The following is a 576,716-nucleotide window of genomic DNA, read 5'->3' as shown; positions in this document are numbered from 1 at the left end:
CTGTTCCTACCACCTATTACAACTTCTTTAATTCAGCCATTAGATCAAGGCATTATATCTACCTTTAAAACTCATTACATCTGAAAATCGTTACAATGGATTCTGGAAAAAATTGATTCCGATTCTACTGAAGGGAGGGAGGCAGGGAAACATTTTTCAATTGTGGACTGTATCGGAATCATAGCTTTATCACTCAAAGAAGTAAAACCGTCGTCAACACGTGCGTGTTATGGCCAGAGTCAGTTCATTCAGGAAATATGGTCAAACCGGCAAAAAATATAATGGGTGCAATAATAGAACTTGCTAAATTGATAGGAGGAGAAGGTTTTGATGTTATAACTACTGAAGACATTCAAGAATTACTGGTAGAAAAAGAGGCTGACGAAGCGGATTTGGTGGAAATGGCATTGGAGGTAAACCAAATCAATTCAGAGGATGATAGTGTAGATGAAAATTCTGAATTTCCAAATTTTAAACTAAAAAGCATACAAGAAGGCATAAACTTAGCCAAGCAATTATAACCTTATTTTTTTAATGCAGATCCTTCGACTGAAAGGAGCACAAAGTTCAAGTGGGCTTTAAACATGCTTAGCTCCATATCATGAAATTTACAAAGATCTATCAAGCAAAAGCAAACAAAACCAGACTACTGATTTTTTAAAGAGAGCCGAAGATACAAGAAATCTAGATGCTGCAGAACAAAGCTCAGAAGATGAAGATATTCTGCAACAAAGAAAAATGTTCTCGTTTGATTGTTCTTAGCAGCAGATGAAGAGCAAGAAAATTAAATGAATGTACATTATCTAACATATATGTATCACAGTTTGTAAGCCATTTGTTCAGTTATTACTATTTTAAATAAAATTAAGTTTCCGATAGTTATAAAAAAATATTATATATTTTTGTTAGCTTTTGGAACGTAATCCTCCTTTTTGTAATACTGGTTCTCAGTCCTGTATAACAGTTTCACACTACACGAGATTTTATAAGAACCCAACTACTGTGTTATGAGGGTTACATATTCCTTTCATTTCTGCTTCTGTCTTCATTATTTGTTTCTTTACTCATTTTCCACTTTTTTTTTCCATATTGCTTCTATATATTATGCAACATGTTGGATATTGCTTATGCAGCCACTTATGTTTGCAGGCACCTTTTTTCTTTATTTATTTATTTTTACTATTAAACATATTATTTTTATAGTTATATAGCAAAGAATAGGACATATCTGAAAGAAATACAAAAGGTAAATCCATAGAGTACACACAAGTAAAATAATATTTAAAATTTACAAAATTATATACACTACCTATCACTGGGTAGTGTATATAATTTTGAATAAGAGAACATTATCTACAATCCAGATAATGTTTTCAAGGATCAACCACCTTTCAGGTGGTTGATCCTTGACTGAAAGGAAGAAACAATGATAATAGGTTTCTATGTTTCTGTGATAATCAATATGCAGTATGGATATATTAAGGAGAATTAATCTGGCCTAAACATTAAAGAATATGTAGAGAATTTTTTTATAAATTTTGTAATATTCTGAGAGAATCTATGTGCATATGAAGGATGGCTTAAAAGGTATGGTCTGCAAAATTTGACAACTAGACATCTAAGGGAGATTTGATTGAGGTATATAAAACATTCAGAGTTGAGAAAAATGAATGTGGAAGATACGTTCTCTCTGGCAAGTGAGGCAAGAAACAGGGGCACAAATATAAAATTACAGAGAATAAGAAAAGGCTATGGGCAGTGGGTTGGCAAACACTGGTAAAAGTTGTCTCCCAATGTGGCAGAGGTAACAAGTCTGGCTAAATTGAAAACAGAATTGCACGCTTATCTCCTAGGAATAGCATAAATATTCTGTTTTATGTTATTATATATATAAGCTAAATTAAAATAGGATATTGCCAGAAGCAGGGCAAACCAGAAGAGTGAAAATGAACTGAACCAAATAAAATAACAATAACAGAAAAATATAGGGGGGGTAAAGAAGAAAAGGGTAGTGTTGAAGCAACGTTCCTAAAATAATTTAGAAATTAAGCCAATTAAAAGAAATTTAGTGCCGCCCCTAGTAAGCACCTGTTTCCGAATTATGTGAAATCTCACTAAGGTGGAAACGTAAACTAATAACATAGAAAAATCATTTAATATGGAAATCTCATCTTCAAAGACAAAAGTGATGGCATTTAAAGGAAGAGACCCAATAAGAAGCAAGATCTGTATTGACAATAATATTATCAAACAAGTTAACACTTTCAAATACCTAGGATACCACCTGTCATACGAAAAAGAAAAAGATATTGAGAAAAAAATAATTACATAGGAATTACTAAAACTATAAACCATATTTTCAAATCCAATCTGGTGCATAAGAAAACAAGGACACAGATACATAGCACCCAAACCTATTCTAACCTATGCTGCTGAGGCATGGACAATGAGCAAAGGGGACAGGAGCAGGTTGACTGGTGAAGAAATGCATTTCATGCACAGAAACAGCAGACTATACCAGACTGACAGGAAAAGAAAACAAGACATGTCAGAACTGCAGACAACCTCAGTATTGAATTATATCGACTCATACAGAAACAGATGGATACAGCATGTAGAGAGAATGGATGTTATCTGAAAGGGATAACAAACTACAAACCCCAGGGAAGGAGAGACAGAGGCAGAACCCCTGCAAAGATGGAGAGAGATCATAACAGGCCACTAGGCCTAATATGGACAGGAATAAATAGAAAAAAAAGTGAGGCAGCTAGAGAGAGAGATAGAAGAGGGATAGAAAGTAACAAAAACAAAAAAATGTATGGAGAAAAAAAAATGGGGAAAATAAAAAATAAGATAATGAAAATAAGACAGATATCATAAAAAATGGATGAAGTAAAGCCTTTATAGAAACTAAGGATATGAAATACACTTAAAATGTTAACAGTGGGTAAAAGTTTTCTAGACTGTTTCACAAAGCAAGCATAGTGCAGGCTATATATAGTACATGCATAGTTTGAAGACTTGATCTGAATTTAATTCACCAGTTAAACTACACTTATGGGTCAAGTAGAAGTTTTCAAAATTAACCAGGTGCTGGTGGCCTGACAGGTACCCCTTGAAAATAACAATCCCACATTACTGTTAATCAATGGTTAAAGATCTTCCTGAATATAGTCAAACTTTAAGTACAATAGTTTCTGAAGTGAATTTTTAAAGTTTTCATACAGAAACTGAGAGCAAGAACTTGTCACAGGTGACCCTAATCATCTAAGGAGCTTGCAAGAGCCTATACCATTTTTATTTTAAGATAAGATGAATGTGTACTAATCCAATCCAATGAAGCGCTATGACTTCCAAGTATTTAATTTATTTCAAATAGAAGCAATATGTCTTTATTAATAAATTTCATTATTTAAGTTGTGGATTAAGTCTGGCAGTCAGCAGACTTTTATAATGAGTTTAGCATTAGCATTAGCAGAGGCATTTGATGCAAGAAAGTAAGCTTATGCAGCATCAGCCAAAAAAGTTCATAAGATTACAGCATTTACTTATAACAGTTAAGGTCTGCTAGCCACCAAACATGGACTGCATAGCAGAGAAGCAAGCTGCCAACTGAATTTTCAGAAACAAATTAAATATTATTCAACTTTAACTTAAATATATTTGTATTCAGAGAATGAATTTTTCATCCAATAATGACAGTTAGGGAACAACTGTTGCAAACTGAAATTGAAACAAAAAAAAATAAATAAATAGCATTAGCAAAGGCATATGATGCAAGAAAGCAAGCTTATGCAGCATCAGCCAAAAAAAAAAAAAACGTGCTCCCATTTCACCCCTTCAGCTCAACCTTAAATTTATTTAAACTATCAACTTCCACAACAAGAGATGGAAGTCTGTTCCACCAACCAACTACCCGCTGTCTATAGGCAAACTTCTGCACATCTCTCCTACAACTGTCTTTCCTCAATTTGAATTTATGCCCTCTCAGGTGATTATTCTGAACAAGAGGAAGAATCCCATCAGCACTGAGCATGCTCAAACCATTCAAGGCTTTATACACCTCAATCAGATCACCTCGCAGATGCCTAGTCTCCAGACACTGTAATTTGCAAAACTTAAGCCTTTCTTTGTAAGTGCAACCCTTCGTTCCATTCACTAATCTTGTTTCCCTTCTCTGTACTCGTTCCAACAGCTCTACATCCTTCTTAAAGTGAGGCCTCCAGACCTGTATACAGTACTCAAGGTGTGGCCTGACCATTGCCTTATACAAGGGGATAATCACCTCCTTATCCCTGCTAGAAAAATTCCTGTATATCATTGACAAGACACCATGGGCTACTCTTGCAGACCGTCTGCACTGCTCAGAAAACTTCATATCTGCCTGCACAATTACCCCCAGGTCCTTTTCACTCTCTATCACAGAGTTTACATAGATAAAGAAATCTTTGCTGTTTTTCTTTGCATCCTTTGCCAAAGATTTCTCATAATCTGCCTTTGCCTGCCTAATCTCCTCTGTGACTTGGTTACAGACTAGCTTATATCTATCATAGGCTTCCATGTCACCCATTAATTTATATATATCTCATGCATTTTTCTTCTCTGCCATATGTCTCATTAGTTCCTCTGACATCCATTTAGGCCTAAACCTTGAACAATATTTTCTTAGTTGGTATGAAAAGCCTAGTAGCTTCCAAGATAAATTTTTTGAATGCCTCCCATTTTGAATTTGCTGTTGGTAACATCAGTTGGTCCCACCGTATAGAATTTAAATACTGTCTCAGACCACCACAGTCACCTTTACGAAAGCAAAGACCCTTCCTTTTACTCCAGATGGTAGTTACCTCTCTGAGTAAATCCCACTTCAGCACACTGTGATCACTGCCACCTAGTGGTTCCTTTATCAGCAGATTCTTAATGCATGAAGAATCACTACTGATAATCAGATCAAGAGTATTACTCCCTCTAGTTGCCTCCCGAACATGCTGATGTAGAAAACAATCATCCAATAAATCCACAAAAGCCTTGCTAATGTGTGAGTGACCAACCCACAAATTCCAGTCAATATCTGGGAAATTAAAATCCCCCATTATAAGACTTTCTGATCTACTGGCCCACTCTATTTCCCTCTACAGTTTCTTATTATACTCAGAGTCATTACGCCTATAACACACTCCCACTCTCAATTTTTATCTCCCAATGCTTAAGTCACACCAAACTGACTCGACACTGCACTGTCCAGCAATGTCAACTGGCTACACTTCCTTGAATTTTATGTGTTTCTTAACTAATAGCATAACCCCTCCCGCTTCCTATCCTGTCTATCCTTCCTGTACACATTGTACTCCCCATATTCCAGTTCTGCATTCCTTATATCTGTGTGGCACCATGTCTCTAATATCTCAACAATATCTGCCTTTGATGTTTTGAGCAACACTTCAAATTCATTTCCCAAACTACTAGCGTTATTGTATACGCAAGTATACATGCACCTGTTCCTATTCTTAGCTACCCTAACACAACCCATGTGTTTACTTGTACCGCAACGACTCCCAGCAGTCTCTGAAATACCCTGCATCTTGCTTTCCAGTCTGTTGCTCATTCCAATAGAACCAATGCAAGAATCACTTTCATCTCTGCCAGTGGCTACTGTTAATCTATTAGTCATTGTATCCCCACAAGCTAGGGCGCAGTATAACCTTAGTTGTTTTTGCGCCAATAAACCCAAAATCAAATCAAATCAAATCCCCACAAGCTAGTAGTTTTCCGACCCACCTAACACTGCCTCGATAGCATCAGCAAATATTCTTGCAATAATAATAATACTAAATCAAACTTTAAAATTGTCTGGACATTGTGTCATTAGTCTTTATTAATTTAATCCTGTATATTTAAATGAAAGTTTCTAACTTTGACTGCTTTGAAGTTAATATTAAAAAACCAAGAAACAAAAATAATTCTTACCCTTTTTATGATATAAGAATATAGGAGGCTTTCTAACTGTAAACATGTCAGCATGCACAGGTGCCATAAAAAACCAAAGGAAATAAAAATAACACAAAATTCATGCATAATTTGATTGTTAAGTTGCAAAAATTAAAAAGTTAAAGCACATAAAATGCAGTGAGAGAACTAAAGTACCCTTTATTATAACCATTTCTTGCAATATAATTAAAATATAAAATGTTACTTACTTTTTTTTAAATTTGAGAAAATGTTATAACATTCTAACAGCATTAATTATACAGATATATATATAAAATGAATCTTTTACTCTCTATGTTAGGGACATTACTCAAAATACAATATACATTACCTCAGATTATTCAAATTCATCACTAGTAATGAAAACCTGTAATGAATAATTCAAATGAAGGATATTAACTTATTAACAATGAGTCCACAAAAATCTATTTTGTATAGAAGTGCTGTTATAGTGAAGCAAACTTCTGTAGGCCAAATATCAATTATTTTTTAACATGTATTCAGCATTTTTATTGGCACTCAAAACATTATTATATTTTGGTGAAGAGTTTATTTTTTCAGACAAGAAAATTAAGTTTTTTATGCTAATGGAATATAAAGTTAATATTAATTTATGCTATTCAATGTGCTAAAAGAACCAAATCACAAATCCTGAAGGTTTGTGTTTTGTCATCTTTATTTTAGAACCACTACATACACTGCCAACCCCTATCAATCAGATATAAGGCTCTAGTGAAGGTCAGAGACGACAAGTCAGGTTTCGTTTCTCATATCTCAATAACTGTAAATGGACTGACTGGCTCTTTCTCACTCTTAAAGGAAAGTAAACATAATTTTTGATCACGTAATGACTGTTAATTCATACAATGCCGACCTACTTATTGCTTTTAAACACAATTAATTAGGAGTGACAGAAAAGCAAAATCAATAAGGCGATTTTATTTATTATTTTAGAATAATTAAGTACAACAAAAACATTGCAAATTAACTATATTTTAAAAAAGTGACCTATAATTTATACAGCAAAATGTTCCTTATTATAAATATTAATAATTCAGGAATCATACAAAGCTTACCACATCTTCCATCAAAAAACTGCCTATACACTACAAAATTATTTGTTTGTGGAATTATATCTGAAAGGTCATAATGCTTCTTAAGAAATGCTAGAAACTTTGAAGAAGGTCGATCAATTGCTAAATGCCGAGGATGGGCATTTTCAGCCTACAAATAAAAAGAGACAATTAAAAATACAATTTAAATACTATAAAATTTGGCTTAATTAACATTTGAATTAAGATTTTACCAATATATAACCCATGATGCATCTACAAAGAAGTTTTTTAATCTTAATTTCTTATTATGATATGGAACATCCTACTGCTGTCACATTTCAGATGAAATGTATATGCTAAAAATGCTATTACTAACATAGTCAATGTCTACAATCTATTATTTTTAACTTGTTCTTCAGCTATAAATTTTTTTTAAGCACACCCATAAAAAATTAGCTCAACATTACATATATGTTTGTAGCAATTTACACAACAAAGAATCAAAAATTCCTGCCTAGGCTATTATTAATCTGGCAGTCTTGTGCCCCCAACTGTAACACAGTGACAAGTGCTCCACTTTCTATTTCATTTCTGAAAAACGTTTTTGGTGTTTCTGAATTCAGTTTGAAATATACCAATGTTCAGTTGTTTACTAATAGGGTGCAATACTCTTTTAATGTAAAATTTCAATATTTAAATTTTCAAATTTGAATTTAAATTTTGTCCAATACTTTCAAATAAAAAATAACTTTTAATTCTACTGAAAAACAAAACAAAGACACAATGAAATAAACAAACATGTAACTATTAGAATCTTCCATTCCCTAGTTTTTAAAATTGTTTAGCATGCAGACTTTTTTTTTTGCTGTGTGTGTGTGTGTGTACATATTAACTCATGTATACAAGGTAAATACCCCTATTATAGCACCTTTGAAGAGACTAGCCCCTTCAAAAAAAAAAAAAAAAAAAAAAAAAACTGAGCGGTAGTTTATATCTAAGTTCAAAACCTGCACATTTAAACTACTACACTCACTTTAATTGCCACCTTCAATCTTTTCATGTGCTGTTAAAAAGAATGAATTTCTTTTAAAAAATATTTCATTAAATTTAAACTAAAAATATCTTGAGTACTGTACAAATGTGATAAATGTAGTGTTAACATAATACTACTACCAATAATAATGATAATGCTGTCATTAATGACATTTATTATTGCTATGTTCAATATACACAAAAGATACTAATTACTGTATTAGCGAGGAAAGCAGATGAACAACACTGAATTATATATTTTTTAAAAAATATAAGGAGAGAATGCAAATGCACCAATAAATGGGAAGTTATAAATAGCAGCCTTTCTACCTTCAAAGCTTTGAATTGAATATGAAATACACAAACATCACCTGCCCTGGAAAAGATTTCTATGAAGTAAACAAATTGCACCATAAATGATTCCTACAATTTAGTCTCTTATCATCTTTCCCAAAACTAAAACTCAGAAGAAAGAGGGTTATATCGAGATAACCCTTTGAACAAATTACTGCCTCACATGATGAAATACTGAAAAGCGTACAGCTCATCCAGCTGAATAAACTGAGACTAGAAGAAGGGAGCAGAAATCAAGTAGAAACTCCTTCGTTAAGATCTCTTAAAGCAAAAGATCTCAAATCAATTTTCAAGAATTTCAAAGCAACAGAGAGATTATTGAAACAAATGATCCAGTTCATGAGCAAAGTAGTGAAGTGAGAAAAAAAAATGGAGAATTCAGTATGATACCTACTGAGAGCACTATGCTGAAAAAAAACAAAGGATTTTATTAAACTGCCATTGGACAAATTTTTCACTCCAATAAAAGATGTAACTTCACAGAACCTACCCCTTCCTCAACAAAAAAGAAGACAGAAAAATTCCACAAATGAGTGAGAAGGATGAACATATGAAGATCAGAGTTCACCTAAATAATTTTTAAAGCTTATTCACATAAGCAAAAACTTAAAGTGAAGACAAGCCTTATTATTTTAATTGTCTCATTAAGTATTTTTAATATTCTTCTGACAATCTTAATACTATATTTTAAGGGATTTGCAAAAGGTACAGGTTGCACTATATTTATAGTGCCAACAGTTGCTTAGAAAAGAAAAGCTTATATCAAAATATAGTCTGATTTTGGTTGTTAAGGAACAAATTATCTATTCATAGCATTGTGTTTATGGGAAAATAACCCTCACTATATGTCTCTGTTTTACTTCAACCTCCAATTTGGTTCCATTTACATCCTTAATTGGTTGCAATCACAAATGGAATTGATTAAGGATTTAAACAGATGGATGCCTATACAGGGTGTTTCAAAAATGAAAATCAATAATTTAAAGGTGAAAAGTACAAACTAAAATAAGCAAAAAAGTCCCAGTGAACATCGGGCCGCAAATGAACAGTTTGAGATAATGCACATTTTCTGTTAAGATCTGCCACTGACTATGGGGGCACTCTGGGAGGGTAGTCTGTATTGCTTGTACACGCTGGATACGGTAGGGGTATAGTAATTGGCGATGTAAAATTTGCTACACACTGCTATGACTCAGTACAAGCTCTTGCAGAGCAACCCTCCTTGTTGAAATTCCTGGATTTTGTTCTATTCTTTCTAACACCCTTTCCTCAACATCAGATGCTATGCTTCTGGGCCTATCTGCTTGTACTCTATGTGCGAAGCACCTATGTTCCTCTAAAGCACTGATGTACCCTGATGACTATGCACCTGTTGGGCTGCCTTCGGCAGGGAAATGCTTCTTGGTACAAACATGCAGCCTCGAGTGCACTGCCGTTGGCTTTACCATACATGAAGTGCACATCCGCATACTCTTCGTTGCTGTAACCTCTTTCCACGTTGACTATCCTTTGACAAATACTAGTATGCCTGCTGTCTCAGAGCACTGAGAAAGGGGAAAGGGAGAGAATGACCATAACCTAACCTAAACAAACAAGTCAGTGGTGGATCCCAACTAGAAATGTGCAATATCTCGAAATCGATTCACTTAAGGACCCGTGTTTACTAGGCTTTTTTTGCAGTTCACCTTTAAATTATTGACCATCACTTTTGAAACACCCTGTATATTCATATCATATATATAGGCATCCAATTATGATAAATTAAGTCTACAACTACCTCAGTTCAGCGAGTTGAAGTTAACTACTTTGGTTGCTTGCATTACTGGCAAAACACCTCATGCCATAGGGTTTCAGTTTACAATATCTGAAAATATGTGTTCTAAGGCTAATTTGTCTGTCTGCAGGGTAAGGGGAACAGGAAAAATTAAAAGAAAACTTGAATCTCTTCCTATTACTAATTAACTCAGTCTTACTTACAAAGGTCTCATTACGCTTTCTATACCATAAACAAGATTTAAACCCAATTATTAGCAGAAGGGTTACCTATATGAACCATTTATTACAGACAAGTCACATTAATACCAAGATTACCTGTAGCATGAATTCAAATAGGAGGTGTCCAAAGCCTTGCCGTTGTCGAGATTCATGAACATAAAAGTCCAAAATACACAGTGGGTCCATTTCGTTATGGGCTCCTCTTTCATCTAGCACAAAAAGCCTTTTAATACCAACTTTCAGCATGCCAATAACAGATCCAAGATCCCTACATAATAGCAGAAAATATTACTATATAAATGAACAATGTAAATGCAATAGGTTATGCTTTATAGCCACACATGCTTATCTTTATTTTTTATTTATTTGTTAATTCTTCAATATCCCTTCAATTAAATTTAATCTGATAAATAAATAAATATGTACATGTAAAATATGATCACTACTGATAAAGATTTTCAGATTTTTAAATCAGAACCATATTTAAAAATAAAGACTAAATTTGGAGTCCAAATAAAAATTTTAAAATAATATAGATAGCAGATCCCTTGGGATCCATTTCTGTAATGGCTACTTTGAATTTCACTTATTTTTTTAATTAAAGGAATAATGTTTGGTTAAAAATAATCGCAAAACTTCTTTAACTGGCAACATCTTTATTTCACATGACCATTAGAATATCCAGTTAAGAAACCCCCTGTACCCATGAAGCCAGCGACAATCAGTTTAATTAAGGTCAAATCATGCAATGCATTATGTATGCTACTGATATATATTCATAGCTATCTGATTACAAAATGTTGCATGTGAATGCAGAAAGAAAAATATGTGCATTAACTTAAACTTACATTGTTACACCTGCTACAAATTTTGGTAACCTCTAGCTGTGACTTCCACCACCATGGATCATCAGTTCACACCAGTTCAGTTTAGTCGTAGTTCATAGAGCATTAACATAATTACAAGGGAAGAAGTAGCAATTTTTAGCTACAGTAGTGTCAGTGAAATAATGTGCAGTAATAATAATATTAATTTGTTTTTTATTTATCATGGATCAGTGGCTAAAAAGAGGTAGTTTAAGTAAACAATCAAGTACTACTACAACAGTAAGCACAGGTGTAACTAATGTTGTAAGTGAATCTCAAATGTTTTACATCACCATCCAGTATCAGCAGTTCTAGAACTGCAGAAAGTAGTAAAAAAACAGAAGTATTATGATTCCTATTTATCTCTGGAATTTACGTATACAGCTATGTATACAAAACAACTTTCCCCTGATGCCATATGAGTCTTGTGCAGCAAAATGTTATCAAACAGTTCTATGTAACCTGCCAAACTTCGTAGACATTGCAATACTAATCACCCTGAATATGAGGAAAAAGATATTAGTTTTTTCAAGCATAAGATTGAGGCATTAACAAACTGTCAGAGCCTTATGGTGTAAAGTTCCAAAACTGATAATGAAAACACTACCGAGGCCTCCTACAGGATAAGTTAATGTATTGCACTTGCAGGAGAAGCCCATGCAATTGCAGATACCCTATTTAAGCCATGTGCGGTGGAAATGGCAACTTTTGTACTTGGTGAAGAGTCGAAAAAGAAACTTGAAACAATTCGGTTATCTAATAACACTGTTAAACGTCACATTCAAGATCTGTCAGCAGATATAGAAAAACAATTGGTGTAGTGACTTAAATCCAGATTTGTTTTTTCATTGCAACTTGACAAATCAACAGACATGTCAGGGCTAGCAGTATTACTTGTATTTGTACGTTACTTGTTCCAGAACAAAATCAAGGAAGATTTACTGCTCTGCAAATCTCTTGAAAGTCACATGACTGAAGAAGAAGAAATGTTTAACGTTATAGTTACATGATAGAACATGAAATTAATTGGGAAAATTGTGTTGATGTGTGCACTGATGGGGCCAGAGAAATGACAGGAAAAATGGCAGGGGCATTGACACATATCAAAAAGTTGCCATTATCTTGTTTGAGTAGTAGTTGTTTGCTCTGCTGACAAGTACTTATCACCAAAATGATGGAAAGAGACCTAAAAACAGTGTTGGATGATGCTGTAAAGATAGTGAACCATATTAAATCTAGGCCACTTAACAGCAGAGTGTTTAAGTTACTTTGCAAAGAAATGGGCAGTGAAGACAATATTGCTGCTTCATACAGAAATAAGGTGGCTTTCTAGGGGTAAAGTTCTTGTTAGAGGTCTTGAACTTTGCTTGGAAATTTATTTATTTTTTTTTATTGATCACCCATTTCATATTTCTCACTATTTGGTAAATACACCTTGGCTGCAGAAATTGGCATAATTAGCAGACATTTTTACAAGGATTAATGACTAAATCTCATGTTAAGGAAAGAGTAATATTCATAAGGGATAGAATTGCGCCTTTTCAATGTAAACTTGAATTGTGGAAGAGGTGTGTAGAAAAAAAGACAGTACGAATGCTTTTCAACTCTAAATGAGTTTTTGATAGAAACAGAATCTAGTCTGGAAGAAACTATTTATGGTAGCATCATCCAACATTTAGCTGGTTTGCAACAGGCATTTCAGAATCCCATCTTACTTCCCATCTTCTACTGATGATGCAACCTGGGTCCAAAATCCATTTTGTGTTTTGGAGAAACTAGATGGCATGTCTGTGCAAAATTACAGTGTTTGATATATATTACATCTGATAATATCTTGAAACAGAAATTCAGTGAGCCTCCTCTGGTTGAATTCCTGTGCAGTCTTCTTCAAGAATATCCATAAGTGTCTAAATATGCAGTGCTCAAACTTCTATTTCCCGCAACTTATGTGTGTGAAGATGGATTTTTCAGGTATGCAGCAACAAAATCAAAATATTGTTAGACAATGTCATACCTGACATGACAATTCCATTGTCTACAATCACTCCCAACTTTAAAGGACTTTGTGAGATGAAGAAATAACACCATTCTTCACACTAGTAGCCTATGCAGTATGACTGAATGCTTACTCAAATAGCGACAGTTCACTATTCAGTTATTGTTTGTGTCAGTCTGAAAAAGGTAGAAAAACATACAATAAATCAGTTCTGTGATATAAATTTTTAATTTTGGATTCCTATCATCCAGGCACCCTAAATTTATGTGAGCAAGGATGTGAGAATCTGTGGTTATTTTTCGATGCCAAAAGGGATCCATGAACAAAAAAGGTTTGAGAAACACTGATAAACTATACTTTCAAATTCATTTTGTAAAAATGGTGCCCAGCACATTTTTATTTATCTCACAAACAGAAGGCAACTGTTTGAAAGCATGAATAATTAATTGGGCTTGCTAAGGGCATTTGTAGAATCGTTTTGTATAAATGATAAAACAATCAACAATAAAAATTATAGTTATAAATAGATATGGCACTGCAATTAAGCAAAATTGTTATATAAGATACTTAACCATAGTTAATATGAACTTTTACATTTTATTTCTGTCAGTGTAAGCCTGTATAAATATGAAACACTTATACATCATTATTTAAATATAATTTTATTCACTTTTCTAACTCTGCTCTAGTAATGTTTTTCTTTTATAAGGGTCATTCAAAAGAAGCACAGACTTCTGGAATGAACAGTTTAGAGCCACACCCATGCCATTGAGACACTAGTCCTACCATGTCACCAGGCAGGACGTGCTCTTTATATAGAACTCCATTTTTTGCTGATGACACTGTGTGACGGTCTCCTTCACCTCATCCAAACAAAAGCTATAACTTTTGAACACTCTCTTTGGGGGAAGAGGGGAAAATGAAGATGTAGTAGTAGTTTTTAGGTAAAAGGTCAGGGCTACAGGGAGGATGGGTAACTAAGAGTAGAAACAGGTGTATGTATACTTGTGTGTACACTAATGCTAGGAGTATAGTTAATAAATTCGTTGAGCTTGAAGTGCTAGTCAAGACATCAAAAGCAGATATTGTTGGGATATCAGAGACGTGGTGTCACACAGACATAAGTAGTGCAGAATTGGAATTTGAGGAGTACAATGTGTACAGAAAGGATAGACAGGACAGGAAGGGAGGAGGGGTTATGCTGTTAGTTAACAAACACATAAAATCTAAGGAAGTGCATACAATTGATGTTGGGTGACAATACAATGTTGAGTTAGTTTGGTGTGACATAAGCACTAGGAAAAGAAAAACAAGAGTAGGTGTGTGTTATAGGCCTAATGAATCTGATGAGTATAATGAGCAATTGTGCAGAGAAATAGAGTGGGCCAGTAAATGAAGTGTCTTATAATGGGGGATTTTAATTTTCCAGAGATTGACTGGAATATGTGGGTTGGTCACTCACACACTAGCAAGGCTTTTGTGGATTTATTGGATAACTGCTTTCTACAGCAGCATGTTCGGGAGACAACTAGAGGGAGTAATACTCTTGATCTGATTATCAGTAGTGATTCTTCATGCATTAAGAATCTGCAGAAAAAGGAACCACTAGGTGATGATGATCACAGTGTGCTGAAGTGGGATTTACTCAAAGAGGTAACTACCATCAGGGGTAAAGGGAAGGGTTTTTGCTTTCGTAAAAGTGACTACGGTAGTCTGAGACAGTATTTAAATTCTATACAGTGGGACCAACAGCAAATTCAAAATGGGATGCATTCAAAGAAAGAATCTTGGAAGCTACTAGGCTTTTCATACAAACTAAGAAATATTGTTCAAGATTTAAGCATAAATGAAGGTCAGGTGAACTAATTAGACATGTGGCAGAGAAGAAAAATGCACGGGATACATATAAATTAAAAGGTGACAGAGAAGCCTATGATAGATATAAGCTGGTCTTGTAATCAAGTCACAATGGAGGTTAGGTGGACAAAGGCAAATTATGAGAAATCTCTGGCAAAGGATGCAAAGAAAAACAGCAAAGAGTTCTTTACTTATGTAAACTCTAGAAGGAAGGGGATAAATCAGATTGGTCCACTTGATATCGATGGTTCAACTGTTGATGATCCTGTTTAGGTAGCTAACAAACTAAATGAATATTTTGCATCTACATTCACACATGAGGAGTTATTTGGGGAGGGAAATGCCAGAGGTGCATTAAACTCTGGTAGTAAGCTAGATAATCTTGTAATAACTGAGAGTAAAATGGAGGAGAAATTGTTAAAGATAAACATAAGAAAGGCACCTGGGGTGGATGGAATCTATCCAGTTATATTAAAGGAGGCAGCAAAGGAAGTAAGCAAACTGTTAGCCATAATTATGACAGCTTCCTTGGACTCAGGGGAGGTACCCATGGTCTGGAAATGTGCAAATGTGACCCCATTCCACAAAGAAGGAGCAAAGGGGAAGACAGGTAATTACAGACCTGTTAGTTTATCTTCTGTTCCAGAGAAATTAATGGAAGCACTGGTTAAATAAGCATTGCGGGATCATCTAGACAAGACTTCAGTTATAGCCTGTTTGTTATTTGGTTTTTAGGAGCATTAGCAACTAAGGCCATATTGCTCTGAGGATATGTGGTGGTCATTCCCTGATCTTTCCGCATCCTCCGTATTTGGTGAGCATGGGCTAGAACCCTGGTCTAATCAAGAAGCATGTGCTATGCACTGCTGCTCCTGCCCACCTGGCTACAGAGGCGCCTTCAGTTAAAGCTCGGAGACAGCATGGGTTTATTAAGGGAAAGTCTTGTCTGACCAATTTGATTGGATACTATGATATAGTCAAAGGAACTGGATGCAAAGAATAATTTTGATACCATATATTTGGATCTTAGAAAGATTTTTGATACTGTGGTACATGGAAGACTGCTGCACAAATTGGAGCAGTGTGGCATTGGAGGCAAATTGCTGCTGGGGATAAAGGGATGGTTGATTGGGAGAAGATAGTGGTAATCAATGAACACTGCTCTTCGTGGACTAATATTATTAGTGGAGTCCCTCAAGGTTCAGTTGGGTCCACTGTTGTTTTCTGTATTCATTAATGATATTGATGATGGTATATCAGGCTTAATGTCCAAGTTTGCAGAAGATACAAAGGTGGGCAGGGTTGTTAATGACACTAATGACAGTACGCTGCTGCAACAGGATCTAGAAAAGTTGAGTAGATGGGTGGAAATTTAAGTTTAACATTGACAAATGTAAAGTACTGCATATGGGAAGCAGTAACCCCAGAGTAACGTATCAACTGTGTGGTAATACACTGACAGAGGTAGAGTGAAAAGGACCTGGGGGTAATTGTGCAGGCAGATATAAAGTTTTCTGAGCAGTGCAGATGGTCTGCAAGAGTAGCCCATGGTGTCTTGTCAATGATATACAGAAATTTTTCTAGCAGGGATAAGGAGGTGATTTTCCCCTTGTATAAGGCAATGATGTAGAGCTGTTGGAACGAGTGCAGAGAAGGGCAACAAGATTAGTGAATGGAACAAAAGGGTTGCTCTTACGAAGAAAGGCTTAAGTTTTGCAAATTACAGTGTCTGGAGACTAGGCACCTGCAAGGTGAGCTGACTGAGGTGTATAGAGCCTTGAATGGTTTGAGCATGCTCAATGCTGACAGGATTCTTTCTCTTGCTCAGGATAATCGCCTGAGAGGGCATAAATTAAAATTGAGGAAAGACAGTTGTAGGATAGATGTGCGGAAGTTTGCCTTTAGCCAATGGGTGGTTGATTGCTGGAACAAACTTCCATCTGTTGTTGTAAAAGTGAATAGCTTAAACAGATTCAAAGCAGAACTAAACGAACATTTGGAGCAAGTGGATGAATGAAATGAGAAGGGTGTGTGTGTGTGTGTGTGTGTTTTTTGGCTGATGCTATATAAGCTTGCTTTCTTGCATCATGTGCCCTTGGTAATGGTAAATTATGACAGCTTATTAGTTGATTTTATAATTACAGAAAATTCCAACCAACTAGGTAATCTTGATGTACTTTGATGACATTTCACATTCTTTTTGGAATCTGCTATTAAGTATGTAGCAAGTGTGCATCCAGAATATACTTCTTAAAGATGGAGACTAATCTCATCTGAGATTATAATCTCCATCTTTTCTACCATTATTAATTTTTTTTTTGTTCTCTATCTCTTAAAAGTTCTTCAGCACAGAATAAAACTCAGATGGAAAGCAAGATGAAACAGCTACTGTATTTTCATACTTAATATAGTTCTAAGTTAAAAATAAAGTGTGTACATAACACTATTTTGTGTATAAAAATTTTCTGTATTCTCATATTAATATATTCTATTTATTTTAGTTTTTATTTTCAAAAACAAACCCTTGGAAGCTCATTTCTGAAACAAGTTTTACAGTTTAATGGCATAAAGATATAAGGATAAATAATACCAATTTTACAGTTTGCTACATGTTAAAGAAAACCATTAGTCTACATGAAGTTGTCAATCCAAATCAATATTTTTCTTAAATTTTTCAATTCCTAGTAAGCTATCACAACATGATATTTAAAACTTACCCATTTGAATCTGGATCCTTAATAATATATAATCTATGATTGGAGTGTTGCAATTTGTATCCACTTGTTATAGGTTTCTGAAGATTCTGGGCCTTTGTGAATACAAAGAAATATACAAACAAATGTAATAATTATGAATTTGTAGTGAATCTTATAAACAGAAAGCTGCACATTCTCAGAGAGAGATTTAATATTACTGCATTAAAAAGTAATTAATTATGAACAATCTAAAAGATATTTCTTGGCTAAATGCTTAAGAGTATGAAGGAGTTTACTTGTGCATGGGTAGTGCACACACATCATTTCTACTACCAAGGTATAGTTTTAATGTATCGTTTTAATTATATCTCATATTGTGATACCTTCAGAACGAGTTGCCATGGTATTGCACTACCTCGAATAAGTAACGCTTCAGCCATGGAGAAGACTACTGTTACTTATTCTCGGAAGACATGATTCTGTTCTTCAGCACAGAATAAAACTCAGATGGAAAGCAAGATGAAACAGCTACTGTATTTTCATACTTAATATAGTTCTAAGTTAAAAATAAAGTGTGTACATAACACTATTTTGTGTATAAAAATTTACACAACCCAGATGGCACTGTTTCAAGGCTTTTTGGTGGGTGGATGGGTAGGTACCCTGTTGTTGCAATAGTGACAACCCAGTTATGAAATATACTCCACAATATGAGAGATGCCTGATGATGTGCATGGTTTAATCTAAAAGATATCTTTTGGCTAAATGCCATCTGGGTGGTGGCATCCACCGAGAATAAGTAACAGTAGTCTTCTCTATAGGTGAAGTGTTACTTATTTGAGGCAGTGCAATACCATGGCAACTCGTTGTGAAGGTATTCACAATGAGATATAATTAAAACAATGCATTAAAACTGCTACTACCAAAGTAGAAATGATGTGTGTGCATTACCCATGCATAAGTAATCTCCATAATCATGAACAAGTTAGTTAACATAAGCAGTGCATTATATTTTAGGCACATTTGATTTTTTTTTTTTTATATTAAATGAATTTTCCTTTAACTGTGATTAACAGAAGAAGTGAAAAGTAAATACAGTCAGTCCTCGTATAACACGTGTTTACACTACATGAATTCGATCATACACGATTTATAAATAGGGGAATGATGTTGTATATAACACGATTGAATTCGCTTATGCAATTTCTTGTAAACACAAAGTGTTTACAAGAAATTACAATCGAACTCAGGAATCACCTCAGTTGAACGCAACAATAGGAATGAAGAGAAGATGCTGAAAATTTATTTATGTTTTTTATATGAGTGAAGATTTCAGTGCAGAAGAAACACATAATTACTCATTTTTATTCCCTAAAAATGAATAAAATCTTGAAAAAGTGTGAAAAAGGGAAAAGGAGGTGATTGTCCCTCTATAAAAAAATGGGAAATTAAAATCTCCCATTGTAAATCAGAGAGTCTTATAATGGGAGATTTTAATTTCCCAGATATTGACTGGAATTTGGGGGCTGGTTACTCACACACTAGCAGGGCTTTTGTGGATTTATTGGATGATTGTTTTCTACATCAGCATGTTCGGGAGGCAACTAGAGGGAGTAATACTCTTGATTTGATTATCAGCAGTGATTCTTCATGCATTAAGAATCTGCAGATAAATGAACCACTAGGTGGCAGTGATCACAGTGTGCTGAAATGGGATTTAATCAAAGAGGTAACTACCATTAGGGGTAAAGGGAAGGGTTATTGCTTCCGTAAGGGCAACTACGATGGACTGAGACAGTATTTAAATTCTATACAGTGGGACCAACTGATGATGTTACCAACAGCAAATTCAAAATGGGAAGCATTCAAAGAACTTATCTTGGAAGCTACTAGGCTTTACATACCAACTAAGAAATATTGTTCAAGGTTTAGGCCAAAATGGATGTCAGATGAACTAATGAGGCATATGGCAGAGAAGAAAAATGCATGGGATACTTACAAATTAACACATGACACAGAAGCCTATGATAGATACAAGTTGATATGCAACCAAGTTACAAAGGAGGTTAGGCAGGCGAAGGCAGATTACGAGAAATCCTTGGCAAGGGAAGCAAAGAAAAACAGCAAAGAGTTCTTTACTTATGTAAACTCTAGAAGGAAGGGGATGAATCAGATTGGTCCACTTGATATTGATGGGTCAACTGTTGATGATCCTGCTCAGGTAGCTAACAAACTAAATGAATATTTTGCATCGACATTCGCACATGAGGAGTTATTCAGCAAGGGGAATGCCAGAGGTGTATTCAACTCTAGCAGTAAGCTAGAGAATCTTGAAATAACTGGGAGTAAAGTGGAGGAGAAACTGTTGAAGATAAACACAAGAAAGGCACCCGGGGTGGATGGGATCTATCCAGTTATATTAAAGGAGGCAGCAAAGGAAGTAAGCAAACCCTTAGCCATAATTATGAGAGCTTCCTTGGACTCAGGGGAGGTACCCATAGACTGGAAATGTGCAAATGTGACCCCAATTCACAAAGGAGGATCAAAGGTTGACACAAGTAATTATAGACCTGTGAGCTTAACTTCTGTTCCAGGAAAATTAATGGAGTCACTGGTTAAAGAAGCACTGCAGGATCATTTAGACAAGACTTCAGTTATAGCTCAGACACAGCATGGTTTTGTTAAGGGGAAGTCTTGCCTGACCAACTTGATTGGATATTATGATGCAGTCACAAAAGAACTGGATGCAGGGAATAACTTTGATATTATATACTTGGATCTTAGAAAGGCTTTTGATACTGTTGCACATGGAAGACTGCTACACAAATTGGAGCAGTGTGACATTGGAGGCAAATTGCTGCTATGGATAAAGGGGTGGTTGAGGGGGAGAAGACAGAGAGTGGTAATTAATGGACACTGCTCATCGTGGACTAATGTTATTAGTGGAGTCCCTCAGGGCTCAGTGTTGGGTCCATTATTGTTTTCTGTATTTATAAATGATATTGATGATGGTATATCAAGCTTAATGTCCAAGTTTGCAGATGATACAAAGGTTGGCAGGGTTGTCAAGGACACTACTGACACTGTGCTGCTGCAACAGGATCTGGAAAGGTTGAGCAGATGGGCTGAGAGGTGGCAAATGAAGTTTAACATTGACAAATGTAAAGTACTACACATGGGAAACAGCAACCCCAGAGCAACGTATCAACTCTGTGGTACTACACTGACAGTGGTAGAGAATGAAAGGGACTTGGGGGTGGTTGTGCAGGCAGATATGAAGTTCTCTGAGCAGTGCAGACGGGCTGCAAGAGTAGCTCATGTAGTATTGTCAATGATATACAGGAATTTTTCCAGCAGGGATAAGGAGGTGATTATTCCATTGTATAAGGCAATGGTCAGGCCACACCTAGAGTACTGTATACAGGTCTGGAGGCCTCATTTCAAGAAGGATGTAGAGCTGCTGGAACGAGTACAGAGAAGGGCAACAAGATTAGTGAATGGAACAAAGGAGTGCTCTTACGAAGAAAGGCTTAAGTTTTGCAAATTACAGTGTCTGGAGACTAGGCACCAGCGAGGTGATCTGATAGAGGTGTATAAAGCCTTGAATGGTTTAAGCATGCTCAATGCTGATGGGATTCTTCCTCTAGCTCAGAAAAATCACCTGAGAGGGCATAAATTCAAATTGAGGAAAGACAGATGTAGGATAGATGTGCGGAAATTTGCCTTTAGCCAGCGGGTGGTTGGTTGGTGGAACAGACTCCCATCCCTTGTGGTGGAGGTTGATAGCCTAAATAAGTTTAAGGCTCAGCTGGACAGGTATTTTGAACGAACAGAGGGGTGAAGTGGAAGTGGGTTTTTTTTTTTTTTTTTTTTTTTTGGCTGATGCTGCATAAGCTTGCTTTCTTGCATCAAATGCCTCTACTAATGCTAATGCTATATAAGGCAATGGTCAGGCCACGCCTTGAATACAGGTCTGGAGGCCTCATTTTAGGAAGGATGTCGATTTGCTTGAGCATGTACAGAGAAGGGCAACAAGATTGGTGAGGGGAATGAAGGGATCCTCTTACCAAGAGAGGCTTAAGTTCTGCAAATTGCAGTGGCTGGAGACTAGGCACCTGCACAGTGATCTGATTGAGTGTATAAGGCCTTGAATGGGTTCAGCACGCTGAATTCTGATGGGATCCTTCCACTTGTTCAGATTACAAACCTAAGGGGGCATAAATTCAAATTAAGAAAAAACAGGTGTAGAATATATGTGTGGAAATTTGCCTTTAGCCAGCGGGTGGTTAATTGCTGGAACAAACTTCCATCTGTCGTGGAAGTTGATAGGTTAAATAAATTTAAGGAGGAACTGAACAGGCATTTGGAGGGAATGATGCGATTTTTTTTTTTTTTTTTTGCTGATGCTGCATAAGCTCATACACTTGCTTTCTTGCATCACATGCCACTACTACTACTACATCTCCCCATAATAATGTAAAAATCCACAGAATTCCAGCTATCGATATTATTGCAAATGCAATTAGACCGCATTTACTACCTGTTTATAATAGGTTCCATAACAGGCAATCAGAAATGCCCAATAAACTGGAAAGTGCAAATTGTTTTATGGTAGTGACCTCCAAAAATGTGGTTTAGTAAAATGTGAGCTAGCATGAGGTGATAGTAGTGTCTCTGCCTTTACTGCATTATTTATTCAGTTGCTACATGCACGCTGCTTTGTTTATGTGTATCAAGCATACCTACTCATTTTTGTTCATTTTATCCTGTAATTGTGCTTTATTCCCTAAAAATGAGTAAAATCTTGAAAAAGTGTGAAAAGGAAATGTCCTGGTGAAAATATTACAGATTCAGAAAGAAAATGAAAGTCAATATCGATAGAGTAAAAATATGAAATTGCGAAATGCTTTGAAGCAAAATGAAAGAACATGTGATATTGTGTGTGCTATTGGCCTAAATGAGGCAACGCTGAGAACAATTAGAAAGAATGCAGAGAAAATATAAGCAACTTTCATAGCAGGAACAACTCAAAGTGTAACAACGTCCATTAGATCATGACACAAAGAATTGGAAGAGATGGAATGTCTTATCTGTTTGGATAGAAGCTCAAACAAAGAACAAGTTTGCTTACAAGAGAATCAAAAGCATTAGCAATATTTTGTTATATAATAATCGTAATAAAATACATAAATATTTTATTATGATTATTTATTGTGTTTGGTAATGTTTTGGTTACAAATGCGTGTTCGATCTTGGGCAATTGGCACCTAACTCTATTTTTCCCAAAAGGCCTGTTATTTATATTGCAAGATTTTGCATTACACAAGGGTTTCTAGGAACACAACTATTGTGTTATACAAGGACTGACTGTAGTTACCTCCAAATCAAATAATTACTAAGATTACAACTTTATAGAACACACTTAAAATAAAACTCTATAGTTCTGATGTTTTCTAAAGCTTAGCCATTTGGTTTAATTACAACTGTATAATATTTATTACTCTCTTCTGGTATACTCTTCTTTTTTTAAGTCTGTTTTCTGTCTATATATATGTATCCTTCACAAGTAATACCATGTTCACAGTCTTACACAACAATACATGAGAAGCATGCATGGACTGTCTAAATCTAACAATACCACATTATTATTATTATTTTTATTTTTTTTATTATCATTAGCCATATGGTGAAAGGAAGCCTGGGGCTTTTGCTGCACCAGCCAAAAAAAAAATAATTCTGAGTTATCCTGAGAGAGAGAGAGAGAGAGAGAGAGAGAGAGAGAGAGAGAGAGAGAGAGAGAGAGAGAGAGAGAGAGAGAACCACCAAGAAAAAGAAGAATGGTGATATCCAGCTCAGGATCCTGGGTGTGACAAACCCATACTCACCAGGTGTGAGCCCCTGGTACATTTAATCCTTGAATTTCTCTTTTCCATACAAATTGTATGGAAAAGAGACATAATAATTGGCAGATTTCTCTTTGCCCAATTTATATGAAATTTGGAATGGCTTGGCAAATATTTTTAAGATTCAAGTTAAAATTTTATGAAAATCTGTCCACTGGGAGTCCCTCTGTTAAATGTGGACAAAAGAATGGAGAGATAGCTAAGATAACAGGTGCATATATATGTGTGTGTGTGTGAAGACACCTAAAAAATTAAAAAATAGAATTATTAAATTACTTTTTAAATAGCAGCTAATTAACTGACTGAAAAATCAACTAACTACCAGTTCTAAGATTTCTAGCTTCAAACTGCAACATAAAAATGTAGGGTGTAGCCAAGCAGGGTGTGCCAGCAGTACACACATGACTGCTAAATACAGTGCAATGCTCTTGTGTTTTCTGTCTTGTGAACTCATCTGACTGTATTTGGACATCAGAGTACGAACAGAAAATTTATATTTTTAAAACTTAAACTTATCAGCATCGTGGGCTTCATTTCATATAATTCATTCTTCACTACTTTAATGATCATATAGTAATTATTTAAATGAGTAATTATATCTGCCTATAATTAGAAAAAAGAAAAGATATTCCAATCTAGCACCAGTTGCAAATTACAATGATAACAAAGTAAACCTTATCTGTACAGTACAAAATGTTTTAGACTGCACAGAATCTAATTTTACAACTTTAGTGAATTTCATTATTATGAGATGAGTTCTGCAGTCATCTTGAAAATATTAGTGCTTCTTTCCAAACTCTGAATTTGAACATAGATTACTTAGAGATGTGGATGCTCATAGGATAGAAACTTCCTTGCAGAACTACACCCTCCCCCAATCCCCATCAATAACTGACATTAAAATGCCACTTTCCTTTAAAAAATTATTAAAGAATTTTCTTAACACTGATTTAAACAGTCCAATTACTAATAAGAAAATCTTACTAAGATAATTTTTTTATAAAAAGGCATAAATAGCTGTCAAACTGACCAGCAAAACCTTTCCCCTCAATCTATACATATGATCATTTATGTTATTCATTCGTAGTTAACTTCAGTATACATAGAGTTGGCACTGCATTAAAGCTTGGCATGGAGTCCACAAGGTGTTGAAGAGTGTCCTATGGTAGTGCTACCCATTCATCGTACAATGTGTCCAGTAATGCCTGCACATTGTCAGGTGGAGGGTTGCAGCATCGAATGCCCCTTTCCAGTAGGTCCCAAACATGCTCAATTGGGTTGAGATTGGATGAGTTAGGCAGCCATGGGATGATGGAGAATCCGCTGTTATGTTCTTGAAACCAATTAGCAACCTTCTGGCATAGTGCATCGTCTTGTTAAGAGATGCTCAAGTTGTTTTGATACACTCTCATCACGAAGGGGGTGTACTTGGTCGGTGACAATAGAAAGATACATCTGAACACCATTAATCAATGAGCCATTGATTAACATTGTTCAGAAGACCTTGGGCATGCCATAAAAACAGTCCCCAACCCATAACACCACCTCCTCCAGCCTACTAAACACCAAAAGCACATCCAGATGCCACAGCCCCATGTTACTTTCTCTGAATGTGGATACACTCATCAGCCTGATAGTCAGAAACAGGATTCATCAGACCAGACAACAGATTTCCACATGTTGGAGGTCCAATGTTGGTGCTGATGTGCCCAAGTGCAGTTTCTTTGTCCTGTAGTGAGAACAGGTACCTGTGATGGCCATCAACTGCCACAGCCTATACAAGCTAATGTTTGGTCCATGTGGATATTGGTTTTACTATTCCTACATTGTACATTGACCACACATGGTTGTCTCATGCTGGCAACAGATACTGGCAACCTACGCAACTTGCCCCAACAGTCTGATCGCTACATGTGCGAACTAAAATCTTATATCAACTGTTTCCTTTATCAGCATCACATACCAGTCCATTCCTATACAGGGGGGGGGGGTTGCTAATGCAAAGTATGTGTACATATATATAATTGTTTAGTATAGTTTTAAATTCCTGATTTTACTAAGTACGTGAATCCAATTATTAGGCAGGCAAATTATTTTTTATAAGCTTGTATAATTTATAAATAAATTAAATTAAAACACTGATTATATGCATTGCAGTAAAAATAATAATTATTTATGCAGTAAATGGGATGTATGTATGCACTTAATCATCTATCACAATTTCCATGTGCATTATGTATAATCAGCATTTCTACAACTTGCACATCTGCGATTAGCAAATTAAGAGTGTTGTGGGGGGGAAAAAAAGGTTAGGTTTGACAAATGATCAACTTAACCTGCAACTCTGAGTTATATAAACCATATAACTATAATACGGGACTTTTCATAACATGTGGCATACTTGCAGAATGCAAAAACGATGAAAAAGTTCATATAAACATGTGCCTAATTCTGAGCGATTACATTTTGAGCAACGATAAAAAATAACAATAAAATAAATAAGACAAACAAAACTACCATCTCTGTCAATGTGGGGGCAGAGGAGAACAGCTAGTTTGAATTCATTACTGAACAGCATGGGAACCCCATTGTGAATTTCATGAGTGGAGGGGGTTAATAAATATAGCTACATTAATTTTGTAGCTATATTTTTAACTATAATAAATACAGCTGCAAAAGAAAAACTACTTGCTTAATTCCCTGTTAAACAAATGAAAACAATATTAATTTTAAAAAAGTTACCTTTGCTGAGGCTTTTCCCATTTCATCAATTACAGTGACCATTTCTTCTGGATAATCTCTGTTAAAAAAAGAAAGTTATAATTAAAAAAAAAAAAAAAAAAAGTACATACGTACATTTAATAAACTTATGTGATTTGCAACATTGTGTAAATGAAACAGTGTTCAGCTTGTGGAGAAATAACATTTTCTCACATCAGACTTGCATAATCTGATTCCTCAACCTCTAGTATCTCAATTACAAACATCAACATTATGCTGTAAATCTACTGGAATACCAACTAGAGGATAATATATTCAATTTTATGCCATTTAAAAAGTACACCCTCCAGTTGCTTTAATTTCAACAGTGGAATTCAAATCCACATAAAACATAATTGTCTCATATTCTCACTGTAGCCATAATGTGATAGCTATGGCTAGGGCTTACAATACCGGGATCCCAGTTATTTTTTTCCGGTATTGAAATACCAGTATTGATACAAAAAATACCGGTTTTTCGGTACTAATTTTTAAAAAAATTAGTTTATAATTTAATCACACAAAGGTTATAAAATCACCTTTATATGATAATGACGTTATCTCTACTAGCAAAGGTTCGATAAATCATCGATAGGACACCATGCAACGCTGCAACCTGTCCACAATTCTCGGACAACTTCATGCCTGACCGTATCATAACCCCCAAGTCCCGTTCCTCCACTACTGACTTTAGTTCAACTCCACCAAGTGTATAAGTTATTTTGGGGTTGCTGTTCCCCAGGTGTAAGACCTTGCATTTTTCTGAATTAAAGCATAGCTGCTACTTTTCTGACCATCCCGGAAGTCTATCTAGGTCACTCTGAAGAAACTCTACTTGGTGGCGATCATTAACTACTCTACTGATCTTTACATCATCTGCGAGTTTAGACCTGACGCCCTCCATTCCTTCATAGATGTCATTTAAGATAATCAAAAACAACACATGTCCACACAATCAAAAACAACAGTGGTCCCAATACTGATCCTTGGGAACCCCACTTTTTACATTAACCTGATCTGAGGAATAATCATTTATCACAACCCTCTGCCTGGTGCCCTCAAGCCATCGTGCTATCCATCTAAGGATTTTCCCTATGATTCCAGCCTGTTCCAACTTATAAAATAACCACTCATGTAGGACTGAGTCAAATGTTTTACTGAAATCCAAATAATGTCGAAATTATTCCCTAAATCCAGCTCACGAGTGACCTATCAAAATGGCTAACCATATTGGTTAAATAAACATTTTTCCTTTACAAAACCATGCTCTGTATCCTACAGAATTCCATTTCCATCTAAATGACCCTGAATTCCGCCCATGATCATTGCCTCCATGATTTTCCCTACTAATGAAGTTAAACTGCTGGTCGGTAATTTCCCGTTACACTTCTAGAACCGCCTTTATGTTCCAATTTACACCAATCCAACGGAATCTCTCCTCTCCAGTGATGCTCTCATAACTAGCCTTAATGGTTCCATGCACTCACTTGCCGCCTCCTTTCAGATTATAGGGTCATCATCATCAGCCATTTTCAACCCACTGGAGGATTAAGGCCTCTCCAGCAACTTTCCAGTTCCTTCTGTTTTGTGCAATAGCCATCCATTTACTAACCACAAACTCATGATGTTTGTTATTTGGTTTTTAAGAGCATTAGCAACTAAGGTCATATTGCTCCGGGAAATGCGGTGGTCATTCCCTGACCTTTCCACATCCTCAGTATTTGGTGGTGACAGGCTGGAACCCTGGTCTAATCAAGAAGCGTGTGCTATGCACTGCTGCTCCTTCCCACCTGGCTACAGAGGTGCCACACACACAAACTCATGAATTTCATCTGTCCATCTCCATTGTTGTCTTCCAGGTTTTCTTCTAGCTCCTCTGGGGTACCATTCTGTTATTTTCTTAGTCCATCTGTCATCATGTCTTCAAGCTATGTGTCCTGCCCAAGACCATTTTAGTTCTTTATAAGAATGTCATTTACTTGAGTTTTTGCTGCCTAATCCATGTGTTTCTCTTCTTATCTAACAGTCTGATTCCCAATTCGTTCCATTCTTCGCTGTGTCATTCTCAGCTTCTCTTCCATTCTTTTGGTGAGTGCCCAAGTTTCACTTCCATAAGTCATGGTGGGGAGTAAGTATACATTGGTTCATTACTTTACATTTCAGACAAATTGGGATATTGCTCTGCAGTATGCGACTATATTTCCTGAATGCTATTCATCCAAAATTTATTCTTCTCTTGACTTCTAGCCATTTATCATTATTACACCTAATGACTTGTCCCAGATAAGTATATGACTCCACCTTTTCAATTACTGCTCCTTCAATAATTATATCCCTTTCTGTGGCATACTTGTTCATCATTACTTGGTTTAGCCATATTCATCTTTAGTCCAAAATCCTTACTAACTGTGCATAACTGATTAAGCTTTTCCTCTTAATTCTTTGGGATTGTGGCTTATGACCACAATATCAGCTGCAAATTGTAAATGGTTTAGGTATTCTCCATTCACATTGATTCCTTTCTGCGACCAGTCTAATCTTCTGAAAGCTGTAAACAACTTTGGAGATATTGCGTCTCCTTGTTGAACTCCTTTCTATTTTAAATTTGCTACTGTCTTTGTCTAGTCTAATAAAGGAGGTAGCACTCTCATATATTTTCTTCAAAATCATAATATATGGTATATCTATGCCTTGTCTTTCCAGTGCCCAAAACATTGCCTTATGCTGTATGGAGTTAAATGTCTTTTCATAATCCACAAATGCCAGGCATAATTGTGTTTTATATTCATTTGCTTTTTCCATTAGCTGTGATATTACGTGAAGTTGATCCATAGTTGAGAATCCTGTCCTAAAGCCAGCTTGCTCTTTCGGTTGATTCTCATCAAGTATTCTTTCTAATCTGTTAGTAATGACCCTTGTGAACAACTTGTAGATGTGGGATAACAAGCTAATTGGTCTATAATTTCCAATTTCTGATTTATCTCCTTTCTTATGCAGCAAAACTATGATTGCACTATTCCACTGCTTAGGCGTCACACCTTTTCTAATGCATTTTGTGAAGAGCCTTGCCAGTTTTTGTGTTATGTCTCTTCCTCCCAATTTTAACAACTCTACAGTAACTTCATCTTCTCCCGGAGCTTTCTGATTCTTCATTTTCTTCAATGCATGTTCTCCCTCATCAGGAAGGATATCAGGTATGTCATATGTGTTACTAATTTGCAATCCATCTTCCCCACTGCTGGCATCAATCACTCGCTCCTTGAATAAATTGTCTATAGTAGTCTTCTGGTATTTGAATTATGCCTTCTCTGCTATTTATAAGTACACCATTGCTATTCTTCAGTTTCAGTATCATTTGTCTTTCTGTATTACTGCTCGTGGCTGCTGATTTAAATCCTTTGCATAACTCGGTATACTCAATTTTATTCTTGTCAGTGTTTACCTTGCTCTTCAATTGTCGTCTTTGGTTCATCATGACAAGTGTTTCTTGGCTAATTTTTTCTTCTTTGGATTTCTTTTTACCTATAGGTTTCTTGGGCTTTATCACTTTCAGAAAGTTGTAATATACCTCGTCGATATCTTGGTCCTCAACAGTCTGCAGAAGCTCAAACCTGTTCTTAAGTTCCGGTGCATACTGCCTTTTCCCTTCTGTTATCTCAAAGACCTTCGTATTATTTACTCGAGTCAGTTTTTTCCTTTCTTTTCTTACATCTATATCAAGTGTGCATCTTATCATTCTGTGATCACTTCCAACATTTACCTTGTTCAGGACAGTAACATCATTCATGATATATCTTCTGTTAGTGAGGATGAAGTCAATTTCATTAGCTGTTAATCCATTTGGGCTCTTCCATGTCCACTTTCTGTTCATCCTTTTCTTGAAAAAAAAAAAAAAAAGTGTTCGTTACTGACAATCCTCGAGATTCTGCAAATTCCACAAGTCTTTCACCTCTTTCATTTCTTTCACCAATTCCGAAATTTCCTATAGTTCCCCTTTCTGCACTGATTATAGGGTATATGCCATCAACCACAGGAGCCTTACTCGGTTGTAGGTGCGAAAGTTCTCATTAAATAATCATTTGAAATTTCAACATCATTAATTACATTTTTTCAACTTACTTCCATAATATCTCATTGACACAAAGGGTTTTTTTTTTATGTAAATATCAATGCAAACTAACTATTGAGTTCATCTGCAACTACAGCTATGTTATCTAATACTATCCCACGTCCGTTACATAAGGGTCCAATCTCATTTGTCCTTCTGTGCTTTGCATTTATATATGTGAAGAATTCCTTAACTGCACTCTTTGCTCTCTTCTTTCTTCTTCTTTGGTCCTTAGCTGGCAGCTGGGGGAGGCGGTTGGCCACGCAACCAGTATGCTGCTGTAGGTGCCGCAGGGTTTCGGACTTGCTCTGTGATGTTCTTCCATACCTTACGATCCATGGCTTCAGTCCTGGCCTGGTTAAGGTCGAGACGTTGGCTCTTCAAGTCATCTTCCACTTGCTTGGCCCACGTTTTCCTAGGCGCGGTCCGTTGGATGCTCCATTGGGTGGGTCGTTGTCTCCAAAGGAGTGTGGATGGTATTCTGTTCGTGCCCATTCTACATACGTGGCCAAACCATCTGAGCCTTCGCTTCTGGATTTGGTCGGCAATGGTTGGTTGCTGTTGGCATCTGGCGCGGATGGTATCATTAGTGATGCGGTCGCGAAGAGAGATGCCCAAGATCTGCCGCAGGCATCGCATTTGGAATACCTCAAGTTTGTTCAAATCTAACTTGAGACAAATCCATGTTTCCGATCCGTAAAGAAGAATGGGCAAGATCAAAGTCCGGATCAGAGTCGGATTTTAGTCTTTGTGGAAATGTTGGTCCTTTTCCACAGACACCATTTGAGCGAGGCGAACGCAGTGGCCGCCTGTCCAATTCTGCTGTGGATTTCCATGGTGGATGCAACTTTCTTCTCCTGGACCAGCGACCCAAGGTATTTAAAGTCCTGCACTTGCTCGATCTGGACGCCTTCGAGATAGATGGTGGCTTGCGACCCATCTGTTGTCAGGGCCTTTGTCTTACCAGCATTGATCTTCAAACCGTATGGCCGGGCAATGCGGGCAATGTCGTAGAGGATGTCCGTGGCTTCAGCGTCGTTATCGGCAAGGATAGCACTATCATCAGCAAACATCAGGTCAGTCACATAGCGATCCTTGTCATATTGTATGCCCTGTCTGTTTCTGAATGCTTGCCTCATAATGGCGTCGACCACGATGTTGAAAAGCAACGGGGAGGCTACATCCCCTTGGCGGACTCCAGTTTGGATGGTAAATTCCTCAGATAAATCGTTCTGGATGCGCACCTGGCTGGTTAAACCGTTGTATGCAGTTTGGAGGAGTGTGATGACTTTTCGAGGTACATGTTCAACCTCTAGTAGTTTCCATAAGGCAGGCCGGTGGACACAGTCGAAAGCAGACTTAAAGTCAATGAAAACAATGACGGTTCGCTGTCCACACCGGATCCTCTCCTCCATCAGCTGACGAATGGCAAAGATTTGATCACAGCATCCTCGCCCGGGTCTAAATCCTGCCTGTTCTTCTCGACTGGTTTGCTCGCGATGTTTTTGCAGTCTTGACTGGATGATCTTCATAAAGACCTTTCCGATGATGGAAAGGAGGCTGATGCCACGGTAGTTCTTGCAGTCCCGGTTATCACCTTTCTTGTGGATCGGTACGATAATGGCTTTCCTCCATGTTAACGGAATTTGTTCAGTGCACCAGATGGTTTTGAGGAGTGAGTGTAGTCGGCGAAGCAGTACATCTCCCCCGGCTTTGATCGCTTCTGTGGTGACTTGGTCCACTCCTGGTGCCCTGCCATTCTTCAGGGATTGTATGGCTGCTTTCACTTCTTCTACTGTAGGCTCAACATCGACCATGGAGACCTCAGGGGGGTCGATCGAGAGTGCTGTTGCTGGCGGTCCCTGAGGTGGGTCGTGATTATACAAAGCTTTGAAGAATTCACTCTTCAAAGCTTTGTATAAAAAGCTTTGAATAAAGAAGAGAGCTTCAAAGCTCTCTTCTTTATTCCTTATCCTCACTCTTTGCTCTCTCCCAGACTCAGTACAGATGTGGCATTGGAGGCAAATTGCTGCTATGGATAAAGGGGTGGTTGAGGGGGAGAAGACAGAGAGTGGTAATCAATGGACACTGCTCATCGTGGACTAATGTTATTAGAAGTATTGGGTCCATTATTGTTTTCTGTATTTATAAATGATATTGATGATGGTGTATCAAGCTTAATGTACAAGTTTGCAGACGATACGAAGGTTGGCAGGGTTGTCAAGGACACTACGCTACTGCAACAGGATCTGGAAAGGTTGAGCAGATGGGCTGAGAGGTGGCAAATGAAGTTTAACATTGACAAATGTAAAGTACTACATATGGGAAACAGCAACCCCAGAGCAGCGTACCAACTCTGTGGTACTACACTGACAGTGGTAGAGAATGAAAGGGACCTGGGGGTGGTTGTGCAGGCAGATATGAAGTTTTCTGAGCAGTGCAGATGGGCTGCAAGAGTAGCTCATGGTGTATTGTTGATGATATATAGAAATTTTTCTAGCAGGGATAAGGAGGTGATTATTCCCTTGTATAAGGCAATGGTAAGACCACACCTAGAGTACTGTATACAGGTCTGGAGGCCTCATTTCAAGAAGGATGTAGAGATGCTGGAACGAGTACAGAGAAGGGCAACAAGATTGGTGAATGGAACAAAGGGTTGCTCTTACGAAGAAAGGCTTAAGTTTTGCAAATTACAGTGTCTGGAGACTAGGCACCAGCGAGGTGATCTGATAGAGGTGTATAAAGCCTTGAATGGTTTAAGCATGCTCAATGCTGATGGGATTCTTCCTCAGAATAATCACCTGAGAGGGCATAAATTCAAATTGAGGAAAGGCAGATGTAGGATAGACGTGAGGAAATTTTCCTTTAGCCAGCGGGTGGTTTGGTTGGTGGAACAGACTTCCATCCCTTGTCGTGGAAGTTGATAGCCTAAATAAGTTTAAGGCTCAGCTGGACAGGTATTTCAAACGAACAGAGGGGTGAAGTAGAAGTGGTTATTTTTTATTTATTTTTTTTTTTTTTTTTTTGGCTGATGCTGCATAAGCTTGCTTTCTTGCATCAAATGCCTCTACTAATGCTAATGCTAAGATACTATAGTGAAAATTATACTTCGCTGAATAAAACGTCTTTCTCCTTCAGAAAATGATGAACATAATTCAATCATGGAAGACCAACGTGGAACAGAACATCAGTGTTCCACAAATTCTTTCCAAAATAAGAAATTGCTTGACTCCAATGAGATTTTAAAAGATGAACTTGAGTCGGAAATTAATGAAATGCTTTTAACTATTTTTGCTAAAAAAGTTAAAAGCCTAAAAAATATGGACTGAGATCATCTACGATTATCTTAATACAATAGTACCAGAATAGAATCCGAAAGGGCGTTTTCTGCCGCTAATCAAATACTGTATGTACCAAAATTAGATCCATTTTAAACAATCATGCTATTGATTGCTTATGTTTCTTAAGAGCTCACTTTATTCGAACAGGTAGTGTGGATGCTTAAACATAACTAAACTTTGCAGTAACAATATGTATTTTTTTGTTTTTAGAATAACTGTATTTTAATTATTTTTTTCAGAATATTTATTATTGCAATAAAAATTTATTTAAAACATGAATTCAAGTAATTACAGTACTTGTTTTTTCCTTACTTTATTGCATCTAATGTCATCAAAATTTATTGAGAAAAACATTTGTTTTTGGAATACTGGTATTAACACTGGTATCCCAGTTTCATAAATTAAAAATACCGAAATACCGGTATTAAGATTTTGACTGGTATTGTAAGCCCTAGCTATTGGCCAATAGAGATGAACCTACAATAATAATAATGATAGATTTATTGCCAGTAAACATCATCATCATGAACTTGGTCCGGCTTAGGTCTTTTAAGACTTGTTCCGTTGTAGCTCTTGGAGTTGGTCTTGATCTCGCAATCGTTGTCTTGGTCGGCCAACATTTCTCTTACCTGTAGGTTTGTAGTTAAAGGCTAATTTTGGGATCCGGTCTGGGTTCATTCTTTCTATGTGGCTGATCCATTTTTCCTGATACCGTTTTATGTCATTTACTATGTTATCTACTTTTAATTTCTCGTGGACTAAATTTCTTTGGTGGTCTAGTCTTGTAAAGCCTAATAATGGTCTTAAAAATCTCATTTGTGTTGCTTCTAGTTTGTGTGCATCTTTCTTATTTATGACCCAAGTCTCACAGCTGTAGAAGAGGGCTGGTTCTGAAGTGATGTTGTGCAGTCGTAATTTTGTTTCAGTTGTCATTTGTTTTCTGAAATGACTTTTAATTCGTTCCATTCATTTTATTATATTTTTGTAGTTTAGTGTGGATGCTTTCCCTTCATTTAATATTAATTCTCAAATAGGTGAAGTCAGATATTTGTTCTATTATTTTATCATCAATAACAATTTTGACTCTGTATGTTTTTTCCACATAATCCCATTGATTTTGTTTTTGAGGTGGAGATTTTCATCTTGTACTTTTTACCTATTTTATTAAGTTCATTTGCTGCTATCTGTAGTTTATCTTTGGATTTTGCCATTATAACTTGATCATCAGCATATAATATAGTTTGGATTTTATTCCTGTTGTTCAACTGTATTCCGTTGTTAATTGTTTGTTTACATTCTTTAAGAATTTTATTGATGCAGATATTGAATAAATTTGGTGATAGTCCACATCCTTGTTTGACTCCTTTATTGGTGTTAATTGGGTCTGATAGTTGGCCATTAGAACATTTTATACAGATTTTGAGTTTTTATATAGGCTTTGGATCTCTTTCTGGAGTTGGGTTGGGATATTTTCTTCATGCAAAATCTGCCAAAGTTTTTCCCGGTTTACATTGTCATATGCTTTTTCATAATCAATAAACAGCAGAAATGTTGGTAGATTGAATTCTCTTCTTTTCTCCAAAATTTTGTTGTAGTGAGAAAATAGCATCTATTGTGCTTCTCCCTTTTCTGAACCCACATTATTCTTCTTCTAAGAATTGTTCACTGTATTAAGTTTATTCTTTAGTATATTAGAGTATAGCTTTGCAGCAGTTGACAGCAGTGTTATCCTCTGTAGTTGTTAGGGTTATTTCTAGAGCCTTTTTTGTGTAAATTGATTACTATTCCTGTTTCCCAATCTTTGGGTATCTGTTGCTTATGCCATATGATGTTAAATAATGTTAGTAGTGCGTTTTTTAGTAAGGTGTCCTCATATTTAAATAGTTTTACATTCAAATTGTCTATGCCTAGGCTTTTTTGGTTTTTGTAATATTAACTCTAGTTCTTCCATTGTTATATTTTCTTCATCTTCGGTTACCACAGATTCATCTTCCAATTCCCTAGTGCCCGGGTTATACCATAGTTTGGAATAGTGTTGCTTCCATTCTGCTTGGGAGATGGAGTTGGTTTTTATTTGATCATTTGTGTCTAGTTGTAATTTCTTAAAAATTTTAAAACCTCTTCTCTGTGGGCCCATAATATCACATTCTAAAGATTTATCAAATTTATCCCAGTCATCTCGTCAGATTCTTCTGGTTAGTTTTCTGACTTCTGCTCTAAGCTTTTTATATTTTATGTATAGATATAGGTCTTTAGTTTGTAGGTCTTTTTTTTCTCATTGATTGATTGTTTCAATTCTTCATTCCAAGTTCTTAGCCAGTTTTTATTTTTTAAAGGTTTCTATCCAAGACTTTCTTCAGCAGCTCCCAGAATTGATTTTTTCATGTTTGACCAGATTTCTTCAACGTTATCACTTTCGTCTGATTTGAGTTTATCTTTCAATCGACTTTCATACAGGAATTTAGTGCTTTAATCTTCCAACAAATGTATTTTTAGTTTCTTAGTAGTTTTTGTTGGTATTTTCTTCTTTTTATTAAGATAATTTCTTTTTATTTTGAAAGTGCTTTCTACTAGGTAGTGATCACTGTCAATTCACTGCCTCTGTATACTCTGTCTCTAATTTTGTCATTTAAATTTTCATTAGTGATAATATAATCTATTATAGACTGTGTTTCTTGCTTCCCAAGTGAATTTATGGATATTCTTGTGCCAGTAAACATAAAAGATTAAATTATATTGCTAATTAGTGCAGATCAACATTAACCAACAAAACTGAGTGGTAATGTTCCTCAATAACCATATACCAGGAGAGCTTAATAAAAAAAAATAAATAAAATACTGCTTAAGAAAGCACACCTCCAAACAAAACTAAACCTAACTTACAAGGCGAAATACTTAAAAAAAAAAAAAAAAAAAAAGTAACTAATCCTAGAAATGGTTGTATGCCATACCATAAATACTACCACTCAACCAGAGTGGTATTTGCATTAAACTATAATCCTCCCTACTTTAAAGCATTACTTTATTGTATTTTGTTTGTTGCATTTTAAACATATACAGGGTGTCTCAAAAATACACGGCGTAACTTCAGGAATGAGTTTCTCATATGTAGACAATAAAAATATTTTATATCAACATAGTTCCAGAAATGATTGGTTTCCGAGTTTTGAAGGTCTGTCTATGACACTTAACTGTTCATTATAGTAATTGTTCGAAATATCCACCTTCTGCCTGAATACAGGCCTCACATCGACGTCTCATGGACTCATTAAAATGATACCAAATTCCTGGCATGTTTTGTATTGTCTCACAACCTGCCACAATTCGATTGTGAAGAGTTTCCACATCAGCTAGAGGAATCGAATACACCAATGACTTTAAATGGCCCCACAGGAAGAAATCCAGTGGGTTTAAATCAGGTGAGCATGGAGGCCAGGAAGTTGGTCCACCCCTCTACTTCAGGAGTCATAGATCTTGGTCATCCTTTGTCGGCAGCATGAGGTGTAAAGGTCCCATGTTCACAAAGGCGGCAATGGATACCTTCAAACGTTTTCCTGTCTGGACATCTTTGTTCTGGGAACCTTTCATGGTAAAAACAACGAGCCTCCAGAGCATTGCTGTCCGCCAAACCATACATAAAGTGCATATCCGTTTGCTCCTGATTTGGGTATATGGTCAGAATGGAAAACCACCAGATTCTGTCAGTACCCTGTGATGATGGAAATCACCTGTGGGAGATAAGACATTCCGGTTAATAACTCGGGAGCCAAGCATTTCCGGAACTAGGTTGATATAAAATATTTTTATTGTCTACATATGAGGACCTCATTCCTGAAGTTATGCCGTGTATTTTTGAGACACCCTGTATATCTATTGTACAAGAACTGCACTTTTGAATGTTGATGCTAATTTCTTTAATTAAGCTTTGTTAGTTTGCTGCATGAAATAAGATTCTAATTAGGTTTAGTAGTAACACTTTACCACATGAGGTATTCAGTTAGTTTACTGGAATGGGGGAAACAATTATTACATGACCCAAACAATCATAACTAAATAAATTGGCTACGTTTCAGATTTCTGTGTTTATATCTTCAAGTTTGTTTGTTTGTTTGTTACTGGATTTTTAGGAGCATTAACAACTAAGGCCATATTGCTCTGGGGATATGCGGTGGTCATTCCCTGACCTTTCTGCATCCTCCGTATTTGGTAGTCACAGGCTCGAACCCTGGTCTAATCAAGAAGCGTGTGACTACACATTGCTGCTCCTGCCCACCTGGCTACGGAGGCACCTATATATATCTTCAAGCCTGGATTTTTTGGTTTAGGATAAGTTTATAAATTGACCACGGAAGAACAAACTGTACTGCAGGAGATACCAAACTATGCTACAGTGGAACAATGAACGAATATCAAATTTTGCTTTCAGATCAGCAATAGAAACATATGAAGTGTTAAAAATGTTTCATATAAATATAAAAACATCTTGCTACTGTTTATGGTGATGAAATGATAAATAAAACCAGTGCGTTCAAATCGTATAAGCAGTTCAATGACATTGCAAATATCATCTATTAAGAGCACAAAAGGTGATACTGTTGTACATGTTGGCATTAATGGTATTAAGAGTAAGAGGTCTAAAGACTTACTCAACAGGTACAATGTTGAGAAAAAGTTGCAAGTTAGAATTGAATTTGAAAGTGTCTGCAATTCTGACCAGACATGATAGGAGGGAATAAGTGGTGAGAGCCTTAATCAATTTGGTCCTGGAGAGAATGTGTAAAGCTTGTGGGGGAGAGAATTTTTCTCAGTGTGGTCTATGCTCACTAATAGGAGAGACTGTTTTTATAGAGATAAGATGCACTTAAATAGAAGAGGTGCAAGAATTTTTGCTCATACTATCAAGGCAGTGATAGGTGGGTCAGAAAACTGCTAGCTTGGAGGGGAGAATACAGACTAATGAATTAACTAGAACTGCAGGCAAAATACACTAATGCTAGGAGCATCGTAAATAAATTTGAAGTACTGATTATGTCATCAAATGCAGACATTGTAGGGAAGCGGAGACGTGGTGTCATTCAGACATAAGTGATGCTAAATTTTAATATGGGAGTGGAATGTATACAGGAAGGATAGACAGGACAAGAGGAGTGGAGGGGTTATGCTCTTAGTTAAGAAACATTAAATCTAAGGCAGTGCATCCAGTTAACATAATTAACATGAATGACCAGTGCAAGTTGGTGTGATATAAGCAATGGGAAAACAAAATTGAAAGTAGGAGTGTTATAGGCCTAATTACTATGATGGGTACACCAAATAGCTATACAGAAAAATAGAGTGGGCCAGTAAATCTTAATGAGTTATAATGGGGAATTTTAACTTTCCAGATGTCAACTAAAATTTGTGGGTCACACACACACTAGCAAGACTTTTGTAGATTTTTTGGATGACTTTTTTTTACAGCAGAATGTTAGATAGGCAACAAGAGAAAATAAAACAATTCTTCTGGTTATCAGTAATGACTCAATGCATTAAAGACATAACTACTGTCAAGGGTAAAGGGAAAGGCTTTTGTTTTCATAAGGGTGACTGCAGGGGTCTCAGAGGGCTTTTAATTCTACGCAGTAGGACCAACCAGTGCAAATTCTAAATGGGAAGCAATCAGGGCAGTAATCATAGAAGCTACTAAGCTTTTCAGACCAATAAAGAAATACTGTTCAATACTTTGACTTAAATGGTTGTCAGATGAACTACTGAGACGTGACAGAGAATGGAAGAACAGCAGCAAAGACTTTATGCTTATATTAACAGCAGAAGGAAGCAGTTGAATCACATTGTACCACTTAATGTCAATGGGTTAACTGTTAATGACTTTGCCCAGGTTACTGACAAATTGAATAGGTATTTTGCATCAACAGTCACACTTGACGAATTCTTTAGGGGAGGGGATGCCAGAAGTTTATCAAACTCTAATGGACAGCTAAATGATTTTGTGATAACTGAAAGGACATGGAAGAGAAGTTGTTGAAGCTAAACATAAAAAAAGACATGGTGGCAAATCTATCCAATTACATTATGGGAAGAAGCAAAGGAGGTAAGCAAACAGTAATAATTATGAGAGCATCCTTGGATTCTGGGCAGTCGCTATGGCCTGGAGAAGTGCAAATTATCACAAAAGGCAGATTAAAAAGCGACAAGTAATTACAGACCTGTTAGCTTAATGTGTTTTCCGGGGAAAATAATGAAGTCACTCATTAAAGAAGTAATGCAAGACCATCTAGACAGGAATGCAATTATACTGCAGTCACAGGATGGATTTGTTAAGGAGCGGTCTTGTCTAACCAATCTGATTGGATATGCTGATACAGTGATCAAGGAACTGGATGCAAAAAATAATTTTTATACCATATACTTGAATTTCAGCAAAGCTTTTTGACACTGTTGCAAAGGCTGCTGTACAAACTGCAGCAATGTAGCATTAAAGGCTAGTTACTGCTATGGATAAAGGGAAGAAGCTGTAGTATGAAGTTCTCTGAGCAGTGCAGACAGGCTGCCAGGACAGCTTGTGGGGTTTTGTCAATGATATACAGGAATTTTTCTAGCAGGGATAAGGAGGTGATTATCCCTTTGTATGAGGCAATAGTCAAGCCACACCTTGAGTACTGCACACAGATCTAGAGGCCTCATTTTAGGAAGGATGTAGAGCTGCTGGAACGAGTGCAGAGAAGGGCAACAAGATTGGTGAGGGATACAAAGGGTTGCTCTTACCAAGAAAGGATTCAGTTCTACAAATTGCAACGTTTAGAGACTAGGCACCTGCGAGGTAAATCTGAATGGCTTTGAATGGTTTGAGCAAGCTCAATACTGATGGAATTCTTTCTCTTGCTCAGATTACTCACTCAAGGGGGAATAAATTCAAACTGAGGAAAGATGATTGCAGAATAGATATGTGGAATTTTCTTTTAGCCAACAAATGGTTGATTGCATCTGTTGTTGTGGAAGTTGACAGCTTAAATAAATTCAGGGAAGAACTAGACAAACTTTTGTAGGGAATGGATTGGTGAAATGGGAAGTTTTTTTTTTTTTTTTTTTTGTTGATGCCATATAAGCTTGCTTTCTTGCATCATATGTCACCACTAATGCTAAAAGACAACAAAATTTTTAATGAGATAATTGCATGAACCATCTAACTATAAACACAGCATAACCTCTTTACCTGTTAATCATGAAAAATGATATTCAAATTATATATATTCTTAAATATTTTATTTAAGAATATATTATTTATTTTCTGTTGATTAATAAACTAAACTATCTTCGCTACAATTTTGCTTCCCCCCTTCTCAATGAAATTCTGATCGACACAGCATAATACAATTATTCACTAAGAAAATCTGTTTTTCACCTGAGACAACAAGACAGGGAAAACGTAAACTTGCATATAATGTTAAGGCCAAATAAAACTCATACACTTTGCTGCATTCAGTGTTCAATCAAGGGAATCAATCTGGTCCTACTGAAGGACACGTACAACACTAACAGTTGAACTTATGCTCGACTTAGAGACAAAAATCATTATCCATCATTCTGCCTAAGTTGTTAACATCCTTTAAATTGTATTGCATCACCTGAACAGGTGAATCCACCATATATATATATATATATATATATATATATATATATATATATGTAAATATAAATAAAAGCTTGAGACTCTGCCAGAGCATTCTTTCAAAGCTCTCAGCTTTTTTATGAGTTTCTGCGTGGTTTCTATCAGCAAAAGCATGCCAAACAACAAATAATGTATTTCATCTAAGTGAACAGTCAAACGGTGTATGGAAACAAAACTTCCATTTAAAACACATAACAGCCATAATCCCTAGAACTGATATGTGTTTGTTCTACCCAGTACAATACCATAGGATCGCAAGAGGATATTTCAAAACAGCAGTAGTTGAAATTAAAATAAAATTTATATGCTTTACTGCATTTTTTTTTATTGTTAATTTTATTTGATTTCAACTACTATGTTGAAGATCATTCTCCAGAAAACCAAAAGTATTGTGTAGGAGAAACACAGCCCAGGGGTTTAAAAACACACAAAGTTCTTCTGTTATTATATGGAAGGTTTACTTCCGTACGCTACTTGACTGTTCACTTAGACAAACATTCACATTTCAGCATATGTTCACTGATAGAGACCACCAACCAGCTGATGTGCTGCCAGCAGCTTTGAAACAGCTGTCCTGGCAACAACCCAGATTTTTAAATGTATAGCAGATTCACCTGTTCAGGTGATGCTGTACAATTTTAAAAGATATTAGCAACTTGGGCAGAACCATGGTTAATGGTTCTTTAAGTTGAACATAAGCACAAGCCTTATCACTGAGTACTTGGCCTTGATCTTCGGTGGAAGCAGAATGATCCCATGATCAAAAAAAAAAAAAAATTGTACAATTTTATTTTATTTCAATCTGCATTGAAATATTCTTCAGCAATCCTAGTCTATAGTAAGACAGACTTCTTGAAATTAAGATAAGCAAACAGCACCGTTCAATACTGTACAAGTTATCCCCACAATTGCAAGAAAGCTCCACTTGTAACCAAGTTGCACAAACTTCTCACTGTCACAAAAAGAAGTTTAACTAGGAATTTTGACACCTGAGATGAAATATCAGAAATGCCTTTGTTTTTATAAGTTATATTAATTAATTTTTAATTATAATATTCAATAAATTATATAAATAATTACGTTAATTGTTATAAGTAATATAGTATTTTTTTATATAAAAGAGACAGGCTTTTATAAAAACTGATTTAGATAACAACTGTCACTTTTTTTTTTTTTTTTTTGATAAATTATAAATTCAGCTATTCTAAGTCTTAACTCTATTCGGCGCCTACAATGAATCAGTGCCTTTGGCCGGCGCCACATTCGCCATGCTATGGTTACGCCTCTGAACAAAAAATATTATGGCTAGTTCGGCATTTACTGGAGGAGTATTACAACCAACAGCAAAAATGAGGTCTGAATTATTGAAATTGTGAAAGAAAATACACAAATCAACATTTCTATAACAGCACTAGTGCTGACAAGTGTTTTCTTAGATGTTTACTACTTAAATCTGTTAAACTGATTAATTGCATTTTTGTTTGTTATCATTGCAAGGAATTCGACTGCTTATGTAGATTTAAGAAGGGGGTTACATATGTACTTAGGAAAAAATTAAAATTTGAACTAGGGAGGATTTCTCCCATTTCCCCTTATGGGTTGCTACCGTGAAAGCATTGCTTCCTTGCACCATTCTGCCACTTTAATTTAATTCTAATACTTCAACGAAAAGTTACACCTAATCAATAAGATTTATTATAAATTAAATCATGACTTCACAAAGTGACTTCAAGTGTTTTTCACACTAATTGTATCAGGGATATTATTATTTCAAGGAAACTTACCTTAACCGTTTAGACACTCTGTAATGAGAATTTCTACTTTCTGGGGTTTTCACGCCATTCAGATCAGTTTTCGTTTCAGTACATACATCATATGGATGAAGACTATTATCTACAACCGATATCACAGAATTAAAGAGGTTATTAATACTGAATGGAAACTCCATAGCGATATTACATAACTTATGATATAATTTACGTTTCCTAAGGATGTTCTGCCAATTAAGGCAGAGTGATGATGTCAATCACATTTCTATTAAACGCAAAATCTCAATTACTATTTTATGAAGTTTACTCCAAAGGAAAAGTCATCCTTTCCTTTTTTGTTGTTGTTGATATTTTTAACTTATTTTGATTACATTATGTAAATCACTACTTTGACATCTTTCATAATACTTTTACGTTATCACGCACGAAGTTGGGCTGACTTATCTGACTCTCTTTTGGCAGTGAACCAGACATACTCCGGGCTTCAACCAAAAAAAAAAAAAAAAAAAAATTATCTGCATAAGAAACTTTAATTTCTAAGAATAATTAATTTAAATTAACAATATTTCTTACAAATATATTAATTAAAATTTATCATCATACAGTGGCATTTTTGTAGACATGACATTTTTCCTCCATCCAGCCAATGAGGAAACACTATGTGATTTTTGCGGGATAAGAAGTTTAAACTACGATTTTACCTTTTTGTAAAGTAGGTTAAATTTTGTTTCAGGTGAATGGTTTTTTTTTTTTTTTTAGGGTAACTGTAGGTGAATCATATACCAGCATGCCATTAAATTTATAATTTGGTGGTGGGATAATTCAGGAAAACATCGTTATCCCTATTCAATGTTCTTTTAATGCTTGTACAAAAAAATTAAAAAATAAACCAGCTATTTTAAGAAATGACCGAGGAAAAATTGTGTTTTCGCTCAAACTGAATACCTATTTTGCCATAGCACTTTCTTTCTTTTTTTGTAACAGATATTTAATATAAAAAAAATAACTTTAGTTATCATGAGTTGTGTAATTTTCTTCACCGAGGAATACTGTTATAGTGTCATCATGTATTCATTACTGTAGTAAACAAAATATTCTTACAAAATCATTAGAGAAGTGTTTTATATATATATTGCGGTTTGGTTTAGCTGTGTATTGGAAGACTATTTTAGGAACATGGAAGTGTATTTGAATCAAAAATAGCCACAGGTCATACTCAGAAATATTGATTAATGATAACATTGCACATAGTTGGATAGCACTAGACAAACTGCGAAGTTAGAAATTCGTATATCGGCACTCGGAATGGGTGGAGATACAGGGGTAGTTAGCTAGAGCTTCTCATTTTATAGTGCCCCGCATATTACAGCTGGTATAAATCCATAAAATTGTTTATTTAAAAATTCAGTATGCAGATTTAAGGAATAGAAAGCACTAATTTAAAAAAATATGTTATTTATTGTTCAGGTTATGTGTAATTGCCAAGATAAATGTTGGTGACAAACATGAGGTATATCAGGTGTGTTTGAGTGCCTCATGGTAAATCTTTTGAAACAAGGCTTTAATCAGTTTGTTAAAAATGATCACAAAGCAAAATAATTCCTTCTGTCAGTTGTGCCAGTTGTTTATGTGTAACATCAAAGTGCAGGCAGCTCAAAGTTTCAGCATCCCATTTCAAGTTAACATTGGCATTAAATTCTTTAAAATCTAACAGCAAAATACCAGCGTTCCAAGAAATTGGTTATCATAACTTTTCTTGCAGAAATTTGGAATCGGCATTTAAAATTTATGGAGATGAGTTGCTTCTACCATGTATGGAAAGTTTGGACCCCAGTTCAGAATGGATTATTGCACACTGATCTGGTTGGAACTTACTCTTTATTTGAAATGTTATACAAAAAAATTACAGCACACACAATCGTAATGAGGGTGTAAATGAAACCAATGCAGGTCTTGTTATTAACTAGCATGTCGGTGCATTGGTTTAAAGCTTGAAGGCAAGGGCAGCTCGAGGGGTCTTGTCATTGATATACGGGAATTTTGCTAGTAGGGAGAAGGAGGTGATTATCCTCTTGTATAAGGCAATGTTCAGGCCACACTTTGAGTACTGCATACAGGTCTGGATGCCTCATTTTAGGAAGGATGTAGAGCTGCTGGAACGAGTACAGAGATGGGCAATGAGATTTGTGAGGGGAACAATGGGGTGCTCTTACCAAGAAAGGCTTAAGTTTTGTAAATTGCAGCACCTGTGAGATGATTTAATTGAGGTGTATAAGGCTTTTAATTGTTTGAGCAAGCTTGATGCTGATGGGATTCAACCTCTTGCTCATATTATGCACTTGAGGGGGCATAAATTTAAATCGAGGAAAGATAGTTGCAGAATAAAAGTGTGGAAATTTGCTTTATCCAGCCAGTGGTTGATTTCTGGAACAAACTTCCATCTGTTGTTGGGGAAATTCATAGCTTAAATAAATTCAAAGAAGAACTGAACAAACTTTTGGAGCAAGTTTTTTTTTTTTTTGGCTGATGCTGTATAAGCTTGCTTTCTTGAATCATATATCACTATTAATTATAAAGCATATGCCCATCTGCACTCTGTCTGCTGAGAACTCTCATGTGTCAAACGTGCTTGAATTAAACAATCCTTATATTTTTATTCAACATACAGATTATATTTTTGGACATCATCAGAAAAATTGATATCTGTAAATAAACTGCTGAATGGGAGATTTTAAAAATCTGCCTCTTTATTATCAGTAATTATCAGTAAATCCAGTATTAGAAACTGGGAACGCATAATAAAACAGCATGAAAACTGTACGTTTTCAAATAGACATAGAAAATGAGACTTTAAAAAAAGTTTTGAATATCAAATTTTGAAGATACGAGTATTATATATATGACTGTAGTAAGAAAACTGTTACAGGCATCTTGCATAGGCAGCCCAACAATTAAATCAGTGCTGATCCAAAAGAATTATTTAAAATTGATTCTTTTTTTAAAAAATTATTGGTTATACTCTTATGTCACTAAAAACTATTTCAGTTATACAAAAAGATGTTGATATTTCTAGACTTTATACAACATTGTTTCATAAGATTTCCATCATTGATATTTGAAAAATATCAATGATGGAAGATGAAGATGTTAACATAATCAGTTGTAACGAAATGGAGGACATGTATTCAAATCTGGATATCATATTAAGAATAAATTTAGCTGAGCGAAACTTTCTCAAATTTAAAACAGACTAAAATTAATATTATGTTAAAGTATAATGCAGATTAAAATTTATAATATTGATTGTAATTGTTTAGAAACATCTTCAGTATTGATTAATATTGATTGTTTAAGATTCAGTGTTTACCAGTCATTCTTTTATATATGTGTGCATACACACCTCAGGCTACATAAAGCAGGTAGTTACAAACCAGAGAATAGTGTAGATGTGCAATTCAGTGAAAGACTGGACAAGCAGCACAACTTAAGCTTTTTTGAGAGCAGTGTGATAGCCAGCACCAGATGTGCCAGTGCAGGTTTTATGCATGTGTGCCTAGGGCCCATGCTTTGAGCAGGCCCATAAATGGCAATGGACACAGCCGTTGTTATGCTACTGGATATCGGCGATATCCAGTAGTATAACAACGAGCATGAGTGCTTGTGTTCCTTATAAAATTTACAAATAAAATATACTTTCAAACTGTAATGTAGCTTGTAGTCAAAATGTGCATGGCACTGATATGGTCATATTTTTATATATTTCCTTAGAAATATATGCAGCTTTATTTGCTTTACATTTTTATATTTATTGTGTAATCCTAAATTTCCAAGGGCCCCTATGCCCTAATTTTTTACTATTAAAGTAGGGCATTGGATTCCCGGAAAATATTTTGCCTAGGGACCAAATACTCTGAAAATAGCTCCTGTTCATAATAAACATTTTTACAGGGGCCCCAAAAATACTTTTTGAGGGTCCATATATCCTCAAGTTAGGCCCTGGTTTTTTGAACATTATCACCCTATTGTCACTCTACACTGTTCACGCAGAACAGTGTAGAGTGTATGAAGAGTGGCCCAGCAACCATCTTGCCAGTGGCACCATGGCCAGAAATAGGATATCATAGATAGGTGTAAAGCAACAGACAACCACTGGATTCTGTTCCTTCTCATTTAAAACAAGCAGCTGTAGGCGGACTGGGCACAGGAACACTGTTACTTTTATACATTGGAGGAGTGGAAAAAAGGTTGCCTTGTCTTATGAATCTGAATTCTGTTTGTTGCACGCTGATGGCAGGACCAGCATATGGCAACAAGCATAAATCAGGTTGACTTGGCGCATTATGGCCTTATCTGCCAATGCACCATTAAAGACTAAATCAATCAAAACATAAATCAGTAGACCATCATGTCAGACATCAACTCTGCTTGCCAATGGTTGGTGTGGGAAGTGTTTTAATGGCACATGTTAGGTCTCCTGATACTGATGGATCATCATCTAAATGCCACAGACTACTTTTTTGCTGACTAAGTGCATCCCTTTATGCTTAGTCTGTACATCTAACAATTACTTATAACGGGGTAATGTGCCAGTCATAAGGTATGGGGAATAGTTCTAGAAGTATGAGGGTGACTTTACTAAACTTCATTGGCCTACTCAGTCACCAAGTCTTACTCGATTTAGCATCTATGGTGTAAGGTGAAAGGAGCTGTTCACAGGGGATCTGCCATTCAGGAATCTAAAACTGTGGGATGCAATCAAGTCTGCATGGACTAGCATCCCCATGGAACACTTTTGAGTACTTTATGGAGTTCATGCTCCATCAATATCATGTTGTTTTGAGGACTAAAAGTATTGCCACCTGCTATTAGTTGGTGTACCTAACAAACTGGCTACTCAGTATAGTAAGGAAAACACGAAGTCCATGTGCACGTTTTTTGAAATTTTGTTTGTTTCAGGACTAATCTAGTAACATAGTCGAGCATGTGCCACACTAAATTTGATTTAGGGTATGTTTCTGGATTCCTGCTGAATCCAATATTCAGGTCAATATTGGGGCTGTAGAACACTAACACTTAACTGTACAAGAGGCACATAGAATTAATCAACATCTCCTGGTGTAAGTGACCTGCAGGTCACTTACACCAATATTGGTGCAATACTGAAAATTTTAAATAAAATTTTCACAAAAGTTTACATAATGTTTTTTCAACATAAAATATGAGATGATAATTGTTATTTCTATGTGGTTATCGTGGATTTCTTGTACATAAGAAGGGTTATTATTCATAATTTATTCAGTTTAAAATACAGCAATTAGAATTGGAAGACTGAAAGATGCTTGAAAGGTTGATAGACTATGCTTTCACTGTTTTTTTGGAGGATCTTGGCATAAATTAATTTTTCAGGGCTGTATTTTATTTCAGGCATTGGAAGAACCAAAACACACACAAGATAGAAATTAAATGCAGAATTTTAATGCCTGCATTTGAACAGAACCATGCACCTTTAGTACTTTGCTGTGTAGGAAAATCTCAGTTCAGTTTAGCTGCTACTTAGACTTGATACATTATTCACAGGTTGGCATAAGTTTGCTAATATCAACCAGTAAGTCTCGAAACAGCTGCTATGGCAGTACTCTGATTTTTAGACAAATAGTAGATTCATCTTTTTGGTGATGCTGTTTGTATAAAACTATATTAGTAATATAGGTTGACTTGTGGATGGCATTTCTCCTAAGTGGGTTGTAAATCCCCTTCCCCATTGGGGGAGGGAAATCTACAAATTAGGATACTTGTGCCATATAAATTGATTTAGGGTATGTTTCTGGATTCCTGCTGAATCCAATATTCAGGTCAATATTGGGACTGTAGAACACTAACACTTAACAGTACAAGAGTTATTAGTTGCCAGGTGAGGAAGTAACAGAACAGCGTGCCAAAAAATTAACTCCTGGAACAGCCATTACACAGAAAAATGCTTCTTGTGTCATGTGATGAGGTGAAAATACTCCTGTTTACTTTCCTTGTTAGTATTAAATTCCTATAATTCTAACTTCCAAATCAGTATCAATCAAACTGACCCCATAATATTCCCCCAGGGGCTCACATCTGGTGAGTATGGGCTTGGCACACCCAGGGTCCTGAGCTGGATATCATCATTCTTCTCTTTCTTGGTGATTCCTTTTGTCTTCTCTCTCTCTCTCTCTCAGGAATTTTTTTTTGGCTGGTGCAGCATAAGCCTCAGGCTTCCTTGCACCATATGGCTAATAATAATAATAATATTGGATGGTCCACTGAAAGTTAACATCTTTTAAGTTAAAAAATATAAAAGCTAATTTAAATTATTAAATGTATGTTAAATTAATTACAAATGATAAATTAATTATTACCAGCTTATTAAAACAACACAAATTGAAAATCCACAAGAGATGATAAGTTGCCAGATCACTCCTGAGTTATGAATGCCCATCTTACAGCCATCATGCTTGCAAACAAATATGTTTCCATAAATAAATAGTATAATGTTTTCACGAATGAAGTCATTGAATATTCACTTCTTTTTCCCCTGATTAAATACAAATGGATAAATGCTGTCAAGAATTTAGCATTAATACTAAGAGTTCATTTTACTATACCTTTCTCAAAAGTTATGCCAGTCCTTGTCAAAATATGGAACGCAGCGATTATAAAACAAAGAAATCACCTCATAGCTGCTAGATTGACTTGTAAAATAATAGTTGCTAGTGCTGAACGGTCAACTGGATTTGTCAAGAACTGGTCATGCCTTTACAGCCAAAAATTGTCTTCTGTAACTGGAAGAACTAAAGTGACTCCAAGAGACAAAAATTTAACACAGAATTGCATACAGTATTTAAACTGAATTTTAATTTCATATTAATAAGAATCTCCTGGCTCTTTCACACAATGAGGTTTTTACAAGGGATAAATAATTATTCTAATAACCTAACAAACTATTAGGCAATGCAAGTTTTTCATAAGAATCTCCAAAGAATAGTCCAAGTGCAGGGCTCTTAATTTTTGAGGAAACCACCAATCACATCAAAGACACAATCAGATTAAATACGTGCATTATCCATCTAGAACTTAACAGATTTACCCAAAATATTTCCTATATACATTTTATTTTAAGATATATGTCATGTATTTGGCAATTTATAAGCTGTAAAAATTCTTAAAAATAAATTATTTTTTAATAGAGCCAAAATGCCTTTTGGTAGAAGGAAAGTTCCGTTTAGTTCAAAGCAGAAAAAAATTCAGCTTCAGCAGAAAAAAGAAAAAAAGAGAGCAGAGCTAGAATCCAATAAAGCAGAAGGTGAATTTAAAAAACACTTTTTATTTCTTTAGAAAGATCAGTAAAATAAGTTTAAAAAATTAATGTTGAAATTAAGTCAAATTCCTTCAGATTTATTTTGTTTGTAAACAGTGGTGGCTCATGACTCTGACGTCTGGGGGTGTTGCATCTTAAAGTTACATTAAATTGCCCTGGTTATAAGACATGTAGTTATAGATGATAATAATAATAATCAAGTTAAAAATACTACAAAACATTAACTGGGCACTTACCATTAACAGACTTGGGTAATCTCGAAATTTTATTTAAAAATAAAATCCATTCTTCGGTTTTTATTTGTTGAAAGTAGATTAATAACTTTTTCATTCGAGTTTGGTGCACTGTTCAAATCGGCACCGCTTGCTCTGCAGTTCCTTTGACTCATTTTATCACTGCTAAAAAATGCGTATTGGCAACCTGCCAACTAGGCATTAACTCAACCACTGGGGCCAAAATGTGGAACTGTGTAGCTCACAGTTCCACACTTCAGTGTTGAAAGCGATTTTGTGTTTTTATTCGATTATTATTGAAATGATTATTGGAAATAGAGGATGAGTATACTATATGCGGAACTTGTTAATAAAAATATTCATTCCATTGCACTGTTCTTCACAAAATTTCATATAACACCATTGACTGTATATTTATTTGATATATAATTAAAAAGCTGGTAGTGCTGCAGTTCCGCAATGCCTATCAAGGAGCCACCCTGATTGTAAATTGGTCACAGAAAAAAATATTAGTGAGCTGGTTGTTTAAAGATTAACAATCAAAAAATTCTGAATTCTGCTTAATTCTAATGGTTGCTGATATGTTATTTTTCTCCAGATCACAGAGTACCCCATTAATTTTTATAAATACAGTTATCTCTTAGTTAATGAAAAGGATATGTTTCCAAAAAGTCTTTCACTAAGAAACCTATTTTTACAAATGACTTGCACTACAGATTATCTTTGAGATTATCCTACCACAAAAAATTTCATCTTTCAAGATGTTATAAAATAATAAAAGGAGAATCAAATGTTATTAAACTTATATTTACCCTTTTGGCTGGTGTAGCAAATTCAAATCCATCAGCAAGCATTGTTAAATTTTATACAATAATTGGTTCTTTGGGGTCAAAAGGCAAGAAATACTTTAAAATGGAAAACTAAAATTTTATTCTTAATTCAGACAGTATTCCTACCAGAATACCAGACAATCCTTGTTAATCAAGTATTATAAAAATTTATTTATTAAATATTGTGTGTGGACATTATGACAATGAAACTGTTAGCATTCTTGTTATATAATGGCTGTCCTAGAGTATACATTTAATTCAAAATAAGTTTTGAAACAAAGATTAAAAACCACAAATAATTAAATCAAAAATTGAAATGAAAAAAATAGAAGGGAAAATATGTTAATCTGTGCTTTTCACTAAAATATGGATTACCATACTTCCAGTTAACAATAACACTAAAAATTGTCTTATATTTTGGCTCAGAGAGAGAGATGTGCCAAAATATATATTTTTTAGTGTTACTGTTCTTCCTTTCCTTCAGTCTCCTCAATCTTGAGGACTCGTAACCTTATCCACAATTTTATGCTATTCTAATCTATTTTCAGCCCTTCTGGAGGCTTCTTCTTCTAGGATAACTCCAGTTATTCTAGTGACCTGACCAGTCCATTTTGTAGAGGGTGTCCCTCTTCTTTTTTCTTGTTACTCTACAGAACAAAATAGTGTTCTCTAGATTATCCTCTGGTCTTCTAGATATGCGTCCAAAATACTGCAGAATTCTTTATCTGTTATTCCAGCCGCCCTGCTCTTAATTTTGAGTTGGTGCATTATATTCTGATTTGTTCTCCTCTCCATCCAAGATGCTCTTAGCATCCTTCTCCAACACCACATCTCAAGACTGTTTACTTTAATTCTGTCAGTGAGGTTCTTAGCCCATGTTTTGCTCCCTAGAATGCAATTGAGAATACTAAGGTTATTTACCAGTTTAGTCTTGGTGTTTCTATCTTTCCATATTTTTTGTAGGTCATTAGCATTAGTAAAGGCACATGACGCAAGAAAGCAAGCTTATATAGCATCAGCAAAAAAAAAAAACCTTTTCATTTTACCCATCCACTTGCTCTAAACGTTTGTCTAGTTCTACCTTGAATCTATTCAAGCTATCAACCTCTACAACAATAGATGGAAGTTAGTTCCAGCACTCAACCACCTGCTGGCTAAAGGCAAACTTTCACGCATCTATTCTTCAACTTTCTTTTCTCAATTTGAATTTATGCGCTCTTAGGCGATTATTCTGAGCAAGAGGAAGAATACCATCAGCATTCAGCATGCTCAAACCAATCAAGGCTTTATACACCACAATCAGATCACCTCGCAGGTGCCTAGTCTCCAGACACTGTAATTTGCAAAACTTAAGCCTTTCTTTGTAACAGCAACTACTTGTTCCATTCACTAACCTTGTTGTCCTTCTCTGTACCCCTTCCAGCAGCTCTACATTAGCATTAGCATTATTTAGTAGAGGCATTTGATGCAAGAAAGCAAGCTTATGCAGCATCAGCCAAAAAAAAAAAATAAATAAATAAATAAAAAATAACCACTTCCACTTCACCCCTCTGTTTGTTCGAAATACCTGTCCAGCTGAGCCTTAAACTTATTTAGGCTATCAACTTCCACGACAAGGGATGGAAGTCTGTTCCACCCGCTGGCTAAAGGCAAATTTCTGCACGTCTATCCTACATCTGTCTTTCCTCAATTTGAATTTATGCCCTCTCAGGAGATTATTCTGAGCAAGAGGAAGAATCCCATCAGCATTGAGCATGCTCAAACCATTCAAGGCTTTATCTATCAGATCACCTCGCTGGTGCCTAGTCTCCAGACACTGTAATTTGCAAAACTTAAGCCTTTCTTCGTAAGAGCACCCCTTTGTTCCATTCACTAATCTTGTTGCCCTTCTCTGTACTCATTCCAGCAGCTCTACATCCTTCTTGAAATGAGGCCTCCAGGCCTGTATACAGTACTCTAGGTGTGGCCTGACCATTGCTTTATACAAGGGAATAATCACCTCCTTATCCCTGCTAGAAAAATTCCTATATATCATTGACAATACACCATGAGCTACTCTTGCAGCCCGTCTGCACTGCTTAGAGAACTTCATATCTGCCTGCACAACCACCCCCAGGTCCCTTTCATTCTCTACCACTGTCAGTGTAGTACCACAGAGTTGATACATTGCTCTGGGGTTGCTGTTTCCCATATGTAGTACTTTACATTTGTCAATGTTAAACTTCATTTGCCACCTCTCAGCCCATCTGCTCAACCTTTCCAGATCCTGTTGCAGCAGCATAGTGGCAGTAGTGTCCTTGACAACCCTGCCAACCTTTGTATCATCTGCAAACTTGAACATTAAGCTTGATATACCATCATCAATATCATTTATAAATACAGAAAACAATAATGGACCCAATACTGAACCTTGAGGGACTCCACTAATAACATTAGTCCACGATGAGCAGTGTCCATTGATTACCACTCTCTGTCTTCTCCCCCTCAACCACCCCTTTATCCATAGCAGCAGTTTGCCTCCAATGCCACACTGCTCCAATTTGTGCAGCAGTCTTCCATGTGCAACAGTATCAAAAGCCTTTCTAAGATCCAAGTATATAATATCAAAGTTATTCCCTGCATCCAGTTCTTTTGTGACTGCATCATAGTATCCAATCAAATTGGTCAGGCAAGACTTCCCCTTAACAAAACCATGCTGTATCTGAGCTATAACTGAAGTCTTGTCTAGATGATCCTGCAGTGCTTCTTTAACCAGTGCCTCCATTAATTTTCCGGGAACAGAAGTTAAACTCACAGGTCTATAATTACTTGTGTGAGCCTTTGATCCTCCTTTGTGAATTGGGGTCACATTTGCACATCTCCAGTCCATGGGTACCTCCCCTGAGTCCAAGGAAGCTCTCATAATTATGGCTAAGGGTTTGCTTACTTCCTTTGCTGCCACCTTTAATATAACTGGATAGATCCCATCCACCCCAGGTGCCTTTCTTGTGTTTATCTTCAACAATTTCTCCTCCACTTTACTCTCAGTTATTACAAGATTCTCTAGCTTACTGCCAGAGTTGGATACACCTCTGGCATTCCCCTCGCTGAATAACTCCTCATGTGTGAACGTTGATGCAAAATATTCATTTAGTTTGTTAGCTACCTGAGCAGGATCATCAACAGTTGACCCATCGATATCAAGAGGACCAATCTGATTCATCCCCTTCCTTCTAGAGTTTACATAAGTAAAGAACTCTTTGCTGTTTTTCTTTGCATCCCTTGCCAGAGATTTCTCGTAATCTGCCTTCGCCTGCCTAACCTCCTTTGTAACTTGGTTACAGATCAACTTGTATCTAGCCGACCGGGCTAGCCGGGTTGGTAAAGTGCCTGCCTGGCAACCCTAAGGTCGCGGGTTCGATTCCCGCCTCGGGCTTGGATCAAAGTACTGCAAAAACCTTGGGAGGTGCATTATGGCCACAGAAGCCTATGCGCCAACAACTACCAAAAAAAAAAAAAAAAAACTTGTATTTACGGAGCAATATGGCCTTAGTTGCTAATGCTCCTAAAAATTAAATAACAAACAAACAAACAACTTGTATCTATCATAGGCTTCTGTGTCACGTGTTAATTTGTATGTATCCCATGCATTTTTCTTCTCTGCCATATGTCTCATTAGTTCATCTGACATCCATTTAGGCCTAAACCTTGAACAATATTTCTTAGTTGGTATGTAAAGCCTAGTAGCTTCCAAGATAAGTTCTTTGAATGCGTCCCATTTTGAATTTGCTGTTGGTAACATCATCAGTCGGTCCCACTGTATAGAATTTAAATACTGTCTCAGTCCATCGTAGTCGCCTTTACAAAAGCAATAACCCTTCCCTTTACCCCTAATGGTAGTTACCTCTTTGAGTAAATCCCACTTCAGCACACTGTGATCACTGCCACCTAGTGGTTCGTTTATCTGCAGATTCTTAATGCATGAAGAATCACTACTGATAATCAAATCAAGAGTATTACTCCCTCTAGTTGCCTCCCGAACATGCTGATGTAGAAAACAATCATCCAATAAATCTACAAAAGCCTTGCTAGTGTGTGAGTGACCAGCCCCCAAATTCCAGTCAATATCTGGGAAATTAAAATCCCCCATTATAAGACTCTCTGATTTACTGGCCCACTCTATTTCCCTGTACAGTTTCTTATTATACTCATCAGAGTCATTAGGCCTATAGCCCACTCCTACTCTCAATTTTGATCTCTCAATGCTTATGTCACACCAAACTGACTCGACACTGCACTGTCCAGCGATGTCGGCTGGCTTCACTTCCTTGGATTTTATGTATTTCTTAACTAATAGCATAACCCCTCCTCCCTTCCTATCCTGTCTATAGACATTGTACTCCCCAAATTCCAGTTCTGCATTCCTTATATCTGTGTGAGACCACGTCTCTGAAATCCCAACAATATCTGCCTTTGATGTTTTGAGCAATACCTCAAATTCATCAAATTTATTTACTAAACTCCTAGCATTGGTGTACACGCAAGTATACATACACCTGTTCTTTTTCTTAGCTACCCTAACACAACCCATGTGTTTACTTGTACCCCAATGATTCCCAGCAGTCTCTGAAATATCCTGCATCTTATTTTCCAGGCTGCTGCTCATTCCCATAGAAGCAGTGCAAGAATCACTTTCACCTCTGCCAGTGTCTACTGTTAATCTATTAGTCCTTGTATCCCCCCAATCTAGCAGTTTTCCGACCCACCTAACACTGCCTCGATAGCATCAGCAAACATTCTTGCACCCTTTCTATTTAAGTGTATCCCATCCCTGTAGAAGCAGTCTCTCCTGTTAACAAGTACAGACCAGGCTGAAAAAAATTCTACCCCTTGAGCCTTGCACAATCTTTCCAGGGCTGAATTGATCGACAGGGCTCTCATCATATACTTCCTCCTATCGTGTCTGGGCAGAATTGCAGATACTTTCAAATTCAACCCTAATTCACGGCTTTTTTTTAACAGTGACCTGTACTTGTTAAGTAATTCCGCCGGTCTCCTACTCTTAATATCATTAGTGCCAACGTGTACAACTATATCACCTTTTGTGCCCTTAAAAGATGGTATCCGCTCTACAACGTCATCAACCTTTGCCCCTGGCAGACATACCCTGGTCCTGTTCCACCTATCCTTTTTACAAAGCATGTTTCCCGTTTCTCTGACAATAGAGTCACCAACAACTACAACATTGAGCATTCTCAAACCAATCAAGGCTTTATACACCACAATCAGATCACCTCGCAGGTGCCTAGTCTCCAGACACTGTAATTTGCAAAACTTAAGCCTTTCTTTGTAACAGCAACCCCTTGTTCCATTCACTAACCTTGTTGCCCTTCTCTGTACCCCTTTCAGCAGCTCTACATCCTTCTTAAAATGAGGCCTCGAGACCTGTATACAGTACTCAAGGTATGGCCTGACCATTTCCTTATACAAAGGGATAATCACCTCCTTATCCCTGCTAGAAAAATTCCTGTATATCATTGACAAGACACCATGAGCTACTCTTGCAGACCATGTGCACTGCTCAGAAAACTTCATATCTGCCTGCACAATTACCCCCAGGTCCTTTTCATTCTCTACCACTGTTAGTGTAGTACCACACAGTTCATATGTTACTCTGGGGTTACTTTGCTCCCCATATGCAGTACTTTACATTTGTCAATGTTAAACTTCAGTTGCCACCTCTCAGCCCATCTGCTCACCTTTTCTAGATCTTGTTCCTCAGGATCTAGAAAAGGTGAGCCTTAACAAATCCATGCTGTGTTCAAACTATAACTGAAGTCTTGTCTAGATGATCCTGCAGTGCCTCCATTAATTTTCCTTGAACAGAAGTTAAAGTAATAGATCTGTAGTTACTTGTATCTCCCTTTGATCCTCCTTTGTGAATTGGTGTCACTTTTGTTATTGTTATTTATTTTTTTTTTTAGGAGCATTAGCAACTAAGGCCATATTGCTCCGGGCATATGCGGTGGTCATTCCCTGACCTTTCCGCATTCTCCGTATTTGGTGGGCACGGGCTCGAATCCGGTCTAATCAAGAAGCGTGTGCTATGCACTGTTCCTCCTCCCCACCTGGCTACGGAGGCGCCATTGGGGTCACATTTGCACATCTCCAGTTCATGGGTACTTCCTTTAATATAACTGCATAGATCCCATTCACCCCAGGTGCCTTTCTTATGTTTATCTTCAACGATTTCTCCTCCACTTTGCTCTCAGTTATTACAAAATCATAGAGCTCACTGCCAGAGTTTGTCTCCCCATGGCTAATCTTCATGACTTCTTGGCATCCTCTTTTTCTGTCAATCGTTGCTCTTGATATATAAAATGATTCACATCCATTATGTCAATGCTAGTGGGGAATCTGATCTGCAATTAATTCTCATGCATCTCGTCTGATTTCTGTTAATGCTGTGGCCATGAGTAACTCTTTCCTGTTCTACCCTGTCAAGTAAAGACTTCAGATCTTGGTCACTAGAAAGTGTTATTGTTAATTCTTTGCAAAATTTATTTCATAATTGAACAGTCTCTTAATGCCTATTACTTTTCTTGTTGGAAAAGTAAAATATTTTAATTAAATGAAGAAAAATATTCTTTCAAAATAATATAATGTTAATTTAATAAAAACTAGAATTAACACACATTGATTGAATGCCAGATACAATGCTCTGTATCATATAAAATTTCACTGTGACAGACATTCTAAGTAATCATTACTTTCCATAATTAAAAAATTTATGGACAACCACATTTTTTATTTTGTTTACCCTTGTATGTGATATGAATCTCTAGAATTTAGATTTTCTCTACTTCCCCCCCAGCATCTCATTCAGAAATTGTGAGCAGTTTACATGATGACATAGAAATAGCGACTAAACTAGATGTTCAAGGTCAATATAAGGAACGGAACAGGTAAAAAAGATTTAATATTTTAACCCTTCATGCTAATGTACAGTGTTTTTTATTGTTTATAAACAGATCCTTGCAAAAGGAAGGTGCAGGAATGCAACAAACTCAAGACATGACAAAAGGGGGGAGGAAGTGACCAAAAATGTTTCTTTAATCCTGAGCTGGTCATGCAGGATCAATGAGACCCTAAACAATATTTTTATTATTGTTTAGGGTTATTATTATCAGCTGAAACACCTAATAGCTGTTTTTGAAAATGTTTTATTTGATTTCTATATTGAAATTTCCAGAAATCTCTGTTAATTATTGCACAATTAAGAACAATTCAGGAATTAAGTCAAACCTATTTATATGCACATTTTTGAGCAGTGTGCTGTCAATAATAATACACGACTTTCTGTTGTGTATAATTATTGATTATTGATTACACACAACAGTTACAGAACTGTTGTGTATAATTATTGATTATTGATTACACACAACAGTTACAGAACTGTTGTGTATAATTATTGATAGTAAGCTAGCTTTACTGATGTGCTCTCTCTTTTTCCTCCAATTGGTAATGCTCTCTGTTTTCGTGATATTAAAGTGTTGTCTGAATCAAGCTGTTATTCCGTGAACTTCACGTTTCATGCAGTAGGCACCCCTGTTATTGATAAGCTGCATCCACTTATACACATTCATTGAAATGTGTAGGTTTTTCAGTTTGCATTTCACTCGCTGATAAATATAAAGGGAGTTTTAATTTCAAAAATTAATTAGAAATATGTTTTTAATATTAAAAATTAATTTTTCATAGTTCAGAAAAGATGCCATCAAAAAAGTGAACAATTTTGAATTATTTCTTGCGGATATTTCAAATACATGCATAAGGGGTCAAAATGACCCTGGATGCTTGGAGGAAGAGCAATCTTTTTCAATTGCTGATAGGTTAAATGATAATAACATACTCATAACAAAATAAATGTATCCCCCAAAACCAATCTCACACCAAGGCTGTCAGGTATCACGTGGTCCTTATATATATATATATATATATATCATTATCATTCTTCAGATAATTTTTGGTTTCCTATTTTATTTCACCTGCTTAATTAATGGTCAATCAGTTATAACACATGGAGGTCATACTGCTATGCCACGAATCAAAACCAGAAATTGATAGATAGTGTTACATTAGTAGCTAATATTCTTATCAAGATTCAAAATTCTCATAACAACAGTCAATAACAGTCAATAAAAACACACAATGTGCTAGTATCTCAAAAATTTCATACATTCAAAGTTCATATCTTAGGCATAAGCTTCAAAGTGTAAGACTTTGAAGATTATCCTGTCTATCCTTTCTGTACAATGTGTACAGAAAGGATAGACAGGATAGGAAGGGAGGAGGTGTTATGCTGTTAATTAAGAAAAACATAAAATCAAAAGAAGTGCATCCAGTTGATATAGATGAATAGTGCACTGTTGAGTCAGTTTGGTGTTACATAAGCATTGCGAAAGCAAAAATAAGAGTAGGAGTGTGTTATAGGCCTAATGACTCGAATGAGTACAATGAACAATTGTACAGAGAAATAGAGTGGGCTAGTAAATCAGAATGTCTTATAATGGGGGATTTTAACTTCCCAGATATTGACTGGAACTTGTGGGTTGGTCACTCACACGCTAGTAAGACTTTTGTGGATTTATTGGATGATTGTTTTCTGCAGCAGCATGTTCGAGAGGCAACCAGAGAGGGTAATATTCTTGATCTGGTTATCAGCAGTGATCATTCGTGTATTAAGAATTTGCAGATAAAGGAACTAGGTGGCAGTGATCACAGTGTACTGATGTGGGATTTACTTAAAGATATAATTACCATCAGGGGTAAAGGAAAGGGTTTTTGCTTCCATAAAGGTGAGTACAGTGGTCTCAGACAGTTTTTAAATTCTGTACAGTGAGATCAACTGACGATGTTAGCAACAGTAAATTCTAAGTGGGAAGCATTCAAGGAATTAATCGTGGATGCTACTAAAAGTTTCATACCTATTAAGAAATATTGTTCAAGGTTTAGGCCTAAATGGTTATCAAATGAACTAATGAGACCCGTGACAGAGAAGAAAAATGCATGGGATGCATATAAATTATCAAGTGACTCAGAAGCCTATGGCAGATATAAGCTAGTCTGTAATCAGGTCACAAAGGAGGTTAGGCAGGCGAAGGCAGATTACGAGAAATTTTTGGCAAAAGATGCTAAGAAAAACAGCAAGGATTTCTTTACTTATATAAACTCTAAAAGGAAGGGGATGAATATGATTGGTCCACTTGATATTGATGGTTCGACTGTTGATGATCCTGCTCAGATAGCAAACAAACTGAATGAGTATTTTGCATCTACATTCACACATGAGGAGTTATTAAAGTTTGAAAATGGCAGAAGGTTATCAAATTGTAGCAGGGTGCTTAATGATTTTGTAATAACTGAGAGCAAAGTGGAGGAGAAATTGTTGAAGTTAAACATAAGAAAGGCACCTGGGGTGGGTGGGATCTATCCAGTTATATTAAAGGAGGCGGCAAAGCAACTAAGCAAACCCTTAGCCATAATTATGAGAGCATCCTTGGACTCAGGGGAGGTCCCCACGGACTGGAGATATGCAAATGTATCCCCAATTCACAAAGGGGGATCGAAGGGTGACACGAGTAATTACAGACCAGTTAGTTTAACTTCTGTTCCGGGGAAAATAATGGAGTCACTGGTTAAAGATGCATTGCAGGATCATCTAGACAAGACTGCAGCAATAATTCAGACACAGCATGGGTTTGTTTAGGGAAAGTCTTGTCTGACAAATTTGATAGGATATTGTGACGTGGTTACAAAGGAAGTGGATGCAAAAAATAATTTTGATATCATATATTTGGATTTCGGGAAAGCTTTTGAAACTGTTGCGCATAGAAGACTATTGTACAAATTGGAGCAGAATGGTATTAAGGGTAAGTTGCTACAATGGATAAAAGGATGGTTGAATGGGATTAGACAGAGGGTGGTAATTAATGGGTGCTGCTCTTCGTGGACTAATGTTATTAGTGGAGTCCCACAGGGTTTGGCGTTGGGTCCTCTGTTGTTTTGTATATTTATCAATGATATTGATGAAGGTATATCAGGCTTAGTGTCGAAGTTTGCAGATGATACAGAGGTTGGCAGGGTTGTTAGTGACAGCAATGGCAGTGTGCTACTGCAACAGGATCTAGATAATTTGGGCAGATGGGCTAAGAAGTGGCAACTGAAGTTTAACCTTGACAAATGCAAAGTACTGCATATGGGTAGATGTAACCCCAGAGAAACGTACCAACTGTGTGGTACTACACTTAAGGTGGTAGAAAATGAAAAAGACCTGGGAGTAATTGTGCAGTCAGATATGAAGTTTTCTGAGCAATGCAGACAGGCTGCCAGGGCAGGTCATGGGGTTTTGTCAATGATATATAGGAATTTTGCTAGCAGGAAAAAGGAGGTGATTGTCCCTCTGTATAAGGCAATGGTCAGGCCGCGCCTTGAGTACTGTGTACAGGTCTGGAGGCCTCATTTTAGGAAGGATGTCGATTTGCTTGAGCGTGTACAGAGAAGAGCAACAAGATTGGTGAGGGGAATGAAGGGATCCTCTTACCAAGAGAGGCTTGAGTTCTGCAAATTGCAGTGGCTGGAGACTAGGCACCTGCACGGTGATCTGATTGAGGTGTATAAGGCCTTGAATGGGTTGAGCACACTGAATTCTGATGGGATCCTTGCACTTGTTCAGATTACAAACCTAAGGGGGCATAAATTCAAATTAAGAAAAGACAGATGTAGAATAGATGTGCGGAAATTTGCCTTTAGCCAGCTGGTGGTTAATTGCTGGAACAAACTTCCATCTGTCATTGTGGACGTTGATAGGTTAAATAAATTTAAGGAGTTACTGGACAGGCATTTAGAGGGAATGGTGTGATTTTTTTTTTTTTTTTTATAGCTGATGCTGCATAAGCTCATACACTTGCTTTCTTGCATCACATGCCACTACTACTACTACTTCTTTCAATGTATGAAATTTTAGAGATACTAGCATACCACAAATGTTTTAGTAATAGTTGTTAAGCTCAATGAATTTTATCAGGAATATTAATCACTAATATAGCACTCTATCTATCAATTAATTTATGGTTTCAATTATTTAATTTGTGTATTAACTTTTTTTTAATTTACAATTTTTAAATTTTTTTATTTTATTTATTAAAGAATATGTTAATTAGTAAACTTTAAATTTAGTAGTTTGTTTCTCCAAAGGCTCGCAATAGCAGGGGAGTGTAATCCCACAGTGCCTGATTAATGCACTTTTATTTGTCTTTCCTTTTAACTTTCTTATTATTGTTATTCCACTTCTCACATATTAGAAAACAATGGCTGAGAAGTAATTTGATTCTAATTTTCTTACATTTTAGATTCATTTTTATATGAATTTAAGTTAGATTTAATTGCCTCCCCACCCACTCTGTGTATTTTCAGTGGAGGTACACAGAGAAGTCTCTAGATTGACCTTGAAATTTCAGCTTCCCACTGATGTGCTGTCTTAAAAATTTCAAAGCATCAAAATGCCCTTCCGGGAAGTGGCAAAAAATTTTTCATAGATTGGGCAATAGTTATTGTTTAATAACCCAGTTAATTTTTAATGTTCTTATATTATTAGCAGCAGGCATTGCACTGTGATGCTTGGGCCTGAAATATGAACTTTGAATATGTGAATTTTTTTAAACACTAGCATATCATGCATTTCTTATTAGCAGCCATTAATAATTAGCTTATTTAATCTAGATTAATGTCATAAATCCTATTCCTGGTGATAAGTTTTCTAAGTAGTGAATTTATAGAGACTGTAAAAGAAAAATATATTGAAGAGACCTTTATATTAATATTGACTTCAGTTACTAAGAGAAACCAAGCCCAGACTTCTCCAAATGAGTGGCACATGATGATGATGTATCATGCCAACTAAGCAGAAATGGAGTGCTCTTACTCCATATGGGCAGATTATTATCTGTCAGTAGTATTAGCATTAGTTTTAGATAAATGGTACAAGAAATCTCTAGATTTTTGCTGCATTGGCCAAAAATAAATAAAATAAAATAAACAATCTCTGTGTTTCCCTCTCTTGTAGGTATTGATCCAGCTGGTATTTGAATTTCCCAAACCATCAGCCCCAACTACCTGTGGAGGTAACATATTCCAAAAAGGTTACCTCCATAGGTAGTAAGATCTATGAGTAAGAGCCTAAAGGCAAGTAAGGCTCCTGGAGTTGATGGCATATACCCAGTAATTTTGAGGGAGATGGTCAGAGAGTGCAATGAACCATTGAGGTTAATTATGGAGCATCATTAGACTCAGAAGAGACTCCTTTGGATTGGAGACATTGCCAGTGTATCACCAGTACATAAAGGCATACGATGAGAGAAGTAGTCTGACTTCAGTGGTAGGGAAAATCTTGGAGGCAATGGTTAAGAGCAATGGTGAAGTCCAGGGATATTTAGATAGGAATGGCATTCTGAAGGACACACAACATGGTTTTTCTAAGGGAAAATCATGTTTAACTAACCTGGTAAACTCTTTTGACACAGTTACTTATTAGCTGGATGTAGAGAACAATTTCAACATAGTTTATTTGGATTTTAGTAGGCATTTGACTTAGTCCCTCGTGAGAGGTTATTGTATAAGCTGGAGCATGTTGGGATTACTAGAATGATTCTAAAATGGATCATAGGGTGGGCTGGAGGACAGAAGGCAGAGTGTTGTGATTAATCAATATTCTTCAGATTGGTGTAATGCCAGTAGTGGGGTTCCCCAGGAATTGGTTCTTGGATCACTGTTGTTTCTGATTTTCATAAATGACATTGACCAAGGGATAGAGGGCATGATGTTAAAATATTCAGACAATTTAAAAATTGGGAGAGTCATTAATAATTAGTGGTAATCAGCAATCCTTCAAAATGACTTGAATAGGCTTCAAGTATGATTAGAAAAATGGCACCTATGTTTTAGTGCAGCAAAATGCAGGGTCTTACACATGGGGAACAGCAACCCCAAAATAACTTGTACATTTGGTGTGGTTGAATTAAAAACAGTAGAGGAAGAAAGGTATCAGGCAGATGTTAAGTCTCTGAGCAGTATAAAGAGGTAAAAAGTAAAACCCAGTGTCCATTCAGTGATTAAAGATCAATATTTTATACAGATAGGGTAGTCATAATCACACTGTATAAGACAATTGTGAAATGGCACTTGGAATACTGTGTCCAAAGATGGGCAGCTTCCATAGTGATATCAACAAAAGGGCAACTGTATTAGGAAAGGCTTCAAAGATAAGAAAAATGTATGGGATGCATATAAATTATCAGGTGACACAGAAGCCTATGGCAAATATAAGCTTGTCTGTAATCATTTCACAAAGGAGGTTAGGCAGGCTAAAGCAGATTATGAGAAATCTTTGGCAAAAGGATGAAAAGAAAAACAGCAAAGGGTTCTTTACTTATGTAAACTCTAGAAGGAAAGGGATGAATCAGATTGGACCACTTAACATAGATGGGTTGACTATTTATGAACATGCTCAGGTAGCTAATAAACTGAATGAGTATTTTGCATCTACATTCACACATGAGGAGTTATTCAATGAGGGGAATGCCAGAAGTTTATCACACTCAAACTTAGCACAGGGAGCTAAGTGATTTTGTAATAACTGAGATCAAAGTGGAGGAGAAATTGTTGAAGTTAAACATAAGGAAGGCACCTGGGGTGGATGGTCTATCCAGTTATATTAAAGGAGGCAGCAAAGGAAGTAAGCAAACCCTTAGCCATAATTATGAGAGCGTCCTTGGACTCAGGGGAGGTCCCCATGCACTGGAGGAGTGCAAATATATCACCAATTCACAAAGAGGGTTCAAAAGGTGACACAAGTAACTATAGACCTGTTGGTTTAACTTGTGTTTCAGGGAAAATAATGGAGTCACTGGTTAAAGAAGCATTGCAGGATCATCTATACACGACCGCAGTAATAGTTAAGAGACAGTATGGGTTTGTTAAAGGGAGGTCTTGTCTGACCAATTTAATTGGATACTCTGATGTTGCCATAAAGGAACTGAATGTCAAAAATAGTTTTGATATTATTTATTATTATTATTATTACTAGCCATATAGTGCAAGGAAGCCTGAGGCTTATGCTGCACCAGCTAAGAAAAAAATTTCCAAGTTACCCAGAGAGAGAGAGAGAGAGAGAGAGAGAGAGAGAGAGAGAGAGAGAGAGAGAAAGTAGAAGGGAATCACCAAAAAGAGAAGAATGATGGTATCCAGCTCAGGACCCTGGGTGTGCCAAGCCCATGCTCACCAGATGTGAGACCCTGGGGTTAATTACCCCCAGGTCATTTTCGTTCTCTACCACTGTCAGTGTAGTACCACAGAGTTGATACGTCACTCTGGGGTTGCTGCTTCCCATATGTAGTACTTTACATTTGTCAATGTTAAACTTCATTTGCCACCTCTCAGCCCATCTGCTCAACTTTGCTAGATCCTGTTGCAGCAGCATACTGTCATTAGTGTCCTTGAGTACTGCCTATAATTAGGATTAGTATTAAAGATTGAAAAAAGAAAGAAGAGAGAGAGGGCAATATGTGTGAATTGTAAAAGAAGGGAAAAGATTCTGACCATTCAATAAAAAGTAGAATGCATAGAATATAACAGATATTACGATATGTATAAATCTAAAATATATAGCAGAACAGTGAAAATATTCAAACTGAAATGGGTTTGAAAATAGTGCAAGTTTATGGCCAGAAATCTAATCGGGATTCAATTCAGCAGGAGCCATATGTTTTTAAGAATGAGGTAAAAGCTTTTCCTTAGTAGACAGGACTGTTCAAAATTGTCAGGAAGCTGTTGTAATTCAAAATAGAGAAAGTGTGGCAACTCAAATTCATGAGTTTTTTTTCACACAGATTGTGTGGAAATGATTGGTGAAATCGGTAATATTTACTTGGTGAGTTACTTACTGTCAGTTCCATGATGAAATGCAGCCTTACTTGGATTGCACTGATGGAGCCTGCTCTATTTTAGAAGGAAAGGAAAGCAAATAATAATTAGAATAAATTTAAATTACATTCATTAACATGGGGGGGGGTTGTGATATTTCTAACACTTGGCGAATTAGTAGAAGAAAATCTTGTTTATAATAGCTTACAGGTTGTGAACGAGGTGGAACAGCTGTGGACTTATTCACTGACTTTAGGTGTGTTGAATATTGATATAATAGTATGCACACAGACTGTATTGAGAAAGATTAAAAAATTGATTAATGGAATGTGATTAATGGAAAGATTAATGGAATGTGAGAGATAGGTGAACCACAAGCAACTCTTTAAATAGAGTCAGCAACAGTCCAAAGAGATGTTCAGTTTGCTTTTTACATTTTTTATGTCCTCAAAATTCTGAAATCTCTTTGAAGGCAGTTTCCACCTTGGGAAAGAAGTCCACTTGTGCTAGACTGGGAGAGCAGGGCAGATGGTTGATGTGTACAATTCCAATGCTTTGTCAGAAATGTCTTCGCAACAAGTGTGAAATGGGTGGGAGCATTGTCGTGCAACAAGAACCACTGCCTTTCTCTTGTTATTGTGGTTTCACTCAGGAAATGCACTTCAGTAGTCTTTAAAGCATCTGTATAGACTGCAGCATTGATTCTCTCCAACTACAAATTCCTTGCGAATCACACCCACTTTGAATTGCACCCTGTTTGTCGAAAAACATGGCAGCAGTTGTCTTGTTTACAGAAGTCCAGTTTACAGGACTCCGGTGAAAACACAGTGAAGGAAATTAGGATTGTCTTAATGGAGTCTGGACGAAGCCAGATTTTGCATAGGCCTTCCTTTTCCCTAAATCTTCATGCAGAATCTGACGAATCATCTCCTTTTTGTATCCAACTCATCGGCCATCATTCCGAGAGACAATGATGACCTCTTTGCCACAATTTCCTGAACCTTTTCAACTCTGTCTCATTTCAAGAGGCTGCAGGATGCCCACTTCTTGAGTCATCAAGAACATCCTCATGTTCATCTTTGAACTGTTTATACCATTCAAATTAAAGTATGACAATGTTTCATCACCATAAACAGTTTCTAAAATTTCATTTAGAAATGTTAGAAACTGTTTATGGTGATGAAATTTGTTTCTGTTGTAGATCTTCCCAACATCAGAACTGCTTATGGTGATGATTTGTTTCTTTTCAGATCTTCTAACTTTAAAGCAAAATTTGATATTCATTTGTTGCTCCATTGCAAAATCAACACAGAATGTTAAAATTACTAATGAAACTGGTTGTTATTAAGCAAAATAGTTAGATAGTTATTAAGCAAGGCAAATTTTAAATATTTGACTCTGCACTTCTTACATAAACTACAACTTGTCTGTAATGTGGGGAATGTGAAAAAACAATTTTTAATTCAAACACCAGTAAAGTTGACAAAGGAGATATCATGGCACTTGGTGACTCACTCCACCTGATGAATCATTACTAAGCAATCCACCAGTGCATGGCCCTAGTGTGAATGTTTTAACTACTGAGGTATTACTCATATTCTGTTAATATACTTTTAATCATTATAAACATTTAATCAATTTTAGCACTGAAGTCTGTTTCACATTTCCTTACTGTATGAATATTTATTAGGTTAAAGTTATATGTATAAGAGTTATCATTAATTTCAGTTATATCACATAAAATAATATGTGACAATAATATTAAATATAAAATAATATCACAGAATACATGACAAACTTTCCACCTAGTATTATAATAAGTTCAGAACTGGAATAGTTAAATTTACTGAAGCAACATTTGAAGCTTCTAGAGAAGAAATGCACATTATCTTCCATTCCATTTTTGAATTCTGAAGTTTCTAGAGAAAAATGCATATTATCTTTCATTCCATTTTTTGATTCTGTCCAGAAACATGCCTAGTTTTAGGAACTTTATTTTCTAATGTAAGGGCATTTGAAAGGGCATATTGAATATAAAAATAAGACTACAAATAATGGCACTTCTGTGTCAAACGGGAGTTCAAATTTTTCAGAAAATTACAACAGCAAGCATTAACATTAAAAGACAGTGGCCTGCTACATGCTTGCTATTAAAAAAAGTGAACAAATGTTTAAAAAATGAAAGGTGGAACTCTTCTGAGTGCACTACCATTTGGGAGTTCCTGACACTCCCAATCTCTCCTCCTAATCAGCAGTTTGACACAGAGGTTGCCCCCTTCCAGATGTCTGTCAACAGGTATTCAAGGGATTCCTCCAGAATCAAACACACAGTTCTCACTTGACATCACCAGACAATTTAGCCAACCCACAACCACTATCCTACCAACCAATTTATAAGTGGCCAACATGGAGTAGAAAATATACCCAAATGATGAAAGGATTCAGCACTGTATCACCACCAGATGTTCTTATCACCAATTTCAATTCAGGAGGCCCAGAGTTCCAAGCGATTTCTAGTGAGCCCCCCCTATAGAATAGTATTCTGTACTGTTATAGAACAAATTTTAAAGACATCTCTTCTAATAGTCTAAAGAAAAAGTAATCAAAGGCTTAGAAGGAAAACAGCCTTTGCTTCTTCATTTAACAAAATTAACCATGAACACACTAACTTCCAGCTGCTTTGTCACCAGATGGCACTGTTGCTGCTCCTTGCAAGGTTGGAAACCTGGGTGGTAAAGCCAATTCCCCCAGAGTTAAAGGGGGCAATGGTGGATTTAAACACATTTATATTATTAGAGCCATCAAGCCGACTGCCCCCCCCACCCTTCCCAAAGGACTAAAATTGTGTGAAAGCAAATGAACCACCCTTATTTCTTCAACAAAAGCAATTATCTCTATGGTATGCTTTTAAACTGAAATTCTTGCCAGACCACCCAATGCAGACTTCCATTTTTGAGGTTGGTTGGTTTGGTTTTAATGGGGGCTTTTTGGCACAAGGGCAACTAAAGCCAAATTTTATCAGTCACACTAATTCTGCAAAAGAGATAATTTTTTCCTTCTGAGTCATGTGTTAGATGAGTTTGTATAAACGAATCTGCTTTAGAAAATTAAATAGGTCAGACAGATCTGTATCATCATATATTTGGATTTCAGGAAAGCTTTTGATACTGTTGCACATGGAAGACTGTTGTACAAATTGGAGAGGTATGGCATTGAGGGTAAGTTGCTACAATGGATAAAGGGATGGTTGAGTGGGAGACGACAGAGAGTGGTAATCAATGGACACTGCTCTTCGTGGACAAATGTTATTAGGGGAGTTCCCCAAGGTTTGATGCTGGGCCCATTTTTGTTTTGTGTATTCATCAATGATATTGATGAAGGTATATCAGGATTGTCTAAGTTTGCGGATGATACGAAGGTTGGCAAGATTGTTAACGACAGTAAAGACTGTATGCTACTCCAACTGGATCTAGACAAGTTGGACAAATGGGCTGAGAAGTGGCAGCTGAAGTTTAACATTGAGAAATGCAAAGTACTGCATATGGGTAGCAATAACCCAAGAGAAATGTACCAACTCTGTGGTACTACAGTCAGGGAAGTGGAAAGTGAAAAAGACCTAGGGGTAATTGTACAGTCAAATTTGAAGTTTGCTGAGCAGTGCAGATGGGCTGCCAGGGCAGGTCATGGAGTCTTGTCAATGATATATAGGAATTTTGCTAGCAGGGACAGGGAGGTGATTATCCCATTGTACAAGGCAATGGTCAGACCCCACACCTTGAGTACTGTGTACAGGTCTGAAGGCCTCATTTTAGGAAGGATGTAGAGTTGCTAGAACGAGTACAAAGAAGAGCAACAAGATTGGTGAGGGGAACAAAGACTTGCTCTTATCAAGAAAGACTTAAGTTCTGCAAATTGCAGCGCCTGGAGAGTAGGCACATGCGAGGTGGTCTGATTGAGGTGTATAAGGCCTTGAATGGGTTGAGCAAGCTGAGTGTTGATGGGATTTTCCTCTTGCTCAGATTAAGAACCTGAGGGGGCATAGATTTAAATTGAAGAAAGACAGTTGTAGAATGGATGTGTGAAAATTTGCCTTGAGCTATCGGGTAGTTGATTGGTGGAACAGACTTCCATCTTTTGTTGTGGGAGTTGATAGCCTAAATAAATTTAAGGCTGAGCTGGACAGGGATTTGGAACAAATGGAGGGGTAAAATGGGAGGTTTTTTTTTTTTTTTTTTTTTCTCACGATGCTGCATACGCTTTTTTCTTGCATTATATGCCTCTACTAAAGCAAAATTATGGGGATTACTGCACTTGGCAACACCTTTGAAGGGACCTGATTGAGGTTTATAAGGCTCTGAGTGGGGTTAGTAAAATGAATAAAGACAGAAATTTCACTGTGATAAATAATTCCAGAACTAGGGGCAATAATTAAAATCACAGGGAAGAGGGTTACACTAGATTGTAAGAAGTTTTCTTTTAGCCAGTGAGTTGTTGATTATATACTGGAACTTTTGAAGAATTTGAAAGGTTAACTGGATAGTTACCTATGTGAAGAGAGAAGCACATAATTTGTATTTTTTATCTACTTTTTTTTTTTGCCTAGTGCAGCAGACGTCTGTGGCTTCCTTGCACTTATATGGCTACTTACTAATAAAAGTAAAGTGCAGCCATTATCAACCCACTGCAGGATGGAAGCCTCCTCAACAATTCATGCTGAGGGAAATGGACCATAATCTGCCACACTGGTCTAGTGCGGGTTGGCAGATCGACCTTATTCAGCAGTCAGGGGCTTGAACCCCGTTCTACTCAAAGAGCGTGTGCTACTGCACTCCCGCTCCTGACCACTCGGCTACGGAGGCCGATTACTAATACTAATAATTAACAACTCACCGGCTAAAAGGAAACTTTATACAATCCAGCATAAACCTCTTTCCCCATAATTTGAATTTGTCTTCTAGTTCTAGTATCATTTAAAACCATGAGCAAATCACTTTCATTCATTTTACTGTCCTCTATCAGGTCCTTATGGATCTCATTCAGGTACTCTCTAAGGTGCCTAGTTACCAACTCTGTAGCCCACATTTCAGATTCTTTCTTCATTTGAGTGCCTTTTGTCAGTCTCAAAGACCAGAGTCAGATTTAAACTTTTTGTGACCCTAAGCTATAACATGTATGAGGCCCTTCATCGGCTCACTGTCACAATATTAAAAAAGAATTTTTAAGGTGGAGCGAGGCCCTAGAGTTGTAGCTTGTTTAGCTTATGTGTAAATCCGGCCCTGTCAAAGGCATTCTCCAAAGTTTCTAGGAGGGCCCTTTTGAGAAGCTCAGTGTCTTCTTTTTTAAATTTAGTTGCCCATTTGAATACAGTATTTAAATGCAGTTCCTATATACACTGTGCTGCCACTTTATTAGGTACACCCCTGCTGTGTACACAAATGGTTTGTCCCACAACATTGCAAGTCACGTGACCACAGTTGTGGATATAAATGCAGCAGAACAACCTTTCTAGTATCAGTTAAGCTTACAAACCGTAGCAAGAATGGGGAAAAGGAGTGATCTAACAGACTTCAAATGTGGCATGGTAGTCGGTGCAAGACGTGCTGGACAAAGCATCTCTGAAATGGCAGTTGTCCTGAACTTTTCACGCCACAGTTTTAAGGGTGTGTCGAGAATGGTGCAACGAACAGAAAACATCCTCTCAATGGCACTCCTGTAGAAGAAAATTGCTTGTTGGTGAGAGAGATCAGAGGAGGATGGCTAGAATTGTGCAAGCAAACAGCCGGGCCACAATGTCGCACATCACGTCAGAATACAACCTTGGTGCGCAGAACAAAATATCGCAACGGACCACTAGTTGCACTTTGTTGTGAATGGGCTACAACAGCCGACGACCACATCGCGTACCTTTGTTATCAATGAAGAACAAGAGAGCACGCTTCCTGTGGGCACAGCAACACCAGCACTGGACTATCGAGGATTGGAAAACAGTTGCTTGATCTGACGAGACAAAGTTCCTGATGCATCATGTTGATGGAAAGCTCAGAATTTGGCGAAAACAACATGAATCCCTGGACCCGTCATGGCTGACGACTACTGTGCAAGGTGGTGGGGGCAGTATTATGGCGTGGGGAATGTTTTTTTGGCACATGTTGTGTCCATTGATACCCATAGTATTGGCTGAATGCCACATCGTACCTAAACATCGTTGCTGACCAAGTGCATCCGTTCGTGTTGACAGTTTATCCTCATTGAGATGGTTACTTCCAGCAGGATAATGTGCCCGTGCACAAAGCCCGAATCACTATGGAATGGTTCCAGGAACATGACAATGACTTTTCTTTGCTGCAGTGGCCCAATCAATCCACGGATCTCAATCCTATTGAATATCTTTGGGATGAGCTGGAATGGGCTGTTCGCTGCAGGCCTACAACTTCGTAGAATCTCAAGACTCTGCATGACACACTCATGTCTGCATGGTACTCCATTCCTGCACAACCTTTCAGCATCTTGTTTAATCCATGCCTAGACGAATTCAGGCAGTTTTGAAGGCTAAAGGAGGCTCAACACCGTACTAGGTCGGTGTACCTAATAAAGTGGCAGCACAGTGTATATGGTAATTGTAAAACATAGTTTTACAACTGCTTTATATATATAGATTATGTCTTCCTTATCTCTATGAGCAAGTGTGTCCAATAAATCATCAGTAGCAGTCATGGACCCTCCTTGCTGCCTGTCTCTACTATGATATACTGCTTATATTTTATAGTATAGTGTTTATTATGCTGTTATATTGTTTTTGTTTTAATTTATTATTGTAACCTTTAAGATTTCATTTGTATCTGATCTCAAATACAAAATGCATTTTCTTTAGCATTTGCTAATGAAAATGCCATTTTTTTTAGCATTTGCTAATGAAAATGCCATTTTCTAAACTTTAAATATGCCTTTATTCATTTAGCTTTTGCACTGTAGTGTATGTATATTGATAGCTCATTTAAAGTTATTTTTAATAACTTTAAATACAGGCAACTCTCGGTTTACGAACATTCACTATAACAAACGTCACAATTCATTCAAAATTTCTTAAAGTCGCCAATAGATAGAGTTCCTTATGAAACGAAATGCCAAACGTATAGTGAACATAATTGTAATATTTAAATAAATAAACTTTTAAGAAATGTATTTATTACAATAATTATCAGAAAATTATTATATGATAATTATACTGAACTGTTCTTGGTTAATAAAACTAACATGCAACATTTATAATGCATTGAAAACATTGCTGGTGCCTGTGAGGGAAACAAACTTAAGTGGTGTGTGGAAAAACTTGTGTCCACAGTTTGTGAGTAATTTAAGTTATTTTGAATGAATTGTGACGTAGAACCAGTATGCCAGTAGAACCCGTGACTGAAGAAATTGTTGAACTGGCAATTAAAATGGACCTCGACCTTTATGTGACTGATGTGAGAGAGCTTTTGGACTCGCATTTTGTGGAATTAACAACCGATGAAATAATTGAAATAGAGACATCTAAATTTTGAAGTAACAGAAGAACCTGATATTCCACAGCCTCCCAGAACATATACAAGGCAGAAAATGGCTGCAGCTTTTAAATTAATTTCTGAAGGGTTGGCAATCTTTGAAGAAGAAGACGCAAATATGGAAAGAATTGCAAAAGTAAAAAGAGGCGTTTATGACCGTCTAACATGCTATAATGAGATTTTTGAAGAAAAAAAGAAACTAACTATGCAATATTCTATAAAAACATATTTTGAAAAAGTAGAAAACCCAACTGTTTCTTCATTATCAGATGCCCTCTCGTCTACCTCATCTGCACCTAGTATCACTTATGTGGAAAATATTGAACTCTGATGAAGATATTGACAAGTAAAAGTTGAATACGTACAGTACATATATTATGTTAGTACTCATTTTCTTTATTTCTGTTTTGTAACTCTTTGTTTTAAATTAAAATTAACAAGTACGATATCTTGTTTTTTTTATTCTTTTCTTATTTTATTTTACGTTATGTATCATATACGATAAACCATAATGCATACATACATTATCATGAAATGTATTTATAGACCATTCGATGTTTAGTACATGGTTTTAATGCTTTAAAATGGTTGCTAATGTATATGATATGTATCGTAAAAACTCAGGGATGCAAGATACACATAACGAATAAAACATATAATGAACAACGTCTTGGAACAGAACTCGTTTGTAAACGAAGAGTTGCCTGTATACAGTATACAGTTTCCATTTAATTTTGGTGTCAAGAGGTAAAAAATAGCTTTGGAATTTTCTTGTATGACTGCTATTCCTGGTTCAGGATGCACACAGTAAATAAAATAGAATTATAATCACACGGCTTTACATTTATCCTGAGAGTGTTATAGGAAGGAAAAAAATGCCATCTAGAAAAATGTAATATAAATATGTTATAAAAAACTTTTTCAGGGGTAAACTATTCTGACTATTCGTCTACATATTTATCAGCAAATATACATGCATTCTTTGATATATCTCTTCCTGTTTCCTATGCAGGTATCATTTACTGTTCAAAAAGGAATCAAATGAAGAGATTCAGCAAAATAAAGAAAATTCCAGAAAACCATTTGAACCACTGCCCAAGGTTTGTTAATTCTATAAGCTCATAATTTACTTACTGTAAAATTTTAAATAAAATCATGAATTTGCAATCTTAGAAAAACTTTGCTGTTACTGGAATTTATTAAATGAAATTACTTTTTAATCAGTTATGCAGATAACAACAATATCAAATGTTGAAGTGGAGAATAAAATACTATAAGAACATTAAATTATACATTTTATTCTCTACATAGTTCTTTTGGAAATCTGAAAAACACTTGAAAGTATCTTCTTCAGTTTATAGAAGGTTTTATATTATTTTATTATTTTATTTTTTATATTACCTTCAGGTGAATTTTGTTGCATGATGTAGATTAGTTCAGTGGTCTTCAAAGTGGGGTGTGCACATCCCTAGGGGTCTGCAAGATGATCCGTGGGGTGCACGAGATAATCCTTAATAAAATTATGAGGGCTGTTTTCCACAGTGATATATAATCTAGATATAATGCACACCATGTAAATTATTTATAAATAAAACAAATAATATTCCATTTCATTTACTACACTTGTTAAATTAATGATTTCTTATCATTTTTTACTTGAACTTCAATTTATTTATTATTTATTTTTTTATTTGTGATCTTTTAAAATTATATGTGATTTTAATGCCTTTCCATGTAAATGATTTATAAATAAAAAATATATATTAAACTTATATATTTAATATTTTTTTTCCCAGTTGCAAGCTTTTAAGTAAAATGAGGGTGCGTGACCAAAAAATATTTTGGAGAGCACTGGGTTAGTTAATGAATCAGAGCTGTAACTAGAACAGTTCAAGTGGGGATTCTTGCCTCAGGCACATCAAAACCAGGGCCCTAAAAATGCAACATTTAAATATAATATAATATATATTTATTTATTTATTGATACTCTTTTTAATTTTAAAATACTGAAAACTGAATAAGCATGCGACTCATTTTGCAGTCCCACAGCATCACACAGGAGGTCATTTTGTATTGGCTAGGGATGGGAGTGAATCTAGTAAAGATTTGATGTTATGGCTGCCTTGTTTTATCAGTTTCAATTCATAGTTTAAAATTCTTTCCAGATCTTATTATCAGTTAATGTGATAAACTAATCCATTTATTATTCATTTATTTCATATTTACAAAGGAAGCACTGGAAGTGGGATTTCAAGACATTTTCCTAGGATCAGAAATTGGCATCCCTAAACGTCCGTCATGGGATTATTCTCTTTCTAAGGAGCAACTTGAAGCAAGAGAGCAGAAATACTTTAGAGTTAGTTATGTACTACATTTTATTTGAAGTTTTTAATAGTATTAAAAAACTGCCATGATATAGCATTTTCTGATTATTCCACTTCAGTCCTTTTCAAGTTTCTAACTAACTACAATTTGGTTAGTACCTTATTTGCATATAAATATGTAATTTGTAAGTAAATATATAATAATCTCACTTATGCAGTGTTATGTGATTGTTTATTTCGTTTAATACAAATGCATTTTTACCAACTGCACATTTCTAATAAAGAGATAAAGCCTGAATTTAAAAATTACAGCTAGTCACACTTGGTGTGACCAGCTTTAATAACATTCCCACCCAACTGAAATGTTATTTCAGTTGGGTGGAATGTTATTCTGGGATTACTCAAGGTGATAGAGAACAAAAAAGACTTGGTGTAATTGTACAGTCTAATGTGAACATCTGAGCAGTGCAGACAGGCTGCTAGGACAGCTTATGTGGTTCTATCAATGACATACAGGAATTTTATCAGCAGGGACAAAGAGGTGCTTATCCTGTTGTACGAGGCAATGGTTAGCCCACATTTTGAGTAATTCATGCAGGTCTGCAGCCCTCATTTTAGGAAGGATACAGATCTATTGAAATGGGTGAAGAGAAGAGCAGTGAGATTAGTGTTTAACACAAAGGGATACTCTTATCAGAAAAGATTTGAGTTCTGTAAATTGCAACATCTGGAAACTAGGCATCTACAAGGAGACCTGATTGATATGTTTAAGGTTTGAAAGGGTTTGAATAAACTAAATGCCTACTGTTTCTCAGGCAAAGGAACTTAAATTCAAATCAGAAAATGATGGTTACATCATTTTCTGATTTGAATTGGGATTGGCAGAATTCCTGTAACATAAAACTTATTTGTGCAATATTTTTTGCAAAATAAACCACTTATTTCGTATGCCATGAAGTATTGTGTAAATTTAATCAGTACTGTATATTTAAAATGACGGAGTGAAAAAACATTTAAAGAAAAGATAAGATTATTTTAGACAGTAAATTTGTGTCTTGCTAATTATTACATATTAGAATTATTAATTTTCCTTATATATATAATAGTCTTTATTTTGATAATTTTACATTTGGTATCAAGAATAAATTAATGCATGTTGAAGTTAAGTTAAAATTTGGCACTTGAATGCCAATCTATAGATTCACATTCAGTTTCATTTGAAATGGTAAACAATACCAGTTTTAAAAATTTATATTAATTTCTTGTAATCATTCAAAAATAAATGTATTTATTTTAAATTATTATATCTGAAAAAATTCCCATATGAATAATCAGGTTTATAATTTGTGTAATCTGTTTATATTCTAGGAATATCTAGATAATCTGGAATGTCAGTTTGAAAAACAGAAGCCTGGTTATTTTGAAATGAACCTGGAAACCTGGCGTCAGTTATGGAGAGTTCTTGAGATGTCTGATGTAATCCTATTGATTGCTGACATCAGACATCCAGTAAGTTTCATGATTATTATGATAATAAAATAAAAGGTAATTAATGTATTTTGTAAGAGGGAAAAATGTTATTTTTTGTCTTTGTAAGACTTAATTATGTGTGAATAAGGAAACACTAATTTCTTATTTTACAAAAGAGATTTTCCATTATTTCAAAGCCAATAATTACTGGCTTGAAACAGTGCATAACTAATAATAAATAATTTACTATTATTTATGTATTTTTTCTTCAAGCTGAGGGATCCAGAGACCCCTCGGCTTGAAGAAAGTATTGATTGACATCTGCTTAGCATCTTGTTTCTTCATTTTATAGAGTTCCTTATAGCAACAAAGAGTCTTTAACTTTTTTGTTGTCAAGGCTACATTTCATATCAGAGTCATCTTCTTTGAAAATCTACTTCAAAAGGAGTGAAGAGGGTGATTGCAGGAGAGAAATTGGGCTTGAAACAAAAATTCTTCCTCATCAATATAAGAGCATTCTTCAACTTTCATTTGTCACCATCCACAGTGGCACTAATCTTATTAGAGTCTTTATCCTTTGATTTTCTGACAGACTATGACTTGCACAAGTATCCAGGGTATCAACTATAAGCAGGACTAGTAATATATACACTTTTTGGCCTATTTCCATTGTATTGAAAATTCCCTGCATATACTGAAAAATAGCGGTACTAATTTTTCAAATGTGTTAATGTGAAAATTCATTAAGTGAACATTTGTAAAGAGGATTTAGTGTGTTTGCTAATGAAATATTTCTTAACTTTTCTTTCCTCTGGTGTGCTTTGATCATTTTGTGAATTCATGAAAGTAGAAAGACTTTCTCACTACCCCTCTCCTGTTTTTGCACACAGCAGAACTTAAACTGACTGGTAAAAGCAGTGGTCTTACTATGCACAGAACAAACCTCAATTTTACTGTGAGTTGCGTATTACATTACTCTGATGAAATGTCATCACTAAAAGGTTAATCTGTCATTATGCAGTTTAATTCCTGCTGGCTACAAAACCACAATAGAGAATGATCAAATCCTACTTTTTATAAATTTTAACTTTAGCTACTGCATGGCAGCTGAAATTGAACAATGCAACTTCATTACCACTATTTCGTCAGAATTGTCATCATACTCTACCTACTATCTGTTGAGCAGTCAGTAAGACCTGAAACTTTTAATAGTATTTCATCCTTTAAATAAGTGGAAAATAAATAAAAATTTATTTGTTTTTAGTAAATTAATTAGCCTTTGCTAGTGCCATTTGTTTAAATATAGTGAAATACCAAGGCAAAATTAGTGCAGTACTCGTGAAAAAAGATAAGTTTGTTCTGCTGTGAGCATTAACACCATTACTTTTTTCAGGCAGTTTAAATCCTGCTGGCCACAAAAACACAAGAGTGAATGAGAATGTTCTATTTTTCATAATTTTTAAAAAGCTAAAATAGTATTAGCTATTTAAAATTTTAAAATTTGTGAATTTAATTTTTATTAATAAATAAGCTGAAAAATATTACTGTCAATTAGCCATTTTATTTTACTCAATTCTGTTTCAGCATGTTAGTCTTTATTTTTTTATGTTTTTTTTTTTTTTATTGATTCCACTTATGAAAACTGTTGGAACTGGTATATTATGTGCACTGAAGGTAAGACAGGAGACACTTGTTGATATTGGACTTGAATTTCTGTAGATTGTAATTTTTAGGGAATTACATATGAAAGATTGTTATTTAAAATAACAGAAGTCGAAGAGATAAATAAGGAAGAGGTTAGGTGGATGAATTTGGAGTTGAACTGTGAATGGTTGCTGACTAGTTGAGGAACATTTTTAGACTGCCCTGAAAAAAAAAAGGGTGGAACTATAGATACTAATATAAAAGAACAGCACCCATGGATATATCTATAAAAAATCCACAGAGTAGAAACTAAATTTCACCAGGCATTCATTTTCTGCCATGGAATGAGTTTGCAAGTGAGAACTTACTGAGGATAACTTAATGGGGTAAATTTGTAAGTGTAAATTCATTAATTAACCAGACTGCCTTTTTTTTCAATGCAGATCGGGAGTTTAAGAAACATTTTAGGGACTCCAACCCAGATGTGTATTCTATAGCAGGGCACTGACAATAGTTGAAAGATATTGAGTCTGCAATATGTCAAGAGCTACATACCAAAGTATTGGCACATTTTTAGGAAAATGCCAAATTATACCTTTTTAGAGTTCAATACAGAATACTTCAGATCAGTTGCATCCACATCAGTGTGGAGTGTGGGCAATTGCCACCCTAATCAGGCCTTATTATGAAGTGAAAGATCGAAAACCTCCACTACAACTCCAGCTTTATCATAAAACCAACAGTTGATAGCCCTATCCCTTGCATTAATGACAAACCATGAAACAGATCAATTGCCTGTCAACTATCAAAACCACTGCAATACATATTCAGCACTCTCTTGCACCAATAACTGCTAATCAACCTGATATTACACTTCATAACTTTGCCTCTTGATCTCTACCGATTCAGAGTATAATTTCTATCAGGCCAAAACTGCAATGCCCAAAATCAACAACAGGTAGATCAGCACTCAAAATTCCCTATCGCACCACCCTGAAAATTTTCTACCAAAATGTTCAGAGCCTCTGAAATAAACTTGAGGCCCTTGAACAACTCCTTTTTCCCCAACAATGCAGATGCAATTTGCCTATCTGAAACATGGCTCAAACCTAAACAAGAGTTAATAGCCTATACAACTACTGCTGGATATACTTTATTCTACACATCACAATCCCATTACAGAGATGGTTGAGTAGCCATTCTCATAAAAGATACCAAGCTTAAATTTGTTGACATCATGTCTAGTAGCTCCTTATTTTATGAATTAGTACTCGTGACTGCGAAACTCAATGGCAATATTTATAATATATTGTGATTGGCTATCTCACAGAATTGCTTTTAATGCTGAAAATTCAGTAATGCTGATTATGGTTTTCCAGATTGACAAAGAATTGTATTCAAGAATTCAAATGATTTGTTTATAAGCATAAAAAGCCCATTGCATTATGAAATCAGCTGAGATATAAGCCACTTGGTTAATATAGGATTGAAGTGAGAATAATTATCTTCCTAATGTTTTTATATTATATTTCTCTCTCCTTTATTAAGAATTGACTGTGAATTAACTTTTGCTTGTTAAGTATTTTGAGCCTGTATAACTAGACCTGTAATGTAATCAGAGTGAATGAAATATTTGCCTAAACGTAGTATCTAATATGAGGTGTTATTATGCATAAGTTGTTGAATGTTTCACTTCACAAAAAATGGGCATTTTAAAAAAAGACTAATGTCATTTTGAAATTTTATATTTTATCATATCATATTTTATATTGTCACTTTATCATATTTTACATTGTTTAAAATTTAAAAACTTAGAATTTAAGTGTAATTTTTTTATATTTATTTTAGACTTTTGACTTTTGTCCTGCTTTGTATGATCATGTTACCAATGATCTGAAGAAAGAAATAATCCTTGTTTTAAATAAAATAGACCTAGTACCTGCACCTGTAGTTGTTGCATGGCAGCACTATTTTAAACAACAGTGTCCTAAGCTCTATGTGTTGTGCTTTTCATCTTATGCTGGAATGAAAATGAGCAAAAGAGGTAAGTGTTTAGTAAAAAAAAATTGAACCTCAACAATTAGAGTTTCTGTCTATCTGTTTCAAATTTGTATTTGAAGGAAATTTAATTAATTTCTTTTTTCACACATGAAAACTTTCTGGAAAAAACGAAACTTTATTAAAATCAGCCAATGAAAAAACAGTCACTAATTCCTTCAGGTAGTATTTATTAATTTACCCATGTGTTCTTATACAGCATATTGCAGAACATAGTAATGAAATCCTATGAGAAATTTATATACTGAATATTACTGTATTAAAGAGCATTGATGTGACTTGGGATATTTTTCAATTTTAATGATAAATTACTGGAGACTTCATAAGGCAACTTTACCACACTATTGGAAAATAAATTTCATAAAAAAAATTTTTTTTCACTCCACCCTGATGGATAAATGTTAATGAGTGGTAGATGAGTGGGCCCTCAAACCTACTGACAATATCCATCTGTGTGGATCTCCCTTTTAACTGTTTTTTATAGAGAGGTTGCCAGGAACCATATCGATGTTTTCGCACATGTTAGTTTACCATTGTTGGTCTGTTGCACTTTGCATTCCAGATTAATGATTGGATGTCCCTGATATTGAGTGTCCATTGCCAACTGCTGTACATTTTGATGACGACATCCCCCTGCCCACTTCAAGACAGTTCTTTGTGGCATCTTAGTGAATTCTACCATTTGTTTAATATGCTCCTACCAATCAAGCTCCAATGATTACTCCCTGCTCAAAATAACTGAGATCTGCTTATGAAGCCATGCTCTTCTTAATACCAGACTTGTAATGCAGCCTCCATGGCTGGAGACTGTTGAAAAATAGTTTTTACATAGTACTAGTCAGCATATGTGTAGTGCCCACCTATTTTGCATACATGTCATAGGACCCTGGTACTTAAGTCCTTCCATTATTCTGCTTACCACCCGTATATAAATGGGGATATAGATAAGCAAGCAGTCAAATGTTCTACAGTATATTCATTTTCTGAAGGGACTTTTTAAAACTGGTTTCTCTTTATAGGTAAAAGAAAAGGAAAACTTCATATGGCAGCAGAAGGAGCTAAGAGGTTGCTTAATGTGTGTGAAGAAATTGTAAAAGGAAAGGGTAAGTTAAAAAACAATAATACAATATTTGTAGGCAAAGAGAAGCAAAAAGCCAGTATTGGCTTTTTGCTTGTTTTATAGAGACAGATTGCCCAGGAACCATAGGATATTTTTAAATTTCAGTGATATTTTAATGAAAAAAATTCAGTGAAGCTTAGATCAATAAACTCAAAATAATCAGATTAGTTTTAAGAATGTAGCAGTAATTAAGCCAATGACAGTACCTTAATATCAACCGTAATGTAAATGGAATGCTTTTCTGTTGCATGTTACTCAGCAGTAATCATAAATTCTTACTGGTGTTCACGTTCTGCGTACAGCTTGAAACATCAACACATTAACACAACACTTATCTATTTTGTGAAATGGAATGCACCTTCAGTAACGCCACCACATGCTTGGTACCATTTGATATAAAGCAGATGGCCAGATTATTATTATTGTTAGTAGTAGTATTAGTGGCATATGATGCAAAAAAAGCAAGTTTATAAAGCATCAGTCAAAAAAAAAAAAAAAAAAATACTTCCCATATCACCTGTTCATCCCCTCCAATAACTTATCTAGTTCTTCCTTGAATTTATTCAAACTACCCACTTCCACAGCAACAGATGGGAATTTTTGTTCCAACAATCAACCATCCACTGGCTGAAGTCAAGATGCGGCCTATTCCATTGCCTTGTACAGTGGCATAATCATATCCAGGGGAATTCCTAGGGAATGTGGTGCCTGGGTGCCAATCACAATTGGCACCCCAACTTTAACATTTTCTTTGTATGTGTATATAAATTTCAGGTTTTCAGGTGCTCCTTGAACATTGGCACTCAGGTGCAATGCTCTGGGGATGCAAGGGGATCCCGCCCCTGATCATATTCTTATCCCTGCTAGCAAAGTTCCTGTGTATCATTAACAAAACCCCATAAGCTGTCCCGGCAGCATATCTGCACTGCTCAGAGAATTTCATATCTGACTGCACAATTATCCTAAGTCTTTTTTCATTTTTCACTAGCCCAGTGTAGTACCACACAGTTGATAAGCTACTCTTGGATTACTACTACCCATATGCAGTGCCTTGCATTTGTCAATGTTAAACTTCAACTGCCATTTCTCAGCCCATCTGCCTAATTTTTTTAGATCTTGTTGCAGTAGTGTACTGTCATTAACCACCCTACCAACCTTTTTATCATCTGCAAATTTAGACATTAAGCACAATGTACCTTCATCAATATCATTAATAAATATAGAGAACTACAATTGGGCCCAGCACTGAACACTGAGGGGCTCCACTAATAACATTAGCCCGTGGAGCAGTGTCCATTAATAACCACTCTGTCTTCTCCCACTTAACCATCCCTTTATCCATAGCAATAATTTGCCCTTAATGCCAAACTTCACCAAGTTGTACAGCAGTCTTTTATGTGCAACAGTATCGTTTGTTTGTTGTTGTTTGTTATTTGGTTTTTAGGAGCATTAGCAACTAAGGCCATATTGCTCCGAGAATATGCGGTGGTCATTCCCTGACCTTTCCGCATCCTCTGTATTTGGTGGTGATGGGCTCAAACCCCGGTCTAATCAAGAAGCGTGTGTTATGCACTGCTGCTCCTTCCCACCTGGCTATGGAGGCGTCTGCAACAGTATCAAACACTTTCCTGAAATCCAAGTATATGATATCAGAATTATTTTTTGCATCCAGTTCCTTTGTCACTGCATTACAGTACCCAATCAGATTTATCAGACAAGACCTCCCCGAAACAAACCCATGCTGAGACTGAATACTACAATCCTGTCTAGTTTTATGTGCTTCTTAATTAAGAGAATACCCCTTCTGGCCTGCCTGTCCTTTCTGTATATATTGTACTCCCCATATTGAAAGTCTGCATCCTTTATATCTGAGTGACACCATGTTTCTGATATTCCCACAACGTCTGCATTTGATGACTTAACGAGCACTTCAAATTCATCAAATTTATCAGCCAGAGGCAACCAGACTAAAATGTTGCAAAATTTGATTAGCTTCACTTCACAGCAGGAAAGGCTAATGACAAAGGACTTCATGAGTGTTGTGAATAGTTTGGAATTTCACAAATAGTCATGAACCAGACTTCTCCGGTTAACATCTTATTTCTTGAAAAATTATTGCTTCATTCAGATGTGTTTTAAAGCTTTATTTATATCTATTCTCCTCTGTCGACTCAAAAGGATTTAGCAGTAATATAAGTGTGTAGAATGAAGGGGTTCCCATACATTAAGCAGTGACTGAGGAAATGAAGTTATCAGAAACAATATTGCCTCTTTTTTTTTACTTTTAAAAGAACATTGTAGTAAACCAGAATCAGAAACATTGAGAGTTAATAAATTTAAAACCTTTAAATATTTTAAGAATTTTAATGTAATAAATTTAAAATAAAACAAGGCCATAACTTTGAACTACTATGCCAGTAATTGATTTTCTGTTTTCTTTTTCCAGTGGATCTATCAAGTTGGCATAAAAAAATTAATGAAGAATTAGTGGAATTTCAAAATATTGAAGAGGACAGTGAAGAAAGCAGTGATGAAGAGGAGAAACAAAGACCTTTGGCATCTGCTCCTGTTCATATTGTAAAAAATGATACCAGTTATTATCAAGCTGGTCATTTTAAAGAGGGAATATTGACAATTGGCTGTGTCGGTAAGTATCTGAAATAGCTTAATAACTGAAGACTATACAGTTTTCATTTAAAAAAAAAAGTAATTATTAGTATATTGTGTAAAAGAAATTTTATTAGATCATTTATCAGCAGCAAAATGCAACTACAATAATAACAGAAAAAAAAACCTCTGGATTAAATGATTTACATGTAAATTTCATGGCAGAATTATAAATAAATATATTGCTATACAATAAGCATAATATATTAAAGTCTTTCTAGTGCAATATAATATTTCTTTTGGAGTGTAATTTTTTTATCTTTTTTTTTTGTGTGTGCAAAATGTTTGCATTTGCTTCCAGAATTGCTGGTAATAATTGCTAAATGGCAATTTCAAAAAGACAGTGATGGTACATTCCTTTAAAACAATGTTTTCTTCTAATTGTGTAACTGCACTAAAAGAAATAACATACAATTTATTTTTGAAACTATCAGACTACTACACAAAACTTTGTAAATTATGAATATTTTTAAATAATTCATCATCCAAAATGAAAATTACCCTGGTGCTTTCTGAGTATCCAGCTGCTGATTCATATGAAGCCCATTACTTGGGCTCTGGGGAGGATGATCACTCTCCCTACTAGATCTGCCACTGAAATGATGAGATTCAAAGCATCCGCCATCACTTAAGGCTCTGGCTAACAAAGTCTTTGAAATGGATCTTTTGATGGAGTATAATCCTGGCCATGCATGAGGAAGCCCACATCGATTTCCAACAGAATATATTTTTTTAATAAGAGCATTGTAACTGCAACTGCTTCCTCTGCAGACTCTTGTAAGTTTCCTACCCAGAAAAAAACTTCAGGAGGGATCCACATCTTGTTAGGATAATTAAGAGTAGAAACAGGTGCATGTATACTTGCATATACACCAATGCTAGGAGTATAGTTAATAAATCTGATGAGTTTGAACTGCTGGTCAAGACATCAAAGGCAGATATTGTTGGGATATCAGAGACATGGTGTCACACAGATATAAGCAGTGCAGAATTGGAATTTGGGGAGTACAACGTGTACAGAAAGGATAGACAGGACAGGAAGGGAGGAGGGGTTATGTTGTTAGTTAAGAAACACAAAATCTAAGTAAGTGCATCCAATTGAAGTTGGTGGACAATGCAATGTTGAGTTAGTTTTGTGTGACATAAGCACTGGGAAAGGAAAAATGAGAGTAGGTGTGTGTGTTACAGGCCTAATGAATCTGATAAATATAATGAGCAATTGTGCAGAGAAATAGAGTGGACCAGTAAATCAGAAAATCTTATAATGGGGATTTTAACTTTCCAGATATTGACTGGAACTTGTGGGTTGGTCACTTGCACACTAGCAAGACTTTTGTGGATTTATTGGATGACTATTCTACAGCACGATGTTCGAGAGGCAACCAGAGTGCATAACACTCTTGATCTGATAATCAGCAGTGATTATTCATACATTAAGAATTTGCAGATAAAGGAACCACTGGGTGACAGTGATCATAATGTACTGTGGGGTTTACTTAAAGATGTAACTACCATTAAGGGTAAAGGGAAGGGCTTTTGCTTCCGTAAAAGAGACTACAGAGGTCTCAGACAGTTTTTAAATTCTATACAGTGGGATTAACTGATGATGTTACCAATGTTGAATTCTAAATTGGGAAGCCTTCAGGTACTTAATCTTGGAGGCTACTAGGGTTTTCATTCAAACTAAGAAATACTATTCAAGGTTTAGGCCTAAATGGATGTCAGATGAATTAATGAGGCTCATGGCAGAGAAGAAAAATGTATGAGATGCATATAAATTATCAAGTGACACAGGAGCCTACTGCAGATATAAGCTAGTATGTAATCAAATCACAAAGGAGGTTAGGCAGGCGAAGGCAGATTACAAGAAATCTTTGGCAAAGGATGCAAAAAAAAAACAGCAAAGAGTTCTTTACTTATATTAACTCTAGAAGGAAAGGGATGAATCAGATTGGACCACTTAACATACATGGGTTGACTATTGATGATCATGCTCAGGTAGCTGATAAACTGAATGAGTATTTTGCATCTACATTCACACATGAGGAGTTACTCAAGGAGGGGAATACCAGAAGTTTATCAAACTCTAACAGGCAGCTAAGTGATTTTGTAATAACTGAGAGCAAGGAGGAGAAATTGCTGAAGTTAAACATAAAGAAGGCACCTGGGGTGGATGGAAGTAAGCAAACCCTTAGCCATAATTATGAGAACTTCCTTTGACTTGGGGGATGTCCACATGGACTGGAGGTGTGCAAATGTATCACCAATTCACAAAGAGGGTTCAAAAGGTGACACAAGTAACTATAGACCTCTAAGTTTAACTTGTGTTCTGGGAAAAATAATGGAGTCACTGGTTAAAGAAGCACTCCAGGATCATCTAGACAAGACTGCAGGAATAGTTAAGACACAGCATGGGTTTGTTAAAGGGACATCTTGTTTGACCAATTTGATTGGATACTATAATGTGGTCACAAAGGAACTGGAGCAAAAAATAATTTTGATATCATATACTTGGATTTCAGGAAAGCTTTTGATACTGTTACACATGGACGACTGCTATACAAATTGGAGTATGGCATTAAGGGTAAGTTGCTACAATGGATAAAGGGATGGTTCAGTGGGAGACGACAGAGAGTGGTAATCAATGGACACTGCTCTTTATGGATGAATGTTATTAGTGGGGTTTTTCAGGGTTCGATGTTGGGCCTATTGTTGTTTTGTGTATTCATCAATGATATTGATGAAGGTATATCAGGTTTAATGTACAAGTTTTCAGATGATACAAAGGTTGGCAGGGTTATTAACGAAAGTAAAGACAATATGCTACTCCAACTGGATCTAGGTAAGTTGTGCAAATGGACTGAGAAGTGGCAGCTGAAGTTTAACATTGACAAATGCAAAGTACTGCATATATGGGTTGCAATAACCCAAGAGAAACGTACCAACTGTGTGGTACTACACGCAGGGAAGTGGAAAGTGAAAAAGACCTGGGGGTAATTGTGCAGTCAGATATGAAGTTTGCTGAGCAGTGCAGATGGGCTGCCAGGGCAGGTCATGGAGTCTTGTCAGTGATATATAGAAATTTTTCTACCAGGGACATTTATCATGGGAGGTGATTATCCCATTGTACAAGGCAATGGTCAGGCCACACCTTGAGTACTGTGTACAGGTCTGGAGGCCTCATTTTTGGAAGGATGTAGAGTTGCTAGAATGATTACAAAGAAGGGCAACAAGATTGGTGAAGGGTACAAAGGGGTGCTCTTACCAAGAACGGCTTAAATTCTGCAAATTTCAGCACCTAGAGAGTAGGCACATGCAAGGTGATCTGATTGAGGTGTATAAGGCCTTGAATGGGTCGAGAAAGCTAAATGCTGATATGATTTTTACTCTTGCTTAGATTAAGAATCTGATGGGGTCATAGATTCAAATTGAGGAAAGACAGTTGTAGAATAGTTGTATGGAAATTTGCCTTTAGCCAGCAGGTAGTTAATTGGTGGAACAGACTTCCATCTTTTGTTGTGGGAGTTGATAGCCTAAAGAAATTTAAAGCTGAGCTGGACAGGCATTTTGGAACAGATGGAGGACTGAAATGGGAGGTGTTTTTTTTTTTTTTTTTTTTTTTGCCTGACGCTTCATAAGCTTACTTTCTTGCATCATATGCCTCTACTAATGCTAATCTCTCTAATCTGTCCACTTGTATTACCATCACCACCTTTTTATTTTCATGATTGTCGGTGGGCTAAACGTTTTTATCACAATTTATTTTTTATTTATTTTTACCCTCCTCCAGGATTACTAAGTAGAAGCAGAAGCCTTTATTAATTCCTCTATATTTGAATCTTTTCTCAATAGGTTCTTTTCCTTATCCATCATTCAGATTGATATTCAGCATCTCAATATAGATATATTCTTAGCCACAAGGAATTGTTGAGTCTATTCTATTTTACAACCTGTAGTGGTTTTTATTTTAATATATATATATATATGTCATTCTCCCCACAAATATCAAGGTGTTACTATAATATCAAGGTTACTATAACAATGGACATTTGGGCGACATAATAGCCCACGAAAAGTGCTACGTATTTATATATTAGCAATTTGACAGCCACCAGTTGGAATCATGTTTGCACTAGGGCAGTATAAATATTATTCCAATTAATAGCCATTTTATTATAGCATTCATGCAAATATAATATCAAAAATGGAACTTTTGCAAGCCAGAAATATGTCATAGTTTGGAGACCCCCTACTATAAGCGTTGGTTTTTTAGACAAAAATGTGATGTATCTATGCATATATAAGTATATATAACCTGTGGAGAAGAGAAAAGAATACTTAATATGTGGAGGGATGAATGACTCCTTTATTATAGCTGTTTTCTAGTTTTATGAGCAGTGCAGATCAAAAAAAAAAAAAAAAAATTGCAGTTTGGCTTGTAACTGTTCTAAAAAGTTAAGAGTGACTTAACTAGTTCATTTCATATATTTAGTAGATAAAATTATTTTTAAAGTTATTTTATGTTTTTTAAGTTAATTTATATGCTTCTTTAGGTCATCCAAATGTGGGAAAATCTTCTCTACTTAATGCTATAATGGGAAATAAAGTGAGTAACTTTCTGTAATTTGTGCATATCTATTTATAGCTTTATGAACAGTTGATCTTCAGCATCCCTCATTAAACTCTTTTCAATAATAAAAGTTACCTTAAAGTGTTCAGTGAAGAGTTTTAGTTAGTGAAAATTTCTTATCACTTGTGCATTTTTAAATGCACAAGTGATGAGATAAATAACACTAAGATTTATCTTGCATTCAAACATTTTTTATGAAATACAATGTTATAAAGATAATAGCAGTGGTCTTCTTTTAACACTGAATTAAATTATAATTACGATGTCATTAATTTTACATGTATAAACAAAAAATAATTATTGATACTTTTTATCTTTCATACAAAAAATATACACCTTGTTCTATACTGCATTATATATTGAACAGGGGATCAATCACATCAATTCGATGTATGTGACAGTTTGGTGAATTGAATTAGGACTGTACGACAGTTCAGTATTGATTGTGAAAATTTGATGTTTGATGGTATTAGACAAAAATACACAATGTTTATTATGTTGTAAAACAGTAAAGTTAGCAAACATAGTAATGCGATTCTTAATATATGTTGTCAGGCTGAATATCTTCATTTACTTTAATCATTCTAATTTTTCTTTTATGATAATACCCAAAAAAAAAGTACCGTATAGAAGGGTTTATGGTAGAAATGGGCATAATTGAGAGGTTATAATTGATTCATTCAATTATAGCAAATTATTTAATTATACTAATATTATTTGAATGATTAGTAGTCACTAACATTAATATCATTTGATTTATTCAGTTATGCTTATATGATTTCTTCTACTCATGTTATTCAAATGATGAAATTTTATATCTGAGCATTTTTATAAATATTTGTCAAGCCAGCCCAAATTTCATTAAAATTGGCCAAATTGAAATTTGTCATTTTTTTTTCTGTGAAATTTTGAGTTCTCCTATACATGAATGGAAATATGAGACATTTGACCATTACACCAAATTTTTGCTATCTGTTCTGTTAGCCCCTGGAAAGTTTTCGATCAGTTCAACAGATTGTTGGCTTTTCTGGCTACATATGAGATTTTATTTTTTTTATAAGAGTGTTGCAACTGCACCTTCCTCTGCAGAATTTTTTTAAGTCTCTTTCCCAGAAAGATCTTCAAGAGGGCTCCACATCTCAAAGAGGTTTCTTTAGCTGGGTACTTGAATTTATTTAAACTATCAACTTCCACAACGACAGATGGAAGTTTTTTCTAGCAATCAACTACCTGCTGCCTAAAAACAAATTTCTGCACATCTATTTAACAACTGTCTTTCCTCAATTTCAGTTTATGCCACCTCAGGTTTGTAATCTGAGCAAGAGGAAGAATCTCATCAGCATTGAGCCTGCTCAATCCACCTCAGTCAGATCACTTTGCAGGTGCCTAGTCTCCAGCACTGCAATTTCAGAACTTAAGCCTTTTTTTCTTAGGAGCACCTCCTTTGTTCCCCTCACCAGTCTTGTTGCCCTTCTCTGTACTCATTCTAGCAACTCTACATCCTTTCTAAAATGAGGCTTCCAGACTGTACACAGTATTTGAGGTGTGGCCTGACCATTGCCTTATACAAGGGAATAATCACCTCCTTATCCCTGCTAGCAAAATTTCTGTATATCATTGACAAGCCACCATGAGCTACTCTTGCAGCCTGTCTGCACTGCTCAGAAAACTTCATATCTGACAGCACAATTACCCCCAGGTCTCTTTCATTCTCCACTACTCTGAGTGTAACACCACACAGTTGGTATTATGAGTAAGTTGAAAAGGCATATGAAAAAATAACAAAAACTTATGCTTTGTATGGAAGGTGATTTATTTGTTAAAATGAGGATTAATTGATTAAATTTTCTTTTCTTATTAACAGGTTGTTAGTGTTTCAAGAACTCCGGGTCACACGAAGCACTTCCAGACCATATTTCTTACTTCAACAGTTAAACTGTGTGACTGCCCAGGACTTGTTTTTCCATCTTTTGTGCCTAAACCAATGCAGGTAATATATCTATTTTTATTTAATAGATATCCAGATTGTTTATATTAGGAAAATGTTCTAAAATACTTATAAATATTCTCTCTTTTTAACCACACCATAAAAGTATGTGTTTTATCGATAACAAAATATGTTATGTTATGATGTAATTTAAATCAAATTTTATTGTCTGGATATTGTTTTAACTAGAACATGTCACAGAATAGTATCCCTCTTGGGGGAAATTGGCATTATGGTTCACCTGTAAGTAGTAGTAGTAGTAGTAATGGCATGTGATGCAAGAAAGCAAGTGTATGAGCTTATGCAGAATCAGCCAAAAAAAAAAAAAAAAATCACACCATTGCCTCCAAATGCCTGTCCAGTTCCTCCTTAAATTTATTCAACCTATCAACTTCCACAACGACAGATGGAAGTTTGTTCCAGCAATTAACCACCCGCTGGCTAAAGGCAAATTTCCGCACATCTATTCTACATCTGTCTTTTCTTAATTTGAATTTATGCCCCCTTAGGTTCGTAATCTGAAAAGTGGAAAGATCCCATCAGAATTCAGCGTGCTCAACCCATTCAAGGCCTTATATACCTCAATCAGATCACCGCGCAGGTGCCTAGTCTCCAGCCACTGCAATTTGCAGAACTTAAGCCTCTCTTGGTAAGAGGATCCCTTCATTCCCCTCACCAATCTTGTTGCCCTTCTCTGTACACGCTCGAGTAAATCTACATCCTTCCTAAAATGAGGCCTCCAGACCTGTATGCAGTACTCAAGGCGTGGCCTGACCATTGCCTTATACAGAGGGATAATCACCTCCTTTTCCCTGCTAGCAAAATTCCTATATATCATTGACAAAACCCCATGACCTGCCCTGGCAGCCTGTCTGCATTGCTCAGAAAACTTCATATCTGACTGCACAATTACTCCCAGGTCTTTTTCATTTTCTACCACCTTAAGTGTAGTACCACACAGTTGGTACGTTTCTCTGGGGTTACTTCTACCCATATGCAGTACTTTGCATTTGTCAAGGTTAAACTTCAGTTGCCACTTCTTAGCCCATCTGCCCAAATTATCTAGATCCTGTTGCAGTAGCACACTGTCATTACTGTCATTAACAACCCTGCCAACCTTTGTATCATCTGAAAACTTCGACATTAAGCCTGATATACCTTCATCAATATCATTGATAAATATACAAAACAACAGTGGACCTAACACCGAACCCTGTGGGACTCCACTAATAACATTAGTCCATGAAGAGCAGCACCCATTGATTACCACCCTCTGTCTTCTCCCACTTAACCATCCTTTTATCCATTGTAGCAACTTACCCTTAATACCATTCTGCTCCAATTTGTACAATAGTCTTCCATGCGCAACAGTGTCAAAAGCTTTCCTGAAATCCAAATATATGATATCAAAATTATTTTTTGCATCCAGTTCCTTTGTAACCACATCATAATATCCTATCAAATTTGTCAGACAAGACTTTCCCTTAAAAACCCATGCTGTGTCTGAATTATTGCTGCAGTCTTGTCTAGATGATCCTGCAATGCATCTTTAACCAGTGACTCCATTATTTTACCCAGAACAGAAGTTAAACTAACTGGTCTGTAATTACTCATGTCACTCTTCGATCCCCCTTTGTGAATTGGGGATACATTTGCACATCTCCAGTCCGTGGGAACCTCCCCTGAGTCCAAGGACGCTCTCATAATTATGGCTAAGGGTTTGCTTAGTTGCTTTGCCGCCTCCTTTAATATAACTGGATAGATCCCATCCACCCCAGGTGCCTTTCTTATGTTTAACTTCAACAATTTCTCCTCCACTTTGCTTTCAGTTATTCCAAAATCATTAAGTATCCTGATACAATTTGATAACCTTCTGCCATTTTCAAACCTTAATAATTCCTCGTGTGTGAATGTAGATGCAAAATACTCATTCAGTTTGTTTGCTATCTGAGCAGGATCATCAACAGTCGAACCATCGATATCAAGTGGACCAATCAGATTCATCCCCTTCCTTTTAGAGTTTATATAAGTAAAGAAATCCTTGCTGTTTTTCTTAGCATCTTTTGCCATGGATTTCTCATAATCTGCCTTCGCCTGCCTAACCTCCTTTGTCACCTGATTACAGACTAGCTTATATCTGCCATAGGCTTCTGAGTCGCTTGATAATTTATATGCATCCCATGCATTTTTCTTCTCTATTACGAGTCTCATTAGTTCATTAGATAACCATTTAGGCCTAAACCTTGAACAATATTTCTTAATAGGTATGAAACTTTTAGTAGCTTCCACGATTAATTCCTTGAACGCTTCCCACTTAGAATTTACTGTTGGTAACATCGTCAGTTGATCCCACTGTACAGAATTTAAAAACTGTCGGAGAGCACTGTACTCACCTTTACGGAAGCAAAAACCCTTTCCTTTACCCCTGATGGTAATTAAATCTTTAAGTAAATCCCACATCAGTACACTGTGATCACTGCCACCTAGTGGTTCCTTTATCTGCAAATTCTTAATACACGAATGATCACTGCTGATAACCAGATCAAGAGTATTACTTTCTCTGGTTGCCTCTCGAACATGCTGCTGCAGAAAACAATGATCCAATAAATCCACAAAAGTCTGACTAGTGTGTGAGTGACCAACCCACAAGCTCCAGTCATTATCTGGGAAGTTAAAATCCCCCATTATAAGACATTCCGATTTACTAGCCCACTCTATTTCTCTGTACAATTGTTCATTGTACTCATTCGAGTCATTAGGCCTATAACACACTCCTACTCTTATTTTTGCTTTCGGAGTGCTTATGTCACACCAAACTGACTCAACAGTGCACTGTTCATTTATATCAACTGGATGCACTTCTTTTGATTTTATGTTTTTCTTAATTAACAGCATAAGTTACAGTCTATTTCCTTGCACAAACTGTTGCATGTATGCTGAATTGTGGCCACTTGACAGCAATACGTTTCTATGCTCAGGTTGTAGGAATGCAACAATCGTAAGTCAAAACTTAGCCTACTAATGGATGAGATTGAGTCTCTGAGACAATGAGTGCACTAGATTTGTTACTTTTCAGTGAAAAGTAACAAATGTAAAGACTGCAGTTATTCACATATCCAGTAATTAACCAAGGGACTCTCTTCTGAAGGATTAGGCATCAAGAATAGATCATCAAATAGAGAGTACTCTGGTTCCAAGTGAGGTAAGTGGGTGGTGATTCAATTGTTAGGGAAGAAACTGGAAAGAATGTATTCTGTAATCAAGACTGATGGAACAGCATCAGGGTATGTCGACCAGATGCTAAAATAAATGATATTCCTAACCACATGTCAATTCTGAGGAAACTAAAGGGCATGTGGTTATACATCTGGAAATAATGATTAAAAATAAAAATGAAATGACAGTTTAGTCAAGAAATATAAATCATGCTGAGATAATACTGTGAGATAGATCAAACTGCACTTGCAATTCTGTCTAGATACAAAAGGAGGGACTATGTGATGAAACACTCAAAGGACTCTGCAAGCTTATGGGGGAAACTTTTTTTGCAGCTTGGCCTGCTCTAGTTAAGTAGGAGGGAGGGATTTGTTTTGTAAGGATCAAATTCTCTTGAACAGGAGAGGTGAAAGGGTCTTTGCTGATACTGTACAGAAGGCTTTAAAAGTTAAGAGGCTGATATTTGAGGGGTGATGAGGAGGTCTCTGATAAGATTTAGAGTATCTACCAAGCCTAACTTTGGTTGATACTCTCATGCATTTGTGATATTTCATATCTATATACATATAAGCGATGCTGAGTTGGCTGTAAAATAAGTGACTAATGATATCTGAGAAATGCCTATCTGAAAGCCACTGTAAAATAAATGATGTAATGATTTCAGAGAAGTGCCTATCTGAAATGGTCTGACACTGAGAGAGGACAATGCCCCAGGGGTGGATAGTGTACATTCAGTTATATGGAAAATGGTGGCAGGCAAATGCATCCAACTATTAGTAATGTTAATGAGACTATTAGATTCAGACTCCTTGGACTGGAGAACTACCAATTTCTCCCCAGTCCATAGGAGAGGAGCCAAAGAAGTGATGCCCTATTATATATAAACCAGTGATTTTGACTTCTGTGGTTGATAAGGTTATGGAAAATGTGGTTAAATTTTATTATTGTTTTTCTTTTTTTGACCTGGTATATGGCAGATGCCTAGGGCTTCCTTGCCTTGTAGACTAATAATAATACTGACTTTAATTTAAAGGAAATTATAAGCACTGTTACACTACATGATAGAGTTTTAAATGTTTATTGAAGTGAATCACGTCAATTTACACTTAATACCTTGGAGACATTTCAAGGGTCAACTGAACCATCATCAGTCCTATGGGGGAAGTTAAAACATGAAAGAAATCAAATTAGCAATTGTAGAATTCAACAGATTGCATTATGAACTTATATTAATGAATTTTAATACAATATTAGCATTTAAGATAAATTACTTTTAAGATTCTTAGCAAAGCTTATCTTAGTACTCACCTCTATATCCATATTGGTTAGGGTTAAATTTACATAAAGGAAAGTAAAGAGAGTAAAAGTAAGTTTCCAATTATATTAATAGATTAATTAATTTAAAAACTTTATAAATTACTTTAAATTAAATTCTTTACAAAATTACAAAGAATATTTTACAAGAAATTTTCCACAAGGAATATTGAGAAGATTTGATTTTAAATTTGGAAAGCACAAAGACCACCTGGTGTTTTAGAAAGGAGGTGCACAAAAACATACAGAAAATTGTAGTAAATTAACTCGGAAGGGAGGGAGGGTATGGAATTAAAATCTAAAGGAGGATTATCAAATAAGTAAGATTGTGGAAAGGCACCTCTCATTGTTAGAGGCGCCTCCGTAGCCAGGTGGGAAGAAGCAGCAGTGCGTAGCACACGCTTCTTGATTAGACTGGGGTTCGAGCCCATCACCACCAAATACGGAGGATGCGGAAAGGTCAGGGAATGACCACCGCATATTCCCGGAGCAATATGGCCTTAGTTGCTAATGCTCCTAAAAACCAAATAACAAACAAACAGCTTGATGTAGACTGCTAGACGGGGATAATTGAACTGATGGGGCATGATTGTTTTATAGTAAAAGAGAGAGTGTGATCAATCAGAATTAAGAATTATGGACTACCCTCTAATTGGCTATAACCAAAGGGTAAAGGGATTTGCTAGATGAAAAGTGCTTCAGGCTAAGATGGACAGTACCCATTTGATAAGTAGCCTGGGAGTAAAAGAAAGTGTTTTGATGTCAAGATTTTGAGAAGGTGAAGCCCAATAATTAGGGTACAAACCAAATTCCATGAAAATGAGAAAATTGGAAATAAGGATGTATTTTTCTGGGTTACAGAGAAATATTTGAACTTAAACCAATTAAAAATTATCAAGTAATTAAGACAGATCAGAAAGGATTAGGCAAGTTATTAATCAGAAGACTGTAGCTGTAATTGTTTCTTCACCTTTTCCATTATTACTTCTTGAATTGTATTGTAGTACAATGGGTTGAAATAGGTTTCTTGTTATAGCTGACTTGAAAACACTGGATGAAGAAGGATTCTTTGAAGGTTCTTTTTGAGTATGACTTGTCTGTGGAAAGAATTAATGGGTTTCAGTACCCCCCCCCCACATGCCTTTACAAGAGAGAGAGAGCAAGCTCATGCTCTCTCTTATAAAGGGAAAATCGGAAATGCCAGCTCACGTGCTCTCTCTCTCTCTCTCTTGTAGAGGCATGTGGGAGTACCAAAATTCTTGGGATAACTTCAAAGAAGCCTTCTTTATCCAATAGTTTTGAGTGTTGGCTATTAACAAGAAACAAGAAGCTTATTTCAACTCAAATACCACAGCGTGAAGTTAAACAACTACGGTCCTGATAAATAACCTGCCTATTCCTTGCTGTGTGAAATTAATTTCTATGTAATAGGGTTTTCAGATTTACTAAAAGTAAGGAAATGTGGAAAAATGTTTTTTTTTTTGTTTTTATATATTTTATGTACATAAACATAAAATAGGATAATGGAAAACATATGAAAGCCAACTCTAACTCTAATAGCTGGAAATACTGCTAAAGTGCACAAAGTGAAGCAATTGAAATCTCTCTGTTGAAAGTAAAAAGTTAAGCATGCACTTTTTTTCTTAAATTTCTGTCCTTAACTACTACTCATATGCAGTAGTAGTTAAGTAATAGTGTTTTTACCTAGGTTTCTTTGATCAGATAATGCCTGATATCACTGCTTTATAGCTTTAATTTACCCCATTACCCCATTTACCCCATCAGCGCAATTATAGCTAATTTAGCTATGGAGGAGCTCGAGGCCAGAATATTTAATGCTAGTGTTCTCCCTATGCGCCCCTGGAAAAGGTATGTGGATGATACGTTTTCAATCATTCGGAAGGGGAGTGAGGATCAAGTGTTGAACAGCTTAAATGGCTTCTCCCCATTCATACAATTTACATCGGAGGTGGAAGAAGGAGGAGTTTTGCCGTTCCTAGATGTGTTGATCTGTAGAGAAGGTCGACAGCTGAGGACTAGGGTGTTTAGGAAGTCCATGTGTAAAGGGCAGTATGCGCATTACAGCTCAGCCCAAACCAACCATCATAGGAACAGTGTGGTAAGAGCTTTAGTTGAAAGAGCAAAATCACATTGCAGTGCCTCCGATGATAGAAAGTTAGAGTATGAACGGGTCGCGACGGATCTTGCAAAATGTGGTTACCCCCGGAGGATTATAGAGAAATATGTTAAAGGAAATCAGAGGAGAGGCGAGCCATTTACACCGATAGCCACTGCATACATTCCCTACTACCCGGGTTTGACTGATCATATAGCTAGAATACTAAGAAAGTACCAGACGCGTTGTGTGCAGCTTCCAGGACGGAGGCTGCGCACAATCGTGTCTCAGGTTAAAGACCCCATTAAAAAAGAGAACACTAGTGGGGTCGTATATAGCATTAGATGCCCGGATTGTGGGGAGTGTTATGTAGGGGAAACAAAACGCCGTCTTAAAGATCGTTTGGGGGAACACACTAAGGCAATAAGAAATGCGGAATATGGCAAGTCCGCCGTGGCCGAGCATTTTTGGGAGAAGCAACACCAGATCTCCCCGGACGATGCTATCATCACCGATCGGGCGCATAAGTTCTGGGACCGTAAGTGGCTCGAGAGTTTGCGGATTTGTTCTACCATTAACATAAATAGGGATAGAGGCACGCGGATTCATCCCATCTTTGAGACCACTATCCTCAAAAGGGATGAACGATTCCGTGTGGCTTCCACTCGAGCCACTTCCAGTTCCACAACGCGAGAGAACGAAGCACACGAGAATGGAAACACGTGAGGAGTACCGTTAGCCTGCTGATATTTAAAGTTGTACTGCATAGCAAGGTTTACCGCTGAAGAAGAAGGCTGAGCCTTTGAAAGCTACGGTTTTTATCGTTTTAATCAGTATATTTTATGCATTTTATTGATTGTAATGTAGCAGATTTTAATAATTTATATGTAGAGTTTTTATAAAGTTAAATTTGTTGTAGATGCGGGTATTTTGACTTATTATAAATCAGTTATCAAAAGTTTAGTTTCCCTGGTGTTTTAATTCTACGCAAGGTTGGTGAAAAAGACTCAAAAAAACAGTATGGATATACCCAACCGCAGAGGCCTGTTTGGAGAATTATTTCGATGTTATGGCCGTCCATTTGTGCAGTGCGTCAGAGAATTTCAGAGGCATAGTGTTAGGGAGGCGAAACATGAACAACATTTGAGGTTTGCCCATCGATGCAAGACGCATAATCTCATTCCACGAGGCTTTCAAACAAAGCTACCCTTTGAGGATGAACGAGTATTTAACATTACCAAGTGGTATCAAAGGAAGATCCTTAATATATGGATCGGAAAATTACATAATGATTTATACCACATTAGGAGAGGTAAAAGGCAGTGCTTGGATAAGTTAAGTGATAAGTTGTCTCCGATACACTTAGCAGGAGTGGTTAGTGTAGTAACAGCTAAAGCAAAACGAATTTCGGACAGTTATAGACGGAGACAAATGGGGAAGTTTGACAAGCTTAAAGAACGAACCAAGCCTAGGGGCAGTGGTGATAGCACCACCAAGAATTTTGTGGTGAATTTGAGCAATAAACAATTAACTAAGGAGCAATTGGAGGTTCTAAATTTAGGACCGGAATTTGCCATGGTGCCGCCCAGATTACCCGTTGCAGAAGTAGCTATGGGCGTGGAAAGGGCTATAAGCAAACTTCCCGAAGCTACAGCTAATGAAGTTCGAGTAAAAGTAGCAGCGATCCTGAGTCAAGCTAAGGATGCCCCCTCCAATCTTAATGTGAAGCAAAGAATTGCGCTAAGAAGCCTTAAACAGGATGATAGCATCGTAGTCCTACCCGCGGACAAGGGTAGAGCAACTGTGGTTCTTGATAAGGAAGCATATAGAAGTAAAGCGTTGTGTTTATTGGAAGATCAGATGACTTATAAAGTTATTCAGAAAAGTCCTCTTCTTAGTTTGGAACGCCAAGTGAACGGTATGGTACAGGGTTGGCTTAAGTCCAACAAAATTTCTAAGGAACAGTATTGGATGTTGCGCGCTACAGGTAGCCAAATGCCAAGATTTTATGGCTTGCCTAAAATTCACAAAGTGGATGTGCCACTTAGACCCATAGTCTCATTTATAGGCAGTCCAACCTATGCACTTTCTGGTTTCTTAGCCAAATTGTTATCCCCACTAGTGGGACTTTCAGAATACAGTATTAAAGATAGTAAAGACTTTGTGCAGTTTATTAGAAGCCAACCCATAGAAGAAAATGAGATCATGATTTCCTTCGACGTGAAATCGCTATTTACATGTATTCCGATTGATCATGGGGTGTGGTGTGCACGCTTGGCATTACAGAGGGACACCACCCTAAGTACTAGAACACAGCTAAAGCTAGAGGATATTGAGAAAGGAATAGAGTTATGCCTCTCAAGTACCACTATGGTATTTGATAATACTATGTATAAACAGGTTAATGGTGCAGCCATGGGCTCCCCCATCAGCGCAATTATAGCTAATTTAGCTATGGAGGAGCTCGAGGCCAGAATATTTAATGCTAGTGTTCTCCCTATGCGCCCCTGGAAAAGGTATGTGGATGATACGTTTTCAATCATTCGGAAGGGGAGTGAGGATCAAGTGTTGAACAGCTTAAATGGCTTCTCCCCATTCATACAATTTACATCGGAGGTGGAAGAAGGAGGAGTTTTGCCGTTCCTAGATGTGTTGGTCTGTAGAGAAGGTCGACAGCTGAGGACTAGGGTGTTTAGGAAGTCCATGTGTAAAGGGCAGTATGCGCATTACAGCTCAGCCCAAACCAACCATCATAGGAACAGTGTGGTAAGAGCTTTAGTTGAAAGAGCAAAATCACATTGCAGTGCCTCCGATGATAGAAAGTTAGAGTATGAACGGGTCGCGACGGATCTTGCAAAATGTGGTTACCCCCGGAGGATTATAGAGAAATATGTTAAAGGAAATCAGAGGAGAGGCGAGCCATTTACACCGATAGCCACTGCATACATTCCCTACTACCCGGGTTTGACTGATCATATAGCTAGAATACTAAGAAAGTACCAGACGCGTTGTGTGCAGCTTCCAGGACGGAGGCTGCGCACAATCGTGTCTCAGGTTAAAGACCCCATTAAAAAAGAGAACACTAGTGGGGTCGTATATAGCATTAGATGCCCGGATTGTGGGGAGTGTTATGTAGGGGAAACAAAACGCCGTCTTAAAGATCGTTTGGGGGAACACACTAAGGCAATAAGAAATGCGGAATATGGCAAGTCCGCCGTGGCCGAGCATTTTTGGGAGAAGCAACACCAGATCTCCCCGGACGATGCTATCATCACCGATCGGGCGCATAAGTTCTGGGACCGTAAGTGGCTCGAGAGTTTGCGGATTTGTTCTACCATTAACATAAATAGGGATAGAGGCACGCGGATTCATCCCATCTTTGAGACCACTATCCTCAAAAGGGATGAACGATTCCGTGTGGCTTCCACTCGAGCCACTTCCAGTTCCACAACGCGAGAGAACGAAGCACACGAGAATGGAAACACGTGAGGAGTACCGTTAGCCTGCTGATATTTAAAGTTGTACTGCATAGCAAGGTTTACCGCTGAAGAAGAAGGCTGAGCCTTTGAAAGCTACGGTTTTTATCGTTTTAATCAGTATATTTTATGCATTTTATTGATTGTAATGTAGCAGATTTTAATAATTTATATGTAGAGTTTTTATAAAGTTAAATTTGTTGTAGATGCGGGTATTTTGACTTATTATAAATCAGTTATCAAAAGTTTAGTTTCCCTGGTGTTTTAATTCTACGCAAGGTTGGTGAAAAAGACTCAAAAAAACAGTATGGATATACCCAACCGCAGAGGCCTGTTTGGAGAATTATTTCGATGTTATGGCCGTCCATTTGTGCAGTGCGTCAGAGAATTTCAGAGGCATAGTGTTAGGGAGGCGAAACATGAACAACATTTGAGGTTTGCCCATCGATGCAAGACGCATAATCTCATTCCACGAGGCTTTCAAACAAAGCTACCCTTTGAGGATGAACGAGTATTTAACATTACCAAGTGGTATCAAAGGAAGATCCTTAATATATGGATCGGAAAATTACATAATGATTTATACCACATTAGGAGAGGTAAAAGGCAGTGCTTGGATAAGTTAAGTGATAAGTTGTCTCCGATACACTTAGCAGGAGTGGTTAGTGTAGTAACAGCTAAAGCAAAACGAATTTCGGACAGTTATAGACGGAGACAAATGGGGAAGTTTGACAAGCTTAAAGAACGAACCAAGCCTAGGGGCAGTGGTGATAGCACCACCAAGAATTTTGTGGTGAATTTGAGCAATAAACAATTAACTAAGGAGCAATTGGAGGTTCTAAATTTAGGACCGGAATTTGCCATGGTGCCGCCCAGATTACCCGTTGCAGAAGTAGCTATGGGCGTGGAAAGGGCTATAAGCAAACTTCCCGAAGCTACAGCTAATGAAGTTCGAGTAAAAGTAGCAGCGATCCTGAGTCAAGCTAAGGATGCCCCCTCCAATCTTAATGTGAAGCAAAGAATTGCGCTAAGAAGCCTTAAACAGGATGATAGCATCGTAGTCCTACCCGCGGACAAGGGTAGAGCAACTGTGGTTCTTGATAAGGAAGCATATAGAAGTAAAGCGTTGTGTTTATTGGAAGATCAGATGACTTATAAAGTTATTCAGAAAAGTCCTCTTCTTAGTTTGGAACGCCAAGTGAACGGTATGGTACAGGGTTGGCTTAAGTCCAACAAAATTTCTAAGGAACAGTATTGGATGTTGCGCGCTACAGGTAGCCAAATGCCAAGATTTTATGGCTTGCCTAAAATTCACAAAGTGGATGTGCCACTTAGACCCATAGTCTCATTTATAGGCAGTCCAACCTATGCACTTTCTGGTTTCTTAGCCAAATTGTTATCCCCACTAGTGGGACTTTCAGAATACAGTATTAAAGATAGTAAAGACTTTGTGCAGTTTATTAGAAGCCAACCCATAGAAGAAAATGAGATCATGATTTCCTTCGACGTGAAATCGCTATTTACATGTATTCCGATTGATCATGGGGTGTGGTGTGCACGCTTGGCATTACAGAGGGACACCACCCTAAGTACTAGAACACAGCTAAAGCTAGAGGATATTGAGAAAGGAATAGAGTTATGCCTCTCAAGTACCACTATGGTATTTGATAATACTATGTATAAACAGGTTAATGGTGCAGCCATGGGCTCCCCCATCAGCGCAATTATAGCTAATTTAGCTATGGAGGAGCTCGAGGCCAGAATATTTAATGCTAGTGTTCTCCCTATGCGCCCCTGGAAAAGGTATGTGGATGATACGTTTTCAATCATTCGGAAGGGGAGTGAGGATCAAGTGTTGAACAGCTTAAATGGCTTCTCCCCATTCATACAATTTACATCGGAGGTGGAAGAAGGAGGAGTTTTGCCGTTCCTAGATGTGTTGGTCTGTAGAGAAGGTCGACAGCTGAGGACTAGGGTGTTTAGGAAGTCCATGTGTAAAGGGCAGTATGCGCATTACAGCTCAGCCCAAACCAACCATCATAGGAACAGTGTGGTAAGAGCTTTAGTTGAAAGAGCAAAATCACATTGCAGTGCCTCCGATGATAGAAAGTTAGAGTATGAACGGGTCGCGACGGATCTTGCAAAATGTGGTTACCCCCGGAGGATTATAGAGAAATATGTTAAAGGAAATCAGAGGAGAGGCGAGCCATTTACACCGATAGCCACTGCATACATTCCCTACTACCCGGGTTTGACTGATCATATAGCTAGAATACTAAGAAAGTACCAGACGCGTTGTGTGCAGCTTCCAGGACGGAGGCTGCGCACAATCGTGTCTCAGGTTAAAGACCCCATTAAAAAAGAGAACACTAGTGGGGTCGTATATAGCATTAGATGCCCGGATTGTGGGGAGTGTTATGTAGGGGAAACAAAACGCCGTCTTAAAGATCGTTTGGGGGAACACACTAAGGCAATAAGAAATGCGGAATATGGCAAGTCCGCCGTGGCCGAGCATTTTTGGGAGAAGCAACACCAGATCTCCCCGGACGATGCTATCATCACCGATCGGGCGCATAAGTTCTGGGACCGTAAGTGGCTCGAGAGTTTGCGGATTTGTTCTACCATTAACATAAATAGGGATAGAGGCACGCGGATTCATCCCATCTTTGAGACCACTATCCTCAAAAGGGATGAACGATTCCGTGTGGCTTCCACTCGAGCCACTTCCAGTTCCACAACGCGAGAGAACGAAGCACACGAGAATGGAAACACGTGAGGAGTACCGTTAGCCTGCTGATATTTAAAGTTGTACTGCATAGCAAGGTTTACCGCTGAAGAAGAAGGCTGAGCCTTTGAAAGCTACGGTTTTTATCGTTTTAATCAGTATATTTTATGCATTTTATTGATTGTAATGTAGCAGATTTTAATAATTTATATGTAGAGTTTTTATAAAGTTAAATTTGTTGTAGATGCGGGTATTTTGACTTATTATAAATCAGTTATCAAAAGTTTAGTTTCCCTGGTGTTTTAATTCTACGCAAGGTTGGTGAAAAAGACTCAAAAAAACAGTATAGCTTTAATTTATTTTATATATAAAAATATTGAATAATCAGAGTGCATTCCTCTTTTGCAGAACAGTATGAGATGAACTATTAGCCCATTCTGAAATACATTGTTCTATTCAGGTGCTCATGGGATGCTATCGAATTGCCCAGCTTCGAGAACCTTATTCTTCTATATCTTACTTAGCCCAGAGAATACCAATTCAACAAATACTGAAACTTCATCATCCTGAAAAAGAAGGAAATAAACCCAGTAAAGATCTAAAATGGTCTGCTTATGATATTTGTGAAGGTATAGTAAGTGATTAATTTCCAAATACAGTGGTTTCTTTCTAAAATAAAAATAAAAATAAAAAAAATAAAAATGTATTTTAAATTTAATATAAATTAAATTTAAAATACCTTGCTTAATGCTCAAAATTATTAAATTTAAGGTTTTTATATATATATATTTTTATTAGTTTTGTGGGAAAATGCTAATTATATTGCTTTGCACTGCTATGAAGATATGAAGGTTGGGTGATTAATGACAGTAATCAAGGTATACTACTGCAACAAAATCTCAAAAAATTAAGGCAGATTGTCTGAGAAATGGCAATTGAAGTTTAACATTGACAAATACAAGGTACTGCATATGAGTAGCAGTAATCCCAGATTAATGCACCACACTCAGGGTAGTAGAGAATGAAAAAGACCTGAGGGTAATTCTGCAGTCAGATATAAAGTTCTCTGAGCAGTGTAGACAAGTTGCTGAGACAGCTGATAAAGGCGCCTCCGTAGCCAGGTGGGAAGGAGCAGCAGTGCGTAGCACACGCTGCTCCTTCCCACCTGGTAAAAGTGGATAGTTTTAATAAATTTAAGAAAGAACTAGAGATACTTTTAGAGGGGATGGACTTTCACTTTCAGCGAAATTTTATCAAGTGATGATGGCAATATCGGGTGTCTTTTGTTACCTTCCAATACCAATGTCCTTATATACCTATGGGCAGGGAGGTGTATTCAACTGTAAATGTTTGCATCGAAGGAAGCAATTTTTTTTTTATTTTTTTTATTTTGATGATTCTAACAGTGAACAGGACATAAGGAGAAAAGACATTATAACATAAAAGTGCAATTTGTATCTCTATTGCAAGTTGGAATAAAGAAAAGCATATTAAACTAGTAAATACATGGTAAGAGCTATTTAATGATAATAATGTTCTTATTGAAGGAGAATCAAAGATGAAGTATGTCAAAATCTATTGCACAGCAGTGGTAATTGCTTCAAAACCCAAAGTTATGGAGCCTACAGTCCTCTGCAATTACTATTAATGACTGGAATCTCACTGCAGTCTAGCACTGGCAAAAAAAAAAAAACAGGATAGTAATGTGGGGTTATAATAATGTGGCTGAATAAATGTTGACAAGGAATAAGAAAAATATTTTTTCACCTTAAGAGAAATAATGTTATGAAATTACAACTCTATGAGACCCCCACCTTCCCTCTCCTGATTCATTCTCTCACTGTTTCAGAGGGCTTGTTCTGGGTGCTTTTCACCCAGACTGATTAGGGAGGAAATTATACTGCTGTGTTGCTTTCCAGTTGCCTTCTGCACCTGTGCCTATTTTATCTGTAGAAATGTGTGTTCACAGGCTGATTACATGTTGTGTAGGCTGAAAAAATCCCAGAATATATCACAGAGGAAAAACTCTAATCCCTCCACTTGAAATCGGTAAATCAACCCTGTTACAGAGACTTTTGGAAATTTCTCCATCCTTTTTGACAGGACTGAAACAGAGATCTTCCTAAATGAATGCTCAGAAGGAATTGTGCTGATGGATACAGTAAGAAGGCACTGTCTTTATATGTTTAAATTTGTAGTTATTAAAGTTACCATATTAGTTAAATTTATTGTTTGAAAAATCATATTATTTATGCCTATTTGATTTGAATTTTTTATATTCAACTTTGTTTTGCATATTAATTTTGCCTTATTATTTTTTTTTTAATACTTGAGCAGCCCCAAGTGTGTTTCCCCCTGTTCCCCTCTAAGCCCCACTTGGGGCTTAGAGGGGAACAGGTATCCTGTGTGTTATCAGACACTCAGTCTAAAACACTGATGGATCCAATATCTTTCTATTACAGAAGATTTAGGAGAAGTCCGGTTGGCCTGCCTCCCTAAAATCCACTCATGCACACCTTCTCGATGGTAAGCCCTGTTACGTCACTTAGGTGGCAACGAACGTGTAGAATGGTTCTCTTCAAGATGCCTGGTCAGTGTGAAGAGGAAAAGACCAAACCCTCCAGCATATGACAGCATGGCAAAATAACTGGCCCTCAGTCCCCAGCGGCTTTCACTCCCCCCTCTTACGGCACCGAGAGGATCAGAGTGGAAGCAGAGGGTGCTAAGAATCTCTGGGTATGACCAGGCTGCCATGCACAGAAACTGAACTTGGCCTGTTACAACGTAAGATCACTCATCGGTGAAGACAGGATATTAGAGCTGGAAAAGGAATTAGAAAATGTGAATTGGAATATCATCAGTTTGGCTGAAACAAGAAGAAGAAATGAATCACTTATAAGTTTATCAAGTGGAAATCTGCTTTACACCAATGGAAACAGTGAAAGGAGTGAAGGTGGAGCTGGGTTTCTGGTCCATAAAGATTTAAAAAACAACATTTTGGAATTCAAAAGTACATCACCAAGGGTGTCAAGACTAATACTCAAGATTTCTAAGAGATGCAATCTAAAGGTTATAATGATTTATGCACCAACATTGAGCCATGATGATGAAGAGGTTGAAGAAATGTACACCAAAATTGAGAGTCTTCTAGATGAGCAGAAAACACACTGCACTATTATTATGGGGGACTTCAATGCTAAGGTTGGAAAAAGACAAAACAGCGCAGAAAGGGGAACTATAGGAAATTTCGAAATTGGTGAAAGAAATGAAAGAGGCAAAAGACTTGTGGAATTTGCAGAATCTCAAGGATTGTCAGTAATGAACACTTTTTTCAAGAAAAGGGTGAACAGAAAGTGGACATGGAAGAGTCCAAATGGATTAACAACTAATGAAATCAACTTCGTCCTCACTAACAGAAGATATATTGCGAATGATGTTACCGTCCTGAATAAGGTAAATGTTGGAAGTGATCACAGAATGGTAAGATGTACACTTGATATAGATGTAGGAAAAGAAAGGAAAGGAAAAAAAACTGACTCGAGTAAATAATACAAAGGTCTTTGAGATAACAGAAGAGGAGAAAAAAGCAGTATGTACTGGAACTTAAGAACAAGTTTGAGCTTCTGCAGACTGCTCAGGACCAAGATATCGACGAGGAATATTACAACTTCCTGAAAGTTATAAAGCCTGAGAAACCTATAGGGAAAAAGAAATCCAAAGAAGAAAAAATTAGTCAAGAAACACTTGTTATGATGAACCAAAGGCGAAAAATGAAGAGCAAGATAAACACTGACAAGGAAAAAATTGAGTATACTGAGTTATGCAAAGCCATTAGAAAGAGACTCAGAGAGGACATAAGAAGATTTAACACAAGAAAAGTAGAACAAGCATTAAGGGAAACAAAGGATTTAAATCAGCAACCATGAACAGTAATACATGAGTAGTAAAGACAAATGATACTGAAACTGAAGAATAGCGATGGTGTACTTATAAACAGCAGAGAAGGCATAATTCAAATAGCAGAAGACTACTATAGAGAATTATACAAGGAGTGAGGGAATGATTCCAGCAGTGGGGAAGATAGATTGCAAATTAGCAACACATATGACATACCCAATATTCTTCCTGATGAGGTAGAACATGCATTGAAAAAAATGAAGCATCAGAAAGCCCCGGGAGAAGATGAAGTTACTGTAGAGTCATTAAAATTGGGAGGAAGAGACATAACACAAAAACTGGCAAGACTCTTCACAAAATGCATTAGAAAATGTGTGACGCCTGAGCAGTGGAATAGTGCAATCATAGTTTTGCTGCATAAGAAAGGAGATAAATCAGAAATTGGAAATTATAGACCAATTAGCTTGTTATCCCACATCTACAAGTTGATCACAAGGGTCATTACTAACAGATTAGAAAGAATACTTGATGAGAATCAACCGAAAGAGCAAGCTGGCTTTAGAACAGGATTCTCAACTATGGATCACCTTCACATAATATCACAGCTAATGGAGAAAGCAAATGAATATAAAACACCATTATGCCTGACTTTTGTGGATTATGAAAAGGCATTTGACTCCATACAGCATAAGGCAATGTTTCGGGCACTGGAAAGACAAGGCATAGATACCCCACATATTATGATTTTAAAGAAAATATATGAGAATGCTACCTCCTTTATTAGACTAGACAAAGACAATGGGAAATTTAAAATTGAGAAAGGAGTTCGACAAGGAGACACAATATCTCCGAAACTGTTTACTGCTGCCCTTGAGGAAGCTTTCAGAAGATTAGACTGGTTGCAGAAAGGAGTCAATGTGAACGGAGAGTACCTAAACCATTTACGATTTGCAGATGACATTGTGGTCATAAGCCGCGATCCCAAAGAATTAGAGAAAAATCTTAATCAGTTATGCACAGTTAGTAAGGATTTTGGACTAAACATGAATATGGCTAAAACAAGTAATGATGAACAAGTATGCCACAGAAAGGGATATAATTATTGAAAGAGCAGTAATTGAAAAGGTGGAGTCATATACTTATCTGGGACAAGTTATTAGCTGTAATAATGATAAATGGCTGGAAGTCAAGAGAAGAATAAATTTTGGATGGATAGCATTCAGGAAATATAGTCACATACTGAAGAACAATATCCCAGTTTGTCTGAAACATAAAATAATGAACCAATGTATACTCCCCACCATGACTTATGGAAGTGAAACTTGGGCACTCACCAAAAGAATCGAAGAGAAGCTGAGAACTAACCAGCAAAGAATGGAACGAATTATATTGGGAATCAGACTGTTAGATAAGAAGAGAAACACATGGATTAGGCAGCAAACTCAAGTAAAGGACATTCTTATCAAAACTAAAGAACTAAAATGGTTTTGGGCAGGACACTTAGCTCAAAGACATGATGACTGATGGACTAAGAAAATAACAGAATGGTACCCAAGAGGAGCTAGAAGAAAACCTGGAAGACAAAGGCAGAGATGGATAGATGAAATTCATGAGTTTGTGGGTAGTAAATGGATGGCCAACAGAAGGAACTGGAAAGTTGCTGGAGAGGCCTTCATCCTGCAGTGGATTGAAAATGGCTGATGATGATGATGAAGTGTGTTTCATTTGAATATGTTAAAGCTTCTTTTTTTATTATTATTATTAATTTATGTCCTAATGCATAATATCTAAATTAACATTAGTTGCTGAATTGGCAATAAATTTGCTTGTTTTTATGAACTATAACTTAAATTTATGTGTAATTATATTCTATAATTCAGACTACTCCTTCCCTCCTATTAATCCAAAATACTGAGATTTTACTAATATAAATTATGGTAATGTAATTTAGTAAATGCATTGTTATTATGGTTGTATTTAACTTTGTCACATTTTGACCTTTAAATCCACATATACAGGATATAAAATAAAGTTAACTGATTTTAATTTGACATTTTCATTTCAATTTTTTTTTTTTTTTACCATATTTTATATAAAATTATGAAAGTTATGTTGAAAATAATTAAAAACAACTGTAACAAAATTTTCTTTACATTTTTATTTACATGGGTTTGATGCTCTTCTTAGCTTGGGCAAAAAAGCGTGGATTTCTGACTGCAAAAGCTGCCAGGCTTGATGTTTATAGGGCAGCTAATAACCTTTTAAGAATGGCTCTTGATGGAAGAACACTGTGTCTGTATTTCTATCGTCCTAATTATGTGAAAGAAATAGGTTAGTAATTTTTAAGAACATTTCTTTCTCTCTTTCTTACATTTTTCTGGCTTAATTTTGATTTATTTTTATGCCTTGTTGAGATGTAACCTATTGGATTTCAAGAGAGTAAATGTAGGGAGCGTATATAAATTCGCTCTTTTTTTATTCAGTTATATTACTGCTTTGATTTAGTCATATTATTTTTATTGTATTGCTATTTTCTAACCCTAATAATTTGTCTGTAGGTGACTTTGCATGAACTTTTGCTTTTATACAGATTTATACACAAAGGATACAAAGAAAATGATGTGCTAGTAATATCAGTATTTACTCACTTCAGATTATGTTATCTCTAGGTTTTATTAAATACAGGTATCTCTCAAGTTATATGATAAAGGTGTTCCTGGAAATCATCTTTTAAGGTGAACACTCGTATCTCGGAAATAATTTTCCCATAGAAAATAATATAATCAGGCGGGTTGTGTTATGAATTATACTATCAGACTGTTTTTCACAAACATACTAATTTATTTTATAAGCATCTAATTAGAATATGATTACAGTTACATAATTACAATGACAGTATGTTATGTATATTCTATACATATTAAATACAGGTAGTTCTCGAATTTGCAAGTTAATTCATTCCTAGTGCACGCTCGTAAAGCAGGAATTTATTTCCCATAGATGCGTAATGTTAAAAACAGGAGTTACGTTATCAACGATGAAATTCAACCAAAGTAATATTAAATAAATTCAACAAAACAATAGTTTATGCTTAAACAATGATTTATTTATCCAAAGAAGTGAAAACATAGCCTTTAAAATCAAACTAATTATAATAATAAAGAAATTATTTATGTTATACAAACATTGAAGAATGTTTATTCTTCATCATCATCGACTGATGATGATGATGATGAAGAATAATAAGATGTGTTTGCTTATGATCTCATATTTTGTTTCCAGTGTTATTCCTCTTCTCTGTTTCTTTTTATTAACGTCACTTTCCGTAGTATTACCTCATTTTGGCATACTGTACAGTATTTATAAGCGGGATAAATTTGAAATAAGGCAAGACAGCGAAAATGAAGAGTAACACAACCACTCTTTGTAACCTCAGCGTGCTTTATGTTATGTCAGTCAGTGAGATGCTCTCATCTGCCTGAACAAAAAAATGAACACACAATAGGACGCATAACTATACAATACTATAGTAGTACTGTAGTATTGTATAGCTACGCACATGGCTTGAAATGCCATATTTACGAATGTTTAGCATTTATTTTATTGCAATTAATGAACATATTTTCGATTTTGTTGATACTTGAAAAAAAGAACTCATAAACCCAGGAACTCGTAAAGCCGGAACTGCCTGTGTAGTAATAGTTGAATTGTGCAAAAATAATTAATTAAATTAAGAATAAATTTTCATTTTATACTCTGGGATGGCCACATATGGTCTGAGGAATATAGAACTACTATCAACAAAAATAGAACACATGAAACTGGTTAAGTGCATACAAAGGACGTAAAAATTTTAAATTAATGAAAGGACAAAATTACAGTGTATGCGCACATGTACATTTGCACTCCACAATGTTGAAATTTAGTTGATGAGAAGATGTGGACAGATGCATGGCTGAGCATTGTAATAATCTTACATAAAATTATCTTGTGACAGGAAAGGATTTTTTAATGTGCATTTTTAGTTTTTTTTATATTTGAGAAGTTCTGAGTGTTTTTTATGAACATATGAGTTAAGTGTACCATTCAAAAAAATTCTTTAAAAAAGTCTTGTCTTGATTACAGATTTACATTAGCTCAAAATGTGTGGCATACTTTTGAAAAATGTTCCTAAAAATGCAGTTCACATATATAAAAATGCATATCAAAAACTCGTAACTTGAATGCTAACTGTGAATGCAGGTATCCTCCAATTTACAAGATCAGCGGATATCTGTGTCTTATAGGTATCCGTTAATTATGGATTGTTTGGTAATCCTTAATTAAGTCTCTACTTTCAGTATTTAAATACTCTCTCTCTGTTTTTATTAAAAAATATTGTTTTGTTTTCCTCCTTTTTTTTTCTTCTTTCTAGACTGCAGATTGTTCTATTATGGCTGAAAGATTAGTGTTGCTCAAAGAAAATTGTTGTAATTGCTGAATGTGTTGATCTAAACCACATACTATAGTTTGGCAGTCCATGATTGTAATTTAAGTTAGAAAAGAAATGGCTATTTGAAGATCTAGAAAATGTTAACCAAATATGAGGCATTGACTTCCGTGACTTCCACCAGTTCTCATTGCTACCTTTCATAAATCACTTCATATTTCTACAGTGGGTCCCGTTTTAAATTATAATAAAGGGTCCACATCCATCCAGTTATGGAGCCGTCAGTCTTGCAATGATTAGCAAAGGCATGTCCCTTCTTTCTTTGCTTCTTTCCTTCTTACCCTCCTGAATACTATTGCACCTAGTCATCCCTATCTTGTGACAGCCACATGTCATATGAACTTTCTGTTACTTAAGCTGTTGTACGCTCTTTGCCCTTCTAATTTAATAAAAGGGGCATTCTGTCTCAAAAGCTACTTGACATTTTATTTTTCATTTTAATGTTTTTATCTATCATTTTATAAGTTTTTACTTTCATTTTATTTATATTTTGTACTTTTATTCTACATTAGTGTTTTATTTATGCCTATATAATCATTTGTTATTTTGCCTTTGTAGATAGCACATTTAGTATAATCACTGTCCTTCCCACACTGGGTGGTAAAGACCTGAGTTTGAATCCCATCAGTGATGCAAGAAATTTTTATGGGCCTTTTTCACAATGTAGTTGAGTTAGTTGGTCTCAAATGAAGGTAGTATTGGTTTTTTTCTCTTGGAAATCCTGGCAAAGGCATGGGTTTTCGTCCAGCAAACAGCAAATTGACTACAGAATGCACAATTTACGGACATAATATATACAGCACAATGTGGTCTAATTTGCCGATATGCCTAAAATCTTACAAAAACTGTTATTTATTTTATTAAAGCTTTGGTTTTAATTCTCATGTTTGTCAGTTGTTGAAAGAAATGTTTTGTGTCATGTTTCTCAAAGCCCAAAGTCTTTTTCCTAAGTATGAAGTATGTTTGCAAGTAGCCCAAGATGTTAATCAGGTAGCAAAGGATTATGAAGTTCAGGCAACTTTGAAAAGAGAATTAAAAAGAGCATGTACACATCTTATATTTGAAATTTTTCCAGAAAATTTTTACAAGAAATAAAGTTTGGTGAACTTTATTTTATAGGATTGATAACTCCAGTTGAGTTATATATAAAAATTCACACAAGGGTTTCATATTGGAGAGAAAATGATGGAACAGACAAGGAAATGCTTCAAAACTTTATCCTTCCAAAAATTCAGCAGTAGTATGGAATTTTTGGATTTGGAGAACCATTTTCAAGTTATATGACTATCAACTTTTCTGTCTTAATTTTGTTGAGTCAAGACTTGCATTTAGTGTGCATTGCATATCTCATATTTGTATCCATGCCACAGACAGTGGGGCCTGCTTCACTCAGGAACTAGCAGACCTCCGAGGAGTTCCTAGGGAATATGGCATCCAGGTACAAATTGTAATTTGGTGCCCCTCTTTAAAATTTTCTTCATATGTTTTTATGTAAGTTTCAGGTTTTCAGGCACCCCTTGAACATTGGTGCCCAGGTGCAGTGTACCCCTGGTACCCTGGGGTGGCCTGCACTTGGGAGGCTTAGTAAGGTTTTGTTGGTGGATCCTGTAATAAAGCTGGGTTTTATTCTTATATTATTACCTGAATTTCCTCTTCAATGCACTACGGACTGACACATCTACTTTTACACAAATCAAGAGACATTTAACGTGCATAAGCTGAATTTTTGGTTAACAGAGATTGTAATACAATTTCAAGTGAAGTTCAGTGGTTACTGTTGTTGCTGTTGGGTTTTAGGTGCATTAGTGACTTAGACCTTATAGCCAGTGTGTATGATGTCTGTACAAGCATGTAGTCACAGGAAAATTTGCATATCATGCAGACTGAAAACATGGAATAATTCAAGGAGGGGAATAATTCATGGAATAATTCAATAATTCTCAGGCAGAGTAAGTGGGACCCTATTCCCCCTGCCTGAGATTAGCTAACTACAGCCTTGATTGAAGTGACCTTTACAAGTTCCTCATCATCGATGGAATGGAACCCAGATCGTTCCGAATGAGTGATAAGTGAAAAAACTACTGTACTATCACAGAGGACTAAGATCAGTGGTGGGCTAGTAAATTGCTTGACCAGACCATACAAGTAGTGTAAGCACAACTCTAATTAACGCCTTGAAAAGTATAATAGTTTGGCACTTTTCATCCATTCAGAGAGATCTAAGCTCTAATCTCATTAAAATACTGAAGGAATTTTAAAGGTCTGTTTGACTGGGGCTGACTTCAAGTGGAAGGAGTAAAGTTTCTCCTTACAAGCTATTTTGGATTTTTTCTGCACTCACAACCTGCAAATCAGCCAGCAAACACACACATGTACTGGCATAATATGCTAGTCAGAAAAAAACCCATAACTCTCGCCTCAGACCAACTAGCTCAGCCACATCATAATAAAAAGCCCATAAAAATTCCTTGCATCACAGATGGGATTCCAACTCAAGCTTTTTCAACCCGGTGTGGGTGGACTGCGACTATAACCACTTGTGCTACCCAGTGTAGTACCCAGGTTTTGCCTTGAGAGGGAGCAAAGGTGACAAAATAAGCACTTTTACTGTCTGTTTGTAATATGGTCTATTTCCCTGTCACAAAATTGTGTACCTTCCATGGGTACCATTTAAGGAAAATATGTTGCAGGGGGTGCATCTGCTCCCCCTGCACCCCCTAGGTAGGCTACTAGTGCTATCCACCAAAGTAACATGGTACTTGCATGTGTTTGTTTGTTGGGGATGGGATTAATAAAATATAATTTCAGTTATAACGTTCTGAATTTCCCCAGTTAATGGGCTTTGCTTCTAGTATAAAGAGACAAAAAAAGCATTAATGTTGCTGAAGATTTATTATCTAATTACCTTATGTAATGCATTTTTAATTTACTGTGTTTTGAAATAGCTTTAATATTTTATAGATGTTTGGACTCACCATTCCGACATATCAACAATTGAAGCAATTCAAGGACTAAGCAAACAAGATACAGAAGAGGCCTTAGTAGGTGAGGAATTATACGTATCAACAGAGAATGAAGAGATTGAAAGTGAAGGTGAACCTAGAAATAAGTTAAAAGAAGACAAAAGCGAAGAGGAAGAAGATACCATAGGAGCAGCATCATCAAATAAATTTGCCCTTTTACAAGATGTTGATTAATATTATATTGTTTGTACAGAGAATGTTTAAAATACTGTTAATAATAAAAATAGTTTTTCACAACTTTGGGTAAATGACCTGGATTTTAACACTCTCCCTATACCAGCTGACCGGGCTAGCCGGGTGGGTAAAGTACCTACCTAGCCAACCCAAAGGTCGAGGGTTCGAATCCCGCCTCGGGCTTTGATCAAAGTACTGCAAAAACCTTGGGAGGTGCATTATGGCCACAGAAGCCGATGCGCCAACAACTACTACCCCCCCCATACCATAATCTTTCATAGTATTACTTTTTTTTGTTCATAAAAAGCGAACTTTAAATTAGAGTAAGTATGGATAAATACTTCAAAATTAACTCACCTCTGTGCACGAGATTTATTTTTCTTTCTTCTGGCCAGTGAAGCAAACGTCTGTGGCTTCCTTGCACTATATGTTTATTACTATTAAATCCCAGTTGTGAGGAACTTGAAGCAGGCACAAAAAACCATGTTTTTACCACCACATGGTCAGAAATGGCCAAATGTAATGTCCTTAATCCAACTTATGGATCAATAGGTTCCAGAAAGAATGCCTTACAGAATCGTTAAGTCATCAACATCTAAGACATGTTTACAACTAAGCACTAGCTTATGGTGAATGTTGAACTTTTAAGTTCAACGTTCACCAACGGTTGGAGAAAACATCGGCTCAAGGTTGATAATGCTAATGAAAGTGCTGAACCACAATAAGACAATGAAGAACATAGTTTAAGTACAAGTTAGTGCAACTGCATCATATTAGTACACAGCCAATTCTAAATTAACAAATTATTTGCAAAAGCGGCATCATTTAAGTTATATCTCATATTGTGAATACCTTCATGCCGGGTTGCCATAACATTGCACTACTTCGAATAAGTAACATTTCACCCAAAGGTGGAGACTGTTGTTACTTATTTTCAAATTTTTACTTATTTGACTAATTTGATTGGATACTATGATGTATTCACAAAGGAACTGTATGCAAAGAATAACTTTGATATCATATATTTGGGAACAAGAGTAGCCTTGAGCAGGCGAAGTTTTTATTGCTCCAGGAAATAGAGACGTTTTTTCCGTTTTATTAGCTTAAATTGGCATATTAACTTATTTTCTAGAGTAGCTTTATATTCCAAGCTACGATACTTAGTTTAAAGTTTAACTTAGATAGAGATTTTGTAGGTTATTACTTAGTATCGGTAAGGGTATCCAATCCATGTGTTACAAGTTTTGCAACTCTGCTGAACGTGAAGTTTTTTAACCATATTTAGCTGCTTTATTGACCAATTGTTATATTAAATTATTTTCTATAAGTAGCTTATAGACCTAGTCAAGATCCTTGGTTTATTCTGAATTGAGACAGCGAGATTTTGGAAGATAATTAACATTTAAGTGTCCGTAGATTTACCATACATAACTTGCCATCATTGTTATATAATACAATGTTATATCCCGAACAAGATAGCATTAGCTTAGTATAGTATAGTATATTTTATAATATTGTCAATTAATCAGTAAAATCTATTAATCTTGTTAAACTTCATTGTAAATTAGCATTAGCATTAGTAGAGGCATTTGATGCAAGAAAGCAAGCTTATGCAGCATCAGCCAAAAAAAAAAAAGAAAAAAAAAAAAGAAAAAAAGTAACATAAATAAATAAAAATAACCACTTCCACTTCACCCCTCTGTTCATTCGAAATACCTGTCCAGCTGAGCCTTAAACTTATTTAGGCTATCAACTTCCACGACAAGGGATGGAAGTCTGTTCCACCCACCAACCACCCGCTGGCTAAAGGCAAATTTCCGCACATCTATCCTACATCTGTCTTTCCTCAATTTGAATTTATGCCCTCTCAGGTGATTTTTCTGAGCTAGAGGAAGAATCCCATCAGCATTGAGCATGCTCAAACCATTCAAGGCTTTGTACACCTCTATCAGATCACCCCGCTGGTGCCTAGTTTCCAGACACTGTAATTTGCAAAACTTAAGCCTTTCTTCGTAAGAGAACCCCTTTGTCCCATTCACCAATCTAGTTGCCCTTCTCTGTACTCGTTCCAGCAGCTCTACATCCTTCCTGAAATGAGGCCTCCAGGCCTGTACACAGTACTCTAGGTGTGGCCTGACCACTGCCTTATACAAGGGAATAATCACCTCCTTATCCCTGCTAGAAAAATTCCTATATATCATTGACAATACACCATGAGCCACTCTTGCAGCTCGTCTGCACTGCTCAGAGAACCTCATATCTGCCTGCACCACCACCCCCAGGTCCCTTTCATTCTCTACCACTGTCAGTGTAGTACCACAGAGTTGATACGTTGCTCTGGGGTTGCTGTTTCCCATATGTAGTACTTTACATTTGTCAATGTTAAACTTCATTTGCCACCTCGAAGCCCATCTGCTCAACCTTTCCAAATCCTGTTGCAGCAGCATAGTGTCAGTAGTGTCCTTGACAACCCTGCCAACCTTCGTATCGTCTGCAAACTTGGACATTAAGCCTGATATACCATCATCAATATCATTTATAAATACAAAAAACAATAAAGGCCCCAATACTGAACCCTGAGGGACTCCACTAATAACATTAGTCCACGATGAGCAGTGTCTATTGATTACCACTCTCTGTCTTCTCCCCCTCAACCACCCCTTTATCCATAGCAGCAACTTGCCTCCAATGCCACACTGCTCCAATTTGTGCAGCAGTCTTCCATGTGCAACAGTATCAAAAGCCTTTCTAAGATCCAAGTATATAATATCAAAGTTATTCCCTGCATCCAGTTCTTTTGTGACTGCATCATAGTATCCAATCAAATTGGTCAGGCAAGACTTCCCCTTAACAAAACCATGCTGTGTCCTAGCTATAACTGAAGTCTTGTCTAGATGATCCTGCAGTGCTTCTTTCACCAGTGCCTCCATTAATTTTCCGGGAACAGAAGTTAAACTCACAGGTCTATAATTACTTGTGTCAGCCTTTGATCCCCCTTTGTGAATTGGGGTCACATTTGCACATCTCCAGTCAATGGGTACCTCCCCTGAGTCCAAGGAAGCTCTCATAATTATGGCTAAGGGTTTGCTTACCTCCTTTGCTGCCTCCTTTAATATAACTGGATAGATCCCATCCACCCCAGGTGCCTTTCTTGTGTTTATCTTCAACAATTTCTCCTCCACTTTGCTCTCAGTTATTACAAGATTCTCTAGCTTACTGCTAGAGTTGAATACACCTCTGGCATTCCCCTCGCTGAATAACTCCTCATGTGTGAATGTCGATGCAAAATATTCATTTAGTTTGTTAGCTACCCGAGCAGGGTCATCAACAGTTGACCCATCGATCTCAAGTGGACCAATCTGATTCATCCCCTTCCTTCTAGAGTTTACATAAGTAAAGAACTCTTTGCTGTTTTTCTTCGCATCCCTTGCCAAGGATCTCTCGTAATCTGCCTTCGCCTGCCTAACCTCCTTTGTAACTTGGTTACAGATCAACTTGTATCTATCATAGGCGTCCGTGTCACGTGTTAATTTGTATGTATCCCATGCATTTTTCTTCTCTGCCATATGCCTCATTAGTTCATCTGACAACCATTTAGGCCTAAACCTTGAACAATAGCTGATTGCTAAGCCTTGTATGGAAGTGAGATTCAAAGGCCCTATGAATTGAAAATATAATTATATATTATAAGGTATTTATGAAAGCTCGATTAAATTATGGATTTGTAACATTTTCTACTATTTTCTGCGTTGAAAACTACCAATATTTTGGCAATACAACAAGTACTGAATGAATATACACTTAGCATTAGTTGAGGAATACGATGCAAGAAAGCAAGCTTATACAGCATCAGCCAAAAAAAAAAAAAAAAAAAAAACCATTTCACCCATCCGGTCACTCCAGATGTTTGTCTAGTTCAGCCTTAAATTTATTTAAACTATCAACTTCCACAACATCAGATGAAAGTCTGTCCCAGCAATCAACTACCCGCTGGCTAAAGGCAAACTTCTGCACATCTATTCTACAACTGTCTTTCCTCAATTTGAATCTATGCCCCCTCACGTTCTTAGTCTGAGCAAGAGGAAGTATCCCGTCAGCATTCACTGCTCAAACCATTCAAGCCCTTGTACACCTCAGTCAGATCACCTCACAGGTGCCTAGTCTCCAGATGCTGCAACTTGCAGACGTAAGCCTTTCTTCATAAGCACCCCTTCTTTCCTCTCACCAATCTTGTTGCACTTCTCTGTACTTGTTCTATCAACTTTACATCCTTCCTAAAATGAGGCCTTCAGACCTGTATACAGTACTTAAGGTGTGGCCTGACCATTGCCTTATACAAAATGATAATCACCTCCTTGTCTCTGCTAGCAAAATTCATATATATCATTGACAAAACTCCATGACCTGCTCTGGCAGCCCATCTGCACTGCTCAGAGAACTTCATATCTGACTGCACAATTACCACCATGTCTTTTTCATTCTCCACCTCCCTGAGTGTAGTACCACACAGTTGGTACATTTCTCTTGGATTACTTTGCATTTGTCAATGTAAAACCTCATTTTCCACTTCTCAGCCCATCTGCCTAACTTTTCTAAATCCTGTTGCAGTAACATACTGTCTTTAGTATCATTAACAACCCTGACAACCTTTGTATCATATGCAAACTTAGACATTAAGCCTGATATACCTTCATCGATATCATTGCTAAATACACAAAACAATGGGCCCAGGACCAAACCCTATTGGACTTCACTAATAACATTAGTCCATGTACAGCTGTGTCCATTTATTACCACTCTCTGCCATCTCCCACTCAACCATCCCTTTATCCATTGCAGTAACTTTCCCTTAATGCCATATCTCTCCAATTTGTAGAGCAGTCTTCCATGTGCAACAGTATCAAAAGCTTTCATGAAATCCAAGTATATGATATCAAAATTATTTTTAGCATCCAGTTCCTTTGTGACCACATCATAGTATCCAATTAAATTGGTCAGACAAGATTTCCCCTTAACATCCCCATGTTGCATCTGAACTATTGCTGCTGTCTTGTCTAGGTGATCCTGTATCACCTCTTTAACCAGTGACTCCATTATTTTCCCTGGAACAGAAGTGAAACTAACGGATCTATAAGGCACCTCCGTAGCCAGGTGGGAAGGAGCAGCAGCAGCAGTGGGTAGCACATGCTTCTTGATTAGACCGGGGTTCGAGCCCATCACCACCAAATACAGAGGATGCAGAAAGGTCAGGGAATGACCACCGAATATCCTGGAGCAACATGGCCTTCGTTGCTAATGCTTCTTAAAACCAAATAACAACAACAACAGATCTATAATTATTGGTGTCAGCCTTTGATCCCCCTTTGTGAATTGAGGATACATTTGAATATCTCCTGTCCATGGGGACCACCCCCGACTCTAAAGATGCTCTCATAATTATGGCTAAGGGTTTGCTTACTTCCTTTGCTGCCTCCTTCATTATAATTGGATAGATCCTCTCCACCCCAGGTGCCTTTTTTATGTTTAACTTCAACAATTTCTTCTCCACTTTGCTCTCAGTTATTACAAAATCACTTAGCTCCCTGTTAGCATTTGATAAACTTCTGGCATTCCCCTCCTTGAATAACTCCTCATGTGTAAATGTAGATGCAAAATACTCATTCAGTTTATCAGCTACTTGAGCAGGAACATCAATAGTGAAACCATCTATGTTAAGTGGACTAATCTGATTCATCCCCTTCCTTCTAGCGTTTACATAAGTAAAGAACTCTTTGCATCCTTTGCCAAAGATTTCTTGTAATCTGCCTTCGCCTGCCTAACCTCCTTCATGATTTTATTACAGACTAGCTTATATCTGTCGTAGGCTTCTGTGTCACCTGATAATTTATATGCATCCCATGCATATAAATTATCAGGCATATAAATTTTCTTCTCTGCCACGAGCCTCATTAATTCATCCAACATCCATTTAGGCCTGAACCTTGAACAGTATTTCTTAGTTGTTATGAAAAGGCTAGTAGCCTCCAAGATTAAGACCCTGAAGACTTCCTATTTATAATTCACCTTTGGTAACATCATCAGTTGATCCCACTCTACAGAATTTAAAAACTGTCTGAGACCTCTGTGGTCACCTTTAAGAAAACAAAAACCCTTCCCTTTACCCTTGATTGTAGTTACATCTTTTAGGCGCCTCTGTAGCCAAGTGGGCAGGAGCAGCAGTGCATAGCAAGCTTCTTGATTAGACCGGGGTTTCAGCCCGTGACTACCAAATACGGAGGATGCGGAAAGGTCAGAGAATGACCTCCGCATATCCCTGGAGCAATATGGCCTTAGTTGCTAATTCTCCTAAGAACCAAATAACAACAACAGTTACATCTCTAAGTAAATCCAACATCAGTACACTGTGATCACTGTCACTTTGTGGTTCCTTTATCTGCAAATTCCTAATGCATGCGTCATGACTCCTGATAATCAGATCAAGTGTATTACTCCCTCTCATTTGCCTTTCTGCGAAAGGCAAATGAGAGAGAAAGTGAAACTATGTTGTTTCTTTTTTTTCCAAAAAATACTTTGCGTGATTAAATTTTTTTGTCGGTCTGTTGATGCTGTGAAAATGAATACATTATATAAATAAATTTTTATGTTTTTCTCATATTTGTGAATTTGTTTAATTTTACAGATTATCTGGGATTTCAATTATCTGGAAAGATTTATTTCCCATCTACCCCGAATAATCAGGAGTCTGTTGTACTCATTATCAAATATCCTTCTATTGTGAATGGTGGAGAGGAGGGGGAATTTAGTGAGTTATGCAAGGGAGATGATTTGTTTATGCTCTACCCCAGTGGCAAGTACAATCAATCTGCCAACCCACACTGGACGAGTGTGGCAGATTATGGTCCATTTCCCTCAACATGAATGATTGTGGAGGCTTCCATCCTGCAGTGATTTGATAATTGCTGCAATTTACCTTTTTTTCTTTTCTTTTTTTTATCCCAATGGCTCCCAAACTTTTTGTCATCAATGTCACACTTGGAGTTAAATTTGTGGCACACCTAAAGAGTGATTTCGACAGCCAAGTGGCCATGCCATTTTTTTGGTCTACCAATTCTTTCTTTTCCCTTTATCTTATAATGTTTCATGAAACTTTGATAAGTCTATTATTTCATTTGTACGTTGAATCCACTTTTGTCTGTTTTACCAACCATCTTTAACCAAACTCAGTGGAGTTTTTCATAATCTCGTGGCTGATTTGAAGAGAGACATTACAGATGAGGGTGTGGAATGTAGTTTGGGAACCAAGGCTATCTCCTCTCTCAATAATGCACCCATCGGTAACAATAGTATTGTGCATGGACACGTCATGGCCTCTCAGTACATTTTTTGTTTTTGACTAATATTTATGTTTTCTGCAAGTGTATTTTGTATTTGTGATTGTATTGATTTGGAGAAAGGAGTAGAAAATAAAGGTGTGACCTAGGAGGATATTTTAGTGGCGTATTGTTCTAATCCCGTTTTCTCTGCAACCTTAGTCTTGCCAACTGCAGTTTGACAAATATATTACTTTTTAGTAATATATCCACCCCTTCCCAGTTGGCATTGGATTGCTTTGCTGTACCCCTTTCACCACTCTCTACCATGCACAGATCCTTCTGTCATTTTCCCCGAAACAGAACCTGGGGTCATCACTATGAACAGTTCATCATCATTCTTTATGCCATCTACACTTTGCCACTGAAGTTGCTGTGCACAATAATATGTCAGTGCAATCCAGGCTTTAAAATTTAACTGCTATTAATGCTACTTGATACTGGATGAAGTTTCACTTGGTGCATTATAGCCTTAGATGCTAATGTGCCACAAAATCCTAAAACAACAACTGGATGAAGTAGCATCTCTAATCCTCAGAGGCAAATCTATTACCCTGCCACAAAATTATCCTGTTTTCATACACTGATATGGGTTCTCCAGAACCTAGACAAGAGCTATGGATGTGTTTTGCTATTCACTTTTGACAATATCAATTGTTCCATGATCACATACAGCATAAAAGCAGCATGCCATCCAGCCTCTGTAGCCTCTCGTTCATGCTCTTCAACTGGGTATTATCTGCTCATACACACATGATGCAAACACCTCAAAAGCTTTCCCAACAAACTAATCCACCGATATTGTCTTTTTCTTCTGCAACTAATAATAGCATATCATTATCCTGTTGGAAGTAAACAATATCTGAGGGAATAACCAATCAGCATGATGGGGGCACATCTTGGTATATGTTCACAACTCCTTTGATTCTTAGATAACAAGAATAAACCCAGTGAATGCCCTGCAAAATATGTCCCAGGCTATCACACTTTCCTCACCAGCTTGTAGTGTTGTGTTCATGCACAATGGTGCCCACAGTATGGAGAAAGGCTCCTCCATAGCCAGGAGGACAGGAGCAGCAGTGTGTAGCACACGCTTCTTGATTAGACCGAGTTTCGAGCCCGTGACCACCAAATACGGAGGATGCGGGAAAGGTCAGGGATTGATCACTGCATATTCCCGGAGTAATATGGCCTTAATTGCTAATGCTCCTAAAAACTAAATAATAAACAACAGTATTGAGCAAGAGGACACTTGACTCCCCCTGAATTTTTGAATTTTAATATCATGTAATTTTTTTTTCTCACAAAAGGACTAGCAAATAAAAAAAAAACAAAAAAACCCTTTTTTTTTTTTGGTAAGTGATGTGCATCAGCACACCACTTATCAAACCATATCACTGGATGGAAGACAGCAATGTAAAATTCTTGATTTGCTTTCAAAAACTGAATGATTTCCATCCATACACCAGCAATTATCATCTTATTAACATTTCCTGCGATGACATGTACTGTTGAGAGATTGTTCAGTAGATTGCGCGGAGTTAAGATTAACTATGAAGGATGATAATTTATCCGAGTTGTGTATGTTGGGTGTGCAGAGAGAAAAATTTAACTTGAACAAAGCTGCTTTTATGGAAAAAGTCATAACCCAATTTGGCAATGCTCGCAGATGCCTTCAGTTTCTTTTTAAATAGTATTGCTTGTTTCTCTTATTATGTAATAAATTAAACCATTTTAAAAAATGGTTCATTTCTTTTACCTGACTAAATAAATTGCAATCAAATAAGTTTTTATTTCTTGTCATATACCATGACAATTTCTCTACACTCGTAGTTGATTTTTTGTCAAAAAAGTTTCTGGAATGAGGGGTTAGGGCGAGGTAGATTTTTTAAATAATCATGTCGAATGTGAAAATTTATGGCAATATTCATATTTCCAAATTATTGGTATTATTATGAATTGGATAATTTTATATTTTATTTATTATTTTTTTTAATAATATAAACCTTTATTTTTACAAGTTCACAATCTGCATTCTGACTGAAAAAATCCCTGCACTTAGCCATTTCTATATTTTTTAGTTTTTTTTTTTTTGGTGCCTGTATATATCCCCCACCTCCCCGGAAAATTTTCTGTGGGTGCCCATATTCATGCACAATGGATACACAGATCTACATTGTTGTGTGCATTAAATTTGGTTATTTGTTATTTTTTTATTTTTTTTTTTTTAGGAGCATTAGCAACTAAGGCCATAAGTGTGCATTAAATGCCAAAGCAACTAAGTTGTGTCATTGTATAATAAAATATACAGTGTCAAAATTTCATGTATTCTGTGCTCAATTTGCTGGATAAAAAACCAGAATTTCCAGTTAAAAATTCATGTACTCTTCTGAGACTAATTCAGCCACATTGTGAAAAAAGGCCATAAAAATTAGGTCGGGATATATCCAATGTCTAGCCTGCAAGAGCAAAAGGTCGACTTTTTAGATTAATAAAACCTCAAATCTGCCCACATATGAGAAGTCAAATAACTTCAAAATAGTTCCATCTGGGTACACAACTGAGAATAAATAACAGCAGACTTCATAAATGGTGGTTGTTGGGGTTTAGGAGTATCAGTGACTAAGGCTACATTGCTCTGTGTATATTGTCAGTAAATTGCGTGTATTCTGTGGTCGGTTTTCTGGAAGAAAAATCCGAGTTTCCGGGACAAAAAAACCATGCTACCCTCGCCTGAGACCGACTACTTCAGCCTCGTTGCGAAAAATGCCCATAAAAATTCCTCTCGTCATCGACGGGACTCGAACTCAGGTCTTTTCCACCCGGTATGAGGTGGAGAGAGATTCTACCAACTGTGCTACCCACGAGGGCTTCATAAATGGAACTAAGTTGCGTTACTTATTGGAAGTATAACAGAAAGGCGTTTTTACGATATGAGATGATATAATATTGATGCCCAATGAACGGAAAATGATGTCGGCAATAAACATTAATTAACACCTTCAAGTTTTTCTTTGCCTAGAAATGAAAGGCGTCCGGGTCTTTTCTCTCTTTTTCTTTTTCTTTTGTCAAAAACGCTACGTTATTCTCGAAAACTTGTTATTAATTGTGAAAATGCTGATCGATTTGATATTCGTAAAGAGGAATATTTTTCTCAAAATTCGGTTTCGACGTTTACGTACAATTTTGGACAAAAGTACTGTTCTTCTATAAATACGAATAAACCAGTATGGATGAGTTTCTATAATTGTAACTATTGTTCTGGACACAAAAACATAGTGTTGTCACCGATGTGGTTTTGCAAAAATTTCGTGCATTTAACAAACTAAGAGAAATCAGTTCCTTCATTTTGGCTTACCGTGTTTTGAATCATCTTGTGACATAGTATCTGCACATGGATAAAATCTTTCTCCTTCGCTGAGTCCTCGCGGTAGCACAGTGTATAAGTGCTTAAAATATCTAGAAGCTTCCCATCTGATCAACTATCACCGGTATGAATTCCCTCAGTATCAATACACTGGTGATACTCCGGCTTATGTTGACCATCTATGAACAAATTCGACGAAAAGTTTAGTGAAACTCAAGCAGTTCCTCTTGACCTTTCAAAGGCTTTTGATCATGTTTAGCATAAACCTCTTCTAAATTAGTTTCCATCTTATAGTTTGTCAACTGTACTTTGTAATTGGGCGTCCAGATTTCTGTCTGACGGCTCACTATGAGTGATCGTAGATGGCTCTCTGTCTTCTAACTTCTCCACTAATGAATGGTGTTTCCCAAGGTTCAGTTCTTTCTCCCACTCTTTTCCTCTTGTATATTAATGACCTTCCATTGACCAGAAACTATTCATAGTTTTGCTAATGATAACACATTGCATTCCATCTTCCAGATTGTGAAACCTTGCCCTGCATTAACAGCTTCAACTTCTCAAATATCCACTACCAGTTCCTTAAATGCTGATCTCCCTGAAATTATTCAGTGGCAAAGAGAATTTAGTTGATTTCAGTTCTTCTAAAACTCGATCCTGTCTTATATCTCGCAAAAAGGATTCTTCTGCTTATCTTCGATGGCACTCTGTTTTCTAGGCGAGATCACTTATCTTTTTGGAGATTACCCTGACTTCTAATCTCTCTTGGCATAAGCACATTACAAATATTGCTTCCTCTGCATCTAAAAAACTTTTCCTTTCGCTCTCGGCGTTACTTTTCTTCCAAACAGTTTTTCACTCTGTACAATTCACAAATCCGCCCTACCATGGAAACCATCCCAGATGCGCTCCCACATCGGGGGTGGATCCCCCAAAACGTCTCACAGGCTGCTCGATTCCATTCAACGAAGGACAGTTAGGTTAATTAATGACTCATCTCTAACAGACTCTCTCCACTCTCTGTCTCATAGACGTTCTGTTTGTGCTACATGCCTTTCTGCAGATACTTCCATGGGCACTGTTCTTCTGAATTGACTTCTATAATTTCTGCTCTGTCTTCCAAAACATTCCGAACAGGTGCGGCAACCAGTCAACATCCATTTACGGTCCAACTTCAAATTCACAGAACCGACTTTTCTTCTTCCTTATTTATTCATTCAACTTCTTTTTTTTTTTTTTTCGTACAACCTTTCTTCATACGTAATTCCTGAAAATTACAGTCTGCAGAAGATAAGTGTAATGTCAACAAGTAGTAAATTCTTTAACTTCCCAACCTTCAACCCATGTACAATACTAATTACTATAGATTCTAATACCTCTTGTGTTTGAGGTTTTCATTAAAAAAAAAAAAGAAAAGAAAAAATGTAAGTGGGAAAAGGTCCGGGTTCGAATCTAGCCAATGTCCGGAGGAACTTTTATTGGGTTTTATGACAATGTAGCTGAGTTAGTCTCAGCTACTCTCTGGAGAGGGTAGCATGGCTTTTTCTCTCAGACGCTTGGTTTTCCGTCCATCAAACAGGCAACTCAACCAAGACCACAGACATAATTACACACAATGGTCTAAGTTGCTGATGCGCCTAAACCGCATCACAATGACATCCTTCGCTGATTGGATGGATAGCATGCTTCGTGTCTGTTATATCCCATTTCAGTGAAAATCACAATAATTTATTAAGTACTAATACACAACACGCTGTCCTTCTAAGAACATTCTCGTCTTTCCTTAATATCTTTAGAGGTAATTTTTTTGTCCATTTTCAATGCATTTTAAATAAGCGTTTCCATCTGCTTCTGAATAAAAATTCATATTAGGAGTAAACTTTATTAGCCAGGCTAGATAAATCTCCCTGATGCTGGTATGTGGGTGGTTGTCTGTTTACTCTTCGACGCAAATTCTTCAGCTAAGAGCAATACCGAAAATGTGACCTTTGATATTACATAAATATCACGAAAGGTCTGTTGACGTACGCCTACAACGCGTTCCCTCCATCAAAATTGCATAAAAATTGTCACAGTTATAAAATATTCATGACAGTCAGTCTCCAGTAAATCCAATATAAGGTTCCTTCGAAAGATTAAAAATTTACCAGAAATGATACAATCGGGGACAAAAAGCATTTTCCTAACTTTGGCGTAGGAGTTAAGGAGAGGGAGATTTATTCCCAGCTACTCTACGTACGCCTATAGAAAAGACATTGCTGAAATAACGGATCTGTTTAAAAATAAAAATTGATAATTACTATCAGAAAACGATTGGAATATCTTTTAAAATATTCATCTGTGATGGAAATTAAAATTTAAATTGAGAAATTTTTTCAGACATCCGCTATACATCTTTGGTTAATGTTTACAAGTGGGTACACCTGGATTTTTCCGAAGGCGTAGCTTAATGCTGTCTAGACTGCGCCAGCCTAATTGCCAGTAGTGAATGCCGTTGTTGTTGTTGTTGTTGTTGTTGTTGTTGTGGGGTTTTAGGAACATCGGCGACTAGCAAAAGCCATATTGCTTCGTGTGTATATTGTCTGTAAATTGCTTTTGTTCTGAGGTCGATTGTTTGTTTACTGGATGAAAAACCCGAGTTCCCAGCACAAAAAACCATGCTATCTTCACATAAGACCGACTAACTCAGCGATATTGGGAGGAAAACATAAAAATTCCTCCTCTCATCGATGGGACTCGAACTCGGGTCTTTTCCACCCGACATGGGGAGGACGGCGATCCTAGCAACTGTGCTACCCACGAGGGGATTGAATACAGCCTTTCCACCGACTAAAGTCTGCAAGTTTGAATTAGAGTATACGGGAACATGGGGTACCCTTCTCTAAAGATTCTGAATATGTAGAGAATGCAGAGAGAGAGAAAGAATGCCGTCTTGGTGCTCGTTTAAAATCAGGAGACGAGTTCTCCCCCTCAGTGCTGGTTTAAACTCGGGAAACGAGTTTCTTCCCCACTCGGTGCTGCTTTTAAAAAATGAAACGAGCTCACCCTCTCCCTTGATGCTGGTTTGAAATCGTGAATATCCAAAGAAGGTGGTACCCGCTTGTAAACTTTTAACCAAAGATGAGTTCCTCCCTCCTCTGTGCTGGTTTTAAATCGGGAAAACAGTTCCCCCTGCTCGTTTTCCGATTTAAAAACAGCGCCAAGGTGGGGAAACTCGTTTTCTGAGTTTAAACCAGCACCGACGGGTGGAAACTCATTTCTCTATATAAAACAGCACACCGAGAAGGGGGACTCGTTTTCCGATTTAAAACCAGCACCGAGGGGAAACTCGTTTCAAGATTTAAAACCTGCACCAAGGGTTGTTGTTGTTGTTGTAGGGTTTTAGGACAATGACTAAGGCCATATTGTTCCGTGTACATTGTCTGCAAATTGCATGTGTTCTGAGGTCGATTTTCTGTTTGCTGGATAAAAAACCCATGTTTCGGGATAAAAAACTATGCTATCCTCACCTGAGCCCGAGTAACTTAACAACGTTGTGAAATAAACCCCATAAAAATTCATCACATTATCGCCGGGACTCGAACTCAGATTTTTTCCACCCGCTGTGGGGAGAACAGCGATTCTACCAACTGTGCTACTTACTTTAGAAAGGAGTACTCCGTGTTCCCATATACCCTCACCATCTAACACAAACTTGCAGGCTTTAGTTGGTAGAAGGACGGCATTCACTCTAACACAAACCACTGGTAATTAGGCAATGCGCAATCTAGACAATTTTCTTGGCAGGCACAAGTGTCACGTGATAAAGCATGGCATCTCGCCTTCGGAAAATCCAAGGCGAGCTACCCGCTTCTAAACATTAACCACGTCTCTGTCTGGAAGCAAGAAAGAAATTTTACAATTTTTAAAATTCTTTTTCTTCGATAAGAACCATTTTATGCATAATAAGACTCATGTGCCCTTCATCGGCAGCATAAATTCGATAATTGTTTTGCTTCTAATTTAAATAAGTACAGTAGACTGTTATTTTAATTTTTTTATTAAATATTAATAACTGTCTAAATTCAATTTATCATCTTTTTCACCCGGTGTGTGGAAGACGGCCATCCTACCAACTGTGCTACCCACATGAACAGTATAATGAAAAAAAATTGCTTAATAGACACTACCTGGCCACTTTATTAAGACCATGGAAATAACAGCATGTCGAACCGACGTGGGCATGAATCACTTCGGATACAAAGGGGCACGAGGTAAACAAGGTGTTCAAAAGTGACACGAGGAACGCTGCAACAAAAATGTCCTGGGGTAACATGGCCAGAAGATTCTGCTGACGAATAAGACTTTCCAGTTCAGATTCTTCATGGTGTTTCTAAGACCACTCTCACACATTTTGGAGAGATGGATGGTTGCGTTGTCATCTTGAAATTCCATCGGTGCTGCAAAGCGTAAATTGGGATTCATCATACCACATGACTTGCTTCCTGCGTCCATTCTACTTTCATAGCATCAGCCGTTTTTCCGACTGGAGTTTCAGTTCTCTAGCTTCCGTTAATGACTTCTTTTAGTGAATTCTGTGCAAGGTTCTCTTGGTGCAGGTAATGATGCCCTGTGATATATCCTTTAACCACTTGTTTTAATTTGGCTTACAAAATTACAAATGCGGCAGAAATAATTCGACACCAAGGACATCAAATTTGGAAATTACACAACGTTCCTGAGTCCTATTTGGCATTCCGTCATCAGACCAAGTCATAAAACAATAAAGAAATAAAAGGTCCCTTGTTTCATATATGCGATCTACAAGGAAGGTTCAAAAAAGAGTTGTATTCTCTCAGAAGTAGTTGTCATAGAAGGTTGAAACAAACGCCATTTATTATCTTTTTCGACATAGTCACCAGACAAAATGGCACATTCTTGCCACCTCTCAATACATTTCTGCAGGCCACTTTTGTAGAAGTCCTCTATCCTTCAAATCACCACTCATCAGCAGCAAAGTGTTTTCCGCGAAGAAAGGACTTCAGGGCAGGAAAGAGGAAGAAATCCGAGGGTTCCAGGTCCAAAGAATAAGTAGGATGCAGCAGTATTTCAAACCCACATTCGTGGGCACACACCTCACTGCAGCATGCGAGGAATGCGCAGGGGCATTATCGTGGAGTAGGCGTACTACATTTTCCATAATGAGAAAATTCCAAAGAGGGTTTAGAAGCATCTCCTGTAAATAAACCAATTATTTTAGCAAACTGAATGTACTATTGTTGGAATACACCTGTCTCATTTGCAATTTCAAATTGCTAATTGAAATCCTGACGTAAAAGTTATCAGCCAATAGAGCATCAGTTTCTTTACATCTGCCTATAAAAGATACACTTCATAGACAGGGAAATTGCACTCAATCACGAAAAGAAAGAGTACATACTTTCTTTCAACAAGGCCTCACAGAATATTGCTGTTTATTCTATGGCAACGAAACCGTCCTTCATCCTACAAGTTTCTTTTCCATCCTTAACTCCAGAATGATAATGATATTGTTATTGATATTATTCATTAACGAGTCTAAAAACGATCGATAATTAAGAGAATTTGCAGCCCTCATGGGTAGCACAGTTGGTAGATTCACCGAACTCCCCCACACTGGGTAGAAAGGACCTAAGGTCCAGTCCCGTCGATGACGCGAGGGATTTCTTTTGTGGGCTTTTCACAACGTGGCTAAGTTAGTTGGTCTCAGGAGAGGGTAGCATGGTTTGTTTTCCCTGGAAACTCGGGTTTTTCATCCAGCAAAACTGAAAATTGACCTTTATGTCCTTCGTGAATCAGAGATTTTCACTCTTCATCTGGAAAACTTCATTAAATTTATGAGTAATTTTGTTTCTTGTCCAGCCTGTATTAAAACGGTAGCAATCCCCCAAAGTTCCATTTCAGAATATCATTAAAAATTTATATATATATTTTTTAAATATCCTGACCAATATCCAAAGAAACTCAGTCTGATGACCTCTATATTTTTAATCAGCAATTTAGGCCATGTTGCGCCATATACGAGGGGGTATCTAAACGTTCGTACCCCGACCTTGATAAAACATCAGTAGGAAGATGCTGTTTTTAATATAAGTTGTCTACATATTCAATTACTTAAATGTGAAATTTCATTCCTGTAGATGACTGTACACCAGAGGTGGATCCCGGAATCTGAGAAAGGACGCTATGGTTGATAAAGTGGAGTATCGAGCAGTGATCAAGTTCCTGCATTTGCAAGGCAAGAAAGCTCAGGAAATTCACGAAGAAATTGGGAAGAATTGTCCATCCTATGACACTAAAAAAGTCGAAACAGGAGTTCCAGTGCAGTCGTACAAGTGTCTTGGACGAGCCAAGAGAAAGAAGGCAATCAACGTCCACAGACAGTGAGACAGTTGCAAAGGTTGAGCAGCTGGTGCTGAGTGACAGACGTGTGATAATTAATTTCATCGCAAATGCAGTGGTAACTAGTTATGAGTCTTCCCACAGCATTTTACATGACCAAAAAAAAAAAACTATTTTTAGGCCTTCCGAATAATTTAATTCATATTCAGTGCATTGTGTATAATGTCTGTAAATTGTGTGTATTCTATGGTCGATTTGCTTGCTGGACGAAAAACCTGAGTTGCCGGGAGAAAAACCTTGCTGTCTACGCCTGAGACCGACTAACTCAGCCGCCGAGTGAAAACAGCCCACTAAAGTTCCTCACGTCATCGACGGGATTCGAACCCGGGCCTTTTCCACCCGGTGTGGGGAGGACCGTGACGATACCATTGTGCCACCTCGTAGACATTTTACCTGACCATCTGCACATGTCTAAGGTCTCCGCACGCTGGGTTCCAAGATTACTGACGCCTTTGCAGAAGCAATGTTGAATGCAATGTTCTCGCCAATTGTTGGATTTCTGCTACTGCAGCACCCACCCTATTCCCCTGACCTAGCACCGTCAGACTTCTTTTTGTTTCCAGAAATGAAGAAACCATTTCGTGGACGCCGCTTTGATTTGTCTCAGGAAGTCATCAATGAAGTGGAATCGCGGTTTCAGGCAAAAAGTGCGGACTTCTATGATCAAGGCATTAAGCAACTGATCCATAGATGGCAGAAATGTGTTACTATACATGAAGAGTACACAGTAAAGGATTAAGGTTCCTGTCAAGTTTCACCTTTCTAGGGTTATTATTTCTAGGTAAGGATACGAACTTTTTGATACCCCCTCATATTATAAATTGCGTGTGTTCTATGGCCAATTTCCTGTTTTCCGGAAAAAACTGCCGGATAAAATACCACATAACCCTCCCCCCAGACCGATTAACTCAGCCACTTTGTGAAAAACACCTAAAAATATTCTTCAGTAGAAAAGACCTGAGTTCGGGATTCGAATTCAGGTCTTTTCCACCTGGTGTGGAGGAACTGACTATACCAACCCACGAGGGCCATGGGTAGCACAGTTTGTAGAATCGCTGTCCTTCCCACACCGGGTGGAAAAGATCTGGGTTCGAGTCCTGTTGAGTAAGGAAATTTTATGGGCTTTTTTTATAACGTCACTTAGTTAGTCGGTCTCAGGCGAGAGAAGAATGGTTTTTTCTCCCGCAACACAAAATCAATTACAGAACACACGCAATTTGCATACAGTATGTACAGAGCAATATGGCCTTTGTCTGGTGCTTCTAAAACTCAACAACAACAGCCTATGTAGGTGTAACTAATAAAGTGGCACCTGAGTGCATTTATTTCAAGCCAGAGTCTAAACCAAGTGACCAGGTATAGACATGTGTTGTGTCTTACATAAGCCGGTCCTTATGCGTTAGTTCAAACTAAGAAACGCTAGTTAAACCAAATGTGGGGGGAGGGGCGCAAATTCATTTCTCATTTTAGGGGATGTCGGCATCGCAAAGTTCGACAACCGCGGTATTAGAGACTTCTGATAAACACCCCGATGACGTGGATAGCTACACATCTGCTTTCAATTTATAAGTGATGTTTGGTTACTTGGATCCTCTCAGTGATAAAGATTTCTTCATTCTCGGGATTTCTGCTGGAGATCTTTCAGCGGCGAATATTCAGATGATAAACATACGACAGACGGAAATACTTTCGGAGAAAATGAGGCAATGCATAAAATTCTCCGATTTCATCGGAGCGGCAAAGTTAAAGGGATTCGGTTTATTCAAGCAGCCAGCAGAAAAAACGCAAAATGGGAATTACCTGTCTCATTCTGGTATGAGAGCTATAAGTTAGAGCTAACCGACGGTAGAAGTTGCAGTGCAAGGTCAGATGGCAGAAGATAAATCAACTTGATGATGACGTGTGGAGAGAGTTAGTGGATCATCTATCTCCGAGGGATGGATTGAATCTGTACAACCAGAAAGCAATCATTTGTTTCTGAGATACTCGAAATGTCTGGAGGTAGAAAAACAGAGATGAGTCTCTGTTTTATAAATTTCGAATGTACGTTTAATAAATTAATATGATCAGCAGCGACCTCTTAGAATAGCGTACATCGCACATGGATACTCTTTATTCAAATAAATCATCTTTAAAATTTTTTTTGTGTGGGAGGGGCGTATATGTTGTTCTTTTTTTATGGAAACACCAAATACAAAAGGTATTAGAACCTATGGTACTTAGTACCGTGCATGGTTTGAAGGTTGAGAAGATGAAGGAAGATGTTTGTTGACATTAGACTTGAATTTCTGTAGATTGTAATTTTCAGGAAATACGATAATAACACCCTTCAAAAAATAGAAAGATCAACTGAGATGCCCCAGGAAAACGTATAGTATTTAATCGATACCAAGGAACTTTTGGTCATTCCATTTGACAGATTGCATCTGCATACCGTACGTTTAATTATCTGTTGGCACCAATTGCAAAAAGGCTTTTCCTAATTTTTTGGCCGATGAGTGTAATATTAGCCTTGGTAATATTATGGTGTCGCAATAAATTGGTCCTTGAGGTTGTCACTGATATTCTCTCAGGTATGACAAGCTGGGCTTGCTACCTAGGAGTCTAAAACGCTGAATGGAACTGATATTCGGGTGACTCAGAAGTCAATTATACCTAATTTTGGAAAAGTCCGGTTGGACTATGACCAATTCCTCTGCTTGCACCTTCAAGATGGTGGAACTATTAGTAACCCTAGGTATAACCCCCATGTGCAAGTCCTGAAACACGGCACCTAGTATACCACCCAGGTGCGAATTAACGTAAGCAGATGTTGAGGTGCGGAGCCCACACACACACACCCAGAGCAATGCCTCTTCCTCTATGTTACCAGACAATATTAGGTGGTAGTGACTCTCATCAACCGGTGCAATACCACCACTTTGCTTATTGGAGGCTTGAAGTGGTGGAACCCATGTTTAGTCTCCAGAGCATCCATCATACATCTCTTCCATCATACAGTATGATTGAGGTCTTCTGAGGTTATGATGGACATGGTTCAGTTCTTTCTCTCCCAAAGGTTAAGTTCTCTTTCCCACTCTTTTCCTGTTGTATATTAATGACCTTCTTCCATTGACTGGAAATCCTCTCCATAGTTTTGCTGACGACAACACATTGTATTCCATCTTCCAGTTTATGAAACCTTGCCCTGCACAAACAGCTTCAACTTCTTGGATATCCATTAGCAATTCCTTAAATGCTATCTCCATGTAATTCTTCGGTGGGGTAAAGATAACTTAGTTGATTTCAATCCTTCTAAAACTCAGTCCTGTCTTATATCTCGCAAAAATAATTCTTCTGCTCCTATGCTTATCTTCGATGACACTCTGATTTCTAGTCTTTCTTGGCACAAGCACATTCCAAATATTGCTTCCTCTGCATCTAAAAAACTGGGTTTTCTCTTTCGCTATCGGCGCTGCTTTCTTCCAAACAGCTGTTTACTCTGTACAAAGCACAAAACCACCCTACCATGGAATATTGTTCCCACATTGGATGGGGGAGGTGCCCCCATGACCTCTCTCAGGCTTCTAGATTCCATTCCAAACAGGGCAATTGGGTTAATTAATGACTCATCTCTAACAGAGTCTCTCCACTCTCTGTCTCATAGATGTTCTGTTTCTGCTGCATGCCTTTTCTATAGCTACTTCCATTGGCACTGTTCTTCTGAAGCGGTTTCTATAATTCCCATTCTCTCTTCCAAACCAGTCCGAACCCGTGCTACAACAAGTCAACGTGATTTTACTGTCCAACTTCAAACTCACAGAACAAACTTTTCTTCTTTCCCATTTATTCATTCAACTTCCGTTTTGTGGAACAACCTTCCTTCATACGTATTTTCTGAAAATTACAATCTACAGAAGTTCAAGTCAACAAGTATCTTCTTTCATCTTCTCAACCTTCAACCCATACACTGATAACTCTCCTACTTGGGGTTCTCATAAAAATAATTTTAAATAAAGCCAGAGAGTAAAAATTACATTCCGGAACTGTACTGATTTTTCTTCTTGAACATACAGTACATTTAGCCCCAATATTTTCGTCTGCAGAATTCTTTTTGACTTGATTTTTCCTTGAAAATTCATACGGGAATTTTTATATTCATTTACAGGCCATATAGTTTGATTTTGTTGTTGTTGTAGGCGCATCAGCAACTGAAACATTATTGTGCTGTACATAATATATATTTGTAAATTGTGTGTGTGTTTTGTAGTTGATTTACTGTTTGCTGGACGAAAATCCAGATTTTCTGGGATAAAAGACCATGCTATCCTCCTCTGAGACCGATAAACTCAACGACATTGTGAAAAAGGCTTGGCTTCATTGACGGGATTCGAACTCGGTCTTTTCTACGCTGTGTTGGGAGGACGGTGATTATACCAACTGTTCTAACCACAAGGGCGTCATATAGTATTTATATTTCTATGCAAATTTTTGCAAAATATGTTTCATATCTTATTTACACTGTCTATTCTTCTAATGATTTAGCGGCTGATTGGTCATGACAATACTTTGGATTCAGAACTATTGTATTTGTCTATAGAGAAGTACTGCACACTTCTGGATGAAACTGGTCCAGAAAATTTATTTACAGTTTTAACTTATATATTTTATTTTAATTTTTATAATTTATTTATATGAATAACCACTTGCTTCAAAAGTTACAACTTCCACTTGAGCTATTATTGTTAGTATTAGGAATGGCAAATAATGTTGAGAAGTGAGTTTATACTGCATCAACGAACATAATCTACCCACTTCATTTGTCCATCTCCTGTAATAATTTGTCTAATCCTTCCTTAAATGTATTCAGTGTACTCACTACCATAACACCAGTTAATATAGATGAACCCAGTTAATATAGATGAACGGTGCTCTGTTGAGTCAGTTTGGTGTGAGATAAGCACTGCGAAAGGAAAAATAAGGGTAGGAGTGTGTTATAGGCCCAATGACTTGAATGAGTACAATGAACAATTGTACAGAGAAATAGAGTGGGCCAGTAAATCAGAATGTCTTATAATGGGGGATTTTAACTTCCCAGATATTGACTGGAACTTGTGGGTTGGTCACTCACACACTAGTCAGACTTTTGTGGATTTATTGGATGATTGTTTTCTGCAGCAGCATGTTCGAGAGGCAACCAGAGAAAGTAACACTCTTGATCTGGTTATCAGCAGTGATCATTCGTGTATTAAGAATTTGCAGATAAAGGAACCACTAGGTGGCAGTGATCACAGTGTGCTGAAGTGGGATTTACTCAAAGAGGTAACTACCGTCAGGGGTAAAGGAAAGGGTTTTTGCTTCCGTAAAGGGGAGTACAGTGGTCTCAGACAGTTTTTAAATTCTGTACAATGGGATCAACTGACGATGTTACAAACAGTAAATTCGAAGTGGGAAGCATTCAAAGAATTAATCGTGGAAGCTACTAGACTTTATATACCGATTAAGAAATATCGTTCAAGGTTTAGGGCTAAATGGTTATCAAATGAACTAATGAGACTCCTAACAGAGAAGAAAAATGCATGGGATGCATATAAATTATCAGGTGACGCAGAAGCCTGTGGCAGATATAAGCTAGTCTGTAATCAGGTCACAAAGGAGGTTCGGCAGGCGAAGTCGGATTACGAGAAATCTTTGGCAAAAGATGCTAAGAAAAACAGCAAGGATTTCTTTACTTATATAAACTCTAAAAGGAAGGGGATGAATATGATTGGTCCACTTGACATCGATGGTTCGACTGTTGATGATCCTGCTCAGATAGCAAACAAACTGAATGAGTATTTTGCATCTACATTCACACGTGAGGAATTATTACAGTTTGAAAATGGAAGAAGGTTATCAAATTGTAGCAGTGTGCTTAATGATTTTGTAATAACTGAGAGCAAAGTGGAGGAGAAATTGTTGAAGTTAAACATAAGAAAGGCACCTGGGGTGGATGGGATCTATCCAGTTATTTTAAAGGAGGCGGCAAAGCAACTAAGCAAACCCTTAGCAATAATTATGAGAGCATCCTTGGACTCAGGGGAGGTTCCCACGGACTGGAGATGTGCAAATGTGTCCCCAATTCACAAAGGTGGATCGAAGGGTGACACGAGTAATTACAGACCAGTTAGTTTAACTTCTGTTCCGGGTAAAATAATGGAGTCACTGGTTAAAGATGCATTGCAGGATCATCTAGACAAGACTGCAGCAATAATTCAAACACAGCATGGGTTTGTTAAGGGAAAGTCTTGTCTGACAAATTTGATTGGTTATTATGATGTGGTCACAAAGGAACTGGATGCAAAAAATAATTTTGATATCATATACTTGGATTTCAGGAAAGCTTTTGACACTGTTGCGCATGGAAGACTACTGTACAAATTGGAGCAGAATGGTATTAAGGGTAAGTTGCTACAATGGATAAAAGGATGGTTAAGTGGGAGAAGACAGAGGGTGGTAATCAATGGGTGCTGCTCTTCGTGGACTAATGTTATTAGTGGAGTCCCACAGGGTTCGGTGTTGGGTCCACTGTTGTTTTGTGTATTTATCAATGATATTGATGAAGGTATATCAGGCTTAATGTCGAAGTTTGCAGATGACACAAAGGTTGGCAGGGTTGTTAATGACAGTAATGGCAGTGTGCTACTGCAACAGGATCTAGATAATTTGGGCAGATGGGCTAAGAAGTGGCAACTGAAGTTCAACCTTGACAAATGCAAAGTACTGCATATGGGTAGAAGTAACCCCAGAGAAACGTACCAACTGTGTGGTACTACACTTAAGGTGGTAGAAAATGAAAAAGACCTGGGAGTAATTGTGCAGTCAGATATGAAGTTTTCTGAGCAATGCAGACAGGCTGCTAGGGCAGGTCATGGGGTTTTGTCAATGATATATAGGAATTTTGCTAGCAGGGAAAAGGAGGTGATTGTCCCTCTGTATAAGGCAATGGTCAGGCCACGCCTTGAGTACTGCGTACAGGTCTGGAGGCCTCATTTTAGGAAGGATGTAGATTTGCTTGAGCGTGTACAGAGAAGAGCAACACGATTGGTGAGGGGAATGAAGGGATTCTCTTACCAAGAGAGGCTTAAGTTCTGCAAATTGCAGTGGCTGGAGACTAGGCACCTGCGCGGTGATCTGATTGAGGTCTATAAGGCCTTGAATGGGTTGAGCACGCTGAATTCTGATGGGATCCTTCCACTTGTTCAGATTACGAACCTATGGGGACATAAATTCAAATTAAGAAAGGACAGATGTAGAATAGATGTGCGGAAATTTGCCTTTAGCCAGCGGGTGGTTAATTGCTGGAACAAACTTCCATCTGTCGTTGTGGAAGTTGATAGGTTAAATAAATTTAAGGAGGAACTGGACAGGCATTTGGAGGGAATGGTGTGATTTTTTTTTTTTTTTTTTTTTTTTGGCTGATGCTGCATAAGCTCATACACTTGCTTTCTTGCATCATGTGCCACTACTACTACTACTACTACTACCAGCTGGAAGTTTATTCCAATCATCAGTTATTCTCTAGCTATAAGCAGAATTTTGCACATCTATTCTGCAACCATCCAATTTCAGTTAAGTTTATGTTCCCTTACGCGTGTTACCTGAGAAAGGTTAAGAACGCCATCAACATTTAGTTTACTCAATCCATTTAAAGCACTTAAATACTTAAACACTTCAATCAGGTCTCCTCGCAGGTGCCTAGTTTCCAAGTGCTGCAATTTTCAGAACTGAAGTGTTTCTCAGTAAACTTGTTGTTCTTGTACCAACACATCTACATCCTTCTTAAAATGAGGCTTTCGGATATGCGGTACTGAAGTACCACATAGTTTAAACATGTGGTAAAGTTAAGTAAGGTCTTTATCAACCGATCCAATATGTAATTACCACTTAATAAGATGCATTTGTTCAATCAACTAGTTATATTCACACTTATGAATGTGTTAATTAACTGAAAGATAGGGTACAACCCCTAACGAAGTTATCGTAATTTCAAGTGACATCAGGCAACTGGGCAAAACTAAGCACAGAATGCTGAAAAGCCTAAATTGGGCAAAACTAAGCACAGAATGCCAACATGAAATTCTTCAGTTGGAATTAAGAGCTTTACAGAACTCTGCTTGCTTTAAATTGCAGAATAACTAATGAAAATTCTTTTTTAATAATTAAAACGTCAGTGAAATCTTTTAAATTCCAAAGGTGTGGAAATGTGGAATTGATAAATAATATATAACAATTTACTCAAATTCCTATTTATTTATTATTATTATGGAAAAGAGTATCTCATTCTTAAATTTGAACCCGGAAATTTCAAAAAAATTTAAGAAACACTTGATGTTCTTGCAATCATTACAAAGTATTAAAAATATATTCAACTACGACTTTTTAAGTCAACGAGGCTGAGTTTCCTTTATAAAAACTTCGAAATGTTTTCGAAAGTTACTGCGTTATATTTAAGAACAGTCCTCTCTGTGTTTTATTCTTATTGTGGATCGAAAATCTAAAAACAACACTATTCAGAAATGTTGTTTGCATTTCCCAAGGCTTTTCTCAACATGTCCTTATCGATACAGTTGCAGAATGAACCGCGACGGAAAGAGTGGCGATTGTGTCGTAGCGTATCTACAGCTTAGGAAGTCCATCAGCAATAAATGGACAACGAAAGAGACAGCGGAGAGTCTTCAGAAAACTCTCAGTCGCCAGAAACCACTCGAATCCAATCTCCCCTCCCACATTTCGCTTTCTCCTTTTCCTCTTCACCTTCCCTAAACATTGCCAATCGATTTCTTGATGAATGCGAGACTCTTCCTAGATTCCAAGAGAGAGAGAGAGAGAGAGAGAGAGAGAGAGAGAGCTCTGCTTTGAATATAGTATCGCCTGGCTTACTGACGCTCTTAACGTTCTTTCCAACGCTTCATATTCCTTAAGATTCTCTCGTGTCGCTGTTATGTACCCTCAACCTACTCTTGTGAAAGACGCTGTCACGTTGTTGGAAGTGGAGATTTGTAATTAAGGGAAAGAGAAGGAATATTGGAGTTTTGGAAGCGTTTCTGGTGATTATGAAACTTATTCAGCAAAAGATGTCTGATAAAGGCGCAAGCGAAATTTCTGGTGCCTTAACAGTTTATAGTTTGAATTTCTACTGTAACATTTAGCATTAAGCTAAATCTGGACAAGGCATAAATTAAATTGTCAATAATTGTGCATAATATACATATTTTTGTGTGGTATTATAACTTATATGATTTAATTTTAATTTTATTATTTTTTTTCCTTGATTTTGAAAATTTTGTTCGATAGTTCTTATAATACAACAGCGCCCTCTTTTAAATGAAATTTCTGGTATTATCAATTTATATTCTGTAAATTTACCGATCTGGACAAGGCATGAATTATATCGGGAATAACCGCATATATCTTTTTGAAATTATAACTTATGTGATTTAATTTTAATATTATTATTTTATTTTATAATTAACCTTTTATATAAAACCTTGATTTTGAATTTTTGTTTGATACTTCTTGTAATACAACAGCGCCCTCTTTTAAATTAAATTTCTCGTATTATAAATTGATATTCTGCAAATTTACCGATCTGGACAAGACATAAATTAAATTGTCAATAATTGTGCATAATATACATATATATGTTTTTGTTGAATTATAATTTACTGTATATGATTTAATTTTAATTTTATTATTTTACTTTTTATAGTTAAACTTTCATTTCCTTAATTTTGAAAATGTTCTGCGTTTATAGCACAACAGCGACCTCTTTAGAAATTTTAAGCGAATGTTAAAATTACAAATTTATGATTTCAGATATAGCTGCTTTTTAAAAAATAATTCTCAGCTTTATTTTATTTGATTTAGCGCCTGCGTAGTGGAGACCATCTACGTACAAAGTTCCTACTACGCAGGCGCTGTTGGTCCTGGTTTTATAATAATAAAAATAATTTTATTTTCGTTGTTTTTAAACCAAATAAAAGTATAAATAAATAGAGCCAAAAATATTTGAAATATGCTTAAATAAAATAAGCGTCTTAATTTAAAACTTAGTCAAAAATAACTTTAAAGGAATCCGAAAACATCACGAATATGAAAAAAAAAAAAAAAAAATCGTTCTGTTCTAAAAAAAAATTAGCATGCAATTATTTAAAAGCCAAAATAACAAGAGAGGCACTTTCCCCGGGCGCATCAGAACAAGGGAGCAAAGGAACATTAAATGTAATATAGCATATTTATTTATTCTTTTTATTTTATTTATTTATTTAACCTTATTGATTTAAATATCGAAAATTGATACCCATACTAATTTTTATATACATACTGAAAGCTCTACAATTTATATATTCAAATTTGGAAAATAACTATTATTATTATTAATAATTTATAAACAAATTTCACGGATTTTAAAACACAGGTATTTATGTCATTTGTAATTTCCAGCTGTAACAGTAGATGGCAGCAGGTGTCATCCTGCACTAAATCAAAAATAAGTACCGTAATTGGATTAGGTACAGTTTAAAATTTATTCCTTTTTAAACTAACTTTGAACTTTGAAAAACAAAATGATTTTCAAATATCAATAGAAATTGTTACTCCTTTCTTGGTTAAAATAACTTTAATAACAAATCTAATAGCAAAAAAAAAATAATTGTAGATTTATTCAGAAAGATGAGAAAAATACACATATTAAATACTTTAATAAATTATATTAATAATTAATTATTATTGAATTAACCTTTAACAACTAATTAAATTTACAATATAATTAATTTAAAAATTTATTAAATGAATAAACAATTATTTATTAATTATTAAATTATTGAATAATTTATTGATTTATTTATACATTTTATTTATTTATTTATTATATAAAAAATAAAAAGTATTTATTTATTTAATAAATAATTAAATATTTTTATAAATGCTCTTTACAAAACTCATTCATATTCTCTACTTTTGATGTATAGACCGTTCGTGGTAATTATTTTAGATTGAAATAACTGGATCCAGGCTTGTCTCTTCTTGTACTGTGATAGCATTATCAGAATATTGGTGGGTGGATGGTTCAAGCTGTCCATACCTGGGATTTCACCTATTGACACTTGGACAGGAGTCTGTGAAAATAAGGTTTCCAGACTTCGATCACATTAAGGTAGAATTGAAAAGTCTCAGAACTGTTGTAATTTCAGATAGAATTTTTTTTTATAATTTGTCTAAGCTCATTCTTGTATCCTGTTGAATATACTCCAGGCTTGTCTTTGGTGGGGACAGGGTGCAGCGGGTGCAAAAGGGGATCCCAAATCCCAATAGAGAAGGGGTCCTTTCCGTCCTTGTCTCCAGACATTAATTCTTGGATCAGGACCCCATGAACTGACCCTCTATAGATTGTAAACATTGCTAACAATTTTGCTCTAAACCTAATTGCAAGGTAGCGATAAAATATTATGGAACAGATGGGTTTAAAAGTGTTGGTGAGTTTTGCTAGTCGAAGCATTGTTTGCATAAGGTGATTATCCTATTTTTCGCTTATCTCCAAGTGATTGGCACAAAGTTCGTCAATTGTGAAAATATTTGATTAAATTTGAAAGAAAAAGATTGTTGCAGGTGCACAATCCTTCATTATAATTATATTTTCGAAAGACAATATAACTTGTTTGAGAGCGAGATCCGTATTTTTCCATGCCAGAATGCTCTATTTGTCTATTATTTGTTTATTTTAAGTATTTGTTTCCATTGCTTAGGTGACATAACAGTTGACATAGTAAATAAATTTCAAAGATTGGTTTAAAATTTCTCCAACCAGAGGGAAGCCAACAAAAGAACAACCAGAGACTTAGATCTTCAATACACACACAAAAAAAAGGAAAAATGGCATACCATCCGGTGATCACGAAACAGCTACAGTAATAACAGTTTATAACATGCGTATCAATGTTTTGGATATTAGCCATACAACATTGATCGTCAATGCGTGCGAGTTAAACCGTGAACCGTACAGTAATATGAAACATCGTTCGACCATTTCCAGTCATTTCAGTCATGCGCACAATCACCAGCCAATCTTACAACATTCAAAATACAGCCTTTTCGTACGCGAACGTGATTCTGATGTGAAACGCGATAAAAACACAACGCCCTCTCTTTTTCTATTACATCAAATTGCAATATTCCAACCCCCTCTCGGTTTATATCACGTGACCAGTTACACGATCAGCGTTTTCCACTGAAATAAACAATCGAAAATCTCACGCGCGCACAGCTTAGTAACAGCTTAACGCTGTTTAGTAAGTCTAGCGAGAAACGAATGCAGCGCCACCGCGTGAGTTGCTTTGCAGACCGTCGGCTCACACAGTTGACAGGTTGTGTTAGTGTTGAACGCGTGTGTTGATGATTAACCAGGATCCTTCAGACGACATGCTGGCGTAAAAAGACAAGCGCCCTTCTCTTTTGGATGGATTGTAGAGATGCACACAGCTCCCTTCTCTAGGATAGTAGTGGTTTCCTTTTCATGAGAACGACATGTCGAGGAGAGGAAGGGCTGATTTTCCTTGTCGTGTCGAAGGCTGGCTTAACGTGTGCGGTAAGTAGAGACGATTGTAGAGTGTGCTTCCTGTTTCGCGGCAATCGCCGGCTCAACCGCCAATGGATGAGGAATATTGGAAGCTACTTGCTCATTTAAGCGTTCATATTAAGCCTAAACCTGTCACCAGAACAGGACAATGCATTGTCCCCGCTTTGTTGGAGAGGGAACCCCCATTTTTAATGGATTTTGGTGTTGAATAGAGCATGAAAGATTGATTTGAGTATCCCAAATCGCTTGCCTGTGTATCTAGTTTAGATAATCGTCCGTTCGTTCCATTTAAGATCAGCTCTGCACAATTTCTAAGATAAAGTGACAGGAAGTAACAGTAAATCTTATAAAAGCCAAAGTAAATGTTTGTTTATAATCTTTTTCCACGTGAATGGAGAACTACAGGTTCTATGTGCTTCGTTTGTTCAGTATTGCCCTATTATCGCATTTTTGTATTATTTACTATAAAAACGTAGATGCAGTACCGGTTTGTAAATACATCTTGCAACATAACAGTCATTAATAACTTATAAAATGTATATAACAATTTAATACATAATTTAAAATGTTTTCTTAACAACTGGCTTTCCTCGTGAGAGAACGATGTATGCTATTTTTGTATTATTGTTTTCATTTAAAGAGGAGCTAGTTTATTTGTTTACTGATGATTGTACTAAGATAATTACTATTATATGAGTTATTTTAACGCGTATATAATTATCATTAAATTAAATTTATTTAATTATAATTTTAATCAGATATTTCCGTAATTGCAACTGTCGTTCTTCAAGCAAAAACTATTTTTATTTTATTATTTCCAGTTAAACTAGAGATGGTTGTTATTTGTTTCTTAATAATTATTCTGAGATAATTATTATTATATCAGTTATTTTAAAGCTTATGTAATAATTTTTTATTAAAATTAAATAATTCAAAATACGTATCTGTTCGAAATTTCATTCATTTTCGTAATTGAAACGCTGTTCGTGTGCCATCTAGTTACAAATCAGTGTTATTTTTAATTTATAATTCCCAGTTAAACTGTATATAGTGTTTATATTAGTTTATAAATACTTGTGCTAAGAAAACTGTTATTAATATATCAGTTATTAAAGTTTAAAATTAAATATTTTAATATACATAGCATTTTCGTATGTCTGTAACTCGCACGTCTGTCATCTCTGACCAATCAGCTTTATTTTTTTATTATTCGCAATTAAGCTGGATGTAGTATTTTTATTCATTTATTATTACTTGTAGTAAGGAAACTAGTATTAAAATGTCATTTATTAAAGTGCATGATTTATAATTAAATTAAATATTTTAATAAACACTACGTCATTTCAATCAAACATTTTGGTACTATGTCATATCATGTGACCAATCGACTTTATTTTTTTATTATTCGCAATTAAAGTGGGCGTAGTATTTTTATTTATTAATTAATAAATACTTGTAGTAAGAAAACTATTATTAATATATCAGTTATTAAAGTGTATAATTTATAAACAAATTAAATATTTTAATAAACTACGAAAATCAATCAAAAATTAGATTTCCTGCAGCTCCCTCTATTGAACTATGAACCAACCAAAGACGCTTGTAAGATACTTAAAGAACATTTTGTTTAATATTGTGTATTTATTGTGCGAATTTTATCTATTTATTTTTAAATGTTTATTTAAATAGAGTACTAAGTTAACCTACCCATTTTTAAAAATATATATATAGACAATGGTGCCAGAATATATTTGCGAATGTAAGTTTACAGTTTTATTTTCGTAATAATTTCATAATAATAGTATAATGGTATTTATATCAAATTAGCCATAAACAATAGTTAAATTCTCCTTTGTGGCTATTAATTATGGATTTCGATCTTCATGTTCTTATTATACTTTTCACTTTGTTTATTGATTTGTATTTCTATATTTATATTTCTGTATTTTAAGTGACAAATGCTACCGATTACTATTATTTTGCTTACTGCGCTTTGTGAGCGGTACAACAAATCGATATTAAAATAAAAAAAAAATAAATAATAAAGAGCTGTGTGACCTAAAAAATACTATTTTTGTTTCAAGGCTCAGTTAATTTTGGTAAATGTGTTTTTCGTAACTAGTAGACCTCTAGGGATATTAATATTTCAAACTACAACCCCATTTGCAGATATTAATGCAAGCACTTTACAAAGGTACTAATATTATTTCATATCAGTGTATTTATCTTATATTCGTGCAGCAAGCTCTTAAGGTAGCGATATGAGAAAGCAGTAGCCCTGGCCAACTCACTGTTTCACTCATTTTGGAATGAACGTTGATACCTCCCCCCCCCCACAACTGGCCCTGCTATTGATAGTAGGATATGAATAGAAAGTAGGTCAAAGGTTCGTTTTACCGCCGCAGGTACCGAAACTCCCTCTGTTCGTCTGCTACTTTTTTTTTTTGCGACGTACGCCTAATACAATATCGAAAATCGCAGGTGGATATAAAGGTTAGTGTCCTACACCCCCCTCTTTTGTCTAATGGACTTGCCCCTAGCAACAGTCACCAATGTTGGATATTTTATGTCCAAAGCGTGAATTTTTATACAGAAAGATGTCGGAGGTATTTGAGCTTACGAACGCAGATTAGGCATACAAAAGATTCACCATCTCGTAATCTTCAAGTACACCAACGGGGTTCGTGTAATCTTAAACGTTTACTACCCGGAAGGCACGCCAAGTCACCATCTTTAGCTAAAGATAGTATGACTGACAGCACGTCATCCCTCACTGGGTTTTTAGTTTAATTGGCTCGTGCACTTCCATTTGGAACACTTTTTTTATTTTATTTTATTTAAAGGAAGTTTTGAAAGCTAGCAGTAACTGTCTTAACTATTTAAGGTCAAGGAAACTCGTCCATCAACCGGATCTTCCTGCAAGTTATGTGTCCTATTTCGCCATACTGTGTTTCCCTTTCGAAAGCGTTCAAGATCTGTTGCCATCTTTGCCAAACATGCCCACTATCTAACTAAACTGCCATCTTTAAAGATTCCTGAAAATCTTTTAATTAAAAATAAATCGTTTAAGTATTCGTACGGTTTCCAGTCTTTTTAAGGCAAGGTGGCAAATGCTTAAAGCGACTATTGCTTTCATTGTCCGTCTGTCCGTCCGCGTGTAACAACTCGACTTCGAGTGGATGGATCTCGGTTAAATTTTGTACTTGTGTATTTTCCGAAGATTTGAGCTATTTCAAATTTCATTAAAATGTAGTAATAGAAATTCGCCTTTTTTTTTTTTTTTTTCCTTTCCATAACATTTTTGAGTTATCTCGAAATGGAAATATTTCGTCCCTAGAAAGATTTGTAGGATCAGTTCCGATTCGACAGCCTTATCGGTTCCTCCTTCCTTACAGAAACTACTGGCGTAGCCATGTATTCAAATGCGGTGGTACAGCAGTACACGCGTTTAAGTTGACCGTGGTTCAAGTCTACGTGACTGTTAAATAGGTGAAATCGATGTAAGTAAATATTAATGGAGTTTAGCTGTTCAGATTTAATCTGATTTCACACTTGGGCACTGTCAAACAGGCGAATACTTTTAACTAATTATTATTATTAGCATTAGTCATATGGTGCAAGAAAGCCTTAGGCTTATGCTAACCAGCCAAAAAAAAATTTCCGAGTTACCTTAAGAGAGAGAGAGAGAGAGGAATCACCAAGAAAGAGAAGAATAATGAGATTCAGCTCAGGACCCTGGATGTGCCAAGGCCATACTCACCAGATGTGAGCCCCTGGGGTTGTCCACCATTTTAATTAAGGAAACATTCCAATCACTTCACTCTGCCCGTCCGTCTGTCCGTCCGCGTGTAACAACTGTACTCCGAGTGGATGGATTTCGGTGAAATTTTATACTTGTGTCTTTTCGGAACATTTGTTGAGCTGTTCCAAATTTCATTAAAATCGGACTAATAGAAATTGGCCTTCCTTAATTTTTTTTAGTTATCTCTAAATGGAAGTGTTTCGTCCTAGAAATGTTTGTACGGTCACTTCCGATTCGACAGCCTTATCAGTTCCCTCCCTTCCATACAGAAACGGCTGGCGTAGCCTAGTGGCCAAATGCGATGGTACAGAAGTACACACGTTTAAGTTGACCGTGGTTCAAGCCTACGTGACTGTTAAATACGCGAAACTAATATAAGTAAATATTAGTGGTATTCAATTGTTCAGATTGTAGCCTTTACTCTGCCCGTCCGTCTGTCTGTCCGCGAGTAACAACTCTACTCCGAGTAAATGGATTTCACTGAAAGTTTATACTTTTGTCTTTTCAGAAGATTTGTTGAGCTATTCCAAATTTAATTAAAATTGGACTAATAGAAATTCGCCATTTTTTTTTTTTTTTACCTTGGTTAAGTTTTTAGTTATCTCAGAATGGAAGTGTGTTTAGTCCTCGAAAGATTTGTAGAGTCAGTTCTGATTCGACAGCCATATCAGTTCCCCTTCCTTAAGTTACAGAAACTGTTGGCGTAGCCAAGTGGTCAAATGCGGTGGTACAGCAGTACACGCGTTTCAGTCGACCGTGGTTCAAGCTCATGTGACTATTAAATACGTGAATTGTTGTTATTATTTTTTTTCACACGGCACTGTCAAACCAACCCATGATTTAAATAATACGCCATTTTTAAAGATTCCTTAAAATTCTAATTAAAAGTTCGTCATGATTCCTCAGCTCTGCTATGTTTCCAATCTCTCTAGGTACGTTCGCAAATTCGTAAAGTGGCTGTTGTCTTCACTCTTCCCAATGGAAAGTGTGTTTCGGCCCTGGAAAGGTTTTTAAAGTCAGTTCCGATTCGACAACTCCATCTTATAGAAACTCCTCCTCATCCTTACACAAACTGCTGCCATAGCTGAGTGGTCATAAGCCAGATTACAGCACTACACGCGTTTGAGTTGATCGTGGTTTAAGCTCACTCGACTGCCAAAGTGGGTGTTAACTGGCAACGGCATTTAAAACTTTTCTGTGGTGTAGCTATTAATTTTCATATGTAATGAGAAAGACATGGTATTATGTTTGATTGATAGCATGCTTAGCCAATGAACAATCGGCCTTTTCTTTCTTTCTTTTGTAAAAATAAGATTTAGTCCTATATACAATATTCATGATACTGTTCACAGGATTTAGCGTACACCAATTTTTCTTTCTTTCTCTTTCTGTATGTCCAAAGATGACGTGATCATTAAAGATGGGATCACGAGTTCCACCCTTCTCACGCGAATAATTCCCTCTTAAAGTGCACTATAAGTTACCCTCTTAAATACGTCATTCCTCTGGTGACGTCATGAGCAAAGTAAGAACGCTTTCAGTACATTTAAGTGGGTGATGTTAGCCTGGCCACTGTTGAGGCTCAGTTACGTAATTTATGTTGGGGATTTCTGGTTATTTCAGGTGTGATGCTCTCAGTTTTCTCAGTAATGAAACGCGAGTCTTACCCTTGACCCCCCCCCTTTTTTATTTATTATTATTTTTTTTTTTGCTCACTGTTTCCTGCTCTTGAGCTTGTGCTCAATGTTTAAACAACGTGGATGGCTTATTATTTCTCGTTGGCATAATGACAGCCTGTTTACTGCGTAAACTGTGTTGGACGTTCATCGGACAGGCGTGCGCTCATTCAATAGTGGTGATCTTATTCTTTGTTTTCCATTGTTTTGATGTTAACTTAGTGCTGTTGTTAACAGGTAACAGTGGTGAATGAGAACGATACCGCACTTTCTTTGATTGACAGCATGCTTAGCCAATGAACAATCGACTTTTTCTTTCTTTCTTTCTTTTCTGAGTGGCTGTTTTTTTTAAAATTTATTATAAATAGTCATGCCGGTTGAAATTGAAATTTATTTTATTATTTAAAAAATCGTAAATTTGGGGGGGGGGGAGAGTAAATAACTGAAACTGACAATTTATCCGAAGAATTTTATTCAATTAAACTTTGTATCCCGAGCAACAAATGAAGACTACATTGACCGTTTGAATAATGACCACATGCTTGGTCATTATTCAAGCATTATTTGACATGCCTGACCGATGAACGAACAGCTTTTCTTTGATTTTAAGGTACTACAGTGTTTTTTTTTTTTTTTTAATTTAATTTAAAATTAAGAAAAGATCGAAAACATTAATGAAAAGAAACTATATCTTATTGATAAAAAAAATAATTAATTAATCATAAAATTATTGTGCTATTCGTATTGATTTCATGGTTGGATTCCGTTAATTGACCTTGGCCTAGTGTTGGATGGGGAGGAACTGACCTGCCAGCTAATTTCAAACATAGCAGGACTAAGGCGTAGACACTTCTAAAAGCTTCTAGGAGTTTATGTGATGTCACAACTCAGTGCCATTTTCCGGTACACTCAGAGGGGTGTCGTATGCTCATTTCCCTTTATGCTTCAGCCATCTGATCCTCCGTCCCTGACATGTACTTCAGTACTGAACTCTGTCTTAAGATTGAATACTGCATTCATCGTTGGATGAATATGGTTGCTAGTGGGCCATTCTCTACTCAACCTCTCTAAGGATGCCAAAGAAACAGCAAATTGTTGCAACTCTCTTGATTATCACCTGTTTAATTGATAGCATGCCTGACCAATGAACGATCGACTTCATTTTTTTCATTAATTTCTGGAGCTGCTTTTTTTTTAACTGCTGAAAAAAACTAGCGTAACCCGTGGCGGTTGTAGAAGTTCAGTTATTTTTTTTTTTTTTATCTTTTTTTTTTTTTTTATCAGGGATGTATGCAACAACTTAGATCCAGAATCAAGATGAATTGCAAATTTTCAGTTCGGTAAAATTGCAGGGAAGGGACTTTGGGATTAACCCCTCAGGTCATGAGGCATTGGTGTTTGCTTTTGTAAATTGCGTGCTAACGTTAATTTGTATGCGAGATTAACGCCAGTATCTCCTGAGATACTGGCCGACCCCCACTTGAGAAAATTTCACTAAGTATCATCTTTCGTCGATTGGATTCGAAACGAGACCGAGTAGCATTCGTCATCGAAGCGCATACTATGAATAATTTCAATATTGATGGTGTACGCCATGCCCCGTGCCTTCACGGCTGGCACAGTGGCTACGCACGCTGCTCCTCTCAGCGCGGATTGTTTTGTGGACTTTTTTTTGCACAGTGGCCGACTTGGTCTGTTTAAACGCAATTTACGGACGCCTCACGGCCTTGGTTGCCTTGACGCTTATTCAAACCAACTGAACTTTGCAGCAATTTACGTTCAGGCATCTGTTTCCATATCCTAGTTTCAAAAAAAAAAAAAAAAAAAACAGATGTTTAATAACGGTGTTAATAGAGCTACCAGTTTACTTTTGACTGTTGTTTTGTAAAACGTTTACTGTTGCAGAAAAGCGCCCTGCTTCAAAAACACCTGTGGGTTTTGTAATGGGGTTTTGCCTGAAAGGAATTGAGAGGGGGAGGGGGGATCACCTATCTCAGCAGCTGCGTGTTTTCTCTCGTTCACTACTTGAATAATGAGACCTAGGGACGCTGCCCGGGTTCCTAGACGTCTGCCAGCTGCGTCAAAGCTACTGAAACTTACAAAATACCAAATATAGCGTACACAGAACAGAGAGAGAGAAAGAGAGAGAGAGATATCGAGACGGGGGGCAGACACGTGATTTTTTTTCCTTCTGTCTGCGAAATATTCCAAAATACCTGGCAGACTCCACCTAATCAATAGCACCAGTTCGTCATGGCGCATGTTTGTAGATTAATTAAAATTGGTTTTTCTCTCTCTCTCTAATAACGTGACTTTCCGTGCTCCCATGTGTAAACCCCCCGCCCCCTTAAACGACAGCTGGCGGTATCGTTCCTCAAATGAAAGGTCAAGAAGCGACGATAAACTCTGTCATTATCTTCGCCGATTTTTTCGACTTCACGCTTCTGGGTGCCAGGGGATGAACGCCCGTTGGATTTAGTGATGCGCATGCCATCTACAGAGGAAGCCAAATGCCTACCAAAGGTGTTAGCGCAGTCGAAAAAGATTAAATGAAATGTACATGTATCACGTGCGTAGGAGGTGGCGCGTTCGTTACACCTACTTGTTGTTCCGCGAGACCACGTGTTCTTAAAAAAAAAAAAAAACAACTACTTCCTGTTTATCCGTTCCGGATTTTCACCTTTCGCGTTACACAGCGTTCTAATGGATTTAGCCATAACTTTAATCGATAAATAATCTACTCTCCCTTCCCTATTGAACTCATCCCTTTTGCCCTACAATTAGCGACACCCCTGGATACTTTAATGATGCCTTTTTTTTTTTTAATTCAAAAATAATACTCAGCTAAGCCTAAACTTGCGCTTATCGACATGTGATCTGCTGATCTAGAGAGAAATGTACCTATCATACTAGGTACGCCCTCTAACGGAAATGTAGATTATTCTAAGTTTTAATATTCATTATTTTTTTTTACCACTGACATTTGTAATTTGTTTCGTTTGGAACTTGTGACGTCAGTACTATGGTGGTAGATTTTATAAAACTTACTAGATACTGGATTTTAAGTCCAAGGTAATTCTTCAGAAAACCAATGTGTAATGTTGAAAATATTTCCTGCTCCGTGACGCTGGTTACAGACATATTTTCTAGTATGACAGACAGCTGGAGCTTGCCATCTGCAAGTCTAAAAGCTGATGGAACTGATATTTTGGTTCCACTGATGAGGAAAGTAAATCTAATTTCGGCAAGGTCCAGTCTTGTAACAACCATATATTCTCTTCTCGCACTTTCACAATGATGGGACTGTTAGTAACCGTGAGCATATCTCCATGTGCAAGGTCTAAAACACTGAGCCTGGATACTGGAGGTGATCACCCAGCTGTGTACTATTTTAAGCAGAGGTTGAGGTGTAGTCAATATCGTACAGAGAAATGGCACGACTTTTTGTTACCAGGCAATCAATACTAGGTGGTACATTACTCATCATCTTGTGCAGCACCACCATTTTGCTAACTAGAGCTTGAGGTGAATCCCATGGTTAGTCTTCAGAAGACCCATCTCCATGGTGCATTATGGTTGATTCCTTTTGATGGTATGATGGGCATCATGGTGAGATCCACTATGGGGTATTGGATCTCACCATTTCGGGAGTATTGCACTAAAACTGTGTGTTTGCAAGTCCGCTGCTAGCTAGATAGTCTACCGGACCGAACCTATTGGTTCGGTCCGGTAGGCATCCGGATCAGCTAACGTAAATATTGCTGCCTCTACTCTGCCAGATAGTGACTATAAGGAGTCCGATGTGACCTTATGTATAGGAGCTGGGTGTATTCTTGACGTCTGTACGCCATATCCGAATACAAATATACATGGTCTTAGTTCTAATCTCAATGATTTCATTTCCACATACAATCTGCTAAGCCCCGCTTATTCTGACAGTGTCAGTTATCATTTGCTTCAACCACTGCTCATCTCAGTTGTCCTAATTATTTACTCATTGATGCCTTTCCTCCTTATCAGAGACTTCCTCATTTGGAATCTCCTCTGGCTCGAAGTGTCTTTATCCCATTCTGTCTAATTCATCTGTTCATGATATCGTTCTTCCAAGTCTATACCATACACAAGGAGATTTCCTACAGTCCAACTTTGTTAACAGTGAAGTAATTCTTGGGGGGTTTTATGTTCACAACTCCAGCTGGCTTCAGTTTACTAGATACGCGAACCCAGCTGGTCGAGATGCTGATGCTCTTTCCATTACTAATGGCAACAGCAACCCTTCAAAGTACAGTCAATGTTAGTGGTCCCCTAGATACCTGAGATCACAGTTTGGCGATGGTTTCTTTTCCGTTGGAGTCTCTCTCTCTCTCTCTTTCTCTTTCTCTCTCTCTCTCTCTCTCTCTCTCTCTCTCTCTCTCTCTCTCTCTCTCTCTCTCTCTCTCTCTCTCTCTCTCTCCAAAGAAATCATTCTTTATTTCACGTTCCATTTATAATCTTATTTTATATATATATTTAAATCTCTGTCTTCCAATAAACGTTCTATGGATTGAATCCAAATTTCCAGCTTTCATTTTTTTCCCGCACTAAAGCTTGCAACAATTTTAAAACAGTTATTAATCAATCCAAACTATATTTTGAATAGGCTAAGATCAGAAAACTTGCTTCTTGTCCAAATGTTAGTCGAGCATTCTGGTGTCTTGCCAAAGCCATTGGACCATTAACTTTTCTCCGTTTATATTCCCATCTTTGTTACAACCTGATGCGGCGCCTCTGTAGCCAGGTGGGCAGGAGCAGCAGCAGTGCGTAGCACACGCTTCTTGATTAGACTGGGGTTCGAGCCCGTGACCACCAAATACGGAGGATGTGGAAAGGTCAGGGAATGACCACCGCATATCCCCGGAGCAATATGGCCTTAGTTGCTAATGCTCCAAATAACAAACAACCTGATGCTTCTATTGCATCCTCAGCTAAAGAAAAAGTTGAGAATAAAGCCTACTTTTTTACTAATTCTTGCATCTCTTATTTTGCTAAACCACCTCCTATCAGTACCAAACAATTAGAGCAACATGTCTGATGACATTTCTCTACTCGTTTTCAAAACCTGTACCCAAGCTTTTCCCTTTTTATACTCCTATTCTACTGGTATTTCTCCATCTTCAGGGAAATTTGTTCATAATCAGCCAATTCTTAAAAAGGGCGACAAATCCATCATCTCCTTTTAGGTATCGCCCCACTGCACTAATCCTTTTTCCAAAGTAATGGAGAGACCCATCAACCCCCAACTACCTAGCTATCTCGAAACCTTCCATCTGAATACTGATCGCTAAGATGGATTCCATCAGTTTTGATCCATGGCGATATACTGGCTTATTTATTCATCTGTGGAAAAATTCAATGGAAAAGTTTGGTGAAACTCAAGCAGTTGCCCTTGACATTTTGAAGGCTTTTGATCGTGTTTGGCATAAAGGTCTTCTAAATAAGCTGCCATCTTTTGGTGTTTGCCAACTGTGTTTTTGTAATTGGGTATCCAGTTTTCTCTCTGACCACTTACCGCGGTTGATGGTAGACGGCTCTCTGTCTTCTAACTTCTCCACTAATGCTGGTGTGCCCGAGAGTCCATTTCTTTCTCCCACTCTTTTCCTCTTGTATATTTATGACTTTCTTCTCTTGATTGGAAATCCTATCCATAGTTTTGCTGATTATAGCATATTGCATTCCACCTTTCAGTATTGAAACCTTGCCCTGCACAAACAGCTTCAACGTATCGAATATCAACTGCCAATTCTTTAGATGCTGATTTCTAGGTAATTCTCCAGTTGGGCAAAGATGACTTAGCTGATTTCAATCCTTCTAAAACTCAGACCTGTCTTATGTCTCACAAAAAAAGGATTCTTCTGCTCCTATGCTGATCTTCGATGACACCCCGATTTCTAGGCAAAGTCATATATCTCTATTGGGGATTATTCTGACTTTTCTCTCTCTCTCTCCCTTGGCATAAGCACATCACAAATATTGCTTCCTCTGCATCAAAAAAATGGGCTTTCTTTTCGGTTCTCATCGTTACTTTTCTTCTAAACAGCTACTCACTCTGTAGAAATCTGAAAACCGCCTTACCATGGAATTGTTCCCACATCTGGGGCGGTATCCCCATGACCTCTCTCAGGCTTCTAGACTCCATTCAAAAGAGGGCAGGTTAAATAACGAACCATTTCTTACAGTCTCTCCACTCTCTGTCTCATAGACATTCTGTTTCTGTTGCATGTTTTTTTTTTTTTTTATAGATTCTTCCATGGGCACTCCTCAATTGGCTTCTATAATTCCCTCTCTCTTTTCCAAAGCAGGCCGAACACGTGCAGCTACCACTGAACATCCATTTACTGTCCAACCCCAGTGTCACAGAGCCAAAGTTTCCTCTGCCTCATTTTTCCTTCTACGTCTGTTTTCCGGAACAACCTTCCTTCGCAGGTACTTCGAGAAAATTTCATAAAATAAACTTTTTATAATGGGGGACAGTTATGGTATTTATAAGAAGCATACGATCTTGGAAACAGTTTTCTATTTGTGCATATTTGGGAAACTCTGAAGTGTCCAAGATCTCGTTTGCTTCCTGTTAATACCACATTCAAACGTTGAACTGGGGCTTAAGCCGTTACATGGTTTAGACCTGAATATGACATGAATATCAAGCAGAAAACTGTGACATACCTTCATCAGTCAACAGAATTTAGGTTGGCTAATTGAGTACACCAGCTAATGAGGTTAATAATCTTGTGAATTAGACAATAATCAGCTTTGTTGTAATCAGATTTGGGTATTAACCTTTCAGAGTGATTGCAAGACTTCCTCTTGTGTGGTTCTTTTAGAATTTTGAGGACCTAACAGGGAATGCCTTTTTTTGGGAACGGTTTATAATAAAAATTCGATTATGGTAATTATGCTTGATAAATCTTCAAACTGGTGCTTGCATTTGCACCTCCTCCAGCATAAAACATACCTGAAGTTTCGTAATAACTGAATTAATATTAAGGATGTTTTGTAACGAATATCTCAATGCTAAGGGCGCAAAAAATCCCTTCCCCCTCCTTTTTTTTTGGTAAATACAACAATGAAATGTAAAGCATAGGTTACTCTACATATTGACAGATCTATTTTCTTTAGATTTCTCTTTTCCAATTTTCAGATTTCGGTCAAATTTATAGATTTCTTTCCAGTTTATAGATTTATTTTCTTTCAAACTTTTTTTTTTTTTTGTCATTTTACTGTTTTCTTTCATATTTTCTTTTCCAATTTAGAAATTTCTTTTCGTTCCTATTTTTCTTTTGTTTTACAGATTTCTTTTCGTTTCAATTTTTATTTTGCATTTTGCAGATTTCGTTTTAATTTTTTTTTCTTTCCAGTTTTTATTTTCCAATTTAGAGATTTCTTTTCTTTGCAATTTTTTTTCTTTTCTTTCCAATTTTTTCGCTTTTTTTTCAATTGTTTTTTTTTCCCACTTTACGTTTCTTTTAATTTCATTCATCTTTTCTTTTCCATTTTACAGATTTCTTTTCGTTTCAATTTTTCTTTTCCACTATAAATTTCTTTCTTCTTCATTTATAGATTTCTTTTCTTTCCAATTTTTTCGCTTTTTTTTTCAATTGTTTTTTTTTTTTTTTCCATTTTACGTTTCTTTCAGATTTGTCTTTTCCAATTTACAGAGTCATATCTTTCTAGTTTACAGATTTCTTTTAGTTTCAACTTTTCTTTTCCATTTTACAGATTTCTTTTCGTTTCAATTTTTCTTTTTCACTGTATAAATTTCTTTCTTCTTCATTTATAGATTTCTTTTCTTTCCAATTTTTCATTTCCATATTACTGATTTTTTTTTGTTTCCAATTGTTTTTTATTTTTCTTTCAGATTTTTATTTTCCAATTTACAGATTTCTTTTAGTTTCAACTTTTCTCTTCCATTTTACAGATTTCTTGTCTTTCCAATTTATAAATTTCTTTTCTTTCCAATTTATAAATTTCGTTTCTTTTCAATTTATAAATTTCGTTTCTTTTCAATTTATAAATCAGCTCTCCACACAAGTCCAGAATAAGTCAAGGATGTGCAAAATATCAGAAACTAGTATTTTTCACCTCGTGGACAATTGATAATGTAAAATATCTCCCTAATGGGACGATCAATTCGGCGAGTAAATACAGTAACACGAATATTTGTAAAATAATAAGAGAAATTATAGTTAAGAGTGTAAAATAATAAGAGAAGGTAACACGAATAATACAGGTGGAATGCATTTTAAATTATACAAACATTATGACAGTGTTTTGCAACATTTTATTGAGGGGAAACCTTTGCACGACCTCTTTATTGGCCATAAAAATCATTAGTTCCTTCCTTTGTCTGTTGAAATTTTATGCTGCGTTACAACCCCCCCCTCCCCAGGATATCTTTTGGGTATTCCCACTCTACCCAACTGAGAATTATAACATTATTAGAAATATTATTACTTGTCAATTACATGAAATTTATTATTTCATGGAAGTCGTTTGGTGTTGATATTTCGTCTGCTATTTCAGGCAGTTTTGAAAATAAGTCGAACCTTCCAAAATGCCATTAATTAGAGGCTGTTTCATTTTTATTTTCATTTAATTCTTTTATTTGTATAGTTACTACTTTCTGGGAAAACAGAGAGGAGGGGCAAAGTTAGCAAATTTACAGGGGTATATTTTCTTGCTTGTTCCAGCAGACAATTAGCCCAAACAATAGAGTTCATTTCACTCTAATGATCCCATGATATAATCGTCTGTTACAAGTGTGGTAAGATGATTTATGCAACTTCCCGCGAAGATATTTTTCTAGTCGTCTGCCATAGTTTGGCAGTCGACACTTTTTTCTTTTTCTTTTTCTTTTTTTTTTTTTTTTTGTTTTCGGTTGTTTTCATTTTCATTGATGTAGTTGGGCCCTTTGTGTAGAGGGTCATAAATCAGCAAATACATTCACCAGTTCAAGAGCAGTCAGTGTTTTTTTGTCGTTTGAAAAATCCATAAAAGAAATTTAAGTTTTAGAAAACAAGTGTATACTTACAGGGGGGCGTAATTTATGAGGAAAATTGCGCAGGAAATGCAAATGGATGCACGTCCTGTTCTGCATTAATTAAGCGTTTCTTGGAGAGGGTAAGTGTCTTCTATTGATGTCCCGTGGTTTTATTGAAAATCCCAACATAACTGCCATTGTTCTATAGACCCGTTCTATTACCATGGAGGTGTAAACAATATAATTTGTTGATTGTGAGCCAATCAGACAATGGCACCTCCTAAAATAGATTCTAACTAACCAATAGAGTATTCATTAAATCCTTGACAGCTTTTGGGGACACTTTAAAGGTCAATGCGTTCAGACCGGCTTTGGTTTCTATATTAGCTATCAATCACGTGGTTCATATAAGTGCCTTAACTACCTTATTATCCATCTAGGCCTAATTAAAGAGTAGGTGAATTGAATGGTAGCAGAAGTTACCCTACTGGAAGCCAACAGGTTCATAATATTGCCACCACCGGGTATTCTACACGCACGTGACCTGCGTGCTGTGTGTGAAAGGTTGCTTTAATGCAGTGAAAGGACGCTGTTTTGTAGACTCTGGAAGGGGATTTATAAACAATAAACTTAAAATGTGCGTATTTACTGAATCAGGCAGTGGTGGTTCTTCCATTTGTAGCAAAAATGGTGGCGGAGCACCTGACAGGTGCCATTTTCTTTTAATTTTTGGAAAACGTTTTTTTTTTTTTTTTTTAATTCTGCTTGAACAATATCGGTGTTTCATCTTCGTCTCTTCCAAATTAAAAGACCATTGCCTATATAAATGATTAAAAATTTGAAAAGAACCATCTATTAGACAGCACTGGCGGTTCTTCAGTCCCATGCCATTCTGAATTAGAATTCAAATAGCTGCAAAAACGGTAGCGGGGCCCTTGACAGGTCCTTCCCCCTAATTTCTATATGAAAACTGTAAGAAAATCACTTCACAAACTATTGCAGTAAAAGTTTGACTAGGAATTTAACGCGAGAATGTTATTTTTGAAGAACACCTGTGAGGTTCCCCGCCATCACAGCCTGTTTAAGATTATTAGAATCTTATATAAATACACATAACTTTAACGCTTTTAAGTTTATCTTATGTTTCTTAGGTTATTTGTTTTTAAAAATTAATATTGCTCATTTTAGGAACAACAGACCATTATTTTACGCATCAGTGGATATCCGTATGAAAATCAGCTTGGAAGACCCCCTCAGGGGGTACGAATTTTTTGTTTCAAACTACAAATATATTCTTTCCCAAATTCAGTTCTGACTTCTCGCTCTGTTTCCTACGCTATTTCTTGTGAGGAGACCAACTTCACTTGACCAAATATATCATAACGGATGTTGCTCTTTGAAACAGGTACCGATGCTTGACAAACAGCGCATGCTTCTGTTTTTTTTCTCTTTTTTTTTTTCAATTTTTCCAGCTGTGGATAAAAAACAGAATTGTTAAATTTCCTGTTTGGTGCATAACCGCATTCTAGTATGCAAAGGTACCTGGCAAGTTCATTACATCATTGTAGAAAACTTCAAGGATAATCACTTGTTTCTTTAACAAGGCACGTAAGCAGTTATATGAACACAAGTCCAGTGGTTCTCAAACGGTGTGCCCCGGCGCACTGATGTGCCGCCAGATTAGGAATAACTCCATTGAGTTCAATGGCAATCACTAGGTGTGCGCCCTTTAACTTCGGGTGACTTAGTGACAAAAGATTGAGAACTACTGATTTAATCTATAGCTGAGTGTTTGGCTGGCTGGTAGAGAATTACTCATATCGCTTGTTCGAGTCTGAACGATGTCAATAAATACGCGTTCCATCAACAATAATGGATTCCTCACCTTTATGAAATTATTCAATGCAATGGGCCTTCAGTAAGTGTCGAATATTTATGGCAGGGCAGTGTATATTTTATCTCTCTCTCTCGTGTTATCTCAAGGATCATTGACACCATTGTTCGATGAACTTCCAGTATGCTCGATACTCAAATATCACCCTGCCCTTTACCTCGTGACTTATTGAAAAGAAACAAAATACTCAAGAGGGCGCTGTACTTCCAACCATTCTTTATCTTATCCGCAAAAGATAATTTGATTTCTCTGCAGGGTGTATGAGCCACACGCGAAGTTAACATTAGAAAAATTGGTTGGCTTAGAATCTTCTCTTTAATACTTAATGGTGGACATATAACAATAAGAATGGTGCATTGAATGAAATCAATAAGAGGATGTTGCCAAAAAAAAAAAAAAAAAAGATTCAGATAATGATGTCAGCATCCATGATTTCATGCTCTATATCGGCCAAAGCATTGTTCTGTAGATATTTATATATTGCATAAATTTGGGTGATGGTAATGGTTGTTGGATGTCTTGTATTGGAACGATGGATCTAAGTTTTCTCGTAAGATTGTGATCTTCATAAATACAATGCAACAGTTAGCTGGAAATTTTAATGTACACTGATGGGAAAATAAAAGTTATCATAACCAAAAAATTAAATAAGCCACCTGGTGATGGAATGGATTCTATTAAATCTATTAAATTCTATTAAATCGTTGGATTATGACTGAGTTGAATGCCATTAGTCTGACATCTGATAGCAAGGCACCGATGTTCACTTCTTTTGAACTGAAATGAATGTTGAAATGCCTATTGTGGACAACAGCCGCATTTCTGTGCATGATATCTCACAAGAAAGGAACGTCGGTGTTAATGTTGTAAAGAAGAGTACCTTCGCTTTTTGAAAAAAAGAAAACAACACTTGGTTAGGAATCCTGGATACCCACCCCCTTACAGTTCATATATGGCTCTTAAGAAGTTCGACAACAACGTAGCGGTGTAAGCATGTGTTCTTCAGTGCATGAAGTCTCACAAGAAGTGGACTGTGTCAGTGGTATAGAGGCGAGCACCTTCACGTTCGAAAAAGGAAACAACACTCTGGGTTAGGAATCTTGGATACCCACCCCCTTACAGTTCATATATGGCTCTTTCCCAGCTGAAGTTGGGGACGGGCTTTCCCGGTCCCCAACTTCAGCTATGATACGACCTCTGTAGATACTAACAGTATAACTTCGAAAAGACTTTCTAATATGAAAAAAAGGTGATTTATGAAATCAAATTTTGGGTTAGATCAATGTGTCATATCTAAACCTTGTTGGTTCTAAGGCTGGTTCGTGTTGGAGAGAATCGTACGCTTGTATGAGACCAGATAATTCAGCATTTCGATTTCTCCTCTTTATTATTTGGATGCGAACCCGAGACATTTCTAAACGAATGGCTTAAAAAAAAAATCAGGATTTGCTTCTAAAGAAGATTGGTTAAGGTATAAAATGTGGCATTCTTCACGCTTGTTCTGAAAAAGTTTAAAGTGTAGATCAATGTTGCGGACATAGAAAATGGGGAAAAAAATCATCTGAGGTGAAGATTTATTTTTCTCTCTCTTCTCCTCTTATTTATCGCATGCTTTCGTCGACAGCTTTCCTCTGTCACTGCTATTCCACTCTACACGCAGATGACAACGGACAACAACCTACTGACAACTTAAAAAGTGATTGTTTCCGCCAACATCGATCACTTTTATTGAACCCCGTGTTTTAGCTTACGCGAGATCAATAGAGAAATTGTATTTTTTTTCTTTTTATACGATACTCGCATTGGCTTCAAGAATTCTTTCTTCTTTGGTATCTTATACATGGCTGAGGTTATCAGGTAAAAGAAAGGCCCAACCGGTTTTCAATGGATCTCGAACAGGACTTAAACGACTCGTCATCACACTACTTATTTCTTGGTGCGTGTGTTCGGTTCAAGTTCACCTATGGAAACGGGTCTCTCGAAAACCCAGTGACCTCATTTGCATAAATGCACACCTCAAAAGGAAGAGAAAGTAGCCTTTGACCTAAATTGCTTTTATTTATCGTCTTATCTATAAAACGGGTAATTGACCTCACAGATAAACCCATTTGGAACAAAGCGATGATGTCATGCAACCATAATTAAAGATGACCATATGAGTTGGTGTTTTTTTTTGTTGCTTATTGCAGTATGGTGTCACAACTACACTGTGACGCTTTTATTTTGTCATCCCTACGACATGTCGACTTAAATAGAACATGCGGAAAGACTCCAATTAGATCCAGGAATTTCGACTGACTGGAAAGTTTCTAAATAAACACGGATAAACTGTTGGCTTTACCAAAAATAGGTCAGAAGAAAGAAACTCGAAATACAACAATTTTTTCATACCTAATCCATTATCCAGTTGCATCTACATCAAGACTAATTGCTGTATTCGTACAATGCTTCCTCCTTGGTGGTGAATGAAAAATAGATGTATATTTAGCCCTTTCTCCTTTTTTTTGCCCCTCTGGGAATGTAGCAGGTTGTTATTAGCTACCGATCCAGTGGAGCGAAAGTGAGGAAGTCCACCCTCTGGGAACTGTGGACATGTGGCGAATGATATAACGAATTCGGCGTTCTTAATGTTTCTCTTTGTGAGGTTCTCTTTGGGAAGCCTAATAAGGCTATTTCCGTATTCTGAAGTAACACTAGATGACCAACGAAATGAAGTCTGTGAATCGAAGCATTCTAAAAACGACTCCAGTTCCTCATTCCTTCACCGGATTTGCTTCGCTGATCCATGACAGTTAAATGTTAATTACGAAACGCTTCTTGGTCAGCGGCAATTATTTTTAGCTTAAGTGTTGTATGGAAGTCAAGACGTTCCCTGTTCTTGAGAATGTGACTGAAAATGGTAGCGATCCATAGACGTTTTTGCATAGCAGGTCTTAATGGTGACAGCTGGTTTAAAATCTTATTTGTAAACCGTGGTTGAGGTTTCTTTTAATGCACTGATACTTTTGCTAACGTAGTATATGGTATATTAAACATAGACCTTATGAGGAGTGGTCAGTAAAGTTCTGAGAATGGAATATGGAGTATAAAAGACATAAAATTCTGTTTTTATTTTTCAATATATTCAAACCAAAGTTGAATACGCTTCTTATGTTTCATCTAGAAAAGGTCCACAAAAAATATCTTCAGATTGGGTATCAAACCAGGCTTCCGTGCTTTCGTTGATCAACAGCTGCTTTTAGCTGTTGATCAACTTTAAAACGAAGAATATGAGGTTTCTGAACAAATAATAGTCACTTTGGGCCATATCCGAACTGTGCCGAGGATGGTTTAATTGTTCAAATTCACATTCATGAATTTTAGACTGTTCATTCCAATCTTTGTTTACTGGTGCATCGTCATGGAGAAGCAAAACCCGATTTTCCTCATCTCTTTTCCCAAATTGCAGCTTTGAACTTTGGAATAAAGTTAGCATAATCCCCCGTTATTGTGGTTTTAGGTGCAAGGTAGTCCAACAATCCTTTCTTGTCCAAAAAGCACTTTTCCGGCTGCTGTTTGGTTTCGAAACTTTTTGTGGGGTTGGAGATCCCTTATGCCTCCACCGCTTTCTCATTTGGATTCGGGATCTTAAAAATGTGGCCAAGTTTCATCACCAATCACCAAAAGGGATAAAAATCTGTCTGAATTAGTAAGAATTAATTTTAAATTTCCTTTTAATGACTTCACACTCTGTTTGTCATGAAAGGAAAAGTTTCTGGGAACCCATCTTGCACAAACTTTGGACATTCTTAAATGCTCATGTAGTTAAAATGCTTCCAAGGGAAATGCTAATCAAAATGTAAATTTTATTTTCCATCAGTGACGCTATCTTCCGGAAGTCAAACTTCCGTCTACAGCCAAGCCTTTGTCTTTGTTTGTATGCTTAAAAATTGATGATTATCTGAACGGTAGCTGCTTCCTTCCTTACCAACTCCATAAATTAAAAGTACAGGAGGTTGCAAAATATGGATAAACGTGGTGTGATCAGAAAAAAGTTCCGCCACTGAACTAATATTTGGGAAATGATGAAACTTCCCGACAATTTGGATGGATATACTTCAAAGTAGTCTCCTTGACCCTATATACACTAATTTCAATGCTCTGGAAGTATTCTTGATAGACTTCTTTTAGAATAGCTAATAGTTCCATTTTCTCCAAACCGAATTGCACAAGCCATAGAACTGTTTTGTACGAGGGTTGGTCAATAAAGAATGATCATAATAACGTGCCAGGAACGGCATGCTGCACTCAAATTTTGTTTCTGTCTCAAGAAAACATCAGCTGAAGCATATGACATGTTAAAAGAGGCTTATGGTGAATCTTCGCTTCCATAAATCAACTGAGCTAGCTCTCAGTTGGTTTAGAATTTTAAAGATGAACGTGATTCAATCACAAAAATCGGTGGTTCTGGAGCTCCAAACATTGCTGTCACCACATAAATCATAAAACACTGCTTCTATAATCATGAGAGAAGATCGTTGTATGACAGTAAGGCAACTGGCAGAGATGTTGAGAATATCAGTAGGAAGCACGCAAGGTATTCTCCATGACCACTTGAATATGGCATGTGTTTGTGCACTCTGAGTTCCAAGACTGCTCACACCTGAGCAACAGCAAGTTCGCATGGAGGTTTGTCAGGAGCTGCAATGGATGGTTACTGAAGATGGTGAGGTTATTTATTGAAGAGCCATCGTATTATTCGGGAGTCACTGTTTAACCATGCAGGACAAATTCATGATGAACAACACCTGTGAATTAAAAATATGATTAAGCATAATCTTCACATTGATCAAGATTGTCTTGGTTTTTTGGGCAAGACAGTCTTCCATTCGGTGGACTGAACCCTTTGTTTCTGGTTCATTGCCATACATCTACGACTTGTCACTAATAATGGAAGAAACAGTGTGGGTGAACAGCAGCACATTGATGGAGATCCTGATATGCAAGAACTGGCCGCTCTCTGCCATCATTAGTGAGAAGGAGAGACACAAATCTAGCGTTAAAATTGATTGCCGTGCCCCATAAGAAATACCAATTTCACTAATTTAAAAATAGCTTTCAGCATGTTCTGTCACATTGATTCAAACGCTTTAATTCAGACTGACTGCAGAAGAACGACTGATTCATGGGTTTCCATACCTGGATGAGTTGTTGGACACATGTCCAATCCAGTCGATCAATGGAAGAACTCTTTCTATGATTCTTCACTTAGAAAAAGGACTACAGAAGTTCCACTTTATCAGGATTGCAGAGGTTTCAGTTGTATGCAGCAATCTATGCACAAAATATGTAAATTTAAGAGAGCTTGTGGTCCTAATAACGTGACTAAGTAGTGTATACATACATAGATCAATATTTCACGACTTTTTCTAACATATTTGCTTTAAGTACGCATCTCTTTAAGCAGTTCATTTTACACTCGTTTATGCATACAGACAAACCAACCTTTAGAACAGATATAAAGTGTCTAGTAGCGATCCAAGGCTTGCACCAAAACTATCAGTAAGATGTTTAGTGAAGGAGAAGAAAAATATTCCAATTATGGCAGTGTCCTATTTTTTTTGACACTGTTATACACAAGCATCCACAATGTATAATTAGTTACTCGCTGCAAATATCAGGATTTATCTTCATAGGAGATAATAGAATTTTAACAGGGAATAGGAGGAAAAATCTAATAACAAATCAGATTTTTCTTCAGTGAAAAGACAGAAAAAATCATCATACAGACGATGAAAACTAACTTGTCTTAATATAGAATTTGTATATCCATCAAGACTCCTACAAAAGTAAGAGATGTAATCACCCTAAGTGATATGCAACCTTGGTTCAGTCATTAAACCCAATACTACGCCTACATTTCTCCATTACTTAATTGGCACGGCGCCAAAATGAAAATTTAGGAGAAATTGTCGTCTGCATTTCCCCCAAGTTAAGTACTTATAACAGCCTGAGGGCTATACGTCTTGAGGGGGCCCCTATTGTCATTGTTACCATTAGTTCATTGGCTTAATGTCCGGTTGTTGGATATTTCCTTGGAAAATGACATCCTTAAAGATTTTTTTTTTTTTCTTCCCCTGGCGGGGATCTGAGTGAATGCAGCATGCATAACTTGTAAATGTACCCTTCGGATAGTTAACTTCCTGTCATGAGGGCAGTCGCTGTTCAAAGGGGGCATCTATAGTAAACGTGGCCTCAGTCAATTTTCTCCTAATTAATAGAGACACGTAGTGATCTCTTCTCAACGATCTTATGTAGGAGTGACAGTTTGCGAAAGTAAGACAGATGAGGGAGGAATTAGCCTCATCCTTCTATCAAAAGTGGTTTTATTTTTCCATTGAAAGTTTTGGGGAAACCTTCATTATGTAAAGATTATCTTGTTGCACCTCAATTTGCTTGTGAGATGTCCCTAATTACCAGCATTCGGTTTTTGCATGTGGCAGACGAAACTACTGTTTCTTATTGTTACAATAAGCGCCACCTAGACATGGTCACATTATCATTGCCTTCCGATGAGATGGCTGTTACCATCGAAACGGGGGCTGGGTGAACTTCAACTACGAAGGAAGTCGAAACTATTTAAACTCTCAGGGTGGTACTCATTGGTATAATATGTGTTATTGTGTATTTCTTAAAAAAACAAACAAACAACGAAATCATGTTCTTAAAAGGATCTTGCAAGCATATTTCTTCACTGAAGGGCATTTAAATAACCTACGTAATATTTATTAGGGAAGCTATTTTGGGAATGTTCCTATTGCTACCTACGTAGCTATGTTTAAGTGTCTCCACCCCTTTGCTGCTGTAGCCCTCCCTCGATGCCGGCCCTTCTACAGTTTATCTTGAATTATTCGCAATTCTCCAACGCTTTTTTATGTATGTTTTAGGCTTTGTTCGTTCACTTTCGTTTTCTATGTGGGTTTGACCCGATTTTGTATGTTATCTCTGCAATCAGTGACCTCTCTAATGGTCCACCTGTACTTTATTCCCTCATTCTGACCCTCCTTCACTATATTCCTCGTGCTGTTTTCTAATAAAACCCTCTTATTTTATTTTATTTTTTTCCTACTTGGCCTCTGTCAGGAAGCTCAGGCGACCCTGGCAGAGCTGATCTGTCCGCCTCCACAGTGTTGTGGACAGTAACTTGGGGTTTCAACAGGGTCCCCTGCGTCCAAGTGGCACAAGAACAACAGACCACCATACTACACCACACAAACCACACATCAGTCACACTTCTGGCATCTACATATGTGTCTGTAATCTTCATAAGGGTATTAAGGTTCAGCTGTGGGAAACCACCGGTGGCACCCTACCCCCAACACTATGTCCACTATCTCTGCAGTCATATATCAGTCATATATCACATACGTACATTGGTACGACTGGCACAGCATCCAACACTTTACTTCTTGCATAAATTATAGATTTCAGTTAATAGAAATTAGCATCATCACATTGTCATTACCTTCAGATGAGATGACAGTTATCATCGAAACGGAGCAGGGGTAACTTCTCTTATGAAGTAAATCGAAACTATTTAAACTCTCAGGTAGTGGTATTCATTGTGTATTTCTTAAAATGCAAGCTTATTTCTTCACCGAAGGACATTTAAATAACCTACGTAATATTTATTAGGGAGGCTATTTTGGGGATTATGTTCGTATTGCTACGTACGTAGCTATATTTAAGTGTCTCCACCCCTCTGCTGCTGCAGCCCTACCTCGATGCCGGCCCTTCTAGAGTTTATCGTAAATTATTCGCAATTCTCCAGCGCTTTTCTATATATGTCTTAATCTCTGAGGCCTTCTTCGTTCACTCACTCTCATTTTCTATGTGGGTATGACCCGATTTTGTATGTTATCTCTGCCGTCATATATCACCCGAAAGTGGTACGGCCCTGCACGGCGTCCGACACTTTACTCCGTGCATAAATTATTGAAAGCAAGTATCGTTATTCTTGGCTGTCGTCTTAGGCCTAGGCTGACTTGAATTGAGCAAGCCGAGAAGGTGATGTAACGAAATGCCTTCCACGAGAAGGTTGGTGGAAAAGGGGAGGTGTCAGAGGGGGGGGGGGTATAGAAGAGAAATGTACAACAAAATCAATCTTGGGAACCCTTGGCATGTCACCGTGCATGAGAGCAGTGTTTTCCATCGGGAAAGGATCCATCCAAGCGTGACGCAGGTCTTTACAGCTTTTATACTCAGTGTGGGACTGCCGGGGGATTTCTCTAGACCCCCTACTTGTTTCGGTTTCCCCCCTCTATAGAAAAGAGGAGTTGACGGGGAGGCAGGGAAAAGACCAGCAGACACGTTTGGTTTCTAGGAAACCAGGCCTTATCTCCAGGCTCTTTTCCATACATCATTTTTGGTGGGTAGGCAATCTAATAGGCATCTCTGTACGTAACCTGTCAACCGTGAAATTATTATGTGTAAGGAGAACTCCCCTAGAGACCTTTCCATCGATGATTTCTCCTTCTCCTTTAATCCAGCCAACGGAAATTATAAATGATAAACAGGTGATAAAGTATCCTTTTTTTTTTTTTTTTTTTCATTTCGTAAACATTGAGTTTACAAATCTGGTTTTCAAATATATAAAGACAAAACCCCCAAAGAAAATTGTCACTGTCAGGAATATCGATTATAAATATCGATTTTTTATCGTATTATTTGTAATGACATTTTCTCCAGTTATTGGACTTAGTGTTACTGTTCACGCGAATTTCAATTTAAATTTTAGATAAACCAGTGCATCGTTTTTTCCACTGAAGCGTGTATTTTCGGTAGGGAGACAAGTGTTGCCATGGTAACGGTTGCTTTATTTTACAGGCGTTACTCACTCTCTCTCTTTTTTTTTTTTTTTTTTTTTTTTCTTCTTTGATATCTCCCTCTTCCCCTAGTTGATAAAAACACGCAGAAACGCTTGACATTGGTTTAGACATCATAAATAAATTAAAATAAAGGAATCAATCACATTTAACGCTAGAATAATTAAACTTCAGACACACTTGTCTGCGTGCTGCGTGTAATGGATGACGTAGCACGCATGCCAGACATGTTTGAACCGTGGTTTTTAATATAAATTTATCACGTAAACATTTATATCAAGTTCAATTTGGCCTTCGCATAAAACTTCTCGTGACTTTTCTAGCGAGGAAAAATAAAAATATTTAATATTTTTTTAAGTGTTGCATCGTTTTTTAGAATAAACATGAAAGCTGTCATGGGATTTGTGCTTTTCACTGGCTTTTTAGGCGATACAGCTACAGAACTCCATCTGGTGTCGCTTCTACTGGAAATAATTTGATAAATAATTTTATAAATTGAATAATCACAGAACTCCATCTAGTGTCGACTCTATTGGAAGTAATATCATAAATAATTTTATAAATTAAATAATCAAAACAACAACAACAAAAAAAGCTGTATCTTTATGCTCCGTGATAAAAAATACAAAATGGCTAATTTGTAACTTTCTCTGTACAAGCTGCTGCTAAAAAGAAACGAGAAATATTTTTAAAATCATTTATTATTTTAAATACAGCAATTTCAATGTTTATCCCCTTCAAAGTACCCTCGAGCCGCGCCTATTCAGACCTCCCTTCGCGATTTCCAGGATCTAAAACAGCAGTGGAAGTCCTCGAAAGATACCGCCTTTAATTTCTGCGTTGTGGTCTTCTGAATATCTGCTCAGTTCTCAAAGCGTTTTCCTTTGAGATGGATTTTAATTTTCGAGAACAGAAAAAAGTGGCATGGCGCCAGATCTGGTGAATAAGGCCGGTGGTCCAATGTTGATTTTCTTTAAAAACTCCCTCAGTGAGACACAGGAATGACACAGCGCATTATCATAATGCAAAAACCATTTATCCGGCCATAAATTGGGCCACGTCTTTCGAATTTTTTCACGAAGTCTTCCTGAAATTTCAATGAAGAGTGTCTGATTTGGTGGACAAATTCATGATGAACAACACCGCGACAAGCATGGACTTGATCTTCGATCGAGACTTTCTTGCTTTCTTTAAACTGGGAGAAGAGAGAGTTTGCCACTTCATGCTTTGACTCTTGCTTTGTGGATCATAGTGAAAGAAAGACCCAGGATTCATCTGCTGTTATCACTGAATCCAAAAAGTGGAAGTTTCACGATTTTCCAAATTTTCACTGCAAACTTCCACATATTTCTGCTTTTGATCGTCTGTCAGCACGCGTGGAACCATTCATGCGCACACTTTTCTCATGCCCAACTGCCCTGTCAAAATTGTTCTTACTGTTTCTTTGTCAGTGTGTAACTGTTCTGGAATTAGTCGAATGCTCGTCCGACGTCTTGGTGAGCGATCTCTCTAATTTTTTTAACACTCTTTTGTCGTTGATTTTGGCAGTGTTCCTGTCTTTTTGTCGTCATGACACATTCTCGTCCCTCTCTGAACCGTTTTGCCATTCATACACACGTGGCAGACTCATGGTTTCATCACTGTACACTTTTCGTAACATCTCCAACTTTTCTGCACCATTTTTATCGAGTTAAACTAAAAATTTAATAATTCTTTTTTCTCTAAATTACGTTCACTCATTTTCCCGCCGAATGGCCGATTTTTCCACCGATTCACTTAAAGAGGCACACAGTTTATCAAAACTTAACTGATTGCAATGAAACAAAAACTGATCTGTACAGGAAAAACAAGCTACAGCACGATATGAATAACGTTCACATGCGCAGTAGTAAGGCGTTGGTAAGCAATGATCCTCATTTCATTTTAGCCCCATCTTCTAAAGCGATCTCTCAATTTCGTGAAAATTGGTGAAATAATGATCACTTCAACCTGCGTGCTTTAATTTCAGATGATTCTCAGACGTTTCGTGATACTTCCTGTACTACTTCTTCAGTGACTGTAAAGATAGCAGAACTGATAAATTATGGTCACTTCATTTACATAGAGAATTAGTGTGATTACAGCTTTATTATTTGTTAATATTTAGCTTTTAGTTCTTTTATGCGTAATAGAACATGAATCAGTAACAGATTGCTATTGGCATCTATAAAGATTAATTTTGTAGTTTAAATAATTTTGAAATCAGTTAGTAATGAGAGAGACCAATTTTGATAACGTTGGGGGACATAGGAGATGGTAATGTACTCTTTTTTTTTCTCGTTCTTTGTCAGATGAGTGTTTTTGAAGTATGTATCTCTATTTTGTTGTTTCTAAATATTTGGGAAATTCTGTTGAGTTCTTTTTTTGAGGGGTTGATCTCTGCATAACCGTCTTCAAATGCGCTCATGAAGATTTCTGCAGGGAGGGGAAAGAGCGAAAGGATTGCCCATACTTATTCCAACGTTCTGTTTGTATAGGATGTTGGAAAATTTGAAGTAGCCTTCTCCAGTTGTGAAAAATCAATTGAGTCAAGAATATCTTTTGTGTCCGGGGGGGGGGCGTAATGAGGTTGTGTTAATAAATTGGTAGATTTGTCGTGTTATGGTTTTTGTTTCATCAAGTGGGATATCGGTGAACATATCAAATGAAACTAACAAATCGCATATCAGTATCATTGAGGTATATGTTCTGAAGTGTTCGTGTAGGTGATATGTGTTTTTTTGTAGACCTTTGGTTATTCGAAAGAATTAGGATGATTACACTTATCAGCCACTGTGCTACGTTGCATCCAGGGTGGGTTCTTTCATTGACAGTAAGTCTAATGTAGGTATCCTTTGTGGGTTTCTACGTGCCCGAATAAGGTCTGGGGAAGGGTTATCTGGTAATAGGTCTATGCAGAGATCAAGCACCCAAAAAAAAAAAAAAAAAAAAGAATCAAAGAAATTCCCAAATATTTTAGAAACAGCGGATATCCATAATAACCCATGATGAAAACAATTAAAACTACAAAAGAGAGATATTTCAACACACACGCGCACTCAGTTGACAAAAAACCAGAAAAAGAGTACATTACCATCCCTTATGTCTCTCAAATTAGTGAAAATTAAAAAAACAAGATAAAAACACCATTAAAGATAGGGTTAAAAAAAAAAAAAAACCTTTCCGCTGAACACCGAGCGTATAATTTACAGTGCAAGAATTGCCAAAAACTGTATATTGGACAACCTTGTAGAAGTTTGTCCAACTTTCCACGCCTCGTGCGAGAATCACCAATGGGATTTCACCAAATGTCCTGACCACCGACAGACACAGAAAACGCATACTATACAAAGGATCATTCAAAACGAAACAAAGCAATGCAAATTGACAATAACCACATGCATATTTTCAAGAGCAGAGTATTAGAACAGATAGAAATCATAATAATTATATCTAGGAAGAAAAAAAAAAAACATTCCCCTTCTAACGCAATCTTGAACCCATCTACACAGTTAAGACGTTTACAGAGATTAGCTGCCAAACAGATGTCTAATCCTACAACATCCAAATTCCTATTCTCTTCTGAATATCCTCACCCTCAGATACAAACTATGATGGCTCAAGGAGACATTAAAGGGAGTTTTAATTCAAAAATTCTTAGTAACCCTATGTAAACGAAGTCACCATAATTTACCAGTTCTGCTATCTGTAATGATAAACGTCTAAGAATAATCTGTAATTCTTTAAGAAATTAAAGGCAGATTACACTCCAAGTAGGCTCCGAAGTGTCGATTCTATAGTTCAGCTGGAGCCTGGGTACAAAATTAATACAGTACTGGGTTACCTGGCATCTCTTGCGGCGACTGAGCGGTATCCTTGTTTGTAATTGAGACCCTTTTCAATTAGGGACCCGGGTGTACTGCACTGTTACATCTCTCCTAAGGACCTGCCCTGTATTTCTGTACTGCAACTCTAGATCTTATCTTTACTAATAAGTCCATCACAGTAAAAGCTTTAATTATTTCTGTCTGATCTCAACATGATACAATTCTAGTTCAATCAACCCAAGAAAAGTCAATTTTAAGACGTCTTATTGTGTCTCGCAATTCGAAATACTGACTGTCCTTACAATGCAGAGGTCAACGATATCAAGTGTAAACTGGCTACTGATAAGACATACAGTATGACTCAGAATAAAACCAAAACAGCAAATTTCCTTATTGATTTGTCCCTGATATGTCAAGGCTTTGACCCACCGCAAAGAGCTCTGTAGACAATTTAAACCGAGCCATGGAAATCGATACAGGATATAGTTCAATAAAATATACTGTTTAATCTGGGACTATGATAAAAGTACACCTCCAAAAACAAAACTTTCTTGACACTAGTGAAAACCCTATTAATAGTTCTCATAGAAAATTCAATATCTGTCAATCACTCACAGCATGCTAACCAATCAACTGGCTCAATGGCCAAATAAAAAATTTCCCAGAGGTTAAGAACGATATTGTTAATTCTTAATTAATACTACCGATTTCTATCAATACTACCAAAACACTCCACCAAAAGCAGCTTATTTTATATGAAATTGTCAAACTAGTCAATGATCACTCCTCTCTACTAGATAATATATCCTCCATATTCACGGAAGAAGTTTATATTTCTGTTTTCAATTTTTGTCTTCAAACAGGCACTTGATACGTGTAAGAAAAGTCATTGACCGACTTTTCCTAACCATTTCAAGTTGGTCAACGTCATTCCTATTCACAAGAAAAACTCTTGGATTCCATCCAGAATTATTAATCTATATGCTTGTTAAAGTCCTTGGCAAAGTTCTTATGAAATCCATAAGCATCTAGCAGACTACTTCATTTATTTCAACACGAATCCTGTCAATAACGTGAGAAAGTTTTATGGATTTTTCAGTAGCTGAGTTAGTAGGGCTCAGGTGAGGATATACTGTAGTTCGTCCAGTAAAACTGGCAAGCCGACCACAGAACACGGGCAGTTTAAAGACATAATACACTTTGGTAGATGAGGTCCTAATATATGATAGTTGTATGCCGATACCCTCAAAAACTGGGACACCATCAATGGTCTAGGCATCATTCCTCAGAAGTGAGTCCCCTCTTTTTCACAGAACCCTAGAAAACACGATGAACTTTATACTATCGTCCGTTCCTTGATAGCCAGAATTTTGAAGCAAGAAATCTTGATATCACCTCTTTTTTTTACAGTTATAAAATTATCCATCGCCATATTACCAACCAGCAAACAAATTCTTTATAAAACCTGAAACATCTGTTAAGACGTCAGGTTTTCCTTTTTAAGACTACAAATTTTCCATCCTAGAATTTACTTTGCCTGTTTGAAACACAAATTAAAACCTGAAAAATGAAATCGAATCTGGAAGAAACTGAACAATTGTCTTGTTAGGTGAATTCCTGTATTACTACTAAATTAATTGCATCTTATAAAAACACTTTGATGTTCTTTCGAAAAGATTTGAAGAAGGAATATTTCGTTTTGGTGAAGGGTTTGGGCCTATCAGCAATTCAGACCATATTCAGCCATACAATTTAGCTTCTTGTTGTTATTGGATTTTTGAAGCATCGGCGAAGGCCATGTTGCTCCATGTATATTGTCTGTAAATTGCGTGTTTTGTGGTCGATTTTCTGTTTGTAAAACCCGAGTTTCCAGGAGCAAAACCCGTGGTACCCTCGCCTGAGACCGACTAACTCAGCCACGTTGTGAAAAAGACACAAAAATTCCTCCCGTTAGCTACGGGATTCGAATTTAGGTCTTTTCCACTCGGTGTTGGGGAGGATGCGATCCTATCAACTGTGCTACCATTAGGTCTTTATGCGCATGTAAAATAAAGTGACAAATAAAACATTTATTTTCTTTGTATTTTTGAAGACTTAATATTCCATGTCACCAAGGTATTACTCAGTGTTTGTGAGGTCTGATGAGTCAACCGTTTCATTTATTTCACCTTGGACATCTTTGCATCCCACACAAACACTTTCGTAATGTGATATTTCACTCTGCGTCAGCAAAAATATTGTTGACAGGTATGTAGAAATGAGACGAAAGAAAACTTGGTCATCTTAATTAGCTTCTCTACCCTTCTCATGGACAAACAACAAACAGGGATAAATAAGTTTCAGTTACTTTACTCAAAACAGCGTATGAGGACATCGTCTAGTAAGTAAAAACCAAAATTCTAAACCAAAACTGAAATTGCAAATCAAACATGGATGGGTGAAGAGCTTTAAATTCAAAAGAATTAAGAGACAGAATGTTGCTATTCGAGATCAATATAACCCGAAACTAACGCGCAACATTGAACGTTGCTTCCCTGACACAGCAAAATTTTTTTCGAGGTCATCGACAGCTCACCACAAATGCGTACTTGGTATCATTTAATAATGTTTTCGTGACTTGGAGTTGTCCAATTTTGTAATTTTGTCAGCGACACTCAGTTTACTTTTCTAACTAGAAACAACTTACTCAATACTTTTAACCGTCGAATGTCTTTACAGCTCAAGCGGTGAGGTTGTGAAAGCTGATTCATTAAATCACGTGTCCTCTTACAGTTACTGTTTGTTTATGTCAGTCTCTGGCTTTATAATTAGATATACACAAACAATTCGAAATAACTGTTTTTTTTTTTCTCCTGTGGAAAAGGCTTCGATTCAAACTTTGTCAGGACGAGAGAAATTTTGATGGGATTTTCATGCCGTGACTGAGTTAGTCGATCTTGGGCGAGGATTACATACTTTATTCTCCACTCTGGATTTTTAATCAAGAAAAATAGACAAACAAACCACCGAATACACGCAAATTACAGAGAGAAATATACTGACCCTTCACTGACTTAATTGTTTGGTGTTATTATTCGGTTTTAGGAGCATCGGCAACTAAGGCTATGTTACTCCTGGAATATTGTCTGAAAATTGCATGTGTTCTGAGGCCGATTTTCTGTTTGTTGGACGAAACACCCGAATTTCCGGGAGAAAAAACCATGTTACCCTTGCCTGAGACCGATTGACTCAGGCGAGGGTAACGCGACTCAGCCACGTTGTGAAAAAGACCCATAAAATTCCTCCCGTCATCGTCGCGATTCGAACTCAGGTCTTTTCCACCTGATGTGGGGAGGACGGAAATCCTATCAACTGTGGTACCAACGAGAGCTTCCTTTGGTGTAAAGCCATCGAAGAATGGTTTCACCTGTCGAAAAAATTTGAAGAAGAAATAATTGGCTTTGGTGAAGGACTTTAGGCTTATCAGAGATTCAGACCATGTTGAGCCATACATATTATGTCTGTAAATTGCTTGTATTCTATAGTTATTGTAGCAGTAGAGTTTTGGGAACATCAGCAACTAAGGTCATTTTGCTCCGTTTATATTTTCTGTAAATTGCGTGTGTTCTGTGGTCCAAAAACCCAAGTTCTCGGGAGGAAAAATCATGTCCTCTCGCCTGAATAACTCAGCCACATTTAATAAAAATTCTCACGGCATCGACAGAACTCGAACTCAGGTCTTTTCCACTAGGTGTGAGGAGGACGGCGATTCTACCAACTGTGCTACCCACAAATGCTATTTTATGATTGATTTGTCTGCCTGTTAGACGAAAAACCGAGCTTCCGGAAGTAACTATTGCTGAGTTAGTTGACCTTAGGCGAGTGTTGCATGGTTTTATCTTCCCAAATTTCGGGTTATTCGTCTAACAAACACAAATTTACCATAGAATGCACGCCATTTATTGACACATGAATACCTATACTGACGCCTCATAGCCTTAGTTGTTTTGGCCTTAACGCACACACACACGGAGAAAGAATTCTATAGATCAAGGAACCATGTATGAATTATAAAGTGAATTTATTTTTTGAAAATAAATTTTTTAAGCACTCTAACCTTGTTTTGATTGGAAAAATCCATTGTACAAAGATATTCGTATACGAATGTAACCATATTTTAACTCAAATCTTCTCACGCTGTACTTTTGTAAATATATGAATACAGTATATTTGTAAATAAATTTGCGCTTTTTCACACTTAAGAATTTTTCTTTTATTTTAATGATTATCTTTCCCATACATCTGGCTTAATCGAGAATCTACTCGATTAACCCAGAATCTACTGTATCTGTAGCCCACACCGGGTGGAAAAGACCTGGATTCGAGTCCCGTCGATGATGTGAGGAATTTTTAAGGGCCTTTTTCACAATGTGGCTGAGTTAGTTGGTCCCAGGCGAAGGTATCGTGGTTTTTTCTCCCTGAAATTCGGCCTTTTCGTCCAACAAACAGAAAATCGACCACAGAACACACGCAATATGCGAGATCCCTTGCAAAATCATTTCAAAAACAAGGATATCATTCCAAAACTTTTCTCTTAACGATATGTAAACAGATTTATCTAATCTATGTATAAAAAAAACAGTGTTATTTGGGAATTTACCACTTCCATAACAAACCAGGAGCAACATAAATTCGAAATTCTACAGATTATTTCTTTCTCAGGTGGTAATATAAGTTATTAAAGAACATATAACAAAAAGAAACAAGGAAAAAACATGGGTTTGGGTGTATTGCTTTCTGAGATTCACGAAATGAGAACCCACGCACAGGTAACGTACAAGAGGCACCTTGCTGGCTATTATTAATGAACACCTCCTGACGTATATTCTAAAGCCTACCCTAGCAACGGTTCCTATGAATCTGCGCTGGAAAATCAACTAATCTTGGGTTCAAGGCTATTTGCTACCTTGCGGCACGGCTTGGCAAAATGAAGCAGTAATCTTCCGACTTCGGTAACGACTTGGCTGCGTTCTATCATTGCCGAAATAATCGGACATCTAGAAGTAATTTTGTGTTTCGAGTCTACGCTGGCATTCATTATTAAGAAGAAGAAGGCCATCTGTGAGAAGAACGAGAGATAGGACAGAAGAGAACTTGTATGATAAAAATGGAGTTGCCGTTTTTTTTTCTCAAGCTTTTTAATGTTTTATTCTTACTAAACCTCAGTCCACGCTCTCTCATTGTAGATCTAGATGTAGCCCTCCCCCAGCGAGGTACAAATGATGTTTGAAAGTAGATAAATCGGCGTATGCGAATTTTATTGGACTTGTCACCCATGTGACTACACCTTCTTGCAGTGGAGATTATCAAAGAGAGTTTTCTTCTAATTATCTTCTTTGGGTTACACGCATTTAGAGTTGAATGCGTATAACCTATTTTGTTAAACATGTCTTCATTTATCACCTCCCTACTTTATACGAGACTCTTTTGTAGATCGATTTCTTCCAACTACTGTTCTACTGAAGGACCCGTAGAAAACGCTGACGTCATTTTCCAAAGACAGCAACAATGGAGGGTGGTGGGAGGTTAGGGAAGAAAGTAAATAGTCGCTGTACACAAGCTAACAAAGGCCCCCATTCGCTTTAGTGGCATGGAATGTTCACACAGACCGTAGCATGCAAGGTCTAATGAACTTTGTTCGTGTTGTTATTTTTGGAAAACACTGGAGGAACCCAAGCGAGCCTCTAAAATACGAACAGTTTGCTTCTTTTCTTTCTTTCTTTCTTTTTTTTTTAATACTTAGACTCTGAACTTTAACGGTAACTACTGGTGTTATCTAATGGTGGTGCAGCAGATGTTTTCTACCCTGTAGAAGCATTCGTGTTGATGAAAGAAAGCTGACATCATATAGTGATATTTAGTACTTTGTAAACGTGTTTGAGTCCTTAATGGTATCAGAAATAATCTGCAAAAGCAGTAAGAGGAAAAAACACCTGTTCTGTAACATGTCTGTCATGTCTTCGATTTTCTTTCAGATATTAAAATCATAAATAATGAGTCCAATTACTGAATGCAATATTTAATGAGAATCCATTAATTGACTCTCTGAGCAAGCGAAAAGAAGCAGGTGTTGTTATGGTTGTTGTTGTAGTAGGGTTTTAGGAGCATCGGCGACTAAGGCCACATTGCTCTGTGTATATTGTCTGTAAATTGCTTGTGTTCTGAGGTCGATTTTTTGTTTGCTGGACGAAAAATCCCGAGTTCCCGGGAGAAAAACCATGCTACCCTCTCCTGAGACCGACTAACTCTGCCATTTTGTGAAAAAGGTCCATTAAAATTCCTCGCGTCATCAACGGGACTCGAACTCAGGTTCCCCCGGTGTGGAAAATACTTGAGTTCGAAAAGACCAGAGACCTGGAGAGGATGGTGATTCTACCAACTGTGCTACACACGAGGGCTTCCAGTTACTGAATGCAATGTTTAATGAGAATCCATAATTGACTCCACAAATAACTATATATAAATTTTACTAAATACTAGAGAATTCATTGGAAGTAACACGACCTTCTAACTATATGAATGGACGTAGTCCCTTTGTGAAAATTCAAACACGAAGAAATGAAGGTCTTTTCCACCCGCTGTGGGGAAGAAGGCGAACCACCAACTGTGGTACACACGAGGGAAATCGCGGTGGATTCTTTCAAGGCGCTGCTATCCACCATGCGGACATTTTATCTGAATAAATAAATTTTCTGTTTATACTCTGGGACGACCACATGAACAGGGGAGTCCACAAGATAGAAAGAATACAAGAAACAGCACCGTATCTAGCAGTCACAGGCTTGAACCCGGTCACTCAAAGCACATGTACTTGTGCACCCACTCACGTGACCACTCGGCTACATGAAACAATGGTTAGGTTAAATGTGTAGTCAGAGTGCCTGAGACACCTAGTGAAATCTTTTCCATGATTTTCAAAAGCTGCAATTCGGGCAAACGGTGGCACTAGTATATATTTAATACGGGTTTCTTTTTTGATCAGCATGTGAATATTCTTATTTGAATTATAAATAATTGGAAGATTAAGGATATTCTTAATCGACACAGATCGATTTTCTGTTAGTTGGACGAAAAACTCGAGTTTCTGGGATGAAAAACCATTCTGCCCTCGCCTGAGACCGACTAATTAGAAGGCTGCCGCAGCCTAGTGGTCAGGCGCGCGGGTGCGTAAGTACACGTGCCTTGAGTGACCGGGGTTCAAGCCCGTGACTACTGAATACGGTGCTGTTTCTTGTATTCTATCTATCTTGTGAACTCCTCTGACCGTTTGGTCGTCCCGGAGTATAAACAGAAAATTTATTTTTTTATTTTATTTTAATTCCAGCCACATTGTGAAAAAGGCCTATTAAACTCAAGCAGTTCAATAAACCAATTTAAAAATGACCAGCAAAATCTCAGATTCGTAAACATCTGACTTCATTCTAGTGCTGACGTCGGATATCTCCAGTTGTAACCTACAAACAGACCTTTGTTTTGTTTTTATTACTGAAACTCCGGAAATGAAGTTTTCCCCAGATCTATGGACTCAAGACAATAGGATATTAATCGTATTTTTTGACAGTTCTCAGTTGGTGTTTACTTTTAGTAAACGTGCCATTGTATTTAACGGATTTCAACGTAACAGGTATCACTCCACCTTAAAACCTTATAAGGAATGTTATTATTATTATTATTATTATTATTATTATTAGCTATATGGTGTAAGGAAGCCTGAGGCTTATGCCGCACCAGCCAAAAAAAAAAAAATTCCCCGAGTTACCCTGAGTGAGAGAGAGAGAGAGAGAGAGAGAGAGAGAGAGAGAGAGAGAGAGAGAGAGAGAGAGAACTAGAAGGGAATCACCAAGAAAGAGAAGAATGATGATATCCAGCTCAGGACCCTGGGTGTGCCAAGCCCATACTCACCAGATGTGAGCCCCTGAGGCTCTCGTTGTAAGCAAAAGTTGAAGTCTCGAATTCAATATCTCCCTCTTGATTTTTTATAGTCATCTTTCGAATCTCGCATAGAACCAATACAATGTCTGCATTAAGGACCAATGTGTACTTTTTTATAATTCAATTATTTCTGCCCTTTATTTTGAAAGTTTACATTGCGAAATTTTATACTGAAAACAGAAAGGAAGGCGGTAAGCGCATGCAGTACACCCTTGTGTAGAAAGTCACTGAAGCAAAACCTACAGGCATAGATATGACAACTTGACATCACTCCTTTTGGTGTTATAAAGTCTTATTGGTAATATTATTGACGCCATAAAGGTTGAAACAAGTACTATGTATTAGATTTTTGTCTCCAGACAAATTGGCACATTTTTGCCACCTCTCATTACACTTCCGCAGGCCACTTTTGTAGAAATCTTTTGACTATCCTTCAAACCACGACTCGCCAGCAGAAATCGCCTCATCATTAACAGCAAAGTGTTTTTCCATGAAGAAAGGACTTGGGGACAGGAAAGAGGAAGAAATCTGAGGGTGCAAGGTCTGGGAAATAAGCAGGATGTGGCAATATTTCAAACCCACATTCAGTGACGGACCAAGGTATTTCGGCGTCCTCTTTACTAAGGATATATATATATTTTTTTAATGATTTGTAAAAAAATGGCGCCCCGGGCCATTTTTTCCTGCACTGCCCAAATTAGTGGGCACACCTCTGCAGCATGCGAGGAATGCGCAAGGGAATTATCGTGGAGCAGGCCTACACCTTTTGACAGCTTTCCCCCGTCTTTTTTCTTTTATAGGAACGCGTAATTTTATGGGGAGATTGGAACAATACTTCGTCGTCATAGTACAGCCCTTTTGAAAGTAGCATGTTAGTAATATACCATGCTGATCTTCCCATCCAAAAAAAAAAATAAAAAAAATCTGACAACATCACCTTGCCAGCATTTGATCTCACCTTTCCCTTTTTGGATGGATCGTGATTCTGCATGCTTCCATTGTTTAGTTTAGTTTCGGGATCACAGTAATGGATCCAAGTTTATCTGTGAAAGATAATCTCTCTTCTTTTTTGAAAGATAAACTAAAAGATAATGTGAAAGTTTATCGGTGACTAGCTGTGAAAAAACTCTTGCTTTTCCTGCCACATCGACAACATTTCATGTGCACATTGTGCCCTTCTTCTGGTAAAAGGTCAGAAGTCTGGGAAGCCATCTAGCAGACACTTTACTTATATGCAGCTGTTAATGGATGATGTTCTCCACAGAACCTACACTAATTTGGAGATCTGTAGCTAGTTCTTTGACGCTAATACGGCGACTTTCCAGGATTAATGCCCCAATTTTTGCAACCCTCTCTTCTGTTAAAGTAGTTGCTGGCCTTGCTGGGATTTCTTCATCATGCACTGAGGTTCTTCCACATTTGAATTGTTTATACCAATGTGCAACAACACTGTAACCTGGGCAGTCTTATCCATAAACGCGGAATGGCGCCAGAGGGTGGGGGGGAAACAAAACTCTTATTTAGGAAGCCTTAACTAAATTTTTTTTTAAAGATTACAAATTTGGAGACTAAAAAGAAACTAATTTCACCAAGTTCAACAAAAAAAGGACACATTTGAAATTTGGAGAATAACTTATATTCTTAGAATTTTTGCTACATATTAACGTATTGAAAGAAGATTGATGATTCCATCTCCCATGGGCAAATGAAAATTTATTGAGTGCACGATTTTTCTCCGCCTCCTACTTTCATTTTCCGAGAATAGCACTCAGCTGGTCTTGAACTATATATTTAAGCGTACGTCATAGTAAAGAAACATTGCACAATACGAAACATTTCTTGGAATTCGAATTTGGTGATGAATAATTGCGAAGGGAGAAATATTTGGAAATGTAAACATCCTGTTCACCAGAAATCTTAATTTGAACTGGGGAGACAGTTGTGGTAATTTAACGTAGCTCATCCAAGACACCTTTTTTTTTTTTATTATTTTGCTGGAGCAAGCACTAAATAAACAGTTAAAGTTCTTAAATAGAATTTAAAATTTCCTTGTATAAAGGCGTGGTAATAAAGTTCCCGGACTGGTACTATAATAAGCAGACAAAGTGAAGGAGCTTAAAAAACGATTTTATTTTTATTTAAAGTAATCATACCGGATTGAAAGGGTAGCCAGGTTAGCAATCGAGATCAGCTGTTGGTAGTCGTGGATTTCCTCCTCAGTACCTTGAGCTAGTCAGTCTCAAGGCCGGATGATATTAGCAAGTCAAATCCAAGCCTCCTGACTACTAGAAATGCATTCGAATTGGATTGAATGCACTTATTACACCGTTCTAAAAGTTTATGAAAAGAGTCGGGGAAGGCTTCATGACTCCCCTTACCTGGATACGGTATTGATAATGGCCATACATTTTTTTTAAACCTAGAATTTTTAAACTGTGATATTCATTATCAGCCATTTTCAATCCACTGCAGGATGAAGGCTTCTCCAGCAACTTTCCAGTTCTTCTGTTTTGTGCAATGGCCATCCATTTACTAAACACGTGGACTTCATCTATCCATCTCCATTGGACATCATCTGTCCATCTCCGTTCCAGGTTTTCTTTCATTTCCTCTTAGGTATCATTCTATTATTTTCTTAGTCATCGTGTCTTTGAGCTGTGTCCTGCCCAATAACTGTGATATTAGTAAATTACAACACTTATAATTATTTAATTATAATTAATTTATAATATTATTATTAAATTTTATATAATATTTTAAAAGTTATTTAAATTTTAAATAATTTAATATTATTATTAATATTTAATAATAATTCCTTATTAATAATTATTACAGTTATTTAATAATTATTTCACAAATTTTAACAGCATTTCACAAATGTAGAAAACAGCAGAAATATTATTTTTTAAACCGGTTATTATTAATCACCTAACATTTAAATTATATTCATACTTTTCGTTCTTAATAAGATTTCCAACGCTCACTAATATGATAATGAAGAAAATTAATTTACATAGTATAAATATTGTATTTAACACTCTTAATTAGCCGCTTTGTAAATTGCTTCCACTCTTTGGCAATATTAATTTCGTCCGTTATGCCTTAACGCCAGAAGAGGGCCTATTGTTTCTCGGTACTGTTGCGTAGCAACCAGGTTGAAGTACTTCTGCTTTGTAATTCACAAATTTAACGCTTGAAGGAGTTGTGTATTTTATTTAACGGGCGTATTTCAAACCTTACTAATGAAATATGAAGTGTGAAAGGTGAAAAGAATGTCGATTGTGCAAATTGTAAACCACTCGAAGCTGGCCGGCCCTAGAATTTGATCTTATTATTATTTTAAATAAAATTCAAAGCTTTGCAGATTTTCTTTTAGAGCGGATAAGACTCATCAGGAATTTTGTCAGCGTTTGAGATATGTTGAGTTAATAGATGAAACAAATATTTAGCAGAAGGTAAAAAGTTGCTTCTTTTTTCAGAATTTATCTGTAAAAATTTAATGTCCAAGGCAAAAATATTTCGATCAATAAAAATGCTTCATAATATTAAATGAATTTAAAAAATAAATAAATAAAATAGTTCTTATCTTTTCTAAATATTACGTTTGTAATTTTGGCCTCCAAGTGACCATATGAACTTGGCTGTGACATTCAACCGGGGAGAGTAATCAATGTTTTAACGCTTGGTTTCCTGAAGGTCTGCAGCCCATCGTGTGTCCAGAATGTAACTAGCACTGCAGGTGTACAATCTATTGAACACGATAGCCACACCTACTTTTGGAGTTCGCTCATGCATAGGGCAGCAGTCGGACAGGTGCTAGCTGAAGGAAGTACTGTATAATCCACGTTACTGACCTCTTATCCACGTGCGATGAGACATTCCCTGTGCACTTCGTCCTGACCGAGTGTCGTGCGACTTGGAAAACGGGTTGCGTTAACCCAGCTGATCCGTAATTGTTAGGTGGGATGTTAACTGTCCGTCTTTAGGACATTGTCCCTTTTTGACTTCTAATATAATTTTATTTTTGGCGACAGCTGCTTGGAAATGACGTCATTTTTTATTGTTTCTCTCCTCATTGCATTCTCATACTTCTCTGGTCAGGAAATCTCACTTACATTCGCCCTTGAATCGACGCATGTACACTATGTTAAGTTCGACTTTTAGTAAAACTGTTGGGAGGGTGGGGTTAGTTTTTTTTACTACTGTACCTTAGTATTGCTGTCAGTGGCAACTGTTGTTATTATTTTAGTACAGCATATCCCCTCATGCACAAGCTACCTGACTGCGTTAAAATATCAGAATTTCCAGGAGCTGAGGGTTGTTTGTAGCAGTAGGGCTTTAGGAGCATTAGCGACTAAGGCCATATTGCTCCGTGTATACTGTCTGTAAATTGCGTGTGGTCGATTTTTTGTTTGCTGGACGAAAAACCCGAGTTTCCAGGAGAAAAAAAAACCTGCTACCCTCGCCTGAGACCGACTAACTCAGCTACGTTCTAAAAAAGGCCCATAAAAATTCCTGTCATCAACGACTACTCGAACTTAGTTCTTTTCCACCCAGGGTTCGGAGGACGACCATTCTACCAACTGTGCTACTCACGAGGGTGGAACTGAGGGCTTTCCCCAAAAAATCTCCATAAAATTTCTCTCAATTAACAATATCAACTCTCTCTACAGCTGCAATCACTAAACTAATTCAATCTTAATTATTTCCTCATAATTCTCTTAATCAGCAATATCGATTCTCTTCACAACAGCAATCCTTAAGTGAACTCAATACTAACAATTCCATATATCTCTCTTAATTTAGCAATATCGATTTTCTTTACAACTTCAACCAATCCAATACTAAACATTTCCTTATATTTCTCGTAATTTCTTCAACCTCAACTTTACTCTAAAATAATCTATAACTTTATCTAAGCACCCTTTCCAATACAACACGGTTGAGAGAACTTACATTCCTTCTCTTTCACGGTGGGGTTTCTTTGTGCGGATTTCTTCCATGGAGTGAGATTAAGTTTCTCTTCTTAGTTGAATTTTGCTATATAGCTCTTCCAGTACTGTCTTATTTCAGGAACAGTTCTCTGTTAATACTAAAGGAAATTATCACAGCAGTAGTAGGAGCCAGGGGCACTATCTGACTGGGCTGTTACTCAGCTTCCGGATCAACTTCTAGCACAGGAACATGTTAGCTGACAGATAAGTTAAACTTTCCCTAATAACGATACTACTTAAGGAGTAACTGGACAAGACAGGTACCATTATACTTTATTGTTTTCGATGCTTTCTGTACGGGGAAACTCTTCACTATTTAGGGGGACTCTCCCAGAACTACAACAGCAACAACTCCCTTTTGGCGTGAAAACATTTATTTATTTTTTCCTCATTTACTTATCTCCGCCTATCCAATTTAAACCTGATCCAATTCATGGTGTTATTCTTTAAACTTCCCATACACCAATAACTCACATTCTGTTTTTCCCACACAACGGAACTCTTTCACCGCTTGACCATACCAATGGCCGTCCCCAAAACGCCTTCGTTTTAGGAACTCACTTTGCTTTATTTAATCAAAATGCGTCCATTCGTCCCTCCAGTCCTTGTGAGCACCACAGATGGTAGAATCGCCGTCCTCCCCACACGGGGTGGAAAAGACCTGAGTTCGAGTGCCGTCAACGACGAGAGGAATTTTTATGGGCCTTTTTCACAACGTGGCTGAGTTAGTCGGCTTGAGGCTAGGACAGCATGGTTTTTCCTCCCGGAAACTCGGTTTTTGTTCCAAACAGAAAATCGACCGCAAAACACGCAACAGACAGTACACATGGAGCAACATGGCCTTAGTAGCTTATGCTCCTAAAACTCTACCACAATAACAACAACCCTTCCCAACTTTGAAAATCGAGAGGAACTATTTTCTTTTGACAAATGACTGTGTGCCTTGTGTGTACAATAAAGTGTTCTTCAAATCCTCTTTAACAAACAGATCTAACAAAAGGAATAGACACAAATTTCTTCGTCTGTCACTAGGTCAAAAGTGGACCTGAAAAAGCACGTAAGCATAAATTTCTCCTAGGTTCCAGTCCCGTTTAGACAGGAATCTGTCCTAGTTTTTTCTACATGGTGCTGAAGAACAGGCATTGTAGTGAAAATATTAGCCACCGAGGGCGCTGGGAACGCTACGACAATTGTCCAAATATCGTACCCTAGCAAAGGAGAAATACAAAGGTTAAGATTATATCGCTCTACCTGACTGGGCGCCCATTTTATTGTGATCGGCAGTGTATATTCCGTTTCCTGACTGTAGTAATGCATCAGCACAGGACTCGATAATTAGCTTGTAAATTGGGGCAAAGGTCTGCACTTGAGAACTCTACCCCTGTAGTATTCTGTTCGCGTCATGATTACCATGGCAACGAAAATCGTGGAGTTGATTTATTGTAATTCATCTTACCTTAGAAATATATCCTTCGTGCGCCAAAAATTAAGAATATTCCAGAGCCTCTTGATTTTTTTTTTTTCAAAAAAAAAGGGGTGGGGGACGTACAATAGGTTGACGTGGCCTAATTGGTTCTGTTCGTTACTCTTATCAATATCAGAACCAATGTGCATCTTATCGATTTTTTTTTTTTTTTTTTTTTTGTTCATTCGTTCAATTACTGTCGATGAAGGACAATCAAAAGGTCGTTCTGACGCGTGCGGAAAGCCCAGCCAAGTCTGACACACGAAAAGTTGTTGGAGACAGGGTGTGGTAAGTTTGAGACAGGTTGTACATCAGGGAAGGCAGTTCAACCCATTCTGCTAGAATGGTGGGAACGTTCGCATTTGAAGACAGACTCCTTGAAAGGTGGTTTCAAGTTGGATCACTTCTTCAACACCCTTGGGTAAGTTGTGGGAAAAGGGAGAATAATATTCACTTAATTATCTTGGTATTTAAAATTCTCATATACTTTAGTTCTTCCTCAGAATCTTTTCAATATTTTCTATCAAATTTCTATTATACAATTTTGAAAATAATTATAATACACTACACGATAAAAGTATCTGGACACCCCTGTTTTGAAATGGATTTGGTCTTAAAAATTTGCATTTCAAAGTGGGAATAATCCACTTCAATAATTTTTTTTTATTAGTAAAATAAAATCTGCTTTACAATTTATAAAATAATAATTAAAAAATAGAGAATTGGATTAATTGAAATATTTCAGTGTCCTTTCGTCTTATCCTATATATAAAATATTAATTCTTTCTATTTTATAAATAGAATAAAAGAAACAAAAAGGCCCTTACTACAGTTATCCGTTATTATTTTGTAAAAACAAAAAAATAAAATAAAACGTCCTACCCAAGTAACCATGGCAACAGTGCTACATGATCTCCAATGTAACCTTCACTGCTGTTGATCCGCCATATTGTCCACTATCTGCTTGCGGGTGACGTCAGAAAATAGTAGCTCATGCGCACAACGTTCTCAAATGACTTCGTAGCTGAGTGGTGAACGCGAGGGCACGTGCCTCGAGTAACCTGGGTTCAAATCAGTGACTGCTAAATACGGTGCTGTTTCTTGTAGTCCTTCGATCTTGTGAACTCTGACAATGTGGTCGTCCCGGTGTATAAACAGAAAATTTATTTTATTTTTTGCTTTACATCTGAACTTCTACCACGACTGTCCCAAACTCCAGTTGAGATTTACATTAATTAAACGACTATTGAAGTAAAATAATAAATTTTAAAACCTTTTTAATGTCTTCCGACAAAGTAACTCACTTCCTGTTTAGCTATTTAACACGAAGCCACGCGTTATAGTATTTATTACGCCCCCAGCAATATACGGTACACGAATCATGGTCACAATAAAAATCACAGTTTACTGTCTGCCAACGGAATCACTGGCTCCGTGCCTGTTTTATCTCGTCTCCCCAACCGAAGTGAGTGAACTCTAAATGTGCCAGACTAATGTGGGAGGCGGGTTTCCCCCCCTCATTATACTCCCCTGATGAGCGCTTTTAAAGAATTTTTCTACACTAACTTTAGCTGGCCTTGCTTCTCTCTGTAGTTATTCATTTTGTAGACAGACGACAACATTACGACAATCATTGAGACCACTAGGCGGCGCAGCAGTCACATATCGTTCTTCCTCAATATACGAACGCGGTTATTTCTTTGTTATTACAAATAAATGTTCGCAGTAAATGGACTTTCACTAGTGAAGAACACGGACGCCCTCTATCGAGTTGTAACCTTTCGAATGAAAAGTGGATCGCTAGCAAACTAACTTTACTCATCCATTAGTCTGCCCTCTGTTCATCCGTGCATTCACTTCCGCTGTTGCACCGAAGCGAGGGAGGCAGGGAGGGATTTGGAGAGAGAGAGAGAGAGAGATGTCGTAACAGTCTCCAACCAACTTTTAACAACTCTATTGTCCGTTTGACTGTAAATACCTGAGGGGTGCCTGTGTCGGTACCCATTCCAGACGGTTATTAGCTGGTCGTAGATTGCACCGCTGATGACCTCTGATGTTAGATAACGGACATGCACACAACAAAAGACATTCCATCCCTTCAGGCGAATTCTTGGTTTTCATTAATACCTCGTAACCGTTTTTATTCTTTAGTAAAGAAGAAGAAGTAAAAAAAAGGCACGCGATAAGGTTCTTCGAAGCTCTTTTCGACATCTGCGTGTTTATTTAGCTTCTACTTGGATTCGTCGTGTGCGTACCAATAAAGCAAATCCTTTCGCCGAAGTCCCATCAAGTGTAATAGCCCATTGCTCCACCGTTTCGCACACGATACGTTACACAGCTGTTTGTGTATGCGTCTTGAAGGGCCGGTTGTTAGCTTGTTGTGACAATGGCCTTGGCATTTTCTGGATTAGTCAATATTCGCTTTAAAACTTGTAGCATGCACTTGTCACCAGCTATCGACCCAATCCTCGAACCAGTGTTGCCGAGCTAAACCAGTATTGCCGAGTTCGTGTTATTGAGTTCTGATGACAAAAACCGTCTCCTGATTTTATCAAAAAACCTGGATGAATTAATTCTATATTTTTTGTTTGTGTGATTATGTTTTTATAGTAAATAACAATATTAAAGTATTTTTTATTTATGATATTATGGCTAACGTATTTTTATTTATGATATTATAGCTAACGTATTTTTATTTATGATATTATTAATTTACCAATTTTTATTTACGATATTATTAATTTACGCATTTTATTTACGATATTATTAATTTACGCATTTTATTTATTATATTTTGAATATTTTGCTGTATTTAAAACGTTTCTTTTGTTTTAAAAATGCTAGAAAAGCTTGTTTTCATTTTTTTATTATTTGACGTCATCTGTCAATTGCTCATATATCTCGTGCTGACAGACGAGATTGTTGCGCCTCTCCACAAAAGCGTCCATGAAAAGAAACAGAAAAAATTTTAAATATTAAATAATATTTAAAAATTCGATAAAAAAGCTATTATTTTTTATTTACGATACTATTCATTAATGTATTTTTTATTTATGATATACGGTTAACTTATTTTTATTTATGATATATGATTAACTCATTTTATTTGGTATTATTAATTTAAATATTTTATTTATGATATTATTAATTTACATATTTTATTTATGATATTATTAATTTACGTATGTTATTTATTACATTTTATATATTTCGTGGTATTTAAAATGGCGAAAAGTGTTGCTTTGATAATAATATTCCTTTTGTTTTAAAAATGCCAGAAAAGCATATTATTATTATTATTTGACGTCATCAGAGTAGATTGTTGCGCCCCTCCACAAAAACGTCCATGAAAAGCAACAAAAAATGTAAAATATTAAATATTTAATTTTTTTTAAAAATTAAGATATTATTAATTAATGTATTTTTTATTTATGCTATTATGGCTAACGTATTTTTATTTATCATATGATTAAATTGCGTCATTTTATTTATATTATGGCCAACGTATTTTTATTTATGATATGATTAAATGACGTCATTTTTATGATATTATTAATTAATGTATTTTATTTATTACATTTTAAATATTTTGTTGTATTTAAAATGACGAAAAGCGTTTTTCCCTTTTGTTTTAAAAAAATGCGACAAATATCCTCAAATCAGTGTTGCTGAGGTAAAATCTCTTTGTGTTATAGAGCTCTGATTTTATCGAAAACTTTGATAAATTAATTCTATTTTTTTTGTGATTTTAATTTTATAGTAAATAAAAATATTTTATTTATTTATTATGCGGTTAACTTATTTTTATTTATGACGTTATTAATTTGCATATTTTATTTATGATTTTATCAATTTACATATTTTATTATATATTATATATTTTATATTATATATTATATTACATACGTATATTATTAATTAACGTATTTTATTTAGTACAATTTAAATATTTTGTTGTGTTTAAAATGAAAAAGTGTTTCTTTGATAATAAAAATGCCAGAAAAGATTATTACTAATATTTGATGTCATCTGTCAATTGCGCGTGATGACAAAGTAGATTGTTGCGCCCCTCCAAAAAAGCGTCCATGAAAAGAAACAGAAAAAAAATTAACAGAAAAATTAAAATATTAAATAATATTTGAAAATTCGATAAAAATAGGAATTATTTTTTATTTACGGTATTATTAATTAATGTATTTTTTATTTACGATATCACTAATTAATGTATATTTTATTTATGATATTATGGTTATGTAAACATGTAAATTACATATTTTAAATAAATATTGCATATTTATTTAAAGCCTCGATGAAAAGAAACAGAAAAAAAAGTAAAATATTAAATAATATTTAAAATTTCCATCGAAATTCTATAAGTATTATTACTCGTATTATGGTTGCAATTTTATCTTTTCTGCTGACGTAATTGCTTATTTTTGTTAACTCTCAATGATTCGAATCGATTTAAATCGCGAATAAAATAAGGACTTCAAATAATGATTTAAAAAATATTGGGTGCGCCTATATTTATCAAAGTTCTACCTGGGGGCTGGGAGGAGTGGACTACATTCACTTCTTTTTTTAAAAGTATTCGAGAAAATGATTAAATCATCACATACCAATAATTTAAAGAAGATATATTGACGTTTCTCTCTCTTTTGTCTTTAAGACCATGCGAGCCCGTTGCACAGAAGTTGGGCTTTTCATGACGTCCGTATGCCATAAACGTTGGTCGCCTAGCTACAGGGTAATTAAGAGTTTATTCTGGTTCAAGTGTTCTTGTTATAAAAGCTATCCGTAGTCTCGTTGCGAGAGAACATATCATTTGATTCTTTAATTCTTCAATCATTAACTGGCCATGGGCTGTAAAAATCACTACCGTAGATTTCTATCTCTCACGTGTACATTCACCACCCCATGAAATTGAAAATCGTCGCGTCAGTGCAAATCGTTTCGGGCCAGCTCAGCAGTTTTCTCCAGTTTCGTTCCGACCACCCCTTCCCTCTCCAATAATCACTGTCTGCTTTCCGAAATAGCCAAGAATGGGTTAACGGAAACCAGTCGCCATATACCGGAAGTGCGTAATCTCCAACATTACGCAGACTTTGTTTTTTTGTAATTGAAAGAATCCCACCCTTGTTAACGAAGATGGAGTCGTCTGATTTTTGACCCCATTGGATAAATATAGTTATTTTATTTTATTTTTTGTTGTTTAAACCTGTAAGGGGCGCTGAGAGTTATAATATTGTGTATAATTAGAACAGTTTATTAATTAACGTTTCGGTCGATGTTAGCTCATAATTAGAACTAAAAATCTGATTAATATTTTCGTATTTATCGGCTTTTTATGTTTTATAAATGTAAGACTTAAATACTGCCTTTTGTTATGCATTTTCGTTTGGAATACACCATCTTGTGTCCTTTTGGCCGTCCTGGTGGAAAAGTTCCACACCCGGTGAAAAAGACCTGGTTCAAGTCTCATCAATGGCGTGAAGAATTTTTATAGCCCTTGTTCACAACGTGGCTGAGTTAGTTGGTCTCAGGCGAGGGTAACATGGTTTTTTTCTCCCGGAAACTCGGGTTTTTCTTCCAGTAAACAGAAAATCGACCTCAGAATACAGACAATATACACGGAGCAATATGGCCTTAGTTGCTGATGCTCCTAAAAACCATGCTACTACAACAAAACATCTTGGGCATTGGCTTGCATGAAGATGTGAACTTCTGGCACTGTAATTTATAGTTCTGACTGTACCGTTCCCAAAATGGTGACAGAATACATTTCTTAAGGAATATGGACCGGTGACATGCTGAAAGGGAAGTAACAGTGATTATAACTCCCCACCCTCCATAAGAATGTTTTAAGCATGCCACTGATATGGACTGAAGTACTGCTACAGTGTCAATATAATTGTCAGAATTCATTCTTTAACCCAACTGCCGTAACAAGGGTTATTGTTCAGAGAAGTCAACCTAACTGGACACAATTTCATTATTCATTGTGGTTTGTATTCGAATAATCTCACGTAGCGTTTAAGAATCGTGCTCCTTTAACGAAAGGAAGTACAGGTCGCCACCCCGTTCACCCCTTCTTTTGTTAATTGTATAAGGATAGAATGAAAATATACGTAGAGCGTGGATGACAGCTTTATTGTAACCTTCGCTTCCACTTGCTCTTTATCTATATGGGCAATCTTAAAGTGACCTGTTGAAGCCTTCTTTTGGGTCACCAGGACTGCCATCGTGCGCACGCGGCCCAAGACCTGTTTGTGTGCACCTCGATGTCAGCTAATTGGGAGTGTCTGATAACCATGTTTACTTTTTGGACCTGGAAATGTTGACGGAAGAAATATTGCTGTTCCGGAAGTCATGATTTGTTGGCGATTCTTTTGCTGCGCATGTGTTTTACCATTACAAAAAATAATAATAAATAAGTAGAGGCATATTTAAAGGGTGTCACTAAACACCGTAGGAGAATTTACTATTGATATTATTGTTTGGAATAGCTGGTAAACAGGGAAATGCAAATGAGTGGCAGTTTTTTTTTTTTTTTTTCTGTAGTCTGTGACGTATTCCAACGGCTCTGTCCTAAAAATCCAAACTACATGGTTGTTAAGAACATATGAATGTGAGATGGTTTAGCTAAATTTGTGAATAGCCTGCATTTATCTCTTCGTAAAGTCGCTCAAGGGACTGGAGTTTGTTATGGTGTGCATACAGAATACTTAAAAGGAACTCATTGATGAAAAGTCTCTTAAACGGCCATACAACGTGTTTTATTTGAACAGGATAATGTCCCCTCATTTTGACTGTGTTCTTAGACTGTGGTTAGATTAAAGTGCTGCCGTAGCCTAGTGGTCAGGCGCGCGGGTGCATAAGTACACGTGCCTTGAGTGACCGGGGTTCAAGCCCGTGACTGCTGAATACGGTGCTGTTTCTTGTATTCTGTCTATCTTGTGAACTCCTCTGATCATTTGGTCGTCCCGGAGTATAAACAGAAAATTTATTTATTTATTTTATTTAAAAAACATTAAAAGATGTACAGGACATCGTGGTGTTGTTGAATGACCACTCCAAAGTCCGATTTTCCACCCGTTGATTTTTTTTCTACTTGGATATTTGAAGTTAGATGTTTCCCCAAACAACTGAGTGCGAAAGAGGCACTTAGAGTAATCCTCATCTTAGATCGTTGAATAGATGCACATAAGCATCGTCCTTTTCACATCGGGTGGAAAAGATGTGAAATGAATTCGAATTCCATCAATGATGTGAGGAATTTATATGCCCCTTTTTCGCAATGTGGCCGAATTAGTCAGTCTCAGGCGAGAGTGGGAAGGTCCCCCACCCCAGAGAAACTCGGTTTTTTCAGAAAACTCAGGCAAGTCGACCACAGAATACACTCAGTGTACAAATATTATCTAATGCGCCTGAAATGCAACAGCAACTGTAATGTCCAGTACAATGAATTTGCTATATTTTATATTATTTATGTAACATTCCGAGTTGCAAAGAGATTACATTCGAGGGATGGGTTTAAAAAAAGATTTGTATTCACCCAGAAGTATTTGTGATGAAAGGTTGAAACAAACACCATGTACAGTATTACACTTTTTCAACGTAGTTACCACACAAAATGACACATCTTTGCCACCTCTCAATACATTTCCGCAGGCCACTTTTTTAGAAGTCCTCTGACTGTCCTTCAAACCACGACTCAGCAGCAGAAATCACCTCATCATCAGCAGCAAAGTGTTTTTCACGAAGAAGTCTTCAGGGCAAGAAAGAGGAAAAATTGTGAGGGTGCAATGTCGGGGAAATAAGCAGGATGCGGTAATACAGTATTTCGAATTCACATTAATGGGCACACCTCACTGCGGCAAGCGAGGAATGTGCAGGGGCATTATGGTGAAGCAGATACACACTTTTTAACAGCTTTTTTTTTATAGCAGCGCATAGCTTTACGAGGAGGTTGGAATAATACTTCGACAGCCCGTTTGAAGGTAATCTGCTAGTATTACATTACACCATGCTGACCCCCCCCCCCAAAAAAAAAACTGACAGCACCACCTTTACAGCACTTGATTGTACCTGACATTTGTTTAGTTTTGGGATCATAGTGATGAATCCAAGTTTCATCCACGGTGACTAGCCGTGAAAGAAACTCCTCTTGCTTTTCCTTGCACGTCAACAACATTTAACGTGCACATTGTGCCCTTTTCTTCTTCTGGTAAGGGATTAGAAATGTGGGAACCCATCTAGCAGACACTTTACTGATATGCAACTGTTGATGGATGATATTTTTTACAGACTCTACACTAATTTTGAGCTCTGCAGCTAGTTCTTTGACGCTAATACGGCGATCTTCCAGGATTAATGTCCCAGTTTTTGCAACACTCTCTTCTGTTATAGCAGTTGCTGGGCGTCGTGGGATTTCTTCCATCATGCACTGAGACTATTTCCATCACTGAACGATTATCGTGAGATCGAATTATGCCCAGATTGAAAGATCTGTAGAGAGAGAGAGAGAGGCTGTCCGCATGGTTCAGTCCTCGGACCTGCTGTCTGGAAATTTGTTCTGGACGAATACCTTGCCTTGCACGATGTGGAAGGTACCACTATATAGCTTATGCAAATGATCTTGTCCTTCTTGTGGGGGGAAACTCCTGCAAGGATTTGGAAGAGCAGGCGGAATCCTGCCTGGCCCGTATTATCTTGGGCTTCTCTGCATAAGGTTAGAGTCTCTGAGCAAAAGTCTAAGGCTGTGCTGCTAAGGGGACGCCTCAGCTTGTCACGGCCACCTGTTTGTCGCTCCGGTGGTTTCTCTCTTCGAGTGTAACAGAAGGTTCTGTACTTGGGGGTTATCCTGGAGGAGCGGCTGATGTTTCTGGCTCATGCCAGGCTCCAGCGAGTCACCCGCGTAGATTGGGGTATTAAAGAAGGGGCCGTCCACCTCCTTTACGACAATATCTTTATCCCGATCTTGACACGCGACTGGGGCTTGGGGAGGGAGAATCGAGCACTCGCATGTCCGTCGGATCCTTCTCTTAACACAGAAGCTTGCTCTTCTGGGAATAACCAGGGCCTGTAGGACAGTAGCAGGTGATGCTCTATGTGTGTTAGCTGGTAAGTTGTATGCTGACGTGCAGGTTGCTAAGGCCCACCCAAGATACCGCTTCGGGAGAGGGACTCCTGAACTGGTTTTCGGCGTTCGGTCGTGCCCAGTTGGGCTTTAACATAACAACTGAGCGGAGGCGGATTATAAATAAATAAATAAATTTTCTGTTTATAATCCGGGACGACCAAACGGTCAAAGGAGTTCATAAGATAGACAGAATACAAGAAACAGCACCGTATTCAGCAGTCACGGGTTTTGAACCCCGGTCACTCAAGGCACGTGTACTTATGCACCCGTGCGCCTGACCACTAGGCCACGGATGTGAGATCGGAACCAAAATTTGCATGATTGCTATAGAGATTTCAAGGGTATCAAAACAAAACTTCTGGGTGAGTACAAATCTTTTTTTAACCACCCTCATAATATCTCACTGCATTCCTATTCTTTTTAAATGTTTTTTAAAGCAAAAAATATAATTTTCTTTGACATTACTCATGCATGCGCATGAAATATTCAACATTTGAAAGACGAACAACGATATAAAATTTTTGTACATATACAGTAAACTAGACGAAAAGTATTTTTGTATATGTGCAATACGCTAGACCGAAATTGTTTTTGCATATGCACCATATATTGCACCAAAAAATTTGCACCTATAGTTTCCAGCCATAATGGGAGGTTCATTTCAAAAATTTGAAACATTTTAATCCAATAATGATATTATCGGGAAGGTATATATAATGAGAAATTTGTTTCATATTTTCCAAGGTCACAACAGTATTGTAGTTTTAAAAAAATATTAGTATTTACATCGAGGAAACTAAAAGTGGAATTTTCATCCTGCATAACAGATAAACAGTTTTTCTGTGGTCATTTGCTTGTTTTGTTGGATAAAAACGTTTGGGACAAGACTAAATCCGTTAGGGATGGGAAAAAAAACAAACAAAAGTACCCTTCGCAGAGATGATCATTGATTGACCTCTATAAGGTTTCAGACGTATCAGCAACTTAGACTATATTGCGTATATGATTCTGTATATGTTTGTAAACTACGTGTGTTCTCTGGTCGATTTGCTGGACGAAAACCCCAAATTTCTTGGAGAAAAAACCTTGCTACCCTACCCCAGAAAGATTAACTCAACCACATTAAAAAAGGTCCATAAAGATTCCTCACATCATTCACGGGATTCGTATTCAGGTCTTTTCGACCCAATCTGGGAGAGGGAGGACGGTGGTTATTCCAACTGTGCTTCTTCCACGAGGGCCACAGAGACTGGATTCTAATTCAAGTCTTTACCAGAACAAGAACATCCCTGCCCTTAATATGTTAAAAATTTATTATTATTTTTAGATTTCTGTACCTTCACTGTAGCATAGCAGTACCATTGCTGTTCTTTCATTGTGCAGGAAAGGCCCTGGTTCGAATCTTTTCAAGATATGACGAATTCGGACTTATTTCGCTACGTGGCCGAGTTTGTCGGTCTCGAACATGATTTCTCGAAAATTTTCTTGTTTTTCATTCAACAAATAGGAAAACTCACTATAGAATGCGTGCAATTACAGACTCTGACACCTCGCTTGCTTTGACGTAAACACCCCCTGAATAAACATATTCAGACCTTATCTTAATTGAGTGGTATGTAGTGGGTTAATTTAATAGTTTAGTTGGCGTTGAATCAAGACTGATATTAGCATGGTTGAAATTACCTACGAGTTATTCGGCTATTAGCTGCGGGCTAACTTGAAATTTAATGGTGTGCACAAGTAGGAATTGGCTGCACTGTGATCCAATATTCTATATGACTGGTGTGGAATGTCGAGTCTTTGGAGACGACCAGAAATCAATATTTCTGTCAGCATTCACTCGACTGTGTATGGAATTTTGTTCGTTAGTAGGCGCTGAAATCGGTACATATTTGACGTGCAATTATAGAAAATGCATCACTGAAGTTTGGAATGATTATATTTGGTGAAGATACGCGATAAAGAACTTCAGTATTTCTCGGCAAATTCAAAAATATGCTACTTGGACAGAAAATCGTCTGAATATACTTAGCGCTTGCGCAATAAGGCTATAACAAAAGATGGACGGATGTACTTCATATCCGACCTGAATTATTCACGACCTTGGATGAGATTGCTGAAATCATCGAAATGTGGAAGAAATCGAAAAGGCTGGTTAGATGTCTGGGCCGTTGTCATTTTTTACGCTTGCGTGTAAGGGTCAACAGAACGAAACGGGCCACTGATTTCAACTCCCGAAGCTGTAACGGTCGCATCTGTCCTTGAGCTATTTCGGTTATGTTTTAGGGTTCCACTTGTTAAGCAAGGGTGTTCTTGTCTTTGTTCGGATCTGCGTGTCTCATCACCGCTTCTCATCTATCTGCCTTCTCCCCATTTTAAAATACAGTACAGTATATAGAAGATCAAGACTCCTATGGGGCCATTCTACCGGGCCATTGAAAATTATTTTGTTTTATTACGGTTTCTAATACAATGTATTTGTTTACGTAGTTGGGCAACAGAATTTATATTATTTAAATAATTGAACAGTCAAGCTGACCAAGTCTACGATTACAGTCGGTGATGAGCATAATTGATTGATTTTCTATAATTTTAAATTGTCATAATCGATTGATTTTCTGTAATTGAATGAATCATCAGAATACCATGCGATTAGGATCGAAATAATCCAGTGATTTGTTGTAATCGAATGGAAATGGAAAGATCTGTAACAATCGATTGAAATTTGTTACAATCGATTGATTTTTCCATAATGGAATGAATTATCCGAATGATTTGTTGTAATCGAATTAATCATCCGAATGGTATGAATACGTTGAAATTGCCGAATGATTTTTCCATAATCGAATGAATCATTCAGATGATTTTCCACAATCGAACGAATCATTTGAATGATACGAGTATAACCGAAATAATCGAATGATTTATTATAACCAAAATAATCGATTATGGCCTCTGGATAACGCCCATAACTAGGTTAGAGTTATAGGTTGGTCGTAACCATACTTAAGTATATTTGATCTGGACACTATATCTGGGTTTAAGTCAGATGATTGGGGTTGCCACACTGTAATTTGCAATACCCCGCGTTCTTTAGTTGCTAGAAAGTCCCTGCACAGTTTAGAGTTGTGCTTCGGGTAATTGTCTTGTTATAATATAAAAATTTCTTCGGCAAAATTGAAGTCCTCTGGTCTTCAATTTTGTGGAAGAAATCACTACACTGTCTCAGTCTCGCGCGAAAAAGGTCTGAGTTCGAATTCTGTAAGACGGGATGAATTCCTATGGGTTAATTTAACGCCATGGGCGAGTTAGTAGGTCTGGTGAGGAAGGCTTTGCTTTCTACAAAGTGGGTTTTTCATCCAGGAAACCAGACAACCTGTCCATATATACTACAATTTACAAATACAGTACACCGACACCTCATGTCCTTAGTTTCATCTGCGCAAATACTAAAATAAGCATACCAACTAACTAATACTCCAAATCCAGCATGTTTAGTATTCTGCTTATCCGAAGTGCAATCAGACCAGGACAATTGATCATTACTTTAATGAATTTGAAATAGCTAACACTTTATTTTGTTTTCCTTTTTTCATCTATCAGTTTTGGTGGAATTATTTTCTGATGCGCATGAACACAACCCTGAAGTAAGACCGACTGACACATTTGCATTCCTAATGGTGTCAAGTTAAACGGAAACAAAGAGTTCTTCATTTAATGCTTTTATTTCTGTTAGCCGCTTCCTAAAGGGAAAAGTGTACACTTTCCTTTATTTTTATATTCCCCCTCCATCAAATCCGTCCCTGGAATACCGGACTACTTTCACTCTCTTCTCAATTTACTGTACTTTGTAATGGTGTTTACTATTTAAATAATCATTGCCCTAATTGAGCTAAGGAGCAGGAAATCTCCTGTTGGATGTTAGTGGTTTGACTGGTAAGATCCAATTTGCCAGGTGCGATACGTTCCATGCTGTAAACGATTTAGGTTACTAGGACGATCGTGATGATAATCATACGCTTCAAAACGAAAAGATTTGCTACCCCCTTTTTAAGTGAAAGTTGGAGAGAACTTCTAATCCTACCTTTGAATGAAACTATTCTTTTGCAACTGGAGGGATGTTAACTACAGGGTATCTCAGAAGTCTCGCCCTTTGCTTGAACTATGGTAATATGAAAAGGTAAGTCACATATTTTAATGTGCAACCGCGAGGGTACATAGTTTTGTTGTTGAGTTTTAGGAGCGTCAGCGACTAAGGCCATATTGCTCCTATTATCTGTAAATTGCGTCTGTTCTGAGGTCGATTTTTCTGTTTGCTGGACGAAAAACCAAAGTTTCTTGGAGGAAAAAACCATACAACCTTCGCCTGAGACCGACTCAATCGGCCATGTTGTGAAAAAGGCCCATAAAAATTCCTCACGTCATCGATGAGACTGGAGCCCAAGTGTTTTCCACCCAGTGTGGGGATTACCGAGATTCTACTAACTGTGCTATCCACGAGTGCTACATATTTTAGAATATAGAACAGATCCATTGTGATCGTGACAAGGGCAACATCTACAAACGAAGTCATCCATAGATTTGTCACGTAACTTCTGTTAAGAATCCCTACAACCATTAATCTGTGGTATCAAGAAATAATATTCGTTATCTGTCTTTAGATGCTATGTCAGGCCGATAAGCTAATTTCATCTTTTCCATTAGACTCAGCTCTATCCATCACAGCCAAAATCAATTGTAAGACTCAAAGAATTGAGCCTTTTTCATGTTTGTGGTTGCATGTATATACACTTACTGGATGAAAAATGAGAAACCTTTATTCAGTGACCAGTATGGGCACCTTTTACATGAATTCCAGCCATACACGTGATGCCCTTGGATTCCATTAGGTGTCTGAAGGATTGTAGCTCCATATTTGACCGTACCGTTTTGGCGCTATCATCCACTCGTATTTTTGTTGTTGTTGTTGAGTTTTGGGAGCATCAGCGACTAAGGCCATATTGTTCCTTTGTACTGTTGTAAATTGCGTGTGTCCTATGGTCAATTTTAGTTTACTGGACGAAAAACCCGACTTTCTGTGAGGAAAAGCCACGCTAACCTCTCCTGGTACCGACTAACTCAGCGACATTGTGAAAAAGGTCCATAAAGATTTCTTCCCCTATCGACTGGACTGGAACTTAGGTTTTTTTTCACGCGGTGTGGGGGAGGACGGCGATCATGCGAATTGTGCTACCCACGAGGGTCTCATTGTGTTCTTTAGAGGTACTTGCTTTCGACAAACCAGTGATTTACTTTGTTTTCTCAACTGTGCTGACGTGCTCCAGCTATAACACGACTCAATGTTACCAAGAAACTTGTGATTATATCACCTGACAACTTATATTTGCATACTGTACGTTTAATTAGCTGTTGACACCAGTTGCAAAAAAAAGATTTTCTTGATTCTTTGGTCAATGGTTGACCAAATTTAACCACAAATTCCGCATGCGCTCTATGCTGAGCACTCTTAAAATGGAATTAATACTTTCAGATATATAGTACGACGTTTCGAAAGGTCCATATTTCTTTATCAGGTATACCATCCCAGAATAAACTGCAAGTTGTCTTCAGATCGTTTGTTTCCTTTCTCAAGCTGTCAGCAATGTACTCTAAAACACCCCAGCTACTCCACTACTTATCGACTGCCTATTCTCACCTTGCAGGTATTTGTTTCCGAATAAATTCTTTCTTTTTGAACCACTCCTTTTTTATTTTTTAATTTTTCTTCCAGTGTAGAGCGAGATGATTAGGTTCTTAGGATTATATCCGTTGCTTGGTTACGTCTCATAACATCACCTGTTGGATTTGGTTCCTCTGCAGTTAACCTCCGATCGAAACAAAACCATCTTTAACCACCAGGTGGCGGTAAACTGTAATGCTTATTTTTTTTTTTACCTTTACCGATCGATGTTTGAAATCTGATTTAATGCGTTCTGTTATTTTTCTTTCTGTCAAGTAATCTCATTCTCTCATGCATCTGAATTAATGTTTTCTTCCGTTGTTTTTTCTATTGTTTATCTCTTAATCTATTTTAATTCTTTCTTTCTTTCCTAACCCCACCTTATAACTGCGCAGCAACGTAGCGTTTGGTGCTACCAGCTGCGTCTCTTCTGCTTATATTACGAACGCATACCTGAACGCTAATAGCCATTTGATCGGCACCTACTTCACAACTAGATGGCGCTACGTAAGTCCTTTTCTCTCCATCCATTTTGTAGCGACGTTCCATACACCAGAAGATGAGTGATTAGTCTTGATTTTAGTCTTATTTTATTTTATTTTTTATTCTTGTTTAACTCATGTTGAGTTCATCTCTGCGTCCGTTGCTTAGCAACCAAGAGTTGTTTTCACCCTGAAATACCATGCCAAAAGGCGAGCGATTTTTTATTTTAATTTTTTTTTTGTTGTAAAATTCTTATTCTTACTGATTTTATCTGTAGGTGATTTGTTGCCTAGCAACCAGATAGTTGGTTTCAATCTAATATATACTACCCAATTCTACATTGAGTTTTGATTTTAGTATTGTTTGTTGTTGTTGTTCTGTTTCCGTTTCCAGGCAAGCAAACTCGATAGTTGCTCTCAATCTGAAATATAATGCCAAAAGGCGATTGATTTGTTTCGATTTTTTTTTTTTTTTTTTTTGCAAAATTCTTAATTCTTGCTAATTGTATTTAGATCTGATTGGTTACCTAGCAACCAGATAGCTGTTTCCAATCTAAAACAGTACGCAGTTCCACATTATGAGTGATTAGTTTTGATTTTAGTGTTGTTTAGTTGTTGTTGATTGTTTAACTCATGTTGATTTTTTTCTCTGCTTCCGTTGCCTGGCAACCAAACTGAACAGTTGTTCTAACCCTAAAATAACATGCCAGAAGTCAAGTGATTTGTTTTTTATTGTTTTTGGAAATTTCTTAATTCTTGCCGATTTTATTTCGAGCTGATTGGTTACCTAGCAACCAAATAGTTGTTTTCAATCTAAAACCCTACGCAGTTCTACATTATGAGTGATTAGTTTTGATTTTAGTGTTGTCTAGTTGTTGTTGATCTTGTTTAACTTATGTTGATTTCTTCTTTGCTTCCATTGCCTAGCAACCCCTGAAATAATATACGAAAAGGCGAGCGATTTGTTTTTATTTTATTTTATTTTTTTTTTGGAAAACTCTTAATTCTTGCCGATTTTATTTCGATCTGATTGGTTACCTAGCAACCAGATGTTTTCAATTTAAAATATTACGCAGTTCCACATTATGAGTGATTTGTTTTGATTTTAGTGTTGCTGTTGTTTAACTCATGTTGATTTCTTCTCTGCTTCCGTTGCCTAGCAACCAAACTCGATAGTTCTCACTCTGAAATACCAAAACCAAAAGGCAAGCGATTTGTTTTGAATTTTTCTTTTTTTTTTTGAATAATTATAAATTCTTGCCGATTTTATTTCCAGCTGATTGGTAACCTAGCAACCAGACAGTTGTTTTCAATCTAAAATACTATGCAGTTCCACATTATGAGTGATTAGTTTTAATTTTAGTAGTTTTTTGTTGTTGATCTTGTTGATTTATTCTCTGCTTTCGTTGCCTAGCAACCAAACTCGACAGTTGTTTTCGCCTTGAAATAACATACCAAAAGGCCGATTTTAAGTCGATCTGATTGGTTACCTAGCAACCAGATAGTTGTTTACAAACTAAAATACTATGCAGTTCCACATTATGAGTGATTAGTTTTGATTTTAGTCGGTTTTTGTTGTTGTTTAGCTCATGTTGATTTCTTCTCATCTTCCGTTGCTTAGCAACCAAACTGGATTTCGCCCTGCCAAACGATTTTAATCTTTTTCGTTTGATTTTTTGTAAAATTCTTTCTTCCTGCCGATTTAATTTAATATCGAGCTGATTGGTTGTCTCACAGTCAAACAATATTTGATTGTTATCACTCAAAAAGCGCCACTCAATGTCACATTATGAATGATTTCTCTTGATTTTAGACTTTATTTTTCTAAAATTCGCGTTTAAATATCTTCATCTCGAACTAAATCGGCTTGCGTTGCCTAGCAACGAAAGTTGTTTTCACCCTGAAGCACTATGCCATGCCACAAAGCTGCTATCACATACAAATCAACTCAAATCATTTACTGCCCGTTAACTTTGCAGCAGAATATTTTTCTTTACATCTTTAGAACTAGTTTTTAACTTATTACCTTGACTAATACTTCCAGTTTAACTTAATTACTCCAACCTCAATCGAATGTGTGTTTATTTTTTCTTAAAAAATAAAAACAAACAAACAAACAAAAGTAGAATTAATAAATAGCAAGATTACAACGTTAAGGAAATGTTCTCTGATCCATAATAACTATAATAAAACCGAGCCGGTATGCAACCAGAACTATTAATTCACCTAGTTCGTTGTCATAGCAACCCAAGTGAATGACGTCACTAATGTTTCATTTAGTGCTAAGACTCGTGGATGCCTGTCACTGCCAAGCAGCGTTTATCTCGGGTAGGAAGCGCCCTTTTCTTACGATCTAGTTAACTCCGGCCCTTCTTTTGCCGAATGACCGTGATGCTCTGAGTCATCTCCGCCCTTCCGGGACGGAACCAGCCCCAATTCGCAGACGCGTATATTGTGCCCAATCGCTCGTGACATTTTCATGTCCCTCTCCAATGGAGTTGGACTTACTCTCTTCATGGAACGATCCGCGTTAATGTTCTCCATTGTCAACAAGGTTGTGACGCGTGTCTTATTCGATAACCACCCCATCGGCTAAGGGAATGTATTACCTGTAAGTGCTGACAAATCTTTAAAACCTTCTAGCAAGTTATTGGACATCGAGGATTCTTAACCCAATTATCTTTCAGAAGTGTTTACTCCAATATGTTTAAAATCATCGTGGGCACTCGCTAATTGAGAGAATGAATACATTTCTCCTTGTTGTCGTATTAAGCATCCGTTGCTAGGATACGCATCATCGGATCAGATGTGAATCTGCGGTCCCTTGGAGTGCACGTCCTGGAAGCTGCCTTTCGACACCTGGTGGCAGTTAAATGAACTCTTGCTTCATGTAAGCTCCTTAAATTTATGATTTTTTTAAATTATTATCTCTAACTTTATCATCCTTAGAATAATTTTTACACATGAGTTCGAAATACACTTCCTGGCAAAATATTAGAGAACACACTTCATAGTACTTTGCACAAGTAGTCTTTGTTTCTTGTTTCTTGTGTCTGCAATTGGGTGATATGTTATCCTTTTAATATACACTCACTGGCCAAAAAAATAAGAACCTTTATTCTGTATCGAAAGAGGTCTTTGTTGCCAAATAGCTCCATCCAGCACTCATTCTCAATAAGGTTCAGATCATGTGAATGTGAAGATGGTGGAAATCTGTGTCATGGTCTCAATGATGCACTGTTACCTTGCCATCATAAAGTGGACAATCACCTTTCGGATAAAAGTATAACATTGCAGGGTGCAGTGATTCAGGTACTCCCGCGATGACTTTTGACCTTCCACCGGTATCAACGGACCTTGCCAACAAAACATTCCCCATACCATGATATCACCTCCAGATGCTTGGGTTGTCTTAAGGAGCCAAGCAGGGCCCATCGCTTCTTGAGGTTCTTGCCATGCTCTCTGCCTACCATCAGTGCAAAAAGTGTATCGTCATTCGTCTGGCCACATGACCTTCTTCCATTGTTCCACTGCCCAATCACGACGTCCTTGGCTCCACTGCAAGCGGATAGGCAGGCGACTACCAACACGTTTTCTTCAATTCTCTGCTCATGGTAAAGGTTGAAATAGGGCAATCTGGGTTTGATTGAATTCAGATGTCATTTGCTGTACTGGATGTCCTATTTTTCCCTACAGTCATCCTTAGAGTGCGAGGGCCGGCTTCGTTCTTGAAGTATTATTATTAAACCACATTCATGCTGTGGAGATGTCGAAGAACTGCTTACTTTCCACTCATTAAAAACCTTTGAGACGGATGCTTTTGAGAAATCAGTTGTCTTTCGTTTGAATCGTGGCTTCTGCTAAACATGCACCAACGATCAGGTCTTTTTCAAAGTCTGATTGATCACACGTTTTCTCCATTCTGTCTTCAGATTCTTCTGTCTGCGCTTGTCTTAATACCAAAGTTCGTACTTTTTTTGGCTAGAATGTGTACATAGATGTGTAAGGGTTGGTAAAGGGTGAATGGTAACGCATGATAAGGGTTGAAATAAGGCCGTCTGGGTTTGATTGAATTCAGATCATTTGCTGCACACTGTCCTATTTTTTCCTACAGTCCTCCTTAAAGTACCAGGGCCGGCTTCTTTCTGGAAGTATTGTTATTCAACCACCTTTACGCTTTTGAGATGTGGAAGAACCGCTTGTTTTCCAGTCATTAAAAACCTTTGAGATAGATGCTTTTCTTTCGTTTCTTGAATCGTGGCTTCTGCCAAACGTGCACCAACGATCAGACCTCTTTCAAAGTCTAATAGATCATACGTTTTGCCCATTATGTCTTCAGATTCTCTTGTCTGTGATTGTCTTAATATCAAAGTTTTAATGCCCAGTATGTGTACATAGATATGTAAGGGTTGGTAAGGGTTGAAATAAGACAGGTAATGGCTTGCAATGGTTGAATGGCAACGCATGGTAAGGGTTGAAATAAGGCAGTCTGGGTCTGATTGAATTTAGATGTTATTTGCTGCACACTGTCTTGTTTTTCCTACTGCCCTCCTTAAAGTACGAGGACCGGCTTCGTTCTTGAAGTATTGTTATTCAACCACATTTACGCTTTTGAGATGTGGAAGAACCGCTTGTTTTCCAGTCATTAAAACTTTTGAGATGGATGCTTTTCGTTCGTTTCTTGAATCGTGGCTTCTGCCAAACGTGCACCAACGATCAGACCTTTTTCTAAGTCTTAATAGAGCACACGTTTTCCTCATTCTGTCTTCAGTTGTCTGCGACTGTCTTAACACCAAAGTTCTTACCTTTTTGGCCAGTAAGTGTACATAGATGTGTATTATGGCCATCTGACGAGATGGGGCACAGTATAGGGAAGGTTCGAAGGCTTGCATTTCCTTAAGAAAGCCTTCGAACTATAAGTAGCTTAAGGCAATCAAGTTTGTCACTTTCTGTTGTTCTTCCAACTGGTTTGTATCTCATTTCCTACAGCCACACTTGTCGACTTAAGGGGAAGAAAAAGAAAGAAAAAATATCAGTTGGTCGTTTCTGTTTCTAGGACTAGATTAACGAGCCAAACCTGTAGCTCATTGTCACTCTTCACCCTTACTGAGGCTATCAAACCGAGTTCAAATCCTGTCTGCCTTATTGTTGGGTCACGTAGTAGATGGTCCCTAAGCTCGCGGAGAAAGGATTAGTACGGTCTTAAATGTCAGTTTAGGGCAGCGTTCGGGTATTTATGACAATCCCCCAATCCATGTAAGAAAAAGAAAGAAAGAAAAATAAAGTGTTTAGCTAGCAAAAGAAAACCAGTTACGTAAGATCAACCAAAAAAGAACAGTTTCTGATTCTGTTGCCATGGCAACGTACCATACCGTTACCTACGTAGGAGTTGAGGTAAAGGAGGGGGAAATTAAATAATAAAAGGGCGTAAGATGTCTTTTTCCTCCCTCCCCCTTTCCTTAAGACGAGAAGGGGGTGCTTAGCAGCCTCCGCAGTTTATTGTAGCGAACACCTGGCGATGCCGACAAATTGAATTCGTTTGCTTTGTTTAGCGGATGTAGCGTTGCGTTCTTCGACGTGATGGACATTTTGCCGTAGCCGAGACGCGCGTTATAATATGCGGTTGCCTTGGTGATACGGCATGTGCGCGCGCACGCACGCACGCACACACGTACACAACACCTTGAATGTAGGCGGGATTGCGAACTCCTACACGGATTCTGGCGACTGTAATGAAACGCTGATAATGTAATACAGAGTCGCCTTTAATTAGTCTCGAGCTGTATCCGCCCGCACTGCCGTCGGTTTTGTGCCCCCCCCCCCCGCCTCCTTAACCTCTTCCGTTAATATAGACGCCGTTAGTCTTTTTTTTCTCTTTCGTGGATTTTGGGAAGTAAGATCGGCTTTCAGACGATTTCGGATGGAAATCGACTGAAATGTAGTCACGTGATCGTCACTGTTCGGTAAGATGTTCACATACGTCTTTTGGTTCTTTTGTTTTTTTATCGCTAAAAGTCGTCTGCGTACTGATGTTTAAGCATTTGACTGCGTGACATTTATTAGTGCGCATGCGTTGATACAGAGTGAAATCGTGGATGTTGTTTATTAAACAGATTGTGAGTAATTTTCGTTCGATATCTCGAAAGAAATCCTTTGCCACTGTTGATGTATCGCATTAAATTAAGAATATAAAAAAATACGATTTTTATTTTGTTTTAGCTTTTCAAACAAACGGTTCGTTGCTTGGCGATTGGTTCAGTGTATTGTCGTCAGATGGTGCTGACCGCGGCAGCTCGAATTCACCCTCATATTCACGAAACCAGTTCCACTCAACTCAATTCGGGTCTTGTAGTGTGGCACAGTGTCTTCTAGGAAGAATCCGCTCACGGATGAAAGGTCACCAATGTTGTATCAATTGTTATGGGACTGAGCCTTTCTGCCAGTTGGACAGAAAGGATTAGGTTGCACTCTCATAAAAGAGCTGTTGAAGGGATCCTGTTGGACTCATATAAGGACTGTTGACAGGATTCTGTTGAACTCTCATATAAGGACTCTGTTGCATTCCTGTAATGACTTGAAAGGAGTGTTGGGCTCCTTTCAAGCGCTGTTGAAAGGACTGTTAAACTCTAATATAACGACTTTGTTGGACACCTGTAAGGCCTCTGTTAAACTCATAACGGCTGTTGGACTCCTGTAAGGACTTTTGAAAGAATATATAAGACTGTTGAAACGGCTTTGTTGGACTCTGTTCAACTCTAGAATAACGACTTCGTTGGACTCCTGTAAGGACTCTTGAAAGGACTCTCATATAAGACTGTTGAAACGAATTTGTTGGACTCCTGCAAGGATTCTGTTGAACTCTAATATAACGACTTTTTGGACTCCTGTAAGGATTCTGTTAAACTCGTATAACGACTGTTGGACTCCTGTAAGGACTTTTGAAAGGATATATAAGACTGTTGAAACGGCTTTGTTGGACTCCTGTAAGGACTTTTGAAAGGATATATAAGACTGTTGAAACGGCTTTGTTGGACTCCTGTAAGGACTGTTGAAAGGACTCTCTTAAACTCTAATAAAACGACTTTGTTGGACTCCTGTAAGGAATTTTGAAAGGACTCATATAAGACTTGGAAGGACTATTGGATCCTCATGTAAGTACTGTTGAAAGGACTGTAAAATTCTCATATAACGACTCTGTCGTTATATGAGAATTATAATGATATAATTAACTCCTGTAAGGACTGTTGAAAGGACTCTATTGGACTCTCATATAAGACTTAAAAGGACTCTATTGGACTCTCATATAAGACTTAAAAGGACTCTATTGGACTCATGTAAGGAGTGTTGAAAGGACTATTGGACTCGTGTAAGGATTGTTGAAAGGGCTGTTGGACTCTTCTGAGGATTGTTGGACTGTCATATACAAGTAAGACTTGAAAGGACTCTGTTGGCTTTCTTATATAAGGACTCTTAGGGACTCATAAGGACTGTTGAAAGGACTCTGTTGAACTCCTATAAGAAATTTTGAAACGGCTGTTGTCAGAGTCCTTATATGAAAGCCTTTGGACTCTCATAAAAGCATTGTTGAAAGTACTGTGTTGGACTTTCATATAAGCATTGTTGAAAGGACTGTTGGCTCTCATATAAGGACTGTTAAAATGACTGTTGGAATCTCTAATAACGACTCTGATGAACTCTCATATAAACGGGTTTCCTACCACAGGATTGCCATTGGCTGGATGGTATTTGGTTATTCGACCCATTTCGATATACATCCAGGACACAGTAATGGGTGAAAACTACGGGGACATGTTCAAAGTCACTGAAACCTTTGGGCTTGCTTTTATTTAAATATAGAAATGGTGAACTGATCTTGGAAAAATTTTTACAGAATATGTAATGAAATTGGACAATATGTTGGTGAAGCTGTAGGATCGTGTTAAGATGGAAGCGACAACATCCGGTTGCCAACCTCAGGCACTCTAAAAGGGAACCACACACTTGTTCCATCGTGCGTTCTACTGATTGATCAATCGTTTTCCTTTCATACCCTGTTTTAATTCTGGGAATAACCAAATTCGACGGTGCCAGATCTGAAGAATAAGGTGGGGTGAATACGACTGTGTTTTCTGCACTTTGTTCTTCAGTTTCAGTATATGCGAGAAATGACACAAGTGTTCACTCAAAGCAGCTGTTCCTCATGTTCCCATGTAACAAGTTAAAACTTAATGTGCGCATTCTCAAAAGATGATTAAGTTCTCAAAATCTTTTGGCTATTGCTAAGTTCAAAAATTATAAGATCACTACCGAACCTTTTTTGATTACACCGAGTGTACATTCGTCCAGTGGAAATTTCTTGCAGCAGACAGTAGATGGAAGAATTTTTTTTTTTTTTTAACATTTATACACTGATTGGCCACTTTATTAGGTGCATCTATCCTTTTCGTGAAATGGAGCTTTCTTTAAGTAACAGTATCACGTGGTATGAATGCTCGTACCTGTGTTGAAGTTTCACTTACAGCCCTCTCGGGTGTATCTAGATTTATTTCAAAACCGGGTTCCACACCTGTCAGTAAAAATCAAGATGGGTACGATGACGGGTTCAGGAACATCAATACATGGACAATGGAGGATTGGAAAAACATTGCCTGGTCTGACGAATCCCAGTTGTTGCTGATATTGCAAAAACATCATGCATCCAAGGGCCCATCCTACCAGTTGTCAAAGAGCAGGCTGGTTCAATCTATCAATTTGTTGAGCACCTGTGGAATAAGGTGGAACCTCTTTGGAGGAGAAATCTGCAACCAGTCGGCACCAACTGTGTGAAGCAGTTGTATCAACATGAACCTGTATCCCTGTTGAGTCTATGCCATAGCAAACCTAGACTGTTCTTAGGGCTAAAAGGGACCTACTCGGTATAACTTAGGTGTACCTATTAAAGTGGCAATTCAGTATACACCAATTTCTTTCACGCTATCTTGTATGTCGGTGGGTTTCAAGGGCGTCAGAAGGTGTTGCTGTTCCGGGGTATTGGTAAATCCTTCAGTATCCCCCTTCTCTATTTACTAGACATGCGTCCTTGTAGCTTTGAGGAATGTTGAAAACTTATTAGTAACCAAGTATCCATTACTTTATGAACACCCCTAATAGCGCCTTTTTATCTTTCAGTAACATTAAAGTATCCATTACTTTGTGAACACCCCTCATAGCTCCTTTTTATTATGAATCACTAGGCGCTCTTCAGCTTCACATACGTGTGGCGCATACAAGCACAATACAACGACGCCTCGTGTCCTTAGTTTCCCCACAGGCGAGATATGCTTTCACCTCACGGCCTTAGTTGCCACACAAGCACGATGCACTGACGCCTTACGACCTTAGTTTCCTTAGAGTGTATGTTTAAACAAATTATTTTATGCGCATGCGCGTGTATTCCGATCTGTTCAAAGAACTTTGGAAAAGATCTTTTGCTCGTTGATGCGCAAAAATAGCTTGCCATCGGGGATGCTTGTAACGCCATCTGGCGGTATCTATGGGCAATACTCTTTTTTTCTTTCTGTTTTTTTTTAAAGAGTAAAAATAGCAACTTGTGTGTTAAGGAGCAAATCTTGTTCTTAGTAGTGGCGTGGCACCTGAATGTACATGTCGCGCCCTGTAGCGGAACTCTCCTAGTAGCGTGCGTGCGTGCGTGCGTGCGTGTTGTGTCGACGCATGCGCAGCTGAACGCATCAAGATGGGGAAAGAGGAGGCTGCTGCACATCACTCTTATTTTATTGGCAGTTACGAGTCTCCGAGGAGAAAGTATGAAGTTCCGCACGTGGCGAACACTTCGCTACGTAGCCTCGGGTTTCATAAGAGGGAGAATAGTTAAGAAGGCGTTCTTGGAGAGAGAGAGAGATGGAAAGAAGAGCAGATAGCAAAGACAGGGTCGATGATAGATAAATAAATATTCAAATAAACGAGGACTCGTGGTTTTTCTTTTACCCAAATGGAACAATACATGTGAGCTTTGAGGGGAGAAATTGTAGAGGGGGCAGGGGGGCTTTGATAAGAGTTGCCGAGGGTTGTTAACGATGCTACGAGGTGTTTCCTCAGACGGAAGTGGCAACTGCTGGACTTGTTATACCCGCATCTATGTGGCGAGGCTTCAGCTGAAGTGGTTCACATTTGTTGGCAGTAGAGGAATGTGACCCCACCCCTATGTCAATGTGAGATTTGTCCTCGGTCCTCATCCTTTCTTACCCTGATGTCCACACCACTTCTCCATCTTAAATCGTCATTGTGCCACTCCTTGAACCAAACATTTAAGTTCGAATCCCGTCTCTCCTCACCCTTTTCTTATTTTTCACTTTCCTCTCTTATTTTCCTTCCGTTTCTCCTTTTTTGTTCTCTCTTCTTTCTGCCTTCTCTCCTTTGTCATTTTATCTTTCCCCTTCTCCTGCTACCAATGACGCTGCACAAGGGTTGTTAACAATTTTGTGAAAATCATTCTAATAATACCTCTTTTAAAATTTTTTCCTTTATTTTACTTCCACCTCGTCCTTTCTCCACCTCTTTTATTTTTTCCTTCTCTCTTTCATTCTCTTCTCATTCTATGTTGAGCCCGTGACCACCAAATACGGAGGATGCGGAAAGGTCAGGAAATGACCACCGCATATTCCCGGAGCAATATGGCCTTAGTTGCTAATGCTCCTAAAAACCAAAAAAAAAAAAAAAAAAAATCATTCTACGTTTAATTTTTTCCTCTTTGTTTATCACCCATCTCGTCTCAGCTTTCTCCTCTCCTCTCCTTTCTTCTATTCTCTTCCGTCCCGCCTTTCTTCCTCTCGTCCATCTATTTTGTTTCTCCTCTCTGTTTTTACTCCTCTCTTCAGTCTCTCCTTTCTTTCTACATTTCATATTTTCTTTTACTTTTTTCCTCTCTCCTCTTTTTCTATTTTTGTCCTCTCTCCCTCTCTCTCTCTCCCTCTCTCTCTCTCCCTCTCTCTCTCTCTCTCTCTCTCTCTCTCTCTCTCTCTCTCTTCTTCGCATCTCTCCTTTCTCTCTTTCATCTCTGCTATTTTCCCTTCTCTTGCTCTCTCCATTTTCTTTATCCACGCTTTTCTTCCTCCTCTCTTTCTTTGTTCTCCCTTTCTGCATTTTATCTTTTCCTTTTTTTCTCTCTCCTCTACTTTTATCTTTCTCCTCCCTCCTTTGTATATTTTTGCCGTCTCGCCTTTCTTTCTCTCCTCCGTCTCTTTTATTAATCCTACTCTGTTTCTTTCTCCTACTCTCTTTCTTTCTCCCGTCTTTAGCATCTCCTTTCTTTCTACATTTTCTCTTTTCCTTTTTTTTTTCATCTCTTTTATTTTTCTCCTCTCTCCCATTTTTCTCCCCATTCTGCGTTTTATCTTTTCCTTTTCCCCCTCTCTTCTCTACTTTTATCTTTCTCCTCCCTCCTTTCTTTATATTTTTGCCATTTCGCCTTTCTGTCTCTCCTCAACCTCTTTTATTTCTCCTGCTCTGTTTCTTTCTTTCTTTCTTTCTTTCTTTCTTTCTTTCTTTCTTTCTTTCTCCTGTCTTCAGTATCTCCTTTCTTTCTACATTTTCTCTTTTCCTTTTTTTTTCATCTCTTTTATTTTTCTTCTCTCTCCCATTTTTCTCCCTCTTTCTTTCATCTCTGCTATCCCCCCTCTCTGTTTCTCCTTTTCCTCTCCTCTCTCTCTCTCTCTCTCTCTCTCTCTCTCTCTCTCTCTCTCCGCTTTCTTCTTTCTCTATTTTAAGTTTTCCTTTTTTTTCACCTCTATGTTTTTATCTTCTCCTCTTTCTTTCTCCCTTTCTTTTCCTTCCATCTCTCCTTTCTTCCTCCCGTTCATCTCTTCTACTTCCCCCTCTGTCTCTCCTCTCTTTCTCCTTTCACCCTCTCCCCTCTTTCTTCGCTCCTTACTTTCTTCCATTTCTCCTTTTTTTCCCTACATTTTATCTTTATCCCCCCCTCCTTTCGTTCTTTCTTCTTTACCTCTTCTAATTTTTTTGTTACATAATTCTCATTCTTTCCCTCTTTATTTTTTTTTTCTGTATGTCCACTCTTACTCCTTTTCTCTTTATTCAATCATTTCTTTCTCCTCTTCCCAGTTTTGTCTGTTTCTCTTGTCCCCTTTTTCCCTTCCCCCCTCGTTCTCTCATTCCGAGTGAAGGCAACGTAAAAGGGTTTTAGTTGATTAATATGATCTTATTTAGAATTTTGCCAAAAACAGGGAATTTACAACGAATGAAACTGCCTTCCACCAAACGATGTAAAAAACGAAGCCGAGTGGTCAGAGACAAGAGTGCTGTAGCACACGCTCTTTGAGAGGACTGTAGTTGAAGCCAGTGGCTGCAAAATACGATTAACCATTATATTCGCGATTTACTGCAGACAGTACACCGCCATCCACAACCTCCTTAAAAATTGCACAACCTCACTAAGACACCAAGACCCACTGGTTTTTGTTTGCTTTGGGTATTTTTGGCATAAACGATGGTCGCAATCTGCCAAGCGTAGACGACCCGACCCACCTACCCCCTTGTCCCTTTTCAGACTATTTCAGGACCTTCTTCGAGGCTACCGCAATGATCACACGTTGTATCGGGACAGAAGATGCAGATGGCTACTCTAACCAGAAACATAAATGGCATTTATAGACAGATAAGAAAGAGCAGCTGATAAATGGCAACTGGAACTGCCAACAGATCATATTTCACGGGACAAACCAGACGAAATGTAAATCCCCTTTAGTCGACACGTTCACGATCTCCTAATGAGGGTCCGCCGATCCGGTCGATATATCTTTCCGTATAAATGGCGAACGCATTTACGCCCTACCTCATCCGTGTTTATGGCCGATTTTCGATTCCCGAAAACGACCCGTGTCGAAATCATTTGATTGACAGAAGCCGTGAATTTTGATGTCACAATTCGCCACTGATGGCGCGACAGTACATTAGGGACGGCTACACGCGCTACAGTAATGAGTGGATCATAGAAAGTGGTACAACCGCGGTAGAGAATTGGTACGTTGGCAAAGATTACCAATATGGAAGGAGATTAAGGAGGAAACGTGTGTAAAAGTATTTATGACCCGACGAATTCGGAATGCGTTTCTGAAGGCATCTACCAGGTGGCGCTTTGTAAACTGAAGTTGGAAGGGTACATCTACCGATTACATATTTATAGCACTATCGGGGGATTTTCGTGGCGTTTCTGGACGTTATTGTACTCCGGGCACCTGTTAATGGCGTGCGTCTCGGTTGGTCCGCCGGTTTCCGGGCGACCAAACGCCAAACCACAATACGCAGACGTGCATGGAGTCAGATGCAAATTAGCTTCCTTCGTAATTGCTCTTAAAATTAGCTCGGTTTATAGTGGTGTGGTGGATGATGGCCGAATTAATACAACATCCGGGGCCAACGAGCGTGAAAGAGAGATAGAGAAAGAGGCGATGATAGATAGACAGAAAGTGGTAATGATAGATAGATGAATATAGAACGAGCTAATGGAAGACGTAGAGTTGAAGATCGCCACCGATGGACATAGAAAGAAGATGTTGGACACATAAAGACAGGTGCACAAAGAGATGACAATGTAGACGTACACTCACTGGCCAAAAAATTAGACACAGGTGATCTTCCCGATTTTCAGAAAGGTTGGAGCACGTTTAGCCTCATGAAGTCATGCATCCATATCATGGGAGGTCTGTTCTATCGATAGGGACTGGGTCTGCATCATTAGAAGGTTCTATTAGCTCCAGTGGATATCTTTCTGTCACTCTGCAATGCTTCTTTTTACCCGAATTACGATGGATACCTTGAAGACTACATTGCAGTGTGTATCTAAATGGTTCGAGGAATATCTACCCTGGCTGCCCAATTCTTCACATCTGAATCCAAATCGCGAATGCTGGAATCATTATTATTATTAATAGTAGTGACACATGATGCAAGAAAACAAAAAAAAAAAAAAAAAAAAAAACAGTTCATCCATCCGTACTCTCCAAGAATTTGCCTAATTCTCCCTTGAATTTATTCAACCCATCCACTTCCACAACAACAAATGGACTGTTTCAACAATCAACCGTTTGCTGCAGAAGGCAAACATCCTTCCTCAACTTGAATTTAAATCAGATCTCCCCGCATGTGCCTCAAGATGCTGCAATTTGCAGAACTGAAGCTTTTGTAGGTAAGCGCACCCTTCACCAATCTTGTTGCCTTTCTCTGTACTCATTCCAGCAGATCAACATCCATCCTAAAGTGAGGCCCCCCAGACCTGTATACAGTACTCATGATGCAGCCTAACCATAGCCTTATACAAAGAGTTAATCACCTCCTTATCCCTGCTAGCAAAGTTTCTGTATATCATGGACACTCCATGATCTGTCCTGGCAGCGTGTCTGCACTGCTCAGAGAATTTCATGTCTGGCTGCGCAATTACTCCCAGGGATTTTTCATTTTCCACTGCCCTGAGTGTAGTAGGACACAGTTGGTACATTACTCTGGGATTATTGCCAACCATATGCATTTCTCAATAAACTTCAACTTATATCATCATTCGATTATTGAAAATCATTTATGAGGAATCATTCCTTTATGAAAAACCATTTGACCATATCATTCGAGCTTCATAATCTATCTTAATGATATCTTGATATGTAGAAAGACTTAATTAGAGAGATAGACAGATATTGAGAAAGATAATGAAATTTAATAGAGGTTATGATAGACAGATGAGAAAAACTCCTCTTTTTTATTGCTTTAGAACTGCACAAAACACTGGTAAATTACTCCATCGAACTATTTTTGTCCCATCTGCTTCCTACACATCACCTAATCCTTTGACCTTGAAGGAGGTCAGAGACTTCGAGTTACGGCCGTTGTTGTGTCTAGGTGGATTCGAGAACGCCCTTTTCTTATCTAGGTCATGGTCAGACTAAGTAATGAGTACCTGGTGGGCTCTTCGGACCATAAATGTCAGATGCCAACACCATATTTCAACATATTGTACCATCTCAATACGCTGCTTTCTAATTGGTAGCAGAGAAGGGCACCATCGAATTGGCAAAAATTAAATATTCTTTTAGCAGACGTACCAATCCTGGTACGTCTGCTAAAAGAGTAAATCGAGTGACGTCACGATTCATTCGTTTGGAACATACTTCTCTCAATCTATGGCTCTGAAGACTTTAAATCAGCATCATCTGTAATGAAATGGGCGGTCCCATCCAGTCACGAAGTCCCTTTACCACTGCCAATTGACCTTTTCAACCACCGTAATGGCAGATTAACAAGTTCCCGCGCTAATTCGTCCCGACAGGTGATTTTGCGGCGAGGGCAAAGTTTCTTTGTCTACGGGAAACGCATTGGGAGTGACCATTTGTTTTTGGCTGTCCAACTTCCCACGAAGAAGAAAGGGCAGGAAGACGCGCTCGCCAGCAGGAAATCGTATTAATTCAAATACCAGCCGACATTGTACGTCGCATCGCGACACCATAAAAGCGAAATATGCGGCGGAAATGTGATCATGACCTTTGAGGGTCATGACCTTTTGATGGGATCATGCGAACAAGGTAGATTCGTCGTCGTTTTCAGGTGGCGTACAGGGTCGCTTCTGTTCGTACACAGGTAGGGGACGTGACCCGAAGAGGGCGGGAGACCCAATTAGTCACACCACAGGAATGTCCGCTTGGGAGGGTGAGCAGTGTTTAATTGGAGCTACTGCGGCAGGGTACTCACCTCATTTCTACCAGCCATTCACTGATTCCGCGTTCGCTGATGACGACGACCCGGAAGGCTCTTACTCCTGTCGTCTTTTGCCCTCTGGCGATAATTCGAACAGGTTACAACGCGGATAGCTATTAAAAAAACCCTTAATGTCGACTTAGTTATGAAATGTTCCGATAGGTGGCAGCACTACTCAACTAGATTGTTCGGCTGTGTATGCTAAGTTGTAAAGAAAAGTAAACATACCTAACGAAAGGTATTGTGTAATAAATAAAAAAATCGCCAGAGTTCCATCGATGATATGCGCCTGTTACCATGGTGATATGCGCAGAAGTGTTCAAAACCGACGTATTTAAAAATAGAAATCAGAATCTGTTTGATATATTCTCCGATCAGTTCACGCTGGTAATGCTCTTAAACGTGTATTAAAAGTCGATCTTCTGGCATTTTGGTTACTTTTTAAATATACGTTTCGATTGCAAGATTACGTTCATCTTTTCTTCTCTTTTATTAAGAAAACGAGACGAATTGAAGATTTTAAATACTGGTTTAGTACGTGGTAAGAATATTCGATTTGTGTGGACAATTTCGAAAATGTTTCATTGATTTTAATAGGTTATTGGTTTTTATTAAATCGATCGGTAAAATCTATCGGCCCCTATCAAAAAAACTTTGAGCAGACGTTTAATATTAATATTTTATAAGCGATATTTTAATCTGGCGATTTTAATGTTTATGATTTTAATTTATATAATTTTAGCATTTATGATATTTATTTTATTAATATATGATTTTAATATCTATATATTTATTTATTTATTTTTTTAATTTACAGACAAGGAAACAGTACTTAATCACCTAAGGAACAATAGATGGCGCCACCAACAAGCGCATTCGAAACAAGAGGGATTGGCAATGTGGAAACCGTTTTATTGTGTCGTGATGCAAGATGAGAGGACCTTCACCCATTATCCTACCGAAGAAATGAGTGTAAGTATGAAGAATTATGGGAAATTAGAGTTAAAATAGAAAGATTAGAGAAATAGTAAGTTGACATTGTGTGATGGATTGTCTGAATGTTTAATTTTTTTTTAAATTTTTTTTTGTGGTGATGACTGTAGGTAAGATTTTATAAATCTTAAAATAAAAAGTTTTATTTATTTTAATTGAATTTAATTTTTTTTTTTGTAGCAGACGATAGTATGGATTTTAATTTTATTTGTTTAATTTATTTTGTATAGCAGACGATAAAATTTTGAAACTCACAATAAAATGTGGATATTTTTTTGTATCAGACGACAGTGCTGATTTTACAATTTTATTTATTGAGTTTATTTTGTTTATATTTGTTTATATTGAGTTTATATAAAAATATTAATCAATAATAAAAAATAAATAAAATACAAAAAAGTGCCAGTCACGTGATGTCACCATGACAACGAAAGTTAGAATGTTCATTTCAGTAAAAAAAGTACTTCACTCACATTTTGTTGCCATAGTAACAATAAACAACAAAAAATATATATAAAATTATTGTCTAGAAACAAATACTGTATTAATAAAAATGAATAAAATACAACAAAAAGTGCCAGTAATGTGATGTTGCCATGACAACTAAAATTAGAATGTAATTTAAGTTAATTTATATAATTTAAAATTTTATAAAAAAATGTATGTAAACAAATATTAAAATATAAAATGTATTAAAATATTTAAAATATATATAAAATATTTAAAAAAATATATAAAAATATTTTAAATATTTATAAATATATACAATATTTATATAAATATAAAATATATAAAAAAAATATTTAAATGTTTTATATAAAAACATTTATTTTATAAAATCATAGATTCAGCTGATTTAGATTTAACTGAAATAATTAGATTTAATTGATTCAACTGTATTGAAATAATTAGGATTGAAAGATTGAATTACATTAGATTGATTAGATTAGAAAGATTAGATTTAAATAATTGAATAATTAGATTTAACTGAAAACAAAACTAACACACGAGCGTCACCTAGAAACATATTAATATTTATCAATAATAAAAATAAATAAAATACAAAAAGTGCCAGCCATGCCATGACAACAAAAATTAGAATGTAATTTAATTTATATAAAATAAATATTAAATATAAAAATATTAAAAATTGAAAAAATATTTTATATAAAACATTTATTTTATAAAATCATAGATTCAACTGATTTAAAAAAACTGACACAACACCAGCTCCTCTTTGAAACATATTAATATTAATCAATAATAAAAATAAACAAAATTCAAAAAAGTGCCAGCCACATGATGTCACCATGACAATAAAAGTTAATGTAATTTAATTTAATTTATATAAAATAAATTTATATAAAAATATTGATATAAAAATATTACAAAATATAAAATTTATAAAAAATATACAGTATATATAAAAATACAAATATAATATATATACGGGATAAATATATAAATTTTAAAAAGTACAAATATGTCCTATTTATTTATGATTTATTCTGTTGAATAATACCTGTAAAATTTCAAAAATGTTTTATTGGTATGTCATATCTTTTTCAAAGGGAACACCCTCCCCCCACTAAAAAGCCTTTGGCTTATGTGTTCTCCCTCTTTTTGCTGTTATCTCCCAACAAGTGTAACATAAAATAGGGATAAATAAATTATGAATTATAATATTTTTAAAAAATCCATATTCATTCTTCATTTTGAAAAAAAAAACAAAATGGCAGCTGAGTTCGCCATTTTGTTACAAAATTAAAATGGCGGCTGCTAAAATTATATTACAGTAATTTTTTTATCATGGTAGGCTGATAATTAGGAAGCCTTTCTCTTGCAACACGCCCCCCCTCATCCCCTCTTTTTTTAAGTTAAACTGGTCATTATTTCTCTACAGATCATTATTTACAGAAATAATTTGGGGGCAGCGAAGTATTCTATGCGAAACGAGCTGATTCAAAAGAAATCGATGCCAGCTGCATGAATAAGGCTAATGAGGAGAAATATTTTTCGGTTGCTTCAGTGAAGCCAAGAAACACAGATGAGGAAATCCTCGATGCGTTCGGGCGAGCTGAGTCACACGCCGGGGATGTCTGCAAGGCGGACATTGCGCCACAAGTTCGCGAATCAGTTCCATCAGCCGAAATGAAACAACGCCGTAATAACTGAGATCACTCGCATGTCCCCTAACCCCCTTCTGTTTAATTAAGCCAGCCCGCCAATGTTTCGTTAGTTGCACGGCGAACGCCAGCGATCTCACTACCTTGTCCACCGAAGATCTTGGCTGTCCCATTTAAATCTCGTAGAAGTCGCAATCCGAACAGGTAAAAAAGCCATAATTTTAGTCATTAGAATCATTTTATAGTAATTTTTTTGTTTATTGATACCATGGAAACGAATGCGAGTGAAGAAGTACTTTTGTTAGCTTGAGATGAATATTTTAACATTCATTGGTATGGCGACATCACCTGGCTGGCACTTTTGACGTTAAAAACGTTTTTACTGGTATTATTCTAAAAATTTTGTAACGAAAAACCGTCATGCGAAAAGCGTTACGGAAGTGACGTCTTGTATTGTTGTATTGTCGTCTTGTATTGTTGAAACCATACTTGTATGATGGCAACCATAATTTATCTTCTACTGGACCAAATTTAATGAAATTTTTTTGGTCCAGTAGAAGAAAAACTTTCAAACCTCTGAAAATTGGAGTATTGTTTCTGGGGTAGTGGAAAATATGAACGTGTGATCGAGGAAATTTTCTCACGTAATAAACGGGATAATGTGGAATTTAGAAACAGAAATATTAAGGTTTTAAGATACAAAAACTTTCGGAAATTGGGAAATACGTTAATTCGAGAACGCATCTGGTTTCAAGTGACCTGGTGTTTTCAGATTGTAATTTTTTTCTTTACAATTAAACTGTGAGACTGGAAGAGAGTTGTGCACATTTATGAAAGCATTCTTCAACTTGGACACGTCATCAGATCTTTAGATAAAAAGTACACGTAATGGAGCAACTATAGATGGTGTATTTAGTCTTCAAGGTAAAAATTATATATCTTACTTTAGTCATCAGAGACCAATATTTTCAGTAACCGATATGTAATTATTATTAATAAAATAAAAACATTATTATCCATGAATTTTATTAATATTATGAATTTTTAATTTATGAATTTATTAATTTTATTAATTAAAACGTTTTTAACTCCTGCCGATGACTCTTAAATGTAAAACACGTTAAATATGCTAGCGCAGGACACATTATGTATCTGCTATAGAATTTTTATTTTATTTATTTATTTTTTATTATCAATTAATATTAATATGTTTGTAGAGGGCGCTAGTGGTATGTCAGTTTCGTCTTTGATTTGTGATTCCTAATGATGGAAATTGTTAATATTAAAAGAAAAAAAACTTTCTAAACTCAGTCGCCATTTTAAGTATTGTTACCATGGAAACGAGATGCGAGTGAAGTACTGTACTTTTTTTGCTAGATATGAACATTCTAACTTTCGTTGTCATGGTGACATCACATGGCTGGCACTTTTTTGTATTTTATTTATTTTTTATAATCAATTAATATCAATATGTTTGTAGGTGGCGCTAGTGTTATATGAGTTTCTTCTTTGATTTCTGATTGAAATGATGGAAATACTTAATATTAAAAAAGTAAAACTTTCTAAACTCAGTCGCCATTTTAAATAAAATCTTTTTATTAATCTATTTTGTTTATTGTTTCCATGGAAACGAGATGAAGTACAGTATTTTTTTTTCTTTTTTGAAATTTTTTATTTTTTTTTAATATCGATTAATATGTTTGGAGGTGGCGCTAGTGTTATATCAGGTTCGTCTTTGATTTGTGATTCCTAATGATGGAAATACTTAATATTAAAAAAAAAATCTTTCTAAACTCAGTCACCATTTTAAATAAAATCTTTTTATTAATCTAAAAGGGTCACAGCCACAAACACTTTCGCAGTCCCAGTTCTAATGTACTCCTTCGGGATCATAGATTGGCAGCATTGATGTCAAATGTGTTCTCCACAGCCCTGACCTTGCATCCTGCATTTTTTTTTTTTTTCATTTCCAAAGTTAAAAGAGCTGCAAAGAAACTGTTTCCAGTTGTCAGAAGTTGTAAGGACATCGGAGGCGATTGTGAAAAAATGGCAGATGGGGTATATGTCCCTTAACCATGCGTATAAGTGTTCCTAGGTCTATCTAAAAAAACTCGAAAACCTGGTCGTCATGCCCCCTTACTCAGACACGACAGTGGTACGGGGGGCTAGATATTACTTTGAGTATATAAAGTTCATTTCTACTTTATTTATTCAAATTTTTTCTATTAGCTCGGTTGCCACTACTTTTTAAACACCCCCTTACATATACCTTTTATTAATAAACGTGATCTTGCGCACATTGTGCCCTCAGTTTATACCGTCGACGAATAGTTCATCGTGGGTGGGAAAAATGCATGTGAGCATACCGTAATTTGACCTGCTTCCGCTGAACCTGACCCAACCCAATTCCACCCAGTTGTATCGGTTAGGTTGTCGAACTTGCTCTAAAGTTGATGGGAAGTGAAGAGGTTACTACTGAAGAATGATGGGTGATACTCTCACAGAACAAAGGTATTTTGGGCTAAAATTGGGCTAAGTTACAATCTTATGTATTTCAGTGAAATTTTAATCAAGCTGGTGTCTCCATTGTAAAGTGTACATTTGTGTACTGATAAAGAAAGGGAGAAATTTTCCTAAACGTTGTGCACCCAGCTTTTTTTTTTTTTTGTTTTTTTGGTGTCTGGGAAGGGGGGGGGGTGAAGACATCCTTTTGTTTAATGTCATTGCATTCTGGCATATACTTTCTCGTCTACAATACAATGGGCCAAATAGTCGTTAAACCAAAAGTTCAACTTCTCTTCCTCGACTTCGCTCTCTTTCGGCTTCCGACAATGCTGGGACCTGCAGCGGAACCCTCGGAGGTCAAACGCGCTCTTTTGTTCGTGTCACCCACTGCCTTCCAAAGCGAAGTGCGATCGCTATATACGGCATTTATTTATTCCGGAGCTGGTGCGATGTCGTTGCACTGAGGGGAAAACGAAAGAGGGACCAAAAGACGGGAAGATCGAAGTAGAGCGTTTCAAAGATTCGCCCAATTACCCACAGGGAGATTGTCGTGGCCCCCTACTCTAGTTCTCAGAGCAACGCTATAATTTGATCGCCGATGCTGATTTTGCTTTGATCGTTTTTGATTACGAGCACCCCGTACGAAACAATCCCGGGAATCGGAGATGTCATTTGTGTGAAGGCGTTCGATCGACGAACATCCTCCATGAGGAATTTCGTAAGGTGTCCGACGGTAAGTGAATCTAGAAACTTTTTGTCTGTTGGTGTAACAAAATAGCAACGAACCAAGCGCCAAGCGAACTTTTCCACGTGAAATAAACACAAAAACTTGGAAAGCCCTCGGTTGCCATGGAAGCCATCAAGTTTAACCCCCCCCCCCTCTTGAAATGTACACAAGAACGCATCCGTTGCCATGGATGCGTTAAGTGAAGAAGTTGATTTCATCCCCTCCCCTCGTGATGCGTATATCTTCTGCTCGTTACGCTTATGCTTTCGCAACAATTAAACTAGTGACGTGTTACGCATGCGCAATTCGAACAACACAGAATAACTTTTAAATCTCTCGGGTAGTTGATTTATTCTTATCTGTTTCCATTTTTGCTTTTAAAAGAAATAAAAATGGCGACGGGTTCGAATTCTCAACGAGGCAGAAGGTGCGAACCTGAGAAATTGATTGGCATTAGACGCTAAGGGACGGACGTTCCAGGAGCGTCATCAAGGGCTGCATGGATGGCCTATTGTCTTTTTTTGTTTGTTTTGTTTTTCCCTTTTATAGACCTCCGTGCATTGTTAGAGTCTTTTTCGGCGTACACTTTAAGGGCCGGCTTTCCAGCGTCTTACAAGAACTTCTGTTTAATTATGCAGGTCAAAAGCGAAGATAACTGGCTGCCATCTGCGTTAATCTTCTTACAGCACGAACTGAGCGTCACACACTAATCAGATTAGACAGGATTTAGCGCTTCTACTGGTGTTTCCGCACACCTTCGGTAGGGCCCATCTCTCTGGGGTCCCGGAAGACAGAGGAAACCGTTTTGCTTAGATTGGCGAAGAGTTTTCTCGTAATGCACTGAGAAGCGGAGGAAGAGCAATCAAGACATGAGTGGCGTCACTTGAATGGCTGCGGGAGGACGTGACTGGAATGGCAGAGGGGGATTTCCGAGGGGTTACAGCCCTCTTTCTAGTGAAATTATCTTCCTCCTTCGGTAAACAGAAGTACAACAGACGTAATTGAGTCGCAGAATTCGCGTTGCAAATTATAAACAGTGGTAATGGCGAACTGGTTGAAGGGAATCACGTGATCAACTATCGTCGATGATTCTACCAAACGATTAAAAGTTGATAATTTTCCAAAAGATGAGTTCAAACAATTAACCATTTCTGAGCAGAAGAATTCGGTTGCTATGGAAACGCCAAGTGACGCCCATATCAATTATGTTTCATTTTAATTATTTTTTTTTTTTTCAAAGTGGTAGTTCAATGTCTTTGCAATGCACAGAAGGCTATAGAACGATCGTTGCCATGGAGATTTACACGTGACTTACTTCGAAATGGATAATATGTATGGCGGGCTGGTCCTGGAGTTGATGTTAAGGAAAATAACAACAAGGATCAGTTCTTGCCGGGATTGAAACCCCTTTCCCCACTCCCTCAGCGAGATTTTGGGCCCATTTCAGTCCAGGGACCAGATGCATATTGTTCCCTAAGGAGCAGCTGGTCTACCAATGGCTTATTTCCAAAAGATTAGTTCCAACAATTCACCATTTGCGAGCAGAAGGATGTTTGGTTGCCATAGAGACGTCATGTAGCTTACATTAGAGTACTTGTACATTTTATTTGTATATTTATTTATTATTGTTGTTTAAAAGTTCAGTCTTTGAATTTGAAATGCACACAAGAGGGCAGAGCGATCGTTATCATAGAGAGGCACGTGACTTGTTTTGAAACTGATCACCTATACCGAGTCTGCCAATGTACAAATCCACCAAACGATTAAGTTTTTAATTTTTTCAAAAGACGAACTCCGTTAACGATTTCTGCTCAAAAGAATATTCGGTTGCTATGGAAACGACAGATGATGCCCATAGTAGTATTCGTGTTCTATTTTAGTTATTTATTTCTAAAAGGAGTTCAGTGCCTTTGAAATGCATAGAAGAGTGCAGGTCGACCGTTGCCATGGTGGCGTTCACGTGACTTTCTCTGAAACTGATCACCTGCTCAGTGTCTGCCAATAGATAATTCAGCCAAACGATTAAAATGTTTTAATTTTGCAAAAGACAAAATCAAACATTTGTCTTTTTCTGAACAGAAGGTTCAGTTGCTATGGAAACGTCAAGGTGATACATTGCAGTATTTTTTTTTTGAAGCAGTAGTTCAGTGACTTTGAAATGCACACAGTAGTGCATTTCAAAGTCACCATGGAAACGCACGTGACTTGCTCTGAAACTGATCACCAAACGATTAAAACTTTAATTTTCCAAAAGATCAGTTGAAACAATTAATCATTTTTGAGCAGAAGAATATTGGGTTACTATGGAAACGTCCACTGACTAACCTTTTAGTATTTGTACATTTCGTTTTATTTATTTATTTAAAGTATTCTGGTCTGTTTGAAATGTATACGATCGTTTGCCGGAGAAGCACGTGCTCGTGACTTTCTCTGAAACTGATCACCTGTTAAACAATGTCTGCCAATGGATATTCAACCAAACGATTAAAAGGTTTTAATTTTGCAAAAGACAAAATCAAACATTTATCTAACGACGATCGTTGCCATGCAGACGCACGTGACTTGCTCCCAAAACTGATCACCAAACGATTAAACCTTTTTTCAATTTCCAAAAGATCTGTTCAAACAATTAACCATTTTTGAGCAGAAGAATACTGGGTTGCTATGGATACATCCACTGACTCACATTGCAGTATTTGTATGTTTCGTTTTTATTTATTTATTTAAAGTATCTCAGTTCAGTGTGTTTGAAATGTATACGATCGTTTGGCGGAGAGGCACGTGACCTTCTCTGAACCCGAGGGTTTTCTCGTAGTCAAAATAATGCGATTTTATTCAGATTAAAATGCAGTGCAAAATTACCCGAAATGGTAATTGAAACGCGTGTTTGACTATCCGATTACCGTATGTTGGTTTCTCACGGATGACAATTACTTTTCGCACACGGAAATGCCATTTGCTTGACTGCGATGTCATGGACGCAGTCATGTGACCAATGACTCATTGCATGCTCCACAAAGTGTGCCACCTTCACAGGGAAACACTAGCAGCGGAACAACAGATAAGCAGAAAACAAGTGCAGAAATAGCAACAGACGATAAGAATATTTTACGGATTTCGGCTGCTGCGTCCGTAGTCACCGATTGTTAAACAATGTCAATCATTTAAGTCCGTGGTTACCGTCTGAGGATACTGTCGCCCTCTTTTAATTAGGGTAATTGCAAACAAGACAAATCACTTTTTGAATTGTGAAAGACAACAACAATAGTGCCACCATTCTCTTTACAGCGGACAACAATAGAAGCAGACGAAGTTGGCAGAAATAGACTTTTTAAAGGTTTTGTTTTCAGCCGATCCGTATGTCAGAGATCCATTGTTGCGTAATAATTCAAATTCGTGGCGTAAATTAACTTTAATTGTTACACTAACAAGCCAAATAGCAGACGATAATGTTCGTCTGTTGTTTTGCTTGTTAGTAGCCATTGAAAGGTGGGAAATTTAAAAGTAAATTAATATAGAGGGGGGAAAATCTTAATTTCAGTGAAAAAGTGGCCTGGCCTCTCTTTCTGCCCTCTTGAAGATTTTATCGGAACTACACCGCCCAAAAATACTCCATCTTTCTTTTTTTTTTTTTTTTTAATGGTGTGGGGAAGCTTTACAAGAGTTTATTGACTTGTTGGGGCGCACCTTTTTTTATTGTTTTTCATTGTTGAAAAATGAGTTCGAATTTTACGAGTGGGGTTGATAACTCTTACTATTGAAAACGAAATTATCTTCTGCAGTTCACAAATGTCTTCGTACTACATTTTGTTACAAAAAAAAAAAAGAAAAGAAAAAATGCGCCAAAGGAATAGAGTAAGCTCAAAATTCCTCGCGCATGTCCACAGTTCATGGCCTTTATTGAGATGATTTATGATCTAACCTGGAATGTAGAGGGTGGTGCTGATAACCTGCCGGCCATATATAACAAAGTTCGGGAGATGATGGGGGGGGGAATATAAAAATGTAATTTTAAAATTACTGAAACAGATACTGCCAAGGCAAAAGATAACTTTCTTTTAATAATTGGATGTTTTAATCTGTTTTAAAGATTTTTTTTTTTTAAATACTAAAAGCCGTATAAACAATGTGAACGATGCATATAGTAATGTTTCAAAAGTTCCTTGACAGGAAATATCGAAAGCGAGCAGACGCGTTTGAGTTAACCGTAGTTCGATACTACGTGACTGCTAAATACTGTTAATAGCATTCTTTTATAAATGATAGCTGTAAAATCTGCTGACCAATGTGGCCCTATAAGGACTGTAAACAGAATATTATTGGTCCGTTATTCAGATTCTCTGGTGGGGGGTAAGTGGGGAGAGGGGTCAATGACATCAACGAAACTTAGCAGCGTCTAATTCGTTCACCAATCTTTGTTTTACTTTCTATATTTGGATTATCCGTTAATTGTGTACTTCTATCTCGGGAAATATCCTCGCACATCCACAGGATATGTGAAGGCATCAGCTCCAGGGCCGGCTTTAGGATATGTCCGTTTATCTAAGGGCGCCAAGGTTTAGGAGGCGTTGGAACCTTGGCGCAAATTGATAAAATGAATCATTCTAAAAAATGAAAATCTTGGCATAGGCGGGAGGGAGGCGCCATCAGCCAGTGTAGTCTAAGAGGACCATATACCCTTGACCTGGCCCTGATAAGCTCATTTATTATTTAGTAGTAAGGATGCCAGGTTACACAATACAAGAGGCATGTCAGATGGTAGTACTGCATGCGGTTGTTAGACGTCAGCAGAATGTCCATGATGAATACCATGTCTGTCCCAAACCACACGTTCTTTGGGAATCTTAGATTTTTTTAATGATGCTGGACGCATTGGTGACTAGCCTCGCTCTGGTTGTTCATGAACACCCCACAGGAGACGCGATGTATCAGCTATTTTTAGCTAAATTACCAGTAATTCGCTTACATCCGTAGCAGATGAATGGGATGTAGTTGAATGAGGGCTACCCCGAAGCCCTGATCTTCCACCAATAGATTAGGGCTTCGGGGTAGCCCTGATCTACTGGTGGCACAAATATCCCACAGGAGATATTTGTGTACCAGTAATTCGCATCGAACTATTTGGAAAGTAGTTTTTAAGAGAGACGAGTCTGCCTACATCCGTGGCAGATGGATAGGATGCAGTTGAATGGCTACCCCGAAGCCCTGATCTGTCACTAGTAGCGAAAAGTTACGAATACAGACGGGACAGGAACTCTTAACTTACGCGGAAGAATACACCTTTTAAAATGCAGTTTGAACATTTGTTTTTGTATATTAAACAAATCAGAATGAGAAACTTTTGGGCAGCCATTGTTTTTGATGGATTCTGTTACTTGAATGAGAATGGAGTGACAGAAGAACTTTGATTGATAAGTGACGTCCGCGGTATTGTTCATCGGGAGTGCACACACCAGTAAATGGAAGCAATTAGATGCAGCTAATGGGAACTTTTATTGTCCTCGTGTCACGAAATAGATTTTCTCTTTTTTATGCCCGCTCCGGCCCTTTGTTGACGAAGTAGCGAAGGGACCTTCGAGAAACCGAACAAAAAGACGAAGACAAAAGGAAAAGGGTTGGTTTTCTAGAGAGAAAAGCTTGTGTACACGCTATTGTTTTGAGCATTTGCATGCACTGACATTATTAAGTAGGTGGCGCTGGTGAAGGCCATCAGAACGTCCACTGGACATGCGCACTTAAAGTCTCCTTTAAGAACTCTGTTTATTGAATTTATTGAACTCTGTATATTAAACTTATTGAACTCTGTATTATTATTTGTAATTGAACTCTGTATAGTGTACAGGCAGGGCCGGATTTACAGCTTAGGGCCTCACATAAGGGGCCTTGCTCCATCTTAAAAAAAATTCGTCTTTAATATTGTCACAGGTGAACTGCAAGAGAGAAGGGCCTCGTCTATCAATTAGAACCGGAAGTGATGTAGTTGCCATCACTTCCTGTTTTGAAAGTTTTTGTTTGCCAAAAGCCTCTTAAATCCGAATCACAAGAGTTCATCATTTTTTTTTTTTTTTTTTTTTTTTGTAAATACCTAGTTACCGTTGCTAGGTAAACTGCCAATCTACCAACAGTAGCTGGTGTTTACAGTTTTTTATGTCCATTTATAAATCAATGGACAACACTCCAAGCTTGTTTTTTCCAACCTTTACAAAGCGCTAATCTGATAATAGACTCCAACTCTTTGTCCAATTTGGAGAGTTGGTTGAAGTCTATTGAAAATACCATCAGAAGTACAATTAGTTGCAGCAGGGGGTACGTCACAATTTTCTCGTGGTTGCGTCACTGCGGACCCGCTCTCCCTGTTCCACGCTGTTAGTAGGCCCATCCCGTTCTTCAACAACCAATCAGGTTGAAGAACTCCAGCGGGGTGTCCTAAGTGGCGAGCTTACCGTCCGACTGGTAACGGAAAAGCAAACTATACTCGAGATTTTGACTCGTTTTGTGTCTTGGCCGTTCCCCGCTGCGATGTAGTGTTCGTCTTTTGGTTTCCGTGGGGTGGTGTCAAGTGGACCACATTGTTTCGTGTCGACCAGACCACAGTTCTAATACGTCTGCCTAGTGGACCTTGAAAGGGGAGGAAAAGAAAGCAGTTTGAGGGGTTGCCGAAGCACATGGAGATACTCGACGAGTGTGGAGTTTATTGTTTTACGAGTTTTTGCGGGATTGATCGATCGATGGCTTAATATTGGACCGATCATTGGCCAACTACGCATGCGTGTTTGTGATTGGAAGCGATGTGTATCGCTGGGTGCTGTCCAGAAGTGATTTTACCTGGCCGCTGTTAGGATAATCGATTTCCAGCGAGTCCCGCACCTTTTTTTTTCCCCGTACCTTTCGGCCGTAATGTGCACGTGCGCTTCGGACCTGTGTCATTCTCCGTGGTTCGAAGGTCACCGGATGTTCGGAGACTCCTGTTGTACATGCCGCTCGACGTCCTTAGAATCACTGGCCGAATTGCCCCTACTATCACCGCATATTCCCAGGGCCAGACTGAAGAGGAAAAAGTCTTTTGGTCTAAAGAAAGTCGTAAGTAGGTTTATTGTTAGAAATGTACCAATTTTGGTCCATAAATAAAAATAGGTTTCTATTATTTCTCAATTTCTTTTGGTACCTTGATGGTATTATTTCTATCTATTTCTGTTGTATTTTGGTCTGATGAAACTGACAAAAATTAATTGCCAAAAGATGAAAAAAAGAAAGAGATTATTTTTGTCAGTTTCTTTTTGTTATCTTTTGGCAGTCGTTTTTTGTCAGTTTCTATTTGTTATTGATAATTTATTTATCAATTATTAGTTATGTTTTGGCATTTTTGTTGGTTTCTTTTTCTAATCTTTTGGCAATTAATTTTTGTCAGTTTATTTTTGTTATCTTTTGCCACTCAATTTCTTTTTATCTTTTGGCAGTCAGCTTCTATTTGTTTATTGATAAGTGATTTAACAATTATCAGTTATGTTTTGGCATTTTTCTGTTTCTTTTCTAATCTTTTAGCAAATAATTTTTGTCAGTTTTTTTATTTTCTTTTGGTAGTTAATTTTTGTCAGTTTCTATTTGTTATTGATCATTTATTTATCAATTATTAGTTATGTTTTGGCATTTTTGTTGGTTTCTTTTTCTAATCTTTTGGCAATTAATTTTTGTCAGTTTCTTTTTTGTTATCTTTTGGCAGTCAATTTTTGTCAGTTTCTTTTTATCTTTTGGCAGTAAGTTTCTATTTGTTTATTGATAATCGATTTAACAATTATCAGTTATATTTTGTCATTTTTGTCGGTTTCTTTTTCTGATCTTTTGGCAGTTAATTTTTGTCAATTTCTTTTTATCTTTTGGCAGTCAATTTTTGTCAATTTCTTTCGCTATCTTTTGGTGGATTTTTATATTTTACCATTTGGATACTTGTAGGGAAGGTTCATTGTGTCTTTTTTCCCTAGGCAAACACATTTTGTTGTTTTATTCGATTATTTTGTCGTTTTATCTTTAAAATTATAGATTTTCCAATGCACTCTTGTATTATATTATCAGTAAACTCGGTACTGAGGATTTATATTATCTCAGTGACCCCCAACGAAGAAAAAGATCTGATTGGTCAGCGTTTTCTGCATCTCCCCTAGCAACAGTTCACTCTCATATAAAACACGATGGGGGTAAAATGCTAGAGGGACGGAAGTTTTTAACAAAAGTGTACCAAACATAAATATTGTAGCTAAAACTTAATTGAAAAGGCTCGAAACCTTGTTGGTTTGTTATCCACCCTCTGTGGGAAGCAGAACCGGTTATGACTATGGGAAAATGTCGCGAGGCCAGAACAAAACAAGGGTGGACTCCGATATCGGTTTAAGCAGATAAAATTGAAACAAAGATACTGTTTGAGCTTAAAGTCTTCACCAAATATTAAATCCAACTTTTGAGGGCCCTTTTTTTTGGGGAGGGGGAATTTCGTGCTCCGACGATGGTTCTGTTCGCATTGTCCGGCGTTGATGACGAAAGGCGTGAGCTAAATGAGAACAGGTCATGGATGGGTGACTCACATAAACGGACCAAAACTACATGCATTATAAGCAATCTGCAAAAGCCTTGTTTCTTCTGTCACTCAAGGGTAGTTACCATCGGAACGGGTGGTGTCAAGCAGAGATAGAATTCCGGGTCGTTTCTCTACGGTCACGTGAGTGACTCAGTGGCATATATGTAGTCTGTAATTAAACAGGAACTCTGAGTTCCATCGAAGGAAGCCATCTTAATTTTTACAATAATTCAGATTTTCCAATCCGAAGTGATGAAAGAGAAACACCCAGCAGGAGGCCGGTGGTACTTGAAGTGGCTGATTATGGAGTTCATCCCCTCCCATCCATCTCTCTATTATTTTGAAGGTTAAACCAATTTCCTTTGGTACACAAGCGGAACCATAAAGTGGCTGAGAGGTGTTGGCTGCCGACCCATCGACTGATTCATCTACGGGCATCGATACTACCGTTCAAGGTCGTTAGTCTTCGTAATCGCATCGGAAATTGCACGAGGCACGGGTGACTGCAGCCATTATTGGACCATGAGGACCGACAATTGGTTTTCACGAATCGAGTTCAAAAGTGCCGAAGAAAACCCACGTCGGGACCTCCCTTTGCCCACCCCCACGTACTCTTTTTACCATTATTTCTATATTTACATCCCGAAACTTACAGCCATCATCTGGTATCGGGTTGATCCGGTTTTGCACCTGCTAATGATTTCCGATGCGATGCTCACGCGCGGGCTACGGGTCGTCGGTATCGTGCGCTTTCAATCCCACAATTCCATTGCGGAGTCGCTTCACACCCACTCCCCGAGATGTCATTGTTCGCTTTTCCCGCAGGTAATGAAAATTTGAGCCGCGCACAGCGCGGCCCATTGTCTGTGCCCGTCACGTGACCCCCTTCCCCCCTAGCGGGCCATAATGGTTGATTTCTGCGATTCGGCGCACTTAGTACACCGCTGATTGCTTTCCTGTCCCACGGTCGCCTTTCCGCAGCGCTCCTCTCACGACCGGGGGTCAAGGAGCGCAGAAGTTGAGGAACTCTGGCGAAGGTTTTGTACCTACGGTAGGGCGTGTCGCCGCGCCGCTTCTTACGATAGAATCGCTAGCGCCGATGTTAATGGCGAGCAAACCGGATCTGCTCCGCGTTTTTGACGTCACTGTCGGATGCTTCGTACTTCGCCCGTCAGAGAGCACGTTGAGAAATTTGTTAACAGAATACGGACTGTGAGAAACGTGCGCAGAAGACAACATCTTTCTCTTAACTGCGCACCTACCAAAAATCCTGACGGTCCCACACTGAGGTACCAGTTTATGTTTCGCGTTCTAAATTCGATCACCTGTACCCCCCCCCCCCCTAGCCTACAGGGGGTTGACGTGGTGAAGGTGGATTAACATAGTTTATAACGTCGAAGCAAACCCACACACCAAACCAACAATGACCCCTTGTTTGGTACCATAATAATTTCCCTTAACTTTTGGAATATATATATATATATTTTTTTTTTTTTATTCTTTAGGGTCGGACATTGACCTTTACTGAACTTTCGCCATCACAACACTAACTGTAAAGGATTTCGTAACTTATTCCCAAATGCAGGTCGCACTTCTTTTTTTTTTTTTTTTTTTTGTACTTGACCTTTGCCCTTTAAACAGCTGCGGAGCCATGTGGCTTGGTGAACAATGCTGGAATTCGTTTTCAGAACACTCCGCGTAATGGACACTTACTCTTCACCCCCTTGCACGTGCCAGAGAGAGAGAGAGAGAGAGAGAGAGAGAGAATGTTATGAAATTGCAGCAGACACACTTCATCTTAAACTGACATCGGATATTTGAAGTTTCACTGTTTACGAACTGTATAGAAAAAAGAACATTGGAAGTCAGGGCCGGTCCTTGGGAAAGATGATCTGAGTCAGTAAGCCCGGGCCCAAAATTAAGACAAAAGAGAACTCCGCCCTTATACACGAAAAGGAAGATCGAGCCATTGGTCCTTCAAACTTTAGCCGGCCCTGCTTTCAATGTTTCATGATATGTGGTCTCGTATTGTACACTTTTGTGGACTGCTCCCGGCTTCTCTCTTTCCACAGTCAACAGTTCCATCACACATTGTTTATAGGAAGTATTCTCCTATACAGGAGGTACTCTCTTCTTTGGGGCCCTATAGTTCTGTAAGGACAGAATTTATCCATTTTTAGATAAGATAATTTATTTTCATTCCCAGGTGTAACGCCTAATGGACTTAGTTGCCTTGAATCTTCTTGTAAACTGCCCAACTCGCTTTACCCGATACAGCCTTCTGATCTTCGCAATTGAATACGAAAGACGTCGTCAGTGCTTCGGTCTAGGAGCCACCATCGATACCACACGCACACGCGCACGCACACATAGTGCTTCTGTAGACAGAATTCCGTGCACGATGTTCATTGTTTTGCTTCAACAGACGCAAAATTTCCACTCCCCAAACCTAAACTACTGCACTTGGGTCCCCCTAAATTTAGCCGGCCCTGCTTTCGATGTTTCATGACATATATCGCCTAGTATTGTACACGTTTGTAGACTGCTATCGGTTTTTCTCGTTCCACAGTCAATTCCATCACAGATCGTTTATAGGAAGTACTCTCCTATACAGGAGGGCATGTAATAGGAGGTACATATCGTTCTGCAAGGGCATAATTTATTCATTTTTAGAGAAAACATTTTATTTTCACTCCCAGGTGTAAAATTCCCCCCTCCCTACTCTTATGACCCTGATACCAACACCTAATGGACTTAGTCTCCTTGAACGTTGTAAATGGCTAAACTCCAACGTCTGGGATTTTCTTTGTTCGCTTTACTCGATACAATCTTCCGATCTTCGCAATTCAATACGAAGGACGCCGTCAGTGCTTCCGTAGACTGCGCGATGCTCACTATCTGGTGTTTATCGACAAAAAAGGAAGCCGCGATGATAAGATTCACTTGTAATCCCCCCTCCCCTTCCTCATCATTGTGAGGAGTGCGTTCTATATACGAACAAATGATTGCTTTCTATCTATAGGCCGGCCTTGCTTGATAAAAGCGATTGTTTCATTTATGGCAATATCGAAGTGACATTTGAACTGTAAAAGGAAAAAAGATTGAGGTCAAAGATCGGCGGGTACGATCGAATTTCTTTGCCGGTGGTCGAACATTTTCCTGTAGACAGCTCGACCCCGAGTTACTTCTCAAATTACGTCCAATTCAAACTACCGAAATCACACTCGTATCGAGTTGGGCGATCGCTGAAAACAATGTTAATAACAGGGCCCTGATCTTGCCCCATGTGATTTTCCCACGTTCAACTTCCCAAACGCAAATTCCAGCAAAGAGAATTTCGAACACCACCTGACATAAAATAGACTGATATATGTACAGCGAATATGGGAGCGCTCACTCAGTTCCTTGAGTATTTCGGATAATTGGGGATTCGGATAATCGACGTCGTGCTGTTTAATATACCTCTTTCCCATAGACGTTGAAAGTGTGTATCAACCCAGAAGAAGAGTATTTATAGATGCAAATTGGAGTATAAGATAGACTCGCTTAACGTTTTTTCACTTAAAAGAATATTTTAGTTATTTGCAAAAGCTGCAATAGAATAGCCACGATACCAAAGACCTTATTGTAAACCAAGATTCAATGACAATTCATATCCCAAGCATAAACTTCCTGCAAGCAGAATTTGAAACATCATCAAACACCTTCATTTGAATTTTGCCAGCCGATATTGCTGAACTAATTCAACAATCTTATTAGTTGCGACTTAAAATTTGTTTATTGCTAAAATAATTTAACTGACATCAAAGAGACTGATATGGGGGCGCTCTGTCTGTTCCTTGAGTGATTCGGATAATCGGGGTTTCGGATAATCGATTTTTTCAACCTGTTTGTTGAAGGTTGATCGTGTTAACTACCACCAATAGTGTGTTTTAGTTAATTTTCCGCTTTTTGTTATCGCCGCATATCCAATTAGCGATACGGAGTAGATTTTCCGCGTTACGAAATCTCCGTTCGTTTGTATCGAAGGTCACTGTAACGGAGGATACGGGAAACACGTTTAGTAACGAGGGTGGCACGTCCGAGTGTCTGTCACAAGGCGGTGTGAACACGCCGTTTGCCATTGTTTCCTGTACGGATATCGTTATTAATTGTGCGACCGGTGGGACACGTGCGATAAGATTCCGTCCGCAGAAAGCGAAATCTCGATCGGGATCTGTCCCCATTTACGGACGAGGAAACGGTTCGCCACGTACGCAATAATAATTAAAAATAATAATTAATTTAAAGCGTGATTGATAGAGGGAGCTACTACCAAATAGCTTTTCGGTCACACAAAATGGCGTTCGTGTTTCTGTGTTCTCCCTTGGCCACCGAAACGAATAAGTTGATCTAACAAAACTTAGCTTATTTTAGTTAAAAGTTGTGCGCGTAGTTTTTTCAGTTAAAAGAATTGTTAACTTTAGGTAAATTCATTAAAAAAAAAGAAAAAAAAGTAGGGCATTAATTTTAACTAATCAGTTTTATATAGCTGACCCAAGCTTTATCTGCCTTAATTTAGCTTACCAAACTTTTATCTACCGTATTTTTTAGCTAATCTAACTTATTTTAGCTATGCTAAATTTTGCTAGCTTACTTTAGTTAACCTAACTTTTATCTAGCTTATTTTAGCTAACTCAACCTTATTTACCTTATTAAAATAACATACGTTTTATCTGACTTATTTTAGCTAACCTAACCTTTATCTAGCTTGTTTTAGTTAACTCAACTTTTAACTCCTCTGATCGTTTGGTCGTCCCGGAGTATAAACAGAAAATTTATTTTATTTTTTTTATCTAGTTTATTTTGGTTGTTTTGTCTACCTTCTTTTAGCTAGCTTATTTTGATTGTTTTAACTAACTAGCCTTATATTTACCCTATCTTACTTTAGCTCACCTAACTTATCTAGCTTGGTTTACCTGTTCCAACTTTTATCTAGCTTGTTTTAACTGACCAACCGTATTTACCTTATCTACCTTATTCCTGCTCACCTAAGTTTTATCTGACTTATTTTAGCTAACCTAACCTTTATCTAGCTTCTTTTAGCTAACTTATTTTGCTTAATTTAACTAACCAACCCTATATTTAAGCCTATCTTACTTTAACTCACCTAACTTTTATCTGACTTATTTTAGCTAACCTAATATATATCTAGCTTATTTTAGCTTGCCTAACTTTTATCTAACTTATTTTGCTTACCTAACGTTTATCTAGTTTATTTTATTTAACCCAACTTGTCTAATCTAGCTTGTTTTAGTTAACCCAACTTTTATTTAGCTTCTTTTAGCTAACTTATTTTGCTTGTTTTTTCTGCCTTCTTTTAGCTAACTTATTTTTGCTTGTTTTTATCTACCTTCTTTAGCTAACTTATTTTGCTTCTTTTAACTAACTAAGTAACCTTAATTTATTCTATCTTGCTTTAGCTCACCTAACTTTTATCTAGTTTATTTTGCCTAGCCCAACTTTTATCCAATTTATTTTAGCTTACCTAACATTTATCTAGCTTATTTAAACCAACCTTATTTATCTTATCTGCCTTATTTTAGCTCACCTAATATATATCTAGCTTCTTTTAGCTTGCCTAACTTTTATCTAACTTATTTTGCTTACCTAACGTTTATCTAGTTTATTTTATCTAACCCAACTTGTCTAATCTAGCTTGTTTTTATGTACCTTATTTTAGCTAGCATAATTTTTATCTACCTTGTTTTAGTTTGCCTACCTTTCATCTAGCTAATTTTAGCTAAATATTTATAATGTTTTTAACTAAAAACAACAAATCATGTTAAATGCTGTCTAGCTAAAAACCACCCACCCAATATAGTTTTAGTTAAAAACTGAACGAAGTAATATTAGGAAACAAAAATCTGTACTTAATTTTGACAGAAATCTATCTTATTTTAGCTAAAAAATATTTACATAAATGTTTAACTAAAACTAGAAGTAATTTAGTTAATATTTGTTTAGCTAAAAAAGTTACTATATAATTCAAAGAAGAGGATTAAATTATATAGATAGCTTTCTACTTAAGAGTATTTGATCAAACTTTTATAGCAAAATTTAAAGCAAAAACCTGTATTAAATTTTACCTAGAAATTGTAGATAACTATTGTAGATAGTATTTAATTAAAATTAGCTAAAATAGTTTTTTAACTACTGGTATTTTAATATCTAAATGCTATACTTAATTTTAATAAAACTACGAATTTTCTGAAATCATTGAAACCTTTTTTTATTTTTGTTTATACTCAAGGAGACCACAAACGGTCAGAGGACTTTTAGCTAAATTTACCCAGATAATTTTAGCCAAAAATGAACTGAAATTTTGAAATATTGCTAACTAGAGTTTCAGTTAAAACTCCTTTGACAAATACAATTAAAATGCCTGCTTAAATATTTCGATATTACTATTACATAATTTTAGCTTAAGGCTATGTATCCAAAGTAATTAAGCTAAGGTAGGTAAAATTAGCTAAAACTATTTAAATTTAAAAAATTGATTAATTTTAAAAAAAATAAGCAACTGTTTTATGTAAAAACTAACTTAAAATATATTTATAAATTTTTATTTTTAAATAACTATTTAGCTAAACTTCATCAATATCATTTTATTTAAATTTAATCTAAAGAACTATTTAACTAATTTAAGCTAAATTTTATCCACATAATTTTAGTTAATAATCATTAGATGAATGTAAGTAAAATATGTGTTTAAATTTTTTCAATAAAACATTTATGTAATTTTAGCTAAAAACTCTCGATAAGTAAAAAGATAAAAGGAACCAAAAAGCAATAAATATAGAAGGCATCAGTAGTTAAAATTACTGAAACTATTTGAATTTAATGTAAAGAATAATACTAATTTTAGCTAAATTGTATCCAGGAGTTTTAGCTAAAATGCGTTAGATGAATGTGTGCTTAAATTTTTCAATAAAATATTTACATAATTTTAGCTAAAAACTCTTGATAAGTAATAACGCCAAGAGTTATCGATTGGTCCGGTAGGTAAAGCTAAAATGTGTTGATGGTCAATAAAGCAGAGATATCAGTAGTTAAAATTTGCTAAAACTAAATTTAAAAAGGTAATTATTTTAATTAAAATGCTAAATTGAAAATATTTTAAAAAATTAACTAAAGAAGTATTTACCTATTTTTAGCCATCCATCCCATTTTTTAGCTCATTATACCTTTTTTTTTTTAGCTTTTTAGCTTATAGTGTTCATTTTTCAGATAAAAAAAGTTCTTTTAACTCGGTGATGCCTAGTAATCTGTAGACATTTTTGGATGCGACAGCGATGCTTCTTCGACGTCGTTTTAATGGGGGGTCATCGCCCCCTAAGGAGCAGACGTGTAGCTTTTCGAGGATATTTTATCCGTTTTTTATTTCCATTTTACCGGGCTCAGGAACTTTGCTCGGTGTGTCCCCCAAGGGCTCAGCGAGCCACTTAGGGATGTGTAATTGCATCTTTTGTGTGCTTTGTCAGCTGGTGCGGGTTTGTTAGTGCGTTCGACGTGTGTAATTGCGGGTCCGCTCTGGTCACTCGTTGACCCAGATTGCTTCCCGAGCTCGTTAATCTTTCCTTCATTCGTTCTTTCTATCGGAGGTTAACGAGTCCCACCGAAATGTTCTTTGTAGCTCGGATCGCATTCAAAGACGCGTCCGAGGATAGAACGAACGCCACTTAACTTTTGCTGTCTTTTGCTACTGTGCACGTGCGTGAATTTATAAATAGCCCCTCGCCCCATTCATCTCCTTTAATGTGGCGTTGCCCATGCAGCGAATACTGCACGATTTATTTTTTTATTTTTATTTTTGTAGCAGACAATGAAGTTGATGTAGTACACCGTTTGGTCGAGAGTTGGCGCTTCTATCGAAATGAGGTTTTTATTAGGTCACTCTAATGCAGTTAATCGTCTGTTTGACTTTTGTAGTGATTATTGCCGCTACCAGATGGCGCCACGAACAAACGAATTTTAGAATTTCTTAGAGTGTATTTTTTTACAATGGTGGGTTCAAAAATCTGACAGAGGGCAAGCGAAGCCCGGGGTGCAAGTAAAATCCTGAACCGGACCTCATTTTTCGCCTATGGCAGCACGTAATTTAACTGAGGCACCGGAAATCTCGTTCCATTCGTCATTAAAAATAACTTGAAACCAAATTCGAACTCGTCCTTTTCTCGTTGCGGGGAGGAGGACGATCCTACCAACTGTGGTACCCACGAGGGCCCATTTGCTTGGAGCATGCAACAACTGTTGCAGCATTCATGGCACCAAGGGAAAACGGACGCTGGCTTATTTGGTTATTGGGCTAATCTTCATAAACCACAGACGTAACAAGTGAAAACCCCACCAGGGTTGCAGTATCAGCACATCTACGCCAACCATCATGCCACTTTCAAAGTCTCTTAAATCTTTTGCCTTGTCCATTCTTGCAGTGATGCAGCACTGCATCCCTACATACCTCTCGATTCACTTTATAACGAAACGCCCGAACACGTGATGTTTTCACTGAAGAATCACTACATTTCATGAAAAGGATAAGTGTGCGTAATATAGTGGCCATTCAGTGTATGCTGCATCAGGCACTTTATTTATTATATTTTTTTACTTCTTGTTATATGAAACATAAAAAAAAAAAGGTGGGGGAGAACTGTCAAGAGTGTGGGCCTGCTCCACAATAATGCCCCTGCTCATTCCTTGCATGCTGCAGTGAGGTGTGTCCTTGAATGTGGGTTTGAAATACCGTCGCATCCTGACTATCCCCCGACCTTGCACCCTCGGATTTCTTCCCATTTCCTTCTGAACCTCCCTTCTTAAGTTTGAGTTTTAACAATTTTGTTTTTAAATTATAATACAGTAGTGGACAAAAAAAAAAAGTCGCAACGCAAATGACGTTAGAAATGCAAGTCATGTAACAATCAAAACGCCATTATTCCTACGTCTGCTTCTGAATAATGGCCTTTCTCTTTCTTTCTTTAGTGTATATTTTCCTTATTTTTAAAACAGATTTGTAGTTAGTGACATTAACACTAGATGGCACCACTCATTCCATTGTGACCCCAACTTGCTTTTCATTGTTTACAGATTGGAGATCGGCTGTTTGTGGATTTGCCGAGAGTCCGACTCGATGGAGGAAGGCAGGCCTTCCGCCGTCGGTGGGGTTACGATGTACCAGCGCCGCCCCCTTTACCCGAAGAGGACGAAGACAGCGAGCTGTCGGAGACAACATCGTTGAGGGATGAACGACTTCTGCGGTTCTCGTCGCTGGGTAAGTTGACGTTTTGTTACCGCTATTGTATCCGGCCCTTAACGCTATTAAGGGCCGGACACGATGAGCTGTGCACCTGCGATTGCGCACCTCGTACGCAGCAGACGTATAATCGTAATGAAATTTTGCGTCTGGGACTTTCCGTCTTCTGGCACTGCCGCCCGTTTCGTCGGGCGTTTCTGCCGTGTTCGAAGGGTGGTTGCTCTTCGTTCGTATCCGGGAGTGCGGAAATCGAGTTTCGACAGACAGTAGCGGGTAAAGAACCGCTTTTAGCAGCGAGAAGAGCTTAATTGAGCGGCGGCGGCGGCCGTACCGCTCTCTCTCTCTCGTCACTGGCGGCCCCATTGACGGTCCTTGCACACGGGGATCGCCGGCTACAAACGCTGCCATTGTTCGAGTGGGGGATTGTCGACACGAGCACTGCTTGAGCGTTTGGAAAGATAGATGATCTCGTGCAGCAGTTTCGGCTCACCTACGGGAAAAAAAGATTTTTTTTTTATTTTGGCGAAATAAAAGTCGGAAGATCTTTAAAAGTTGTTCGCCATTGAGGGGAGGGGCGATGTGATGCTGGCGGCAAAAATTTGGAACTGTGCCAACCGAGGCAACGCACTGATTTTTATCGGCTGCGAATATTAACCTTCGTCTGTTCGCCGCCTTCCGTCTTCGAACGTTGGAATGGCGGCGAATTCGGAGGGGGTTTTCGTTACAAGACCAGAGGGGGGTGACCTCAGACACGTGCTCGCTGTTATCTCGAAGCCCTTCTTCTCTCTCATATTTCTCTCTCTCTTTCTTCCCATTTTCTTTCGCTATTCTTGCTTTCAGAATTGAGAAGACCATTTCTTCCCCCCCTCTTCCAGTACAATACTCTCTGTCTCTCTCGCTCTTCCTTTCTGTCATTCTCCTGCTCTGTTTATCTTTCATTCTCTCTCTTTCTCTTTCGTTTTCTCTCTCTCGCCTTTTCCATCACTCTTTTATCTTGCTGTCTGTCTCGCTCATTCTGTCTCACTCTTAAATTTCTCTTCTGCTGTCTTTCTCATTCTCTTTCTGTTCTGCACCGTCATCCGTCGCTCTCTGTTTCATTTCTTCTTCTATCTTTCTGCTACTCGCTTTATCTTTCTTGCTCTGTCTTTTTCCATTTCTCTTTCTATGTCTATGTGTCTACTCTTCCTTCTCTTTCTATCTTGTTCTTTCAGTTTCACATTCTCTATCTCTTTCTATGCTCCTTACTTTTATCTCTATCTTTCTGCTGTTCGTTTTATCCTTCTTTGTTTTTCTCCATTTCGTTTCTTTGCATCCCTTTCTCTGTCTATGTAACTTTCTCTTGCTCCCTCTTTTGTTCTTCTCCTTTCTGTTGCTCTCTTCCCCCCTCTTTATTTCTAATTCTGTTCGTTTCTTTTATATTTGTGTCATGCTGTCAACTCTACCTCCCTTTACCCTTTCCCTTTCTTTCTGTTTTTGTCCCTTTCTATCTCTCAACTTCTCTCTTTCTGTCACGCTCTCTCTCTCTCTCATTCTATGTTTCTCCTGCCATCATTTCCTGTTTCTATCTTTCTGCGCTTCGTTTTGTTTTTCTGTCATTTCCCATTTCTCTTTATTTTTCTATATCTTTCTGATTGCCTTTCTTCTCTTTCTATCTTATCCTTTCTGTTTCACTTTCAGGCTCTTTCTCTCTCCTCCTCTCTCTATCTTTGTGTCTCTCATTCTGTTTAACTCTTAACTTTCACTCCTGTTTCTCACTCTCTTTCTCTCCTGCCATCATCTGTCACTCTTTCATTTCCTATCTCTGTTATTTTCTGTTATTAGTTTTATTTATCTTTCTTTGTCCCGTCTTTTTCCATTTCTCTTTCCTCCTCTTTCTATCGTTTTGTTTCTGTCTGCTTTTCTTTTTTCTGTCTTGTTCTCTTTGTCTACCATTCTTCTTTCTATCTTGATCTTTTTGTGTACCTTTCTTCAGTCTTGCTCCTTCTGTTTCATTTTCGGTCTCTTTCCCCTGCCTCCTCTGCCTTTCTCTCCTGCTGTGTCTTTTTCAATTTCTTTTTTTCTCTTTCTATATCTCTGTATTTTTGTCTGTTTTTCTCCCGCTTTCTGTCTTCTCCTTTCTGATGCTATCTCTCTCTTTGTCTTTCTGTCTATTTCTTTTTCCATCACTTCCTCTATCTACATACTTCCCTTTTCTATTTCTCTTAGTTTCTTTTTCTTTCTGTTTCTGTTCCCTGAAGAATTGCGTTTCATCTCCAAAAGAAAACACGTTTACATATATTCCGACTAAACTGGGTACAATTTTTTGTTTCCATGGTGACGAAATCACGCATTTTGTAACCCAGTTATCCGAAGTCTTCAGAACCACCCTGGTCAAGGCAGCTTTTATTTCTATCCGCCATTTTGTTTCAAGATGGCTCCCATCCAAATTACTTTCCATTTGAAATTTCTTTGTTTGATAGTTCGATGGAAACCAATAACGAGTCTGAATCTTAAAATAATGGAAATGACAGAAAGCGCCATTCTTACTCTTTCTCCCCCTTACAAGGAACCACTGTGGTCCATTGCCAAAAGACCGATTTCATTAGAGTTAAGCAGACACTTCTGCTACGTCCAATCTATTTCGGTTTGTTACGTAATTGACACCCTGGACAAGTTAATTCTTGCCATCTGAAATGGTTGGGTGTCACCTAGGGGCTTTGCCTTCAAACCACGAGATTGAGCAGCGTTCGGACGATCCCACCTTAATCTCAGTTGACGGACGAAGAGCCCCAATCACCAAACAAGTGTCAACTTGATACTACGGAGACGCTGCCCGAATTTACCGAAGGGGGAGTTCGTCATGAATCTCCCCTCCATCAGCAGTCGAGGTCAACTACAAACAGCTGGTCGTTCCATTCTTTTTTCCTCATCATTCAGTTCCATGGTGAACCAAAATGCAAATCAGACCCGCTTTCTTTCCAGCTGTCAGTTGCATAGCTTCTGGTAAGGAGATTAGGGTTCTGGATATCTTTAATCATGGCTGCTGGATTGTTTTTTTCTTTTTCTTTTCCTCTTGGAATTAGCGCCGACTTAAAATCATTGCAGATGTTCTTGATTAAAATTTTCTCCGCGTTTGTTGTTAATAATTTAAAATTGCTTCCGCGTTCATTATGTCTTTGATAATCCTGTTTTTACCTTATTTTAATTTACCTTCTGATAACTGCGAGTACCAACTAAAATGAACGCGTAATTAATTAAATAATTGGGTTAACGCTTCCATTGTGGACCACTGGAGCAATTTTGCGCCACACTAAAGTGTTACCAATTAAGAAACAGAAGAGTTCGGTTGCCTAAATGACGAGTTTCCAGTTACGCAAGACAGAAAAAAAAAGGAAAACTTTAGTTTCATCAATTGCCGACAGATGGCATAATCTTAAGAGATGTACATTATTATGAATTGCCCAATCTGTAAATTAAGCTTCTACAAAAAACTTTAGTTTCATAAATTGCCGACAGATGGCATAATTTTAGGGGATGTACATTAATATGAAACTACCCTTCTACAAAACAATTTAGTTTCATCAGTTGCCAACAGATGGCATAACTTTAGCGGATGTAGATTAGTATCAACTGCCAGTCTCTAAAAAAACCTTTACTTTATAACTTGCCACTAGATGGCAATACTGTAAGCAGTCGAACATTAGTATGAATAACTAAGTTACATGATTTGCAAAAATAAGTTGTAAATTCACACACCCACAAAAAAAAAATAATTTCGTCAACTGCCAACAGATGGCATAACTTTACATGGATGTACATTAGTATGAATGCTTTATGCTTTTCCAAAAAAAATCTATAATTTCATAACTTACCGCCAGATGGCATTATAAGCCAACAGATGGTGTTACTTTAAATTGATGTACGTTAGTATGAATAACCACTCCTTAAATTGCGTTTCTATTAAAAACAATCTTTAGTTTCATTACTTGCTGCTAGGTGGAGTTGCTGCAGCAGGCAACATTAGTATGAATAACCAGGTCGAAAAAACTTTACTTTTGCCAATTGCCGACAGGTGGCGTAACTTTAAGCGGATGTATGTTAAAATGAATAGCCAGTCTATCGAAATTACGTTTCTATAAAAAAAAAATAGTTTTCTAGCTGTCCACTAGGGGGAATTACTGTAGGCAGACGAACATCAGTTTGAATAACCACGTAAATCACACATGTAACTATGAATAATCATGTAAACTTCATCTGCAAAAAATCTTTAGTTTCATAACTTACCACCAGATGGCACTATGGCAGTCAGACGAACATTACTATGAATAACCATTTTCAAAATTACATTTATATAAAAATAGTTTCATTACTTGCCACCAGGTGACATTACTGAAGTCAGAAGAACATTAATATGAATAACTGGGTTGCAAATTGCCTACATGTAAAGAATAAAAACTTCTAGTTCCGTTAATTTCGGCCAGGTGGCAGCATTGTAAGCAGACGACGTTATTATGATAACCGGAGGGTAGCTTGAGAAAAAAAATTTCATAAAGTGCATAATTAAGATTGAGTACAATGCGATCGATGGAGCAAGTCCCTTAACATCTTTCCATTGTACCACCAGAGGGAAGCCCCCTCTGGTGGTACAACCTTTTCTCCCCAGCTAAAAAGAAAAAAAAAAAACCACGAAAGACGCATCACCTGGAGTCAGTGTGTAAACCAGGTGAGGAAAATGACCGGTTGTCATGGTAACCACATCCCTCTTTATCAGCGATCCACTGCCTTGGCACGAGCCAGACGAGTGCCTGTGGACAATGATCACAGGGTGTCTATTAGATTCTCGCCGCCCGAAGAAACAGAATTCTAAAGAACTGGGGGGGGAGTATTTGTTCCTAGGGGGTGGGTAGGGGAGCGGTATTGTGTAAAGTGATTTTGCACTCTTCTAGACACGTGGCTGGGTTGAGGCTAACCAAACAGCTGCTACTTTGGCAGATGGTAACCCCTATTTTGTTGGCGTTCGCTTAGCGGGAGACTGACTCTTAATTGGTACATCTGCACTCTCGTCCACAGATGGTACACGCAGGAAGTTATGTAACGCGTCCCTTTTAAAATTAGTGTCGCAATGTGTCTCGCACATCTTCTGGATCTCTCACCTCTCCATAAATAACTATTGTTAAAATTAAAGAAATGGTTATTTGGGGGGGGGAAGGGAAAAACGCAGCTTACCAAACTTTCTGAAACGCTGGTTCGAATATTGTCAAGTCACACAACCTCCACGCTGACTCAGCAAGGACACCCACAACTGCACTACTTTTATCCTAGCAACAAGAAAACGCAGAATATATTATTATCGTTAACCGAAGTCTGTTGTTACAATGGAATACCATGACGTCATGATTAACCGCTAAATACTATTATCGCTTATAATGTTCTGGTAGAGGGACGAAATATTCGTTATTACTACCCTAAAGAAAATGGTTTAATTTGTTCACTTTTCGCTCACTAGATGGCGATAGTTTAAATCGATAAAATAAGTATTTAAAGGATTTTGGAAGATGGGACACTTTCTGTTCTCCCGCTTCTCCCCCCTCCCCCAATTATAGGGGCGTCAATATTTCTTCTGCAGCTGTAGTGGCTTCTGACGCCATATTGCTTATTAAGCACGAGAGAAAAGACCTTGATCTTTTTTCCTCATACGCTAGTTTCGTTTGGTAGTAATTCTTCGAATTACGCAAGGTGCATGCGTTGCAGATGTTGGGGGCGGGGTAGAATTCAAGGGACTGGGGGATGACTGATATAACCTGGTTCAAAACAGGTGGTTTTTATTCATCATGTTTTTATTTTCTTTATTTTTCTTAAAATTCTTTCTGATGATCGTTAGGCCTTAGTGTTAAGACTGAAAATAATGATTTTATGGATAATTTTATCTTTTGGCATTTTTAGCTATTGATGCAGCGCCACCTCAGAAATATTCACTTTAAAATTGACTATTTTATGTGTTTCAGCACATTTTTCTGTTGATGTAGCGCCACCTTAGAAATATTAACAATTTTATGGACAATTGTCTTTTGACATTTTTAGCTACTGATGCAGCGCCACCGCTGAAATATTGACTTTGAAATTGACGATTTTATGGACAATTGTCGTTTGGCATTTTTAGTTATTTATTCATGCAGTGCAGCCTTAGAAATATTGACTTTGAAATTTGTCTTTTGGTATTGATACATAGTGGTGTGGGGGGGGGGGGTGCTTCCAGTGATTCCCACATCTGCGCACGCTACTGATGCAGTGCCACCTAAGAATTGCCAAGACTTTAAAATTGACTGTTTTATGGACAATTATGTGGTTTGGCACTTTTTGCTGCTGATTCAGCGCCATCTTAGAAATATTGACATTGAAATTAATAATTATATGAACAAATTTCTTTTGGCATTTTTAACTATTAGTGCAGTAGCACCTCAGAATTGTTGACTTTGAAATTGACGCTTTTATGAACGTCTTTTGGCATTTGTAGCTATTGTTGCGGTGCCATCTTGGATATATTGACTTTGAAATTGGCAATTGTATTGACAATTGTCTTTTGGCATTTTTAGTTATTGATGCAGGGCCACCTCAGAAATATTAAGACTTTGAAATTGACAATTTTTGTATTTTGTATTGTGACTTTTTTTGCTACTGATGCAGCGCCACCTGAGAAATGTTGACTTTGAAATTGATCATTGTATGGACAATTTTGTGTTTTGACATTTTTAGCTATTGATGCAGCGCCACCTTAGAAATGTTAAGACTGAAATTGACGATTTTATGGACAATTTAGTATTTTGATATTTTTAGTTACTGATGCAGCGCCACCTCAGAAATATTGACAATTTTATAGAAAATGTAGTGTTTCGACATTTTTTGCTATTGAAGCAGCGCCACCTCAAAATTGTTAAGACTTTCAAATTGACGATTTTATGGACAATTTTCTATTTTGAATTTTTTTTTTTTTACTACAGATTCAGCGCCACCTTAGAAATATTAACTTTGAAATTGATGATTTTATAGACAATTTTGTATTTTAATATTTTTTTACTATTGATGCAGTGCCAGCTCAAAAATTAAGACTTTGAAATTGACAATTTTTGTATTTTGACTTTTTTTGTTACTGATGCAGCGCCACCTGGGAAATGTTGACTTTGAAATTGATGTTTTATGGATAATTTTGTTTTTTGACATTTTTAGTTACTGATGCAGCGCCATCTGAGAAATATTGACGATTTTATGGACAATTTCCTTTTGGCATTTTTAGCTATTAATGCAGCCATCTTAGAAACTGACTTTGAATTTCACGATTTTATGGATAATTTTTGCCTGACATTTTTAGCTACTTGTACAGCGCCACCTACGTAAAAAATATTGATTAGTTGCAGTTTCAGAATTAGACTAAAACTTTTCTTTTAGATTAATAGCGTTGTAAAATTACAGAAAGAAAAAAGGGTAAAACAAGTAGTGTGACGTTGGTGCTCACGTGACCTGCTGGCTCCTGTTTCGAGACTGTCAGTCGTTTGTCACCTTTTCCTCGGACACAGGGCACGCTGAAGACGTCACGAAGCTTTAGTTTTGTTCGTAGCCTCGATAGAAGTGCGCATGAGCGAGGAAGTAAAAATAGAATTTAAAATAATAGATCGAAAGGATAATTTATCGTATGCGAACGCACAATTTTTTAACGTTTGGACAGCTGATGCGAGTGGAGTAATGGACGACGATGCGATCAATTTATTGTCGTCTTTTGGTCTTTTCAGAAGTGGACGAATGAGTGTCGGTAGAATTTGCGAAGACACCGACGACAGCCCGGCCGAAATGACCGAAAAATAAAGATGCAGACGTACGCTTTGATGGATTGAGTCGGCACAGACGGGGCCTCGTTTTTAATCTTTGAAAGAAGCTCGCGCGGGTTTTCTTGGGAATATTTGGCAGATCGCCAGATTTCGGTCGTGTACACCGGTCCTCGGAAAAGTTTTCCCCTCGTCGCGACCGGCGTTTCTGTTGCACCTGAAGCCACTCGTGGATGCTCGGTAGGGCGAAAACCCGACGCTTTTCGTCCCGGAAAACCAGTTTTTTGCAGCTGTTGCGCGCACGTGTCGATGGCGAGTGTCGTTTGCGAAGGTGAGGGACGATCGGCCTGCTGCACCAACAGGCGGGCCGCGTGTGTCGCCACGCTAATTTCGCCTTTCCACCCACGGGCATTGAACGTGCGGCAGATGATGAAGGGTGCGGGGATGCTACGGTAAAAATAAACGCAGCCGTGACAAGGCGATGACATCGCGTATCGTTGTGGCTGCATCAGTTGCTCTTCGGGAATAAATGCAACGTGCAGCACGGGATGTCCCCTACACCCCCTCCCCCACTCCGGCTCTTACGTGTATTGACAACACTTACGTACACCCCACCCCACCCCTCGCAATCCGCGATCTGTATCTGCTCGCTCTCAATAAACATCGGCAGTAATCTATTTCCATATTCTCTTTCTTGCTTTCAATCTCTCTCTCTTTCTCTCTCTCTCTCTCTCTCTCTCTCTCTCTCTCTCTCTCTCTCTCTCTCTCTCTCTCTCTCTCTCTTTCTTTCTTTTTACCGCTCTCTAGCTCTCACTCATATTTTCTTTCTTTCTCTCTTTCTTTCCTTCAATTTCTCTTTCTTTCTTTCAATCTCTCCCTCAGTTTCTTTCCCTCTATCTTTCATTCATTCTTTTCTTTCTCTCTTTTTATCTCTCTCTCGCTCTTTCTTTCTCTCTGTCCCTCATTCTTTCCTTCAATTTCTTTCTTTCCTTGTCACTCTCTCTCAGTTTCTTTCCTTCTACCTTTCATTCATCCTTTGTCTTTCTCTCTTTCTTTCAATGTTTTTCTTCCTTCTTTCCTTATATCTTTTTCTCTTTCCTTATATCTTTTTCTCTTTCTCTCTTTCGTTCACTCTCACTCTGTTTCAATCGTCCTTTCTTTCCTTCGATTTTTCTTTCTTTTTTTCATTTCCTGCTCTTGCTTCCTTTCAGTCCCGCTCTTTCTTTCCTTTGATTTTTATATCTTTCTCTTTTCCTTTCTTTCTATCTATCTATTTCTTTTTCCACCTTTCTTTCTTTTATTCTTTGTCTTTCTCTTCTTTTCAATCTCTCTCTCTTCAGTTTCTTTTTCTTTCCTTTGATTTTTCTATCTATCTTTCTTTTTTCCTTTCTTTCTGTCTATATACCTTTCTCTTTCTATCACTTTTTTCTCTCTTATTTTCCTTCTGTCTTTCATTCTTTCAATATTTCTCTCTCTTCCTTCCCATCTTTCTCTCTTTCTTTCCTTCTGACTTTCATTCTTTGTCTTTCTTTATTTCTCTCTCTTTATTTCTTTCTTTCTCTCTTTTTTTATTCTCTCTCTATTTCTTTCCTTCAATTTTTCTATTTCTTTCTTTTCTTCACTTTTTATCTTTCTCCTTCTGTCTTGTATTTCATTTTCATCTCTGTCCTTCTACGTATGTTTCTTCTCTCTCTCTCTCTCTCTCTCTCTCTCTCTCTCTCTCTCTCTCTCTCTCTGTTTCTCCATAATCTGCCAGCTTTCTTACCCAGTCCCTCTGTCGTTTTATACCTCCTTTCGTCCACTATTTTCCTTTGTTTCCAATTTTTTATTCCACATTCTATCCGTTCCTTTCTAATAAAGTCCTGTAGGAGATGATTAGAATGAACGAGGATGGTATATTTTGAGGCAGAAGTGAGAAGAACCAGGTCATGCACATAGAAAATATTGGGGAGGTCACTGGAATTAACTGCCTGCCAAGTGGTCGAGGCAGAGAGTTTGGTAAAGTCTAAAGAGAACTGAATAACAGTAGATAGTAGAAGAAATAGTAGAACAGTTGACACAGCCGCCTAAGAAAAAGGCGATTCAAAAAGAAGTTAGTACTCTCAAAATATGAAAAAGAAAATTGGTATTTATTATTATTATCATACAGAGAATTGCTGCAAGTTTCCCGTGGACCCTATGGGTTCCCAGTCGATTCCCACGAGTCTCACGTTGATTCAGTAATCCATTTCTCTCTAGCCAGTGTCTCGTAATTGCTGAGATTTCAATCAAAAGAATCTTCACGAAGTTGAGGCTTCATTTGTTCCAACTGTTCAGGTAAAGGGTCCTATGTACTTTGGGAGTTTGTATTCCCACCAAAGGAAGGAGGAACATTCAGTGCAATGGTAAGAAACTCCTTTGATAAAGGAATAAATTACCAAGGAAAACTAAAATTTGGAAAAGGGAAGAAGAAATTAAAGACTCGTCCTACTAGTAGGTTCGACCCAGTCTCGGTGAGCAATGGAAAGCTCTTTGATTTTGTTTTCCAGTACTGACCGCTACACAATGGCCAAAAATCTTCCAGGTTTTTAATGTCTTTGGTAAATTTCGATGGTTTGCTGGTTCTAACACTACTAGCTATCCAACTGCCCAAGATGAACAGTTAGGATTCATTGCCCTTATTGGTTTCGATGTTTATGAACGAGTCTTTAATTTCTTCTTCCCTTTTCCAAATTTTAGTTTTCCTTGGTAATTTATTCCTTTATCAAAGGAGTTTCTTACCATTGCACTGAATGTTCCTCCTTCCTTTGGTGGGAATACAAACTCCCAAAGTATGCAACCATCCAAAAGTATTCAGACACTCATTGGTTTCATATCGACATCACTGCCAGTAACTTTAAAAGTGTGTCTAACTCCCCTTGCCTGGCCACGTTATGACACATTCCATCCACATGGATAGACTGTAACGGGTTTAGTCCTCCTGGAGAACAGTGACCATTTGAGCTACCAATGTGAGATGTGTTAGTGTGGCCATCACCCAACATTCCAGTTCATCCACGAGAGTTCAAATCAGACCTCTGTACTGGTCATTCAGTTTTTCCACATTTGTACCCATGAACAGCTATTGAACAGTATTGGCAATATGTCATGGGACATTATCCTCTTCAAACAACATGGGTCTGTACCAAAGAAGTACCAGGTGGTGTGGACGATGGTGATACTATCATGCTTACATTTCTTGGTCATCAACAGTCGACTTTGGATGGTGTGGGTTTTCGATCGCATGCTTACCTGTTAAATGCATTAGATGGATAACTAACAGCATACAGAGACAAAGATAACTGTGCAATTGTCTATTTGAGTGAAGAAGGCAAAGACTGATTGCTCTTACCAATAATTGGATTTATTAGCAATACCACTTGATCAAAAATTACAAATTGGAAAAGAACTGTTGAACTCGATGCCTAAAGTGTCGGGAGCATTAACACCTGATGCCTAAAAGTTTCCAAGTGTCCTAATGCTTAAAGTGTCCATTAGCAGATAATGCCTAAAGTTCCATTAACACCTAATGCCTAAAGTGTTCATTAACATCCAATGCTTAAAATGTCCACAGCATTAACACCTAATGCTGTTAGTGTCCATTGACACCCAATGCTTAAAATTCCCAGAGAATTAATACCTAATGCCTAGTGTCCAGAAATTTCCAAGTGTCCTAATGCCTGAAGTGAGCATTAACACCCAATGTCTAATGTCCAAAAGTTTCCAAGTGTCCTAATGACTAGTATCCACAGCATGAACACTTAATGCCTAAAATGTCATTAACACCCAATGCTTAAAATGTCCAGAGCATTAATACCTAATGCCCAGTGTCCAGAAGTTTCCAAGTGTCCTAATGCCTGAAGTGAGCATTAACACCCAATGCCTAGTGTCCAAAAGTTTCCAAGTGTCCTAATAACTAGTGTCCACATCATGAACATTGGATGCCTAACGTGTCATTAACACCCAATACTTAAAATGTCCAGAGCATTAATACTTCATGCCTAGTGTCCAGAAGTTGTGTCCTAATGCCTGGTGTCCAGAAGTATCCAAGTGTCCTAATGCCTAGTGTCCAGAAGTATCCAAGTGTCCTAATGGCTAGTGTCCAGAAGTTTCCAAGTATCCTAATGCCTGAAGTGCCCATTAACACCTAATACTTAAGTGTCCAGAGCATTAACACCTGTCCCAAGTGTTAATGACACTGTCAAATTATAAATTCCTCTGTAGCTTATTTTATTTATTTTTAAATAAAATAATTTTGTTTTGTTTTTTGGAACATGTGATTATAGTCTACTGTTCTTTCTTTTTTCTTAGAATTTCTAGATTTTCTCCAGAATACTTTTTAAAGCATTTTTATGCTTTCAAAAGGCTTTTCAAAAATTAAAAAAATATTAATTTTTTTAAAGCATTCGAGAAATGAAAATGGATAGTGTTGCTTGTTTTGTAGAAACCACCGAAGAATGTCCACTCTTCTTTTTTTCAGGGCTTCCTATTAGAGAATTTTCTTTTGTTACCCTTCACCAATGGTATTGAAGTACAGTATACCAAAAAATAATCTGGAATCGAAATGCCAATGGTCTGATGTAGCAGTGGTCAGGAGGTGAATGCTATAGCACGCGCTCTCATTGAGTGGACTAGGATTCAATTAACTATTGTATTCGTGATTTTAATTTCTGGCTATGTACAGTGATGAGTATTATTGTTTCTAGTACCATGCATCTACTTAGCAGCAATGAAGATAATTAATGACCCTAAATGACCTTCATATATTCGTATTCGCTGAACGAAGTACAGCCAACCGAAAGAAATCATTAGCAAGCACACGGAGGAGTATCCAAGCGTCCTCATTAGGTATTGAACCACGCCAGTGACCTGTGACCCTCATACTTTACGGTGTAATAAACAAGCAATACCGTAACGAGTTCGACACCGGTGTATCGTGTGAAAGAATAAGGCGAAACTTAAAAGTGTTAATCCCAAGACACCATGTGGTTCCCGTGTCTGCCCTGAAGCTCTCTTGACCTTGAAAAGAGATTTGCGTGCGACTTGATTTCGGAGTGTCCATTGGAGTGACGGGATTAGAAAGTGTGCGACACAGGTCAGTGTTTACATTGTGAAAAGTACTCAAGCGACGGGTGTTTTTATTGGCTGACGCCAACCGACCCGCCATATTCTTACACTTAGCTAGTGACGAAACACCGCGTACAATCGTTGCTGCTTGAGCAACATACGTTTTCCCTCCACTTCTGAAACGTCCACGGAGCGGCTGTCTGTTCGTAACTTATTGGTGCCTGTGAGCGTGCGTTCAGTGCCCTCTAGCGGGCAGAATGTCATGACGAGTGAGCAAGAGGGAGTAGGGCGTTTTATGCAATTTGCTTTTTGAAGTTTCCAGTCGCGTGTGTTTTGGTACTGTTACGAAGGACGAGACATCTCCGATGTCTGTCCGTGCACCGGAAACAGAGCAACGGGTTTGACTATGGAAGTGTAGAGGTGTGAGTTCTTTGTGATGGAACGGGGTGCAGACCCGCGAGCTAAAACAATGTCCCTTCCCCGGTCCCTTACCAGAATACTTTGTACCAGTTCCGGAGGGGTTATCGAAAATGGTAAGTTCAGTTAAACGCTGTATTTATTCAGTGTGTGTGTGTCTTGCGCAAGTTATTTCGTAATGCTGGCAAAGGTGTTAGTTGTTACAGTAAACATAATGTTCCTCGTTGCCTGGAATTCATCGAAAATTTCAACCCAGAAAGAAACAAGAATGTAATCTTATAAAAGTAAACTGTAGGTGGCGTCAGTGAGACTTGAATTTTGTAAAATATATTTCTTGATCGATTCTACACCAAAATGCAGATAAAACTCTCAGGATATGTTTCACATTTGTCACAGAATATCGTTCGAAATCCCAATAAAATAACAGTATTTCGATATCTATTTCTTCCCTATTCGCTTTTTCCAACTACTCTGGAGGAAAATGCAGGGGTTGTGTATATATATCCACATTTCCAGTGCCATTTGAAACGACCCATGGCTCGTTAGAGATACTATTTCTTAACCATTAGTGCTTCGCGTTCTCCTGATGCGAGCCACTAATGGTTTCTCGAGAGGCCAGGCTAAAGAAATATCTTGACCTCATTATCATGACAGTTTTATAGAATTTTTATTTTTTTTTCTTCGAATATTGCAAGATTTTCTTTTGGATATTTGGTGACCTTTGATGGAAGTGGACATTGAAGTGTCAAAAAATTAATTTAAAAAAATTGAACTTAATAATTAAATATTTTAAAGTTGAAATGTCCCTTGTGAATGAATGGTTGTCAACTTAAACGTGATCCAGCAGCTCTCCTTTTTTTCCTTTTTTTTTTTTTTTTTGATACATGTACGTAAACGTGTTCTGGAAGTGAGAAAAGGAAGTTGATAAGGTAATTCCCCAGGTACTTATCTGCTCCCGTTCTTAGATAACTGATAAAGTGTAAAGGTTAAACGTTTCACACACTCTCAAACAACTGTGTTACTCCCCCAGTTTGTGGTGAAAATATTTCTTTCAGCAGACATCTTCCAAAAAAAAACAACTGTAAGTACTTTTTTAAATAGAACTATTTTAACAATTCCTTTTTATCTAAAGTATTATTGATTAAATAAAGCATATTTTTCATTATTATCCAAAATTAATATTTAAAAATGGAATTTCCGTTATATTTATCAATTTAGAATAATAACAAAGCTCGCCATCTAGTAGCAGATATAAACAGAAACCTCGTTCACAAATTAAAAAAGTGTTGTTGTCATTTCCATTATTAACAGATGAGGTTTTTTATGTACAGAAATCGCTTTGTAAACCAGCGAATTCCGAAGTAGCAAACGAAATTGTTTTTGATTGCGTATATAATTATTTTTGATGGTTTAGATAATTAGGTTTTAAAAAATATTGTCTATTTTTTACTCATAATTCTTTATACTAATTAATTTATTTAGGAGTATTAAGTTTTTATTTAGATTTACAAAAATAGCCGGGTTTATGAATCGGTAATATTCGGTGAGTGACGTAGTACCAGGTGAAACCTGAGTGCAACTTATGACGTAATACACGTGGAGGCGTGTTTATAGCTTTTGATTGAAAAAAAAAAAAAAAATGACAATTTAATGTCTTTAAGGTTTATTATTACAGCATTTTTTATTAATATTATTTAAAAATCGATTTTCTGTTATATTTATCAATTTAGAATAATTACAAAGCTTCGCCATCTAGTATCCGATTGTTCACAAATTAAAAAAGTGTTCTTCTCATTTCCATTATTAGCAGATGAGATTTTTTATTTACAGAAATCACTTTGTAAACCAACGAATTCCAAAATATCAAAAGAAATTATTTTTCTGAGGATAAATATTTTTGATTACGTAGATAATTAAGTTTTAAAAAAATAATAATTTTTGGTACTCATAATTCTTTATACTAATTAATTTATTTAGGAGTATTATGTTTTTATTTTGACTTAAAAAATAATCTGGCTAATGAATCAGTGACGTAAGTACCACGTGAAACTTCAGTGCAACTTATGACGTAATACACGTGGAGGCTTGTTGCAAAGTTGAAAAATATGGTAATGTGTTTAATAAACCTTAAACGTTTAATAATAAACGTTTAAGGTTTATTATTATTTTATTTTATTATCAGTTTAATTTATTATTATTTATCTATTATATTTATCAAGTTAGAATAATTACAAAGCTTAGCGCTAGCTTCGCCATCTAGTAGCCGATATAAACAGAAGCTTTGTTCACAAATTAAAAAAGTATTGTTGTCATTTCCATTATTAACAGATGAGGTTTTTTATTTACAAATATCACTTTGTAAACCAAGGAATTACAAAATATCAAACGCAATTATTTTTCTCAGGATAAATATATTTAATTGCGTAGATAATTAGGTTTTAAAAAATATTTATATTTTACTCATAATTCTTCAGACTAATTCATTTATTTAGGAGTATTAACTTTTTATTTTGATTTAAAAAATAATCGGGTTAATGAATCGGTAACATTCGTTGGGTAAGTGACGTCAGTATTACGTGGAGGCAAAATTGCAAAAGCTTCTGATTGAAAAATAAGGTTTATTATTAACTTTTTGTTGTTACCCATGGCGACCCTGAAGGATGAACTTGACTTTCTTTTTTATCTTCCCTAACCAAAGAATTATCTTTTATTTATTTTATTAAGGTTGTGGTCACAGATAATTCTCTATTTTCCCTGTCGATTTGGATTGCTTGATCAAGTACGTGTGGATTCTTATCTGTTAGCGAGAAGATAAACACTGACATGCGCAGTAAATGCACGTCCCAGTATGAATGATCACGAATCGGTTTTTGCGCATGCGTACAGCCAGTAAATGAATTTATATACTTTATTACGTTATTTCTTTTAACAGTTACGTCCTTTATGTAACCCGTTCTGGTTATGGTGAGGCAGACGTTGGTAAATTGTCGTCTTTGCAGCGCCAAGTTGTTTGCTATCTCCACTTCCACGGCCATTTCGTGAATTAATGCACGTGCTGTTTAGTGTCATAACAGCTGTGGATGAGCTCATCCAAATAATTACTGTCCATAGATGGCCCATCTCTTTTCTGTACGCCATAAAAATTAACGTTTTCAAAGAAACTTGTTCGTTTAACCTTAATTAGCTTCAATCGTCGACGCCTACGGCGCTTATCTGCGTCTAGGGGTAGCCGTACGATACGAGCGATTATGCGACCCATTTACGGTAATGGAATCCCTGCTAGAATCATTCTGAGAGTGGAGCATATATCGAAAATGAGACCCAGTAGTGAGAGAGATGGTCAAAAGCGCTTTCGTGGTCAGTCGTGTGTGTAAGCGCGCATGCGCACATACACACGCGTACGGATACTTGGGTGCAGTTAAACTTTTCCAGGTTTAAAGAATTGGCTGTTGGCATTGGCAATAAGGAGTTGCAGACTGCTCTCAGCAAAATTAACTATCTGGCAGTGCCATCTGACGTATAAAAGTTAATTTAAATGATTTCAGATAAGAATCTTTTATTACGAGTGGGAGCATTTTGTTTTTAAATTTTTCCACCCCTAACATAATATCAAACAGCAACCAGCATGCTTTGTGAATGCCAGAAAGGATCCATCATGTCCCCGATACCACAGTTGGGTGCAGTCAAACATATTTTTATGTTCAAAATATTGCTAAAAAATTTGTGGTACAGTTTGGTTTTATATTTCACAAAGTTACTACATAGTCACAGTTTTATGATTCACAGTCATCGATGGAGAATCACAGATGACCAACTGTCTTAATCTGGCCCCCCAAGCAGGTCAGTTAAGCTGGTGGAAGTGATTCACCTTATCCCCAATATAGTAAAAGCCTTTCAATTGTGGTTGCAATTACTCAGAAGTAGAAACTAGTAAAATAACAAAACGGTGATTAAGTGTAACTTATCAGAGGTACAAAGAAAGAAAGGAATCAAAGGTCACATCAAGGTTAAAACTTCAAACACCGACATAGATCAGGCTTGCAGTTTCTTTGGGAATCGAGCAGGTTCTGACATGTAAAGAAGTTAATGACTGGAAGTGCAGATTAAGACGCTGTAGGTGGTTCGTATCATTGTCAGATTTTCTGTGCTTGTACTTAGGGGGGGGGGAGGAGAAGAGGGAAAAACCACAGTCAGTTATATCTGTACAAGCAGTTGCAATATTAAAAGTTTGTTCTTTTTATATTAAATTTCATTAACGATGGTATACGGGGGTGTTACGCAGAGGGGACAGGGATCAGAGAGGGAAAACCCTTAACCTGAAGTTTAAAAGACTGACATTTTTTCTTTTTTAGGCCGCGCAGATTCACAGGAGTTTATATTATATAACGCGAATATATAAATTGACAGCAGTTTTTTTTACCGGGGGGATAGCTGCCAGATATTAAGGGGAACAAATAACCACCGAAACTGGAAATACGATTTCTTATTCATAAGTGGCTTCTGGAATACTTCCGGTTGATCATTACACTTTAAGAATGGAGCCAAACCACTTATACGTAGCAAAGTACGCAAAATAACAAACAACCCCTTCATCTGTTCTCATTAATTCCACTTAAGAATACTTTGATACATCTTTGGGCCCTTAGAAATGAAGTTTGTTCTCAACCTCCACGAACTTCTAACAGAAGTGTATAATTACAACACACTCTCTTCGAACCATCTGCTGATGTGTTGAATCTTCACCCGACACTCCTGACGTACCCTGAACAGGAAGTGTTCTCTTCATGGCTCGCGAGCTTCAACGGATCCCCTTTTCCGGTGTCAGTTGGTACACGAGATTTCTAACTCGACACTTGTTTACCGTCCATTCGAAGAGTTGGGGGGTGGGAGGGTGGAAGTGGCCCTCCTTTGTTAGGGATTATTCAGGGGAGAGAGAGAGAGAGAAAATAATCTTTGTTAGACGGTAGAGCGAAGAGCTCGGACGGTTCTCCCAGTTGCTGTGTTTAATATGAAATGGTGGGTCTGCTTTAATTACTTTGACAATTTAGGACATTTTTTATGGCTTGGCACTGCTCCAGGTATAGATTAGGTCTTGCTTCTTGAGACAATGGTATCTTTATAATTTCATCCATTTTCGTTAGCTGCTCAGCGTTTTGATTGGCTCTAAGACTCATATTTGTTTTATAGTGGACGTTAAATGAAAAGGGATAAAAATTACATTTTCTTTTACTGTAGCTCAGTCTACTTTTATACGCGTTTTAAGATTTTTATGATCTTTTTAATTTCTCAGCTTGGAAATTGATAAAAAGCAATTTACTAATGGATTAAGTTACGCTGAAGTTTTATTTGTCTTTTGCTTTAAGTTATCAGACGAAAAACAGCTGTGAAATTGCTGTTGTCGCCATGGTAACCTTTTTTAATAACTAAACTATTGTTGAAATGTACAACTTTTATAACAATTTCACTAGCAGTATCTGCTTGATTCAGTCGGTTGCAATTTTTGCCGCGTGAGTCTCGTGACCAATTGTTGGCTGTTCATAACTCGATGCAGATTTTTAATGTCTTTTGCTAAGTTGCTATTGTAGCCATGGTAATCTTTTTTTATAACTAAGCTATTGTTGAAATCTGCTACTTTTATAACAATTTCACGAGTAATATCTGCTTGATCCAGTCGTTTTCTTTTGTCACGTGAGTCTCGTGACCAATTGTTGACTGTTCATAACGCGTAGATTTCTATAGTTTGTCGTCTGCATTTATTTTATTATTATTATTATTTTTTTTAATTTAATTTTTGCTTTGTTATCTAGAGCAAGTAGAATTCCTACTTTATATTCTGCTCGCGTTAGCGAATTTTTTCCCTGGGTCGCCACCAACTGTGGACAAGTCCTAAGTCCCGGATTAAATCACTTTGAAGAGATAAAAGGAGGCTCATTTTCTTTTCGTTCTATTTTAAACACTGTCGTGTAGAATGGTAAATACATGGTTTTGGCTGATGAAAGAGAGAGTTACCATGCAGATAATGAGCATGTTCCTGAGACCGGATAGTTTTCTAAGGAGAAGATAAGGGTGCTTGATATTGTCGTGCAACTCAAGGCCATTAGCATTAGGGACAATGACTTACCAAACCGAGTCTCCATTACAGATTCTAGCCTTAAAGTTGAGGCTAAGAAAGTTACTCAACAGTTGTTTCGAAACAGATCGACTCCCTCCTAGATCGGTGTCCAGTGAAAGCTCAGGTAATTTTATTTTTTTAAGGTTAGTGTATAATATTACATTTTCATTGTGTCTAAATATTGTATGTTCCGTGGCTAGTTGGAATGGTTATCAAATTTACCTTTTTAAGATTCAAAAAAGTATACTTTCTGTTGTGTACGCTAGAGGGCGGTACTAGGTATATTTCTGAAACTGAAAGGATGGAGTTTGATTTAGAGTTATTATTTTATGCTAGTGTGCACCTTCCCACCACTCCAAAAGCTATTTATTGATCCCCTTTGCTTCCAAGTTTGTCCTCGGTAACTTGAGTACCTGCTGATAGCACTCGATTTTTTATATTTGAAATGTGGGGGGAGGGATTGTTATGCGCATGCGTAGTAGCTTTTTGGCATTTCAAATCTATCCAAAACAAGGAGCTGTTGCATATTTCGGTGGGATTGTTTTGAAATTATCCATATTCTCGTATCTTCTTTTTATTAGCATTTTTTGTGATGGGTAAGGGACCTCCACGCAATTCTTACGGCGTCTCTAGGGTGTGAAGGAGTTCTTAAACTTCCAGCTTCTTAGACAATCATTTTTCGAGTGCTTCCTTATCATTGCACCTTTCCTTGGCATCCAGAAGTGTTTTCGTGCGATATCAGTCTCCTGTGACGTCATTGATTTATATGGTACACAACCGTAGCGTTTGTCGCTAGGACTAATCCTCCCTTGTTAACCAATCTTTGAGTTGATTAATTAATCTCCCAATTCTTTTTCGAGGTTCGTGTGCAGATAAAACACACAAGTTTTTATTTCTCTTCACCCACACGCGAATCCCGTCTCGGAGTTTGTCCCGTATGACTTAAACAATGATCCTGTGTGCCCCCGTACCTTATTTTCGGTAATATTTCATTTCTCCAGACTTGTGGACGTTCTAACCTTCCTATGAAAGGAAGGGGCTGGAGGTAGGGAAAGTTAATGTGGGCGGCAGGAACGAGAGGGAGGGGGGGGTAAGACGCTTGTAGCACGGTATCGCTGACAACCCGTAAATCAGACACGAAGTGTTGCGTGCAGAAAGTGCACACGCTACGCTCTCGAGATTAAGAGAATAAATAAAATAAATACACACACCTATAAACATTTTTGTTTGTAGCAAAAGATTAATCCGAATTTTTCGTGTTACATTCTGTTCAAAAGCGCCGGGTTTTTGTAAATATAATGAAAATAATTCGCAATGGTGAATGAAGAACATATCTGTTGGCCCAGGTATTGTTGCGTCAGTAAACAATGTATTGTGCAACAATCTACTGACGTAAATGTATTGCAACTCCTGCATGTACATTTCATTACCACGCAGATAGCAACAACGCGCTGTTAGAAATTAACATAATGTGAAAATCGTTTGGTGAAATGTATCTGTCTGAGCTGCACGCTTTTGAACTTAGAATTTGGCAGATGACCTTTGATCTCCCGATCTCGATGGGAGACGGTGTGCGTGACCGAGTAAAATTGCAAAGTGGGTGTGTTGGTGCGGCGATGGCTTTATCATATAAGTTTACAGTTTCGAAGGGCGGTATACCAAACTGTCCGCCACCTACTCCCCCCCCCCCATTTTTTTTTTTTTTTTTTTTTTTTACGAACCTGACACGCGTACTGCATGAGAAGCACTCACTTTTATAGACGCAATATACAAAGTATTCTCACTTTTCTCCAAAAGATCGCACGAGGGCGGAGCTGTATTGTTGGTGGCAACAATGGAAGTCCTGCTTACATGTACTCTTCCATCCTTAACCGGAATGGCAACGGGTCAGCCGTTCTTTGTACAGGATATACGGCTCGATGGGAAAGTATGAAATATAAAGGCACAGAGCGTAGAGGTTCTGTTAGAAAACTTTTTTTTCTTCTTTCTTTCTTTTTTTTTTTTAATTCCTGCAGGAATTTAGTGTTTTTGATTCTGTTAATTTCCGTTACTTAAAATAAACTAGAAATAGTAAACAAAATAATAATAAAAAAAAAAAAAAAAAAACCACGGGCAAATATTGATTTCATTATTTTCTAAGATAGCGCATGCGCAGAAATTGACACTCATACCTGCAGTCGCTTAAAATTAAAAAAAAAAAAAAAAAAAGGGAGGGGAAATAAATACAAAGTCCCGCGTAAATGTAAATTTCGTTATTTATACGCGCTGCTCGCGTGAGGAAATTGACACAATTCACGTGTTCAACAATCGCCTGATGAAACTGGCGTATTTCACCTAATCACGTGTTCAACAATCGCCTGATGAAACTGGCGTATTTCACCTAATCACGTGCTCAACAATCACCTGATTGAAATTCATTTTGCACGTGCTTTTTAAATTATTTTATTTATTTACTATTTCTGGTTTATTTTAAATAATGGAAATTAACAGGATTTCGCCTAATTCACGTGCTCAACTATCGTCTGAAGAAACTGACGTATTTAACATAATCAGGTGCTCAACAATCGCCTGATGAATTAATTTGCATGTGCTTTTTAAATTATTATTTTATTTATTTACTATTCTGGTTTATTTTAAGTAACGGAAATTAACAGGATATAAAAACAGGATTTCGCCTAATTCACGTGCTCAACAATCGCTTGATGAAATTTGCATAATTCACGTGCTCAACAATCGCTTGATGAAACTGGAATATTTCACATAATTCACGGGCTCAACAGTCCTGATGAAATCGACATATTTCGCCTAATTCACGTGCTCAACAATCGCTTGATGAAACTTGCATAATTCACGTGCTCAAGAATCGCTTGATGAAACTGACATAATTCGCGTGCTGAACAATCACGTGATGAAACTGGAATATTTCACATAATTCACGTGCTCAACAGTCCTGATGAAATCGACATATTTCACCTAATTCAAATACTCAACAATAGTCTTAAGTAGAGAACGATCAATTACAGTGACTAAAGCTTATTAACAACAGCGACATCTGTCGATACCTGAAGTTGATCAAAACTAAAAGTGCTCACGTAAATGAAAATTTCTTCATTTACACGCGACTGCTCGCGTGACGAAATTGACATATTTTACCTAATGCACGTGTCCAACAATGATCGATTACAGTGGAATAATATGATTGACCACAGCGACATCTATCGATACCTGAAATAGATCGAATATTTAAACTGTGTGCGGGAAACTTAATTAATGCACCCTTTTGTATTCGCTAAAGAGACTTCCGCTTAACGCCAATGATTGCCTCGCGCACGACCTTTACTCGTATGGACGGACGCCTGGTTGGGATATCGCCTTTGGTCATCTTGTATCATTTTGGCGCCGCTATTGATTCGCCATAATTGCACGCGGAACTATATCGGGTAGAAGCAGAAAAGGCGGGGGTCAAACGAGTGCTTTGTGGCTTCGATGGGCCAAGTTGATTGCCATTACGCATAATGACGACTTCGGAGATCGTAACGAACGACTTGGATACATTGTCGACTTACGTCATACCTTGCTATCTGCGATGGCTGCGGGCCACATGACATCCTCATTAATTCCTACTTCCTGTTTTTAGCTTGTTATCAAGGAGCAATCCTCCGAGTCAAGTAATAATAATATTGTGGCACCCGATGTTTTTTATATCCAATTTCGGTATAGTTACTGCGCATGCGTCCAGGCATTGAATTCCAATTTTTTTTTTCATTATCAGCATTATCCATACCTGAAATGATCAAAAAAGAAATAATAATAAATTAAAAATTCACGCGCAAATGTAAATTTCACTGTGCGCATGTAGAAAGTGACATTTTGATTCACGTGTAGTTATAATATTCATTGCGCATGCGTTTGGGCCCAGAATTGCAAGAATTTTCGATTTCATTTTCGGTATTTGTTGATTTCAGCCAACATGACTGTTGATTTCGAATACGCATGCTCAAAATAAATAAATAATAAAAAAAAAGCCTTCACACGTAAATTTCACCGCGCGCATGTAGAAAGTGACGTTTTGAATCACGTGTAGTTATAATGTTCACTGCGCATGAGTTTGCGCATAGAATTGCAAGAGTTTTCATTTTCAGTATTATCGGTTTCAGTCAATATGAAAAGGTTGATTTCTAATGCGCATGCACAGTTTTTTAACTTATCCAATTTCTGTAATTGTTACTGCACATGCGTCCAGGCACTGAATTCCAAGTTTATTATTATTAGTAATACCGGAAATGATCAAAAAATAAATAATAATAAATTAAAAGTACACGCGTAAATGTAAATTTCACTGCGCGTGCGTTTCAACACGGAATTGCGAGGATTTCGTTTTCATTGTTGATTTCGAATACGCATGCGCAGTGTTTAAATATCGCTTTTAGAAAAGCTTATGAAAGGATTTTATCGTATTAATTTTAAAATATTATTTCATTTGGACGTCATTCTGAGAATGTTTTTATATCCAATTTCTATAATAGTTATTGCGCATGCGTCGAAACACAGTTCTAGTAGAAAGTGACATTTTAATTCGTTTAGTTTATAATATTCACTACGCATGCGTCTGAACACATTTGCAAGAATTTCGTTGTCAATTTCAGTCAACGTGACTGTGTTGATTTCGAATACGCATGCGCAGTTTTTTAAATATTACTTTTAGAAAAGCTTAATGAAAGGATTTCATTGTATTAATTTTTAATATTTCATTATGACGTCATTCTGTGAAATTTTTTTTATAAATTGCTTTCAATACTTTTATTTTATTAATATGTGATTAATAATAAGTGCATTTCCTTAAATTTACAATTTTCTTTTTCGTTGTTTTTATAGGATATGAAGTAAAAAAAAAAACATTTATTTTTTTAAGGAGGAGACCAGAGTTAAATACAGAATAGGTTTCCATTGCGCATGCTCGGGTTCTCAAATATCGCCTTCAGTTTATTTTAAATTATAAAATTTAAGCAGGATGAAAAAAAAAAAAATACAACCGCTATGAAAAGGGAAAAAAGTCTAGAGATAGCGAATGAAAGAAAAAACGTTTGAGGAAAATATTTGAGAGGTTAAAAATAGCTCATGCGCATAGCAAAACACCTCATTGACAACCTCCCACTATAGATTTCCGAGATGCGCGACATCAGAGTCCAATGTTTTTTTTTTTTTTTTTTTTTTTTTGCTTTCGTAGTGATGACGTAAGAGGGAGTTGGCATAGTAACTTGATGTAGTTGCCTCACGCATGTTTTTCTAAGTATCCTGCCAGTTATGTCACGGGCATTTGATGGTGTAGAATTCTCTCGACTGCCCCAAACGTAATTGTGTAACCGACCTTTTTTTATTATTTAATTAATAGTGAAAAGGGCCCCTCGTGGCCTACATCATGATTTCGAATTAAAAAAATGTAGACTGAGGGGTGTGGGGGGGAAATAAACGAAAGTAAAATCGATGCACACTGAAGACAGCAGATAAGTTATATTCGTTGCCCTAATAAATTATAATGTGGCCCTGGAAGACAGGCATTGGTTAAACAGGACTATCTGAAGTCCATGATAAACGATCCCCGACCCTGTACTAAGTGGGCTTCTCTTTTACAGCCTCTTTTATTCGGGTTTTCGTGCCTCCTTTGATCATCAGCCATTCAGTTTAATGTGCAAAGTTGACGTCATCCAGTTGGAAATAGTTGTCATGACAACGGACTTTCTGTCATACTTTTGTTTCTTCAAAACAATATATAACCATCGCTAAACGTTATAAATTCTGCGAGGGGGAAACTTAATTTTTATACCGAAATGGGGGTGGACGAATAAAAATGAGTGCTGCTTAAACTTTCCTTCTATTTTGTTATCAGTGGCGTCTGTAAGACGTTAATCCTATTTTCTTTTCTCGTGCCTTTATGTTTCTTTCATAACTGAACCTTTAAACAGATTAAAATGGTCGTGAATTTCTTTTTGGTGAAGATGAGATACGAAAGCTGTTCTCTGTAGATAGGCACGTTTTTAGGATCTGTCCTTCAGTTGTCACTTCTGTCTTTTGGGGGACATTATTCTTAATCGTCTGCTGGACAGAATACCACTTCTTCTTTCTACCTTAAAGTAACAATTTAAGGTAGAAAGCAGAAAATACAAACTTTAATATACAATGAATTGAAAATTTACATTTTAACAACGCAACAATGGGTGTGGGCGTGGCAAGCAATTGAAATTAACATGAAAGAATGAAAAGAACACGTGCGTGTGGAATTGATAGTGAAATGTACAAAATTAAAACAAAACACCGAATCAGTACCAAACGATACAGCATTTGAATGTGATTAATAATGAAATGTACAAATTTAGGAATACCAAACGATAGAGCATTTGAATTTGATTAATAATGAAATGTACAAATTTAGGAATACCAAACGATAGAGCATTCGAATGTGATTAATAATGAAATGTACAAATTTGGGAATACCAAAAGACAGAGCATTTGAATATGATTAATAATGAAATGTACAAATTTAGGAATACCAAAAGACAGAGCACTTAACTGAAATGTAAAAAGTTAGGAATACCAAACAATACAGCATTTAAATGTGACTAACAATTAAATATACAAAGTTAGGAATACCAAACGATGGAGCATTTAAATGTGATTAACAATGAAATGCACGAAATTCTGAATACCAAACGACAGAACAATGAAATGTACAAAGTTAGGAATACCAAAGGATAGAGCATTTAAATGTGATTAACAGTGAAATGCACAAAATTATGAATACCAAAAGACAGAGTACTTAAATGAAATGTAAAAAGTTAGGTATACCAAATGCTCTATCGTTTGGTATTCCTAACTTTGTATATTTAATTGTTAGTCACATTTCAATGCTGTATACAGAATTTAAATGTTGACTAACAATTAAATATACAAAGTTAGGAATACCAAACGATGGAGCATTTAAATGTGATTAACAATGAAATGCACGAAATTCTGAATACCAAACGACAGAACAATGAAATGTACAAAGTTAGGAATACCAAAGGATAGAGCATTTAAATGTGATTAACAGTGAAATGCACAAAATTATGAATACCAAAAGACAGAGTACTTAAATGAAATGTAAAAAGTTAGGAATACCAAATGCTCTATCGTTTGGTATTCCTAACTTTGTATATTTAATTGTTAGTCACATTTCAATGCTGTATACAGAATTTAAATGTGACTAACAATTAAATATAAAATGTTAGGAATACCAAACGATAGAGCATTTAAATGTGATTAACAATGAGATGTGCAAAGTTGGGAATACCAAACGACTAAGCATTTAAATGTGATTGACAATGAAATGCACAAAATTTATAAATACCAAACGATTAAGCATTTAATTATGGTTGACAATGAAATGTACAAAAGTTATGAATACCAAAAAAAAAAAAAAAAAAAAAAAATCATTTCAGTGTAAAATTTAAAAGATAGAAATTCGCCAGGGAAAAAGAAATTGCGCTGATGCAAAGCAGAATAGATTGAATTTTTGGTTATTTTTCTCCCTTTCAAGGTATGATTCATCGTAACCTGAAAAGAAGAGGGGGGAAAATACGTGTTTAGTGCCTTGACCCCGCACTTCGGAGTATCAGGGTTGTATTTCTGCTCTGTTTCTGTCTGATGTGATATATTTTTTTCTTTCTTTCTTTCCAACAGTTCTTTCGGGTGAAAGGTAGCGTTGTCTGTAGGCATGTAAATGTTTAGTTGGTTGTGTGTGGGATGAAACAGCTAGGCGAGTGTCCTTGAGTCGCTCGGCACACCCTCTGGAGTTCTCTTATTGGTGACTGCCTTGTTTGAATCTATAACCACCCAGTTTCTGTTCCACAGAGGATGAGCAGCTGCTTGCGAAAATCAGCAGATGTGTGATGGGTGCTTGTAGAAAATGTGTCTCTGAACTGTGTTTACGGGTCACTTGCTGGTTTCGCTCAAGGGAGAGCGATGTTTTGCCCGCGTTCTTTTCATTAGGTGTCGGAGGTCCCTTTACTGTTTTGCCTTTGGACGTGGTATTTTAACGATATCGTTAGATGGCGCTGAAGAGATATATCGGGATTCGTGGACAGCCTTACTGTCGTCATTATTGGGCATCTGAATCATCATTAGGTGAGTCTTTTGGTCATCACTGTTAAGTACCTCAGAGTAGAAGATAGCTAAGGAAAACAGGTTATATCTTTTACCAATTGATTTCTCTGTAGTGAATAGAGGTCGCTGCTGTGCTAAAAGAAAAATGGCTTCTCTTCGAGTAGTAGTGATCGCATCCCTTAAATTGATGACTGCCAGTTTCAAATTAAGATATGTCCCTTAATTAGCAAACATGCCATCGCATCTTTGGTTGGGTGCCATTAAGAGACAGTGGAGGACATTTTTCATGGTCGGCGCAGTAATTTCCACCATGCATTACGAAGAGATGCAACGAGTGATACTGGAAATTAAACGAAGCTCTGTTTAATTTGGCCATGAATCCTTACTTAAACTAGAAAGCGTTGAAATCCCTCATTAACGAGTCTTCTGACAATCGCGTAGAAACTCAGACGTCCGGCCCTTTCTTAAACCAGACGTCCTGTCTAAGTTGCTTTAGTAATAAAAGGAATTAAACTGAAAAACTGGCTATTTCATTAAAATTAATTGGCCTTTCTGAATGGGCACTAGTGCTTCCCTCTGACGGCATATATTTCAATTAAATATGAGTAGCCAGTGGTGGAAGCATATGGACACTATCTACACTTTGAATAATGAATGGAAGTCTCTCGAGTATCCCCTCTAAGATGGATATTATGTAATTACTCAGGTCTACCAACTGTTCCTACCTCTAGGCAATGTTGCCATAGCAACGAACTTGCTGCCCCCACACATGAAGATTGAGTGAACATCGCAGCTTTGGAAAGCTTATACAAGTATGATGTCCAATTGCTATTAACTGTAGCAATCTGACAAACTACTCAACGACAAGTTCATATTCCTGGAATTCGTAATTTTCTTTGGACACAAATTCCCTTTATATAATTTACAAGAGCATAAATTTTTACCTTAAGTTTAAATATATAAATGCAAATCCGGGAGAACAGATTTCATTCGATATATTTATAGTTTTTCCGAAATTAGTAATCTTACTTAATCGTTAATACTTTGGATGGTCGCTCGATGGCAGCACCATCGCGAGCTCCTTAAATTATATAGCCGTGTATGTGCCATTGGCAGCTGTAATAATTAATACACGTTTTTTCATGGTTGTCTTGAGCCGGATGTTTTGTTGTTGATGATCAGAAACGAGCGACCTCTATAATCGACAATGTGTACAAAGTTGGTTGACAAAGAACTTTGTTCACTATGCAGTAAGGTTGGTTGGTAGATGGAAAGAGAATTAAAGATAATTTTCTTATTTTTTCCCTGCTCAGTTGAAATTGTTTTTTTCTCTAGCTTTTTTGCATGAAATCGGCATGATTTTTCTCGTGAAATTGACTTGTTTTTCAGTGCAATTGAAATGGATATGTTTTTTTTTCTTACTGGAATTGAAATTGATATGATTTTTCTCTCCTGGAACTGAAATTGACATTTTTCTCGTGAAATCAACTTTTTTTTTTTTTTTTTTTTTTTTTTACTGCAATTGACATGATTTTTCTCGTGAAATGATTTTTTTTACAGGAATTGATCTCTTTTTTTTTTTTTTTTTTAATGGAATTGAAATTGACTTTTTTTTTCATGAAATAAAATTTTTATTTTACTGCAATAAATGAAATTGACCTTTTTTTCCTGGAATTGAAATTAAGATGATTTTTCTTGTGAAATGAAAAATTCTTCACTAGAATTTAAATTGACAATTTTTCTCGTGAAATGATTTTTTTTTTTTTTTTACTGCCATTAAAATTCTCTCTTTTTTACTGGAATTGGAATTGACATGATTTTTTTCTTGTGAAATAAATTTTTTTGTTTACTAGATTAAAAATTGATCTTTTTTGGTGGAAATGAAATTGGCATTTTTTTTTGTGGAAATGAAATTGATATTTTGTTTACTGGAATTGTCATATTTTCCTCTTAAAATGATTGTTTTACTGGCATTGAAATGGACATGATTTTTCTCGTGATATGATTGTTTTACTGGCATTGAGATTGACATGATTTTTCCTCTTGAAATGATTGTTTTACTGGCATTGAGATTAACATGATTTTTCCTTTGAAATGATTGTTTTACTGGCATTGAGATTGACATGATTTTTTCCTCTTGAAATTATTGTTTTACTGGCATTGAAATTGACATGATTTTTTCCTCTTGAAATCGTTTTTTACTGGCATTGAAACTGACATGATTTTTTCCTCTTGAAATCGTTTTTTACTGGCATTGAAATGGACATAATTTTTCATGTGAAATTAAATTTTTTGTTTATGAGATTAAAATTGACATTTTTCTCGTAAAACGAATTTTTTAAACAAGAATTGAAACAGACATTATATTTTTTGTTCCTCGTCAGTAATTTCGTGAAAATCCAGATCTCTCTCTCTCTCTCTCTCTCTCTCTCATCTGAATGCTTAAATCTGTTAATAATACATTATTTGAACGATATCAATCATTCAAAAAAAATAACTTAATTCTTTGTATTTATTTTTCCCTTCATAAATTCCATTTAGAAAATTTTGTGCAGCTAAAATATCACTTTTTCCAAGCGTGTCAAAAAAAGAAATCAAGCGGCGCAATTATTCAGAATTTCATGCAAACGATGAACGCGCTTAACTAAAAGCAAATTACCCTTGACACACTTTTCCGCGGTAAAGTGCACTGTTAAAATATTTCTCCTCCCACCACTTACCACAATTGATCACGCGGGCGGGCGGGCGCGCTAATTTTCCACCTTTTGTTCTGAATATATGCACGCATGATCCCATAAAAATTTGCATCATTTCGCACTTGCGCAATTGCATTCCCCGTATAAGAATGAAGCTGCACGCGGGTCACAACCGTATCGAACATCTAGATTTCAAACAAACAAATAATTGAAAGTGACCAATCAAAGCATAGGATTTGTAGTAAATAATTAAATTACGCGTGCAGAGCATTAAAAAACTATTTTTATTTTTTTATTATGGCAAGTAAGATTTACGGGGTATTGTGTGTGTATACAGGGGTAGGCCAAGGACCTTCTTCATACGGCTAGTTGGCTTCGAAACCGCAATATTCAAAGAAAGAAAACTGTAAATGGGGCAGGTTGTATTACGTAGGTTTTATAAATGCCATGCTCTGTTTATGTCCGGCGGGGGGGGGGGGTGACAAGCCAATGCAAGAAGAATTTAATCACAAATTCCCACCATGTTACAAATATCGATTAATATAAGATAAAATAAACGTATGTGTAGATGGTCTTTGGTGGTCCCTAGACGTTAGTCTAAATCCACCTAATTTTATTGTCTGTAATATCCAAACCGGAATTACCATGGGCGACTGCTGCTTGCTGCTCGTCCCAAGGCAGGTGGAGCGCAAGGGTTTTACTACACTGTGTGCGCTAACAGCACAAAAATCTCGTACCCAATGGTAGAAGTGCTAGACCAAAGGGTGCCCGCAAATTCGCTCCCAGGGTGTACACTCCTGTAAGCCTGCGGAAAAAAATAAATGAAATAAATATATATAAATAAAAAATATATAAAATAATAAAGAATAATATTGTAAAAAATGAATAAAAGTATAATAAAAAAGAATAAGATAAATAAATTTGAATTAAAAAATAAATAAAAGAAAAATTTAAACAGAAAAACAATAAATAAAAACTGGTCTGGTCTGGTCCAAATAATGTCTCTGCAAACATTTTTCCAAAGAAATTCTTTCTTTCGAAGTTTGCCATTGAACTTGTTTTTTTTTTTTTTTTTTTAAACCATTCGGGTCTTTGTACGTCCATGGCAGTAATAGCGATCCGTGTGCCTTCCAAAGTCTGGTGTGCGATAGCTTTCTTCTTTGTTGATGGCTTATATAACTGGAGGTTAGGTTCATATAGCGTTTCTTATGCGCCTGCAACCATCCATTGTGAAGATCGGGATTTAGCGCGTGTCACGGGCCCTGATAGCTGCATTTCGATCGTTATTCCGGCAGAGGTGTTGCTCAAATGACTTTTTTTTATACCGGTAAACGGCTTTCGCGTCTTAACTCGGGTCCATTTTGCATACCAGCCAAGTTATATGGAAGAAATCCTTTTATCCTGGGCTATGGCCATATGGTAGACCGCGGAGACGTTAAGGAAAGAATGGTACAGGCGGGGGAGGGAGGGAGGGAGGGCTATCAACCCCCAATGTTTTCGTCGTGTATTGTATGCGACACCGTTTACCGCTGTCACTCAATTTGGAGTATTTTCGTAGGTGGGTTACCACATCTGCGAGTTTAACCAAAAATCAAAAGAAAGTGTTTCTTTCGCTTTCCGCACTGCTTCGATCAATTTTTTTTTTTTGAATCGACAGATTTGTACCGATGTCTACCGACTCCAGCGCAGTTCAAACGTACGTCGAATCGATTTCAATCGCCGGAAATTGCGGATATGCACGGAGGAAGACAAAAGGTCATTAATACGCCAACATGGAGTTCGAGATTAATTATTTTCGTGGGAATTTCTGGCATGCGTTGAATATTTCACGTGCCGGAAAGATATTCTCTCCTTTGCAGCATCTTTCCATTAAGCAAGAGCGAAGGTGAAGTTAAGGTGGGGGGGGGGGTGACGCGACTATCCCTTGCTACGATTCAGTTTTATGTTTCCGGCGGGTCGTTTCTGTTTTATCTTCAGTAAAACGTAAATTTTTTTTTTTCTCTCTCTCTCTCTTTATAAGCTTGGATTTTCATACATTATAGAAGGTCGCTTGCTCTCTCTCTGTTAAACTACTAAATACCCGCTAGGTGGCGCCTACTATCTTTTTCCTCGAACTGCGCACATGCGCAGATGTTTCTTGATGTGTAACGGTTTCCGAGCGAGGAGCAGAGCAGCCAACGGACGCTTATTCGAAGCTGGCAGATGGTGTACGACTAGACTGGCGGAAAGATGCACCCTCCGCTTGAAGGGAACGTGTTCTTCAGGGTGGGGCAGTCGGAAGAGGGCCGCAGGCCAGCGGGTGTAGCTCACGAAGACGCAGTGTAGCATTTGTGGTGTGAGGAAAGACCTTTTTTTCTTGTTTCGCATGATGAACGCGTGACGAACTGTTGTGCATCTTCTTTCGACCCCTCTTCGTTCTCTCCCTTAATTTTTTTTTTTTTCTCGAACTCCCCAGTTGGATTAACAGGACCCTTGGGCGTTCTCTACTACGGGTAAACTCAGGTAAGGATTAAAAATTCGTTTGAATATTTGATTTTTGCAGATTGTTTATAAGGGGGATGGTGAAAGTCAGAGGGTTGTGTTTAGTATGATGAACGCGTGCTGGCACGTGCATTTATGAAATTTACAGCGTCGAACTTTTGACCCTTCTATTCCTCTACAGAAAATCCGATACCGTGATGCTTTGCGCAACATTGGACCACGGTGGTGCGTGCTATCGCAATCTGTTACGTGCACTTAATGTTGATCCGTTATCTTTCACCAACTCTGATTATTTTCGGCCCCAATTGCTTTTTCTCCCACTTGTGTTTCTGGCTGGTACGTGACTTTGCCGCATTTTGGCTACTACGACAACTAACATTCACTCGAGTTCTGACTCATCCCCATACAAACAGGGATGCCTCCAGTCCCCTCCTCGTGCACCAGGGGTCTTCCTGGTCTCGCGTCCCTTTTAAACCCCGCTACCAGAAGTCCCGCATCTCAGTAGGGTACAAAGAAAATGGATTGCCGGTCTGCTTTATGATGATGGCGCCTGATGGGTTCTACTGACATATCTGTATTTGCACGACCTTCACTAAGGGGTTTGTGGGGAGAAACAGGAGCGTCAGGGAGTGTACATGCTCATTCCGGTTAAGGGCCATCCATTTCAACGCCCACATCATTTGAAAGGATGAAGAAAGGTCAGTGTTCTGTAATTGCCGACAGATATATTCTCATTTTGGTAAAAATTTTGTAAACAGCAATAGTTATTTAAGCAACTTTTTTTTTTTTTTTTTTCGTTTTCTCTGAGGTTTTTGAAAAATAATAAATTTTCTTAAAAAAACTTATGCTGATTGAGAACTCAGCTTTTCAACAAAAAAAAAAAAAAAAAAAAAAAAGAAAGAAAAAGCTGAGGTGTGTATTTTCAGATTTAAAATTTAGGGCAATAAAATAGTTCCAACTATGTTTAAATATTTTTTTATCCAAAGTATTTTTTTTTTAAATGTGTTTATCTTTAAAAAAAAACCATAACGCAAATTGGAAGCTCAGCTTTTCAAAACAAAATTTGTTGTACATTTTGAGATTTTTGCCAAGTATCATGATGTTGATCAACCATATTTAAATTATTTTTTAACCGAAATAGTTTTTGAAAATATTGTTTTTTAAACTCATAACAATGCGAATAGAGCTCAACTTTTCAAAAAAAAAAAATTAGTTTTCTATTTTGAGATTTTGCCAAAATCATGATTTTAAGGATCATGTTTCTGTAGGAATGATATCACTCATAATATACACTGAATGATCACTGAATTATGACCACCTACCTAATACTTCGTAGGTCCTCCTTTTTGCCCTTAGCACAGCAACTATCCGACGTGGCATTGATTGAACGAGATGTGGAACCGTTCGGGAGGGTATGGCCAACCAAGCTGTGTGTAATGCGGTCAGCAATGCAGGTATGGAGGTGATTGGTGTATCCAGACGCCTGATATGCCTTTCCATAGTGTCCCACAGGTGCTATGGGATTGATATCGGGAGAGTTCGGAGGCCAATCGATATGCTGGAAGACAGAACTGTGTTCCTCAAACCATTCCTGCACAACAAGAGCCCGAAGGCTCGGCGCATTGTAATCTTGGAAGACACCATCGCCATTCGGGAAAAAGTGTAACGTAGGGGGTGTACACAGTCAACAAGCAGTTGACGATAACGGAGACCACTGATACGTTGTTCCACATGTACCAGGGGTCCAAGTTCCTGCCAGTGAAACATGCCCAACACCATACAACCGCTTCCACCGGGCTGCACTTTTGATACCATGCATGATGGATCAAGAGCCTCGTGTTGTTCACGCCAAATCCATTGTGACCATCCACGGTGTGGAGTAAATAACTTGACTCATCCGACCAGCACACCTTCCAGTCTTCTATCGTCCAACTTGCATTCTGTTTGCACCAGGCGAGTCTTTTATACCGATGAACCTTGGTTAGCCGATGCATGGTCATGCCAAATATTGTTCCTGTTTGGCCCATGTTGTTTTGGGTAGTCAACTCTTCAACAGTGCTACACCTGTACGAGTCGTCGGACCCGGCATTTACCTCTAACATCAACCTTTCGCCGACCTTTGTAGTTTTGCCGTCGGGTCGTTGTTTGACCATTTTGACACCAGTCCTGGTACACTTTAACTACGGCGGCTCTCGAACACCCCACCAGTTCAGCCGTTTGGGAAATCGAGGCACCATCTCTTCGAGCACCCACAATCTGTCCTTTATCAAAGTCCTTCCTTGGAATTTTACTACGTACTAAACCACTGACACCTTTTCTATGCTATAGGTGGACTAATTGTGCACTCTCGCACCTCGTGGTCAACGGGTCGCATTCAGTTTTCATAATTCAGTGATAACTCAGTGTATAACTGTATTTAAATAATTTTATCTGAAGTAGTGTATGAAAATATAGATTTAAAAAAAAGCTCATAATTGGAAGCTCAGTTTTTGTCTTTCCTTTGAGCTGTGTATTTTGAGTTTCCTTATCAAAGTCATGATTCTTGGCAAAGGGTCATGAATTTGATAAGGATCGTGTTTCTGTAGGAGTGATCAATAAATAGACACTACAAATTAAGTTGTATATTCCGAGAATTTTTTTTTGACATCTGATAAGGATCATGTTTCTGTAGAAATTGATATCCTTAGAAAAAACTGTTTATGCTTATATATGAAGATTGGTAATTGCGCAAAAGATGCAGATTTTAATTCAGGATTTTGCTTTTCCATGCTGACAATGAAAAAGAAAGCATTACATTGCTAGTACAGGTGACCAATAAATTTTTCTTCTTTTTATCTCTCCTGCACGCGCGCCCTATTCTTCGGTCTTGAATATTGTAGACTCCTTAGCTATGACGAGGAACAAAATTTTCGAAGGATTGCGTGTGACGCGCTAAGCGACCATCTGCTTGGAGACTGAATTATCCAAAGGTGACCCTTTGTACCTTGTACATAAATTGCTGTGATCGGAACAGCTGTTGGTCCGCAGATAATGGTGATGGTGAGGAGGGGGGGGGGTATTAAAGTAAGTTGCCTCTGGGGATGGCAGCAAAATATGATACCTCCTACAAAATAAATGAATTATTTTTATAGTTTCTGAAGTTTCTTCAGCAATCATGGTGTCGTATTTGGTCATTAAGATGGCACATTCCCAAGTTGCAAGTGTTATTTGTTAAGATAAAGAAAAGCAATCTTTAGGTTTTTTTCAACTAGAACTGGCAGCCAAGCCAATAATCATCTTTCTGGACTCCTTTTGATGTACAAGGCCTCGAACAATAAACTGAACAAATTAAGAGTTTCTATATCTTTTTGCTGTTTCCATTGGTGGTATAAACATCCATCGATCACAGGAAGTAACAGACTTCCTTTGGTGGTTTAAACCACTTTTGCATTGCCTGTACTTCCACACCAAAATGTAGGTTAATTTACTGCCCTTTATTTGGAATAGTTTGTTTTTAAAAGACGGCTGAAGGCCTTCACCCGACAATTTCCATCATGACTTGGCCTAAATCTCTCTTTCTAGTGATGCTACTGATTTACTTCTGCTCCTGCTCCTAATCTGTTAAAGATCGACCTATTAACCTACAGTAAGTCGCCAGAAGGTAAGCAAAAAGGAGACTTCTTTTCACCCATCTAGCAAACTGGGTGAATCGGCATCTGTTGTTCGTGTCAAAACTTACCCAGAATCCAACGAGCGTAATTATCGATTACGCATACAATTTTGCGAAAGGTTTTTCTCCTTCTGTTTCTCTCACTCGAGTCTGCGTATTTTCGCCATCCTGCTTCGTGCATCATTATTCTTTCTGTCTAAGTTAACCTCCAATTGCTCACTGACTGACTCAAGTTAAAATTCCGCACATCCTTGGCCTATCTTAGGTCACCTTGAACCCCGTACGCCTATAGGTCATGGCAAACCGTGTTTGGTACTGTTCTCTATAAAAACTCTGCTGAAAAGTATTTTCATTTTTTCATCAAGACGATTTTAAATATAAGTAAGATCTAGGGGGGCCGGATTTGGCCCTAGGGCAGAAGATTGCATAATAGGTCCAATTTTGAGTGTTTAACTGGCTACTCATTGGCTCCTGGCAACATCAAGATATTGAGAGGGTTGGATAGTGTGACGTAAGTTCTGAGGCACGTGGGGTGGATCGTACCGGACGCTAGGCGAATATCCCTTTGGGACATTATAAAGAACTGAGGTGGAGTTGACAGACTAATGAAACATGGCTCCACTAGGTACTTGTTTTTATATATAACCATCCGCGGTGCCTCCATCCTTAAGGGCCTTAATTAAAAGGATTAAAATTTAGGCCAAATACCTGTATGGGTACAGAAAGAAAATATTTTTAAATTTTGTTTTTACAATATTAGGGGGAGTTGACTACAAGAAGCCCATCGATTTTTTAAGATAGATTTTTCTGGGTTACCGCTGACTGTTTCCTTATCTATTTCGGCCTACTTTTTTTACAGGTTAGTGGCTTCTTTTTTCCCTCCTTACTCCGCTAATGGCTCTTTTCCCCCATTTGTTCCCCCATCATATTACGGACTATTAGCTTCATCTTCGCCGTAACTAAAAAGAAACCCATTACTTCCTAGTGGCCCAATGATAAAAACGTTGCCTCCCCTTAAAAAGAGATAATTACATCTTTAAGATGTGGCCAAGAGGTCGAACAATACACCGAAATCGGTGATAATTTATAAGTGTGGAACAAAGTTTCTTGGTTTTGGTGTGATCAATCTCGAAGTTCTAATGTATACAATACTTGGAGGGCTGTTGCTGAGACAATGGACTTTGACAGTTGTTTGATATCTCTTGGAAAGTAGCCAAAAAATCGGCTTTTATAACTCTAATCGAAGTTGCAAAAGCAATTTGGAGTTTTCTTTGGACGCTTGGGGTATGTTTCCGGTAGGCTAACAGTAATAAATCGGTGGATAAAGGGCTCGGACTTAATCTAATTGCAGAGATTACAGGGAGTCGAACAATGACCATTTTCAAGAGTAAATGCGTACTGGGATCCCAACTCTGTACCGGAAGCATCCTTTATGCTAGGGGTTGAAAGCGAAATCGAATCGACCTGCTGAAGACGTGAGCAGAATGGCTTACCTTTTGAATGTCTTTGTTGTTAGAGCTCCTACAATGTTTCCTTTATTAAATAGAAATGTGTGTGCCTAAAACAAAGCGTCTGACATGATTGCTGTGCTTTGTTGGTGGTTATTGTGCAACCGGAAATGACGTTTGCCCATAAATGACGTGGAGGTCATGTGATTTCCTTTCTTAAGTATATACAGTGATGTTCTAAGTAGCTGAACATCCAGACTGGATCTCTCCTTACCACCCACATTGTAGATTGAACTTCGTCTTCCCACCCACAAAATTTTGAAAGATTTTAATGCAAATTGGATGTGTCAAGTCTCGGAGTCCGTGGTGCGTGTCACTCTTAATTATTTCGAGAATTATAGCGACCTCCCAGTTTTCCCCACCCGGTCTTTGCTCACATTTTCAAGGAGGACAATTTTCTTAACCACCAAACCGTGCAGTCTTCTTAGAATACATTCTTGTTGATGACATATGCGACCCTGACATGCGCAGTGTGCTTTCTATCCATTGTATCCGGTGAAGACAGATTGGTGACTCTTGGGGAAAAAGCAGAAACATTTCCCTAATGAATCGCCACTGGTTAAAAAAAAGAGAAATCATTACTCAATTTTTTTTCTTATGTCATGGAAATGGTTGCAAAACCCTTATGACAACTACTGTATAAACACTATTGACCAAGCGGGAAATTCTTTGTTTGCTTCACTAGAAGGTGAATATTAGGGGGAGGGGCTCTAATTGTTGTAATACCCGTGGAGATACAAACTAGGACGACTTTTCCAGCTGACTGATGTGCGTATGTCCTCTGTTTCTAACCCAAACGAAGTACGCATATGTATAAATAAGATGGGCGTCAGATAGATCTATTTTTAGTCCTTGGTTTGTTTCCTATGATGCTTCCGCTGCTTGGGTGGAACCAGATGGCTTATTAGCTATTCTCATCTCTCCAAAATGGAGGTACAGCAGCTGACAGGGCCATAAAACCCATCTGCTCTCCTAAAACAAGATTTATCTTCACACCACTTTATATTTCGATAATGGAGCGATGTAATTAGTGGATTATCAAGTCTTTCGTGTCTGAATCTTATTCTACAATTATTACAACCCGATGAAAGATTTAAATCTTAAAACGAAGATTTTAAAATTTTGATCAGTACCCCTGCGTAGAAAAAAATCAGATAATTATTATTCAGAAGTTGTAGGAGTAGGGTTTTGGGAGCATTAGCAACTAAGGTCATATTGTCTGTAAATTGCGTGTTCTGTGGTCAATTTTCTGTTTTGTTGGATGAAAAATCGTGCCACTCTCGCCTGAGACCGACTAACTCGGCCACGTTGTAAAAAAGGCCCATAAAAATTCCTCTCATCATCGACCAGGCTCGAACTCAGGTCTTTTCCACCCGGTGTGGGGAGGAAGGTAATCCTATCAAATACTCACGAGGGCATTCAAGAAGATAAAAATGGCTGTGAATTTTAAAATCCTCATTTTTGTTTGCTTTTTATACCTCTTATTCCGGGTTCAGCGTCTTATTTATACAGTATTTTTTTTTTCCTACTAAAAATATTCGCTTTGATGGCTACAAAAGATGATAAAAAACGGGCAGATGTTTGAGACATCTGCTGGGATCCGTGCCCTATAAACAAGATTAATTGACAGCGATAAGGTCTGGACTCTGTTAGCGAGGATAATGAACGAAGCCTGTATTTTATGTCGCAGTTGAGTCGAAGAAAAAAAAAAAAATTAAACATTAACAATCCGGGATAATTTCAAAGTTGGTTGTCAACATAAAGGATCCACGTGCCAATATCATTGGACCAATTGGCGATATCTGCTCTTAAAAAAAGAATGCGGTCATGTGATCTGTTCCTTGAGGCCTTTCTCTGCCTTTTTGGCAATAAAAGTATAAAGACGATATTATTTATTAGACAAACTGAGGGAAGCTTGTAAATTTTATTATATGGAGCCAAATCTGGTCTACATGAAGGATGAGACACTTCACACTAGGTCTGCAGTATTTATTTGAATCACATAGACAGTGTGTAACTTGGCATTATTATGGTTTAATTTGAATTGGTGGCCTGCTAGGGCCTTGCTGTTTTGTTTTTTAATCCAAATCAGCTTATCACATGTTTAGCAATATCTTTCCTTATTTATAATCTGATCTTTCTCTAAAAAAACTGGGACTTCTCTGTTCCAAAACATTGTGGCTATCATTTTTTTCCCATAATTCACCGCAAATACGGATGTGTTCATTCCACAGACTGGCATTTAGAATAAAGAGCAATGCAAGATCCTGGGCTCATATCAGGCCTTTAAAAAAAGTCTCTTGAAAGGTATTGCACTCTTGCAACAGGTCTTGGCAGTTCTTCTGCCTGCGGAATTTCATTTCTCTTGTTAACACATTTGCAACGTATTTTCCCATAATCTAATGTGTCTAAAATGGTTAAGATACCGCTTTGAGCCCTCGTGGGTAGTACAGTTGGTAGGATAGCCGTACTCCTCAGACTGGGTGGAATAAGACCTGAGTTCGAGTCCCGTCGATGACATGAGGAATTTTTATGGGGCTTTTTCACAACGTGGTGAGTTAGTCGATCTCAGGCAAGGGTAGCATGGCTTTTTCTCCCGGAAACCAGTTTTTCGTCCCGCAAACAGAAAATCTACCTCCAAATACGCGCAATTTACAGACAATAAATACTGAGTAATATGGCTTTAGTCGCTGATGCTCCTAAAACCCAACTACCACCCAAGAGGCATTACTTATGGACCCTTACTCTTGTGTATCGTAAAAGGCTACAGTACATTACACTGTACATTTTCTTGTCTTTATCTTTTAATCCAAATCAGCTTATCACATGTTTAGCAATATCTTTCCTTATTTATAATCTGATCTTTCTCTAAAAAAACTGGGACTTCTCTGTTCCAAAACATTGTGGCTATCATTTTTTTCCCATAATTCACCGCAAATACGGATGTGTTCATTCCACAGACTGGCATTTAGAATAAAGAGCAATGCAAGATCCTGGGCTCATATCAGGCCTTTAAAAAAAGTCTCTTGAAAGGTATTGCACTCTTGCAACAGGTCTTGGCAGTTCTTCTGCCTGCGGAATTTCATTTCTCTTGTTAACACATTTGCAACGTATTTTCCCATAATCTAATGTGTCTAAAATGGTTAAGATACCGCTTTGAGCCCTCGTGGGTAGTACAGTTGGTAGGATAGCCGTACTCCTCAGACTGGGTGGAATAAGACCTGAGTTCGAGTCCCGTCGATGACATGAGGAATTTTTATGGGGCTTTTTCACAACGTGGTGAGTTAGTCGATCTCAGGCAAGGGTAGCATGGCTTTTTCTCCCGGAAACCAGTTTTTCGTCCCGCAAACAGAAAATCTACCTCCAAATACGCGCAATTTACAGACAATAAATACTGAGTAATATGGCTTTAGTCGCTGATGCTCCTAAAACCCAACTACCACCCAAGAGGCATTACTTATGGACCCTTACTCTTGTGTATCGTAAAAGGCTACAGTACATTACACTGTACATTTTCTTGTCTTTATGGATTATGCCGATTTCCTGTTGAGGAGGCCCTAATGATCCCCTTTTTCATATTTTGCCTTCTTTAATGTCTTAATTCTTTTGAGGGAAGAAGACCTTGATGTAAGTACTTATTATTGTTGAAAGGATGGTTTAAAGTTCTGCCAGGCCTTGTAGGGAGTTTTTTTTATAGTTACAATAGTAAATATCTTTTCAAAATTGTAATTATCCACAATACTTTTAATGAAATAATGCCACCTTCAGTCTCTGGTGGGTAGAACAGTTGATAGAATCGCTGTCCTCCCCACACCGGGTGGAAAAGACCTGGACTCATAACGACAGGAGTTTTATGGGCCTTTTTCACAACGTGGCTGAGTTAGTTGGTCTAAGGCGAGGTAGCATGGTTTTTTTTCTCCTGGAAACTCGTGTTTTTCGTCCAGCAAACAGAAAATCGACCACAGAACACACAGTTTACAGACAGTATATATGGAGCAACATGGCCTTAGTTCCCTGATGCTCCTAAAACCCTACTACGACATGCTACCTTCAGACAGCTGGTTGTTGGTTGGACGAAAAAACCACTCCACTCGCGTCATTGACGTAATTCGAACTCGGGTCTTTTCCACCCGGTGTGGGAAGGACGATGATTATACCAACTGTGCTACCCACAAGGGCCTGACTTAAGGGCCCTATCTGACTAGATATAATAAGTTAGTTAATACACGTTGTGCATGACATTTCGGGCACGTTAGCAAATAATAATAATTCATTATTTATGTTTTAGAAAAGAAAAAACAAATTTTATGATGGAACCGAGAAAATTTCATTTCTGCGCATCCGCCATATTGACTGTTCAATTCTCCAATCAGCACATCGCATCAAACAGAATAACCAGTGCTTCAGTTACAATACAGTTCATGGATAACCTGTGCGTGAAAAAAAAAAATAATAATAATAATTTCCGGAATTCTATTGGTCCGATTTTAATGAAATTTGGGATAGCTCTGCAAATCTTTCAAAATGGCCAAAGTATAATATGTCACAACAATCCATTCATTGGAAGTGAAGTTACTTCCAATGATTATTGGTTGGATGCAGAAACAATTGCCGGATTGTTATTAGTAAGATTGAGAATGGCTCCACAAATCTTTAAAAGACCCAAATCATAGAATTTAATGAAAATCCGTCCACTGGAATTCACGTTGTTACATGAGGACAGACGGGCATTGCATATTAAATTCAAAATACTGCAGTTTATAATGTACAGGGTTGTTAAAATTGAAGTATCCCTATGTAGAGGGCTCTGGAGCGAGTTCTAAGGCTCATACTGAAGAGAAATTTGGACAACAGGTACAATAAAGAGTGCGCTCGCCGTTTATTGGAAAAAAAATTAGTTACAAAATTTGTCACTATATGGCGCTGTGGCAATACAAATCACTTGAACAGCGCTACATTTGTTCAATGTGTCCTCCATTTTGGTCAACAACAGTTTCCAATCGAAGAACAGCATTTTCTACAGCAGAACGTAACATGTCAATTGGAATAGCCAGCACTTGACGTCTAATGCTGTCCTTCAGATCTGCCAGAGTTTGACATCCTTCCCAATTCACCTGGTTCTTCAGGAAACCCCACAACCAGAAGTCGCATGGGGTGAGCTCCGGTGATCGGGGTGTCCACTTCACGAGAAACAGTTGGCACACTTTCGCTACCACACGGAGATTGACTTGATAAATCCACGACAGCCATAGCCACATCTTCAACACGAGAGGAGTCCACTCGTTTTCGACCTCTATCTGGTTGAACACCAAGATGTCCTGTCACTTCAAATTTCGCAATCATTTTGAGGACAGCACAAACAGTCATGGGTCCACGCCTTGTGCACTTCTGACTCCGGAATTCTCTGATAGCTACACTGTTGCTGTTCTGATAGAACAGCTTCACTAATGGCGCCTTTTCCTGAAACGTTGTTGGCATTGCTGCTGTAGTTCAGGCAAACGTCTACTGTATGATTTTGAAGAGACTGTTTTGCTTTTATACAGTACAGTAGAGCTGAGTAGTGGCACTTTGGCAATAACTTACGATTATGCAAATAACGTAAGTAATTTGCATAATTGTACCTAAGATAGTTACGCGCCATACAGTGACAAATTTTGTAGCTAACTTTTTTTTTCCAATAAATGGCGAGTGCATTCTTTATTGTACCTGTTGTCCAAAATTCTCTTCAGTACGAGCCTTAGAACTCGCTCCAGAGCCCTCTACATAGGGGGTACTTTAATTTTAACAACCCTGTATATATCTATTTACCTCTATTTACTTTATTCTGACATTCTATATGCCAGAAATGCAGGCTGTCATAAAGCACATATGTACACTGTTTTGAGGTAGATGAATTCCAGAGTGCTTTGCACCAGTCGGATTTAATTTAAAGAGAATTCAGGGCATCTGAATTCCCTTAAAATGGGGTTTAGAAACAGAATCTGTGAACAAATTATAGTTGAAAAGTTTGCAATGGAGCACATCGCTTGTAAGCTACAAAAAAAAAAAAGTGGAGGTTATTAACCTGTTCTAATTCTGAAATCTCACGGTTCATTGCAGTACCATTGGATATCTAAAGTCATATTTGCGGAACGTTCTAGCAGATGTTGATCAACAACGACTGTAGGCTTCGCTAAACATGTAAACCCTAAACACCCTACGAATACTTATTAGTTGAGACTACTTTCGACGCGATTCACACCCTTATTCTCTTGTGCGCATGCTTAATTTGGTGACTCGTGGCACGCTAGGTAACATGAGGACACAGTTCTGCATGCACGTGTTCAAAACTTCAGTGACACCACAAATATGCAGTCCCGAAATGGTTGTTGTAAATTGTATAGTTGTGAGAAAGCCCCACCTTCCCTCCTCCTCCTTCTACCCATACTCATAGGCCCTACCTAATGTCCCTGGAGATCTGCCAAAGATACTGCATCACTAAGATTGATAGTTTAGCAGATTTGCGCAAGACAATGTCTGAAAAAGTTAAGAATCTTTGGTGCTTTCTTGGTTTAATATTCAGGGCATCGATTTCTGTGAGCTTATGGTGTTCAGAGTATATTAGAATAGGTTTGAAACCTGTTTCTTATTGGGGGTACAAAAGCAAAAGTATGAATCACTGCTTAATAACGGTGAAACTTGAACCACTTGAAGTTGTTTACAAGCTTAGGCAGCCGAAATGACCTTGGAGACGGGATGTTCGTTATGGATGAGTTCGAGGCTCAGTCTTTGGTTATTCGTGAAGGTTGAATTCTATTGAGACTCTCTCTCTCATCGACTGCGGTGGCAACGAGTTGGACTGACCTCTGGTTAGTAAATGTACGAGCTTGGGAATCTCACCTGCTGACTTCATCATCGATTTATCATTCCATTGTGGATTTGTTTTAGCAACTGTCACGAGTTACTGCCATTGTTGGTGATGAGTGGCATGTTGACACAACGCGGATGTTCTTTTTGGCTTCCTCCCCTTGCGAAATGCGGGAATTCTTTGCAGCATCAATCACCTTGGGCATTACCTAAAAGATCGAACATCAGCGAAGGAAAAAAGTTTGGGTCTCGTGACTTGGTAGCACACGTCGAAATCGGTAAAAAGGGTCTTTATTGATTACTGACGCCATAGACAGACTTTCACACGAAGGTTCATAGATTTTCACAGAATAAAATAGATTCTTTGGTATTGATAAAGTTTAGGATACTTTGCTATAAACATTCGTCTAGTTGTGTGCGCCTGCGCAGCTGTTAATTTCCAGTATGGCGTGCAGATAGATCCATGAACTTGGAAACTTTTGTGAAATAGCTGGAAGCAAACAAAAAGAAAAGCAAAAAATAGTTGGGTTTATGAGCGCCATCTACTAATGGTTCCCTTTCTCCCATTTTCTAAATTTAATCTTTGATTGTTTTCCTTTTTTGTACTTTTTAATTTTTTTCTCTTTTGGTTCTTTTAAATTATTTTTTGTTTGATTTTAAATTCGAATTATTGAGACTGACCTACTTCACAAAACGGCTTTGAAATAGTCGAATCTTTGGACTTTTTTATTTCATTCGTAATGACCCTTTATAATTCTGGCTGGAACTTTTTCACATTTGAAAAAAAAAAAAAAAAAAATGCAAACGTACACTTCAAATCAATAAAAGTCCAGTGCTCATTTGCAAACATTTACCACACAACTCTCGAAGCCTTATGGGGATTATTAAATATCTCGCTTTTACTCTCCAATCTGTTTTTCTACCCTAATCAGGTTCAAGATGGTAGCTAATTGATTCCCTCTGTGGGTGCCTAATGTCTCTTCATGAATAATTAATAAAGAGCTCATGCCAAGTAATACTAGGATGGCATTTCAACCGTGATGGATATAATAAACTCGGTTAAGACAGTTCTAAATAATTCATTGGAGCCCAAATAGAAGAGGGTTGCGTAGAGTTTCGTTAAACTAACACCTTAGTAATGGACCTTTCTAATTTGTTAGGGAATGAATCTCTCGAGATAGAATTACGTTTCTGACAGTGTTATTTGTCATCGATATTAAGTTTCATTCTTTGTTCGTGGACGAAAATATTTCATCAGCAACCACTACGAAACCTATCTTAGTGTAATTCCAATATACTTCTTTTTCTTAATTATGAGAAAGGACCCCTACAACCCCCTTCCTCTCCATTTCAAAGAGCACGTCCCTTTAAGGGTCTTATTACTGATGGCTAGTTTCTCTCCATTTAAAGGGGAATAAAGCGGACTCTTTTGCTAGGTATCAATAGCAGCTGTGCGTGCTACTTCCTCCTCCCTTACAAGGGGTTTCCTGTTACGGAATTAGTATTCAATCCCTTCCTCCCAACCGTACGCCTATGGAAGCACTGCCCTCCTTTTTCAACCAATGTTATTTACTTACCAAAACAGGTTTGTCGCGTTCGGTTAGTAGCCAGGGGATATTTAGAATAAACATTTATAAATATTCCAACAAAAATATATAATTAACGATTTAAATTGAATGTAAATTGTAATAATTATAATTAATAAATATAACAAAAACTTTATATGGTGCAAGGAAGCCTGAAGCTTATGCTGCACCAGCCAAAAAAAAAAAAAATTCCCGAGCTACCCTGAGAGAGAGAGAGAGAGAGAGAGAGAGAGAGAGAGAGAGAGAGAGAGAGAGGAATGATGATATCCAGCTCAGAACCATGGGTTTGCCTGGCCCATACCAGATGTAAGAGTGTAAATTGTAATAATATAATAAAAATTGTCATAATAATTGTAATTGTAAAAAATTAATAATAAAAATAATAAATTGCAATAATTAATAAAAAATAACAAACTTTATTGTTACATTTGATAATTTTCAACAAAATTTAATAAATAAAGTTAGGAAAAACTAATTTCTAAAATTTCCCTTGAAAAAATGACATTTTAACTTCAGGGAAATTTTCGTAAGAAATGAAAGAAAGCAGACTTATGAGAATATTTGTTTATTTATAATTCTAGTATGCGTACTATGCGCCCCCACGTGGATAAAAGCATTCCATAATTTTATTAAAATTAAATATAAGTTCATATTTTTTGCAGAGTGCCACCTGGTGTTATTATTGTACAATGAATAGTCGTTTTCAATTTGGGACTTCCATAAACTTGTTTTTGAACTTGCTAATTTGTTTATTAAGTGGGTTGTAGTTTTTTATTTATAATTTCCACTGTTTTGATTGCGCATGTCCATTATTATTTTATTTATTTATCTTTTTTTGTGTGTGTTCAGAAAAACAAAATCTACTGAAACGTATGATTTAGTGAAAAACACTAATCCCTGTCCCAAGCATTCTGTCAATATGGGTTGGCCTAACATTGCACCTGAGGGTTACAAGCGATTCGGTGTTCTCTAGCCGTGTTACTTGAATCGGGTTTCATCTGGGAAGGTCAGAGGTTAGGGTCGGCATTCACTAGAAACAACAAAGGGCCTCTTAACGAACGCGGAGCTAGTCGGCTTGGCGGCAGTAATCGGATACTCTTGCAATCTGTAATTGACATTCAAAGCGTCGGCCACGAGTGTGGAAACAGTGCGGGTGGCGTCGGCAAGCGACTCGTAGCTCTACTCCAAGCAGATAGCGGCAAGGGCAACTGAAAGACTGGCTTTGGGGGTCGTTTGGGTGGGTGGATAAGCGGAGAAACATTTGTTCCCGTTAAATACGGACCTTGTTCACTGCAGCCCTGCGATATCCAGTGGAGAAAAAAAATATTGCTTGCGCGAAAATTATTAATATGGCCAGGTATCCGATAGGGGGCGCAATAGCGGAATTTCTTCATCCGTTCATTGAGGAAATTGCAGACTTAAGCTCTTTCCAATGTGGTCAATTATCCGGGTTAATGTGGAAAATCTTTATTGCTGTAATTTCGGTTGGTATGGTAACGGCTTTACTTTCGTTCCGGCTGTGATTTTTATGTGTTCAGCAGAAACGCCGGTTATTGTACAATGGCTTCCGCAATAATACAAACAGGATGCCCCCTTTCCCTTATTTCCCCCCGAGGAAGAACGCGATCAGAATCCATTTCTAATAAGTGATGGAAAGGAGCCATTTTGGAAAATGCAGGAAAAATTTGTCCGCCTAAAGTGATTTTATAACGGTCGTATTTATCCACGGTTCGAAGAAGGAAAAAACTGCTGACCGTAGCAATACCACAGTGGTACAGAAGATGAATTTCTTTTGTAAGTTTTGAAATATTCATGAGTCTCTCCCACAGTTCAAACACGGCAAAGCGATAAAATCGAACTAAGTTGGATTGAGGACCTCATACGCAACGTTGGGGAAGAATGAGGGGGCGTAATCTTTCCTTTAGTGAAAAACTCACCACAAACAGACTGCAAATAACGCACTTGAGAAAAGAACTTGAATCAATCTCACGTGGTCTTGGATATCTTTCTAATGATGGCTGTCAGGCAGAATGACTTGAAATGTCAAATCACTCAGACGCTCATTTCAATAGCCAGTTTCGAAGATTTGGGTCTCATCAGGTGAACAGTTCCAGTAGGGATTGTTAAAGAATGGAGCTACTCGTTCGTTTCAGCCAACACTGTCATTCTCTGTATGGAAGGTCACGTGATCGAAGAGGAAGTGACTGTTGCACGCTACCGGGCTGTTTCTAACAACTATAAGGCCTCGCGCTCCCGGGGATTGATTGTTGTTCACTAAACGACATCTCATAATTGGAACACATGCCATTAATAGAAGGCCCTTCCTTTTGATGATTTTTCAAGTGGTTCACGGCCCTTTCGTCAATGGACATCCGCTTGAGGATTCCCATTGTTCCGCATCCTCTTGAGAAAAACCATTAGTTTATTAGGAACAGCAGTGAAGGCCATTATCGAGCGTAATTACAATTTTCTAGGAAATTTTGAAATAAAGAACTCATTAGCATCGCAACCTCATGAGACATTAAAAAATGTCGCCGAGGCATTGAAGGCAGCGACACTACGGTGCATTAATTGATCATTTTCCAATTACATTTATCTTATTATCAATGATACCTTTTCTTCACTGGTACCTGAAGTAATGTCGATAAGATATCTTCAAAAATTGTTCTGTTTTTTTGGTCCAAGCTGGACCTTGAAGGAGTCACTGGAATTGTAAAACATCGGCGCACTGAGCCCTTATTAATTTTTCCACTAATTTTCCCACTAACTTATTCTGGGTTTCATCCCACAAAATAGGCAACCATAGAATACACACAGTTTACAGACGGGATATGCAGATTCTGGTTTTTTCTTGTACCGATGAAATAGGTCTCGAGGTGTGCCTTTTATAGTCAATTTGACTGTTTTATGAGATAAAAAACACAAGATATCGATTTCATTAACGTTTGGATCAAAACATTTACAGTAGGAGCTCATAAATCCGGAATCCTCAAACACATTACATACGTTTGAGGTTTTATGAGGTCCTACTGTATTTTCTTCAAGTTGTCAATGACATTTTGCTAATTAGATGGATTGAACTACACATCTGCCTTTTTCGGAGCTTTTTATGAGACGCGATACACTTGACCGAAATATTACAAATCTAACCTCCGGGTGCTTTAAATTGATGTGACGAGGATTCGGCTCAAGCCATTGCTGCACCTGTGATTCCTCTAGATCCCTCGATGAAAAAGGGTTGCGAACACAGCCCGTATACCATTCTAATATGTTCCAGATTTTCAATGGATTTCAGAACCACTTGCGAACAAATTTAGCGCGATAGATACTAGTATTGTCATCTTTATGCGCCAATCTTCTTTGGGGCAAAAGTTCACAGCTCAATGAACTGTTGTGAGTTCTATGCCACTATGGGGAATTCTTTTCATTACCTTTATTGGTGGTACTGGGTTAAGTATATATATATATATATATATATATATATATATTAGGCTATTTTAATGGGTAGACCTACCCATTCATGAAATGGAATACCCCTTCAGTAATAGCATCACGTATTCGTAGAGCAGGGGCAGGGATGCTGTGTGGGAGAAATTCAGGGACGAAAGATTTAAGTGGCATGGTAGTCGGCGCCAGATTCGTTAGGATTTTTTACGTATACGACTGTGCCTCAGGTGTATCTTGGTCCAAGATACACCCGACACAGTCGAAATTAATCGGACCGGGTTCATGGTTACAATGGGCTCGGGAATACCAACGCTGGACAGTAGAAAATTGGAAAAATGTTGCCTACTCTGACGAATCCCGGTTCTGTTGTTTCACGCCCAGTGATCAGACTGTCGAAAACAGCATGAGTGCATAAACACTTGTCAACAATGCAGGCCGTTGGTGGTGTAATGATAGTTTTCTTGATGTACACTGGGCTCCTTGGAGCAATATTTTGATGCCATGGGTTTATCTAGAGGCCGCCGTAGCCTAGTGGTCAGGCACGCGGGTGCATAAGTACACGTGCCTTGAGTGACCGGGGTTCAAGCCCGTGACTACTGAATACGGTGCTGTTTCTTGTATTCTATCTATCTTGTGAACTCCTCTGACCGTTTGGTCGTCCCGGAGTATAAACAGAAAATTTATTTATTTATTTATCTGGAAATCGTTTCGACCAGGAGTGGAAAACATGTTGCAGTGTATCCATCTGCGAATGGGCTTCTCAAACAGGATAATGCGCAGGATCACAAGGTCAGAATAGAAAAGAACTGTTTTCAGGAATATGAGAATGAATTCAGCCTACTGTTCCTTTCCTGGTCACAGATCTTAATCTAATTGAACACTTGTGGGATGAGGTGGAACAAGCTCTTGGGAGTACAGATCCGAAACCATCCAATTTGCAATAACTGTGGGGAGCATTTGAGCCACTATTTAACTTACACTTTTTCTGATGCACTTCAATCTGCAAAGGCTCATTTTCAAGATAAGCTAGCTCACGTCATGAACAGCTATATCCCTGGGATGATAAGGCTTTCATGCTCCAATTAATCGAGTTTTTTTTTTTTTTTTTTTTACCTCGTTTTCTCTTTTATTTTTTCCTTATCTCCGCAAAAAAAAAAAAAAAAAAAGAAGAAAACAGAGATAAAAACTATATTCTTTACATCTCTGAACATTCTGGCAATGCCAATACAATTAACTCAACCAAGCTCGATCCAAAAAGTCACTCAAGACTTGGAAATCTTGATATGAGAAGAAAGATTCTACCAAACTATTCAGATAGGGTTTCTATATTTTTGCCCGGGTAGTGTATAAATAGAAGAGTGCGCAAAGAAAGCCTTTACTTCGACTTATTTGATATGTAGTGTTTTTAAAGAATCTGAAAATAACCGGAAATAATAAAGAAGAGAGCAAAATTTCTCGTATATACCAGAGTTTCACGCAAACAGAATTATGAGCATCAATAAATGTTTCTGGTCGGCAGAGTGTTTGCTGTTCTGCTACTTCGCACGTATTCATGGTCGTTTTGCCAGCCAAATTTCGATAAAAAAAACTCTTACTAACATACGTACAAGAACCGAACTGACAGCGCAGTGGACCACTATGAATAATGTGTTGGCGAAACATCCAGAATGTAGGAAAAGAAGCGAACAGAAACAGATCTGAGAAGGCAGTTTCCTTCAGTAACTGGATGCTTCTTCCCTGATGAAGAAATTCTCAAAAAAGTCTTTTATATGCTAAGTACGTCTTCCACTGATGAATGCGCTCAGAAAGAAACTAATTACTCCTGTGAAAGTCTCCATGCTTAATGTAGCCAGAATAAACGTAAGCAATGGGGGGAGGAAGATCAGGAGATATCGAACAATGGCTCGTTTTTCTACATTTCCCCCTAGTCTTTTAATCGCATTACTGGCTCCCTTCTGGGAAAAGGGCCGGACACTGCGTGAAACTAGCTTTGTTCATTTTGCTACCGCTACCGGCTTCCATGCTCCAATTAATCGAGTATCTTTTTTTTTTTTTTTTTTACTTCCAATTTTCTCTCTTATATTTTTCATTTTTTTTCAGGGGGTGGTGTTGCCCTCGTACATGGTTTAATGTCACTAATTTTCGAGATTTTCAGAGATGGGCAGTTAAAAAAAAAAATGTATCGATTTCCCCTGTAGATGGTACTTCCTAGGATGACACGTTCTTGTAGACAAATGGCAGACGTTGGCTCTAGTCTTAGTCATTATACACACACACACACACACACTGGCCAAAAAAAAAATAAGAACCTTTGCATTAAGATAGTCACGGACAGAAGAAATGCAAATAGAACAAAGAAAACTCTGAAATGGGTGATGGCGTGTTGCCTCGTTGAGTATAAAGGCTGCACAGTCTGGTCGACTGCAGTAATCTGAAGCCAAAATGGGGAAAACGCATGATCTATCAGACTTTGAAACGTTCTTATCGTGGGTGCACGTTTAGCAGGAGCCACGATTCAAGAAACGAAAGACTTAACTGGTTTCTCAGAAGTATTGATCTCAAAGGTTTTTAATGGCTGCAATGCAAGTGGTTCTTCCACATCTCAAAGGCGTAAATGTGGGAGAAAAGCCTCTTGCCTAAAGAGCGAGGAATGTACAGGAAAATAGAATATCTAGTGTACAGCAAATAACATCTGAATTCAACCTGTACCATGCGCAGGGAATGGAAGAAATTGGGTATTGGCAGTTCAGAAGCCACTTGTTTCAGAGAAAAAACAGGAAAATCCGCTTGCGGTGGTACCGAAAACGTCGTGGTTGAACAAAGTCATGTGGTCAGATGAATCATGATACATTTCGTTTTGCTCTGATGGTAGAACCCCCACAAAGCAATGGACCCTGCTTGCCTTGTTTAGACAACCGAAGCATCTGGAGGTGGCATCATGGTATGAAGAATGCTTTGTTGGCAAGGGCTGGGTCTGTTGATACCGATGGATGGTCGAATGTCATCCAAGGGGTACCTGAATTTTCCATCATGTCTACTACACTATGCAATGTTACACCTTTATCCCAAAGGTAATGGCCACTTGGATGACAGTGCAGCAGCACATCGTGCTAGAATGGTTTAGGGAACATGACATGGATTTCCACCATCTTCTCTGGCCACCACATTCGTCTGATCTCAATCCCATTGAGAATGTGTGGGATATGCTGAAGAGGCAGCTATTCTGAATTGCTGTGTTGAAGGAGGAGTGGAGCAAAATACCACCTTCCTATTAATAAAAATTAGTTTGGAATCTTCCCATGAAGATCCAGTATAGTGTGCGGCTAAAAAAGAAACAAGAAAATTTTTAAATAATTTATTATCTAAATACAATTTCAATGTTTATCCCCTTCAAAGTACTCTTCTCGGAAAAGAGGACTTCTGCTGCTGTTTGTGTTCTTCTGAATGTCTACTAAGTCCTTAAATCATTTTCCTTTGAGGTGGATTTTAATTTTTGGAAATAGAAAAAAGTGGCACGGTGCGAGCGAAATCTAAAGTATAAGGCGGTTGCTCCAATGTCGTGAACTCGTTTTTCGTTAAAAATTCTCTCACTGCGATAGAGGAATGAGACGGCGCATTGTCGTGATGAAAAACCTATCAAAATCGTTCTTACTGTTTCTTTGTCAACGTGTAACTGTTCTGGGATCAATCGAATGCTCATCCGACAGTCTTGGCTCACGATATGTCGAATTTTTTCAGTATTCTGAGAAAGGATTAAAAAAAAAAAAACTGATCTGTACAGAAAAAAGACAAGTTACAGCACGATATGAATGTTGATTATATGCGCAGTAGTAAGGCATTCGTAAGCAACAATTCCCGTTTCATTTGCACCGCACCGTGTGTTTTTAATACAGATTCTAAATAATATAATGGAAGTGCATAGATTATTGGTTAAAATGAATACATTAGCACACTAAACGTTTCGAAGGCATTTATTTACCTTCTTTCTCAGAGTGGCTCTGTCTTACACCTTTTTAAAATTTTGCCTAATTGCTGACGTGTAATTTTCAAATTTGTTTTATTCGAGTGATTCCATCAGGCGAAGTTCATCAAAGACTTCTCTAGCACCAACTTCCGGTTTTACCGGAAGTTGGTGCTAGGTTTTTCTACATTGCTGCCAAACTCTTCTAAAAACAAACCTTTTGAAACTAAAAATACTTTTTCCATTTTCGCCGACATTCCTAAGAAACATTTCTCAGGTGTATCCAACTCATTTTCTAGAGGAACTGCAATCCTGCCTTCTAAATCCTCTCAGTAGCGCCACCTTGTGGTGATTCGCTGCTAAGCAATGTGCGCTGCTGCTGCCGCCTCCGTATCCCCGTGCATTCTTTTCCTTTGTTGCCTTCGACAACCAAACGCCAAAGCGAACGCAGCTGTTAAACTGCCTAAATACCCCCGACTCCAGCAATTGAAGGAACTGGAGAGTCGTTTGTCTCCTGTACGCTGTTAGCGGGAAATGTCGGGCACGGTGCAGTTGTCCGATGTCGCCCGCGGGTGACGTCATCCGTGTGTATGTATTCTGCAGCCATGTGCCGCTGGTGGAATGACCTGTTTTATTACGATCGATTTAAGGGCACAAATTCGTTTTCTTTCTTTGGACCAGTTGAAGGTATTGTATAATTCCAATCATAAGAAGTGGTAAAAGACGCTGTCCAGTATACCAGGGTGGTGAAAACGTGAGGGTAGATCCTTACATACCGTTACTGTACCATCTGCCCCATTGATTCCAACAGAAAAAAAAAAGTCCTCAGTTTCACTTAGTTCACATACACGACGCCAGATGGCGTTGAACTCTTCACTCATAATGGCATCCTGGTGTAAGATTAGATAATAAGCTGGACTTATCTTAGTTAAATACCTGCCGATAAATACTTTTTTATTTTATTTATTTTTTGATGTTTTATCTAAGCAGCTTATGGACTGTCAGAATTGTTCAGCAAAGACATCAACCACGGATGGCCGAGATATTTTAAATTCATCTTTGAGTTCTTTTTGATGGAAATCGATCTTTCTGTTGGGGCTTGGTATTTTTCGGTTTCTTAATCAAACAAGAATATCTAAACAGTGAGAAAGAAGAAAAGAATTCCAGAGAAATGCAAAAGCAAACAAATCCATACTAACAGAAGCAAAGGCACGCAGTCATTTAACCAATATTAGCTTTGTTGCCAACCATCTGGTACCAGACGCGCGAAATCTCGAAGGATTCCTCTTTCAAAGAAATTCTGTCTCCGAGTACGCCATTCTTTTTTATTGTCTTTAGCTTAACTGGAAGTTTGCCTTTATTATGACTACTGTGGTGAGTTGGGTTTAGGGAATTCAATGCGACATTTGGTAATTACTAGATTCATTTTCTTTTCCTTTTTTTCAAAAATGACACACGGTGACATTGTTCGGTGGAACTCGTGCATGACGATGAATATTTTAAAGCGATACGCCTGTTTGGATTAAATTTATATACAGACATCCACATAACCATGATTTAACCCTAAAGAAATCTGAAAGAGTTCTCATATATCTAATTAGTTGAAATGTTGTAAGAAAAGCTTTTTTAAAAATACAATTATTTAAATTAGAACTTCGAACACCATTTGGCATCTCTCGAGTGAATTTAAATTACAACTACGTTGTCCATTGCAGCAGTGATGGGTTGCCTAGCAACCCCTCTCTCTAGTCATGTGTTTCGAATTCATAAAAATTTGACTTCTTGAGAATCATGGGGGCGTTTGAAAAGTATGTAGCCTGAGTATGAAAGGATAGTGGACGGTCTTAATTATAGGTCCTGAAGTCTAAGTTGTTGTGAATGAGGAAAGATGGACAAAATCGGTCACCGTGCTGTCAACCAATATTTGGGAAAAATAGGGACTAATGCTAAAGGTAATTCTTGAGGATATGGTTACAACATTGGAAAGGATGCCCCTACCTATTCCATGATGGGCAGCAGAATTTAAACGAGGAAGGGAGAGCATGGAAAATGACCCATGCTGCGGAAGACCTGCAATGTCCATCACTTCAGATGTTGTTAACAGCGTGCATGATCTGGTGATGAATTATCGATGAATAACAGTTTGGTACATTGTCAGCGTCATGGGCATCTCATTCGGAAAATTTCTGGATTTTTTAAACTGATCCAGCAAATTTCCTTGCAAGATTTATGACTATGGATGACACGTGGATTCATCACTTTCAGCCAGAGACATAGAAACGGTTCAAACGGTAGAAACTCAGTTCCTCTCCCCCCTCCAAAGAAAGCCAAGTCATTATTTTCTGTTTATTTCACAAAAGGACCATCCGCATATTCACAGATCTAGCACCATCGGACTTTCACCTATTTCCTAAAATGAAAAAAAAAAAAAAATAAATAAATAAAAATACCTGGCTGGCATCCATTTTCGCACAGACAGTGACGTCATTACTGCAGTGGATGTATTCCTGGAGGCTCAAGAGAAAACTTTCTTCGCGGCTGGAATCAACACATTGCAGCATCGATGGCAAGTGTACTGATTCCAAAGGGGAGTATGTTGAAACGTAATATTTCACCAGAGTCCTCAATTAAACCATTCATAAAGAACTTTGAAACGCCCCTCATAGAGTTGTTATTCTGTTTAAGTACACCAGAAAGTTAGATCACGGAATGAAAAATCCTGAAAAACTCGCGGGGGAAAGCCACTACCATCGCTGAGGGTTCATTTATAACGCATTTGTCTTAAGCCATCCAACTATTCTGTTGTGGCTTCATCTATTGCTCGACAATTGTCCAAAACTATTCTTTTGTACACTTTATTAGGACCATGAGCTAATAGTCTATTGGCCCATTCTAATGGAAGATACGATGTAGGTTAAGTATCATTCAAGTCATATAACCGCCTCTTAATACTCTACCACCAAAACTTCCAGAATACATCAACTGGTACAGTACCAATCCAAGTTGATATTACTGACACGATAGACTAATCCTTTACCACCTTAAATAAAGGAATAAATGATGCGTTACTATCTTGATTCTTTAGGAAGTTGGAAGTTGGTAGACAGTGGACCAAAAGGATTTTATTCAGAAAAAGGAAGCCATCTTGACCATCGGTATATTTGTTATGAAAATTAAGCAATCTTTATTTAACGTAACTATAGTGACATCAAATTTTATTTGAATTAGTTATACAAAACACTCAAAGGAGATGGATTTTCTGTAATATACCAGTACTTGGACTATGACTACTTCTTTGTGCTCTAATTATTGCGAAGGAAGTACTCAGAGCTAGCGCGTGCGCACCTACGTGCTCACGGCGTCCTTTATACGGGGGCGACATAGTTGAAACAAACTTTTCCAGGAGGCTTTAAATGCGGAAATTGTCGATCCACATCATTGGACTACAAAGGCTTTTATTCGCTACGCGAGCATCGCCCATACTGTGGATGACCCTGCTAACATGCGTTAAAGCATGCAACGGAGTATTCGCGGTCTGTTAGAAGGCATCCGAATCACGTGACTTGGAGAGGAAATACCAGAACCGCTGGACCGCTTGTAAGAGAAAGATGTGTAGAAACCAGTGTGTGACCTCTTCCGTTAGTTCAAGCTATTAAAGTCTTTTTGAGATAGTATGCGATGATTGGTTGGAAGCATGATTCTGTAAAAAAAATGACGTTGTTAATTGGACAGCCGACTTGGTGGATGTTGGGAGGCTGTTAGTTATCCGAAATTGGTTTTGACAAAATCAAGGTTAGGGTTGATAATATGTCCACGTGCCAGTGGGAATATTATTAGCCAGTTTCAATGCCATTGTCGAATATACAAGCTATGGACCTTTTGGGGACGGATTAAACACTGGAATTGCAGGCTTCGCTGAAAGAATTCTCTTGAAGGTTGCACTGCGTCATCAGAACCAAGATAGACCTGAACTCTTTGTAGATACAGTTTACTTCCAAACTACTTACACCAATCGTAAATTGGCTTACCTTTTGGCAAGACCTCGAAGGGTGTACAAAAGTAAATCCGCATACTAGTCGCTGGATCTGTTTTTGTTCAAAGTGAGGACATAAAATGCTTTTTCCAATTCCCCTTAGAGGAGAAAATAAAACTTTTAGAGTTTGTCTATCGCTTAGTACTTGAGAATTTAATTTTATCTGCATAGTTAAATGTTTTTGCATCATCCTCTATAATGATGTATACACTATATTGCCAAAAAAATTGGAACCCTACTACTTTTATTTTTCTTCTAGTTTCACGACATTCATTTGCTTGATTGTTTTTTGTCATATAGATGGCAGCACGCGTCAAACATGGCTGCATCAGTGGAAAAAAGCGTTTTGTGTGCTCTCGTTTCATGAAACAAGTTTCCCAACTCCTACAGAACGATTTTTTCATTTTCTTTTTTTTTTTTTTTTTGCTAACCGTAAACGATGTTTTAAATCTTGAAATCCCCACCTGCAAGGTTACGTACTTAGAAGGCACTTTATTGGCAAGCTACCAATTGAACAATTTCACGCATGGCTTGGAGAGTGCTGCTCCCACCCCCTTCTGATGAGGGATTAGGGAAGATGGGGGGAGGAACAAAAAAGCTTCTCGAAAGTAATTTTAAAACGCGAGGTGTAGTGAGTGGGTGAAAGTGAATTGAAAGACCGCTTTTTTTCGCAACTCCCACTATAAATTAACCGAGTCACGTGACTGAAGTTCGCACTCTACGCATAATAACGATCCCGAAGACACACACATGTAAGCAGACGATGACAGACGCATTCGGACGCAAACGGGAGAACAAAATGAAATATTCAAGAAGTGCCTTCAACTGCACGGACAAATTGGATTTCCCAGAAACCCGCATCCTGCTTGTCAGAGTTGTCCAGAAGGGATTTGGGAACCCTTAGCACAAAAGACACGTGGTGGAGGGGAAGGCGGAGGGGGGCCGATTAACCGCCATCCCTGGGAACTCTTCGAGGAGATGAATGATGTGTTTTTACGCATTCAGGAGGTTCTGATGGGCCACCTCTTGGCTCCTTGAGGTGCTTACAGGTCACTGTAGGTTAACCTTGAGTACGTCGGAATGATTGACTTCTTCCTCAGAACCGTGAACAGGTTTATGAAGTAGTTTGTGTGTCGTGGTAAGGGGAAACCAAATTTCCTCTTTTGGACACGGAAAGGAAGCTTTTATATCCAACTCTATCGGAGACTAGGGTATCGTACCATTTGGTACAAAATTTTTATGATAACATGCCATACCACGTTAAGTGTTGTCTACAAGTCCCTGGACACTTTCAAATTTGTTTATTTTATTTTTTCTGGCCATAAAATCCTTTTGTAAATCTAAATCTTTCGCGGACACTTCATATATTTAAAACATTTTTAAAAAATCAATAAAATTAACGTAACACGTGCTGGAATCTCTGAGAGCCCTTTTGGGGTAGCGTAGATTTTCTCTGTTTCTGCAAAATATCCAAGATCAGAACTGGGTAGAATGACAGTTCAGAATCTTGGATATTTCTTAATACGTAATAAAGAAAAAATAAAATCTTAAAATACTGTTTTTGCATCTCGTATAACTCATTGCACAATGAGTTTGGGAACCTGTGATCTGGATGTCCCATAAACATTTAATTATATGAACTTAAAAAAAAAAAAAATCCTTAAAATTTTAAAATATCAGCTTTTTATTTTAAAATTTTAAATGCCATTTTATAAATTTTAAATTTTCTTTCATGGTATTTATTCTATTCTATTTAATGTTTTTTATATAAAATCAGATAGAATATTTATATAATAATATTTGAAATATTTTCTAAAATACAAAGTAGATAAATTGCATTAATTTCGTACGACACAGAAGCAGCCGGCAGGGGGCGCTGAACATTCAAAAATATACTCACAATTGTGGGATTGGACACGTTTATGTAAAAGCAACTGATTATGAAACTGAACATTAGTGCGTAATGTATCTACTAGATGGCGCTACCGTTACCCACAAGGCAGTGCTCAAAAAGTAATATCATTCGTAAACATGATTATCTGATCCCCAGAGGCGTGTGGCGTGATTTTATTTTTAAAATCATTCCATCTATCTATTGATGTACTGCTTAAATCAAAGGACCAAAGGATTTTGTCCCCCCATCCCCATTTCTTTTCTCATGTAGTGTTTTGCAGTGTGACACAGTAGTCACCAGGGGGCGTTGAACACTCAAAAATATACAGTACAGTACTCACAATTGTGGAGGCGTTTATGTAAATCACACTGATTACGACACTGAACATTAGTGTTTCATGTATCTACTAGATGGCGCTACCGTTACCCACAAGGCAGTGCATAATTCGTAAAGATGATTATATGATCCCACAAGGCCTAATTTTATTTTTAAAATCTTTTCATCTATCTTTTGAAGTACTGCTTAAATCAAAGGACTAGAGCAACTAATTATCCCCCCCCCCATTTATTTTCTCGGGCGTTGAACACTCAAATATCCATATTCACAATTGTGGAGGTGGTGACGTTTATGTGAAACACTGAACATTAGTGTGTCGTGTATCTACTAGATGGCGCTACCGTTACCCACAAGGCAGTGCATAAAAAGTAATATAATTGGTAAACGTGATTATCTGATCCCACAAGTCCTGATTTTATTTTTAAAATCTTTCCTTCTCCTTAAATCAAAGGACCAAAGCAATTGATTGTTGTGATTGAAATCACTGGATGTTTTCTCTTCACTCTATCCCTGTATCACATTTTCTTTTCTGCAAACTAATTTCCTGTTCCTCAATCCAGCATTTTTACCCCCCCCCCTCAATTTCTTTTTCTCGTGCAGTTTTTGGCAGTGGTCCAGAAGATTTACATTTATGAAAATTCTTGAAAAGAATTTCCTTTTTGCTGTAAACACTTCATTGCTATCTTTCATTAAAGCATGATGGCCGATGTCTGAAATAGCTGTGGGATGAAGGATTATAATTGCGAAGTTTTGCATATATATTTTTTTTTCTTTCCTTCTTTCATCTTTTCGCTCGGAACTTCAGTAATAAAGGGAGATTGATATAAAAATAAAAAAAGAAAGAAAAAAAACCGTTATTGAAGGACTTCTTACTACCTTTTTCTGATAATGTTTATTAAGAGTTCTTCGAAAGAATATTAAGAGATTTTCTTATTCCTTTAATGGTGCATCTTTTGCGTTTGTTCTATACCGAATTAAATCGAAAACTAATTCAAAGGTAATAAACATGAATAGAGAAAACTTTATCTTAAATCACGTGACAGCTGATTTGCATAATTTTTAACACGCGAATGGATATTTATAGAAGATGCTACTGTGTGCAAACAAAAGGTGTTCTTGATGATTCTAAGATTATTTTCAATACGTGATGCAAATAATTATTGAAATTTAAATTTTAAAATAAATTTCAATTGAATATATATTTTTACATTCATTTAAAAATAAATTTAAAATAATAAAAGTTGTGTTTTAGTTAGTTTGGTTATGTATTTTTGTAATAATAATTTGTTTTTATTTATTTTAGAAACGTCCTATGAAAAGGCTTGCTCAGACCGCAGAGGCAGCGCCCCCACAACGCCTGTACTCGGGCCCCGGAACATGGATACGTCAACACCTTCTCGCTTCGTAGTAAGTATTTCAGATGGTGTTAATGATGTATTGAAATGCATAAAATGTCGTTTAGAATTTGGTGATTTTTCTCCCTTTTTTTTTTTTTTTTTTTTTCCTTAATCTAATGCGATGTTCAATTGGTATTGTTTCTTTTTATCTCTGTTTTTTCTCCGGTGTTGTCTTTTCTGATGTACGCTCTGATGAATGAGAGGTCTGGTCTAAAAAAAGGGAAGAGAGAAAGAATAAAAGAAAAAAAAAAAAAAGGAACTGAACAAAGCTTGTGATTGTGAGACTCCAAGATCAATAGAGGAATGTCGTTCTAGAAGCTATGTTTGCTTTTCGTCCATCTGTTTGGTGAACGGGTCGACGATCTCTTAAACAATACGAGTTTTTGCACCAATATTTTTTCTGGGGGCAGTGGGCAAAACTTAAATACTCGGTTTTTTCCCCCTTTCTTGGAGAGCTTGTAGGTACATGTAGATACACTACTGTAATTCTTTTCAAAAGTACGTTAAACTATCTTTTGACGGCAAATATACTTAGGACAGACCGCATCATTACAATTCATATATACACTGGTGATAAAAAAAAAAAGTATGCGGTTCGGAAAAAATCATAAAAAAGTTATATTTACAGAAAATATTTTAAATTGCGAGTTTCTTTATCTTAGGTAGAGTTCATTCAGGACACATCGAAAAGTGTTAGAGAATTTTAAATTCATTTTCTTAAGCCTCTTTTCGAGGGGTTGCGTTGCTTGGTAAAGCGAATATAGGCGATTAAGATAGTGCGACGCCACTGTATCGTGTCTTAAAATGGTGTTCCAAATTTGGTTTGAATAATCACCTCATCCCAGATAGAAGGGATAATGAGGTGATTATCACTTGTATAAGGCAATGGCCAGAGCACACCTTGAGTACTGCATACAGGTCTCGAAGCCTCATTTTAGGAAAGATGTAGAGCTGCTGGAACGAGTACAGAGAAGGGGAACTAGACTGGTGAAGGGAACAAAGGGTTGCTCTTACCAAGAAAGGTTCCAGTTCTGCAATTTGCAACGTCTGGAGACAAGGCACCTGCGAGGTAATCTGATTGAGAGGTATAAGGTCTTGAATGGTTTGAGCAAGCTCAATGCTGATGGAAATACGCTCTTGAGAGGGGGCATAAATTCAAATTGAGGAAAGATAGTTGCAGAATAGATATAATGTGCCTTTTAGCCAGCAGGTGTTTGAGTGGTGGAACAAACTTCCATCTGTCGTTGTGGAAGTTGATAGCTAGGAAGAATTGGAGAAACTTTTGGAGCGAATGGATGGATGAAATTGGAAGGTTTTTTTTTTTTTTTTTTGGCTGATGCTGTATAAGCTTGCTTTCTTGCATCATATACTTCTATTAATGCTAACAACACACGGGGCCCTTGTAACCCGAGTTGTCTTGCTGCCAACTCAAAAGACTTTTCATGCGAAAAGTTTGTTAATAATCCGAGGTTAAACCTGTTTTATTCATTAAGATCCACAAACATGTAAGTAAGAAACGTTGTGGAAGTCGAGATAAGTTTGAACTTTGGCAACATTCACTTTAGTGTCGTTAATTTGTGGCTTCATAAAAGATTTGTCATATTAATAAATTCCGTGACGTATAGAAGAGAATTATACTTCAAGTACAGATCTGCATGTTGAAATAATTGCATCGTTAGTTTATTTGTATTTTATTTATTTTTTTTTCTCTCGAATTTGGCGCCCTAGGCCCCGACTATATAGCTCCATCTCCATATTTGGACGGGCAGCCCTTACCTAATAGTATTCTAGTACTTTCTTAGGGAAAGACACGAAGAACAACAAAAAAGCAGGGTTGCAAGTTACTTTTGGAGGAACTGCTACCTTAGAACTTCAAAGAAAAAAAAAATCTTTTTTATTTGAAGATCCCCCTTTTTTTTTTTTTTTTTTTTCCCTCCCCAAGTTCTTGTTAGTGCAGTCACCTGGATCTGTAGAGGACGATGTTCTCTGGATTAGTTTTTTACAAGCTGTATTATATGGAGTATCTTGTATCGCTCGGATTAAATTTCATACTTAGCTGCCCTGACTTTTGTATCATTATTTTTCCAGGAATGCCTAGCTTGGAATCTTTTTATCTGAATTTATATCTACTATTCGAAGCTCTTGTTATATATAGTAAGTGACAAATTAGAAATTTCAGCCCTAGTCAGTATAATAATTAATAAATAAAATATCCACATTACAGTTAATTTTTAAGAGTCAAGTACTTTGAACTTACGTTGAAATAGCAGGCGAAATTCCAATTATTTTTTTGTTTCTACCTTATCCTTGAAGATTAGCTAAAATAGTAATAAATAAATGTAAATAAAATATCCAAATTACAGTTAATTTTAATCGTTAGTATTTCTGATTTTAAGATATGAACTTTTCTGTTCTTTCAAACGATTAAAACATTCACTGACTGATCTAATTCAGCAGGTCAACAAACGATCAGCAAAAAAAGCCTTGGCATCTGAGCGCCATCTGGGAAATTGAGTTATTTTGTAAACAAATTATTGTTTATTGTGTTTAAAATCCGCCTTTATCGCACAAATCTTATCAGAAAGGAGACAATGCGAACAGATATTTCTACCTTAAATGTCCTTGAAGATTTGCTAAAATAATGATAAATAAATACAAGTAAAATATCCAAAATTCTGAGACGTCTTTAGTGTTTAATTTTCGAAATATTCATTAAAACTAATCTTAATGAGCAGGTCAATAAACGAACGTCAAAAAAGTCTTGGCACCAAAATGACATCTGAGAAATTCAGATGTAAACAAATATTGTGTTTATTGTATTTAAAATACTTCTTTATCACAAAACATCTTATCAGAAAGGAGTCAATGCGAGCGGAATATTTCTACCTTAAATGGCCTTGAAGATTAGCTCCGATAGTAGGAAGATTAATGAAAAATGTTGGAAGCCTTTTAAAGTTGAAGCAATATGTTACTGCTCCGATCACCTCCCACTTCAACAAGCTGGCCATTGACCTTTCTTTCCATCTTTTGGTCACATAGTCACGCAATGGTAAATACTTATATGCCCTGGTTAGTCATAGCTTTACGCCCTCTTGTTGGCTAACCACGTGGGTAGCTGAAGCACAATGTTTCTCCAGTCTACCTTGTCTGTCGCTAGGCAACCGTAGAAATATTTACTCTATCGATATTATGAACTAGTTACGTAGATAAAGACGCTGAGTAATAGTTACGAAAATCAAATGACAGTGGATAGTGAAATCGGTTAGCCTTTATTACTTTGTTTGGAATATTTCGAGGGGTGGGGAATTTGAGAGATACCCCATAAAGTTTCTAACTACCCACTGCTTAAATACTTTATTCTTGAGGTGGAATAAATTCTAGAAGGAAGATGATAAGCAATCAGACTTGGCCATTTGACATGGAAGAGTTTATGTAATGAGAATGGGGGTGAGAAATCATTTGTGTAGGGTGTTTTCATGGGAGACAAAGTTAAAAGAAGAAAATTAGTAATTGCTCATATCTTGAGAGATGAGTGATAATTTACCAGGTGGGGTTGACTGAACATCGGACTTCCAGGAAAGGCCCATGATTATGAAGTGAAGATTTTTTATTTTTTCATTTTTTAAATTGCTGTAAAAATCTAATATAACAGCTTCCCTCATCATGTGGTAAATTTATCTTGACATTTATCTGCACACCATGCGAAACGAGCTCGTGACCATTTTGCAAACAGATAGTTGGAGATTTGTGACCAAATTTCTCAGAAATTTGCAATTAAGTTTGTTAATTATAAGTCGAGCTGTTGGGGACCTTTGAGATGCGATTTATCCCTATATATCAACAGCGAACAATCCATATATAAGTCCGAAAAATGCAGTTACAGTCGGAGAAATTCCGAATATGGATTTTGAAAATATACACCACTTAATTAAACTACAAACTACATATTTCATTGCTGATGAACTGACCAAAATAGGCTTAAGGAAAGTGACTTCATGAGGTGTTTTTAAAGTTAGCTCACAGTTCACTATCTCTGTTTTGCAAAATATCGACATCTTAAAGGCTGGAAATCATTAGCTGGTTTGAGACTACACCGTGCTTTACTTATCAGTAGGTTTACTTCCTATTGAACTACTTCTCAAAAAAAATTCTCTCTCTCCCCTCCAGTTCTGCATCAAGTTTTTCCGATATTTCGATCTATGTGCAGTCTGATGGGAAGAATTGAATCGACGACACAACCAAATATTTGTGAGGACGTTGGGTGAGATCAATTTTAGTGCGAAGCGCATTGGTCGGACTTACTAAGTCGATAAAACGTATCTAATAACAAGGCCCTAAACATGGATTTCGTATTTCTATAAGTTGTATTGCTTGACCAACTTTTACTTCCAAGATTTCTCTCCTTATAGGGTTTTCGAAGTTTGGCCACTAACATCCTCTGTTGGTAGAATACGATATGAATAAAATTATTATTTAAATGCGTAATTAATAATGTTCACTGAGTACCTACGTAGTAAACAACCAACAGCAGCGCCTTTTCGTCTGTTTTGCTTGCCATAACAGCCCCTAGGAAGTTGTGTTGTTTGAGATCGCCCTCTGCTGGCATATTTGGTTTTCTTTTCGTACCGGGAGATGGATGACGACAGTCAGCCAAGCGAGACTACTTTAATCGCATTTTCTCAGAAAGCGGAAACACGGAGAAATAACAGACAAACATCCCCCCCCCCCTTCTCCTACATCTTATATTTGCGGTAATAAATGGCGGGGGGTGATGTATGTTCCGTTTTCGATCTCTCATTTTCAATACCCCCTCTCCCATCTCCGTCTTGTTCTCGTGCTTTGGAACTTTGAGGATTCTATAGTAAATAACCCCGCTCGTAAAGAGATTTGTAACCAAGAATAAAACGTAAAAGTAGAGTCCATTCAGTTCTGATCAACAATTACGCAAGCGCATCAGCGAACCATCGGATAGCACGGTGCATGCAGTTATGAAATAGAGCCCCTAGCACACGATGATTAAGTTTGATTTATGATTAGAACAAGCTTTTAATTTTTTGTTCCTTTAAAAGTGTTAAGTCGATGCCCAAGTTTTTAATTGCAGATAGTTGTGTAGTATTATTTATTTGGGTTGTTTCAAATTTGTTTCGCCCGTTTCTGAATCGGGCTGCTTATCAGAATGGAGATTTGAACGATTTTTTGGTTGTCACTATAATGTACGATATCCAGACAGAGACTTAGTCTCGGGTCATTTCCTTGCTATTGCTGTTGGCGATCGATAATTTATTTTGGAATAGGACCTCGAAGAGAGATTCTGTCTGAAAAGGGCTGTCCTTCTACCAACCAAGTTTTTACTGCTAAGAAATAACAAATGAGATCCCCGAGTAAAGAATTTACCTCGTGTATTTTGATAAACATAAGCAAGTAGATCGATTTCAGGAATACGCTTTTGACAAACAAAAGGAGAATCTTCGTAGTTGTAAACAGAATTCTACTCGATCAGTTATACAGTTTGGTATAAAAGAGAAAAAAATACATAATTACGTTCTTTTAACATAAAAGATACGACCATATAGATCACTTTGAAGTCACACTTCCTTTTTACACCTTTCGATTGAAATTTTCAGCTTGGCTACACAAAAGTGTCTTAAATGTCCAGCTACGCTGAGGTGGAAATAGGATAGTTAAGAGGCTGGCTAAGCGCGGGATATACCATGGTAGTAAGCAGGTTATGAATGAAATAACAGAAATAGCTAAGACTGGCCTATGGTAACTCTGTCACGGGATAATTGATTTACAGTATGGATTTGAAGCACGAGTTTATTTCTGAAGAACAGAACAAAACTATTTTGAATCTTGCTTTGATCCTGAATACCATACCGGCGTTTGCAAAAAAGATTCAGACATTGAAAACAACAGATCGATTGGAAAAATATTTTTATTTTATATACAGGGTGATTCGCTACCAGTGCGACAAACTTGCAGGAGGCGTAGGGGCCACAAAGACGAATCGGAAGCACATAGCATTGCAGGGTCCGAAATGCCTTCGTCATGCGGTAGAGGATGTTGAACGGGAGGTCGCGTGAACAGCGATCCCGCTGGAAGTCAGCATTTGCGAATCGGTTCCCGAAGCAGTAGGATGGACGAGTATTCAAACGTTGAACTGGCCGACATGCACCTCGCGTATGGAGCTGCGGACTGTAACGGGCGCGCCGCTCTGCGCTTGTACCAGGAACGTTTCCCGCACAGGCGTGCTCCTCATCATACGATTTTCGCACGTGTGCACAGAAGGTTACGTGAGACTGGTTGTTGGTTTACGAGAGGTACCATGAATCGAGAGCGAACGACGAGGACGCCAGGCAATGAGGAGAATGTCCTATGTCTTGCAGAAGGCAGTACGAGTACTCGAGCGATAGGCCAACGATTGGGTATTTCCCAATCCACTGTATGGAGGATACTGTCAACAAACCGAATGAGTTCATACCATCTGCAACGCGTCCAATCATTGGAGCCTGCGGATTATCCATTCCGGAGGACTTTTGCTACTTGGTTTCTTCAACAGAGTGCGGCAGACAGCGCATTTGCTGCGTCCGTATTGTTCACGGATGAGACAAGTTTCACAAGAGAGGGAACCTTCAATCAACATAACGCCCATTTGTGGGCTTTGGAGAACCCCCATGGTACGCGAACACGTGCAACTCAACGCCGTTTCTCTGTCAATGTTTGGGCCGGCATTGTTGGAGACCACCTCATTGGACTGTACCTTCTGCCCCCTCGTCTCGACGGTAGGGCATACTTGATCTTTCTACAGCAAGTCCTGCCCAAACTTATTGAAGAAGCACATTCCTCAGTTGTTGCACCGCTCAATGTAGTTCCAGCATGATGGGGCTCCCCCACATTACACCAATGATGTCCACCAACACCTAAACGTTACATTTGGACAGCATTGGATAGGTCGTGGTGGTCGGGTTCATTGGCCTGCTAGATCGCCGGACCTATCATGCCTGGACTTCTTCTGCTGGGGTCAAATGAAGACATTGGTGTACGAGAACCCCGTTGATTCAGTTGAAGACCTCGTCGCTCGCATCGCTGTAGCTGCCGGGAAGATTCGAGACACGCCAGGAATCTTCAAGAACGTTAGGGATTCCATGCGGCGGCGCTGTGAAGCCTGTGTGACTGCTTCTGGTCGAACTTTCGAACACCTTCTGTAGCATGGCTTTTTGCCAATGTAAAACTTGTCATTAAAATGATTTCTGTTACACTAACGAGTTGCTGTTTCTTTTTTTTTCTTTGCTTCTTTGTTCAAGCGACCTCCCGCATGACGAAGGCATTTCGAACCCTGCAATGCTATGTGATTCCGATTTGTCTTTGTGCCCCCTATACCTCCTGCAAGTTTGTCGCACTGGTAGTGAATCACCCTGTATATAAGAAAAATGTCTGTTTTGTAACGTTTTTATTTAAAGGTTAAAAGTAACAGGTTAGGGTGATATGATCTCTATTTGAACACTGGGGGGCAGAATGTAATACACCGATCCCTACAGTGGAGTGCAATTGGTTTATTATGTAGTTCAGTACTTAATAAAACCACCTGTACTATATTTTCTGCTTGCCATATGCATTCAGTTAACCTTTTTAAAAATAAATCCAAACTTTAATGTTAAAAAAAAAACTATCGTGACAAAGGTTCACTTATTTATTGATAATCAAAAGGCATACAAAAGTTAATAAACAATGAAAGAAATAATCATTCGTTAAGTGGAAGTAACATTTTTACTTGGATATTCCAAGTTAGCTTCATATATCTACAGTGGATTAATTCAGAGGATTCATAGCAATCCCATGTTTAGAAATTGATATCCTCCCATACCCCTGGGAGGATATCTATTTCTTTTAACGTTTTAAAGATTTGAGCAACTTATGTCCAACATCTGGACGTTCTTTTATAACTTCCGTATCAAATTGGGTTAACTTTTTTTTTTTTTTTTGTAACGTGTTTATTTGAAACTTTGGTTAGAAAAAAAAAAACTAAATTCTAACCTCCTTTTTCATTTTTTTTTTTCAAGTGAGCAATTATAACTTTTTAATTTGTCAACTTTCCTCGAACATTGAAGGGAAAAAACAAATAATATTTATACTTTATTATGTTTTTTAATTTTTTTTTATTCAGTGCAACTAAAGAAATTTGTATACCACGCCTGAAGACATTCCATTGAAACATTTTCTCGATATTCGCCTTTCTTCCCTATAAAAAAATTCTTCATATTTATCTATTAATGTATGCTTATTATGCAACTGTCCATACAGTATTGCTTTAAACTTTCGTGTATTACTGGGCATGCGCTCCAGTTATCTGGAAGGTTATTTTCTATAGTAATGTTTAATTCATAAATAATAAAATCCAATACATTATGTAAATATTCCTTAAATAAAATAAAATATTAATATTAATTTGCAATTCATAAAAAAAACAAATAACAAAATGATACGTATGCATGTATTCTTCCGCTTCAATTTCCATGCGCATTACTGTCTGCGCAGTAGACAAAGTTAAGTAAATTGAAGATTTTTTTTTGTAGGTTTAGAAAACAAACTTCTGTTAACAGTGAAATTTGTTTAATTTATTAATTGGGAAGCATGAATAATATTTAAGCCGCTTAATTTTATTTGTATAATACTGTAAAAGTAATAATTAATTTTAGGAATTGTAGTTGTAATTTGGAACTAATCTTAGCTGAAACAGTACAATTTTGGTTTATGTTATAAACTTTTATATTTGCACTAAAAATACACTGTATTTACACAGGTAGCCATATTTTGTGTTTGGTGGTGGTATGTGGGGAGGTAGGTGTTCGATCTTTTTGCAATGAAGTTTATTTTTGGCGTCATTGGAGGGATGTGTTCTGCGTGGAATTTTAAATTAGAATTTTGTTAGTAGCACTGGAAATGGTTCGATACGCTCAGACTAGGCATATTGCACAAGGTATTAAATTATTCACCATGTAACGTTTTTTTTTTTTTTTTTTTTTGCAAATGATTCAGTTAGTCTGGAATACCGTTGAGGGTCGGTTTACAACTTTACTGTATTGAACCGTCTTGCTGCCTATAAATAAATACTGCATTTAGTTTGTTAGATTCCAGTGGCTGTTTTTTTTCTTATTTTTCTTTTGAGATACTTAAAAGGAATTGTTGATAATATAGGGAGAAACAGAAGTTGAGGGGCCTGGAGATTAAATGGTGAATGCGAAATGGCAATATCAGTGCTTTTGCGTAAATATATAATCGAGTTCTCAGTCAATAATTACTGTTATTAATTTTAATTCTTTCTCTGCTAGTGGGCGCTTTGCTGTGCACATATGACATTTGCCATCGTTTTTCTTATGACGTTTAGTAATGGAGAGAGAGAGAGAGAGAGAGGTAAATAAGATAATTGAGGCTTGGAATTGATAAAAAAAAATTAGTGGATGCACAAATTTTCATAATAAAACAGTGGGTTTGGCGTTTTATTACAAATGATAGATTTGGGAAGGGAACTGCTTGCATTTAACCAAACTCTTTCAAAATATCCATAATGCAGGCAGATATCCACCGATCTGTTCCACACCTTTCATTTTCTTCTACCTATCAGTGAAGGTGTCGACTGCGCATGAGTGAATGCGTTGGTAATCCGCCGAACAGGGCGAGCTCTCTGTTGACATAATTCCACCTTAGAGGAATTAAAGCCGATCTTTGAGATGTCAACTTTTCTTGTTCTCTAATAATACTCTCGTGACCTTTATCCAACCAGTAATTTCCTCCATAAGCGAGACGCCTTCTCTGATCACAGAAGTAATATTTCTCCTCATAGCCTGGGTGATCGATTTTCTGAAGGTGACCCTTTTCCACCTTCACGGAGTTAGACGAAATACCGCAAAGGAAAAAAAAAATCATTTAACCAAAAAAAAAAAAAAAAAAGGTATTGATGTTTATTTCCTTCAACCTTTACGATTTGTATCAATTAACGGTACAGATCTATAAGGGGTGGGCAGAATTAGGCAGCCCGAATGTTCTCTTCCAAATGTTAATGACATTAGTCATTATCTGACACCGGCGTAAGAGACGGTCACAGCAGGGTCAACGAAGGTTGCTTTCAGATTACTGCCTTTCTAGGAAGAGCAATTACGAAACAGTTTGCCTCGTGCAATAAATCTGTAGAAAATGAACTGGTGCTAACTTGGTCTGGGTGGAAACGCGGCAAATGAACGCCTGCTTTTCCCTATCCCCCTCTTCCATCTGCCAACTACTCTCCAAACAACCTTAATAACGGGATAGTATATCTCATGGCTTTATCTGACGTGTTTTCAGAGCAACGCCCACAAAAGATGAATGGAACAGCAGTTAAATAATAAAGATTATCAAATGCTAATGCTGATGTAAAAGAGAAAACGTGCTAGCAACCAGCTAAAAACATCTCATTTAAGCTGTTTGAAGCAGAGGAGAATCCTGATTCTCTATTGCGTAATTATAATCAGACAGCCAGTTTCCTTAGGGCCTATTGTTATAAGTATTTTACAAAGGTTGTGCAACAGTCCAGCAATTGCTAAACATAGCAAGGGCTCCTCCTTGCTCCTTCCAAAGATTTACTATAAACGAATTTTGAAACAGAACAGCTTGCTAACGAAGTTTGCTTTAATAAATTTACAGTGGTTGCTTACAACGATCCGATGAGTGTTAATGGATCTCTGACTACTCTATTGCTTTACGCCAAACGAAATCAATCTTAGAATTGATCCGAACCCACACAAGAAATTCGATAAATGGCATTGATTCGTAAGTGTGATAGTATCTTGCAAACCAAAAATGCGATTTATTGAATTTTAGTAGGAGCGGATTCTGTGAGATGTTCCAAGTGAATGTAAAGGATTTGTGTACATCTTTACATCGTTATGGTCATCTATCTTTCTACTTCACACTGGTATTTTCTTTCTCGATGGCAGCTTACTTACTCCACTCCTTTCTTTTAAATACACGGAATTGATTTTCCCTCTCGCTCTGCACATTTTTAAAAGCACTTTCCACTATTACATCGATGGAATTAAATTTATGAACTCATCTAAAAATATTTGCACATTTTGTGTTAATGACCGCTACTCAGGTCATTAACATAACGATGAATAATACCAATGCTCTTGATATCACTGATTGACACACAGTTTAAATTTATCTCGACTAGTTATTTAGGTGTCCTTGAATCACAATAGGATTTACCATCCTTTGGGTCATTGTTTTTAACTCGTGGTTTGTTTGTACCCCACAGCCCTCGCGTCACGATTTAATTTAATACATTATTTACTATTTATGGGGATTCCAAACAGAACATCCAAACGTATAATACCAGGAACTCTAACATCATTAATGGCAGTAGTGTAATCAAGAAGTTGGGAACCTGTCCTACCAAAAGCGAAGCTCCTCTCTGTTGGTCGATTATTGAACACCCTTTTTACATTCTCATTCTATTGGTATTTTTCATTTTGCATGGAAATTTTCATGTATCCAGTCAATTTCTAAAAAGGGAGATAAATCTTTCCCTCCCAATTACCGTTCCATTGCACGTAACCATTTCATCACTGAACCCACACCAAATGAATGGAAAAATAAATCAACCACCAATTCTTACACTATATTAAAACTTTCAGTCTCGTTAACAATCGTCAATGTGGATTCCATTTGTATCAAATCACCGGTTTGATAAGCCCTTGTGTTACAGTGGGTATAATCACCATCCTTCGAATATCATCAATGACGAGAGGAACCTTTATGGGCCTTTTTCACAATGTGATTGAGTTAACATGGGTTTTTCGTTCAACAAACGACAACCGGTTTGATACAGGTAGAATCCATTTTGAATATTGTTAACGTGTTATATGTTGGCTTACATTACTCATCTTGGAATAAGTTCAAAGAGAAACTCAAGCAGTTATACTCGACATTTCTAAGGCATTCGATTGCGTTTGCTATAAAGATCCGCAAGTACCATTTTTATGGTGCACCTTTGCGTTTTGTGGTTGGGTAGCCAGCTTTTTCTCTGGTTGATGGCTCTGTCCTCCAACTTTTCAAATAATGCTGAGGTTCTACCACATTGTTCTATCGATCTGATCTTTTTCTCTGATACATAAATGACTTTCCATTCATTGGAAATCTTCGGTAGTTTTGTCGACGAAGCACCCTACATTCCACCTTCCAGTTTGAAAATCTTTCCCAGCACAAACGGCTTCAACTTCTCCATTACCAATTCCCTAAATGCTGTTTTCTAAGTTGTTTTCTCCAGTGGAGAGAAGAAAACTTAGCTTGTCTTTCTGAAACCCAGTCCTATTTTACTTTTTCACATAAAAAAAACAACTAGTATGTGATCTTGTCTAGATATCTGCTTCCAGATTGTTGTTGTTATTTGGTTTTTAGGAGCATTAGCAACTAATGCCATATTGCTCCGGGGATATGCGATGGTCAATCCCTGACCTTTCCGCGTCCTCCGTATTTTGGAAAATACGGAGGACGTGGATTTTGGGAAAATACGGAGGACGTGGATTTTGGGAAAATACGGAGGACGCGGGCTCGAACCCCGGTCTAATCAAGAAGCGTGTGCTATGCACTGCTGCTCCTGCCCACCTGCTTCCAGATTTCCACAGAAACTATTGGGGAAACCATATTAAAAAAAAAAAAAAAAAAAAAAAAAAAAATTGTAATTTGCCATCACAGCCAAAAGACGACAATCAGGTTAATGTTAATTACGATTCCAGACTCACAAACTAACTCCACTCCCTATCACACATTCATTCAGCTCCTGTCTCATGTCCAACATCGAATCGCGGTTCAATTTGAAATTAATCGAATTAATTTTTCCTGTTCCTCATTTATTCTTTCTACCTCTAGTTTTTACAACAACCTTCTTTCCCCAAAATTTATATATATAAAAAAAAAGTATTGCCGTACGTAATTTGTGAATGGCTCCTAATACTTAATATATACTTAATTAAGATATTTAATTAACGGCATTATAATTTTAACATGCTTTGAACCAATAGGAAAAGGTCATGTCTTTATTTAATGATTTTAACCCTGCAGCTAATTAATTATTACTGGCAAATTTTTTTTCCCTTTTTTTCTCTCCCCATTACAAGCAAGCCCAAAGTGATCGTTGCTCCCTCTTTCGGCAATAATTTTTACAACTACATGTCTAGAGATTTTATGTATAAACTTCGCTTTCTTTTGTTGCGTTTTTAAAACGAATTGATAACGTTTATTTTCATAGTCCATGTCCACTTTATCGTTTTGTATTAAATTGACAAATATTTAAGGCTAAGTTACGCGATGTAAATGCTAGCCTTGATATTAAAATATATATATAAAAAATAAAATAAAATAAAATCGATACTTGCCATACTTCCTTCTGGTTCCGATGTCCCAGTTATTATCGTTGGGAGAGAAATTAAGCTGGTGCCGAGTGATATTAACCGAACACACTAATGGAGTCTACGATCGTCTCCTTTTTTGATAAACATCGACAGAACTTCGCCCGACCGTAGTGGGAAATAAGGCTGTTGCTGAAAATGTGTTGTGGTTTCAATTTATGTGCCATTATAACCCGGGATTATTTACTAGAGCGGTAAAACATGTGTGTAAACCGTCCCTTAAGTACATTTCTTTGCTTGAAGCAGAAGAAATCAACTGATACATAAAGCGCCCTCTTAATATTATAGCTATTTCTCGTAAAGTTTATATTATTATTATTTTTTTAAATCTCCTGCAGTGCTATTTTAATATGTATATCAACTATGAAATGTTGGATATCTGATGATTTTCAACTGAGAAGATCTTGTTAGCTTCTAGGCTATTTTCATTTGTTTATATTACTTCGTTTGATTGATAAACTCTACCATATTCTGGAATTATGTGTTTGAGATTTTAGTGAAACATTAGACTTGGTCCCTCGCGAGAGGATACTGCATAAGCTTGAACACGTTGGAATTACTGGTAAGATTCTAAGATGGATTGCTAGGGAGTGGGGTCCGTCAATGATCGGTTCTTGGTCCACTGTTGTTTCTCATTTTCATAAATGATAGGGACAGAATGCATTGTGACAAAATTTGCAGATTATGTAAAGATTGGTAGAATCGTTAATGATCAGTGCCAGGCAGCGCTCCTTCAGTCTGACTTGAACAGACTTTAAAGATAGTCTGAGAAGTGACAGCTATGTTTTAATGCTGCTGAATAGCAACCCAAAAATAAATTATACACTTGGTGGGGTTGAATTAAAAACAGTGGAGGGGGAAAGGGATCTGGAAATTACAATACAGGCAGATATGAAGTTTTCTGAACAGCGTAAACAGGCAGCCAAGAAAACCTATAGTGTCCTATCGATGATTTATCGAATGTTATCCTATAGAGATAAGGAGGTCATAGTGCCACTGTATAAGGCAATTGGAAGCCTACATTTGGAATACTGTGTTCAAGTACGAAGACCTCATCTGAAAAAAGACATTGAGCTTCTTGAAAGGTTCCAAAGATGGGCAGTTCGAATGATGAAATCGGCAGAAGGACGACCGTATAAGAAAAGACTCCGATTATGTGGGCTACAGAGCTTGGCAACCAGGCACAAGGCTACGAGAGAGAGATTAGTAAAATGAATGAAGGTGGAATTCTCACTGTTATAAAGAATTCCAGAACTAGGGGCCCATAAATTCACACTACAGGGCTTGAGGTTTAGATTACATTCTAAGAAGTTTTTTTTTTAGCCAGCGAGTCGTTGATTGCTAGAACAAGTTGCCCTCTCAGGTAGTTACCCGTTGTGACTGCCAGTGCAGCAGAAGCCTCTGGCTTCCTTGCACTATATGGCGAATACTATTACTATTTATATATTTATTTAACAGATGAAATTATGTTTGGCTTTTATTTAAAAGGAAACCATCATTTAAGATGTTCAAAATCAAGCGAGAGGACAGTCCCATCCATACAATTAGCCCTGTCAGGTTAACATCTTTCTGCAAAGCGAGGTGAGGATTTCACTGGCCAGTAACACAGTTGTGACGATCCAAATGTCCATTTAGATTGAACACAGCTTCTTCAGACCATACAGCTGCATCCTCAAAAGTGCCGATTTCACCATTTTTATGAAAATACCATTCACAAAATTGTCTTCGTTGATCTGGATCATCTCTCTTGTACTACATGCGGTAATCGAGATCTAAAAGGATTCAAATTTATGTCCTTGAAGATTCGCATACCATTCGATTGACTTATTTGCTCTCTCAAAAATTTGCTATGGTTTCAGCCAATCTCAAAAAAGAAATAATACAAATCAGTCGTCGGTCACAAATGATGGTTGTTGAAATGTGTGTGCATAATTTTGACTTGCACTGTATATTAAACAAAAAAAAAAAAAAAAAAGTATCCGTAACCGGCGAGCAGTGATAAATCCACTAGTGGGGTGATATCCCCTCTCCTGAGCCTGAATAAATTGAAACAATTACAATATTTTATGACATTAAGTTCTTTTACGGTATTCATAAATTGAAAAGAAATTCAGGATAAGTAGAAAAGCAGTCTGGATCCTCCATTGGTGGAGTGCAAGGATCCCTAAAATTTATCGTTTAAAAATTAACGTGAACTAGTTATTTTAAATATTTTTTAGCACGGCCTTTTCTAGTTATAACAACAGTTGAAATAAAAACATAAGTAGTTACCTTAAAACTCACTGAACCATAAATCTGAAGTTGATGCATGACATCCGGGCTTTTGTATTGCTGGTACTCTTCTTGATTCCTCTTAAGCTGAAGGGCCACTGCCCTTTTTATTAAAAACAGATTCTTATGAATGTATTCGTAATATTTAAAAAAAAGTAAAAAAATGTCCACGCTTCATAAAATCTGTTATCTGTTTTGATAAAGCATTTATTAAATAAATATAAATTAATACTGTATCTATGGGCCACTTTCAGCCTCTTCTACTGGTCTCTGCATTATCAACGGCTTTACAATTGAAAGATAAATAAAGATTAAATTGGTTGCCGAACTCTTGAATAGAACGTTGTAATACCAGTAGTCAAAATGCAACTTGTGGAATGAAGCGATTTTCAAGAAAATATTGGATATCAATAGTACTTTACATTACAAATCATGCACCTGAAACCAAGGTCTCCGTGAGAGTACAATGTGTTCGTCACTTGTCACTCGTTTCAAGAGGTCTGGGTTCAAATCAAATCACATCGGAGACTGGAAGTCCTGTTCAGTTGGGGGACTGCACTTAGCTGATCTCAAGTTGAGGGAATAAGATTTCTTCTGAGTGCTATTTGGGGATTTTCAGCTTGTTCAACACACAAATCTGTCCCGTGAACACACTACACATACTCGTACACAGTGAAGAGAAAATCTAGCGCCATAAGAATCGACGCACTCTAACCAAAATAGTCATGCTCTAAGGAAGGAAACCCCGACCAACGTGAAGGCCAGAAATTGACTTCGCTATGCGTCTACGAGGTGGAAAAGATTGGCTGCATTTGACACATGCTGTTACTGTAGAAAATATTTGCTTAGTATCTGTTCCATCTGCCCTTCTCATGATATAAGAACCCATTTTCCGAGTGCTCACCTATCTGTTGTGAAATCAATACGATTACAGTTACTCCGTTTTATATTACTCCATATAGTCAACGTTATTTTAATTGAGCGATGTGGATGATTTTTTTTAGGAGCATTAGCGACTAAGGCAATGTTGCTCCTTATATACTGTTTATAAATTATGTGTTCTGTGGTCGATTTTCTGTTTGCTGGACAAAAAACCATGCTACCCTTCCCTGAGACCGATTAACTCAACCACCTTGTGAAAAAGGCTCATAAAAATTTCTCCCATCATCGACGGGACTCGAACTCTGGTCTTTTCCACCTGGTGTGGGGAAGACGATGATTCCTCCAACTGTCCACCCAATGTGAGTGTAAATGCGTAAGTAAAATATCATTATTTCAGTGCATTTGTTGGCGTGTTTTCAAATGGAAGGAGAAAGCGACATCCCATTACTTACTACAAAAAGATGCGTTATTCAAAAGGAGGGAAATTTTTCAGGTTCATTACCAGGTCAGAATAGAAGAAATTTTCCAGTTGTACCACTTTATCTTCAGAATTAACTGATGATTTCCTTTTGTTGCGATGTTTTTGTTTTGTTTGTTTATTTAGTTAATTAAAAAATTAATGTTACTGTAACCATTAAGTGCTATCTATTGCCGCATAAAGACTGGTCGCAGAAAGGAGTCAATGTGAACGGAGAGTACCTAAACCATTTACGATTTGCAGATGACATTGTGGTCATAAGCCACGATCCCAAAGAATTAGAGGAAAATCTTAATCAGTTATGCACAGTTAGTAAGAATTTTGGACTAAAGATGAATATGGCTAAAACAAAAGTAATGATGAACAAGTATGCCACGGAAAGGGAAATAATGATTGAAGGAGCAGTAATTGAAAAGGTGGAGTCATATACTTATCTGGGACAAGTTATTAGCTGTAATAATGATAAATGGCTGGAAGTCAAGAGAAGAATAAATTTTGGATGGATAGCATTCAGGAAATATAGTCACATACTGAAGAGCAATATCCCAGTTTGTCTGAAACGTAAAATAATGAACCAATGTATACTCCCCACCATGACTTATGGAAGTGAAACTTGGGCACTCACCAAAAGAATGGAAGAGAAGCTAAGAACTACACAGCGAAGAATGGAACGAATTATATTGGGAATCAGACTGTTAGATAAGAAGAGAAACACATGGATTAGGCAGCAAACTCAAGTAAAGGACATTCTTATCAAAACTAAAGAACTAAAATGGTCTGGGGCAGGACACATAGCTAGAAGACATGATGACAGATGGACTAAGAAAATAACAGAATGGTACCCAAGAGGAGCTAGAAGAAAACCTGGAAGACAAAGGCGGAGATGGATAGATGAAATTCATGAGTTTTTGAGTAATAAATGGATGGCCAGTGCTCAAAACAGAAGGAACTGGAAAGTTGCTGGAGAGGCCTTCATCCTGCAGTGGATTGAAAATGGCTGATGATGATTGCCGCATATGCCAAGCCACAATTCTTAAAACATATTAAGAAATCCAGCATTACTTTTAAATGACGAAATGTGGAAAATTTTGTTTTTTACCCAAATGCTAGTTAGGATTTCTGGTTCTCTGATAAAGCCGAAAATTTGTGTCCATCTATATTTGTGCCTCTTTTACATCCTGACAGTGATTATCAGGACCATACATAAAGATAATGCTGACTTACTGTAATCCTCCTTTTCCTTTCATTCTCCTGCGATGATTTGATAAATCTCTCCCTATCATACCGAATACATTCCTCTTCTCTTTCTTGTTTGATTTTATGCTAGAAAAGAATTGGTGAAATCTTGTTTAATCTGAATACCAAGAAATCTTCTGGCCATTGATTTCTTCAGAGGGGTTCCTAAAACTGCAGTGTGGAACTTACGTCGGTTCGTTGGCTTTATACTCTTATTCCTTTGATGTTTTTCATGTTATAAGGAAATACATCCACGTTCTTAAATAGACAAACTAATCTTACCTCTTCAGTTACCATCCTTTTATCTTGAAATTTTTCTAAAGAAATGGAGAAATCAGTAACAGCTAACTTTTATACTAGTTTGAAACTTTCCTGAGTAATGATTTTCAATATACATTTTGGCACCTGTCAAACCAGGGAAGGAAGCCTTAGTGCATATCAACTGCATATGCGCTAGTTTCATAGAATTATTTGGTCAAAATTCTGAATATATTCTAAACCGATATTCTTTCAACTGCTTTTAGTTTTCTATGTGAGTCGATCAAAAGTTCGATATGGCAGTTTTTAATAAATGAATTCATTAGAGAAATGATCGTTTTCATGGATATTGTTATAAAATGCTTTGTCACTGTGCAGTCTGTTCAAGCATTGCTCATGTAATTTCAGTTCTGACTCAAAAGTGCCCCTTACTTCACTAATTGCCGTAATCTTTCAAGAACTTTGGCCAACCTCTTCTGTATTGTACAAGCAAATACCTACATGCTGGGTGAGGCACCCAGCATGTAGGTATCGTCAAGGATGTCAAACAGGTAAATTCTTTCCCCGCAAATATCATTCATTCCATTTAAATTTTTTGCAGTTATGAGAACAGTCCACGAGTTGTACTAGTTGCCCAGAACCAGAATCTGGGTTATCTTGGTAGCCCCAACGAGACCTTTAATGGCTAATGGCATTCTGACTTTGATGTTCTTCTGTCACCTTTGTTCATTCACCGAAGTCTGCATTTCGTGATCAATGTCTGCTGCAACGTTCACTTTGAAGTTTGCTGCTACTAGTAACAAGGAAAGATATAGGTCATCAGCGCGAGTTATTGATGTGTGAAAATCGCAACTGCTAAGTTATATATTTAAAAAAAAAAAAAAAAAAATCTACGCAAAGCTTTTAACTAATGCTCACATGCAGTGTTTCAAAAGTATGTGCAAAAAGGATTCTGGGAAATAAATAAAGATCTCCCGATTCTAAACATTACGGCTATTTGAATTTAAAAAATTGTTGTGAAGATTTGAATAGTAAAAATAATGAATTCCCTGTAAATAAGGAATAAACGCTTTGGTAGATTCTGGGGCATTTTTTCACAACGTGGCTGAATCAGTCTGTCTCAGGCGATGGTAGCATGGCTTTTTCTGCCCGAAACTCCAGTTTTTAGTCCAGCAAACAGAAAATCGACCACAGAATACACGCAATTTACAGACAGTATACACGGAGCAATATGGCCTTAGTCGTTGATGCTCCTAAAACCCTACAACAACTTTTGTAGGATACGTGTCTGCTTAGTCATGTAATTTTTATGATTTTTTAAGTATTAAAAACTTCGTATCCATTTTTGAACAACCCATAACCTTTAAGAATGGACACATGTTTATATAATTAATATTTGTTTATTTTTTCCCTTAATTTTGGCTTTAGAATACGTCCCAGAATTTTTGCACCTATTTTTGAAACATCCAATTGAAATTTATATCCACAATTTTTCAGATAACAGTACCCTATACTTATTGTTTTAACCAGCCATCGCTGAACAAACCAAAACTGAAATATGCACGAACCGTTATGAACTGCAATATTAGGGCTACTCGAGAACAACTTCATCTACTAATGTGTATTATGTTCACGAATTGGGTGAGTTCTCAGGTCGGTTTGCCTGTTTGCTGGACAAAAAATCGGAATTTCCTGAGGAGACCTCGCTATTCTTGCTTGAGGCCGATTAACTGAGTCAAGGAGTGAAAACAACCAACAAAATTTTCTGGTCATCGACGGGATTAGAACCCAGGCCTTTCCCGCCCGATGTGGGGAGTGCTGATGATTATCACCACTGTCCTACCCAAAAACTAATAGGAAAGGTAAATTGGCCGACTTCAGTTCTAAAACTTAATCTTGTTTTATTTCTTGTTGCAACAGGATATGTAAGTCAAGTTCTACTCCTTTCTTCTAAATTAGTCACATTTGACAATCAGCCATATGTATTACTGCTATCCATGATTTAGCTCTAAACTTATCAAACTTACCTTCACATGCAATTCTTAAATTATTACACCACACAAAAATACAAACACCATCATCAACAAATTTCTTCTGATTTCTCAATCTTCAATCATCCATGGTGCTATAGAAGTCAACGGTCTTCCTAAACTTCAGATTTCAGTTAAATTATAGATAAATGTACACTGCATTTTATTTTTAGTCACTCCATGCAGGCACTTTTGATAGACAAAAAAATGGCGACTTTACTGTTCAAATTCGAAAACCATTTCTTCGCAGACAGCCAAAGTACTTCTTTGGAAATAATGCAATTTCTGAATGGCGTTGTTCATAGCTGCATTAATCGTATTTCTCCCCCCTCTTTTTTTTTCTTTAATTATATAAAGCACAAAGCGAATTGTTGGTAATTATAAGGGCTAAAGATGGAGAGATTATTTAGAATTTAGGGAATCGAGTTTTTAAAAAAAATCCCATTCTGGAGTGTTCTTTAAGTGGCATCATCCTACACATAAGTTTCTGTTGTCATCAGCAATGAAAGAGAGATTATAAGACCACCAGTTATTCGTTAACGATGATAGACTCTTAATCTTTTAGTAATGATATCCTTTTCATGTGAATAATGAGGATTCGTTGCATTTAATTGGAAGATTATATTTAATGGTAAGTCTTTTGATGTAACTCTTTCTTGCGTGGTCAAATATATTAATAGAAGAAAGTTTACATAATAGCGTTTGATGTTAATAATTTACAATCTCAGGAGGTCGAAGATAATAATCTGTATTAATAGAGTTTTCCAGTAGAAAATAATCCTTCAGGGAAGATGAAGCAGTTTGCTGGCTTCTCACTTTACGAAACTAGACTTCAGTGGATCAATTTACTACTAATTGCTTCTTTCTTAATCAAATATTTTCTGACACTGAGTATATATTCATATTTGCAAAAATTAACTAAAAATAAATTGATAACGACTTAATATGAAAATGGCGTTTATATTCTTACTTTAGCCATAAATGTATTAATTCCACTACAGCTAAGATTTTCTTAACTCATAATTAAAAATCAGAAACTTAATTGTTCAAATTAATTGATTTAAATGGGAAATTAATTCAATAAACAGTGCGCTTTTACTCAGTATCGTATTATTTTAATTCTACACGTACACTGCTCGACAAAATTAATGGAACAAGTAGAAAACGTGGTGTAACTCGTGCAGAGGACAAAAATTTGGTATGGGGCTGTATAAGAATTACCAAAAAGGTCACATGACATCAGTACGGCCTATGATTCCCTCTCCTCAACTATTCTCGATTAACAGTGTCTCTGCAAGATTCTGTGGCAACAAATCCCATTCTTCCACCAGTGCAGACCTTAGCTCACAGAGGAGTTGGCTGTCAGCGTGCAGAGCGACGCCCAAGGGCGTCCTACACATGCTCGATCGAATTTAAGCTGGTGATCGTGGTGGCCACGTCAGTCGTTGGGCAGTTTCAATTTCAAGATATTCCTTCACCACTTGGGCTCTGTGTGCAGGGGCGTTGTCGTGCATGAAATGAAAATCTGGGCCAACCCCACCCTTAAAGTCGCAGTTACGGTAGCCCAATCAAAAACATGGAGGGGTGCGGCCGTTGATTATTATTCTGCCCCACACCGTAAGTGTCCTTTTCTCCTCGTTGTGTCCAGATGAGAACTGAACTGTACCTGTACCCCATTTGTTAGGGCCACAAATCACATGTTCATGGCACCAGTTTCGACGAGCTCTTCGGTGGTTTGGGGTTAATGGGATACAAGCCACTGGTTGGCTCCTTGCTTAAAGTCCACTTGAATTGAGCCTTTTTAACACAGTCCGGTTGGAAATGTTTTCACCTGTGGCCGCAGCAACCTCAAGAGACAGTTGATGACAGGTTCCCTCTTGCTGTTAGAGCCAGATAGCAGTCTGTTCTGGTTGTAGCCCTCGGACGACGTTGGCCAGCTCTTCTTGTAATGGTTTCTGTCTCTTGAAACTGCTTCCTTAGTGCTGAGACGACACTGCGTGACACATTAAGCCAACGTGCCACCTCCGTCCAGCTTCAAGTCGTCCAACGGCTCACCGTGTCAAAGAATCATCTAAACAAAGATGGGTTGCCATCTTGAGTACTGGAGATGTGGCTATCCCACTGAGCACACCAAAAAACGGGAATGAAGTGATGTGATCGCAAACCTGTGTTTTTACAGGCATGAGTAATTTGCATAATGTGCGGCTCTGTAAAGTGGTAGATCGATTTCTATTGGAAACACGGAATTTGCATGCCAGGATGCCAATTATATCAAATATCCACCTTCGGCGATGTTGTTCACAATAAAATATTCATGAAAAACATTTTGTTCTGCTTCCATTAGACATTAAAAAACGATAGCTAGAGCGCATGCGTTCTATTGAATAGAACGAAAGAGAGCCTTTGGCCAATCGCTTGGAAACCAGCGATTCTCTCTGGAGTAATTTTATTATTAAAAACGCTACCCAATAACACGAAGTTTTTGATTGCACATTTTATTTCGCCACCTGGATTAAATTTTGATAAATAAGTTTGTGTAGCAATCAAGAAGAAATCAATTACACTTGAACTACTTTAGAGTGGTAATCTTGAGATATGGTGTCTGTTGGATCACGGAATTTTCTGGACTTTGAACCACGAAATAAACTAATCTACAATCACTACGTAAATAGCAGGGGTTTCTTTCCTTTAGGTAATGTTACGTTTAAGAATATAAACAAATATTGTGCCTTATTTAAAGAGCTTCATTCATATTTTTATTTATACGTGTAACTAATAATTTTAAGGGCATTAATCTGTTAAATGTGACATTGAAAATATATACAAAGATAATATATGAAAAATTAAATAAATACTTAGAATTTGGGGAAAATATATCATTAATTAAGTACTCGACAATTAAGAGAAGCAGTATGTACATTCACTGTCCAAAAAAATTGGTGTTAACAGATAATTAAACTTACGGTGTGCAAATATAAGTTGTAACGTGGTCACGTTTTCGGTATCAGTAGGGCTTCTTAGTCGATCCGGTCAGGGAGAAGGCGAGTGATCTTTCTGATTTTCAGAAAGGTTGTTGTAGCACGTTTAGGAGGAGCAAAAATTGAGGAAACAAAGGACATCACTGGTGTTGATAGCAATCATCAAAAGTATGCAATGAGTGGGAGACGAAAGGAGAATGTAGTTCTAAAAGGAATAAATGCTTCAGAATAACGAGACCACAGCAATTTAAAGCGAATTGTGCGTCAGAATAGAAGATCCAATGTTCAGAAAATGACTGAAAAATTCAAATTAGGCAAAGAAAGATCCATTTCCAGCCGATCTATGCGGCAGAATATGAAGATTTCTTCTTTTATGTAAAAAATTCGAAAGATTCGACTGGAATGGTGATGTCCAACGCCTAGACTGGACTGTGGAACAGAGGAAAAACATCATGGGGTCTGACGGGTCTTGAATTTAACCAATGGTAGGGTAAAATTGAGCCGTGAACTTGTCATGGTGTTAACCTGATTTCTTTAGACTGAAAAGGCAGCAATTGGTTAAAGAAATTCTTTGATAGATTATCTGGAGATTTTTACGAAACGAAATCTGCTTTAGGATGAAAAATGATTCATATATACGTAGCAGCTGAATCATTATCATGTTTTCGGCAAGTTGAACAATTTGGAAACACGTGGTTCGATAGTGAAGATTATATTTAGCAGCTATTCGTCAACTACGTTAACGCAGTGATTATCTGTTCATCAGTTTGTTATATCGCTTGCCTTATCTGTTTCTAAGTCTTTTGACCCATGACCTGCAAAGTGTTACTGTCACAGAGGACCAAGCGCTGTTCACTATATGTCCACGGATAATGAATTACAGTGGTCTTTTCTGCATTTCTGTTCTCTATTAGTTCCCCAATAAGATTGACGTTATGCATTTACCAAATTCTAAGTTAAGTTTATCATGTTGTTCTCTGGATGAAGACATTGACGACGAGGTAAGTTCCCGAAGAGTTTATTATAATTATAAAATTTGTACGTTTTCTCTAATTTTATAGCTTAAACTGTAAATAGAATATAGTGTATTTGTAGAAGTATAGTCTGCATTTATGGGTTTGTCCCTTTCTTCCACGAGACGCTGCAATCAGAGCCGGCCCACCCATTAGGTGTACCTTGCGGTCACCTAGGGTGCAAAGATCCTAGGGGCACATTCCAACAAAATGTAATTTTTTAGTGGTTAAAAAATAATTAATTAAATTAAATAAGGTAATAATTATTTCTAAATAAAGAAATAACATCTAAATATTTTATCAAATGTTAAGAATATATATATATAAAAAGATTGATTTACAACATAATATTATAGATGAATAGATGGGAATAGGTAAGCTTGTTGGTAGGCAGGGTAATGGATAGATAGGCGGATGGATGGTACAGAATACAACCGGGGCGAAAATTTTGTCTTGCCTAGGGCGTTTGAAACCCTTGCGCCGGCTATGGATGCAATCATATGTAAATGACAATTCAGCAACAGCCAGTTACTGAATTCAGATTTTAATTCGTTTACTCCAGCAAAATATTGAGATATATTGTGCGCTCTTAGAATGAAATGACACCACTAACTCTGGTGTAGTAGGGTTTTAGGAACATCAGCGACTAAGTTCATATTGCTCTGTATATACCTCCATGTTCTGAGGTCGATTTTCTATTTTGTTGGACGAAAAACTATGCTACACTCGCCTGAGATCAACTAACCCAGCCATGTTGTAAAAAGGCCCATAAAAATTCCTCACTCATCAACGGGACTCAAACTCAAGTCTTTTCCACCCAGCGTGGGAAGGACGGCGATCCTACCAACTGTGTTACCCACGAGGACCAGGTGTGCAGACTAAAACTTGTAGAACGGTGGTTTCCTTTCTAATATTCTCTGCGTAGATTTCAAAATTGTTTACCTCTTTCCTTCCCTTCCCTCGCGAGTAGCACAGTTGGTAGGATCGCCATGCTTCCCACACCGATTGGAAAAGACCTGAGTTCGAGTCCCGTCGATGACGTGAGGAATTTTTATGTGCCTTTTTCACAACGTGGCTGAATTAGTCGGTCTCAGGCGAGTGTAGCATGGTTTTTCTCCCGGAAACTTGGGTTTTTCGTTTAACAGTTATTTGGGAAAAAAGTATTTCGTGGTTTATATTTTTCTCTATACACCATACTTCGTGGATTTCTCACCTTGTTCCTCTCTGACAGAATAAAGCTCAACTTATATTCATATTCTAATCTTTAAAATTTATTACATATATTTTCAACAAGAGCTTCATGGATAGTAGGTACCTGCGAGGTGATCTGATTGAGATGTATAAGGCCTTGAATGGGTTGAGCAAGTTGAATTCTGATGGGATTTTTCGTCTTGCCCAGACTAAGAACCTGAGGGGGCACAGTTTCAAATTGAGGAAAGACAGTTGTAGAATAGACAATATTTTTGAGGCCAATCAGGGGTGGTCCCAGATAGAGGGACCACCCCTGATTGGGGCAACAAACGGGGCAAGGTTCCCGTTGTGGGATCAAAAAATGCTGATTTTTTTTTTTTTTTTTTACTGCGATGCGATTACTAAAGTTTTGTTCCACTGCTTTAAACCACCTCCATAGAAATCCTGTGACTGCCCATGAACTTTTTTTTTTTCTTTTTCAGCTAATTAAATTGTCTTCGGAAAGAGATAGAAGGTTTTTAGCTATAATGTTTAGATCCCAAACCTTATACGAAATCGTTTAACTTGGGCGAACTGTTGGGTTCACATATATTTTTATACTGGGATATCATCGTATACTAATTGTAATTGGGTTTTAGGAGCAACAGCGACTAAGGCCACATTGCTCCGTGTATCCTGTTTGTAAATTGCGTGTGTTCTGTGGTCGATTTTCTGTTTGTTGGACGAGAGAAAAACCATGCTACCCTTGCCTGAGACCGACTAGCTCAGCCACGTTGTGAAAAAGGCCCATAAAGATTGCTCTCGTCTTCGACAGAACTCGAATCACCCGTTGTGGGGAGGACGGCGATTCTACCAACTGTGCTACCCTCGAGGGCTCACCATAAATTCAGAATCTGATGATGGAATTGTATTGCTAAGGTTTCCTTCTCACCTTGAGTTTCTGGTGAAGAAGATATAGGCAGATCGGGTCCATGCATGATTATCAAATAGCATACACGTTTCTGATAGGGACAGGTGTATTTAATTTATAGTGTTATATCCTTACACTTGGGACAGCGAAAGTAGATTTTTTCTTGCCTTATTGCGTTTCCTCAACTGTTCAACACAAATGTGGCCACCTTTGTGTGAAGTAATGGTTTGTGTTGGTCGCCAAGTTTAATCCAAAATACACATAATACATTTGTGCCCTTTTTAAACAAATTCTGTAATGTTAATTTTTTTTTTTACAACCTATAGTGCTTAGTACCGTACGTGAGTTGAGTTGATGAAAGACTTTCCGACATTAGACTTGAATTTATGTAGATTGTAATTTTCAAGGAATACGTATGAAGGGAGGTTCTTCCAGAAAATGAAAGTTGAAGGAATAAAAGATGAAGAAATTGGTTCGGAGAGTTTGAAGTTGGACAGTGAATGGATGCTGATTGGTTACGGCACGTGTTCGAACTGCTTTGGAAGATAAAGCGGGAATTATAGAAGCCAATTCAGAAGAACAGTGCCCATGGAAGTGTATAGAAAAGGTATGCAGCAGAAACAGATTGGAGAGACTTTTTAAGAGTTGGATCATTAATTAACCTAACTGCCCTGTCTTGAATGGAGTCTAGAAGCCAGAGAGAGGTTATGGGGGCATCACCCTCTCCACCGATGTGGAACAATATTCCATGGTAGAGCGGATTTTGAGATTTGTACAGTGAGATTAGCTGTTGAGGAGAAAATATGAGACCTAGCAGTTTTAACGCCTATATCTTCAACACTTTATAATATATTATGTGCTGGCCCAATGGACATCTTTAAATCACAAATCCAAAGCGATTTTCTGTTTACAATTACCACACTTAAAACGGCCAATTTCCGAGTAGAGTAAGTGAAGAGATCTCGAAGTCCAAATGTTCACAACATGTTTCACGTTACAACGTATCAAGTTACTGACCTCCCTCTTCCAACGTGCCATTTACAAATTACTCCTATCTACTGGATGTTTCATTTTGCTGAAACATCCACTGGTGCATTATTTTTGTTTAATAAACGATATTTTTTAAAATAAATTTTACTTAAAAAAATACATTTTTACAGTGTTTATCGTATTTATTTATTTTCAGAACTTCTTTTCCAAAAGATCTTTCAAGAGCAATCCGCTTAAAAGAACCAAAAGTGTAACAAAACTAGAAAGGAAACGATGTACTATAGATGGCGACAGGTAAGTACAGAGTTGATAAGATAATAGTACTAAGAATGGGCCTCATCCTTATTTTTATCGCGATTGAAGTTTATCTAGAATGAACTCTGGCATCACCTTTGTTACCTTATTTATTGATAGTTTTGTTTTTGTAAATAACACACTCCCATTGATAACAAACTCAAGATAATTTTGTTTTCTAAATAGATTATTGGACATTTATGAGCCAGCTTCCTTGTTTAAGTAACCAGATCGTTGTAAAAGTTAAAAGCGTGAAAATCACTCATGAATTACTTTCCATTTTGGAATCTTTCACCAACTGTTAGTGGTACTATTTTAATTAGCTGTTAACGTTTTTAGTTTTTTGTTCCTGATATTTTGCTACTTCTTTCTTACCAAAGCAAACAAAGGTAAACCATTCCTTTTATTTAAAAAAAAATGGAAATGAAACTTAATAACTTATATTGCTTTTAGTTTTTGCTTGAAAATAAGATCTGATAACTGTCCCTGATATTGCGAATTTGTTGCATATGTAAAGATTTCGTATAGTTTAAATTTTGGAGAATTGATTTTCATTTAATTTGAAGCAAGGCCCGTTTATAGGGCCTTGTACGCCTGCGTGTAAATTTAAAAATGAGCCCTTTTATTGCCAAAAAATTATTACCAAAGCTTACTTTGTGAGTGTCGAGAACGAGGAAGGAATTTCCAGATGTCAAGTAATGAGTATGTTTTGAATTCACTTTTTTCGAATGTAGTAATAGGTTAAGTTTATACTAGAGGATGACCAATTAATTCGGTTCATTAATCGGATAATTCTAAACTTTCTTTTTTTAACCAACATTATACCCAACAAGTAAAATTTGTAGAATTATTCCTTATCGGTGTTACTGCGAAAAAAGATAGGGACAGGTTACTGCTAATGGCATCCATCTAGGGAAGCGTGTTAGGGGAGTGTGTGCCATTAATCTACTAGTCTGCCCTCTAAGGTGGGACCAACCAGCTGATTATGCCACGGTCGAATAGTGCGTGTGACCTCTCCGCTCCCGGATTCGAACATTTACAACTGTCTGCCCGTCGGCATTATTTCAACTGTTTATGCAGTTACTGTACTTATTTTCTATTTATTTATTAATAATTTATGATTATTTTATGTAATAGCATGGATCTGGTCGAGATAGATTAAAAGTTCTGAAAGTTCTCTTTATTTTTTACACCAAGTGTTAACTAAACCTATACGTATTCTTTTCATATAGGTTTAGGGTTCTATTAGCCATAGCAAATTGAATATTTTGACGTCTATTGATACTGCCATCCCCTAGACTTAAAATTTTGTTGGGTAAATCTTCAAGTATTTGAGATGAAAGATTGGTTGTTATAGGGTTTTAGATGCATCAACAAATTAGGCCATATTGCGCTGTATATAATATGTCTGCTGGACGAAACACCCAAATTTCTGGAGGAAAAAAACCATGCCACCGAGACCGACTAACTTAACCACGTTGTGAAAAAGGCCCATAAAAATTCCACCATCGAGGTGAAAGAGATAATACTTAACTAATGCATTTTTCCTAGTAATTGTCTTATCGTTAACCATAATTTAAGAAAATCATATCGGAAACATAATAATTTTCATGGCTACTCACGTAAAGTCTCTATAGATTACTTTTACGTGAATCACAACTATCTGTTACATAAAATCGATTTATAGTAGGGTATTCACACAATCGGTTTCTCAACCGCGAAGCATAGTTTGTAATCCTTCACTGTTAATCATGCGTGAGTGAATTTTGTTTCCAGGATAAAAAATGAATTCCCAGGGCATCGTAATTCTCCTTAGGAAACACTTTGGAGACCTCTCGAGATGAAAACAGAGTATTTTTGCTCCACATTAGCCAGTATCAAGAAGTAGTTTTAATATACAGCGTAATTCAGAAAGAAGTAGCCAGAAATTCTTTCTGGTATAATGTAGAACAATGATCCCGCAAACCTATGGAAGGGCTAAGGTGTGCGGCTCTCTCAGCAAGTACATTCGACTTCTGGAATCCAAAAAAAAATTGATTAATGTAGACTGATAACCGTCACTAAGCAAATTCCCATAATAAATTCCCAAAGTGTTGGTATTTAGAAGATATAAAAATAATAGCATGATCCTATTATTATCACACAACATTCATGAAAGCAACAAGTCACGACATAAGTATGAAACTGGTTTCGTCTTTTGGGTTTCCTTACAAAACACGTATAGAAATAACAGAATGCCAAACCAGATTTTTCGAAAAATGGCAGCTGAAGTTTAATGATTCATTTGGGGACCAGAATTCCTGGAAACACGTATAAGTCAGGGGAAGAGAAGCTAAAATATAGATCAAGATGAAAAAGACTTAAGCGCTACGATTCGATCTGACATGAAATTCTCCATGCAGTGTATACAGAAAGATAAGGAAATACATGGCGTCTTGTCCATGATTTATAAGACCTTTGCTAGTAGGGAGAAGGGCGTCATTATTCCTCTGTATAAGTCATTGGTTAGACTCCATTTGGAATATTGTATTCCGGTCAAGAGACCGCGCTTAAAATGACAAAACTACTAGATAGGATTCGGAGAACAGACCTTTCTCATTCAGAAAATGAATGAGAAATGTCTGTTCTGGGTGAGACAAGAACCCGTAGACAGAAATATAAAATCTAGGGGAATAACAGATTGGGTCTAATGAAGTTCGCCTATGGGCATTGCCTCTGAGCGTAGTTGCTGCAATGAGTCCGATTAAGTTTAAAGCAGAATTGGATGATTAACTTGTGTGAATGGGAATAGTATGAATATTGTTTTGTTTTATTATTTTTGGATGCAGAAAAATTCCACTTCCTATCATCATTTGGTCTTACTAATACTAGTATTCCGGAAAAAAAACTGTACAATTGGATATTATGGAAGATCAAGACGTAAATACAGTACAGTATATGGTTGGCGGTGCAGAAAGAGGTTCGTTCAAGTTGAAAACAAAGCTTGTTCTCTGTATAATAAGCACTATTTTCATCCTCGGGCCTTCCTGATAAATACAACATATTTTGCATGAGCAGATCCATGTTTCACAGTTATTATTGCATGCTCTTATCATGCATTCTAACTTCATAAATAAATTGCATCATCGAGTAAAGCTCTCATTAGTCAGTTTTTATAGTGGTACTTTCAGCAACTGACCAACCAGAGCTTTACCCGATGGCGTATATTTGTCAGGATTAAAGTTGGGCGAATAGAATATAGTAATTGGGGGGTGGGGGAGTTAACCGTAAAACAATAGAGATAAAAATATATTTTTTTGTCCTAATTATTCCTTTTATGTCCTTCGCAGGTCTTTAACCCCACGAAGTAAACAAACACAATACATGCTTTTTACGTGATAAACATTTCCTTTTGTGATTAAATCACAACTTATTTGAGTTATCTGGGATATTAAATTGCATCTGCATATAAAAGTGAAATGTGAAAAATTAACTACCACATTTGAAAAATGTGCCCATTAATTTTAAATGATTGCTAAGATCTGCAAAAAGGCAGTTCTGGAATGATTATGGAAGACCATTTAATTTTGAAATGTCCCTTCCCCCATCCCAACATCAAGGAATTCGTGTAATTGAATCCCATGTCATCATTTGAGGCTAGGGAGAATTAATTTCTAGGGAAAATACAACTAGAAAGATAAATGCCAACTAAGTACATAGAATACGGCAAAATAAAACCAGAAATATGCTCTTGGAATTATGAGACGTTTCTTTATTCATCAGTTAGCTTATAATTTAAAACACAGAGTGGAATGATACACGATTTTCTCTGAAAAGAATAGTGAGAGCAATAAAAAAAAGTGAAACTACGGCAAGTTCCTTTATCCATAACTCAGTTCTCCTCCGGTGTCTCTTCTTAATTCTAGTTGCATCATGCCATTACGAAAATGAAATAACAAAGATATGAAATTTTTCCCTGGTTGGAAGCTTTTAAAAATATTGAAAGGATGAGGCTGAGAATAACTAAATTTACAATCCATTCCGAGTTAGTTGGGCATTTCGAAGGCATAGAAATCGTAAATATAAGATTATCATTTTTGAAAGAGAACATATCTGATAACAGAGATTATATTTTACCCTGTTGCGATTTCGAATGTCACGAAGAGATTCCTGCATTGTAAATAACATGGATTAATCACAGTTGAATAAAACTTAGTCTTAAAAAAAAATAGAAGCAGAAGTATGACATTAATTTCCAGTTTCCACGTTTATAATATGATTATTTTTAGTAAATAAAATCAGCTTATTACTGGCGATTCTATTCTGATTCCAATGCTTCTGTAACTTCTAAAAGCATTCCTGGTGGCTTCTTTTGGAATTATGATTCCTGTCTTTCAGGGAGGACTTTAAGCTTGTGAAACAACAACAACAAAAAAAAAAAAAAAAACGCAAGTCGCAAAATCCAGTAATATGATTATCAAGAGTTTCTCAAGAAATTCTTAATGGTCGAGGGTTTCTCAAGAAATTCTTAAATGAAAAGCTCCGAATTGTGCGCTGGGGGTTATGATGCAGCCGCTAAGTCCCCGAAGCCCATTTTTTTTTCGGCTGTTTTCTAGAAATAGCATCGCACAATCGCTGCTGAACTGTTTTTGTAATAATGTAGTATCCTGATTTCACTATTTGACCATGCGGGTCAAATTCGTAATGAATGATGCTTTATGAGTCTAAAAAAATAAATAAATATGCATGATCTTCGCAATTTGATGGAGATTGGCTTGTCGCTTTTCATCCTGAAGAAGACAGTCCTCCATTGAGAGGACCAGGCCTTCGTTTCTGGGTCATAGCCATATACTAATCATTCGTTGCGAGTGACGTTGGAAGAAATAAAGTGTGGGTCAGCAGCAGATGTTGATAATAATTCCGATGTGCAAGAACACGCCACTCTCTGTGCGGATATCAGCAGTGCTGTGGTCGTAAAATTAGCAGAAGGTATACTCTATGAATGTTACGAAAAGCAGAGAGTATACTCTGCATATTTATCGAATTCCAGAGGGTATACACCGTATTTCAGTCTTTCGAAAACCAGAAGGTATACACTATTCACCTTTTTAAAAAATCCAGAGGATATACGGCGTATATCCGCATATACCCTCCACTACGGCCCTGGATATTAGTGAGAATGAGAAGCACAAGCTTGTCTGAAACGAGTGGCAATCGCAAATATTGTGTTAAAATTGATTGACATGTTCCATAAGAAATTCTGTTTTTATTAGCAACTTCACAGATAGTTAACGTCGATCACCCCTGATCACATCACAAACGAGCGATTAAATCATTAGGAGTTGGGGGGGAGGGACACAGCAAGGATGATCTTCAACGGACAAGCAAGCAAACTCTTGGAAAGTGTTCGAATGATACATAAAATCTTCTCCGAATGCTGTTTATTAAACATTTCGTGCAAGTCTGCATGTTCCCCTAATTTGAAACAAAATGTGATGCAAACTCGAAAATATAGTAATTCATTTTAAAATACGACAAAAAATGAAACGCCCATTCTGCAGATAATCTGCTTATTTATTCGTGACAATGTCTAAATGAGTCACTGATCATGTTGTGACAAGTCACAACTCGCTAGGATACGGAAAATTTCAAGATAGTCTGTTCGCGAATGTTTTTGTACTATGTGCATACCCTAACTTGTAAAAAATTGCATACATTTACTTTTTAAACAGGTGTGTTCAGGTACTACACGCTATCTTAATTGTATCTCTAGAAATAAATGCGCCACGCAGTGAGAAGCACTGACCTAAGCGCTTAGAGCAAATCAGGATTATATTAAGAGAAATTTTTCAAAAAATGAAATAATACATATGGAGTTAGAGTTGATGTCGGTTATCAAGAGGTGCATAATTACTAAATGCATAAATCAGATCTCGGGAAAAGTAGTGTAACTTGTTTTCTTTTAAGAGGAATACTATATTTATTTCAATGTAATTTTTATCTAGCTAATTTTATTCATTCGGTTCTAGTTACTAATCACGTAACTAGAACCGAATGAACCGTAAGTTTGTATTAAAGAAAAGAATAGCAAAAGTCAAACCATTTTATGGTATTTTAATAATGCCATTTTAGTGGTTATGTCTCAAGTTTTACTGATAATCATCGTATTTAACTAATGAAACTAGATCTCAATTTTTTTTTTAAATCTAGCACATTGTGTTTATTTTCTAATTGCCATTTTACTGTATATTAGGCAATGTTATGTTTCTGTGCAGAATTAAACTGACAAAATTCAGATTTTATTTGCAGTCCGGTCTCGAAAATGTTATGTTTCGGAAGCCAGTTCTCCCACTGTTTTTTGCGCTGGGATGTGCCTAATTTAGTAACAAAAAATGTGAAGTTGGTATTTGTATTTTTATTGCTGATTTTCTAAAATTACTTTTATATCAGATGGTGAGGTCAATGTAAAGTTTGTATAACGCTTTTCCCATGTGGTCTCTTACTTTGATTTTCGAAGTTGCGCGTTATTTGAAGTCTATGCGAGAAGTTCAGGATAAAGTTAAAGGGGACAAGGTGATAGAGCAAAGTAAAACCAGTTATCGCCGTGACGTTGTACTCTTGGGTAGACGCAACTGGCTAGAGAAGCTGTGTTATTGGTGCAAGTGGCCTTGAACTTGGGGCTTGTTGAGCCTCTGTATGTTTAGTGACGCCGGACGTCTTTTGACACTTCCTTCTAAAGTTTATACGCGATATGGAATGCCTTTCCCACTAAGACTGACTTTTTTAAAAGGGTAGGTATCATTTGAATATCTCCTAAACATAATCTTTCTCTCTCAGATGATATATTTAGAATATTTCTGAGGATAAGTGAATTGGTGCTAATTTGAGCATTAGTTGCCCTAATTTGGTCTGATGAAACAGTTCCTGTATGACACGCGGATAGCATCTGCATGTTTTGGATAGTTATTAAAGAATATAAGTTGCAGTATTTTCCTCAACTAAGCATAAACATTACCTACTTCCTCGAGTAAACATAAACATTACCTACTTAAGTATTATTTTGCGTAATAAACAAGCAAATGTTGATATCAGAATCATTTATAAAAATAGTCCATCTGTCAACACGTGTTTATAGAATAGATAAAAACGTTTATTTTATAAATAGCGCATCATTTTGATACTTGGTCCAGGCCATTAATGTAATGTATGCATTATAATTAGGACTTCTGGATGATTATAAAGAAGTGCATGCTGTGATTTGAAAGGTATGTTTATTCGTTGCAGGTATTCTATGAATTCTTTCTGTTATTAATTTCAATAACGGTTAACGTAAAATTAATGGAAAGAATAATTGATAATATCCTACGTAATTGGCCACATCGTGAAAAAGTATTAGAAATATTTTTCTTTATAAACAAGATATACGTGACTCTAAATTATTGAACAAACTTAGGTGGGATGAAATACATATTTATATTCATAAATATGAATTCATATTAAATTTGTTATTTAATTAAATATTTTTTGGATTTTTTGTTATTTTTTAATGTCTAGTATAAAGATTATTTGATTTGGTTATTTTAAATTTTTTGCGAACAAAGTTTTTTTAATGGGGGCGCTTTTCTATTTTCATGTCGGTTAATTGTTTATTTTTCCATTTTGATGTCTTGTAGTTTTTGTTTTTAATTATAACGCGCAAATTATTAATTATGTGTGTTAATCTTATCTTGTTACTTGGCATAAAGTAATTAAAATATATGTCTATATATAAATATAAATTTGTACGCCTTTTATTATTTACTTATCCTTTTCTAGGAAACTTTTACTTCGGAAGTGTAAGTCCCCCCCCCTCCCACCCTCTTTGGTTGGGGAGGACTTGGACTTACGAAGATTTCTCAATACAACCTGCACAGGGGTCCCTGTGCAGGAATTTATGTACTCTGTCTGACCCTTGGATTTGATGACATGATCTAGTGTACCCTTTTTGTCGTTCCACCTGAATAAAACCCATGCTCATGTATTTGATCATGTTTCGTTGTGGGGTGTGATATTATTTTGAAATAAATTAATTTAAATCTAAACAATTTCAAATTTAGCTAGTTTGGTTCTGTAAAGATCCCAGAAATTCAGATGATGTGACGTTTTTATTGTTAATTTTCGTTTACAGCAAAATCGAATCAGAGATTCCAAATTGTTTTAACAAAACTATGAAGTACATTCTTCTAAAGGGGTTTAGTAATCTGTACTATATATAACTGCTTTTTTAGCTCTAGTAGTATACTATTGAACAATCCATTTAACCGGTTTTGGAAGTAGGTCGGTCGTCTCTACCCTTGAAGACATGACCGTAGTTCTGTGCCATTTCCTGGTTAACGTATACTCCTGAGAACATTGTTATGCATACCCCCGAGAGGATTCAGACTTGCGTATCATATTCATGAGAATTTGATTACAAATCTATGTACTTAGTGGTATCCCTGGGAGGGCTATTTAAGTACATTAAATTTATCTTTTAAAAGTTTTCTAAAGGATTTCTTGTACCATGCCAGTAGAAATATGTAACTTAGTTTAGTGATATGGTTGAAAGAACAGTGAATTATTAGGTCATGGTGACTTGCGACATTTTGTATTTGGTAATGTAGCTATTTCTTATGTTAAGCTGTTAGTTCCATTTTGTAATAAGTGGACAATTTTTTTTTTTTTTTTTTATAAACTATTATTTTTAAAGTTATCCTGGGTAGTAGTAGTAGTAGTAGTAGTGGCACATGATGCAAGAAAGCAAGTGTAGGAGCTTATGCAGCATCAGCCAAAAAAAAAAAAAAAAAAAAATCACACCATTCCCTCCAAATGCCTGTCCAGTTCCTCCTTAAATTTATTTAACCTATCAACTTCTACAACGACAGATGGAAGTTTGTTCCAGCAATTAACCACCCGCTGGCTAAAGGCAAATTTCCGCACATCTATTCTACATCTGTCCTTTCTTAATTTGAACTTATGTCCCCATAAGTTCAAATTAATTAAATTGGGTATTCTTTCAACTATTTATTTTCCAAATTATTTGGATTAATACAGTTATTTTTTGAATATATAAATAATATTCCAATAATTTGGAACAAAGATGTCCCAATAGTATATCATGTATCTCTGCAAAATTATTTATTTGTTATAAGATACTTCTGATCTGTTTTTCTTTTCTTTCATTGAAAATAATATTCTTTAAAACATACATGTTTTCAGTGAAATAAAAGGAGGATGTTAAATGGCACTTAAATTAAAATTAATTGAAATCAAAAGACTGGCATTTTTGAGTAAGAAGAGTTGCACTATCTGCTGGTAACCTTGAGAAAACAGCCGTGTTATCACATACATACTTAGACATTTCTGCTGTGCATCTGTTAATGCACAGTAAAGTAATTATAAAACTTCCATTTCCTGTTAATTATAAATTAAAAGTGGTTTTCTATTTTAACTCTTGCCTTTTTCATTTTTCTCATACAAAACCAAAGCATAAAAACTCCAAAGGATTTCCATGAGTGGTAGTTATTTAATTTTTTTTTTTAAAACAGGATAAATTATTATATTATAGCATAATCTAAAAGGATAAGTAATATTTAATTGTGACATTAAATGTAAAGCTAGAATGAAAATGTGAATTATTACTTTCTGTTTAATGTCACAATTAAATATTATTTGTCTTCTCAGGTGATGTTATAATGTAATAATTTATCCTATTTGCATTGTAATTTAATTCTGAAACAAGCTTGCTTATTTCCAAAAAAAATTAAATTGAATAAATATCACCCATAAATATCTTTTGGAGCTTTTATGCTAGCCTAGCAGACAAAAGACATTGTCCTACTTTTCATCCTTAATTGAGGCAAAAAGCATTGATAGCAGGGGTGGGGTGTTCGTGGTATAAGAAAGTGATAGTTGCAACTTGCGTTTTTATTTTTGAAATTTTCTGGTTTTAGAAATTGTTACCTGTAATCATTATTATGGTTGTGTGCATAGAAATATTATTGAACATGTCTTTGTGCTGGATCAACAAACTGATCGGGAAGATCCAGAAGCCAAGATCTCGGGGGGGGGGGGTATAGTTGTATAGCTATGATTTTAAAGCTAAGAAATGTTGGGAAAATTGTATTCTTCTATTCAACCATCACCACTAAATGTTTCTAATTGACTAACTGAAAATGATGTAACAATTAATTTGTTAATTGTTACATATTTTCAGTTTATTTGATGTACTGAGCACACAATGTTTTTGGAGTCATCAGAGTAGAATATTTAGTTTAGTGAACAAAAATGATAGAGCTGAACTTTTCTTGGAAGGAACTTTTAAGAACAACTATTGTTAAAAATAGTAGACATATTACAGGATAGAAGATATATAACGTCTATATATATCTTATCTATATATCTTCTATCTTGTTTATTACATTTGAGGTGTAATTTTTTTTTTTAAATTGTTAATCACTTTTATTACAGTGTTCCTCCTTCCCGGTTAAGGACTTCACGTTCCCATGAATCTCTGCTTCAATCTAGTCCTAGTGCCCTTGCAACTCTAGACCTAACTCATGGTGATGTTCAAGTGGCAGCCCTTCACAGCAGCCTCCTTGGTCAAGATCATTGTTTCCAGATGATCTCGAATGGTGGCACCCGATATTATTCTTGTCGAACAAAAGAAGAGAGAGACAGGTGGCTCTGCAGGTAAGAATAGTAAACCGTTTTCATCCCGAATTATTAAGGCATAATATTCATCTGAGTTATGTATAAATATATTTTATATTCTGATTTGAATTGCCACAGTGACAACCAATTTTTAAGAACTGATTTGAATGAAAAGTACTTGCTGCTGTTTTGTGGTCGATATTGCGATTGATCTTAAAAAAAAAAAAAAAAAAGGATAAAAGCCTTTTAGATAATGCCATCAGCTAAGAAGTTTGATATTTTGACATATAATATTATAGTTAAGTTTTTTTTTTTTTTTTTTTTTAACCTCGTTTTCTGATCAGCTGATGCTGACCTTACACTTTTGCTATGGAAATATAGAGAAGTAAAAAAAAAAAAAAAAAAACCAGATGCATTTTTAAAAATGTATCTTGCCACTTTGGACTTTTTTTTTTTTTTTTTTTTTAATAGGTAGTATGTTGCATTCCTTACTCTTAATTTGATAAATCTGGCATTACATAACCAACCAATAGAATATCATCATCCACTCCTTAATTGGTATAGATTTTTCTCTTGTGACTTTTTTAGATTTTCCTCAACTTTTTTTCCCCTATACAGTAATTCAGTGTCCTACCACAAGCAATGAGAAAGTTGTGGTTATTTAAAAAAATGAATAATGTGTTGGCCCATCTTTAACTGTTATGACTCTTTCAATGTATCGTGGAAGAGTTTTCTTTTTCCTACTAAGTGGTAGAAAGGTGGTGTACTGTGCTCCTCATTTAAAGCATTTGTGAACTCTTCTAATGAAGAGAGTCATTAAAAGATAACTACAGTTTAAGCCACTGATGCTCTGTGATAATTGCCTTTTATAAAAGAGCATCGTGCATTTTAATCGCATACACAGCTCTTCTTTGTGGTCAGGAAGTCCGGGCAAGTAAGAGAAGGGGGATGGCATCGTGCTTGTCTGGACATCCTGATCGCTAAGAGAAGTGTTGAAACACAAATTTTGAAATTTGTTGTTTGGTACAATGTTAAAATAAAAGCTGCTATATCGTTTATTTATTAATATTAAAATCCATGTGAAGTGATATTTTTACCCCTTTTGACTTGTCTTTCTCTTTAAAATCATGTAGTATTAAAATTTTTTTAATACTGCATGGTCAAGGAGCCAGTGTGGACTCCAGAATGTGATGCTCTTTATAAAGGTTAATTATCAAGGTGTAATAATGGCACAAATTGTGGTTATCTCTTAATGGAAATAAAACTTAATAGGGAAAAGACCCTTCTTTGCCTTGTGTAATTCTGCCTTCCAATTCATCCCAAGACTTTCAGTTGGGTTGATGTTTTCTGTTCTGATCGCTACAATGTTCTGATACTGTTCTCTTCAAACCATGAAGAGAATAGTATCAGAATTCCAATTTACCATGTTAGAATGTGTTTGACCTGCTTCTATAAAATTATCACAATTTATGGCCCGTGATTGTTAGTTAGTTCAGGGCTTCAGTTTTGGGTGAAGCATTTGTGATTTCATACCCTGCAGCCAGCATTGCAAGGAATTTAGTAGCAACTACCAATGCTATTCCCATATTTGGAATATTTCTCATAGAACCTTCCTAAAAATCCTTTCTCTATTCAGAAGAATGTAAATTTGCATTCTTTGGAAGAACCTTCCTAAAAATCCTTTCTCTATTCAGAAGAATGTAAATTTGCATTCTTTGGAAGAACCTTCCAATATATTTATTTTATAGCCGAGTGGTCAATGCAGGAGCAGAGCAGTACGAGCATTTGAGATCATGCGACTGCTAAATATGATTGAATAATAATAATATTTTCATCAAATAATTACGAGCAAACTTTTCTGAGCAGTGGTTGTGCTAGAACAGGCTTCTTTCTTTCTTTTTTTTTTTTTTTTTTTTGTCTGCAAATTAAAAATTAAAGTTTATTGTTACATGCACATCCTGTTTTATAACTCTTAATCTATGCATAGCACTAGAGTAGAGCTGAGTATTTCTAAGTTTAATCATTAAAAAATATCACTTATTAGCTCATGATTTTAAATCTTTGAACCTTCTCTTGCATGCTGTAAATGTGCCAATTATAAATGCAAAACTAAATAGTAAAAAAAAAAATCCTGCTTTGCATTTTATTCCTTCTACAACGTGCATTTGTTATATGAACTGATTTTATTTTGTACATACCATGCTATTTTATTTCAGTCTTAGGAAGACCATTCATCCCAATCAAGACAATGTTCGTCGGAAAGAAAATTCCCTCCGTATTTGGGTCCTGGAAGCAAAGGATATGGCTTCAAAGAAAAAGTTTGTATTCCTTTCTGTATATGCATGTATTAAATACATTTATCTCTAAAAGAAAGTAATGTAATATTGTGCTCATTGCATCCTATCTTTCTATCTTTTGACTAGAATGTTAGATGAGATTAAAGCAAAATTAATTTTGATGAATTCAAAAATCATTTTTATTTTTCACAAACAATAACTGAAACTTGGAAATGATAATCCTAAACTGAATCGCTAATCCTGAGATTACTAGCTCACAGCCTACTTTTAAAATTTAAAAGGTAAATTTACAATTCTTGCAAAGATGATGGCCAGTCAGTAGTGTGTTGCAAATCAATTAACGGTGGGTTGGCTATATGACAATGTGCTTGCTGTATTATTAATGAAAGGCTCTATAACTGAGACTAACTGGTTATTGGATACGATAAATTGTCTTAACTTAATTAAATAATTTAAATTGTCTTTGGATGGCTTTGAAAATCATTCAAAATTTACCACGCTCATATGAGCATGTATGTGGCAGTTCATCCATTTCACCAATAGAACTGATGATGCATAGCCATCCTTTTAATTCAAGAAGTGGTGGGGAATAACTTATATGCTTGTGCAATTATATGGGAAATGCAGTGTCATTAAAATGTGGATGACATAATATACAAAAAGAGAGAGCATGATAGAATGAAGTAAGAAAAGAAGTAAGTGAATTTTTTTTTAATGCACATGTATTAATATAGTACACATTTATTCAGTGATTAATGGCATATTGATATTTTACTGCTGACACATTCAACACTCTTTGAAAATATTTTTTTCAGTGTGTGTGTGTGTGTGTGTGTGTGCGCGCGCGCGCACGTGTGTATATAATTTTTTAAACAATTTAATTTAATTTAATTATTATTATTTTTTTTTAAATGGGCTATAGAGTTGTGTGTATTTCAGGTATTTTTGTGAATTGTGCTTGGATAAGATACTTTATGCCCGGACATCTTCAAAACAGAAAGGAGATATGTGTTTCTGGGGAGAACATTTTGAATTTAAGTAAGTAAAATTTGCTATTCCACATTTCAAAATTCTTTAATAAATTAACTTGTACATTTAGTGGGGGTGGGGGATAAATAGACAATTATTCAGTTAATTTATTACATCAAACATGGCATTTAATGGTATTTTTAATTTGAAATTTTAGCCTTTAGAGGAAAGGCATAACTTTTTTAAAATATTTTTCTTTATAGTAATCTCCCTGATACGGAAACAATCACTGTTAACTTGTATAGGGAAGCAGATAAAAAGAAGAGAAGGGATAAAAATGTCTTGATAGGTAAAAACATAATATTATTTTAATTTAAAAATGTTAGTTTTTTTTTTTATGAACGTTATTAATATTTTTTGCTTTGTTGTAGGCTGAAAGATCTATGAAACATTGAAATTTTTAGTTTTGATAAAATTTATGGAATTTTATTTGATTTCACTTTGGCTGTTTGATGTCTATTTATCCATATTATGAATGTGTCTAGCAGGTGCAGTGTGTATTTTAAGGAAATATTTTATTCTGTGATTTTGAAACCTTTAATGTTGAAGCTGAAAGTAGTTTGCAAAATTCGATGAAACAAAACCCTAAAAGGCTCGTAGGTGACATTATCAGATACATTAATCTTATTCATAGCTACCCATTGTTTCTAAAATAGCTCGGATTTCTGAAGATTAAAATATTCTTCCGAAGCATATTGTTGGGTATGTTGGCAATGTACTTTGTAATGCTTTCCTTGAGATCCACCATTATTCACCTCCATCTTAGCTAGAAACCATAGAATAGAATCACGTGGAAATGCAGTGCAGTACATGAGCTCAGGGCTGTAGTAAGGGCAGTGTGACTGCGCAGGGTGCCATTCTGATCGTGAGTTAATTACAAAAAAAAGTATTAATATTTTAATTAGGTTGTATGGCCAGGTGGACTTGCACAAGCTTTGGTCTTTGTTAGGAACATGGGATAGAGGGGTATAAATTTTTTACAAAAATTTATATAGTGTTTTATTTCTGAAAAGCCACCCAGCTTCTCACAGAGTGCCTTCAAATTTGAGCCTGTGTGATCTTGTAAGGAAACCACTGCTTGATATTTAGTTGTTATGACACTGCTCTGGGACTGGCAGAAGGAGCATTGTGTGTGGCAGCATCACCTGTGGTAACAGTGATTTTTGACAACATCATTTGTAAATGGGCAGTGTTTCTGCCAATTTTCAACTGTTTCTTTGTTCCTCATTGTTTCGCACATCCATTTTGGGAACGAAATCCTCTCTAATTTTTTTTTTTTTAAAGAGTGGTATTCTCAAAGTCCAGTCAAGAAGTTACTGTTGTTTTGGTGAAAGAGCTTTGCAAACAATGTGCAAGCTTTTATTTGCAATATCATATTGACTTTTGTTGTCACCGCTGCTTTAATCAATGCATTTCAATTGTTGTGTCAAGAAGCTTGCTGTTTGTACTCTCAATTTCATGTTTCATCTCTGGACGGTTTGTGATTTTTTCCACCTTCAGGCAATGAGAATAATATACTTTAATTATAACCACCCTGTGTATATATAGCAACTGATGGGGGGGGGGACCCAACAATTATGCCAGGTTTTGCTGTTCTTTCTGCAAATGGTGAGAGAACCATTGGGTTACTGTTACATTCAAATGTTACATGGCTCCGTTACATTCAAATGTTACATGGCTCCGTTGAGTTACTGTTACATTCAAAAAATTGCATTTACTTTTCATTTATAATCTGGTATCCCAATGTGGACATTACTCTTAGTTTTTAAATCAAATGAATAAGTCAGTTGATATATCAGTGTAGTTTACTTGGTATTGTGTAGTAACAGATCAATATTTATCAACCATAATCATAACTTATTAGGATTCTGCTTTTGTGAACACAAATTGCTTGATTTTTAATGATGATTAAATAATAGAGTATACCACTTTATGCTAATTTTAAAATTTCCCCCTCACCAAGTATAGCCTTAATATATTTATTGTTAAATAAGTTTGCTGAATCTTATAATCCAACAATTTTGTGATTCTTAGCAGCCTTTAATGCATCTAACTTGTTCCATTAAAATTATGTGCTCTGATTTAAAATAAGGTTTTAGCAACCAAATTTGTATCCCATTGAGATTAATAGGTTGAACTTCTACCTCAGTGGATCTTATTACCATATTTTTCTCAAATGCCCTGCACCCTACACCATTTTCATCATGTTAAGAAATGAAAAGAGGGGGGAGAAGAGTAGCATGATTTGCATTCCCCCTATATTAGATATATTAGAAAAGATTGTAACCATATCCCCTTTGGTACTCATGTTTAGCAAAATGTTGTATGCATTACCTTACAGCCAACTTTAGGTAGTCTAGGGCTCTAGGCGCCTCCGTAGCCAGGTGGGAAGGAGCTGCAGTGCGTAGCACACGCTTCTTGATTAGACCGGGGTTCGAGCCCGTCACCACCAAATACGGAGGATGCCGAAAGGTCAGGGAATGACCACCGCACCGGAGCAATATGGCCTTAGTTGCTAATGCTCCTAAAAAAAAAAAAAAAACCAAAAACTAGGGCTCTAACTGTATCGGAGCCCTTGAACCAGAGTAATTCTATTGATCTACATGCTCATCCACTTTCCCTGGAGTAAGTGGGCTAAGTGATTTTTGCTTTGGGTAAGAAATGAGCATGTCTTATTATCCCACAACCTTTCACTTTTACTGAGCAGTGAACAATATTGGTTTTGTTATCTACCTGTTTCAGTTCCATCAAAAGTTGTGATCCTAATATTTGAAGGAATTGCACGCCTTGCTGGGAAACAAGACTGTTCATTTATGAAAAAATATATATAACCTTTTATGCAGTGCAACTTTCCAAATCACATTTTAATAAATATCAGTTTTAATAAATATTCATTTGTCTTAAGAGAGATCTCAAGCTGTGGATGAAATTCAGAAATAAGCCATGCACCCAAATTTTTGGTTCCTTTTTTTTTTTTTTTAAATATGTAGGGTATTTGAGAAAGTGTGATAATATGGAATATCTCACTCAGCTTGTACTTTTAAGGAACAGTTCATCACTTTATCTAAGTGTGTTATTTATTACAGTAACATGAAACTTGCCATTGAATTTTTTGTATTAGTAACTGAAGTGAAGATGTTGATTTTTAATTTTTTTTTTTTCTCTTGGCAGGTTATGTAAATATATCTGTAAGCAGTGTAAATAATAGGCATCTAACAGAAAAATGGTAAGTTTTTTTTTTTTTTTTTTTTTTTCTCTTTTGTATTTGCTGAAATTGTCAATTTAAAAGGTTCTTTTAATGGATTTTTTTTTTTTTCCTTTATTTTTTGTTTTGGTAACAAGGTAGAAAGGACAAAAATGTAATATTCCATTTAAATTTAATTATATTAAGTAATTAATATAGAGGAAATGAATGAATTTAATGAAAATCCGGTCAACCTATAATAAGAGGAGTTTACCTCAATATAGTATGTAGAACACTTCCGTGTGATACCCTCCAGAAATTAATTTTTTTTTTTTTTTTTAAATTTCTGGAGGGTATCATATGGAAGTGTTCTACGTACTATATTGAGGTAAACTCCTCTTATTATTTTACAAATATTATTATCAACGTAGAACGTATTGAGTATTACAGCTCTGATTCATACTATCTAATTCTGTATTGACAGATAATTTATAAAATATTATTAATGAGAATTTGTTTAACATATATAATAATTCCACATAGTTGTACTAGCTTATTCTTGTAGTGAATTGACTGCAAATAGATTGTAGTTTCTCTCAAATGATCTTTTTGTTTTTAAGAGTTTTCTTATCCAGTTGTATTGTCTCAGTACTCGGCAGAAAATACACTAATGAACCATTTCTGTGAATGACTACATGTTATTAATGTTTCATGAGAACAAGGCCATTATTATTTTTAATTTTTATTTAAAATTTTTTATATTGGAATTTATTGAATAGTACTTGTAATTGAATGTTTACTTTTTTCATAGGTATCCAGTTGTAACTGAAAAAAATAATGGAGGAAAAGATGGCCCATCAATTAGGATTAAGTCACGATTTCAAACCATTGACATACTCCCATTACTTGTGTACAAAGATTTAGTGCAGGTATTTGTGAAAAATATTCAATTCATATAAAACTAGTATATTAGTTTTTGTTGTTATATCTCATTATTGTTTCCTGTGAAAAGCACAAATATTTTGTGCTGTTACATAATGAAGTTTAAAAGCATTTTTTACCAAAGTAATATTCTTTACTAAAAATTTTTATCATTTGTTGAACACTGCTTACATTCCATGAAGTTTGTTAGTATATCAGTTAATTCTTTTACCTTTACTACTCTCTGTCCCGTTTCAGAAAGTGAGACATGTTCCGATAGTTAAATAAAGAAGTAAGTTACCCAGTGTTCCTTCATTTCAACTAAAAATGCAAAAAATAATCCCCATCCTTGTCTTTTGTGTTAGTATAGTGGCATTATTTCATGTTGCACTTTAAAAGATCTGAGTTGGAACTCTCTTTTCTTTTGTGGGGTTTCAATGGTGGTGGGGAGAGAATTTAAATTGCAGTTCCCTATCATTTTACTCCTTTCCTTATATGCAAGTACTTAAATTTTACTTTTTGCATCCAAAATAATTTGTTTTTGCACAGCAAATTGAATTGTAATTACTATAAAATCTTTAAACATCTTCAGTTTAACTAATATTGAAGTTGTTAATGTTAAATAAGATTTGCTTTATTATTAGAAATGTGTTATTTTGCCATTGTTACAATGATAAAATGCCAAAAGAGCTGGCTGGTTTTTCTGCTCTATGAATGAAAATGTGGACTTTTCATAACACCACAACTAGAGAAGATTGTATAAAGTGATTGTGAATGAACAGTTCTGTTTCTTTATTTTTTATAATGTTCTGTCTAATACCAATACTTTATGAAACAGTGGAATTAAGAAATCCTTGAATTCCATATTACTAATTATTGAAATGTCAATATGCTTATGCAGACATGAATAGACAATCCCATAACCTGCTAATAAAATTTCCCATAAATTGGCATTTGCTTAAAGTGGTTGGAGCTCAGGACTTTTATCTCTAAGGTGAAATCTCCACCCATTGCAACATATACCTTTGCACATATACCTCCTGTGAATTAACATATGTGGCATAATTTTTTTCTTCTTGTAAACTCTTGTATTATTAGTTTTGTTATAATGCTAATGTTATTTTAATCTCCTGACAACTGTATTATTTTGAGGTTTTACTGTGTATGATGTAGAGAATATTCTCCAAAATGACAGTATCCTGTCAGATTGTTCTTGATTGTGATTGATCCATTTGAATTGCTATCAAACTTCATTGAATCAATGTAGGCTTTAGAACAGCAATAAGTTAAGGCTTTTTTATCAGATAAAAAAAAGAAAAATAGAACATTTTAAAAACAGACATTTTCACTTGTTGTGGTCATTTTATAAAAAGTCCTCTTCATGATCAGTGATAGGTCACTGATTCATATTAGAAATTAGATCCTCAATTGTAGTAGTTAGTTATTTTGCTATTTTTAACTTAACAGATTATTCATTTGGGGAGAGGAAGTCCTCTAGTAATGCATTGTTTTGTATATTTTCCTGTAGTACCTGAAATCTGAATATAGAACATTATGTGAGATGCTAGAACCAGCTATCAGTGTGAGAGCTAAGGTAATGTTTCAGAAAATTATATAACTTAAATAATTTAGATGCCTTTGGAAGAATTTATTATTATTCATTATGGAGTTGCAATTAGTGTAACACTTACTCTAAAAACATACTATTATTACCATCTGAGAATTAAATTTTTGTGCATTTCTGATTTATAAATGGACCTCATAGTTAGGAGGATTCAAAAACAGACCTTAATTTTTTTTTTTTTTTTTTTTAAGGCTACATTTAACTTCACTCTGAACATGAGCCATTACAGAATGGAAAAATCTCCAAAATATCAAGCAGGCACATTTGTATGCTCACTACAAAAAAAAAAAAATAAATAAATAAAAGTTATTGATTTTTTTTTAGATTTTATATGTATCGATTTATTCCTTTGTTATAGTTTCAACTTTCAATCTGCATCATTAATTTCATTACAATCAGTGTGTCTGCCCATTTAGTTTAATTTGACATCATTTTTTAATAAAATTTTAAATAATAAATGGAAAAAAAATTAAAAAAGATAAAATAACACTGGAGTAATGAAGAACAAACAACCATCTTTATTTTATATTGCTTATTCACTTTTCAATGGTGTTTATTCACCATTCAAAAGATATATTGAATGCTTCACAATGACTATTTTTGAGCCAACAATGGTTAGGCTAGTAAAATCAATACCAAAAAGACCATTTCATTTGGAGACTGAATTACCGTTTCTCTGGGAGTAGAGGATTTTTCTTCATGAAATATATTGCACCTCCATTTTGTGATCATCTCACCCCCCCCCCCTTCAAGTGGACCATGTATACATGGGACAGTTTTCTTATAACCAAATGATTTCCATGTATTTTTTGTTGTTAATTTTTATTTAAAGTTACTGTATCTTAAATTTGGAGAAAATATAACATGTTCTATATTTTAAAACAGGAGGATATAGCAACAACAATGGTACACATAATGCAGAAAGAAAATATTGCCAAAGAATTTCTTGCTGATGTTGTAATGGCAGATGTTGATAAAATTGGTAAGTGTGTATACATTATTTTTTTTAATGTGTGTAGATATATATATATCCAAAGTATGTAAAATGCATAATCAATAAACTAAATATAATAAATATACCAAATTTAATTTAATAAATAAATAAACCCACACAGATCCGATTAATGCCATCTTATATGATTAAACATTACATCCGTCTGTATATTATTTTATTATTTAAGATGCTAGTTATAGTGGTAGAGTCTAATGGTGTAGTTATAATCAAAATTTAGCAGGTTATAGTGTATACCGAGAAACAAACCGGTACGATATAACAGCCCAAGAAACATAAAAACCTATGTAAGCGCCTACGCCAACCTGGAAAAAATATATATGCAATATAACATAAGGAAAACCTTACATATCAAAATTATATTATAAAATAAAATTATGTTAATTATAGGTATATAGATACATTGAAAAGAACTTTTTCGAGGGCTAACCCTCTCAATGTATCAACCATAATTAACAGGCTATCTGTTTCCGTTGTCATCATCCAGCATAACGGTGTCCAGAAGATAGTTAGGTAGTATATGATAGCAATACCAAAAGAAAGTAATGTAGTATTAGATAACAAAACCAAAATATATTACGGTTAACTAAAATTAATATATCCCAATTTAGTAGTTAGCATTTATATATATGTATATTATAATTAATATGACAAATAAAAGTAAAGATGGCAGTTCGAAACATCCGGAAAGCTGAAAAAAAAAAAAAAAAAAAAAAAAATTACATCAAAATGTCAAAAGAAAGTTACGACAGCCTACATCAGATAAAGGCGGGGAAAAATTTGCTAAATACAGTACTCCGAAACAGGGAAGAAAAGAAAATATGAAATTAATAAATAATAGAATCTGATGTCAGCAAAGTGAATATTGATGCTAAATCAAGTATTTCATCGGGGGACTACACCTGAGGTGTAGTTTAAATTGCCAATTATGTGGGATACAAATGGTCTCAAAAACACAAATAGTCAAGGGATTATTGTACCTCATACTTGCATAACTGAGGGTATATACCCATATCCTAATGTTATTATAATGATTATAGTGTAAAAAGGTTTTTCAGCTTTTACTACATTAAGAGGATGCAGATTTTCAGCATAATCGTACTTAAGGATTAGCATCAAAGGACTGCATTTCCATACTTGCCCATAATTATGCAAGAGAAAATTTATAAATGTAAATAAATGTGAAAAAAAAAAAAAAAAAACGGAAAAGTATCTCTTACAAAGAATGGACAAGATAGTCCCAAGATAAAAAGGTGGATATTATAAAAAGGTAGAAGATTTAAAAATATTATACCTGAAAATGGCGACACGAAAATACATGAGGTCAATACGATAGCTGCATACAAAACAAATAAAACAGCTACTAACGTGACAAAAGCCACGAAAAAAATAATGACTAGTGACCTCTATAATCGGTTTTTAAGACAGTATTTTTAGATACACAGAATAAAGTAAATTTTAGATAGACAAGAAGAAATGTGGCAAGAAGTGTACCAGACAGGACCATATATATAAAAAAATAGAAATAAAACAGGAGAGGCTGTAGTTTTAAGCTTAGCATCGCGCAAAGCAGCAGATGGCTAAAACTTAAATTGATATAAATAGTGTATTAAAACCAATAGAGATAACAGAATGACAAACAAATGCACCAAAGCGTGCATAGCAGCAGCAAAGGATGCAGATGTGTATAAAATAATATAAATGCCAATATAAGCAACACTAAAGGCCACAAGGAAAAATAGATTAATTATAGAATAAAGATTAAAGCCAGCAAATGGCAAACCAGAGTTACAAACAAGACCATCTAAAGACCGAATAACAGAGATGGGTGTAATTTAAAGAACAGTATCGCGCAGAGCAGCAGATAACTAATTCTTAAATTGATATAAAATATAAAAGATTGTATTAAAGAGTAAAAACAGATAAAACATCAGAAAGTTAAATAAAGTGGATATGGCAAATGCACCGAAGCGTGCAAATGTCCATCCGGAAAGCTGGAAAAAAAAAATAATAAAATTTACATCAAAATGTCAAAAGAAAGTTACGACAGCCCATAGTTATGCAAGAGAAAATTTATAAATGTAAATAAATGTGAAAAAAAAAAAAACTTGCAACAAACATTTCCCATCTGTTGTTAATAGTAACAGTTATGAAAATTCTTTTAAAAATGTTTTTGACAAATTTTGGAGTACTAAAAATTCCTTAAAGTATTTGGTGCGTCATTGCAGATTTGAATTAGTTCAAAATCTGTCACATGATTTGAAGGCGCCTCCATAGACAGATGGGCAGGAGCAGCAGTGCGTAGCACACGCTTCTTGATTAGACCGGGGTTCGAGCCCGTCACCACCAAATGCGGAAAGGTCAGGGAATGACCATCGCATATCCCCGGAGCAATATGGCTTTAGTTGCTAATGCTCCTAAAAACCAAATAACAACAACATGATTTGAAAAATCTTCCTAAGAACACAAATTGCATGTAAGCAAAAATGTGTACAGTAAACACTGCTAATCCAAAAAAAATTTGTACCAGAGTAGACTCATGAGATATGGAAAATTGGGAATGAGTTGCAACAGCCACCAGCAAGTTTCTCAAATTGTCTATGAGTATTATATCATTAAGTGCTTGTCTGTGCTGTTTATTTGTTATAACACAGTGTATCATTGTGTCCCTAAGAAAATGTATACATCTGAATGTGTGTCTACATCTGTGCCCAGAAATTAAAGCTCTTAAAGTCTGATTTTCCTATGTCTCTGAGAAATATAGCATGAAACAAACAAACTGGTGAGACAAAAAAACAAAACAAAGCTTAACAGTTGAAGTCTGACTGTGAAGATTCATCCATTCTTTTTGGCTTAAATTGTGTTCTTCTATGTACTATGTATCAACTAAAGAAGTCAAAGTGGAGTCATGTGGAGAATCAGTCAGGCAGGAAATCTTAAATAAAAGCTTGCTTTTTATCGTTTAGCTTTACTTCAGTGTTCATAATGCCTGCACATACAGAGTAGCTGTTTAAATTGCCAATTATGTGGGATACAAATGGTCTCAAAAACACAAATAGTCAAGGGATTATTGTACCTCATACTTGCATAACTGAGGGTATATACCCATATCCTAATGTTATTATAATGATTATAGTGTAAAAAGGTTTTTCAGCTTTTACTACATTAAGAGGATGCAGATTTTCAGCATAATCGTACTTAAGGATTTGTCAAAATTTCGATCTCAAGAATGAAGTAGTGTGATTATTCACCTTTCCAAAAAATAGTAGAGAAGATTTCACATGGATCTCCCCACTCCACTGGTTTTAGTGCTGTCTTTTGCATTCTGGGAGAGCATGCAGGGCGTTTCTCTCATCCTGAAACCTTGCATTATGTTGTATCATAGATAGCTTTTATGTTATTTTGGTTTTTAGGAGCATTAGCCACTAAGGCCATATTGCTCTGGGGATATGCGGTGGTCATTCCCTGACCTTTCCGCATCCTCCGTATTTGGTGGTCACGGGTTCGAACCCCGGTCTAATCAAGAAGCGTGTACTACGCACTGCTGCTCCTGCCCACCTGGCTACGGAGGCACCTAAAGTTTACATATGCTGGCTATAAACTTGCCCATAGCCCTTGAGATAGCAAAGACATTTTCTCCCCTCATGTGCATAAAAACCAATATGGAATGTATATGGTGTGTAGACATGTTATATTTACTTATCTGCCTTGGTGCTTGCCTATAGTGACTCTACCCCCAATTAAAGATGCTGGATTTAGTAGTTTTCTTCCAACATGCTTTCAGGTTACTTGCAAAAATTTTTGATCTCACATGAATCCTTTAGCATCTAATAATTCAAAAATACTCCATTTATCCAGCTAATTTTTGATGCTCTGCTTCTTATTCGATAATTGATTGTTAATTTATTTTAACACTTTTGAAATAGTTTGCTTTTTAAAAGATATTAAAAGACATGGTAAAAATTAAAATTTACTAAATCTTAAATTCATTATTTATTGAAATATATTTTCACATAATACCATACTGTTAGTGATTTTTTCCATTCATTTAGGAGATCAGCATCTAACGTTTAGAGGAAACTCTCTAGCTACAAAAGCCATGGAGTCATTTATGAAGTTAATGGGAGAAAAGGTAAAAATCACATCTTTTTCCTATTTCACTCGTGCTGATTCTTTGTTTAAAAACGATTTACAGCTTCTTCTTTTGAGTAGTTTAGTAAATCAACTTTCTGTAATATTTATTTCTAGTATCTTCAAGATACACTTGGAGGCTTTCTGAGAATTGTACTGGACTCTTCTGAGGACTGTGAGGTAAATATATTAATCAAAAATCTTTTCACTTATTGATCATTTCACTCATTTATACAATAGGAATTTGTTTAATTATACATTGTATACCCATAGATAAGCTTTCTAATAACATAAGTTATCTCTTACCCTTAAACACTAGCAAGGATTATATTTTTCAAATAAAAACTAAGATAAACACTGAAATAATGATTGTTAAATGTAGTGTATACTTGGAAAATTTATATAGCATAAAAAGATAAAAGTATAAGTTCAGGAAGTGTCAGACTTGGCATGCTCTGACTGTGACACAGTTGAAAAACGATTCTGCGGCAGTTGCCACAGTGGACTGTTGTGAGTTATCCAGCCACTACAGCCAAGTAATCAGGTACAAGGATGCATAGTACAGTCAGTCCTCGATTAGCATGATAGTTGTGTTCCTAGAAAGCCTCGTGCAATATAAACAACAGACTGTGAAAAATAGGGTTAGGGGCCGAACACCCAAGATTGAACACATTTGCAACCAAACACGATAAATAATCATAATAAAATACTTATGTATTTTATTACAACTATTACGTAATAAAATATTGCTAATGCTTTTGCTTCTATTGTTAGCGAACTTGTTTTTTGTTTGATTTTCTAACCAAGACAGCTGTTCCATCTCTTCCAGTTCTTTGTGTCTTGATCTAATGGATTTTAATTACAGTTTAAGTTGTTCCTGCTATGAAAGTTGTTTTTATTTTCTCAGCATTCTTTCTGATTCTCGGCATTGCCTCATTTAGGCCTGTAGCACGTGCAATATCACATGGTCTTTCATTTCACTCAAAGCATTTCACAATTTCATATTTTTTCTCTATCGACAGAGGCGTACTGGCCATAAGCCTTATTGGGGAAACCCTGGTGGGCCGAAGGCCGGTGTGATTTTGGCCATAAACACTAGTATGAGGCCGCTACAAATTTTACTGGGTAAGAATTTTTAACCCAGTCTGCCTCTGTTTATTGATATTGCTTTTCTTTTTCTCTCTGAATCTGTAGTGTCTTCACCAGTACTCTTCCTCTTCACACCTTTTAAGAATTTTACTCATTTTTAGGGAATAAAGCACAATTACAAAATGAGGAGGCATGCTTGATACACATAAACAAAATTGTGCATGTAGCAACTGAACAAACAACACTGTAAAGGCAGAGATGCACTATTAACATCTCACTAGCTCACATTTTACTAAAGCACATTTCTGGGGGTTACTACCATAAAACAATAAAAACAATTTCCTGGTGCCTCCGTAGCCAGGTGGGCAGGAGCAGCAGTGCGTAGCACACGCTTCTTGATTAGATCGCAGTTCGAGCCTGTGACCACCAAATACAGAGGATGCGGAATGGTCAAGGAATGACCGCCGCATATCCCGGGAGCAATATGGCCTTAGTTGCTAATGCTCCTAAAAACCAAATAACAAACAGTTGCGTTCTTGCTGGTGGAATCTGTTACAAACGGGTAGTAAACTCGATTTAATTGCATTTGCAATCATACCAATAACTGGAATTGTGTGGGTTTTTACGTTCTTATGGTGAAATGTGTTTCCCCTTCACTGATATAAAAAACAGAAATACATTTTCAGAATCTTCTCTTCATTCCTATTGTGTTGCATTAAGTTGGGGTGATTCCGTGTTCAACTGCCATTTCTTGTAAACACAAGGGCAAATCGTGCATAAACGAATTCAGTTCGTGTTATATACGATATCATTCCCCTATTTATAAATCGTGTATGATCAAATTCGTGTAGTGTAAACACGTGTTATATGAGGACTGACTGTACATTTACTTTGAGTGACTGTGCTTCAAGCTTGCATGACTACTAAATACGGTGCTGTTCCTTGTATTCTCTTTATCTTCTGAACTCCTGACTGTGTGATTGACCCAGAGTATAAACATTTATTTTTATTTAAATGTATAATAAAAAAAATTGATGTTGATATTTATATTAGCATATATAGTATATAATATTTTTAAGGATATTTGATATTAAAAATTCTGAGTCAGCACTAAAACCAGATTCAAATTCAGTTTATTTGAATTTGGTACTGGACTGTTTGTCTGATTATTATTATTATTAGCCATATGGTGCAAGGAAGCCTGAGGCCTATGCTGCACCAGCCAAAAAAAAAAAAATCTCGAGTTACCCTGAGGGAAAAGTAGAAAGGAATCACCAAGAAAGAGAAGAATGATGATACCAAGCTCATGACCCCGGGTGTGCCAAGCCCATACTCACCAGATGTGAGCCCCTGATTAGCTCTAGAGGCCATTTGACTGCAGATACATCACATCAGATTTCGAGCTTGTGATACAATAGTGTTTGGTCATACAGTATTGTGCAAAATTTTTGTATGGATACTGCATTTAGCATAGCAAAAAAGGCTGGTGTGGAAATAGAAAAATAGTGATAATGCTAGTTGTAAGACATAAGTACAAAGTAACAGTCTTCTGAAATACTGGAATGAATGTACAGAAATGATTCTATACTGAATCAAACTGTAATGGAAGAGTAGGCTTAAATTATAAGGTTATTGCTTGATCACACTGTAATAACCACATATTTAGAGCTTTCAGAAGACAGATCTGAATATATGGTTAAAGCAGTAGAAGAAATATTTTGCTAAACTGGTTTGGTTTTTTTTTTTTTTAGGAGCATTAGCAACTAAGGCCATATTGCTCCGGGATATGCGGTGGTCATTTCCTGACCTTTCCGCATCCTCCGTATTTGGTGGTGACGGGCTCGAACCCCGGTCTAATCAAGAAGCGTGTGCTACGCACTGCTGCTCCTTCCCACCTGGCTACGGAGGCGGCCTGTTTTGCTAAACTGAATGAATGCTTTAATGTAATGTATGATAATAGTTGATTTAAATTATTTTTTATCTGAAAACTATAAGAATCCAAAAAATAATCTCTGAAGTTTTGGGATTTACTAGTCTACATATTAATTTAATAATTTTATGTTGCATAATGTGGAAGATGAAATGGTCTTGCTTGATATATATTTTATACACCAGAAACAGTAAAATTTAAATATCTATTAAAATTGCATCAGTATGAATTTTAGTATTCTCCAGTATTGCTATTCACTTTTGATTTCCACCGTTAATTATTTTTTAAATGGAAAAGTGTAGCCGTAAAAAAAAAATTCATTAAGGCAATGGGTTCATTAAAAAATATTTTTTTTTTTTTTTTTTTTTTTTTAATTTGCCATAATCAATTTTTTCAATGATTGCAGCCACCATTACGCCATTACCACCAAATATGTCTCTTTCTGTGATGTTAGGGCAATGGAATCAACTTTTTTTCTGGTTTGTCAAATTTAAAAAACATGATCTGATAAAAATTAAAACTTTGAAATTAAATGGAATTAACAGTGAGAAAAGCCTGAAAGCTTGATAAGGCTTTTTGGTAATTTTTGAATAATCAAAAAAGATTGAAAGTCATCAAAGTGCACGTGATGAAAAGCAATAATTGCTAAACAGAAATGACATGTAATAGAAAAAGGAAGTTATTCATAATTATCACTGAAATAAATAGCGTGGTCAGTGAGATATCTCCACAGGTGTGCAGACGTTTAAGTGATGTTTTGTTCTTTTCATTATGCATGAAAAGAACAAAAATATCACTTCACTTTATAAAATATTTGCATTGTATTGCTGATTTAAAAAAAAAAAAAAAAATGTAACCTGATTTTGTATGTTTAATTTTTTTTTTGAAGGTAGATCCAATGAAAGTATCCAATAACACAACTTTGCAACGACAGCAGTCTCATCTAATGACATATGTGGAGATGGTATGGGTTAAAATTATCAATTCAGCAACTTATTTTCCTACGTAAGTTTACTGTATTTAATTTTCTTATTTCAATGTTTGTGCATTAAAATTCTTTATTTTATTTATTTAATATTGTTAATTGGATGAGTAGACATTTTTAACCTTGGGGTATAATTTGGGCTTAGTTTTAAACTCTTCTTCTGTTTGTGTAATACTTTTCAATGCAGGTGACAGAAATACATGAACTAGATGATAGATGAGAAATCAGAAACTTGTCAAGAACTATCATCAGTATTTCTTGCCTCATGATTGATTGCTCCATAGAAATTGGCCTTGTCAGAATCACCAATTGTAACTTATATTGTGATTGTGTTCTATGCAGCAAAATTTTGTTATAATGTAGTGTAATGGAAAATAATTTTTTTTTTTTTTTTTTTTTTTGAGCAGACAGAATGCCTGAGAATTATAGGGTGTGTTTTTTTTTTTTTTTTACGAAGCTGTACGATTACCTAGAAATAGGTGCATTATTGAGTTGAAAGCCACATAGCCAAGATAATATTATCACAAACTTTTTGTGTGTACTGATTTCTGTTTGTAGGCATTTTATGTGATTATCTCTTTTCTTTCAGAGAATTACAAGAAGTTTTTCATGAATATCGGAAAAGATTAACAGAAATTGGAAAAGAAGAGTTGTGTGATAATTTGATTAGTGCATCAATCTTTTTAAGATTTTTGTGCCCTGCTATTCTCTCACCAAGCTTATTTAACCTTACTCAGGGTAAGTTTGAAAAGTTAGTGAAAACTAATGATTTATTCTGGTCTGAATATAAATTTAAGTCACTTCCTGTTGTGAAAGTATAAACTAGTAGTATCTTAACATTTTTTTTTTTTTTTAATATTTGTAGATATTTTGAATTTAAAATGTTTGAGCTGCTACTTTTTGATTTTATTTAAACTTAAACTTAATCTACTTAAACTAACTGATTTATTTATTTTTTTATACAGTTAAATATATTTTTGAGATATGGGGATTGAAATGCTTGCAAGTCTTGACTATTATTACCATTGAATTGGATTAGACAAAGTCTATTATAATTGTTGTTCACAGCGAAGTGGGGGTTTTTGTAGCTACCTGTGGCATTATGTTTATGTTAAAGGCAGAATAAACTACTCTGAACATTTTTTGAAAAAAAAAAAATGTTTGTTAGGATTCTCGCTCCCCCCTTTGGGTAACCTTTCAAGATTTGTAATAAGTTGATAAAAATCGCAAATTCTCAGACAGCATGAACTTTTTGTAAGTTTTTTGTTAATGCATGACTTTTTAAAAATCCTCAAAAAGAAGAACATATCATTATTTTTTAAGTGCCCAATAGAAAATAAATACAGAAAACCTAATGAAAGCTGACATAAAGGTTGTATACTAATGAAAAAAATTAAGGTCAATTTAGCACAATTTCTTTTACAAAGAGCAAGTGAAAGATGTTAAAATAGTACAAGAAATTATTTTGCCATTGTTAGAAATGTCTATATTTAATTTTTAAAAGTTATTTGCAAACGTGTTCCGAAAGCAAATTCAAAAAAATTAATGAAAGACTTGGACAGCCAAAAAAATCTTCTGAACTAGTAATAATGATTTCTGAAAGTGATGATCCATAATTGATACAAAACTGGTTAAAAGTGTGTCAGATTTGTAAGTGTATTTTCAGATGTATGAAAAAATATATAAATATTCATATTTTGAGTTTCTTGATTGTGGGTTGTCACATGGCCTTTTACATGTTTTAGGAATTTACCAGATATCAGATATTTCAAAAGATAAAAATAAATATTTTCTTCAAGTTGAGTTCTAAGGATTTGAAATTCTCTTAATAAAGAAAACTTTGAATTACTGTAATTAAAGTAATTTTTCATGATAACTCCAAACATGAAGCATTGGACATATAATACCCTAGTACTGTGTGTGGTATAAAGGAGGAAGAGGGGGAAAAAGTTAGTTTCAGTGAATTTGGAATTGAACTGTGATTGGATGTTTGATTAGTTGATACATGTGTTCAGACTGCTTTGAAAGAATTAGGTGAAATTGCAGACAAAGAGTATTTGGATTGTAATTCAGAAAAATAAGGCTTATAGTAATATCTGTCAATTCAGAGGAATAGGGTTCATGGAGATATCAGAAAGAAAGACATGTGACAGAAACAGTGTGTGTGTGTGTGTGCGCACCACAGGGAGTGGATTGGGTTTGTAAGAGGAATCATTATTTAACCAGACTTTCCCTCTTCTGTATAGAGTATAAAAGTGACTTTTGAGAGGTTTTGGAGGTACTACCTCAAATACAGTAAACCCCCGCTATTCGCGGGGGTTACATTCCTGAGAAATGCCGCGAATACCGAAAACGCGAATACTGAGTTATGGCTCTCATAGTAATAAAGGGGTTCCGTTCCAAAGTATGAAATATATAAGAAAAACTAGTCTAAAATTTTGTCTATGTATGTATTATATGTACCTTCATAATATGACTATGTACATAGACAGTACATAGTGAAATGCAAGCATATGGCATCAAAATGAAAATAAGAAACAATTTAATATTAAATGTAATATTTATTAGAAATTTCAAACAAATCTTTCAAACCAGCGCCTTTGCTAGCTAAAACTTATCTCGCCAGTGTTATCACCAGTTTTGCTAGTGTTGATAAAGGAGTTTTGCCTTTTCGCGAATTATGAGTGAACAATAGTGAAATTATAGTAACCTTATAATACCGTGATAAATCTGACTAAAAAATGAATAGCAAATGCTTAGAAAACGGTACTCACCTTGTATAAATCTGCAATAATTTTTTTTTTTTTTTTGGTAGACAGTGGTTAAATTTAAGTTGGCAGAAGCATTAAAAAGAACTAAGGCGGGGAATGGGGTGAAAGGGGAGATCTGCGTTTCTACTTCCTTGCACTCATTTTAAAATCTGTTTAAAATATTTTCACCCCATTCCCCACCTCAGTTCTTTTTAATGCTTCTTCCAACTTAAATTTACCCACCATCTACCAAAAAAAATTTATGGAAGATTTATACAAGGTGAGTACCGTTTTCTAAGCATTTGTTATTCATTTTTGATGAGTGAACTTAACGGAATTTTATTTTGAGTTCGGTCTTCTATCCACAGATTTAAAGCCTTTTCCATTTTTTCTAATTTAACATCGCAAGTTACAGAGAAAATTTTTGAAACAATTAGCGCGTTTTCACGGACACTACGGCAGATTTTTTCTTCCGGTTTCTTGATTGATCGTACTATTGACTCATTGATTTTATAATGTTTTGCCACTGAGGAAACACTTTCACCATTAGAAATTTTATCTAATAACTCAATTTTATTCGCTAATGTCATCACCTTCTTTGATCTTTTCACATTTCCCTTGTTATTCGTAGCCATATTTTTGTACTGGTTAGAAAGAACTTGTCCACAGTAAAGTCACTTTCTTCCGTTAACACACTTGAAAAAGTCTGTTTTACACTGCAGATCGGTAGATTTATCACTTTTGTAAGCATATCAATTTATAAATTGATAAATTTATTCAATTTATAAGCATATAAATTAAAAGCAAACGACGAAACCTTCCATGACAAGTGCATAACACATATTGAACAAGGATTAGCGAGAAACATCCACGCTCGCGATTTTGTCACCCCTCCCCCCCCCACCCACTAAGCGCTGTTTTGACCGGGAAAGATAATTTTAGCCATGCCCATGCTTTTTTATGGCAAAAAATGTTCACGGCGCTTTAAAATTCACATTTTTTTAGGTTTCATTTTATGTTAAATCAGCGACCGCGAATAGCGGGGGTTTACTGTATATGCTGAATATCCCATGGTAGAGCAATTTTTCCATGCAAAGTAATGCATGGAAAAATGCATTACTTTGCATGAAAAATGCATTACTTATTAGAGAGTGAAAGAGAACATAATTTTTTTTCAATGCATGTGATGCCATATTTGTGATATGCCAACAGCACTTAGATTCCTTATTGCTACGTGTTGAAGGTAATCATGGGAAGAGGAGTTTCTCTTTTTTTTTTTGTGAAGACAAGGCTGAATTTTTAGGATCATTTCCTCCTCCTCTCTTAAGGAACTTGTGGTGAATATTTGTGAAGCTGTAGCTTTTTGTTGAACTTAGAAAGTGGAATGTAGTCTACTTTCAGAATTATGGATAAGATTTTCACTTAATGGAAGAAGCTCTTCAATATGCAGGAGGAAAAGAGTGGGCTAACAGCAGAACCTTGGGAACTCCAGCATTAGTTGAGCAGTCAAAAGACTCAGAGCCATCTTCTTATGTGAAGTGAGTAGTCATAAAGAAATGGGCTACCCAGTTGCAAAAACAAAAGGCAGATCATAAAATGGAAATTTGTTCAGAAAACCTTTATGCTAAACACTATTTTAAAAAAGAAAAGAGCCTTAGATATACCAAGAGCAACTGCTTGAGTTTCTCTGAACTTTTCCATGGAATGTGTTCTGTAATAAGTGACATAAGTGAAGATATTGCAATGGGTTGATGCTGATGAAATCACTTTTGGCAGTTGTTAATCAGATGGAAGATTTCAAAGGTGTAAGAGTTGGTGATTGCCCCCAGAAGTTTTGTCTTGGTTAAATGGAAGGCTGATAGTCCAGAACTGATTTGTACTATCATAATGGCTTGTATACTGCTGGGTATAAACACATTTGAATGATGTTGAAGAGGATTTTTTTTTTTTTTTTTTTTTGGCATTTTCAATTAAATGATATATGCATTAGTAGAAGGACGATGCAAGAAAGCAAGTTTATACAGCGTCACCAAAAAAAAAAAAAAAAAAAAAACCTTCCTATTTCACTGATCCATTCAATCCCCCCCCCCCCAAGTTTATACAGCGTCACCCAAAAAAAAAAAAAAAAAAAACCTTCCTATTTCACTGATCCATTCAATCCCCCCCCCCCCCCCCAAAGTAACTCGGAATTTTTTTTTTTTGCCTGGTGCAGCAAAAGCCTCAGGCTTCCTTGCACCATATGGCTAATAATGATAATACATTAATATGTGTTAAAATTTTTTTTCTGTTATGTGTACTTACAATTTTGATTAATTCATTTCCTAATAGAATATTTTTGGTTTTATTTGGATTGATAATGTGACAAGGTTAAATTTAAGGTAACAAAGTGATTATATCTTTGTCTTGCAGAATATCCTCAAGGTCGTGCAGCACGCAATCTGACACTTGTAGCAAAGACAATTCAAACTTTAGCTAATTTCACAAGGTAAGGGGAATATCCAATTTGTTATATTTTAATAAATATAGTGATCCCTTGATTGTAATTGGTTTCATGAACTAAAGTTGAACATGATTTTAGAGCGTGGTGATTGACCGAAAAGAAACATGTGGACTTTAGAATGCTTTTCTTGGCCAGAAATGATGATGGTGTCTTAATATTATTGTACCAAATTATCATTAATCAAAGACATTGTTAATTGAGAGACCACTGAACTTTTCTTACTAATTCAACATCATTTGGATGGCTGATGATAGTTTGTTATACTTAAGAAAGTACTAGTATATGTTAAAAGTTGCTATATGCCTAATATTTGTCTTGTGATAAGGAGGAATTTTGTAGCTAAATATTACTAATGATGTGGTTGCTGAATGACATGTGCCATGTCATTCAGCAACAATCAGTGGGCACCATAGTGGAATGATTCTTTCAGAAGTTTGCAAATAATGCAGTCTGTTACTGAACAAAAGGGTTATGTTTTGAGGCTAATTACAAGTCTCGTTCTCAAAATCATAATGGCAAAGAGTAATGATATTCATTAAGAATGGTTAAGTATGCTGCACAGTGTAATTTTCATCAGCCCATTATTCCATGTATTGGTATATTTCAGGGAAGTTGACTAGCTTTTCTGTTGAAGCAACTTGTAATCATAAATGTAGTTCAATATCATGTATGACTTTTTCTTCTACCAGCCATCCCTCTTGCTCTTCTCTAGGTCTACAAAATACTTTGTTATTGCCACATTGACTGATAATAATGTGTGTATATTGTATAATGCTTCATAGTGAAAAGTAAATATTTTGTCATACTATTAATTATTGTGTACAAAATTTTTTGTCCATTTTCATTTTAAAATAGGTTTGGAGGAAAAGAAAGTTTCATGGAATTCATGAATGGATTTGTAGAAAGGGAATGGTCTACCATGAAAGCTTTTTTGAGGCAGATATCTGTAAGTATGATTTTCTTAATTTAACAAAAAATATTTTATAAGTTGAAAAGATAGCAAAATGTTATTTTTAAAGTTTTACAGAAATTAAAAGTTTGGATATTTGTGGTATTTCTATTATTAAGCTCTTTAAGATGAAAATGTAGTAATTATAGAGACATGATGCAAGGAAGCAAGCTTATGTAGCATCAGCCAAAAAAAAAAAAAAATTTCACACATTCATTCCCTCTAAACGTTTGTCCAGTTCCTCCTTGAATTTATTTAAGCTATCAACTCCACAACAACAGATGGAAGTTTGCTCCAGCAATCAACTCCCTACTGGCTAAAGGCAAATTTCCGCACATCTGTTCTATATGTATGACATAAAATTATAGTTAATCGTACTTTCAGGCCTTTAGCTTCTGTCTTAACACATTCAATGCATCATGGTGCAAATATGTGACATCAGGTTTTTATTCACTTGAAGAGGAAACCACATGAGTTTCATAACTTTTTCTACCAATTTGACGTGAGAAAAATCTGATATTTTTGTCAGGCAACCCTCACCAGAGACTGGCTAATTCAGTCATGGTGAGAAGAATGCCCAGAAATGTCTCTGCCTTCCCAATCCAGATTGATTTAGTCCTGGGTCAAAAAGGTCATTGGAAAAGCCAGCAGCAAAAGTATTAACTGGGCCAGAAATTTAGTGTTATTGTATTTCAGGACAGAAGTCCTGAAATTTTGACACCAATCTTGACCTAAATTTTTGGTCATCTTTAAAATATTCAAATATTCTTGTGAAATTGTCATCCAGTTTTCTTTCTGAAATGGAGCCATCATTAGGACTCAAACAAACAAAAACAAACCTTTGATATCCCTGATGTATAATGAAGTATGCACCTTGTTCTGATATGCCAGTTTATAGCCATCATTTCCACTTTTAAACATATATTTTGGATAATGTTGTCTGAACCTGCATCCTGTCGTCAGTTATAACTTTCAACGATCACCTTCACTCAATTTGAATTGCATATTCCAGAATTTTACTTAATATGGAGCATCTTGGCATATATATTTATCAGCCTCTGATGATAAATCCTTGACATATTTTCCCTCTTTTTTTTGAGGAATTTGACGATCACTTTGTATTAAAACTTCTTCAAACCATGTTATTTATAATAAAAAGTGCATGTTAGTTTTTCTTTGAAAAAAACTTCAAAGGGTTTTATGACCTTTTGGATGTAATTCATAAAGATACCATAACAAATAACAAAAATTCAAGTTTCTACAATATTATTTTCATAATCATATAGATAACTTTTTTTTTAATGACCCCTGTATTTCAAGAATATATAAGTATAAATTGTGAAAACTCCAGTTCTTTCATTGTAACATTGCATACTTGTTACTTCAGAAAGTAAATTCTACAAAAGCAGTATATGTGCTTTTTAAAAAAAAAAAAAGATCCTCTATGATTTAACCTAAAATGTTTAATTTAATAGCATTATTTGTCACTGTTTTATTTGAAAGTTAATATACATGATAACAATTATTTTACTTTGTATTGTTATTTTAGAGTCCTGTATCCAAAGAATTTCCAAAGAAGCTTGAATTTGATGGTCATATTGATCTTGGAAAAGAGTTGGCTGTACTGCACAGTTATCTTGGTGAATGCTTGCCACGGATAACTCAAAAGGTAATGTTCTATTACTGTATTACATAGTATGAATCAGAGCTGAAATACTCAATATGTTCTACGTTGATAATAATATTAGTAAATTAATAAGAGGAGTTTACCTCAATATAGTACGTGGAACACTTCCGTATGATACCCTCCAGAAATTAAAACGGAAAAAACGAAAACGAAAGTTGTCGATTTTTTCGTTTTTTCCGTTTTAATTTCTGGAGGGTATCATACGGAAGTGTTCCACGTACTATATTGAGGTAAACTCCTCTTATTAATTTACTAATATTACTGTATTACACAGATTACATATATATCTTTAACAGAATTTCACTTTGAACCAACAGTATGACAACCTATATTTGCTTTATGAAAGATTTAAGATTCCTTTCCATTTATTGGTACAACAGTGCCATTATTTTTAATCTAAAAATTTCATATAATAGATTTCTAGCATAGCATTTAAGAAAAAGAACTTACCTCCTGACTAATGGTTAAAGCAGGAAAAGTGAGAATGAATTGCATGAAAGAAATTAAGAATTAGTTTCATTTAATTTCATTTTAATTATTTAATTTCTTACATGTAATTCTTTCTCTCTTCATTAAAAATTCATTATTAACGATAACTGTTTACTCTGTGGAATTATTAAAGTGATTGTGTGTCAGTATTTCAGATTATAAGCTTTGCAGTTTATATAAGTTAATTGCTTTAATATACTTTGCATATGTGCTTATTTACTTAAATAAAAATAGCATTTCATTATTGAAACAAATAAAGAAATAATATTTGTTTTCTCTCTTCTTTTTTCCTCATTTTAGTGCTATTTTGATCATGTGGAAACTCTGCAGCAGATCCTAGAAGGGGTGACAACAGCCCTTTCTCAAGCTACAATTGTGCAACAAGTGACAACAACCAATGAAAAGACTATTGTTAATGGTTCTCATTCTCCACAAAAGGAAAAAGAATGTCCAGGTGTACAGGGACCTCAGCGGCAATTTGTTCAGTCATATATTTTAAATAATGCTAGAACTAACCGTGATCTCAATGGGGATAATAATTACCATTCCCTTAACAATGCTGGCCAAAAAATAGGAAGCATCTCTCCTCCCCCCAGCTCAAGATCTGCTACTCTGCCTCGGTAAGAATAATCTTTAGAGTCACTTTAAGTCATTTGTCATTAATTCTTTGCTGCTGTTGCTGCTTTTATTTATTTATTTATTATATTATTTTTTTTTGTAGCCAATCTTAACTCTGCACATTTTAGACAGTTTTAACTTTATTCCATAGCTGTAACGTAACATCCCTGCCACCTTTAAGTTATGATTATGATTGTTGCCTGCCCAGTTATTGCTGATTACTTTGTAATCAGCAATAATCTTAGTCAAATATTTTCTTTTGTTGTGTTTTGAAATTTTTTATTTTCTTCATTTAGAAATGCCAGTTTTAGTGTTAAGTATAAGTATCCTACATTTGTGATTATATATATAAAAAAAATGACTCCCCTCGTTATAAAAGTAGAATGAGATCAAGATCAGATCTGCCCCTCTTTGTAATTGCATATAAAATTAAATTTCTTTAAAAACTTAGAAATATAGATTATTATTAGAAATATTAGGAAAAAATAAAAATATAAAAAATTAGAAGTATAATACATTTTTGTTGCTTTATTGGGATTGTTCCTAACTCATTCAATATTATCACTTTCTATGAATTGTTTTCATAGACACTTGCACTATTTTTAGTTAAAAAATAAGATTGATTTTTAATTTTATTATTAGTTTCATTATTTTATGAGATTCAATTGATTATGAGCTTAATTTTTTTAGTTACACTAACATTGTTGCTTTATACTCCTGTTAAAAAATGGCAAAATTAATATAGGGTGCTGAAAAAGGTGAACAGATTTCCTCCTTCCTTTTTTGGGACTCTAGGTTAATTTTGTTATTATTGAGACACTACTAACTATGCAAGAGCTATTTCTTCGGATAAAGAGAGAGAGAGAGAGATTGAAACTGTAAAGTTGGTTTCATTTCATTGCCTTTAAATTTAAATTAAAAAATTTCCGTAATGTTTAAAACTTTTATTTTGTAAAGTAATGAAGTTCTATCGTTTTTTTTATTTGTTATTTAATTTTACTTATTAGAAGTAAGTGATATGTTTACTCGTGGCAGTTGCATAAATTCATTATCATTGTTGTATCACAAATTTTGAAACTCCTGTGCTAACCTGTTGTATGGCATTTGTGTAATAAATGCAGTTCCTAATCTATAATTCATCATCAGAACTGTTCTTGAATGTATGTTTGTTCATGATGTTGTTCTTGAGTTTCTGATCTACAAAGATAAATAATGTATCATTCAAAAAATCTTTTATTAGAATTGAGTTTGATGTTAACCAGTTAATTTTTAAATATGAAATTATGTATTTGCACACACTTAACTGACATTGTAAATCAATTATTTAATCTTATCTTTTATTTCATATCTTTAATTTGGTAATAAGATATTTTTGAAAATTGTTTGAGAATGTTTTGGTAAAGGTTAGGAGTTGGTACTATAGTTATCAGTTTAGTGTTCTTTTTAAAAAAATCCATATATAATGCAGTACTTTAAATCTTAACCAACATATACAATTAAGTTAGGTCAACTTGTTAATGGTTCTCATTCTCCACAAAAGGAAAAAGGATGTCCAAGTGAAGTGTTTGATTTAAGTAATAAGAATAGACCAACAATTTTATTTTCATCTCGATAAAGAGTGTTTCAGGAAATGTTAGCAGTATGGGAAATAAAAGATAAGATTAAAAATATGAAACAAGTAAATAAATAAAGTTATCAGACCAGATATTCCAGAAAGTTTTCTTTTCTTAGCTATTCTTTTGAACTCAAAATTACAATCATGATGTGGCCTCTCTCATTGTGGCTTAAATTATTATCAGATGCTACCTTGAGATAAGAGGCTACTTGTAGTATTAATGCTACATTTTGTCCATTATTTAAAGAAAGAATGGTGTCCTTTTCCTTACCATATCTATACAAAAGGATATAATCTTTTAGTTACTAATTGCTATGCCATAGTATAGGGATAATGATTTTTTGATCTAAAAAATTAAACATTTTAAAATTTTATTTTGATATTAGTCATAATATTTCAGTTTTTTTGTTATACAAGGTTATCCGTTTAATGCAACTCAGTTTGCAATACAGAATTTTACAAAAATGATTGCAGATTTAATTAATACTAAAAATATGTTAGAAGATCCATCTTAATCATATACACTCACTCTTTTAAAATGTGTTTGATTCAACCATGTTAAGAATATCAGTACGGTTGTCAGTGTTTTGCTGCTTCGGTCTTATTTGATACTGACCTATTTTGAGACTTGTTACTGAGTGTCTCTTGACAGTGAAAAAATTATTTGAATGTGTTATAATGTTCCAGAACAGCACCCTTTCTTAAGGGGGAAGTCTATCATTTTTAAACCTAAATGCTGTACTGTTTCTCAATTATCACTTCTTTGATAGTGAAACTACCTTCTGATACCTGTCTAAAAATATCTTGCTCCATGCCTAACCACAGTCGTCTGACACATTCCTTTCTGCCAAGGGCTGCTTGATCAGCTTCTTATGTGCAAACAGTGTGACACCATTTTATCTGTTAAAAGCATTTTAATTGAAAGTTAAAATTTTAGAAATGCATGTTTTACTGCTTTTAACCATTTGATCATTGGTTGGATTTTATTCGACAATGGCCATGTGTCAGCAGTTTTTAAGTTTTGACAAATTATTAAACTATATACACATATATAAAATTGATAATTTATTTTTTATTCTTATACTGCCTTTTATTTATTTATTTATTTATTTTCTTTTTGAAATTCTGACTTTGTCCTTGCTCATTATAGCCTTTATTGTTTTTGTTCCTTTCAAATTGTAATACAATATAATTCAATTCACACCTAATATCATGTGTTATATTGCCACAGTTATCTAAGTACCCACCATTAATCAGTGAGTTGCACAATTAATGGATAACCCTGTGTATAGATTATTCTTACATGTATATATAATTTTATTAAAGATTAGTATACTAAAATTATACACCTTTACTTTTAGGAATGCATTTTTGCTGGGTAGTGGAAGGAAGCCAGCAGTAGATCTGTCTACCAATGATGATTATGTTCTCTTCAGTGCGCTGGATGATGACCTGGGGCATCAGGAGAAAGAGAATGAAGGCGACATAAAAAATAAACCTACACAAGCCCACCTTTTCTTCAGAGATGGTATCAATACCACTCGCCTCACACAGTCTTGTATATATGGTGAAATTCTAAACAACAATCAAGTGTCCCATGTACATAATGCTAACAACATTTTCTTTGACATGAAGTGTAGAAGTACAGTCAACAGACACAAGTCTCCACTTACAGACCAGAATGGAGTACCAAGGAATGGTGTAATCACAAGAAATTGCATTACTAATGCTTCAAAATTATCTCCACCCACTGGAGAAAAGAGGGAATCCAGCTACAAAAGGATTGATTTTGGAGGAAAACAAGATGACGATACAACAAATTCTTCTGTGGAAATGGATTTTTCTAACATCAAAGGTAGCCAGATCTCTATCAGCCAGGTAATTAAAACATTATTGAAATAAATTTACATTGAACTGTATTTGCACTTTGTAAAAATAAGTATATTATTGCCATATAATATACCTTGAGAATTACAATGGTTCTGTTTTATAGGTACTTTAGTCTCTGTAAATTTGATTTCTTCGTTATATTTTTATTTATGATTACCGATCTTTTATTTTATTATTATTATTATTTTTTTTTTTTTATTTCTGTATATGTAACATTTCTGTAATTCTCTTGATTTTATGTTTCAATGTTTTCCTCAAATTAATAAATGCATGTAATTATCCTGTTGTCTATGATTAATCATGGATCAGATAGAGTTCAGCTGGGTACATTTACCAAGCTAAAAGCTTGTCTCGCTATTTTCAAGCATCCATACTTATAAGCAAGAAATTTTGACACCTTAAAAACCCTGCATGCAATTAAATATGTAAAAAGATCTGAAAGTCTTAATTGTGGGGATCACTGTCATATTGTCATTTTTACAGCCAGTCAAAATTTCTATTAGCAGGAATGGTCACACAACCACCAGGAGATTGAAAACAAATATTATTCATAGTGGCTTTTGAAATGTGGGGTCTTTTGAAGAGGTACTCTCTATCTTTAGTTTTTTCTCTGTGCAGAGCCTTTAGCCTTGGTGCTACTATTTAGTCTCCTGTTTTAACATCCCATTATTTCTATCAACAAAATTCAGTTTGAAGCTACCAATTAATTCTTAAACTAGATAGTGGGTTTTTTTTATTGCTACAGATGTTATTTAAACAGATATGTTTACTCTTGCGATTGTATTATTAAAAAATCTTTTATAAAAACTTTGCTTTTTATATAAGATTTTTAATTATTAGGTTATCTGCTGTGATCTTCTCTCTTCAACAAATCCCATTTTCCTTGCAGGACAACCAGATAAAACCATATATTTTATATACTTTAATACAGATTACTGAATTTAATTAATGCTTTACGTTTAGCTCTTTTTACTGATTGTAATTTGTTTATTCAGTCGTATTTGTTTTCATAAATTTTTTTATGCTGCTTGTATGTCTTTTTCAGTTACGTTTTTTGCTCTTTTTTTTCTTTTTTGTACTCTGTACTTTATTATTTATTTATGTTAAATTGCTTTGTTGTAGTATGTATTGTATATGTGCACTTGAAGAGTGCATTACAGTATGAAGACCTCTTGGTCTTTATACTGTAATGCACTATTTTGGTGACTATTTTGCTAGAACTGTTTCAGAGAAGTAATGGTTAACATCGAAGTAATTATAAAAATGTCTCCCTTCCCTGCTAGATAAAGTATTAGTGGGGCATATTCGAGTAAAATATATTCAAAACAATTTGATAATTTTTTACACTTATGACTGCAAATTGGATTTTTTTTTATTTATTTATTTTTTTAATTAAACTCAATTTACTGCTAATAAAACCTACTGCAAAAGGAATCGGATCAAAAGCTTGTTTAGTCTTTTGAGTTATTCAAGTTCAAAGAGCATTCCTGACAGAGGGACATAAGCAAATTATTATATAGATTGGGACTCCCTTGTTTGAATTAATTTAAAAATGAATAACTTTAACAGTGGATGTTATTTATTTTATTTCGATAATTTAATTTATGTTTACTACTGTTGCTGTTGTTGTTGTTATTTGGTTTTTAGGAGCATTAGCAACTAAGGCCATATTGCTCCGGGGATATGCAGTGGTCATTCCCTGACCTTTTCGCATCCTCCGTATTTGGTGGTCACTGGCTCGAACCCCGGTTACGGAGCCCACCTGGCTACGGAGGTACCTATGTTTACTACCAGCATTAATAGAATACTATTGAGCCTATGGCATCAAATCTAACATCATGGCATTTTAACAGTAAATAAAAAAATATGTTGAACTGACTTATATGAAAGATGGTCTTTCCAGCCAATAGACACCTGTTTCACTTGTGAAACAGGTGCTTTCAGATCAGTGAATGTGTATCTATGGAAAAGTTTTCTGTTGGTACAAATGACCAAGAATTACCAGATAAGGTTAGCTTTAGTGACTGATTGTGCTCACAGTGGGCAGAATTGGATCTCAGAAAGCAAACTGCAAGGTTCCCCTGTGCTTTCAAAATGTATTTGTTTAAACTTATACTATATATAAATATAGTATATCTAGTAAAAGTCAAAACTATTCAACATCCATATATCAAAAGAGGACCCTTACACTACATTTTTTTTTTTTTTTTTTTTTTTTTATGAGAACCCCAAACACGAGAGGTATTATAACCTATAGTACTTAGTACCGTGCTTGGGTTGGAGGTTGAGAAGACGAAAGAAGATATTTGTTGATATTGGACTTGAACTTCTGTAGATTGTAATTTTCAGGAAATACGTATGAAGGAAGGTTGTTCCAGAAAACGGGAGTTGAATGAATAAATGAGGAAGATGAAAAGTTGGTTCTGTGGGTTTGAAGTTGGACAGTAAATGGATGTTGGCTGGTGACGGCACGTGTTCGGACTGTTTTGAAAGAGAGAGCGGGAATTATAGAAGCCAATTCAGAAGAACAGTGCCCATGGAAGTATCTGTAGAAGAGGCATGCAGCAGAAACAGTGCGTCTATGAGAAAGCGAGTGGAGAGACTCTGTTAGAGATGAATCATTAATTAACCTAACTGCCCTTTTCTGAATGGAATCAAGAAGCCTGAGAGAGGTTTTGGGGGCACCACCCCAGATGTGGGAACAATATTCCATGGCAGGGCGGATTTGCGATTTATACAGAGTGAGCAGCTGTTTGGGAGAAAAGTAACGCCGAGAGCGAAAGAGAAAACCAAGTTTTTTAGATGCAGAGGAAGCAATATTTGTAATGTGCTTGTGCCAAGAGAGATTAGAAGTCAGGGTAATCCCCAAAAGAGATATATCATTTTGCCTAGAAATCGGAGTGTCACTAAAGATAAGCATAGGAGCAGAAGAATCCTTTTTGCGAGATATAAGACAAGATTGAGTTTTAGAAGGGTTGAAATCAACTAAGTTGTCTTTGCCCCACTGGAGAATTACCTGAAGATCGGCATTTAAGGAATTGGCAGCAGATTTTCGAGAACTTGAAGCTGATTGAGCTGGACAAGGTTTCTCAAAATGGAAAGTTGAATGCAATGTGCTATCATCAGCAAAACTATGGATAGGATTTCCAGTCAATGGAAGAAGGTCATTGATATACAAGAGGAAAAGAGTGGGGGAAAGAACTGAACCTTGGGGGACACCGGCATTAGTGGAGAAGTAAGAAGACAGAGAGCCATCTACCATCACCCTCAGTGAGCGATCAGAGAGAAAACTGGATAACCAATTACTAAAAACAGTTGGCAAACCATAAGATGGAAGCTTGTTTAGAAGACCTTTATGCCAAACACGATCAAAAGCCTTTGAGATGTCAAGAGCAACTACTTGTGTTTCACCGAACCTTTCCATTGAATTAGTCCATAAATGGGTAACATAAGCCAGAATATCACCAGTGGATCGACACTGACGGAATCCATACTGGCGATCATTGATCAGACGGAAGGTTTCTAGGTAGTTTAAGAGTTGGCGGTTAATTGATTTCTCCATTACTTTAGAAAGAGTAGAAGTAATTGCAATTGTGTGATAATTGTATGGGAGGGATTTGTCACCCTTTTTAGGAACTGGCTGGATATGAGGAAATTTCCAAGCAGAAGGAAAAACACCTTTGGAATAAGAAAGTGAAAAATGGCGGCAAAGAATAGGAGTAAGTTCAGGAGCACAGGTTTTCAGAACAAGTGGAGAAATACCATCAGGACCTGGAGATTTCTTAGCATCAAGATTCATCAAAATCCTTCTGATATCCTTTTGACGGAAGACCACAGAAGGCATTGAATGGAGCGTATTAGGAATGGTGGGAGGTGTTTTACCAAGATCATTAATACATGAGCTCGAAGAAAAATGGGATGCTAGCAGGTCAGCTTTATCCTTCGCTAAAGTGACAACAGAACCATCTGGTTTGGACAGAGGTGGGAGCAGAGATGGGCAAAAGTTGTGGCCAATAGCTTTGGCAAGAGACCAGAATGCTCGGCTACCATTAGGGCAAGAAGCAAGTTTTCTACTCTTAGCCTGTTCAAACTCTAGTTTGGACTGATTAATAACTGCTTTACAATTGTTGTGAGCTTTGGTGTAGGCAGAAAATGAAACTGAAGAATTAGAAACAAGCCAATTACGATATGCAACGTTCTTCTCTTGGACAGCCTTAGCACATTTATTGGAAAACCAAGGTTTAGATAAAGGACGAGATTTTAAAGTGGAGTGTGGGATAAAGGATTCCATTCCTGCAAGAATAATTTCACTGACACGATTTGAGCAAACGTTGATATCAGAAGTTTTGAAACAGTAATCAGACCAAGGAAAAGAAGAAAAGAAGTCTCGCAGGTCATCCCATTTTGCATTCTTGTAATGCCAAACAATACGAGGTTGGGAATAGCCATGAGATAAAGGTTCCATTGGAGAAGAGACAATCACCAAGTTGTGATCTGAAGTGCCTAAAGGACCTCTCACTTCAACCTTGTACTTAGAAGGGTTGTTTGTGAGAAAAAGATCAAGCGTATTGGCTGTATGATTAGGATTGTCCGGTATTCTTGTAGGTAAATGAACAATCTGTGCTAGGTCATTAGTAATTGCAAAAGCCTCAGCATCTCGACCTGCTGGGTCGGTGTGACTAGAAAATGGAAGCCAGCTGGAGTTGTGAACGTTAAAATCACCAAGGAAAATTACCTCACTGTTAGGAAAGTTGGACTGGAGAAAGTCAATTTGCAAAGAGAGGACGTCAAAGAGCTCCAAGTGATTAGTGGAGTTGGGAGAACGGTAGAGACAACAGATGAATTTTACACAATGAGGTAGAGAGATTTTAAGCCAGAGAAGATCAAAGAGAGGAGATTCCAAATTGCCAAGTCTCTGACAGGGAATATCAGAACGGACATATGCACAAGTACCACCTTTGAGGCGAAAGGAATCATACAGCAAATAATTTGGACATCTGAGATGAGCAGTAGTTGAATCAACTGATAACTGAGATTCAGTCAGAAAAAGTACATGGGGTTTGGAAGACTGCAAGTGGAAATGGACATCGTTGAGATTAGAATTGAGACCACGTATATTTGTGAAATGAATTAGGAAGTCCTTGGGAGGTTTAGATCTTTTCGCAGATAAGCTTGCTCTATTATTTTGACAATTCATGGTGTATTCAATAGTAAGAAAAAGTGGGTGGGACATGCTGTATGAAGTAATGAAATTTTTGGATATGGCGTACATGTGGTAAGAATATACCCAGATCCTTGACATAACGTGGCCTCGACAATGCTCCCCGCATACACACTACTCGGACTCCCTCCAGTTACTATCTGACAGAGTAGAGGTAGCAAGATTATACACTAGCTGATCCGGAAGCTTCCTAGAGAGTTACCAATAGGTTCAGTCCGGTGTACTAACTAGCGGCCGGCCTGCGAACACCGTTTTAGAGCTGTACCCTCGAAATGTAAGGAATATTGGATCTCGCCACGACATTCATGATAACCTCAAAAATCATCAATCATACTGCATGATGGAAGAGATAGGGAAGGGTTGACCGGAACTTAGCTCTAGAGACTAAACATGGGTTCCACCACTTCAAGCCTCCAATAAGCAAAGTGGTGGTATTTCACCGGTTGATGAGAGTCATCTACCACCTAGTACTGCCTGGTAACATAGAGGGGCGGCGTTCCTCCATGTGGTGTGGGCGCCACACCTCGACCCCTGCTTACGTTGGTTCACACCTGGGTGGTCACCCACCATGTACTTGTGCATGAAGGTTATACCCAGGATTACTAACAGTCCCACCATCGTGAAGGTGCAAGCAGAGGATTTGGCTGTCATAGACCGTCCGGACTTCGCCGAAATTGGGTCCACTTTGACTTGAGTGTCACCCGAATATCAGTTCCATCAGCGTTTTAGACTCCCAGGTAGCAAGAACAGCTTGTCTGGCATATCTGAGAGAATGTCTGTGACAACCTCAAGGACCAAATACTAACCCATACATACTAACCCAATAGTAGTTTTTTTTTTAGAATTTGAATAGAAGTTTTAAATTTTTAATTTTAAAATACACTGGTGAAGATCCACAAAGAGGAAGGGAGGGTCAGAATGCCGGGGCACCTTATATTTAAAGTTTCAAATGTTCATTTTGTTATCCCAGTATAATAAGCTGTTTTCTAAATACCAACACAGTATTGTTTCCATTTGCAAGACTTATAGGCTTAATTTTCACATTGTATTTGAGAGAATTTTAAGTATAACGGGCTTAAGAATTTTCAGGTGTTAGCATATATGTATGTGTGAAATGCCTATGGTCTTCACCATGTCCACTATCTGCATGCAATAACTTGACTGCTGGGTGGATTTTTATAAAATTTTATATTTGGCTCTTTCAGAATGTTTTCTCAAGCCATCCCAAATTTCATTAAAATTGGAACAATAGAGATCTGGTTTCTTTTTTCATATCTATCACATAGGCTATTCATATACTTTTTATGGTAGCTGAATTCGATATTAAGTGTGTTTCCAGGCACTAATTGGAGTAATGAATGGACAATATGGCAGATACAGAGAAATGAAATGATCTCAGTTTGCACATAAAAGTACATGGTTTCTTTTATTAACACATTAGCTGCATCATGACACCCATCACATGTATGTCATGGGGTTTTTAATCCACTTTGAGAGGAAACCATGACTTTAGAACAATTTTCTTCCAAGCTGATAGAAAAAGATTGGATATTTCTGTGACGCAACCTTTGCCTGCAGCTGACTGAGAGGTGCCTCCGTAGCCAGGTGGGCAGGAGCAGCAGTACGTAGCACACGCTTCTTGATTAGACCGGGGTTTGAGCCCCCGTGCCCACCAAATACAGAGGATGCAGAAGGGTCAGGGAATAACCACCGCATATCCCCGGAGCAATATGGCCTTAGTTGCTAATGCTCCAAAAATAACAAATAACAGCAGCAGCTGACTGATTCGGCCATAATGAGAAGAAAGCCCAAAAATATCTGTGCCCTTCCTAAATCAAATTGATTCAGTCTTGTAGTTTTTGGTCCCAGGTCAAAAAAGGTCTTTGGAAAAGAAAGCAGCAACATTGGATATTATGTTATTTGTTAGGTACATGGTATGTTACATTTCAGGTACATCATGGATTATTACTATTTGGTGATGTATCAGAAATGTAACATACCATGTACCCAAGTAGGTCGTTACGTTCAAAACTGCCTATATATAAATAAAAGTATTTTTTATTATATTTAATAATTTTTTTGACGTTAAAAACGTTTTTGCTGGCGTTATTCCAAAAATTTTGTAACGAAAAACTGTCCTGCGAAAAAGCATTGAAAAAATTTATTCCAGTTTAATTTATCTTCTACTTGACAAAACTTAATGAAATTTTGCATAGAGCTTGCATCTTAGCACTATACTAGAGGGAAAACTTTCAAACCTGAAAATTGCAGTAGTTTTTCCAGGATAGTGGAAAATATGAACATGCGATCAATGGAATTTTCTCACGTAATAAATGGGATGATGTGGACATATAGTATATCGTTGGAAAGCTGAGGAGTTTAGAAACAGAAATATTAAAGTTTTAATATACAAAAAAAAAAAAAAAAAAAAAAAAAAAAAACTTGGAAACTGGGAAATGTGTTAAATTCGAAAACTCATCTGGTTTCAAGTCACCTGATTATCAGATTAAATGTAATTTTTTTTTTCTTTACAATTAAACTCTGAGGCTGGGAAAGAGTTGTGCATATTTATGAAAACATTCTTCAACTTGGACGTGTCATCAGATCTTTCTACTACACATAATGGAACTATAGATGGTGTTTTTAGTTGTGAACTCTTCAATGTAAAAATTATATATCCTGCTTTAGTCAATACAGACTTTCACTTTCAGTAACCGATATTTAATTATTATTAATAAAATAAATTGTTATATTATTGTCCACGAATTTTATTAATATCTGAAAATTAAAATGTTTTTAATGCCTGCTGATGACTCTTAAATGTAAAACATGTTAAATATGCCAGTGGCAGGACACATTATAGTACCTGGTACAGAATTTTGTTTTTTAAATTTAAAATTAGTTTTCAATAGTATAAAATAGCCATAAATTATTTTATTTTATTTATTGTTTGTTTCAAATGCTGGCTTGCCATTGTTTTAAAAAAGTAAAAATTCATATTTTATGGAGGGATGAACTCTATAAACATTCTAGTAACAAAACTCTTCAAGTTTAGTTTCAGTTAATAAACCCTATCTGTGTGGTATATGCAAAGGTACTTGGTTTAATTTGTATTGACCATTCTCTTACATATGGGGAAAGGGAAATAGCAATGGTCTTCCATTGCTTCCAACCTTGCAGTCAGAGAACTCCAGTCCAGGAGAACATAATGGGAAAAATTTCAGTTACAATCTTAGTTCTTTACCATACCTATCAAGTTTTGAACTGTGACTGTATCTTTATCAAAAATTAGAAAGGCTCTTTTATTTTCTCCTTGGTTGTATTTGCTAATTTTATGAAAACATTCTTCAACTTGGACATGTCATCAGATCTTTCGATAAATACTACACATAATGGAACTATAGATGGTGTTTTTAGTTGTGAACTCTTCAATGTAAAAATTATATATCCTGCTTTAGTCAATACAGACTTTCACTTTCAGTAACCGATATTTAATTATTATTAATAAAATTATTAATAAAGAGGTGATTTTCCAAAGTACTAGAACATCACACTGATGTTCTAGTACTTTGGAAAATTTTCACTCTCCCTATATCGAAGTCTTGTGCCTATTTGCTTTTTTTGCTCACATGAAATGTGACTTTGTTGAAAAAGAGATTCTTTAGTAATTAGCAGCATTTGTAATTCAGAAATATTGGAATCTAATACCTTCTGTTATTAAATAGTCAAATGAAATATTTATAAAAATTCCAATGACATTTCAAGCTGCAAGGGTTTTATAAAATAAAAGAAGTCTGATGGGGATAGTTCATCTTGGTCAGGAGAACATTCGTTTTTCTATAATGATGGAGTTATTCATTATGTAGATTATTTTAAATGGAATTTTTAATTTTTTTTTCTCAAATTGCAGCTGAATCTTTGTTAAACTCTTCATAATCAGAGATCATGTCTTCTTTTTCTTTCTTTTTTTTTTTTTTTTTTTTTTGTATTGATAAATTATTTTTGTATTTGTATGAGATACTAATTTTTTTTATTTTTCTCTACAGCTTTCAACAGTGGCATCATCAGGTTATCAGTCATTTCCATATAGTCAGTCAAGTTCTCCTGTTGATCCAGCATTCCAGCAAGAGAATGGTAACTTGCCATCACAAGTTTCTTCTTGTCTCCCTCACCCTCTAGCATTCAATAATCCCATGTACCATTTTCCTGCAGCAGGTAATGTGCTATGGGATAGGGAAGAAAAACGAGAAAAGAAGCAACTCAGGGTATCTCATCTCGGTACATTTAGTAGTCACAGTGCAGAAGATGTCACATTGCTGGGGAGGTCTTGTCTAGGTAGGTGATTTTATACATATGGGGCACTGAAGTGCTCTACACACATGCCATAAAATTAACAGCTTTGGACTATAAGGATATGAGGACTATAAGGATATAAGGAACTTATATGTTATAAGGATTCCTGGCCTACAAAAATGTCTGTACATGCACGTGCTATAGTTGATAGTAAGATTATAGGTCAGAGGTCACCAGTAAGCAGAACTCTGGGTCTGGTTTCAGACTCAAATAATCTTATTGGAATGACTCTAGGGCTGCCACTTATATTGAGAAAATATTTATAAACAGTTTCATATATTTCTGTGGAAAATAATAGTCAATTTTTTAGGAAGTGAGTTCTTATTTCTGAATAATTGCACTACTGGTATAATGTATATAGATGAGATTTGAGTTCATATCAGGAAACGAGAACCTAGCAAAGGAAAATGCACACATAAATACTGAGATATATATCAGTTTAGCATTAGTGCATTTTAGATCTGGAGTGGACTGATTTAGAAATTATGTGTGACTAATGCATAAATATGGATTTTACGTGAATAGAGGCCACTGAATGAAAGGGATAAGATAAAAAGTAATCAGTAAAATATCTTGTATGTTTCCAATTTCACTGTATGTTTCATTCATTCAGAGGTGATTAAGAAAGCCCAGTAGTGTTTTTTAATTTCTTTAAAGTTGTGTTTTTCAGAGTGATTATAATTAAATTGTGGCAAATGATGGGTAACTGTTTGGTACTGAAATTTCAAATGAATGATGATATCTAGACTATGCATAAAGAATAATATAAAAAATTACTTTGGAAAAGTGACACAGTGCAAAACATTGTATTTTATTCACCTAGTTTGCAATAAAATTACATCTTGGCATGGATTGGGGGTGGGGGGAAGAACACTAATTTTTGATATCAAGAAAGCCATTGCCAAGAAATGCTAATTAGATCTCTCTCTCTCTCTCTCTCTCTCTCTCATCATAGTGAACCTTGTGCATTATTGTCAACTATTCATTGGTGTTATTTCTGCCCTTCACAAACAAAGTTAGGCGTCTCCGTAGCCAGGTGGGAAGGAGCAGCAGTGCATAGCATACACTTCTTGATTAGACCGGGGTTCGAGCCTGTCACCACCAAATACGGAGGATGCGGAAAGGTCAGGGAATGACCACTGCATATCCCGGAGCAATATGGCCTTAGTTGCTAATGCTCCTAAAAACAAAATAAATAATAATAATAATAATAAACACAAACAAAGTTATGTGTACATTATTATTTTTAGACATTACTGCTTCTGTCCCGTCTTTATGCAGAATGGGACATTTTTCCGCATTTTGTATCAAAATGAAGCATTTAGCATTAGCTTGTTTGTTGTTATTTGGTTTTTAGGAGCATTAGCAACTAAGGCCATATTGCTCCGGGGATATGCGGTGGTCATTCCCTGACCTTTCCGCATCCTCCGTATTTGGTGGTCACAGGCTTGAACCCCAGTCTAATCAAGAAGTGTGTGCTATGCACTGCTGCTCCTGCCCACCTGGCTATAGAGGTGCCTATTAGCATTAGCAAAGGTACATGATGCAAGAAAGCAAGCTTATATAGCATCAGCCGAAAAAAACCGACCTTATTTCATCCATCCACTCAATCCAAATGTTTATCAAGTTCTGCCTTGAATCTATTTAAGCTATCAACTTCTACGACAGATGGAAGTTTGTTCCACCAATCAACCACCCGCTGGCTAAAGGCAAACTTCCGCACATCTATCCTACAACCATCTTTCCTCAATTTGAATTTATGCCCTCTCAGGCAATTACTCTGAGCAAGAGGAAGAATCCCATCTGCATTGAGCATGCTCAAACCATTCAAGGCTTTATACACCTCAATCAGATCACCTCGCAGGTACCTAGTCTCCAGACACTGTAATTTGCAAAACTTAAGCCTTTCTTTGTAAGAGCAACCCTTTGTTCCATTGACTAATCTTGTTGCCATTCTCTGTACTCATTCCAACAGCTCTACATCCTTCTTAAAATGAGGCCTCCAGACCTGTATACAGTACTCAAGGTGTGACCTGACCATTGCCTTATACAAGGGAATAATCACCCCCTGCTAGAAAAATAACTGTATATCATTAACAAGACACCATGAAATACTCTTGTAGCCAATCTGCACTGCTCAGAAAACTTCATATCTTCCTGCACAATTACCCGCAGGTCCTTTTCATTCTCTACCACTGTCAGTGTGGTACCACAGAGTTGATACGTTACTCTGCCAGTACTACTTTTGGATTACTGCTAAATAGTAATGTACACAAACAAAGTTATGTGTACATTACTATTTTTAATGTCTTTATACAAAATGGGGCATTTTCCCCCATTTTGTATCAAAATGATGCATTTGCCAGTGATTGCACCATTTCACAATTTCCCATGGGGTAATGAGAGACCAATAGTCTTGAAACAACTGTCACAACAATGCATTAGAATTTTATATAAATGGCACATTAGTCTTTTGTGATGCCATCTATTTAAAAGATATATTGGAGTCTGTGATTAGTGGCAGTTATCTGTAATGTGAGCTTATTTGCGAGCCGTGGTAGTAGACCTTCAACTACTCTCATTGAAGACTTCCTTCTTTGATGGATAAAAGCATCTTCAAACTGGTGTGTTTTTTTTTTTTTTTTTTTCTTTTGTTGTGTAGAGTAATTATTTTGAGTACAGATTTGGTTTCTCTTGTTTTTTATATATATATATATATATATATATATATATATATATATATTTATTGATCAATATTTCTACCCATATTTCTAAGAAATACATAGTACTTAATGTACTATGTATTTCTTAGAAATACATAGTGCATTAAGTACTATGTATTTCTAAGATGCAACTCTTTCAGGAATCAGCTTCAAGACTGAATCTTGATGTATTCCAAAGAGAATACTGGCAAATTGTCTATTGAACTTCGCTTCTGAGACAATGTTGTCTATACTGAATCAGTCTGGCCCTTCTGTTGAAGGGGAAGAGAGGATCACAAAAATATTCCCCCCCACTTCCCCCACATAGTTCCTTTTTCAGAGCTTTCTGTATGCAGGTTTGCCTTTAAATTACCATTCCTGTTACTGTCACAGAGAAAGCTTTCTGTTCATTTCCTCATGTTTTGCTCTTAGGGCTAAGTTGTGGTATTGTAGGATATTGTAGCTCTTGGCTTGGCCAACCTTGAGCATGTCTTAGAGATACCTCTCCTGTCTCCTGATGTTAACATAACCTTGAAATTATCATTCTTGATACATTTAAAACTTGCTATCTCAACTCAGACTTCCCAGTTATCATCCTACCAATAACTGTGTACTACTACTCACAATCTCCAGCTATTTTATATTCTACAAAAAGGGAAAACTTAAATAATTTAAGATGGTATAATTAATAAAAGGGGGACTGTTTCAAATGCAGGATGTTGCAATATTTTAAAAAGCTTAAATATATGCTTCTCCATGTTAAATTTTCGAAGGGAACACTGTGGTGATAGTGATGGTGCTTGGACTACAAATGTCCACATAGCTGACCTAAAATAACCAATATTGCATTTAATTGGATAACATCACCCATTAAGCAAATCTGTTATCCATTGAAAATTAGAGGCACTACTGTGACTGGTTTTGGAACTTATTGGTTCCATCGTCAGATGGCAGTAGCTCTGTTAGCAACTTTGTGTTGAACAGTGAATGGATGTATTGTATCTAAATGAGCAATGAAGTGGTAGATCAGATAGAAGTGTAACTTATGTCATGGATTATAACTCCCTATAGAGAGAGAGAGAGAGAGACTGCATGAAGCCAATTTTATAGTATAATTAATAAAGGGAGACCAGGGTGCTGAAATATTTGAAACAGCTTAAGTATAACCCTCCTCTGTTAAATTTTTAGTCAGTTGTCAGGGAATGCTGTGATATCTCCAGTGACCGTGACAGTGCTCAGGCTTATGCTCTTTTAGAAATTACTACAAGTGTACATGTATTTTAACCTAAGGTAACTAATATTGCTTTTAACCAGATAATATCACCCATTAGGTGAATCTGTTATCCATTAAAATCTCAAGGCACTGCTCTGACCAGTTTTGGAACTTATTGGTTCCATCATCACACAGTAGATAGCCTATTAGCAACCTTCTGTTGAGCATGAAATGCATTCTGTACTGCATTAGATTGGAAACATCGTTGTGTGCACTTTTATAGGCAGCCTAGTATGCATGTTTTGGAATTTAAAAATGTACTATTGCATCATATTTGGATTTATCATAAGTATATCAGGATGTAGGGCAACAGTAGCATGGAATTTTGGGATCTTTTCAGGTGTTGAAGGACAAATGGTATTTTCTTATTTGCATCTGGGCATTTTATAGTCTCAATACAGTCATGTTATAATATTGAATTTCATGTAAAAAATTTATGAAATTATATTTAGAACAAAAAAATATATATTTTAACTTAGGCCTTGGACACTGTGTGGGCATGTCTGTGTGTATATAGTGTCACTGTATCTTGGGACTAAATGTTATTGTTCCAATTTTATAATTTCTGACTTTAGGAAAATGTTGTTCCTGCCATCTACTTTGTTCAAAAATGTTGCTGGACAAACTTAAAACTGATTTTATTCGAAAAGAAAACAAAAAAAAGAATTCAACCATTTTACCAATGTGATGTTTTCTTAGTTGACACAGAGTTGAGTACAAAAGCTTGCTTTTGTACCCAACTCTATGTCACCATTCTATTCTTGCTTTGTATAATGCTTAGTTCACACTTATAAACCTAAAAGAGAATGTGGATCTATTACCCAGCATTAACAGCACTTATTTATTGAATATAATGATTATTCTTTAAAAAATATTCTTATAACTTTATTTCAGGTAATGCTGATTCAGCTCCTGTTTTGTCTACTGAAGGGTGCTGCTACTGTTCAAGCTCTTCATCCTCTGAGAGTGCCAGCTGTAGCTCCACTCCTCCCAGAGAACGACACAATGCATTCAAGTCTACTGCTCCACGGACAAATCCTCGATATTCGGGTTCCCAACATCCTGCCACAACAACAGCTACCTGTTCCCCACGCTTAAGCCTTAGAGTGTATACTCATCCTACTAAACAGTCTCATCATATTCGCCATGGAAATGGTTGTAGTAACTCATCGGCATTTCTACATCGGAATCATAGAGTTCTTAATAGATCATCATCACATTCCCTTACAAGTGAAAACAAGAAGTAAGAAATTCTTTTAAGTCTGTTGATATTTTAGTACTGTGAGCTAAAGTAAGGTGCTATTTGTTATCTTGTCAAAGCTGTTAGGTTTAATAATAATTTAGAAGATGGCAAGAGAATGCCATCTTTATGGTTAATTATGAGGGCATGTTAGATTGGGAGGTTCCTTTGGATAAAGGTGGTTTTAAGAGTGAAGTCGGTAACTACAGACTGGTTAGTCTGATGTCAGTGGTCAGGAAAATCTTAGAGGAAATGATTAAGAGTGCAATCCAGGGACATTTAGATAGAAATGGAATTCTGAAGGATACGCAACATGGCTCTGTTAAGAGTAAATTATATTTAACTAACCTGGTTAACTATTTTGACACAATTACTCATGAGTTGAATGTAGTAAATAATTTTGATATTTTTAATTCGGATTTTATCAAAGCATTTGACCCAGTGGGAGGGTACTATATAAATCGGAACATGGTGGGATTACATGGCAACTGCAGAGGAAGAAGCAGAAAGTTCTAATTAATGCAAACTGTTCAGATTGGTATTATGTTACATGTGGGATTCCCAAGTGTCATTTTTGGGATCGCTGCTGTTTGTGATTTCACAAATGACATTGATGAAGGTATAGAGGGTGTGATATCAAATTTGTAAATGATGTGAAGCTTGCTTGGCACTGGTTGGTTAATGATCGGCACCAAGTGCTCCTTCAGGATGACTAGAAAAGTTTGCAACTATATTTTAAAATAGCAAAATGTGATGTTTACTTTTCGGGAAAACCAACCCCAAAATAACTTGTATGTTTGGTGGTGTTTAATTAAACACAGTAGAGGAAGAAGGATTTTGGGAGTTATGATATGGGAGGACATGAAGTTCTCCTAGCAAGATATACAAGCAGCAAGGGAGACCCAAGAAGTGTTCTTTTGATGCTTTTTTGAACATTTGCTTGTGGAGATAAGGAGGTCGTAATCCCACTGTATAAGGAAATTCTAAGACCATACTTGAGAGTATTGTGTCAGAGAGAGAATGGTAAAATAAACTAAGACCAAATTTTCACTCTTGTAAATGATTCTAAGCTTTAGGGGTTATAAATTAAAATTATAGGGAGGGATTTAGACTCGATTGCAGGAAGTTTTCTTTTAGCCAGTGAGTTTTTAATTTCTGGAATAAGTTACCTCTGTGGGTAAGTTGAGACTGACAGATTGGGGGAGCACCTCCGTAGCCAGGTGGGAAGGAGCAGCAGTGCATAGCACACGCTCCTTGATTAGACCGGGGTTCGAGCCCATCATCATCAAATACGGAGGATGCAGAAATGTCAGGGAATGACCATCGCATATTCCCGGAGCAATATCGCCTTAGTTGCTAATGCTCCTAAAAACCAAATAACAACAGATTGGGGAAAATCAAGTCAGATGGTTAGTTATCTATGTGACAGAGGAAACACCTAGATATTTTCTTTTTTTATATATATACATTTTACTTTTTATTTTTACTGTTATTTTATTTTTGACTGGTGCTGCAAAAGCTTATGACTTCCTTCCACTATATAGCTTATACTAAATATTAATTCTTACACGTTAAAATAGTTGAGCAGAGTTCTTAAACTAGCAGTGTGTAAAACTAGTGTTAGCTCTATACAGTGCTGATATTTGTATAAAGATATGATATCCACATCATATCTTACTGGTTTTGTGGTAGTGCAGTAATATGTGCATGAGTTGACTATGGTGACATCAGGTGACTGCTAAATACAATATCAACGGAGATTTCATGCTTGTTTCTTCTCAGTATTCCAGTATAAGTTATTGTATTTATTTATTTTTTTGTTAGATTTTTTTTTTCTCAAATAGAGATACTGCTAATGGATAGCTGGTATACCAATTACCCGTTGCCAGAGTTTTGTTGATCCTTCTGTATGGCTGAGTAATCTGCTCACCATTGGCTGGTGCATTTGAAACTTTATATAGTTTTCTGCTTGCACTCTGTAGTACACCTCTAAATTTTCTTGTGTAATGTTTTGGCATCACACAAAGAATAGATTCGAGGCTATATTTTGAGGGGTGTATACCCAGTGAATGCTCTGAAAGGTTCCAATTTTTTGTCTATAGTGGCATATTCATTTTAACTATTTATATAATTTGTTTTTAACTGTTTTCACAATTTTTGATGAATGGTTCTAAAGTGTACCATATTGCTGCCATCTGATCTGTTTGTTTTCTCTGATTTCTGGGTTACTCATACAACATTTTGATACTTCATTTCCTGTTCCATCAGCATTCCACTGTTCAAGGGTGTTTATATGATTCAGTTTTTTAACTGCCAGTAGGAATAAACCAAATAAGGCTAAAATTTTTCTCCTTAGAATCCCTCCCTCAGTATAATTTTACAGTCTCATGCTTATTAGTACAACTTACAGTGACATCTATTATACTAGCTATTTTCAGAAATGCATAAACCTTGTTTATAAGGACCTCTTGCAGAACTTTTAGCCCCAGGAAAATTTTGAAAACAACCAAGTGCCCCTTCAAGGGTCCAAAGAGATGGAAATCGCTTTGTGCATGATTGTAATTGTGTAGGGGCTAGTCCACAACCTCCCACTTGCAGTGTCATAACAACTTGCAGGTGCAGTTGGTAGTGTGTGTAGTGTATTAACAAAAGCATTACACTAAACCCAAACCTGTTTCCATGATGTTCAGTTCATACATCTCCTTCAGTTGATGATATACTTCTGTATGTTAATAATACCAAATAGTACAATGGTACTGCTGTCCTGCAAGATAGCAGGACAGCAGTATGTGTGTGCTGCAGTTTTGTGGTTATACGAGGAAATAAACTATGTGCACATGCATCCTTTACTTTGTCCAACCTTCCTGCAAAACTTACTGTTTCACATAATGACCTGCTATTACCTTTTTTTTTTTTTTGCAATACCATCATATAATGTTAACCAAACAATAGAAGGTTTTAGTCTTTTTCTCACGTGGCAGAGCTTGGTCATAATGTACTGATCTGCTATCTTGTATTATGAAATAAAAATTGATTCTTAAATTACATAGTATGAGGAGAAACTTTCAAAACAGTTGTCAAAGAATGCAGTTTATTTTCTGTGCATTGACATGTGTAGATATATAGTCAGTGATTAGTTAAGTGTGTGTATATGTTATTGGAGCAAGGTGTTTTTGTATAGCACATGGCTGATTTCACAACTTAAATAATAAACAAATGAAGTTTTTTGTCTGGGAAAGGCTTTCCCAGTACACGCAAATTGTGACATCCTGTCTCTGTATATGAAAACAAAAACAACTCAATTAGCACCTATGTCCAAACTCATTATTGAATTAATCAATCTATTACTGTCTCATGCTTCCAAAATTGTATACTGATAAATATTAAAACTATTCTTTTTTGTTTTATTATTTTCAGCACGCCTTTTGGAGATGACTGGATTAGTGAACTGCGTGATTTTAAAGAACCTGAACACAAGGAAAAACAGCAGACAGAAATTCCAACCAGCCCACCTCCAGTAAATACTAAAGTAAGTGGAAGTCAAGAAAAAACTGCATCTGATAGGAAAAGTGTACAAGAGGTGAGTTAGCCAGTGCAGTTCAGAGAGTATGTTTAATAAAGACACTTACCCATGTGAAGTATTTAATTAGTTTATTGGAACAAGAGGATAATTATTACATTAGACCCTAACAGTCCTTGTTAAGCGACTTTATTGTACCACATTGACCTGTGGTGCAACAAAGTGTCTCCGGTGGTATACCTTGGTATCTTCTGCTGTACAGTTTGTATTCCATGGAGATATAAACTTTTCCTAAACCAACTAATGCAAGCCTGAAGCTCAGTTTCAACACAGAACTCTGAAACATTGCCAGTTTATTTAGTTGTTGAGACTGTTTGGGTCTATTGTAATAATTGTCCTCTTGTTCCAACAAACTAATTAAATGCTTCACTGGTAGTCTTTACTAAACCTACTTGATAGTAATTCCATGTAGTGGCTTCTCAAATTTAATTAGATATAGAGTAATTTGAATAATTATTCTATTTTATATATATGTGCATGTAGCCATGCAGACTTCTCCAAATCAGTGATGTGATGAACCCGCTATACTGTAAAAGAGGATGACACATTCCTGTAGGCCTTTTCCTTTGGAGTGTACTTAAATGTGATAGGCAGCTGGAGCAGGGGTGTCCTGTGAGTTATGCTGGGTTTTTCAGCTTGCATACATGAAAATCAACTTGTGAATCCGCATACATACTCACTTGTACATGCATAATAAGTGATGAATCTTACAAACTGGCACGCTATAACTAGAAGAATAGTTCTGCCAAAAAAATATAATTATGATACATTTCATAAACCTTAATTGGCTGCCATTTTTTAAATTCTATACTGTGTCCTTTTCTCTTTATTTACAACCTGTCTGGTATGATAGCATGTAAACATGAACTATCTTGGTGCAACAGCTATAGTTGAAATTATTTAAACCTAATAAGTAGCTGTAGATGCATATGATGCAAGAAAGCAAGCCCGTGTAGCATCAGCAAAAAAAAAAAAAAAAAAAACATTTCACACATCTATTTCCTCTAAACGTTTGTCCAGTTCCTCCTTGAATTTATTTAAACTAGCAACTTCCACAACAACAGATGGAAATTTGTTCCAGCAGTCAAATACCCACTGGCTAAAGGGAAACTTCAGCACATCTGTTCTACAACTGTTTTTCCTCAATTTGAATTTATGCCCCCTCATGTTTGTAATTTGAGCAAGAGAAAGAATCCCATCAGAATTGAGCCTTCTCAACCCATTCAAGGCCTTATGCACCTCAATGAGATCATCTTGCAGGTCTCCAGATGCTGCAATTTGCAGAACTTCATGGTAAGTCCACCCCTTTGTTCCCCTCACCAATCTTGTTGCTCTTCTCTGTACTAGTATACAGCAGGCCCCCATTATAACATGGTTCTTTTTACGCTGATTCGCTATAACGCTGTTCTTAAATTATAACCCATATCTGACCATAAAGCTATCACAGATGACTATAATGCTCTTTTACAGATTGCATTTTTGGCATATTTAATGAAATCGTTTCATTTGATGGAGTCGATAGCTTGAAAATGAATAGCAAAACAGTATTAAAATGTTTCCCACGCCGACTTGAGAAATTTTCCCATGCTCAGTGAAATTTTCTTGCACGCTAATTTAATTGCAGTACAGTGACTTGTTACGTAGTTCCGAGATCAACATTTTAAAAAATGATCAAGTATATTGTTTGTAATATTAGCGTTATATGCATTTATCCGAAGACTAGACGTCAATCAGTACAGTATTAGGTATCATGCATGATGGACAGTTTACTTGAACATTGTATTGTAATTAATGCAACAAGCGCAGTTACATTTTCGAAGAGTTAATAATGGCCAATAAGAATGAAAAAGCAACAACGTCTGGGCGCAGTACGAAGACTGTAAATGTAAGAAAAAGACCTGAATTTGAAAATTAAATTAGACGTTTTGAAGCGAATCGATTCTGGTCAATGACAAGCAGATTTGTGCCATAATTTAGGACTTACAAGTTTAACTGTAAGAACAATTATAAAAAAATAAAGAATTAATTTTAGCAGTGGGAAAGATAGCTGTTCCACTGCAAGCAACTAGGGCTAGGCCGGCTATTAGGATTGAAATGGAAAGACTTTAATTTAATTTTATTGAAGATAATATCCAATGCAGAATTCAGTTAATGTAAATATTATAATAAAAAAAAAGAGAAAGAAAGAGATTAGCTAATATGATGATCTGAAGAAAACTCACCTTAAAAAAAAAAAGGAACCATTTAAAACTGGTAAGGGCTGGTTGAATAGATTTCAAATCCAGGGAGAAGCCGCAAGTGCAGATCAAGGAGCCAAAACTTTCAAAAAAGACCTTGTTAAAATTATTGAAGAGGGGTGTTATGTGTTATACTTCTCAACAAGTTTTTAACATAGATGAAGCAGGACTTTTGTGGAAACGAATGCCTAAAAGAAGTTTCATATTGAAAGAAGAAAAAAACATGCCAGGTTTCAAAACGGCGAAGGATTGGTTGACTTTATTGTTGGGCGGTAACGCTGCGGGGGATTTAAAATTAATACCCCTTTTAGTTTATTTGGAAGAGGGCCAAAGTTCAACCCAAAATCGACACATTTTTCATGATTAAATTCATCAATTAAATTAAATCAATTAAGATAAATTAAATTCATGATTTTAATTGGAATTTTAAGTTTAATTTTGATACGTAAGTAGTTACCACATAATTATATACATCTGTAATGCAGAATATTTTATATGTACAAATATTTGAATATTAAATATTTTGACCGACATTTGTGCATCTTTTCACTACCGTTTATTATTGATTAGGAAATATCCTATGGTGGCGCTCGCTTAGTGCGGATTCACTTAGCGCTCTGTTTTTCCGGAACAAATTATCAGCATTAAGCGGGGGTCACCTGTACTTGGAAATACAACATGAGAAACCAGAACTACCGTGATTCAAACATTGGATAACGTTACATTATTTGCTGTGTTGATTACACTCGATGTGTCTGATATGTGGCTTTTTCTTTTATATGCACTATATTAAAGCAGACTATGCTTAATCATCTAACATAATGCATAGTGTGATTTTATTCACATTTAATATGTCAGTGTTTATCTCTTTACATCTGCCTATTTTGGTGTCTGTTTTTATAACGACCCAATATGCTATTGGAGCTAAGTTGGATGTGTTGCAAAGGTATGCAAGATTAGAAAAGATGTTAATCTACATGAAAAATCCTCCTCTGGGTCAAGTACACATCCAAGATTGGTAATACAAAAGTTAGTTTTCAAAAGAGCAGGGAATGGTAGGCACTTTTTTTATGCATTGTAAAGTGGATGCCAATTCTCTTCTATCTGATACGTTTTTGTTAGTTTATAAATAATGTGGTTGCCAATAGATTGTCACTGGCCATACATTCTCATTATGAGTATTATTTGCTCCATCTTAAATAAATATCATTTCACTGGTGAATAAAGTGTGCTTGCACACTTTAGAATTGACACACATCTAATGAAATTCAACACTTGAAAGTTCAGAGGCCATAATTGGCCTCTTTTGGGTGCTCTGCTCATTGCAAATGGTACAAATGTAAACAGTCTTTACTTAGCATTCTCTTGTTCCAGAATTGCATAGTACTATTTGAATCATTAACTTTTTTATTAACTTTACATTCATATACAACACAAAATGATCCAGTTTCCCTACAGATGTTTGTGTATATCAGAAAAAAACTTGATTAGAGAAAGTACAGTTGAGAAATCGCAATCGATATTCCTCAACCACAATTTTTTTCACATCAAATTTCATTACATTACGTATGGTGGGCTCTGGTGCAGAGATTTTTTGGGTCCCCCTCAAGAAAAATTTTTTTTTATCCTTCTGGCACCCTGTTTACTGAAATGCCGTTCATTTTTTTTTTTTTTTTAAATGGTCTTTGGCCACTTTCAATACACCAGATGACCCGGATTGATGATATTTATAGTTATCATTTTTTTTTTACATCTAATTTCATTGCATAATTACTCTTACGTACAGTTGGGTATCATCACTGATGTGAGCTCTGCCACAAAGGGGTTTTTTTTTTTTTTTTTTGATCTCTTCAAGGAATCTTTTATTAATAATAATTATATATTAGTAATAGATACTTTTACTGGCAAACACTGAACCAAAATAAAAAAATAAAAAACAAAGAAATAAACAGCCTAATCAAAATTTTATCAGTATTTATTAATGTTAATATGAATACAACAAATACCAGGCATTACACAGGCATGGCAGTTAGATTTTAACTTTCTTATTTTCATTTCAGCAAAGTTTTTTAGTTTTCTGGATATTTGTTATTTTGGTTTTTTTTTTAAGAGCATTAGCTCCAGGGATATGTGGTGGTCATTTCCTGACCTTTCTGCATCCTCCGTATTTGGTGGTCACGGGCTCGAACCCCAGTCTAATCAAGAAGCGTGTGCTACTCACTGCTGCTCCTGCCCGCATGGCTACGGAGGTGCCTTTTCTGGATATCTAAGTTACTCATCCGTTGATTTTCTTTAGATAAAATGGCAAGTCCCAGCGGTCTTTCATCTGTTATTGTACTTCTCAAATAATTTTTAATTAACTTTAATTTTGAGAATGATCATTCTGATTTTGCCACAGTTACTGCAAAGTTAAAAATAGTAAAAGAGAAGTGTAAATATCAGGGAAAAGTGAAATAAGAGAGTAATTTTGAATAATTATCAGTTCTGCTACCTCCGTTATTGAAGAAATCTTATTTCTGGTTTCAAACTAGCTCTGATGATAGGAGTTGAGCAATAAAGGAAGATGTTAAATCAGATTATACCCATTGTACAGATGTTCTGCAGCTTTGTTCAATTCATCATCAGTTGCTGTTGTAGTTCTAGAGTGCAGTGCAGTGAAGGTGTCGGCGATCTAATTTAAAATGTGAAAATGTCTCTTGAGTTCCATCATAGCTCTGTCAAAGATAGCATTGAATACCTCAATTTTAAAAAATCAACTTTAGGTGGTCTGCACTCATAATCTGCTGCTTGTCACATAGCTCGCCACCCATTCATTTGATTTTATGCATACGAAAATCTTTAAATTTTGTTTCTGTTCCCTGTGATAGTGACAAATTTTGTGCACTTCCTTTAAAAGGATTAAAATTTTTTCTTTATTCTTGCAGACTTTCTAATGCAGTATGTAGCATCTGAGATACTTTCAACAAGTCAATATTTGGTGACTGTAATGGTGTGGAGATGGCATCCACTGCCCTCGTGGGTAGCATAATTGTTAGAATCGCCCTCCTTCCCACACTGGGTGGAAGAGACCTGAGTTTGAGTCCCATCGATGATAGGAGGAATTTTTATTTGTTCAAGATGGAGTCATACTTTGAAAGCAAAGTAACAAATGAAAGAAACACGCCTTGGTTTTCACTGTGAACACTTTCATCACATCATGCCCTTTGAATGGCAGATTACACAAAGCTAGAATTAAAGTTAGTTTACTGCTCAATCAAAAACTTTTGCCCAATAATTTACTTCATTATGTATAGCATTCTCTACGTCTTTGGACAGTGTTTGATGGGATTGACACTGATTTGTATTGTACAGTGGTTAATGTGAAGAGTAGTCTTCACGTATTGTAATATTTCTTGAAATATGAGACCAGTTTCGAACACCATCATGGCTGACGGTATGCTATGTCTAGCACCATAGAGTAACTCAGCCACATATGTTTTATTTTTATTCCTTCTTTACTTACTGAATAATAATAGTATGCTGCTGAAAATCACCTGTTTTCCTGCTTGGGATCTTCAGGAAATTTATGAACAGGTTGACTTGGTGGTTTACTACTAATAATTTTTTAATGCTGCTAGTTGGTCCTGAAATTTAACTTTATCATCGTCCTCTTCTGTAAGATTAATTTACAGAAATTTTATGATTAATTTTCTCTGACACTTTTGTAATAGATGCATCACTTTCACTATTTTCTGGTTTAATGAGTCAGCATTTGAACAAAATGGAATGGCTAAAAATGAGTTTTCAGCATTTTCACTCTTCACTGACTGTGTTCAATTTGTCCTACTTCATTAAAATTGTCACTTCCTACTAATTGATCACCTATGTCTTCATTTACACTTACACTTGATACTTCTTCATGGCGCCTCCGTAGCCAGGTGGGAAGGAGCAGCAGTGCATAGCGCACACTTCTTGATTAGACCGGGGTTCGAGCCCGTCACCACCAAATACAGAGGATGCGGAAAGGTCAGAGAATGACCACCGCATATCCCGGAGCAATATGGCCTTAGTTGCTAATGCTCCTAAAATCCAAATAACAAACAAACAACTTGATACTTCTTCACTAGATTTAAGTTTAAAAAACATGGATATTTTACACAACTTTTTTATACGTTCATTCTTTTCTTTCTTAAGTTTACTTTCTCTTCTGAACTGCTAAGGCATTTGTTTTTATGATGGCATTTGTCTTTTTCTGACATGGTTTGTGATAAATGTATGTATTTATTTATTTATTTATTTATTTATTGTAAAGAATATAGCTGTCAATCACTGATTCAACAATCAATAACATCAACATAAATAAATGAAATGCAGTATGCAAAAAATTGTTTAGATTGTTTGAAAATAATGGAAACAATAGAACTGAGCTCCGCTGTCCAATACTAATACAATGTGACATCGAAATACAAAATTATCTGCAAATAAAAATGTTTTTTTTACGCTAAAAATTACTAAATTATTTTTAATAGAAATATGACAGAATTTTAAAAATATGATTTAAATTAACATAATGTGCTATAGTAAAAATAAAATGTTGTTTACCTTGTTGGCTCCAAAGTTTTAGACCCTGGTAATGTCACACCACCTGCACCATAGGATGATGTGCCATTGCTTACACAGATGATGATGAATTTTAATTTCCAGTCTTTATCTTCTCATTTTGCACAATACAGGCTGGCCTCGATTAACGCGATTAATTCGTCCGACAAGTGCAAAACGGAAACGCATTAATCAAATATAATAATCAATAGGAAAAAATTATAATTGGTCCGTGACCTTCTGGAATGTCCATAAAGAATTTTAAAAATACCTTTTAAATAACTTTTTAACTGTATACAATGTAAAAGATAGTGAAAATAATTATGGAATTAAATGTTTATTGCATAAAACAGCGGTTCTCAAACTGTGCGCCGCTGAATATTTTAAATTTTCGAGGGAAACAGCGATACTCGACATCTATCGGACACCGCGCGAACTACTAGCTTGAGGTAGTTCACAGTTTCAACATTTCTTATTAAGTTGTTTGGACTAAACGGAACTGTTAGGTATTTCTTTTGGTCTGGATGCGCCTTGAAAAAATTACTGAGACACTAAGAGCGCCGTGAACCGAGAAAGTTTGGGAACCTCTGACATAAAATACACAATGAAAAAATGACTGTTGCGGAAATATTTGAACAGTGTTGACTTTCTCTTTTCATCAATCAATTTCCGATAGCCGACAACAATCTCCTCTGGGCCCTGGCGAAATAAATATCGTAGAGAACCTCAAACCTTTTGTTTGAGGTTCTATGCGATACGAAAGATTTCATCTAATTCTTTTACCATTATGTCCTTCGCGATAACATTTTCATCTGGCTCATTTAAAAATTTGAATTTTTATGCAAGTGTGCATTGACTTTATTAGCAGGAGACAAACAAGTTGTTATTTTTATTTTATTTATTTATTTATTTTTTATAATTTTTTTTTTTTTTTTTTGGCTGGTGCAGCATAAGCCATAGGCTTTCTTGCACCGTGCGGCCGTTACTAATACTAAGTAACACTTCTTCCAGTGGTTGATGGAACACACCAGAGCGGGCAGCAGGCAAATGTTTGTTAATTGACCGTACGACTCGCGGTAAACTTAACGCGAGATTCAAATCTTTTTCAACTATCGCATAAAAAAAAAAGAGAGAGAGAGATCGCGTTAACTGGAAATTTGCATCATGAAAAGTGGTATAATTTTTCAAATAGCGTTAACTGAAAATCGTGTTAATCGAACTCGCGTTATGCAAGGCCTGGCTGTACTGCTTTGAGATTGAAAGAAATGATATTTGAAATCACTTATGAAAGTGCACCAGGCACGATTAAGTCAGTAGCCTGTATATTTTGTTTCCTTCCTAGTGAAAATGAGTACTAATTTTATTTTACTTGCGTATTAATTTCATTTACTTTTTTGCAACAGTTTTGTCAAACTATGTACCTTTTTTAAAATTATTATCGATAAAGTGTATTCTGTGTTAAAATAAAAATATGTTAATTATAAATTACAATATGGTGAATGTGCCGTATATAATTTCAGTATGAAAAGGAAATAGATGAACTAAAGGATAAAATGCAGGAATTGCAGTCTAAGCTTTCAGCAGCAGAAGTGAAGTTGTCAAAGCAAGAAAGTGTCACAGAACGAGTAGTAGCTGACTGGCAGGCACGATTAGAAGCAGGCGAAGAAAGGATACGAAAGCAACAGGATGAAAAAGACCAACAGATGAAAAGCATAATTACTAGGTAAAGTTTAAATCAGCATTATTTTAGCCAAATGATTTCAACTTTTATTGGTAACTTTGCTTCAATATACAGTATGGCCTAGAACAAAGTATACCAATATGAATAGAGAAGAATTATATATTTATTTCTAAATTATGAGGCAGGCAGTGCATATCATATTATAAATTTTTAACAAATAGATGTAGATATGCATCGCTACACTCTTGGTATTCCATATCGACAATCTAGGTTGGAATACTGATTACTTGTGTGTGTGTACTTGCATATAGTTAAGATAAAGGGACAGTTTTAAGTGATTAATTGATGTCCTTATCATAAATCCCATGAGTAGGTCAAGTAATTGTTTGAATTTTTCATTTAGCCTTTGTCTTACTGAATAGGCCAAAACTTTCATTAGATAAGTGTGATTCGCCTTTATAATCTACTTGTAAAGTCAGTGCCTTATATATGTAAGATGGCAGTCCCTTCTTTAGTTAATTTCCAGCAAAATATGCATGACCCAGAGTGAATTTTTTTTGAGGAAGTTGGAAATTTATAAAAATTGGAAAAACTGTTATATACATAGTTATTTTGACTTTATTTTGACTTTGAGATTATATCACTATATTTTGAGATTATAGTGAAAAATAAAGTAAAAATCAAAATAAGAGTAGAAAACTTGTTAAATAAAAAAATTGATACAACCAATAAAGAAATGACAGTTTCATGATATAATTTCTAGTAACAACGGCAGACTGGTTTAAGTTAAACTTCATTAAAATAAAATTTAACTTAAACCAGTCTGCCGGTCATTACTAGAAATTATATAGTGATATGCAGCCCGATATTTAAATATCGGGCTGCATATCACTGTTTTCTAATCTGACAGTTTCACTGGCAACTTTGTAAATAGTTAAAAAAAAAACTTGGATCGCTTGTGATCAGAGCATGAATGAGCAATTGAATCATTGGTTTTTTTGAATGTATAGATAGTGGCCAGAGCAAGAATCATCTTTAAACTTTGCGAACCACTGAAAAGTCTTTGAACGATGCATAGCTTCTTCTCCAAAAGCTGTGTTTACATATTGTGCATTTCTCTTGCACTTTCCCTAATTTGAAACAAAGTTTGCAAATTTGCTGCCCAGTAAAATTTCTCATTTTAAACTGTCAAAAAAAAAAAATGCAAAACACCTTTTATTCAACATGCACTAATTCATATAGACAGCAGTTAAATGGATAATTCGTTCAGATGAGACACGGAACAGGTTTCAACTCATCACAATGCTGCAGTTTCGCTGTATATGGTTGATCACACCTTGTGTGCAATAATTCAGCTCTTATTAGATGAAATTGAAAACTGACAATGGTAATAATGATTAGCTTTGTGAGTATGAGATGTGATTGATTTTAGAAAAACAATTAAAATACTATTAAATTATAATGTGACTATCTGTACTGTCAATGTTTTATCGGTATTTTTTTAATTTATTTTTTTTTTTTTTTTTGCATTTGTTTTCAGGTTAATTACAGTGGAAGAAGAGCTAAGGAAAGAGCAACAAGAAATGCAAGGAATGATAGTAGCAAAGCAAAAAGTTATCGATTCCCAGGAGCGGAAAATTCAAACTTTAGATTCCACCAATGCCAGGCTTCTCACTGCTCTGACACAGCTGAAAGAGCGTTACCAGCTGCAGGGTCGAAATGGGACCACGGTCCCAGCATCAGGAAAAGTGGCCCTGCTAGAAAATGGTGATGCAAGGTACAAAAGTAGCTCGTGCTGAAGACGTAGACCACATCTTCTACATAGTCATGATAACAAACTTGCATACCCCCCCTTTCCCCTTTTCTTAATGTACAGTCTTTGTGGTTATCCATTTTAGCCATTCACTAAATGCTAATGATGGGACTTACAGTTGGAAATGTGTTGGTTGATGTGATGTAACAGAGAAAGGTCATAATTCAGATATGGCAAGATTTCCATTCTGGTTTTTGATCTACACAGGCTGCTCTCTAGATGAGAGTAGTAACTGTTGTAATTAAAGCCATTTTCAGATATACGTAAAGGAATGAAGGCATTTTTTTTTATAATATTTTTTAATGATTCCTTTATAAATTAATATATGAAAAAGCCACAGGAAGCGACACTTGAAAAAGATAAATCCAGAATACTACTGGGACCATAAAATTATGTGTATAATCTGCCTTTGTTGTGTTTTTAATATGGAAGTGTAATCTTTTTTTTTATTTAATGTTGCGTACAAACTAGTTATGTAATTAAATTCACTCTTTTCACTTCGTAAGAAAAGAATAGCAGAGCTTTAAGCGACAAATATATGTAAATTTTTTTTTTTTTTTTTTTTTAAGATATTGTAGATTATAACAAGATCAATTATCATATCTTCTGTTCGTGAACTGTTTTGTACATTATTTCATTATACATTTTAATTGTTTTATATGTACATTGAAGAATTTCAAGCTATACATTTGATTTGTATATAAAAAAAACTTCGATATTTCCATGATATGATAACAGCACATCTGTTATTCACGCTTCGATGTAACAGTTGAGCTTAAAACTTTTTAAGTTGATTTTATCTTCTAGAAACACTATTGGTCTTTCCCATTAGGATGCAAGAATGGCTTTTAATAAGCTGTCTAATATTCTGTAGATCTTGGTTGCTGTCTTGCTTATCCAGTATTTTCGTATCTTGTAATTATAATAACTTGTTACTTTAAACATTTTTTTTTTTTTTTTTTTTTTTAAGTTAGTAAGACGAGAGTGACTTAAAAAAACAAGAATTTGATCAAAAGTTTTTAATTTTTTATGTTGTTTTCAAGGGCATATAAAAATCTATTAATGATTGTCGTAATATATTAATATATAGTTTGCAGAATTTTATATTTAATCTCATTGTTTTTAATGTTCCCGACATAATTTTTATATTTGGATTGCTAATATTCAGACGCATTTTTTATTTAGATATGCAAGGCAAGTCACGAGGAATGTGCGTAACTTCAGAATGCAATTTCTGAGTTCATTCCAATTTAAAAAATGTTATATCAACTTGGATTCAGTTCTAAATGGTTAGTGTTATGGCTATTTTTGAGTTCTAAAAATTTTGGTCTATAAATTTCAAGCTATATATTTGAGTTGTATATAAAAATGTTTAGGCCAATTTGATTTGTATATAAAAACTTTTATTAAAAAAATAATAAACTGGTGAATAAGAATAAGCATACACATAGCTAGTAAAATGCTTATATGTTGTCTGCTTATTTTTATTATTTTTCGTTCAATACCGCATACCAATTTTAAAATGCAAAACAGCAATATCGTTATAACCATTTAGAATCAGACAGTCGACGTAGCATTTTTTTTTTTTTTTTGACTTCCAATGACCTCAAAAGTTGCATCCTAAAATTATGTACATTCCTTGCGACCCACCCTGTACATGTCTGGATTTATTTAACAGCAGAATGATAGTTTGTGAAAATTATGTTAGCGATAAGGACAATTAACTTCTTACTATTTTTCATTAATGAATATAAGTAATCTTTTGTTAGAATATACTGTTGTGTAGCTGTAGATTTACCCGAAAGTAAAAATGCCAGTATATGATAGCTGTATGCTAATCCACTGCCTGAAAACTAGAGTAGGTTACACTTTTAGCACAGCAAAAATAAGTATCAAAACATATCCTTGAATAGTTAAAAAAAAAAATAACCTATCAAAAAAAAAAAAAAAAAAAATCTTTTTAAGTGATCCAAAGCTACAAAAAAGTTGCTGGCTTGTGTTTATAAAGTTGTATAGTTATCAATTATCTTGTTTAGTGTGATGTTTAGTTTAGAAAACGTACATATGTAAAATAGTCTAAAAATAATATATTTCAATTTGTATCTCTTTTAATCTCTCTTTAAAGAACATTATATATGTTACATTAATCTTGCTTTATTCTTATGTAGTCCATATCTTTTGGATAAGATAAATTCCAATGGAAAGATATTCTTAACAGCAGCAGTTTTTGTAGTAAGAAAAAATTTTGTCGGGCTTTGGGTTGTGTGTGTGGGGGGGGAAATGGGATACGATGTCTTTCAGCTGCAAAACGACGGAACGATGTTCTTTTTCTGGGGATAAGTCTGTTGATAAACAGACCTAGTTAACTGCCCTTGTTACCCACCCATTTCTCTTTCTGCCTGCTGTAGATGATAAAACAGTATGGCAAATGAACTTTTGTATGTGAGGAATGGAGAAACAAAATGCTCTCATCACTTATCAACCATTTCATCTTCACAACAGTCATATCATTGTCATTTGCTAGTGAGACCATGACAGCAACAGAAAAAAAAATTCCAAATGTAAAATAGAATGCTTTGCAGATGAGCACTGCATGCGTTTAGGGTTGTGATGGCAAGGAAATGCAATGTGATATGTATAAAGCACGGCAGCTAGGTCCAATCAGAATGTTCAGAAGCAAGCAAGCACCAAACAAAGTCAGATTTTTTTTCCTTTTATTATTATTTAAAGGGTAAACATACGCAAATAGTATATGATAGCGACTGTGCATGTTAGAGCAGCTAAGCATTCCTAGAAAAATCAATGTGGCTCTGATCATTAGTCTTGTGTTTTCTCTTAAATTGTCATATCAGTATTCGCTTCTTATAATAATAATGATGTTAATTTTGGCCTAAGTGTCATACAAAGCTACTTATAGCATTTAGTGATTATTATGAGTAGTGGCTTTCGGAGTTTTTTACCACTGATACACATACGTGCACAGGCATTGGCTTCTCAGAGTAGTTTAAAAAAGTTTTTAATAATAAATAGTAGGCTGACATTTTATATATCTGTGTGCTGGTTGTGAAGAGGTAAGACTTGTACTTGTCGGTCGGCTATTTCTTGTATGTTTTTGCATCTGTTTTCTTTCAGAAATCAAACTAGTTAATCATTTCTGAATTAAATAACCATCGTTACTTTTTGAAAAGATATTTTTGTTGATGAACTTAGCACGATATTAAAAATGTTAAGTTTAATTTTGACCAATAATCAAACTGAATTAGTGAGTACAAATAACACTGCAATGCAGAAAAGAGTACATCGCAAAAATTTCACCTTAACCTGTTGATTATAACTATGCCGACTCGTTGTCGGGCATTGTTCCTGTTTTGCAATGTCCCTTTTATTATCTCTTCAGATCCAGTCCTTACCTAAGTGCATTGTAGAACTAACATCTGTTTGCTCAAACCAACACAGGTCCTATGCATTGTACCTCATGCATTTTGTCACACAGTTTGACAAGAACAAGAGTGTATCGTATAAATTAAGAGTTGTTATTATGAAAGATTTAGTGCAGGTGTTTTATTTAACAAAATGTGGTTCTGATGTAGAAATCAGGGTTAAGCTGTGTCTTTCTCCATTTTGGAGAAAAGTTGGCCATAGATTTTACAATTTATCTTTATAATAAACAGATAGGGACAGAATAATTTTTTTTCAACAAAAAATAATTTTACAAGTATTTAATGGGGGAATGATTTTAATATGTTGTGCAAGAAAGGGTCCCTTTTAGTGCGATAAGCATTTTTGGTACAACTGCTACTTAATTTTTGTTATTTTATTTATTTATTTTTCGATTATTTTTATAAAACACCACATCAATCACTCTGCTACTTATCCGTGTACGTTGACATGAATCGTATTCTAGTATGCAGTTGGCTGTGCTGTTTTTAAGTATTCCAATTCAAGAAAAAATGTTCTGGCATGGGTTCAAAAAATAAATAAGGAAAGGATATCGTTTTGCATAAATACAATGGCTCTAGTTGTTAAATAATGCAGCTTTTCAACCCTGATTTCTTTCATGCCAGTATCTCATTAATACTGTTAAAGCAAAGTTAAGTAGTATTTTGCACACACCTTTGTTTTGTTTGTTTTAGACATTTATCTGTATATAGACAGTTCTAATGCATATTATCTGTATTTGGTATTTATTCACAATTTGTTTCTTGTCAAAGTTCTTGTCAGATGTATATTTAAGGTGCACTTTATATTTGATTTATAGTGTAAATAAAAGTTTTGTCATCGTAATTACGTTAGTGTTTTAATTGCTTGCCGTTTTAGCTGTATCTAGTAATGTGAGCGAACCTATTTGGATTTTTTTATTTCAAATGAAATTTTACATTTTTTTTTTTTTTTTTTTTTTTTTCATTATCCAATATCAAGAATTTCATAGTATAAACCAGATAGGCATCAATTTGGAAGAAATTATGCTCATCCCTTGTAGAGGGAAGTAAATAAAGAAATCAACTCCCATGGCTGCAGGATATCCTAGACCATAAAGATATAAGTTCACACGCAAGTGCACGTCTTCTATTATTTAATGGTAACAATGGGTGCTATTTTTAACTTTCGTCTTCTATATGTTCTTTGTCGTTGCCTTCTACGAGTCTTGTATTGATTCTTTACTTTGGTGTTTCGTTGAAATTGTTGACATTTGGCCACTATAAGTTCTCCGAGTAGACTCAAACTGGCGAGTAAGTAACCTAAGATAAGTAAATAAAACGGCCCTTGCATGGTTGAAAATGGAATAGGTGCCCATGGTGGCTTGTAGGATTTTAACAAATAAACCTTGATTTTCTGTTTTTCAATCACCCAATCAATCCATTTTTCTGTCAGTCCTGTTTCAGAAATGTGCAGTATGCTGTAAGAAAATAAATTCTTATGATTTCAAAAGTAGAATTTATTAGCTTAAAATTATGATTGATGGATGTGTAGTATTTACTAAATCTTATTAGGAAATTTATTTTTCACAAAAAAAAGTTTGTATTTAAATTGAAACTAAAGTCACACGTAGGCATGTTCTATCTTATGTAGCATAGCTTCAGAACGTTAGGTCAACTCTGCCTTGGCACACTATAATGACAGAACTCTGTAAAACGGCCAGAAATGTATACTGTTATACAAGAGTTCATTGTGTTGTTAAGTTGTGTCTACCCACTTTGCTACCAGGAAGGCAATCACCTGGAAAGCTTGCCCAGTACACATCTACACAGGGTAGACGACAACTATGCCATCTACTAGATCTTATGACCCCAGAGTACAGCAAAATCTTGCACTCAATGGATGGGCTGCTATAACAGTAGGTGCCAGCAAATGAAAATTCCATGCCATTGGCAGTCCAAACTAAAGTTTCAATTACTATTGTTCCAACAATCCAACAGAAATTGCCTCATGCATATCTTAACATTTTATGAACCCTAAATCACAGTGCAAAAGCAGAGCCAAAAAAAAAAAAAAAAAATCTATTGGTATTAAACCAAATAACTATGCATACCTTCAATGTTGATACTTGTGCCTGCTTTGCTGAACACGGACGGCTGATGTATGGCGGAATTGTTGACAATGACAATCAATGGATCTGAGTCTCTCCCTCTTTGATGTTTTAATTTCCGTCAAGGTCGAAAAGCCCAGTTCACACACATATGCAGTCGAAAGTGGTAATAACACGTTAATTGCCATCTCGGAGCTAGCCAGTTACTCTTTCCTTATTGACAACCAGAATGTGTCCAACTGCACTTCATGATGTTTTTATCGCAACGTTCTACCTGCTTTCAGATCTGTTAGTTCCTCTTGTACATTCATCAGAAGAGATTTTGCACCCACAACAAATGGATCACAGACCCAGTCGAAATCTTCAATGCTCTCTCCAAAATAATCCTTGAACTTCTGCTGCAAGTTATCTAAATGTTCTTTAATGAAGTCCATCACCACTTTATTACCAGCAGAAAGCAGTCATACAGTTGGGAATGTCTCACACAACCCATTTGCAATGCATTGCATCCACAAATCCAGCTTATTCTGAAAGCCTTGATTCTTATTTAAACTTGTAAAAAAGATTTTCGTTTTTGCCCTGCATTTTTCGGTTCAGCTAATTCAAGTGAATGAAAATATCAGAAAGATATGCCAACTTAGTCACCCATTCATCATCTGCATTCTCATGCCCCTTAACTGCTAAAAACGTCTAACTCCTCCTTAAGTTCAAAAAAGCACATTAACACTTTACCATGTGACAACCACTGTACTTCTGTATGTAGAAGGAGCGTGGTGTGTTCGGATCCTATTTCCTGACAAAAAGGGGGAAAAAAAGCCAAGAGTTGAGGGGCCAATTTTATGAAGGTGAATATGGGCTTGGCACACCCAGGGTCCTGAGCTGGATATCATCATTCTTCTTTTTCCTTGCTGATTCTCTCTCTCTCAAAGACTTGCCAACAATGGCTTCATGGTGAATAAGAACAGTCCCATTGTATGTCAGGATTCACTTCATACACTTTAGCTACAAAGCCTTTAACTCAACCTGTCATGAAAGTGGCTCTGTCTGTACAAACACTAACACAATCCTTCCAATTTAATTCATTTTGGAGCATATATTCATTAGCAACACTAGATATTTCTTCACGGTGACTCACTCATGTGGTACTCTGCAAAACAAGAAATTTGTTGCAATTATATCTCCATCGATGAACTGAATGTTGGCAAGAAGTTGAGCATGATTGGTAACATCTGTGGACTCATCGATCTGAAGTGAGCTGGCACCTGTTGATTTTCTTCATGTCTTCAATGTCATTGACTTGGTGACTGATTGTGTCAGCTGAGAGTGGAATTTTTGAAATTTAATTAGCAGCTTCTTGGCCCAGAACTATTTTCACCATCTCTTTACAAGCTGACATTAACAAAATTTTGGCTATTGTGTGTGTGTGGCTTTTTGGCCTTTATGTTAATGGCTGCTTTATAGCTAGCTTCCTCTACTTTTTCCAAAACGTACTGACAAAGTCATGGACGATGGCTGTTTTTTGTTTTGTTGCAACAACTGTCAAAAATAATTGATATCTTTGCATGCCAGAAAAGAATGTTTTGTTGAGAAATGCTGTTTCAGTTTACTCGGAACCATAGCAGCATTGGTGAGTTTTTCTCCGCACACGAGACACTCTGGATTGAGATGTTTTATCACTCACCATGCCCAGTGCCGGATTAAGGCATGAGCTAACAGGGCCATTGCTTGGGGCTGCCAGAAGCAGAAATACCTTAGTCCATCCCTGACTACACCAGAAAAAAAAAAAAGACAAATAATTATCACTATACTGTCTGAACACTAATTTTTGTTTCTTTTTTTTGGGCTCATCACTTTCAGTACTTGCACTCATGGATGGAATACTCCTATTTATTTGACAAATTCTTGATAGTTTTTCTTATTTATGTTTTTGAAGCAGCTCTTCAGAAAAAATTTTTTGCAATTTGTATAAGAACACCAAAATTTTCATAAATGTTCTTTCATAATTGGGTCTAATTTTGCTAAGAATTTAACGAATTTCAAAAAATTTCCATTTCCATGAGCAAATAATGTTTCATTTTTTCCTCGAAAAGACAAATTCTGTACAGCCAATGTTTGAACTAATGTAAACAGTCATTCTAGAACTTGCAACCAATGTTTTTCTTCTTTTTTAATGACTCTTAAGTTCTGTTCATCAATGGTTGTATGTTTTTTAATTCTTATCTCCAGTTCTTTCCATTTATGATAATTTTCAACATGCCTTTGGGTTTTCTCATGAGCATTTATAATTGACGAAATATTTTTCCAGTTTTCTAAGCCAGAATCAGCAATGTTAATATTCCAATGATCAAATAACAAGCAACAAAAGCAAAATGCAGAATCTATGGATTTCGAATACATTAACCACGAACGCTGTATTGTCTCCCCTCTGTGTTGAAAATCTTTGACTGTTGTTATCTTTTGGAAAGTCGAAATTATAAATTTGTTTTGGTCCATGTTCAACTAATGGTTGACATAATTTGTCAACATTTAAAATCTTTAATTTTCTCCAAGTTACTGGATCATCATAACTTAAATTTTGAAAATTGATTTCTTCAGTACCACCAGCTTCGGAATCGACCTCGACAATATCCAGAACAGTTTAAGATGTGTAGTTGACTAAAAATATGTTAATCAATATTGTAGAAGATTTTTACAAAGAAAAACATTATGCGAAAACCATAACGTAACGGATTTTCCAGGTTGGTCCTCCGCATTGACATATAGAAAGGACTGCGCATCATGCGGTTTGGTCTGTTCATGGTTTAGATAAAGAGGGTAAAACTGTGGAGCATATGTCGCTCTCTTTTCCAGTACCGTACATTGATAATATGTGACCCTGAAACGATATGCACCAATCAAAAGATGTAAAAAAAGAGCGGTATGTGCCTCACGGTTTTACCCTCTTTATCTAAGCCGTGAACAGATCAAACCGCATTTAAGTTAAGTAGCAGTGTTAATATCTACAAAAATGTTCAAAATGCAACACCTCCCTGTTTAATACAAGATTCAGCCCTTACTATAACACTCCTACAAGCAAGCCCTCATACACATTGCAATGTAAACTGGCAAATTTTCCCCAAATTGTTTAGTTTAGTTTAGAAACAAAATCTTTCATTACACCCTACAGATAGAAATCAAGAGGAGATAGATTTGGTGATCGTCGCGGCCACTCATCCTAGCAATGTCTGTGAAATCGAGGTTTAGCCATTTCCTAACCCCATAATGAAGTGAAGCACAATCCCATTGGAAAAAATATTATTTTGAGCATGAACTCTAGAACAAAATTTATTTTGTAACATCTGCAACTAATTATCTTGATTAACAGTCTCATCAAAGAATATTGGGCTTATTATTCACATGGATGAGATGCTTGCCAGACTGTGATTCCCGGTAGGTTAAGATCTTTTTCCAAAGTAGCATGGGAGTTTACATCAGACCAATACGCATTTATAACAATTGATATGCCATTCAGTTTGAGGTATGCGCCATCTGTCTTGATCGCCATCGTGCAAACTTTTTAGCTCCTGAGGAATGTAATTAATAAAATAACAGGAAAAAGCTGAAAACTAAGAAGTTATTTGAAATAAACATGTTAAGTAAAAAATTTTAAAAAAAGGGTGTTACTTTTGGATCACCCTGTATATAAATATATATTATATGCACAGGTAGTAGAAAAAATAATGGAAACGCCTGTGATAAGAGTTATACAACAATGCAGTAATATGGTACTGGGCCACCATTCATGGAGGAGCATTTCAAGCTCCTTGAATGATGAAGGCGGACATCTCGCTCTCCTCTCCAAATATGCCCACAGTCCAAATAACATTTAAGTCTGATGAAGTGCAGGACACGGTAGATGCTTAGCCTCAGTTTCATGCTCCTCAAACCAAGACTGAATACATCTCGCTGTGTGTATTGGAGCATTATCATCTTTACACATGGCATCATTGTGGGAAACAATGTTTTCACCATGGGATGAACCTGTACACTCAGAATATCAAGGTAATCAGTGGCAGTAATTGTGTTCTATGAGAAATTGATTCAAATAAATCTTGAGTTTAATTGAATCTATGGTGATGATAGGAGCCAAATAATAACAAGATATTGTTGATCTTCCTCCATGTTTAACAGTTGGCACAAGACAGTCTTACTGATGCACTTCCTTTGGCATTTGCAAAACATAAACTCTTCCTGATGCTGGGACAAAAAGTGAATGATCACCTGTCTGAAAATGGCATGTTTCCAATCAAATGGCTTGGCAAAGCAGCTCTTCCATAAGTTTCAGCTTTATGAAGTTACAGTGAATTATTTTGTTAAAAACTGGATTGCTGAGACTCGCATTAAGTTCTGCAGTTATTTTTGAGACAGCAGTTTTATGTTTTCAGGCTATGATCCTTTTCAGTATCCAGCAGTCTCTTCCGGTCAGCTTCAATTTTCTTTCATAATTTTCCCTATGACATTTTGTTTTTCCATACTTGGTGAATGCAGACATTGCTTTTGATACGGTTACTCTGAATGCAATAAACAAATCGCAATTTTAGTCACCTATGCTCCTGTTAAATGTGCATCAGCAATTTAATGAGTGGTCACTTGCGGTACATCTTAATTGCAAGTGTAGTCCTAGTTAGTCCTCACAAATAACCTGAATTTTCCATGCCATGAACTCGACAAGTGCGCCACAAGGTGCTGGTCCGACTGGGTTGCTTCCACAGTTGCAAATTGTATGGTTGCATTAGCATTGGCATTAATAGAGGCATAAAAACCATCCATTAAATTAATGTTTGTCTAGTTCTGCCTTGAATTTATTTAAGCTGTCAACTTCTACGACAGATGGAAGTTTGTTCCAGCTAAAGGCAAATTTCTGCACATCTATTCTACGACTGTTTTTCCTCAATTTGAATTTATGCTCCCTCAGGTTTGTAATCTGAGCAAGAGGAAGAATCTCATCAGCATTGAGCTTGCTCAAACCATTCAAGGTCTTATACACCTCAATCAGATCACCTTGCAAGTGCCTACTCTCCAGACACTGCAATTTGCAGAACTTAAGACTTTCTTTGTAAGAGCAACCTTTTGTTCCATGTTGCAGTTCTCTGCTCTGAAGAACTCAATTGGATTAGAATCTTGTGACATGTTACATTATCATTCTGGAAGCATCCATTTGCAGACAAGCACACTGCATCCATGAAAAGATGTGCCTGAAAACAATTTAGAGATAATCTAGCATAAAAATGTACTGCTGATATCAAGGGAGTTCAATGTACATCTCAGAAACACTCCGCACATCATTAAACTGCCACCAGCCTGCATTGTTGACATTTGGGAGGATCGGTTTATGGACTTATGTTTATGCTGCTTTATGCCATATGAGGGCTCACTCATCAGAGTGGAATTGTGCCTTACTGCTTTTGCTGAAAGCAGCAATGCCCAGTTTGGTGGTGGGCTGATCAGACTACTACCAAACAATGACGGAGGTTATATATTCTGACAGGAAGCATTCACACCAAGTAAAATTAACATATGATCATTGCACTACATAAGTTGTCTTATGTAAATAGCAAAACTGTCCATTCTTTTGGTATTTAGGGAATCCTTCAAAAAATTTAAATAAATCTCTTACATGATAAGTAAAATGTTACCTATATTGCAGTCAGATACATTTAAATAACATTAAACTAAAGATAACACGGTTTGTCAATATATATACGAGGTGCAATCAAAAATACTATAATAATTAATGATAGACACCAGCCAGGAATTAAACTAAAAATTTACTATACAATGAAATAATATACAATGAAATATGATGCAAATAAAATAAAACACTGATTAAATTATAGTTAAAATATAGTTAAAAACAATAAAATTAATTAAAATAAACTAGGTTAAAAGCGATAAAACATACAATCTGGAGCTTTCGGAGAACTGCCGTCTCCTTCTTCAGCATTTGATGGCCATTTGATGCTTCGACACATCCGCGAGTACCAGAAAATTAGCATAGCTGAAGCTAAACAGAAGCAGCATCTGAGATTTGCTCATAGGTGCAAAACACATGAGCTGGTTCCACATGGCTTTCGGGTGAGAATGCCTTTCAATGATGACCATCTGGGGAGAGTTACTAAGATCTATCAAAGAAAAGTTCTAAGTATTTGGATTTCTAAATTACATAATGATCTGAGAGGTATTAGAAGTCGTATTGGACTGAAGTTGGAATACATCAGTACCAATTTAACCCCAGTGCATGGTGCGTTGGTCTTGAGAGTAGTGGCAGATAAAGCAACTAGGGTTGCTGAGGTTTACAAGCGCAGGCAAATCAACAAATTTAATAGATTGTTAGAGGAATCCGTGGTGGTGCGTAACAGGGATACTGGCAACTTTATTCTTAATCTTAGTGGCAAACAATTTACTAGAGAACAGGAGGAAGTATTGAGCCTGGGTCCAAAGTTTGCTTTGGTTCCTGCCAGACCTCCCATTGCAGAGATAGCTATGGGAGTGGAAAAAGCCATCAACAAGTTACCTGTTACCCAAGCTGATGAGATACGGGTTAGGGTTGCGGCTATTTTGAGTCAGACCAGGACAGCACATTCTAATCTCAGTCATAAACATGAAAGAGAATGCTGAAGAAGGAGACGGCAGTTCTCCGAAAGCTCCAGATTGTATGTTTTATCGCTTTTAACCTAGTTTATTTTAATTAATTTTATTGTTTTTAACTATATTTTAACTATAATTTAATCAGTGTTTTATTTTATTTGCATCATATTTCATTGTATATTATTTCATTGTATAGTAAATTTTTAGTTTAATTCCTGGCTGGTGTCTATCATTAATTATTATAGTATGGAAATTCCCAGCCCCATAGGCCTGTTTCAAGATGCAATCAAAAAGTTCAAGGACTAACTATATCTTGAAGTTGTGATTTGTTGCTTCTGTTTATCTGCAGTCCATCTCAATTAAATAAATAAATTTTCTGTTTATACTCAGAGATGACCACGCATTCAGAGGAACTCACAAGATACAGAGAATACGAGAAACAGCATCATATTTAGAAGTCAAAGTGAGGAAAAGGAGGTGATTATCCTTTTGTATATGCCAATGGTCGGGCCACACCTTGAGTACTGCTTATAAGTCTGGAGGTATCATTTTAGGAAGGATGTAGAGTTGCTTGAGTGAGTACAGAGAAGGGCAACAAGATTGGTCAGGGGAACGAAGGGTTCTCTTACGAAAAAAAGGCTTAAGTTCTGCAAATTACAGCATCTAGAGACTAGGCATCTGTGAGGTGATCTGATTGGGGTGTATAAGGCCTTGAATGTGTTGAGCAAGCTCAATGCTGAAGGGATTCTTCCTCTTGCTCAGAATAATTGCCTGAGAGGGCATAAATTCAAATTGAGGAAAGACAGTTATAGAATAGATGTGCGGAAATTTCCCTTTTGCCAGAGGGTAGTTGATTGCTGGAACAGACTTCCATCTGTTGTGGAAGTTGACAGCTTAAATAAACTCAAGGAGGAACTGGACAAACGTTTAGAGGGAATGGATGTGTGAATTTTTTTGGCTGATTCTACATAAGCTTGCTTTTTGCATCACATGCATCCTCCTCCTCTTCTACTACTACAGTCATGGGCTTATCCCAGTCACTCAACGTACATGTAGTTGTGCACCCTTGCAATGACCACTCGGCTATGACACACCGAATAGGTGTTTTGTGCTTCATTGGATTTTACTGAGCAGGGAATCTACATGAAAAGTACAACAGAAATTCATGAAATGTTAAAAACAGCTTTCAGAGAAGATACTGTGCCATTCAGTGGTTTGGAAAGAGGCTGCGCTTGTCCATTAAAGATAATGTTCATTTGATCAGAAGTGATTGATGTTCATCTAGTAAGTTACTAGTGAAATTAGTACTTTTTATGGGTATGGATGTACAAAGGGTTCACTAGATGTGATGCATCCAGGTCCCGACACAGAGGCCCCAGAAACAACTTTGCACCCAGTACCGTGAATACTATTGCACAGTTCTGCTGGACAATGTTAATTAATTTTAACAAAATATTTATGGATGCAACATATTTCGGCCTGTCGTCTTCACTGGGCATTGTTCCTTATGAATTTCTCTCACATGGTCAAACTACAACCCAGGAATACTACAAAACTGTTCTACAATGATTATTTCAAGGTTATTTAGAGAAAATGGTCACAAAAGTGGGCTTCGGGGATTGGCACCTGCATCATGACAATCCCTCTGGAGGATTTTTTTCCCTTCCAAGTTTAAAGTTCCCTTGAAAGGTTGCATTTGTGGCAACTGAGGAAGTTGGTATGGGAACTGTTAGCAAATCCAAAAGATACCAATCAGGTATGCTTCCAGAGGTTGCAATAGAAGTCAGAATCAGACTATGTAGTATCATGGAGACAACTTCAAAGGAGATCCACAAGAATTGTTGGTAAGCTTTAATTCAAAATATTTGTTCAGTTCCTGAACTTTTTTATGACCTCGTATATCTGGTTGCGTAAACTGGAAACTTGCGTGATCCAGCACTGGAACTGCTGGGTTCTGAGTGCCTTACTACAAAATACCGGTTTTTGTGTTCATTGCATTTTACATATATCAAAATGTAAAAAATTATTCATACACATTATCAAATGACTTTCGATATGGACATCCCTTTTGTAGAGCAACTCCATAACTGGAAGTGAAGAAAGACTCACTGGCTGTATGGACCTTATCTTCCATTCCCTTGTTAAGCAACTTCATTTGCACAGTTGTCATGCTACAGATGAAAGCGTAATTTCGTTCAAGAACCAGGTTAACACCACCCATCACGGAACTTACAATGCTGTTCTTTGAATCCTCCATCATTGCGCTGCCCAAAGTTTGAAACACGCTGTCTTGAGATCCCTGTGGAGGAAAAAAAATTCGTAACAAAATGCCAAAAAAAAAAAGATACTCACATAAAAAATTTAAGAAAAGATATTTTAAAAAAAGGTTGCTAATATCTTAAATGTCACTCAAAGCTTAAAATCCTTAATAATTGTGTCTGTAATTGCATGCGCTCTTTGGTCAGTTTGTTGGATGTAAAACCAGTTCTGGGGAAGAAAAAACACTTTTCTGAGACGAACTAACTCTGGTATGTTACCACAAAGATCCCTAAAAATTCCTTGCGTCACTAACGATGGAATTCGAACCGAGGCTTTTATCACTCAATGGGAGGTGTTATACTGGGGTGTTTTTTATTTATTATGCTTCTTGCTTGCTTATTAATTACTTACTTTCGTTCGTTCGGACTTCTCTGGACAACACATCTGTATGGCGGGAGGGACGTTTTCCTTCCTTAATCATTTGTTCAATCATAACCCCAGTATACTCATGTGATTGTCTAGTGGTTTTTCATATTAGGACAATGATCTCGGCCCTCGGTAAACTATTCAAGGGAATAGGAACTGCAGCTTCGATCAGGCGTTGTGAAAATACTCAAACTCTTTCCAATTATAGGTAGAAATTCGAGTACCCGCGGTATCAGTTCTATTATATAATTCTTTGCTTACTCATTCGTGTGAATAGAGGATAGGCCTGAGGCATATGTTTAAAACAAAAATATAGTTTAATATACTCCACTATAGAATTGATACATGTATGAAAACTACTGCCCTAGCGGCAGTGACAAGCAAATCCTAAATCATTTGGTTACAATAATATAAACTGACTTTATGGAAGTATTTAAGAGTTCTTAGCATTTATTGATGTTTTGGAAATTAATGGGTTCTTCACATAGGTGTTCTTCGTGTGGATACTTCATCTCAGGCAAGGACTAGCATATGACATAATGGTTGTACAAACATGATGGGGTCAATACTAAAAATACTGCACTATCTAGGAGAGCATGCTTAAGATACATCATTTACCTATTGTTAATTTGTGAAACTGACAATCTAAGTGATGCGCTATTTAAGATAGCGGTATTAGGACATTTTACAATTTATCAATGCTAACATAATTAATTATATTATTGAGGAGTAAGGTTTATGTATAGCTGTGGGATGACTTACCTAAATACGGATGACTCATTCTACGGGGGGCGGAACTCGGTGAGGGGATTCCGTGCTTTCGCAGCCTTCCTTCGGGTTCTGCTATCTTCGCTCGCTCATTCTGTATCTTCTTGCGCTGTTCTTCAAGCTTCTCTCTGTACAGTCATTCTGTAACGTAATTCCCGTTTCCAAAAACTTACTGTATTTTCTCACTCTCTCTCACACAGACTAACTAACCGACTGCTTCTCCCAAAAGCCACCACAAAACAACAACCTTTCGCTCATCGTCCACCAGGGTATATGCTCCTTATCGCATGAACTTTCGCCTCACACCGAGCTTGAACTAGCGTGGGACACTTTTCTCACGCGGTCAACATCAGACACACTGACCAGTATTTGTCAGGGAGAGCGAAGCTCGTATTTTCGTGGACTTGTGAACTTACTTCTACGTAGCGACTGTTATCTTCAGTTAGGAAAATAATGGCAAAGGGAATTTATAACTGAGAAAGCAACCAAGTCGAATTTAACCATTCTATATTTGACAAGAAACTGATAGCGGTTAGTCATGGTAGACTAGTATTTATATTTTCTGCTGAAACAGCCAAAATAACTCTTTAGCAAGAAGGGGCACAGCAAAGGGGGGGGGAGGTAAATGCATGGGAAATATCTGTAAATTAATATGAAAAATGTGGGCATTTTACACTCCTCGCCACTACCGCTGAGGATTTCAGTCGGGGTACACAACTAAGACTGAAATTCTCAACGTCCCTACTGGGGCTTTGACTTTTGTCAGGGGGGGACAACATAAACATTTCTCCTCTTACAGTATGTAAAAGAAACTTAATTACTAACATATTATATGGATATAATCAAATAAAATACAAGACAAACAAAACAAAGCGTATAGCACTTAGTTCACTGTGTGGACTTAATGTATTCACACTTCTCAATGCTGTTCGCTCTCCACATGGAGGCCATTGTCTGCACTTATCTGTTGGGAAATTGTTTTTTTTTTTTTTTTTTTTCACCACTAAAGTCCGTGCTTCAGTTAACGGTTTCCCTGGTTTAAATAAGTGAGCATTTTGAAGCACAACAGAAAAACAGATCTGGACTTCCAAGCTGAGGTTGTCAGGTGGTCAAGGAAAAGTTCTTCCGTAGTCCATGATTCGGTGAGGTTATTCTTCAGCAGGCTGGAGACACACAAAAGGAGCTTATCCCTCCAAGGAATGTTCTGGGCACTGCTTTTGTTCATAGTCCTTACTTGGCTCACAGGCACGACATAAAACATAAACAATCACACAATTAGTAACTGTCCTTAGGTCATGGACACAAAGCATCTGAAGTTAATTAAGCAAGTACATTATAATTGTATACATGTAACTAAACATCACAATAACATAGACATGAACTAATAACTAAAATGGAACACTGCAACATACATAAAAGAAATATCATATATGTAAAGCTGATAAAAATATTAAAGTTAGGTCTATAAAATATATATATATATATATAATTTTTCTTTTGAATATTGTAGACCTTAGCAATCTCCTTACACAGAAATGAATGGAATTACAATCTCTTCTGTCTCCACGTTTGGCCTTGTCTTTCTTGGCTGTTAACACATGGCCTTGTGGTAAACCACTTTCACTATTCAGTTCTCAGGAAGAGCTTTTCTTGCCTTCACTAGACCGATGAATTCCAGCCACTGGGTGCAAAGGTTCACTGTGCGGACTGCACAGTGGTCCGCCGGGTGGTTCCAGGGACAATGAAAGGGATTGTTTCTTGCATCAGGCAAGAATTCTGGATCGGGACAGGAGAAGACTTTAGCATCCACCACAGTCCGGAAGGGAAGGACTTTTTCCAGGCTTCGTGCCTTTCTTTCTCCTATAGCTATGATCGTTTGGTATGGCTTCGTAAGGATGCTTAACCATGATCCGAAATGCTGAGATGCAAACGCTCCTGCCTTTGGGGTTGATGCAATATACTGATGGTCCCAACTTACTAGGGCAATCTCCTCTACTTTGAGTGCACTTTCTTGGTTACTGGCAAATAGAAAATCAATGACGATCCACTTCGAGAAAGGAGGAAGTGATCCAAGGGGGTGTGTCGTTGGTGACCGGGGAAGGGCAGGTGTGCACCAGGTTGGGCGGACAAAGCGATTCACCATCCCAAGTCTATGTTTTGAAACCTGCACCTCACCTTTCCAATTTAGGAAACTTCTCGTGCCATGGTTCTCATAGTGGCAGGGAAAACGCATTTCCAGGGCTGCCTTAAGTTTCCTCCTCATGGGTTGAGACCGCCTTACTTCCTTTTGTTTCCGCTCTTGCTGGGAAAGCTACTGCGGGGTTAGAATCAGCTCAGCTCCAGAAGACTCCTGACAAGGACTTATGGATTGATTAGGCGCTGGGATCTCCCTTTCTGTGGTGGTCACCCTCTGTATCCAACGTAAAGGTGCTAGGAGGAAGGTCAGCATTCTAGCGATGAGGCATCGTACAGACCTGTGAAACTCCACCATCGCGACTAAACAAGGACGGATAAACACGACTAGTTAGTGAAGAAAATACTTCTGTTTATGCATTCCATCCATCCTCTCTTCCATACTAAAGATTTGCCCCACTTACACATCTTTTCCTCCTTATACTTTCGAATCCCGGGTGAGGGAGTATTTGGTACCATACATACTCCACATTTACCTTTCATTCATTCTTCCTGCTCTCACTCACAACCTCAAATGTCACTTTCTTGATTTCCTTGCATACCTCTCCGAAGACGAATTACTCAATTCATTTGCAAAATCAAACATGCCATGCATGGAAAAAAAAATAATATCCCCATCAGAAAACAAAAACTTTAGAAATCATTCTCTTATTTTAAAATAGCCCTTGATTCTCCTAATTAGCACAATGTTTTGTTTATCAGCAGTCTGGATTTTTGAAGGCACAAACATGAGTACACTACTTCAGCAATCTTGTTTCTGTTTTTTTTTTTTTTTTTTTTATAGTCAATATTACCTATATGTTTTGTTCTATATTGACCTTCTTACATTAATGCACTATCACTTACTCCCTACTGTCATACATGATGAAGTTCTCATTAGTAGGTAAACTTTATTCAAAAAGAAATTATTGACGGAATTAGAATTCTGATTAATATTGTTTTGAGGATTTCTTTCCACAGTAAAGTTTTTTTTTTTTTTTTTTTAATATATATTATTTATATGTATGTAGTACAAGAAGATGGATCCCAAGTCTAGATCTTGAAGTTCAGAAGTTACCTCCTATTCACTTAAATTTTTTTTTCTCTGGAAAGTGATAAAAACAACTAGTGACTGGGAGGAACCAGCCGTCCCCAGGCCAATTGCCCTATCCTCTCTCCAAAAGAAACCAAATATTATCTCCCTCTTGTTCTCCTTTTTTTTTTTTTTTTTTTTTAGGATCCTCTCTCTTGACTTTTGGATTTCGATGTGCAATGAGAGAGAGGGAAAACAAAAAGTGACTAGGGGATTTCCGGACATTCCCTCAGCCACCTGTATCCTTCCTCTCTCCATTTTTATACCGCATAATTTCATAAAGTCTAGATATATTTGGTGGAGAAAGGTGTTTGCTTTAATAGTATTAGCTCAATGGTCATATTTGAATAGAATTCGGATGCAAAATCTCTGGTTTTTTTTTTCAAGGTTCATTGGAGTGGTTCGTGCTTCTGCGTGAGATTTATAAAGATAAATTAATTCTATTTTCCTACTTGTGCCATGTCATTCAATTTGCCATCCATTTATCTGGCTGCTGATAAAACACACTGCCAGAATCCAACAAAACTGATCAATTTCTTCACCTCTGTGGTCAGTTATGTACTTTGATCCTTTTCTTATCATAATTTCGCTTATCCCCTCTCTCTTTCTCTTGAAATAACACAAGTGTTCACATTAGTACAGGAAGATGATCTACTTATCTAAAATCTTGATCTCCTGATGTCATAAATTTTTTTTTGTACTGGTAAAGTGATATGTAAATTAAAAAGAAACCTTTTCTCAATGGTCCTACCACAGTTTAAGCAGAAATGCAAATTAAATTCCCAATCATTCCTCATTCTCTCCTCAAAAAAAAGACTTGTGCTTGCTCTTCACATCTGCTCCTATAGTTCTCAGTATTCTCTGTCCCTTTCATCTCATGCATTATTATGCAGGGGATGTGTATACAGGTGTATATCCCTTCCTCCTTCCCCGATTTAGCTATTAGATACAGATTCGGAATCGAACCTTTTGTACATTGAATGCCTTACAAGAATGCTAAAAAGATTTTTTTTTTTTTTTTTTTGAATTTTCTGGTACTGGTTCTCAAACTGGTCGTTCGGTGTACACAACTGTCTTGCCAAAGCATTCACTTTGCTAGCAACTGCAATTATGGCTTGTTTCTCCTTGAAATCGATACACTTCGCTATCCTCACTTTAGTCTCTCCAGGCATCTCTCAGAATACCTGCCAGATCAGAACTACTGCCATCGCTTGGTCGAAGGTATCTCTCAGCAAGATGTGGACCCAATATCCACTGAACTGCTCTTTCTATCCTATCTGGTGGCTCGCTTTGGCTTGTGTTTGCTTGAGTGTTGTTACTCTGATCTGGGGTGACACCTCTTTCTGCTTCAGCTACATTGCTGGGAGTGTCAACCACTGTATCTGCTCTTTCCACTGAAGCTGTCTCTGGTACTAATTCCTCAGTTTGTGACTGGGACACCACAATTTCCTTTGGTGGGGCATGAATTACTCGGTCGCGACTACGTAAATTATATCCATGGGTCTGAGTAGGTACTTGCTCAGCTCCCTCAGGTCTCACTGAATGCTCTGTCCTTGGTTGGCCCTCCTGATTTCTTTGTGGGAGGGATGACAATGGGATTGATATGGGTAAGCTTGTCGGATTGATCCTTGTTGGTCGGGGAATTATAGGTGGGATAAGATCACAATCCTCCACTAAAGGTTCATCAAAGATCCATGTCTCTTTGGGCACTGATGCAGTGCTTGTTTGGTCTGGTGAATTGCTATCTTCTGATTCCTCTGATTCCTCTACTCTCAATTCGGGAAACACTTTCCTGTCAATAACCTTTGTCAATCTGTCCACGTGCACAATTTGTTTATCTTTAAGGTTATACAGGTGCTGTATTTCATAATTCACTAATGATGGCTGACTGATCACACGGTAGGGACCTGTGCTCAAACGAGCCAATTTCTTTGTAGTGCCCGGTTTTATCTTAGGGGTAAAAAGATAAACAAGGCTTCCTACACGGATGTTTTTGTCTACTGCAACGGATGCTCTACGATCCTCTTGCCTCTGCACTGCCTCTTCCAAGTGTTGGGAGACGATTTCATAGGATCTGCGAAGGCGTGCACACAATAGTTCTGCATAGTTTTCCAAAGACGCATATGAATGTCTCTCTTTGGAATGCCATAAGTCAGATGGCAACACCAAATCTCTGCCATACATTAAAAAGTTTGGCGATTCCTGTGTGGAACTATGGGTTGCCGCATGGTACGCAGCGATTGCTAGTGGGGCCATGACATCCCAGTCCGTTTGAGACTCGTTCACCACATGAGACAGGATGTTTGCCAAGGTGCGGTTTAGACGTTCGACCTTTGCATTGGCTTGGGGGTGGAAGGAACTCGTATGAAGCTGATGAATATCTAGCTTTTTACACACCTGTCGTAACAGTGATGACATGAAGTTAGTGCCCTGATCTGTTAGGATGTATTTAGGAATCCCATGTCTCGAGATCACATTGTTTATGAAAGCTGTGGCCACTTCCTCAGCCTTCTGGGTATAAAGCGGGCTTACTTCTGCGTAACGGGTAAAATTGTCTATTGCCATCAGTAAATATTTGTGCCCTTTCAAAGTCATTGGAAGGGGTCCCAAAATGTCCAAGGACACTCGGACCCAAGGTGAGTTCTCATTAGGAACTCTCATCAGGGCTGCTTTTGCCTTAGGGTTATACCCTCTACGCTCCAAACACGATGGACAAGTCTCCACATAATTCTTGACGTCGCCAAAAAGGCCTAGCCAGAAAAAGTGTTTTCTAACCTTCTCTAACGTCTTGTGTAGGGCCAGGTGGCCCCCGCTGAGAAAACTGTCGTGACAGGACTTCAACACTTCTGCTTTCAAGCTGGTTGGAACTACTAACTGTTCACAGGGCTCTGAGCGAGTAGCTCCATGGTCAGGTAAAGTGTAGTGATACAGTATCCTGTCCTCACTCAGATAGAAGGAATCTGGGACTTTGCTTGTTGCCTGTAGTGTTCCTTCTAATTGCTCAATTAACTCCTGCAAATTAGGGTCCTCTCTTTGGAGATTCCTAATCAAAGTTCTGGTTTGTTGTTGCGGCATGATCAGTGACTCTATGGTGGGATTTGCTGCTATAGGAGCAACTAATTCAGCAGTTTTGGATTTCTTAAGCCCCTTTTGTCTTTCCTCTTCCTCTAACACTGGCCTTGAAAGGAAATCGGCATTTGAGTGAAGTCGACCCGGCCTGTATATGATTTTGAAATTGTATTCTTGTAGAAGCATACTCCAGCGAGCTAATCTGGGGGATGGATTCTTTAAGTGAAGAAGATAGCTTAATGGTTGGTGGTCTGTTATTAGTGTGAAACTGGAGGCTATTAAGAATGGTCTGAACTGTGATACCGCAAAGACTATTGCCAAAGCTTCCTTTTCTGTGGTACTATACATAGTCTCTGCTTTCTTTAGTAGTCTGGAGGCGTAAGCGATTGGCTGTCTTTGATTTTCGTCAACTTGTTGCTCTAGCACAGCCGAGATTGCATAATTAGATGCGTCAGAGGACACAAAAAATGGTTTAGAAAAGTCAGGGTAAATTAATAGGGGTGGTGTGGTCAAAGCGACCTTCAGCTTGTCGAATGCCTCTTGGGCGGCACTGTTCCATAAAAAGGGGGTGTTCTTTTTTGTAAGTTGGGTTAGCGGCCTGACTATCTCTGAGTACTCTGGGACAAACTTTCTGTAAAATCCTGTCATCCCAAGAAACGATCGCACTTGCTTCATTGTTCTTGGCTCTCGACACTCTCGAACGGCCTTCACGTTCGCTGGATCGGGACGGACACCGTCCTTATCAATGAGATGACCTAAGTATTTTATTTGCTCTTTTAGGAACTCACACTTCTTTGGTTTCAGCTTCAGATCGTACTTTCTCAGGCGCTGGAAAACTTTCTCAAGCTTCGAAAGGTGTGAGGACCAAGATTTCGACACTATGATTATGTCATCTAAGTAAGCGAAAATGGAATCTCGTTGTAAATTATCCAAGACAAGCCCCATTGCTCTCACAAAACTAGATGGCGCGTTTTTTAACCCAAAAGGCATGCGCCGGTATTGTAGCAGCGATTCCCCTGTAGTAAAAGCTGTCTTGTGGCGGTCCGCGGGGTGCACTTCAATCTGGTGGAATCCGGCTTCGAGGTCCAAAGAGCTGAAGTAGCGCGCGCCTCCCAGAAGTTCAAGTATCTCACTCATGGAAGGGATCGGGTATGCGTCGGAGATCGTCTTGGCGTTAAGTTTCCTAAAATCAATACATAACCTGTATCCCCCACCTCGCTTCTTCACCAGGACGATGGGCGCGGCATACGGAGAGCAGCTGGGTTCAATAATGTTTGAATCTAGAAGTTCTTGGACCTGGTTGCGAATCTCATTCTTTAGTAAAAAGGGGGTTCTATAAGCATTCTGTCTAACAGGAATGTTGTCTGTCAATTTAATTCTGTGTTGGATAACTTTTGAGTTGCCTAGTTGGGCTGGTGATTTGGCAAACACATCCCAGTATTTGCGTAACAGGTCTGATAATTGGTGTCTTTGATCGGCAGTCAGGTGATCAAGCTTAAAGTCCTCTATGGTTACTGGAGAAACTTCCCTTTTGCCTCTTTCCTGGCTCTTAGGGTTAATTGATTGAGGATTCAGGTTCTCCAGACACGCAATACCCATGCCTTTTGGAAGATGCAGCGGTTCCGCTGTTAAATTGGCGATGAGCACAGATATTTTCCCACTTTCGTCTACCTGGTCTACCGAATATTTCACTGCTAAATCATCCCGGCTTAAGTTTGAATTTGGCCCTGCTAATACTAGTTGTTTGGGAGGAGCAGCAAGCTGGTCACAAGATACCGTTACCACCTGTTCTGTGCTTGCTGGGAGCACATGTTTACATGTAAGCTTAGCAACTGTGGGTGTGGAATCCACCAATTGTTGCCGAATATCCTCTTCCCTCAGGCAAATCCCTAATGGAACTGATCGTATGATCCCTTTACCTAAGTCTAGGCTGAATGAAAACTTCCTTAATATGTTCAAGCCGAGGATGATATCATATTTGCCACTAAAATTTTTTGAAGTAACCAGAATTTTCTCCCTAAAAGTTGCCTTATCTAATTTAATATTAGCAGTTACTGTAGTGTGTATTGGCACAATATTTCCCGAAACTCCGGTTACAGTTAATTCTGGAGGTCTGAAATCTAACGATGTATCATTTTTAATTTTATTAAATAAATCTGCACTCATTAAAGAAACGCCAGCACCTGTGTCTAAAAGAAATCTAGTTTTAATGTTTTGTACAGAACCCAATACCACAGGTAGTTTAGTATTATCCTCCAGAATGTAAATGCCATGTTGTGTTCTGATGTCTCTGACTTCTGGCTTACTAACTTTACTAAAGTTAGGGGTTGGCAAAAGGGTTTTATTACATCGCGAATCCTTCCTATTAAGTTTAGAACCCCTTTTTAGTCATAAATTTCTATCTCTATCTCGCCTGTAGCTTCCAGTATTTGTATAATTATTTTGTCTGCCCTGAAATGTTTTTGGCCGAATTTGCCCCTGAATATGCTCATTCCTATATGTTCCTCTCCTTATCCTAGAATAAGAGTCTATATTACTCCTATTATGATCAGCATAATACATTCTATTGGCAGCTTGATCTCGATTTTCATTAAAATTACAATATTGATTATTAGCATAGGGTGTCCTAATTTTTGGGGATGCAGTGTACATGTCCGTTTCGTAATTCGTGCACGGGCGACTGCGGAAAAGTTGAGTGGGTTGATGGAAGCTCGGACGACCGTCAAAAATGCGTCTTTCCCTTCGTTCGCGATTTTTTACCATATTTCTGGCTGCCTGCTGCCGGCCGTAGTATGGCAAGATTATGCGTCTTTCCGGGCGGTCAACGACCTCTGGTCTGAAGGTCACGTTAGCGTCGGTTAGCGGATCTACTGCGCTGTCCGAGTGTAGGTAGGTAGCGCCTAATGCTGCTTGACCGTGGGGAGGGGAAAATTTGCCCACCTTCATAGTTTGCATCTGCTGACTCAGGGCGGCTATTTGTGTCTCTAAATTGTTGATTGTTGCGTGATTTACTGATAATGAACTTAACGATTGTTGTAAGTCGCGTATTTGATCTTGAATGGGTTCAAGAATGTGTTTGGGATTATTTTCCTGTCGCTCCCGTTCACTCTCGGCCCTTACAGGACTATTAATAACATGTACAGGGACAGTTTTTGTGTGAGTAAGTTGGTCATTAATTTCCTCTCTTTTCGAAATCTCAATTGCCTGTGAAAAAGTTAAAGGATTGTGTGTGAGCACCATTTTTCTAATTTTTCCCGATATGCCCCTAAGGAATTGGGCCAGCATTGCCTGGTCTAAAATGTTTAATACTTCAGGTGTCTCTCCCTGAATTTTGAAAGCTGCCCTTGCCAAATTCCTCACGCGCGTGCTATAACTCGCAATGGTTTCCGAAGGTTCTTGCACAGCACTGGCGAACTGCTGAAGGGAAGTGATAATTGGTTCCGTTTTTTCGAACTGAGCTAAAAAAGCATTCTTAAATATGTTGTAATTCTTTTCCCCGCGTAATTCAAAGGATTGGGCTAAAAAGTCGGCTGCCGAAGCGCGAAGTTTAGATTTCGAGACTGCCAAAAGTTCTCTGTGTCCCCAGAGTGCTAATTCTCCAACACTCTCCAAAGTTTCGAAAAACAATTGGACTGAAGGGCCTTCATCATTTTTGCCAAAGAATAATGGCACAAGACTTAAAAATCCTGCGATATTCGCTGAATGCGGTCTGTCTGGTTCTGGGGTGGGTGGTGGCTGTTGTGTTTGAGGTAGGGGGGATGATATTCCTGTTGTTTGAGGAATTTGATCCTCCATTTTTTTTTTTTTTAAATTTACTAGGAATTGGGAAATTTAATTGCTAATTTTGGGCCCCTGTCTTCCAAAATAATGTGACTTACCTGTTGCTGAAACAAAATTATGATGTTAGTAATCACTTATTTAAAACAAGAGTGTGTTATAGCATGTAGTCATTTGTTTATTAAATCTAATTATAAAAATAGCAATAATTTATTAATTAGTGTAGATGTCCTGTGTTGTTGTTGCAAAGGAGTAATGCCTCCTACCTATTCTCTTAGTGCACGAAATCAACAATCTTACTACTTATCAGTAATCCCTTTAGATTCTTTCTCTTTGTGACTTCTTCTTCTTGTGTAGACAGTTTTTCATCCCGCAAAATATTTAATCCTGGACACAATTGGCACAAGTGTTATACTGGGGGGGGGGGGTTTATTTATTATGCTTCTTGCTTGCTTATTAATTACTTACTTTCGTTCGTTCGGACTTCTCTGGACAACACATCTGTATGGCGGGACGTTTTCCTTCCTTAATCATTTGTTCAATCATAACCCCAGTATACTCATGTGATTGTCTAGTGGTTTTTCATATTAGGACAATGATCTCGGCCCTCGGTAAACTATTCAAGGGAATAGGAACTGCAGCTTCGATCAGGCGTTGTGAAAATACTCAAACTCTTTCCAATTATAGGTAGAAATTCGAGTACCCGCGGTATCAGTTCTATTATATAATTCTTTGCTTACTCATTCGTGTGAATAGAGGATAGGCCTGAGGCATATGTTTAAAACAAAAATATAGTTTAATATACTCCACTATAGAATTGATACATGTATGAAAACTACTGCCCTAGCGGCAGTGACAAGCAAATCCTAAATCATTTGGTTACAATAATATAAACTGACTTTATGGAAGTATTTAAGAGTTCTTAGCATTTATTGATGTTTTGGAAATTAATGGGTTCTTCACATAGGTGTTCTTCGTGTGGATACTTCATCTCAGGCAAGGACTAGCATATGACATAATGGTTGTACAAACATGATGGGGTCAATACTAAAAATACTGCACTATCTAGGAGAGCATGCTTAAGATACATCATTTACCTATTGTTAATTTGTGAAACTGACAATCTAAGTGATGCGCTATTTAAGATAGCGGTATTAGGACATTTTACAATTTATCAATGCTAACATAATTAATTATATTATTGAGGAGTAAGGTTTATGTATAGCTGTGGGATGACTTACCTAAATACGGATGACTCATTCTACGGGGGGCGGAACTCGGTGAGGGGATTCCGTGCTTTCGCAGCCTTCCTTCGGGTTCTGCTATCTTCGCTCGCTCATTCTGTATCTTCTTGCGCTGTTCTTCAAGCTTCTCTCTGTACAGTCATTCTGTAACGTAATTCCCGTTTCCAAAAACTTACTGTATTTTCTCACTCTCTCTCACACAGACTAACTAACCGACTGCTTCTCCCAAAAGCCACCACAAAACAACAACCTTTCGCTCATCGTCCACCAGGGTATATGCTCCTTATCGCATGAACTTTCGCCTCACACCGAGCTTGAACTAGCGTGGGACACTTTTCTCACGCGGTCAACATCAGACACACTGACCAGTATTTGTCAGGGAGAGCGAAGCTCGTATTTTCGTGGACTTGTGAACTTACTTCTACGTAGCGACTGTTATCTTCAGTTAGGAAAATAATGGCAAAGGGAATTTATAACTGAGAAAGCAACCAAGTCGAATTTAACCATTCTATATTTGACAAGAAACTGATAGCGGTTAGTCATGGTAGACTAGTATTTATATTTTCTGCTGAAACAGCCAAAATAACTCTTTAGCAAGAAGGGGCACAGCAAAGGGGGGGGGAGGTAAATGCATGGGAAATATCTGTAAATTAATATGAAAAATGTGGGCATTTTACAGAGGACAGTGGTTTTAACCAGTATTAACCCACACCTTATGCAGGAAATTAAAGAAATTGGGTATTGATAGTCGCCTCTCTTTCGGAAGACACTTGTTTCGGAGAAAAACAGAAAAATTAGCTTGCAGTGATACCGAAAACGTGATTGGACAATGGAAGAAAGTCATACAGTCAGACAAATCATAATGCATTTTGTTTTGCACTAATGGTAGGCAGAGTAAGGCAAGAATCTCACAAAGCGATGGATGCTGCTTAGCTTGTTAAGATAGCCAAGCATCTGGATGTAGTATGGGGAATGTTTTGTTGACACAGACTGGGTCGGTTGATCCGGTAGAAAGTCGGATGTCATCCAGGGAGGAGTACCTGAATTTTGTATCATGTCTTCTGCGCCCTGAAATGTTACACTTTTATCCTGAAGGTGATGGCCACTTTGTGGATGACAATGCAACAGCGCATCATGCAAAAATGGTTGGGAGAACTTGACACGGATTTTCATCATCTTTGGCTCTCACGTTAACTGATCTCAATCCTATTGAGTATGTGTGGTTTCAGCTGGAGAGACTCAGCAATGAAGTCCAGTCCTCTTCATTCAACTTTGTCGCAGCTATGGGATATTTTGCTCGAAGAATGGTTACAATTAGACCGAAATATACTGAAACACTATAGAGTCCATGCTGCACCACACAATTGCTGTTATTCGAAACAAATCTCGAATAACATTTGTGATTCGATACTGGCTGGTGTATGCATGTACTCTTTATAAGTCTCAAGGATACATACATTTGTAAGCAGTAAGAAATATTGCGTGTGAAGAAATATTACCACGTCAATGAATGTAAATTTAGAGGGTGATATGTTACTGAACAGCAGAGGATCCATACCGGTAGTACAATGGTTATAATCATCGTCTTCCACACTCCGGGTAGAAAAGGACCAGGTTCGAATCCTGTCAATGATGTGTGATGCTTTTATCACTGCTTGGCTGAGGTAGTCGTCTCAGTTGTGGACAGCAAGGTTATTTCGTCCAGCAAAACAGGCAAATTGACCAGGGGAAACATGCAATTTATTGGCATAATATGCATGAGCATGTAAGTTAATTCATGGGTGGCCCTAATATCAGGAGCCACGATTCAAGAAAGGGCAGTTTTTACTTAACAGTAGGACATGGTTGGTTTTTATAGGGTTTTGGGCCAATCAACAACCTAGACCATATTGCATTGTGTGTAATGTTTCTAAATTGCGCGTGTTTGTTCAATTTGCTGTTTACTAGACAAAAAACCCAAGTTCCCGGGAGAAAAACCCATCCTACCCTCACTTGAGAGCGACTAACTCAGCCCCATTGTGAAAAAGACCCGTAAAAAATTCTTCACGTCATTGACGGGACTCGAACTAAGGTCTTTTCCACAAGGGTAGAGTGGTTGTGAATGAGACATGGTGCAGACACTCTGAACTAGAGAGCAAGCAAGTCATGTTGCACTGGAAACTTCAATCATTTAAAGGTCAAAGCATTGAGTTATGCTGAGGTTCCAGCTCACATGAGCCACTGCTGTGCTATTTCTAGTCCAGGCGTGAATCAGGAATCTTACTAATTACATACAAATTCTCTGAAGTGGTCTGTGTTGTGCCATTAAAGACACGAAACCCTTGAGTTATAAAAAAAAAGAAATAAATAACCTGCTAGCTTGAAAATCCTAGAAATGTGAAATTTTCAGTACCAATCTCCAATGCTTGCATTGAAATCCTAAAAACCTTTAAGGTAACAGTTATTGGTAAAAATATGATTCCGTTTTCAATCTTACTCTTGTACCAATGCTGGATTGTTATTGCGGTATTTTTAGTTTACCCAGAAAGTTAATTGAGTGTGAAGAAATATTACCACAGTTTAATACGTACCATGAAAGGAGTTATGAGAAACGTACCGGCAATGGTACCACATGAGAAATCACCTTTTTTTACAGCCTTTAGGAGATCATAAATAGTGTCAATTGCTGGCATTGTTTTTGGTAAGGCCATTAAAGATGTTAACGTTCCACCATAGTTCATCATCATCAAAATTGAGAAGAGCCACCATGATCCTATGATCAACCTGGAGCTACTTTCTATTGGCACTGATTGGATAGCTGCAGACAACATAGAAAAGCAAATTAAGTAAAAAAAATCTTATATGCAGAGAGAAATGATAGAAAACAATCTTTGCAATAAAAACATCACGTGGAAGTGTGGCACACGTTAGAAAACAAAGAAATATGATGAAATTCAATAGCAAATTATGTTATTATTGCAAATCCAAAAGCATCTATCTTTTTCAGCCGACCAAATATTAGTGGGTTGACTTATCAGAAACGCTTTTAAGATGCTCATACTTTATAAACAGCGTGTACCATAGGCTCGTCCATGGGGTGGGGACGAACTGGAGAAGAAAAAGACTCCCCAAAATTTTGTCTTTTGTACAGCCACAGTTGGGTCCTCGCGGGTATATTCACCATCCTTCCTACACCGAGTGAAGAGGCAACGATCAAAATCTCATCTATGATACGAGGAACTCTTATGGGCTTTTTTCACGGTCAGATGATTTCCTTCTTGGGTGGCTCTAATATGACAGGTTTTTTTTTGGTTTTTTTTGTCACAATCTTGACACTGGCGTGTACCCAATTGAATAACTTTGAAGAAAATCGCATGGTTGAACTTTGTAAGGTTAGATGGTCCAACTGACAAATCCATGTTAGCAACAGAGAATTGTTGAATAACCATAACCATCGTCCAAGTCCTGGAGTACTCAGATAAAGAGCACGAAGAATCGGTAATTTGCAAAACAGACGTACCTAACAGAATTACAAGGGGAGTTTGAAAAGTTCGTGGTATGAGTACGAAAGGTTAGTTGTACAGTGTTAAAAATTTCTGTACTTAATGTACAACACTTCGAAGAGTAACCCGACGAGTTTCATGCAGTTGCAATAATGTCTTTTTTTTTTTAAATGGTCCTGAATTTGTGTGAATGAGGAAAGATGGACAAAATCAGCCACCGCACAGTCATCCAATATGTTGGAAAAAGGGACTAACGCCAGAGGAAATTCATGAGGATATGGTTATGACACTTCAGGAGAATGTCCCTTCCAATTCCATGGTTAAGAAGTGGGCAGAGAGTTTAAACGAGGGAGGGAGAGCATGGATGAAGACCCACGCTGCAGAAGACCTCTAACGTCCATCACTCCAGCAGTTGTTGTTGGGCATTTCATCTGAACGCAAGGTTTTTTCTTGCAAGGTTTGTAATTATGGATGAGACGTGGGGCAGTTACTTTCAGACAGAGATAAAGGTGGCCATCCAAACGCTGGAAACGGCTCTTCTCCCATTCAAAGAAAGGCAAGTCGATTCCTTCTGATGTCAACGTGATGGCATCGGTTTCTTGAGATGCTGATGGAGTGTCGATAGTAGATTATCTTCAGAAAGGCCAGAAAGTCACAGGGTCATATTGTGAAAATCCTTTAGAGGCATTTGCGTGAAAATGTGGAAGACTAATGCCGAGGAAAGATAATTAACGGACTCCTGTTCCACCAGAACAACGCGCTAATCACAAGTCTGTCATTGGCATGACTGCATTGCATGAGTGCGCCTTTGAAATCTTGGACCATCCCATATTCATAGATCTAGCACCATCGGACTTTCACCTATATCTTAATTTCAAAAAAAAATACCTGACTAGGATCCATTTTACCACCTACAGTGACATCATTGTTACAATGGATCCATTTCTGGATGCCTAAGAAAAAACGTTCTTCGCAACTGTAACCACCCATTTCAGCATTGGTGCAAAAGTGTATTGATTCCAAAGGGGCTACGTTGAAAATTAATGTTACCAGATTTCTCAAAAACACCTTTCACACTCAGGCCACGAACTTTTTAAACGTCCCTCGTATCTCTCGGAGAAAGTTTAGAAATCGTGGTAATTCATCTTTGGGACTTGTAGTATCAAGAAGTCTCCCAAGGAATAATAAAAAAATAATTTTCCGTTTACACTCCTGGAAACCACACAGCCAAAAGAGTTCACAAATTGAGAATACAGGAAACAGCACCATATTTAGTAGTCACGTGAGCTTGAACCACGGTTTCTCAAAGCGCTTGTGCTTTGCTCCCTCGCGCCTGACCACTCGACTACGGTATTCTCTTAGATAAAGGGCAGAAGCAGGATTCATTCATGTTGTGAAACAATCCTGCATTTTCCAGAGAAAGTAGTCATATTTCTTATGGATGTACAAGAAATTCGTTATTTCTTGTATTTATTTATTTATTTGCATACCAAAGCTCAAAGAAAATGGATGAATCCATTTTCTTTGAGCTTTGGTATGAAAATTTGGTATCTAATTTTTGATGTCCCGGTTTTTTCGGGATGAAAAACCCGAAGAGCTGGGGAAAAAATCCAAACAACTGTTATCAGAAACTGGTTAATTCAACCAGTGTGAAAAACTCTTCTACAAGTTCATCCTCTGCTAGCAGAAGGTATTTTTCGAATCGCCTGTTAGCAAAATTGCGTAGAAATAAAATATTTAATGAAGAATTTAAAGGATGATTACTCTTCAAGAAGGCGCTTTTCAATACCATATTAATAAGGATTCATAGGAGTTCAAAGATGTCCATATCGGTCCAATGTCCTCCAAAACGCTCCCGAAGTTTGGCAGAAGAGTTGTGAGTTACTCTGCATGCTATATTATCTTTAATGACATATATAAAAAAAAAATAGAAAATGTTCAGTAAAACAAAATTAATATTAAAATCATTGAAAATAGTCCTCATGGGACTTTACGGCTACAAGATGGCTGATATATTCATTTGTGAATACGTACCAATTAAAAATAGAATTTCAGCTTACATTCATTAGAAAATGTTCCAAATAGATCCCAGAAGGCCAGGGGAAAACTCAAATACTTTCGTCTGCAAGGCACGGGAGATGTTTTATGAACGAAGGAGAGAAGTGCACTACATATAACCACAGAAGAGAGAAACAGTAGCCACAGCTGAAAAAAAAAGGCCAGAAGTTATGGTGTATACATATCAAAAGAAATAAAAAAATAATTCGTAATTTTCCATATCAAAACCGGCTCACTGAATAGTAAAATAACAGGAGTTCTATACGGCAAGGTGCTGTCTGATGTGCTTTTCACAGAGCTCTTAATATCAGTTCAAAATCACCAACATGATGGTTTGGCTAGCCCAACTAAATGAATTAATTTATGCTTCTGAATACTAAATGCTAAAATGACAAACCATAAGCATCATCCAAATTGTTCATAAGCATCATCCAAACTTAAATTGTTCTGCAATACTTTTCATCCAGCTGAAAATTGGCTATATTATGGCTATGATCTGTGCATGTGGCAACTTTTGACCTCTCGGCATCCCCTTCACTGAGAATAATTTCAAAAGGGTAGAAAATCTATGATAGGATCATCTCCGGTGAAGAAGATCTGCAGGATGGTTTGTTGTTGTTGTCGTTGGGTTTTAGGAGCATCAGCGACTAAGACCATATTGCTCAGTATATATTGTCTTTAAATTGCGTGTTTTGCGGTCCATTTTCTGTTTTGCTGGATGAAAAATCTCAGTTTCCGTGATAAAAAACCATGTCAACCTCCCCTGAGACCGACTAACTCAGCCATGTTGTGAAATGAAATCAGTTTGGCTACTGATTTCTCGCCCTCATCGCACAAAGACGACATAGAACACACAGGGTGCGAGGTAAAAGACATGACGCCATAGTAAATATTATTGAAAATAAGCTCAGTAACAAAGGATGGCAGGTTCAAAACGAACCTCAGTATCAGACTGAGGAGGGACTCAGAAAACCTGACCTCCTCTGTGTAAGGGATGGCTCTCCATTTCTTCTGGATGTACAACTGGTGGGGCAGAGCTATGACTTGGAAACCTATTATGGGCTAAAGAGTTTATATTATAATGAGAACAATATCCTTAAGGACTTACTTCAACATGAGTATTGTAGGCAACCTTTGGTATCTTCTATGACAAGGGCGTCTGCTTAAGAGACTAGCAGAACCTCTATGGGACTAAATACGTCAGACTTGAAAATAATAGCAATCCAAGTTCTGCAAAGCACGCTTAGCTGCTGGAGGTTCCATCAGCGAATGACTTCTATTAATTCAGAATGATGACTCTTCATGTGCAACAATTGTCTTGTGTTAACTTGACTACATAGGCCATTATGTAATACCACGGGAATAGAGAAATAAATAAATTTCTAATTTTTAGCCAGTGAGTGTATATATGTCGTGAGTTAAATGAATGTTATTTTCTAACTAGTTATTGTGCAATAGCTATTAAGAAACTAAACTGCAATTGAACCAGAATAATATTGCCCTCGTGGGTAGCATAGTTGGTAGAACAGTGGTCCTCCCCACACCAGGTGGAAAAGAACTGAGTTTAGGTCACTAAATTTTTAAGGGTCTTTTTCACAACATGTCTGAGTTAGTCGGTCTCAGGCAAGGGTAGCGTGTTTCTCCCCTCCGGAAACTCGGGTTTTTCATCCACAAAATCGCAAATCGGCCATCTAACCCACAAAATCTGTATTTTGATCTCCCTTTTTATTGAAGTAAAATACAGTAAATATGATTCCTAAAATATTACCTTCCATGTAAAGGGTTGTAATAACACGAAAATATCATCTCTTTCTTTGGGGGCCGGGGTGAAAAATGGCACTGGTTCATTGAAGTAGGGCACTGAGAAATCCACGGCTGTCTTCCTCTCGTCAGTAATGGTGATTTCATCTATTGCCATGTCCGCTTCCTTTATAAGAAAATAAATTAATCAATATATTAATTTATATTAATCTTAATTACCTGAATATATTAAACATTTATTTCTGTTCTGTTAAACATATGGACAATAGCAAAAGTATTCGACAGTCATTTATGGGGTTAATGATTCACTTGTGATTAATGCTCCACCATGAAATCCCAACAAGTGTTAATGTTTCATCATGCCAACCCAAACCGTGGTTTAAGTTTCACCATGCCAGCCTACACCTATGTGGTTAATGTTTCCCAATGGCAACCCAACTTGTGGTTGTTTCACTTATGTGGTTAATGTTTCACCGTTTCAACGCAAAAAAATTTTGTTTTTAATAATAAAAACAAATGTTAGTGGGTTGGCATGGTGAAATGCGCACCGAACCTGAACTATGAATCAATATAAAAGTCTGTTGGTTGTGTAGAATGTCTGGACATCACTTAATGCCATCGATTATTGAAAATTTGCCCTCGTGGGTAGCACAATTGGTAGGATTTCGATCCTCCCTACACCGGGTGGAAAAGATTTGAGTTCCAGTCCTGTCGATGACCGGGGGGGGGGGGGATTTTATGGGCGTTTTTCACAACGTGGCTGAATTAGTCGGTCTCAGGCGAGGGTAGAATAGGTTTTTCATCCAGCAAACAAAATCGACCTCAGAACACGCGCAATTTATAGACAGTATACACGGAGCAATATGGCCTTAGTCACTGATGATCCTAAAAATCTTCCAACAGCCTATTGAACTGTAAATTTCGAAGGGGTAATGATATGGGAACGTTTGTCGTGGTATGAGCAAGGTCCAGTAGCTTCCAGTGTGTGGACCATGAATGTTGCGTCTTACCTCGTGTCCTTGAGAATTCCGTATGCCCTACATTGTAACAATTTCATGAAAGCAGCCTTTACACCTATACAGCAATTCCCAAAAGATGGACGCAATGCAAAGACTCCAATCCATCTTTAGGATGGACTGGAGTCTTTAAGTTCTCTAGCTCTTGTTGCAATAGCATACCGACTCCTATCAATAACTGTCCTGCCAACCTTTATATCGTCTACAAACCTCGACGTTGCACTACACTTAATATGCTTTTCATTCATATCGTTAATAAATACTGAAATGAGTTAGGGGCCTAGAACTGAGCCCTGAGTGGGTTCACTGATAACATTAGTCCATGAAAAGCAGTACCCATTAAAACCTCCCTCGTCTTCTTCTACTCAACCATCCCTTTATCCACAGCAGTAACTTATCCCTAATGCCACACTTGTGGCATTAGGGACTAACTATTGCTGTGGATAAAGTCATAATCTTTTGGCTCATGATGCATCAACATATATAGTGACGCACGGATAGTGCCTGTCAGCTCGTCAGTACGAAGCCCATGCAATGGGGAAAAGAAAGGACCTGGCGTTAATTGAACAAAGAATAATATGCGGCGATAGGAAAGCGGAGTCCAGCATCTCAACAACCGCAGGCATTGTCGACTGTTCAAGGACAGCAGTAGTGAGGTTATAGTGTATAGCGTTGATAATTAAGCGGCACTGGGCCCCTCTCCCTCAATTCCGTGTTTGTATACTCTGTCGCAGTGCAAACTCTGTAAAGACCAGCGATAATGCGAGGTTCAGTGTTGGTGCGCATAGTGTAGTTTTGGGTTGTGTTTTTCTGTTCTTCCTCTGGCAGTTTAGCTGCAGGGCCTCCTAGTGGAACCACACGTTGTCCGTCCTCTGCCCCCGGGAAGGCAGGGCGGATATAGCAGGGAATAGAAAGATGTCTGGTGGGGGTGAAATCTGAAAGATGCCTCTGAGCTTGCCAGAGTGGATCCGAGAAAAAACATCCTGGAAAGTGAAAAAGGGAGTGGGGAGGCAGATGAAGAGGAGTGGAACAGATGAAAATAGGGAAGGTGGATGATAGGAAGACCTTCCACCTGGAAATAGGAAGTTAAACAGATAGAGGGACACCCTTTAGCTCTTTGGAAGGAACCCCATCCACCACGGGGAAGGGTGACTGTTAAGAGCAGAAAAAGATTTTTGGTGGTAGAGTCTACTAGGCTGGGACGGGAGTGAGGAAGACTTGGATTGTAGGAGATTAAAGTCGTGGGAACAGGGCGCCCTACTTGGGAAGATATCACACTGTGGATATGCAATGCTTCTCTATTATTAAACCCACACTGGCTACGCCAGCTGAAGCCTGTATCAGCAAATCATGCCTCAGAAGAGGGGACATACATGAAGCCAGCAGAGCAGGTGGAGGAGGTTCCTGGTAGGTTGCCACACACACACACACACACACACACACACACACACACACACACACACACACACACACACACACACACACACACACACACACACACACACACAGTATAGCACAGCAGACGGTCATGCACACACAAATATACATGTATATGCACTATCACATTTAAATCTACTTGTGTTCATATACTCACACTCGTGTGTCCACTTTTATTTATAATTGGTATACTCAGGATAATAATAGTAGACAGCTAACATATTTTTATGTTTGGACACGGGAGAACCGTTCCTGGACATTGGGTTACTGGAAAAGTCTCCTGGTGTGATGAATCAAAGTTCCACCTCCATCATGACGATGGAAGGTTGCATATTTGACAGCGAGTAGGTATTTTCGTCCAACTGTGCAGTCTAGCAGCAGCTAGACTGCACAGTTGGATGAAAACGGCCTTCGGTGGTAGTATCATGGTTTGGGAGATGTTTTCTCGATCACCATGTAGGGAAAAACTTGGTCCTTTGGACAAACGTTTTCCCTACATAGTGACCATGTATCCAGATACCACTAGTCTCTTTGAACAAGACAATGCCCAGTGTCACAAGGCTTGCATTGCGGAGGAATAGTTCGAGGATCATGTCCAAGCATTTCGTATGCTCCCCTGGCTGCCAGATTCCCCCAACATCAGTCCCATCGAATATTTGTGGGATGCGGGGAAACGCAGCATTCGCCAGACCAAGGCCATACTTGGCTCAGTTTCCGAACTTCCTTCAGTCTAGCTGGTCCAGGATACCTAAGGGCACCTTCCGTGGTCTTGGAAAGTCGATGTCACACTGGGTTCAAACGGTTATCACCACAAAAGACGACCCAACACGTTCTGCCTCGTGAGCTCATTTCGTGATAATGTAAAAATAGAACGAAGTCATAATTCAACGAAAATAATTCAACTTTAACAGTAAATGAATATCGTATTTCCCCGAATAACCTGCGTACTTTTTCTTTTTCCTAAAAAAAGGAGCCAAAAATTTTGGTACGAGGTGTATTAAGAATTTAATCAGAAGCGTGCGTTTGCAATTGTTTGCGTTTAACTCCACCCTTTTTATTTTCCCGTTTGGTTGTAGCCTAAAGGAAATATTTTGGTTATTAATACACTGCTCGACAAAATTAATAGAACACGTAGAAAACGTGATGTAACTCGTGCAATTTGCGATGAAGCTGGACAAAGTTTGTTATGGTGTTTTACCATAGAATAACATTGAAATGAGCCAGCTTTTGTTGTAATGGTTCTAGTGTCCTGAAACCTGATGGTACCGCATTCCTGATGTCAAAGAAACTTCGGACAGGTATAGGTGACATTTATAGGGGTTGAATAAGAATTACCAATAAGGTCACATTACACAAGTCAATACAAGATGCTCGAAAATATGGTCACATGACAACAGCACAGCGTATGATCCCTCCAACGGATGGACAGGCCTGACAGCAATGAACCATTTTCAATAAAAGGGTGTCTTTAAGATTCTGTGGCAACAAATCCCATTCTTCCACCAGCACAGACCTTAGCTCACCAAATGACTGAGGAGTTGGCTGTTCGCATGTTCGATCGGATTTAAGTGTGGTGATCGTGTTAGCCACTGCAATCGTTGGATATCTTCAGTTTCAAGGTATTCTCCACCACTTGAGATCTATGTACAATGGCGTTGTCGTGCATGAAAGAAAATATGAACCAACTGCACCCCTAAACAGTCGCACGTAATTTCGAGGATGTGTTCTCGGTACATTTGTGCAGTTCGGGAACCCCTATCGAAAACATGAGGAAGGGTGCAGCCGTTGATCATTATTCTGCCCCACACAAGAACAGCGCCTCCACTATGAAAAACAATTTGTTCTGTTAATTTTGCCGAGTAGTGTATTACATTCGCTGCATAAAAGGTAGATTCTCTTTCAGAAAAAACATTCTTGTTTCCTAGCAACGTACACAATTCATTCCGATATCAAGATCGTGCGAATTTTGTTTACTCCTTACAGGAAATGAAAGGTAGTGGGTAATGGGGCATGTTCATTTGTCATCTGCCATCACCCATGAGGAATCACCTAACTTATTTCGTGCACTCTTTGTGGTGTTCTTGTCAACAATAAAGGTTTGTCACGATCGATAGTTTACATGTTTACAACTGTTATAAAGTCCATTCAGTGACATGCAATCCTCCAGATCATGAAACGATACAGTTAATGAGTCTTTTTTATAATGTGTATTCCCCCGAATAGATTATTACTCACTCTTCTCCGGATCATCCCAATCATTCCACTCCAGCTTCCATTTTCTCGAAGGCTTCCCCACTGCTGGTCACGTGGACTGACCACTTCAAATCTGTAAGCAAAATAAGAATCATTTTACTTGTACATCCACTGAGTATCATGTTTAGTACTTTCATTGAGTAATGTTAGGCTACATCAGCTGGAATGCCCTCGTGGGTAGCTCAGTTGGAAAAGACCTTCTGGTGGAAAAGAGCTGAGTTCGAATCGTGTCAATAATGCGAGGAATATTTATGGACCTATTTGACAACGTGGCTGATTTAGGTTTCAGACGAGGGTAGCATGGTTTTTTATCCCAGGAAACTCGGATTTTTTGACCAGAGAACAAATGTTATTGGGTTTTAAGAGCATTACCACTAAGGCCATATTGCTCCATGTATATTGTCTGTAAATTGCATGCGTTCTGAGGTCGATTTTCTGCAAGCTGGACGAAAAACCCGAGTTTGCGGGGGATATCATGCCACCCTCGCCTGAGACCGATTAACTCAGCCACGTTGTGAAAAAGGCACATAGTAATTCCTCTGGTCATCGACAGGAATCTAACCCAGGTCTTTTCTACCCGGTGGAGGGAGGACGGCGATTCTACCAACTGTGTTACCCAAGAAGGCTAGAGAACACATCCAATTTATAGACATATATACGGAGCAATATGGCCTAAGTTGCTGATGCAGATCAGCAATGTGGCCTGGAATCATGCAGATCTGCAATATGGCTTTAGTTGCTGATCTGGAATGAATCAGACGACTTTAAGAAACACAACCGTCAACCTATACCTACGCAACGATAGCAAGTTAGTTTCCTGGATACGTAGTACAAGAACCTCAAACTCTATGTTAAGATGTGTCAGAAGAAAATTGTTATATTAGGGAGACGCGAACATTACCTCATATACCCGTGTGTATTATATCTGTACGGAGAGCTGGGCTAGGAAAGTAGAGTGGTAAACTGTGTGGGGACAACCTCAGTCATCTGAGATTTGTTGTTACAATTCTGTGAGTTGCCTACCTCAGCCAACCCTTGTGGTAATCTGGGAAATAAAACATTCTGTGTGAGAGTGAAGCACAGGTGCAGTGGCAGATCCCATACCGTTCGAAATCCTAGGGAAAGAAAGCATCCCGGGCCAGGGCCGGGAATGACTGCAGTGGCAATACCACACTTGTTTAGGTCAAGTGTCAGCAAGTCTAGTTCGGTGTGTCTCAATTTTGGAGTTTATCCTGCACCTGAACACTAGTTGCTTGGAGGTCTGGGGGTCTAGTGTCAAGTGTCAGCTTACGCCTCACGCACCCGACAGCAGTCAGTGCTAGGGGTTCAAGGCATGGTCGGGGTCGAGGTCAGTAGAAATGTAATGCTCACACTTACAACTACAGGTGTTGGCTGTCTATCCTTAGTGGTCATCGAATCCTGGGATATATTAGAGTTTATAGAAGTCCTGCGATGGAGGAGCCTGGCGCCTGGTCTTATTTTTGCACTTGGCAAGTGGAAGCCTCGCTCCCAGTGCAGACTCCACTTCAAGCCAGCAAGCCTTATTAACAAAATTACATCATATAACAAAATATTATATATTAGGGCCACCCGTAATTTCTTATATATACACGTGCATGTATTATGTCTCTAAATTGTGTGTTCTCTGGTCGATTTTCCTGTTTTGCTGGACGAAAAACCCGTTTCAGAGGGAAAACACCTTGCTATCTACGCCTGAGACCGACTAACTCAGCCACGGAGTAAAAAAGGCCATTAAAGTTCCTCGCGTCACCGACGGGATTCGAATCCCGGCCTTTTCCACCCGGTGTGGGGAGGATGGTGATGATACCACTGTGCCACTCGTCAGTAGAGATCCCCTGCACCAGGGAGTCCCCTGAGCAGAGAGGTCCTGTACCCCACTGTTCAAGGCAGAGTCCGATCTCTGCAGAGTCAGATCTAGCAAGGAGTTTAAGGACGTCCTCTGAGATCACTAATCTCACAGATGTAACAGCAGGTGTCAGCAGTGGCACTATAAGGGGGTTAGAAGTCGAATACAGGCGGTCAGTTGCCAACCCACTAAATCTTCTTGTTAAGCTTATGTTAGATAGGAGTCAAGCGGCGAGGAGAGTTCACGTATCTTCGACCCGTGTTTGTGCAACGTTCTGACGACTCTCCTCGAACAGTGCTACAAAGATGCAGTCGATGCTTCAAAGAGGTGTTCACCGTCCCACTGCAATTTGCTAATGAAACTGCGCTCTCAGTACCACGGCAATGAGGACATCCATCCTGACGAAGTACACAAATCTACGATTTTTGGTCTCCACAAACTAACTTAACTCGCATGTTCCAACCAGTCACTAATATTCAAAATTGTACTTGTATTAAAATGTTAGAATGATGCAAGAGAGAAAAGTTCATTAGGATTTGCTAACAAAAAAAAAATAATAATAATAATAAATGCAGAAAAATGTAAAATAAAATAAGAGCAGTATCAGCAGGACTGTCGAAAAAATTTCCACCTTACGTAAAATTAAATGTTGAAGCCAAAATCTTCAGTAAATTCAGATCGACTCCTTCTATAGGCAACCAACGATCTCCTACTTGTTTAATTACGAAAAATGGATAATCCTGAAAGAATTAAAAAGAAACAAAAAAAGAAATTTTCATTTGAAAAAATCTAAAAACAAATGAAAATTTCATATAACTGGATAAAATTATTTCTTACATAAATAAATTCCAAGACAGTTTTTCTTTTCTTTAATAATTTCAATATCATTTTTCAAAAATATGAAATGACAAATTCCAATATTTGACATTTTTATTTATTACACTGTTCAGCAAAATTAACAGAACCACGTAGCTCATGCAGCTTGCAATGAAGATGAACAAAATTTGGTATGTACCAAAGAATAACAATGAAATGAGGAGACAGAGAGAAACTTCAGAAAAATATATGGGGGATTTATAGTTGTATAAGAATTACCGAAAAGCCACATTACAGAAGTCAATATAAGATGCTCGAAAATATGGTCACATGACATCAGTACCGCGTACTATCCCCTCCAACGGCTAAACAGGCCTGACAGCGGTGAACCATGCTCGATATGAGTGTCCATAAGATTCTGTGGCAACAAATCCCATTCTTCCACCAGCAGACCTTAGCTCACCAAGTGATCGAGGAGTTGAGTCGATGTGCAATGTGACGCCCAAGGGCGACCCACACATGTTTGATGGGATTTAAGTCTAGTGATCGTGATGGCCACAGCAGTCGTTGGATACTTGTTTCAAGATATCCAGAGCTCCACCACTTGAGTTCTGTGCGCAGTGGCGTTGTCGTACATGAAGAGAAAATCTGTGTCAACTGCATCTTAAAACGTTGCAAATAGGATTTCAGGATCTGTTCTCAGTACCAATGCTCAGTTAGTTCCTTATCAGAAATATGAAGAAGGGTGCGGCCGTTGATCATTATTCAGCCCCACACCAGAACACGATGTGCCCCTTTCTCTAATGTTGGAGGGATGGTACCGCATTCATCGTTGTCTCCAGACGACATAACTTCTAGAATCTGTTGTTGGCTGAAACAGGACTCATCAGAAAACAGAACTGGAATGAATTGGACTCATTTGCACATTCGTGGCACCGGTTTCGATTAACCCTGCGGTGGTTTGGAGTTAATGGGACAAACCACTGGCTTCCTTGCATAGAGTTCACTTGAATGGAGCCTTCTTAGCACAGTCCGGTTGGAAATATTTTCACCTGTGGTGGCAGCAACCTCAAGAGACAGTGGATGATAGGATATCGTACAATTCCGTACAATCCCCTCCAATGGCTTGCTGTTAGAGCCAGATAGCGGTCTGTCCTGCTAGACGTAGCCTTCGGGAGACCATGGCAGCTCTTCTTGTAATGGTTGTTGTCTCCTGAAATAACTATTATTTTTAGGCCACCGGAATAATTAAATTCATCTGCTGTGCTGTGTGTCATATGTCTGTTAATTGCGTGTGTTCTATGGTCGATTTGTCTGTTTTGCTGGACGAAAAACCCCAGATTCTGGGGGAAAACTTTGCTATCTAAGCCTGAGACCGACTTACTCAGCCACGGAGTGAAAAAAGCCCATTAAAGTTCCTCGCGTCATCGACGGGATTCGGACCCGGTCCTTTTCCACCCGGTGTGGGGAGAACGGTGACGATACCACTGTTCTACCCACGCAGACGTTGTCTCCTGAAACTGCTGCCATAGTGCCGAGACGGCTCTGCTGGCACATTAAGCCAACTGCCCGGCTTGAAGTCTTCCAACGGCCGCCATCTCAAAGAATCATCTAAACGATGATGAGTTGCCATCCTGAGTACTGGAGATGTGACTGTCCCACTGAGCAAGCCAAGAAACGGAAATGATGTGGTCGCAACCTGTATTTTTATAGACGTAAGCTGATAGTAAAAATTCATAAATTATAGTTAAGAATACTCACAGATACAACTGAAACTTTCAGAGTAACGCCTTTCATATCCAAATACTCTTCGGGTGAATTAAAAACTGATTTGGGTTTGTTAAATCCTTTCTTTGCTTGCCACTTTCTGACAACCGCCTTTGGTAAACAGAAGGGGGAATTTTTAGGGACACCATAGACATGGTAGGACATCTAGAAAATAAAAAAGTATTTATGTATATTTATTTCAATAAATTCATCTTTTATCCCAATAGCTCCATCCCAGATGGCATCATATGATGCCCTTGTTCCATTTAATTTTACTTAAATAATGTATAGTACACAATGAATAATTCTACTAAATATTAGCAGTAATATTCAATATTAAATATTTAATTTTATTGAATTATACAAAAAAATTAAAACGTTTTTTAACAAATTTTAATTAAAAAATTATATAAAATAATATAATACATTATGTTTATGAAATATTTAATATAATATTCTTACAGTAGTATTATTAGAGACAACGCTATAGCGCCATCTAGCGTACAAAAGCTACACAAGCAATGTCGCATTATTTTTAATCAGTTGATTTCAGGTTACCAACAGACTTGTGAAAACAAAAATTGGAATATTTTTAGAAATTGTATTAATATTATATTTACTAATTTTATTAAATTCCATCTCGAATTTATAGTTTATTTGAACACTATCAAAATGCTTAGTATTTTAAACTTACTTTGGTAGGTACTCTCGTTCCTAGAACTATTTGACAAGCGATAGAAGAAGCAGCATTTTCGAAAAAATTCTTCACCTCGATCTCTCTTGTTGGATTATAAAGCAGCACCACCCAGCGGATTTCTTTGTGACCCCAGTTCAGTTTAGCCATCTTTTTAATAAATAATAATAATTATAAATAAACATAATTATAATTATATTAATAAATAATTGGTATATTAATAAATATTAAATAAAATAAATAATAAAATATATTAACAAATAATAATAATAACTAGTCTACATAATTTATATGCATTAAATAATAAAATTGAAGAAATTAAATTTAATATTAAATTATATACAAATATTTTTAAAAAACTCCTATACTTTGTTAAAAAGTCGCATTTATTAGATATTTTCTTTTTAGAAGGTTGAGAAAAATTGTTGGTTGAGAAGGATTTTTGTGTCTATTTGAATGTTTTCTCTGAAGCAGGGACTCTTGACCTTTCCATCTATTGGACCATCTTTGGGACTACGAGACCACCTTTCAATTCAACAAATTTTATATGGACCACCAATATCTGTTATAGTTTTTCGATTTTTATTAAAATAGGAATATGATCAATATATATTCGGGCAAATATTGCCCATGGAAACAAATCTGTTATAAAAACAAATACAGCTGTGTGATTAACATAAAAGTACAAAAGAAATGATAAGGTTTGTATAATAGTACAAACTTTTGGTTCCATGATCCAAAAATAAAGTGATTCCATGTAAAACGAGTAAAGATGGTTATAAAGCTAAAGGAAGTCATATTACATATTAAAAAGTGTATCTATTTGGTTTTTGCATTTGAATTTTAAAATAAATGTATCTTTCTTAAAAAATATCTCTGTTTATATTAATTTGTACAAGACTGTACCTCTCAAATGCCTTCGTGGGTAACGCAGTTAGTAGAATTGCCGTCCTCCTATACATCGTGGAAAAAACCTAAGGTTGAGTCCCGTCGATGACGTGAAGAATTTTTATGGGCCTTTTTCACAATGTGCCTAAGTTGGTCGGTCTCAGGCGAGGACAGCCTGAGTTTTTCTTCCGGAAACTAGTTTTTCAACCAGCAAAACAGAAAATTGACCACAGAACACTCGCAATTTACTGACAATATACACGGAGCAATTATGACCTTAGTCGCTGATGCTCCTAAAACACTATTACAACAACTACAACCTCTCTACTGGCGTGTCACCACGTACGATTTTGGATCTCCCTTACAAAAGTCTTCGATTGTACATAAAGTTGCCTTTCGCGTGTTAAAGGTACTGCATACTAGATGCATGTTAGATGGTCATTCGCTCACCGTGTTTGTCTGATAACTTGAACTTGTGCTGTCATAGCAATGTGCGTTAGGGCCTTCGGATTTTTGTGTCACATTGGACGTTCTGCAGTGCCGATCAGATCGATATGCGAATAGTTTTTGTTTATATTATACACAAATTTTCAGGTATATCTGTCCGTTCCTTCAAGGTGGTAAACATCAATTAGAAGCAGTTTCTTTAATCGATGCATGAACCCCACGTCCGACGAGAGGGGAGCGATTAGGGGTATGCAAAAAAAAAAGTCATATTAGGACCACCAGAAGACAAATCGCATCTACCCATGTGTATTATGCCAATAAATCGTGTGTGTCTTTTGGTCAGTGCGCCTGTTTTTCTGAAAACGAAACACCTGATTTTCATAGTGGGAAAACCTTGCTAATCGTCGCCTGAGACTGACGAACTGAGCTACAAGTGAAAGGGGATTGTAGTGATTCGATTCCGGGCCTTTTCTACCCAGAGTGGGGAGGGCGGTTATTATGACCATTCTGTTATCTGCGCAGACTAGATCATTAGTCCTCATTTCGATATGTATTGTGTCTTATGTAGGGCGCCCCCTAAACGTTAGTTCAGCTCCACCATTTTACTCTGTAATGATATATAAAACTATGTAAAATTTTGTTTTTTAAGTTATTTCTGGCCACCTTGCTACTGGGAAGAGCGGTCGATCACCAGGAAGGCTGCTTCACAGTACCCGGCCAAGCCACGAGGAGGCGGACTATAACTATGTGCACCTACTGTAACTATAACTATGTGCACCTTTGCGGACTAAATCCCCATAGGCAGTAGTGCAAGTCCTGTGGGTGCAGAGATTATTATTTTTATTTTTTAAAAAATAAAATAATAAAATAAATCCCGCACCCACAGGCAGTTGCGCCAATTCCTATGGATGTCAGCATTCCCGTGCCATTGAGGCCCAATCGATGGTACAAGCAAAATAATAATAAATAAATAAAAATTTCCTCACCCGCAGGGAGAATCCAGTGGGGTTCCTGCAGTGCAGTACCACAGGCAACACAAATTTTGGGTACAAGCAAAAGTTCCACTTCTTGGAGATACAAGAGGTCACAATTTTTGTCCCTTAAAGGGCTGATGAGAAGCAGAAAATGAGACCTCCGATCCATGAAAGGAGAAGCCAGTCCACATCATCATCAGATAGGTGCAAGCGAATAAAGTCAAATCAAGTAGTCCAGTCAGGTGCATCCTCTTGTAAAACAGCCCAGGTACAGCCAGATTAAAAATAATTTACAATCCACGTGTGTTTTTGTAAAGGCGGCTCCTGGAACGCCAATTCAACTCCCCCTCGTATCTCTGTGAAAACAGTACCATTGCAAAAGGGCCAAATATGTGAATAATATAGATTTGTGTATTCTGTTGTTGTCGGTCCACAGTATTCGGACTTTTAATTCTTCAAGAAGCCCGACTGGGATCTTAATGTTACATTTTTTTTAAAGAAATTAAATTAATTTTTAATAATGCAAAAAAAAAAAATACTACAAACTTAAAATAATAAAAACATTTTTATTTTATTAATTTTTTGTCTTACGTTAGAATTGATTTGGCGCTTTTTAATCTTCGCATCTACGCACACACAGGCATATATACAAAGACAAAGGAGGCGTCATGCTGTTGTTGTAATAGAGTTTTTTAGGAGCATCAGCGACTAAGACTATATTGCTCTGTGTATACTGTTTGTAAATTACATGTGTTCTAAGGTCGATTTTCTGTTTGCTAGACGAAAAACTCGAGTTTCCAGAAGAAAAAAACCATGCTACCCTCGTCTAAGACCGACTAACTCAGTCACGTTGTGAAAAAAGCTCATAAAACTTCTTCCCGTTAACATTGAGCTCTAATTTTGCATCCGGTGTGGGGAGGCAACGATCCTACCACCTGTTCTACTTAAGATGGCCGGCTTCATCCTCTTGCACCGAGTCCAAGGTTCGCTGTCAGCTCACAATATGTACTTCTATAAGTACAGTATTGTTTGATTTGACTACCTGTACCTTGGCGTTCTATTGTGCCTCACCTAAAATACCTTCGCGTGTCGCGCTGCTTGACAAGCTATCACTAGTTTACCGCTACTCATGGCAAGCTACTGACAACCTTGTTGCTGAGAGCATGTCTTAACTAGCACAGATATTGTGACTGTAACAGAGTACATCAATGTCTCTTTACGAGCGAACTCATGCGAAAAAGTCTGGTTTTTCGTCTAAGAGGGTGTGTTCTGTGGTAGACCGACAATAGGAAACATGCAATTTAAAAACAAAGTACACTGATGTCTCATAGGTTACTTGCTTTGACAGAAAAACAAAACAAAAACAACATCACGATACAATTTTTGGATTACTTCAAAACACTTCCTCTTGTGCTCTAAATCTCTATTAACTCTCAATAAGACAATACCTTTCTTTTTTAATAGTGTCAACACTCTGTAAGAAATTTGAAGAAATCAGCCACTTCCGAAATTGAAACACAGTAACCATGATTTTCTGATTCAAAGTGTTGAAATTTTTATTTCAAATTGCGAAGGTACAGTACACACACACACACACACACACACACACTGGCCGAAAAAATTAAGAACCTCGATTCGGGACGCCTTTGTTTCGAATAGCAGCAAGTGCAGCGCGGCTTGGTGTCTATAAAGTGTATTAGCGTTTTGATCTATTTGTAACCATTTATCCAGCAAAATATCGCGCAGCTGCTACAAAGTTGAAGAAAGAGCACTTCGCACTTCATTACCGAATAGCTATGTCCAGCATGTCCCGCATTCTCAATAGGATTGAGATTAGGTAAATGTGGAGGGGGGGGGTCAGGGAAGATGGTGAAAACGTGTCATGTTCTGAGTAGCATTTCTGTGCGGTTTTAGTACGATGCACCGTTGCATTGTCATCCATAAAGTAGCCACCACTTTCGTGATGATCGTGTAACATTGCAGGGTACACTAGATCTAATACAAAATTCAGGTACTCCTTGAATGACATTCAACGTTCCACCGGTATCAACTGGCCCAGTCCTTGCCAACAAAACATTCCCCATACCATAATATACACTCCAGGTGCTTGGGTTGTTTAACAAGGCAATCATGATCCATCTCTTCATGAGGTTCGCGCGAAGCTCTTTGACTACCATCAATGCAAAACAAAATAATAATAATAAAATAAAATAAATAAATTTTCCGTTTGCACTCCGGGATGACCACACAGTCAAAGAAGTTGACAAGATCTAGAGAATATAAGAAGGAGCACCATATTTAGCAATCATTGGATTGAACCCTTGTCACTCAAAGCACGTGTACGTATGTACCCTGCGCGTGAAAACTCGGTTACGGCGGCCTGGTAAAAGGTTAAAATATCACAAAATGGCCACTCTCTCTGACTTTACAAATGAGAAAACAGCGAAGCATCTCTCAGCTCGGGAAAGGTGATTCGGGTCGCTTTCCGATACCACGAGAAAACCATCTAACTTGACACAACAACACCATCTCTGAAGCCAAGATGAATGGCTCAATATTTACGATTCAGTCTTGAAACATATTCTCCTCTGAAGAGAGCCTGGAACTCTCCTAGCTTTCTAACATGAAGGAAAAGAACCATTATCATGGCGTGGCTGACCTTCCTTCGCAGATCTCACAGCTTCACCGATCTCTCAATATCTTTGACTGCTCATAACCTTGAGCCTTATGCGAGACTTTTCAGAGATGCTATAGGTCTTTGAAAATATAATGCTCTTTTACGTGAGCTTGAGGCCTCGTGATTAGGACTGTTAGTATAATCATTGTTCTAATCGCAATGGGTGGAAGAAACTCGAGTTCGAATCCGTCAGTAATGGGAGGAATTTTTATCAGCCTTTTTTACAACGAGACTGAGTTGGTCGGTCCCACGCGAAAGCAGCATGATTTTTTTCTCCCGAAAACTCGAGTTTTCATCCAAGAAGCAGCACATCGACCACAGAACACATGCATTTTACAGACATATCATATACGATGCGATACAATGCAAAGTACTATGAGCCTAAACTCTAAAACACAACAACGTGAGCTTAAGTGGCCAATGAATCCCTTCAAAGTTACGATATTCTTTTGATGAAGTAGACAGCCAGATATTTTTAGTTGAATCCAATTAACAGGAGATATTACATTTGGCCACTGGCAGTAGTAGCAGAATTTTAGAAACATCAGTTACTAAGGCCATATTGTTCCGTATATACCGTCTGTAGATTGCATTTGTTCTGTGATCGATTTTCTGTTTGCTAGAAGAAAAATACGAGTTTCCGGGAACGAAACCCATGCTACCCTCGCCTGAGACCGACTAACTCATCCAAGTTATGAAAAAGACCCATAAAAATTCCTCACGTCACCGCCTGGATTCGAACTGAGTTCTTTTCCACCCGGTATGGGGAGGATGGCGATTCTACCAACTGAGTTATCCAAGAGGGCCATTTGGCCGCCTCCCACAACCATCTATGCATTAAAATCTACTTCCTATCCAATGCTTAAATTATGCAGGACTTTTCAGTTTTGGGCAGTCATTATTTCATGATCATGAATTATAAAATATATATTAAGTATGCATTTCTTTTTTATTTAATCAATATATTGTTATCTCAGATTTTATGTAACATAACTTTTTGGACACCAGAGTATATAATATCTACAAGTAATCTCATTTATATTTCGTTAACCTTTTGAATTTGTTTTGAAGCCTCCTGTATATCGCTTGATATATATAGAATATAAAACACATTGACATCCATTTGAGTATTGGTGATTGTTTCCACGATATCTCGATGTAATTTAGTACTCTGGTCATTGAGCCAATCGGGAAGTGCAACTGTTTTAATCCATCGTTCATTTAAAAGATAGATAGTACAGTCAATGAATACCTTTCCTATAAAGAGACAAAAGTGGGTTATTTAAGAAAGTAATTTATTATTATTATTAAAAAAATAATTATAATCAGGAAAATAAAGATTCTATTGTATTGTAATTTATATTTTTAGTTAATGAAGTATGTATTAAAACAAAGAAAGCATTGTTTTGAAAAAAATTATAATATAAAAATAACAGTTGATAATTTAAATAATTGAAATAATTTTTTTTTTGCATCGTCCTATGGGTGGCGCTGTTGTACCACCAATAAGGTCAAAAAAAATTATATGTTTGATATATTGATATATTTTTAATATATCACATCAAATCCATTAATTAATCAATCATATATTAATTAATAAAATACATTTATGTATCTTATAATAATTAATACATCTGAAAAGTATTGTAAAGTGTAAATAATGAATTAATAACAAACACAAATAACAAGTAATTTATTAAGAGCATTAGTTTTATTTTCAATAAAATTATTTAGAAATATTTTTCTCTTACATCTGCCTAGATGGCGCTGTTGTACCGCCAATTAGGTAGGAAAATTATAATTTTTAATACATCCCATCAAATTCATCAATTAATCAATCAAATAATAATTTTAAAAAATACATTTACGAATCTTATATTAATTAATACAGTTACGTGTTATAAATTCATTCTGAATAATAAATTAATAATAAACACAAATAACAAGTAATTTATTATGTACATTAATTTTATTTTCAGTTAAATTATTTATAAATATTTTTCTCTTACATCGGCCTAGATGGCGCTGTAGTACCACCGATAAGGTCAAGAAAATTATCATTTGTAATATCATTTTTAATTTATTACTGAATTAGTTTTATTTGACTAATTAATTGCATAATTAATCACTCGTATATTAATTATTAATATATGAGTGAATCACTCATATATTAATTATTATTAATAATCATAATTATTAATTATATGAATACTATTATTTATATTAAATATTGTAATTATTTAAAATATTATTACTAATATATTAATTAATAATACATTTATCAACCTTACATTAATTAAACACATGTTATTATTTCATACTCTAAAGTACTGTAAGTAATAAATTAATAACAAACATAATATAATAGTACTTGCATTAGTTTTATTTTTTAGTAAAATTATTTATAAATATTTTTCTCTTACATCTGCCTAGATGGCGCTGTTGTACCACCAATTAGATCAAGAAAATTAGCATTTTAAACATATCACATCGAATTCGTTAATTAATCAATCATATATTAATTAACAAAATACATTTATGAATCATATATTAATTAATACACTTACATGTTATAAATTCATTCTGAAAAGTACTGTAAACTGTAAATAATGAATTAATTAATAATAAACAGCTTGGAGGTGATATTAATTGAGTGCACTTATTGGAATTATTAATTGAGTGCGCTTATTGGAACTTTTACCTACTGAACTGAGTTGAATAAAGCAGTACCACCTGCTTTGTATTGAGAAGAATTTCCACAAAATCCACGACGAATAACGGAAAGGTAAAATCTTCTTTTTCCTGAGAGAAATCATCAGGGCACACTAGAAAAAAGAAAATTCATTTTCAATTATTTTATTATTTATTTAATAATAACTAGGGGGATTCACCCCTGCTGGCTTTGCTCACCAACCACCCCCGCGCAAGCTTTTCTATGTAAAATGTAGAGGTATGACGGAGTAAGTCATATAATTTCCACGTAAAAGACAAACCTGTCGAAACGCACTGATGTTCTTCCTCCCTCTTTTTACTCCTGTCCTTCAGCAATCTCCCTCACTCGTGCTTTTTTTTTCTTTTGGTCTCCGTCAGGAAGCTCAGGGGACCCCTGATGGAGAGCAGCCAATGTACTGTGGACAGCCTAGCTCCCCTCCCAGTGGTGAGGGCGAGCAACGTGGAGGCACACTAGGGCCCTTCGGCACAAACAACAGAACCCAACACTAAACTACACATACAACACACAACAGTTTTCTGGCTTTTACAGAGGTTTTGTATTCATTACAAGATGATGCAGATGTGAGAAACCATAGGTGGCACCTTACTCCAACACTATGCCACTATGATCGATATCTAATCAGGAAATGACATATGTAATGATTTAGTGTGCATTTGTAGTGACGTAACTGCCACGCCCACTTGTATCACGTAACCTGCATACTTCTTTTCCCATTGACTACACCACCACACGGCATTCTCAAGGTGGAATAAATATCACTATGTTATTATTTATCGGTTTTACCTAGGTCACTTAGGAAAGGCCTTTTGCTTCAGGTTCCATATTGCATGAGGACTATTGTTGCATCTGAAAGAGTAGGACTAAAATATTTAACTAAAATACGTATTTACAAACTGTACAAATATTTAAAATATTTACAAAATACTAAACTATTTACAAATATACAAACTATATCGGGTCCCTTCATCAGCTGATATTACAATAGAACATCAAATGATGCCGTCAGTGGTCACGTATTACAGAGTGAAGCAGGTGCACGAGGTTGGTGAACGTTATGGAGGCAATTATCTTTCAATGGCAGACAACAATGTAATTATTTACCTGCGCATTTCTATTGACGTAATGGCCCCGCCCTCTTCTCCCATTGGCTCGAATAAATATCACTAGGAGGAAAACTTTTTTAATGTATAGAGAGATATTAATTATTATTATTATGACAATAAAACAACTGTTTGGCATAAATGCTATTGACTATTCGAAGTTAAAATAGAAATATTAAAAATGAAATTAATATAAATAAAATAAAAAATAATGGCCAACTCTCGATGGCTAATACTACCCGAAGTCGGCCATCAAGAGACTGATCATAGACTGAGTAAAGAAGGAGGGAGGGGATTGATTGACCTCACTGAACAAGAGAAGAAGAAGGCAATTAAGAACCTGCGCGATTACTTCAAGGAAAACACATCGCCAATCTACCAAGCCTCAAGAAAGACAGACAAGCGGCATACCCCACGCAACCTAAGCGAGGACTCTCCTCCCGAAAAGGCGGAACAAACGAAGCTGGAAAGATGGGAGACACTACGATGACCTCCATCAAGACTATATATATAAGATGGAGTCTAACCCTTGACTCACGAATGGAAGGCTTTTCCCCGAGACCGAAGGATTTATGATCACCATCCAAGACCAGGTAATCAACACTAGGAACTACAGGAAATACATTGATAAGTATCCCGGAATAACAGATGACACATGTCGACGATGTCACATGGCCCCAGAAACAGGGGTTCATCCAGATGGAGTACACTCAAAGACAAGACCAGGTGGCTAGGATAATGCATCAGAAGATAGCGCAAAAATACCAGCTGAACAAAGAAAGCTTACCATATTACAAAGTGCGAGCCTCAGGCGTTACTAGAGACGCGTACCCACAATATGTACTGGGACTACACCATAATAATGGACAATACAATCCAGCACAACAGACCGGACATAACCTTTGTCGACAAGAAAGAAAAGTCAATCTATCTGATCGACATAGCAGTGCCCAACACTGGCAACTTCCCGAAAAGATCGGGAAGGCTGGTCGCTGCCAGGGTCGCCTGAGCTTCCTGGACAGGGACAAAGTTAAAAAAAAAGAAGAAACAAAAGAAAAAAAAGGAATTTGGGAGCAGTGTCAAGTGGAAGGGAGAGGTAGAAATATTGGGGACATAGAGGAAGACATCCCCAAGGAGGATGCAGCTTACTCCATAAGGGGTGAGGGATCAGGAATCAAAGCATACTGAATAAGGGAGCTCAGTACAGATTGCCATGAGGGCCAAGGCAATCTTAGAGTAGGACAAGTCCTATATAGGTTCGTGAAGGTTGTTTGTCCAGTCAGATGTACACAAGAGTCTAATTTAGGTACTTTTTCACAATTCATTGTCATTGATATTATTTCCTCTGTTGGCCATTTGCTGGGTTTTTCGCCGTGTGAATAGGTCTTGGGCGAAGCATGTGAAGGCATTGTAATCCTCTTCAGAATCTAATAGATGGTTCTCTCGGTTTCTTGGTATGTTATCCTAGTAATGAAGATGCATCTTAGGTCTTCGTATGATGGATACATCAGGTGCTACCACCTCTCCAGCCCCCACAGGAAAAGGTCGGGTTCTCTGCAGTGCCCAGCAAGAAGAGTTTGGCTTTAATAGGTCCGTGTCCGGTTAAGAGAAAAGTTGGGAACACCATGCATGGGTCCCCGGACATGCGTTATTTGTGCCATACACTCAGGCATCTGTCGGCGTGTTGCATCAGATATTTGGACTCATCCGACTAACACACTCGTTTACAGTCCTCCAGAGTCCAACCAGATTGTTGTCTGGGTCTGCAGGGCATCGTCGTTTGGGATGTTGTTCTTGCATTCTGCATATTGTAATGCGATGTGACTGCCATTGAGCCAATACAAAGTTCTGTATCCTTCGCTTACTACGTACATCCACCTTGTGTAATCCTTCATAGTTCTGTCGGAGAGAGATGGTTTGATCGTTGGACACGATTCTTTGCACACCTTAGCCACAGTGGGCTGTGAGCAACCGACAAGATGTAACATTTCCGATATGGAAGCACCTGAAGCACCAGTTCCCACAATCATACCTTCTTGAAACTCCCTATTATCTTTACTACAGATATCCCATAACAACCAAATGCAAATTACCTACATAGTCCATTAAATGATGAGGTCATAATTCAGTGATCACTAAGTGTATATCCGACAAGGATAGAAACCACACTATGTTCCTCCTTGGGCTAAAAGTGAAAGTAGTAATGAAGAAGTTCATTAGAAGGTATTGACGCTTCTAATGAACGATAGGGTATGTTGACAAACTCATGCGAATCGAGGACAAGGCAAATGGAGTAATTACTTCCCATTCTTTATTTCAAAAGTATGTTTTAGACCATTGTAACCAGATCGCATCTGTATTTGCATAATACACTTGATGATGCAAGAAGAAGGGTGGTTCGATCCTTTTCTATTCCACTTCATGAGCCCTTCACTCTGATTCGAAAGATTCTCTTTTAGAATATTGATTAGCTTCTAGTAACAAGGGCAATAGATCATAAAAGTTGCTTAATTGCAGTTTCACGTTCTGAAAATAAATCCACGCATGATGGAAGTCTCCAAAGACATTATTCACGACAACTTCCTCATTAATCCAATAAAATTCCAACATAACAAGTAAAATATTCAGAGAATATTATTGATTAATGCTTACTATGCGTGACCAGGACAATGTCGTTCTGTACTTGTAGACTTCGATGACAATATCATGCCTCGTTTCCAAGTGATACGAATGCGTGGCCTTTACACGATTCTCCAGTGCCACATTAAACTCTTTGGTCACCAATAAAAAATGCAGATTTGCAAACTTAACTTCCTTAAGAATCACTTAACATTCTTCATAATTTTAATAACCTTCAGTTGGAAATAAGCCTCTTTCACACAATCCAGCTGTGTTGTTCGTCTGCTGTCGTTGTAGTACAGTTGGTATAATCATCATCCTCCTCCCCACAAAGGATTGAAAAGACTTGAATTCGAGTCCCGTCGATGACTTGATGAATTTTTATGGGCCTTTTTCGCAACGTGACTGAGTTTGCCAGTCTCAGGCGAGGTCAGCCTGGTTTTTCCTCCTGGGAACTCGGGGTTTTCGCTAAGCAAACAGTAAATCGACAATACAGCACACTCAATTTTTAAACATATTATGTACAGCGCAGTAAGGCCTAAGTTTGTGATGCGCCTAAGACCTTACAACGACCAACCAATCGATCGTTGGACAGCGAGGTCCCAAATCACGGCTTGTTTCGTTTATGCCTAAATCCATCATGTCACTCCATTCCAGTTTTTTGGTTTGCTCATTGGAATATCCACATCTCCAACACTCAGGATGGAAAGTCATCATCGTTTAGATGATTCTTTGAGATGGTAGGTACGACTTGAAGACGAGCATTGCAGGCCAAGGTGGCACGTTGGGTTAATGTGTCACCCAGTGTTGTCTCGGCACTATGGCAGCGATTTCAGGACATAGGAACTATTACAAGAAGAGCCAGCCAAGGTCGCCAGAGGACTACGCCAATCAGAACAGACCGATATTTGGTTATGACAGCAAGATGGAACCCTACGATGTCCTGTCATCAACTGTTTCTTGAGGTTGCTGTGGCCAAAGGTGAAAACATATCCAACTGGATATGTTACTAAGGTTCAATTCAAGTGGATTGTATGCAAGGAAGCCAGCCCCATGAACGCCTCTGCGCGTGTAGCGCAGTGGTATCGTCACCGTCCTCCCCACACCGGGTGGAAAAGGCCCGGATTCGAATCCCGTCGACGACGCGAACTTTGTTTTTTTTTCACTCCGTGGCTGAGTTAGTCAGTCTCAGGCGTAGATAGAAAGGTTTTTTTTTCCCAGAAACTGGTTTTTTTTCGTCCAGCAAAACAGGCAAATCGACCAGAGAACACACGCAAATTACAGACATAATATATAAACGGGTATAGGAAAGAGATCCTCGAATCCTATGTGCGACTTTTTAGGGATGCAGTTGGCCCAGATTTTCTTTTATGCAGAACGACGTTGCACATGGAGTTCAAGTGGTGGAGGAATATTTGAAACTGAAGATATCCATCGACTGTCGTGGCCAGCATGATCACCAGACCTAAATGCAATTGAACATATGTGGGACGACCTTTGGGGTCGTATGGCACAATAAAATCACGTTAAAGTTCCATGTCACGATTTTGCAATGGAGCAACGAATGAATATCAAATTTTGCTAGTGTCCGCAAACGAAAAGATCCCTCTTCCTCCTGTGAATATATCAGGCAGGTTCATTACTTGATCACAGTGTACCAATCATGGAAAGCCAAAGAGCAGTGGCAGACAATTTGAATAAGCATTTTTACACTGATTTTGGCCACAATCAGTGGCCAAAATATTAGAAACCTTTCTCGGTTGACGTGAACGGATAATTAAACATACAGTGTGCCACATAGTATTATCACAAGTTCCTTAGTACCAGATAAATACTACTTCCTTGAGCTTCTTAGTCTATGTAGTCATGGGAAAAGCTGGTGATTTTTTCGATTTCCAAAAAGGTCTAGATTTACACTTCATTGCACAAATGGTAGGGTGAAAGCATGGCGTGAACCTCAGGACCTCAGGAAGCCATGCATCCAGACTACCTGGTGTCCACCACTCGAGTGGCTAGTGGTTATATCATGGTATGGGTTATGTTCTTTTGGTATGGACTGTGTCTGCTCATACCATTAGAAGGTCGTGTTACCTTGAATCGAAACAACTTAACCCTCTGATGCTTCGTTTTCAACCCGAATTGCGATGAATTGTTCTTGTAAATCAACAACGCAACTGTCTGCCTTGAAAAAACTGTATCTGAATAGTTCTTGGACACATTCCCACGATTTCCAACACCTACCCTGCCTGCGTAATTCTTCAGATCTGACTGAATCCAGTTGAGAACGTCTAGGATAAGTTTAAACGAGAGTTTAGCTTTGCAGTTCTCTACAGACCACAATACAGCAGCTAACAAATATCCTGATGGAAGAATGGTCAAATTTGGAGGAGACAGAGAGAGAGAGAGAGAGGGAGAGGCAGAGACCCTTGTAGAATCCATGCCACGAGGCGTACCGGCTGAAATTCAGGCAAAAAAGGTGGTCCTAATGAATAAAGGTTTCCAATTATTTGTCCAGTGATTGGGTTATATCGCACCATTCTTTACCACGGGGTAGGGGGTTCGAAGAATAAGGGGTCTCACTCACCCTTCGACAGTTCACTTGGAATTGTTGTTAAGGAGTTGGATGGAACCGTTAGTTAAAATCACGGGGATGGGTTAGAATTTGTAATTTCGCCACAAAAACACGAGACGAAACAGTGACATGGAGTCAGATCGCTGCAAAATAAGTGACATTATAATCTGGGAGAAGTGTCTACAAGAGAAACTACTGAAGTTGAGGAAAGATAAGTGTGGTTGGTTGATTGTTTCAGTGTTTTAGATGAATCAACCCTGAAACAACCAACTACCGTTCCATGTTCGATTTGACATTGAATAAATTTTACGAATTTGTTGCTGTTCATTGAGTGCATCATTAGTATTAGTAATGGCCATATGATGAAAGGAAGCTTAAGATTTATGCTGCACCAACCAAAAAAAAAAAAAAAGAAAAAGTAAAAACATCTCTACCCCTGTAACTTGAATTTATGCCCCCTATTTCTAGAATCATTTATAACCGTGAAAATTTCGTTTTACTTATGCTTCCCAGAGCCCTGAACACCTCAATCAAGTGTCCTCTAAGGTGCCTAGGTTCCAAGCTTTGCAACCCACATATTCGAAGTCTTTCCTCATATGGACACCTTTTGGCGATCTCACCAGGTGAGTTATCCGTCTCTGGACCTTTTCAAGGAGTACAATATCTTTCTTTAGGTGGGGCATACTTGAACACAGTATTCCAAGTGTGGTCTAACAATAGCCTTATATAATGGGATTATAATCCTTGTCTCTACTAGCAACTGTTCGCTAAATCATCGATAGGACACCATGGGCCTTCCTTGCAACCAGTCTACAATTCTCGGAGAACTTCACACCTAACCATATCGTGACACCCAAGTGCCTTTCCTCCAGTACTGGCTTTAGATCAACCTCACCAAGTGTATAAGTTCTTTTGGGGTTATTGTTCTCCAGGTGTAATGCCTTACACTTTGCTGGATTAAAGCATAGCTACCATCTGACCATCCTTGAAGTCTATCTAGATCACTCTGCTTGGTGGTGATCATTAACTATTCTACCAATCTTTAAATTTAGACGTGATGTCTAAATCACGTCTAAATTGATGAAGGGATAGAGGGCGTGATGCCCTCTATCCCTTCATCAATGTCATTTAAGAAAATCATAAACAGCAATGGTCCCAATACTGATCCCTTGGGAACAATACTGTTCCCCAGGGAACTTCTTACATCAACCCAATCTAAGGAATAATCATTTTGTGGGATCTGAGTCTAGGGCTAAGTTCATTTGTTTATCTGAATCTAGGGCTAAGTTTATTTATAGGTGTGACAATAAAGCTCCCGGACAGTTGTTGTTGTGGTCACGTTTATAAACGAAAGTGGTAGGTTGTTTTAGTTCAAATTCCTCCATGGTGGTACAATGATTTCGTGTAGGCTGACAGGTTGCAAGTAACAACCAGTTTCGTTAGTAGCGTTAAAGTTCCATGTCACGATTTTGCAATGGAGCAACGAATGAACATCAAATTTTGCTTTAAACTGGGAAAATCTGCAACAGAAACGTATAAGATGTTAAAACCTGTTTATAGTGATGAAACGTTAAGCCGTACCAGTGTGTGGTAATGGTATAAGTGTCTGGAAGACGGACGGGAGGATATTCGTGAGGATCCAAGAAGTGGAAGTCTGTCAACCTCTCAAAATGGGAGCAGAGAAAAAAAAATGGCAAGAGGTTGTCGTTTGACCCTTAGAATGATGGCTGGTGAGTTGGATATGAATGAGGAGACGATTCCTCAAATTCTCCATGAAGACTTAGAGAAAAAGAAGGTCTGTGTAAAATTTGCGTTGAACAGCCTCATGGATGAGCAGAAGCAACCAGGAGTGTCACCATGGGAAGGCTTCATTTAGACTTGTCAAGACAATCCTAACTTCCTCGACTGTATTGTCACTGGAGATGAGTGTTGGGTGTTTCAGTACGACACAGAGACGAAGTCAGTGGACTTCAAAACCATCACCAAAAATTCCGAAAGGTTTGGTTAACAGAAGTCAAGGATCAAGAAGATGCTGAACAAGTTTTTCGATAAACGGTGTGATTTACAAAGAATTTGTATCTGGAGAGTAGAGCATCAATGGCCCTCGTGGGTACCACACTTGGTAGGATCGCTGTCCCCCCAACACTGGGTGGAAAAGACCTTAGTTCGAGTCCTGTCAATGACGTGAAGAATTTTTATGAGTCTTTTTCAAAAGTGGCTGAGTTAGTCGGTGTCAAGCGAGGGTAGCGTAGTTTTTCTCCTGAAAATCCGGGAAGTTCAGCAAACAGAAAATCGACCACAGAACACTTAATTTAAAAACAATATACATCGAGCAACATGACCTTAGTTGTCGATGCTCCTAATATCCAATAACAACAGAGTCAATGATGCGTTCTATGCATAAGTGCTTCAAAGACAATTGAAGTGCATTTCCCGAGTGATGTAACAATTTCGAGAGAAAGGCAGCTGGCTCTTGTTGCACGACAGTACCTCAAAGTGTCCTCAAAAATGTCCTCAAAGGAAGAGATTTCAGAACGTTGAGGACATAAAGAAAAACATAACCACCAAGCTGCATTTCATCTCTTTGGACTGCTACGCTGGCTCTTTAGAACTTTGAGAATGATGCAATTAGTGGTTTAATAAGGTGGTGATTACTTTGAATAAAAATAAAACCGTGTTTGAGTTCCTTCTCTTTGTTTTCTTTAAATTTCACCAATCCAGGAACTTTATTACCACAACTCGTCTACACTATTCTACAGAAACTATACCATTTGGATAATTACTTTAAAAAAACAAAGAATTGTTTTATTAATTGCGAGAAAAGACCACTTACCAGCTAGAACATCACACGATAATAAAGACCAACAAACGAAAACAAATTTACCAATCACCATTTAGTAACTTGGGAACTTTTGTACTGGTGGACAAGAACACGTAGGTACTCTTTTTATGGGACTGACAAATTACTAGTGCAATTGTGCTGTCCCTAAATCTGGTCATCGTTAAAATGGACTTTCCTGCGCATGCATAAAACTGATTAATATTTGATTTCTTCACCCAAATCTGCTGTACCATTGGAGAGTGCTTGGTGTCCATGGAAATGGTGCGTGTGTGTACAACTTCAAGAATAAACATCACGGAATAAATTGACAAGGAGGAAATAGGAGATTATGAACAGCGTTTGTAAAATGAAAGAACGCCGTTTTACAAACAAAGCTTTATGAATCCACCTCACGAAAACTCGGAAAAATCGTCTATTTGTGTTCAGTACCAGCAGATATTCTCTCGGTTTCCTTAATAGTCCATATGAATTCTCTCTAATGGAATTGGGAATAAAAAATCTTTTGTATTTGGGACACGCGTTACAGTCAAAAGAAGAAGTGGTTAGGACTTCTTGGTACTATAGTACCGGAGAAATGGTAGAAACACGTCAAGGCATTGATTCTATTAGTATTCGGAAGGCGTTTGGCGTTCTCCAATTGTATCATTTTTGTAAATGGATTTAATTACATGTCCTAGTGTATCCCAGATGCTCCTTGGTACTGGTATCATTTCTAACACTGGAATAAGATGTGTGCCTTGTTTTCTATTATCTTCCTTTAGCCTTTACCAAGAGAATTCCATTGTAAATTGAAAGTCTAATTCAGCAAATCTCGAACTGGACTATCTGCTGTTTGAAGCGTCGATACGATTCAGTCAGCCAGAATTGCAGAGCGTTCAGGTTACTTGTGGTGTTCCATGTAATCAATCATCCTTTGGCATTAAATTATTTAAATTGAAGTTCACATATTCTGAGACCTCCATTTGACCTGATTGCTGGATTCTATTCAAATATGGTATCTATAGATTTCAAATACGTGTATTTTGCATCCTGAGTAGCAATGGTGTGATAAAGCCCACAAAAATTCCTCCTGCCTTCACAGATTCGAACTCAGGTCTTTTCCATATGGTGTGGAATGCCTGGTGGTTCTTCTTGATGACAAATTCTTTTGTGAAGAATTTTAACTATTTAAAGAGCAATAATAAAGGCTCTCTGTATGCGAAGATTTCTGGGCCAGTCCGAAAGGGTTGAGGACTTAAGGAATGTCGTTGGATATGCTTTACAAATGAATGAGGATGGTTATAGTAATTGCCATTAGGGCAAGGAAGTCACAGGCTTTTCCTGCACTGGCCGAGAAAAAATAAAAACGAATACATAAGAAATACAAATTATTTCCTTCCTTCATCACATAGATAACTATCCAGTTGACCTTTGAATTTATTCAAACTGTCAGCTTCAATAACCTGCGAGGGTAATTGCCCCCGAGTTCTGGAATTCTTTATAACAGTGAAAATTCCACCTTCATTCATTTTACTAATCCGTCTCAGAGCCTTATAAATCTCAATCAGGTCACCTCTGAGGTGCCTGTTTGATACGCTCAGCCCACATAATTGGAGTGCTTCCACGTATGGTCGCCCTTTTGCCGATCTCACCATTCCAGTTGCCCGTCTTTGGACTCTTTCAAGAAGCTCAATGCCTTTTTTCAGATGAGCGCTTCTGGTACCAATCTCTTAGAACCCTCCCCAAAGTTTGTGGACAACCACAACGTCATTCATTTGAATACATGTGTTTCAGACACTCCAATCTGAAGCCTTCCAAGCTCTTCAACCAGTCATATTAGTGATTTCCTTTCAGACATTTTTAACCAATCAGCAACCCAGATGCAACTGGCTAGTTTACTAAAGGTAGTCGTTAAGCCTCAAGGTCTGTTAAGCATCTGATGATTACTAGCAGACAAAGATCTCACGCGGTTGTTGTCGTAATAGGGTTTTAGGAGCATCAACAACTAAGGTTATATCGAGTGTGTCCTGAGGTCCATTTTCTGCTTACTGAACACGTTTTTGAGAGAAAAAATCATGCTACCCTCGTCTGAGACCGACTAACTCGGCCACATTGTGAAAAATGCCCATAAAAATTTCTTCCATCATCCACGGGACTCGAACTTAGGTCTTCTCCACTCAGTGTGGAGAGGACAGCGATTCTACCAACTGTGCTACCCACGAGGGCGATCGAAGACTGAAAATGATGTTTACTTTTTACTGTTTGCTAGAGTTCGATTATTCACGATTAATAGCGAAAGATAACCATTAATCTTTCATTCTCTCATTCTTAAAATTCTGAACGACAGATAATGACATATTTTGAATAATATTTTGTCAATATTACAATATCGCGTGTCTAGCTGGATTCTTCCCCTCCCATTAGTCCCTCCTTGTAAAGAACTGGAAAAAATCGATAACTCTTCTATATCTCTGTACTTCTCTCAACACTGCTTTAATATACAAGACAGAATACCTTTTTCGATATCTCAATTTTTCAATTCTGCAAATATTCCACAATGCCATCCCATCATGCATCGGAATTGGCTGATTGGCTGTCAACTGCAAAAGCGCCTTTGAGAAATGTATTTTAATCGCTTGCGTGAATTGTAGATTATACTCTTTTCCAGGAACAGTTTGGGACAATAAGTATTTATTCAGCTTTTTGTTCTAACAGCAATTTAAATTCGATAGTAATGATGTCCAATAGAAATCGATCTACCACCTTACAGAGCTGCACATTATGCAAATTATCTTGCCTATAAAAAGCACGGGTTGAGACCACATTGCTTCATTTCCTCTTTTTGGCTTGCTCAGTGGGACAGCCGCATCTGCAGTACTCAGGATGGCAAGTAATTGTCGTTTAGATGATTCTTTGAGATGGAGGGTCGTGGGACTACTTGAAGCCTGGCAGTTGCACGCGGAGGTGGCACATTGGTTTAATGTGTCGTCTGGCACAATGGAGGCAATTTCAGAAGACAGGAACTATTACAAGAAGAGCTAGTCAAGGTCTCCCGAGGGTTACGTCAACCAGAACAGACCGCTATCTGGATCTAATAGCAATACAGAACCCTACGAAGTCCTATCATCAACTGTCTCTTCAGGTTGCGCCACAGGTGAAAACATTTCCAACCGGACTTGTTAAGAAGGCTCAATTCAAGTTGAATTTACTCATGGAAGCCAGTGGTCTGTATCCCATTAACCCCAAACCACCACAGAGCTCGAAACTGGTGCCATGAACAAGGTGACTTGGAGCCCTGACAAATGGGGTACAGTTCTGTTCCCAAATGAGTCCGGTTTGAGCCAACAAACAAATTCTAGACATTTCATCTGGAGACAACGAGGAAAAGGGTACCATCCTTCAACATCAGAGAAAGAGATACAGTGGAAACGGTGTTCCCGTGTGGAGCAGAATAGTGGTCAACGGTTGCACCCCTCTTTATGTTTTTAATAGGGGTAACGTAACTGCGCATTGGTACAGAGAACGGATCCTCGAACCCAATGTGCTACTTTTTTGGAGTACAATTGACCCGGATTTTCTTTTCATGCAAGACTACCCCACTGCACGTAGAGCTCAAGTAGTGGACATGTATAGTATCTTCTGTATAGCGGCTCCAGGAACATAAGTTCATCTCCGCCCTGTTACTCTGTGATGATATAAAACTCTGTAGAGCGGCCAGAAACGTGTAGTGTTATGTTTGTGTTGTTTAGTTGTTTCTGGCCTCTTTGCCACCGGGCAGGCGATCTCCTGGAAAGCGTGCCCGATGCCCGTCTACACCACGAGGAGGTGGGCCACAACTAGATATGTCCTTAGCCTTAGATATCCTTAGATAAGTGGAGACAGACCATTACGATTTTTGTCTGCCCTGATGAGGGCGAAGTCCCGCACCCACTGGAAATAGTGCTATACCAGTGGGTGCCAGCAAATCCCGTACCCACGGCTACCCAAACTTAGGGTACCAGCATAGAGGAAAAAATTAATAAATAAAATCATAATTAAAAAAAAAAAAGTAAAATAAAATAAACTTAAGATAAATATTTATAGAGAAGAGTAGTAAAAAATAAACAAATAAATAAAGAAAAATAAAATAAAAAAAAAATATATAAAATACATAAATAAAAATAAAATAAAATAAGATAAATAAAATAAAAAAAGAAGAGAAAAATATATATATAAATAAATTTAAAAGAAAAAATAAATAAAAAATAAATAAAAGTGAATTATCTAAGATTGGACAAATCCCGCACCCACTGGAGGCAGTGCAATACCAGTGGGGGCCAGCAATCTCGGGTTGCCCAGACCTGAGGGGATAAAAAAATCAAATAAAATAAATGAATAATAATAAAAAAAACAAAAAAAAACTGGATTTATGTGATCTTCTAAGAGCTCTTCAATGTGACAATATTTTATCTTTGCAAGACACCGCTCACTGTTGAGGCTGACATTATTGAAGGTGCTGGAGGCACCGTAGGAGCTTAAGCTGAAGCAGGATTGGCCAACAGAAGTTTTCTTCTAGCAAATAAATCAGAAGCAAATTGTTGTAGAATTCCAAGGTGTGAGGCAGATTCTTCTAGATGTTTTTCGTTGCCAAGTGAGAAGGTGTTTATACAGTCTTGTAGGGATTTTCGTAAGTCAGCATAAAGAGGGCAGTGATGGAGAAGGTGGTTCCAGTCTTCCAGTTGGAGACAAAGGCAAGAATCGGTATTGCTTATTCTGAACTGAAAGAGTTTGGAGTTGAAAGAGCCATGTCCAGTTATGATAAATGATGTGTAGAGGTTTGGAGAGAACCATAGGGAATTTTTCTTGTTGGCAGTAAAGGAGACGTCTAGTATAAATTTATACGTAGTTCTGCCTTTAGGGGTTGTATTCCAACGATCTTGCCAAATTTTTGTTAAAGCAGACCAAATCCGGGTTTTTTCAGCTTCGGTTTCTACAAGGACGTCATTCTGTATTCCATAGAATTCCATGGAGGTCTGATGTTTTTGAAAGTAGCAGATGGCACGATGTATAATGTGCAAATCCAGAGGTAATACTGCAGCTATGACCTGCAGGGCATCAGCTGAGACAGTTCTGCAGGCACGGATCTTTGCAAGGAGAGTAGTTTTAATTTCGGTTTGACGTCCTTAATTCTGTCATACCAAACCGGAGCAGCATAGGTTACAATAGGTATGAACACTGTCTTGTAATACGAGAGAATTCTGCTTCCAATCCCTCAATCAGTTCTAGTAATCCAAACAATAGCCATAGTAAATTTTTTGATTTTATCAGGTGGTTTACATGGAGAGTAAAATTGAGCCTATCATCAATGATCACACCAAAATATTTTAAGTGCTTGACATATGGTATTTGCTTGTTAGCTATTTTCAAGATAGGAGGACGATGGATATTTAGTTGACCTTTAAAGATCATGAGCCGGGTTTTGGATGGAAATATTTTAAGTTTGTTGACAGTTGCCCATTTAATGAGATCCTTTAAGACCGGAGAAGGTCTTTCTTGAATTTGTTGCCTGAAGTTGTCTGAGAAGACAACGACAAGGTCATCAGCATAAAATCAAACCGTCTGGTTAGCCACGTATTTAGTGGAGCAGCCCCAGAACAGAGCCCTGAGGACATCCTCTATTGACAGCTCGTGTTATGCTGCAGGTGTTTGAAGTAACCTGTATAGATCTGTGATCAAAGTAGGTTCGGACAGCTTGGTGCAACTGAGAGGAGCTTGAGATGTTTCGAAGGCTTGCGAGGGCACTCTCCCACAAGACGGGGTCAAAAGCACCTTCAAAGTCTATGAAGATGGCCATTTCATATTTTGATGTGGAATTCTGGATGTAAGTTTTTAACGCAAGAAGTGCATCTTCACACGACTTGCCCTTAATGAATCCATACTGGTGAGGTGAAAAGATATCTTGAGCTAGGAAAAGATCATAGATTCTTGGGGCGAGTAGTGGTTCGTAGAGTTTTCCCAAATTTGGTAAGAAATGGGACGGAAGGCTCTGGGGGTCTGATGGGGGGCTTGTTGGGTTTTCTTAGTAGTTTGACTAGTGCATTCTTCCAGAGACAGGGGAAAGTACCACAGAGAAGACATTTGTTGAAGAGATTTAACAGGATGTTAAGATGAGTTTCTCCTAACTTCTTAATGACAGTATAATCCAACAAGTCAGGTCCAGGATATTTTTGGACATTGATTTTATTTAAAGCTGTTTGAAGCTCTTGTTGAGTAAACAGGTCAGTATCCACAGTGGAAGAGTATTGAAGATTGAGGGTTCTTGTCATGGATTGAATGGGAGAGTCTGTTGACTGATCATCCTGAGGGAGAAGTTTATCCAGAATCATTGTGACAGTATCATGCCAGGTCGTGGTTTCAGAAACATTGGTCACTATGGAGTTGTAAATATCATTGGTTGGCAATTTTTCTCTGCTAAGTTTATAGAGTAGTCCGCACGGGTTCGAGTTGCCCACAGTGGAGACGAAAGACTGCCAGATAGCGATTTTTTGCTTTGAGATTTCAAGATTACGCTGATGTTTTATGGTTCTGATTTCATTTCTGAGTCTTTGTACTTCATTGGGACGCCAAGAGCGTTGTCTTTGATACAGTTTCCTTCCCCTGTGAACACGTCTTCTTAAAACCGTTAGATGGGGATTCCACCGGGAAACAGATGATTTTTTTGGAGCTATTCTCTTAGTCGAGCATTCGGTTGCTCGTAGTAAGGCAGTTTGGATATAGAAGGCTTGTTCTTTGGCATTAGGCTGATTAAATGAATCTAAAATTTCATTACGGAAATCATGTTTAACTGATTCTGATAACAGTGGCCATTTTATATGCTTTATAACAAATCTTCTCAAGTCCTGAGTAGGTATCGTCCAATTTTGTAAATTTGTGGTTAGTTTAATTGAAATTGCGCGGTGGTCACTACATGTTAGATCCTCAATCACAGCCCAGTTTGATATTTTGTTAGTGATGTTTGCAGTTGTGAGAGTCAGGTCGATGTTAGACTCACCATTTATTGTGAAGAAGGTACTGGGTTGATTGGATTTATTTAGGATGTGCAGGTTATGTGCCAGTATGAAGTTCTCCAGTTGTCGTCCTCTGTGGTCAGTGGAGGTACTAAACCATAATGGAGACTTGGCATTGGAGTCTATAGCTATAATGATTGGTGATGGGCATAGTTTTTCAATGAGAGAATCTAGATAGTTCAGGGAGATTTGGATATCTTCAGATGGAGGACATTAGAGTGATACCAAATAGAAAGTACGAGAAAGTGACGAGAATGTAGCATTTGGCCTACACAGGGAAGAAATAGCTGTTATATCAAGTGAGGTATTAAATGCCACTATTGCAGACTTTGGATGTTCTGTGTCAGCATGTATGATCCAAGCAGAGATTGGGAACCCATTAATTTTGACTTGGGTCCATGGAGACTTCTGGAAAAATATGGTTCTTGTAAGCAGAGCAAATCATAGGAATTCACAGTGATGGCAACTCGGACTTCATCTGTGACGTTCTTGGACCGATGAGCATTCAGTTGGAGTATAGTAATATCCTGATGGTTAGGAAAAGTTGCATTAAGGGACGAGGTCTGGTTGATGTTACTCATTATTGGTTCTTGTTTTAGCCTGTTCCAGTGCTCTAATGTATTCTGGACATGAAGTGTCCTTTACAGAGTGATCGTAATCCTTATGACGCCTCTTGCAGTTGATGCATTTTGGTGTATCCTGTTTTTGAGGACAGTCTGAGTATACATGTCCTCTCATGGTGCAATGACCACACGACACTACTTCTTGATTACAAGTGTGGGATGAATGACCAAAAGCCAGGCATCTAAAGCACTTGTTCACTATTGTAACCCGACGGTACTTATGGGTTTGATACCCAAGATAAAGTCTGTCCTGTTCAAAAATACATTTTAGAAATTTTGCAGGGAAGCCAATGACCCAATTTGTTAAGTTGGCTTTAGATCCTGTATTAAACCTGAGATTTTTTGATTTCATTACTTGTTTCAATTATTTGTGGGACGTATGATCAATACATTTTGTTTTGGAGTTGTCTGGGAAGTTTGATGCTGTTCATTTGATCTAGGTTGTCTTAGAATATAGTTGTCTTCTGCAAGTTGTGGTGAAGCAACAGAGTTAGAGTAACTTTTGATCTTCACAGTATTCAATCCCTGTTGCAATGTGGTGGAATATGTCTTCTTAGAGGAGTCCAATGGGACTTGAAAATGGCATTCTTGGTAGAGAACTTGTTTTCTGAGTTCTGCTCTTACTTTTAATTTCTCATTTTCTATGATGACATTTTCTGTCATCATAGAAAACGAGATGTTATGGCTTCTCATTTTCTGGCTTCCATTTCAGTCCATATCCATAATAAAGTTTATGGCAGACATTGTTATGTTATTTGCTTCATGGGTGATATAGGCCACCATGTCACATTTAATCTGTGATGTGGCTTCACTTATAGATGTCAGGTAGTCGGTTGTATTCTCTTCTGCTTTACTACTGCAGGTGTGCACCTGGCTGGAGTCATCAACAGCACACAGATGCTGTTCTGGCAGTTGGGAGCATTTTTGTGTTTCATTTGCTGGTGGGGGTTGGTTTGCCTCTCTTTCTTGATTAATTTCCATCAGCTCTTCTAGTTCTGGGAATTCCTGATGGTCTAACCTGTCAACCTGCACCACCAGTCTTCCCTTATCTGATGTTGCACTGTCTCTGGGTCTATTGCCAAGCGCCCTGAACTTTGGGTGTTCCATTTTGTTTTTGTTGCAGGTGTGGTTTCCAGAAGACAGTTGGATAATGGTTGGACCCATGGCTTACTTTTACGGCTGGAGTGTTTGGTTTTTGTTTTATGTTCTTTGAAAGTCCTCAAGAGGGGATGAAAATGATGTGGTTTGAGGAACAAGTCTCTTTTATTATCAATTTTGATGGTGTGGTCCTAGAAATGTATAGATGGTCTTAATGGAAAAAAGAAGGTCAATCTGATCCTGGGTGGTCTTAATTCTTATCCAGAAAAGTAGTTGGATGAAGGTGAGGGGTAAACTAAGACTCCTGTTGGAGGTGGTTGCTGCATCATAGATACTGACACATATTGCCTCCAATTTTTGCAAATATATTTGTTTCAAAGGAAAATGGGTTCCTGTCAGAGGTAACAAATGATGTTGATTTTTTTTAGACCTGTCCTAAGTCTGTGAATGTTGTGGTTACAGAGAATCACTTGTTGTAGATGAGACTCATCCACATGAGAGTATTGTGGGAGGTTGGTGTGACAAATGTTTTTGACAGAAAATTCAACGAAAGGTCTCTTAGGTGGGAGGGTATACTTATATGCTGCTGATCCTGTTGGAATGGTTATTTCTTTTCAAACAGATCCTGGCGGAAAGCTATAGTTCAATTAATATGTGGAAATGCCTTTTTCCAGGGTAGTGAGTGATTAGGCAGGTGTTATCAATGGTAGAAATTTGAGAGTAAGGCGATTGGTACAAATAAGGATGATTTTATCTTAAGGGAAATCCTGACGAGTGTTTTCAGGTGTTTATTTTTGGAGTATGTTAAGTAGTTGATTGCTCGCAGCTTGAGGCTTTATCCCTAAATGCATCTTAGTAGTTGATTGGTTATGGGAGTTTGAAGTTGACTGCTAACCTCCAGAGACTTAGCATGGGGGGGGGGACAGAATTTTTTTGGGAATACTGATGATTCTGATTCAGAGAAGCGATTTCTGATCGATGCTGGTTTCGCTCGTGTTCAATGATGATTTATCGATGGGGTTACAAAGTTATTGGTCTTGGAAGTTACGATATCGTAACACTATCCAATATGGCGGAGAACAAAGGCAAGTACATCATCAGGGGTTTGTCACAAGAAATACTGTCAAAATAATTTGTGAAAACAGTTTCAAGAGAAAGTTCAGTCTTTTTAGTCCAGGAGAGTCCACAGTCCAGTAAATAAATCCCGAAATTCAAAGCGGCAGATGATTGAGGGTGACGATACAGCCTCTAATGTCAATCCTATGACTGACCATTGGTCACTATCATAGGAACAACGTTAGATTCGATCTAGGAATTTCCAGCCTTCCCCATGAGATAGACATTTGAAATTTTACTTACATGTACTTCAAATAATTCTATATCAGATACACTTCTTGGAGCTAACTGGAAACTCGATAATCCGAAGTTATTGATCATTAATTCGGAGCACTGAAATATGCAGCCACTATTTCATTTAGAGGGCGTATTTTTTCTCAAGTGGTGAGGAATATCTTGAAACTGAAGATATCCAACGATTTCCTTGGACAACACGATCAATAGCCTTCAATCCGATCGAACGTGTACGGGATGCCTTTGGGCATTGCATTGCATTGCATGCTGGCAGCCAAATCTTCGGTCATGTGGTGAGCTAAGGTCTCGCTGGTGGAAGAATAGAATTTGTTGCCACAGAATCTTATAGACACCCTTATATCAAGCATGATTAACCGCTGTCATGTCGTGTGACCATATTTTCGAGCATCTTGTGTCGACTTGTGTAATGTGACCTTTTTGGTAATTCTTATAAAATGGTTACATACAAGAGCCATATGCTCTCTATGAACCTTGAGGATGGTACAACAACAAAAACCCAACAGCAGATACTAAAACGAGTGGAAGAATTTTATTAAAATCCCCATAAGGATAAAGGAAAACAATTGGATGTGATACTAGATGCAGAAGCTGTACCAGTAATTTTGATGGAAGAAGCAGATGCTACAAAATAAATGAAAAATGGCAAAGGAATAGGTCCTGATGAAGTCACTATTGAAATGTTGAAAGCCAGCCAGTATGTAAAGCTCTAGCCAAACTATCTTCAAAATGCCTTCTGCATAACAAAGTGCCTGTATCATGGAAAAATGCAGATGCCATCCTACTGCCCAAGACAAAGCAGATTTAAAAATCTATCAACAGTTATCTACAAGGTTCTCACAAATATACTTTCAAAAAGAACAGGCACAATACTTAATGCTGCCCAATGTTGCACTGTTTGGATCACATCCAAACAGTGCAACAAGTTATGGAGCGGTACAATGAATACAATCTACCATTATATATAGCCTTCATCGAATATGAAAAAGCATTAGACTCGGTCACAAAAACAAGAAATAATCAACCAATGTGCAGATAGAGCTTACATCAATAATCTCCAGTGAATATATGAAAAGGGGACTGCATCACTATGGGTGCCCAATGATAAAGTTCAAATCAACATAGAAAAATGTGACCAACAAGGAGTTACAATCGCCCCAAAACTATTTTCTGCCTGTTTAGAAGAAATTTTTTTCAAGCAAAATTGGGATAATAAAGGACTCAAGACAAATGGAGATTACTGAATCACTATGCGCAGATAATTTTCTTTGCCAATGATCCGGAAGAATCGCAACATAAAAGCAAGTTCGATTTGAAGATGAATATCAAGAAAACACAGTTATGTTCAACAAATTTACTAGACCAACGAATATCATGGCCAGTGGACAAGAACTAGAAGAGGTATGTTTACCGTGGACAAAAATTTTCAACAGATAGACATATGATGAAATTGAACGGCACATAAATTCGGATGGCAGGCATTTGGAAACTTAATATAGTCTTCACAAAGGAAAAGTTGTTTTTTTTTTTATCAATATATCCTAAGAAATTACCGGTGGCCCTAACATAACAATTTGAATTTGATCAATGTATCCAGCGGTTTTGTGGGGACACTATCCTTCCTGTCCTAACATATGGTTGTGAAACATGGACATTGAATGCCAAAGCTTTATAGAGATTGAGGGTCACACAGAGAAGTATGGAGCACCGAATTTTGAACATAGCTAAAAGAGACCGAAAACATGTGCATGGATTCGCCAACAGTCTGTGTCATCAATGAAAGAACAAAGTGCTTAATGGCACGTAAGCACTTTGTTCCCGTAAATGGGCAGGTCACATGTCAAAAATTGTTGGTGGATATAAAAATTTCTGAAATTCGACAACTATATAACATCACATTCTGTATACGACAACTGCCTTCCTTCTTTTGAATGGAATCTAGAAGTCTCAGAGGGTTGGGGACCCCACCGATGTAGAGGATCAATGTTCCATGGTAGGGCAGTTTTGCAATTTGTGCAGAGTGGATAGCTGTTTGAAAGAAAAGTAACACCAAGAGCAAACAGTTTTTTAAATACAGAGGAAGCAATATTTATGATGTGCTTATGCGCAAGAGAGATTAGAAGCAGGATAATCGCTAAAAGAGATATGATCATGCCTAGAAATCAGGAGCAGAATCCTTTTTGCTAGATATAAGAGTGGACTGATTCCCAAAGGTTTAAACAGGCTAAACATGTCTGGTACTACTTTAAGCAAAGTGGTAGTATTGCACCGATTGGATGAGTCATCTACTTAGTATTGCCTGGTAACACAGACAGGTGTCATTTCTCTGTGTCCGTGGGGGCCACATCTTGACTTCTACTTATGCTGGTTTGCAGCATATTGGTCACCTCCAATATACTAGGTTATTGTTCTTGAGTTTTAGGAGCATCGTCGACTATGGCAGTGTTGCTCCATGCATATTGTCTGTAAATCGTGTATTCCCGAGGTCAAATTTTTGTTTGCTGGATGAAAAAAGTTTCCGGGAGGAAAAACCATGATACCCTCACCTGAGATCGACTAACTTAGCCACGATGTGAAAAAGACCCGTAAAAATTCTTCACATCATCGACGGGTTTCGAACTGAGGTCTTGCCCACCAGGTCTAAGGGGAACGACGATTCTACCAACTGACAACTTTCTGGATAACATACTTTCAATATATTTTAGTAATACATTGGTCATTGTGGACATTTATTAAAAAGCCTACGCTTCAGTTCCCATCAGCAGACTTTGGGGATTGATGCGAAGAATGAATGTAAACAAGTCAATCAGCAATTTGATTAAGAGAATATATACAAGTTGCAGAGTGGTTATTAAGTGTGCAGTAAAGGGCCGGTTCGGATGAGTGCATTATGTCCAAATGCCTCAAACAAGGATGTGGAATGTCGCTGACGCTGTAGAGCGGTGAGAATTCAGGTTGCAAACCATGTCATTCATGCACTATTCGCCAATGACAAAGTGATAATTACTCAGGATTGGGATGACATTGACTTCATAATGAGGAAGTTGGTTGATGTTTACCGCATGGTGTTAAAGTTAATTCTAAATAGACAAAGTATTTGGTGAAGAAGGCAGATACTTAGGCCTTTTAGTTGGCAAAGTCAAGGATATCACTTCAGATATTTGCAATTCGTTATTCATAAATCAGGAATATTCATAAATCAGGAACATGTGAGAAAGGTGTAAACGATCCAATTATCCAGGCCCACACTGCTATTAGGCAATTGAATAGGGTGTTGTGGAATCAAGACATTCGACAGGAGACCAAGATAATATTCCAAATAATAGTGTTTTGACAAGTGGTGGGAAAGAAATTATGGACGTTGAGTGCAAGGCAGAAGAGTTGTATAAGAGCTGTGGAGATGGATGGTTTACGACAAAGTTGCCATCTTCAAAGAGTTCAGATTGAGGCCATCATGGAGAGATTGAATTTGGAAGAAAATGTAGTGGAGCACTTGGAGTTGATTTTTGCATTGGTATGTCTAACAGATGCCCCAGGAGATATGGCCTAAGAGTGATGAATTGGTCGGTGTTGGGAAGATGGAATGACCTAGACTTACGTAGAAAGTTGTGGAGGCGATGCTAGCCGAAGGTTGCAGGACCGCTCCTGGGTTGACCATTCACAATGGAGAAGAAAACCATTAAGCAGTGTTGAGCTGTCAATATATGTTCTCTTTGAGGATCCACCAAAACAGCTTCTTATTGAACCGTTGTGCATTGTGACCACCATTTTTTTTGTCCATGAACTGGTTGCATCGACAAATATTGGACTGCTTGATCCTCTAATAACTCAACTGTTTAATGGCTATTTTTAGTAGCTATCTAATGTATTAAGTATTAAAATAAAAAATCTTATCTTGCTTATCATAACAGAGCGGAATTCGAGTGATATACAAAGTGCCCTTTGGGTAGCAGTTTGTAGAAATGCTGTACCTCGCCAAAAACAAAATAAAATATATACGAGAATCGATCATTTAATTTGCAGGGTGGTGCAAGATCCTATCTTAATTGACCAATCTTCTGTGGATTTCTCCTTCTCGAAATACCTCCCGTGAACTTTATACATTTTTTTTTTTTTTTTTTTTTCGGGGAAAAAAAAAGCATTCAATGCATGGGTGTCGCACCCATGCATTAAATATTTTTTTCCCCCCAAAAGCCTGAGAAGTGCTTCTGTTGTGGCTCTGTGAACACTTGTCTTTCAGAGCTTTCTTCAGACGTGGAAACAGGAAGAAATCACACAGCGCTGAGCCTTTACCCACACCATGCATGGTCACAACACATTTGGCATCAACATGAGGCTCTTGATCCATCGTGCATGGTATCAAAAGTGCAGGCGGTTGTATGGTATGTTTCACTGGAAGGAACTGGTGCATGTGGAACAACGTATCAGTGGTCTCCGCTATCGTCAACTGCTTGCTGAGTGTGTACACCCAGCTATGCTACACTTTTTCCCGAATGGTGATGGTGTCTTCCAAGATGACAACTGTTGTCATCTTGGAACATTCCGGGCACTTGTTGTGCAGGAATGGTTTGAGGAACACAGTTCTGACTTCCAGCATATCAACTGCGAGCTTCTTTGGACTCAGGGGAGGTACCCATAGACTGGAGATGTGCAAATGTAACCCCAATTCACAAAGGAGGATCAAAGGCTGACAAGTAATTATAGACCTGTTAGTTTAACTTCTGTTCCAGATAAATTAATGGAGGCACTGGTTAAAGAAGCACTGCACGATCATCTAGACAAGAATTCAGTTATCAGACGCAGCATGGTTTTGTTAAGGGCAGGTCTTGCCTGACCAATTTGATTGGATACTATGATGTAGTCACAAAAGAACTGGATGCAGGGAATAACTTTGATATTATATATTTGGATCTTAGAAAGGCTTTTGATACTGTTGCACATGGAAGACTGCTGCACAAATTGGAGCAGTGTGGCATTGGAGGCAAATGGCTGCTATGGATAAGGGGATGGTCGAGTGGCAGAAGACAGAGAGTGGTAATCAATGGACACTGCTCAATGTGGACTAATGTTATTAGTGGAGTTCCTCAGGGTTCAGTGTTGGTCCGTTGTTGTTTTCGGTGTTTATGAATGATATTGATGATGGGATATCAAGTTTAATGTCCAAGTTTGCAGATGATACAAAGGTTGGCAGGGTTGTTAAGGACACTACTGACGCTATGCTGCTGCAACAGGATCTGGAAAGGTTGAACAGATGGGCTGAGAGGTGGCAAATGAAGTTTAACATTGACAAATGTAAAGTACTACATATGGGAAAAAGTAACCCCAGAGCAACGTATCAACTCTGCGGTACTACACTGACAGTGGTGGAGAATGAAAAGGACCTGGGGGTAATTGTGCAGGCAGATATGAAGTTCTCTGAGCAGTGCAGACAAGCTGCAAGAGTAGCTCATGGTGTCTTGTCAATGATATACAGGAATTTTTCTAGCAGGGATAAGGAGGTGATTATTCCCTTGTATAAGGCAACGGTTAGGCCACATCTTGAGTACTGTATACAGGTCTGGAGGCCTCATTTCAAGAAGGATGTAGAGCTGCTGGAACAGGTACAGAGAAGGGCAACAAGATTAGTGAATGGAACAAAGGGTTGCTCTTACGAAGAAAGGCTTAAGTTGTACAAATTACAGTCTGGAGACTAGGCACCGGCGAGGTGATCTGATAGAGGTGTATAAGGCTTTGAATGGTTTGAGCATGCTCAATGCCAATGGGATTCTTCATCTTGCTCAGAATAATCACCTCAGAGGGCATAAATTCAAATTGAGGAAGGACGGATGTCGGATAGATGTGCGGAAATTTGCCTTTGGCCAGCGGGTGGTTGGTTGGTGGAACCGACTTCCATCATTTGTTGTTGAAGTTGATAGCCTAAACAAATTTAAAGCTCAACTGGACAGGTATTTCGAACGAACGGAGGGGTGAAATGGGAGTGGTGTGTGTTTTTTTTTTTTTTTTTTTGGCTGATGCTGAATAAGCTTGCTTTCTTGCATCATATGCCTCTACTAATGATAATGCTAATGTTAACTGGCTTCCGAACTCCCCCAATATAAATCCCATATGTGGGACACTAGGAAAGGCACATCAGGTGTCTGGATATACCAATCACCTCCATACCTGCATTGCTGACCACATTACATGCAGTTTGCTTGGCCATACCTCCCAAACGCTTCCGGCATCTTGTTGAACCAATGTCACATTGGATAGTTGCTGTACTAAGGGCAAAAGGAGAACCTACGAAGTATTACATAGGTTGTCATAATTCAGTGATCAGCCAGTGTCTCTATTGTGGGGGGGGAACTATTGGGGCATTTATTTATTGTGGGGGGGACTATTGGGGCATTGGGCTAAAGTTTCATCTAATTCTCTAAGAAAAATTTTGTTTAAATATAAAAATTTGAAGGTAAATAAATACATTAGTTAAAATTATCATGTGTAAATAACTAATTTGTCTTGATTGTGAGAGAAAACAAACATTTTGCTTTCTATGCAATCACACCTGTTGGTTATTAATTTTTTCAATGAATTTGTTTTTTCAGCTTCAAAGCTAAAATGCAAAGGGTTGAATCATTTATACAAAGTGGTGTATTGAAACAAAAACATTACACTTAAGTTTTTTTTTATTTTGTAAAAAAAACAATAAATAAAAAAGCATTACTCAAGGCACTTTCTGTAAAGAAAATTTACTTAAAAAAATGAACAGCATTACAACAAAAAGGAAATTCAACTTTGAACTACATAAAAAAACAGTACAAAGATGAATATCACACGGAAGACACAGGGTCGCATTTTCTTCTCCTGTATTCCAAAACTACAATTTTTTTTTTTTTTTTTGGTAAAGACTGCATCTTAAGTAAAATGCTCTCCACTTGGACTAATATACAAATAAGATACTGCACATTAATTTTCTTACAACAATATACATTCAAAAATAGGAGACTTCTTAATAAATTAAGAATAATCAGTGTTTGCATCTCAAAATGAACTTAATATAAAACATTCTTAGAAAATGGTCTTTAGAAACAAAATTTAATAATTACAGAAGTTATTCTTAATTTTACATTAATTAACAGCTATTTTCACCATTAACTTATAATACAAAAATTTACTTGCTCAAATTTTGGCAAAATTCAAGATATAAAAAAAAAAAAAAACACACACACACAAAATCATTTTAAAGCTCACTAATACTTCTTTCCACATAGAGAAGTGAGGTTTTTTTATGTTAAACTATTTTTTCCATATGACATTTCTCTCCAACTGTTTTAAATAGTTATAAATGCAAAATAATAAAAAAAAAAAAACGAGACTAAGGTTGATTCTGTACAAAATTACAGTGAAATACAAAGAGCACTTCTGTTTTGCTTAAAGATGCAGCTGCTCATTAGTGACAGACTAGGACACTTTTTGTTTAAACATTAAAGTTACGGTAAAAAACTACGCAACTGGGCTGATCTACAGAAATTAGATTGTGTTGCAAAGTAACGTATTTTTTTCCCCCCAGTGAGATATACTAAGTTTCTGAGTAACTAAAATATATTGCATCAGGCTTTTTTCTAACTTCATTTGGTAGAAAAATTATTTCAAACTGAAACTAGGAAAAAGTTAAAAATATTTCAGTGGATACTGCAGCATTTTGGCTCTGGAGAGTAGAACTCTCTCTCCTTTTAAAGTATACAATACACACATAATAATAAAATTATCTTTCATTTCCTTTAGGACTATCTTAATACAATCCCAAATGTATTAAGAACTGCGATAGTTCCACAGTCAACTAGGAAAATATATTTGGATTTAAAAATGGATAAGCAGAAATGTATATCACTGCAAACTTCTTTTGCACAAAGTATCACTAGTCAGCAATTAGCTTTACAATAAGCAGCGTCGTCACTTTTTTTTTTTTTCCGCTTTTAAAAAACAGTTTTGAGCTTCAATTCTTATACACAAAAGAATCTAAAGGGCCATTCAGGAAGTACTGGATAAAACTTAAATCACTTTAGCGATGACAGCTGACAAGATACAGTCTACGACATGATTCATAGCCTTTCAACCTAATATTTAAATACAATCGAGGCTCCGTAATCAAACACCCTTTTTAAGGGCAAACTTTAATACACCAGTTAAATAAATTAGACACACTTAAGGCAAATACACTAAAAAACATCACAAACTCTTTAGAAACTAATCGAATTTGAAGTAGTTAAAAAAAAAAAACTTTATTTAAATAAAGATGAAAGTCACTTTTAGATATACATACTGAGCAATGACTGTGCTTAGTTACCTGTGCTTCAGTGTGCTTAGTTCTGAAAAGATATTCCAAGGCTTTTCGAGATTATGCATCAATTATGCCTTTCATTATTTATTAATTTTTAAGAATGATGCAATTGTACTAACTTGTATGCTTTTTAAGAATGCCTAAAACTGACATTTTATTATTTCCCATCATAGTTCTCGTTTTAGAACCAAGTGTTGTATTGCCTGTATGCAAATACAAACCATTCTTGAAGTTACTGTTTGTTTAATCACACAAAAAAACAGGGAAAACTATACACAAAGTTATGACTAAAATGTACAATGTTAAGTTACAATATTTAAATTTCAGTTTAGCATACAAATTTAATGGTGCATCATGAAAATTCTTGGCAACAGTTTTCAGAACAGAAAAACCATTAAAAATGCAATTTAATATCTAAGAAAAAAGAATAAACTGAAGTTCATCTGATTATAAATGACACTGTGAAGTCTATTGCTACAGAGGGACACAGAGTGAAACAATGAACAGCTAGTGAAGATTTTAAGCAAACTGCACAAGGAAAAAAAAAAAAAAAAAAAAAAAAAGTTTTGGTAGGCTTTTTTTTTTACCATTGTACAAGAAAATATTAAACTAAGTATGCTTTTTACAAACACTAAATATAAAATTACGGAATGTTAAGTTCTAAACGGTGCAGTTTTGCTAAAAATCTGTATACCAATATTCTGCTTAATTTATGATGTTTGACACTTATAAAAAGGTAGAGAATGATATTTATGAAAACCTTCATAAATCGCTCAGCATCTGGGCTCTTCTTCTTTGAATGCGCAAACAGGAACTCAACAGTTTTGCCTTCAAATATCCTATTGTCACATGAAAATAAAATGTCATGCACAGTGGAACTTAATGTTCAGCTAAACAAAGCTGAAATGTCAGGTCTTGATGTCTCATCACCTCCATTACCACACAAACACACACACTTTTTTTTTATTATTTTTTTTTTTTTGCAGTCCCACAGTGTTCATAATTGAGGTTCTGAATAAAAAATAGCAGCTTGCGATGAGATGGTGACAATGGCAAACAAGCACTTCAAAGCTGCCGGGCAGTGCAATTTATTATTGTATGAAAAAAAATGCACTGGAATTGTCAAACTGCACTGCTATTGTCATGAACACATCACAATTGCTTCAGGAAGAAACCAAGCTTGTAAGAAATGACTAATTTTGTTTTATTTACTAGACAAATTCATTTGTTCCTGGCGATGTTAGAGGCTCCATGCTCTGAAAGAAAATAAGTTTTTTTTTCAGTATTCCATTGTTATCTAAATATAAAACTGGCAATTTCAAACAGACTATTACAATAAAAATCATTTACATAAATTTCTCAACAATAACCCTTAAATGCAAAAAATGGAAACACACATACACACTACTAATGTGTAAACATCCTTGTATTCTACTTTGTTTGAGATCTCTATTATTATTATTAGAATAATAAATTATTATATTAAGTGCTATTTTCCTTTGTGGGGTATTCCAGAATCAAACAATAATGAATAAACTTACTAAGCAACTCAATTATTAATTTAGAAAGCAAAATTAGAATCCATCCCAGTTAGTCAAGACTCTTGTTGACAAGCTGGCTCTACGCACATCTGTTAAAAGATAAATCTTTTGAAAATTTCTGCCACAGAGAAGCTTTCAACAAGAAGTCTAACAAACTTCCTATTTCACTTAATTATTGCAACCTTTTTCTAGAAGCAGATACTTCCACTATGAATAGTATTAGTAATAGCCACATGGTGCAAGGAAGCCTATGGCTTAAGCTGCACCAGCCAAAAAAAAAATAAATAAATAAATAAAAAATAAAAAAATAACACCCAATAAATAAAAATAAATAATTAATAACAGAAAAGGAAATAGATAACCTATATGCGTTTCCCTCCTCCCGTAGGCAATTATCCGACCTTTGAATTTCCCCAAACTGGCAACCACCCGCAGGTAACTTAATCCAGTAATTTAATACTTGCTGGCAAAAATAAAACTTCCTGCAATCTAGTCTAAACATCTCCCCCCGTAGCTTGAAATTATTGCCTCTAGTTCTAGACCACGAAAATCAAAAATTCATCCTCATTCATTTTACTTATGCCTCCCACTCTCAGAGCCTTAAACACCTCAATCAAGCCTCCTCTAAGGTGCCTAGTTTCCAAGCTCTGCAACACACATATTCAAAGTCTTTCCTCATATGGACACCCTTTTGCCAATCTCACCAGGTGAGTTACCAGTCTTTGGACCCTTTCAGAAGCTCAAATGTTTTTCTTTAGGTGCAGTCTCCATACCTGAACACAGTATTCCAAGTGTGGTCTAACAACAGCCTTATATAATGAGATTATGATGTCTTTATCTCTACTAGCAATTCTTTGATAAATCATCGACAGGACACCATGGGCTTTCCCTTGCAACCTGTCAACAATGCTTGGAAAACTTCATGTCTGACCATATAGTGCCAACATATAGTCCCTTTCCTCCACTACTGGTATAATAGTAACTGGAGTTCTGGTTTTATCCTCAAATAAAAGCCACAGTAGCAATAAAAAAAAAAAAAAAAAAAAAAAAAATATATATATATATATATATATATATATATATATATATATAATAATAATAAAAAAAAAAACCTAGCCCAGGACTTGAAAATAAAACAATCAATTCCTTGACCAATATTCATAATATCCAAACAAAGTTATCATGATCAGTTAAGAGAGGCAATTCTACAACTAGGAGCTATTAATTCAAATTATGGGGAAAGATGTTTAGACTGGAAAGCAGCATATTCTTTTAGCCAGTGAACTGGTAATTACTGGAATAAGTTGCCTCCATGGATGACAGCTGGGGAAATTCAGAGGGAGAGAGCTAAATAGGTAGTTTATTTTAATTTTATTATTTTTAATTTTTTTTTCCTTTTTGGCTGTGTAACAAAGCCTAGGGCTTCTATGTACCATACAACTAATACTAAGTGCAGTTAGCCTTATAACTAAATAAACCAAATCCCTGTTGAGCATTTTCAGTTCTGAAAGTAGCAGGCACCTGCCTTACATGCCATGCTTCCAATCTAAATTTTTTTTTTTAAAACCAATTATAAAAATAGTTCAGCTCAAATAGAATCAAATCTCATCCTTTTGGTTTATCATAAAACTTTTTCCCCCTTTTTTTAATTGAAATTATTTTACTTACAATTCTTGGCATAATTTGATATTCTTTATTCTTAAAAATTATCACTCATTTTTAAAACCAGAAAATGAGTTTCCATTTGAGTATCCAGCAGTAAACCAATCCTATTCTTAAATGAATATGTTATAAAACTTGTCAGAACACTTCTGTAAATACCATTCAACTAACAAGTACAAAAACTGGATAGTTGAACGTTATCAATCCTTTGAATGGATTGAGAAAGCTCGATTCTGATGGGATTCTTCCTCTTGTTCAGACTGCACACACGAGGTTGGTTGATTGCTGGAACAAAAACTTCCATCTGCTGTTGTGGAAGTTGACAGCCTGAATAAATTCAAGGAAGAACTAGAAAAACTATTGGAATAGATGAATAAGTGAAATGGGAATACTTACTGGTGGATACGATCGGCTAGGTTGATACTGGTTCTTTTCTAAACTAAACTGATCTTCGGTAGTTTTCCTATAGACTGGATTATCAAAATTCATACTAGTGACATTTCTGCGAAGATACTGCTTATAAACTAAGAAAGCAACCTGAAAGTCAAAAATTATGATTTTAAAAATGCTAGCAAGTATTTCAAAAAACTTTTATTACAAAGTTCAACAAGTAAATTTCTGAAAGTTTAAATTTAAAAAAAATTAAATACAGAACTGTACAATTAAATGCTCCAGTTTTAGGGAGGGCTGATAGTGTTTCAAATTTATTTTTTAAAATAAAATTAGTACTTACATATAAAAATATGCAACTTTTCATGCTTTCTTTACAAAGATATTTTATATTTAGAATTTAAAATATAAATTCTCTACAGAGATTCTCTAAGCAACCAACCTGGTTTATAAAACATGTCAGAAATTTTCTATATGATATGTATATAGTAACTTACTGGTCAGAAATTTTCTATATGATATGTATATAGTAACTTACTGGTGGCGCTCTAATCATTACTATGTTTTAGTAGTAAAAATTATTTTTATATTTAACCTGATAAAAAGAAGGGATTGTTTAAAGGGACAGCTAAATCAGTCCTTAAATTACAGTATCATAAATGCTGAAAATGAAATCATCATATATTTGAATAAAACTGGCAAGTATGCCCATATTACACTGCTGCCGTTGTGAAGTTATATATCAATCATGTGGCCGATTTTAAATAGGGTGAGCCAGTATTATTCACCATATTACAAACTATAAAAAGAAAGCACATTAGTTAAAAGGTAAAATATCTCATTTTATTTAAAATGATAAAGTAAATTTTCGTGGTACCAAATAATACCAAAATCTAGATGGCAGAGTTGATAAATCTCAATATCAAAAATTGTATCAAGCAAAGAAAAACAAAAAAAAAACTGATGATTTCTGTTTGTTGCTGAGAGTTGAAATCTATTAAAAATTTAAAATGCAAAGATGTTACCATTTGGAGTATATTAGAAAGCAAACGGAAGATTATTCCGTAATTCAAAGTAAATGGATTCCATGCACATATCAATGATGCAACTGCTTCTGTGATACCACAGATGAACAGTTAACATTAAATTCAACATTACTTTGACATCCATTGAGCCACAAATGAAAAATTTCCTGTATGAAAGTTTTTATTTGAAAGTACAATTCAAAAACAGCTTCATTTTTATTTTTTTATAGTGCTTTGTAATGTTGTGAAAAACAATTTCTACAGTTAAATAATACTGCAATTAAATTTTTTTAAATAAACATATGTACATGAATAATAAAAAGGCAGATGACAAATCCTTATTTTATTACAGCTATAGCAAAAAAAAAAAATAGATGACCACAGAATTTTGCTATTTTAATAGTAGAAATATTATGACAGTCGCACGTAAAACATTCTGTTGTAAGCCAGAAGTCCAAGATCCTGGACAGCTACATTGATATCACAGTGTGCTGCTTTTAAGTAAACTCCATCTCTCAATAGTTCCTCTTATCCATGACTGATATCTACTATCATTTAAACTGCAGTCATATAAACTTGAGATTTTTTTTTTTTTTTATCCTAAGGCAATTTTTTTTTTTTTTAAACTCTAAACATGAAATTACCTTTGTTGTGTATGCATTTCTAGATTGTGGACAAATTAAGCTGCAACTGAGAATATTGATTCATTTATGTATAGTTTGAAGAACTGTATACTGTAGAATTGTACAGTTCTTACAGATTCTAGAAATATCTAACTACATGCTTCAGAATGTCAGTTGTATTTAAGAGCAACCAATGAAAAACATCCATAGCCAGACTCTGACCAATGCTGAGAAATGTGCTGCTTTGAGAGGTTAGGGAAAAATGTTCCTGTGGTTGCATATAACTGGCAAAAAATTTAGAAGAGTAAAATAATGGTTAGGAGAAACAGATCTAGCAGGCACTTAGGTAATGTTATACTGTAAAGTAAAAAAAAAAAAAAAAGTAAAGTGCAGCCATTATCAACCCACTGCAGGGTGGAAGCCTTCTCAACAATTCATGCTGAGGGAAATGGACCATAATCTGCCACGCTGGTCCAGTGCGGGTTGGCAGATCGACCGTATTCAGCAGTCAGGGGCTTGAACCTCTGTCTACTCAAAGAGCGTGTGCTACTGCACTCCCACTCCTGCCCACTCGGCTACGGAGGCCGTGGAGGTTATACTGTAGATCTTGTCAAATTGTAAAGAGTTCAGCTGTATGTCATAGAATATACTTTGTATCCTCTAGTACAAAGACAATGCCATATACAAGGAGAGTCAAAATTACATGTTAACAATCCATAGTTTGTGAATTAGATGAGTAATTTGTATTATCTCTATTTTCAGATTAGTTAAAACCTATACAAATTACAGAGAACATGCAATTAAGTTTTGATGAGAGAAAGGTGATTAAATGGTATAATGGAAATTTGAAAATGCCATAGAGGTTTGGAATGGCTGGGAAATACAGTATGGAACAAGGCTGCTTACTTTTCTAATAATAACCTGTAAGTGTGATAAATCTGAGGAACGTGGAACTGTGCACAATATCAATAAGACAAGCCCTACTGAGATAGAGGGGAAATTGTTGTTGTTGTTTGGTTTTTAGGAGCATTAGCAACTAAGGCCATATTGCTCCGGGAATATGCGGTGGTCATTCCCTGACCTTTCCGCATCCTCCGTATTTGGTGGTGACGGGCTCGAACCCCGGTCTAATCAAGAAGCGTGTGCTACGCACTGCTGCTCCTTCCCACCTGGCTACGGAGGCGCCAAGAGATAGAGGGGAAAGGGATATCAAACTATTGAAAACAGCTGTCATGAATGCATTTGAACAAGAGTGTTCACAAGAACTTCAAGGACAAAATCTGAAGCCTTACACCTTGTTTACTGCATTCAATACAGGTAAATGATCCAGATTGACAAACACAATTTTGTGAGTGTTACTGTCATAAAAATGGTGGAATCAGAACTTCTAAGGATGCAATTGTACAGCAAGATGAAGTCACATTCAAACTAAATTGTTAATCTGCCAGGGATAACTACATGGATGGGAATCTCCTCTCATACAATTATTGGACCTTACAGATTATGCACAGAATATCAGAAGCATGTTTTCAGAGACAATGGCATTTTTTTTTTCAACAGGATGGCACACTTACCCATTTTTATACTGCTGTCCATGACTATTTGGACAGGAAGTTTCATTGACAGTGGATATGTTGCTAAGGGAGTATGCTTCTGAATACTCCCAAGGTCTCCAACCCTTGGATGGTATGTGTTATACTGTTTCATGTTTAAGTCCAGTTTTGTTTACTTACCTGGTATTAACAATGAGGTGAAGGAATTGTTACAATTTACACCCATATATCAGGGACAATTATCTTTAGACTTATATTATAGGAGGGTAACTAAATTTGTGAACTTAATGCTTTATGGATTTTAAAAAAATCCACTCAGCCAACTAAGAGTAAAAAGTCTGTTTGCTGAACTAAAATTCAGTTCTGCTTTATGCAGATCTTTTACTAGTGTTTAGAGAAATATAAAATAAGCACAAAGTTAACTCTCTCAGTAACCAAACTTAACAATATTCAAAATGATTGTGGAAACAGAATCTAACAGAGATGAGAAAGTGTCAATGAAGTGTACTGGGAGTAAAATGATGAAAGATCATGCAGTTTCAAAGTCAAGTGCAAACTTACTGTGATGGGAACACAGGAAGTAGTGTCACAAAGGTTTCTTAGATTGTTTCCCATGACTTTACTATTACTGGCAAAGATGTGTTTCTGCTCAAAGGGAACTCTGACAGAAACTCTGTTTAAGAGTATGTACACATTCACTCATTTAAAGAAACAAAAATCACTTATTCACTCTGACAATAACATCTTACATTAAGGTAAGATTAATGTAATACTTTTAGATAAAAAATTGCACTAACCAAAGATAGTATTATAACCAAGCCACTGAGGACACCAATTATGATGCCTGCTATTTTGCCCGTATCAACATCATCGTTTTCTGACGACATCTGAACATGTGGTAATGGTATTTCAGTAGAGAAATTACTGTTGGTATATGGCTCAATCTTCTGGCTGGCTGTTTCTGTTGGTATAGTTACAAGTCTTGGAGGAGAAGTAGCTGCTGTTGTAGTTGTTACTGTCACTGTTGTCATTGTAGTTGTTGATACTGTCGTTGTTGTTGCTGCAAATGAAACAAGAAGGGTTTACTTGACTTATACATTTTTTTTTTTTTTTTTTTTTAAATATAACATAATCATGCAATGTTATATAATGCTCTGAGAGATTTTTTTTTTTTTATGAAAACCCCAAACACGAAAGGTATCAAAACCTATAGTACTTAGTACCGTGCATGGGTTGAAGAAGTATGGGGGGGGGGATGCCGGAAACTTTGCTCTAGAGACTAAACATGGGTTTCACCACTTCAAGCCTCCAATAAGCAAAGTGGTGGTATAATTGCACACAACCACCTATCTGTTATGACTTATAGTTGAGAGAGAGAGAAAAAATATATCAAGCTTATTTCTTTAGTTAATTAGATATGAGACTCAAACTTGCACGATGGGTAACTGATACATTCATAGATTATGTGCAAAATAGTGATTGCCTATTACATAAGCATTATTACTAAATTTCGTGTATTTTAAAATTGCAAAATTAAGGACGAATTTTTCATCTACCTTTTCCAAAAAAAAAAAAAAAACCCACACTTCAAAGGTTGTTTTTTAATACAAAAAACGGCTTATACGGATATTATTCACTCTCATTTAAAAATAAAAAAATGTACTGCAATGTTACATTCTGCTTTCACACTAAGGCTCCCCCAAATTAAAACAGTCATTGAAAAAGGTTAAGTATTTTAGAATTTTCTTTCACGAGACAGAAAATATTTGATATAAATGTTGAAAGCCTACAAAAATTTTATGCATGACCAATATAATTGCTAAGTACAATAACATTATAATGATTTTTAACTGGATTTAATTGTGAATTTTTCTACCAAATGCAGTTACTGAAATGTAAAGACACAGGAAAATGTCAAAACTTCATAAGATTTGACATTTTATAATAAATCCCAAGACTAAGTGCATAATGATCCAGTACAGTGTGACAATTAATCAATAAATAAACACTGAAGACAAGCAAACATACATGCAAAGAATTTAAGCATGCAATTTATCATGCTCTTTCCCCAAGTGTGCTGCAGCAAAAATATACCATTTAAAAATGAGCAAACTTGATTATTAAAACACCAACTTTAAAGTATGAAACAAATTCATTATTAAAATATTCTTCCTTCATTAATATAAAAATAATAAAGAATACAGAAATGAAATCACACAAGAGTACACTTAATACAGCAAAATTTCTCGGCATTTCCTTGCAGTTATATTTATAATGATTACAACACATGCCAACAAAAGGGCAATGGCAGAATAATAAAAAGCATACCTAAATCAGATGTTGCTGGAAATGAACTTTCCAGAGTAATTGGATGTAAGGAGTTAGTATCATCAGAAGAAAAAATATCTCCACTGTCAGTATTAGATAAGTTTGAATCAGAATATGGCAGAGGAAAAACTGAATAAGTGTTAGTAGTTGTCTCCAGAGTAGAGGCTGAGCTAGAAGGAGGAGGTTCTGTAAGAAGGAAGATTCAGTTACAAGCAACACATGTTATTCACAGAATGGAAGATATCAATTTCTTAAAAAGGCATTTAGTCATCCCGATTTTAAACAGCCATTCAGTTTGTATTCCATATGATTCAGTGACATCAAAAAAGTTCCCATATATAAATAACTTCAGAGCAGTGTTAGACTTCTAATTGGACATTTATGATTTTAAACAAGAAATATCAAAAACATGATCAACCAAGTAACAAAGTTATGCATTTCCTTCAGATGATTCTAGGAATGTATGCAAAGAAGACCAAAAAACTAGACTTACAAATGGAAACCCAAAATAGTAGAAGGAAGACACGAGAGCTCAACAAAAGCAGAGGATAGTCAAACCTCTATCATAGTTGCCTCTATCATGACAAAAAAATTGAAGAAATTGTGCCACAGAGAATCCAATCGATTTTCTGAACATCAACATCACAGAAAATGTAATGCATTATTAAAAAAAAAAAACCCCAACTGTAGACATGCAAGGTGAGCTGTTTTGCATTTCTTTTAAGTTACCATATTCATATTTGACCAAGTTAGTCTCAACTAGACTTAAACAGTCTGGGAGAGGGGAAAAATGCACGCATGAATGCTAATTCCACTTGCACTTCAAGTTATAGCTAATTGCAAAACACAAATGTGAAATACATACAGAAAACTAAATTAGTTAAGAGGTAAGGAACTATGAATGCAGGTGTTCTGACAACTGTAGACTGTGTACATGTTAACAAGAATCTCTCCATGTCAGTATCACCAGTATTGCTGCATTCAAAATTCTATATAACAAATCAGAACAACTCTGCTCCATGTAGTTAAAATACAATACTCAAAATAGGTTCAATTTAATGTTCTAACATGAAAAAATTATTCATGATATATTTCCATTAGAACTCCATTATTTTGCATCGATTCAAATAATGTTTGAACTGATGTATCATTTAACCCTTGTTTCTGAGGGTGTCAACTCGGTGAAGCAAGTTTCTTCATGGAATTTTGAAGCATTACATAAATACTTTTAATATTCATTCTCATTTCAAACTTGACTGTTCAAAAATTACTGAAATTGTCAAAAATGAAATCTGTAAAAAAAAAAAAAAAAAAAATCTGTAAAAAAAAAAAAAAAAAAAAAAAGTTGTTTATTCATAAATAAATAAAATCACATTACTTTTTGATGCAGTAATATCCTCTACATCTATTTATGCATCACTTGATTCAGTTTCTAGATTAGAAATTCAGGAAATGCATTCAATTTCAGCTTTAGAAAGTTTGAACAATTGAAGCTAATACATGCTTTTCTTACTTTCAAAGAAGCCCTCTGTCCACCCTCTATTATAAACTACATCTACAGTTACTAGGAAAAACATAAGTCTAACTGAATTATTTCTAGATAATTTATTCCCAACACTATTTGAAACAACCTTTAAAACTTTACAAAGCAAGAGTGTCAACCTTGTGGTGACAATCTGGCTTTGTACCTGTACAGGAACCTAAATGATCTCCCACCCCCTAGAACCATTTAAAAGCTACACCCCAATTTTAATGTCACCACCTTATTTGAACAAACATGGTATATACACGAATCACAACACACCAGAAAATACACCTTTTCAATACTATTTCACATTATTTATACATTGTTTCTTTCCAAGACAAGGTTTTCAAATCTTTGATAGTGGCTCACATCTAATAGTAGAGGTATTCAACTGGGCTGTTGCTGTAAATTTGCTGAATGTTACACTGCAAGGCATTCAGTAATTTACACATTCACTGCCAGAAATCCAGTCATTGGTAGAATGCACTCAGGTCTGCACTCAAAATCTAACATTACATACTATAGCAGCCAATAACATTAAATCCTGATAATTGACAGGACAATTTAGACCAATGAATATAGCAACAATGCAGATTGCTGTATAGTTTTCTTAACCTTAAACAAGGTTTTGGGGACAAATCTTTGTTCTAAAAGATTTCATTTGTAGAGAGAGAGAGATAATTCCATCATTACAAAGGGATCTGATTATATAATCACTGTACATTGTGACACCTTCTTGCAGGTGCAGATTGGGCTGCATTGCATATAAAATTGCATTTGTACATAACTTAATTGGTCACTTGTGGATATTTGCCTGGTCAGTTTTATGCTTCCAACCCACCCCTGCCTCCTTGGGTGTCTACTCCTAAAGGATGTGCCCAGAAAGGGGGAGAGGTTATATCTGAAAGAATTCAACATAACTAACTAAAAAAAAAGATCTACATGAGCCATGAAAGTGTCCAAAAAATGTAGATCCATTCCTACACAAGCCATAAACTTACCCCAAAGATGACTTTTATGGAAAGTGTTTAATATTCTTAAAATCTGTAAGATTGAAATAACATAGGGAAAGACCCTCTGTAGCCAAAGACACTTTCCTTTAAGAAGGGAAAGGGAAATTAAACAGGAGACTGTGGGAGAAAAGCCCATCGGAAGATGTTATAAGGCACACACCAGTGACTGTTGAACAGCAGCAATTGAGTGACCACTCACTGCAGAATGAACTGCATCAAATGTCAACTGTGGACAATGTTTCCCTGAGTACTCGCTGTGAAAGAGCACTTGATTTCATTATCCATTTTTGTCAACAATGGAAAACTACCAGACAAGCAAGATACAATTTGTTCAGTTGAATAAACTGTCATTAATTAATGTCTGTGCAGAATTTAAGGCTAATCCTCAGACAAAAAAATAAACTCTATACTTAAGAGCCATAGACCAATGTCTTCGGTTAGAAAAATATTGCAATCCACTCAGACATTACTACTAGTGGCTAGCATTCTCAACAGATGTCACACAAACTGTACTGCAACTTTTTTTATCATCTGAAAGTAGACAGACAGCTCACAAGGTTCTGTTACTGGCAAAGAGGGACTGTGCCAGCAGAGACAAACATGGTTCTGTTGTCAATAAAATGGGTAGGCCATACCTTATGTCTTGTACAATAACATTGTAAATCAAATTTCCTTGGGCCATGCTTTTAGCAGAAGGCACATGGCCCTGCTAAGGGTACAGAGAAAGCAGCAAGATTACTCATAGGTGCACTGGTCACAGAGTTACAGCGAAATAATTGTAGTTCTTTAAATTAGAATGTCTTAAATATTACTATTAAAATCACTGCATAGAAATCTATGCAATGATTTGAACAGTGGTATTTAAGGGTGTTAAAAAGGTTGATAAACTAAGCAACGTGAGGCATCTTTTCTCTTCCTCAGGCAACACACCAAAAGAAAGAATTAAGGATAACTGAAGACCAGATGCAAGAAAATATGCTTCCAGCCAAAGAATAAATTGGCTACTGGAATAAACTCCATCTTATCCAGTGAAAGTGTAAAGCACTTAAATGAAATTGAAAAAAATAAATGAAAACAAGGTATATTAAGTTTCTCACCCCCCCCACCCCTTTTTTGTTATTACAGCTTTTTTCCTTGCATCATCTTACCAAGAATAATAGGCATTAACCTCCCCATATCAGTTATTTATTAAAGATATACACAGAGGAACTTTTAAGTTGTATTAATTTTTTTTTTAAGGTATCTTAGGATTAATCCAGTATAAGGTCATTTTCACCAACATAATTTTAACGAACTATCTAAAATTTCAGAATCAACTTACGTATTGCAACACAAGTCCGCAAATCATTTGCTAATTTTAAGCCATTTGGACATACACAAGAATACAGAGCAGACCGCCAAGATATATTTGGTGCAGGCAAACAAAGGTGTGAACACAGACCACGTTGACTACCACAGTGATTTGTACCTAAAAAAAAAAAAAAAAAAACCCAATTCAATTTTTATATCATAAATTTGAATAAGTCACTTCAGGGGGTTTACAGTGAAAATGGTTTAATGCAAAATTAATGTTACACAAATAAGACTAAAATGTTAAATAGTATATATCAGGCTTGGAGTCCAATGTAAAACATATGTTATTGTAGGTACAGAATAATGCAACAGAAGAAGACATAAGTACCATGCCTGGAATAAATAGCATTTAACACCCTTTTTTAGCAGTAACTTTGCCACTAGGAGCAACTCTTGTTGTGAAAGTTTACTCAATGAATTTTGGAGTATTGTGAAAATGAAAATTGACTTGCTTAACATTAAAATGCCAAAAATCAAACTGGACTTTTTTTTCTTTTTTTATCTTAAATTAAAGTAATTTAAGACAAAAGCCTCATTCTGTACCTAGCAATGACTTGCTCAACCTCAATTGTGGAGGCCCTTTGCCATGAGTTGTCTTGGTATTATATTATCCTAAATAAATAAAATATAAAAAAAAAAAAAATTGCTCCAACAGTGAAGTGTATTTATTTATAATGTCCCACACCCATATGCCACTATCCAAATATGAGGTCTCATTGCTGGTTGCATGGGTAGGTGAAGATATGACAACTTAGTGACAAGATACTCACAAAATGTAAGATGGTGCATTAAGTAAAATAAATTAGAGTAAATTTAGGGCAAAAGGAGGGAGATACCCATCCCATCTGTGGTAGGAATAAGTGTTAAATATATTAAATACAGCTCTAAAAAAAAAATCTGAAGAAACAAAAGTTTAATTATATCCAAATTACAGGTATAAAAAAAAAAAAAAAAAAAAAAAACTTGGCAATGTATCTTTTTCCTTTTTTTTTGTTCTTTAGAATGACCTGAAGCTATTTTTAAAAAATAGAGCAAGCATTTCCTTATTAATGTTGCACATATTTTGCATTATGCGATAAAAACTGATATGAAAGTTTGGGGATACTAAAGTAAATGTTGGACAATAATTAAAGTGATGCAGTGCATCATTAAAAGGCTTGCTCACAAATTTTTATCAATTAACCATTTACAATGATAAAATACAAAAAATATCACAAGAGAAAAGTGTAGCAAATAATCTCTAGAAACAACTGATTAAATGATCTTTTCAAATAATTTTACTGGATAAAAAAAAAAAAAAAAAAAATGGTGAAACCAACATCAAAAAAGGTATCATATTGGTATGTAAGCCTTCCTTTTAGGGCTTGCATACCAATTTTAATTTAATAGCTCAACAAATTTCATGATTTTGATGAAATTAAATAGTTCAGGAGTTTAAGACAGATACACATTCTTTATAAAATGCAAAGCACATTATTTCTTGATATTGTTATACAGGAAGAAAAGAAAAATGAAAGAAATTAATCAAAGATGAAATCACTTGTTACCACTTATGATAACAAGCTTAGGGATTTTCATATACATGCAGCTTCTTCTTCCAGTCACAGTTCCCTGAGGAGCTTTGTGGCCACAAACAAAATCCTCCAACTGCATCGATCATATGTTATACGAGCGGCATCGCAAAATGTCACGCCCAAAAGTTCACTGATCCCATCCTTCCACCTAGTTGCAGGTCTTCCTTTAACAGCAAGCTTTTGGAGTTGGCTTTGTTGTGGTCTCTGTGGTATCAGATAATGTGGGTGGTATGCCATTGCCTACCACATGGCCGATTTTGAAAGGGGCCGGCTTTAATCATAGGAAGAGTCATCATGCATCCCACGAGATGCTCTTTAAAAGCAAAGGTGACTACAGCAGATCCCCACTAAGTGCAGAAGGCTGATTACAACTGGTTTTTGCCTGGTTTCCAGAGGTCGTCTGACTATTATATCAAAACCTCTTTCCCTTCAATATTTCTTCTGCTGAAATCTGCTAAAAAGGTGAATGCTTTCGATGAAGTCAGATAATTTTCAGTGATATTTGTAGCTGAAACAGCCATAAATTACTAGACAACTATGCAGCTAACATATGTAAGTTATTGACACCACCCTTATTTTCTTTGTTTTGCCATCCTATTTTTGGATAACAGACTCCAAAGTGTGGCTGCAAGGTTATTAAAAAAAAATACAGGTTTTGACTCTTACTCTTTTACAGAGTTTGTTTTAAGAAACCACAAAGCTATTTAATTTTGCCAAAAAAGTGGTATTTGTATTGAGTTTTTAAATTAATTTTAAACTTTAGAAAATTGAGTTTAAATGTTAACTTCACTTTAAGAAGTTCAGAAATTTTACTTTAAATCAGTCAACAATTTTTAATGAATTTGCTATATTTTGAGGAAAATATTAATCATACAGTAATGAGAAAGAGAGAAAGAAAAATACTTTACCATTAGGCTGCTTATAAGGATGGTAAACATGCACATCCATAGGTGAAAATACACCAATGGCTATATTCTTCAAGTCTTTTCCATTAAATTTATTAACACGGTGGATAGCTTCAGATTCCCAGTCTGTCCAATACACCCAATCCTATAAGAACAAGCTTTGTTATATATAGTCACAAGACATTTTCTAGTTAATTTCATTAGGCTATTTCAATTCACTTTGAAGAATTAGGCTCTAGGAGAAAGAAAAAAAAACAGAAAAATAAATAAATTGCTTCATTATCAAAATGTTGAATTAATTGTCATCTTTAATTCTGAGTTTCATTCTTTTCCATTTAAATCTACTGTTGGTTATAATTTTGCTTAATGATTCCTTTAAATTCAGTGTGTCCATTAATATTAACATGCATGATCTAAATGAGGATACTACAAATTATAAAAGCAAAGTTCTGTTTCACTTTTATATTTTCTGTTCACAAGAGAAAATACATTAGCAACTATTACTCTTATAATTAAACCCACTTAATTTATATACACCTGCTTCTAACCATTTTAACTCCTCCTTTCAACAACAGAACCATGAAAGAATACACCTCGCATGTGTCTCATTAATGTGCTAACGTGATAGTGTGCAAGTAATAACTTCCAGTCAACAGAGTTATAAAAGTTGATTAAATTACAGGTTAGTACAGATATTTATCCTTTTTCTTTACTGAAAGTTTTATAGCACGAGATTTATACATTGCTCTTTTAACATATTCAAATAAATTGCTATATCTTTACAAGTAAATCAGAGAAGGAGAGAAACACAAAATACATAATATTAAATTAAAAACAAGCTAGCATACTGTTTCAGGGGTTTAGCTATCCTTGTCTTTCCCCATCTATCGACAAAAGCTTTTGTAATTTCATAAAGCTCTGCCACTTTGCGAGATTACAAAACCTCTTAGAACCACCTTTACATATTGGTGATACTTTGGCACTTCTCCAGTTGAAAGGAATCTCTCCAGAGTCCAATGATGCTCTCATAATTAACCTCAATGGTTCAATACACTCCCTGGCCACTGCTCTCAAAATTACAGGGTATAAACTACAAACTCCAGGGGAGTTACTTACCTTTAGGCTTGAAAGTTTTTCTAATAAACTCTGTAATTTTGAAATTACTATTAAATTCATGTCTCACACTCAACTTAGCATGAAAGGTTGAAAAGATTGATGCAAAGCTAGGCTGTCTAAGACTTTCCCACACCCAGTACAAGTCACCTGCAAGATTCACAGACATGAATGTACAAAAGTTGGAATGGCTGGCAAAGAGTCCCAACTAGAGACCTACACAATAACAATGCAATTAAATGGAAACTGTGTGTGAGTGAAAGACACATCCCATATAGGTAGCTCAATACTACTGTGGTCTATGATTTATTGATGGAAAGCCTATCCAGAAGGATAGAGTGAATCATAGCAACCAAAGGGGAAAGCGACACACTACTGAAATAAATAGCAGTGGATCACAGTGAGAAGCAAAATATTATGGCATAATTTTGAAAAATTTTTACATTTCATGAATAATGATTTATAAAAATCTTACAAATCTCAAAACTGAAGTGGCTTAGTGTCAAATATATACAAGGTGTCTCAAAAATACATGACATAACTTCAGGAATGAGTTCCTCATATATAGACAAAAATATTTTATATCAACATAGTTCCGGAAATGCTTGCTTCCCGAGTTATTAACCGGAATGTCTTATCTCCCGCAGGTGATTTCCTTCATCACAAGGTACTGACAGAATCTGGTGGTTTTCCATTCTGACCAGATACTCAAATCAGGAGCAAGTGCATATGCACTTTATGTACGGTTTGACATATGGCAATGCTCTGGAGGCTCGTCGTTTTTACCACGAAAGGTTCCCAGAACAAAGGAAAATGTCTGAAGGTATCCATCGCTGCCTTTATGAACATTGGAACTTGACACCTCGTGCTGCTGACAGAGGATGACCAAGATCTATGACGTCTGAAGTAGAGGAGATTTTGGATGTTGTGCATGCCACTCCTGGAATCAGCACATGCAGAATAGCAATGCAATTGACTGTTCAACGTTTGACTATTTGGAGAGTGTTGTGAGAACACCAAACTGTATCCTTACCATCTGCAACGGGTACAGGCCTTGTCACCAGCAGGTTACCCTGCGTGAGTAATGTTCTGCCAGTGGTTCTTGCAGCAGCGTGGTACAACTCCTCACTTTCCTGCCTTAGTGATATTTACAGATGAAGCACAGTTCACATAAGATGGAATCCAAAAAACTTTCACAATCAGCATGTATGGGCTGAGGAAAACCCACATGCAATTGTTCAGCCTCAACATCTGGGCAGGTGTTTTTGGTGATAAGTTATTTGGTCCCCATGTACTTCCAAACAAACTCACAGGGCAGGCATACAGAAACTTTCTGGAAAACAACATGCCTGATTTCTTGGATGCCACGCCACTGATCATTCATCAACAAGCACACTTCATGCATGATGGCGCTCCAGCACATTTCAGCCACCTAGCCTGCAATTACCTGAATCGAAGGTTTCCTGGTCGGTGGATAGGTAGAGGTGGACCAACTGCCTGGCCTCCATGCTTAACTGATTTAAACCCACTAGATTTCTTCTTGTGGGGCCATTTAAAGTCATTGGTGTATTTGACTCCAGTAGCTGATGTGGGAACTCTCCGCAATCTAATTGTGACAGGTTGTGAGACAATACGAAACAGGCCAGGAATTTGGCATCGTCTTCGCGAGTCCATAAGACGTTGATGTGAGGCCTATATTCAGGCAGAAGGTGGACATTTTGAACAATTACTATAAGGCGATGTGATCAGTTAAGTGTCATAGACAGACCTTCAAAACTCTGAAACCAAGCATTTCCGGAACTACGTTGATATAAAATATTTTTGTCTACATACGAGGAACTCATTCCTGAAGTTATGCTATGTATTTTTGAGACACCCTGTATAGCAGAAATGTGGACATGAATAATTTTTGAAATTTTATGCACTTTTTATACAGTTTTATAAATTCAAATATGGAAGTTCCTAATGGGTTCTTTAATACTGTCAGCAGAATCAACAAAAAAGGTAAAAAGAAAATAACAGGTATAATAAAAAAAACAATTAAGCTTTTCTTTAAAGATTACATTTAAAAATTGTTGCAATCAATTAGTAAATGGTTAAGTACATAATAGGATACTTCAAGCAGAATTTAAAAAAAAAAAAAAAAAAAAAACCAATTTATGAGATGGGTCACACCTCTTATACAGGAGGTGAATAGAAACTAGCTGTGCAATAGAAAAGAGTATGGTGTCACAAATATAAACATGCTGGCAACGATTGTTAAAGAAGTGCTAATAATATCACATGAACATTTCTGTTTGAAAAGCAACTATTTGAAAATATCAATTTACCATTTCATTTATGAGGGGAAAATGGAGCAAAGGGTTTCCAGTAGTTTAAGAAGTGACTAAAATTGCTATAGGATTAGCTAAAGAATTAAGCTGTTCACACCAGTTAAGTTACAGGAATAGTGGAACATATGACAATTATCTAACATCAAGATGAACACACTTTTTCTTTTCTTTTTTTTTTTTTTTTTTTAGCTAAATACACTGAAAGTAAAGCATGATGAAATTTAACTAATATACACAAATATTTTAGGTACTGTATGTAAAAATTAGCCCTATCATATAAAAATACTCACTTCAAATACATCAATAGAAAATGGATGTTTAAGAATAACTGGAGAAGACAGTATTACGTGGTGATTTTGACCATTGTAATCTGCACTACAAAGAATGTGCAATTTTGCATCAACCCAGAAGATCCTTTCACTCACAAAATCTAAAGATTAAAAAAAATTAAAAAAAAAGTTAATTTTATTGATTACCTTACATGGTGTTGATATTAGTGTATCCCAATAAAAACATCATAAAAGTCATTAAAACTTACCAATTGCCAGACCATTAGGCCACTTAATATCGGATGACACAATTACTTGCCGCTGGCTACCATCCATACCTGCACGTTCAATTTTTGCAGGTTCACCCCAGTCAGTCCAGAACATCCACCTAATAAAAATATCATCCTTTATTTTTGTAATTCATTAAAAAACAAATTAAACAATAACAATTAGAGGAAATTTCCAAATGAATATGGGGATTGATTTTTGCAAGAAATTTTTGTTTATGGTTTCTCTATATAACCAAAAAATTCCATCTAGTGTTTATGTCTCTGCAGCTGAAAGTTGCAGAAAGTTAAGTTGGTATGAATTTTCTTTAATTGTAGCAGAAAATACAAGCATATGATAATAAACAGAGTATGACAATGAACATTTACACTGGTAGCAATGCAGTGTTGTGAATGAATTAGTAAACCTATTTTTGCAAGTATATTACTTGCAAAGGCATTGCCAATTTCAATTATGCATGATCTTCATGTCTTTTCTTCAAAGTAAACTGAAAGTTTTACTTTTGTAAATTTTTAACAATGTTCAACAAAATCAAATTATCATTTATAATCTATTTTGATGCTCCTTTCCTTCAGAATTAACTTTGTGGTTACATTCTTGAAAACATCATGCATGAAGACTGTATTGCAGTTTCTTGGCTGTGTTAAACCAGAACAGAATAAGTCACACACTATAAATTGAGAGGGGTAAATTGTACTTTTACCATCTTTATAGGTTGGTAAAAATACACCCACTTAAGGTTGCTTTCAGTAAAGAGCATTTGTACCCTCCCTATTCTTCTGCAATATCCTTTTTAAATTTTATTCTCATCTTCAATTTTATAAAAATGGCCCCTATTTCACATAAGGAAGAGTAATTCAAAGACAATTCTGCAATTGTTTCTAAACATGGAGTGACTGATCACTGCAGTTTTCTCTATTAATTACTTTTCATAGCAATGAGTGTTTCTATCCCTTCTGTACAGAATTCTTTGCAGTTGGTGAATAGCTAACTTAGGACATTGATCATGATTGATTTCATTACTTCAGAACTAATGTTGTTGTTGTTATTTGGTTTTTAGGAGCATTAGCAACTAAAGCCATATTGCTCTGGGGATATGCGGTGGTCATTCCGTGACCTTTCCGCATCCTCCGTATTTGGTGGTCACGGGCTCGAACCCAGGTCTAATCAAGAAGCGTGTGCTATGCACTGCTGCTCCTGGCCACGGAGGCGCCCACTTCAGAACTTATGGCCTTCATGATTATCTAAAGTTGGGAGTTAATACTGCCCATCTCATTTCTGACAGCCCTAATGGTTACACTGAAATGAGAACAAACTGCAATGAAGATATGCCCATCTTTTTGAATTATAGTTGAGAGAGAAGTTCTCTACAATGTAAACTCTGATATTTAATACAACAATTAGTCATGATTAGCCATTCTACATATTTGGGTTAGGCAGTCAAATATTTGGTTCAGTCACAGCAGTTGGTTACATGTTCTAGATCATTCAATGAATTGTAGCCAATTTTGAAAAACCTGTATAATATGTATGCAGCCATAATATGCGACAGGCATGATTCTCTACATTGTTTTGCTAGTTTGCTGTAAATTTTAACACTTCTCCACCTAAAACTTGCTAACACAGCAGTTACTTTCAATTAAGATATTGCTTTATAACATTTACTCATATACCTCTCTGCTACGGTGAGGTCTAACAATATATGCTCATGAGCATTGCCACTTTGTCATACCAAATTTTAGAATACAATATATTTGCTGTTTTTTTAGAAACAGCAAGTACATGCAGCAGGTCTTCAGCAACCTTAGTATTTTACATGATGTTAATCAGATACAATAACTAAAAAGAATATACTATACTTGGATTCAATTAGATGATAACATGATATTTACCCAGCTAAAGGATTCAAAACTATAGCACGTGGTTCATCCAAATCCATGTTGAACAGAGTCTTCCTCATTTTTTCCCTCATATCAGCCACTTCAATGGTTTTTCTAACAGTGTCAGTCCAATATATGTGTCCATAAATCCAGTCCAGAGCAATACCATCAACTGCTTTAACATCTTTGTCAATGAGAGTAGTCACAGGGGTTCCAGTATCAATAGGAGCACTAAAAAGATAAAACACTAACTAGTTATATACGGCAATACTCATCCTCATAATTTTAGTAAACCTTAATTAAAATGCAATCCAAAGTTGATATTATTTAAATTTTTATTTAAATACCCCTCCTAATAGGAAGAGAATTATACATTAATGGAAATATATTCTAAACCATATTTCACTAATAACATTCACTAAATGTATTGCAGAAAAATCAGAATTTAATCAGGACCAAAACAACTTCACAAAAACTTATTTTTTGAAGCTGTAAGTCTTAAGTTGTTTCAAGATTAGTTTGTACTAAAGTCATTAAAATATCAATATTTTATTAATAAAAAAAAGTTAATTCCTTTCATTCTTTACCTCTTGATAGCCTCTTCAGCAACATCAGACCATATGAGTGTTCCCTTACGGAAGTCATAATCTATTGCAACTGTACTGAAAAGATTTTCTACCAGTGAAACATATTCAGAAGTCTCCAAGTTAATTTTCCTTATGTCTTGTCTGTTTGCAAAGAGCAAGGCCTGGTGTCCTTCTACATTTATAAAATAATGAAAAATATTACTAAAATGCAAAACTTATTTAAAAAAAAAAAAAAAAAAAAACAGTGGATTTGCACATTACAGCTTTTGATGTTTTTAGTTACCAGAAAATTAGACAGGCTGTTTATAAACAAAATTTTCTTTTGGAAAAAATACTGAGTTGCACCTAATTATCCTATTTAAAAATAGGAGTGTTTCTGGCTGGTAGCCAACAAGTTGCTTAATGCTATGAATAAGAATCATAGCAAAATGACTAATATTACACAGTATATCTCTCTAGTAAATGCAGATGACATATGCAAAATCTAAACATTTCAAGAAAAGCCTTAATACCAATGAATACATAGGCTATGCATAATACAGGTTTTCAAAACTGGGCTTCACAGAACTGTTCTGCGAGAGCTTGGAGTTCCGCAAGATTTTTTACGATCTTTTATGCTTTTCTAAAATGGAAAAAATGGGGGGTGGGGGGGAACTAAGAAAATGGTCCGAGATGAGGGTTTGAGTTCTGCATATATTCTGTCAATTATCATTAATTTTTTTATTTAATTTGGATGCATTTTTAATTTATTGTTAATTATTGAATGTTTTTTAAGATGATTTCAGGGCTAATAAAAGTTTGAAAAGCTGAATGATATATATAACAAGCTATGCAGAAGAGATAATACAATGATTGCTCAACATGACTTATATTTAAATAAATATTTTTATTTTACAAAAAGAACTTGCATACCAGAATTTTTCTTTTTTAAGATAGTCTATGCCAATGCATTTTTGCTATCACCAGAGCAAGGTGATGGCACCAAGTCCTAACACCATGCTTCAGCTCATCACATGTCGTGCATCGGCACAAAAAAAAAAAAAAAAACTCACTGGTGGACTAAATCCAACATGTAAGGAGGGGCGATTCACAATTTTCCAACAAGTCTGGAAATTCTGACTGCCATTGCAGTCAAATTTGCTATAGGTTAATCTTTACATATTATCCCTTCCCATTGATCACTGCAAGTACCAATGATTGAACAGACCTAGTCCCTCCTACTCGTTGCTTTCTTTGCAGTGATCAGAGCTTCTGATCACTGCAAATTGTGTTTATTCTCCCCTTGCAACTGTTTTAAAATCGAAAAATGACTTCCTGATCTTAAAACAACGGAGGAGGGGATTCATTCTAACACTAAGTAAAAAGCAACTGGTGGGGCCTGTCCATCACATCCTCAGCAAAGATCGATTGGAAGGGGTACCAGATTGTAAAGTTTAATCTATTTGGACATGCACATCATTGAGAAGAACTAGTGCGATACTGAGAGTTTGCTCTTGCCTAAGGTAGCAGAAAATCAATTCTCCTGAATCTCATAATACATGAAAGCCTTGATCTAGATATCAAAAGATTGTTTCTTGAATTTTTTTGGGTGGTGGTGATCCTTTGTGGTACCATTTCATACTGGACCTCTGATTCTGAAGATGTGTACCAATGTCTTGTTATAATTTGCTATAGAAATGCATTTCCCTCCAGTTCAGATGTTCACTCAGCAGAAAGAGCAACATACTATATCATCTGGTTAAGTGTCAGTATTTCTGAGACCCTGGCATTGTGCACTTTAATGAACAAGAAAAAGAAGTGCCCATGAAAAATGGGCAATGCTTCCAAACCTTTGCCCACTTTCAAAGCAATATGACACTATAATTTGTCTATTTTCCAAAATCAGCTCCTTACTATGACAAATGTTTGTAACTGTGATAACTATCAGCTGCATAAGAACATTCAGCTGACAGCATCAATCATACACACTTGCACATAATAGGGTCTCTCTCTCAATAGAAATTGGTTCATACAGCATTGTTCTACACTGACACCATCTTGTACTTAAAAAAAAAAAAAAAAACCAACCCTGAACTAATACATTCAAAGAATGATATCTATATATATAAAAAATTAAATTATCAAAATTTGGCAAAATAAAAAGTAATAAATAAATGCATAATAAAAACTAGGGACTTCTTTTGGCTACTTTGCACCAATGGCTTCTTTCAGACTAGTCACTGCAAATCAACAAAAAGTGGAGAAAAAAATTCTTTGTTATGAAACTAATGAACCATTACTGAGCATTTACCATTATCTGCACAATGAGCCTTTCTTTCATTTTCTTACATTCACAATCTCTCCTTTAGGCAGATACATACTAAAAGATAACTGGTTATAAAACAGCTGCATCTCATTAGCATTAATGTGCATCCTTATCCCTTGTGATACTACTGAATCCTTGGAAACAAAATATTCCAAAGAACAACTGTCTTCAATTGTCCTCCTTGAACCAGCAGCTAAAAAGTTGAAGATTTTGCTGTTCCTACAGAAGTGACTTACTGTAACAGCTCTGTTTACAAATTCTCTCTCTTTCCCCAATAATTTTTTCACATATCTCTACTGCATTGCTCATCTGCTTTCTACACATTCTAACAAATGTGTAGAAAGAGAAGTATTGTCATCATTTGCAAATATGCTAACTCGTTCAATACTGCTTTCTCACTGCTTCCTTGCTGATTCTGAATCATTAGAACCAAAAATAAGAGTTTAACAATAGGATATGAATACAAATGGCATACTCATTGAACAATTAATCCAGGACTGAGTCCTTGATGCATGCCAAAACAAAACATACAGGACTAAATGTTTCATACTGTTATGCATGACTACTTTTTTCTACAAGGCCATTTGCAGATCTTAAATCACTGGCATGCAGTCATGTTAGAAATGTTGCATTATTCAAGGCACTGTCATCATGTTAAATGACAAATAGCAAACATTAAATTTTGTTTTAAAGTTGTATAAAAAACAATGCAAAACTACAAATTGTTAAAACAAGTGTACAAAGCACTATCTTGCTTGCATGCTTTTCACTACAATAAAAGAGCAAGGAAGCACTTATGCAAGATTTAAATATCTCTATTTCCAACTGGAAATTATATACAGGTAGTTCAACTTTACGAGTTAATTTGTTCCTAGCACGAGTGCTCGTAAAGGGGGAATTTATTTCCCATAGACATAAATGTTAAAAAATGATTGATTTATCCAAAACTTAGCCTGTAAAATCAAGCAAATTATAATAATAAAGAAATTATTTATGACTTACAAATGTTAAAGAATGATTATTCTTCATCATCGACTAAATGCACACTCGTTGATCACTCATTATTGGCTCTGCACTTGTTGTTTTATTGCATAAGGAGTTGTCTTCTTCAGAAATGCTTCGAGGCATTTGTCTCCAAGATAATCTCTTTTTTCTTTATAAATTTCAATAGCATGCATAAGCATTTTTTAACAGAACACACAAATTGAACTAACATGGTTTGTGTGGAGTAACAGTTTATGAAGCTTAAAAAAAAAAAAAAAAAAAAAAAAGGAATGAAGAGAAGATTCTGAAAATTTGTTTCTTTAAATGATTGAAGATTTCAGTAAAGGGGAAACACATTTCACCATAATGTAAAAAAAAAAAAAAAAAAAAAACCACAATTCCAGGTACAGGTATTTTCTCAAATCCAATGACATGGAGTTTACTACCAGTTTATAATTGCTTGCAGTAACAGATAAGCCCAATAAACCAGAAAGTACAAATTGTTTTGTTTTATGGTTGGGAAGAAATGTGCTTTAGAAAAATATCACGAAGCTGTTCAAAATTGGTTCTTATAACAGAACATATGATAACGATGAAAGTGTAGTGCATTTTAATGATTTGAATTGGTAACTAATACAATTTACACTATAAAAATGCCCTTTTAGAGAGTTATATAGCGAAAATTAACTTCTGTGGTGTGGAACAAATTACCAAAAAACAATGTGTTATTGGGTTCACATTGCGATATTTTCACGATACAATGGTGTCTCTGAAACTGGTTAATATCATAAAGCAGAGTAACACTGTCTTGTATAGCTATGCGTGTGGTTTGAAATGCAGTATTTATGAATGGTTAATTCATTTTTTTTTTTGCAATTAATGTTCATATTTTCGATTTGTTGATACTTGGGGGGAGGGGGAAGACCCTCTTAAAGCAGAACTGCCTGTACAGATGGAAATCTGATCTTTTGTTGTATGTTCCTACCACAAACATTTGGGGATTGTTGTCATTGCTATTTTACTATTACACACAGATTGCACTACAGTTTGACAGATGTGACCTAGAAATCATGTATGTCAAATCTTTATCACACAAGAATGAATAAATAAAAAAAAAAACAAACAAAAAAAAAAAAAAAAAAAAACACAGATATGGAAAAATGGGATCATGTACAAGAATATGGAAAGTAGGAATAACCACAAAACATCATTTCCATCTACTTGGAATTTTCACAATTATTTTAAATAAACAGCTATTTAGATAGCTGTTTATTTCCAATAAACACCTAAGTAGCTTAAGTGCTCCATTCCTCATTTCATATATTTACATTACCTACACACACCTGTGCTGCTCAAGGAACATAAAAGTTTTGCCATCTTTCAAGATTTTGGGATGGCTGCAAGGATCTAGAAAAAAATTAACACTGTGTCCCAACAATGCTTCAAACCTGCAAAATGGTCTCAAGTTCAAAACAGAATATCTGTGTTAGGTTCTGTTTTGTACTGTTTGACCAAAGTTGAGCCAAAGTTGCTAGACTCAAAGCATGGAAAGCACTCATTCAACCTTTTTGATACCTTCATGCTCAATTTGATCCTAACAGGCAAAAAGTCAGTGTTTCTAATGTGAGCTAAAGAGAAAGCATGGAATAGCAACAAACATTCTCTTCAAGACAAAAAAATTGTTTCCAAAAAACAAAAACCAAACTGATGTTCATCATTTTCTTCAACTCAAAGGAACTGATCATTTACAATCGATTCCTTGCTTGTTAATAAATCACTAATTCCCTTGATCAATCAATTGCAATGCACACACATTTATACTTTATCACTTCAACAGGCAGACTGTGACTTTTGTTCCACCAGATAAAACACTAAGTTTTGGATCATTTAGCTAAAATGAATATACTGAGTAAGGTCTCAGAGAAAGAGGGAGCTAATTCCTGCTGCACTATAATGCTAGGTCACATTCTGCTGATAACAAGCAGTTTTTAGCAAAGTGAGGAACTGTGGGTTACACTTGTCCCCAAAAAAATTTCCCATGGGCTACATGTTCTCCAAAATCAAATCCACAAGGGCTGCCTGGTACCATACAGCTAATAACCATACCATTAAATCATCTTTTTCTTTTTTTTAAAGAAAATCCCTAACATGAAAGGTATTGGGACCTGTAGTACCATGCATGGTTTTTCTTGGTCAATGCGGCTTTTGCTGCAATGGCAAACAACAAAAATAAATAAAATAAAAATGATAAATATAAACAGAAAATAAAAAATAATAAACCACCTATTTGACTCCCTGCTAACATAGATATCTATCTAGTTGAATTCCCACAAATTGTCAGCCCCTTGATATCCTCATTATAGAGGATATTAAAAGAAATGCAATAAGCAACGGGTGGCAGTCAGTTGAAATGCACTTAAAAAAAAAAAAAAAAAAACCTGCAATCTCTACAAGTGATCTTACAAATGCGAAGCCACTTGACAGTTCCATTGAAAAAAAATATATACTGAAAGCTATTTCATTCATCAGGTTGTCTTTGAACTGATTATCCTGTAATTTAATTGTCAAACCTTGCAGTAGTGGTACACACTTAACTAAAACTTCTTCCATCTACTTGAAGACTATTTTTGCTTTTCCCTTTACTTCTAAAAAATTATTTTTCTGCTATGCTCTTTACAATCTTATAACCACTAGGACCAACCATCTTTCCTTTTCTCTGCCAACTTTGAAATGTTCAAATAAATCAAAAATATTTAAAACTCCAAAATTACACTGCACACACACAAACATTTACAACTATCACTTTAACAGGCAGACTTGTGACACATGCTTGTCATTTGCAGAATTGGAAATGAAACTCAGTCAGCATTACGCCATAAATGCAAAGATTGCTGTAACAGTTTAAAAACAATTCCTAGAAAAAAAAAAAAACCTGTATATCAATAATGTTCACATTGCTAAAATGTTTCAGATTATTTTCATATATCCAAATTGCTCCTAAAACAGCACAAAAAACGGGAAAAGTTGCCTTTACTCATGATGTATTTAAGCCCCAGTAAAGTAATAGGTGGTAATTTACTAATGACCAGTGTAGATCAACATTAAGTCATGTCACCAGTAGAGACTATTATATGAGGCAAAATATCAGAGTATCTATCAATTATGAATTTGCAGAACACTAATTTGAAGTAATCCTTAAGATGTTAGTATAAATACCTTGTGCTCTGCAACGAGAGTGATTACTAGGCTCCAGTATGTAACCCTCAATGCATTCACACTTGAAATGTCCCTTGGTATTGATGCATGTCTGAGAACATGAACCTGGGATATCACACTCATTGATATCTGCAAAATAAAAAGCAAGTGTTACAGAAAAGATTTTAGCATTAACCACTTTCAAGATTTTAAGAATAGTCTGTTAAAAACTGCTCTTGTAAATTAAGTACTCATATGTGAAGGTCTAATATTATGCATTAATATGATCTGTTAGTAAAATACAAGATTCAGCTTGGTCAGCTATGGAGTAAATGAGAGCATAGATGAGACAAAAGAATAAACAATACAAAACAAAAAATTACCAGCCTAACTGATCTTATGTTTATATAAAAAGCTAAGATCTTAGGTTATTATAGTCAACACTCTCCATTTCAAAAATGGTACACTTACAGTAATTGATGTATATTTTTACTGCATGAAATTACTTCAAATGCCACGTTTCTCTAAATTAAGTAGATAAATTATTTTAAAATAATGCCACTATTCAGAGTTGAAAAAGTGCTTTTGCACTATTTCAAGAACATGAAACAGATAATCTTATCTTCCTTGGCCTCCTCAGTTTCCTGATCTCAATCCCAAAGAAAATCTTTAGAACCTTTTGGAATGTGTAATTTGTACACAATCATCACCCTTGACATATGAACAATTGGACCAAACTTGACTTGGATATACAGTTAGTCCTTGGAGATTTGTTTCTTTTGCAACAATTCACAATAACGATTGCTTTAAAACCAGAAATTCAAAAATCTTAAAAAACTATAAAAAAAATATCAAAAATGTGCAACTATAAATACAATATGATGTAAAGAAACAGCACAGTCAGAGATGAGAGCTATCTCCATCTACCATCTAAGCCAATCAGGGATGAGGTTGCCAGAGTTAAAGAGGAGAGGAACACTCCGTTTGCTTGTTGGTGTACTATTGTTGAGCCACTATTCTACAATGTCAATTTCTGAGTTTTAATTAAAAATTGTTGATTAAATAAATAAAATAAGAGCTGCCATGTCTAGTAAGAGAAATGCAGTAAAGCCAAGTGAACATCAAAATGTCGCTAAAAGTCACGTAGATCGATCATGTTTGAAAAAAAGATGGAAGTAATTCGTAGAATGGAAGATGGTCAGACACTTCCTAATGTGTATAGAAGTATGAAATTTCCACCAACTGTGAATACCATAATGAAAAATGCAGATAAAATAAAACAATCAATGCAATATGCTAAAATAATAAGTGTGATGCAAGAGTTATAACAGAAGTAAAATTTTAGAAAAAAAAAGGGGGGAGGGAATTGCCATTGTGGGTGGATGGCTTAAACAAAAAAAAAAAAAAAAAAACACCCTTGACTCAAGCTCTTAATTACTGATAAAACAAACTCAATTTTTGAAGATCTTAAAAAAAAAAAAAGAGGGTGGCAATGAGACATTTTTAGGTAGCAACAGATGGTCCGTGTGATTTAAATATCTAAAGTGCCGCAGTGTGAGGTGGCAAGTGCAGCTGCAGCATTTCCTGCAGAGTTTCAAGCCATTGTAGAAGAGGGTAATTATCCTCCTGATCTCATTTTGAATGTTGACAAGACTAGGCTTTATTGAGAGAAATTGCCATCATGAACCTTCAACGCTGATAGGATTCTTCCTCTTGCACAGATTACAAACCTGAGGGGGCATAGATTCAAACTGAGGAAAGACACTTGTAGAATATGTGTGAAAGTTTGCCCTTTAGCCAGTGGGTAGTTGATTGCTGGAACAAAACTTCCATCTGTTGTTGTGGAAGTTGATAGCTTAAATAAATTCAAGGCAGAACTAGACAAACATTTGGAATGAATGGATCAGTGAAATTGGAAGGTTTTTTTTTTTTTTTTTTTTGGCTGATGCTATATAAGCTTGCTTTCTTACATCATGTGCCTCTACTAATGCTAATTGCCCATGAAGAGCAGTCTGCACCAGGTTTAAGGCTGCAAAAGACAGGCTAAAGTTTCTGCTGGGCTCTTCTCCTGGAAAATGCCCCCTGGCAGACCAGCAAACCTTGCTGAAGTCGTAACATCCCTGGACACCAATGTTGTCTACATGCCACCAAACACCACTTCAGTTTTGCAACCAACTGACCAGGGCATAACAGCAACCTTTAAAGCCTATTAACTCTGTCAAACCGTCATGGAAATAGTGAGAGTTTTGGACAGGTCAGACAAAACTATCGAGGTTTATTGGTGCTCATTTGACATTTTGAAGGGCATTAATAACATCAATGCAGCTTGGGAGGAAGTGTCAGTGAACTGTATGGATGGAATGTGGTGCAAACTTCTCTCACAATTCATGCAGGACTTCACAGGATTAGAGCCAGGGGAGAACATTGGTGAACATGTTAGCAGGCTGATGCAAGAGGCAGTATTGGACAAGGTTACAGATGAATATGTAACAGAGCTGTTGGATAGCCACGTAAACTGAGGGCTACCTGTATCCACAAAGCAGGAGGAAAACGTGCAGTGTGTCAAAATTGTCATGTTAATGAACTATTCATGGAATACCAAATATTATGTAGGCATTCACTAGCTGAATAGTATTCTAGTCAGCTTATGAATGAAAAAAAAAAGAGTATTCTTTTTAATGTATAAATATTTGAAAGTATTTTTGCAAGATGAAAGCCATTACTTCCTGTCTCAAAACAACTAATTTACTACCACATGAAAATCCTTAGAAAAATATTCTGATTACCAACATAATTCAAACATCATACCTTTCCAATCGATTTGACAAGTGCCATTAGATTTGCCTGCAAATACCAACAATTCACAAAAGTAATGCACAAAGAGCATCTAAGGAACAGAAGTTCCAGGCATTAAATGTCATTTATCTGGCATTTTTTCAGAGAAACAGACAAGTGTACTCAATGAAATTGAGTAGTTTGTGAAAAATAAGTTTTAATTTTTCACAAAAACAAAACTTTTATGCAAAGGTGAAGAGTGCTTAGATTTTCACAATTTTCGCCATTTTGATTCACCTGTGAATGCTACAAAAAGAACAACTTAGATAACAAAAACAAGTCATACAGAAGTGTATCATTCATGCCCAAACTGCTGATCAAAACACACAAAAGGGATAAAAGTCCTACTTTTCATAATTTTGAGAAGGCCAAGGTATCATTTGCCGTCTTTATTTTAAGTACAAACTTCGTCACCCACCCAGCAACTCAAGCTGTTTTATCAAATAGCAGATGGCCTCTTAGTTACAATTCTGAACTGTAACTAGAGACCTCTGCTATGTGATAATGGATCAGTAAATTCTGAAATATGCTGAAAGTGTTATTAAAAATAAATGGTAGATTAAGGTAATTTGTTTAAAAGTAAGTTGACTTCCAAGGCAATTTGTGGTGAATACAAAGTTCATCCTGCTGCAAGCATTTAATAGGCTTGCAGCAGGGATGGAAACACGCAGGGACGGAAACATAAGGGACGGAAACACACAAAATGGACAAGTCATTTTAATTTTGATAGGGCCAAAACAGCATTTGCAATAAATTTTCTGTATATTTTTACAACACTTACAAAAAAGAATCAAATAGTAGATGGTGATTTCTGGTAAAGTTATATTTAAACCATTCAAACAAAAATATTATTACCTTCACAGGTCTTGTTATCCACCAGTTTGTAGCCACTAAAACAGTCACACTTATAACCAACGGGGAGATCAATACATTGTTGTGAACAGCCCCCATTATTATTTTCACATTCATTTTTACCTACATTGAGGAGAGAAAAAAATAATAAAAATAGCTTGAAAAATGAATACATCATTAAGGGACAAAAAATAAAATTAATGCTGAACCAACTTAATTTGATTTCATGGTATGCTAATTTAGTAAGCAACAATTCTAAATTCAGAATAACACCTTCTGCAAAAATATAGTACAAAAACTTACGACATTTATCTTGAGGCTCGTCTTCCCAAGCACCACAGTCATTTTGGCCATTGCAAACAAGATTTAATGGAATACAACTGTTGCTACCACAATCAAATTGTGTACTGAGGTCACATGGTTTATCAGGAACTATGTAATATACAAATGGTCAAATCTTAATTATTCAAGTATTAATAAAGACATACTAAGTTCAGCTGACATCAATAAAATCAGAAAAACTCAAGGTCATAAACTGTCAGTCAATATCCTGCAAAACTGAAAATTACCTGGGCAATCTTCTTCATCAGAGCGATCAGGACATTCATCGTGGCCATTACACTGCAGCTGTCCAGGTATACAATGAAGATTTTTGCACTGAAACTGGTCTGGTCTACAAGTATTATTACCTGTAATATGATATACAGCAAATATATCAACAACTTACTTAAAGTAAAAAAAAGCAAAGTAAGCTTTACCATCTTTCATTTATTAGTAAGTCTAAGTAGTATGCCAAATAAAAAAAAGTCCCTTAAATTCAGTAAATTGATATTTAATCGGTAGTTTTAGAATTTAAGAGAATGAAAAACAATAAACTTTCATTAGTATATATAAAAAAAGAAACATACATGAGAGAGAGAGAGAGAGAGAGAGAGAGAGAGAGAGAGAGAGAGAGAGAGAGAGAGAGAGAGAGAGAAGTAAATCTATACTCTTCCATTCTTGCAAAAAAAAAAAAAAAAAAAATTGAAGTTTGAATATGATGCAGTGCCAATTGTTGAAATTTGTACAAATTTCAAAAATGGCACTTCCAATTTATTGCTCCATATACAAAGTACTTCCTCAATGACTGGGAAAAACCTCACACTCTTGTTTTCAACTGTTCATACCTTTTGACCTTGGCAGCTCTGGTGCTAACATAAAAGTATTTTATATAATAATCTGCACTAACTGAAGTAGTATAAATAACCTGGTAGAAAACATACTTACAGTGTGCTTCATCTGATCCATCTGGACAGTCTTCATCTCCATCACACTGCCATGATATGTGAATGCAGTCTCTTCTGTTTGCACACATAAATTCTCGTGAATTGCATATTGGTGGTGGTGTTGTCGCACAGTCCCGTTCATCAGAATCATCGGTACAATCTATACCACCATCGCATCGCCATCGATCAGGAAGACATCTACCATTCTGGCACATAAATTCGGTACTAGAGCATGTGACATTAGCTGTCAAAAATAAAATAAAATAAAAAAGGATAAATAATACAAAATGAACAGGATATACATAAGGAAAATTCTACATTATTAAAATAATTAAGAAAACTATTTAATTATTTATTTTTATTTCAGAAAGATATACTGAATGGTATGCGACACAATGTACCAAATACCATTCAGTATATCTAACCATTCAACACTGCATTTTAAAAGTTAATCTGTTTGGCCAATGAGTACAATACTTACGACATCCGATTTCATCACTGTTGTCTCCACAATCATTATCTTGGTCACACTGCCACCTTTTAGTAATGCACTTATTGTTGTTGCATGTAAATTCTTCAGACGTACAGGTAATTTGCTCTGAAATGAATAATCATTGTCATTAATATTCTGAATTTACTCCCAAATATTGGTATGAAGTTAGTCTCACAGTAATGTACACATACAAGATGCAAAGTAACAGCTATTTCAACTAGTGCTAATATTATCCAAGAGGCCTTACACAGCTGAGTGGTCAGAGCGAGAGTGCAGAGAACCTCAAACAAAAGGTTTGAGGTTCTCTGCGATATTTATTTATATCGCCAGGGCCCAGAGAACATTGTTGTTGGAAATTGATTGATGAAAAGAGAAGAAAGTCAACACTGTTCAAATATTTCCACAACAGTCATTTCTTCATCGTGTATTTTATGTTAGAGATTCCCAAACTTTCTCGGTTCACGGCACCCTTAGTGTCTCAGTAATTTTTTCACGGCGCACCCAGACCAAAAGAAATATCTAACAGTTCCATTTAGTAGTTAGATCCAAACAACTTAATAAGAAATGTTGAAACTGTGAACTACCTCAAGATAGTAGTTCGCATGGTGTCTGACAGGTGTCGAGTATCGCTGCGTTTCCCTCGAAAATTTAAAATATTCCGCGAATATTTGGGAACCGTTGTTTTATGCAATAAACATTTAATTCCGTAATTATTTTCATTATCTTTTACATTGTACACAGTTATTTAAAAGGTATTTTTAAAATTCTTTATAGACATTCCAGAAGGTCAAGGACCAATTATAATTTTTCCTATTGATTATTATATTCAATTAACGTGTTTCCGTTTTGCGTTATGTGCTCACAAGACGAATTAATCGTGTTAATTGAGGCCAGCCTGTATGCATTAAACTAAAGCAGAACAAGGCACAAGTCCACCAATAGATTTTGAATAATTAATAATAATATGCAATTTCCTGATAGAGATTTAACTTTATCAACCACCTTAAATACTAAATGCAAGGAGCAGCAATTAAATTATTTCTCTATCAACATTACTTCTAATTTATGCTACAGGATATTGCAATTCTCCATTAAAATGGATTCTGAGAAATTTCATACTTTCTGGTTTCTTTCAACTGTAAACTGAATTGTGTTAAATATTCAGGTTTCAGAGTTCTATAAGCTGGCTAGTCCGCTTCGCTTAATGAAGCTGCACTGTATAGAACTCTTTTTCGAGCAAAGAGAAATAGAATACTGTTTATTATTGTAGCTGTATATTAGTGCAGCAACATTGCAGCAGGTAGACCAGTGCACCTGGTCTATCTGCTGCTGAAAATTATGAAGAAGTTTTGTCTCCTGATTTCTGTAAGAATTTACAAATGCCTAGAAATGATTTCATTCCTAAAAGGAATTCCACCTCCCCTATGCTTTTCCAAATCACATAGAAGGGCCCGGTGTGGGCACCTTAATATTTTGATAATGCTGCAGGTAATATATTCTGATGTGGTGGTTTTCTGTTGGCTATGGGCGATACCATAAATCACTGTCTGCACTCGCATCTTGGCCACTTAGTTTTATAAGACTGTCTAAAGAAACACTGTTGGGCAAAATTTGTTAATAAAGTAAAAAAAAAAAAAAAATAAAGTAAAATAACAGTAATATCACCCCTTAATTCTTTTAGCATGGCACCTTTACGTTATTATTATTTTTTTTAATTTGAGGTCTCCTGAACCATTAACAGCACAGAAGATACATATCACTATTTATAAGGGTGGGAAAAAAAAACAATTTCCATATGGGGCTGGTATAAAGAAACAGCTGCACTTTTATTTAATATTTGAGCTTTTAATAAAAATTTTCCAAAAAGTTTCCAGAATTTAGTGGGAATTTATCTTGATGTCAAGGAAATAGTAAACACCGATTTAAATATCATTTATCATTCCTCTAATTTGTTTCTTACTTCACAGAAAAAATTCAGTCAAGGAAAAGAACATCATGTGAATTCTAGTGGGTAAGTAAAAAAAACACAAGTGGGCATTTGCTTAATTTATATTATAATTCAACCTCTTTGGGATAAAAGCCAAGAAATAGTTGACAACAGTGAACTTTAATTTTTCAGATACCATGCTGGGATACCTTTAGTAACAAGAAGGTTGGACAGATATATATAACTGTCCAACTATCTCACTTCAGAGCCAAAACTCTGAAGAAAAAAAAAAAAAAAGTGGGTGAAACTTCATGCAGTTTATGAACTATTTTAATTTTTAGTTCATAAACTGCATGAAGAGCACACTTTCCATCTGTTTTTCTATAGTAATATATACAGTAAACCCCCGCTATTCGCGGTCGCTGATTTAATATAAAATGGAACCTAACAAAATGTGAATTTTAAAGCGCCGTGAACATTTTCCGCCATAAAAAAACATGGGCATGGCTAAAATTATCTTTCCCGGTCAAAACAGCGCTCAGTGGATGGGGGGGGGGTGATAAAATCGCGAGCGTGGATGTTTCTCACTAATCCTTGTTCAGTATGTACAAGTATGTTGCATTTCACTATGTACTGTCTATGTACATAGTCATATTATGAAGGTACATATAATACATACATAGACAAAATTTTAGACTAGTTTTTCTTATATATTTCATACTTTGGAACTGAATCCCTTTATTACTATGGGAGCCATAACTCAGTATTCACGGTATTTCTCAGGAACATAACCCCTGCAAACAGCAGGGGTTTACTGTACACAATTTTCAGATGCAAGTATACTTTGGATGACTGCAGAGCTGAAATATTGGTGCTACTAACACTAACATGAATTTAGCAAGAATTGACAAAAATTAATAAAAGATTAACTGCTAATAATATATCAGTATTTTTAAAAATTATGCATATGGTCTACGTTTATAGCAAAGATATAAGAAAGGATGAGATATGTTAAAAATTTGATTTGCTCCAAGTATTTATTATTAAAATCATAAGAGGGCTTTCTCACTAATTACGCATAACAGAACTAATATAAATACTTTATTTTCTGCTTTACAACTTACTGCAATCATCAGATTCATCAGAACCATCCATGCAATCATCTTGGCCATCACAGTGCCATGTAATAGGAATGCAAACTCCACTAGGTGACTTGCAAGCAAACTGGTCAGGTGAACACGTTTTATGTTCTGTAAATATAATTCAGTATATCACTGTTTAATTTGTTAAATAATGATATTTAACATAAAAGTTTAAGCAACAAATGAGATGCTAGGAAGAATTACCAATCATGTAAAGTATACAATATTTATTATATAATATCGGTGTAAATACACCATAGTTAACCCATAGATTTGAGCTACGATTGTAGCGTAGAAGGCATCGTTTTAATTGTATCTCATAATGTGGTTGCCTTCACAACAAGATAGCTACTACTGAATTACTTCAAATAAATAACGCTTCTCTAGTAGAGAAGGCTACTGTTATTTATTTTCAGCGTACCACCACCCAGACGATCGTTTCGAAGTTTTTTGGCTTCGTCATCAGTGGGCGGGTAGGTAATACAACAAGCCATCTCAGTTGCGAAGTTATATCCACATTATGAGAGATGCCAGATGGGTGTGGTGGTAATGTATTTGGAAAATTAAATGCACTAGGCATAATCCTTATGGGTTTTGATAATTAACTATATAATATCGGTGTAAATACACCATAGTTAACCCATAGATTTGAGCTACGATTGTAGCGTAGAAGGCATCGTTTTAATTGTATCTCATAATGTGGTTGCCTTCACAACAAGATAGCTACTATTGAATTACTTCAAATAAAACAACCACATTATGAGATACAATTAAAACGATGCCTTCTATGCTACAATCGTAGCTCAAATCTATGGGGTAACTATGGTGTATTTACACCGATATTATATAGTTAATTATCAAAACCCATAAGGATTATGCCTAGTGCATTTAATTTTCCAAATACAATATTTATTGAAATACCTCAATAGTGAAATGTCAATATCCTGTTTTTCTGTATATTTTTTCCCCCAAGTTAAATTTTAGCAATAAATCCCCCCCCCACCACCAAAAAAAAAAAAAAAAAAAACCCAAAAAACTATAGACTTTAATACAGAAAAAAAAAAAAAATGCTGAAAAATTACCTTTTTACATTATAAGTTACCATGGAGTAAACAGAATAGTTTTCTTAATCTATTTTCATCTCTACTCTTTTTCACTAAGTTGTTCACCAGGAGTAGAATGCGTTCTATTGTATTCGGTGCACTATTGGTTCTGAATAAACATTCAACTTCACTCTGATATATGCTCATTGTTCTCATACTTGTTCTGAACTACAATAGGCACTCCTCCAGTAGGCATGCAACATAAAAAACATTGCCAGTCTTAGTAGTATCCATTTTTGTGATACAGTTAATTGTATTATTTAGTCAATTTTCCGTTGGATTTCATCCTGCATCACCGATTTTTTTTTTTTTTTTTTTAATTCAAGTATAGCTACAGAACAATGAGTATTCATTGTAGTACTCTAAACATAACCCCACCAAGCGGAGATATTGGTGTGCAAACCACACCAGTGCAGATATTTCATATGCTTGTATTTTTAAAAAATTGCCTGCTTTAAAAAAAAAAAAAAAAAAAAAACTTCAGTGCTAAAAAATATTTAAACTGAAATTTTATTAAGTAAAAATTCAACATGTTTTATGAGCAGAATTAATCCATATGTGCAGCAAAAAGATTACTGCAGAAACTAATCCAGAACATGCTGAACTGGAATACTTTTTTTTAAAAGAAATTTAACTAAATGACATGAAAAAGAAAGAAAGAAAAAGTTTCCCTTAATTTCATCCCTGTCCACACCATCTTTACAGGCATGAAATTAAAAAAAATCAGAATGACTTTTAAAAGCAGATCATGTCTGACTAATCAAATTAGCTGTTATGAGATTGTCAATAGAGTAATGGATAGGAGGAGTAACTTTGACATCATTTACATAGATTTCTGTACAGCTTTTGATATGATCCCACATGAACATTTGTTGTATAAACTGGCAATGTGAAATTAAATCAAAGTCACTATTATAGATATAGTTAAAGTGGTAGGCTACAGTTATAAACAAACAGCTACTGCTCTTTATGGAGCAAGATTATTAACAGGGCCCCACAGGATTCAGTTCCCGGCCCCTTGCTGTTTCTTCTAATATTCGTAAATGATATTGATCTCATCAGTATCTCAAACTTATTGTCTAGTTTGCTAGTGATACAAAGGTGGGCAGGGTAGTTAATGAGAATAATCAGGGTATGCTATTTCAACAAGGCTTAGATGAATTATTTGGATGGGCTGATAAATGGCAGAGTGGTGGAACAACTTGGACAGAACCAAATGAAAGTCATGCTCTTTGCAGATGACCTCTGCATGTGGGGAGATAGCAGGAACAAGTGCAATGGCAAGTTGATATATGGGCTAGTATGGCCAATGAATTTGGACTGGTTTTCAGCCAGAAGAGTGAAGCACTGGTTCTACTGAGGAGTGGCAAGCTTGATGAATACATTACAATGGAAGGGAAAAAGCTAAAAATGGTTAAAAACTTCAAGTATCTAGGAAGCACCATTACAAAGACTGGAGTGATAGACGAAAAAATAAGTAGAAGGATACAAGCAGGCAGGAATTTCTATAGGCAGACAAGAGATCTGATCTGGAACAGGAACATACCACTAAAGTGTAAGAAGGCTATATAGCACGATTATTATGTACCAATTCTGACGTATGCATCTGAAATTTGAACTATGAGGAAAAAGGATGAAAGCAGAATTCAGGGGGCAGAAATGAGATCTGTGAGGAGCATAGCCAGAAAGACAAGATGCAACAAAATCAGGAATGAGGTGATTAGGGAGAGAATTCAGGTTGAAAAACTCCAGAATAGGATTGAAAGGTCCCGTTTGAAATGGTTTGGACATGTCAAGAGGATGAACCAGAGGCATTTGCCAAGAAGAATGTTTGATTTACAATTAAGGGGCAAAAGACCAAAAATGAGATGGCAAGACATGATAAAGACTGATGTTATTAAGAGAGGAGGAATGGAATGAAATCAACAACGGAGAAAAGTACACGGACAGGGCATGGTGGAAAGGCTTCATACATCAACCCGTGGAATAGTGGAACGATGACAGATGATGATAAATGGCAGCTCAGATTTAGTACTAAAAAAGTGCAAGGTCTTGTATTTGGGGTGCACTTGGGTATCACTGAACTCAAGACTAGAGAGGTGGAGGGGGGAAAATAACATGAGTAATACAATCTGATATGAAATTATGAAAAGTAGTGTAGATCAGTTCTTGCAGTTTTGTTAATGATATACAGGAATGCTGCACATAGAGATGTGATTATCCTATATAAAATCAATGATTGGGCAGCATCTTGAACACTGAAAACAGGCTAGGCAACCCAATTTTCTAAAATGAGGTGACCTACTGGAAAGAGTACAGAGATCGGTTAAGGGCACAAAGAGGTATTCTCATCAGTAGACTAATTTTGTAAGCAGTGTTTGGAAACCATGTATCTGCAGGGTGACCTGGTCAAGGGGTGTGTGTGTGTCTAAAGATTTGAATAAACTAAATGCCAAAGGAATTTTTATGCTTATTTGCATGACGTACACAGGAGAACTAATTTATACTGCTGAGAGAAAAAAAAATTGTAGACTGGATGTCTGAAAATTTACCTTTAGTGACTATTGGAAATAAGCTTCTCACCTACTCTTGTGCAGGTTGGACATTTATATAATATTTAAGACTGAATATATACTTGAAAGAAACAGGTATATGAAAAAACAGTGTATTGGCTACTCTATTTTGCTTTTAATTATTTATTTATTATTATTTTATTTTATTTTTGCTGGTACTGCATGGGCTTTCTTCCTTGCATCATTTTGCATAAACTAATGCATACTAAAGCCCCAAGCTGTCAGGTCATAGACTCAGAAGTGGCAAAAACATTTTGCCACCTCTGAGTCAACACAGGTGTTCAAATTGGCTTGAGACTGGACAACTTCAAACCATTCCTGCATAATCTGCACTTTGTAACACAGTGCATTATTCTGCTGGAAGTTTATCCATCTGGTAAGTTACCAGATGGATAAACTGTAGATACGAAGGGATGTACCTGGTTGGCAAGAATGGCTGTAATATGCTGATGTTGATCCACCAGTATCAGGAGCCTAGTGCCACGCTAACATTCACCACACCATGCTGACAACATCAGTGCATAGATTGATGTGCTACTGTCATCATACGTGGTCTTGCTGTTAGCACAGAACAACTAAATATTAAGCACACATCTGTGAAAAATGGCACTGGAGTATGGAAGTCATACATATTTATATTCACTAATATGGTACCATTAACAATACTCTCAACTTGATACATTTTCATGGCAGTTTTGACTACCCAGTACAGTCAGGCTATTTTTTCCCCCCATCTAACCAGCTGGGCCTTAGAAGTTCTGGGGGCTATCTACCATTTATAACTCATGCATTCTACAGTCATTCATATAGAATCCACAATTTGGAAAATAACATTATGATATTACGAATAGTATTGACAAATAATGCAAGGAAGCTTGCTTCCTTGCATTATTTGTTATGCTAGTTTAAAAGTAAAAAAAAAAAAAAAATATATATATATATATATATATATATTAATTATTAAAAGGATATTTAGAACAAACTACATTAAAAATAGTTGGTTTGAAATGCTGGCACCTCATTTTTGCTATGATATTTAGAAAACATTGCATTGGTTTAAGATTTTGGGTTTATTTCAAGTAAAGGTTGTTACTTTTAATATTTGCTATACCATTACAATTTCATAACAGCTTGGGATTGAGATTTTAAATATTATCCAGAATTAAAACAATTTTATTAATTTAGAATAAGTTCTTTATTACAAGCACTGCATTTGTAATCAATAATATAATAGTAGCTGATAAAACACCTAACTATGGTTGTCTCATATTAACACTACAGACAGAACTCTGTTTTAACTACTGAAGAATGCAATGAGCACTATGAAGACATCCAAGGCTATTTATGCTAACAGTAAAAACTACTATAGCTCTGCCAAGTTTCTTTAGGTAGATACTCAAGCAATTTTTAACCTCCCAGCCTGATACAGATGCAATTTAAGAAAATACATTGAAAGATGCCTAATTCACTTCCTCAAAGTGATTATCAAAATGATACCATTTCATTCTGGAAAGACCACTGTTCACTAATTTCTGAAATAATCTTGTAAAAGTCTACACAAAATTCATAAATCCAGTTTTTATGAGTAAAATAAAATTTATGGCCCCCATAAGGTACTCCTCATTTTGAACAACTTTTGTTTGTTAAATGGGATCTGTGCTATTTGTTAAACAGAACTGAGCCACTCACTTTGGAATTCTTCCATTTCTCACTGCAATGATTATAACCATTGTGCTGATAACAACATTTAAGTTATGTTACTGAAATACTCATTCAGTATCTTAGTTCTACTGCCAGTAAATAATAAATGACAAAAAATTCTAAATTAGTTCAGTGAAAGTGTTCAGATTTTAAGAATTATTCTAACTTGTAGTACAAATACCCTTCAAACTATTTTTAAAATCTGAAAAATTTTAATATCTCCAAATTAAACAGAGTATGCATGATTAATTAAAAATCATTTTATACTTACAGATTTAGAACTAGTTACTAGATGCCCCTTCCCACATATCAATGTTTAAAGATTATATGAACAAACTAAGAATGAAATAATAAAATTATTTGCCATTCATTCCAAGTTTTAAATCCTTATGCTAGTTTAAAAGTTAAATCTTAAAAATAAAAAAAAATTAACAAATATTTACCACAAATCTCAGGATTTTCATCTGAACCATCCCCGCAATCATCTTCATTATCACACTGCCACCTACTTGGTACACACTTTCCATTTCCACACCTGAATTCTGTACTTGAGCATGTTCTTGCCTCTGGAGGATTAAAAAGTCAATTAACTCTTGAGAACTAACCTTAAATAATTGAATAAAATCTGCATCTGATAAGTAATTTAATGATTTTGCTAGCTTTATTCTAAAGTGGCCACTTGAACTACCTATAATACAGAATAATCATATTTAAGGTATTACAGTAAGCCTTTCTCAGCTATACAAGTTAAATTAAATGAATGCAAAGGAAAATATCAGAACATTCCATTTAGAAACACTCAAATAAAAATGAAAGAAATATTTCAATAATGCATACAAGAGCAAGCACTGCTTTTTATTAACAGATAAGCAATTAGTCAACACAGGTTATGATACATTGCTTTACCTCCCCCAGCCCAAAAGGAGTAAATAAGTTCAAGACAAACTTACACAATCAACTAAAGAAGAAATATTTTTATACAAATATCATTCGGGGGTGGGGGGTTTCAAATAGGGGTAGAACCATATTAGTGATGAGACAAATTGATGTACATATGAAGACTGGCTTAGAAAGTAGGTACAAATATAAAAATATCACCTATGGGCAGCAGTTTGTCAAATCTCGAATAAGTTGCTTCCCAATGTAGCTAAGTTACAAGTGGAATTGGATGGTTACCTTATGAGAATAGCATGAACATTTTTATTATATATATATTATAATTTTCTTTAGCTGATGCAGAAAACATTGCATCATTTGTGCTTACTAATACACCATCAAGACTGTTCTAAATGCTTAATTACTGGTCTCACTGATATTTTTGAAGAGTGCTGTTCTAGACAACTAATATTTAAGGATTAAGCATTTGTTCTAGCCTAACTACTAACCCTCTAAACATTATGCCAAAAAACTGTTCATGAAGCTGGCACCCCCCCAATCCCCCACAGATATCAGATAACTAGACTTACAAGGTGTGGCAATAAAGTCCCCAGATTGGTACAATAAGAAGGTAAAGGAGCTCAAAAATGGTTTTATTTTTATTCAAAGTAATCACCACCTCACTGAATGGACTTATTACACCATTCTGAAAGTTTCTGAAATGAGTCAGCAAAGGTGTCCAAAGAGATGATGTTTAGTTTACCATTTACATTTCTCTTTATGTCCTCAACATCCTGAAATCTTTCCTTTAAGGAAGATATGTGCTGGTGCTAGATTGGAAGAGTAGGTAGACGGTTGATTTGTATAATGCCGTGTTTCATCAGAAATGTTTTAACAAGTATGGGATGGGCAGAGGTCACTGTCGGGCAACAAAAATCAGCTGCCTTTCTCTTGAGATTGCAGCCTCACCTAGGAAATAGTCTTTGAAGCACCTGCATGCTCACTCTCTCTCGTACAAATTCCTTGTGAATCACATCCTGTTTATTGAAAAATATGATTAGCAACAGCTATCCTGGACTCCTGTAAACAAAATTTCTTGAACATTGGTGATGTTTTGAAGTCCAATGCATGCTGTAACACTTCATCTCTAGGTCAAAAACAAACGTGTCCAGTGACAATACAATTGAAGAAATTAGGATTGTCTTGACAAGTTTGAATGACAGTCTTGTTTGCTTCTGCTCATCTGTGACACAAATTTTGCACAGGCTTTTCCTTTTCCCTAAATCTTCATGCAGAATTTGACATATCATCTCCTTATTCACAATTTTCTGAACTTTTGCATCTCTTCATTTTGAGAGGTTGAGGGTCACCAACTTCTTGGGTCATTGCAAATGTCTGAATGTCCATCTTATACTATTCAAACACACTGGTATAACTTAACATTTCATCACCATAAAGTTTTAAAAATTTCATATTCATTTGTTGCTCTGCTGCAACATGACACAGAACGTTAATGCTACTAATGAAACTTGTTGTTACTTGCAAACTGTCAGCCTACTGAACAATCTCTGTACCACCATCTGTTGGAGGAAATCAACTACAACGTACTATTTCCCTTTATTTTCAAACTCATTGTATGTAACCACAAAAGCACCAGTCTGGTAACATTATTGCCACACTTTATATACCGAACGTAGGAATTTTACCAGTAGAAAAAGGTAATAATCATGCTATATAAATAAATGGTCAGACATCTAGAGCAAAGGTTCCCAACTGGTGGTTCACGAAAGTGTTCCAGGGGGTTCGCACTAAAAATTCTGTAATGGCGTCTGCTTAGATTTACATAGGTATATTATTGTAAACTACAAAATATAACTAATAATAAACAATAAAGTAAAATTAAATTAAATTAAAATTAAAGAATTGCTAAGAAAAGAAACCACATCTCCCACAATTCCTTGTAATTACTATCTTACAGTAAGTATATCATGTTAAATAAATATCTAAAATTATTTCTTGACTAAAATGTCTAAGAGTATGAAAAAGGTTGTTTATGCATGCATTGTTTGATTACATCTCATATTGTGAATACCTTCACAACGAGTTGCCGAGGTATTGTACTGCTTTGAATAAGTAATGCTTCACCAATGGAGAAATGTCACTTATTCTTGGCAGATGCCGAGAATAAGTGACATTTGTGAGTGAGCACCGTTTTGAAGCTTGTTGGCTTACTCATCAGTGGGTGGGCAGGTACCCTGTTGTTGCAATACTGACAACCCAATTATAAAGTATAACTCCACAATATGAGATGCTTGATGGTGAGCATGGTTTAATCTAAATATATTTCTTGATTAAATTTCTAAAAGTGTGTAAAAGGTTGTTTATGCATGGGTAATATGAGATATAATCAACCGATGCATGCATAATACCTAGGTAGTAGAAATGATGGAAGTGCATTACCCATGAAAAAAAAAAAACAACCTTTTTTTCGTACTCTTACACATTTAATCAAGAAATAGTTTTAGATTAAACCATACACATCAAGCAGCTCTCATATTGTGGAGTTATATTTTGTAACTGGGTTGTCACTAGTGCAACACCAGGGTGCCTGTCCACCCACCGAAGAGGAGCCGATCAGATCCGAAACAGTGTCATCTGATGGGGGGGGGTCTTGAGGCCCTTATTACCACGAATAGGTAACAACAATCTTCACTAAATGGGGAAGTGTTGCCTATTCAAGGGATTCATGAATGTTTGAGTTCAGTGAGTGTGAGGAGTAACTGCTCCTTTCCTCTTCTACACCTTTTTTGCTTTCCAAAGTCTAATAGGGACAGTATGTGGATAAGAGTATCTATCCCATACCATTCTTCAAATGGTGCCGTCTAGGAGGTGGTATCCGCCGAGAATAAGTAACATTAGTCTTCTCCATAGTTGAAGTGTTACTTATTCGAGAAAGTGTAATACTTTGGCAACTCATTGTGAAGATATTCACAATGTGAGATATAATCAAAAGATGCATGCATACTACCTGGGTAGTAGAAATGATGGAAGTGAATTACTCATGCATAAACAACCTTGTTTATATAAAATGTTTTCCATACTAATTTTTTTTTTTCATTCACAAGGTTCGTTATGTATAGGTACTTTTTTTTTTTTTTTAGAACCTATAGTACTTAGTACCGAGCATAGGTTGAAAAGATGAAAGAAGATACTTGTTGACATGCACGCCTCCGTAGCCAGGTAGCAGCAGTGCGTAGCACACGCTTCTTGATTAGACCGGGGTTAGAGCCCGTCACCACCAAATACGGAGGATGCGGAAAGGTCAGGGAATGACCACCACATATCCCAGAGCAATATGGCCTTAGTTGCTAATGCTCCTAAAAACCAAATAACAAACAACAACTTGTTGACATTAGACTTGAACTTCTGTAGATTGTAATTTTCAGGAAATATGTATGAAGGAAGTTTGTTCCAAAAAACAGAAATTGAATGAATAAATGAGGAAGAGGAAATGTTAGTTCTGTGGGATTGAACTTGGACAGTAAAGGGATGTTCACTGGTTGCGGCAAGAGTTCAGACTGCTTTGAACAAGAGCAGGAAATTATATAAACCAATTCAGAAAAACAGTGCCCATGGAAGTATCTGTAGAAAAGGCATGCAGCAGAAACAGTATGTCTATGAGACAGCGAATGGAGAGACTATTAGAGATGAGTCATTAATTAACCTAATTGCCCTCTCCTGAATGGAATCTAGAAGCCTGAGAGAGATTTTGGGGGCACCACCCCAGATGTAGGAACAATATTCCACGGTCAAGGAGATTTGCGATTTATACAGAGTCAACAACTGTTTGGAAGAAAAGTAACATTGAGAGTGAAAGAAAACCCAGTTTTTTGGATACAGAGGAAGCAATATTTGTAATATGGTTTTATGACAAGGCAGATTAGAAGTCAGGGTAATCCCCAAGATCTTGCCTAGAAATCTAAGCATAATCGAAGATAAGCATAGGAGCAAAGAAATCCTTTTTGCAAGATATAAGATAGGACTGAATTTTGGAAGGATTGGAATTAAATTTTCGTTGCCCCACTGTCGAATTACCTTGAAATCGGCATTTAAGAATTGGTAGCGGATATTCGAGAAATTGAAGCTGATTGAGCAGGGCAAGGTTTCTCAAAATGGTAAGTGGTATGCAATGTGCTATCATCGGCAAAACTATGGATAGGATTTCCAGTCAATGGAAGAAGGTCATTAATATAAAAGAGGAAAAGAGTGGGAGAAAGAACTGAATCTTGGGAACATTAGCATTAATGGAGAAGTTAGAAGACAGAGAGCCATCTACCATCACCCACAGTGAGCAGTCAGAGAGAAAATGGGATACCCAATTACAAAGAACAGCTGGCAAACCATAGGATGGAAGCTTATTTATAAGACCTTTATGGCCAACCGGGCTAGCCGGGTGGGTAAAGTGCCTGCCTGGCAACCCAAAGGTCACGGGTTCGATTCCCGCCTCGGGCTTGGATCAAAGTACTGCAAAAACCTTGGGAGGTGCATTATGGCCACAGAAGCCTATGCGCCAACAACTACCAAAAAAAAAAAAAAAAAGACCTTTATGCCAAACACAATCGAAAGCCTTTGAACTGTCAAGAGCAATGGCTTGAGTTTCACCAAACATTTCCATTGAATTTGTACATAGATAGATAACATAAGCCAGAATATCGCTAGTGGATCAAAACTGACAGAATCCATACTGGTTATTTGGTTTTTAGGAGCATTAGCAACTAAGGCTATATTACTCTGGGAATATGCAGTGGTCATTCCCTGACCTTTCCGCATCCTCGGTATTTGGTGGTGACAGGCTAGAACCCCGGTCTAATCAAGAAGCATGTGCTAAGCACTGCTGCTCCTTCCCACCTGGCTACGGAGGCGCCGAATCCATACTGGCAATCGTTGATCAGATGAAAGATTTCCAGATAGTTTAAGAGTTGGCAGTTAATTGATTTCTCCATTACTTTGGAAAGAGTAGAAGTAATCACAATGGGACGATAATTGGATGAGAGGGACTTGTCACTTTTTAGGAACTGGCTGGATTTGAGCAAACTTCCAAGCTGAAGGAAAAATACCTTTGGAAGAAAGTGAAACAAGACAACACAAAACAGGAGAAAGTTCAGAAGCAGGCACAGGTGTTGAAAACAAGTGGAGAAATACCATCAGGACCTGGCGCTTTCTTAGCATCAGATTCAACAAAATCCTTCTGACATCCTGTTGACGGAAAACCACAGGAGGCCTCGAATGGAGTGTACTGGGAAAGGTTTGAGATGATTTACCAAGATCATCAATACACAAGTTGGAAGAAAAATTAGGATGCTAGTAGGTCAGCTTTATCTGTGGCTGATGTGGCAACAGAACCATCTGGTTTTGACAGTGGTGGGAACAGAGATGGGTAAAAATTGTGGCCGTTAGCTTTGGCAAGAGACCAGAATGCTCGGCTACTATTTGGAAAAGAAGCAAGTTTTCTACTCTTAGCCTGTTCAAAATCTAGTTTATACTTGTTAATAACTGCTTTACAAAGTATAACACTTAATAATAATTTTGATTATTATGCAAGGTCGCTTATAGAAATGTAGTACTGGAAATATTTTATAATAAAAATTCAGAAATATTATACGGTTTCAGAGAATACAGGTTTAGTGGTTCGCAATAAAAATTATTACATTGAAATGGGTTCGCGATAAAAAATATTACGTTGAAAGGGGTTCGCAATAAAAAAAAATGTTGGGAACCGCCGATCTAGAGAAATAAAATTGTTTGAAAGGGTTCAAAGTAGGAAAAAAAAAAAAAAAAGACTAGTGGCTGCAAAGTGATACTCATACAGGAACAGACTCTAGCTCCCTAATATACAAAGTTTGGAAATTAGGCTATTGGTTTTATGTTAAGTCAGCATTTTAATTTTAGGCCATACATGCCAGCATATTAATGTGCGTGTCTACGTTTCTAGAACCAATCTACATGTTGTGTATGCTAAAAATCTTACTACCTCTGCCTGAGTTCAGTTAACTAAAGCCTCAAACCAAAAAAGGCCTTTAAGAATTCCTCCACATTCCAATAAAATCCAACAGCGTATTTATCTCTATCAGCAAAAGTGTGAGAGGTGGCACATTATACTGTCATGGTAGACTGGCAATCAAGCATCTGCATGAGGATCTGACAGGGGTATAAAAGGGTTAAGCAACCTAATGGAAGCCATTTTCTCTCCTGAGGATTACAAAATACAAAGAGACGGATTCATATTAAATAAAGTTAATTAGATTGGAAAATCTTCCTTTAGTCGAAAAGTAATCAATGATTAGAACAAAGAAATTTACATCTAGCTTTGCAGAACCTCTTTCAATGTGCTATCTCTTGGCAGAGGTCAGTCATCTTCACAATGGATGTACGTGAGGCAGAAGCCCTAAACAGACCTTGTTATTCCAATCAAACCACTCTCTGAGGTGTTTGCCAACCAAGCTGTCCTTTTCCCTCAACTTTTTTTCGTTGACCTTGCCCTGGATTATCATTTGCAACATCTTATATGAAGAAGCTTATATAGATTTAAAGAAGGATAAAATAATTTGGAAAAGTCAAATGGGAGACATTTAATTTTTTTCATTTTTATTTTTTTCACAGCAGCTGGTATATAAGCATTGCTTCTTTGAGTCATTCTGCCAATACAGGCATACCTCGGTTAACGTTACCTCTGATAACGAAGCCTCGATATAGCGAAGTCCACAATTTCAAGCCCCATTTAACATAAAAAAATTCCATTTTTGTTTAATCACCTGAAATCTAAACAAACTGAAGAAATTACGGAAACCTTTGGGGCTTCTCGTGGTTGGTTCGAGAAATTTAAAAAACGGGCCAGGATTCATAGTGTAAAATGAACAGGAGAAGCTGCAAGTGCAGATGTTGAAGCTGCAAATAAGTTTCCAGAAAAACTAAAGGAAATAATTAAACGTGAAAATTTTCCACCAAATTTGGTGTTCAATGTTGACGAAAGCGGTTTGTTCTGGAAACGGCTACCAACAAAAAGCTTCATTTCTATTGAAGAAAAATCAGCTGCTTGGTTCAAAACAGCCAAAGACCGTTTAACGTTACTCTTTGGATCAAATGCCTCTGGCGATTATAAATTACAATTGTTATTAGTTTACCATTCAGAAAATCCGAGGGCGTTAAAAGGTAACATAAAAATGAATTTACCTGTAATATGGAAAGCAAATAGAAAAGCGTGGGTTACCAAGGAGTTATTTACTGATTGGTTTGTTAACCACTTTTGTCCTGGAGTAAAACAGTATTGTCATAAAAACAAATTTGAAGAAAAAGCTCTTTTGTTGTTAGACAATGCTCCGGGACATCCTACTGATCTTAACACGTTGGACACATGCATTCCTGTCAAAGTTGTGTTTCTTCCAGCAAACACAACTTCCCTGATTCAACCATTGGATCAGGGAGTAATAGCATCATTTAAAGCTTATTATCTGCATCGAACTTTAAGCAATTTAACTGAACTAGAGGATAAAGAGGAAATGACAGTTAAAACTTTTTGGAAAAACTACACCATTAAAAACGCAATAGAAAGCATTGATAGTTCTTGGAAAGAAGTCACTAAGAAATGCTTAAATGGAGTTTGGCGCAAAATATGGCCAGAAGTTGTACTAGAAGAAGAAAATAACATCCAAGAATTAGAAATGAAGTTATCCAGATGGCTCAATCAAATAGGTTTCGAAAATGTCGATGAAGAGGATGTTAGAAATTTATTGAATGCAGAAGATGGTTTTTCAGTGGAAGATTTAGAAAGCCTTGTTAGCAACGAAGACAAAGAAGTACCTGCCGAAAAAGTGTTAACAACCAAAGATTTAAAAAGGTGCTTAAATGATATTGAAAACGTTTTAAATTTTTTTAGTGAAAATGATCCTGACTTAGGAAGAAGTGTTATAGTTAAGCGATCAGTGTTAAATGCAATAACTCCGTATAGGCAATTGTTAAATGAAAGGGGAAAAAAGCATAAACAATCAACTTTAACCTCATATTTTAAAATGTGATTTCACTTTGTATGTAAGTTGACTGTTTATTTAATAAAACTTTTCTTTGTTCGAAAAAAAAGCTTTTCATTTTCTTTACGTAGGAACGTATCCCTATTCTGGCCATAGTATTTTTACCTCTGAAAACGAAGTTTCGCTTAACGAAGTAATTTCGTGGAACGCATCCTATTCGTTAATCGAGGTATGCCTGTATATCAAAAATTTCAAAATCATAATTAATTGGACAGATGTATCAAACTGATACAGACTTCATTTCATATACCCAATGCTATCATTCTGTAAAAATACAAAATAACAGGCCTGGCATTTAGTACTTTAGTTCTTTTAATGAATAAATTTATACAGAATTTATTAATAAATAAATTTTTATATTTATTTATTTAAATAAGTTTAGTTTAATTTATTTATTAGGTTTTTTATTTAATTTATTTTTAAAAATTAATTTAAATAAATAAATTCATTCAAACTATCATAGCATTTTTGAAGGGTAATCAGTAAGCAGTAATCCCCCCCTCCCCCCCTTTTGGGGTTATATTTCATCTTATTATTATCTTTATCTTGTTTTGTTTATGAAGCAGTGGATTATATTTGTTGTAATTGTGGTTTATATAGTTGTAAGTCTTCATCATTAATGTACTATTTTTTTTTTTTTTTTTCAGGAAAAAAAAAAAAAAAGTATCTTGAGTATTGCTGTATAAATGTGATAAATTGACATACTGAACACATCCACATATGAAAGACTAATTAGTCTACCAGCAAGTAAAGCAGACAATGCTTTATTTCAAAAAAAAAAAAATAATAAAATAAAATAAAAAAAAATCCTGTAAGGACAAAAACAACAAATAGTGAGAAGAAGTTGTAAAGAGCAGCTTATCCACTGTAAAGAAATTAGAATTAAATTTCACTTGCATTTGTAACAAATTCTATGAATAAACAAAAACTGCAGGTTTAACAATTCTCTGAATTTATCCATCATCTTGTTCCCACGAGTCAAAAATCTAGAAAAAGGAGTTTACATACAAGCTTATTCACTTTTGGAACCTACTGGGTGGGGGGGTGAGAAAAGTGGGAAATCATTTAAACAGGACAGAGCTATAAGCAAATGCTACACTGGAAGTTTGTGTACACCTCACACACAGTAAACTGTTTTAATGCTCCCTTTAACACTTTTCTTTTTTTTTTGTGTGTGTTTATAGTGTTTCCAATTATTCTCAAAAAAGAATATAACCATAGAACCCCAGGGGCTCACATCTGGTGAGTATGGGCTTGGCACACCCAGGGTACCGAGCTGGATCTCTCTCTCTCTCTCTCTGTCTGTCTGTCTCTGTGTGTACTATCAGAGATGAAGTAAAATCTTAACCGAAAATGTTCATGAACTGGGTTCTCATACTCATAACAAAAGTATATAATGCAAGGCAAGTGCATTACTCACACCAGCCTAGAGCTGGTGACCCTGCACGGATGAATAATAAATTCGAAGGCAAAAATCAATACTATAAGAAACACAAATTAAAAAATAAATAAAATAAAATAGTACCCCAATAAAACGAGTGCAGAATGAAATTAAAAGTATTTTATTTTTCTTACGGAGGACACAAAAACCATTGCTCTATGAAATTATTGGCCACAATAATTTCAAGAAGTAATATTTGTTAATTGACCTTTGACTGGATGCATTCCTGTGACCCAAACGCAGTTTATTGTAGACCCAGGTAAAGTTGGAACGATTCCATTACACGCGATATGTAGTGAAGGAAACCAGCTATATCTCCCGGAAGCAACATTCCAAGGTGAGTGACGTCATATCAGGCGTTTCATCTCCTCCAATGACATAGCTGGAGGTGTGTCACACACGTAATCGTTTGCCTGCAAATTAGGTCGTACTCGAGTTGGATACAAAAGCGCCTTTGCAGACAGTAACTTGGATTTTTACTACGTGCGCTTTAAACAAGATACTGTGAATCATGCATATGCAAAACAGTGACGGAAAACCCCTCTTTTCCACATCGAAATTTTATAAATTATGATTTATAATTTTCATGGGGAAAAGAAGGTATAAGTTCAATCACAAAGGGGAATGGATTCCGAAAACAGACTGATCTGTAGTTAAATACTCATTTCCATTGCTTGAATCATTTATTTCAATAAAAAATTATTATTAGCAGTTAAAGTCTCTTTAAAATCAATACAAAGAACTCAGAATTTTAGTGAATCACTTTCAACAAAATGAGTTAACGAACCAATAAATTAGGCTATAAGTGTAACACGAAACGAAAGGAGGGTCGGAAATTATGGCATTAACATATTTCAGTTTTTAAAAGAAAATGATACGCGTTAACACTTTAAGAAATGTAGCATAAAATATCCAAATTATGTCACAGGTTGTCTCCGGCTTTAAAGAAAAAAAAAAATCAAGTATATATTTTTTATAATAAATTCAGCTTTTTTACAACCAACCTAGTTTTCACACCAGATGGCTACTGCACTTTTTTAAAAATCAAAATGGCTGCACTAGATAAAAGAAACTTTAATGCAAAAATGTGTAATTGTAATCATTAAGAGCATTTTAGTGAAAAGTTCACTATGCCATTTAACTCATGCGACCAATATTACGACTAAGTAATAGTCCAGCGAGTACAAAAAAAAAAAAAAAACCTCCCATGTTGGACACCTCTAATATAAACACCAAGCACTATCAACATTTAATTAAACATCAAGATTATCAAAGACCATTTTAAACGTTCAGTGGTCGACAGATTCATTTCATCATGGACATGTTTTAATCCTCAAGGACAAGGATTAGATTTTCTAGTATTAGATTTCTTTCAACTCTAGTTTCGACCAACCGATATCAAAATCCAAATATTTTAACCCGATGCTGCCCCAATAGAGTAAACACAATGTCGAACTCCAGATAAGATACCACCACGTGGAAAATTTTTCACGAAATCTTGCCGATTGACTGAAATCTCTCGATAACCTATGGCTGCATAAGGGGTGAGCACACAAAACAGCAGCTATAGAGATTTTTTTTTTTTTTTTTTTTATATAAGACTGAAAACCGCGCTGAAACTCAAGAACATCTATAAACAGCGCTGCAGATTATTTTTAAGAGTGCAATTGAGCGGAGAAATAATACAAGATGTCCGTGAATTACCAGACAACAAATGAACTGGCCAAGTGTGTAGTCTGGCAGATCTCGTCTAGTCAGGTTAGGTGTAGGTTTAAAAACACAAGTTTGGTATAGGAATGGAATTATATTATACATAATACTATCTTTAAAAGGGAAAAGAAAAATGAAAGTTTACAAAATTATATCAACCAATTTTACTGCTTTTTATATCACCCGTATTGTTGGAGTCTTTCAAAATTGGGTAACTTTGAAGATGTCTGATAAACACAAAACAAGGCTGTTTCCCAAACAATCAAGGACATCATTAATTTAGGACCTTGAGTAAGAAATCAAAACAATACCCAAAAACATTTAAATACAGAATACTGCAAAACAACCGTACCGTTGCTTTTCCTTCAATTATTATTACTTTGTTAAAACTCGTTAACATGTGAGAATAAGTTAGCCTGTTGAAACTCGCGATTCACATGGTGCCGCAATTTATTAAAGTCTAATAATCCAAACTGCAATTACAAAATAGATGTAACGCGACACGATGACGTACCACCTCAGTGTGGTGTGCTATGAGCTGATAAATGACGTAACAAAAGAACACGTCTCATTTGACAATTGGCAGTCACACCACATGCAGACGGCCCCAAGTATTGACACAGAAATAAGAGCAAAACAAAAAACCAAGGACTTAACTGGTAAAGCAAGTTTCGCCTAACGTGAAGTCATACATTAGTTAGGTTCAAAGAGCAACATGATATAAAATAAGTTTTCCTTAATTAATAAAAAGTTCGGAGAATTACCTACAACACTCAATCATGGTGTGGGAATACAGAAAACCAAAGCCGATGGCTCATTTTCAGGCCTGTAAATATGCGAATGTTTACGCAAGAAAAAAAAAAAAAAGTGAACCTTTATTTTGCAGGAAAGCAGATCACCAAAAACAACTTTATAGGAAGTAACCCCAACTATCCTGTATTAAAATACATATTTCACGTGCTTATTGGTATGCAGTATGTTCTTTTAAGTGGCACTCGTGAACAAAAATGCTAAGAGCACCCTTTAAATGAACCATCAACTTCGACCGTATATAATTTCAGCTTCACTTCCCCATCTCTAGAGTCGAGAGCTAGGAATTCTCCGAATCGTTCCAAAGAACTGCATCACTTCCTGCGTTACAGGCACAGAACAGGGCAAACAAACGGTTGCTGCTATTTAGTTACATACTGTGGCCTCTGGGCTCCGTCATAGCCATCGTTAGGGAAAACGGTGGCTGAAGTAGACTGGACCTAAGCAGGAAAAATTAGTCTAGGCTATTATCAAGGTTTGAAAGAGGATTTTTGGATGTTGGCGGGGAGGAAACGTACTGATAGTCTGATTACAGGATGACATTTCCAATACGAATATCAATCAATGGTTGCTATACGGGGTCATCTTGACAGCACTCAGTGCTATTATCAATACTTCGAAATGGAGTCAAGAAATACGTATGAACCTGTTATCAAAAATTCCGTTATTAAAAACAAAGCTGGGTAACTTAATTTAAAAAAAAAAACAACTATTTGTATAATTTCCAATTCAGCAATCCGAATGTTTGCAGGGTACGTAATGTCCTAGATTAAAAACAAGGCAATAATTCTTGATATGTTGGCAAACCATCTCGCAATGCTGCTAGTCATTTATTCAACAAAGGAGTGCCTTAACCAAATCTCTCAAACACACTTCAATTTGTAAATATAAAAAAGGTACGGCTGAAGTGCTTGAGTTACTTAGAGAGGACTCAACGAAATGCATATATACAGCTCCTGATTATGAAGTACTGCAATGACGCAATCACTGTGCGGTTCTTCCCCAGTTTGATCTCGAAATTGGAGATATCGACTTTAAATTTCATTGGTTGTATGTGCACTTAACATACAACCGCTTTATGCCAATTCGTATTCTGTTTTATTTTACACAGAATCTACCACTTCCAGTAAACGATTTAAATGATGAATTGACTTCTTAACACCACAATTAAGTTTTTATATATAGGTAAGGAAGAAAGAGGTCATACTGATTGGCAAAAGAGCTGAAATTAAGGAAAAAAAAAAAAAAATGACAGTTGCTGATTGCCACAAGCCGAATCATGTCAATTATAAGCATATTTGAAACAAAACCAGTGATGGGGTGAGACAGGCGAAAATTCTATACGAGAAAACAGGGGCAAAGGTAAAAGAGTAAATCCGATAAGACCGTTTAAGATATACAATTACATTCGATTACGCGATAATTCCCTTATATTAGAGAAGCATAAATGTCTCTCCAATGATCAGGAAGAAAATAAGTGATCGTGGCATGCTATGGATTTTAGGAACATCAGCTATATTGCGCCGTATATAAATGTCTGTGAATTGCCTGCTGTCGATTTCTGTTTGCTGTACAAAAAATCCGAGTTTCCGTGGGAGGGACTATGCTGATCTCGCCTGAGACCGACTAACTCGGTCACGTTATGTTTAAATGCCATAACAGCGTTCACATGACAAGGCAAAAGAAAATTAAAAAAAAAAAAAAAAATAAGAGATCGTTTATGTCATGACTAATCAATAATTCAAATTCGCTGTTGGTCCCAGCACGCCTTCCACAGTTCTCTTAACTCTTAATATCATTGGTCGGTAGCACGCCTTCCACAGTTCTCTTAACTCTTAATATCATTGGTCGGTCCCAACGTGTACAACAATATCACCTTTTGTGCCCTTAAAAGATATCTGCTCTACAACGTCATCAACTTCTGCCCCTGGCAGACATACCCTGGTCCTGTTCTGCACAATATACTGTATTCCCCGTTTCCCTAACAATTGAGTCACTCACAACTAGTTCCTGTGGGACCGGCGTATTCTGGGATGGGGATGTTTTTGCGCTCTCACTTTTGGATTTCCTGGACACATTACCGAGGGCAGTACGATAAAAATCTAGTAGAAATGTGAAAGTCATTAGTTTCAGAGTGGTACTTGGCATTAGAGCTTTGAGGTTAGTGGCTCAAGGTCAATCACTAGACTAAACTCTCCTCTGGTGGCAGGAACATAAGTTTTTATTATCAAGTGTTATTGCCCTGCTGTGAGGATGACTACTAATGACCCTGAGAGAACCCCTATTTCCCCATTCTACAACAAAAAAATTACCACAGTCCAGTTCGTTCATGTAAAACGGGCATGTTATTAGAGTGGTGGAAGGAAGATGGGTTTCTTGGGGGTTAGTGCTGGAAATGGGAGGGGTTCCTCTTGTTTCTGATCTTTCATAATCCTGAGGGAACTCTGTCTGATGATTTTCTAATCGTTTAACAACGCTGAGCCTTCGAGTCGTCATTTGCTGAGACCTGGAGGGTGGGAAAATGGTTAAACTACAAGAACCAGGCTATGATGCTCCAAATGACTTGGACTGGTTACAAACAGTCTTGCCGATGACGGATAACATTTAAACTGCACTAAAGCAAAATTTTGGCAAAGTGGCTATCCTCAAGGACACAGAGCTCCAGTTTTAATGGTATTCTAATTCATGCGGTATAAGTGTGTGTGTGCGCGCGCGCACACATACAAACGTTCAAGGGTTGCCTTGCATATTGTACGAAACGATCCCGAACTATTCTTTCTTACTCCCTTCAGTGATATCAATTCGCTATAGTCCCGACTGAAGAGACTTAACAATTCGCCCGGTCTCTGAAGAGTTTCAAATACATTTCCAAACCAGTAGCGAAACCACTACTTAACAGTTTCTGACCGTTGCAAGAATTATTACATATTTCCAGTGCACAGGTAAAGAAAGATGCAGGATATCAAGACATCCATTGAAAGTTGAAAATCGCACAGAACTTGTTGGTCAGCGTCATACGTTTCAATAAATCTTCGAAGTAATGAGAGTTTACCTGGATATTCCAGTGCTGCACCTTTAGTATTTTCTTGCTAGAGGGCTAGGAAATAAAAAAATTCTCCCTCGCGGCATTCGTAAGCAGAACAACAGGAGGTAGCATGTGCGAGTTTAACAGACGAGGAAGGTCCAACACTTATCGGTGAATTTGGGGAGTAATCCTTTACCACGACGTTTTCAAATGTATTTAAAACTTTCACTACTTTTTTTTTGCAGGCGAAAGTGTATGGCTAATTCAAAAAAAAAAATTTAAACGAGTTCACCATTTTAACGAGACAGCAGTAGCTCTTGGGTGGCTAATTGTTGGCACCAACCTTCCTCGGAGTCTGCATACATTAACTTCTGCTGCTACTACTACAACACACCAAAGCCAATGTTCGAGTGCTATTAACGATCTTTCAATAGAAAATAGCTACAAGATAGTGCAGACGGCGCCTTGTTCTTGAGACAAAATCGATACTTGTGGCTGCTGATGTCACATCACCTGATGTGGTCTGAGAATAGGAAACCATTCGTCTATTCGTTCGTTCTACCTGCTACAAAACGTAGGTGCAGTGACCTTAAAAACAGCAGGTCCTTTGATTTGCTATTCGTCTGCGATTCATATATGGACTTAATCCTTTCATCTTGTTTCGTAGTTGCACAGATTCCTAAAAGCAATAAATTTATTCGTAAAGCAACTTTTTTTCCTTTCTTGGGAGATGCAGTAAGAATTTTACAGACGGTTGGTAAAAGGAATCCATTATGCATTTTTACATTAACTTCCGCAAAGTCCAAACGGTGAGGGGCTGGTAGGGTGACTAACAAACACGAATATATACAAGTATACACAAAAACGGGCTTTCATATCATTTATGTTAAAAAAGTTCCTTGTCATTCACAATAAGTTTTTTTTTTTTTAATTGCTTGTTATAAATTTCTCCACAATTACCAAAGAGAAAAAAACAGCAACTGCGCCATAACATCTAAATGCGTTATTACCGGAAAGGTGAAATGAGGCTGTGTCACTACGCTAGGTTATACAGTTCGTATAAATTATGCATTCGCGGTGGCGAGTTACAAGAAGCAATAACAAATTTCAGTAATGCTGAAGGGATTATAATTTATATGAACAAACGAAAATTAGAAGTTCAATGTGAATGATTTTACATTCAATGTGAATAATATTTTCAGATGCGTAATAAGCTTTTGCGCATATTAACATGGCGACTACAGTCAGTGCAAGTGTTCAGCGTTAGTTATCCTGTTAAACAAAGCAGGTAATTATTAACGTGTTTTCAAAAAAATTAGGAAGTACTACAGTCAGTAAATTCAACACTGGACTTCACTGTTCAGAAAAAGCCGAAATGTTAATTTAACCTTGACTAAAGCCATCCAGCGTTGATAAATTATGAAGGTAATAAAACACGTGAAACAAATTCTATAATTCACATTTGAGAAGTCCAGGCAACGTTACTTCAATAAATTAATTAAAGTTAGCAATTAATTATACACTGCAGGTTTCTATAATTTACAATCGGCTCCCCTTTTATCTTAAAAAAAAAATTCCCTCGTAGTGATACATTTACAAACTATGTAAACCGGTTACTTCAGAGGCTCTCAAATTGTGGCAGCAAACCCCTGGGGGAGTATTGTTTTTAACAATTCTTTTTTTCAAAAAATATGGGCAAACCATCACTCATTCAGGTATGAAGATTATTTTATTTCAATCTTTGAGATTAAGCGTATTAAACTGTATAATGAATCATGTTACACTCATGAGCCAAAACATTAGGACCACTTATTAATAGCGTGTTGAGCAGCCTTTCGCGGTGATAACCGCTTGTACCCGGCATAATATGGCCTCGACGAGACCTCGGAGTGTCCATCAGCTATCCTGAACCAGCTGTACAGAAGGGAAGTCCCAGAGTTCGGCAATGGTGCGAGGGCTGGTGAATGCTGCATTCCACAAATGATCGATGTGATTGATGTTGGGGAAATTGGCAGATAGAGGAGCACACAAAATGCTTGGACACGATCCTCGAATCATTCCTGCACAATGCGGGTTTTATGACAAGGGGCGTTGTCTTGTTTGAAGTTCACTGCTATCTAGATACATGGTCACCATATTGGGCAAAAAAGGTAAAGTGCAGCCATTATCAACCCACTGCAAGATGGAAGCCTCCTCAACAATTCATGCTGAGGGAAATGGACCATAATCTTCCACGCTGGTCCAGTGCGGGTTGGCAGATCGACCGTATTCAGCAGTCAGGGGCTTGAACCCCGGTCTACTCAAAGAGCGCGTGCTACTGCACTCCCGCTCCTGACCACTCGGCTATGGGCAAAACTTGGTCCGAAACAATGACGAGGTCGGATCTAGCGTTCGAATACGCGCCCATCCATTGTCATTATGGAGCTGGAACCTTAATTATCGCACGAGGAGATTCTTTTCCAATGTCCAGGAACGGTTCTCCCGTGTCTACTGCAGGCGAAGGTATCGATGATGGCCAGTCAACATGAATCGACTACTCCTAAGAGTAGTCCACTGTATGGTGTGCTCGGAAAAGTTTCTTTGGGCACCCAGCTTTGTAGTTTATCGTTAACGGATTGGACAGCACTTGCCAATGGCGGTTCACCTCGACTGTCAACCACTGGTGTCTCTGCCTCACGGCACGTTTTTTGTCCTTCTTCGGACCATTTCTGCCACACCAACTTCCTCAGGCCCTTCCCTCTCCCTCACTCGCAGAGACAGGAGTGGTTATATTTTTGTTTATGAGTTTATATTAATTTATAAAAATATGTATACCTAAATTGTTAGTTGCACTTATTCATATATGGGGAGTAAATTTTGGGGGTGCAAGGTATAAAAGTTTGGTAATTTTGGGTTAATTCCGTACAACGGAGTGATCTGGTACTGTGGGTTACCACCACTATAAATATACAAACTCATATCAATGTGCTGGGCATCTTTCCTCTCAACAAGGAAGTGCTATTCTAGCATTATCTATCGTTTCTTCACTAGAATTACAGTAGCCAGTATCTCATTTCTACAGACGTTGTTTAGTATCGGTTTTCTCTGAAAGATGACTACCGGTTTTCTCGATACGAGAAAGTGATAACAAAACGCCTCCACTTAACGTAATATTCGAAACCACAGCGGAAATATAAACTACTTCGTTATTTTCCCAGGAGAAATTCAATATTTGTAACCCAAAGAAAGATTACTTCATAAATAGCTTCGTTCATTCAAAATTTATATAAATATGATGAATAATAAAATTAAAAAAACAGGCACTTTGAAAAAGTACTTTTAGTATAAAGAAGATATGAGCATAAAATAAATTAAAAATTTCCGTTATCTAGTAATTACTATTAATTTTAAAATACTTTTATACAAGGTTATTAAAATGTTCCACGTTTCCCAATTTCCTGCAATCTATACTGAAACGAATGACAACTGCCAACTTTCATTTTTATAAAAATTCTCAATATGAGGCGCCACAGGTCACTAAGGTAGACGCTCAGCTGAAATTTAAAAATCGGTGTAGCAGCACAACGCCCATGTTTCTATCTTACACGTTTGCTGGTTCTAAGAGATGGTGATATTTTGTAAGGAACGGTCACTGACATGCTATTACAAGAACATCAACGGCCTAGACTCCAAAAGATTTTTATAAAACACTTCATTACCATAATAGTAGCCAGATTTTTTTTTTTTTTAACTGGTCAATATATGAAAATTGAACTTATATTTATAATATACTAACTTAATTTTTAATTTAAAAAAAATAGAACCTAAATCCCTAGAAATAATTTGACTAGAAACCGCCATTCGGTTGGTGTTTCGGTTTTCTGTTGGATTTTCGTCTGCTATTGGGAACTTCGTCTGCAATCGTCTGTCATGAAATGGCAGACGATTTAACTTTCGTTTATTATCTGCTGGCACGAATAGCTGAGATCAAGTTAAGATAAAATGCATTTTAAAAAAAAAAAAAAAACTAACGTCAAAATGATTATTTTCGATATCATGACACAATTACTTGAATTTTTACTGTCCACAGACTAATAATTGCAAATTGACCTTTTGTGCATTCATTTATAAACTATCATTTTTACCCGAACATAACCGAGTAATTCAAACAGGAACATAGCAAATTTAAATTCGGCGAACATTTAATTCCATCGATATCAGTACTGTATGTGAACATTGCACAAAGAGACAGCTTTAAATGGGCGTGGCATTGAACACCTGACAAGATCGCGCCATCCATCCTTGCGAAACCACCTTTTAATTTCCGGTCTGACACCCTTACACAACAGGTTAATTCATGAGTTAAACTCTCAAACTACACTAAAAAAGAATTTTATGAACTAATGTAAAAAAAAAAATGAATATATACTAGGTTTTAAGATTAATTTTTTTCTCTGTGAATTTCACCAACTTTCGAAATAACTAATTTAAGATACATTACCGAATATAGAAGAAAATAAAAACTGATCTTAATGTTTTATTTTATTATTTATCATTATTTTTACCGATGTGACTCTTTAGCCATTATATTTTCATTACCGTATTTTTCAGATGATATAACGCATCCAGGTTTTAGAGGGAAAATTTTTGAAAAAAATTATTAAATATCTGAAAGTGCTTATTAACCAAAATGTCCATGCAACCAAAAGTTTTAGTCATTGTATCATGCCAATAACCCATCGTCGCTACTCCACCTAGGTGTTTATCATACTGTCTAGTCACAGCTAAAGATAAAGACCACTACATACACCTTCAAACACACCAGGATGGAGGGGATTTTGGACCATATTTTCCAGGGAATAAGCATTCATATAGTACAGAAAATATGGTAATTTGTAAATACACTGTACTGCTCTTGGTTTTTTATTTTTTGGAACGTTATTTACATTAAAAACAGTTTCCAAGTGGGCAATTCAAATGTATTCATTAATATTAAGAATAGTCAGCTATGTTTACAGCAATACATTTGACGTGCTGAAAATGGTTTAAGCATGAATGAACCAGCAAAACAATCCACAATCAAACTATCCCAATAGTTTGCACCACCCAGTGGATTGTTTTGCTAGATGGAACAGTTCAGGAAATGCATGCAACACATATGCTTGACACTGCTGTAATCAAATTCCAGCTACCTTGCCCACTGTTTTTGAAACTTCCATATCTTTGTACTGTATCTGATTTGAAAGACAACCTGAAATGAATTTGAAAAAGCACATGAATTCTGATGACAAATTTGAGCGGCGGCAACAAATTAATTAGCCGCGAGATGAGGAGTACCTATGTAATATAGATGCAACACAAAGCTATTTTCACATGGGCATTGTTTCATTGTTATTTGAGTTATTGAACACTATTAGACCAATAGTGTCAAATATGTTTTTAGCTATATGAAGACAAAATATAGCTACAATATCATGAAGATCAATATCCAGCTACAATGCATTATGTATGGATAGCCTACATATGTATGATGGGAACAAAAAAAAAAAAAAAAAAATTCCCTGATTTCTGTTGATTTTATTAAAATTTGGGAAGGCTTGAAAAATCATTCTACAAGGAACAAATAAAATTTCATAAGAAGTCATTCAGATTCAGTGAGAGTTGAGCTATTACATAAGGACAGACAGATGGTGAAAACAAGTGCTTTACACACGTCTAAAGGAAAAGTATAAGATGGGTTAATTTTACATTATATGTATATATATTTTTTTTTTATGAAAACCCCACACACGAAAGGTATCAAAACCTATAGTACTTAGTACCGTGCATAATTGAAGGAGATAGGAAGGGAGGGGATGCCAGAAACTTTGCTGTGGTGACTAAACATGGGTTTCACCACTTCAAGTCTCCAATACACAAGGGGTGGTACTGCACCAGTTAGTTGATGAGCATCATCAATGTATGTAACAATAATGTCCCTGCTTTCTGATGGCCAAAAATAAATTATTATTAATTACGAGGATATCAAAAGAATGTTGTTCAGCTGGAGAAAGACTTTTCTTGAAAAAAAAAAAAAAAAATTTCCTGATACTAGCTCTGGTAGGTACAAGACTTTTGGCAGCATAGTGCTTGCCAAAATTAATCTCTTTTTTTTTGTTCCAGTATGAAAAAGTGATTCTCTTAAGGCATCTGCATGTGACTGACTGACCCCTTCGGAAGTGGTATATTACTGACACTTCTTAATAGAACTCGATTATTATTTTTTTTATATTTCATTATTTTTTTTTTATTAATGTATTAATTTTTTGCTCCCTTCTTTGGTGTGGGATTCCTCCAACCCCAATGTTGTGGGATTCTCTGTGTGCTCCGGTGTTCATGGGGATCAGTATGTGCATTTTCAACCTTCGTCACCGTGGACAGTTTGTACAAACTCATCTACAGCTGTGCACAAGTTTATACACAGCTGTGGCCTGTCTTCTCGTTGAATGGATGGGTACTAGGAAACAGCAATTACCTCTGTAATTGCTGCTTTCTAGCAGCAAAGTGGATAGAAAAGACTAAACAATGCAATACACAAACAAAGCAGTACACTCATTCCTGGCCTTTTACAGACTTCTACATCATCACAGAAGAGCTGAATTAATGTTCAGGAGTTGCCCAACGTAAGCCACATCCACGTCTAACTGGAGAAAAAGTAATTTTTAAATCAGTTCAATTTTTTCTAGATTATTTAGTCACACGTGCTTGGTTCATCAAGTTTGTTTTCCACCATTATTATTATTTGATTTATTTTAATTAAGCACTGTGATTGGCACTAACTAATATAATACATATGCTTAAGGACAATTGAATATGACAGAAGTAACAATGATGGTGAACCTTTTCTGGCCTACATGCCAAAAACAAACTGAAACAAAAATAGAAGTTTGTTCTGTATCCAATGAAAAAAAAAAAAAAAAAAAAGAAGCAAATAGTGTTTACTAATTTACAAAGAGGGAACAATGCTTTCTAATGAAACCCTTGTTGCTGCATAATTTTGCAGCTAAATCATGATTACAGATAAATATAGCTGAAAGAGTATAAAAACAAATGTCTTCAAACAAAAAATGAACAAATGACTATTCATTGGTGGTCATGTGCCAGTACATTGATCCACATGCCACTTGTTACAAATGTGCTATCAATTTGTCAAAGCTGATAAAATAAATAAATATATACTAAGTGGCATGCGTGTGGAAAAAAAGTTTTTGAAAGGAAAACACAGTTAAGGATATTGGCAGAAGAAAATCAGCTATTTCACCTCATTACTTAAGGCAGTGGTTTCAACTGGGGTGCCCCAACAACATTCCAGGGGTGCCACGTAATTTGGGTTTAAGTTACTTAAACCCTTTTTTAATTTATGTTTATTTCATTATAAAATGGTGCACGGTATCCTTTTAATTTTGTGGTGATCTGTATAATTGATGTTTATTTAGTACCTCTATATAAAGAATAAAATTATTATTATATATAATTTGTATTATGGATTGTAATTTTGTTTATAGCTATATTATTGTAATAACTATCATATAATATTTTTTTGATTTCTCTCTCTCTCTCTCTCTCTCTCTCTCTCTCTCTCTCTCTCTCATCTCTCTCTCTCTCTCTCTCTCTCTCTCTCTCTCTCTCTCTCAGAGAGATCTAACATGCAGAAAATTGAGTAAGGGTGCCACAAAATAAAATAAATTACTTAGGGGTGCCGTTATTAAAAGGAGGTCGAAAACCACTGACTTAAGGAATTGGTAGTTACAGCACCTGACTAAAGCGTCATACATTACACAAACAAAATATCTTTGGAATTCAGTTTAAATATCTAGTGGAGTTAAAATAAAGTTTTCTGATAAATAAATAGTACCAAACTAGAAGCAATCCTTTAAAACAATAGAATCAAGGGCAAGCCCTCGTGGCACTAGTTTTACATGAGCAGTTGATGACCTCGTGTTTGTATGTAGTGAGCCCAAAGTGAGGTTCATTTGATAACACAGCTGGACTACTGCCAAAAATACAGAAGCTGAATTTTATAAATACCAAACCAAACTTTAAAATAATGATACTCTTATAAATGAGTAATGGTGAGCAAACAGCAACGTGAAAATGCATATATTAGTAAATTTCAATTAAGGAGCTGATAAAACCTACTGATACATTTTATATATTTCTCCCTAAAAGCTATTTTTCTCATAAAGAAAAAAAAAAAAAAAAAAAAAAGCCCAAAATTTGAGTAGTACAGAATATCACATCTCACACGGTAAGCTCAGTCTACACCTAAAAGGGGTGGTTTGGGGAGGAATACGATTAATAACCTAGCCACTCAGTGGTAACAAAATGCAGTGGTTTTTTCCTAACTTTATTTTTTAAACTGGGTACAATCCTGTTTCAGCCAAGTGGTGTAAAATCAAAATATTGCCAACGTTGCAAAAATTCCACCCCCATTAGAGGTCTCAATTTTTTTTAAACTGAGAAACTGTCAAAGGACTGCCTTTAAATGAACTGCAAGGAACTTTAGTGAACTGAATGGTTAAAAAAAAAAAAAAAAAAAAGTGAAGGGGGTGTAGAGGGAAGTGATCAGCAATGACTAAAAACATTAAAATGATATCCAAAAACAACTGCAATTAATTATTATTCCAGAATACTCTCAACCAATGGCAAAATATAAAGAACCATTTTTACTGGTTTTTCTTGGTCATAAAGACAAAATATAGCAAATAGCATTTCTTGTTGTCTTTAAAGGGGGGGGGGGAATCAGAGAAGTACACTTAAAGGCTAACTATGCACCCCTGCATGCAAGTACAAAATATATACCAAATCTGCACGTACCACAAAATATGTAGTGTACATTTACTATAATAATAACCATGGTTGTAACCTTTGGCCCTATGTTGTCTTCCAGCACAGGGAAGTACAACCTGTGGGTTACAGGGGGAGGGGGATTAAGGAACACTATCAAAGAAACTATACCCAAACAAAACATTTTATCATGTCCCGTGCCATTGTAGTTCTTACAATGCCATACTGATATGATACAATAAATAAATTTTAGCTGAACAATCAGGATAAACCTTCTGATCTTATCCTCTGCCTACAATAGCTGTTATTTTACTGGTTACTAAAACTTGTTAGTCAGTTTTGTGGACATGACATTCTTGGATAAATGGGAGGGCAAGCGAAGTTCGAGAGAATTTTCTATTCTTCTCTTTTTCAATTTTTTATACTGTACTATCATCTTTTCATAAATATAATAAATACTATTCAAAACCTATAAATGACATTTTTCATATTGTTTCTTAGGCAAATAGAAGGGGAGGAGGGATGGATCGTGTGTTAGAAGTACCACTGGATGGCAATACTAAGAACGCTTTAGAATTTTTTTTTAGAAAATATACTTAAGCAAGTGGATATAAAATTAATGGAACTATAATAAGAAATTTCAAGTTTTGATGAAAATAAATTTATATGGAATATAAATTTCATCATACAAGTTCCAGTGAAGCTTCAGAAATCTGAAACTTAATCAGTTCACATGATGTTACACAACTCGTTTCTAGTGATGTTTTCTTCTGAAAACCAATTTCTTACAGACTTCAAGTTACTGTTGCACTATGCAAAATCCATGACCATCCCAATTAAAAAAGCCTGCTACTATTTATCTTCATTGTATAAACCTAAATATTATAAGGTTTGTCTTTAAATTGGACAAAAATGTCCAATTCAAAGACATGCCATTATCCATCATTGTGCACAAGTGACTAATATCTTTTTAAATTTTATAGTATCACCCGAACAGGCTCATCCACTATACATTTAAAAGGGGTAAGACACTATCATAACAGCAGTTCTGAAGCTTACTGGCTTCTCATCTGCCAGCAGGCATTAGTGAACATATGCTGAATTATGTCTATTTTGTCTTTGTCAGGTCTGGCCAACCCAAATCATTCTGTGGGCCACCTTGACAACTACAAAATTTCTGCAAGCTACATATAAAATAAAACAATCTTTCAAAAATAAAAAAATCAAATGCCATAAAAATTTATTTTATTCATTCATTTTTATTTTATACCTACATCAATGAGATGTTGGCTTTTATTTGTGATCACTCAATTTTTATAAAAATCTACTTCAATATTGGTAGTTGCACATCTTAATTGTTTTGTTATTGAAGCTAGAGATTTAGTTTTAATAAATTTCATTTTTGAAAAGTAACTTTCACAAATGTATGTGGATCCAAAGATGCTCACAATTTTTGTGCCAAAAAATCTGAATTTGGGACACTTTTCCACTTTCACATACATGTTGTAAAAGTTGATTTTTGATGTGGCATTAAAGTGTTTTAATTCATTGTTGCACTGTAAATCAATTACTTCCATCTGCAGAGTTTCCAGTTTGAAGAAGGGAACAACTGGTGGGGATTTGGGGAAGTACAGTATTATATTTCTCGTTATTTATCTTGCCTAGTGCAGCTAGTGAATGATTTCCCACTGATGTAGTCAGTAGTACAAAAATCATCTGTCGGGCCACAGGTTGGCCAGGCCTGGTCTAAGTGATGTTTGTTTGTTTTTTAGGAGCATTAGCAACTAAGGTCATATTGCTCCGGGAATATGCGGTGGTCATTCCATTGACCTTTCCGCATCCTCCGTATTTGGTCTAAGCGAACAGCCAAGCAGCGTATGGAAGAAAACTTCCATTTAAACAAAACTGTTATATATACTCCCAACCCCCATAAATTAGCAAATGCACCAATACTTAGCATCACATTTATATGATTTTTAAGCTTCTGAATTGAAATCCACCTGCAATCCTATATTATAATGCAAAGGATTAAACACAGCAGCCCAGTTCTGGCAGGGGGGGGGGGCACACACAATGGTATGTTTAAATGGAAGTTCCTCCATACACTTAGACTGGGTGGTAGTACTCACTGAGAATAAATAACAATAGTCTTCTCTATTAGTGAAGCTTTACTTATTTGAGGTAGTGCAATACCATGGCAACTCGTGAAGGAAGAGCACAATATGAGAAACTGAGCAGATGATGCCTTCCACACTACCATCATAGTTTAAGAGTTATCTATGGTGTATTTACACCGATATTATATAGATATTAAACTCTTAACATATTATGCCTTTTGCATTTAGTTTGTTTTTAAATACACTTAGACAAAATACATTTTTAGATGGCTCAGCATATGACTGATAATAAAGGTCATTTACTGGCTGATGAGAGGACAGGAAGTTTTAGAACAGTGGTTCTGAGTGTCTCAGATTTTTTAAATGAATAGTGATTCATTTGTTAAGGTGATACTATACAATTTAAATAAATAGACATACTTGAACAGAGTAGATAAGGGGATTTTTTTTTAAGTTGAACATATGAAAAAGCCTTAGAGCTACATTGGTTGGTTGATTTTTTATAGCCCATCAGCAACTTGGGCTTATTGCCAAGTACATGGCATTAATCTTTTGTGGGAGCAACAAAGTTCCCCATGAGCTTAAACCTTACCTAACATAATAATGCATCCCAAATATAACACAAACCGTTTCATAGTCTCAATGGCTGAGAGCTTATATTAAGGAGAGGGTTTTTTTTTTCTTCTTTTTAAATGGAGGAAACGTATGAGCTGATCCATTCTGAAATGGAAGTATACATAAGCGAGAAAAATTTATGATGCATAACAAGGGAGCAGGTTGTCATAATATTTGTCCTTCAAAAAGAAAGAACATCTTAGAGATTATCTGAATAATAGCCATACAGTTGTGTGTACAGTTGCAGTGCCTTTCTACCAATATTGATGATTTTGTTGTATGAACTGCTGAGGATCCATGACAATTTCTTTAACATACATTAACAGCATCTGGTTTATCAAAAAACATTAATTTTTTCCAATCTAGTGCTGACATATAAAAGAAGGTCTGGCTCTGAAATGATGGCAGAGAGATTCTCCAGTCATAGACATCCTTGAATAATGAAGTGTTTATGATCTATTGGGGTGGGTGGGGAGAAGAAACTAACTGCACAAAGATGTTTTTTGGGTGTATATAATGCAATATTGCATTCTATACTCACCCTACCACAAAAAAAAAAAAAGGCTGCCCTTGCTTTATTTGCAAAACTTGGCAATCCTTCTTGTTGAAGACTCTGCATCCATCAATATTCTTCAATATGTGAGATTTAAAATCTTTAATCTAAGAATAATGCATACACAATAAAATCCCATTAAAATGAACTTCTTAGGGAGAGATAAATCATTCTGTTGTACTGAAGTTTTGTTCTAATGAATATATTTGATTTCACAAAAGAAAAACTGTTTAAATAAGTTTGCAGCACTTTCCCAAATATTGAGAAATGGTAATTTATCCTTTATTTTACAGACTTTAAACTAAATAATAAATAAAATCAAAAAATATTTACTAGAAAAGTAACAATAAATATATTGTATATATCTGTAATATATACATTGTTACAGATTTATTTCAAAATAATTTTTCTTGAAGAAATACATTAATTTGGCAATTCAATTTTAGAAAAATCCGAAGTGATTTTGGATTACACTAAGTTGATAAAATTAATTCTAAAATGCTATTTTCCTGAAGAAGGCAACTTATGGATGGGGATGGGAGAGAATTTTCAGCACAGCACAAATTCATTGTATCACATGTGATTTTATAAAATTTTGATCAAACGGTGCCTGCCAGGAGCGAAAAGAAAAAAAACAATGGAATTGCATGATGATTCAGAAATATTAGGGGGGGGGATGAATCGAACTTAAGGAGTAAGTTACAGAATTACTAAATTACAACTTTTCTATAAGGCAACTATTTCATATGATAGCAGATAGCACATTATTGTAAATGGGCTTTAACAAACTCATTCAGTACACTGTTAGAAACATCATTTGATCACATGCATTTAATATCATCATTTGCCAAACCTAATTTCAGTCCCAGAAATAAGATGACAAGAGCTGCATTCTGATATCTTTCAGTGATTGTAAGATAGACTAAAGGTCAATTTATGCTAAGCACATTCACATGACAAAAATTTGCAGCTTTTATTAGTGTAGTAATCGACACTGTCCATCAACACATTAGTCACACAAAACAACCTAGAAGAATGCAAGTCATGTCTGTGCCAACCTATGCTGAATTGTTAAGGAAGTAAAAAAGTTGCAGTTACAAATCCCTATTGCCTACAACAGTTGAGATCAGCAGACTACATTACCAAATGAAGACAGTTTTAAGAATTTTTTCAGTCTGATAGGATTCAAACAGACCTCGCCAAATAAGTAAAAATAATACTATACTGTTACAGATGAATCTTCTCTGTGCATTCCATCTGTTAAGCATTTTTTTTTTTTTTTTTTTTTTTTTGGCCTTGGTTTGCTCCACGATCTCTTTGCTTTGCATTTCTGAACCCTTCTGTTCATTTTTTTATGACAAATTTTATTTCTATAAAAATATTCTGTTTATACTTTGGGACAGCCATGTTTACAAGACAAAGAATACACAACAGCACCATATTTAGCAATAGGCTAGAAGCACCATGTATACTACTCTGCCATTCCATTTGACTACTGTGGTGGCAATACGTTTATTCTTGTTCTATTCTATCCCATGTTACCGATTTAGTTCAATATTGGCAACTAGTTCAAAATGCAATCATTTTTGGATTATACTGCTTTTTTGGTTTGATTGTCAATCTTCAAAAGTCAAATTAACTTCTCTTGCACATAATTTGGCTACTCTGGTTCTCTACATTATCTGTTATTTCTATTACCTGTGTAAAGTTTCCCAAAGTTCATGTGGATGCTGTTAGTTTTCTCATTCACACGTATGAATGGAAAACTAATTTGACTCTAAACTCCTAGGGTGATGAGGAGTATGAAATGCAAGCTAGAACTTGTTTTAGATGTTTTCATTGTGAGGTTTATGTACTCCTCTCTTCTTCACGTGCCTCATTCAGATGGTTTCCTGTTCAAAAAACCTTCAGCAGCTCTTTTTCCAAAGTTCTTTATTCTATTAATTCAATTCAAAGATTCATTCTACCTATTCTCATATGTATGAAAGGCTACAACACCAACAAGTGTTTCGCTCCACTTCTATCTAGTCAAAGTGACTAGATAAGATTGTAGAAAAACACACTACCAGAACATAGAAGCCCATTCCAGAAGGATTTCAGCGATTTGCGATTCAAACTACCTGTTAAGAACAAATTGACCTGCAAATACTGCCAATCTGCAAATAAAGAACCACTGGCAAGCAGTAACAGTGTATTAACTTTCCATCAGTTGTGCCCTCAATTTAACAAAGATGACTGTGTAGCATCTGTGAGACTACCCTTTTGTTTTAATTATAAAAAAACAAATTTTAACTGCACCAAACGGCAATCAATAAATTATGATTTGCTTAACTGAATTTAAAAAAACTGACAAACAAAAATAAGAGAAACAAAAAGTTTATTGTGTATGTGTGTGTGTGTGTGTATATATATATATATATATATATATATATATATATTTTTTTTTTTTTTTAAGTCACCAATCCCTGAACTAAAATGCTTACACAGAATCGGGTTGCATTTAGTCAGAAAAACCAAAAAGTTTATGGCACGATTAGACACATGTTGCTGGTGCCACATCAGAAATGCCTAGAAAAGGCACTTTTGCTTGCCTGGCATCTGTTAAATGCCAAACAACAACAAAAAAGGTGCTTAACTCATAGTATATTAAAATGAAAACTGAAAATAACACACAATACAAATCTTTGCCAGCTGGTGGGCAAAGATACATGGGATTTGACTTCATTTACAAAATTTTGAAACATGGCACCTGTCAGCTGCCATACTAGACTAATATACATAAATGTCTAAGGAAGTTAATTGAAAGTTGGCACCCCTTTAAAATTTCTTCATATGTAAGTTTCGGGTGCCCCTTGAATGTTGCTGCCCAGGTGCAGTGTATCCCTATGACCCTTGGGACAGCCTGCACTGGTCCCTACAGTCTGGAATATGCAGGCATCTCTCTTATCCACAAATGTACAAAGGTAGTCAAAGACTGAAATTAGCAAGTGCAGAACCTGTTGTTTTGACTTCTGTGCAAGAAAAGATCATGGAGTTCTTAGTTAAGGATGTAATATAAGGTTATCTGGACAGATACGGAATTAAGGGAAGCACTGCATCACTTTGTTAGCTATGTACTGTTAGCTATATGAGGTTATCAGTAAAGAACTGGACAGAAGGAATAACTCTGATGTCATTTACTTTGATTAAGTAAATAAGTAAAGTAAGGCTTTTGATGGTCCCACATGAATGTCGGCTGTACAAATTGCAGAAATGTGGCATTACCAGCAAGTTACTAGGATTGTTAAGTGGTAGAATATAGAGCAGTTGTAAACAGCTGCATGGACTAATGAGCTCCCATTCAAAGTACCTACATCAATACCATTAATGTATATACCTGATGATGTAGAGGTAGGTTGGGTAGTTAATGAGGGAATGATAATTCAATAAACAAATCATTTGCATGGGCTGAAAAATGGCAGCTTGGCTTAATGCTAGAAGCTGCAATACCTTGCATCTGGATAGCAGCAATCCTTGAGTAACACTAAACTCAAGATGGTAGGTAACAAAAAGGACTTGAGTAAACATTCAATCTGATATGAAGTTTTCTCATCAGCATAGGCAGACCTCCTGAACATTGCATATAGGTTTGCAAACTCACATTAGGAAAGATGTGTACTTCTTGGAGAGGATACAGAGACAAGTAATAAGATTGGTTAAGGGCATAAAGGGGGTATTCTTATCAAGAGAGACTTGACTTTTGTAAGCTAGTGTTTGGAAATTACGCATCTGCAGAATGACCTAACAGTTATTTGAGGCCTTGAAACCTTTGAGAAAACTAAATGCAGAGGGTGGTTTCACATTTAGGTGCAATATGCACAAAGGGGACAAATTTAAACAGAGAGGATAATAGTAGATTAGATGTTGAAAAATTTTCCTTTAGTCTAAAAGTGATTGAACGTTTGGAATAAATTCTCACCTACTCTTGGGGAATTTATCCAAGAGTAGGTGGGAATGATTGGATAAATACCTGAAAGGAGCAGCCAAAAAAAATCTAACCAGCCTGTACAGAAATAAACCATAACAAAAATATTTAAAAAATGCAACATTAATTGTTGCTATAAAGTCAAGTTAACTGCAAAACCCATAAGCACAGGATATTTGAAAAATAAATTAGTTCAGAGGCAAGGAACTATGAATGCCATGTGCTGACAATGACTGGAAATGTTGAAATTCTACGTACAACAGGAGTAAGCAAGTTGCTTCCAAACTTTATATAATTCAAACTTTATATTCCAAACATATATAATTAAAGTTTTTGGTCTAACAAGAAGACCTAATTAAAAAGCCTGGCATGATGTATTTGTATTAAGACTACTGGTTGATAATATCAGTGCAAAGTGTTAAAGTGTCATCACTTGGTCATAATCAATTATAATAATTCAGTTCATTATTTTGATTATGCTCATACCATTCGAATGGGTCATTTCAATATATCATTTGAGTGATGTAATTGATTATCACGTCATTTGAATGATATGATTGAATTATTCATAGTAACTACTAATTATTCGATTTATACTCATTCGATTATGGAAATCATTCAGTTGTGTCCATCATTCGTCATAACAGATTAAAATTATTTTAATAGCAGCAAAGCTGGTAACGCATATCTGTATACATGAATTTTGTCTGTGGAAGTGTTCGGTGTTGGGCTGATCTATATCTCATGCAAGCTGAAAAACCCAGTAGTTTTCCCATGAGGGAAAACTCACTCCATCTGCCCGAGATTAAATAACTGCAGCTTCAACTGAGGGGGACTTTAGAAATTCCTCTAGTCATCAATGGAAATTGAACCACACCTCTTTAAACAAGTGGCAGATGACTATATACACTCCGACTAAGCTGCGACGGAGAAGAGAACACCAAACTATGCACCTATACCAGAACTAGACATTTAAAACAATTTTTTTTTCATTACTGTAGGAAGTTGCAAACTACTCTTGCTCGATAAATGCCCTTGTGGGTAGCACAGTTGGTAGGATCCCCATTCTCCCCACACCAGATGGAAAAGACCAGAGTTCAAGTCTTGGTAGAGCTTTTATGGGGATTTTTCACTATGTGATTGAGTTAGTCAGTCTCAGGCAAGGATGGGATGGTTTTTCAGCCGGAAACTCGGGATTTTCATCCAGCAAACAGAAAATTTACCTCAGAACACACACAATTAACAGGCAGCATACACTGAGTAATGTGTACTTAGTCACTGATGCTCCTAAACCCTACAACAACAAAAAAACAGCCTCCATAGCCAGGTGACCAGGAGCAGCAGTGCGTAACACACAATTCTTGATTAGACCGGGGTTCAAGCCCATGACCACCAAATACGGAGGATGCACAAAGGTCAGGGAATGACCACCGCATATCCCAGGGAGCAATATGGCCTTAGTTGCTAATGCTCCTAAAAACCAAATAACAAACAAACAAAAAACAGCAAAGTATAAATGGAAATTTATTATTTCATTACTTTGCCAGAATGAATTTCTACCTTTTTATGGTCCCTTAGGGTATAAATAAACACTTGCTACTACAAACTGATTTCATACAACTAATTCAAAGTTACACCAGGGAAAACAGAGGATACTTTATATTCAAGCTCATTTATTACAAGAAAAGAATTTTCTTAAAACAACTCTATGCTAATAACCAGATTATAAGGTTATGTTGTGTCCCTCCACTCCTATATTTACTTCATAAATACCATTTAACTTTGTTGGCAGCCAGCATGAATTTGACAACTGCCTGGCCTTTGTGAAATAAATAGCTTTTCAGGTCAATGAGAGTGTAGCAGCAAAACGGGCCTAAGAAACACACATATGCATAGGGCTATCTGTAACAGCTATGCCTTAAGTAGTTCAAGATCTGTGGAGAATATTCACCATCCTCTACAACTATGAGGTCATCTTGTAATTACTACTGGATTGCTCAACCAAAAAGTAATTAGCATTACTTTTTAAAAAGGATGAAATGTTATACAAGAGTAGGATGCTAATTAGTTCTGAAACTAAAAAGAGAAAAATTTACGCTCCAACAATTTCAATATAAAAGAAAAAACAGACAGTAATATAATGCCTATTATTACTTACCGCAATTTTGTTCGTCAGTTTTATCACCACAGTCGTCATCATCATCACATTGCCAAGATAAAGGCACACACCTATTATTTCCACATTTGAACTGATGTGAGGAACATTGTCCTACAAAATTAATTTAGATTTGAGCTTTAGAGTTTAGGTCAAAATAAATGCTTGAATTAATTATTGATTACACTTCTTATTTCAGAACAGCAATGAAATTTAATGAATTTACTTCATTAAAATGAGAGACACAAAATGCCCTATTAAAATTAAGTTTGCCTATCAGTGGGCAGAAAAACCAGAATCTCAGTAAAAATCCAGAAAATTCCGCCAGACACTGACTCGCCTGGCCCAGTTTGATGACGGAGGGGGGGGGGGGGGGCTTACTACAAACAGGACATTATCAAAATAAATTGTTAACTTTAAAAACAGGAGGCTTATCTTAGATCTCCGAATTCAAGACTGATGTTTGATCTTATCCGTTTATATTTTTAGCAGTATTCTTTAAAAAATAAATACAATAAAAAACATGTCTGCATGGTACAATGAAATTTAATTACCATTTGCAGGATAGCAAACACTAATTATGAAAGAATATAAATTATTATTATTAATAACGAAATTAAACGAGATGGAAACTTTGATACATTTATTTAAGGTCACTATTTTATAGCAGACTGTCAACGTACACACCACAAATCCAATATGCTTTGGATGTTTTCAAAGGGCTCACGAAAACCGTTATTTCAACTAATTTATGGAGTCTATTATATTCATGCTATACCCAAAACTGTCCTCGACAAAGAATATTTTCATTATTCTTTTAAATGACAATTTTATTATTTTTTTAATAAAGTTTTATTATTATCAAAGACTTCGCCGGCTACAACACTTTTCTATTCCAAATGGCCATCACCAATGACAGGACAACTATGGTCCCAATTTCAATAAATGGTGCACCTAAATAACACACCTAATTAAATCAAATTTCCATCATCATCATCGATGAAGTAATGATTATTTTAAATCTCCTATAAAAGAAATGGGATAACCATTTACCGAAACTACAATCGACATAAAAAAATTCATTTTATTAATACCGGTTTCAAGCGTGTTATCAACAATTCAGAAATAATTCCAAACCTCATTGTAAACAGATTTTGCATCCAAAAATTGAACACGAAATAAATTCGTACAATAAGTTAATGCTTTTCACGAGGGCAACCATCTGGAAGCTCAAATTGTGACCAATATTGTGGCACAAACAATAGATGGCTCCTATTTTTTTTATTAATTAAAAGTCCATGTGGCTATTACCACTAGTTTCGGAACTAAGATTCCTGATGTAGTCAATGTTTTCTCGTGAAACTTCCTTTTTTTAATACGGCTACGATTCCAAAGTCTTTCTAACGTGACATGCCAATATTTTTTTTATCAGAAGAGGCCAATGGAGAGGGGGTAAAAATTAATACATTTTAGAAGCAGTGCACGGACCACACGTGTATAAATTAAAACATGATAAAAGGCACAATTTAAAATTGTACCCGTTATACTTATAGATACCGGGGCAATTTATTAAATGCAATTTTTGTTAAATGTGGTGTATCACATGGATGCCATATGCTCAACCACAACGTCCCCTCACCATCAAAGGTAAGCAATAGCAACTGAATACGATTAAGCCTTAAATATTACTAATAAACGCAGAAAACCGATAAAAAAAAACACTTCCAAGGAACAAAAAAAAAAAAAAAAAGAAGAAATTTCATTTATTGGCAAGAAACAACGTGCACTTACCGTAAGTTTGTTGTACTAGAGACGCTAATAAAACGCAGGATAATAACACAGTACACTTCCACGATAAAAGAAAACCCATATTTTGAAAAGTTTTGTTGTATAGTTCCTGTCTAACTCTATGTCCCCTCATAGCACAGTGTGAGATCCAGAAACCCAAATCTCACAGATAACCCACTCCCTTAGCTTTTAAGGTGACGTCGACACCGATGCCGGTTCGATAGCCACATTACTTGAACAGGCAACGTGCGCGTAAATGGATGCTTCAATGCACGTCCACCCTTAATAGTACCTACATATTTCGTCATAAAATTAAATACAGGCAGATATAATATTTGGAAATTTTCGTAATAATAGCACGTGATATTAAGTGTAAAAGTACACGCGTTAGTTTAAAATTCATTGAGCTTTATTGCGCAAACAGAAGGATTTGTTCTGTTACATGATGGAGGGGAGATGGACATTGGAACAGCCGACAGAGCATCACGCCACTAAAGGTACCTTGTCATTCGTCCCTTAAAGCGTCTCCTTTTTGGCGGTAACGCGGCGGCCGAGTCTGGCGTGGTATTTGCCATTTTGTGATTTAATAAAAGCTATTTAACCATGATTGATCTAATTGACAACTCGCCATCCTTAAAACATTTTTTTTTCTTTCGCTCACTTTCACATTACGTTCGTTTAACGGAAAGATGTGCAGTTTTGTATATCGAATGGAAAAATAGTGAATGAGTAAAACGTAAATTATGTCTACACAAGCACATGACTTTATTTTTTCACATTCTTAGAAAAGAATGGGATAAAACAGTAAACAAATTAGCTTTAATGACGTGATTGTGTGCTCGTGCAGCTTTCTTGTAAACAATTTCGTAACACAATAAAAAAAATCATTCATCAGAGAAGCTCGTGATTTAATTACACTTTTTTTTATTATTTTTGTTTTTTTAACCGTACAGTTTTAGCTAGAGACCTATTAGAAAAAACTCACATGTCAAAACAATTTCTAGGATTTTTCTAGAATTTTTTAAACAAAATATTTATTTTATTTGGAATTATCATAGGTAGCGTGGTAGGGCGTGTCGATAGCAGAGCTATCAGATTTTTTTTTATTTACTATTATTGTTATTTTTTTTATACTTTAGAGTTTTAAAGTGATAACTATAGAACTATAAGAAATAAATCACTTATGTCATAAAACCGAATTTCTCGTATTTTTTACACAAAAGATTTCTAAAAAAAAAGATTTATTCGCTTTGGAATTATCATAGGTAGCTTGGTAGTGCTGGCCCATAGCACAGTTCTCATATTTTTATTTATTTATTATTACGTTTTCATTATTTTTACTTTTTATACCTCGCAGTTTTAAAGTCTTAACTAAATATCGATTAAGAAATCAATCACTTATATCATACAACAGAATTTCTAGGATTATTCAAGAATTTTTACGCAAAATATTTCTAAAAAAATAATTTATTTTCTTTGGAATTATCATAGGTAGCGTGGTAGTGCTTGCCCATAGCAGAGTTCTCAGATTTTTATTTGCTATTTCTGTAATATTTTTTTATTATTTTCATTTTTTCTAGGATTTTTTAAACAAAATGTTTAAACAAATTTAAAAAAAAAAAATATTTATTTTCTTTGGAATTATTATTGCGTGGTAGTGATTGCCGATAGCAGAATTCTCAAATTTTTATTTATTTATTATTTTTTATTTACAGATAGCGAGATGCGGATTCATGAAATACAAAGCACTGGTTTCGTTAAATAAAAAAAAAAACCTTGTACTGGCAACTCGCATGAAGTTTGTAAGGTGCTATGTGTAGCCACTACTCTACTTCTGTATGGAAACTTGGACACTCACGGCCTCAGCGGTGAAGAGATGGAGTCCTTCGAGGTACTGATGTAGTTACAAAAGAACTGGATCCAAAAAAAATTTTGATATCATAAATTTGGATTTCAGGAAAGCTTTTGACACTGTTGCGCGTGGAAGACTATTGTACAAATTGGAGTAGAATGGTATTAAGGGTAAGCTGCTGCAATGGATAAAAGGATGGTTGAGTGGGAGAAGACAGAGGATGGTAATTAATGGGTACTGTTCTTCGTGCACTAATGTTATTAGTGGAGTTCCACAGGGTTCGGTTTTGGGTCCACTGTTGTTTTGTATATTTATCAATGATATTGATGAAGGTATATCAGGCTTAGTGTCGAAGTTTGCAGATGATACAAAGGTTGGCAGGGTTGTTAATGACAGTAATGGCAGTGTGCTACTGCAATAGGATCTAGATAATTTGGGCAGATGGGCTAAGAAGTGGCAACTAAAGTTTAACCTTGACAAATACAAAGTACTGCATATGGGTAGAAGTAACCCCAGAGAAAAGTACCAACTGTGTGGTACTACACTTAATGTGGTAGAAAATGAAAAAGACCTGGGAGTAATTTTGCAGTCAGATATGAAGTTTTCTGAACACAGCAGACAGGCTGCCAGGGCAGATGATACATAGGAATTTTGCTAGCAGAGAGAAGGAGGTGATCCCTCTGTATAAGGAAATGGTCAGGCCACGCCTTGAGTACTGCGTACAGGTCTGGAGGCCTCATTTTAGGAAGGATGTAGATTTGCTTGAGTGTATACAGAGAAGAGCAACAAGATTGGTGAGGGGAATGAAGGGATCCTCTTACCAAGAGAGGCTTAAGTTCTGCAAATTGCAGTGGCTGGAGACTAGGCACCAGCGCAGTGATCTGATTGAGGTGTATAAGGCCTTGAATGGGTTGAGCACTCTGAATTCTGATGGGATCCTTCCACTTGTTCAGATTACGAACCTAAGGGGGCATAAATTCAAATTAAGAAAAGACAGATGTAGAATAGATGTGCGGAAATTTGCCTTTAGCCAGCGGGTGATTGCTGGAACAAACTTCCATCTGTCGTTGTGGAAGTTGATAGGTTAAATAAATTTAAGGAGGAACTGGACAGGCATTTGGAGGGAATGGTGTGATTTTTTTTTTTTTTTTTTTGGTTGATGCTGCATAAGCTCATATACTGGCTTTCTTGCATCACATGCCGCTACTACTACTACTACTGGACGAAGCGGATGACAAATGAACAAGTGTTACAAACTATAGGACATAATCGGCAAATGAAGAGCACCGTGAAAAGACGGAAGGTAAAATACCTAGGATATATGTGTGAATTTTTTTTTTTTTTTTTTTTTGGCTGATGCTACATAAGCTCATACACTTGCTTTCTTGCATCACATGCCTCTATTACTATTACTATATAAAAGGAAGGAAGTACGAGTTGTTGCGGGTGATCCTGGAGGGGAAGAGAGGAGTTGGCCCACGGAAAACCTCACGGATGGATAACATCAAGAGATGGACGGGACTGAGGTTAGAAGAATTTGTCAGTCAGGCTGAAGATAAAAAATTATGATATTAGGGTCACCCGTAAATGATTACATCTACCCATATATGTATTATGTCTGTAAATTGCGTGTGTTCTCTGGTCGATTTGCCTGTTTTGTTGGACGAAAAAACTCCAGTGGGGAAAAAAACCTTGCTATCTACGCCTGAGACAGACTAACTCAGCCACCGAGTGAAAAAAGCCCGTTAAAGCTCTTCGCGTCGTCGAGGGGATTCGAACCTGGGCCTTTAAAAAAACCCTCCAAAATTTTTTTATCGAAAATAATTTCCATCCCGAATGTTAGTAGTCCACAGCACTGTGTTATTGAAACTCTTCTATTCTATTGAAAAATAAGCAATCGTGTAACTTTGCTTTAATCGTTAATCGTAAAATCCAATGAAAGTCATATTTCTTATGTATTTTTTCTTACTTTATTTATTTTATTTTTTATTATTTTATTTTATCGAAACTGGGACATTCAATTGTCCCGAAAGGCTGAACACCTGGCAATTCTAACCTATAAGGTAATGTGATATTTTAGAAACAGAAAAATGGAATTCCTGGAGATTGTTTTATTGGCGCCATTTTGTTTTAAATTGCATGTCTCGACGACCTAAAGCCTTTTTTTTTTTTTTTTTTTTTTTTGTAGTTGTTGGCGCATAGGCTTCTGTGGCCATAACGCACCTCCCAAGGTTTTTGCAGTACTTTGATCCAAGCCAGAGGCGGGAATCGAACCCGCGACCTTTGGTAACCAGGCAGGCACTTTTACCCACCCGGCTAGCCCGGTCGGCAAAGCCTTTTGTCTGTGCGGATATTAGGGTGGTCACACAGACTACAGTAGTCTGACAAATTGAACCTTTTATCCACCTTAAATTGTACCCTTTTATTGTATAGGATTAGCTTGTTTCCTCTTTGTATACAACACAGCCATTAGTATCGACCTTCTTCTTTACACAGTAGTTTTTAATATTATTTTAGTTTTTTAAATTTCATTTTGATAAAACAAAATTTCTAGTGATAACTGAATGATATTCATTTCTTAACCTATATTTATATAGGACGATTAAAAAGCCCTTTACCACTTTTAAAAATTAATAACTCGAAATTTGGTAGCATTAAAAAACGGTTTTCTGTATTGTAATCAGAATATCTGGAATGTTTTAAACAATAAAAATTTGTTTAAAATATTTCCCCCAAGAGAGCTAAAAGTGAATAATTTAGAAAAATAACACAAAGATCGATTTTTTATTGTAACGAGAAAATCTCCTCGAGTTTACCATCATTTTCTAAAATATTAAGAATAATGATAAAAAAAAAAAAAAGGGAAAAAAGCATTGTGCTGTCTACAACTGCCTTCAAAATTTCCATTGAATCTCCCATGAAAACTTTATCATTAGAAAGCCATCAAATGTGCTCCGTCCATGCAAAGGATAACTAATAACCACATTCTGCATCTCATGCAACCCTGTCAACCATCCACCAGGCGAAAACTCAACGTCTTTAATAGTTTTGTAGTTTCAACCGATGCAGATGTTTGATTTTAAAGGAAAACTAGTGGAGATTACGTAATGCGCTCGGGAAATACGAGTCACACAGGATGTATGGGAAGTAATAAATAATCTTCGCAATATACTAGAGATAATAGTGATATCTTTAAAGATTTTGAAAAGTCATTCAACCTTCAAACAACTGAGTATGTTAAAAATATTCTTTCCCTGGTCTATGATAAGCTAACGAAGATTCTGAAAGGCAATCAACAACATCTCAGACTGCAAAATACATTGAGCGACCATTTTATTAGGTACACCTACTTATAATGAGTGACTTCCGTTTTAGCCCTCAGAACAGCCTGGATTCGTTTTCGCAGGGACCCAACAAAGTATTGCAAGCATGCCACAGGGATGTTGGCTGAATTTCTTCTGACAGTTGTTGCAAAGAACTGTTCTGCATAGTTCTGTCCTTTTGATATGATGAATTATCCTGTTGAAAGAACCCATTTGCAATTGGATACACTGGAGCCACGAAGGGATCTGCCTGAATGGAAACAATTTCCAAGTAATCTGTGGCATTCAAACGTTTCTCCACTAGTATCAAGGGCCCTACTGCAACTCGAAAACACTCCCCACGCCATTGTGCCACGGCGGCCTGCATTATTGACATCTGGTAGGTTAGATATGTGGACCGGCATATTCTGCTCATCCCATTCAATGTGAAAAGTGGGAATGAGAATTTATTTGATCAGGCAATGTTTTTCGAATCCTGCACTCCCCAATCTAACTATGCCTTCTTGTTCATGGTGAGAGAAGTGGAAGTTTCAGATTATTTACAAGAAGTGGAACTCGGTTCCGTCATCGGCTGAGATGCTCATCCGTGACAAGGCAGAAAGAGTTGTGCGTTCTGAAACTCCTCTTTGGTTACCACTGTTGTACTGGGCTGATATTTGACTGTAGCCTTTGTTACAAGCACAAGTCTTATCAGCATCCATTTACATCTCGCATTATCGAATTATTTCTAACCACAGAATTGCCGTTGGCTGGATTATTGGTTATTTGATCATTCTTGATTCACCTGAAACACAGTCGTATGTAAAAATGCGACAAGGGTTGCTGTTTCCGACATCAAGATTGGGGTTCATCTTCCAGAGCCAACAAACAACAGAACCAATTTCAGATTATTTACAATATATTCATAAAGATATTATATTTTTTGACATTATTTACAATACATTAGACATTATTACACTGCCCATACAAATACAAATTATTATATTAGGGCCACCCGTAATTTTTTACATATATCCATTTTATATATTATGGCTGTAAATTGCGTGTGTTCTCTGGTCGATTTGCCTGTTTTGCTGGACAAAAACACCCCAGTTTCTGGGAGGAAGGAACCTTGAGACCGACTAATTCAGCCACGGAGTGAAAAAAAGCCCATTAAAGTTCCTCGCGTCATCGACGGGATTCGAACTCGAGCCTTTTCCACCCGGTGTGGGGAGGACGGTGACGATACCACTGTGCTAACCGCGCAGACTATTACACTGCCCATAATTAATGTGCAGTTTGCCTGGTTGAGGTTAGGCTCTTAAGGATCAGTCTGCGGTATATCCGATCCTTTGCAAACTTGTAGAGGTCGCCATCGATTTCTTGGACTGTAGAGAGCATCTGCCTGGGGAGAAAATGGTCACTAAGGGCTAGTCTGTTAGGATGGGCTATAAGCGTGGGAACTGACCTCAGTCCGGGTTGAGGGACTCTCCAGCCGTACAGTTCCCAGATTATTCCGGTAGTAATTTTAGTAGTGAGGACGAGGCGTCTTTCCCTTACAAGATTTGGTAGTCGGGCAAAGTTTGGCGAGTTTGCCATCCGTCACAGTTGTTCTTTGATGAGGTGGACGAATGTTTATGCGTAATCCAATGTCTTCTAAAAATATGTTCATCAGACTATTTAAATTCTGTGTCTGCGTGGGTAGCACAGTGTGGGGAGGACGTCACCGTCCTCCCCACACCGGGTGGAAAAGGCCCGTGTTCGAATCCCGTCGATGACGCGAGGAACTTTAGTGGGCTGTTTTCACTCCGTGGCTGAGTTAGTCGGTCTCAGGCGTAGATAGCAAGGTTTTTTCCCTCAGAAACTGGGGTTTTTTCATCCAGCAAAACAGGCAAATCGACCATTCTCTGGTCGATTGGTCGATCACGCAATTTACAGACACGAATACGGGTTAATGTAATCATTTACGGATAACCCTAATATAGTAATTTTTTTTTATTTAAATTCTGTGCTGACTACAAATGATTCACTTTTTTAATGCACATTTGCTGATGTTGCATCTTGCTTCACAAGCATTGGAATGAGCTAGAGATGGAAAACCAAACATCCCTTAATAGGTTTTATAAAGATACTTTACACCGTGAAGTATTTTAACTATTTTATTGGAACGAGAGGAAAATTATTACAATAAACCAAACAGTCCCAACAACCTAATAAATTCTCTACGTTTAAAAATTCCTGTGTTGAAATCCGTCTTGGGACATTGGTTTTTAGTATTTACGATAAGTTTATAACTCTACCATGTAGTTAGCATAAGTATATAACTCTATCACCAAAATTAATTCTAAACTATAATCCAGGTTCGAAGACGGATTTCTACACAGAAATGCAAAAAGTATTTTCCACCCAGCATAGGGAGGAGGGCGATTCTACCAACTTCACTCCCCTCAAGGGCATTTTTTCAGCTTTCTCAAAGTTGAAACGCTCCAATGATCATCAGTATGACACAACAATGGAAATTCCTAACACGTTAATATATATTATTAATGTCCATGTTGTCATTAACATACACTCAGTGATCACTAAATTATGACCACCTACCTAATGCCGTGTTGGGCCACCGTTCACATGGATAACAGCCACAATTCACCAAGGCATTGACTCTACTAGATGCCTGAAAATGTCTGTAGGACTCTGCAGCCACGCTGCCTGCAAAGCTTTCCAAAGCGTCAGAATAGAGATGATTGCGTGTTCATACGCCTCACCTCTTGTTCCAAAACAGGTGTTCAATTAGATTAAGGTCAGGAGAATCTGAAGGCAAACCAAGCTAAGTGATATCCTCAATATGTTCCTCGAAATACTCATGCACAGTGCGAGTCCGATGACACCAATGATTTGGTGGTTAGATCTACAGGCCATAAGCATCACGGGTCAGAGTTCTTGCCAGCAAAACGTGCCCCATAACCGATTACCCCACCTACCTGTATAGTGGGTACCATGATGATGGGTCCATGGACTCCTGTTGCACAGGGTATTTAGACTCATCCAACTAGCACACTCGTTTCCAGTCCAGTGCCCAACCAGCATTGTTGACACCACAACATTCGCCGTTGAAGATATCAGCGGTGACCTGCCATAGAGCCCGTACAACGCGCTGCACCCTTCGGTCTCTACGAACATCCACCTTGCGCAATCCTTTACGGTTCTGTCAGTAGGAGGTGGTTTGACTCGTACGACATCTTTCTTTGTAAAACTTAACAACAGTGGGATGTGAGCAACCGACAAGACGTGCCGTTTCCGATATGAATTAAACTCAGCGATATCTTTACTACGTCCCCTAACCGCTACTTTATCACTTTGGCTTGCACGACCAGATGCAAATTACCACTGCTCTAGTGTACTGTGACTTTTTATACTGCGAAACTGTGACTTTTTAAACTGCGAGCTGCGCGGCATTGTCCTTTAATGGTCAAAATTCAGTGATCATTGAATATATTTATGATGCAAAATAATTTTCCTGAAACAATGCAATAATCTAGAATTAAACTCAAACAGAAACCAAAATCAAAAGTCAAAACGTGAATGAACTATTATACACATAATGGCGATGATAAGGAATACTTTGATAAGTCTTATCATATTTACTAAGTAAATAACAATCGATAGCAGCGCATTTCAAACATTGTGTTAAAAAAGTCAGAGTTCGAATCATGTTATGGCAAAATTGAAAGATAATTCATAACTGAGTAGAAGAAACTTTTGATTTGTTTTTACACACAAGTTAGTTGATCGCATTGATGATTTAAGCTCAGCCTTCATCCTGCAAAAAAACAGACAATCGAAGAACACAATGGTTGACTGTTCTTGTAGGATTTTAAGCGGATCAGCAACTTGGGCCATTTTGCGCCATATACATTATGTCTATAAAAACTGCGTGTGTTCTCTGGTTTATTTGCTGTTTGCTGGACGAAACACTTGAGTTTCCGGTAGAAAAAACCATGCTACCCTCGTCTGAAACCAACTAACTCAGCCACGTGAAAAAGACTCATAAAAATTCTCTGAGTCATCTCAGATCTTTTCCACTCGATGTGGTGAGAACGATAATTTTTCCAACTGTGCAACTCACGAGGGCGCAAAGAAAACAATATATAGACAGGATATACTGTCGCTTAACATTACAGGTCGTATAGTATGCAACTGTCAGTGTCACACACTCCTCATGCACGAAGCCACGTGACCGGAAAAATACGCAAATGTGTTGCACTCGTTTTTCTTATACTCCATAAAACTTTCCAATGCTCTAATATCATTACCATCAGCTTGTGCTCTACGAATCGCACACACCAAGCCCATTTCCAACTACTTTCCTTGCCCTCATTTTGCCAGTCCTTGTATATACACTGCATACTCTCAACCAGCTTTTTAGATATGTCAGATGAAATGTTCCTCCACTCGGCCTTTAACGTAGCCACCAGTTCGGCCTTATTCTTTGGGCTAAATCGAAGTGCACGTACCCGACAATCCAATACATTCCAAAGATGATCGATAAGGTTCAGATCAACACTCCGCGCTGGCCAATTCAACTTTTCCACACCCATGTCCTGAAACCACTCCGTTACGACCCGAGCAGTATAGCATAGTGCGTTGTCTTGTTGATACAGGTTATGTATCAGCAACATTATGGCAATACTTAGGGGAAGTATTGCTATAATGTTGGAAGTACATAATTGTCAAGGATGTCCTGGAATCGCACAGCATTCATGGTTTTGTCGATAACGACTAATGGGCCAGCCAAACCATGAAAGGAGCCTCATACCATGACACTGCCTCCACCAAACTTCATTGTTGGGAGGATACAATCAGGAAGGAACTGTTCCCCTGGCATTCGCCACACCCAGGAACGGCCATCAGACTAATAGAGTGCGAACCTCGACTTGTCTGTCCATAGGACTGTTTTTCACTGCTCTACAGTCCAGGATTCGCACTCCTTACACCATGCTAATTGGAGTTTAGCATTGTTGAGGTGATCAGTAGCTTGTGAACAGCTGCACGACCATCGTAACCCATATCATGGAGTGTCCTTCGTATTGTACTAGTGCTGACATTAGTCTCAATACTCTCACAGTGGGGTTTGTGTGACTTTAGACATTGGCAAATTACGATTTGGCACAGTTCTTTGCAGAATTCTCTTGTCCCATTCTGTTAGTTTTCGAGGTTTACCAGATTCAGTCCCGTTCCTCTACCATTGCATATGACTCACTAACCGTTGACTTAGGGATTCCCAGAGCGACTGCCATGTCTCGTACAGAACGTTTGCTTATGTGGCATTCTACTATCATTCCACGTTAGAAGTCTGTTAATTCTGTTGAACGTGTCATCTTACATGCCCACTTTTGCAATTGTCTGTTCGAAGCCCATTGTGCATAATTATAGTAGGTTCTGTGACGTGTTGCATGCATAGGACCTGTTTCCCCATCCATGGATGGGTGTCCGTATATTAATGGTAGGGCAGTGTATATTCATAATAAAATCTCTGAAATCGTCCAGTTAAACATGTTATTTCTGAGAGAGAGTAAAGTACTCTCCTGGAACAAACATCATTCACTTTCAAGGAGGAGGAAAATCAAGCGCTCGCGGGAAGCACAGTACATATGAGCCCATCCTCCCCATACAGGGTGGAAAAGGCAGGGGTTCGAATCCCGTCACTGACACGAGGAATATTTATGGACTGTTTTCACAACGTGGCTGAGTTAGTCGGTCCCGGGCGAAGGTGGCATGATTTTTTTTCTCTAGGAAGCTCAGCCACCTTGTGAAACAGCCCTTAATTTTTTATTGTTGTAAGGTTTTAGGCGCATAAACGATTTAGACCCTACAATTAATCCAGGAAGTGATGATGCAAAAATACTGAAATCATCTTTTCATCATTGCATTATTGAATAAGTTCCGCAAGTTTTTGTAAGATTAATTGACGTAATTTTCAACCTTCCTTGAAAGTACTGGCAAGAAGCCAATGTCTTCCAACAAGATACGGTAACAAAAATGCGTCATTTCAAACAATGCTTTCTAAACGTTAGAACTCCACACACGCACACACACTTGTCCCCTCTCCCCAATAGTAAGTGGGTTCGGCACTTATTGTACTTTTGGAGAGATCTGGATTCGAGTCCCGTTGATGACTGGAGTAATTTCTAGCGAAATGTTCAATCGAGGCTGTAGTTTGTTGATCTCAACTCAAGCGGAGGGAGTAGAGTCTTCCTCGTTAATTATTCAGGGTTTTCATCTCGGACAACATGCATATCAGCCGTGAAAACACGCACTTGTACAAACATGTCCCTGTTACACCTAAAAAGCCAGAATAACAACCAGTGAAGTCATGTCTGCTACTTGGCTAAGAGCCAAAAGGAAATCTTTCTGAACCACGAAGCAATATGTTTGTCATGTTGATAAATTAGGTAGAAATTTTTCATTTACGATTTACTATGTTTGAGTTAATAATATGTTTAATATGGTTCCCTGCCAGTCGAGAAAAAATAAGACGAAATCATGACAGAGCAACAGCATCCTCAAAATTAACAAGAATGGGGTTTATCAGGCCAAGATTTAGTTTTTCTAATAGTTATAGACTGTATGACGAACAAGAATTGCTGTCCTGTCCATAGAGCAATTAACGTTGTATCTTAATTTTAAGCTCGCACTCAAACTTTCTGCTGATGTATCACAAAGTCAGTTTATTTTTAGGATACTAAAAAAAATTGCTATACTGTATCAAAAAATTAGAAACTTTTATTCAGTACCTAGTAAGGCCAACTTTTACTTGAATTATAGCTCTTATACGTCGTAACATGGATTCCACTAGATGTCTGAGGGAGGTTAGCTCCATATTTCACCATTCTTCCATCAGGATATTTGTCAGCTGTTGAACTGAAGTCGAACTGGCTATTTCAACATATCCCAGACATTATCAGTGGATTCAAAGTTAAGAGAACTAGATGGATAGCGTATATGTTGGAGATCATGGGAACGTTTCTCGAACTATTCAGATACAATTTTTGCACAGTGGATAGTTGCGTCCATCGTCTCAAAGAATCCAACTCCGCGTAAAAATGAAGCATTATACGATGAAATTGGTCGGATACTTCAAAAAGACTTTTGTTGCAGGTAATACAATCTTCTAACAGTATGAGTGGCCCAGTTCATACCAACAGAACATATCCCATACCACGATAACACATCCAGCCGCTTCAGATGTGGACACGATACAGTCTGGAATGCATTTCACTCTACCATTGAAGCAAAAAGTGTAATTCGAGATCAGTAGGACCTCATGATGTTTTTCCACTGTTCCACAGTCTTGAAGTCTTGAAGTTGAACGGCATGCCAGTCGAATTTTTCGATTTTTTATAGACAGCATTGGCTTTCATATAAACACAAGATTACCAAATCCCAGATTCTTCAACTCCCGCAGCATAGTTCGGTTGGAAAAGGTTCTTTCTTTTTCCATCCTAAATTGACTTTTTCAGTCATTTGTGGAATACTCGATCTTCGGTTCTGACCTACAATTTGCTTTATATTCCTGTGGTCTCGTTCTTGGAGTACCGATTTTCTGCCGCATTTCTTCCTTTTAGAGCTGCATTCTCCTTTCGCTTTCATCGTTATCTTTAATTGTGTCTCCTGCTAAACGTGCTCAAACAATAGTAGCTTTCTGAAAATCCATCTATGATTGAGAATCAAGAAACCATTTAATTCTCAAATATACGTAATCTGCGTTTTTCACCTTTTGAAAATTAATAACAATAGAAAAATAGACAAACGGCACACAATACTCAACCTTAAATGGAGACCCCACAAAGACAGAAACAATGACAGAAAAAAGATGGGCGAAGAAGACTTTCCAGCAAATACTACAATGACCTCCATCAAGACTACATAGATAAGATGGCTTCCAAAGTATGGCTCACGAACGGGAAGCTCTTCCCCGTGACTAAACGATCCTGAACACATGTAGGTTAGCAAGAAAGTTCCTTGACCAACAGTAATAACAATAATCACAGTAACCGGACACAACCAACCAGTACTGGTACCAAGGTACTAGTACTGGTTGGTTGTGTGGCAGGTACTTGTACCTGCCACAATAATAATAATTAATGTGTATCAGCAAACTCACAACTCTTTTTCAATTATAAAATGACATTGTGATTTCATTATTTATTTTGGGAGAGGGGTTAAAAATGCTAGCAATCAAGCAATTGGTGGTTCCTGGATTTGAATTTGATATTTATTATTATTATTATTATTTATTTTATTTTTTATTTTTTTATGACTGTGCAGTCCATACCTAACTACATATTGTTCTTGTTGTGCTTTTGCCGGTTCTTGTTTTTATTATTACTTAAGGAAACGTTGAATCACAAATAGGAAGCCATCTGTGATCCTGAAAGATATCAGTACCGGAAATAAGGAATGGGATAAATAAAATACCTTGTGCGCTTATAGAAATGTAATAGTCACATCACTATTTATACTTAGATTTTATTAGTTCCCCTTTAGCCCTCAGAACAGTCTGGATGTTTCCGTGTCATAGCCTCAACGATGTGTAGAGAGCATTCCACAAGACTATTGGTCCATCTTGACTCAATTGCTTCAACAGTCACAAACTGGATGGAATCGGATCTGTATGCTGAATGCTCGTTCCACCTCATCCCACAGGTGCTCATTTGGACTGATATTTCGTGACTGGGGGAGCCACCAGAGTACGTTGAATTCACTCTTCCCTTCCTGCAATAATTCTATACAGTATCGGTACTTTTTACAATGAACATTAAGTATTTATATATGCATTAATATAAACAGGATTTTATTTGTCATAAAAACAAGATCTGCTTCTACTGTGTGAGAGGAGGTTTCAATCCCTTAGTTACCTTGAAAGCCTACCCACAGACAAAATATTCGGAAATTCCATCAACGGAAAAGTAACACCTAATATGTAACTGTCCCAGATTCAGCCTAATTGCATGGAACAACAAAGTCCAGACAATTCAGGAAAAGTTACGAAAGCCCTCAATGTGCAGGAAGTGACCTGGGTCACTGTCCAAAAGGAGTGATCCATCTACTCAACAACGCACGTCCACAATGTTGTTGAACCGACAAAAAGCCTACGTGATTTCAAGTGGGAAATCTGACTTCACCCAGAATACAACCCAAAGTTGTTTCTACTTAATTAATGAATCCCATCCCACCCGATAACGGATATTAATCATGAGTATACGTAGTTTTGTAATTGGGTGATCT

General features: G+C 36.7%; 4 protein-coding genes across 11 annotated transcripts; 3 read left to right on the top strand and 1 right to left on the bottom strand.

Moving 5' to 3' along the window:
* Nucleotides 1-44,108: 44,108 nt before the first annotated feature.
* On the top strand, nucleotides 44,109-116,629 carry Ns4 (Nucleostemin 4). The gene is made up of 14 exons (XM_090388520.1): nucleotides 44,109-44,119; nucleotides 50,604-50,719; nucleotides 58,651-58,741; nucleotides 75,312-75,399; nucleotides 76,530-76,655; nucleotides 77,992-78,132; nucleotides 81,586-81,781; nucleotides 82,815-82,898; nucleotides 85,362-85,562; nucleotides 90,136-90,188; nucleotides 92,077-92,202; nucleotides 105,507-105,675; nucleotides 111,131-111,274; nucleotides 116,394-116,629. Exons 2-14 carry the CDS (start codon nucleotides 50,611-50,613, stop codon nucleotides 116,627-116,629), a joined length of 1,764 nt encoding a protein of 587 aa, XP_090244646.1. The 5' UTR covers nucleotides 44,109-44,119; nucleotides 50,604-50,610.
* A 29,538-nt stretch (nucleotides 116,630-146,167) lies between these two features.
* Nucleotides 146,168-405,120, top strand: raskol (Ras GTPase-activating protein raskol). 6 transcript variants are annotated; one of them, XM_090388960.1, is made up of 27 exons: nucleotides 146,168-146,387; nucleotides 221,819-221,973; nucleotides 245,045-245,228; nucleotides 306,500-306,603; nucleotides 334,469-334,566; nucleotides 345,034-345,255; nucleotides 347,433-347,534; nucleotides 348,453-348,551; nucleotides 348,746-348,831; nucleotides 351,714-351,768; nucleotides 352,538-352,655; nucleotides 354,176-354,241; nucleotides 355,157-355,253; nucleotides 359,339-359,415; nucleotides 359,532-359,594; nucleotides 363,323-363,438; nucleotides 364,008-364,156; nucleotides 368,578-368,653; nucleotides 369,524-369,614; nucleotides 371,167-371,286; nucleotides 372,094-372,413; nucleotides 375,388-375,904; nucleotides 385,184-385,472; nucleotides 390,360-390,708; nucleotides 394,123-394,285; nucleotides 402,621-402,823; nucleotides 404,322-405,120. In XM_090388960.1, exons 1-27 carry the CDS (start codon nucleotides 146,327-146,329, stop codon nucleotides 404,578-404,580), a joined length of 4,239 nt encoding a protein of 1,412 aa, XP_090245086.1. In that variant the 5' UTR covers nucleotides 146,168-146,326; the 3' UTR covers nucleotides 404,581-405,120. The 6 variants fall into 6 exon arrangements, with proteins under 6 accessions (XP_090245086.1, XP_090245088.1, XP_090245087.1 ...); XM_090388962.1 differs by having other exon boundaries at nucleotides 359,336-359,415; nucleotides 385,184-385,271; XM_090388961.1 differs by having other exon boundaries at nucleotides 359,336-359,415; nucleotides 394,123-394,234.
* A 10,998-nt stretch (nucleotides 405,121-416,118) lies between these two features.
* LOC150075504 (uncharacterized) lies at nucleotides 416,119-416,778 on the top strand. Its single transcript, XM_090388519.1, has one exon. The coding sequence runs from the start codon at nucleotides 416,119-416,121 to the stop codon at nucleotides 416,776-416,778; it is 660 nt and encodes a 219-aa protein (XP_090244645.1).
* A 67,802-nt stretch (nucleotides 416,779-484,580) lies between these two features.
* On the bottom strand, nucleotides 484,581-562,540 carry LOC150075503 (very low-density lipoprotein receptor-like). 3 transcript variants are annotated; one of them, XM_090388780.1, is made up of 21 exons: nucleotides 562,278-562,540; nucleotides 560,490-560,600; nucleotides 554,335-554,345; nucleotides 526,775-526,895; nucleotides 520,937-521,062; nucleotides 517,874-517,990; nucleotides 517,394-517,636; nucleotides 516,697-516,816; nucleotides 516,431-516,559; nucleotides 516,131-516,250; nucleotides 512,462-512,590; nucleotides 505,957-506,128; nucleotides 505,382-505,600; nucleotides 503,471-503,589; nucleotides 503,223-503,362; nucleotides 499,490-499,631; nucleotides 496,976-497,122; nucleotides 493,117-493,302; nucleotides 491,586-491,848; nucleotides 487,594-487,734; nucleotides 484,581-485,250 (listed from the first exon to the last, which is right to left on the bottom strand). In XM_090388780.1, the coding sequence occupies exons 1-21, from the start codon at nucleotides 562,405-562,407 to the stop codon at nucleotides 485,206-485,208; spliced, it is 2,931 nt and encodes a 976-aa protein (XP_090244906.1). In that variant the 5' UTR covers nucleotides 562,408-562,540; the 3' UTR covers nucleotides 484,581-485,205. The 3 variants fall into 3 exon arrangements, with proteins under 3 accessions (XP_090244906.1, XP_090244905.1, XP_090244907.1); XM_090388779.1 differs by lacking the exon at nucleotides 554,335-554,345 and having other exon boundaries at nucleotides 484,582-485,250; nucleotides 526,775-526,897; nucleotides 562,278-562,539; XM_090388781.1 differs by lacking the exons at nucleotides 493,117-493,302; nucleotides 554,335-554,345 and having other exon boundaries at nucleotides 484,584-485,250; nucleotides 526,775-526,897; nucleotides 562,278-562,538.
* Nucleotides 562,541-576,716: the final 14,176 nt, after the last annotated feature.

The sequence above is a fragment of the Mastigoproctus giganteus genome, chromosome 14 (genome assembly GCF_048544385.1).
Source record: "Mastigoproctus giganteus isolate SK-2022 chromosome 14, ASM4854438v1, whole genome shotgun sequence".
In the NCBI taxonomy this organism is placed as follows: Eukaryota; Metazoa; Arthropoda; class Arachnida; order Uropygi; family Thelyphonidae; genus Mastigoproctus; species Mastigoproctus giganteus.
Note: the sequence above shows the minus strand (reverse complement) of the source record. Positions and strands in the feature narration are given on the sequence as shown.

Coding starts and splice junctions, on each gene's coding strand:
- Ns4 (XM_090388520.1), top strand. CDS start 50,611: ATGCCTTTTGGTAGAAGGAAAGTTCCGTTTAGTTCAAAGCAGAAAAAA. Junction 58,742..75,311: donor CAATATAAGGAACGGAACAG/GTAAAAAAGATT, acceptor TTTCCTATGCAG/GTATCATTTACTGTTCAAAA. Junction 92,203..105,506: donor TTGTGCCTAAACCAATGCAG/GTAATATATCTA, acceptor TGTTCTATTCAG/GTGCTCATGGGATGCTATCG.
- raskol (XM_090388959.1), top strand. CDS start 146,327: ATGTCGAGGAGAGGAAGGGCTGATTTTCCTTGTCGTGTCGAAGGCTGG. Junction 352,656..354,175: donor TGTACAAAGATTTAGTGCAG/GTATTTGTGAAA, acceptor ATTTTCCTGTAG/TACCTGAAATCTGAATATAG. Junction 390,709..394,122: donor CTTACAAGTGAAAACAAGAA/GTAAGAAATTCT, acceptor TATTATTTTCAG/CACGCCTTTTGGAGATGACT.
- LOC150075504 (XM_090388519.1), top strand. CDS start 416,119: ATGCTTCGACACATCCGCGAGTACCAGAAAATTAGCATAGCTGAAGCT.
- LOC150075503 (XM_090388780.1), bottom strand. CDS start 562,407: ATGAGGGGACATAGAGTTAGACAGGAACTATACAACAAAACTTTTCAA. Junction 521,063..526,774: donor TGAAAATCCTGAGATTTGTG/GTAAATATTTGT, acceptor TTATATTTACAG/AACATAAAACGTGTTCACCT. Junction 485,251..487,593: donor CTAGCCGATCGTATCCACCA/GTAAGTATTCCC, acceptor ATTTTCTTTCAG/AGCATGGAGCCTCTAACATC.